This window comes from Lycorma delicatula, chromosome 3 (assembly GCF_047948215.1).
Source record: "Lycorma delicatula isolate Av1 chromosome 3, ASM4794821v1, whole genome shotgun sequence".
Taxonomy (NCBI): Eukaryota; Metazoa; Arthropoda; class Insecta; order Hemiptera; family Fulgoridae; genus Lycorma; species Lycorma delicatula.
The window spans coordinates 167681829-168160727 of record NC_134457.1 but is presented as its reverse complement, the minus strand read 5'-3'; the positions used below and the strand labels follow the sequence as shown (position 1 = coordinate 168160727).

The 478899-nt window shown below is 30.2% G+C and overlaps 1 protein-coding gene across 3 annotated transcripts; it reads right to left on the bottom strand.

Annotated features, from left to right (window-relative positions):
• Positions 1-11436: 11436 nt before the first annotated feature.
• Positions 11437-462248, bottom strand: jvl (javelin-like). 3 transcript variants are annotated; one of them, XM_075360967.1, is made up of 11 exons: positions 374197-374333; positions 337251-337416; positions 235027-235075; positions 165656-165722; positions 111234-111296; positions 63985-64161; positions 60412-61923; positions 35516-35614; positions 31272-31940; positions 19314-19577; positions 11437-17216 (listed from the first exon to the last, which is right to left on the bottom strand). In XM_075360967.1, coding segments are annotated over exons 3-11 (2943 nt in total). In that variant the 5' UTR covers positions 235029-235075; positions 337251-337416; positions 374197-374333; the 3' UTR covers positions 11437-17126. The 3 variants fall into 3 exon arrangements, with proteins under 3 accessions (XP_075217082.1, XP_075217083.1, XP_075217085.1); XM_075360968.1 differs by lacking the exons at positions 111234-111296; positions 165656-165722; positions 235027-235075; positions 337251-337416; positions 374197-374333 and adding an exon at positions 461811-462248 and having other exon boundaries at positions 11437-19577; XM_075360970.1 differs by lacking the exons at positions 111234-111296; positions 165656-165722; positions 235027-235075; positions 337251-337416 and having other exon boundaries at positions 11437-19577; positions 374197-374338.
• Between the last annotated feature and the right edge of the window lie 16651 nt (positions 462249-478899).

The window sequence follows — 478899 nt, the reverse complement described above, 5'->3', positions numbered from 1 at the left end:
CATAATTCTTTGCTGTTAACATATAGACAGTTATAATTCATTTACTGATTTAATTTTAAACAGTCCATTATGGAAAGGTTCATCACTGCAAAAAAAAATAGTATTAGCTGGTTTGGTCATCACAGCAGCTGCATATCTTAAGAGTAACGATTATGACCCAACAGTTTCTTCACCTTAGGCTTATTGTACAGCTATCCCCCATCCCAACCCCATAGGGGGAAGACATCTACCTTGTGATGCTTCCGATCGCCGCCAATCCCCGTTCCTAGCCCTGATTGGCTTTAATGGGAGTCGTCTTTTGCCCTCTAACTTTTTACAGCTCATAGTAATCAAGGCAGGCCTTGTTGGGATGCCACGGTAGACATTTATATCTGTGATTTTAAACTCAGCTTTTCCCTTCACTATAGGCCTTGTCCAGACATCTTGAATGTCCTACATCACTGCCCTCTGAACCAGCTAACCGAGCTCGTGGAAGCACAAACACTGCGCCTAACTTTTATTGAGCCAATTTCTAGTCTCAAAATTCTAGCCAAATTAGCAACATACCTTCAAAAATGTTTGCAACAGCAAAATGTAGTCCTAGTTCCCTTAGTGAACTCTACTTCAGTTTCTGGTCTGGTCTACAAAGGAGAGGCGGACAAACGTCCTACTCCCACTCAGCTCCATAGCAGTCCCTGTGATATTTATTTTCTTCACCCATCATCAAGATGCTACTACACTGCATGGGATCCATGCCCTCAGCAGTGCAGTCACCATCCCGCTGACACCTGTCCTGTGCTCACTCAAACTGCCCTCATCAAAACGGCGCTACACCTCGGTTGCATGGTAACCCATGTCTTCAGCAATGCAGTCGCCATTCCACCAATTGCTAATGTTCAAATAATCACTACAATTTCTATAACTGTGGCTCGAAGCCAATCAACTGCCCAGATGGTCCCTAGCCACCCAAGGTACTACTCTACTATTCCTGCTCTGCTCAGGGCGAGGAATCGAAGGAAGCCAGCCACAATAGTCCATTCTCTGCAAGTCTTCCAGTTGACACACAGATCAAAGAAGGAGTCCACTCTCTTGAGTTCCCTAACAACTCTGGTACGTTCAGCCTTGTACCGGGCACAAACATAAAGGGCATGGTCCACAGCGTCATCTACCCTACAGTGCAGACACAAGCCAAAGTCAACCAAACCAAACTATTCCTAAAGGCAACATTTCTCAAAAGGAATTGAGTTGTATACCGATTGGGGGAAACCCAATTAATTGCTTGCAGTCCCTATTATTTGGAAAGATACCATGCATGTATCGACCAGTAGAAGAATCATTCCACCTAGCTTGTCAAGAGTCAAAACCTTGGTCTTAAATTTCTCGCATATGCCCAGAAGTAAGAAGGGCTTCCTTCTTAGAAATGTACTGCTTCCTATGTTCCGTAGCTAGAATGTCAATGGGTTTAATGCCAGCGATCACAGAGACTGCCTCTCTTGAGACAGTTCTGTAGTCACTGACAACAGCTAACAATAAAAGACACTGGGCTCACAAAAGAATGTTCCTATAACATTGGAATTGCAGTGTTCACCATTATGACCTTACAGACACCTTTGCAAAGAGTATTCTTTACAAATTTGTTTTTTTCATGGTACGATAATTCAACCCCCAATCGGGATGGATGATTCTACAGACACCAAAGAACACATCAATGGCCTTCTTTGCAACAAACTGGAGGTGCTCCTTGAATTGAAGCCTCTCATCAAGGATAACACCCAGATACTTCTGAATAGTAACACGTTCCTAATCGTAAGGCCATCCATCACAACCCACAGGTGACAGGTTGCGGCTAGACTACCTTTAAGAAGCATCATAGTGGTCTTATGTTGAAGACTACAACCTGAGAAACTTACATGCCTGTGTCACTCTGAGCTCTATCTTGGCACACGAGTTGCCCTCAACCAGCCGCAACCCATCGTCAGCATAAGCCACAATGTGACAGCCACTGGGCATCCGCAACCACATGAGAGTCGAACTCAACAATCTAGACGAATAGACCTAAAACACTGTTTTTTTTGACAGAGTCTTTCCTACTTCCGAGCCACTGTCATGAAGGACAATGGTTCTGTCGCTGAAGTAGCTTGAAAGAGTTTTAATCTCATTTTGCATGCACCCACACTGCTGAAGTTGAAACAAGGCAGAGGGCCACCACCACACAGCTATCCCTAAGCCAAATTATATCAAAGATGAGACAGACCTATAGGTCTGCATCCTCATCACACATCCCAACCTTTGAGAATAAAAGGATCTAAAAGGAAGCAACAAAAATTAAAGGCAACATTGAAAATGGAATTCTAGTTTCCTAAAGAAAGCAATCTTGCCCATCTCCAAAACAGAGTAAATATTTATCCAACTAAACTATAAACAGCTCAGCCATGATCCAACAGGAGAATATAGAATATTTTTTTTTTTTTGCTGTGTTAATAGGTTTGGTGAAAATAAAAATCAGTGTCCAACTTGCATAAAATAAAATAATTTCAGGTACGTATAGTTAGTTTGCACATAGAAAATCAATATAAATCTATGAATTCTCTGGAATAATATTTCAGATTCCAGTATATAAGGCATATTAATTTTCAATAATCATCTTATTTTATTGAGAAAATTTACATTCATATGACGCTCCAACACCTGAATATTAACATTTCTCAAGTTAATTTTGGGAAAAAATAAATTAAAGCAGCTAAAAAAAAAACCATTCATTCGTTAAACATAAACTACTGTCAAAATATCCTCTTAATTTTAAAAATGGATCTTGTTAGTTATAGGTTAAAAGGATGAGTATTTTGATAATTTAAAATATTACATGAACATTTGTAAACACTTTATTATCATATCTAAATACGTGCTGAATGTACAAACTCTAAAATTTGTTCTCAAAGTAAATATCAAATAATAGTTAATTAAAATGACAAAAAATTTGAAAATTAATTTCATTCATTAACATGCATACTGTATTAATATAAATACTTTTTACTTTATTTTTGGCAATTAAATTTACAATCTAAAAAAAAAACATTATACATAATAGTACTACAAACATTTTTAATAGTATTTTTATTATTTTGAACAAAAATATTAATCAATTTAATGCTCTCATATCAGCATATATAAAATACTGGGATGCCTAATCCCAGTAAACTGAATTTGGATTGGCCACTTACTCCAAGGTAAGTATTAATTTCAGAAAGTAAATGAATAGTTAATTTTGATGGCATATAAATGTGTGCATTGCAACATAAACTACGCTGGTGGTAAAAACGCAAAATTAATCCCGGAATGATACAAATTACAATTAAAAATAATCAGATTAGCCAGAAACTGCATTCAAGGAGTTACTGTCATAACTTTACCTAAAATGTAAAATGACAATAGATGAAGTGTTTTAAAGAAATCACACATTGTAAAATTTATGTACAATCTTCTGGAAAAATCGACAAAATAAAACTATATTAATGCATATAAAAAATATACCAAAAAGAGACATAATTGTGTTCTAATGTACACTTTAGGTTAACTTTTTTTTGTTTATAATTTTCAATGTTAGCCATAAATTTGCCTAACTTATTTAATATTGACAGATTCTGACAAAAAAAGATTTTTATTTACTGTAATAAAGCCATTAACAGGAAGTGTTATTTGCCCAGAAAGTTAGTAAATTAGCTGGCATACAAAATCGGGGTAACACTATAAAAAGAAGCCTTATAATAAGAATATGTGGTAGGTGACTTAATTCCTTCATCTAGTGAGAAACATACATATAATGCAGAGGCTTCATAAAAGAATACAAGGTCTCAAGTTATTGGTAGATGGAAAAGTTAGAAATGTAGTAAAAAGGTACATGATTTTAACATGCATAATAATTTCCACAATCAAAAAATATTTTTATGCAGAAGCTGTAATAAACCACTAGTATCACAATTTTACATAAAACACTATTCGACCAGCTTTCCGTTAAACTTAGGAAGAAAAAGCATAGCTCAACTACATGACCAAATTAATAAAATTTAACATAACTACTAATTAAAAAGTTTTTTAAATGTTTGTAGTATTCATAATACAACATACTCGTAAATATATGATATTTTGATAATAATATACATTGATAAATGAACTCCAAATGCTTTTTTGTTGAAAATAATTAAGACTAAATACAAAAAACTTATCTATCAGTCGCAAAACGCAATAAAATTTAATAATAAAAATTAATATCTATCAAACTTAAAGACAAAACATGATGATTACATAAATTTTAATGAAGATATAAATAAAACATTTATATTTACTTTATAATTAAAAATTTAAGTAGATATATTTATTTATTCTTTATTTCAATTTTTTCCTAATTACTTATACTTAAATTAAATTAATTAATCAAGGAGCAATACATTATTATATTTTTTATTTATACTTTATCACAATACTTAATTCTTTTGTTCATAATTATTTGATATCTCTATAATAATGTACAAATACATAATATTTTACACAAATACTCTATAACCTAATAATTAATCACATTTCAGTGGCTGCTTTATTAACTTAGTTTCAATAAACAAAAATATACATAAAAATAATTAATAAAGATATAAAAACACAAAAGATAGACATGAAAAAGATGAGCCAAGATACAACAACAATTTATATTTAACTTTAACTTAAGTGATCAAAACAATTTAAAACACATAAGTGGCTATTAATTACACCCCACAGAAATGTAAAAAATAAATTCTAACCATCCAGGAAACTAACGATAGAAGTAACCCATGTAAAACTTGAAATGGTGGGATCAGTTGTATTTCACTCACTTCTTGGAGTCCCCATTTTCCTACTGAGGATGTGACAGTATGATTAATTTTAAAAGCCAAACATTTTGTGGAAATAAATTTTCATCATTTGGTACGTGCACTCCAATATAACAAGCAGCAGCACTACACATACTTGTGCTAGCTGGGTACGAATAACTACTTCAAAAAATTACAGTACTCTTTAAATATAATATAAAATAGACTATAATATAAGCACCATTTAATCTTTGTCTTCAAATACATTTATATAATAAATACAAAAGAGGGGATAAAAGTAGATACAAATTAATTTTATATCAAATTCATTCAGATAATTTAAACTACAGATGAATGATGGCTGCATAACAAGCTGCCACCACACTGTAACAACATTAAAAAAATAATGCAATTCCTAACTAATAATAAAAAGGTTCAATACAAAAACAACAACCAGTAAACGATTGACATTTCTGACAAGAAGCTAAAACAAAACTTTCTTAGTGACCTTGTGATTTCAGAATATCAGAAATGTCTCCAGGAAACCCATCTTAGAAAAAAAAAAAGAAAGTAAAGTAAGAATCTAAGTGAAACTAAATACACCAGTTCATTTAAATTACTAAAATTAAACAATACGTACAGTGTTATCTTGAGAAAGAAAGCATTTGGTTTGAAACAATGGTAAAACAAGCTGTCATACATTTTGCTCTAGCTCAATTGTCTTAGCCAATCAGAACAATGTGAATATTTTAATTACATGCATTCTAGATTACATATCCACTTTTAGAGAATCATAATTTTTTTCTATTGTGTTGTTTTAGACTGCACTTTTTTTGCTTTGACGTTTTTCATGTTTCTAGTTTTAAAAATATCAAATGATAATTATCAAACAATAATATATTTTAAAACGCAATCGCTAATATTTTATAAGTGAATTAATTTTATTAATTTAGCCAACAAAAATATATTATCGTATGAAAGATCCATTAGAAATTACTACGTTGATCATTTTTAAAGCAGCATCCTGATATTTCAAAATACCTGGAATGTTTAAATATCTCTGCCAGTAATTAAAATTTTAACAGTTTAAAAGTAACACTCTATTTTAATACACTGTCTAATGCAGATTTCAAACAAGGTAAGAAAGATCAACATAATATTCATAACTAATGTACAACATATTTACAATAAACAGAGTTAAAGTTCAAATAGCTATTCCACTATTAAAATTTTATCAAAGTTATTCTTTGTATTCATTGTTAGACAAAGTCTAAATTCTGAAAATTAAAGAGAAGGAATTAACTGCAAAGATGTGATAAGATTCCCAAGTCAATATTAAAAGCCACTGATGCATATTATTAGCATTCTTTCTCTTCATATTAACTGGAATAAAATTAAATATATCACTGTACCATTATTTTTTTTTTAAATCGAGAAATTTGTAACTGTTATAAAACTGCTTTATTGTTTCAGCTATCATAAGTAATACAACTGCTGTATCATAGATCTGAAATGCTCATAAATAATAAATATCATACATTTTTACTTGGTTTAAACTAACTCTGAGAATTACTAATTTCAATGGGATAATTTAATGGTTGATGCTTGAAAACAAAATGAAATGAAATGAAATGAATAAAAAGTTGATCTTTCTAAAAGATTTTACGGGTCATTATTTATTAGCCATATTAAAAGCTGAAAGTATATGCATTTTTTCCTTCTTAAAAAAAAAAAATAAAACAAAAACCGGTTTGTAAAAGTAAAAATCTGTTGTTAATTTAATCATACTTATTACTTAATTTAAATTATGATACCTGGTATTCATATTTCATAGATTACAGAGAAAGTACCAAATTATAAGATCCTTTACTTTTGTAACCACATCACTGTAGAGGAAATAACATTTATCAATCTACCTCTTACAACTAGCTACCCTTACACTGTAGGTTTCTCAACTTAAGTTTAAAGCAGAACACTGTTTGGCGTCTGTGTATCAGTTTTAATTAACAAAAAAAAAGCTAAGTTTAATGCTGATATTATTAAAATTACTAATTTATGTGATGTTTTAATAAATAAAAATATGAAATAATCAAAAGAAAACCTAATGTGAAAGTTAAATTCTTCATAATCCTAAACACTCATTTGAAACTTCCCAATGCAACTAATAAGTAATATTAATTAAGCTAGAAATAAGAATCCTCAGTTAATCATTATGAGGAAATAGTCAATTTATTTCCGATCAAAAGCATACAATAGTAATGAATGATCGGTGAATTAATAAGGTAAATAGGACACTGAATAATTAATGTGTCTAATTTCTGCATTATGAGTAACAAACTTTCAGTCAACAAAGTTTTTGGCCAGATGGTTTCTTTAAAATAGATGCAATTTTAAATTGTACCTTGACAACATTTACTTTTTCATGTTTTGTTTCAATCAATAATAAATATAACATATAGTACTTAAATACAAATAACAGAACAAAAAGAACATTTTAGCATCAGTAAATATATAAATGAAAAAATGCAACCACTTAAATAGGACTGTTATAAGGCAAAAAAAATTAACATCATGCACATTCACACACAGCAATTAACTAATTTTTTTAGTAAAAAAGCATATTCATGAAAATCAGTTGGTCAAAATTAAATAATTTATTACCAGACCCAGACAATTAAATATTATTACTAAACAGTACTACAATGTTTTAATCACTTTTAACGTCAGAATTTCAACACTGAAAACTTTTAAAAAGCTCTTAACTAACTTCATACTAGGTTTAAAAATTATATTACTTTTTTTATTATTACAAATATCAGTCTATATTAAGGAATTAATTAAATAAAATTTCACTTATTAAAGGGATATTGAGAAAAAATTATTAATATTTCATTAAATTTATTAATGCTTTAACTTATGTTCTGCAGTTTATTTGTATGGACAGTACATATTATCAATTTTTCAAAACTGTTAAAAAAATTAATTTTAATGCTTCATCTTATTTGACAAAACGCATTTTAACAAGATTACAAATGAATTAAACAAAATCATAATTTCTTTTCTTTTAAACTCCAGGGGAGCTTTATTAAAACTATAAAAATGATAGCCCAAAACAAATTAAGTAATCTTTTTATTGAGGAGGAAGTTAAATTTTTGATGCTACAATATACGCTGTAAAAAACAAAAAAATTAGAATGAATAGCACTTCAAGGAAAAACTGTGCATTATATTAATGTATATTTTTTTACAATTCTTCAGACATTCCCTGCAAAATTTAACCACAGCATAATATTATGGTTGACCAATAATTAAAATAATCTGTGAATGGGTATAAGAATGTGTATAACTGTACTCTATTTCCCCCACTAATAATCAATCGCATAACACTTTGACTCCATCAGTACTACTACATTTATCAAAGACAAGAATTCTTTCCAAATAAGACAAAGAATTCTTTTTCTGTACTAATGAAAACTTCACAAGGGTTGCTTCAGAGAATCTGCTAGAATAAGGGGATATTAAAAATATGCTATTTTGGCCCTTCAGAAACTAAAACTTGGCAATTTTTGTCAGGAATTTGGGAGATTGTAACTAAAAAAATTTATGTCATAATAATAAATTATAATGTCAATAATGAGAATAACCAAGTAGAGGACTTAGGAAATACCATCTTGCCCTTTCTGCATCCACCCTTGTTTGAAAACCTCAGCCAGTATAAATTTGTATTGTTGCGAGTAGAAAGAAAATATTAATATTTCCAATAAAAATACATAGATACATAGAGACAGTATTTATCACAACATGTTACTTTTTATAAAATCGGGCATCAAGAATGTTCAACATTGATAGTACTGCCTACTAATTTCAGCTCTTCACATAAACAGTTTTCTGACACACATCATTTGAAGGAAATTATTTTTACCTGTTGAAAAAATTTAATTAAAAATTGAGCAACCATACTGACTTGAAATTTTAAGTTAAGCTGAATAAGGTGATTGAATCCTTTGGTCATTGACTAAAGATTACACATGATGTAGGTGTTTTGATAGTACAAAACAATTCCAAGAAAGGAAAGAGAATGGTTAATGTCAAAACCATATGAAAATTCTAGAAAAAATTGAAGAACAATTAACTGATTGTAGAGTTGGTATCCAAAGGTAAGAGAAATATTAAATAGTGATAAAGAAACTGTTAGAAAAAGTTTTAATAACGATCTAAAATGATGAATGTTAATTTTAGTTTTATACATTTTATACATATTTTGTATTTAGATACAGAAATGTTAAATGAAAAAAGTACTGTAGTATGACTGTTGCTTTTCCATAATTTATTGGTAAGTTATCAATCAATAAAATGAAACAAGTATTGTTTGTTAATTACGACTAGTACTAAAATTACTAAGAGCAATAAAAACATATATGATCATTGTACATTTTATGTATATATTTATTGTATATATATATATATATACATATATGTACATGTTCTTTTTGTTATTTGAAAACTTTGGCTTCACATCACACTTTCAAATCAATGATCGTACATTTTTTATTATAAAAAAAAATTATAAAATAATATATATGTTATATATAAATGCTAAAGTTAGTTTGCAACAAGATCATGCAATAACCAACTTACTGATCGCTTTCAAAGTTGAGGATACCTTTGTGTTATACCACAGAAAATTTTAAGTCATAGATCAAGACCCTAGGACCCTTGGGGATTAAATATTAATCCGTTTACTTCATTGTATTTGTCACCATATCAATAGAAACATAGTGAAGTAAAATGACTAACTTTTTTTCTTTAATGAATATCTGTAAAATGTTTAATATTCTCACAACCATCAGGCTAACAGTGTGTCAGGGATCCAGCCTAGATGATCTGGCAAGCAAGTGAGCCCTGACTGGCTAGTGTTTATATATATATATATATATATATATATATATATATATATAGTTACAGTCGATAGTAGTAATAAATTATTGAGTAAGGCTAATCTATGAATTAAGTTAACTTTCTTACAGAACAGTAAATATAACCATTATTAGTAAAACAAATGAACATGTTATTACAAATTATACATTTTAATCACATACAGAATATTTTAAGGCAAATTATCAGTTCATTCCTTTCATTCAATATTCTATATTTTTATGTTAACCTTAAATTATTTATGTAACCTCCCCTAGGCAAACATAAAAAAGGAATCATAAAAATGTATTAAATTTTAAAATACGCAGGATTTTATTTTATATTATCTGTACAATATAGAACAGTATTGAATACATATCTTTATCAGAGAAAACATATATATATATGTTTTCTCCAATGTATATAATATATATATATATATATATATTATTATTATTATGCTTTTACGGCCAACATGGGACCACTTAAGTCAATTTTAGTTGGATCTTTTCTGAGAAAAGCGTGTTATTTTACTCTTTCGAGCTGCCCAGTATTTCTTCATCCGTTCAGATCTTGCTTTCATATATATATATATATATATACATTGGTAGAAAATTAACCTCTGCAAGAAATGTAGACAATTTTTGTATACTTGTGAAAAGAGGAGGGCAAAAAAATTAAATGTAAAAAAGTGAAGAAAAAAATGTGAAGTAATGAATGTATGAACTAGAATTGATGAATGTATTCACAATAAAAATACCTCAGGTGCAGTTATGATAGGGAAGTACCACAATACTACCAATTATTTTATATAAATGTATATGATGACATCTACTCTTTGCTGCAATACTCCAATACTTATTCCCATTTACACAGCTACTTTTTATTAGATGCATTTTCTTTAAAAGAGCACCCTTGTTTAACTTCATATTTTATGAAAAAAATAATAAAATAGGTGGTTAGTTTGTATATTATAGCAAAAATAACAGAACAAAAAAGATGACAAAATTTTTTGCTTTACATAAAAAATTACAGGATAGAAAAAAGTTTGGGTTATATTTCTTACATATCTTTTATAAAAAAAAACAGGCTTATAAACTTGAAATCATGATTCATTTTTTTAAAGATTATTTTATTATTTCATGATAAGTTGACAGCCCAATCACAGTTCAGTAATAGGCCTTTACTAATCTAACACAGACTGCCCCAAGATACTGTTACAGATTGAACCCGATGTGCAAAGCACACAAATAAAACATATGTTCAAGTATTAAGACCGAACTGGAAAATACACTTTCTAATCAAAAGGAACTATACCTGTAACTGATTTGAATTTGGGTTCTACAGCATCACTAAACATCATATTGTTACATTATTGTAACAATAATTATGCTAACTATCAACTGACTAACACTATATGTTTTCAGTCTGAAAACTATCTGTTACAATATAAATTAGAAAAATTTTGCGGATAGTCAGAAAAAAACAAACATAAAATGAAATATTGTTAACTAAACAATTACACCACAAAGTTAAATCAAGGTAAAGAGTAAAAACTTTTTTCCCAAATAAAATACTAGTTTTCAATAATTTTAAGATACAACAGCACTTTAAACATAAACATAATTGTTTTGTAACAAATATATTATATTCTGTAACATATTTAGTTATAGTTTTATAAATTATGCTGTAACATATAATTGTATGATAACTGAAAAGTTCTTTTTTTATTTTTTATTCATCTGAATGTAGCATAGTGTTATTATTATTTTCTAAGATTTCAAAACACAATACATACAGTATCGCTATAAAAACTTAAAATAGTTAGCTTTTTTTAAAGAATCACTTGTTTGTTCAATGTGTTATTTAACACCTACCTATTATAGTTTGTTATAGATAAGTATAGAAACGGGTGTATTTTAGACAAGATTTCTTGGCAATGGCATGTAGTTTCATGCTCTATCAATTTTTACTAACAATAATAAATCAGTACACAACTAATTAATAACATTTTTAAACATATTTTTCAAAAGATTTTAAAAACATACTTTGAAAATTTGTTATTTTTTAGGATTAAAAGAAGGGTATAATGTACTATTAAATTAAGGAAGTTAATCTGTGATTCAATAAACTTAAATATGCTAAAAGAAAAATAATCCAAGAACATAACAAAAATACAGGATACTCTAAAGGTTAGAATGAAGTTTGGAAAAAGCTATGTTGTCCTCACACTAGTATCTCTCCTAGAAGCTGCTGTATGTTGCAGCTTACCAAGTTGTAGTAGTATAACAAGAGCTGATATAAAAATACATAGCTATATAATGCAATTATTCATTTTAAGTTTCTTTAATTTTTTAAACTTTTATTCAAGTACAAACTTTTAAAAATAATTATAACAATTATTTTTTTTTATCATATTTTCTTACATTCACGTATATATTTGAAATAGCACTAGTAAAAGTAATAAACAAAAATATAAAATAATATTAACAAAAAAAATATATATATAATCATAAAATCATGCAAAAGTATGCTGTAATCTAATTTTTCATAGTATGCATATATCAACTAATTATGTAAATGAAGTAAATAAATATTCTGTTCCTGAAGCTGTTAATTTTTTTCATAAAACATTGTGACTGGATTATATGTATATAATTTAATATATAACCCTTCTAGATCAGAATTAAGTTTCCAGGCTTGGTATAAACTTACAATCACAATAGTTTATAGTAAGAATTAAAATATAAATAAATATACAGACTAATGTAAACAAAAAAAATCTCTAAAATGTATTTTAAGTAAAATACACAGCAGGTCTAAAAAGTTCTCATATTAAATTTCTGTAGTCTGTATTTCTGTATTAATGTTTTTGGACAACCAAGGAACTATGAAGTACAATGTCTGATGTGTGTGTACAAAAAAATTTCATCATGTTTCGTCACTCCAGTCTTGACTTATATTCGTCCACGTATGTTGTGTTCATGTGACCTCGTGTGAGCTCGCAACATGGAACAGAGAAGCATGATAAAATTTTTTGTTGAACTTCAAAAATGTTTTGTAAAAACTTATTCTATAATACAGCAAGCATTCGGTGATGAAACCATATCTCGTAGTACAACATACAAATGGTAGAAGTGATTTAAAGATGGTAGTCATTGGATGACGATGAATGAAGCGGGGGGCCGTCAACAGCTGTTCACAACAAAAATGTTGCGAAAGTGTGCATGCTCCTGTTCAAACAACCCCATCTTATCCTTCGGGCCATAGTAGAAAAGCTAAACATTGGTAAAGACGTAGTACGTACAATTCTAACAGGAAAAATGAATGGCCGAAAGATGCTCTCATTTTGTTCCACAATTCTTGATCAAAAAAAAAAAAACAGGTGCGTCTTTCTTGAACTCAAGACTTCGTTGAAACTACTGATAGTGACCCGAATATTTTGTAAACAACTGTAATTGGGGATGTTAGCTGGTGCTTCATGTATGTTCTGCAAACAAAGCATCAATGCTTAGTTGAGTCCTGGAGCACAAAGACTGTCAAAAGTCAGACAGCAGAAATCAAGGGTTAAAACAATGCTGATTGGATTCTTTGACTCGAAGGGTCTGATTCATCATGAATATGACCCAACTGGTCAAACCATGAATTCTAATTTCTATTTGGAAGTAATGAAATATCTGCTGCATCGCATTCATCGAATCCGGCCCAAGTACCAGGATCCGGGCAGTTGGACTCTTGCATGACAATGTCCCGGCACACATGGAAACAGTTTTAACATGTTACTACACCACAAATCAATTCACCGTCTTATCTCACCCGCCCTATTCACGAGACTATTTTCTGTTCCCAAAACTCAAGTTGAAGATAAAAGCCCACTTTTTCAACAACATTCCAACCATCCAAAGGGCTTGCTCCAAGCAGCTAAAGACGATCCCACAAAGTGATCTATCCACAGCATTTGACGGGCTCTACCGGTGCTGCAATGAGTGTATAACTAGAGACGGGATCTATGTAGAGGGATGATGTGAGTAAATTCGTTTATCTTTAAATCTGTATTTTTATTTAATTTAGTTCAGAAGGTTTTCAGACATACTGTGTAGTCAAATTATGCATTAAAATATTATATCCATCCTGCAGAATAAAAATGCACAATAGATTGTATACACCAGAATAACAGTATTTTGTTTTATTTTCATCTTACAATGTCATTTTTGAATTACATCCAAACATCCAGACTTCATTCTAGCAATTACTGACCACTCCTTTCTTTACTGTGATGGCAGTGTGATCTTTCTATAGTGTCTTTAACTCCCTCCTTCTACCTTGTTCTGAACATCCTCTGGCTCTTTCCAAATTTAGCTTCTCATTTCCATATCACAAAAATCTCATTTTCAAGATTTTTAGGGACTGAAAGCCCCTATCATTTTTTTTTAGGGACTGAAAGCTTACGTACTAGCATTTTGCATCCATTGGCCTCTATTACAGCAAACTAAAAAACATTGTCATTTTTGTATTTTGTGATATGGTAACATATAAAAAACATAGGTTTCAGAAACTTGCAGTAGTGTATGTAATTGTTGATTTTTATTCTAAATTATATACTGATGTTGTGATCTAGGCTTACTTCCTGTTGTATCGCAACTAATAATAGTAGAATCATTCATGACTAATGTGCTGTTTATGAACTGTTGTAAATATAAAACACAATTCTAAGACTTTCATTTACTTATTTTTAATCTACTCTAATCATTGTGCTGTAGAGAATCATATGTCACACATTGCTTGTAATTATATTCTAGAAGTGGTTATTATAGAAACATATATATTTTACTTAATGAAGTGAATAGTTGTTAGTGATTTATTTTTACTATCTGTTGTATTGTTTTTATTTAAGGCTTTGTCATAAATTCAGTCATTTAAATTTTTAATATTTCAATATAGTTATTTTCTTTTAAAATACCAAAGTTCGGAGGAAAAGGTACAGTAGGTTCATAGTCGGGTTAGGGAAATTGAATTCAGTGCTTACAATTTCTTTTTAAAAAACAATCCCAGAACTGGAATAGAGAGCAAAATGAAGAGCTGAATATGGTTGTTCAAGCAACAAAAGTATCAAAACGAACAATCCAAAGAATTATAGTAGAAGGGAAATCAAATGAACTTGAGAAGCTATACATGTTCTTTTTCTGACAAAATGTGTAAATCGGCCTGGTACTGTATGCAATTTAGACAGATTAATTTGACACATGCTTTGAGGTCTGCAATAAATAAATTTTATGTAACCAAAAAATGTGTTCCTATTGTGAAGAGAATTATGCAAAAAGCCCATGAAAGTGAAATTAATTTTGAATTGAGTGAAAGATCTTTAAGGAGAATATTATGTAAAGTGAGATTAGATGGAAAAAACAAAGATAACCGGAAAATGCTGATAGAACGGCAAATCCAAAGAATGAAATTTTTATGACAAATTTCCCTGTTTCGCGAAGAAGGTAGGACAGATTGTATACACATATAAAACCTACATTCACAATATTCATATGACACCAAAATTGTGGGTAGACACAACAAACCTTCATGAGGGACTGAAAACACCATTATCCAAGGGCTCACTATTAATAATTGTTTATGCCGGCTGCAATAAAGGATTCATTAACAATGCTTTACTTATGTATGAGTCAAATAAGAAAGAAGATTATCACAAATCGATGTTTTACGAAAAGTACATGAAATAGTTATGGCAGAAGTGTATTCCCAACTTGCTACTTTATTGGTTATTGTACTAGATAATGCATCATATAACATTCTGCTACAAAAGTAGACAAATTGTAACTTTTTAAAAAGCGATGTGATAAAATGGTTAGTCAAACAACGAATTAACTTCTCCTGCTATGACAGACTAAATTATATGATGTTATAAAATTACACAAAGAAAATCAAAAGAAATTTCTTAATATATGAAATTTTTGAAAATTATGGTCACAGTTCTACAGTTGTCACCTTATCACTCTTACTTAAATGACATTGAAATAATTTGGAGTCATGTAAAAGGGCAAGTAGCTAAAAGAAATACAACTTTTAACATATCATACACTCTTAAGTTAGCTGAAGAGGAATTTCATAAAGTGTTTGAAACTTAGCGGAGTAATGTCAACTAAATAAATTAAAAAATACAAAATTTAAAAAAGTACATTGAACATTTATATTATGTGCACATCAACAATTTTGTGATAAATGTGAATTCAGAGTTGGACATGAGCTCTTTAAAATCTACTGACAACAGCAACTTCAGAATTTGTGAGCTACAGCAATAAAGTGACTAGAAAAAAAATTATTTAAAGTACTTTAAAATAATAATATTGATTGACATACTAAACTAGTTTTAATTAAATAGCATCATATGTATTTTTGGTTGTAAATATCTATATTAAACTGACAATGTTTTCAGTCAGCCTAGTAATGTGCCAAATGTTTGCTGAAAGCTAATAGTTTTTTGAGCCAACTTATGTGCCCATAGTTCTACCTTCATTTTCTTGAATGTTTCTCAATGTTTCTTTCTGTTTTCCTTTTTATCTGTGTCAAATTTTATTTTTTCTGCTTGAACTCTGCAATAATTCCTTTCTGTAATCTTCTTCAGCTCAGTATGTTACTATTGTCACGTAATAATTTAAATTACAATGTTGATAAATTAATGTTATTAATAATTTCTACATTAAAGTTTATACATTAAAAAAAAAAAAATGCTACCAATCATACAATTTAATTACATCATGTTTTTTTTTTTACATGTACATACTTAAATACTGATGTAGTCATTAAATGTGATTGGAAAAATAATATAAAATAATCTGTTTATTTAATTGCAATTTTACTAATGTATAATTCAGACTTTCTTGTAATAGACTAAACTCCTTAAAATACAAACAATATTGAAATTATATTCAGGTTATGCTGTGACCACTACCTAATAAATATACATAAATAATAATTAATAAAGTGGCTTTGTATTAGACCTACTAGAGATAATACTAGAGATAAAGTCCAAAGCAACTTATATACAACACACATCAGTAAATCAGATGATCTGGCATCAATCAATAAAATGTTCTAGCTGCTTTGTCTCAAGCAGGATAGACACAATTACCACATCATTATAAAGTGTTCAGTTGTAATGAGTTTGGTACAACTGCAATTTTACTATGAAATTCTTTAACAAAAAGACTGAAAGTTTTGTGATCATTCTGTGTGAATTTTGAACATCAAGATTTGAATTTATCAAAACGTTGAAACTATTGGCTTGCAATTAAAAAAAACAAAGAGGCAGCAGAGTAAAAATGGTACATACTTTCAAAAATGTGGTATCAATGAAGTTATTGATGAGTGATGAGCAGCTCATTTTTAGTTGATAGGTGTTGTAATAAAAATAAACCCGCTTCCATTATTGGTCTCCTGTAAAGACCGCAGCACTTCATAGCTCAAAGTTAAATTCTGAAAAATTTTCAACATTTTTTATGCAGAATAGAATTATGAATCACACAAAACACATGAGCTTCAATAGTAATTTTAGATAATTTTCTTCTAACCATGTTAGCTCCAAATGTCAGCCCTTTCAGCAAATCTTTTACTCTAAAGGCATTTGAAAACAAAAGTATTCAGTGTACTAGCAACCTACATAATTCAGAATTTGATACTGCATCCAGATAGAAGTTAATGATTTACTGTGGAGACGCTGTGAAGAGTGATGGGTGAACAATGCAACACACTCAATGAGCGTGTAAAGTGAAATGGATGTGATTAAAAAAAAATTTTTTTAAAGTTAAAGTAGTTAAGTTTTTACTTAACAAAGGTTTTTTATTTATCAGATTTATTCAAATATTTAAAATTTATATAATAAAAGAATTTACTGTTCAATACATTCTTAAAATAGCCTGATCCACTGACATCTGTATAAGTACTCAATAAAAAATTGACAAGTAATTTTTCTTGCACAGCATACTTATGATAAAAATCTAAATTATGAACTACAAATAAGATATATTGACATAAACAAACAAAATAGTAAACCACAACTGATTTCTAATTATTTGTTCATTAACAACACTAATGGCTAAAAATCAAGAATTACCCACAGAGATTTTTGTTTTAAATAATATTAATAAATAATCAAATGTCTTTCCTTCAGTTTCAATAAGTAAAAAAAAACAAACAACCTAATGAAATATAAATAAATAAATTCATGCTAACAAACTTCACAACTGCTTATATTTAAGTGATTTGATTATTATTTAGAAATTAAAACAATAAATTCTCCTTCATACATACAAAAAAACATTTTTCTGTGAAAATTTATTAGTAAAAATTCAATGTAACTTGCAGAAACATAAGAGTGTTTATTATGATGTCGGCCTACCTAGTGTACGATTTGTTAATTTACTTATGTTTTCTGTACGCTTCCAACATCATCAGCAGCAATGGTGATTTTGTAATTTGAAATATATAAATAATTTATTTCTGAGCTGTAGTAAATAACAGGTAACTGAAACTAAGGAAGGATTCTACTACACACACAAATACATACATTTTTTTAAAAATAATATCTATAACTGAACCCCCTTCACTAAATACTAATTTTAGAAATATTATTTAAAACAATACATTTACTTAATACTCTTATAACCTACTTATAAACAGCCTACAAAATTGAAGTGAACAGTACAAAGTTCTTATTAAAAATACCATTACATACATGTATATAATTCTTAACTATATGATAAATTAATCAGTTTTCTTTTATTTATTTTTCTATAAGCATTAAAGATTTTAAAACTTCATCAACAGAGCTGTAATTACATATCTTGATTTTTTATCAAACAAGATACATTCATCCCTAATGACTTGGAAACTGAATATCAATATTACAGATACTATACTGATTGGTGAAACATGTTCTACCTACCAGAAAATGTTTATAAATTTTATTAAAACTAAATGATATTATTTAAACAAAAATAATCTTAACAACTTATTTCTGTTAACTCATCAAAAAGAAATAGCTCAACCCATTAAGATTTGCTGATAAACTAACACTGGTAATATTAAAAAAACTTTTCAGTTATCGCCTAACATCAACAGCATTTTAATAATAGTAATGTATTTTATAGATGTATTTATGTTAAAATGAGAAAATAAATATTAAATAATAAATATTTTCTGCAAAAAACAAAATTAATATGTTATACATAAGTGTTGACATTAATATAATTAATGATGTCCATCAAATCCACTTATGAACTGAGAGCCATTAAAATATTTGCACTAAATACTTAAGGTATTGAAAAATTATTTGTAAACATATTTCATTAAAAGTGATTTTCATACAAATAAATTCATTTGAGTCTATTGCTAAAAGTGAATAACACAATAAAAATAGTTCTTTAGCGCTACTAATATTTAAATGTTAACATTAATAATATTGTAAAAATTTATAACAAAGTTCTACACAAGATCACCACAATCAGAGCATGAAGGTTCCAAAGAATCAAATTCTGCCAGGGCTTCTCTTTCAGAAGCAGAATTTACATTTACCTGGTTGAAACCGGATGCAGAATAATCTATGCTATCATAATATTCAGCAGGTTGATTAGTTACAGATCTCCAAGCTCTGGATGGCACCACCGATGACATGGAACGGTCCAGTTCCTGGTTGTCAAATTTATTTAGGAACCGGTAATTGGAATTTAAGGACTGTTCATGTCTGTAGTTGTAGTTATCTAAAGAGTCCAAAAATTCCTCAGTCTTCTCAGATCTATTTCTTTCAGTGCTCGGTGAACAGATATTTTCTGCATTACTCTGCCAAAATATAATAATATTAAAATAATTGCCACAGCAAATTATATCCAATAATTATAGTAAAAATACTTCAGCTAATAATTATGCAAGTATGAAATATATTGTAGATATTCACTGAAAATGAAGATTATAAATTAAAAAACTGGTAGCTGAAATCTAATTCATTGTGGTATATTTATAATATTAAAAATCTGTGTGTTTCTGTCATATATAATACACTTTAATGTCATACGTATGACCTCATGTGTATTATCTGGTAATGAGCAAACTTTAACAAAAGTGGAACTCAAATGAGATTGCCATGTGGATAGCTATTTAATGCAAATTTTGTTGCAACAGTCATAATAAATTATTCTTTTGGAGACAACAATAATCCATTATCTAGGATGTGGAAAAACAATAGAATATAAAAAATTGCAAAAATGATAATTTCTTCTGCTAATGGCAAGTAATCATATTATAAAACAAATCTAAGGCAGTTTAAAACACATTAAGTAATCCAATTAATACACAAAACAAACTGCAAAAAAATTACAATTTTTATATTATTTTCTTCATATAATTTATTACTTTCAATTTCATAATTCTATGCAACATGGACATGCACATACATTACAAAATGACAATTCACATGAAAAGATAACATATATACGGTTACATTATTCTATAGCACGTCTCCTTACTATAAGATAACAGCAGAGTCCTGATTGTATGATTTGAATGAACAGTAAACACTTCTGAAAATGTAAAAAAAAGAAAAAAGTTGGACAATACTAAAATACATCCGCATGGTTATTAAGTAAGTGGCCAATGTGATAAAATAAACTATTAATCTTTACCAGTGTCACAAAAGAAAGAACTGGTCACCAGTCCACAACTCTTGTTGAAGGTTCTATGCTGACTTGACTTTGTGTAGTAAATGATGCTGTTGCATAGATCATATAGCTGACCATACATATGTACATATAATAAAGTAATTTTAAAAAATTAAGATCTGTTATTGATTTCAACTCATGTAATTTAATCCAGGCCAACTTCTAAATCGAGTCTAGTATGACTTCATGAAAGGGGTTGGCACCAAGGATTGCATCTTAAGTGCTCTTGCCGACTGTAAATATGTTATGGCAATTTTTATTAACATAGAGGCAGCATTTCCTTCCTTGAATTGGATTTTTGTCCTCTATGAGTTGGAACACCGCAATGTTCCCGTAGCCCTGCAGGCCGTAGTACGTGACTATTTGTCTGATCGTACAGCTCTGATTAAGGATGCGCACCTAGTTGTGAAGAAATCTGTCACCAGGGGAAGCCCACAGGGCTCCATTCTCAGTCCCTTGCTATGGAACCTGGTATTCGACGGATTTTTGGGACTGACATTCCATTCCCAGAAGGGGTCACGACCCAAGCTTTCGCCAATGACTGTCTCCTGTTAATTTGTGGTAACTCATGACCGCAGCTAGAAGACCGAGCGCAGGCGGCTTTGTCAACCACAGAGGACTGGATGGACATTCAAAATTTAAAGATTTCTGTGCCAAAGACGAAGTTTATGCTTCTCTAGGGTGCAGACAAATTATCATACATTCGTAACACCTGTATTAAGTATAAAGGCTGTGTAATCAGTCGAGTTTGAGTTCATAAGTACCTAGGTGTTTTGTTTGATGAGAAGTTGCTGTTCAATAACCACATGAGGCAAATAGGGGCAGACACTGTCTCTGTGATGCACAAGCTTAGGAGGCTTGCTCGAAAGGATTACGGGCTGTCGGGCCGTCACTTGTACATGGTATACCGAGGTGTTTTCAAAAATATGACCTCTTACATGGCGTCCGTTTAGGTGCATAGGTTGAAAAGAAATCGAGCACTTATTCAACTAATACCACTGTATTGGGAAAGGCTCTCCCAATTGATTTAGTAGTGAAAGTTTGGGCAGACACGTGGAAATTGCAAAGTGGCAGGGAGGCCGAGGTATTTGGGATGTGGTTTCGAGCCGGGCCTGTACTGAAGCAGAATGGTGATCTCAATGCACTGGTTCTAAATTTCAAACAATTGCCCATCTCCCGCCTTCAGAGGAGGCTTTACAGCCTCGCAATAGAAGCATGGCAGCAAGACTGGCACACCACAATAAGGGAAGGTCTTTGTATACATTTGTACAGGATCTGGTAGGATGGTATGCCTCTCCTTCTTTTTTAAGGGCAACAGAAGCCTGAGTGCTCTCCAACCATGTAAATTTAAACCAATATTTGTTTCAGTTTCACCTGGCAGCTGATGAGCTGTGCATCTGCGGGGAGGTCGAACGAACATATGCTCCCAGTTTTTAGGGGGACCAAAACTCAGGCCACCATGGAACTTAGAGGTCAAGGGGAAAATTGGCCAAGCAGCGAGTCAATGTGGCAAGAATCGCATTGTTGGACTGCATGGGCATTCCTTGATGCAGTTGCTTTGTTCAACCAACATCAGTAGTTTACTTAAGGGAAAAGACTCCTACTGCACTGCTTTAGGAAGCTAACCGAAAGATATGGTTGGCTACCAGCCAGATTAAGGCTCCAAGCACTTTAATGGTGGACAGGTACTTGCTGGCATTCAGCGGCCTAGGCGTGACAGCAAATTGCTGTCTTTGATGAGATAAATTTAATTATTGATAGTCATATATGTTTTAGTAGTTGACGGGGTGCGCCTACCCATTTTAGTGATATATGACAAGTGGGCAGTAGGACACGCAAGTGAGCAATGTATAGTACCATGCTTACTCTGCTCACACTTTTAGGTTAGCTCTAGGAGCTAGTTAGGACACTGGTCACTAAACTGTTTCGAAGCTCAGTAGCCGTTTGTGGCACAGACAATCGGTCATATGCTTTAGAGCAAACAAATGGGGTGGTGGCAGCAAAAATGCCAAGCAACCAATCATGTAATTTAAAACACCTAATAGTACATTACTGAGTAGATGAAATCCACTTTTCCTACTTATCTGTATTTTTCTGTAATTTCATCACACAAATGTAACACACACAGCATGCAACCTCATACTACTGTTCCATGAAAATTAGTGTCATCTAATAAATTTTACTTTATTAATACTTCCGGCAAAACACAAAAAATAACATAAATCTACAAGAACACTATGAAATAGTGAAATTACACTGTGAAACAGGTCACAGTGATCATCACAATATGTCATATGAATGATGGAATAGTGAGTGATTGCATATATAACAATCAGAACTCTACTGCATGCTTTTTGAAAATAAGTTTAAAATGGGTAAAACTTCCTGGGTTTTAACTAGTTATTATCATCACCTTTTTTAAGTCATTTTTCTATGCCTGCTGGGTAGTTTTGTCATACATACATGCAAAATTAAGCAATTAAATATAATTTTTTTTCTTAATATATATTGTATAATTGTAACAAGTATCTACAGTTTTACTATATGAGGATAAAGGCATTTATTTATTCGTTTGAATGTAATAGAGGAAAAAATATAACTGATTATTTTTTATTTATTTATGTAAGGTATTGACTGCTATAGTCATTAGCCAAAACATGACAAGAATATGTTTGCATTTTGTGTACTAAATAGTAACTTTGGTGATCTAAAAAATGACAGCATGGGTTGTTATGTAATCAACAATTCAGCAATATCTACATTAAGTTTATTAAAACCAATTAATTTTCAATCTTTTCACTATGCAATAATCATAGGAACAATCATCTCTATCAATGTACATCATGAAACATATAACTCAAAGTTATAACTGTAACATGTATTTTAGAGTTGTTCATCTCCATAGCGGGTTCAAATTTAAATAACAATAATAGCTAATTTATACAGATTTAAATTTAATACATCAACTTAAAAAAACAAACATGGAACATTTTAAATTGACTAAGACATTACTGATAAAAAAAAGAAAAAATGTAATTATCCAAAATATTCCTAGAAATGACCCAGGTACACAATCAAAGTAAAATAATGAAATACTACATCAAGTTTTCAGGTAACACCTAATAAATTATTAAATACCTGAAGAGAGAATAGATTACTTGTTACCTTACTCCATAAAGAGTATTTAAATAAATATTACAATCAAACCAAATTAAAAAAATCTACAAATGGAATTAAACAGCAAAACTACTTTTTATACATTTAAAATAAATAAGTTATCAGATCCTCAAAAAGAAAAAAAAAATTATTATTATTATTATTATTATAAGTCCAAATCAAATATAGTATAGTTAAAAAAGCAAGCAGTTGGAAGAGAGCTATAATTTAAGAATTAATATGATCATTTAACCTATAAATATAAAAATAATAACTAAATATCTAATAAACTGAATTAATAATATCACTAATTGTTTTTAAGTATAAAAAAACAAACATCCATGTACATAATAAATAATTCAAATGAACTGGTCAGCATAGAAATATTTTTGAGGTAAGACAACAAAAATAACACTGAAACTTACTTTCAAGATCTGCCTAAAAAAATAATAGTATCATCTCTTAATGAATCTCATAAAAAATATAACATCTATTTTTATAATATGAAACTTCTTCTTTCTCTCTCTTTCTATCTATCTATATATACTAGCGGAGGGCATGCCTACAGCATACCTCCTCAGCTAGGCCATCCAAGCGGGTTGCCCTAGTGGGCGGCGTCTCAGAATGGAATTATTAGTGTCGAAAATTGATTACCTCTTGTATAAGAATGTTTTTTCTATGATGAAAATTGATGTAATGAAAGTTAAATTAGATATTTAACTCTAGAAATTGATACTAACAAATCGGGATTTTTCGCTAGTGATCGGTACATTCCGGTGCCTATTTTTTAGTTATAGTTGATTATTTTATGAAGAAAAACAATCACATGAATAAAAAAAATATTATTAATATATATTTTGCATTTATATCAATATATATGTGATATATTGATAAATAATAATATAAAAAGTATACACCTGCCAAGACCACCAGAAGACATGTACTAATGAATCGGGATTTTATATATATACATCTCCCTTGCCCCATACATAATGCTGGAGTATTTATAAAATATAGATTTAGTAAAAAAAAACTTTCATAGTATTTATGTAATAAAAGTATATATATTCAAATGTAATATTGAATTAAACTTCACGTAACTTTAAATTATTGGTTTTGCAAGAAAGACTAAGTTATATGTTTCACGATGCATAACGAAAAAATTCTAACACAAGCATGAATGTACTTACACACCTGCAAGACAGAAATACATAAACATACAAAATTCAAACACAGATGCACAAATATTAACCATTAAGACACATTTTTCAAATTTTATTTCTATAAATAATATTTTTTTAACTGAAAAATCTCAGTAGAAAAATCAGACTGTAAATAAAAATACTTAAGTTAGTATTCTTATCAAATTATACTGGCAAAATTTTAGTAGCAAATTATAAAAAAATGATATTGTTAATTTTACTTTAGGCACACATTTTGGTTAACACAACATGCATAAGATAAATTCATCCTATTCCACATGCTTTCTGTTTATAGAATATTTGAAATTAAATTTTCCTAATAACCCTTTTTTTTTTTTTTTTAACCTCCAGATCCACCTTTAGGCATTCTTCAGAGGATAAAGCTGAATGATTTGTAGCGTGTGTGAAAATGCCATGCCTGACCAGGGTTCAAACCCAGGAGCTCCAGATGAAAGGCCGAGAAGCTACCACTCGCGCCACGGAGGCCGGCACCTAATAAAGTTACATAAAGTAACATATTTACATAAAGTTATTTGACTTTAGTTGAATTGAATGAAATTTCCCTTTGACTTTAGTCCAAAAAATAAGTGCTTAATTACACTTTAGTTTGTGGTAACCAAATTTTTACCTTCGTAACTTTATTTTTCCAGTTAAAAAATAAAATAATGCTAATAAATCTGACATATGCTCCAACCTTGCATCAGCTTATGAATTGACACTGTCCAAATGCTCCACTGTTCATAGTTGCATGGTTTTCTTTTTCTTAACATTCTTACTATGTATAAACTGAAGTTTCTTATTTGTTTTTAGAGAGAAATTGGATTTTCTAGTTTTAAATATGGTTCATAAATATTTTAAATGGCATTAATTTAATTTTTACATCAGAGAAATAGGTATAATTTGCATAGGATTCTGTTTTTATTTGTACGCTAAAAGATTTTTATAACAACTTTTTGTTTCAATTTCAATAATTAAATTATATATACATTTTCTGACAATATATTTCTTAACTTTATCGTAATTTAAAAATTTACATATAAAAAAATTATTTACATTTATGTAAAGATTTTATGCAACCGCACATTTAACAATCAATGAAAGATAATTATGAAATTTATCATTAAAGATATTTAGTTTACAAAAAATATTCAACATTTGGGAAAACTAAATGCAAGGTTTTATAATAATGTTTTATAATTAAGAGAAAAAGGGTTCTAAAATTAGTTTTTTGGCTATACAGGAAACTGTAAGGGAAAGAGACAAAAATTAATTAGCATGAAGAAGTTAAGAAAAGATTCATTTCTTAGAAAAATTGGGTGTTGGCTACTTTTGGATATTTATTAATGTAAAAATAAAGAAAACAGTTAAATGAAATTGATAATAAATTTAGTTCAAACTAATATGAAATTAATGTGTGAAAAAAATTGGGAAAAATAATTGAAGTATAGATTTAATAAATTCTATATTTAATATTAAATAACTATAACAAATTAATTCCAGTCCGCTAAAACATAAGTTTCCATTTTTTTTTTTTTTTTTGGAATTAATTCCTACCTTGTAAAATTACAATTTTCCATAGAAAATCAACAGAACTCTTTTTTAAGAACACTATTTTCCAGGTAACTCAATGGTCTAGCGACTTAATTCTTTAGTTATTTAAATATCACCACTTTAAAAGGAATATATTTTAAAACTTACAGCATAAAAGAGAAACTCAGCAAAAGAAACATCCTAATTCCACTCCTTAGGACATCCCAAGATATAAAGTAAATGCTCTCTTCATATAAGATGTTGGGAGTCATTATGTAAAATAGATGAAGGTGAATATTGAAAAGCAATGTTGTAATAAATATTTTGAGCTTAAAAGACAAGCTCAAACGAAAAGGAATGGAGAAGCATCAGTAAAAAACCAACATGATCTAAACCATTAAGAGAAAAAAATCTCTAACAGATTAATGAAATCAACATATTTTCTACAAATCTTTTTTTTATTTTTCTCCATTTTTTATGTTTTTATAACCTTTTAATACATTTATAAATTGAATACATTAGAGGTGTTAATAACCACAATCAAACCCAGAGAGATAGTTGTTCTGATTTGCATTAAAACTAGTATGGGAACCATCTTCTCAAGATGGCCAACATCCCAACCCCGTCTTGTGACACTTCTGTTCGTCCCCCCCCCCCCCCAATTACTAGCCCTCATGGGCTGTAACGGGAGTTGTCTTTCGCCCTCTAACTTTTTACATCTCACAGTAATAAGCCAGATCTCATTGGGATGTAAATGCCTCGTTAGACATTTACATTTGTGATTTTCAAACTCAGCTTTTGCCTTCGCTGTAGGTCTCATCCAAGATGGCCAACATCCCAACCCCGTAGGGGAAGACACCCACCTTGTGACGTTCCGGTTGCCACCCCCCCTGTTCATTGCCCTGTTGGGCTTTAATGGGAGTCTATCGCCCTCTGACTTTTTACATCTCACAGTAATAAGTCTGGCTTCGTTGGGATGCCACCGATGCAAATGCCTAGGTAGACATTTGCATCAGTGATTTAATAACTCAACTTATTGTCTTGATTGCCTTATTTTACTTTCTTCTTTAATTTATTCTCGATATGTAAATAATTTGCAATTGGGAAGCACAAATACATTCCAAGCTAAAATTTAAATGGTTTGAAATAAAATATAAGTTTAATTTTAAGAAATTTAAGATTTTAGAAAGTTCCCTTTTTGTATTTACTATACAAAAATCCTAGTATTTTTCTCAATGCCCATATTTAAGTCATGTTCTGTTAAAACCTTGAAACAGTGATAAGTATTCTTTTTGTCACCAGAAAAAATAGACATATGACAAATAACACGTATACAAACCTATAAAAAATTATACTCAGAAAAACATATCTTATAATAAATAATCAATATTAATAACAATTAATTAATTAAAAAGTCTCAATTAATTTTTAAAATACTAAATTACAAGGAATAACAGGGTTGGTTCAGTCCTAAAAAAATTAAAAAGCAACAAACAGAATTTAAAAAAAATTATACAAATAGCAACAAAAAATAAAACAAAATGCAAACATAAGATAAAAAATATATACAAATAAACCAACAAACCCATGCAGCGTGCTTAAGAAATGATTGTAAAATGATGTGATATTTAGTCCTGAAAAATGAGCTTTAAAATAATAACAAAAATGCTATTACATAGAATACAGATAAAGACACAAAATGGTTTCAGCAGTCAATGAAATTTTTCACAGTAAAAAAAAGTTTTTCCCTTTAAAAAAAAGGAAATTTGCATTACATTTTAACAAAAACTTGTAAGGGAAGAACTGATGTTTGTCAAAATTATTACACAGGATGGTGGTGTAATTCCAAATCAAGTTTTCCTTTTTTTTAAATAAATATACAAGCCTAATTGTTTATATGTTATGTCACTGAATTATCATTCATTTCATGACCCAAATGGTTTCAATCCCTGCTTTGGCAGATTAATATGATTTTTTATGACTTCTCCACACACACACACACACACACATATATATAAAGAAGTTTTGCGGCCCATATGTAGCTGTGATTCTTGTTCATGTAATGAATGTACCTGTAACTGAATACATACACGAATCACCAGGCAGGATGCAATTAATATAACAAACTAGCTTGCAGCAATAGTAATAAGAAAAAAACACAATTCAAAACTTATATTAATTACCTAATATTATTTTCAGTTGCTGATGGAAAAACATTTCATTTTTTAGTAAAAATAAAGCAATTTAAAACTGTAATAAAATCTGGAGAAGAAATGCTTAATTCACTGATTTTGTCATTCAAAAAAAAATTAAAACTTTGAAGACAGAAATGAAGCTGTTCAGTTATAAAAATGAGTGAAAATAGTTTTCATAAATATATCAAATATGAATCATAATTTCACAACTGATCAATAATTTCAGTTGTATCACCAAATATTTCAGTATAAAGATATAAATAAGATAATTTTAAAAGGGACAGAATGGATAAACTATTACATACGAATGAAATTCAGATTAGCAAAACATAAAAATTACAGCACATTTACAGTCACTAGGATTGTAATGTCTTTCTAGAAGTTTTCTATAAAATTCTAAAAGTCTAAACAAAAATAAACCGAACAGTTCTGAATTTAAATTTTTAACTCCATTTCAATATGCTTGTGAAATCACAACAGTTTGAAATGCTATTTTATTATAAAACGATCAAATATGAAACAGTAGTAAAAAAGAAGCTGATTTTTACACTCTCCAGCAGGAGTCTGACTGAATAGTTTATTGTTCCAATGGCTACATCCACATGCCACAAAAATTCTTAAGATGGATGGAGATATTCTTTTATCCTTGAAGTCTAAGGATCCTTTACTTCTGCTCCAAGAAGCCTGAACTTGTAATAAGGTGGCATATTAATTTCTAGAGGAAAAACAATTTTTGGCATTATTTCAATCAGTCCAAATGTGACTCTATACTCTATGCTCTATTTCCAAATGTGACTGAATAAAAATGTTCAAATCCCTGAGTTTTTGGATAGGATGGGAACCTACTGTCTGAAGGTGCCTAGAAGTTTAACTTTCTGTGGAAAGATGAATGAAACTGCTTGTCTAATGCTGCAGTTCCTACAAAAATAATTTATCATAATTTCTCTCTCTTTATCTTTGTTCTTCCCATCTTCCTGGGTTCAGATTCTGTGAATTTAAATCGGGTCACTTCTAGGTTCATGATGATCTATGAAACACCGACAGAACATGACCCTCATGGAACCTGCACCTCTTTTTTTACATATACACGGTCAATGCAACCGATGCAAAATTAGTAAAGGTATGATGCTTTCTTAAATGATACATAGTAAGGAGCAGGCACGTCTACAGATAATGCCTACAAGATAAAGCTAGGATTTCAAATCCCTTCTACCATAATATTCAAATGTTTTATATCTGTTCTGGTCATTACTCACAAGCATCTAAACTTCTAAGAATTATTATTTCAGATACTGGAAATCTGCAATTGGACTATTAAATAAGGTTTGACCAACATGTTTAAATTTGTAGGCGTAGATGCAGGATATGGTGACCAAGTAACTTTACTGACTTTTCACTCAACTGGCATTTTCACAGTATATTTTTAAGTCAAACAGAAGAATATGCTATCTTCTTCATACAAGTGATTAAGATGATCTAAGCAACACTAACCTGTTCCTGGAGAATAAAATAATTTTGTGATATGTAGAAAAAATATTACTACATCTGTCACACATGATGTTATTAGTAGTCTACAGCAGGAATTAAATATATCATATGTCTGTCAAGCTATTGATTCACTACTTACAGTAAAACTTCAAAAAATATTATTAGACCCACAAAACTACATTTGGATACAAGATTACTACTTTAGGACACAAGACTACTTTATTACAGTAGTTGTTTCATGCTTATATCAGGTTTTAGGCACTAATGTAAGCATCTGAACAACTACCAATAAATTATGAAAGATAATTTACAACTGTGTTTAATTGTTTAAAATTCAATTTTAAAATATATGATCAAAAACTGCTAAATATTACAATGAAAAATATTTCATCAACTTCTATAGCACACATGTATCAGATATGTTTTTAGATAAACAATGAATGAATGAGATGATAAATGGAATAACACAATAGATATTCAAGGATCAAAGAATGGATCTCTAGTATTAATATAAGTAATTGAAAAATAAATGCCTTTAAAAAGAACTAATATCATTTAAAGTGATATTTTTAATTTCTAAATAAAAAAGACAGTACAAAGTTTATTTATTTATTAAAAAAATCAAAATTTAATAAAAATAATGTAAATTCAAACAAAAAAAAATGATTCAGCTGATAAAAATGCTCCTCATGTTTCAGGACATCAAAAATTGTGTGAATAAACTACATAAGAAAATGAGAGCAAATTAAAAGAACTAAAATGCAATTCACTTACAAAATAGAAAACTTGTGAAGTGACGGGTGGGTTGTCTCTTCACTGCAGTTCTTTATGCGATGCTAAGTAGACGACCCTCCATAAAGGACATTTTTAAATTGTTCATGATTGTGATGGTTGAGGCTGGCAGTTTTTTTGGAAATATTTCAGGATTAATAAGACAGGTATGCAAAGATCAAATTATCAGAACAGCGAAATTAAGACATGTCTATTATTAATGTGTCAATACAAAGCAAAAGCACATGAGCGACAAGCAAATAATGTGTGCCTATTATTTTAAAATAATGAAACAAAAATAATAAATGCCGAAGACAAAAACAAAAACATCTGAACTGCAATTCAAAAAAACCAAATCACTCATAATGTTTAACTAAAAGTAAACAACATACTAATTTTCAAAGGTAGATTGGAAAACGGTGGCCACGACTAGCCCCGAAGCCAGTTGCTCCAAAATGATTGCTTCGCAGGCCGTACCTTTTGTTCATTCTGATCCTGAGTTGAAATCCTCTCTCTAGAAGATGAAGATTGGGTCTTCTTGGAAGCTAAGGAAGGAGTCTGATTGTTTCGGACGGAATGTGATGAACCAGTTGAAGAAAAGCTGCCATCTTGGGTAGAATGTTTTCGCATTCTTCGGCCGATCGAAGAAGAGGGTTCTTTTAATGATTCTCTGCTTCCTGTTTTTCCACCTACAGACGATTCTCTACTTCTAGAGTACATTGAAATATCTTTGCTTTTATTCGCATCTCTACTTCTTCCTAACGAAATAGATTCCTTTACTGATTTCTGGGTCAAAGGTTTAGTTCTTCCAGTCGGTGGTTTTGGAGCGGAATATGATTTCAAAGGTATTTTGCTTGGAGGTCGTTTCCTTGGAGATTCACTTCTCTTCTCAATAGTAAGATCTTCATCATGATGAGCAGATTCAGTACTACTCGAATGATGGATAGCTGTGTCATCGAGAGCAATAGGAAGTGCAATATGGGGAAGGATGGGATTTGGTGTTGATTCATGGCTCGGTGGCAGAAGCGTATGACTGTGGTTCACCACCGACTCGCTTAAATCAGATGAATATTTGGCACTCTGAAGACGTTCCAGCAAACGGATACGGGCCCTTGTACCTTCAAGCTCAATACTCTTCTCTTCCAACTGTTAAAATAAACATAAATCAGATTAAAAACAATCCTCATAATATAACTCTACGATCTGCCAAAACTTCTAGATCTAGCAGCAGATAATTTTATATACTTCCTACAATCAAAAACCAACCATGTTTAAAACACACATGGAGTATAATGAATTCAAGATTATTATGATTAAGTAATTAACTTTTTTTTTGCTGTCATTAAACTGATCCCCCACACTCAGTAACAAATGATTGAAGGATGTAATAACTCTACTTTGGGTAAAGTAGAAAAAGTCAAAGTAGAATATATTTGAGTATTGATTGTGTGTACTGCTAACAAGATCAAGAATAATTTATTTACAAGATTACAACTTAATGCGATATGAAAATAGTGAACTTATTATAAATTACCTTACAACACAATTTGTATTGAATTTATAGTAAAATTTTACATCTGGAATTCATTATAATTTCAAAGTTTGTAAAACAAAAAAAAAATTTAATAAAATTAAGACTTTCAGTAACTAAAAATAAATTAATACAGTTACTAAAACAAAAAAAAATTGGTAACAAACTTATAAATCCAGCTCTGAATTAGCAGAATCTGAACACAAATTGAAACCTAAGTGTAACTAAACATGGAATAAATATTTTAACATTAGTTTTTTTTTTTTACTTTAACTTTTTTTAATTAAATTTTTCATTAATTAGCCCTACTTATTCAAAAACAGCACAGTTTCACACTGTTATAGAAACAATGGAAAAATACTCATTTTTAAATATTGCATAATGCATACTTCAATTACTCATATGTTTTAATATGCAAAGTTATACATAATAGTATGAACAAGTATAAAAATTAAAATAATTATTGTAAAAGGATTAAGTTTCATTGAAAAAAAAGTATAATATAAAGAAATACACTATGAATGCACTGCCTTAACCGCAACAAAACCTTAGTACCAGTAACATAATAGTGTTACGTACATATTATATCATAATAAATATTACATGAAATTAATATGTACCAAAAGAAGAAAACTGTACAACCTTCATTTGACATTCACAATGGATACATAAAACAGTAGGAATTCAATAAAAAATAACCCTATATTATGCGTTTTAATTAAGAATAAAATAATAAATTTCATTATATTACCAACACATTTGAAAATTTTAAAAATATATTAAAAATAAATTTAATTACTAACATCTACTGCTGATAAAAATACATTAACAGTAAACAGTAACAGAGTATCATTTTTTATTATTTGTATAATGGAAAATAATTCATATGAAAATTTAAAGTACTCATCTTCTAAGTATTCATAAATAAATTGAACCATACAACCTTACGGTATCTTTATGGTAACTTTCTTACTATACGCACTGCAGTTTCATTTTTTCTAATTATTTCTAGTGTCTTACACTCCTTAAATAAAATGATTTACAAGAAATAATTATATAAAGAAATTTCTTATGAGCTATAAAATCTCTGTATGAAGTTAGAGCACAAACATTTCAATCAACACTTTAAATTAATGACTTTTGGTTAGATTGTAATTTTTTTTTAAATTTTTTTACACAAAAATGAATATTTGAAAAATTATGTTGTTAACAAGATTTTATAATAATTAACCTTGACTTTTTTTAATCAAATGCCAGTAACAATTTGTATTCTTTTTTTAAGAAACAAATAACTTCAATGTTGCTTGACATGATTTATTTTACCTAGGTTATACAATGTTCTCATAAAAATAAAATATTTATTCCTATTTTATTTTCATTTACACAAATCAAGCCTTCCAGTGTTTAAAACATTTAATAAAAATTTGAAATGAAGGTTTCTGTAGTAAACAAATTTCTATAATGAATATCATCTAAAGACAGTATTTAAAAAAAACAACAAACAAACATTAATAGAATGTTTTCACTTAAAATTGATTTTAAAATTAGTAATGTGAAGGCAGTGCATACAATCAGCTATAATGGAAGTATGTTCGTAAAGTGCAGTGAAATATGATGATTTCAGTGTAAAATCATTAGTATTCAAGGTTTTATAAGTGTGGTGAAAATTTAGCTTTATGTACTATTATTGTGTGTTTTATTGTACATTAATATGCTGTCACATAATATTTAAAAAATGTTTTATAATAAAGCAAAATTCTTTAAATGAATGAGTGCTACAGTAAAATCAGCAATTAACAAAAGCTTGATTAAAAATCATTTGAAATGTGATTATTCTTGTCTTCCTTAATTTGAAAGTACAAATAATGTGAAAATGGAAAGGAAATGAAAAATAGATATTTTACTACTCATCAGAAGTTAGCGATGTTGATAACTTTAACATTCAATCTGTAAGATTGCAGCTTAAAAAAGAGCATTTCTTCACCTTTAGAAACTTTTGTTTACAAATAAGTTTATCCATCTGTTTAGCTTGAATCTTCAACAAGTTTTTGTACATAAATCACTTTGGCCTATTGGTAAAACTGGCAGTCCAATAAATCAAAAATCATCTTTTGTACTTCCATCAGACAAACCTTCAGGAATTTTCTACTAGTCGAGCAACAGATAAATAATGCAAATAGTCTGATTCTGAGGTTAGGCATTAGACCTCATGATTAAAAGAACAAAGTAAAAATAGTTATATTCACGCCAATTTAGTTATATATTTTTTTATTTTCTGAATATAATTCAGATTAAAACTAACTTTTTTTTGTATAATGCAATGAATGAATAAGACATTTTTTATAATTATTCGTATAAATTGACTAATTTACAGCACTTGTCACATTTTTTTTGTTTTTGAATATTTCTGTTTCCCTAATGGAAAACAAAATTATTCAAAACTAAATATGAAGTGAAAAAATTGATTAATTACTTTATAAAATACCAAAGAATTTGCTTCAATCATTTCCATCTGTTGAAAAAAAGTATTTAAAACAACTGTATGTTTTAAACTTTATATCGGTAGTATCAAATTAATTATTCTTTCTTTATTGCTGAAATTGTTTTTATATTTTCAGCAGTGGCATTTTTGGCATTCTTGTAGAAGAAATTCTACAAGAATGAACAAAGGCTAAAAACAAGTATGAAAACATAAAACGTTTACACTGTCTCATCCTGGCTGGACAGAATGTATTTTATTTTTTCTGTGATCTTAACTTTGAAAAAAAGCTACAGCTTGAATTTAAGCTGATCCTTAACTCACGTAACTTAAAAACATATATTTATACAATATAATAATTTAAAACCTTAATCTTCATATTAAAATCATAATCATAGAGTGTTAGCAGGTAGTATGACACAATGTGATTATAAAAAATATAATTTAATGAGATCATTTAATAATCAACAGAACACAAAAATGCTAATTCATTTATAAAAGGATTAGATTTTCCTAATTATATGGACTAATTTTAAACAAAACAATGCATTTTCTTAGTGAATAAAATAACTGTATATGATATAATTTATTTACACCAAATTTATTTAAAATATAAAATATTTATGCAGGTACACATTAAACACATACTTGAAAATTAATTAATGATGCTTAAATAATAACAAATAAAAGAAAATATATGAAGAAGCTTACCTGGAACCTGAGGTCATCATTTTCTTCTTTAAATTTGTCTAGCTGATGAGACAGATCAGTTTTTAACCTTGACAATTTCTCTAGTCGACTGGTAGCAACCTAAAACCATACAAAATATTAACATGCAGAACTATTTTTCACATTATTGTAAAAAATAATTATATCGTAGATACCTGATTTTCCATATATTTATGATATACCACTGATTTATAAATTAATTATTATAGGAATTATGTATCAAAAGAAATCTAAAGTTTACATAAAGTATCTAAAGATCAAGTAACAAAATAGAAGAAATACTTTTTTCCTTTTTTTCTATCTAATTATTTATTTTGAACTGACTATGTTTAATTTCACTTTCATCTAATAATAATATAGGTAATAGAAATTTTATTAGGAGGTAAGAACGTAGTTACTATAATTGGCAAAAAACTAAAAATACGTTTCAATTGTACAGTTGTTTTAGCACCTCAGCTGCTTTAATTATTTTATATAGCTAAAACTACTGTGTAGCTGCTCTAGGAGCATACAATATTATCTCAAATACTGGTCATTATTATTACAATTTGTCACAACAAACATTTTATTAATACATTTTATAACCGCTCTACCATGCTATATCTACATAAAGAATATGTAATAGTTGATGTATCACAAAACTCTGGCTGAAATTACATACATTACCGACAAATGATACTATCTTTAACGTAGAAAACCAGGTCAACAACAGTCAACCATACACACCCTAATTCATTAGTACTAATACAAGCTATTTTTTAACATATTATTTACTTGAACAGACAAAAATAGATACATTTAATTAAAAAAAAGTGTTTCATAATGGACACTCAATGAAAAATACAAACTTTACTGCTAAACTGATTCTAACTGTCATTTGTGAATTCAATTAATTTTGTAGCATATGAAAAAAAAGTCAAATACTGACTAGGATTTGAACCCAGAACCTTCAGAATGAAAAGACACAAATGCTTTCACTCTGTAATAAAAGTGAGATCACTATAAAAAACCTTTGTTTTATTAATTCCAGTACAGAATACCATTTATTTATTTCTTTCATAGTTTAAACAATATATCGATGAAAAAAACAAGAAGATTAAAATCGCCTTCAGTAATTCATTGAAAACGTACCGAGATGAATTCTAAAGCTGAACTACCACAAAGATTTTGCTTAAAAAAAATTTAGACTTCAGAATTAATTTTTATGATAAACACAACTATGTAAGTTAGATACCATAATCAAAGATTGTAGATGACCTGACATTGTATGAGATACAGGATATCCCCTGAAAATGCCGTAGTCATTCAATTTTTAAAGTTAAATAGTAATCAAATTTGTGATTTTCTACTGAATTATAATTAAAAATATACAGGACTGCAGTAAGTATTCCGGTTAAAAGATTATAATGCATTAGAAAGGAATGAAGAATACAATCAAACTACTCAAATTGATTGATGATCCATAAAAAAAAAAAAAATAACCAACAAAATTTATTAAAACATGAAATATTGAAGTGTATTTGGGTAAATATAAATTTATAGGAAGTTTTATAACATAATCAAACTGCAGTCAATGTTGAGCTCCCTGTTAAAAAACTGAAATATTTTAGTAAGTTTTATTTACCAAAAATGAAACAAATACTAGACCAACCTTTTACTTTTATCAGAAATCAATTTATATAACAAACAACTAATATGTAGAAGTACATTTGAATTTATTGGTGGTTTAGGGTAAGTTTTCATAATTTCTATAGCTTTGGTCGATTGAGGATTCCCTATCAACAACCTAAATCACTTGTAATTATTTCAAATTTATTCATCAAAACTTACAGTACATCTTTCTTGTTTTTAAGTAAACGTAATAAGCAATTGTCAAATTATATAATATTACATAGCAACTGTTACAAATATGTTATTACAAAAGTCTTATGGCTTTAGTTGACTTTGAGAGATTTTCAATGCCTGTCTTTCATACGTTTAGTTCACAATTTTATAAGGTTTTAAAAATCTTGCTTTCCACATTCAACCAGCGATTCCAATTGCCTATCTAAATATTACACTTTATTTTGTTTGATAGAATTTTATTTTATAATAAATGTGTGAATCTTCACACGAGACAAATCGCTCCTTAAAATGTCACAGCATTACTTATGAATAACAAACATCCAATTTCAGGCATAACTGGTAAGTGTAGCCAAATTTGAGTTTCCCAGTTCTTTCCCCTCCAAGTTCAATATCAGCACCTCAAACTCACCCAAAAATGTAAATGATATTATACACAGTTTCACATGTATCACTTTAATTTTTTTTATTATAAGTACTGGCTGTATAATTTTGAAACCATTATTCTCACAGAAAGCAACGCTTAATGATGTTTGTACCTCAGGTTAAATCATCAAATGACCAGAGCAAAACAACTATTTACTTAAATAAAAAACCAAATAAAAATAATAATGATACTAAAATGTAACTAACAAAATTTCTGTAATAGACAAATATATGGTGAAGGTATGATACATCTGCACATGACACAGAAAGTACTACTTGCCAAATATAATGACTTGATTTTCTACATAATGTAAACGTAAAACACTGAAATATTACTATGTGAGGTTTGTGAATAATACAAACCAACAAAGTTACCAAATCCTATTGTATTTACACACAGCTATTTCCTGTATTTTTCAAACATCTATTAAAAAAAAATTGTTTTTTACTTTTGTAGAAAGAATTTCCAAACAAAAAAGAATGGGCTTTAGAAAATAAATTATTTCAAATATCCTCCTTGCAGGGCATGGTGACAAATTTCAAAACCAATTATTGGTCTACAAACAATTTTAAGTTTAAATTCTTAAAAATCTACATTAAAAATTTTGAAGTACCTCAATGTTACAACAGAAATATCAGTTTCTTTAATGTTAAACATAATTTTACTTTTAAAATAAAAGCTCACACACTGGCAACAAAATCTCTGCTAAGGACATACAGCCGAAACAGTATAACAGCACAATTTTTGATTATTGATTATATTAATTGTTAATTAAAGAAAAAAATATAATAATAATAAGAATAATAAATACAATAATATGTTCTGATAAATCTTTAACAATATAATTCTCAAAAAAGATGTATTTTATTATTTTAAATCAACAACAAATTCAAAGAATTATATTATAAGTCTACATTACTATTATGGGGTAGATCGACAATAAAAGGTCCAAGGTTTTTTGTCAACAACAATAAAAAAAACAGATAACATACAAGTAGAATGTTAAGAAAAATACTTAAAAAACCAAATTTATAAACTGGGTAACATATATATCAGTCTACGACCCTCACTATAGAATAATAGTGATAAATAACAATGTTCAATATAAAAACTATCTTTAGAGCAACAGTTTGGTCATAGGACTTGAAATTTTGAGTGATCCAAGTATGTGGGTTTTAAAATAGTCAGCCCCCCATCTCAAAAATAGTTATGGCTAATTACCCGTCCTTCTTATGACTAAAAAGGAATTTTGTGTGGTTTTTAGCAACCTGACAAACACCACAATGAGGTGACCGTTCATTGTTCCTATTTTTTAATTTGATTTTTTTTATTTTATGTTTTTAACTTTTTTTGTATTTGTTTTTTGTGGAACAATTTGTGAAGAAGATAATCTAAAAAATTAACTTTTGTACGATACAGCATTTACTCTCCATGTGGAGAATAGCCACTTGAAGCATCTGTCCTTTTGACTTATTCACTGTCACTGAGAAAACAACTTTAATGGAAACTGGAGGTGAAGTAAAGGGAAAATCTAAAAGAATGAGCACCATACATTGTCACACCTTTAAAGCTGCTTTTCTTGATAACTGATATACTGAGATATCGAAAAAGAAAGAGATCCTTATGTAGAAAATTTAATTTTAAATACTGCTAGTGGTTTCTAAATTCGATATGACTTATGGTTTGGTCACAGTAAAGTTAAATATGGACAAAACACATAATCTGGTTGATACAGCAAAACAATTTCTAACTGCAGTATTCCTATGTTCTGTCCAGATATAAAATTGATCTTCATGTAAATATCAGCCAATCAGTTGAGTAGTTTTTGCATGAAAAAGTTAAAGATTTACAAGAACCACTAGATTGTTATATTTGTAATGGATACATGTAAGGATGTACACGGGTGCAGAGATTAACTTAACAAAAAAGCAACAATTTCAATTAAACTGCAATAATTATTTCTCTAAAACATTTCCATTGAATCATTTTAAACTAGTTTTAAATTTTTTGATCATATAAATTTTAATATTTGCTTCCTATTCGTGTTAATTTTCAATTAACTGTTACATATCCAACGATCTGAGATCTTTAAATGTAGTAGTTTAATTATTTTTAATATATATATATACTAGATCTACCTGCCATGCTTCACTGTGACACATTGTGGTTGCATGGATGAGAAATGAGAAACAAAACAAAGCATATGTTTCATAGAAGTTTAATTATGCAATACTTGTGGATATACAATATTTTTTTTGTTTTTCCACTGTCTGCGTAGATATAAAGGCTATCTGGTTTGCCGACTCGGGAACACGCAACATACAGTTGCCCATGTGAGAAGCAATCCGCATCTAAATCTAAACCACACAATTATAAAGATTGACCTTGAGCTTTATTGATTGTGATTGCAAATGCCAATCGAATTGGGAATTGCAATCTTTTAAATTAAAATGGTGTATTGGTCGGGATTATGGGTATTCAAGGAATGAGGACATCTTCACCTGCGAAAGGCCCAGTTAAAACCGTTGCTACCACTACATTATTCATCAATTTCTTAACTGCAAGTCGCATGCCGTTGCAGAGTTTTGGCTGATTAATATTCCGCAACAGGATAAGTGTCATTTTTTGATCAACTGATTTTTGATTCCCAGTTCCTCCTGGCGCATCCAAGAAGAAGGTGCCCCCAAACTCCGTCATTTATCATTTGCATTATGCGATCATAAATGCCTTTCTGTTAATTTGGGAATGTTTGATTGGACATATGACTGAAGATCACCAATGTTGTAACTCTGTTCACGGCGTAAGTCCACATCAAATGAAGCAATCGCAGCTCGGGTGGGTGCTGGCATTCCCAATTGACTAAGAACTTTATTTGCAATAGCTAAGCACTTGATAAATATCTTCAATATTTATCAATGCTTCGTTGTAAATGCCTTCTGTAAATTCCATGGTCATATTGGTATTTTCTAGGCGTACTCTATGCAAAATTATCCTCAGCCATATGCGATCGATATCTTTCCCATAACTCTGTGGGAGATGAAGGGAAGCAAGCGGTCAATATAATTGCGAATAATGCGCGAATTTGGTTTGGATGTGCAGTGTTGCACGTGTCATTAATACATATATCTCACTGTTGGTCGTTTTCTAATAAATTCAGAGCTTGGTGAAAGGCGCAGCTCAATCACGACACGATCACACAAAAGTACCTCGATTAAAGTGAATATTTAAATCAGATTGTATAATAATCTGAATCGGATGCAAGTGTATACGTTGTTTTTTTTTTAATAACAATGTAATTGGGAACAGGTATTGTTTCACATGTGACTGCGGTTGTCGTTAGCTAGTATGGCGAGTGTTCCCTTCGCTTCCGGCAGATGGCGCGGTCACTGGTACACAACTGACCGTTAAAAAAACTATTTTCTCGCGGTCGCGGGTATGTGACTGATCCGAAAAATAGATAAAAACAATCTTTGATGCGGGTTATATATCGTGCTAAAATTTGAGCTCAATCGGTGCAGAACATTTTGAGTTTTTGAAGCGTACACAAACGAACTTAACATTTTTATATATATAAAGATTTGTGGGCTGCGAAAAAAGCCCTCAAGTCGTGCGAAAAAACACAATTTTAAATGCTTACAAAATCAGAGTAATGCTTACAAATTACAGAATAATCAAACGGCGTTGATTTCAGATGTTAATAAACTGCTAACGTAAGTAGAAGTTGTGCTGCTTCAGTGTACAACGTGATTCTCGAGTATGATCTACTAATGAATTACGGTCTCCAAAGAAAACAAAACCCCGCAGGTCAATTGAGAAAAAGGTGAGATTTTGATAAAAACGCGATTCGTAAAAAAATTACACGAATTTGAATTATTTAGAAATAGTTTAGCGGTGTATTATGTCCTTTGGAAGAGAATTCGGTTATTGTCTTTGACAACCCTTCTTATCATTAAACGAAAAGAATTTCAGCCGTGTTATAGAAAAACAATGATATCAAAATGTGGCTTAGTTCAAAAGGAATAATTTTTGAAGAGGTTTAAGTTAATGTTCAATCATTGCAAAGGGTTTCGCGTATTAAAAGTAATTATAGTCCGTATAAAATTGGTTTGACACACAACGCCATATTGGTAAGTCGTGTTTTTATTCGGCTCCTAACGAATATGTTTGCCGGCCTCCGTGGCGCGAATGGTAACGTCTCGGACTTAAATCCGGTGGTTTCGAGTTGGAATCCCGGTCAGGCATGGCATTTTCATACGCTATAAATCATTCATATGATGATAAGAATTACTTCAGATGTGATCTGAAGTAATGCATAACGGTGATTTCGGAGGTTAGAAAAAACAAAAAAAAAAACGAATACTTAGTTGTGTGGTTTCAGTGTTACTGTTTGTGAATTTTGTTTTTTGCTTTTACATAGCAAAGAACGCTAAATGATCATAAAACGATTGTTTAATCATATATATGTAAAAGAATAACCTAACAAAGGATTTTTTGGTCATTATGTAGGGATATTTTTTCTGTGTATTTGGTTATTTCGACTTTTTTTGTTTGCATAGTCTTAAGTCAATCTGGGGTATAAGAAAGTTGGGTGTTTTAATTTATTTACTGTAAGTCATCCTTCTTGGTAGCTTATCTTTTTTTTTTTTTTAATAAAATACAGATGTTTTAGCTGTTAAATATAATTCAAAGAAATTTGTTACTTAATCAGTTGTGATTTTGTTTACATTGGCAACGACCATAACGGTTCTTTGTGATTGGTCGTTGTGTTTGACAGCGGCCATCTTCCATTGATCTGATTGGTTTTCCTTTGTTTACATTTCCATCTGATTTATTAGCCTCTTATTTATTAAAAAACTGTACAAATTAAAAATAGCTAGATAGATTTATTAAAAATAGATTAAAACAACCTTTGATGCGGGTTATATATCGTGGTAAAATTTTTTTATCGTGTTTTTTTTTTTTTTAATAAAATACAGATGTTTTAGCTGTAAAATATAATTCAAAGAAATTTGGTCGTTGTGTTTGACAGCGGCCATCTTGCATTGATCTGATTGGTTTTCCTTTGTTTACATTTCCAAATTAAAAATAGATAGATAGATTTATTAAAAATAGATGAAAACAATCTTTGATGCGGGTTATATATCGTGCTAAAATTTGAGCTCAATCGGTGCAGAACATTTTGAGTTTTTGAAGCCGTACACAAACGAACTTAACATTTTTATATATATAGATATACAAAAACTCTATTTTTCATTTATAATATTGTTATACGACCCCTACATTACATTTTTTTCAAATAATTTTGTATTTTCGGACTAGATAAACATCTACAGTCGGTATTTTATTCTATTTAAATCGTCCTATACCCAGTGTCATATGCATTTGTAAGATGAATAGTTTGATTCTCATTTCACCAAAATTGGCACAGCCATTCTGAAATGACAGGAGAATAAATAAAGAATATACAACAGAAACACATTATCTCTTTTTCTAGACATAATTGGGGGGGGGGGGGGGGAAAGAAATTAATGTCCATCTAAACATTTTATAGATTTTATCATAATATATATCATGAAAAAGGCAAATAAAAATTATATTTTTAGTAAGTTATATTATTTTTTATAATAATTAATACATCAATGTACAATTTAGATAATGTATGTGAATGTACTTAAAATTTAATTTCAGAAATAATCAACGAAGTAATAATATTTTGAAAAAAATTTTCTTGAAATACTTATTTTAATATGCTCAACCTAGTTTTAAGCTAATGCAACTGCAAAATCACAAAGTAGTTCGTGATTTAAGCACATCTGCACTGCTCACCATGCAGTTAACAAGATTTCTAATATTTATTGATAAATTGTAAATATACAAATAATACTGATCAACTGTAAAAATCTGATGAATTTACCAAAAATGCAAGCAATAATATATCAAATTATGCTTTAAATTTAACATCAATGTTTAAGGTTAGCATTTTACTTACACCAATTTTTTTTTAACTTTTTGGTAATCTTACAAGAATGATAAATAGTAAATCCGACCTAAAAAATTAACTGGTTGCATGATCTGAGACTGGTATACAAAAATTATTCCCAAACTCCAACTGGAATTTTAACGAACATAATTACATGTAAATATACTACGAATAGGAACAATTCAACTCTAAATACAGAATGAATTAGTTACATTGTTTTATGAGTTCAATTTATAAAAAATGTATTAAACATTGAATATAATTACAACTGACTTAATCGTTCAAGTAAGAGTTTTGAGAAACAGGCTTGTGATCGCAAAAAGGAGCACCCAATCAATGACATGAACGATGAATATCCAGCCTTCATAGTCATAACGGGTTCTCGGCGCAACAGCATTAGTATCTGGCGAACTTAATTTCAATAATATTCAGAAATGTGCGCACACAAAACGTAGATAAGAAAAAAGTCTTCAGTAACAATTCATAAAAGCTTAAAAGCAATATCAAAGGTAAATAAAGCAATGCAATTTTATTAAGAACAAAAAAAAAATAAAACTACGAATCGTAGTACAATTATGCAAGCATCTGCACACACACGCGCGCGCGCGCACACACACACACACACACACACACACACAGAGAGAGAGAGAGAGAGAGAGAGAGAGAGAGAGAGAGAGAGAGAGAGAGAGAGTGAGGGGTATTAAAAAAAGTTCAATGTACGAAATTAAAAGGTTATTCCCGTATGAACCAAGCAAAGTAAGCAATAAGGATGTCCAGAAAGAATTTATAATGAGTTTTTTTGTTTAGTTGCTATATCTTTTACAAGAACAGCTTACTAAAGATTAAGAACTGTAAAAGTAAACTAGCATCTATATGTTCAACAAACCATACACTGTAAAACCCACAAATAGAAAATTTCAATTTTTTTCCAACAATTCAAACATAGATTAATAATTTTACAAGTTAACCCAATAAAACGTGAAATGAAAGATAAGGAAAAAAAACTCTAAAGGTGCGTTATCTGCAATTCTAAGAACAATAAAAAACCACAAAGTTTTCCTTCTCGTTTATCAATAAGAAAATGGAAACAAAAATATTTCTAATTTCAATATTTCATAACATTAATGTACCTCTTTCATCAAACTGAACTTCCATCAGCTTTCAATTTAAAATATTATTTAAACAGCTCAGCTGCAATTAACTGTTTTTATATCAACATTATTTTTAGAAACACAAATAAAGAAAGTCTAAATTAAATTTATACATAATCGTTTCTTAATTTTTAACCAAACACAATAAAGGAGGTTCTATATTCGATTTGTACATTTTTTTAAGGGGGGTTTTCTTTGAGTAAAAAGTAAGTTATATTCCCCCTTTTCAGTTTGTTAAGGCTTTTCACTAGACTCTTTTCTTACTTCTATGATGATGGAAGTTTGTAGCTTTATTTCTTGTGAAATATTTACCTCAGCGAAACTATAGACTAGAAGGGCCATAAAAAAAATAGGTTGAAGAAATCTGGCGAAAATGAAATAGGCCTCTTGTATAACAAAAAACACCTATAACAATAAATTTAATTCTACAAATAAAGGCATTTGAATACGGGGGTTCATTCAGAAGTATTGTCTACTGTGAAATGTTTGACGATGATTGAAACAAGTATTTAAATGAAATCCAAAAGAATGAAAAAATATTTTTAAAGAAAATATTTAGTCCAACAATTCCAATAACAAATTACTCGTTTGATATACATATATATAAATTCCACCCGTAGAAAATACCAAAAATTAAAAAAATAAACATACATAATGCACGATAGGAGATCTGTTTTTAGATTCTTTTTCTAGAAAGAAAAAATAAAAGTATATATTGTTATATAAGGAAGTCTAAACAAACCAGAAACAGAAATTCTGCAGATACAAAGTTGGGAATTTATCTCAAAAAAAGAATCTTCTATGATAAAGATGCTCCAAAACAAAAATAAGTAGCGGCAGAAGAATTCGGGAAAAAGGCTACTGAGAGATTTAAAACGTACTGGTAGGTAAGAAAGGAGAAGTGGGATACTTGAATAAAGTAGTAATGTGGTCCATGAAAAAAAAAAAATTTAAACTGTGTTAAAAATCCAAAAAATTACACACTATTCAATGCTTTGGATTTCAGCTTTTTTTAAATTGGCAACAAATTAAGGGTTAGAAAATTGGTAGTGATTGTTATTTTTATTCTGTTTTAAATAATTTTTTTTCATCTTCAAACTTTATATTTATATTTTTAATGTTTTTTAATTATACTTTTCATATAATCTCTGTAATAATATTTTTTCTCAAAAATAAATCTCATATTATAATTCAACCTATACACTTTTAACAATAAATAACAAACAAGAGAAAATTTTAATAATTTTCATTGTAAATTTATTAAAATACGATAATACTACTTCCAGCTACTATCATCTGAATTTTTAATTATCACCAAACAGTCTGCACTCTTTAAAATAGGCAAGCGTTCAGGATACGAAGTGAAACTCTATGAGGCGTTAAATTCAAAACAGAACGACGAGGTTCATCGAAGGAGTGACCTTGTGACACTTGATGGAACGCAAGGATAGCAGGAGAATTATGTATCTCCTTATTAATCGCATAACTTGGACAAAAGTCTCTTTCTGTTGTATCTTTCTTTTAACGGCAGCAATTTTTACTTAGTGGCGGTTATATTTATTTTGTTTTATTTATGGACGGAATTATTTGCCGCGTTCCGATTCTTTAGACCGGGAAGAAACTGTTTGAAAAGGGCTGATCTAGGGCGAGCTTAGTTCCAGGCATGATTCCCCTTCAGTCCGCTCCTGAAGTCCTTTTGGTAATAGAGCCTTCCGGCCTAACAGGAATGCGTCTTTCCGGGACCCTAGTGTTTGGAAGATGCAATGCGCTCCCCTTTCTGGACGGAGTCGTATGTGACACTTGACAAACACCGGTTTTGAATACTATCGAAAGCGCAATATATCGATATATCACTTAATTTCATTTTTTTTGTTGGGTTTTACGAAAGAGGCGGCCAAAAGATCTGCTCGCAGATACCACAACCCGCCGTATGTGGTTATGTCGGATTCCCGCCAACCAACTACTTCTTCTTGAGGTCGGTTGGTAACACTCATTCTTTGTCGTTTTCTAACATGATTTATTGTAAACGTACATTCACCCTTCTAGAGTAATAAAAAAATAAATCAGAAGAAAACAAATTGTGTTCAACACATCAGATGAAATTGTCAGAACCAATTAATGCTGCCTACAGATATTGACTGTACGATACTGTTATCATATAAAATTGGAACATATAAAGTGGAACTCTAAATAAGTAGAGCATTTAATCGATTAAATCGAAAAAACTAATGAAAAAGATGATGTAATATAAACGTATACACCTCAGACAGATCACTTAAATTAAATGCAAACATCACATTATGTTTTTACATATAAAGATAAATCGCTAAAAAAGTAAATTAAATAGTACACGTCGATCTCTTCATACAAAAAAAAACTAACAATGATTTAATTTCTGACAATTTACTCATTTTCAGCGTCTACGAATACGAGTGAAGCACATATACAAAATAGATCCATTCAATAAACGCAGTTGTTGATCTCCAAGTAACTTTCATAAAATAAACAATACAAAAAGTAGTTTACGCCTATTGTCAGTTAAATTGTGACATTTTGCGGGTAGCTTTCCACTTTCACTGGTTACAATGTTTTACACTAATATACTACTCTATACAGGTTGAAGAAAAGAGCAAACATAAATAACACAAAAAATATTTTAAAAAAATGCATTTACAGAGTTACTGGAAACATATTATATCAAATATGTTTTAACGTTTTAATTACACCAGAATTCTTGACATCAGAATTTTAACATAGCTCAATTCAACAACGCATATAATTTAAATTGCAATTGGAAATGCGAAGATTACGTATTAAAAATGTATTATTTCTTATTAAAAAGAAAACGGTCACATAAATTTTTTTATTCATAATAAATTGTAAACGTTTCTTATGAACCGTTAATAGAGAATACAACAATTCAAATCACAATACAATTGATAATTTATTATAATTCGCTAATAAACGTTAAGTCTAAGCGAGACCAATATAAGTGGGCGTCTTAGAAAGTGAATGTACTTTAATATAACTTCAACATGCACTGAGAATTATACAAACATATGATTTTTTATTTAATTAGATTTATACACCGAAATATGTTTCTTTAATTTAAAAATTTTTCTGTAATACGCATTATTTATTATTATTATTATATTACACATTTTTATTATAATATCCCAGACAGAAAATTCAATATGTTATTTCAAAGTTGTTCTTAACATAAATCCAAGAGATTCAAGAAAACCAATTTTGTTTTACTAGATTTCAATGCGTTTTTAACAATACAACGGCGGTCATACTTTACTATAATCGGCGCTATTTACAGCTAAGACAAAAAATTCTCTATAAATTTTAAATATTTTTCTTAACGTAGTCCCAAAAAAGGGAATCGATCTAAAACAAATTACACGTATTTGAAATGTGTAACTTGTAAATAGGTAGGTTACGTGTTGATGATTTCATAGGTTTTTAGTTTTATTGATTTCTCCTAAGCACTGAACTGACAAGAAGAGATCCGATCATTGCAACAAAAAAATTAAATAATAATTGTAATAAACAAGTAATATGATTCTACCTTCCCGGCAAAGATAAGTTAGAAAATTACATTCGCAACAAGTTCTCTAGTTTTTATAACGTTTAAATAGAAACTTCCCTTTTTTGTATTAATCACAACAACAAATAATAACGTATTATTGCATTATCTAAATGTAAAATTTTGCAATCTATATTTCTTTAATAAAGACCTAAGAGACATCCCATAGTTGTTGCCTTAGCAGAATAAAGTCTTACAAACCATACGAGGTCTGTTCAGAAAATAACTGAACATTTTTAATTACGCGCAAATGGAGATATTTAGAAACGTGCGATTGGCAGCATTGTGTTCCGCATAACCTCCTCTGTAACTACACGTTCTTGGATTGTTGATATCTCGTTTAGTTTCGTGTTATTGTTATTTGAGTGCAACGTGTACTAGTAGCGATTTTTGTAATGTGCGATTTTCGGCAGCAACGATACAACGAAAAATTTTGCGCGAAACCGGAAAAAACTTTCACAGAAAGGTTTCTACTTTTGAAACAAGCTTACTGGTCGTACGCAACGTTAGGGATGGTTTTCAGGATTTAAATGTGGTTTCAGTCAATTGAAAATAACCCTCGACAAGAAAGGCCTTCGACTTCAACTAATGACATCCACGTTCAGGAAAATCAACGATCTGGTGCGTTGATTTCAAGGCACGTTTTTGACTTGCAAGAGACTGTCAGAAAACTTGCAGAACCCGATTGGATAACGCAATGACATTTTGAATGAAAAACTGAACACGCATCGAATGGACATTTATCGGCAAATTTTTGACCAAGCTGATGACTATGAAACATCATACAAAGGACATAACCGGAGACAGAAGGTGGGTTTATGGCTACGACATCGAGACAAAAGTCAATCATCACAATATATCGGCAAAGAATCCCCATCCCCCAACAAAGCACGTCAGTCACGATCCGATCTCTAAGTGATGCTCTCTGTTTTTTTTTTCGATTTTAATAGAATTGTGCATTTTGAATTCTTGTCTCGAGGTGAAACAGCAAACCGTGGGTACTATCAAGGCCTTTTACAACTGTTAAATGAAAATTCGCAAAAAGAGACTCGAGTTGTAGCGAGACAACTCATGGTTCCTTCAGCACGGCGATGCGCCCGCACATTCAGCTGCGTCAATTCTTCAGTTTTGTGACAAAAATTAGATGACCCTTAAGCTCCCTACTCGCCTGACCTGTTTCCTAGCGATTTTTTCTTATTTCCGAAATTAATATCAGCGATGAAAGGACGCCTTTTGAAACTATTGATGTCATTAAAGTAAATCCGTCATGGACCTTAAAGGCAATTTCAAATGAATTTATCCAGGCCTTCTTCGCGAAGTGGAAACACCACTGAGAAAAGCGAGTGAAATACTTTGAAGGAGACAAGGACCAATAATTTATAAAATTAATAACAAAGATTAAAAAAATAAGTTCGCTTATTTTCTGAACAGGCCTCGTGTACAATAAATATAAATGAATAAATTATTATGAAGTTAAGAAGCTATTTGTTGTTTCTGTTATACGACTATGTAACTCGTAAAAAAAGTGTAGTATGTCAGTAATGTAGGTATTACATTTGTGTAAGTTAATGAAAAACAAGCGATTGAGGGACGGTTTAATATGCTTGCGGGGTTTTTAATAGGCGCATGTAACCCATTAATGGGACAGGTTATTGGTGGGCGTAAAACAATGATATTGGAAATAATCCAGTTAAATTTAAATTACCTTCCTACGTCTTCTAAGATACATAATCTACAGGTAACAGTACAGCATAAGTTACAGATAAAACAGACCGTTAACAAATCTATTACAATAGTTACATGAATCGTAAAATATACACTTCGTACATTGTATGTAAATAAAATGACTGTTTACGAGTAAGTAAGTAAATAAAGGTACTGTGTGACATCACGGTGTCCTATATTTTTTATTTTTACTTTGTCCCAATAATTCTTCTTTTTTTTTGGTAAGTACATACGACAGATGTTATTCATTTGACCTACAATGTTTGAGCTGTACAGTTTGTTTTGGTTTTATTTTTCGCTGTTGATCCAGAATTTTTTATCACATTATTTTTCTGCCCCCAGTCCCGTAACCAATACTTTTTCGTCGCGATAACAAATCGTTAGTTTGGGCACATTTTAGCTATTAAACGACGTATTTTACCGAAATAGTAATTATGAGATGTAGCAGTCTCCTGAAGTTTTTACCTGTATGTTGTTCTACATAACCTTCATGTCACACCGCAATTGGTTATCTTTTGTGATGTTGATTAGTAAGAGTGAGGAACTATTCGTTAGACAAAATACATTAAACAAATTCAAATACTAAAAAAAAGTAGAAAACTGCAATATTACATATTCATTAATCCTAAAAAAGACCGTTTCGAACTCGTGCCGCAAGACTTTCAATCAAATTATGATAATTAACAATATTTTTATCCTATTTTTTTATAGAAAAAAAAAGAATTAAAACGAATACAAGCGTATCGTTAGATTCTACAATATACCAACGTGCGCGTTGGTATAGTTCAACCGGTCAAGACTCGTTTACATCTTTTTAAACTGCGTGCACAATTATTAAAGTAAAAATTTCCATTCTGTATGTCAGTAAATTAAAAACTTTTCACTGTTATTATGCTACAATTCAAAATCGTATATAAACGACGGTTAAGAACTATCATCCTAAAAAGTTATTAAATTAAATCCCCCCACCTTTTGAATAAATAAAAGATATTTTATATATAATGTTAACATACTCGTATTTCACAGAATTTGTTTTATCAAGACGAATTTTCTGAGGTAAGGTTGTAAACAATGAAACCTGATCAGCAGAATGGCGGGTGGTCGAGTTCAACAATCAGAATAGCGATGTATTTATAATTTAAATCATTTCATCAGTCATGCGATAGATATAATTACAGCGCTTAATTTAAACATTACGAAAACTATCTTCTTATTATTAACCGAGCGACTTATGAATAAGATGATAATTCTGAAGAAAGATATAACGTAGTATATTAGGGGGAAAAATAAGTTAAAATAACAAAATAACAAGACGCACACATTCTAAATATATATGTAGATGTGTGTTTAATCGCGTAGAATACGATTTCAACAATCTCAATTTTTCAAACGGGACTATTCGGATGCAAATAAGACGTGTTTTTTTTTACTGTAGCTGAATTCAAGTTATTCCGGTACCGTATACATCAGTGACCTCCTCCGCAACAAACCGGTGACGGGTTTTATGGAACAGCTGATCGCCGACTCCCCCCCCCAACCCCCGGGCAACTTATCCGACTAGTACCTCGCCCCGCCGATACCCGGTCGAGAACTACAACAGGAATAAAACGCATCGCGGCCAGCGATTATATTTATCGTCCGCAACGGATACTAGCGCATACACACATACCTACCGGGTCAAGGTGAATTTATTTCCTTGAACCCTGCTCGGTCGGATCTTATTTTTTAATATCTTTACACCGGTACTACGCATAGAAGAATCGTATAGATTAAACGCTAAAACGATCGTAAATTCGTAATTTAATGTAACTGAACACACTAATCTTAAAAACTGATAAACTATAATTTCAAGATGAAGGCGAACTCAGCATAAAAAAGTTTAAGTTGAACGAACAAAATATCCAAGTTCCGTCGACTGACTGAGTTAACAACGTTTAATGACTACACGTTTTTACACGCTTAGCTTCAATTTGACAACGCGCGGATCGTACTTCGCTTCCGGTTTGCATCATATAAAGATAAATAAATTAACATCATTCTAATTATTAACCGTAACGGATAGATAAATCGTTCCGTATTCCGTAATAATAACCGCAGATTTTACAACTTGAAAAAAGTATGAACGGGATTTATGCATAAATCTAGCAGAAGAGATTCTACGTCACGTACCGTCATGATCGCCTAAAACGGGACAAAATTTACCATTACTTACCAACTTCAGCGATTTTATTTCCACACTGTTCCTTGAACGTTTTTAAGAACAAGAATATATATTTAGGAGTTAAAAAAATCTGAGAACTCTTCCTAAAATTCAACTCATATACGCTTAAAAGGACGGGGAAGATAAATCAGGAAATAACTTTGCACATTATACTATTTAGTTTTATGTTTTTTCTAGATGAATAGTTCGAATAGCGATTTTAAAATGAAAAATAACTCGTATTTATTTGGAGAAATACTTCGCCTCGAGTGTTTTAGCCGCTTATAAATGTTAAAATAAATAATGAACCCGCCAGCTTACCGAAAAAATGTATACGGTTATGAAAAAGCGCATGTAAGACACACTCGTACAATAGATGAAAGTTAAAGGGAAGAGTACAGTATGGAGAGCGATCCGTTTCAGTATATGAGCTGGAAACCGCACTAGTTTAATCGTAAAAATGTATTTTCTATTCTATCCCGACTACACAAACATTTATTTATTTTTCAATAACGGTAATCAGTAAAACTTATAAAAAAGAAGGTAATAGCGTGATAATTTTATTTGACCTCTACAGCTATTTTCAACAGACAATTAAACCGAAACGACTTGCGTTCGAAATAATCCCGGAGCGATACTTCCGTAACTGTAGTTCAACTTAAAAACGAAATCTCATCAAAATACACGTTTAATGTAAAACAAGGATAAGACATTACTATCGACAAAAATGTAGTTGAAAAGAAAGACGGATCATCTATAAGAATCTTGGATTAAAATTTGGATTTTCTTTCCTTTAAATGGTATTGAACTGCCACGTTAATATTTAATTTCTATTAAGTCAATAGATCTTATTTGGATTCGACCCGATTATCTGAGAAGTGTTTTTAATTGAAGTCTGATCGTCGAATAATATGAATAATATCGATAATGCAAACATTTAAATCGCAATAAAAGTAAATGATACTTTCATACTTAATGGAAAACAGTTAATCGGACCGAATATGAGTCCACAGCAAAGCAGATTGCATGTAAATGTTGATGCTATCCTATCGCTGGTTAAATTGCATCTCATATTGCCACATATTTTTAAAGATACTTCCTCATACGTAACAGTTAATCAAGATTTTTCACCTTTTATAAGAAAAATGGAGCGGAAATTGTAATGTCAATTCGCTTTGGGTTCGATAATAAAATAGATTACAACTGTAAGTATAAAACCCTAAAATCAGCAATCTTACTTTGTTATCGGATAATTCCGATATTGTAGTTAGATTTAAAATTACATTTCACAATTTTACTTGATGAAATTGATAAACCTAATTTCGCTAAATGAAATAGGAATTATAAACACCGATTATAATTTCCGGTGATTAAGACAAGCCGTTACATAAAATTGATTTGAATAATCCTACACGTGTCGATACTGTCCGATACCTGAAAATAGATATTGTATGCAGTTAGTGTAAATCTACAGAAGCAAAATAAAAGAGTAGCTGATAACGAGTAGTCCCATTTATTAGCCCTTATTTCCAATTTTAGGTGCGCAATTTTCACTTAACAGATTAATACCTTACAAATTTTAAAGTATTTATCCCCTTTGAGGAAATTTAACTTACCATTCCGCAGAATCTAAATACTATGTCTGTAACTAATAATACTATTTTATTTAAAATCATTATTTTTAGAGCTTAATGAATTAACAAAATATATAATAATTTTCACTCCGTTCCGATGAAATCTCATTGTAAATATAAAAAACTATCAACGATCATACAAAAATCGAGGAAAAAGAAAATATCTTTACATTACAAAGGTTATCGGTTACGAATTTCCCGAATCTGTTTCGATTTCTTCGAAGAGTCACAATACTCTCATTTCTATTGGAACATATAAAAAAGAGATATTACATAAATAAAAAAGCAGAGTTAAAATCATACTTTATATAAACTTAAATACAACAGCAAATAAATAATCGATAGAACAATGTAAGCTTGATCAAATTATAATTAGCATTTAAATGAAAATAAAATTTTAAACCCGGTTACAATTTCAGGGTAAGTCCTGCGATATACGTCGGTGCAATGTGATCTACAATATGGTAAATATTAAAAAACGTCGCACATCGGCTTCACTTACGGCGACTGCACGTTTACATGCAGCCCCACAACTGATTTCCACGTGTTTGTCACAGTGTGTATCATTCACACGTTAATTATAGACAACGCTGTAAATAGTATAAAAATAGTTTACGAGATGATATATTTAAATAAACGGCCCGAATAAATAACGAACAATCGATAAGAAAACAAAAAATATGATAATTATTATTTTGAAGTCTGATTAAACGATGAAGCTAAATTAATAGTACGTGAAAACTGTGTGTTTAAAAATAAACAGTTTTGAAAATTCAGCATGTTACAGTCTACCTTTATTAAATTACATAAAAACACCAATCAAGAGTAAATAAGATTATTTCTTATTTAAGTTTAAGTTCTACCTGGCTTTTATAAGTGTTTAGAAAATTTAAAACTTTTACTTTAGTATTTAATGTGCTTTAATGATTTCTCCAATATCGATTTCGAAATTTTTCTAAAAGAATTTCCGGACAACTACTTTAAATTACTTATTCATATTTATTTTCATAAGTATCTTATATTGATTGATTGAACGACAATCAAATTAACTAATTACTTTTAATATTTTCATTACCATTTTTAATCAATATAAATAAAAGCTGTACGGACATCTGATTTAAATTACTTTTTCATATTTATTTTCATAAATATTGATTGATTGAACGACATTCAAATTAACTAATTACTTTTAATATTTTCATCACCGTTTTTAATCAATATAAATAAAAGCTGTACTAAATGTTATAAATAAATTCGTCAAGAGAAAGCATTTAAAAACCATTAAAAAAAAAACTTATATGTGCATCCTGATTACAGTCATCTTTAGTGGAATTATGAAACAAATACATATAAATATAATAAAACTAAAAAAAAATTAAATATATATATAAAATTATAAAAAAAATAAATAAATAATAAAAGATGATACGTTCGTTTTTTAGCCAACATTTTTTTCTTCTTTATAATTATAATCTACATACCGGCTGGTTGAAAAATAACTTACACCCCCTCTAATTTTTTTTGTAACTGAGATAACTGGATGCGGTTTGTGGCGTTCTTCCTTGTACTGAGGGGTTACTTCAATGAAGGTATATTTTACTCTTTTTGATTTTTAGACGGCAGGGAGGGGGATGGGGTCAACTCAAAAATGTCAAATGGTCATTTGATATATCACTTTAAAGAGCTCGATGAGATGAGAAAAATGACATAATTAAAACTAAATTCTGATCGCCCAGTGCAAATGGAAGCCAACAATATGTTTGTGTCAGATAGCTAAAACTACGATCGTATGCTCTTATTAATCTTTTTGTTATTCGAGATATCTTAATACTCTCTTTGGGAATCTTCTCCAATCATAGAGGTTCAATAAGCCCCAATTTCGAGTATTCGGCCTTCACGGTGGGAGGGGGGGTTCCAGGGGTGACAAAAATATTTAAATGGGGCAACACGGTCAGGTGACATCTTGTTTTAAAGGTCTTGCGAGAAAAGCCAAACGGTATCAAAAAAAAATTTTTGACTATTTAATGGCGACCACACATGTCATTACATGTTGAACAAATTAATTATTAAAATCTTTCAAATACTTCTTTTATTTAAACTTACATGCTTGAATTTAAATATAATTAAATAATTATTAATTTACTCATTTTAACATTACAATTTTATTTCGTGAGAAACTTTTAAGAAAGTAATTTTTATTTCATAAGTTGGCAATATTAACAAGCTGATCGACAATCAAACAAAGGTAAGTTACATTTTTCAAAATTTAATTTTTTACGATTAAAATATTTTATCATAATTTAAAACAACCTCAAGTAAATTATTAAATTCTAGTTTTCTCCCCACTGAAATCGTTGAAGAAGCTACTTAAAGATTGTCATTGAGATTTGAGGTAAAATATCTCGAACAGAAAAGCGAATGAAAAAACTGTAAAAGCAGATCCAGCTAATTACAAACCAACAACGTTCCGATGAAGGTAATTAATTAAAGGTAATCGACCGCTACACTTTTGATCGGCTAAGGAACCGTCCATCTATCCTATCGTCGATCATATCACAAATGGTTACTTGTATTGCCAGGAAACGAAGCAGCAAAATCAAGCCAAGAAGTCAAGCGTTATTTGGACTCCACACCTTCTATTTACGGTGGACTCAACACCTCATATATGAACATGTTACTTTTAAGTAAATATCTTTCTTTAAATTTCGAAGTTAAGATGTTAAGATTATAAACACGTCGAATAGCCTTCCTAGCTAAGTACTCATCTATTTACGAGTTTCATTAAAATTAAAAATAAAAATACTGTCATATTAACTTAAATAAAATCATAAAACATATCTTAATAAAGTTTTGATGTAATAATCTAGATTAATTCAAAAGCATAAAAAAAAACACCACGAAAAACAATTTCTTCTATTTACATTGTCAAAAACAAGCTACGAATGAAGAACACTTTTTAAATGAAATACCTATCTCCATGTACTGGTATTTTGGTGTAACTTTCCTCAAAGGTGTAACTTTCCTCATAATTGCATATCCAAACGATTAATTAATCTCCAAACGATTTGCTTAAAGTTAATTTTTAAAGTAGATGATTTCCTACACAATAAAGTTCACGGTCGCTACCGGTCGCACAGAATAAGTATTACAGTTCTACAACAACATTACGAATTACAGTTCTATAATAAATAGTGTAATACTAAAGTGTTGATCCTAAAATTTCAAGTCGTGTAGTTGCATTTTTCTTTACGCATGACAATCTGTTCTACAAATACGACTCATAAATATACGTAAAGAAAAGTTCATATGCTGTTTCCCTGTATCTAGAACACTAATAAAAATACACTTTGATATATGTAACTTTTTAGATTTGTACAAGCGATTGTTTTTCATTGACATTTACTTAAAAGAGACTTTCGAGGTACGCTTATTCTTCATTCAACCGTATAGCTGATAAAATTTAGGTTACTTAAATTTTAACAATACATTTAACGTACAGAATTTTTATTTAACTTCTGAATTCGTTATTTACAATTATAGTATAACGTATTACCTATTTGGGACAATAAACGTTAATTTTTAATTAAATAAAAATGTAAAAGTCAACTTTCTCTAAATTAAAAAAAAAATAATTTGATAAAATAAAAGAAACTCCTATATTTGAATCATAATCTGATTTATTTTTTATAATTTAAAAATCTTAATTTTCTTCTCCCATTCTTTAACTCAGGCTTAAAAATCTGTGAACTTATTACTTAATTCAACTTCCAGAATTATTTTATTCTAATTCTCACTCGGTATTCCATTATATTAGTATTAGAAACAAAAATTATTTTCCTTATAGATTCTACTGTTGAAAATTGGATTATAATATTATACTTCCTAAAAATCACAAATAACAGTTTATAACGAAAACGTTTAACCGACAAAATTTGCAGCATTTTCCTAAAAGTTATTTATACATTGGAAATAGCTAGTTCATCTTTTTCTTTCTCATTATTAAAATTCTCAAACCTGTATGATATTTCTGACTTTTATACAACTCAGGAACTCGTTTTAATACAAAAAACACTGAAGAATTTACTTCAATGTTTTTTCTTTACTTTCTTCGGAACTTGTTCCTCTAAAAAAAAAAAAAAAAAGGCTTTCTGTAGTAAGGACATCCATTCATTTTTTCATACGAATAAATTTCAAGAAAATCTTAAGATTACTCAAAAAGAATAAAGGTTAAACCCGTAAAACTTTTCGCAGCTATCGTAACAACATAAACATAAATAATGCTTGTGTTACTTTAAGTAACAGTTTATTTATATATTTGAAAAAAAGAATCTATTACTGTATATAATAAACATATTTATTTCCACATCGAAAAAAGAACACTGGGGAAAGGAACACTCATTGGTTAGAAGGAAAAACTAATTATAATTAATTTCAGTTTTAATTTTTCTACATATGTAAATTTATACAAACGTAAAATAAGACAGACACACAGAAACGCGGTTAAATAACCGCACTGCGAAAAACAATCTTTCAACACAGTAGTATTATAAGCGAGATGACAGCTAGTTAAAAACTTCAATTACTATACTATTAAATCACGGTTCGGGGGCGAGGAGAAGAAATATAAGCGACGCCTAGTTATTCAGTCAAGAGGTCGGCGGGTCGGCTTTAATAATAAATTTAAAACAACTTTACAACGAAGTCCACTGTTCATACCCCTACAATACATAGTATACATTCATATAAATAAATATAGCTCTTAAGTATTGAAGGATATGCTAAAGCGGGCCTGTACTGTACATACAAAGCCCACATCTTCCATGATTTGTTATTTTCTTATTACTGTTGTTAGTGCAAAGCGTAATTTACGCATCGGTTCATTTTCGTCAAAAATAATTAACAATTAATTCTCTTCCTTAAATAAATTTTAATTGCTGAATATGATTTAAGGAAATTTAATCAGGAAAATCAAATAAATAAAAAACTATATATTTATAACAGATGGATGTCGGGCCCATAAATTTTTTAATAATATTTTTTTCTTTTTATTTATTGATATGTAATCGTAAAACAAGTCTAGCCAAAACATTTTTTTTCTACGGAAGAGAGTGAGAGGTGTTTTTTTTTTTTTTTTACTTTTGTGGTAACTTTAAAGCTAACGTAATTACTAAATCCTAAATATATTTCAATCTTTGTTATCTCTGCAATGATACTCTTTAGTTCTAAATTGAGTAAATCTGTAGTCTTAATACCACCGACCGATCTAATTCGCTAAATTGTTACAAACCTGTTTTTCTTGTATTCGTCTTTGATCATTATCGATCCAAGTAATTTTCAAAATCCTCCTGTAATCGTTTCTAATAGTTCTACTCATTTCTTCTTTCCCGCATTATAAACATATTTTTACGAAAAACTTTGTACATAAAGTACATCCTGATGTTCCGGATATATTTAATCTAGATCCTATTCCTAAAAAATTACATAGAGCAGTGTAAAAAGACTTTAGCAGAATAAAACTTCCAAGGAATAATCACTCGTATATAAATTACTTTCTTTAAAAAAAATATAAATTTATAGATATCAAGCCGGTTTATTTATATGAATGAGTACATTGACGAGTAAGAAAAGTTAACCGTAAATTTCTAATTAGAATATTATTCGTTCGTGATTTTTGTATTCTACAAATATATAAATTTACGCATCCAAATTTTAAAGTATTTCGAAATTAAAATTTTATCTTGCTAACTTTAAAATCTTTATTTCTTTAAATTCTAATTCGTCGAAATAATTAAATGTAATTATTAACTTAATAAGATAGGTCTACTGCAAAATTAATCGGGTGAAAATTTTAGACAAAAACAACAATTTTCTGGCTGTTTATACGTTTTTCAGAATTAAAAATGATTTAATAAACTATCGCGTAAACATTGGATAAATGAACCGACTGACACGAAATTATTTTTAATAATCGTACTGTATTACAGTAAAGGGTTGATTACACTTAAGCTTTATTCAAATCAATTTAATTTAGCTTCTGTTGATTACACTACTAGATATTGCAAACATCAGCGTAAAAAAAACTATAGCAAATTAAAACTTTCAAGGAATAACCAGTCCTATATAAATTAGTTTCTTTAATAAAATAAACAAGAATTACCTTTTTAACAAAAGTCTATTTCTAAATCTAAACAATTAAAGTACGATTCAAAATTACTATTACAATGAATGAAATGAAAAAACTTATAATATTAAAAATATGCTACATAAAATAATTACATTTGTCTATCGTTAAGATTAATAAAAGCATAAGAAAAATCTGTCGCTCACCTGATTCTCGTATGTTGTCATTAACAAATGCCTCTGTAATTCGATAGCATTAAATTGTGTGAGAATAGCTGCAGTCTTTTTCTTGTCAGGTAAAATGTCTTTGGCACCCTTAATTTTGTCGGACGGAGAACTAACGATGCCGTCAAGCACACCGAGTTTTCCGATATTTTTTTTACAAAGCCTCGCTTTCGCGTCGTCCGAGATCGGAGACTGATTCAACCTGTGCACCGTTTCGTTGGCACCACTCGGAGCACTGTCACTCGCAACTTTATTATCACTAAATACATCTTTTTCCGATGCTGTTGCTATCTTTGGTGTATCGGAACAAGCTAGTCTTTGAGATACCGGATCCGAGGGCCTTCTGTCTTCGATTCTATAACCGTCTTCTTCTTTTAAATAATCCACTCCCAGTTCAGATTTCGGTAGACTCGACTCCCCGCTGCAAACATCACTGTTAACCGTTTGACCGAGTTCCTGACAACCGGAAACGTTATCCGATCGTTTAACGGGGGTAAAACACGATCCTCCTCCGACGACTATCTGACTAGAACCTACCGCTTTACTAGGAGATAATTTCAAAATATTATTCGTTTTAACCGCGGGATTAATCGATTTTCCATTTTTCCCCTCCTGACCCGTTCTATTTATAAACTGGAGGTGGAGATCGTGTATTCTACTATTTAGATCGGATTTAGCCGAAATCGCAGCTCTTAGCTGTTCTTCTAAATCCCGTTTTTCAGCGGAAAGCGCTCCCACTTCTGCGAGCAACTGGTTCGTCTGAGCGAGGTTCGCTAAATTTTCGGCTTCCATGTCGGCGACCCTATCTAAAAGTAAATCTCTTTCTTGTTTTAAACCGCGTAATTCTTGTTCTAACATTAAATCGCACTTAGTCCGTGGTGGTTCGTGATTTTTCTTAACGTATTCTAAACTTTTCGATCTACGAATTCCCCCCCTTTTTCTGTCGCACTTTTCAAATTTTTCCTGAAGGTATTCGACTTCTAATCGCAGTTTAGTACCTTTAATGTGGATAAGATCTAAAAGATTCCACAGTTCGTCTTCTACCTCCTGTTCCGTATCGCCTTCGGCTTTCCTAGCCGCCGTAGTAGCGGTAGTCGTGGTAGTGGAAGTGGACGACGAACAGTGTTCTTTACTCTCCGTGCAAAAACCAGAATCTTGAACGGCGCTACTGCCTGTGGAACTCGTGCCGCTGTTGCCCGTTTCACCGCTGGAACTTTTCGGTGCCTTTCCGTGACTGTTACTCCGACTGCGCGGTCCCATAGAAGGTACCGACGTATCCTGTTCTCGGCTGTGTTGATGGAGTTTTCTTCTGACGCGTATGCCGGGCTCCCAATCTCTCGATTTACCCTGCAGTGACGTCGCCACAGGAATGTGAGACATCTGTCGCGGGGTAGAAGGAGCTGTCGAGGACGACATCTTCTGTCGTAGATGAGGGAACGTTTCCATAACGAGGTCCCTGAACTCCAGCAACGCTCCGACCTCATTCTGTAGTTCCTGAAATATTAAAAAGAAATTTTTAAACATCTAAACGGAGAATAACACATAAATATATCGATGTTAAAGTAACTTTCACGGTAAAAAGATAACTTCAAGGAATTAGTTACGTGAGATCAAGGAGTAAATTTGTCCGATTAAAGGAAAAATAAAAAGTTAAGGATATCAGAGATTCGGACGCCAAAATACGAGTAATGTCAATTAAATAAGATAACCAGTAATTACATTCCAAGCCGCACTGCCACCGATTACAAATTACAACCTTTAAAGATGATTTATTCATAGTTTTCCCAAGAAACTATAATATACTCATTTTTGAACCAGAATAAAATCCGATTAAATTTAACAAGAAAAAAAACATATTTTAAATCTGTGAGAATACGCTTTCAGATAAAGACAATATTAAAACACATTTAGTGTTATAGAGTACATCAAAGTTTGTAAAAGATTAACTAACAGCATCAGAAAAAGAGAACACACTCTTATCTGAAAACTTGTAAACGTTTTCTAAAATTGTTAGAAGTTTAACAATTTTACAGCCATTGCGAGTATAAAAGTAATAAGAGATTTTTGTAGAAAAGATTAAAAGATATGATCATTGGATAATTTGATATAGACTGACCACAAGCAAAATCAAAACAGTAAGGATAAAAAAAAATAATTTCTAAAAAACGCTTAAAGTGTTAAGTACAAGTATTCAGAAAACTAAAAGATACGTAGCGATTTTCATAAATATTTAACGATAATTTTTGTAATAGAAGTACATTTTTATACTTATTTATCAGAACGACTTAAAGTCAGAAATAAATTAGGAAAATAACAATAAAAAAAAGATTAACAGTTTTTTAATAAGAAAATTTTAACAGTACGATGCTAAATTTCGATTTCAATAATATGATACCGCCAGCATTTTATACTTTTTCTACATCACTGAAATAGTCTTTCTAGTTTAAACATTTTTTTTATATACCATTAGAATTCTTAAATACTATCGCTAGCATTTTAAATCACACCTCTCTTTCAGAAAGCAATAAAAAATAAAATTATAAATAATTCTATAAAATAAAAGATTTTGTTTATAGTAAAAAATGTTATCTCAGCCGATAATCGATCTACAAAAATTATGGCGAGTGAAAAAAAATCAATAATGAGGCTTATACTTTCTTTAATTTTGAATATTCTCACAACAATCTGTAAACTTAATTACAGTTCAGTGTGAAAGCAGATTAAGATCTTGTCTTGCAACTTTAAAGCGCTCAAATGAAATTATATTAGAGAGGATACGAACACAAACGATGTACGTGACGCGGTAACATAGGTATTAAATTCTATTTGAAATTATAATTTAACGAGGTGGTTAAATATGCTTTCGTGGTATCACGAATAGATGCCATAAAATTTACAAGAGAAACGAACCGATTCGTTTCATTAAAGCAAATAACCCTTTACTTCAACATATACATCTTTTTGTGACATTCGGATACTCTTTGGTTAGAGATATCTTAAATCGGGTTATCAATCAAACAGTTGATTCAAATGTGCTTTTCGGCTAGAATCCGATTTTGCACGCTGGATCAAAAAACAAAATTTCTTTCGATCTAAATAATACTGAAACTTGTATTAGTAGAACTGATTAGTACTAGCCTGTGAGAAACTCATGCATGGTTAAAAGAGTGATAAAAAATTTCTAAACTAATTTACCTCTATACCCATTGCACTCGGATAAACAATTCGAATAAATTGTTTGCCGAATTATCTTAAAAAATTCTAAGTATATTTTTACTTTGTAACTTACTGTATAACATTATAAATATCACGTATTAGGCGATTTTGGATTATCCTGATGCCCTGTTGTGCGAGGATTTGCATGTACGTTTAGCCTTTCTTCGAACTATACAGAGAAATCGAAATTGCGGTCACTGAACAAGCAATTAACAGAATTAATTGGGAAAATATGAATTTTTGTGAAAAAACTTCTTTTTTTCAAATGATCAAAGTTTCGGGTATTCCACCAAAATACGAAGGATAAATATTAGAAAAAAAGAATTTGTTAATTATTACCTGTAAGGCGACAATAGATTTGGCCTGTTCGCTGATAAGATACTGGAAGGGAGCAGCAGCCTGTGTACTAGTCGCCACTATCGTGTCATCCAATGCCCGATCTTCTTCTTCCTCGTCTTCCTCCTCAGAATTGGTTCTGCGTCGCGACACAGTCGAGACACAGTCCATCCCACGGGCCTGAAAATAAAATAATTCATACGTTAACATTTAATCATAGATTAAGAAACATAACCGAACAGATTAAAAAAAATACATTGATCGATCAATAGATTCTATGTCGCGTGTTTCTACATTACATATTTTACCAGAAAAGATGGGATTCTTTTTTAATACATGAAGAAAAGAGATTATTTTTCAACTTTTCTTCTACACATTTTAGGTTCTGTATCCAAACGTATTGTTTTTTCAAGTGAAAAACTAATTTAAAATAAAATTTACGAATCCAGCTTTGTTATACAAAATCTAATTATCAAAAATTATTTATCGATTTATTTTTAAGTTTTTATTTACGAAAGTACACAAATACCAACATTTTTTCGACAGAAAAATATTTTTCAGGTTTATAATTTATCTAAAGTTTACTTGCAATAGAAGTTATAAAAAGGAAGTAAAAAGCGAATGGCATATATAAAAATAAGAAAAACAAGATCCGCAAAGGTGAAAAAACTGCTGAGAATTAGAAATATCGCGAATAAATTGACAAATAGAATCATTATGTATTGCGTGAGGGATGCCGTCTAGATGTGAAACTTGAACTCAGGACTCACGACGAAACGTGAAATTCCGTTTGGATACTACAGGTGACAAGATTTGAAAGCATGAAGAACAGTACTTGGAATGCTTTGAAATGTGTTGTTGACATGTAACAAATGAGAAGAGCGGGCAGTATAGCGACGTAAAGGACAAACGATAACGTCTTTTTTCTCGCCTTGTCATCCTTTTTCATCTGGAATGAAGAAGAAGGGAATCTAGTGAAGAAAAAAGGAAAACAATTACTCGGCAACTCATACATATTATATAATAAAAAGGATCATTAAGTTCGGCTTTAACTGATAACCAGATCAGCTTTACGTTACGCTTTTTACACCACTACCAAGTTACAAAAGAGTTGGCGTATAGGTAAATAATAGGGGCAACTCATACCAAACAAACTAAATAATAAAGGCCTCTAAAGACCCTCATGTCCTCAGCACGAATCTAGAAACGTGCAAACAAAATTCACGCATTTTTTGAAAAGATGAAGTCATGGATAAGGAAGGTGGGTTAATAGTGCAAAATAACGATCTATCTGCAAAACAACCCCGTTCAAATGATTTTCAAGGACCCACCAAGTAACAGCATCGATCTCGATTACAATTCCTAGGGATATCTAGATATCATTATTCAGTACGGTCGAAACAAATTACGAATCAATAGTTTTAACTTAAAGAGCTCAAATATATATAAATATATTTTCTTCTAGATACTAAAGAACAATCTGAGAAGAGGTTCAAAGCTCCGTAAGGAAAATCTTCATCCGTACTCGGAATTACGTGTAAAGGTATTAAGATATAAAATGAATTGTTCAGCTAAAACCAAAATGGAAGAGATTAATTCACTTATTATTCTAGAAACGATCTGCGTAGGAGAATAATGAAGTGAAGATTAGGAAAGAAATATAAGAAACTTCGATAAAGATAAAAAACATTGAGGGAAGATGCTCAGGACCGATAAAATGGGAAAGAACATTAAAAAAATATAATAATTTTCATGCTGCAGTAAATGTAGAAAAGCAGAAATAGTGATGAAATGGCATAAAGTGATGAAAATTATTATTAATATACTATAAAAAAAAAACCAAGAATTATAAGTGAAAAAAATTATAAAATTTTTTTACAATTTTAATTAATCTTAATTAAATTATTTTGCCGGATTTGGCTAGCAAAATATTCCTCCTAATAATTCGTAATAAATCTAAAATAAAACGACCAACTATCAATTTCTTGAAATTTTTTCAAATAAAATATTTTTCTAGATTTATTATTTATTTAATTTGATTTGGAATATTTATTTTAATAAAAAGGACAGTCATCGATAAAAAAACGAGCTTAATAGCTGAATATGAAGAAATTTAAAAGGAATGCGACAAACATTTTAATTTCTGTAAGCTAACATATTCTTCGTCTTTTGTTAACCGTCAAAAACCGTGATTTTCATTAATTACCAGGTAAAAATTGCTTAAAAAATCTAATCAGAACTTGCTTTCTTTTTCTGTTTAGCCTCCAGAACCACCGTAGGGTTCAGAGAAGGAATGAGGATGATATGTATGAATGTAAATGAAGTGTAGTCTTGTACGTCTCAGTTCGACTGTTGCTGAGATGTGTGGTTAATTGAAACCCATCCACCAAAGATGACCGGTATCCACGAATTCCACGATCGACGATCACGGTATCCAAATCAGTATAAAATTAACTGCCTTTACTAGGCACTTAGAACTCTCGACTTCAAAATCAGCAGCTGATTTGAGATGACGAGTTCACTAATAGACCAACCCGGTGGGTTATTATCAGAACTTCCTAGTTAGAAACTATGGTCTACTAAATCATATTTGATGTCCCTTTAATCATTGCAGATATTAATTTAATTTAAATATACAACAACCGAGCACATCATTAAACAGACATTCATGTAAATTTGTTGTAATCAGAGTCGAAAATATTACCCACCGTGTTGGTGTAGTGGTGAACGCATCTTCCCAAATAGGTTGATTTGGAAGTCGAGAGTTCCAGCGATCAAATCCTAGTAAAGTCAGTTATTTTTACACGTATTTGAATACTAGATCGTGGATACCGGTGTTCTTTGGTGGTTGGGTTTCAATTAACCACTCAATCTCAGGAATAGTCGAACTGAGAGTGTACAAGACTACACTTCATTTACACTCATACATATCATCCTTATTCATCCTCCGAAGTATTATGTGAACGGTAATTACCGTAGGCTAAACAAGAAAAAGAAACAGACTCGAAAATATTACAAAAATGTAAGCACTACTGAAGAATTCGATACTGACAAACTTTTCAGTTTTATTTCTTCCTTTACTTTAAAAGAAAGTAAACGTTTGTTTAGATCAATTAAAATTTAAAATACTTAAAGAATTAAATATATGAAATTTTATCTGATAATAAAAAATAAAACAAATATGATTTTGTCAGAAAGATGAAGATATATAATAATCATAACAAACCTTCTAAAACAAAATAATTACGATACTAATTACTTTTATTGTTACAGCATGTAGTTACATCCTGTGAAAGTAGACAAAATAAATCATAATATGTAAATATTTTAATTAAAAGAAAATCATTTAAAAATTCTTAGAGAATTATCAAAATTATGTTAGTAATTAAACGCTAATAAACAACGCGGTAACTACACCTGTGTATTTTTAAAATAATTTATACACGAACAATTAGAAAAAGGATACGTACAAAGTAAAACACGCAACTGTTTTTAATCTTTCACATTTCACACATACCTTCACGGAACTGGAGAAAATATTGTTTACACGTACAGATTCGATAAGAATTATATTTATTCGTGTTGGTATTGTTATCGTATGGAATAAGGTTTTAGGCACCGTAAGCCGTGGAAATGTAGACAAAATTTTGACGGTAAAATACGATTAATAAGACAAATAAAAAAACAAAGGTACATTGTAATCAAGTCATACCGACTTCCCAAAATAAAAGGACACGGTAAAAAAATCAAACAGAACTGTTAAATCAATTTTTTACTGATTTGTTTTAATTTAATTTTTTTAAATTAGTAATCGTTCGTTCCTAGTTGAAATTAAAAGGGTTCATTAAAAAAAATACAAGAAAACAATTCAGAGAAGAAAAACAACTTTCTTTAAAAAAGCTAAATCGAATTACTTGATGTTGCGGTGGTAGCAGACGTTTTATACGTAGATAAAATATTCCAGCAATGATATTCAAATATAGCGGAATATTATTATTTAAAATAAAAACATTATTTATATTTAAATATGTTAGAATATTTCTCGTTAATTTATCGAAAATGTGAAAAAAGTAATATACGTTTTCGTCTTAATTACATTATCAAAGAATAGGCATTCGATAAATTTATTAATTATAAATAAATATAGTTTATAGTTTGACTTAGCCACTTAGCCTTTTTACGTAACGTTTAAAACTCTTATAAAACAAATAATTAGCGGTTACATAACAAAGCAGATCACACAACGTGAAACGTAACCGACGGCCTTTTCATTAATATAAACTCGTACAAATTCACATTCTAAATTACAACAGCCATCCAGATTAATAACTTATAATTATTACTTTATGGTATTACATAATACGATTAGGTTATGTAATAAAAATATTAATTAATAAATTAATTATTAATAATCAAATAATCAAATAATCAAATATTAAAAACGTATTATCTGTTATAAATACGAGCGGATAAAACACCATTAATTAAATTTACATTGATTCGTCGTATGTTACGTGCGACGCTTTCCTACGTAAAATTAAATAAATAAAATAATAATAATAATAATAAAACTTAAAAACCAAATCTCAATCAAAATTAAACGCTCACAAAAATCTAATGTTAACTAAAATTTTCTTACTGTTTTCTGTAATTTTATTCTGAAACTCATTTCATATGCATCTGAATGCGAACAGTTCATCAATTTTTTTAATTGTTTATACACATTTGTTACATATTAGACTGTTAAGTATATTGTACGTAATACTGTGTGAAATTAACGTGTTTATATGTACGATAATATTACGTATGCGCATCAGTATAATATTAATCTGACCTATTACGTGTAAATTGTTATAATGATTAACGGTTAAATCAACACTTTTTTAATCGATTGTTACCGGTGAAAACCCAAAATATCATACAGTTAGTGTCAAATTTAACAGCCAACATAGGTTCAGACTAATTTAAATCCTGCACAAAGTTATCAACTCCCGAACAGAATCGTCCAACATTATCTAACTCTCTGAAAGTTACGTGAGAGATCAACAACTGCTCCATCAGTCTTCTTCTTTACATTTTTACTACATTGTTACCTTGTACGAAGGAAAGGAAGTATTATGATCGCAAAAAATTTCGATTTTCAGACTACAACGAATATAATCATTTTGACCATCCCTGAGGTAGATTTCACCGGTGCTAAGTAGGGGATATAAAAGATTTCCACCTTAAAATTAAGAAAAATTTCAAATTTACTAAATACGATAATGGTTGTATGTGAAAAAAGTTCACATGTTTAGCATACAACAAGCCCAACTACTTACAATTCCAGCAAAAGTTTGATCATCCCTTGCTGAAAGGGTTGGTCATATCAAAAATTGATTCAGAAAAAGATTTTAGGTAATGTTTAGAGGACTGTAAACCGATTCGATACTGTGCCTATTAAGGGACGTATGATGTTTTTTATCTTCAAAACCCCATTTTTCCACCCCCTGGGCCAATCGTTGGTGATATCAAGAAACTTTACTTACATAAGTTTTAGGCCCTTATCCAAAGAATGGCAGGAACTTTAAACAAATTCGATATTTTACTTAATAAGAAAGTTATAACGATATTTTATTTTTTCGAAAATAAAATATCGCTATAAAATATCGTTATTTTATTTTTTCGAAAATAAAATATCGTTTGTTTATATATATATATAAAACTTTTGAACTGAGTGTGGTTTTGTGATCTGGGGTTGCAAAATGCGAAGATATGTCGAAATTTTCCGGAAGTAGAATCATAGAACTCATTACAACAGGTGGCTTTCTTATGAAATCTACCTAAAACATTAGATTGTCCAAAAATATAATGAAATAAATTATTTTGTAATTTGGGGGGAGGTTACCCATTCACAACACCTTAAAATTGGATAATTCGTTCGGTTAGAAAAATAGATAATTTTTACATAAAAATAAAAACAATAATTTATTTTTAATTATTAAAGATTTTTTACTGATTTTGATTAAAATTCTATTTATTTCATGACCTCGTTTATATTAGAATACACATCGGACCTTTCATTATTAAATATTACGTCATTTAAATATAAAGTGATGCGTTGATATTAAAGCATAAGCTGGCCCTATCCTATTCGTATTGTACAATATATTAAATTTCAACTTTTCTTTTGGATTATAATTTAATATAAGCGTGTCATTACACGTGTATTCGTATTTTTTTATAAATTTTATTTTTATAAGATAAACATTTTTAATATTATTACGTTCTATTAAATGATATTTTTATCTCTTTAATTTTTAAATAGCAAATGTAATATTTTTTATTACTTTAGACTGGAATATTAGTTTATAATTCTATTTTGTAATGTGTCGACATTAGAATATAAACAACAAATATATATATATATATATATATATATGTGTGTGTGTGTGTGTGTGTGTGTGTGTGTGTGTGTGTAACTTTATACTTCAGGGTTATTATCTTTTTTCTATTTAGCCTCCGGAACTACCGTAAGGTATTACTTCAGTGAATGAATGAGGATAATATGTATGAATTGAAGTGTAGTCTTGTACAGTCTCAGGTCGAAATTTACTCAATCATGAGATGTGTGGTTAATGGAATCCTACCCATCTGTAGGAATACTGGTATCCAGTATCTAGTATTCAAATCCGTAAAAAAGTTATTCTTCCCTTTGCTAGGATTTGAACCTTAGACCTAACCTAACCTAACCTAACTCTCGACTTCGAAATTAGCTATTTGCGATGACGACGAGTTAACCAATAGACCAACCCGGTGGGTTTACCAAATAAGCCTGCTACTCTTCAAGATCTGAGAAATCGAATTATTACAGCAGTAAATTCAATAACCAAAAACCAGTTAACAATAAAATTAATTTGGGACCTATTAAAATAATTAACTGTTATTTATAATCTCGATTTTTACATGTTCAAGTTTTGGATTTAGGACTCTGTTGTAACATCTAATTGTGCACCTCCCCTGTTGATTGCAATCGACTTGACTAAAAGTGTACAAAAAAGCCCAAAATCCAAAACATTTGGATTTCATTGAGAGCTTTTAAGCGATATATCATAAGTATTACTTATTTTCATTGGTTCCACAGTTACAGCCAAATAAAATTTTAATTAATGAAATATTTGGTTCTTGCAAGGGAAAGGTACATCGGTTTGAATCCGACTTCATTTCCTTTTTTTTAAATGAAGAGTACATAAAATTTTATTTCACTAATAACAAGTGATTTTTTTTTCATTATTATTTTTTTTTTTTTATTGAATTATTATTTATTGTAAAACTTTTCTTAAGGTTAATAATTATTAATAAATCAATATAAATTTTTAAAAAATTGAAAAAAAAATTTCACCGGTGCTAAGGAGGGGATAAAAAAATGTCCACCTTAAAGTTACGAAAAACTTCAACTTTACTCAATACGACAATGGTTGCATGTGAAAAAGTTTCACATGTTTAGCATACGACAAACCCCATCTTACAATTCCTGCAAAATTTTGGTCATCCCTTGCCGTAAGGGTTGGTCATATCAAAAAGTGCTACACACAAAAATTTTAGGTAAAGTTTACAGGACTAACGACCATGTTAAATTGATGCGATACTGTGCCTATTAAGAGAGATATGATTTTTTGTTTTCAAACCCCCATTTTCTCCACCCCCTGAACCAATGGTTGGTGATATAAAAAAACTTTTTCTTACATTCGTTTTAGGCCCTTATCCAAAGAATCGTAGGAACTTTAAACGAATTCGATATTTTACTTAATAAAAAGGTTATAGCATTTTGTTTTATCGAATAAGCCACCCCATTTCCACCCCCATGGTCCGGTTTTGGCCGTTAACGAACTGGATCGAGATTTTTAGGGAACAATTTGAAAATGATTGGAGAAAAATTACGGCAGTTATCGCGTCCACAAGAAAGTGAAGGCATATATATATATATATATATATATATATAAACTTTTGAGCTGACTGTGGTTTTGGGGTCTGGTGGATGTGAAACGCGAAGATATGTCGAAATTTTCTTGAAGTCGAATCATGGTACCCATTACAATCTTATGAAATCTACCTAAAAGTGTGTATACGTAATTTAATAGCCGTACAAGGAAGTCATGTGGTACAAATTTTGGCAGTTTGGCAATTTTTCATGTGGAAGTCAGTTTGGCAAATTTTAAGGAGCTACCTAGTTCAAATCCTGTCTGTAGAAAATATTTAACAGGAGTTACAAATTTCTGTTTATTATTACTTTCCCTACTACATTAGTTTTACTGTATAGCTAGCTACACAGTATGCTTATCGGGTCAAATTTTGAATGTCGGGGTTCTGCAGATCCTGACGTTTCATGATCCCTTCTAAACAAAAAGTCACAATTTTATCATTGAAAAATTCCCGAAAATACATTTACGCACTCACACATTTATGTACGCTGGCCTATTTTCTGCTTGATATTCTCAGGATTGGATGGACCATTTGGGTACGATGATTTCTATATATGGTGTATTGAAATTTAATTTTGGTCACGATTAGTCAAAGAAGATACGGATCCTATGATTCCCGTATATCAAAATTTTTCACATAGTTTAGTGACCTTAGGTACCGAAGATATTTTCTGATGGGACTTAATCAAATCCAGAGGGGGTTTGATTTTAATTAATTTTATTTTGCTTAGGTCAAGAGAGTTGGGGGCTATCTCAAAATTTTAGTTAAGAACAGAATAATGGTTAATTGTAATTTTTCACTTGCGTAATTACATCCCGTACTTTACTGTTTCATTTAAGTTTTGTATTAAGTAGTGGTCTGTCGAGAGTGAAACCGTTGCTAGTCGCGTACTTTCCCGGCTTGGGCGGAAAATCATCTTTATTTAAAACTATATAACTTTCTTTTTCTTTTGCGTAATTAATATTGTTTTATTTACATCTTTATCGCTTTTAACGTCTACCGTTACTGATAATGCAACTTATCCCAGACGATTACTTTATTATTTAACAGTAATCAACGGTAATCAGCTAAATTGATAACAAAAAAAGTCAATAATATATTAAGTTTCTAAAATAGAAAAAAGGTTATGCAATAACTTTTTTTTTTTACTACATATTTCATACAAGTGGGTTAGTAAATTTTTCTCTTTATCGGGTCATTAGAATTACAAAGTATATTTAAAAAAAAAACGTAGAACTAGTTATTTCAAATTAAACGGTAACTGCAGAACTTTTCGATACCAGTTTAATATAAAATTACGTTACTCGATAAATTGTTGCTGTTACTCTCTTCCTACGCTTGTCTTCGTTGTGCTTTATTTTCTGTTTGAGTAAATGCATAGTAATTATTTTAAATAATTTCTCTCAGCCTCACTCAGTTAGAAGAGTATTTTCATAAAATTTGACGGGTTACATTTTTCATTACAACTCATAACATGACAAGTATATTATGAATCGCGTGAAAACGACCTCATATGGACAATTTGGATGCAATCTTTTGTGATTTAATCTCTCGCAACAATGTATAAAAAAAAGTCCTAATAGAAATTAAAAAAATAATAGTACACAGAAAATAAGCGACATAACTTTAAGATTCTTCAAACATTGAAATTTAAAAAAAAAAAAGCTGTAAAATGAATGAATAAAAAGGCCATCGAAACTAAATTTTACATAAAGTATAACAAAAAATTTCATAATACTTCAAAAGAATTTCGAATAAAACATATTATTTCTAAAATAGGGAAAAATATTAGAATTGTTTATAATATACTAAAAGATAATCGACAATTTGTAAGACCGAGATTTAGTAACTGTTGGGTAGAATGTAATTCTAATGCAAATTTTTCCTTATTTATATTCAAACGATTCTTTAAAGGAAAACACACGTGGACTACTATCGTGGAGAAATATGTACCTAAAAAAATGAATCTGGTGGCATCTGGGAAAAAACATACTTTTTTAAGAAAGTGTTTCTTAAACACTTTCAAAAATTGCATATAATATTACGACTTCAAAAAATAAAAGCTTTAAAAATATAAACCTTTAAGAATAAAGGCGATTATTAAACATCATATCAAAAACCGAATCGAACATTAAAAAAATAATTAACTCGCTCGGTTCCAATAAAAAATCCAATATATCTTTATCTAAGAGTCATGTATTAAGTCACGTAAATAAAAATTCATTCCTTTTAATTAAAAAAGAAAGAAACAACATAATTAACAATAAAAAATAATAATAAATAAATTTAAAAAATCAGATGTATAAAAAAAATCACGTTTACAAAAAAAAAAATAAACAATATAAAATATTTTTTATCGTAATAAATTAAATTAAAATTGTTTGCTTCCAAACAACTTATTCGAAGTTTAACAATTAATAACGTTCTGAAAAGCAATTCATGAGATTACAACATAATAAATTTAAAAAAATTTAAGATACATATTAAATGTATTAACACCATTTCCGCGCACAAAATTTGATTACATCTTGAGCCGTGTATATGTATAATAATAGAGACTTGCTGCTGAATAGTTATTTCTTAAAGGTTGGTAAGCGATGAGGCACAACGGCCTAGAGTAAAAGTACACCGTTAGTGAGATAGTTAAATTCTCTAAAATTAATTTGATTAGTTTTTTTTTTTTTTTTTATTGTAATAAAAATAAAATAAATACAATCAGATAAAACGGAAATTAAATTCGCTGACTAATTCAAAAAATTTCTCTTTCTAAAACTTCGGTCGAATATTATACGTTTCTTAGTAAAATACCACTAACCCATTTAAAAAATCCATGCATTAAAGAAATAAAAAGTCCTTTTTTATCACATAAAGTAAAATTGAATGAGTTTTAAGAAGAAAAAAATAAAAAAAAAGATTATACACCCCTTAAAAAGTGCGGTCTACAGCCGCTTAAGAAAACAGAAAAAAATCAACCAAAAAGTTGGAATTTGGTAAAGATTAAAACAAATAATGTAAGTAACAATAAGAAAAAAAACCGATAATTTGTCATGGGAGCACAAAAAAAAAATGATGAAAAAAAGGAAAGAAACTAGCAACGTAGCCTTCCCGAACTGCGTCCGATGCATTTAACAGCTTTTACATTCAGTTTGTTATTACCTTGCTTGCATCTCCTATTCAAAATGTTCAAATCGTTTGTAATTTTACACAGATTAAATTGCATCAACACTCAAATTTGATATTTATAAAAACAATGCGATTTAAGAAATTAAAATTAACTTACTGGAAATATTGATGTTTTATGGTGGTAACACAAAGAAAAACCTTCCAACTGTTTAAGCTCCCCAATGAGATTTAATATCATTTAACATTATTTAATAACATTTTTGTAATTTTCCTGTAATTTAAACTACTCATATTTAATTCATAGCATTTTTATTTCTATGAATTGCAATTTTTTACGGGTTGCGAGTTTTTTATTACTTAATATTTGTTATTGTATTAAAAGGTATAATTCTAAGATTCGTTACACTAAAGCTCATAGCTAAAACAAATATTATTTTACAAACTCTATTATTTTTTAACGTAAATTTTTTTTTTTTTTTTTGTCTTCAGTCATTTGACTGGTTTGATGCAGCTCTCCAAGATTATCTATCTAGTGCTAGTCGTTTCATTTCAGTATACCCTCTACATCCTACATCCCTAACAATTTGTTTTACATATTCCAAACGTGGCCTGCCTACACAATTTTTCCCTTCTACCTGTCCTTCCAAAATTAAAGCGACTATTCCAGGATGCCTTAGTATGTGGCCTATAAGTCTGTCTCTTCTTTTAACTATATTTTTCCAAATGCTTCTTTCTTCATCTATTTGCCGCAATACCTCCTCATTTGTCACTTTATCCACCCATCTGATTTTTAACATTCATCTATAGCACCACATTTCGAAAGCTTCTAACCTTTTCTTCTCAGATACTCCAATTGTCCAAGTTTCACTTCCATATAAAGCGACACTCCAAACATACACTTTCAAAAATCTTTTCCTGACATTTAAATTAATTTTTGATGTAAACAACTTATATTTCTTACTGAAGGCTCGTTTAGCTTGTGCTATTCGGCATTTTATATCGCTCCTGCTTCGTCCATCTTTAGTAATTCTACTTCCCAAATAACAAAATTCTTCTACCTCCATAATCTTTTCTCCTCCTATTTTCACATTCAGTGGTCCATCTTTGTTATTTCTACTACATTTCATTACTTTTGTTTTGTTCTTGTTTATTTTCATGCGATAGTTCTTGCGTAGGACTTCATCTATGCCGTTCATTGTTTCTTCTAAATCCTTTTTATTCTCGGCTAGAATTACTATATCATCAGCAAATCGTAGCATCTTTATCTTTTCACCTTGTACTGTTACACCGAATCTAAATTGTTCTTTAACATCATTAACGTAAAATATAGTGCAATCAAAAAATCCTACTTAATATAAAAAAAATCTATTAACTCCACTATAAAAAAAAAATAACTGCACTGCTTACTCGTATAAAATTACTAGTGGTATTATATATTATGTAAAGAAATTAATCACAGGTTAGGGCTCTTATCATTCCAGAAGAAGATTTAAAGCATCGAGTAATTATTTCGAATGAGTCGATAGGTCACCCTTCCAATTTAATACATCACTGATATAACCTATCAGTTATTTAAACTGTAATAAAATTATAATAAAGAAGAATGGTATTAAACTACAGGATTTTAATTTGTATAACTAATATATTATACAGTTTTAAGTAAGAAGAGATAAATATTAAAAATACGACTGCTAAAAAATCTTGCTCTTTAATATAATAGGATAATTACTAATATAGCATAATTAAAGAGCGTGCGAGTAACAATTTTGTGTGTATATATATATATATATATATATATATATATATATATATAGCCTATGACACTCCCGGTAACGTAAAAATACCATCATACATCTAAATCGGTTCAGCCGTTGAGATGCTACGGTGGAACAAACATACATACATACACCCGAAATATATTACACTAAAATAGAAATAAAATGACACAAAATAGATATAATAACCGTCTTCTAAACACTAATCTTTTAAGTTTAGTTAAATCCCAATAAGTTTAATCATTAAGTTTAATTACTGCATCCCATGCAGTAACGATCTCACGATCATTAAAATTAGGACAATATTTTTCGTTGAAGAGAGACCATTATAATTTATAATGATGGAAATTATAAAAAGAAAATAATAGATCTGAGCGATAATCGTTACAGAAAACAAACGGATCGATGGCAAAGCAGGAGAGTAATCGGTGACATCGCCCGTAAATCATTTAATAGCGGTAAACCCCTCTGGATGTACAGTGAAGTTTACCGCGCATCCTTCCTCCTCCGAAATAATTATCCTATTCTATCCTTATCCGAAAACCTAAATAATTATTACCTATTTTAAAAATAAAAGCTCACTGCAGCGAAGACAACATAGCGAAACTATTTAGCTTATGTAAACGAAACTGGATTTCCCTTACTATCCGTGAAAACAAATACAATAACGAGTAGAAATAGAATAGAAATATTTAGAAAATTATTCCTTATCAGGGAATTTCACCTCGTTTTATTTTAGTTTAAATTATTTCTATTTACTTTTCATTTCCCACGATTCTGTTAATACATAAAAAAGTACCTTAATTTTTATATTTCCGTAGCGACGGCGACTAAGCCGAGCTAGAGTTTCATCGATATTTTCGTTAAATAATCCTAATAAAAAATCTGAATTCAAGCTCCTTTAATGGAAAAAGATTAATCTTAATTAGAAAAAATGTAATTTGCAATTAAAATTTCGCCTTTCATAAAAACCTTTTCTTCACATAATTTAATAGACTTAGATCAGCGGTTTAGAAATACGATGTTTAAATGTTAGACAAGACGGCTGATTATAATTATATAAATGATCATTTAATTCGTCTCGCAATTTTCGTATTTATAACAGAAAAAATAACATTCGCGCTTTGATTACGGAAAAGTATCAAATTTTTAACGTATTCGATAAATTGAACAATTTCTTTAATACTTGACACACAAAAAGGCCAATAATCTTAAAAGCTTAACTTTACCATTTCTTAATTTAACGATATTTTTTATTGAATCTTATTTTATTTTATTTTATATATATATATATATATATACATACACGAGGTCTGTAAATAAAGCAATGAGACTGGTTCAGAAAAACGTTTTATTTACATTTTAATTATACATGGACTCTTTATCACCTTCAAAATAGTTCCCTTGGGAAGCCACGCAACGCTTCAAACGGTTTTCCCACCCTTCATAGCAGTGTTGGAACTGAAAAACCGGATTTTCCTTCAGATGGTCGGTTACATTTCTTTTTTATGTTTTCTACAATTTAAAAATGGTGTCCTTTGAGGTGTTTTTTGAAGTCGGGAACAGGAAAAAGTCGCATGGACTTTGTCAGGTGAATAAGGTGGTCGAAGAACTACAGAATTGTTTTTCTTTGCCAAACATTCATTAATTGAGAGTGCAGTGTGACAAGGTGCATTGTCAAGATGCAGCATCCAGTTGTCTTTGCTGGCTGGTCTCACGCGGGCAACTCTTTTCTGCAGTCTTTCAAGAATTTCTCGGTAAACATATTGATTTACACAGTCTGTCCTGTAGGTAAAACTCCTTATGGACAATACCATTACTATCGAAAAAACAAATTAGCATGGTTTTGATTTCTGATCTCCTCATCTTTGCTTTTTTTGGACGTGGTGAGTTTGAAGTGTGCCACGTCTTGCTCTGCCGTTTTGTTTCTTGGTCGTCACAAATAATCAAGATTCATCCATCACCGGTAATAAAAATTTTTAGAAAATGAGGATCAGTTTCAATTCGTCCTAGAAGATTGCGGCACATTTCCACCCTGTTATTTTTCTGTTAAACACTGAGGTTTTTCTGGGACCAATTTTGCACAAACTTTTTTCATGTCCAATTCGTTTGTCAAAATTTTATGGACTGTGGTACGGTTCAAATTCAATTGTTCTCCCATCATTCTGACAGCTAATCGCCGGTTGTACCGTATCAAGTCTCTGATTCGCTCAACATTATCATCACTTTTTGACGTTAACGGTCTTCCAGAACGTGGATCGTCCGTAACTGATTCCCAGCATCTGAAAATGCTTTATTAAACCACCTAAAAAATTGGGCTCGTGACAGAGCGTCATCTCCGTACGCCCTTTTCAATTTTGAAAAAGTTTCAGTAGCATTCTCACAGAGTTTAACACAAAATTTGATTGGACAACACTGCTCATAATTAGTATGACTCATTTTTGTAACGCACAACAAAATCTCGTTTCACGAAAAGTTTGTTTACGTCTCACGTGACAACAATAGACTAAAACTATTAATACCTAATATAAATCAGCTGTTCATGTAACCATATGTTTAGTAGTAACCCTACAATGTTGCCACTTTGGCTGCCAAAAAAAACCTAGTCTACTTTACTTACAGACCTCGTAAATACATATACGTGCGAGTACATATATGACAGCAAGACTATTGAAATAAAAGTACAAAAGAAATAGAAAGTTTGATTTAAGTAAAAAAAAAGAAGGGAATATACGTATTATAATCAGTATCTATATTTATAAAATAACAAAACATAATACAAAATAAAAAAGATGGGTAACTTAAAATAACAACTTTTTATAAATATGTACTCATCTAGGTGCGCGGTACGCTACACTTTTATGTAAATTAATACGCCTGCATATTAAAATACATTAACAATGATAATACAATAATTTCTTTAGTAGGTGTATATGAAACAATAGTGGATAAAAGCGGAAAACTCCCACGATAATCTAACATTTGCTTATAACTATTTGTCTTATAACTACTTTTGTCTTATGCTGCGTTGTGAGAAGACAGAGGGAGACAGAACGAGAAAGGTCTTGAGGGTGAGCGAAAGGGCAGAAGCGAGTCGTCCTAGAATTACGTAACATAGATGCCCTTGCTTCTAGTTTAAATAAATTAATAATAAAACAAAATCATAATTCATCCGCTTACGTTAAATGCAGTATTCGATTTAGGATGACGACATAACATGCACTCAAAACATTATAACCTTCAAAATAGTAAAACGTACGCCTAAAAACTTCGAGCGGCTACAATCTCCTTCACATAGCTTACTACTATAAATTACGCATCACTTTTTCTTGTTCATTTATTACAAATAATTTCAATATAAATAAGATTTACTACTTCCTTGTTTCAAACTTTGATAAAAATAAGAGGCAGGTTCTCGGAAAAGTAAACTATTTCGATTATCTTTAAGTTTACAACAGTATACGAATCAGAAGTATACGTGATTCATTGCGGGAAGATATGAAGGTAAAGAAAGGTGACAGAGAAGCAAGCGGTCTAATAGAAACGTCTACCGTTCCTATCGAATCTAAAGAAATCCTACTAACTGCGTATGCTCCTCTGAAAAAAAGGATGAATTACGTCATTTAATTATCAAGGCGTCCTAGAACATTAAACAACTTAAATCTATATAAACCTGAACAAATATCAAAGATTCTGGATATTGTAATATTTTAAAAACCATCGATGAATGCAGTCGTTACTGGACGAAAATCCATCATAACAATAGAAAATAAAGAAATATGTTATTGGTTTTTACAAAATTATTTAAAAATCGTAACAGCTGTTTCGGTACACAGTACCTTCCTCAGGTGATACTCAACATACCTTCTTTTATTTTAAAAACATACCGGTTTATATTTTTAACCGGTTAAATAATCCATTAATATATCTCTGACTTAATAAATATCTTCAAACAAATCTACCACGGGAAAGAGCAATGCATTTTTTTCTATTAATATTTTTCGAGAAAAAAAATATAAAAAAGTTGTTTTTTGTAAATATGAATCAAAGAAAAAGATATAAACAATAAAAAATAATAACTAACAAAACGTGAGGGATAAAGACAATATATAATATATATATATAATTATACGGTGAAGGGGATGTTATGCTAGCATCCCCGTCTTCGCTCGCAATATATGGTTACTTGCGTTTTCGTTGCGGTCAGGAGATGTTTAGCCGTCTAGTTCTGGGGGTCTACCCCCTGCGTTCATTATTATTACAGGATCTCACAAGAATAATGATTCTTGTGAGAATAATAATGATAGAAATTAAATACTGTTGTATTTTGAAACCTATCAGTGTATTGTAATTTCTTCGGGACAGTTTGGTAAATACAGGACCCACCCACTAATTGGTTTTAGATTACAAAATTATTTAATACAAAATTATTTAAAAATCGTAACAGCTGTTTCGGTACACAGTACCTTCCTCAGGTGATACTCAACATACCTTCTTTTATTTTAAAAACATACCGGTTTATATTTTTAACCGGTTAAATAATCCATTAATATATCTCTGACTTAATAAATATCTTCAAACAAATCTACCACGGGAAAGAGCAATGCATTTTTTTCTATTAATATTTTTCGAGAAAAAAAATATAAAAAAGTTGTTTTTTGTAAATATGAATCAAAGAAAAAGATATAAACAATAAAAAATAATAACTAACAAAACGTGAGGGATAAAGACAATATATAATATATATATATAATTATACGGTGAAGGGGATGTTATGCTAGCATCCCCGTCTTCGCTCGCAATATATGGTTACTTGCGTTTTCGTTGCGGTCAGGAGATGTTTAGCCGTCTAGCTCTGGGGGTCTACCCCCTGCGTTCATTATTATTACAGGATCTCACAAGAATAATGATTCTTGTGAGAATAATAATGATAGAAATTAAATACTGTTGTATTTTGAAACCTATCAGTGTATTGTAATTTCTTCGGGACAGTTTGGTAAATACAGGACCCACCCACTAATTGGTTTTAGATTTCCCATCGCGGCTTCACCAGCGAAATACATAATCAGAATTACAAACATAAATTACTATCAGAATGTTACCAAATAAAATAAGGATTGATACAGTAGCAGTAACGTAAAACGGCAAAAATTGAAAAATTTGTTTTTTTAACCCCTAAAAATATTAAAATTCAAAAAACCAGAAAATGATTTTTAGATAGTTATCTAAACAGTATTTAGAAGTCCAAAATTGCGTGATTATCACATTTAATAGGGTCGGAAATGCAGAAAATTTTCAATCACTGTTCGGATATTTTTTACTTTTCACCTCTTTTAAGGTCGAATTTAAAAAAAATTAAAATTTGTTTTTAGCCATACACATGAATTACATCGTAAAAAACGTGTATTTTCAAATTATACTCAGTAGTCTTTGCTCGGCGTTAATTACAGACACTCAGGACATGTTCTTACATACATATATATAAAGATAAATATTAATCAATACATTTATGTGATGACATAAAGTTTATCACATAAATTTATTAACTCCATGGTGACATGTAATACGATCACTTTTCCGTAATTGCATAATCACCATGGCAACAGCATATGTTACTACAGGTAATGTTTAAATGTTTACAGATTAAAGGGTACCATTTAGTTTTGATCAAGAAGCTATAATTACACAATTACTTGTCTAACCGTACTATTCTAATGTAATATTACTATAAATAAAGGTTTCTGGACATCCCGGTTATGCAAAAACCGGGATTTTTTTGTCTCAAAAATTAATTCTTTTTAATTTAGGAAACCTGAAAAATTACATAAATAGTTAAAAAAAACCACACGAAGTAACATTATTTTTGGGTAAAAAAAATATCGAAGGTCCAAACGAACAGATCAACGCATATTTTGTAGTAATTTTAGCCATTTAACACTATTTTTTTGAAACGGCGAAAATAAAAGATTTATGAAGAAATATTAGAAAACTAATGCAAACGTAAACCATGTAAACGTTAGATTACGGTTTACCAGTCGCTCATTTTCTACACGAGGGAAAGGAATATGAATACACAGATTAAAAGCTAATCCTGTTTATTAAAGTGGTCATTAAAAATTATTATCATTATTTAAAAAATGTAAAAGTAAAGCATTAATTTTCTTTATTTATCTACGCATTAATTTTCTTTATTTATCTATAATTACTTACCGATTACATTGACCACTTAAAAACTCGTTTCAAAATTACAATAATTCATTCATAATCACTCGTATTTAAAGTAATTAAATATAATTACAACAGGTACATTTAAAATGCAACATTGCAACTGCAATCGAAACAAAAATGGCCACAACTTATCTACTACACTTTATATGGTAATGTAGTAGTACGAACAGGTAGCCGTGGAAGTCCAAGTCGAGCTAATAAAACTTTACCGACAAATCTGAGTGGAAGGGGGTGGTCCAACGGTACAATCAGTGGATCAAGGACTTACTAGCATCCATAGATAGCTTCCATAACCCCAGGGAAGTGTCAGATGAAGGTATTCTTCTTGTCATACTTCCAAATACTGATTACATACACATTAATTTAAAATCAGAAGATACCACGATTAGAAAAAGCGGGTACAACTCTTCAAGCGCCCAAAGAAATGAGAATTTTTAATTCGCTATGTATTAAATGGATTTATTGCATTTTTAAGCGTATTAACACGGGATTGGTAAGTAGTTATTATTTGCACAATTCCCTTTTTTTGTTAAAAATATTAGTAACTACAAAATTACTAATTACGACGTTCCAGGAAATTCCTGTTAAACTTTATAAACCGACTTCTGATTAAACTAATGAAAATGCCCACATAAAAAAGAATCCCTAAACGCTTTGCTTTTGAATAAAAAATGTTCTTCCATTTGTGGACTCAAAAGAATAAATAAAGCCGGTACCGCACTTACACGAACGGAATTTAATAAAATTTATAATTTTACTAAACTGGTCCCTACGGTATTAAATACTTACAAAATATAGAAAAAAATAAACTTCACATTTTTGTATCGTTAAAAAAATACTTTACATAATAAAATTTATTTAAAATCAGAAATTTAGCCTTAAAAATTTCGTTGGCACAACACTGTAACAACTGTAAAAAGAAAAAAAGTTTGAATGGACGTTAACTCATAAAACAGCGTTTTCGGGTCTGTGCGCGTTTGAACTTTTAATCATTATTTTAATCGGAGGAATACGGCTACAATGTTTTTAAGAACCTCCTGGAATTACAAATAATAAAACTGTAAATTCATGAATTATACAAAATGTGAAATAAGGAAACCCATACGCCTTTAGGCTACAAACCCAGGCTCTGTGTCTTCTGATTACGCCAAAAAGAAACGTTGAGATTCAAGAAAACAGAAAATTTAATTTGCATATTTGAAAAAACAGTACTAAAATAACGTTATCGAAACCCTGGTGAACGGGTTCGTAAAAAGAAAAAGATACGGAAATGGGTAGCCAAAATTCAGTTGAAATGTTTTACGGGATAGCTTTATAGGGATTCAATATAAGGATTACATTACTCTAACAAATAACGAAAGGATAAAAAAAAACCAAACTTACGACCGAATTGAGTCTAGGACAAGCACGTAAAAAAAAAATCATCAGTACCGAAAGGATTAATTATAAAGAAATTAAAAAATAATAATAATTTAAAGCCATTAAATGCCACATTAACCTTGCGCAATATCTAACAATTCTTAATTTAAATAGAATTAATAAATAAATAATTTATAAAAAAATGTCATTTTTACAGTTCGCTTATTTCAAAACTGATATTTTTTTCTAAGGTTGTAATAAAAAAGCAATGTTATATCTTTAATTAAATACATTATGACTATACCTTTTGAATAAAATCCAGGACAAGGTTTTTCGATACAATATAATTTATAATAAAGACTTAATTAAGTAACGGATATCATTAGATACTTACTATATGAATAAAAAAAATGATTAAAGATAAGTTTATAACAGATTCATCATATAAATGTATAATTTAAATTTATATCTTAAAAAAAAAATCTTGAAACTTAAGTAATGAATGTTTATGTTTATACTTAATGAAATACACTACTTTTGGGAGATTATCGATTAAAATCTTCTTAAAAAGCGGTTTGTATGTTGTAACATTAAGTTATATTACAGAAAATTGTTTAAAATAACCGACGTAGAATGAAAGTTTTATTTCTTAAGCTTATCAAAGCAGTGATTTATAAAATAGTTGTAACTCGAAAGTCATTCCTCTGAAGATCTTATTTTTATTTTATTCTATGACTTGTAATGTAAAAATAATTATTCTTTTCAGAAAACCCTTATTCAAAATTAGCTTCGATAAGAATGTTAACGTGGCTTACCCAAACACCCCCAGAATAATTGCCGGAATCTTTCAAATAAATAAATAAGGTTGTATAAAAAAACAAAATAATGTGAGTTCTCAGCGTTTCAATTCTTTTAAACGTATATCGCCGACTCGAAAGTGTTTCCACGTTGAAAGCAGGTAAAAGATTTTGAGCGAATTTTCTTAATACATTTTAAATTCTAATCTAAACTTTCAACTTTGAATGCGGTTCCTACATAATTTTAATCGTTGTAAAGAATTAAAGTTATAAAACCTTTATACTGGTCATTTTTATTCTGGTTTTATTAATGTAATATAATTTTTATAAAAGTTATGTAACATTTTCACACACACACACACACACACACACACACATGCGCGCGCGCGGTCTAGAATTTTTTGAAACAACAGAACAATTACAATTTCAAGAGTAGAGCACAAATCGTATAACACGGAGTAGTAGTTTAAGGTAAAGGCAATGTTTAAGATATTACATACGCCGAGGAAAGTGCGTATTGCTCTTAATTCTTCTATAAACAAAAAATATCGTTTGTTATATTATCGCGTAGGGGAAAAATGACAGAAACACACTGACCGCGAAGTTTAAATGAAATAACCATGGAAAAAACCCGAGACTGTCGTCCTTCTTTCCTCATTTTTCTGTGGAGATGAACAAAATGTTTTGGAAAAAGTCTACGGTTTGTTATAAAAATATTATGATAATTTTTAATAATACTGAACGAAACCGATAGGAGGAAAACCTAACTATAACTTCAGACAATTCTAAATTTATCAAGTTTTATTTTTTCTGTAAAATGTAATTAATAAAATATATATAATGGCTAATTATAAAAAAAATTAATTCAAATGAAAGATGGGTTTCCATATTTGTAATGCACGTTCGTGAAAAATCAGCCTGATTTTGACATACTAATATTGACTGTCACCCGCATTATATATAACAATAACGTATGAGATGTTACTGACCTCGTACATTAGATTTAATTGAGTATAAAACAAAAAAGTAATTTTATTACATTAAAAAAAGATAAAACTCGTTAACATTATTCACAAAGCAAATCATTCGTTTGTATATTTATGAAACACAATTAATTGAAATACGAACTGTAACGAAACATATGCTGGCAAATCGATAAAAAATGTCTTAATAATTATTCTTATATTTACAAATCACGTCCACACAAAAGCACAATGTACTGTATTTTATTTCATAACGCCAAATATAATTTCAGTAAATTTTATGTGTAATAGAAGTAGCAACACATTGTAGAAAAATGTTACAAAACAGATATTGCGTGGATTAAAAACAGACCGTAAACTAAAATACAATTACTTTAGTAGAATTATTTAGAACAAAACACGGTTTAGAATAATTTACGCTTTGCCACTAAAAAATAAAAAAATCCTAATATTATTTAAGATAACGTACCTTAATTCAGTAAACTATAATTTACAAAAAATAACACCTTTTTCGAATTAATGTTATTAAACTACGAAAAAATGAAATAACAGATATAAAGATTTCACATATGTAGCAGAAATGCTTTTGTAATAACTGATTATCCGACATTTCACGCAGAAAATTCGATCAAAAACATTACCTAAAAATACAAGTAGACTAATGTATATATTTTAAGAAAAAAATAAATATTACAATACCTTTCACTCTGATATTTTTTTGTTATTAAATAACTTTCACAAAGTTATAATTTTTTTCAGAACTCAAAACAATTTTACAGAAAAATATTTTTTACTATAATTATTTAATAAAAAATTAATCTTTTAATACCTGCACAAACTTAAAAATACATTCGATACACAGAAACACTCGCGCATAAAACGAAAAACTACAGTAATGTCGCACGGACTAACGTAAAAAAAAAACTCCACATACTGTCGGATCGTAAAATGAAATTAATAGTACGTGCATAAACGCATATGTATATTATGTAAATAAATATAGACCGTTATCTTAAGGAATGTTTTAATGATAGTACAAATAAGAATAGAGTCCAAAGAGATTACGCCCGTCCCCACCCACCCGGCTAAACAAAACGATCACTATTACCCGGAATTCTAAGATCAAATAGAATTTATTTCATTAGTCATGCTTCCTTAAGTTAAATTCGGGATACAGTAGATTTATCAGCAGTAATACATATTATTAAACAAACAATTATTTATTAACAAAAGAAAGCTATTATGTTTTATTTTATTCATCTCACGGGATACTTTCTTTCATTCATTCCTTCTTTTCCGGAAATAATTCATCAGCAAGTACAGAATAATCTAAATAATTATTTAAAAATCTTGTAAACATATTAACATATATATATCCCTATTATCAATTTTTTTATTTTTTTATATTAAAAGCACGTTACGTTTTCTATATACATATTACACACGCAGAAAATGTTTCCAAGTCGGAGGTTCTGAGTTTAAAATTGTAATAAAAGTTAGTCGCTTTTATAAGGATCTGAATACTAGACGATGGACACAGGTGTACTTTTGTAGTTAAAGTTCAATTAACCGCACGTCTCAGGAATGGTCGGCCTAAATCTGTACAAGAAATCTCATTTTATGTCACACACATTATCCTCATCTCTTTGGGTCGTTGGGAATTTTTTACTGTTCACTAGTTAAACAAATTCCAATTACACATTAGGCAAATAAATACATTACCACACAGGCCTATCCGACTGTTAAAAGGTAACGTACTTTTTTCCTTGTACTTTGAAATGCTCACAACTAAATATGAGTACGTATCACAATAGTTTTGCAAAAGAAAATTACTTCTACTATTTATTTTCTGAGTCGCCTAGTAAACTCGGCTTACATTTTTTAATAAAAACGAAAAAGTGAAACTACAAAAAATGACACATAAGGATCTTCATTTTTGTGTAATCTTTCAGGTATCAACGATTCGAACAAACGATCGACGATAAAGATAGTTTAAGAGGAGAGAGAAAAGATCGAAAAAATTATTTTTTTTACAAATATTTCAAAAATTTTTTTTTCAACTTTTAAGGAAAAAAAAAATTAAAGCTAACTAACATGCAACCATCGATTTTATTTATAAATAATTTTTATTTACTTTAACGACTGAATCGTTCAATTTCAAAAGCATTTCATTTTCAAAAGGGGATCAAAATCTTTTTTAAGAAAATTCTACTTCAGTCGAGATTTTTTATACAGTGATATAATTATTTTAAAGAAAATGTTATTAGCTTTAAAAAACTTACTTTGACTATATTAATTTATTAAGTGTAACAACCCAAACGGTTGTAAGAGATCTGACACGAAAAACAATAATTTCAAAAACCAACAACAAGCAAGAATAATAAGCATTCCGTGTCAACCATATTAAGTAAGGTAAATCGTGAAGTTGGTGGTTTCCCGATGTCTTCTTCTTCGAAAAACTTCAATGTACTTTTGCATTTCAGCAAGCCAAGTTCATCGAACACAATGCGATATCAGTCGTAAAAATGACATGTTCACTCTGATCCCAACAAAGATTGTATAAAATGAATAGCATTATTCTCCGAGAAAATAATAACTAGCATCTCTTGTAACTCCATCTTAGATGCGTCCATAAGAAACACGGTATAAAGTAACAAATTGATGTACACCTTCCTGATGTGAATGATGCGTTATAAGGAAACATACTAATTCAATTCAACGTGGAATTTTTTTTATAAAACTTTTCTTTTTGTAGATATTAACTAAAAAAAAAGAAATTTTTCCTTTTCCATCTCCCATAAAACTACTGCTGCCATTGAGAATGTGGATTCAATGATTACTGTAAAAAGGTATTTAGACATGAACATCTATGCGCCGGTTTCATAGCCCAATTTTTTATACTTAATGTATTAAAAGTGAATATTTCCTACATAATTTAGAGTCATTCACGGGAACCGGATGTTTTTGAAGTGGGTTGTACTCGGGCGTTCGTGGTGGGAGGGGCATGTGGCTGGTGTCTGACGTTTCCTTTGTTCATAGCATTTGCATTTTAGTCGTTGAGATGGAGCCGTGGACGTTAGACCAACGCCTGTACGCGTATGACAGTTTTGTGCGAAATGACCAATCCGTAACTGCTGTTCAGCGAGATTTCCGCCGTCAGTTTAATATCCATCGTAATGCAAGTGCCCCTTCTCGTAACACAATATTGCGATGGGTAAACAACCTTCGAACAAGCGGTTCAATATTGAAGAAAAAACCACCGGGTCCCCGACGAACTGCTAGCACTCCGGAGAACATCGAACGAGTAAGGGAAGCCATTGTCAGAAGCCCACGCCGCTCTATTCAGAGGCATTCAGCAGCGCTTCAAATGAGCACAAGTACGGTAAGACGAATTCTGCATACAGACCTGCATTTCCATCCTTACAAGATAGCAGTCGTGCAGCAGTTAAACGAGCAAGATTTCACGCAGCGATTACAATTTTGTCGACAAATGCTTACCATTTTTGAAGAAAATGAAAATTTGTTATTGTTAATGAGTGACGAAGCCCATTTTCATCTGAATGGCTTCGTCAACAAACAGAATTGCCGGTATTGGGCAGAAAGAAACCCACATCAGCTTCACGAGAGACCACTTCATAGCCCAAAGGTGACTGTCTGGTGTGCAATAGGAAAGGTCGGTGTTATTGGACCATATTTTTTTGAAGAAAATGACGCTGCCGTAACTGTAACAGCTGATCGTTACATTGCGATGTTGAATACTTTTTCATCCCTGAGTTACGAAACCGGGGAATCGATTTTCAAAATGTGTTATTCCAGCAGGATGGAGCTACAGCGCACACAGCGAGGGCAACGATGGCTGTTCTCCGTAACTTGTTTCCGGGACGGATCGTTTCCAGATCTGGCGATATTCCTTGGCCCCGACTTGAGTAGTTGACACATGTAAGTAGTAGACATGAGTAAGTAACACATGCTTTGATTTAACAAGTGTTTCAGTACCAATAAAACTTTTTTAAAGTAAATATTCAATTTTTTATGATTATTTTAAAAACATCCGGTTCCCGTGAATGACCCTGTATAAGCATTACACAAAAGTAACATTTGAAATATGCTCTTAACATAATGATATAGAAATATACACACGGGTAAAGTGATTTAAAATTATCAAAAGAACAAGACCAAATTATTAACGCTACTAAAATCTACTTAAAATTAAGGGATCTTAGGAAATTATGGAAGCATAGCGAGGAAGAAAAAATAAACTTTTAAAATATCTATTCCGACTGGCTCCGCAGGCAGCTTTCAATAATAGGTTTCACGTACGGAGAGAGGTAAATCCAGTGACGGTCAAGATGACAAACGAAAAGGTAAGCTCCCAGCGGTAGAGAGAGAGCAATAGTTCTAAAGGCATAAACTCACTAAGAAATCCTATACCTCAAGGAAAGTAAAGTAATGCGTTATCATAAAGATTAAAAGGCACAAGGTAACGTAAGGCGATTTTATTAGCTTACTTTTAAGCCTGAAGAGGAAACGTCACACGGAGTAAACAGGAAATCCCATAGCACTATCAATAAATCGAAGATATCTAATGTTCGAAAAATAAATTACTTAAAAGATTATAAATTACCGGTATGGTCCTTCAGTTAATGACCTACATTTTAAAAGGAAAAAGAAAAGGTTTTCATGTATGAAGAATGTGATGAGTGATCTTCCAAGAATAGCCGTAGAGTACCGAAATGTAGGATGAATATTGGGATTAACAAGAACATCATGATTTCTTGAGACCGGAAGAGGATAACTCCTAGCCCTTCTGGGAAAAAGAAAATGAACCTATAAGGGATTCTGAAAATGATGTCCTAGTACATTTTTTACTAAATATGGTTTCTGGATTACAAACGATTACGTCTTGTTGGTTTCAAAACTGGAACAGTTATCCGCCTATCATTAAGTAATATATGAACACTACTCTCAGCTAGGATGTTACCGTTAAAAAATTGTAAGCAAAACAATTACCATGTTTTCTGAAAAGAGTTAGAATGAGCTTTTATTAGTGTGTTCACTAATACAATGAACGCAGAATTTCTTAAGAGAAAATACAGCTCCAAAAATATAGCAACAATTCATCAAACAAGACAAAATATCCAAAAATAAAATTACGCTAATCGAACAGAAATGATATGAATAATGATAATGATCACTAAGATACAACGGATATCTCACTCGAAAGTCGTGTAAAAAGTTAATATCACATGGATATAAAATAGGTACACTTTGTGTGAAAGACACGGGTAAATTCATGAAGTAATAATTTCAATACGTTATGCAATTATATTAAATATTATATTATAATGCAATATAAAACAAATATCATACGCCTTTACGTAACACCTAAAATCTGAATGAAAGAGAGGTTCCCTTTAATAATAGCTTCTGGTCCAATAAAGAAGTAGGGAAGTGGATCAAAATAGTTCCAGAACTCGAAGTTTTGAAAATTCGCTAAAAAAATCAATCTCCATACAGCAAAGAAAGTAATCATAAAATAACTACTCAAATTTTAAATAAATCAAGTAAAAACATTTTTTTAACCACTCCTCCAAGTTAAAAAATTAACATGACCATTAATTTACAAATACATAAATAAACAAAATATAACACTCATATCTCATGGTGCCCCCTCTACCTTAGATCCTAATCATCCGCTTAAGAAAAAAGAAAACCGATTCAATCTCTAAATGAATTTTTCTTAGTGTGTGGTTATTTACACACATAAAACCAACCTAGGCCACAAGAGTTTGTAGGAAACATCTTTCTTTATTCGACTTTTTTTTTAACTAAAAAAAAAAATGCATAGAAAAAGTACGCGCACCAAAAGACAGTTATGAAAATAATAATTATTCGGTCTCAGTAAAAAACAGTAATTATTATAAATTAACTGTAGAAAAATTTTACGTTTATCGATACAAATAGTACTCCGTTTAGCGATTTTAATGATGCCTTAATGAACTCATCATTATTCCATATACGTTGTGGACCACACGTTCTTGTAAAAAAAATTATAACGGTAAACAAAAATAATTCCACCGTTCGTTGAAGAAGTTACTACTTTTAAACCTTCGATCGCAGAAGTTTCAAAACCAGTAGTTAATTCAAGTAAAGCTGTACACCCGGCTGTACATTGATAGGAAAAAGACGAAAGATAATGAGAAGAAGCAATAGCAAGCGCATTTCATACTATTCGTTATAAAAATACTTTATTACAATATTCGTCATCGAATAAATATACAGAAATCTAGTTTTCGTATTTACAAAGACAAATGGATGTTGAAATGATAAATTGTAAATTATATTTACAGAAGTTAAAATCGTAATATATTCAAGTAAAAATGAAACAGAAAATGTAAATTTAGGGTGAATACAAACAATGATTCGTTATAATAAATACTTTAGAAATATAATTAAAAATTCCTTTAACAAAATCAGATTTTAATGCAAATATGTGGGCCTAACACCTGCGTAATTTATGTGCCAGACGACAATTTGTATTAGCGCAATACAAATATATTATTTTTTGTATTGACAGAACATATAGATAACATCTTTTAGTTGTATGTAATTTGTATTTGTAAAATTACAACATTAATTACGAATTAAGAATTTTATTAAAAAAATTAAATTATTACATGCTATTTTTTTAAACGATCTCAAGATGAGTAAAATAAATAAATAACTTTCTCTCAAATTAAAAACAAAATAACAGTATAATCGCAACTAAAAAACCGGTTATACGTTAAGCTACAAAGCCTACGATGATGTGTTCTCGTTCATTAAACCCAAACAGTAATTTTCAACGGATACAAAAGCTCAACATGATTACAAGAGCTTAACTTACTAACAGTGCTAGCCTACTCAGGCTTCGTAAGACTGTAAAACGTAGACCGCTTATTAGTAAGTTATTTTACGTTTACTACGTGTATTCTGCAAATAATTGATCTTAGATGCTTCTAGGAAGTAATACATTACTACCTAGGCAAGCTGCGAACCGTAAAAATATAATTAATATATATCTCGATGCAAACTATACATGCAGCGCGCGCGTGTGCACTGCATTGAAATGAGTCTATCGATTACACATATTTAATTCGTGAAATTAATCAGAATTTATCACAACGACATAAATTTACACAGATCGAAATACGGATGCTCCGTATCGGATACCATTTAATTGAAATTCACAAGAAAAACATTCTGCTTTAAGATCTGCTACAATCAACTGCAATATTAAATTCTTAACCGTACATTACAAACAACCAGTTTTATTTAATAAGACAGAAAATGTTAATATTTAACTATTTCTATTTATGTACTATATAAAATTAATTTGTACTCCAGATCGGTTATTCAGTGAATTCGCTATAGAATTAATATTATTTCAAACAAAACATTCAACGGTAGAAAACGTACATAAACGTACTATAAGTAGATATATTTTCTACCGTTAACTCTAATAATATTTACGCCTCAATAAATACGGATTAAAAATACAGCAGTAATAATTTTATTAGTTTTACCAAAGTAAAATATTAAAATTATTACTTTTATTCATAGAGAAAAACTATTTCACAATTTTTAATTAGATCCATAAATTCAAAGCATTAATGTAAAATTACCTTGATGAATCTTCGAAAAGACGAAATATATATATGACCTAATTAGCTATTTTATATGCTTAAACAAACTCCTTAGAAAATACATAGTATTCATTATTAAGATAAATTTTCATTTAGAATGCAATTTATATATTACATGATGTTAAAATAACACATAATCCATTTCAAAAAAGAGAAAATTTGATCTATTTAACTCCTATCGCAAATTAAAATAAAAATTCCAAGGGTCCTACATAATATACACTATGCAATGTGGACCAGACCCCTAACTGTCATCTAAACATATCTGATGTGGACACCACATGACTTCCTTCTACACCTATTAAATTACATACCCCTGAAGGTTTCCTGATTGCAACTCCAGAATCAGTAGCTTATATTAATTTTTTAGATGTTTGTTAGTAATTTTTGACTGTAATTCGTATTGTGTCTTGGTGTCATATGCTAAATAAATAAATATGCTCTCACATCTTAAGCGATCTCATCATCTTCTAACAGCCATTTCTAATGATAGCAGATTAGAAATTCTGCAAAAACTGGTTCGAACCAGATTTAAAGGTAACAAATGATTTATACTGTCATTACGGTTTGTTATCGGGTACGGTTAATGAAATTATCTTAAAAATTGTAAATTAGGAACTACAAGACCAACAACCAGACAATAATAATCCGCTTGCAGTTTTGTATATGGCAGTATAATTTTGAAGAAAAAAAAACGATATCCTCCAAATTAAATCAGAATGTTTTTGTACTTCGAAAAGAGAACTTGACCATCCGTTTCTTTATTAATCAAAAGATGAATTTACGAATAAATGTTTCATCATCGATTAAAAAATAATAAGGTAGTAGGTATGTGGAAAAAATAAAAAGACCGCCAAAAATAGTTGATCATCAAATTCTGTTTATTCTTTATTCTTTATTAATCAAAAGATGAATTTACGAATAAATGTTTCATCATCGATTAAAAAATAATAAGGTAGTAGGTATGTGGAAAAAATAAAAAGACCGCCAAAAATAGTTGATCATCAAATTCTGTTTATTCTTTATTCTTTATTAATCAAAAGATGAATTTACGAATAAATGTTTCATCATCGATTAAAAAATAATAAGGTAGTAGGTATGTGGAAAAAATAAAAAGACCGCCAAAAATAGTTGATCATCAAATTCTGTTTATTCTTTATTAAGTTGTATACACAGAATTGATCGAATTACTTTTAAGATTTTCGTTTCTCGAAAATATCTTACAAATAACTTTTTAGATACATTAAATTTACACTTAGAATTTATTATCACTTAGCAGTTCACGGGCTTCTCTATCAATAAGTACTTAATAGTATTTCATTATAAATATGAAAATTTTTATTCTATTGGATAAATGTTTGTAAAGAATCCTTCAGAAAATCAGCAAAGTAAAACTGAAATCAAATAAATTCTTATCGAATTCTGGTCGCTTCGGAATCTACAGAAATATTAATAAAACAATGTACAGAAATCGACGTATCCTTTAAAGAATTGCTCTACGGCTTGTCAGTCGAACATTCAGTTCTAGTAACCGATTCTACGGCGGGCAAAATTTCTGAGAACGCACAAAGGCATAACAGGAGAAAGGAGATAGTCCTAAGAATTAAAATACTGTAAACGAAAGTAAGAAGCAAGATATAAGGGAGACTATTACGGAAGAAACAAGAAATTTACATAAACCCTTAAGAATTGGGCCATTTTTATGTAACCTCAAAAATAAAATAAAAAATCAGTAAGATTACAATTACATTATGAAACACTTTAATGTATTTAATCCAGTGGTTTCCAAACTTTTCCGAGTCGCGGCGCCCTTTTTCAATTATAATTTTTCCATGGCGCCCTACCCTACGTAAAAGCATGACTACTCGTAAATTAAGAGATAAAAATAAATGAAACTCGTGTATCTTCATTATTTTTTTCACTTTACATTAAATTATTAATTATAAATGTCACGGTTCAATTAATTATGAAGCTTTTACAACATTTCGCGGCGCACAGTTTGGGAATCACTGATTTAATCAAATATCGTTTAAAGCTCACATAAATGAAATACAGACGCTATCCGGGAAATAAATTTTATAATCGTTCGGTTCCCCGCATTCATCGTAAGGTTAATCTAACAAAATATTTATTTTCTTGCGATAAAACTTCACCATTTTGAGTTATAAATAGAGAATGTGAAAGCGCGGAGAAAGCAATGTTTATGTCATTATCTAATTACCGTTAGAATAATAATGATTATTAGATATGTACATAATATATAAATAATAAAAATATAACGGTAAAATTAACAAAAGTTTGGCGATAAAACCGCTTTAATTAAACGAACAGAAACGATTATTTAAATCGTATATGTACATATTTGTTCTGCGTAGCTGGGTAATAGTGCAACAAAAGGCTAAACACGATGTAAGAGAATAGAAATTTTTACGTAAATAGAAACGTACGATTTGGAATAACAATAAGATGAATAATATTAACGAAGAATACGTAAATACCTTCATTCCGAAAACAGATAGGCCATTAAACAAGCAATAAATATACATCACTTAAATTACAAAAGATCTACATAAAACTTTGACGTTTAAAAGGAAGTGGATTTTTCATAGGACAAAAATCCTATGGCCACACTGGGAACCAGCTTATTACAAATTAATAATTTTATGTTCCCCTGTACAGTCCGTAAAATTATTTTGGAAAAAACGGTGTACAGTATTTTTCTTGACAATTTCTAAACCGATTTTTTTGTTTAATTACGTATAATTTCTAGATTTTTCGATAACAAAATTAAATAGAAAAAAGGTTGTTACCACTATTTACCAATATAATCGTAAAATTCCACTGTAATTTTTTTATCCATCGAACTTTGCAAAGTTCAAAGAGCAATCCTGAAAAGAATTACTGAAACGTATTTTTACTTTTAATATTTAGACATATACTTTTGTCAAGTTGCTAAAAAGTAATTTAATCAGTTAACTACGGTAGTAATTAATAATAGCAAATCCTTATATTAATTACAAAAAATCCCTTTCAACACGCCGGAAGGCGGAGATAGATTTCACCGGAGCTAAGTAGGGGATAAAAAAGATTTCCACCTTAAAGTTAGGAAAAACTTCAAATGGTTGCACGTGAAAAAGTTTCACGTATTTAGCAAACAACATGCCCCATCTTCATACATCTTGTAACATCTTACAATTTCAGCAACATTTTGGTCATCCCTTGCCGTAATTGCCGATTGATCATATCAAAAATTGTGCCAGACAAAAGTTATAGGTAATATTTAGAGGACTAACAACCACTTTAAACCGATTCGATACTGTGCCTATTAAGGGAGGTATGATTTATTTATCTTCGAAACCCCATTTTTTCCCACGGTAAGTTTTATGCCCTTATCCAAAGAATAGCAGGAACTTTAAACGAATTCGATATTTTACTTAAAATGAAACTTATAGCGATATTTTATTTTTTTCGAAAAAGCGCCCCCCCCCCCCATTTCCACCTCCATGATCCGATTTTTCCCATGAAAGATTTCGACCGAGATTTTGGGTCGTTATATTTTATGTATCAATTTGAAAGTGATTGGCGTAAAATTAAGGCAGTTATCGTGGTCACAAGAAAGTGAAATATATCTATAAACTTTGACCTGACGGTAGTTTTCGGATCTGGGGGGATGTGAAACGCGAAGATATGTCGAAATTTTCCGGAAATCAAATCATTGTACCTATTACAATACGTAGCTTAGCTTTCTTATGAAATCTACCTAAAAGAATAAATTACGATAGAAATAAAGTTTCTTCCCAGTGAATTTTGCTTATTCATCCCGGTGGCTTAACCTAACCTTTGTAATAAAATAATCAATAGATAGATAAATAAATATACATATATAAACAAGATATTCATATGAATGAATATTAAATTATTAATTTTCAAGACAAAAAATAAGTTAATCCTGATTGAAATCCAAGTTAAATTTAAAATGAATATTTACGTGGGGCTCATCCCTGTCTTGTAGAATTTTTTTACGATTTACTTACTCAAAACGAGCTCGCAAACAAAGCCTTTCCAGAAAATATTTATCGGAATTTTGACAGAGGTTTCGTCCAGATATATGATGAAAAATGGTATGCAAAGGAACGCCGGGTAAATACAGCCGGTTGTAATATAATGAAACAAGAATTATAAAAATAGGCTATATCGCATTAATTATCCTTCCCATCGGGAATAACATTCTTCTAAACGTACAACAGAATATTTTATACGGCAACAGTATATTTAAATTAGGAACTATTAGAGAGCAGCGGGGAGCCGCAAAATTCAAAATAAATGTCTCCCGACCTTCGCTCGACTTCATACCATTAGATCACAAGCCGTATTATATCAGCAGGGAGGCCCATTTTACACACTAACGGAAAACTATATACGATCACGGTTGAAATAATAACGAATTTATCTCCGTGTGTATATTTCACTGAATATATGTGGTAACGTTGAACACCCGGAGACCATCGACCTCAGAAATGGAATAAACGATGTACGAGGAAGTAAATAACAAAACGGTAAATTACAATTCTGGTAATTTGCATATGACTTGTTTGAAGCTCATACTAATCTGTAGTTTTTACCCTCATAGGAACGAAGCGGTAAATTGTGTTATAATCCGTTATGCCTATGAAATTATGCGTACTAAACGAGAATGAACTGACCGGTTAGTTTTTTTTTTTTTTTTTTTTTTATGAAAATTATTTCGTGTCGGTTCTTAGCTATGTTTTACGGTGAAACTTCATTACAGCTAAGCAGTATCCATTTAAAGTTGTTTTTACTTTTGGAAATTACTATTAAAAGCATATATCTTTCCATTTCTGTTAACCTACATCGGTAATTTTCATTTAGAGAAAGTTTTAAGAAAGATGCTGTAGAATAATTCTCATTAATCTAGACGACCAGATAATATTTTAAAAATGCGTCCAAAATTACGAATATAAGTATTTATTTAGTATAACATACGGTAATTATGAGAAAGACTGTCCATTTCTTTTACTAATTCATATCGGCGGTGCTTTAATGATCGTAGTCAAATTGAAGAAATACTGACAATCTATACTAATAATTTACTTTTATATTGTTAATGAGCGTTGCAAAAAACTGAAGCAAAATCATTTTATTTCTTTTTCAAGAAAACTAAATAGAAAAAAAATAATACAGGGATATTTAAATGTTTATTTTTTTAAACGACTGAAAAAAATTTGTACAAAACATAAAAACAAATTTTACAACAGTAATCACATATACATTGCAATTATGCAATAATATTATATTAAAATCCTGGTTCATGACGAAAATAAGATAACTGCAATGACTAAGATTTTAGATTAAAATTACTTAGGAATCATAAATTCCAGCTTAGAAGAAGGTACACCGGATTAGTTGGTTAAAGTTACCTTACAGTTACCGTACAACCTAAAAAACCCCAGATACTTAATCAAAGGAGTCGGAAACAGCATTAAAATGACTTAACAGAGCTACACCAAATTATCCCTACAATGTTTTCGCAAAAATTCCTTTATAACCGAATTACCACGACAATCTATAGGAATATTGTAAAGCAACAGAAATAAAAATAACGTTACAATAAAAAAAAAATAATTTTCCAAAAATTTACTTTACAGCAAGCTTCCGATGCCAATTTGTGGAAATGATCTAAAATATCTCTGATTTAAGAAAAAAACAATTTCTAAGTAATGCGTTAATACACCAGTCATTATTCTACCGAAGTTATGTAACGTTAAACCTAACAAGACATACACGACCGAACGCTGGTAACTTCAAGGAGCTTCGGCGTTAAGGAGAAGAAGCGGCCGTAAAATTCCTTCCCAGCCTAAACCCAAATAAATATAACGAAATAAACTTAAAATTCTTCTTTTTTTGGAAAAAATAAATCTGGCTAACTTCATTAGAATTTTTGTAAATTTAACTATTCATTTATCATCAATTAATTGTAAAACAATCTGTAAAGGCGAGGGTTAATATTAAGAATGTGTAAAATAAAAATCAAAAACATTTTATCAAATACACTTAACATATATTTAGGTACAATTATACAACATAAACTTAACTAAAACTTTTTCACTTACTATTTTCATCCTTCGTTACATTATTTTTTTTATATTTCTGAATATTATGAAGCTTTTCTGAAGATTAAGTAATATTTATTCACAAAATTATGTAATACAGTATAATGGAAGTAACAAGACACCATCATCACCGATACAAATGCAAAAGGTAATAAAACACGTACGCGTAAACCTTGTTTCTGTCAATGACGATTAACGTCGCTCATTATTAACAATGTATAGTTCAATTTCCTACACTGTGTATAAAAAACAAACAATATTTACTGTTTAATTTTCTTTATTTAACTTTCTGTTCAAAAAATAAATAGAAGGTTTTGATTTTTATAGAAAAAACCCTGGGAATTAAATTATTTCGCTTCAATTTAATTTAATATTTAGAAATATCGACAAATCGAAGAGAAACTTAGGTAAAAATGTGACAAAAATCGAAGAAAATAGCGATATTTCAGTAAAACGTCAAATGATATAATAAATTATAGTTAACGACCGTTTAACAAAGACTTATGACTAAAAAAAGCCAATCAAGAGTTTAAGTCAAAGCGATCTTAACAGGTTACAAAAAAAAAAACGATATATCATAATAAGACTCGTACAAGTGTCTTACTTATGTGTGTATAATAGAATTTATTTAAAAAAGAAGGCTTGTCTCTTCTATCATATTTATAATTACATCATCGATAACAGCCAAAAATAAGGCCACTAATTTCAGTATTACGCAGCAAAATTTTATTATAATAAGAAATTAGGCTAATTTTCTAACGGTCAACTATTTTGTCCCTTTTCATGAAAAATAGAAATTAAATTAATTAGGATTAAAGGAATATAGGTTTTATCCAAATATTAGATAACCTTTACTGCTGCTATACTTGGGATACCTAAAATTAGCACGTTTAGAGTACACTTCTGAAAAAAAAATTTGTAAGATTAAGTAAGAGCGGATACGGCGTAACTATCCCATTTAAAGGAAGATTCAGTAAAAAAAAAGGGAAAGACTGGAACAAAACCACCTTATTCATACTCTTCGTTATATTCGGTGCAGCTAATTATTTGTTTTATAACTTCTTATGCTTAGTTCAAGTATTTATTTTTTTAATTAATAAATTAAATAAAGTAAAATATATTTCATACATCGTTAACATCGATGACATCAATAACTTACCGATCTCCAAGTCATGAGAAAAAAAAAGAATGGAGTTGGAATCTATGATTTTAACTGTAACATCCGTCACATCAGAAATGTACAATATAGCACGTTTGGTATAGCGGGCGGCGTATTGATATGCACATAGGCTGACGACTGGCTTACTGCGCTATTAACTATCCTGAAAAGTCTGACAATATACTGGATACTACATAAGTATACGGAGCTGTACTCGTATACTCTTACGAAACATCTCGATGTTTCGTAAACGAATTGCTATCTAACTGTTCCACCCGTCCTATTGGTCTATTTCTTTCGCACGCAATGTGCACGGCTATACGCCGCCAGCTATACATATTCCTATCAGAGACAAGGAAATCATTATCAACTTTACTGCGGGTCTTACACGGTTTCCTCGTCTTAGCTAGGAAAGTGTATCATCTCTACTAAGCAATAAAAAAAATTATCCATGAAACAAATTTATTTTGCGACAAGATACTTGCCAAGGAAACTGACTACCTATATGGTAGTGTAGACTACTAACTGAATATATATATATATATATATATATATATATAAACACATATACCAATGCATCTATTACTAATTAACAACGAAAGCTTTTGATAAGAAAATAATTGTGCACATTTCGAAACTTTCGACCTCCTTTATCTTAGTTAGGACTGTGCAGGCTTCGTACAGGAGCTGAGATAAGATTTGGAGTAAGTAGAGTAAGGTAAGTCAAATCATTTTTCGAACCGATAATCATACATAAAGCACCATAAAAAAAACAAAAAAAAAAACAAATACAGTAGTTCGACATCACGGCGTGTAATAGGTTTAATGCCGAACAATATTACGGCATAAAGAAAAGTTTTATTAATTGTAAAACGCATTATTTATTTTGACATACATAAATCTCATTCACGGTGCTGTCAGCTGCCAGTCATCGCCGATTACGTCAGCGGAACCTGATAAGCACCGATCAACTGCACACCAAATCGGTTTGTCTATTGCCACCGTCTCATCTAAACGAACGACATTATAATCGATACCGCATCGGCCGCTAACGATGTCCACAGTTGTAGTTAATTGTACTACGGATGTAGGATAACGATTACGAAATACAACAGCATTTCATATAAATATTCCTCCACAAGGAAGAGAGGTATACAGCAATCCCGGACATAATTTCCATAAAAAACTGCTTTATAAAATAAATAAATTTATTTGTAAAAATTGATATGTCAAATCGTAATGGAATACAATTAGAGGAAAAAAGTTCTTTCTTCCATAAGTATGCGAGACAACTTTCACATTAAAAATTATATTAAGAATCAGTCGAAATTATTAACAAAGGAAAAGTTGATCGTAATTGAAATTAAATTAGATTATCAATCGTCTACCGATCTAAACTAATAAATAATTTTTTTAAGAAATAAATAAGGGCACCCGTATAATATTCCTTTTTGTTATACTACAGATATGAAATATCTAGTAAGGGAGGTGTACAATGAATGAAAAGAGATCAATACAAATACAAAAAACCCTAATAAATTCGATCATTCAAACATACCAATCTTTCTTTCATAACTTCAAAGAAATGGAAATATTTTATTTTAATAGTGCAAAGAACACGTGATTTCATTATGACTATAAGTTTGATAAAAATATTAATTCTAGAATAATTTTAATATTCGTTAATCAATTTGCATGCTGGCAGTGGGAACATTGATTTTTATATCGCGGTATCATTTAAGTATAGGAAATATATAAATTTTTGAAATGATTTTGTTATTAAGCAAAATTTAATTTATTTCAGGTTTATTTTACATCTATTTTAGCTTTCGGAAGAAATAAATGAAAAATAAAATGGGAACTCATTCTACGCAAAAATTTTCATTCATTCAAAACTTTACAAAAAATTAAAGCTAACATTTTAAAAATAAAATGAATCAGTAATTTTAACACAGATACGAGTATATACTACATGAGTTAATTTATTTTTTGTGAATAGTTTTTATGTCCTTTTATCTTACGTTAATTTAACTGCTAATCTAATTTCCTATACAAATCAGCAAGGTTCATTTCTATGACTGATACGGGACAAGAAAGCTAAAGTTTAACCGCATCAAAGTTTTTTAAACGAAATAACAGTAATTACACAAATTATCCCGGGAGGTGTAGATCGAACTTAAAGAACTATTTCACGACATAAAAATAACAAAAAAGAAAAAAATCATGTCCTACCTAGCTTCATTTTCCCAGTTCACCACTTTACGTTTTTTCAATAAAAATTTAAAACTTAAGAACGGTTTAAGATGTTTTAATGAATCTTGGTATACGTAACCCATATCTAAAAAAAATTAATAAGTTTGAAAATTCAAAAATGGCGGCCTTGAACTTTTAATCATTAATATCTTCATAAATATGTTTATCGATTAAGTTTTATTAAAATAAGATTTACCTTTTATTGTGAACAAAATAACACATCACATTTGTTCAAATCGGCCGGTAAACAGCTGAGATACGGTTGAAATTGCTGAAGTGTATCGCAAAAATTATGCAACCTGAAAATTTTGTTTGTGCTTTAATTTTCTTCACTAACTGAAGTAATAATAATTGTTTTTATTAATAATAACAGACTAGGACTTAAAACAAATTTTTAAAAAACTAATACGATTCATCGAAAAATGCTGCAGCAATAAAAAAATTATACCTCCCTATGCAACTGAGATAAAGGATTAATTTGAACTCAAAAATAATCAGGAATCAAGTTTTCTTAGACCTGACCGGCCGTGACCTTGAGCCGATGCGCACAACGGCACAACGCCTCTGCGCCACTGTCAGTTAATGTATGGCGACAGTTCAGCAGAAAGCACAGTGCGTTTCGTGGTTAGCGAGAATAAATCACGGATTTTCCGGCGTGTTTATGGCAATGATCCCCTCATGTAAACATCAATAATGAATAAGTCCCCCGGACGGCCCAAAACGAGTAACGAAGCAGTTGAGCGTGTACGCCAAAGTTGTTTTAGAAGCCCTAAAAAATCAATTTCTAGGCGAAGTTTACAGTTAGGAATTCCAAAGACAACTATTCAAAATGTGTTGCACAAGGGTTAATGCCTTCATGCATACAAAATTCAGCATCAAATTAAACCTACGGATCGTCCTAAACCTGTTAAGTCGAGCTAAAATGCTTAATAAGGTTGACGATGACGAAACATCTTTAAAACGGGTTATGTTTACGGATGAAGCGACTTTCCATGTCAGTGGTTGTGTCAACCGGCAAAATTGTAGAATATGGGGATCTCTACAACCCGATGAAATTACAGAGTACATCAGAGATTCTCCAAAAATAAACGTGGTTTGATGTCCGATCGTGTGATCGGTCTATTCTTTTTTCACGAGCCTACTATCACAAGGAATGTTTATTTAGATGTGCTATAACAGCAGGTTTTCCTGTAGGTTGACCAAATCCAACAAGAAAGTAACGTTGCTGTAATGCTTCAAAAAGATGGTGCGCCCCCACAAATTAGCCTAGGCGTTTGACGGTCTCTCAATGAAAGATTCCCTAATCTTTGGATCGGTAGGGCCGGTTCTGCGCTTTGTCCTCCAAGAAGCCCAGATTTGACACACCTATACATTTTTCTACGGGGATACGTTAAAAACATTGTCTACACTGAAAAAAACAAGGATGTAGCAACATTTAAGACAACGGATTACCGCTGATATTGCCACAGTTACGCCTGTGATGATCCATCAGACCTGGGCAGAAGTCGATTATCGGCTGGATGTTTGCAGACCGATCATCGTTGTTCATACGTATTTACAGAGCTTCTAATAATTAAATAATTTTCAAATTATTTACTTTTTAAAAAGTTGAATATCTGAATACAAAATTTCATTAAAAACATCTCAATCCGATTCTTAAGTTACAGATTTTTTATAAAACACATAACGGGGGAACGAGAGAAACGAAGCGAGATAGAGCATTTGTTCCGATGAACGTTTTAATCGGTTCCTTAAGTTTGCCAATTTCTGTACAGCCTACATATAATCTATTTCAAATCCTCTGATAACACAACCGATAAAAGTAATTATTTTAGCGACATTAGTTAGTGGGATAAACAATCGGAAGTGTATAGAAAGGAAGACACTAAAACCAAAGTAGGAAAAATCAACAGTAAGTAGATAACAGTTAATATATGAACGACCAAATTATAAATTTATTGCCTCAACGAAAATTCTTCTTCTCACTAACTTTTCTCTTTTACTTAGTAGGTCTTTTTCAAGAGAGATGTTAGAAAAAATTATAAACAGTATAAATAACAACATAATGAAATGAATGGAACTATTATATTATTTTTTAATGTGTACTTACAGTAAAAATATGTTACCTAAATGAAAAATAATACTCGACACGGAAGAAACCAGTGATTATACAATTAAATGATCATGAAAAAAATTAAAATTACTAAGAAAAAAAAAAACCAATAATTACCTGAGAATAAATGATGAAACCCAAGATAAAGTGGGAGAGTAAGTAGGAATATATCGATAAAAAAAACCTTCAATAATAATCATGATCAATGATCAAGATTCGAACAACTTGAAGGCATCCAACAACAATAAAATTTATCGCTTTTCCTCTCCATGTAAAGTCTGCTTTATAAAGCATATAATATAATATATATATATACAAGTGTATCAGATAAAATTAAAATCATTATCCTACATTTATCTAGTTATGATAAAAATCATCATGCCGCTTATAACAAGTAGCATCCTAAGTAGAAAGACCAGTTTACCGCAGCTAAAATATTTAATAAAATACGGAAAATAATAATAATAATAATGATCATGTTGATAATAACAATGTTAATTCTTGACACGATAGTAATAAAATCGAGTTTATGCGTATCCTAATTCAAAATGTAATATCATGTAGTATGGCAATAATAATACTAATAAAAAATAATCTACATCAACTGTAGAGTAGCATTAAAAATGTAATACGTTAAAACAATGGTACACAAACGAAAACTGTTATCAAGATTAAATACTTTCCTATTATAAACTATATATCGCTTACGCTCGCGCATCTAAAACCGTATCAAAATAAAGCAAAGAAATTGAAATAAATTAAGAAAACTTTAATCTAATTTTGGAAAGGTTAAACTTTTTTATAATTATTAAAATATACTTTTTTCCCTGCTAAGATGGTCATACTGAATACAATTATTTACCTTTCTTAACTTCGTTGTGATTAAGTCATACGTTGACGCGTTCCGGATATACTCCATTTTCAAAACTCGCTGTACTTATGAGTACCGAGTTATGAAAATGAAATTTTCATTTCAATTATTTATAATATTTTACAGAGAGTACAGCGAGTTTTAAAAATGGATCATATCCGTAACGCGTCAATATGTGATTTAGTTGTGACAAAGCTAAGAAAGTAGATAATTTTACTCGATATAAAAAGTTTCTTTATCATTCATTTTTTTAACGATTGAAAAAATTCTTCCTTTTTTACTGTTAAGCAGATTCCTTTTCCTCAAAGTAAACTGCTGAACTCTAAATGTTCATTTACCTACTCTAAATCGTTGCTTTTTTAATAATCTACAATTCTGCATCTAAGTAACAAATTCGGGATGATGTAACAATTTATTCAAACCGATTTTGCTCCAATTAAAACATTTTTATAAACCTCTGTCTATTAAAATTCGTCTTAAAACTTATATTTCATATCTTTTCTTTTACATACCCAATTTTCAATATCTATTTTTACCATACTTCAAAACCTTATATAGATTTTTTAGGTACCTAGTTTTCATATTATAGAAATTTAATTCTCGCCTTAATAGATAACAAAAACGCCTTAAAATAAAAACATAGACGTCTTTATAAATATTTTATTCTATAGATGTCTAAACCTACGCTTGATACTAACAGATTCATTTTTTTCATGACACCTCTCCTGGCTTCTGGAGGTCTGTCTGTCTGAATTTGATATCCTTAATACTCCATCACATCCATCACAACCTTACTATTCGCCATATTTCATACGTAATTAATTCCTTCCACAGTCCACTCCATATATTACATTATTATTTTCACCCACGGTACAATCGTTACAGAAAATGATTCTTTTTAATATTGTTCTTGGAATTATTCTCACATGTTTCTTTTAGTTATTACTTCTATGAAATAGTAAGCAATGATTCTCGTCACGCTATTTTCTGTATGGAAGCTTAACTTACCATACCCGTTCTTCCACTACATTAATAACCACCTGATTTTCGTAAATAACCCTTTTATTTATCCTTTATATTTTTAATTTCAACCCTACTTTTTAGCTTTTGTTGAAAAGTATTCTTTTTTTGTAATTTTTATTATTACATGATCGCATGACAGTGAAAATCATGCTGTGATAGCGTGAATCGAAAAATTTCATAAGACCTTTAAAAAAAACGATTTATTTAAAGGTAAGAGAATTTTACTATTTCTTAAGAGGCAATTTGAGTGGTAAACGTTAATTTACAACAGTGTTTTTAAAAAATTACAGTTTTTCGGAATTAAGCTAAAAATGGATGAAAGGATTAATTTAGAAATCAAAAAAATTGTTGCCGACTGTAAATAAAACAATATTTATCTTGGACCGGAAGACAAATGGATAGAAAATGAATGAAGTACATACTAGTAAAAATATCAGATACATTAAAAAATAATTAACTCTTTTATACTCTTCATACAAATAACAATGAAGATTAGTCTATACAGGGATCAACAAAGTGTTTTACTCATTTTACCTTTGCGTTTCATACGAAAATGTATTAATTTACAAATTACAAAATTAAAAGAACCTTTAAATTATTAAACATTAAAACAATTCGCTTTTAAATTAACGGAATGTTTTCTTTCAAATATCTTTTGGAGCTAGTAATCGGAGCATCATTGCGATATTTTAATCTGAGCCGCTTTAAGAAGGTTAGAAAGCGTCATATTTATATAATTACGAAAATATGTAATTGAATAATCAATCTATATATCTTTGATCAATGTTCTTTGAATTCATCTTTGTATGTATTTATTTATGTTTTATTATATATTTATGTATACTGTATAAGATATGTATACATATGCATACAAATGTACACATATTCCTTCTTTAAGGGATTTCAATGGAAACCCCTCTCTTCGTCATTTTTTTTTGTATTCGATTTACTTATGGTTCTGGTAAATTGGACCCGATTGTAAATTGAATACTGCGGCAAAAAAAAAAATAAATATATAAAACATAAGTATACATATAAGTGTAACATTTTTTAATGTTATGATAAATACGAGGAGCGAAAATAAAGTAATGAGACTGATTTTTCTTTGCAAGATATGGCAACCCTGCAGCTTGCGTAGGCACACCATTTTTGACCTTGGTCTATAAGCTATTTCTAGTCCTAGCGGCACATTGATGCAACTGCTCAGTCGTGAGTTGTGCTGTAATAAGTGAACACGTGTTTGTGTCTCTTGTCACAGAAATGAAACCGCAAAATATTGCGCAGCGGTATGCCATTTCTTTTTGCGTTAAATCGGGTGAAAACTCGACGACAACATATGGTAAGCTTCAGAAGGCTTTTGGAGAGGAGATTATGTCAAGAGCTCAAGTTTTTCGGTGGCATAACATTTTTAGTGAAGGCAGAACGAATGTTGAAGATGAAGACCGCAGTGGACGACCATCAACCTCACGGACAGATGTCAACTTGACCAGGGTGCGTAAAATCGTACGATCTGATCGAAGATTATTCGTGAAAATGATTGCAGAAGAACTCTACATCAATCGAGAAACGGTTCGTCTAATATTAACTGAAGATCTTTGTATGAGAAAGATTTGTGCAAAAATGGTCCCCAAAAATCTCACACAACAGCGAGAAACACGGAAAAATGTGGCAGCCGATCTGTTAGAGCAAACGGAAATCAATCCAGATTTGTTGAGCCGTGTTATCACTGGTGATGAAGGTTGGGTTTTTCAATACGATCCCGAGACAAAACGCCAAAGTTCGCAATGGTGCTCAAAGGGATCACCCAGACCAAAAAAAAAGCTCGCATGTCAAAGTCAAAAGTGAAATGCATGCTTGTGTGCTTCTTCGATTCCAAGGGAATTGTTCATAAAGAGTGGGTGCCTGCTGGACAAACAGTTAGCCAATATTTCTACAAAGAAATTTTAGAAAGACTTCGTAAACGAGTTCTTCGTGTCCGTGCCAACATTGTTGATAATTAGATTCTGCATCACGATAATGCGCCATCCTATACTGCTGTGTCAGTACAGCAATTTTTAACCTCAAAACAAATTTCAGTACTACCACAGCCACCTTATTCACCAGATATCGCTCCGTGCGACTTTTTTCTATTTCCAAGAGTCAAAATGGCGGTCAAGGAACACCATTTTCAAACAACACAAGATGTCCAAAAAGCTGTGACGAGGGTCTTGAAGGATATTACAGAAGATGAGTTCCAGAAATGTTACCATCAATGGCAGAAGCGTTGGAATAAGTGTGTGCAGTCAGAGGGGAACTACTTTGAAGGAGACAACACTAAACATGACTAAAACGGTAAGCAACATTTTTTTTCACATCAGTCTCATTACTTTATTGTCGCACCTCGTATTTGTAAATCTTTCCTGTTTCTATAGGTGATAAGCGAAAACTCATTAATGAGATCCTGGAATCTGTCGGTGAGTGTGTATCAATGCAGCAACTTTTTTATTCAGGGAGCCACCTCCCTTCTTCAATTAAAATAGAATGAATTTTTTTACAAAACTAAAATTCTCCGAAAATACTTTTTGGAGTATTAGAGATTTATGTGATTACTTCCTAAGAAAATATTTTACGAAAGAAACTAAATGGATAAAAAATTTAATAATTTCAAAAAGTGAGCGCGGAACGTTTTTTTTAATTTCGAATGTTATCTCTGCCGGTTGAAATTTCTATTTACTAGAAGTTTTGTTTTGTAAAATTCTCCTTTTAAAAACAGATAAAAACTGGAGGAACGCCCGCTAATCAGCCAGTCAACTATAAGCGTATACTTTTACATAAATTATCTTACACGAATAAAAACCGCAAAACAAAACTGTAAAGGTAAATGCTACGTATCATTCAATGCTTAACCGCATTGCTAATAGTAATCGCTTCTAAATTATAGTTATCAACTACAGTTAAATAACTAACTGGTACCGCATATTTTATACAGTACTGTACGTACTGAAGCAAACCGTCGATTTACTCGGTAAATAATGCTTACACAACAAAAATGCGGAAGAAGTAAAAGTCAACTAATTATTCTAACATATCAATGTTTAGCTATAAATTTAATAAATTATAATTACATGAAATAATAAAATCCGAAATATGTTAAATATCAGCGTTCTACAGACGTACGTACAGTATTGGATTAAATTACTAAACACATTTTAAGAGAAACGTTAAACATTACATGCATATGTATGTGGATAACAAAAACTTTTTCCAGATCAAAGAAACAAAAAATCCATGCAAGAAACAAGTTTCCCAAATCATTAACTGACCTTTTTTCATTGAATAAAATTCATAAAAAAATTATTTAAATACTACCTAACAATTTGTCAATTTTTAACCCCTTAAATTCTTAATATTACGCTTGCATCAAATTAGTAAATAAACTTAAAAAATCATCTTTCCACTTTCTAAAGTTTAGTCTATTGCATAACCGTTTAGTACACAAATATGTCAGTGAGAATGATGTATATCCACGATTCCCAGTACGGTGCGTGAAATGAGATCGTTCTGATATCGGACGTAAGAAATTATCTTTACATGTTTTAATGCGCATAAATAAACCGCTTCATTAAAAATTAATATCATTAATCCTAATTAAAAGTTGTATTCATAAGTAAATGTAAGATTAAAAAAAAAAAAAAAAAAAAAAAAAAAAAAAACGGTGGCAAGTAAGAATCTTCACCTACAGACTATCATATATAGTTTGCAAATGTAGAACTAAAGCTTAAGTGATTACATATATTTTTAATTAACTTACATAAAAATTATAACGCATGTTATGATATATACTTGAAACGTGACTCAGCAGAACATAATTTACCTGAAACAAATAAAACAGAAATTATTAGAAAATATAAAGGTAAAAGAACATTACAAAAAAAATTCTAGTCAGAATTATGAAACTGTAAACTTAATAGTGACTAATAAAAATTTAAAAAAAAAATTAAAAACGGAATTAAAGTGAGCTTTATTTTATATAAACTATCAATTTCATAACTAAACAGCAAGCGTTTTTATTTGTTAAAAATTGCAAGAAAAAATCAAATATTTTTATGATACTTAATTTTAGAACCCAAAATACTTAAAGTACGTAAAAAACTAACATGAGTACTTAAGCCGTGAATAAAAAGAACTACGGGGGAGACTCAAAATTTTCGTACACATAATAATTACTGTACTTCAAACGAATTATTATCAAAACTAAACATCACAGTTGAAAATTTCATCAAATTCATGCACACGCTGTTTCCAAAAGATAAAAATAGAATTTTTGAAATTTTTACATTTTCTCCCGACAGTGTGAAATAAATTTAAACGAATCCATACCCAAATCTCTCCGTACAGAAAAATAAATAGCAATATATTTTAAAACCAACATTTTTGAACTTAAACACTAATTCCAAAAATTAATGGATATTGAAAACAGAAAATGAAATACTTGTATTTTCATATTCCTTCTTTTTTTATTTATTCTTTACGTGAAGAGGAAAAAGTATAAAGGCAATCCCGTTTTGTTACTAAAAATTTAATAAAATAAAAAATGAGTAGAGAAATCCATCAACTTATGGGGCCTTGTACGCGCGAAATCATAAAAAAAAAAACAACTAATGTAAATTCTTGGCAGTAGTACTACCGGAAATTTGTCGTTAATTAAACCACGTGCAATGAAAGGTTACGACAGACTCTTTCAGGACGTCAAAGGAAATTCAACAAGTTTAGGAAACGCAACGCTTTAAGAACTTCGTCAGCAAATGACTGAGAAAATGGTTGACTTGGTCTTAAGATGAAAATTAGTAAATAAATAACTGCGAATGAACAACAGGAAAAATTCCGTTCATATAAATTAACCATAATTAACAGCAATTAAATAATTAATATGAGTTAACAACCGATTAATTCGAGCGAACAATTAAAACACAAGATGTTCTGGATAAAAAAGGATAAAGTTTTGAGAGTTAAAATTAAAAAAAACAACAAATTTGTGAACTAATGTAGAGTTCTTTATTTGAAGACCTGATAGTAATAATGAAGATCATTAAAACAACTATTACAATGCAATGGATAGTAACTGGGGGAATTGCTAGCTGTGCGACAGAAAAGAAAAAGCAAAACAACAACTGGATTCGTTTTTCAAATCTGGTCGTAGACGTAGATCGGGTGTAAAAGATTAATGTTGTTTAAAATAAATACCTTTGAGTTTGAGTTTCCATTGCACTAGGTTTTTTTTTTTTACAATCTGTTCAGAATTAAAATTGAACAATAAGTAAATAAGCTAAATTTGGAATGAAGAAGCAGTTACAAACCACTGGGTACATACCCAGTGGTTTGCGACTTAAAAGTTAACAACGATAAGAAATGAAATTGAACAGGACTTCGTAAAGCTGGTTAATAAAACCACTTAATTGAATTTATACATCAAATCATGAATATTGTTTCTCATTAATCTTCAAAAATCGCTGATAGTGTGATCCAATAAATTAACTGCCAGATAATTTGAATGCCGATCCAAACGATTTTGATATCGTTGACTGATCAGATAGATTTCTTGCACAACGGTTCGTGATTTAAAATCATTATATATGAGGTTATTGCTTATATACAAAGGTATATTTAACATTTTTCGCAGTGTTTTTATCAGATAACAAGTATGTCAATATTGGAAGTTCTTAGTGTACACCACAATTCAAGCCCATAAGTCTAAACTGGTATCAAGATGGATTTATAAATCAATAATTTATTTTCTACTGAGAGTCGATATTTTTGTCCTACTAGGCATTAAATGTTTTTAAACTTTAGGTTTAACTGCATTCACTTAGATTTGATATGTTTTAGCCAAGTAAGATGATAACCTAAATATTTACATTCTTGAGAACTTGGAATTGGAATATTAAAGATAGAAACAGTTGAGCGGTTTTCCTTTCGAAGGGGGAATGTGACGGTGCTTCGACTTTTCATTTATGTTTATTTTCCAACTTGTAAGCCAGGATTCGAGAAGAGTGAGATATTCTTGAATATAATGAGATGCAGCAGCTGGATTTTCACGGACAGCAAAAATTGCAGTATCGTCGCAAACGTTGCAACGGTTGTATCTGCTGCAATTGGCAAGTCGGCAGTAAACAGAACATATAAGATGGGTCCGAGAACGCTTCCTTGAAGTACCCCTGATTTTATTAGGAACAAATCCGTTAAAATTGCTTTATGTTTAACTTGAAAATATCAATATTCTAGGTTAAGATTTTAGCACTACATAGAAAACATGCGGCAACACCTTTTTTTAAATTACAGAGCAACCCTACGTGCCAAAACTTTGTCAAAAGCATGAGTGTGACGTCGAGGAAAACCGCTGAACAGTATTTTTTTTTTGTCTAGAGCAGTGGTTCCCAATCTTTTCCGAGTCGCGACGTCCTTTCTCAATTAAAATTTTTCAATGGCGCCCTACCCTAAGTAAGAGTATGACTACTCGTAAGTAAGAGATAAGTAAATAAAACTCGTGTATCTTCATTATTTTTTACGTTAATAACATTAAATTAATAATTATAAATGTCTTGGTTCAAATAATTATGAAGCTTTTAAAATATTTCGCACACCCTTGTGAAGAGGCCGGGGCGCACAATTTGGGAGACACTGGTCTAGAGCATGATTTATAACGTTAACAATTCTGTTTGCTTGCTCCATAGCAGCATGTTTCTCCCTAAACCCAAATTGGTGATTTGGAATTTGATTTATGAATGCTTCATTCTTTTTAAAAAGAGCTTTTCAAACACTTCAGATAGCACTGGAAACAGGCTGATAGGCCTATAAGATTTAACATCTGTTATTTCTTTACCCGGTTTTGGTATAACAATTATTTAAGAAACTTTCCACGGACCAGGAAAATGACCAATTCTAATAACAGAATTAAAAATTAGAGAGATTAAACTTATCGCTTGTCGAGGTAATGCTTGAAGAACCTGACCGGTGATTAAATCATATCCCGGCGCCTTTGTTGGATGTACTTCGTTGTTAATCACTGAAGAAAACTCGTGGATTGTAAAGCTTTTAGTCGCTAAGGACAACGAAGGGCATATCAAATATTCGGAAATTTTCCTAATTTCATTTGGATCCGTTTCGATATTATTCGGCTGGAACACGTCGGAAAAGTGCTTAGAATATAAGTTCGCCTTTTCTTGAAAACTTCTGGCTCGTGTTCTGTTTTTTCAGAGAGAGGAGGAATAGATTGCTGGGGTCTCTTGAACTACTTTGTAGCTTTTCATAAAGTATATTCAGCAGACTGCCTATCAGAAATATCTTCAATATAAGATTGAAACGAAATGTTCTAAAAAGTTTGAATTAATCGTTTTAATTCCTGAAAAGCCCTGATAAATCTTCCCTTATCAGCAGGGTAACGAGTTTTCTACCACACGCGTCGTAGTCTCCGGCGTTCTTCTATCTTTTCACTGATGAAGACCGGATATGTATTTTGAGCTGGGAGAGCAGAATGCAAATTGGGAGTGGAGGCTCACAACGCTAACTCAATTAATTTGGCCAATTCGTGTACTGCATTATCCACATCGGCCAGTGATTTTAAAGGCACGTCCAACCTAGTATTTTCCTCCAAAAAGTTTTGAAAATGTCGTTTATTGGTCAATTTATTACACAACGGTGGGAGATTGAGCAGTTAGCATAACGTAAAAAGATATTATAAGCACAACAGGTGTATGATCTGAAAAGTCAAAATGTGGTTCAACATAAAAAAACAGTTTTCAGAAATACCTTTAAAAATGAAAAAAATCTAGGAGATCTAGAATTTTATTAAGATCTGTAGGCCAGTAGGTTGGTTTTCCTGAAGACAAACACTCCAAACTATTGTTCGTATTGATCTGAAAAGTTGCCTCCTTTTGATGATGTTAAAGGCGATTTCCAGTGTAGTTGCTTAGAATTCCAATCTCTACCACAGATGAATCTCGGACCCAAGGATCTAAAGAATGGTGTAAACTGATCCGCCTTCACAGCATGCCTTGGTGAGCAATAAACGGAAGAAACGATCACAATTTTCTAATTGTAATCGTTCATCGTGAACAACCACGGTAGTGGCTTGTAAAAAGTCCTTTTTGTATTCAAGCTATATAAAGTGAGAAAAAGTACTTTATTTAATAATAACCGCAGTACCGCCGTGTGCATTCCCTGATGGGTGATTGGTGCAATATAATGTGTAGCAATGAAACTTGAAAAAATGTCTATCAGTAAACCTTGATTCAGATATAAGCCGATATAACGGGATACAACCCGTTACATTCTAGATTGCTAGTCTGAAACAGTTGTTCATTTTTTCTCAAGACGATTCATGAATGGTCCAATCATTCTATCTATCATATTTTCAAGCATTCGCTCAAATCATTAAAACATACGGTCCACGACATTCATAAGCCCATGAAAACTCTGGTTACTGGTTACTCTGGTTATAAATAGTTTGCCGATCATAGGGACTGCTCATTTTAACCTTTTCAGCACAGGTAGGATCAGAAATATTCAGCTTATTATTATATTCATTATTATTGTTATTAATAACATTACTACTATTATAATTATGAAAATCATTATTACTCGATTAAGTTACACGAACATCTCTTCTAGCACTCAGATTTTTATTATTGACATCAGTATAAATACTATTATCAGTAGAATGATTATCAGTTGCTATGATAGATGGTCCATAGCAACGCGATATGGAAGATTATGTCGCTTATTCAAAAACGACGCCGAGTAAAAATATTTCTTCTTGAGACAATACTAAAATAATAATAATACACAATATAGTCTATAGATAATATACTCTACAATATAGTGCTTAGTTATACTAGGTATAAGATAAATTTTCACTAGAACTCACTAGACATGTGTGTCTAACGCAAAAACAGCTGTCGCACTGCACTAGGTATTTTATAATAGTAGATAATTCGACATTAAAAAATCAATTTTTACAACATTTAATCGATTTAACATTTTTTTTATAACTGTAAAAATGAAAATGTAAAATAATATGAATAAATGCTTTCATAAGTGTATACTATATTAATTAAATTAGCAATTAATAATATTAGGAGTACATTACTATATTTTTATTTTTATATCTCATTTTACAGATATTCATTTAAAACAAAATTTGTGGGATCGCATCAGCCGCATAAAATGGTATATTACTATTTACAATACCCATACATAACAAAACTGAATCTATTTACATACAATAAATATATTATTTCATACGAATGTATGAATAATTCAGCGAGGAAAACAGCCTTGTTTAATTTGTCTTATAATACAATCAATTTTTCAAAAAATGAACTAAATAACGATAATTAAACAAATACTGATTATAGAATAGTTCAATTTGAATGAATGATTTACGTATGGATAATTCCAACAAACGATTATCAACTGGTACTAGCGATTAATATGATTTTTTTTCATTTTTAACATTGTTATTTCCGTAAAACTATTTTATCGCAATAAATCTCACACAAGTTATAATTTAAAGCATGCAAGGCAATACAATAAACAAATTTAAAATAAATTTTTTTAAGTAAAAAAACATTTATTTTGAAAAAAAGCTAAAATGTTTACGGATGTTTAGTATAAACGCAAACGTCCTTATAGATAATGGGTGTTTCAAAAAGGACGCAACCATTTTGTTTGACGACGTGAATTTATTACAAAAATATTAATGTTAATAAAACACTTACACCCAACAATATTCGAATTACATTTAATAATTTTACAATATATGTTCAAAATAATTTCCTGTGATCCCGATGCAGGTTCGTACACGTTTCATAACATTTGCAGCCGCTTTTCGTAGTGTTTGAAATATCACTTTCAATGTTAGCCTTCAATTCGTCAAGTGTATGAGGACTGTTTTTAAAAACTACACTTCTTAAATACCCCTAAAGAAAAACGTCTGGTGGTGTAAGATCTGGGGATCTTGGAGGTCACAAACCTTTTGATGTCAAAGATGGGCAAAAAATTCCCTATCATATCCAGCGTTTCATTAGTAGTATGACAGGTTGCGTTATCCCGATGGAACCGACATTCTTATTCGTATAAATCTAGCACGGCAATAAACTGTTGGATTAGGTTGCGATAAACGGTTTTGTCACAAAATAAAGACCCTATTAGACGACGCCGGGAGATCGCACACCAAATACCAATTTTACGTGCGTGTAATGGTCGTTCATGAAACACGTGAGGATTTTCAGCGCTTCATATTCGGCAGTTTTGGCTGTTAATGTAACCATCCGGGTGAAACCGTGCCTTGTTGCTGAAATAAACACAATCCAAAATTTCAATACCGTTGTCATCAACAAGAGAGATCGACAATACTGTAAAAGTTTTCCGCGGTCTACTTCTTTCAGTTCTTGAACAACGATGCGATAAGCACGCACTTATAATTTTTTAGTAGCCCTGAAAGGTGTAGATAGTGAAAGCCGAGCCTGTGAAGATAACTTTCAGAGCTATTTACTGGGTGAGCGAGTTAAACGTTCTTTCACATCCTCTAGAACTTCTACTGTTAACAATGATGGTCGACCTGTGCTTTTCCGGTCGTGTAAACTCCCATTCCACGAAATTTATTAATGAAACGCGATATTGTCGACTTATTAGAAACTGAAGAACTGGGAAATTTTATCCGAAACATCTGGGAAATTTTATTCGCTCGTTCGTAAGATTTATACGCGCAATAAGTCTCAATAATAAACACACGTTTGTCCTTTGCAAAATAACACAGTTATCACAATAGAGACTAGTTTATACTGATATAGCACTAGTGCCTACGAAGGACAAGGAACTATTACAAGCGCTAATCTTCAGTATAGTATTGCCCGCTGACAAGTAGGAAGAAATAAAATTTAGCTGTACGTGACTTCTACCTTCTTAATTTTAGGGTTGCGTCTTTTTTGAAACACCCATTACAATACGAATGGTACATAACACTATTACTCATTACAACATAACGCTCTTATTATGCGGCTAAAGAACGCATATTTCGGTTTGTCAAGGAACCACACAAACACTACCATTTTAAGTTGTGTTTTCTTCTCTTTCCTAAAATATATTTTTATTACGGTGAAACAATTGAAGAATGACGAGCGAGACAAAGAATGTTCTATTGATATCAGTAAAAAGACGGATTCAGTGAAGACCCTAAAATAACAATTTCACTGATACTAGTAATTTATTCGTTTCATCGGGTTTCAATAAAAAAGAATCAAATTTTAATGTATTACAACGCACGCAAAATATTTATTTCAATGATTTAAGATAAATGAAATTTTCTAAGGAAAAGGTTAAAAATCAAGATACGATCCCGATCAACGTTATACCTTTCAACCACTCACGTTAAGGCTAATACATAGTAAACGTACACGGTTACATGTGTATGAATACGATGTACAAGTATAAAATGGGGATAGGATGTAGAATAAAAGGTAAGGGTGTGGTTAGCCTATTTACAAAAGCTATTATTATTAAGGCCTAATACAGACGATCTCTAATCGACACTAATTTAATAACAAAAGCAGAGAGCAAGCAACCCGTACTTCAAAACAACTTCAATTTCTACACCCGTCACATGTAAATTAAATCCAATAATAATTGAGAAAACAATTTTATATATTTCATAACAGTTATTTATAATAAATAATTACTTACAAATAACATGAAAATGAAGAAAACCTCATAAACTTTCTGAAAGATTTAACATAAATATTACATAAAAAATTTACGTTAGTTCAATGATATATATATATAACGGAATCTTTTTTACATCTGCATAATACTTAAAAAAAGAAAAAAGACATTATTTCAATTTGAGTTTACATTCTGCTTCCTAGCAAATGTCACTCTTAAAATTCGTAGCTGACGCGTTTCCGAGTACTTCCATTCTCAACTCTCACTTAAAGAAACATGTTAAAAGTAGTTCAATACTTCATTTCTATGGAATGTTAAAAGTAGTTTTGAAAATGGAAGTACTCTGAAACGGTCAACTACGAATTTTAGAGTGATAATGCTAAGAAGGGCAGAAAATACCACTCAAATCAATTATGATAACCCTGGCGGAAATATTAAATAATGCGAAAAAAACATAATTTCAAAATAACAAGCGACTTAAGAAAGATTCTGGGGGTTTCTTTTGACTTCCCCCTCAGTTTAAACCCTTTTTTCGATTTTGGCCGGCTATAGGACCGCGTGCAAACTTTTCATTTAACTTTATTTTTTCTCTCTGAATGTTTTCTCGCATTTTTTTTATTTATTATTCTTTCTGAGTGTTTTTCTCTCTTTTTTGAGTCCATTTTGCTTCTCCTTTTTTAGAAGGGGATCTATGCCCGTTATTACAACGATAATAAATAATAAAAAAAGTGTTATACAAGTTAACTATTGTACCCTACTTACAAGGACTGAAAACGTGATAAGGTACTTCATCAGTCTTTCATTTTACAAATCAGTTTATATATTTTTTTTTAATAAATATATTTGGATAATTTAATGAAATTATTGTACATACGAAAAAAAATATTTAAAAAAAAATGTATGCAGTACATTAAAATAATTAATAGATATACAACTTATAAAATATTAAAGAAAGAAGAAAAAGGAAAGGGACAACCAATAATGATGTACGACACACTGACCTCGTCAGTAGGAACTGATTTAAAAGATACGCTGCAGCAACATCAGATGCTGATTCCGCTTTCCAGCTGGCTGGAGAAAGCTGAATAAAATCATTAACAATAAAATGCTCAAATTGCAAATAAACGACATATATATATATATATATATATATATATATATAATAAATGGTAATAACGAGTACACAATTACTACAAGATAAGGGAAATCGACCACATTAAGGTAACAGAACTGTGATTATCTTGGTCGAACAAGTTACTTGGCCTACAATGTTAATACTAGTAAAAGATATATTAAATCTATCAGAATTAATTTATTCTTAACCAACTGCAATTATCAGAATACGATAATTTCTTTTAAACAAATTATTCTGATAAAAATTAAAATAACTTATAAGATATTAAGTAAATATATAAGTTATAAAGTATTACCTGTCGTAATATTTAATATTCTTAAAGAAAAAATGCAATGATACTCTTTCACAAACTATATCTAATTTTCAATAATCTACGTCTCATAGATCTGAATTTCCATAAGCCGTAAAAAATCATCCACGACAATTACTATAATACTTAAATTAACTTTTCTAATTTAAAACGACTCTCTTAACAGGATAGCTGTTTAAATTCTATTTTACGTTTGTTCATGACTTTACAATTCATACAAAGTACAGTAATTAAAAAAATAAAAGTAACAAAAAAAACCCATATTTTTGTTGTTTTTTTTATAACAATTTAGATTCTTTTACTGATAAGATATGTTTTTACTTTAACGTATATTTTTAATACAATGACAATCAATTGTTATGGATATAAAATTTTGGTTTATTTTATTCGATTTCATTTGATTTTAAATTAATAATTATTAAAAAATATAAAAAACATCTTTATACTTTATTCTGAGGATGGATGAAGTTCCGAAAGCGCTAAAATAGATTTAAACATTTTATAATTGTTGGTAAACTGAACTTTCATGATCTATATTTTATATATAAAATACCAACGGTGCCATGTTACGAAAATCTAACCACAAAAAACTATTCACGATCTAATCAGAAGTTTCAGGAAATAAAAACACTCTCTAAAGAACGATTTTTGCAAAAAAAAAAATAATGCTAACTACCGAGAAGTTTTTTAAATCCCAAAATTTACAAGAACAGAATATTAAAAGAAACTTCATAAATATACAACTTTGAAAGATTGAATAAAACGGGACACCCATTAACGTACAATACACAATTTATCTACGAGATTCTGCTATTATCCGACATCCGAGATGGAGTGGTAGCGTTTTAGTCCTTTATGCAGAAAGTAAGGATTCGAATTCCTCTCAGGAAAAACAAAATTACTATCCCACATTACCACGTACATGTTTTGATGATTATGAGGTGAATTAATCACCTAAAAAAAAATACGTAATAGGTATTATGATACCGTGTTATAATATCGATTATCGTAAGTCCTTTCGGTACTAATAGCTTTATAAAAATGTACAAGAAAGAATAATGTTATGGTCTTCAACGTATAGAAAATTAAAACTTGTAGGCATTTTGCGGATTAACTGACGAAAATTTACAACCGGTCAAAACAGACTTTAATAAAATAATAAAAGAATATCCTAATAACCTAGAAAAAATATATATATTGTTGAAGAAAAATCAACGAAGTCGATAAAAACCGTAAGTTACGTATTTTAAAATTCAGGGTAATAACGAATCATTCCATTGAAAAAATCACTGCTCGATATACATTAAACATAATTTAAAAAAAAAAAAAACTTTATCGGACTGCAGTATTAAATTTATTCATAAAACTCGGTGAAGAAGTAAACTTTTTAATCACAATTATTTAAAATAATTAAGAGTATGAAGAGGACAAAATGAATGTGTTTTTAAGACGTGCTAAGAACGTAAAATAACCTTTTAGAATTTTACTTAAAACAATTTTTTAAATGCAGCCTTATTATACAGAGTGAGCAACATAAAACCGAACTCATACTGAAACCGCTGTCCGCCACTATTTATGAAAGACTCTCACACAACTAACGCGAGTAATGGATGTATATGTTATTACTACTGATTGTTGCTACCACTTGTCAGGTGATTACGTGTCAGTGCAGTAAACATTTTGTTGCAGTGCAGTAATGCGAGTGCAGCTGTGTTTGTGAAAAATGCCTTATTCAATCCTGAAGAGGATAGCTATAATTGAGGCATATATTCGTTCTGGATAGTTTTAAGAATCACGTCAAATATTCGTAGAAAAATTTTCCAATGCCTGTATCCCAGCGAAGAGTAGCATACAAGATTTAGTTAAAAAATGGCGTACAACAGGTTCGGTTCAAATGCAAAACGAAATAGGCAACCCCGAGATTGAAAGGAGAATTACTGCCGGTTCAGAAGATACCATTTTCGAAAAATTCTATGCGCAAATAACTGATAATGAAAAAGAATACAGCTTCTTCCAACAAAACGGAGCAACGTGTCACACATCAACGTTTCACTGAATCGTGATCATCCGGCTTGCAGAAATGAAAGAGCTGTCAGCAGAAAACGGTGGCCTCCACATTCCCCAAAGTTGTCTACTTCCGATTTTTTCCTTTGGGGATACTTTGGGGAAAGAAGAGAGTTTATGCATCTAATTCCCACAATATGGATGGACAGAAGGCGAACATTCAATGCAATTGACAACAACGTTTTGCATCAGACGACTCTCAATATGATCACTCGAGCATAAAAGTGCATCGATGCCCAGGGTCGTTATTTTGAACATCTTTTGCAATAATAAGATTAAGAAATGCAACATTTAAATTACGTTTTGTTTTTCTTATTTAATTTATCCGTTATCATTCATGAAATTTCATTCCAACATAACCTACCTATTCTGCAGCGGTTACGTTATGGGTTCAGTTTTATGTTACCCTGTAGAAAAGATCTTCGTTCACGAAACTACAAACGGTTATTCGTATTTCTCAAATTCTGATCTGTTTGATAGATACGTGACTCCGTCGTACAACACATAGTAAAGTAATAAACCTGAATCCATTTAATGGATAAAATTAATTACAGTATACATCGGATAAATAACCGAACACGAAACGGATTTATCGCCAGCAAAATAGAACTTCCTATTATAAAAACAAAAAAAATCCCTCCCGTCTGAACATTGATTATTATGTATACACTAAACCAAAGTTAAGTGTACAAAACAATCATAACAGTTAAAGGCAATGAATATCTACTCTTATCGCCGTAAGAAAATTATCAATATCCTATTCACCACTATAGTATATAAAGTTGCACTACGGATAATAATGTTACATCACGCACAACTAATAACACTTAATATAAAAGCTCCTATTACAATAAGATATAAAAGCACTTCTGTTTTCCATTACTTACCAGAAGAGAATTAGATTGTGAATTTTGTAGTGTAATAAATAGTCTACAACATTATTCAATAGAAGAAAAAAAAAATAGTTTTTATAAATTGTGTTACAGCGACAAACAGAATGAAAAAAAAACATTTAAAAATTAAAGAGGAAATTTTTAAAAATGAAAAAGGTTTTAATAATAAAAATAAAAATTAGTAATTTTTACATGTATCTACAATCATTTAATTCGGTCCAATTTTAAAAATTTCTTTTAAAATCAACGTTTTTGAACAACTTTCAACTTGATTAAAAAACATTCGAATTACATATATTTTCTTCAAATAACAACGCATACAGAACATTATTATCAAATTACAAGTATAATAGAATATAATGACAAAACAATGTGAAGTTCACTTACATTCATCTATTAAGTGGCTGTTCTGATACAGTTCCATTACTGTAACTGCCCACTTACATTTTTATATACCTGTAAATACAATTTACAGACCCTCTCCGCCGAGAACAATACCCGATTTTACATTCAGTAGGAAGCAATAAAAAAACTACATTTCATAGATGAAGCGTCTCAAGTGGTGGTATTATCTGTCGGCATACTTTAATAGATGTTCAGATATACGGTGATGTAAAATGTTTTAATCGTAAAGTGAAACGACAGAAGAAATTACAACTATCGGAACGTAGTAGGTTGCGTATTTATTTTTATACTATTGCAGGAATCTTTGGAAAGCCAGTCAGTCAACATCCTTACTGAACCGATTCCTTTTTTTTGTCTTAAGAAAATGAATTTCAGATGTGTATCGGCCAACGGGCCGAGGGGTCTATCTGTAACCGGCCTACGACAATTAACAATGTAAAGAAAAAAGGATGTTCCCAGACTACTATTATGAAGAATAAGCTAATATCGTACGAAAGGTTAAGATACGGCTGGAGTTATCCCCTAAAATGGGCTTCTCCCCTTTCCGATTATAGATAAAGAGGTGACTAGTAGTCTACATTCTCGTTTTCGAATACAAGTTTTAAATCGATAAACAACTTAATAATTTGAGCGCTTAAATTATAAAACATTTTTAAATATCGAAATCAAAACGACACATCCACGGGGAGGGGGTTGAACAAGACTTGCCGTTTAAATTTATAAGGTGAAAAATGACTCTCTTAGGTAGATGTCAACAGGAAAGATATCTGTACAGAAACCATCCCGTACGAACTACTTATCGATGAATACGAGCATAATGAAAGCAGAATCGGCAAAAAAATTTATCCAACATTACAAAATTTTAAAGAATTTATTTTAACGATTCCTAAGTCAAATAAGTAAAAACATTAAGAAATCTCGATATTTTTTTTTACAGAACTATCCTAAAGTAAATAATACAACTGGTTTTTATTAAAGAAGTAAAAAAAATTAAAACAATCATGTATTTTGTTATTAAACATAAAAATGTTTCATACCTACGAGTGTATATGTGCGCACGCACATTTGTATAAAGTGTATCCTTACAGATAAACTGGCATGCGATTCAAAAGAAGATATCTCGAACTGCAACTAATATGTGCTGATAAAAATTCATAATATAAAAGAACATCAGTCAATCGATTAAAAATTTATTTACATAACCATTGACTACCACACTGACAAGACGCATTACGTATGACTTGATTTTAATAATTGACTATAAATTGTTATATTTACACAAACATCTTTTATTTATCTAACTTATTTAATTATGTGAAGATTATTAATATATGTAAAATTAGTTACCATACGTCCCTGAAGATGGAATTAATTTTCCTGAAGCGCTAGGATGAAAATCTTTGCAATACTCGTGTATTTGTTAGTAAGAGGATTTATAATTTATATTTATAATTTTTTATACAAAAATGTATTGTTTCGTAAAAGAATAAATCGCGTGTTAATAGCGCATTATATAATATTAATTAACTAAAACTGTGAGACTTCTTTTTTTTATGCTATTTATAACAATAAAGAGTGTCGTGTATACGTTGTATTAGCGAAAGCTATTAGCACGGTATGATAATGACGACGGTATATCTTAATCGAAATGCCCTTATTACTCCTTGTATTACCTACATAACTATTAGTAATAATAATTGCTAACAGTTACATAGCATTTCTGAGTGTAGAGAGAAAGCCACAATGAACTCTCATTTGAAATAGTCGCGTCACACGTATCAATAATTCATATCCCCTCGTTCTCCCTTCCTTCTATTTGAATATGTATGTGCGCATGCGTATATACAAAAAGAGCAGTCGAGCTAAACGCCTGTCTAGTGTGAATTTATAATGTATAGTAAATAGTCTAAATAAAACGAGTGTATTGTTGATTATGTACAACAGTTAGTTAATGAGCAAGAATTAAGTACAGGCACAACTAGGGCTGTACTATTTAGTGTACAGTCGATCGTATTAATTAAACAGTCACGACGTAACAGCTCAGCAAAAATTAGCACGACTGAACTCTTTATCTAACAATCCAAATAAATTTACCTGTTGCTCGGTAAAAGGAATGTATAACGATTCTTAATTACGTTACCGAACAAAGATTTAATGTAGAAGATAATTTTTAAACCGTGAATGTAAATTGCTGATAGAATTAACTTAAATTTAATACTAAAAAATACACATAAAAGCGCACACGCAATAAAGAATATCTAACCTGATTCAGCGTTATAGCAGTTCATTTGTCATTACCGATACCACTCCTTTTTTTAATTAAAAGAACACAATTTATAATCACTTCGAAATCTACAATTATCTGTATAAAATTAGCGTACAAATATATCTCCTTCTCTCAATGGGAAAAGGTTCCTACAACAACGGGAATCATAATCTCGTATCCTTCTGAAGGAAGTCCGATTATTTAACTCCCTATATACGGATGTTAAATGACATTTTAACTGCACAGGAACTAAAATGAAAGACACGTCGTTTCAACATGAAAGGTAAAATATATTTTAAATAAAAATATCCCGAAATCGATTACACATTGAAATTATAACATTTTTTTGTCTTCAGTCATTTGACTGGTTTGATGCAGCTCTCCAAGATTCCCTATCTAGTGCTAGTCGTTTCATTTCAGTATACCCCCTACATCCTACATCCCTAACAATTTGTTTTACATATTCCAAACGTGGCCTGCCTACACAATTTTTTCCTTCTACCTGTCCTTCCAATATTAAAGCGACTATTCCAGGATGCCTTAGTATGTGGCCTATAAGTCTGTCTCTTCTTATTATTCTAAAATCACCTGACCAAAAGTCGCCTTCCTCTTCCCACCGAACCTCACTAATTCCTACTACATCCACATTTATCCTATCCATTTCTCTTTACAAATTTTCCAGCCTACCAACCTTTTTTAAACTTCTAACATTCCACGCTCCGACTCGTAGAATGTTATTTTTTAATTTTCTGGTGACCCCCTCCTTAGTAGTCCCCACCCGGAGATCCGAACGGGGGACTAGTTTACCTCCGGAATATTTTACCACGGAAGGCGCCTCCATCATTGCTGTATGAAATTGCAGAGAGCCACATTTTCTTGGAAAAAAATCAGCTGTAGTTTTCCATTGCTTTCAGCTGCGCAGTACTCAGAGGACTGAGTGATGTTGATATGGTCGTTTAAGTCGTCTTGACTCACGCCCCCAACAACTACTGAAAGAGCTGCTGCCCTCTTTCAGAAATCATTCCTTAGTCTGGCTCTCAGCAGATACCTCTCCGATATGGTTGCACCTTCGGTCCAGCTACTCTGTATCACTGAGTACTCAAGCCCCCTCCCCAACGGCAAGGTCTCATGATTCATAGAGGAGGATTTATAACATTATATTGGATTTATAACATTAACTCTGAATAAAGGCAATAAATACTGGAATAAAAAAATATTTTTTTTTTATTTCTAAAACATTAAAATGAAATTACTGTTTATCATGAGCCCAAACAATAAAAAATTAATCAAAAAGAAATTCATACAAGTCTAACCAGTAATAAAACATTTAAAAATGTTTTTTCAGTACAACTGGAAGGAAATTTATTGAAATTTCACATTCAATGCCAATTTTACTACACAAACAATCTAATGTGGACACCACATGACTTCCTTGTATGCATACACATTTTTTTTTTTTTTAAATGAAAAGTAAATAAAATTTTATTTCACGAGTAACGTCTGATTTTCCTCATTTTTTTATTGTTGTTGAATTATTATTTATTGTAAAACTTTTTTTTCAATCAAAGGCTCCAATCAAAGGCTAATAGTTATATTAATAAATCAATAAATTTAAATAAAAAAAAAAGAAAGGAAATGAAGTCGGATTCGAACCAATGTGCCTTTCGCTTGTAAGATCCAAATACACGGTGTATTTCACGGTATAAATTTTATTTGGCTATAACTCTGGAAACAATGAAAATCAGTACCATTTATGATATATCGTTAAAAAGTTCTCAATGAGGGTTTATTGCTGCGAAAAAGTCCAAAATCCAAATATTTTTGGAGTTTGGGCTTTTTTGGACACTTTTGATTGCAATCAAAAGAGTACAGAGTACAGAGCACAGCTAAATTTTACAACAGTTCTAAATCAAAAAATTAAACATCCTACCGCTAATAGTTTTTTAGTTATGCGAGATACGTACTTATGTACAGACGTCACGCCGAAACTAGTCAAAATGGATTCAGGGATGGTCAAAATGGATAATTCCGTTGAAATCTAAAACCGACATTTTTCCGCAGTCACAATACTTCCTTTACTTCGTATAAGGAAGTAAAAACGAACAAAAATTTACGTAACGCAATATAACGTAAATTTCCCAAAAACTTCTCGAAAGTATCATTTGAAAATCTTTTAAATACTAAGAGGATCAAAAATTATCATAGCTCTTTTTTTGTAGCGATTATCGGATACTGACGGTTCAGATGATAATTGTAGATTGCATCTCGAAATAACTACATTATTATACCATCGTGATAAGTCCTTAGAGTTTTCAACAAGGAATCTTAAATTACTAAATCCATGACAACTATTTTCATTAGAATATTAAATGACAGAGTTTAAACCTATCAGGAAGCCGTATTTTATTATCCCCAAACGATTTCCGACGTGAGCAAACAAATCCACTGGTACAGCGGGCGGCGCATTGCTGTGCACATAGGCTGACGACTGGCTTACCACGCTATTAACTATCCTGAAAAGTCTGACAATGTACTGCATACTAAGCATACGGAGCTATACGAGATGTTTCCGTAAAGGAATGACTATCTAACTCTTCCACCCGTGTTATTAATCTATCTCTTTCGCACGCAACGTGGACAGCTATACGCCGCCCGCCATATAGCGGGCTAAAGAGATAGACCGATAGGACGCGTGCCACAGTTAAGATAATTAGTCATTCCTTTACGAAAACATCTCGTATAGCTCCGTATACTTACATAGTATGCAGTACATTGTCAGAGTTGGCAGGGTAATAGCGCAGTAAGCCAGCCGTCAGCCATGTGCAGAGCAATACGCAGCGCGATATAAGTAAAATTCTTTACCCAACCGATCTCCTCAACGGTCGAAGATACCCGCTTTTCAACATGATATATTTGATAACAACGATAATATTTGGTCTTCTTCATATTAATAAGTAAATCGTACAGTTCACATTCGACAATACAATTTATTAACCGTTTCTGAATAACTACGTGGTTATTCCTAACAGTATTCTAATCCATTAAAGAAACAAACGGTTAAGAAACGCACATGAACTACAGCCTACTTCAATATTCTACTGCAGAACAATTTGTTACATACTTTGTAAACGCTTTATTAGTAAAATCATCTAAAACATTTTCAAAGAAAAATGTTTGGTAAAACCTAGATATTTAACTTACGTTATAATTACAAAACTAATAAACCGACAAAGATTTATAGATTTTCACCCAAAAAGTTAAACAGAAGTAACGAAATTAATACAGCAATAAATATTTTTCATTACAACAAATATGATGTCTAATTTAAGTTCCTTCGCGTCAAGACATTTTGTTTCTATTATATTTGTTTATTTTTTATATTATTTGTAAACAACACTGACCGTCGGATTCTATCAATAATTTATGAGATAAAAAGATTTCAAGAGTCAAATACATAAATCGTAAAAATAAAAAAAATAAAATAGAATACAATCTTTACAAATAAAAATATATTTTTATACATAACTGTGTATAATGGTAAAAAAAATTGTCAATAATGGTAACAGACACCATTATACACGGGACGCGTTATACGTTAATAGGTTTTTGTGGCGCTTTTAGAATCATACTGATAAAATCAGAACTGTTCAAAATATTTTCTACAAGGAATTTTTTGTAAAATATACAAGTACATAGGTGAAAAAGAATATTTTAAATACACTTTTCATAGCGGCAGTTGTACAGTTATTATAGTTTTTGGCATTCTAATCGTTGTGCACATTACACTCTCGTATCGATAAACAAAACAATAAGACGTATTCCCGATAAACCAAAATATAAAAATCTACTCCGCAATTCTGATTTATTCTTGACCTTCGGATATTTTTTAAAGGCAATAAACTATTACAAATATCTATATACAGCGTGATTCACGTACTGTTAACGGTACTTTCTGTGCTAATTCTAATAGCGAAAATAATGAAAAAAGTTCATATTAAAATGGGTCCGGAAACGGTCCATTAACGAGTTACGGACAGCGAAAGATGCCCTGATTCCTGGGCAGAGTGAAATAAAACCATACTGAAATTCTACATACCCAAATTAAAGTGTAAAAGTGATGGTTTCTAGTAATTTCTGATCTCACAGATTGAATAAAACAAGTTCCAAAACCATATCTTTAGTAGTTTTCATAATATCCGACGCAAAGTACAAACATGTTTGTCTAAAAACACGTTTTTTACGTTTGTAATACAAGAACTTAGTTAAATGATTACAAAATGCGTAAAATTTATTATCAAAACTTGTAGAGGAAATTTAATTTTGAAAAAAATCATGTAAAATAGTCCAATCAAAACAAATACCAATACAAGACATATGATTTTATTACCAACAATAACAGTATGAAAACTTTTAAATGTCATCAACTACAGAAAATGAAGTTAACATACAACTGATACATGTTAAAAAAATTAAAAAAGAGGTACCTATCGAGGTATAGCAATCGAAATTAATTGTTTATAATTTCATCGGCGTGTATTTTAATTTGTGTAGGCATCAATTAGTTTTTTCAAGGGATTCTTCTACATACGCGTGGAAGAATCCGTTCGAGAAAACCCGGTCCACAGTGATCCCACAATTAAACACTATTCAAGCTCGGAATTCTATAAAAGAAATAGAATATTATATGAAATAGTAAACAATTTCGTACGCTGTACCTCGAACACTAGCTCAGTATTCAGTTCGATTAATTTTTTTATAAAAGAACTAAAAAGCTTCTATTTGTAGTGTTGTGCGATTAAAATAATAAAAAATCGTTCAAAGAAGAAATTCATTTAATTCAAAACTTACATGAATCCATTCGCCACTTCTTCCTCAAAAGTTAAGCGCATGTCTATTACAAACTGGAAGATACGTAAGCAACTGAAGAATCAAATCTCACCGATAACTGCACAATTCGGATCGAAGATTTTATAAATAGTTAATAAACATAAAATTTTATCCGATCAAAAAACTTAACGTAACAGAAAGATCCACGTTCACAAAATTCGGATATGAACAAAAGAAATCAAATTAAAAAAAAAAAAAATCATTATATTAAACACCGTTGTTATACGAATCATCAATTTTTTTTCATTTTTGGTGCGTCAGTACTTCCACCACATTACAAAAATTGTAACACGATCCCTATTTATACAAAAGTAAATGTTTGATTGTGTACGAATGTAGAAATCCATGTAGGACAGATATAATAAACAAACAGATAAAAATATAATAGATGCAAAAAAAAAACGTTTTAGTAACTAATCAAAAAAGTATAAAATAGATAACGTATATTAAATTACCATTGAAATCTGTTAATTCAAGTTACGAAATGACATCGTACAGCTTATTAATTTTAAAGTTCAATTATAATTTCCACATTAAGAATATACTGTAGATCAGTGTGTGCGTGCGTTTGTTTCATAAATACTACAACCCAATACAAAAAAAATCAATTATCTCAACAATTACATTATAAGTATATGAAAAAACAATAAAACCAGTCGACTTAAAAACAAGACGTTTTTCCAAAAATACTTTACTTTCACAAGCAAAGTTATAAGAAATGCAATGTTATTAATTATATACATCAACTCTTCCATAAAAATTAGAATAACTAAAACCAGTAAAACACTTGAAAATTATTTTCCTTTTTAATTCAAAATGTAAACAGAAGACCACGTACAAAATAAATCCCGTAAGAAAATGACAATTTCAGCTAAAAAAAACACCCAACTTTTAGGATGAAAACTATATGGTGGTCTCTTACCTCCTCAACGTTGTGTTTTAAATGCATAAAATGATACCGACTTTCGGATTTCTAACGAGTAAAATATTACTTATTTACGACAATTCTGGTCGTAAATGTAATCTACTATGTAATTCGAGTTACACTTGAGTAGCAATTTTTAATAACCAGACATCAACCGCAAATTCCCAACATGGGTTGAAGAGAACAGAATACGAAACCATAAAGGAAATAAAGGCGGGTAGCAAACTGTAATTGCAGAAAAAAGTTACGTTTATGAGCCGTAACAACAGATCTGAGAATTTATAAAACGCTACTAAGTCTTCATTATTACAGCATTACTTGGCGGCTGAATTAGGTGCATTTACAAGTTCTATATCATTAAAAAAAAAAGTAAAATAAGATACGTAATCACTCCGTTAAAGCCATCATTTCTGTTTTTGAATAAAACCTAAAAAAAACCTAATGGTGTATCGGTTGCTTTTTATCAGGTATAAAATCAATTTAACAAGATGGCAAGATGGTAACCGACCTCTACAAAAAATGGGAACGTTTAATGTTCTTTTAGATACATTTTTATGTAACCCTTTTTATTACATTTTTTAAGTTTAATCGATTAAAAATTGTTAAAATAATTTGAATGTGACTATAACTAAAATATGATGTAAAAAAGGTCAGATGGTTGACAGTCATTGGCGAGTATATGAACCATGTCAAATATAACGTTTACACTACAAGGTTTCCCAAAAGTGCCGCACAATAGGGATTTTACTAATTTTCCTCTGTTTTCTAGTTGCAGGACTAAAAGATGCTGGCCACTGAAGAGCGGGTAGAGATTATCCCCTTCTATGTGGAAGAGAACGATTTTCTCATAGACAAGTTGCAGATGAATTTAATGTGAGGCATCCTCAACGAGAGCCAGTGTCGCACACAACGGTTGAAAGACTGCTAGCAAAGTTCAAGGCTGTAGGTAGTGTTGCCGATGCTAAAAGATCTGGACGTCCAAGCACATCAGAACAGGCAGTGAAAGGGATTTTGGTTAAGGTGCCTGCAAATCCGAAAAAAATCAATTCGCCGAACTAGAGTGAAAGTGGGCGTTTGTCGGTCAACAGTATGGAGGATCTTGCAAACAAACAAGTACCATCCGTACAAGTTACAAGTGTTACGCCACATGTTAGAAGACGATCCTGATCGCCGTATGGAAATGTGCAATTGGTTTTTTACCCAGCTGGAGGAGAAACCAGAGTTTTTGTCTAAAGTTATGTTCTCTGACGAAGCCAACTTTTATGTAAATGATGAGGTGAACTGATATAACTTACGGAATTGGTCCGACAGTAATCCTCACTTGTTTATCGACAGTAAGGAGCAAGGAGCTGATCGCGTCATCGTTTGGTGTGGTTTGTGGAAAGACCGTATCATTCGCCTCTACTTCTTTGACAGAACAGTTAACAGCGAAACTCATTTGGCAATGTTAGGAAATGAATACCTATTGCCTGATTTGGATTTTCTGGGTTCTGGAAAACCAGAATGGTTCATGCAGGACGGTGCACCCCCGCACTATGGTACACAAGTTCGTGATCGGCTAGATGAACACTTCCTTCAGTAGATCGGTCGTAGGGGACGAGTGGAATGGGCTCCACGATCCCCGGATTTAAACCCAATGGATAGTGTCGTGTGGGGTTATGTAAAATCCCAAGTTTACATCGTGAAGATCAGGAACAAAAACCATCTGCGAGAGCACATCACAACCGTGTCAAAACCTGTAACGCCTGACTTGGTGATCAACATTCTGCGAAACACGGGAGATCGTTTTCAACTATGTTTCGACTTATACGGAAACCATTTGAACAAATATTGTTCCCTAAGGTGCGGGACTTTTGGGACACTTTGTATAACTGCATGCTACAAGTGTTTAAAATCGAATTTTAATTAAACTTATATAAAACACAAATAAAAAAACTACGTAAAAACTAATATTAAATATAAAATAAAAAAAAGTATTATGGCTGTGATGTATTTTATTAAAACATACACTCGTATATGTAATCTAGCTGCGTACCTTAGTCTGGGTTGTCCCTCATCTCTACTCCGAAACTTCTATGAATTAAACTGGGCTAAAGTTGATGCGTGCTTATCGCAGTAGTAATTTCACGTATAATAAGGGGAATATTTTATTTAAATGTACTTTACGCATAATAGTAAATCAACTATTCCGATGTTTTCGAAGTTTGGATTTCCCTTTATGGAGTCTTTAGGCACATTTTCGTAATTTTGAACGTCTTAAAACTCAATCAAGACAGAACCATTTTGTAAGTTTCATCAAATTCGGTTGGACGGTTAAGGAGTGATACTCATAACAGACAGGCAAATTTTCATTCTTATTATACATTACGCATATATTTTTTCCATTAAAAACACATATATAACTGTTATTGCCGTCATACTAAACATTTGTTATAGAAATATTTTCTCCTACATGTTTCGTGGATCATTTTATCAGTATGATCAGAGAATGAAAATTATCCGCATCACTTTTTTTTAGTCTTACACAAAAAATACTTAACATCACAACAAAAAATTAGATATTAAAGTATATATTTACAAAAAGCACGCAATATCGCCGTATTATGCGGTCCAAGTTTAGGCCTGAACTGATTAAAATTCTACTAATCAATTTTTTATTGCCAATGCAAAAAAAACACGTTATCCGTTTCACAATTGATTTGTTCATTTAAGAGGTTTGAACCGAGCGATTTTTTATTTTTTATATATTTGTAAACTATCCCACGCATTCATATCCTATTTACAAGCTTTTATTATCTTCATTTATTTATCAATTATATTCATACCCCGTGTTCAAAATATGACATGCATAATTTGATTTTTCTGGCTAATTCAATCTTATATCACCATTTACTGTTTGGTCAATGTACATGATATGACACGATTCACAAGTCAATTTGTATACACTAGAACCGTTGTACTTATGTTTTTGATCAATATTTGTGTTAATTTTCATTTCTAAATTATTATTAGTTTTATATATATTTATGTACCAATTATTTTTCTGAATAAATTTGTGATTTTATAAGTTTCAGGACCTATATAATTAAACAGCATATATTTTTTATTCCTTGTGTTATTATTCAACGAACTTAATCTTGCATATTTATTTATACTTTGATTATTCAATTTTATTTTTATTTTTGAGCATAGTTTATCTACCATATCTACAGGATAACCATTAAGCATTGTTACTAGCTTTATATGATACACTGATGCGGTGAAACAGTAGCAAAAATATTCATATGACAAACAAATACATCAACAATCCTCTATCACCAAATTAATTAAATCTGAATGTCTTAGTAATACAAAATCCTAACAACTTAGTTCTCTCTCTTCTCCACTACTATTTGTTTTAAGAACCTTTCATTTCAAATTTTATGAATAAATTAATTAACATCCTACAGTAAGATCGCATTTTAAAGGTTCTCTTCTTTTCCTGCCATTCAAACTTCGCTACCACAAACAACTAAGCTCTTCGCAAATATTTAAAAAAATACTTTCCTTATGTTAAGTCTAAATCTGATGTTAGTAGTCTTTTTTTCTGCAAAAAACCCTTTCCCACTTGCGGCAGCCTGCTTTTGATCTCTATCATTATTTGTTAATTTTACTCCCTCAATAGTAAAATTCAACAACTTCTGGTATATTATGTTCTACTATCTTTCTTATTTTTTTTTTAAGCGGAAGTAAAACGTTTTTGAAATTTTATCTTGATAAACATACACAGAGAAAAATAGGTTTTTTATTTTCAGACTATTGAGAAATAAATTTTGACAAGTTTATACTTCAGCTAAATGCCGAATAAAAAGATTACAATAAAAGAGAAAGGAAATAGTTTCTTATAACGATCATTTAAACAAGGAAATAAATACCGAACGAAAAATCTCTTTACAATATTAAATAAATGTCAATATAATAATTATTCTAAGAATAGCGGAATAAAAGTATTTAAATAAAATCAAATGTAATACAACGTAATAAACTGTATAATAATACCTATGTCGTTTGCGAAATTATAGTATTAAACAGGGGGGGTAATTTAACACGTCACAATAAAATGGAATATATAAATGCATTCAAGTTAATATAAAATAAAATTTAACGGAATAAAATACATTAGAAATACATCATAATACGGTAGAGTAAGTGAGGATAGCATCATCACCTTTCCTGTCATTAGGTACCGCCAGTGAAAGTGTCATTTATGTTACGGGGGCTCATTCATTTTTATTCTTCCAGGTCGTCGAATAACTTCACCTTTTCAAAGACGACGTCGGACATGAATAAACTAATAACGAGATTAGAGAACGACAACGTAACAGAATACTGACGAAAAAAAAGAACCGCGGTTCAGGAAAGCGAGACAAAATTCTTTTGTCGGTCGCGAGAAGCGAAGGTGACATTCTCTTAACACCTCCATAAGAACTTTCATTTTTTCCGTTGTACTTTTTGATTATTATTTTATAAATTTCACTTAAATTACGTGACTATAGTAATCGCGAAACCGTATGAGACAAAGTGTTTAACATGTACCTTTAAATATATTAATAAAGTAGATAAGAAATCGACTATTGTTCTCACAGCACAAACACACCGGTTATGTGGTTACGGAGACTAAATACCACAATAAAAAAATATAATTTGAAAATTCTGACATACAATCATCGACGTCGCTAAAACAAAACTAACGAAACAAATTTTCAAAGGTACGGTAACGAAGGTTCACATTACAATTTACAAAAGTATTTTGCATATTTTTACCTCTTCCATTTTTCGGAAACCAAAGTTTTGGATAATTTTTAATCAGAATATGCGAGGTTAAAAAATAATCGAATTCCTTATTTAAACCGTCTAGATTTTTCCTGATGAATAGCGTTGTAGTAGAAAAGATAAAGAATAAGTCTAATAACATGAGGGAGTTAAAATATAATACTAACAGGTATTATAGAGCAGTAGAATTAAGCGCTCTATACTATATTTTACACAAAAAATCTCAAAAAAAAAAAAAATAATGAAAACATATATTGTGTTTTTGTCAAAGAATTAACATTGCCGAAGTTGTAACATCAAATAAATCGTACGTTATGTCACCAGAAGACTTTGCTAATATTCAAAATAATAAATACTGCGATATTTAAATTTAATAAGTAATAATAACATTTCACATCTATTTCATTAAATATTTGAATTGTTCATTATTTACATTTAATGTAATCCTTCGAAATAAACTGAAAAACAGATGACAAATATAAAAATGTATATTATAAATCAGGCGAATAATACCAATACTGTGGCCAAATCCCTGGATCGTTTTTACCCGTGTATTTTGTAAATGTAAGTATTAATGCGCAAAATTACATTTTACTGTTGTTTTGATAGTTCCTGACAAGCGTATTTTTATTAATTACGCTACCGAAATTAGCGTTATTATGATGAAGGTAACAATTTTATTATCTGTATGCGGTCTGGCGTTATCAGTGTGGAATACGACACCGTTTCTGTTGACCAGTTCTGGCCATAACTTTTGAAACGCTATAATTGTCGGCAGTACAAGTCTAACTCAGATAACAGACTATCGTTCTACATGGTGGCAGCAGCTCGTGATGCACGATACCCTTCCTATCCCACCAAACGCACAGCCTAACCTTCCTGGGCGTCAGTATGGGCTTTGCCACAAAATGTTGAACTTCTCCTCGCTTCGATCGCGATCTTTTTCGCACACTGTTGTCGTAGGTTATCCGCTTTTCATCATTCGCGATCAACCGCTTCAGAAACGGCTCGATTTCGATACGTTTCACTAGAGATTCGCATATAGAAATTCGATGAATTTTATTAAATTTTTTCGGGTCACAAGATCAAGTTCGGAACCCAAACTTCGAGCTTCTCTTTGCAGCTAGTTTTCTTCAAATCGTTTAACACTGGTGACGTATGTTTAGGTGATTGGCGATTTCATGATTGCTTATATGCCGGTCTTCCTCGACTTTTGCCAGAATACACTACGGCTACCTCGCACGCAAAAGGCTCAATACTTTTTAGACTATCTATTATATGTGATAAAGTAGAAATCCCTCTTCATTTATTTCCACCATACCTCCATTTTTATTTATTCGTTATTTTTTTAGTATTTATTCGTTATTTAGTATTTGTACGTATGTACAAATAGTATCGAGCACTCGATGAGTCGATGAGCGAACATTCTTTCCCACAGTTACACTGGCCGCAAATTCTGGAATTTATTTTTTTCTGGAAAAGGAATTTTATGATAAATCGTCATACTAACGTCGTTCCAGATAATAGTAACGTTCTTATTCTATCTAATAGGCATCAATCACTCATTTTTTCCTTTAGGAAAAAACTGCGCCAAAGACACAAACATACGGAATGCCAAAAAATCTAGTCGATACAGAACTAGCTCGTTAGAACGATGATTTTATTAAATTAATTTAATTAAAACATGAAAATGAAAACCATCACAGACAGTATAATAATACCACTGCTCCCTGTCTATTTTAAGCATTAACCCTCCTTCGTGTTTCTGTCTTTTGCGCTAACTACAACAAGAAAGAGATAATGCTTATCGGGCAGTTACAATGGTTTATTCATCCGAAAGGATGAGATGGCCGGTTGTTTTATTGCAGTTCACTTTATATAGACTAAAACCGATTCAAATCGATGAAAGCGAGTAACCAACTCTGTTTTCCCTTTTAGAAACAAGTTAGATGATGCATCAACTCACTGGTTTCTGTATAAGTAAATAGAAATTTAAAATGCAGCATCTACGAAATTAATTATTTAAAAAAATAAATTACCGTACAATAAAATTAATTTTACTATTAAAAAAGAAATGCATATAAATAAAAGGGTTATCAATAAGTTGAGACATTACGGCACACTTTCTAGTAATAGTAAGAACACAAAACAGCGTTAAGGCAAGAAATATTACAACTAATTACAGTTAGCAGCTACTGACATTTAACATTTAATTCATTACAGTGGTTATTAATATAAAAAAATAATGGGATTATATATAAAAGAGAAATAAGCTAGAGATAAATACAGTAATGCAGAGTTAATTTCTACTAATGACCTACTAATTGGAATTACAATATTCCACAACAATTATAAAGAATTAAATTTAGTTGAATGTAAGATAAAGAACCACTAAAGAAATGAAACACTTCCATCGACTCTCATTGAAATAAACTGTAATATCAACAGTAACACCTTAACGACAACAAAAGTAAGAGCTTCCATTTTTATTAAATTTTATCCAGATAACGGTCGTAAATAAAATAAACTTCTGCCATGTTAAAGTTTTAAAAATATTAATACAAAAAAAAAACAGTGAAAACTGAATGAAATGTGTATGAACGAATTTGAAGAATTCATTAAGAAATAAAAAGAGAAAATAATACATAAGTTGTAAACTTATGACAACACTCAATCGTCAAATGAGTGAAATAAAATATAACCCAAAGGAACGAAAGAGTGCCGCAGTTCACGTGGAACCTTACCACCTCACAAAATTAAGTAATATTACTTTTTTTTTTTTTTAATTATCGAGGTCGAAACGAAGCACCGCCTAACATATTTACTCTGGCCCTAATCTGTACGTTAGCTAATACTAATATCCCACACTTAGTAACAACTGATTCCTTCCCCCCTCATGACATCCACCTAATAGTCAGTGATCATTCATCATTCAGTGATGTGGCAAATATTTTATCTAATTTTAGGGTAGTAATCAATCATAAAAAGTTTGTTTTTTATTGTTGTTTTTTTTTTTTTTACTTAATATTTACTGTTTCTAAAATTAAATATATATTTTTTTACTTGGACTTGAGAATAAACATACATAAGCTTGTGGAGGGATATAATACAAAGAAACAAGCTGTAATAATTTTAGATGCAAATATTAAAGCGCATTTTAATATTCAATAAAAAAAAATCGAAATATAATGTACGTAGGTTTACCCTTCATTTACACCGTACAAAAAACTGATACACAGTGAAAATATCAGTTTTTCCAATTATGATAAATTTACGTTTGAATTTCTAAATTATGTGGAATCCGATCTGATTTATAGGATTCAAAATTGAATCTGTATGAAAAATCTTTTATTGCCAAGTCCATTACAGTAAAGATCATACTTAAAAGTACTGAATAATACTTTAATAATTATTAAAAGTATTATTTAAAAGTATTCAATAATTTAATTAAAACTGAAGAACACAAAACCAACTCAGTAGAAGGAATATTTGTAAATCGAAATTCAACTCCCAAACCCGCTGCAGATAAGGAAAATGTATGTAGCCGATTTGGATCGTGGGGATTTGATCGCTGGGTGAATTTTAAGTAGTATGAAGTGAACTTCTTTTTCCTGTTTAGCCTCCGGTAATTACCTTTCAGATAATACTTCAGAGGATGATATGCATGAGTGTAAATGAAATGTAGTCTTGTACAGTCTCACTCAGTTCGACCATTCCTGAGATGTGTGGTTAATTGAAACCCAACCACTAAAGAACTCCGGTATCCACGATCTAGTATTCAAATCCATGTAAAAATAACTGACTTTACTAGGACTTGAACGCTGGAACTCTCGACTTCCAAATCAGCTGATTTGGGAAGACGCGTTCACCACTAGACCAACCCGGTGGGTTAGTATGAATTGAACTGGTCTAATGTAAAGGAGACGAGGTCTAAGGGTCCGGCTGTCCGCAACTTACACAACAGATCTGTTAAGAAATATACTGTTTAGATTAAATTATATATTGTATATATGAGTAAGTAAAACGCTCGGCCAGCATATATTAACCCACTACATCACTATATTAATCACTACATCAACCCGCCGGGTTGGTCTAGTGGTTAAACTCGTGATCGTAAGTCAGCTGATTTCGAAGTCGAAGAGTTCTCAGGTTCGAATAAAGGTGTTGCTTTTATTCGGATTCGAATACTAGATCGTGGATACCAGTGTTCTTTGAGGTTGAGTTTCAATTAACCACACGTCTCGGATATGTACGACCTTAGTCTGTTCAAGACAACAACACCTCACTCACATGTCACGAACAAGGGACGCGGCTGCCTACGTTCCCTGAATCCACAAAACTGCTTGGGATATTTGGAAACTTCCGGAACATTCATAATAAATAAATAAATCCTACATTACAATTAAATTAATCGTAAATGTTGTAAAAAGTCGGTTCCTCATAAATATAAGCCTGTCATGTTTCTTTCTGCGTGAGCGCATATAAACAAATTTTTGCTTTGCAGAGATAAAAACGAAGCATTATCTTACAATTCTATAAATAAAATTAATCTAAATAAAAATTATCACATTAATTTAGAAGAAATTATGCGCTAATTTACAATTTAACTTAATCAAAGTAAGAAAAAACATTGCAAACATCAAATGTTTTACCTAGTGTGGAGAGGGGTTAGTAATACGTTTGCACAAATTTAACCCCGTCCTTAATTACACGAGAATATTTTTAAATATTTTTACAAAATTGATAAAAAATAAATCCCTATCTATTGTAATAAAATTTACCAAGTGCTCCCAGAAAAAAATTTTAAGTAAAATGCCGTAATCTTAAAGGTTATAAGTGACGACACGAGTCATCACGAAGTAACTGCAAAAAACTTACAGCCATTCTCAAAAATAACAAGCCTTCCATACCAGGCTTATTAACAAAAGTAAGAAGTGAATTCTCTATCACTTTTATTAAATATACTGTTGTATATCAAGCTCACTATAACGGATATGACTGTCAGCCCTACAAGTGGGTAACTCTACTCAACACAGGGACCGATGAATAACGAACATCACTACTCTCAGAGAAAGTAGTCCTGGATGACGCCTTTTGTATCTCGGCCATAAGAAAGATCGAGATAAAGAGCATCCAAACAATAAATATAAGTATTCTTTCTGTGGTGAGAGACTATGCCCTGCGTACACTAATTAAACTCGATAAAATAGAAAATTTTTATTTAGAAAAAATAAAGACTCGCATAGATAAGTTGAAAATAAGTAAAACGGTAAAAAACTAAGAGATCTCTAATTGTAATTGATTGAATTATGTCACTCTGCGATGATGTATGAAAACTTCGTTGACAACGGTTCTTCTGGAGAAAATGTTTTTTAAAAACAGTGGACAGTTGAAAAATGCATAAAATTAACATTTTTAGGGGTGGAATGTTTAATCCAAAAATCCTTCAACGATTAATTTATTATCTTTTTTAGTAAGCTAAAAAAATGTAATATTAAACCACTCCCTAAGGGTAAAAAAATTAATTCCCCCTAACATAAAAATCACCGCATCAAATTCGTGAGTATAAGTAAAAATCTTGCACAGTTTTAAACAGAAACTAGCCAACAAATATATATAAAACTTTTGTAACAGATTTTTGGACGCAAGGAGTACAAAAAGGTTGAAATACAAAAAACCTACGGTAAAGATATTAACTTTTCGATCGGTAATAATATGCTATACCAAAACTATAATGCCAGAAAAGTGAAATTAGAATAAATAAACGGGAGTTAAACGCCTGACAGTAAATAAATAGGATTAAATTAGTAAACAATTTTGTTAAAAATATTAAAACGAGTTACATAATCCATACGTTTACTTAACAGCAATTTCGTTTTACAGAGGGTGGAACTAATTCAAAATGAAATTTGAGATCAGCAACCTTATAAGTCGTAGTATATCATAAAATATCAAGAGTTTTAAAGCCATTCAGCGTTTCTTGTGTTAGGTCGAACCGAGATCGCTGAAGAACAATGATAATTTTAGATTATCATTACAAGCAAATCAGTATCATTACAAGTAAATTTCAATACATTACAAATCAGTATCAAGTATCATTACAAGCAAATGACGACTGTCTAGGATAAAAAAAAAAGACGGCTTTAATTTTTTTGTATTTAAATATCAAAGAGATATAGAGAAATTTCTACTATTAACTACTTAACATTTCTATTCACTTGTATTCTACATATTTTTGTAATTCCAGTCTTTACGTAGCAACTTGAATAAAGATAAACCTTACTTCTTCTTTCCCGTCATTTTTCCGTTCTCTACTTCATTACCTTAGATAACTACTAGTCTCATTCTCTTCTCAAGTCCATAGTATTTTTAAACTTCTTTAAACCGCCAAGTATACTACACTTCCTGAATTCATTTAACTTCTGAAAACGTTTAAATCTACTATTTATTCTGTTTTACGTAACTAATAGCTCGAAATGTTCTTATAAATCTTTATAACAAGCGAAACGAATGATTTAGAACACACCGCCATAATCACAAACAGTTGTTTGTGATTATTAACTAGTTAGTAAATCGACCGATTCCGTATTAGTAAACTTTGATTAGCAGAAATCATATGAATCGAGCCAGACAGCCATTGAACACTATTGTTTCACATTACCGTTGTAGTTTCATTTAGATTATATAAAATACTGATTCGTGGCGGTGCTGAAAATACAGCGTGAAAATCCTCTGTATTTTTTCAGTTAGTCGTTCTTCCTTTATAAAGTGGATCGATCTGCACACAACAATAAATAAAAACGAAATAGTTTTTACGGTGAGAAAAATATATGAATACGAGTGTAACAAAGCGGATAGAATTACGAAAAAAAAAACATTTTACAATTAATAAACTAATGATGATCACTAACAGTGATTATGTAGGAAGTAGGAGGTTATAAATTGCAAATATCAGTGCTTCCTGAAGAATCCGATTTATGCAGCATTTAAATCAAACAACAGACATTAACAAATAGTTAACTTGTATACGACAGGGACAATCAGGACGACAAAGAATAATAGTAGTAATAATAATACGAAGACAAGAAAATATAGGAATATAACAGGGTCACCGATAAATGACTCATTTCCTCCTACAATCAACAGTTACATGGAAAACATTTTTTGTTAATTTAAAATAAAACCACCACGCGTAGTTCTTTTGTATTCGATATATAATTAAATATACTGAATACGTTGATTCTAGATTCATAATTATAATTACACCAACAAAGTATTTTTAATAATAATAAAAAAAATAATAGTGATTATTTAAAAGTAAATTTTAAATAAAAGAGTTATTTCAAGGAATAGTGTAACCTAAATAAATGCACAAATTTAATGCAAATATTTACTAAACTACTGTATTTAAAAGGAGAATTCACATCCGCAATCAACGGATAATAATACTCAAGTAGTAAAAAAAAAAGATTAAACGAGCATAATCATCATCATTTAATGAGGTTCTCAATTAATTTTATTATACTTCGTACAAAGTTGAATACGTAAAAATTAAAATCTAAAAATATAATAACTTAAATTAAAACAATTTAACAAAAAAAAAAAAAAAAAAAAAAAAAACATTATATTTCAATTTTACAACTAATACGAAGTTTTTGATAGAATTCCACAACAAAGAATCAATTTTTACTTTACAAATAATAATTACTGTATGTAATTCACTAGGGAAAAATTAGATGACGATAATAGTAATAATAAACAGAAAAATAAAGGACCAAACGGTAAAAATAATGGTTGACAGTCCTAACATTTCATAAGAAAACTTTCACAGTACACAAGAAAAATTAAGTCAACTTAATTTCGATAGGATCGAAAATACACACGTCTACTGAACCATCGCAACACTTTCATGCTAGTTTTTTCGCAATCAAAATTGATACGGCCAGCAAATAACGTTACCCGAACAAACATATAATAAATATAATTAAATTTAATTTTGATTATTAAAGCTAATTTTGTCATTCAAAGTAAAAAGTCTGACATAAGAAATGCAAATAAAAAAATATTTTTTAACAGGAAACATTTCTCAGATTACATACTTTAATAATTATTGATCGGTACGGGATGGTGTTAAATTATTTATTTTTAATAGGGTTTTGTCCGTGTATTGAATCAATTATTATCCAACAAAATACATCTATGAAAGTAAAAGGAAATTCTAGATATAGATACTATTTCAGTACTGTTTAGACTTTTTTTTATTTTTATGGGAACAATGATAAGAGAAAACCAGGTTTTGAGTAATTCATACGTAAATAAGAAATCGTTTTATTTTCAAAACAAATTTCTGTTTGAGTTTTGATATATGTAAAAATTATCGTTAACTACTACAATTTTAGTTTTTATAATAATATTTACATCATTTTTTTTCAATAATACGTAGATAATAATACAGTTGAAGAAATTGACTACACTTTATTTTACAGAGATAGTTACTTACAGCAGATAAAAAACTACTTTAATATTCAGAATTCTTCTTTTATTTTTAAGTCATTAAACATCGAAACCAGTGCGAATAACCAGATTATCTTCTCAGATTCACGATGAATGAATTCTTCTCAGATTTATTTTTGAACTTTTCAGATTATATTCTCAAAACGTAAAAAATAATTATATATTTTTAAATAATAATGGAAATAAAACGTAAAAAAATTCGTTTTGTTAATATTATAGAAAATGTTCGTAGAGATATGAATATAATTGAATCTCCAAAATCTTAATGTACAAAAACGCATTATATGCTTCCTTTTACGGAGAAAGTTAAAATATATATATATTATTTATTAAATAAACCAAAGTGAAAACTTTGCCGATATGAATAAAAATAATGAAATTAATATGAACATTTGTTAAAGAAATTTACAAAATTGATGCAGCTATTCAGATCAGAACATTTTTTTTCAACATAGATTACAAAAAAAAATTATAAAGACATAAATAAATTAAAGTTATAAACAATATTTTCATTATGCAATAAAATTCAACGTAAAAAAATTACTTTAATTTATCGTGCGATTGTTACAAAATCATAATAATTCTACCTTATAACTACTAAACAGATTTAAATCTGAATTATTTAATTTACTTAACACGAAGAATTCGTTACGAACCGAGTCACGAAACTGAAAAATTTAACAAATTACAATAATTTATTAAAGGAAGTATTTTATTTTAATTTATATTAACATGGTTTATTTAACTAGAACTAATAAATGTAATAAGAAAGTTATGAAACGAACCAGGCCTAGGACATCTACTGTGAGACTAGAATATAAATAAATAACGATATTACAAATCATAACAATATCTAGTAATCAATCAGATTATACAAATATAAAATACAGGTTTTTATGTTAGCAATAGTTACGCGAATAATTTATACTGCTAAAATGTTTTGTAGAAATTGATTTTCAGTTTACGATTTCATTGACTTCACGAAGCAAAAGAAACAAGTTCCTTTTGTAGGATAAGTTTAAAATGCCTGTAACAATTTAAAAAGCCCGAATTTTCATTGAAAAAAAAACTTTCACACATCATCGTCAAATTAATAAGAAATATTACCTTATAGAATACTGTTTCGTACAATAGTAAGATTATTAAAGTTAATAAAAACATAAAAAATCTGATATGGACACCGCATGTATTCCTTGTACGACTATTAAATTACATATACACACTTTTTAAAAATGAAAAGTAAATAAAATTTTATTTCATTAATAACTTATTGAATTCTAATTTACCGTAAATTTTTGTTTTTTTTTTAAATCGGAGGTTAATAATTATACCATTAACATTATTACAATTGGTACATATTAACTGTAAGTAATTAAGTTCCAACAGTATAATAGGACGATGAAGTGCACCGAACGAGTTCTGCAACAGAATTTTACTCGTAAGAGAAGATCCTTTATATTCATCATTCTCTTACGAGAAAATTTGAAAACTAGAGAACGTGTACACAAGTTAAGATCAGAAGAATTATATCAAATTAAAGCGATTAAATTATTGGCAACAAAAATCAAACGAAATTACGATCAACTCCGACTTAGGGAGAATATTCTCCGACAATATCAGAGGAATAATGAACTAAAAGATACATTTTTTGCAATTTATTAAAGATCGGGCATGTAAGCCTCAGTGTAAATGTTGTTCTTGTGAGGGTCTATTTTTCAGTCACTCTGTAGTTTAATGTAGATAAAATTAAAGAGAAATTAAACTAGGAAATCCAAAAATAATACGATTCTAAATGACAATTTTCAATTAATATTAAATAATCAGATGTATCACCAACTCTATTACATGTACACATATGAAATAATGCCTATTAAATTACACACACACATTTTTTAAAAGTACATATTTTTTATTGTTGTTATTGAATAATAATTATTTATTGTAAGTTTTTTTTTACAATCACGGGTTAAAATTCTTAATAAATCAATATATTTCATTTCAAAAAAAATTTAAAAAAAGAAAAAAGAAGATGAAGTCTGATTTGGAACCGATGTGCCTTCCCGTTACAGATCCGAATATTTGATTAATTAAAATATAATTTGGCTGTAACTCTGGAACCAATGAAAATAAGTACCACTTATGACATATAACATATCGTTGAAAAGCTCTCGATGAGGGCTTATTACTGCAGCTAAGAAAAAGTACAAAATCCATTTTCTTTTGGGATTTTGGGCTTTATTGGACACTTTGGTTCAGTTGATTGCAATCAAAAGGGAAGGTGCACAACTAGATGTCACAACAGTTCTAATTCCAAAAATTCAACATACTACGGCTGATCGTTTGAGTTTTGCGAGATACATACATTTATACAAACGTACATACAGACGTCACGCCCAAAAGTAGTAAAAATGGATTCAGGGATGGTCAACATGGATATATTTCCGTTGAAATCTGAAATTTTTCGCGATCACAATACTTTCTTTACTTCGTACAAGGAACTAAAAACCTTTCAATTTCAACTTTTCGAAATAGGTGGCAGGTTAAAAACAAATAACAATTTACTACTGCTTTTATTTTGACGCCTACTTCTAAAAAGCTGAATATTTGAAAAAAAATTTAATTTTTTTATTTATTTTAAATTCATTTTTCAAGTCGAATTTTATCTTTATAGGTATTTAATTTTTATCTTTCATTTCATTAAAAAGACACGTAAGCAAACACTAAAACTCATGATGCATGAGAAAAATATGAAATGCAGAGGTTTAAAACCAGCATATTAATAACAATAAATACAGACGTCTACAGAAACGACATCAACAGACTATTAGGAACTTGACTAAGGCTCTAAGGTAATAAAATTATTTTTTTCTTTTAATGAAGTTTTCCAAAAAAATTTCTTGAATGTTTTCGCTAAATATTCTGAATATCACAATGTAACAGGTTCTACTACGTATTTGGATTATTAAAATTATATTCACAGCGTTAATTCTTGTAATTATTCATTTAAGAGTGACCGTTTCAGTTTTCAGTTATAACCAAAACGGCAATTTCAAAAGTACGTTCTATGTAAATTAAACATAATTATCGAAACCGGTTTTTCAGTTTTAGAGATAAAAAAAAAACACTGATTCTGTTTAGTTTTGCTCGTTATAACGATAATACATGTAGGACAGAATTTATCCGAAAAAACATGAAAATAATTTAAAAATAGCTATATTAAAATTACACCATTACTTTTCGAGGTATTGAAAACAGGTATTGAAAAGTTGAATTACAAATTCTACTGTAATTTGTTTATTATATACAGCAGTTTTAATTTCATAAGTTTGGTATACACAGACAATGAAATCTGATATTAAGCCAGCAAGTATGAGATTTCTAAAAAGTAAATTTTACAATACGTTTAAAAATATTCTAGTCGGGAAAATTAAAAATCTTTTCATAATTATTTATTTAAAATTACAATGTATGATGGACATAAACTGCTGTATGGCATAAGCAAACGGAGCTTACGTAAAATATAAATCTAAGAATCAGAAATAAATTCCTGAAATGTTTGTGTGGATTGCAGCATCTTATGGTAGTGAAACATAGACAAAAAGAAAAACAATAAATTCTTTTGAAAAATGGTATTGAAGAGGATGTTGAAAATTGAGTGAGTCGATAAAATTCGAAATAAAAATAATAAATAAAGATGAATTAGATAGAAAAAACTCTTGTCACCGAAACGACATAGGTAGCTAATTCGATAATAAAGGGAAGGTAAAAACTGGAGAGGAAGAGAAAGACTGAAACAAAAAAAAGTTTAATCGAGGATAAATTATGTAGTATGTTACGTTAAAATATGTTAGAACACGTAACAAAAAGGAATGGAGAATACCATCAAACCCAAAACTGATCGATGGCAAACAAAATGTATTATTAAAAAACAGATATATAAAAGCATTCTACTATAACGTATGTAATAGTAGATTTTAAAATGGCTATTAATTGTCAATTACGAAATCTTACTGTCATATTATGAAATATTTAACATTCCTGAATAATGGTAATTCAGTCGTAACGATAATTATGTGTGACCGATTAGAACATACAAAACATAAGTAACGAATAATAAATCACAAACAATGAAATGTAAAGTAATGTAAATAATTAAAGAGGAAATACTGTACTAAAATCTTAAATCTATTAAATTGACATTTGCATTAGGTTATAGAAGTTACTTATTTCTAACATAAAAAAGGACCTAATTGAAAAAGCTCATCAAAACCACTGAAAAAAAAAAAACATACGTTCGTAAATACATTGTGTGTAAATTAATTAAATTAGCCTATCAAATAGAAAAATAAATCAAAATAAATCACACCTTTGGCAGATAATTATAATTCAATAGGAAGCACACCGGGCTGGTCTAGTGATTAACTCTTCGTCGCAAATTAGTTGTTTAACAGCTGATTTTCTAAATCGAAGGTTCTGAGGTTCAAATCCTAGTATAGGTTAGTTACTTTTATACGGATTTGAATACTAAACAGTGGATACCGGTGTACCGGTAATTAGAGTTCAATTAACCACGTCTCTGGAATGGTCGGCCTGAGTCTGCACAAGACCTCATTTACATATCGTACTCATCATCCTTATCTCAGTAGGCCGTGGGGAATTTCTTATATTGTTCACTATTTGAACAGATTACAAACTTACACGTAACGAAATAAATAAAAAAATAATTTAACAGAAAAACACAACTTATTAACTATAAAAACAAATTCTTTTAAAATCATCATCCTAATTTTTACAAGATTTAAAGAAAAACTGTGCAATATCTTTACTAATTATTTCCTGACATTTGTAGAAATAAATAAAACATTTGTGAAAGAAAAGGAGAAAGGAAATCATACATAATTTCGGATAGCGGGATTCTCTGAACCGGATCTACAGGGACTTCACGAATTTTAAATAATATTTTTAGTTTTACAAATATTTTTTTTTCCAAATTGCCAAGTACAAATTGTCATTTGCAAGACTGCGACACGAACAAGAGTGACGCCAGATTACCCTACTTTCACAGTCGGTCAAAATTGGCATTTATCTATTTATACATACTTGAAAATTTCTACACGACATAATGTTATGGAAAAAATCAAAATTGCCAAGATATATTTGCATCTCACCGCATGACAAACAATTATAACTAAATATCGAACGTCGTTTTTACTTATGAAAAAATACGTATTGAAATTTATAGGAAATATCCATCAACGTATTAAATATAAATTATTATTCGAACAAGACGGATATATTTTACTTACATTAATTTGCTTTCACGTATATAAAAATAAAGCAAGTAATCGTAAATTACTGCACACGAACGAATAAAAAGAGAATTAACGATTTGTCCGCTATCCAAGAGTAAAGAGCGACCGGTAATTGACAACAGCACTAGTCAGTGAGACAAGTAAACTGTCTGAAAACCACGATCCTGTGCCACTACCTAAGAAACATCTATACGATAAAAGGAAGGTAAATTGTAAGCAATTTACATAACAAGACATAAACGTCGTCGAGACAATTGTCGGAATAATATATGATTTTAATATTTTTATTTTCACAATTTCCGAAGTTAAGTAACTAATCTAGTTTAACTATAAAACGATAAATTATAACATCAAAACCACTTTTATGGAAATTATTTTAACGGTCGTATTTAGCACGTTACATGTTAAAATAACAGCTTAAATAAAAAGAAGAAAAGCAGAAATTTCACAGCAGGTCCTTCTTAAATGTCTATTTTTTAATCATTACATTAGATTTTGAAAGAATACATAATGGTTATAAATAATATCTGATGGTTATATTAATTTTATTCTTAAAATATCTTCTAAAATAAGAAATATGGGTGAAGTGAAATACATATCGAAGATACATACATATAGCAGATTTGTATAAACCAAGAGAGTAATCAAGCAGACCAGAAATCTGCTAGTACTAAACATAGATTTAAGTATCGGAAAGAAATATTTTTAAAAATATGTCTGCAGAATTCTGTGAGCAGCGAAGATGGACAGAAAAAACAAAATATATAGTCTATAGATAGGATTACAAGAGATTGTTGAAAATAAGACGTGATGATAGAATTCTAAACGAAGAGCTTTTACGCTGAATTGAAGAAGAAAGCTTCAGCGAAATTTTTTAAAAGGAACTAAAAAGAATGGTACACCATAACGTAAGGAATGCAGGATTAGTGAATCCGGTTAAAAAAAGTAAGGAAAGATAAACATTATATACAGAAAACAAATAGTTTGAAGAAGCAGGTCGCAAGAGATACTGTTCATTGAGGTTGAGATTGAATGGAATGCAGATTCCGTTCGACCGTTCAAACAGCTGAAGAAAAAATATCCTGACGGATGGCAAGCGAAATTTTAGTTACTAGAATCTAAAAATGTTATCCATTTACATCAACCATTTTCACCCAAAGTAAATGAATCGAAGAATTTACAAGAAATACGTAATTTACTTCAGTATAAAATTCAATCAATTCTACAAAAACTGCACAAATAACGCCCCCCCCCCCCAATACCGCCACCACAACGGAAAAATGAATACTACAGTAGTACAACTATATCAATCTTAGATAAGAGAAACTAAGACAATAATTCTGACAGATTAAAAATAGTTGAAACTAGAGGCAAAAGTCTTATAAACGGATGGAAAAGAATAATAACAATTGTAAAAAAGAAATCAAGACTGATCGGTTCGGATTAAAGAGTTCAAGGATTAAATAATTTGACTGTAGATATAAACTGCTAGCTAAGGCAAAACGTTTAATAAAATCATTTAATTAAGGATGAACTGTAATAGCACAAGTTAAATTACAAGTGAATAACAACAGAGTTATAAAGTAGTACGTATTGCCGAGTCACGACTTCTTGGTAAATCGACTCCGATGATTTCAGTAAGCTTAAACAGATAAATTAACAGGTAATAACAATTTATATAATGTATATAACAAATAAATAATTTCGATTTAAGAAACACGTTACTAGACAATTCAATTGAGTCGCTCTGTATGTTTGCAGATAAATTAAAAATTAACTTGTTTCATTCATAATAACGCATTACAAATCGACAGAGATCTTGTTTTACTCCTTTATTTAAAAAATAACTGAATGAAGTGACATTTATAAAAATAAATTAAATATTTCGCACCAGAATAGGCGATGTACTTTTGTATACTGCCTCGTGAGTTTATTTATACTTTCGCAGGAAAATGACAGCCAGCACGTTTACTAGCAGCAGCGCAAAATGACAAAGACAGTTTAACAAACGCAGTTGTTACAGTACTTCCCACACAACAATGGTTGATATAGCAGTAATTTTAAATGATTTTTGTTTTAAAAACCATTTCCTGTCTGTCCCGTTATTAAATATTTGTATTACTCCGCACTTTTTTTATTCAGCTTTTCTAAACGAATACACCAGAGTAAAGACCAAAATAGTGATTTTTTGTAAAATGACCGTTAACCGGAAAACCGATGGTCGAAGAACACCTAAATCGAATGAAAAAAGATCAGTAATTATCCAGTTAAGTTAGATTAAAAAAGCAATCAAAGTAAGGAACGTTATTTTAATTTCTCTTTAGTTTTTGGAACAAAGATTTCATTAAAGAAATGAAATGCCATTCTTCTCGATTTTTTTAAGGTAATTATGAGAATTTATTCAGCCTCAAACTCATGTATAACGATACAACGCAAAAAGTATTGAATCATTTAAATTTATCACTAGTTTCTTCGTTAATGTTTCTTATCAGTTTAAATAAGCTCTTAATTTAAAAAAAATATATATAACTTAGCAGTTCTAAACCGCCCATTAACGGAAGGTAAAAAAAAGTTAAATTTTTGATAATTATTGAGGATGAAGAAATTAGAGCGCGTAAGGTACATTAATAATTAATTATTTTTGAGTGTATTATTTGTAATTAAAATTTTTTTTATCCGAATCAGGTTAGGATCATAAATAATAAATACCTGAAAAATTAAATAGTATTCTGGTTAATCAATTTTTAATAATCTGGATCCAGGTTTCGAACAGGAAATTTCGAGTTGAACAAGTATCAGTATACAGATTTATAAACATCTTTTCCAGACCTAATATAATGTTGAAAAATAAAAAAAAATTATAATCGAACTGAAACAGTATTACAGCGATCGATTTACTTAAGGAAAATATGACAGAACTTTACGAAATATAACAAATCATAACTCTTTTGAAGTCTTAGTATTTGACGTTAATCATTAATTTACGTAGTTATTTTCATCAATAACCTAACTAATATTTCAGTCGGGAAATTTTAAATAATTTTCTTTTTTTTAAAAATCGACCAGTGAATCATCTGAATATTTACCACATCGCAATCCAATATTACCACATCGCACCATTTTTTGCAATATAAATAAATAAATAAGATTAAATTTTACAGAAATTCCCACAAATAAATGATAATTTCCTAGAAGGATGCAATGATGAAAAAAAAACAGCAATCAATCCTTCCGTTATTACACCTAACGTTAGCAAATGGATATACTACTGTAATGGGAAGTAAAGAAAAGAAAAGAAAAGGTACAGTAACGTCGAGCTTCCTAACGTTAGTTTGTACCTGTCAGTGACAGAGCCGTGATAGTTATAATATCGACTACATAGATGGACTAGGTTAGGAAAACCCCGATCCATCCACTCGGTATTTCTCATACTACGAGCTAATACGCCGAACAAATAAACTTTCAATATACTATAACACACACACACACAAGCGCGCGCGCGAAAGGTAACTCATGCTGTCATTTCAAATCGGGTCAGAACACACACACACGAACAACAAAGCACGAATTTAGTCAACTTAAAGAATACTATCGACATGTCAAGCACGACAAGTTATACGATCTCTCTCCTGAATCATAGGTACGAGTCGATATCTGACATTCAACAAGCAGATTCAATCGTTCAGTTTTACATAAATATATTCGTACAATGTACGTTAAAGGAGTACCATACGATACTCTTCTCGGCAATAAAGCACGAAAACGACAGCACATTACAATACAAAGAAAAAACTATTACCCGACTTACGGTTTTTATATACTGGTTATTTTCCACTGGATAATATAAAACCAACGAAAAAAAAGGATAAAAACGCAACTATATTGCAAATGTAGTTTACGTCTGCAGAGAAACGAAAAAAATAAGATTTTAACACAGGACAGACAGCTGTATACATTATGCAAAGCGCTAACTTTCAAATGATTAATATTATTATATCGATTTCGACTGACATCAAAGATAAAATAAGCAAACAATAAACAGATTACATATTTTTTTCTCTTCCCAATTAATTTCTGAAGCAGATATTTCCGTAAGTACATACAGGAAAAAGAACGACTGTAACCCACACTACTCGCATCACCAACTAAGTACTTACTAATGTGAAAAATAGTGAAGTTTTACAAATAATTCTCTAAAAGGTAAAAGGTTAAATTTAGAGAATAATGTCACCAACCGAAAAAAGTATGAAAATTGGTGATTAATTTAAAGCTTAAAACATGGTAATCTTAACTTTATGGTACTATAATGATTGAAGAATGACAATTGTAAACTACAGTGACAGACAAATCTATAGGTAGATCTTTATTCAGTGAAATAAAAAAAGAACAGAACATTTCGTAGATAATATTAACAAAAGTTCAACTACGTTTAATAAGAATAATATTAGGACAATGTTTATTAAAAATCTTAACGAGGCACGCACAAATCGGGTTTTAAATGAAAAATTTATGCCAAAAAAAAAACAGTCAAATTATTGAATGTCCATAACTTATAAACGGAGAAATGAACCTGAAACGAACTCATCCTTAAAATAACTTACTACAAATAAGACACAGTTCGAAATCCTAAGGCTAGCAGATTCAATGTAATATTCTTGTATACATAAAATCCCTTACACCACTAGCAAAACGGTTAAGTATTAAATAAACTACTGACATTTTCAAACCATATTTGAGATGCTACCTCATACTACAGCAATTAACAAAATAAACCTCCAACAAATCAGAAAATTGTCTATTATTAACAATTATTAGAAAACCTACAAATATTTAATGATAATTCAAGTTTCGAAATTTTTATAATCCGTAATTAGAAAAACTGAACAATTTTTATTAATCCAATCGTATTGAATAAGTTATGATATTCCAAGATAACGTGTTTCAAACTGCTCCTAGAAAGAACCTTGATACGCGCGCGCGTGTGTGTGTGTGTGTGTGGAGACAAGAGAAATAATTTGGGTACTGATTCTAGAGCTTGAAATTAGGGAAAACGTTCATACAAACACGTGTCCGTAAATGTCTTTTTTCGAATTACGGCTAGCAAATTATTTCCCCCAAACTTCAGTTCCCCAGTGAAGTGAGATCATATTAAAAATTAAAAAATTTAAATTTTACCAATTCATAACATTTTCCTGTTAAGTTTTGTTTTAAATAAAGCAGTTTCGTTTCGTTTTTCATAGGCTTCATTTACATCTAATATTAATCACGTAAATTATATACACCAATTTTCTCAGAATTAAATTTAAGTTTTGTTAATAGAATTTACGCATTTATTAGTCATTTAACGAAATTATTGCAGTTCAAATCTAAAAAACGTTTATCGTCACCGATTTTCTGTTTTCCGGAGGACAACATGAAAATTACGGGAGATATAGTTCTGGGACCTGTTGTATTCGATTTTTCCGGTCAAAAACATAAGAAACAATCAGATTTATCTCTTAAATAACGCATTAAAATTTCAGTATCATAAAACTAAAAGTAGTTTTGAGAATAGTGGTACTCCAAATCGCGTGAACTACAGTTACAGTGACAATGCTTGGAAGGGAAAAAAATAATACTCTTATCAATTACGATAATATTAGCGAAAATAAAAAAAAAATATTGTGAAAAAAATTCCAAATAATTTCACTTTCTTCCTGAATCATTCTGTGTGTATATATATATATATATATTTTTTTTTTATTGATTAGAAAATTTCTAGGCAACCTTTGCGTATGTTTGTCATTTACTTTCCGATGAGGGACAGATAACTGATCAATATAACATACGACCATTATCCGTGAACCTGATAAAAATTTGTACACAGCCGCTGTAGTTTTACTCTACTGTCTAGCACTAAACATAGATTATTACATCTAATTATGTCTTTAAAAAATTAATTAAAAAAACGATATATTAAATGATTAACTGTTACGAAATAAGTAACAAAATATTAACGAACAAAACGCAAAAATTTAAGTTATAATAATTATATATATTATACTCGTATGCGTTACAACACCTAACACTAACACGTCTTAATTTATTATCACGGAAGAAAATAATCCAGAGTATACAGAAATCATGAGAGAATGGAGATTGATCAATTAGCCTAAACATTTATGAAACGGTGAGAACAGTCAGAAACACATGCAATAATTAAATACAATAAACACATGCAATAATTAAATACTATAACAGCAATAATAATACGATTATTTTCAGAACATTTACAATGTTAAGCGTAAGTCAAATTTAATGCTTCTGAGGTGACGTCGTAGTTGCATGACGTAACCTACCTGAACGAATAGTTTACTTATCTCTAATCGATATAAATAAGAAAGAGATGGCGAATTAATACTAAAAGAAGACGGTAAGAAGATAAAGAGAGTCGGTTAATGTGGGGTAACGTACCCTGCTCGGACGAGTACAGAGGTCGCCGTGTTCTCCGGTAACTGGTACTCGTACTAAACGTTGAAAGAATAAGACCGGGGAGGACGTAAAGTATCAACCTGTTGAACACTCTGCATTGCTGTTGTATATCTGATCAGAGGGCAGAAATAATTTTCCTAAGGTAAAATTTATTATAAATGTATATTCTAATTAAATAACATATCTAAATAATCGGAATAGTTAACGGGGAAAAAACGAATTGTGAATACATTAAAAGTTTATTAGTCGTTTGAAGAAAAGCGTTCCTTACAATTTTCAGAATTCTTCAATAAGAGAAAAGAGATTTTTTTCTGTCTTGAGAGAAGATTAAAGTACAAAAATATAGAAATTATTAAGCTGTCTTTCATTGTTATTAACTTTACACTTTAATAATTTAAAATTATTAATAAAGGGAAAAAACCATGCATAAAATTATCCTATTGCAAAGAATGTTGGCAAAAGTTAAGTAGTGGCAACCATGTACAGTTGGCAGCACTGCTTTATGCAGAAAAACCTTACCACTCGGTTTTCATGGAGCAGTGGAACGGTCAGCAGCGTGCATTCGCCGTTTTTTAATATATATATATATATATTACATTTTTTTACAAAATCAAAAATAGTTTGGAAGGTGCACAGAGGAAGTTCCGACGGCACTAAAATTGGGCGTATGCATCAAAACGCGCGATAAAAACGTGGATTAAAAACTTTGAAGAGACTTGATCGACTATGATAAAGAAACCGATGGGACGACAAAGAAATGCTCGTACTCCACAGAATATTTGGGCTGTACGTGTTTCAGTCGTACAGAGCCCAAGGCGTTCAATTCGTAAACAAGTAGATGTGGTCGGGATGTCCTGAGTGCTCGGCGAAAAATTCTCCATTTCGACTTAAAATTGCATCGTTACAAGTTAAAGATCGTACAAGAACTGAAGGAGAACGATCACTAGTTGCGCTTTGATTTTTATCAAAAAATTATGGCAAACATTAACGAAGACGACGAATTTGTGGACAAGCAGTGGATATCAGGTGAGACACATTTCTATCTCACAGGTTAGGTGAACAAGCAGAACTATCGTTTGCGGGCAGAAACAACCCGGATGAAGTCCACCAACCCTCTTTACACAGCAGCAAGGTAACGGTATGATGTGCAGTTTCGTCACAAGGAGTCATCGGACCAGATGAGATGAGATGAGGAGCGGATCACAATGACTGTCACTTCGGATCGGTATGTTCACATGGCGCAATCTTTTGTTACACCTGCACTGAACAATTTCCCACACCAGCACGAAGCCTAGTTTTAACAGGATGGTGCGACGTCGCACAATGCAAGCGAATCATTCGAAGTGCCTATTATTCGATACTGTGCATATTATGAGGTTTTTTCTTCGAAGCCCCATTTTTTCCATCCCCCTGAGCGAATGGTTGGTGATACCAAAAAACTTTGCGTATATAAGTTTTAGGCCCTTATCCAAAGAATAGTAGGAACTTTAACGAACCCGACCGAGATTTTGTGGCGTTATATTTTATGTATCAATTTGAAAGTGATTGGCGCAAAATGAAGGCAGTTATCGTATCCACAAGAAAGTAAAATACATATATAAACTTTTAAACTGACGGTGGTTTTGGGGTCTGGGGGATGTGAAACGCGAAGATATGTCAAAATTTTGCTGAAGTCGAATCATGGTACCCATTACAACAGGTAGCTTTCTTATGAAATCTACCTAAAAGAGAGAGAGAGAGATCAAAGTTAAAAAATTATCTTTACCCCAGTATATGTAGAACCAAGTCTTAAAGCCTGGTTATTATCTCCTAAAATGGAGGAAGAGTATAAGAGGAATAGATGAATTGAAGAGAAATTCTAGCAATTAAGAAAATTAAAACTTAAAAGAATACCAAAAATCCGTTTAGCAATGAACTACTGTTAAGTGTCAAATTACACAAATTACTTCTGACCAAGGTCGTAACAATTTCAGATCAACTTACATATCGTTGTTAATTGGTAAAGATGATCAATCAGACATAAAATTTTAATTTATTGTTAAAAATATATAAATTACAAACCTTTTTTTAAATTCTATAACAAAATGGATACCATTTACTTCTATTTTTTAAAAATTAATAAAAGTAGAACAATGATATTAACCCAGACACGCAACAAGGTAGAACAATTATAGGAAAGGTACCGCTAATTGTTACGCTCGAATGATAATCAATAAGATAAAATTAATTTTTAGAAAAACAAATCTAATTCAGGTGTATCAGTCAATTTTTCTTTTTGTATAGTAAATTGGACCTATACATTCTTCTTCATATATATTGCAAGCTACATGAGAAACGACCTAGAAGTTTATAAGAAAAGATACAACCTGTATTATGAAATTTTACAATGCAATATTAAATTAACAAAGTGCTCACAGTAAATACCGTAATACTCTACTGGAACATATAACATTTTCTTTTGTCAAGATACATTTCTTACGATGTAGTTAATACTGTAAACAGACTATTCCGACTTACGAAATAAAATCGTATAGTAAATACAGCAGATACTACAGTCGGTGAATAAACACCAAACAACATTGACCATTACTGCGACGCCATCGTAAAAGCATACAAACCCGCAGCTGTTGTAGACCCTGCTAAAACAAATATTTAAACTAGTTCAAACAAAACTAAGTTAATACATTACCAAATCTGTAAAACTATTCGGCCGATCCGAACGGTTAAGTGCATGGGATAAGTGAACGGGTTTGTACTGGTATTTTCTAAAAATGTAACACGTTAGAATATTTTTAATTCGATTCTAATGCCTACGTAAGCGATGTACTTTGATTGTTAGGAATTCTGTAGATAAGACCAACTGCTGAATCATAATTCGACTTTCAATCCTGTTGATGACTAAGAAATCTGTATCATCTTGAGGAGTACCAACGGAATTTGTCAATACAAGCTTAAAATACAAAAATGTAATATATATTGCAGTCAACTCGTACACACATTATATATATTTATATACACAATATATATAATATGAAACGGATGGATTAACTATTCTTTTTATAGTCAATGAAAAATGGGAGAGCTTCAGGAACAGATAATACTGCCGAGATCCTGAAAGTTGGTGGCAAAACGTTACACTCAGCACACTTGCAAAACTATATTCTCTCTCACTCTCTCTCTCTCTCTCTCTCCCTCTTTTTATGTTTAGCCTCCGGAACCACCACAAGGTATTACTTCAGAGGATGATATGTAAGAATGTAAATGAAGTGTAGTATAGTACAGAATCATCAGGTCGACCATTTCAGAACTATACTCAAGGTGCCAAAACCATACTTCGGTCCAATAAATTAAATAGTTGTTGGCCGTCTGAAAAAACAACTTATATTTATGCTGAGAATAAGGCATACAATGAAAACGTTTTAAATCCTAAACAAAGATGATTATTTCAAGGAACTATTAAATAACCTTTTATTTACCCGTCTCTTATGCTTCAAGAAAATATAACAGCAATCCTTACTTTAAAAGAAATAAGCAAGACAAGACACGAACTGTAATTAAATTTAAGATATCATCTACCTAACGTACGATGTTTATATACTGTTGTGAATTAAATTATCAAAGTATTAACGGTAGAAATTAACAATAAAAACAATCCTCACTGACAAAAAAAGGCTTTCACTTTTGTTAAACAAGTCAAAGCTTTCCAACAACAAAAAAAAATTCTTTACAAAAAAGAAAAAAGTAGGACAACATTATAAAATTTAAGACGGACAAATAAAATAAAACTTTATGATGGTAATTAAAGGGAAGAAGAAGAAAAAGAGAGAATTGAATTAGCAGTCGAAAACGTATATTACTTGTAATGTAATGTCTGTATAAGATTACTATTACTATAAGGTAATAAGCATTTCCGTCATTGTAAAAAAAAAATGAGATGCAACATAAACAAATAAGATGAAAATAAACAAAACTACTTTTTCCGTAAGAATACAGATGTAATAACTTAAAAAAATAATAATAATTAAGAGTAAATTTTGTAAGTTATAAAAAACAGAAACGTAAAAAACTTATCAACAAGCAATATTACTGTAAACAGAAAATTTCATGATTCATATGTATTTTTTTTAGGTAGATTTCATAAGGCGCTACCTATTATAATAGGTACCATGATTCGACTTCCGGAAAATTTCGATATATCTTCGCGTTTCACATCCCTCACACCCCAAAACCACCGTCAGTTCATATATATATATATTTCACTTTCTTGTGGACACGATAACTCCTGTAATTTTGCTCCTATCATTTTCAAATTAATAATAACATATAACGACCCAAAATCTCAGTAGAGTTCGTTAATGGGCAAAATGGGACTACGGAGGTGGAAATGGAAGGCTTTTTCGAAAAAACAAAATATCGCGATAACTTTCTTATTAAGTAAAATACCGAATTCATTTAAAGTTCCTATTATTTTTTGAATAAGGGCCTAAAACTTATACAAGTAAATTTTTTTGATATCACCAACCATTGACCCAGAGGGTTGAAAAAATGGGGTTTCAGAGACAAAGAAGAATCATACCTCCCTAATAGGCACGGTATCAAATCGGTTTAAAGTGGTCGTTAGTCCTCTACACATTACCTAAAACTTTTCTCTGAAACAATTTTTGATATGACCAACCCTTACGGCAAGGGATGACCAAAATGTTGATGGAATTGTAAGAAGATGGGGCTTGTCATATAGAGTAAATTTGAAATTTTTCTCAACTTTAAGGGCAAAATGGTACTTTTAGGTAACTTTATGGGCGTAACTTTAATGGTAACATTAAGGGCGGGGGTAGATTTCACCGGTGAAATGTAACTCCGCCTTCCGGCGTGCCGAAAGGGATTTTTTTTTTTATTGGAATAAATAACGTGATAATACTACAAAAATTACTTTATATCGGCGATTAAACAGCGTGAAACAACAATTGCTGGAATAAATGACAATATTCTAAATAACCCGTTTCGTTTATGGTTACATAGTCGTCAACCATCAGTCAATAACGGAAACAACGTGGAATCAACATCATTTGCGCTGATGTCATCACGACTAGTTTTTTCGATAGAAAAAAATGTTGACGAATTATTTTGTACAATATAAACGATTACCTTCGCATATTTTATCTTAAACAACCTGTAACTATACGATAGGTATATAATCGGTTGTATCTTTCGACAAAAATAGTCGATAAAATACGTATCTTCGACATTTTTTTCTTTTTAAAGGAAAATATACTGCCGCAATTTTATAGGAATTTTGTTGTAATAGGTTAACAACCGGAAGGGTTATCACCTGAGAAACAAGGAATAGCGTATACCGTATTGGTTTAAACTAGGAAAACCGTAATATAATTTGAGAAAGATCTGTTAAGGATATAAATCACAAAACAAATTTTCAAAAAATTGTCACAAAAATAACTATTTTTGAACATGTAAGCTGAAATGTAGTAAATATATTCAAGTTCCTTCGTACAGTTAATCGATACACTGCACTGCAATGGTAAACAAGTCAGAGACGTTCATAGAAAAGAAAATTTTTAAAGCTAAAAATTAATATATATTTGGAAATAGCGAGCAAGGTTATCAGCACATTATTCTTTTAACACTATTGTAAACAAACAGCATAACTTCAATCATTATTAACGCAAAAATTATATTCTTTCTCTTATTTTTTTTTTGTTTTTCTAGTAAAAGAGAATTTCATAATCTTACATCCCCAGTACACTTTATAGACGGGCAATAGTTTTTGATAAACCCTGAGCTGTTCTCGTGTGACTCTTCAATATATAGAGAAAAAGCACATTTGTTACAATATATATTTAAATTGGTCAACAGAAAATTTTTCATCACTTACTTTCTGATCCAATCCTGGATAAAATCATTTTCATCTTCTGAGGGATTACGGGTTGGACGGATGACCACTTCTTGTACGGTACCCTTGAGCTTTTTCTCCGGTTTAAGCTGTCCGTACTTCACAACCTTTCTGGTACCATTTTACCTTTTTCAGCCCACATCATCTACCCTTACTCTAAAGCCCTTTTTCCTGTTATCGTTTACCTAAACGGTCACTGGCTGTTTGCTCTAAAACGTAATACGTTCCTTATATTCGTTTCTTCTGGAAAGAACGACTCTGGCTATGGACCTAACCAAACATACTGTTTCCTTTCCACGGACTGTAAAAAAAAAGATCGACCTGAGGCTAAGATTAGGCTTTTTATCGGCCACTTTTTTAACTTGCCTTTTTACTTAACGGGCAAACGTTTCTAATACATCGATAACGAACAAAAAACCGTGTAATCTAATTTAGAACATTTATTTTTCGGAAATAAATTTTTAGAGAAGAATATCTTATCTGGAGAGAAATAGAAAATTAAGGCATAAAGTACAATTCGAAGGAAAAAATTAAATCTACAAGGCTGACTTTTGACTGTACAAAAACCAGAATAATAACAGTAATATGGTATGAGATGATTTCATAGCAGGAGTGTAAGAGGAAATACATAAATGTGAAAGGACATTTAATAATATTTATAAAGTTCAAAATAATATTTATCAGGATTCATACAACAAATTAGGATTGATTATATTCACCGTTTGATTTATGTCAAAGATCAAGTGAGCTTTAATAAACGGATGAAACATATCCTAACCTGGACTGAAATTTAGCCTGATCAAGAGACTGATCGAAGGAAAATAAATTTTCAATTTTTTTTTTTGAAAATGAAACATTTCACCAAAGATTTTTTTAAAAGTATAAAAAATATATATAAAATAAATCATCAAAACAATAGTTTTGACCATAGGAACCACTTTCGAAACCCGAACCGGTTCTCAACAATTTTGGGATTTTTTCAAGGAGGAAAAAGTTTTTCAAGAGATACGAATTCCAGAAAATAAAAAGTTGAAAAATTTTGAGGAAAATATTTAAAATCTTTATTAGGGATCGCATTCCGAAATTTAAAAAAATACACATTTACATATATACGACAACTTTTATGTACGACAAATATGAAATCAAAATTGCAAAAAAATATCCATTAAGTAAATACGCAAAAAAAATCTCGTATAGTCAATTCTAATGAGAAAATTCATGAAATTTTATCGTTAAAGGAAGATATTGCGGGGTAATTGGATTTGACGATAATGAAAGGGGAACTAAACAAAAGGATTAACAACATCGTAATCTTCCTTACACTATGAACAGCTACGATAAAGTTATTATAATAGACCGTATTAAACGTTCCAGTTAAGCGGGTTTCCATATTTTACAAATAACTACACGCTAAATCCTCTTTAAGATTCTTAACGGCTTTAAAATACCATAATTTTACAAACAAATAAGAAACATATTACAACAATAATTAAGACCATTTAATTTTGAAAAACAAATAAAGAAAAAAAATACTCAAGTATATTATAATCCTTGTAATTTAAGTTCTTCCGCAAAATACTCTCTATGCTCCAAAAATGGGTTATACTGCAAAAAAATTAAAAAGACGTAAATAGTTTTGTCGGTAGCCATACACCTAGCACGAATAAACCCGTCGTAGAAGTGTTTTCGATCTATAAAATTTACGGGAGGCACCCAGTTTTTATCAGTGTACAGAACAGAATCAAATAATAGAGATAACACGGAAAAATTTGTAACATAAAAGAAGCTGGCGGCGAAAAGGTTCTCGTCTATTGAACCGTATTTAAAAAAGATAGGTCGCGAAAAGTAACCTTTCAATACTTTCATCAGCTCAGAGCTGTGCAGTGACATAAGTAGCCATCATAACGTTGTTTGACTGTCGAGTACACGATTCATTCTACGTAAAGCGACTACGTAGAGAAAGTCAAACCCGAAGTTTGTAGATAACGCAGGCGAAACATTTTGGTACTCCCAATCACCGTCCACTGATGAGGGCGAGAAAGGCTATGGGAACGACAGAGTCTCATTGATATTCGATCACAAGCAATGGCTTTTCTTGTCGTTCTCGTTAACGTCATCCCAGTCAGCGGGCTTCAATTGAGATACACATAAGTTTCCTTAGTAGAAGAAATAGTTAGTTTTTCGCTTCCAACTATGCAAGCGGGTACCTTTACCTCCATATTTTTTGTCTAATAGAGTTAATCTCCCCTATTTTGCGAGGATTATGTTACAATACTTTTTTTATCAGAGAAATTTCCCTTGAACACTATACGACTATACTTAATAGTTTATAATACGGTAGAACTCTGCTTATTTACATAATAATTATAATTTGCATAAATATATAATGAATAACAGTTAAAAATAAGTAAATAAAAAAAAAATACAGAAGTTTCGTAACAGTTTCTAATGTAATTTTTTACAAGGTGCACTGTTTCATTTTGGTATCAATTTATTCAGTAACATCTACATTTTGCCAAATACCTTACAACTAATTTACAATTACTCAACCAAAACTTATTAATAAATAGTATTATTCATATAACAGGGTAAATTAAAAAAAAAGACACTTACAAGTACGTGGGGTAGAATAAAAATCACGTCAGCAGTTTGCAGATATATATAATACAGATTTACGTACCTGTAACAATCAATATTATATTTATTTTATTATTTTTATTTGTTTTCAAACAAACAATAAAAGTAATCATAAAACAATATAAACTGGAAGAAATAAACCTGACACAATATAAGAACAAGTTTCGCAAAAGTACACTAATAATAATTTAAGATATTATGTAATACAACATAAATTACCTAAAAAAGTATACAATATTATATTCTAAAACAAAAACAAGAAGCCATTTTCCTTGAATTTACACAAAACAATAATAATTTCACACGAATCTACTGACGTAAATAAACAGCTTTTGTATATTACCACTTTTTAAAATGCACCGAGTACAATTGCAACCTTATACAAAAAAAAACAATGTAACATAAAACCTGAAATTAAAATATAGTAAAACTTTATCTACAATATATTAAATATTAGTTAAAGAAAATAAGATATTATGAAAATAAAAAAATACTTTGTGTTTATAATACTGCAGAACAAATTTTTGAAGTATATGTTTGGAGCGTCGCTTTATATGGAAGTGAAGCTTGGACAATCGGAGTATCTGAGAAGAAAAGATTAGAAGCTTTTGAAATGTGGTGCTATAGGAGAATGTTAAAAATCAGATGGGTGGATAAAGTGACAAATGAAGAGGTGTTGCGGCAAATAGATGAAGAAAGAAGCATTTGGAAAAATATAGTTAAAAGAAGAGACAGACTTATAGGCCACATACTAAGGCATCCTGGAATAGTCACTTTAATATTGGAAGGACAGGTAGAAGGAAAAAATTGTGTAGGCAGGCCACGTTTAGAATATGTAAAACAAATTGTTAGGGATGGAGGATGTAGGGGGTATACCGAAATGAAACGACTAGCACTAGATAGGGAATCTTGGAGAGCTGCATCAAACCAGTCAAATGACTGAAGACAAAAAAAAAATATCACTGCAAGTATACGACATCTCATCACTGAATAGATATTCCCTAAACAAAAATTAAAAAAAAAATTGACTTATGGTATTAGATTTGCCTCCCAGCAATGGTTTGGATAATTTTCCGGCGAAAAGAATAACGTTTAAGTATTACCGAACATTGCAGAAGTTACATGATTTTTATCAAACGTACATATACATACAATTTAATTTCGAACAAATTTAAATAAAGGCCGTCTACAATTATTAGCATGAAAGTAGAAGATTATTAGAAACAAAATCTCCAAGAAACATATAAGTCTAGTCTATGAAAAGATAAATGACAAAGTATGAAACTGTTCGGTTCAAAAATATACTGAAATTCACCTAAACGTATTAAAAATGAAATTAATAAGAGGAGGCTTCGTTATGTCATATTGGGGAAATATAGAAAAATTCTTAAAATGGGACAGGTTTAATAAAACTTTTATCAATCTATAAACATTTCTACAAAATTGTATCACATACAGGAGATAAACCATTAAAAAGAACATAAAAGGTACTGATCAACTGCCACTCAACCTATTAATAACATAAATAATTTATAATACTTCAAAATGGAAAAAGGTTACATAAAAGATGTCAACTGTTACGAATTTATAACGTTCCATAGTTTCTATTCAATATAATAATTTAATTTTCACTTTATTTTAAACAACGGTATGGAATACGCAAACCAGTCGGTATAGATTGTTTTCTTATATATACTACAAAAAAGATCAATAAAATAGAATTAACAGATAAAATGTAATGTAATGTAAATGTAATGTTAATCAGATTTTATCCTATAAAAATGGTAATTATGATTTGAATAAGAAGTGTCGGTTGCCTCAACTCCTTATTACATGTAATTCCCCACTTTCAATTTCAGACTGATTTCAATGATAAAATAAATCTACGAAACATTTTATTTTTTAATCGGATTCCAGCAACAGTTTCTACATTAGAACCTTTTACTAATTTATGTAACTTAGCGTTTACGGAAATATCGGACCTGTGGGACATCTCTTCGATTGTCGAGTGGATCACAATCGACCATTTTATACCACAGTAAAAAGACCAATAAAATTTCTTTTAAAACCCTACTGACTGAATGCTTTTTATGAATTCAAATTTTTCTAGAAATTATTAGTACCTATAACGCTTATACATATATATATTTTTTTTATTGCATTTTATCAGATTCAATATACTACTAAATTTACGATAATTAAAATTCATTTTTTGCAAATTTTTTTAAGAAGGCAGGGGAATTCATAACTGAAGATAGCACATTGATCTCGGACGCGATTAGTTTATATCGATACCGTTTATAGTAGAATCTATGGATTATCTCCATAAAAGTAAGGAAGTAAACATAATGTAAACAGACAACATTGGTTACATAATAAATTATAACACAAAATACAAAGTTTTAAATCGAACAAAAACCATAGATCACTACCTTGAATATCCGTAATATTATTTAAATATCAGAAAGGAAAGGAAAACTAACAATAAATTAAACTAGGCCTAAATGATTTCAATGACGTTTATGAAATTAGTTAAAACTGTAAATATATAATAAAAATAACGTGACCGACAAATAAGGGGAAAAACAGCTGGTTAATGATAACAATGTAAATGAACGACTGTAAATACGCGTAACAAAAAGTTTAACACGCATATAGACATCTAAAATACAATAGTACGAGTAACGTTTTTATCAAATAATCTAATGAATAAAATACTACGAAAGGGAATGAAAAAACTTCGGTATATTTTTAGAAAAACGTATTTATAAATGGACTACAACGAAATAAGTACTTGTAAATTTTTTAAAAAGCCATCGAGATATTTCTCAACAGTAAACGTCCCGCCTATCTATTCCTCTAAAGCAAGAACTCCTAAATTCTTTAACTGGATTGGCCACTACGGTCTAGTTTAAGAGATGTAAACAGTTCAAAGCTAAAACCAATTAGGAATCTTTTTTTCTACAGCTTTGTAAATGCTTGTATTCTGTTAATTCAATATTTTTATAACACGTTTTTATTTTTAACTAATTTTTGTTAGTTTCTAATATTTAACTAATTGTAGTTATTTGTGCAAATTTGCGAATTATAACGGAAGTATTTTCAACGTTTTTCTTTTCAGTAATTATTTAGCATAGTTCATCACTTTGAATAATCTATTATAAACAATCTGATGTGGACAACACATGACTTTCTTTTACGCCTATTAAATTACTAATTACCCATATATTTAAAATAAAAAGTACGTAAAAATTTTTTTTCATTAAAAACTTTTTTTTTGTTATTGAATTATTATTCATCGTAATTTACAATGACAAGTTAATAATTATTAATAAATCGATATATTTAAACTAAAAAAGCTAAAAAAAAAGAAAAGATGAAGTCTGATTCGAACCGATGTGCTTTCCCCTAATATCCAAATATTTCATTAATTAAAGTTTTATTTGGTTATAACTCTGAAACCAATGAAAATAAGTACCACTTATGATATAGCGTTGAACAAAACTCAATGAGGGCATATTACTGAACTTAAGAAAAAGTTCAAAATCCCATTTTTTTGGATTCTGGGCTTTTTTGGACACTTTTGGTCCAGTCGAGTGCAATCAAAAGGGGAGACTAGATGCACAACTAAATTACAACAGTCCTAAATCCAAAATCTCAACATCCTACGGCTAATCGTTTTTAAGTTATGCGAGACACATACGTACGTACGTACAGACTCACACCGAAACTAGTCAAAATGGATTCAGGGATGGTCAAAATGGATGTTTCCGTTGAAATCTGGAAACCGACATTTTTGGAGATCACAATACTTCCTTTACTTCGTACGAGGAAGTAAAAAAATAAACTCATAAAGGTAATAATAAATCTCACACGAAGAATTTTTCTGGCAAATAAAAAAAAAATCGATTATTTATTTTTCATGAATTATAAAAGAAATGTAAGAAACCGCAAGAAAAGACTACATAAATAAGAGAACACATCAGCTCACGGGCCCCGTTCAACCAAACTGCACAATATAACTGGAAATATATAATGTTTTCAAAATTAGTATGACTATAATAACTTAAAAAAAGCGATTTATAGATATAATAATTACAAAAAAAATCATTTTAATTTTAAATATACAAAAACATAAGTTTACAAATTTAAATTTTCAAGCATATAAAAAAACTATTGTGTAACTTTTATAATGAAAGTTTACATAAAGACAATTAAATGATTTTTTTTTCTTTATTTCATAGGGTTTATTTTACTTATTAAAACTGCAAATAAATAAATATGTAGACATAAGTAAACAATTTATTGTAATTTCCAGAATATCATAAGAATCAATCAGATAAATCTCTGTAATATTATTTCTATTGATAAAATAGATAACATAACGTTTTACCACAAGTAATCCATCGTAAAACAATCTTTTTACGATTACGATTACGTAATCGTTTATCCGATTAGTTAGCGTACTTTTTGCTTCGGCAGGCCGGGAATTCTATCGGTATATATTAAGTCGTATTTATAATTAGCAGATGTAATTTCAAAAAACCATTCTAAACTTACAATCAACAATTTTCGGAAACTTAATTTTTAAAGTTTAAAAAATCGCACTAATTATTTTAAAGCAAAACGTAACTATATTTGCGTGCTAAAATTTAAATTTTCAGATTGAAATATAACTTTCGTGGACAGATAGCCAGATGCAATATTATCACCGTAAAAATTTCACATTACTCTAAAAAAAATAATGAATAAAATAACAAAATTAAATAATTATTCGATTTACTTTAAATCAAAATAATTTTAGAAATGATTAATAATTAAATTATTTTAAGCGAATCAAACAAAATAATACTGCTGATTCTACACATAAATGTCGAAATACTGTCTTAGTTACTGACTTCTTGGAATTTCAACATATTACGAAATTCGTCGGTGTATTCTAAAGAAAAAAAATTCACAGTAATTAACAATGGTGTTTTGAACAAAATATTTTCTATTATTGTTCGGACTTAGGTTTCTTTAATTTTTAAATACTTTTTACATATTTATATTTTGTTATTATCGTTTAAAGTTGGAGCTTTAATGTATTTAATAGGATTTTAAAATTTAAATATCTTCGGCTTCGGTCGGATTCATTAGGATATTTAAGAGTACACTCGGCTCCTTTCGTATGCAATCGGCTGCTGACGATTCAGTGGCTCCTTTCGGATGCACTCGACTCCAGTTCACACGACAGTTCACACGGCTCCTAACGAAGAAGTGGCTCCAGCAACATTATTTAAGCAAGTCCATCGTCATTCTTGTCATTCATTATTCAGTCGTCACTCTTGTTCAGTTAAAGCCAGTCGTCTATAAATGGCAATCGCATTATTCTTGTATAATCGCATTCAATAACAGTTCCAGTTCATAATTCAATTCTAATAAACATTTAATAATATATAAATAGTTCATTTAATATTTCAAGTATAAACGTTCAATTTATACACACAAAAGTATTTTCATATATAATAAAGAATTTATAATAACATCAACTTATGACTTTAATTATTTAAGAATCAGCGCCGGTCTTCATCTGTTCGAACAATTATACATTTTTTTTATTCATCGTTTAGAAAAATTTGAATATTTTCTAAACGTCTCATTTATTAAAAATTATCTCATCCGTTACAATTCTTATTTTATACGTATAAAACCATAGTACACGGATTAAAAATCCATTAAATTATAGTTTACAAAATAACTTTAACAGTAATTACGGAATTATAACATTTGTAATATAATTTATTGTATAACTTATAATATTAATTTTTGTTATTACTAGTATTACTAAAATTATAATTTTAAATCATTAAATTCTAACTCCCCCGTCCTTACATACGAGCAATAAAATTGCTCGATTATATTCAGGAAGTGATACATCATTTGATATATGAAGTTCAAATATTCACGCGATTGATGCATTGATTAATGCAGAAACAATATAAGCTTAACCCCTTACACAATATTAAATTTTGCTCACTCTTTACTGCTTCTTCTCAAATATAAAATAAAAGTAGGTAGTAAATAATAAATACACTCTTGATCTCTTTTCCCTAGATGGCAAAAACCTGCTAATATAAATATTTTAAAAACAATAAACAGATTCTTGTAGGAAAATATGAAGCGCTTATAAAAGTTATAACTATTAGGGATTCATCGCTACCTCGAACAGCAGACACGTTCTTGATTTTCACACCTAAATTTGAAATCAGGTGTAAAAGGTTAGAGATCTATTGGTTTGTAAAGGTTACAATAAGGGGACTCGAAATATTATAATGGCCACTCTGAAGGGCACGTTGTGTTTTCTTTTTTAAAACAAACAAAATAATTTTGAATTTAAAAATAAAAAATATCGTCGGAATATCTTAAAGCACTATCAGAGAACTGAAATAAATACAAAACCTTTTATTTGTGACTTATTTCTAAACTTAACTGAAAAAAAAAGTTTAAAAATCATTAAATAACAAACACGTAAATAAATTAATTTCCGGAAATATAAATTTCTTTTCTTAACCTTTTCAAGTAATTTTTAATGAAAATTTATTCGACTTTATCAATAATCTTACTTCAAAAGTTTAATATCCACAATAAACGTTTTTTTTTTTAATAAATAAATGTTTTATAAAAAAACATTACTCTCACTTTAAGAGTTTAGAAATATTTATTGTGCAGATTATACTAGAAACATTTAACGCCCTACGACCTTTCTATAATAATAATATATTATATATACAATGACTTCAAGTTTTTGACCGGTCTAAATTTAAAAAATTAAAATTTTAATATTTAAAGGGAAAGTTAATAAAAACCAGTGTCAACAATATTTCACAAATACAATGTCAAGGTAATAAAATATTATTTTAATGACGACCGAGCATAAACATAAGAAACGAGGAAAAAATTATGAATATTTAACAAATAACAAGATTTTATCAATCGTTTAACATTTACTACGTATAATAAATCTTGTAAAAATAATTGTATAGCAAATGGCTATATAATAATATTTATTACTTAAACGGAATTAAAGCACTTTCTACTATAAGTACAATAATAATTACCTCTATAGTAAATATTTTTACCCGAAAAATATTTCAAGAAAAACGTCAAAACAAATTTTGTACGTGAAATATGTACAAACAAATAACTCTATCTTAAAGCTTAATAAAAAAATAACTAATGAAAATAAAAATGGCAGAATCAGTACCACTACAACCGATGAAACCTCGACTTCAAGATGTAGAAATGAAAATCAAATAGATACAAAAAAAACCTTCATCTGCTTAAGGATACATCCGACACAACACAGAAACCTACTCTGTAAGCAGTAATACAAATGCAAACGGTTCAATATTTACATTGAAATCTTTTAATACCATAAAAGTAAACGAAGTTACCAAACCCAATTCGAAAGAAATAAATGACATGAATTTTTTGTTTTGTTTATTTTAAAAAACAGTCATTGTATTACGGCTTAATGACCAACTATCGTTTTTTTATAATTTAGCCAAATATAGAGATATCGCACATAAAATAAACAGAGATGTCCCGCTTATCGAAAGAGTTCCATTGACTCAATTATAGATTTTATAAAATGAATAATTAAAAACAAAAAAATAATAATAACTTTATTAGTATTATGATTTGTTTTTTTAATATTAAAATCCGAAAGAAATATAAATAGGGAAACATGATTTACGATCACTGGATCTATCTCTATAACTATCCCTTGATTATTTAAATAAATATTGGCTAGTGACTGCGCACGAAATGGGTTACTTACTATTTACTAATCTTTTCAATAATATTACAATACTTTTTTTAATTACTTCCGAACAGCCAAAACTTGTCCTTTTCTTCCAACATAATTAACCATTCACGGTGCTTTACTTATTTATTTTCACTGAATTTTGCAGTTCAGTGCAATATTTTTATTATGAATATAATTTTATAGTGGTGGCAAAGATTACTGAAATATTGAGCTTTTTTTAATACTGCCTGACTTGCCTAATGAACACTTTTATCACATTAATATAGCAAAAACTTATTATCGTACTTCTGTTTCTTTTTTTTATATATATATATATATATATATATATATATATATATATATATATATATGAGAGAGGGGGGAGAAAGAGAGGGAGAGAGAGTGAGTGAAGGAATAATAAATACATAAATAAATATATTATGTTGAAAAAATAAATATATACATAAATTTGTAAAGATTTTTTTCGTTACTTAATAAAATTCGATACATTAATAAAACTTCGTTGACATAATTACTGGCATAATTAAGATAATGAATATACATATATTCAAAGGCATAAACGTTTGACACAAAGGCGTACAAAAAGTAAATAAAAATATATTTTACTAACTATATCTATTTTATGAAAAGTGATTTTCCTTCAAGAAAAAACTCTTGCGTAGAACTGCGCAAGACCAACTTTTCGTTTCCGACGTCCTTGTCTGTCGTCTGTTGCTTTAAATTTACAACTGAAGAACGATTCAAATTTCACATGCGCAACTTAAGATAGAATATTACAATATATCTAAATTTAAATGAAATTTATTTAGTAGTTTTGGTCATTTTCGAGCCCCAAATTTTATACATAGGCTCTCTCTCTCTCTCTCTCTCTCTCTCTCTCTCTCTATATATATATATATATATATATATATATATATATATATATTTATATATATTTATTTATTAAGGAAATTACCGTTTAAGTGAATGGAATTTTCGTACTCCTTATACCTCAAAGCGTAATAAAAATTCAATTTCACCCCCAAACCCACCAGTGACCAAATATAATACCGTACCTTTCTTTGAAAAGTCGTTAAAAAGGTACAAAAATAAATTTAATAATAAACATATTTCTTTTAACTGTAAACAATATAATCGAAATTTATTGTTTTAAATGTTTAAAAGAAGTAAAAAGGCATTACTTATGTATCCGAGAAAATAAGCACTACTGAAATTCTCATATCGCAAATAAAGGCAAATTTTAAGAGATGGATTAATTTCTTCCTTACACATAAAAGTGGTACTCATAATACCGAGTAATGTTACATTACCCTTTTAGAACAAACGTTTCAAAATAATTATTATATTACCTTATCTCTATGTCCTTCAAGCCGTAAGATTTAACATTAATTTCTACTGTAATCATTTAAGGAATAAATTCGACTAAATTAAAAGTTTTCATAATTGCGTTTCAGGCGAAACGAGCCCTCAGTCAGAAATATAATTTGTTTACATAAAAAATTAATTTAAACGTCAGGAAAACATTTTTGAAAGTATATATTTGGGGCGTAGCTTTATATGGAGGTCAAACTTGGACGATCGGCGTACCTGAGAAGAAAAAATTAGAAGCTTTAGAATGTGGTGCTGTAGGAGAATGTTAAAAATCAGATGGTGGAAAAATTGACAAATTAAGAGGTATTGCGGCAAATAGATGAAGAAAGAAGCATTTGGAAAAATATAGTTAAAAGAAGAGATAGATTTACAGGCCACATACTATCCTGGAATAGTCGCTTTAATATTGGAGGGGTAGGTAGAACGGAAAAATTGTGCAGACAGGCAACTTTTGGAATATGTAAAACAAATTGTTAGCGAAGTAGGATGATGGGGGAATACCGAAATGAAACGACTGGCACTAGATAAGGAATCTTGGAGAACTGCATCAAACAAGTCAAATGACTGAAGAGAAAAAAAAAATGCAATTAACTAACAAAAATTTGTTAATTTCATGCAAGAACTATCGCATGAAAATAAACAAGAACAAAACAAAAGTAATGAAATGTAGTAGAAATAACAAAGATGGACCACTGAATGTGAAAATAGGAGGAGAAAAGATTATGGAGCAGGAAGCGATATAAAATGCCGAATAGCACAAGCGAAACGAGCTTTCAGTAAGAAATATAATTTGTTTACATCAAAAATTAATTTAAATGTCAGGAAAAGATTATTGAAAGTATATGTTTGGAGTGTCGCTTTATATGGAAGTGAAACTTGGACAATCGGAGTATCTGAGAAGAAAAGATTAGAAGCTTTTGAAATGTGGTGCTATAGGAGAATGTTAAAAATCTGATGGGTGGATAAAGTGACAAATGAAGAGGTGTTGCGGCAAATAGATGAAGAAAGAAGCATTTGGAAAAATATAGTTAAAAGAAGAGACAGACTTATAGGCCACATACTAAGGCATCCTGGAATAGTCGCTTTAATATTGGAAGGACAGGTAGAAGGAAAAAATTGTGTAGGCAGGCCACGTTTGGAACATGTAAAACAAATTGTTAGGGATGTAGGATGTAGAGGGTATACTGAAATGAAACGACTAGCACTAGATAGGGAATCTTGGAGAGCTGCATCAAACCAGTCAAATGACTGAAGACAAAATAAAAAATTGTTTAGTGTAACTAATTGCTTTGCTAACAGTTTCTCAAAAAAAAAAAGGAAGAATAATCATGACAAATTTAATTTATTACTATTACTATTATTAACGTTATCAATATAATTATTATTAGCAGTTTAAATTTAAGCTAAAGTAAAACAATTCTCGGCAAGTGAATGCTAAAATGAGTATAAAGAACAAGATGACGACTACTTTTTTCAAACTGAAAGAAGTGATTAACCTTTTTTTAAGATATTATGCAGTGTATTATAACTTCAAACATTGATAAATCATGCAAAAACCACTGAGAATAGCAGAACTGATCATAATCAGTTTACAGAAGAACAAGCAAGCAATCACAGTAAAAAAAAACATGTTAATTAACTCGCACAATAAAAGCTATCCTCTTGAAGACGATCGAAAATAATAATAATAATAATAATAATAATTAAAATAATAAATAAGCACGTTATACAGGTTTTGTTTTTAAACAAAAATTACGAATAAATTAGAAATTGTTTAAATATTTAAATCGTCAACTGGAATAACAGTATTTAATATAGAAGATAAATAATATATAAAAAAGGTTCGATTTCTGGTCCTACTTTTTACATCTACTTCATTACATTTTTCCAAGAATATTTCCCTTTTTATGCGATCGATTATCAACGTTAATATAAAAACTTGGTTGTTCTATTCTTCACTTACAGAATATCTTAAAACAGTTATACGAACTGGAAAAAACTAAATCCAGAAGTTATTACCAAAAAAAGGAAAGTTACTTCCGAATTATCTTTGTAGTCTTTAATACGATTTATTTTTGAATTTAAACAAAATGCAATCGCTTCTACGATTATAAACAACCTTACTGATCGGTTCGATCAGATCGATTAACTGGATTAATAGAGATGAATTATTATAGGTAACTGAAATTATAATACTAATATATTATAATTGACTATATGATCTAGAAATACTGATTTGAATTTTAATCGGTTCGGTTTAACGGAAATGAAGGATTAAAGAGAAATTTGTAGTAAACAGTTAATTTCGTTACGGTTTTTTTAAATTTTTTATTCATTTTTAACTGGATAGTATAGTTAAATGAATAAACACATTTTTTTAAAAATAAAGATTAATAAATAATTTCAAAAGGAAAGTTTCCATAAAAAATTCTGACGATTGGTTAAAGATGTAAGTTATTTTGTAATACGGGTTTTTATTTAAAGAGTTATTGTTTGTTCTTTATGCAGTATTTTAATTAACAAATTTTATGCCGATTTTATATACGTTCATTTGCAAAGGTGATCTAAGTACCTAATCTCTCCACCTAAAGAGATTTAATTAATTATTTTTGATAAGTTCCGTTTATAAATTAATTAGTCAAAAAAAAAAACGAAATATACACGTTATTTATTAACAAAAAATCATATCGGATGATTTAATGTACTCTATATTATAAATATATAATAAGCTATATTATAAATTACAACTGGTCAGTAATAAAAAAATATATTAGATAAAAGTTTTTCACAATGTTTAAATTTGTCTATACTGTAGCCTAATATAAAATGTTTTTTGCGCTTGCAACATTAAAAAAATTAACATGAAAAAACAACTTTTTTTTTTTGCATAAATTATACATTTTTCTCCGTATTTGAAGTCGAAGTATGAAGCATACTAAAATCGGAAATTTTTAAAAACATTTCTTGTAGTGCAGGTAAAATTTGATAAAAATCATTTAGCGATTCAACAATTACCAAGCTTACAAAGTATATTTATAAAACGATATAAAATATAAAACAAAATTCTACGTTTTCGCCATCTTTAAAAGTGCAGACCCGCATGTTAAAAAGAGTGAATAAACCGAATTACAGGATGAACAGAAAACATATTCTTAAATCTTATTGTTAATTAATAAATAAATGATCTGAAAAGTCGTAGGGAATTCGATCTCTTGAACATCATTTTCAGTCGCTAGATTCAGTCACTGGAATAAAAAATCTGATGTGGACAGCACATGACTTCCTTGTACGCCTAGTAAATTACATATACACATTTTTTTTTTAAATTAAAAATATATAAAATTTTATTTCATTAATAACTTCTGATATTTTTTCAATTTTTTTTTGTATTATTGAATTATTCATCGTAATTTTTTTTTACAATAAGAGGTTAACAATTATTAATAAATCAATATATTTCAAATAAAAAAAAAGTTAAAACCAAAAGGAAATGAAGTCGGTGCCTTCCCCTTGTAAGATCCAAAATGTTCATTAATTAAAATTTTAATTTGGTTATAACTCTGAAACCAATGAAAATAAGTACCACTCGATATATCGTTGAGAAGCTCTCAATGAGGGCTTATTATTGCAGTTAAGTAAAAAGGTCCAAAATCAATTTTTTTTTAATTTTGGGCTTTTTGGACACTCTCGGTTCAGTCGACTGCAATCAAAACGGGAGATGCACAACTTACATGTTACAACAGTCCAAAATCCAAAATTTCAACATTCTACGGCTTATCGTTTTTTGAGTTACGCGAAATACGTACTTACAGATTCATTTCCGTTGAAATCTGGAAACCGAAATTTTTCGCTATCACAATACTTACCTGTACGAGAAGTAAAAAGCATCCTGATTAAGCTTCCTAGGGAAAGCGGTGAGTGAAACAGTTTGCCGCGCTTTAGTCATTAAACGAATATATTCTGGTACATCAGCACTCCAAAACCCGATTTAGACGCGGACGATATCAAGACGTGAACATGACTTTCCGACCGTTTTCTGCAAAGATTGCCTATAACATGAAAATACTTTCAAGACGTAATTCTGACATCGTCTCCTATACCTACGGAACTTTATGCATAGCCATGATTAGGACAACGTAAATTAAATTAACGTATCCCTTTTTAGTGTATATACACTTGAAGTATTCACTACGAAATATTATATTTAACGCACCACTAAGGCGATTAAGACTTCAGTAATTTATCGTTCACGATAACTGTATTCAAATAAATTCGGGAAATAATTTCAAATTAGGAGTAAATAACTTTTAAATAAATTATTAGTTACATATGGATATAACGCAACGAGAAAGTTACCGATAAGAAGACGGAAAATCATACCCACGACTGCATAAAAAGAGTTGACCTGAGTTATTTGGTAGAAATTAAAAAATACAAGTAACATACATGCGATGCAAGCCTAATAAGAATTGAAACATTGAGACTGTTAAGTGGGCAATACTAGTTTAACATTAAGATATCCATTAATTAAAAAAATAGCAATAAGTTAAGCGGGTAAATGACTATTAATTTACGTAACAGTTAAGCATTGCAGCATAAAGGGTAACTAACGTAATACGGTAATCTTAAACGTAGGTGCAAAACAACGCAGCGTAGGTTTTCATTTTTAAGCCAAGTTAATAAACTTTCGAGTATATAAAAAATAATTTAAATAAATAGATCCAAACTAATAAACTATTACTTGAATGCCGTAACAAAATTATAAAACGCTACTTTAAATTGAATCAAATTAAAATAAAGCACAAGATATATTTAAATGTATAATAAATTACGTAATAACATACAAATAATTCGATTAAAACAAACTACTCGTGCGCGAACAATACTGAAAAGAGCAACCGATCTACCCACTTAATAATAAATAAATTCATAGACCAAAGAACCGAATGACAACATTTTTTTTAAAAACACAGGTAATATAACCGGTAAATAAGATTATCTGCTAAATATACCTTTAAATGTAGATGTAAAACCGATAAATAAGATAAATTATCATTTAATCAAATTTGGTCTAATAATAAGAAAAAATCGTTTTTTCTTTTTTATTACGCACGTAAAATTACTAAAAAAATATATATAAAACGTTTTGGCTGAAGGACACTACTGTAATTTGGAGACAGTCTTTACTGTAAAGGGCAATATGATCCATACGTCACAAAAATGTCAAGAGATTTAATTAATCCTTTACATCTCCTAAATACTTCTGAAAATTATGATTAACAAATGTTTTAAAATCTAATAACTTTATTTCTAAATGTTTCAACTAAAAAAAAGTGTTTTTTATAAATAATATCACCAAATAAATGAAATTTCCAAACTTGTTAAAACTGTATTCAAATCATTAACATGCAATATACACAGTCAGTCCCACAGGAATAGTGACATGTGAAATAAAATAAAAGTATGTTTAGTTTTTATTCAAAATAAGCTCCTTGTGAGTCAATACTTATGTAAGAGCAGCAGAGTGAGAGCAATACCGTTTTCAGACGGGTTCCGGCAATTTTATAATTTTCGGATATTCTGTCCAGCAGATTCTTTCTGGCAGTCAGATCTGTTGAATCTCCTCTCTTTAGAATTCCTCTTATTTTTTGTATTTATTTACAATTATTAATAATTATTTATTAATTCTTCAAAATAAAAAATTTCATTATTACTACAATAAATACTTGTTCTAAATAAAACAAAATTATACGGCTGTAAATTCGTTTTCAAAAATTACAATCCTCTAAAATCGTAGCACTTGTAATTCATAAATTTCGAACTTTAAAAAATCTGTTTCTTTTCTTTCTCCCTCGTACCTTAATGTACTTCATTCTGTAGTCTTTATATATGTATATATATATTTCTTTTGAATATTCGGGAAATCTCCAGAAATCTCGCGCAGCCTTCTTGATTCGGGGCCCGAAGGCAGCCGCGTTCCTTGTTCGTGACGTATGAGTGAGGTGTAGTCTTGTACAGACTCTGGCCGAACGTATCTGATACGTGCGGTTAACTGATACCCCACCATCAAAGCACACCGGTTACCCACAATCTAGCATTCACATCCGAATAAAACAACTATCTTTTTTAGGATTGGAACCTGAGAATTTTCCACTTTGAAATTAGCTGATTTATGATGAGTTTAACCACTAGACCAACTCTCGGATTGTAATACTTTTTCTACATACAGTGAAAAGGTTTGGATGAGCTGCATCCCATTAAGTTTAAACTGTTGGTAAGAATCTTAGTTTTGAATATATTTTCAAGATTGATTGCTGCTAAACCACCGGGTTGGTGTAGAGGTGAACGCATCTTCCCAAATCAGCAGATTTGGAAGTCAAGACTTCCAGCGTTCAAGTCCTAGTAAAGCCAGTTATTTTTACACGGATTTGAATACTAGATCGTGAATACCGGTTCTTTGGTGGTTGGGTTTCAATTAACCACAGATATCAGGAATGGTCGAACTGAGAATGTACAAGACTACACTTCATTTAAACTCATACATATCATCCTTATTCATCCTGGGTATTATCTGAGCGGTAGTTTCCAAAGACTAAACAGGAAAAAGAAAGAGATTTATTGCTGCTAAAAAATTCCAGTAGTCAATTTTTCTTACCATCAATAAATAAAAAATCGACTATTGTTTTTTATCTTTTCTTCTTTAATCAATCTTACAAAAAGGAGATTTATATCTGTCAATTAGAAACGAACCTCTTATTTTTTTCGTTTAATAACAATTCAACAGGAAATAATAATTAAACCGGATGTTTTCTGGGTGGTCTATCAATAAAGTAAATAAAATAAAACATAAAAAACGAAAAAAGTTTGAAAATTTACGAACAGAATTTTTGTGACTACAAAATAATGCACTTTAGATTTGAACACCAAAATACCAGAGGAACTGACTTCATTCTTCAAAATCAATTAATTTATTATTACTTCATCTTTCCTAATGCAATATATATATATATATATATATATATATATATATATATATATATATTATCAAAGCTTTTTACGATAACATATTTAATAAGAACAGTTTTTAAAAAAAATCATCTAGACTGAACGGCACGATCGCAGTAAGTGTGAAACCAACATAAATAATAATTTCGCTACTATTTCTTACATTGGAATAAAAATTCCGTAATTTGATAAATTGAATAAAAAAATAACAAAACTCTAAATAATTAGTTAAGAGAATACGTACAAGATATATTCAAGATATATTTATGCATATGCAGTACTGAAACAGAGAGGTAAATTTTAATATACGTAGTCAAAAATAATTTAAATTTGAATATCTAAAATGATAGAATATCTAAAATATCTAGAATGAACCGAGTTCGGATTGCTGGTGCTTATAGATAAGACTTCGTACAGTAACCATATATGGCGGTTTGCTTAGCAATTTATACGACAAAGAGTGCAAATCCGTATAGTAAATAATCGATCGTTAGTAATTTGTCTAACACCTATCAGAATTAGTTGAATTAGTTCAAATCTCCAGTCGGAATAAGCTAAGTAGCATCTATTAATGCGTAAATCTAATTATAAATTCCATTTCGTCAATACTTCATTTTGTAACAAGTACTCTTAACAGATCAGTTATCTATTCTACAGAAATTTTTAACATATTTATAAAAACTCAATGACAATTTTCAAATTATCATTCGAATACTAGTTTATAAAAATATATTTGTCCAAAACGACAAAATATTGTTCGACACACAATTATCACCTGTGTCGCCCGCGCTATATGGTTATATAGGGCGGGCGAAGCCGCGACCGGGATGCTAGTTTTACATAAAATGTAAAAAATAAATAAATAAAAATTCAAATAATCATGAAGAAAGAACTTTAAAACATAACTGAGGTTAAAACATTCTAATTTTTCATAAAGAGCAAAGAAAGAGTTTATAAATAAAACATTAACGTAAAGTGACACCAACCAATCATCAAAAACAAGAAAATTAATAGAAAAAAGAATGAAAAGCATGAAATTACAGCAAGTAATAGTTCCAACGCTAGATTTAAGGAAAGTTCGAGATAGTACTCGTAATTGAACTTAGTACAAATTTTTAGAGAATATGAAAAAAAATAATTTTAGAAATCAAATAAATTAAACCAGATTAAAAAAATAGATAAAAAAAGAAACATTATGCAAACCATTAGTCTTACTGATAAAAGCCCTTAGGATAAATTGTTTACTTAAAAATAACATGTAAAATCTAGCACGACGTCTAAAATTACGTGTTACTACTGAATCATCTTTCATCAGTTCACTTCATTTAAGGAAGAACTTTATTTAGTGTATGTAAGCAAACTGCATACTGCACATTATTTTAATAATAATTATTATAAGAAATATTTGTACATCAGTTCCGGGATATTACTAGGCATAATTTTAAATATGTGTATATATATATATATAACATAAGAAAAATAAATAAACAAACAACTAACTCGGTATAATTTAGGATTTATGACCACAAAAAAAAATCAAGTAATCAAATATAAGAACTTACATTCCTATTTTTCGACCATATATATATATATATATATATATATATATAGAGAGAGAGAGAGAGAGAGAGAGAGAGACGTAAAATTTAATTAATACATAAAATGAAAGTTATTAATATTAATGAACATGAACGTTTGTAGTTAGAAATGCTTTGAGATTTTCCTAAACTGCATACAATCACTGAAATACACACGCGATACTAGACGTGTTCCATTGCAATAAAAACCTTAGAACAAGTTCTATTAATAAAGTGTGAATATTTAGAATTACACAGTTATGAACAAAAATAGCATGAACAATAACTGAAAAAAAAAAAACGAGTGTGTATGCGCGCACAATTATTAATTTAACCTAGTTATAAAAATAATAATACCGAATTTTTTTTTTGATTCGATATGTCGTAATTAATTATACAAGATCTACATTCTACAATAAATAAAGGATCAATCTGGTTATATCAACTTGGTTGGCTCGTTAATGAGACCAAATCTTTCATTACTTAACACATTCCATAAGTTAATCAAAAATAATAAAACGGGGGAAAAATCCGAAAAGTTACTAATAAATTAACTATTTTTTTATTTTCATGAAGATTAAATAAAGGGTAAAGTATGTATTTTATTCTTGTTTCAGAAAAAAAAAGAAGAAAATAATAAACGGCTGGGCGTGTCTTGTTCACTAACCACGCCATAATGTAATATTTCAAGAAAACAGTGAACTAACGATTTTATGTGATTCCTCGCTAACTTAAATTCCTTGGGAAAATTTATTCGCTTAACATAACAGCCAACAAAATTAATGACAGTATGGTTAGCCTATAGTGAACGGTATGAGATACGAGGATAAAAGGAAAACAGAGGTAAAGGACACGAAGAAAGGGAAAAAAGATAAAATATATGTACACGATCGCTTTACATAAAGTAGAATGCTAGTAATACATAGACGTGTACAAATGATGACGTTTTACCAAGGTATACAGATAGATATATGAAACATTAGAATAAATGCCACCTTTCCTTTTCAAATATTTTACACACTTAAAAGTCTAACGACTTTATCACTTAGCGCTCTATCTTTCCGACATAATTTTTCTTTCTTCTAGGGATGGACTGAACTTAAATTAAGTCCTTTCACCGCTTAAACGTTAGTTTAAGTGCATAGGATAAACTCACTGAGAGTCTATTCCAATTTTTTTTTCAAACCACTTTTAATTCATCAGTTATGCCCAATAGCACAGAAAATATTTTACAGAATAATTTACTGTAATAATTTGTAATTCTAGAATCGTTGGAAAAAATAATAGACTACAAAACAACACTATAAGGGATTTAAGCAAATGAAAATGTTACTAATTTGCTGAGATGTATATTATTCAGGTGTGAATAATATAAGAGCAAAACATACTAATTTACGATAATACACCAGTGAGCTGATTAAAAATAAATGATAAATAAACATTACTACAAGATAAATTATTTATCTACCACCGTGTCCGCATTCCCAACGGTTAGCAATTACTGTATCGAAATCAGTTTATTTTTCATGTAAAACCGCTGTACAATTCTTATAAATTTTTATCTAGACTATAATTAAATTACGAAAATTGTCCTTTCTTCCAATAAAATATTCAAAATATTTTTCTTCTATTTTTTTTTTTTGGTTAATTTTTATTATAAATACATCATAAAAAAGCTTAAATATAAAAACCTCAGACTTACAAGTTATAATATGAATACAATAAAAGCAAAAAAGTAAACATGTAGTCGTATTTTCTAATGAGCCAAATATGAAAATTCAAATAAAAGATATAACGATTGATTGTTACAAACCATTTTATAGAAATCGAAATATAATTAAATATGATAAGAATATTCTAAGCTGACCATGGGGCTTAACGCCAGAAATGATACAAAATCGCCAAGGGTAACGGAAAAGCATCAGGAGGGCTGACCCCAAACAGGGAACAAGCCAGGGAGATAAGAATATTCTAATCAATTTATTAATATTTCACCTAAAAATATTATTAAACGATATATTAAAAGTATTCTATTACTCCGATACGCATAGAATTAACTGAATTTTTCAGTCATACAAAAATATAACACAAAAGATCTTTTATAAACGCATAAAGATACCCCTGGACCGTTTGCATCCCATGACCGTTATCATACGAAACAGCATACAATACTTGAGATTGCACTGAAACTACGTTAAACTTTTAGTTAGTAAAAAATCCTCAAGATTTGTTTTCTTGTATAAAAAAAGAGAAGAATATTGCTCGGTAGTAAATTCTTGATAAATTCAATTTATCTTGAAAGCGTTATCATGAGATGATGCTACATAGAAACTTTACGACGATCGGATGGACCTTTCAGAACTTGCCTTGTAAAAGATTTATCGACCGGATACGTTTATCTATTCATAAGTAGTAATTGAGTAAACAAATAAAGCTTCTTTCACAATTCTTAGTATTTATATTTATAAAAGTAATCGAAAAGAATCGATGATACTAATCCAAAAAATAAGAAACCGAACCTTAAATTGAAAATTTGCTCTTTTTTTATTCGCGACGTGAATGAGTTTACTCAAACTTTAAGGATAAAAATATAATAAATGAAAGTATAGAAAAAAAGTAGATCGAGACTTGTAGGTAATTAAATAGAAGACCAGTTACTGAGAAGGCAGCACAATCTAAACCGCTACAGTTGGCCGTCCAACTAAATGAACCGTTTAATAAACGTTACAGAAAAAAAATGATTATAAGTTTTCATAAAAAGGGGACAACTTAACTTTTAATAAGAGCTCATTCGTTTAATATATTTATTATCTTATCTAAGTTTGATGTGTAACAAAGCTTTCAAAAGTTTAATAATAATACTACTTAAAGGGGTAATAAAAAAATAAAAGTTGAACTCGAAAAAAAAATCACAACTTTATAACGTATATTCGAAGATAAAACTAATGAAATATCCCAAATCAAAATCGTTTTTTTGAATGTTGATAGTTTTAACCTTAAAAAAATGTTCAACCGTTAATAATGTTATAAAAAGTACGAACTACAATATTATTATTTTTTTTAAAATTAATATTCTTACAAAAAAAAACAGGTTTATTAAAGTATTTGTGACATGATACCTAAGAAATCAGTTAATTTTATGTTTTAACGTTTATTAAGTTAAAACATAAAATGAAATTATATTTCAGGACTGAACAAGTGAATTTTACGTTTCAATATAATTTCATAAAAAAAAAAAAAGTAACCTAGAATAATAATAATTTTAAGACTTACAAAATATGTTCTCAAGTATATAATACAATTATTCTGTAGGTATTTGGACGAACCTCAAATCCAATATTAAAAGAAACCATATTAAATTCAATGGCATCCTTCATAAATTCAATAGCTGTTTAAAATTTAAAGAAAATAAAAAACTTTAAATGTTTATAATCTAAACACGGGCCTGCAAATATACACAGAGAAAATAAAATTTGGAATTTGATTTTTGCCTTGCTATGATTCAGATTTATATATTTTATACTCCGATAAAAAATGTACTGGGAGGATCGCCCAATCTTAATAACATTTTTCTGCCTTTCTTATTTGAGTGTAATCTTAATTTTAAAAAATTTTACAAATCGTAAAATGTTGAATAATATTTATCTAAAATAAAACTGTTAAAATTTTAGATTTAGGACTGTTATAACGTCTAGTTGTGCACATTCCCTTTTTATTGCAATCGACTGGACCAAAAATGTCCAAAAAAGCCCAAAATCCAAAAAATTTGGATTTTGGAATAAGCCCTCACTGAGAGTTTTTCAACGATACTCATAAGTGATACTTATTTTCATCGGTTATAGCCAAATAAAATTTTAATTAATGAAACATTTGGATCATACTTACAAGGGGAAGAGGCACATCGGTTCGAATCCGACTTCATCTCCTTTTTTTCTTTTAACTTTGTTTTTTAATTTATAAATATTGATTTATTAATTCTTATTAACCTCAGATTGTAAAAAAAGTTTTCCATAAATAATAATTCAATACCAAAAAAAAGAAGAAAAATATCAGAAGTTATTAATGGAATAAAATGTTATGTACTTTTAATTTTCATGTAATTTAATAGGCGTACAAGGAAGTCATATGTTGTCCACATCAGATTTTTTGGAATTGTGCTTTACGACAGAGGTTACGTATAGTCCTATAATAATCAATAGAGATCGTAGTAATATTACGAAATATATTTATGAGACGAATAAAGAAAAAATTCACGGAAAAAAAAATATATGCACACACACACACACACACACCACACATCATTTCTGATGGCTCAATCTTGTAAGATAAGACTTCACAAAGTGTACTTAACTTATTTCAAATACTTGTTTAAATATTATTTAAATTCTGATGAGCCTAGCTTTACTGACAGTATTGATAAACATTTGATTCTTTACTAATAAAAATTCAAAATTTTAATTAAACCATTATTTTTTCAAACCCTAATTACGTATTTCATATTTTTCTTATTTTATAAATGACAATTTATTTCAATTTTTCAGTAAAATTTTATATTTTTTAAAACTTTTTCCCGTAATTAAATTTAAATAATAAATAATCTTAATATGGTTGAGTGGTAGGATCTGGTGCCTTTCATCCGGAAATATCTGGAATCGATTTCCAGTAAGGCTTGGCATTTTTCATACGGTACAAAATATATCATTATGAAAAAGTTTTAAAATAGAATAATAATAATTGGATATTAAAACTCCGATACGAATAAATAAACAAAATTTTTAATTTAACAACTAATCAGATTGCATAAAAGTGTTATGGAACTGTACACTACCAAAAATAATATATCTTTAATATATCAATCAAAATATATCTTTTAGTAAATTCCTAAAAAAATATTTATTTACTAAAAGATATATTTTGATTGCTACTTAAAAACAAACAAAATTGACCTTGAAAAATTTAACAATCAAATATTTATTTTCTTTATTTTGTTTTACTTTTTCTCCTCAAAACAACTTAAATCAGCATATAATCATTATAAAGTCCATAAAGTAATATTTAACTATTTATTTAAGCAATAAAGCGAATTCTTAGTTATAGAATTTAAAAACTATAAAAAGAATGTCAGATTTTATTGAGGGAAAACATTAAAAATTAGTATAAAATTAAATTTTAAAAATCTTTTTAATTATGATGGAATGGCGTTTTTCAACAGTTATTTATAGATAAGGCATATTAGATCTGGATGGTCGAAATAGGAGAAAACTTTTCCCACGCATGAGACCATGTGGAAAAGGCTCGTAAAAGTAAGTATTTGGATTAACGTATGAAACTTTATAAAAATAACTTGGTGCTAATTTTTTTTTATTAACAAATTTTAAAAAAATTATTTTTTTCATTTTTCTTTTGTTTTTTTTAATATGTAAATTATTTATTAGAACAACAAAATGCCACTAACACCATAAAAAAGCTGAGAAAATTCTACACAGTTTTAATAGTGAGCACTTTTTTCTATGATCACTAGATTTGGCAGTATTTAATAAACAGATGGCCACTCACTAAGTAGGTGCACGACTGCTGCAGCAGTATATACTTACGAGTTGCATGTGCCATAAACAGATGCCCATAACTTGTGATTTATTAAAGATATTTGAGAAATTTAAAATGGTATATAAGTACCAAGACAATTTGGTATACAAGTACTGAAGACGTTAATCATATTGAATGTTTGAATTCTCGGTTTTATTGTTTAAGTGTTAAATTTTGCAATTTGTTAATATTAATATAAGCCGTGTAATCATAAACAGATTTCAAAAACTAAGAATTCATGTTTGTAATGTCTTTTCAAGGCCATTATCTATGAATTCTGTAAGGAATATATCTAAAGGTTATTTATTATTTTTTTCAAATTATTTTAGTTGTATCTTATACAAAAAATGCTTTTTCGCATCCTCTCCAATTAGAAAAAGCAATCCCTATTTATTGTAATCTTTTAGATTTAAAATTGATTTAGGAGTTATGAGTTAGGTAAAACACATACTTTCAGATGGTGGAATCGGTTTTAATAAAACTTTAATTTTTCTGTGAGTTTTATTAGCAAAAAGTTAAAATAATCTCCAAAAAGATGAAAATATTGCTGTAAAGAAATTGTAAAAGATAATGAAAATAGATTTTTATTTTAATCTTTGTAAAGTTGTAGATAAACATATGTTCTATTAATGTGTAACTTACAATAGTGACTTATTAGTTTTTTAAAATTTGTTTTGAAGTACAGGGCTTTAATCAATAAATTGAAAAATTTAACTCTTAAAGAAGAAAATCAGGAATTCAAATGTTTTAAATACTTTCAAAATATGATTAATTAATTTTGTTTAGTCTTAGAGAGTTATACATGCCATTTTGAATTTCTCAAATAAATCACAAGTTACAGGCACTTGTTTATAGCATGTGCGACTTATGGCATGTATACTGCTGCAGCAGTTGCACCTACTTAGTAAGCGGCTTTTTGAGTAATAAATACTGCTTAAAAAAGGGCTCACTAGTAATATTGTGTAGAAATTTCTCAGCTTTCCAATGGTGCCAGCGGCGTTTCGCTATTTTAATAAATAACATATATTAAAGAAAAACTGAAAAACACTATTTTTTTACAATAATTTGTTAATAAAAAAAAAATAGCAACAAGATATTTTTATAAAAGACGCTCATGTATCCACACATGAGACCCTTTAGGGACTCTTTCCACTTGGTCTAATACATGGGAAAATATTTTCTCTAATTTTGTCCCTCCAGATCTAATGTGCCTCACCTTGTCTATTAGTAAAATTAATTTTAAAATTATTTTTTTTTGTTAATGTTTAATTAATATAATATATATTGCTGAAATTTATTGGTTTATATTTAATATTGATTTATTTATAAAGTCATAATTTTTTTTTTCTGTATAGATTATTGATATAGTATTATTCTTAAAAATAATATTGTACAATTAAAGTTTATTTGTTTTCTTAATATTTGGAGCACAACCACATTACTATACAAAATTAGATTGTATATATATATTAATTTTTTAAAACTACTGCTTGTTAACTTAATTTGTTAATTAAATATGTTAATACTCTCTTTAGCATAACGGGAAGAACATGTTTTCAGAGTATTAATCCAGCTTTGTCCCCTTTATCCAGTTTTTTTTTTTAATAATAGAACCATCAAATAATTAAAAGTCTTTATCAATGTACATTTTGTATTATTAATCGACAAGATATAATACTACTAAACAGAGTTTTTAAAATCTGGATGCAGGAAAAGTTATCGAAGATGGAGTACTTATGCAAAACACACTTTTTTTCCTGGAAAAAAAAAAGGTAAAACTACATTTACTGTTTCCTACTTTAGGTGACATTCATTATATATTAACAAATAAAATAAATATTTGTATATCAAAAAAATATAATAATTACTTGATAAAACGTCAAAATCTTGTAGAAGTTTTTTTAATAATGAGATAATGAGAATTGTTAAGACTATGTAGATCCTTACTTTCTAAAATATTATTAGAAAAGCTTCAGTTCAAGTTAATTGGGATTGTGCTGTACAATTTTCGTGCAAGTTTTATTTCTTTTTTTTATAGTTTAGTTATCTATATTTTTTAATCTGTTACATTATCACTCTAAAAAGGTTTTTGTAAATACATTTTATTTTGTTATGGTGAAAATTTAATATATTTTAGATTTATCATTCTATAGAAAGGATTTTTGTGTTTAAATATAGTCTCATTAGATATTTGTTAATTTTCCAAATGCATTCATTAACTTTATCATCTAAATGTGTTATTATTGTATTTAAAAATAAAAAAAAAGATTTATTGTTATAACTGCTTATTTCTTTTTAAAAAAATATATATATTTATATATGCATGAATATATTTATAACTTGAAAATGATGCTGGCTTTGAAACTATAAGGTTAATTTTTATTTCATGTGAACTTAATATAAATAATTTATTAATTAGCTTCTAATATAAACTGTGAGTAGATTAGAAATGAATAAAATAAAAATATTCGGTTGTGTAGATAGAAAACCAGTATTTTGTTAAAAAAGTATTCCTGAATTGTAAAATGGTAGTATATGAAAATAAACAACTTTTTTTGTTTTGAATTCCTAAAATTCCAGATCATCCTGAATCATTTTTGTTCTTATTAGAGTAAAAAAAAATTAATAATCAATTTTTTGGTGACAGATGGAAGGTCTCAGATATTTAGAACATTCATTCACTTAAAAATATCCATTATTTAAATTTTATTTTATTATTTAAACTTTATTTTATAATTAATTGTATTTCAGTTAAAAATGATAAGTAATTTATAAACATTTATACTTAATTTGGTTGCTTTTTAGGTTAGATTTAATTGTTTATGTAGCAATTACTTACTGCATAACATAACTTTAAAATTTTTACATGGACATGACACTTGTACAACATTGCTTATTCTGCTATTAAACTCATCCCTCCCCCCTCCCAGCCCGTGTAATCTGCATTGTGACAAATATAAGCTTGTCACAATGTAGATTATTTTTAGTATTAAAAATAGAGGTAGACCAAAAATTGCATCCCAGTATTACAACTTACAACCCTTTGAAAAATATAGACCCATAATTTCTTACTAAATCTTTGGTATTGCGTTATGCATTGTTTTTGAGTTACAAGATGATATGATGTTTATAGTATATGCATTTTCTTACTCATCCGCAGCTGGTAATATATGAATTTATTTTTTTAATAGAAGTTGTAAAGATTATTTTTGTTTTTTCTTCAAATTTTTTTGATAATTATTAAAATTTATTCATATTTCATTACAATAATAGTAATATCAGTAATGTTTAATTACTATTAATAAATTATGTATAAAAATCTTTATTCTTAGGTTTAATACCTTTTTCCCCAAATTCCTAAACTTTTTTCATAATTATTTATATAATTAAATAATCATTTAATCTAATATTATTTTGCTAGCACAAACATTTCAAAGAAATTAGTTTCACTCAAGTTACATCATTAAATTAAAATAATAATGAAGTGATTAAAATATATATATACATATATTTAATTAATTATTGTTCACTAGCTTAACAGATTTCAACATACACATTAGGAAAATAAGTAATTAATTAAATATATGTATATATATATTTTAATCAATTACTTTTACTTATTACAAGATTTGATGAGTTGCAAATAATATTTTTTTTATTAAAAAAAATGTCCTCTATCATATAATTTTTGTATTTTATGCTCTCAATATTTCATTCCCAAAATTGATTCCATCTTCACGAAACAAATACTTTTTGGTTCTACTTCAGGAAAATTGTATACTAACGTAAAAAGTATAACAAACATCTTCATATGAACTTATGACTGAATTTTTTTGTCTTTCGGCACGATGATCTTCAGTCTTTCTATCCCTCTTTGCATGCATGGTTTATAACTACTATTAATTTGCTAAAAGAATTAACATAATTCACTTAGCTTAAATTCATCAGAAAAATTTGACGTTATCTATTCTGCAAAACCTGGAAGAAGAGGTGAAAAGAGTAAATAAATTCTTGCGCAGTTCTGCACAAAAAGACCGTTATTTTATTTTAATATTTTTTGTATAATTATTTTGTGTATTTTTTTTTGTGCAAGAAATATACAAACCAAAAAGTAAATGAGAAGCTAAAAGTATAATTTTTTTAAATTTAATATTAAAATATATTTTTAGTTTACAGATAATTAAATTGTTATAACCGTAATTTGATGAAACAATTAAAAATATAGAGTAGCCCCTACATGTAAGCATAAAGTTAACTCGCTCACCACTATGATCCACAGCATAAGTGCATATGAAAAATATACCAATACAAAGTCAACATAACCAAATTAAAGTTATTTCGTCTGTTGTCGACCTTAAATTGATTGTAACTGAAGAACGACTCGACCAATTTTCATCAAATTTTTACAAGCACACTATCAGATTATTACATCATATCTAAATTTCAATTAAACCGATCAACTAGTTTTGGAGATCTTCTAGCCACAAAATTTGATGCATGAATAGTATTTTTGTAATCCTCATACTTCAAACCTACAGAAAATTCATTTTCACCTCCCAATCCCATCGTGCAACCGAAATTAATACCGTACTTTTCTTTGAAAAGTCGGTAAAAAGCGTACTTTTTTAATAGCGGCACATAAGAATTGATGTTGTGGTCAATACTACCGCAATAACAACAATAATTTGTTAATTTTATTACGTTAATTTATTTGTCTTCATCAATAACAGATAATAAATTGACCACAAAGAAAAATTAATCACGTTCACATCGATTCAATTAATATGTACAAGGTAAAAAAATATAGACTGTAAGAGTAATGAAGTATATTATTAGCAATAATTTACTTAAGCATAAATTTGGTATAACGGACCGCTTTTTTAAAAACAGCCTTTGTGAAATTGCACTTCTACACAGAATATCATGAATGATAAGCTAGACTAACTGATTAATATTCATTTGCGTTGACTGACATACCTAATCACACCAAAATTAATTACGACCGAGTGACGTTATGCATATTAATAGTATATTAATATAAGTGGGGAAAAGCCCTTTTAATGTGTCAATATTACTCAGAGGTTCTCTGACATGCGTTAACTTACTGCGTTATAAACAATTTTCAACGGTGGTAATTACAGATTCACCAATCCTTTTATTATTATTTAGAAAAAAAAAAGAAAACAGTAATAGCAATAATAAAAGTCAATCGTTTTAAAAATACTGTACTGCTCTTCATCAATATTTGATAAATATAAACGTTATTTTATTATGATTTATTTTTACTAAAAAACATGAAATTTAAAAAAAAAATTGGAAAACACAAAGGATAAACCCTGAGCAAAGTAAAACGGAGTATCAGATTGACACGAAGACAAACTAAAAGTGGTTAAATGCAACATAAATTGTATGTAGTTCAAAACCTTTCTGCTAGAGTTAATTTTGAAAGTATATATGCTTATCAAAATGACAGTCAACAATTAATAATGAAACAAAAGATAAACATCTTAAATTAAAATAACAATACAATATAATACACATTCCATTTGAAATTAAAACTGAACACGTCTAATTGTTATGCGACAATAGTACTATCTATTGTATTAAAAAAAATAATAATAATAATTCATTTAAAAGATAACCGATCAATTATATACCAAATTACCTAATAATTAACCATACAAAGAAAGCTATACACACATTCTTCGTTTAAAGTTATAACCGACATTTATTTCTCAAGTAATTCACACTAAATATAAATATATATATATATACACACACACACACACACACATACAGAGAGAGAGAGAGAGAGAGAGGGAGAGAGCGAGTGATTCAGTAGGAAATAGAATTAATGTAGTTACCTATTCCATACCAAGAAATGAGGAAAAAAGTAAATATAAACATAATCCGCTTTGTTATAGAGTTACAGCTAACGAAAAATTTCGCCCGGATTTCAGTTTCACCAGTAAAATGAGGTCATACTGACATTTTTATGGGTTTATGTAATTGGTAAATTGTTGGTTTCTTATCTTTTTTGTTCTGAAAATTCCAGAACTGTCTCCCGCAGTTTTCATGACATTCAGCGTAAATCAAAAAAATTCGGTGATTTTTCTGAATCAGAAAAATTCATGTTAATGGTACTGTAACTCTGAAAATACTTCGAAGTTACAAGATCATTAACATATTTTGCATATTAAAAACGTACGCATTATTGTATATAATTATAGATATAAATTAACCAAAATTAACCTACGCTCGCCAACCGGACTAATTAACAGTAATGTTTCTATTATTTAAATAATAAACAATTCCTATAATTAAGATTAATTTGATTTAACATGACCCTTACAATTTTATTAATATCTTTGATTACTCTAATAAGATATACAAAACAAATATTTCAGAAAAATTTCACATACATTTAAATAAAGGCAATCTGATAAACGAGCTAACTAAGTTTGAAAATGATATTTTATTCAGGCAAGTTTTAAACGATAATTATTAATTCTTATGTTGGCCATACTGATTTCCTTATAATAAACATAACAATTGAGACTATCACACTGGCAAGACGCATTACGTATGACATGATTTTAATAATAATAATTGACAATCAATTGTTGTATTTATAAAAATATTTTTTTTATTTATCTAACTCATTTAATACGAAGTATTATTATATGGATAATTAGTTACGATACGTCCTTGAAGATGGAAATAATTTTTCGAAAGAGCTATGATGTAAATTTATACAAATATTTGTTGGTAAACGGATTTATAATTTTTTATATAATTGCTATAATTACTGAATTTATTATTTAAATACTCAAAACATTACTGTGTTAATTAGTCAAGGTTAGCGAGCGTAGGTTAAATTGTATTTATAAAATAAATAGATATAAATGGTAATATAATGGTTATATCGGGTGATACGAACAATAACCCAGAAGTTTGCAATTTACTGGTCGACGGGCCAATACGTAAATACCAAAAACACGTTTATTTAGGTTTTAAGTACGTTGTTAAATTACTAATAGATGCGTAGATTCTATTATCAGAAATTACAAGTTTAATTTTGAGAAAATTGTCGTAATAAAGTCAATGGAAAACAAAAAAAAGTAAACTTTTATTATCAAAAACAAAACTTAAATGTTACGGATTTGTAAAACTTAAATGCAGCTGTTTTTTTAGTACAATAGACTATTGAGAGATTAGATTGGCAACACTAACTGTAGGCGTCGAAATTAATTTGAATACTACTCATTGCTGTCATAAAATTATATTGCTTGTTAATAATACACGTTAGGGGGTTTAGTTTTTCACATAATTTTGATTCTATTTAATTATTTTTGAGAATCAAGCTATAGTGTTGTGTTGGTACTCTAAACTGTACCTACATTTTTCTAATTGAATCTTAATTTAAAAAAGTAAAATTCCGTTTTGAATTGTTTATTTTGAAAAGCCTGGTCTCTGCACTCATGCAAAATATGGTGGTGTGATCAGCGTGAACGGCTTTTGCACATGGAAGCTGCAGCGGAAGAATACTGACGTAAATATCCTGGACGAGTTGTATTCTGAATCGTAAAGTATTTTGTAGAATTTTTAATAATCTTCGTGCGAACGGTACATTTTCCAGCGTTCATTTTTCATCTGAACGTCATTCGGTACATGATGATGAAAAGAAAATCATTCTTCTTCAGAATTTTATGTACCACTTCTTCGGGTGGTACAGCTTGTCTTACAACATGTGCGCAAAGAATTTCTACAAGACTCAACATTCCACAAAGTACAGTATGGAGAACATTATATGCTCAGACTGCATCTTTACCAAGTTCAAAAAGTTCAACACCTCTAGCTTGGTTACCAATGTCAGATGACTGCAATTTTTGTTAATGAGTTAACAATGTTGATTTCATAATTCCGTTCATACTATTTTTGGACGAAGCTACTTTTGTCCGTAATGCCATAAACAACATACAGAATTCACGTCGGTCTGAAGAAAATACACATGCTGTAGTCGAATCAAATTTCCAGCAACGCTTTTCGGTTAACGTTTGGTGTGATACGAGCGACAAGTTAATAGACCCTTTCATAAAATAACACCAGGTCACGGAGAAAAATTATCTGGATGCAATTCTTACAGTGCTTTAGAATTTCTCATTGATGAAAAGTATCGAAATGTACTATCAACTTGTTAGAGCCCCGAACACATTTCACGAATGGAGTAAGACAATTCTTAGATGAAAAATTTACTGGTAAATGGATTGGACGTAGAGTTTTCGAAAATTGGTCACCTAGACTAGGTGACCAATTGACTAGGTGACTAGGTAGTGGTCACTTCATATTACTATTTATGGAGATGGTTGAAAAGCGAGGCATACCACCAAAAAGTAGACACACGTGGTGAACTGATCGCTTGCACTCTCGATGCTGCTGCCCTCATCAAGGAACGCGAAGATATCATTGGCTTCGGGACAAAAAATGTAAGGAAACAAGTTGGCTTATAGTTAGTAATTTATAATAAATGTATTGACATCAATGCCACTTTTCAACTTTTTTTAAAGGAAATTAAAAGTATTTCATTTTTTCAAGGTCTAAATTTATTGTACTAAAGTCTGCTGCTTTTAATTTTTATAAATTCATAACATTTTTCTCTTAATTTCTTTCTTTAATAATAAAAGTTGTCTTTCATAGACTTTATTACATAAATTTTCTCAAAATTAAATTCTCTAGAAGTTTTGATAATAATATTTCCACTTTTATTATTAATTTCATAGTTATTATATTTCAAACCTAAATAAACGTGTTTTCCGACACCAAATTTTTCTGTTTTACGTTGGATATCAAGAAAAATACGGGAGAGACAGTTCTGGGACCTGTTTTATTAGATTTTCCAGGTAAACAAATATAAGAAACTATCAAGTTTACTCCTTATATAGCTCTTAAAAAATTTCAGTATGATCTCACTTCACAGGGGAACTGAAATCCGGGCGAAATATTTCGCTAGACGTAACTCTACAACAAAGCGTTTACGGACATACGTTTCTATTTACCTTTTCCTTATTTGAAGCTCTAGAATTAGTTCCCAAATTGTTTCCCTTTCTTCTTGAATCATCATCGTGTATAACACCAGAACAAAAAAGCGTTACTGTAAATAAAAAATGTCGCCGGTATGATCAACTTACAAAAAAAACTACAAGAGGAAATTTATAATGCAAATTTTAACTGCATCAGATAAAAAAAAAAAGATTACGGTCCAAACATGAAACTTGCTTTCGAATCTAATAATAAAAAAATATAAAATTTTAGACGATTTTAATTTTTTGTATCAAAACATTGCTAACATAGAACTTGACAAAAGATTTACAGTTTCAAAAAACCGATTGAAAAAACTGGAAAAAAGAATTTATTTTTAACTGAATTTTGTCAAGAAAATAAATCGATACACAGAACACATTTAATCTGAATAAATGAGAAGAAATATCTGAGCTGAAAATAAATGCGGACTACCCTCCGGATCAGCCTCGTAGGCACGATTCTTTTATAACCAAGATAACTCGTTTCGATATGAATAAACTGCCATTTCAGCAGTTACCAACACAAAAACACTTTTTTCCAAAAATAAGTGAAATTTTCAGAGAATTAAGCGACTTAAAAAAAAATAAAATTAATGTTAAAAAAATAAATAAACGATAAAAATCCTAAATATTTCCTAATCTATATCTAACCGGGAATCAAATTTTAATGTCTTTGTCTATACAAAAGATATATTTTTTGGTAAAAAATAATAAAATATCCACTGCCATAATATCACATACAGACAATGACAATGAAAATCGACCAAAATTATGCAATTTCGCTACGTTAATTTATCTTATAAAAATACAATGTATAGTCCATAAAAGGACACGTTTTTACATTAAGCTACCGATAACACATAATAGACAATAAAAGCATCACTGAGAAAACAATACACAAAAGGCAACAACGATGATAACAACAAAGAGAAACAAGTAAGCGAGCGAATGAATGTTGTAAAAGAAAGCCTCTGCGTAGGGTGCAATGACATTATCAGATAAATATGTTATATAAAGAATATTGCAAACTGAACTACGATGAAGGCAAGCAACAATGATGGTGTGAGCGTGCTCGTGTTTAGATGTCAACAACATGAAACCGTCACGTTCTGCCTGCTTATATCATCAAAACCACTATTTAAACATCACTTTAGAAAATCATAATTTTTACCATAAAAAAAGAAGAAAAAGTTAAAATCGAAAGAAGATGAATGTTGATTATCCAGATGAGGTGAGTGTTATACACAGATGATGATTTTACATACAGAAGAGATGATTAAAAGAGATGGAAACGAAAAGAAAGAAACACGGGGAGGTCGTACTACTAGTAATAGTAGGAGAGGAAGATTTGACCCAACTGTCCTAAAAAACAACTCGTCTCGTGGCTATAATACTACTTCAGACTTCCTTCCTATAGCATACTTTATTTTGGATCTCTTAATTTTAGCGCAGCGTCTTCCTTCGAGGAAATCATTTTATTAATTGATTTCGGACGCAGACATAAAGTAACCGAATAAATACACACACAAACGAGATAGGTAATCGAGAATAAAAGAAAATAGTTCTATTAAAAAGAAATAGTTTAATCGTACTTTAATCAGAGATCAGAAAAAATAAATAAATAAAAAATAATCCTATTCGATTCTTTTTAACACTTCTTGAACTCGATGCTAGTTAATAAGTTTGCTTTTTAAATTACCGCTGACTCTAAAAAGAGGAATTTTTTATTTTATAATTTTTAGTTTGCTTTAATAAAAAACCGGTTTTATTATTTTTTAAACTTCACTTTATTTATTCGAACGTCTATCGTAATTATAACTAAATATTTAGTAACTAGGACTAAATTTCGTTGTTGCGAGTAACATTTTTGGTGGTATGTTGTGTTTTTCAATTTGCCTCGAAATCTATGAGACATTTACATGAAAGTGGCTCACTAAAAGTAGAACTGGGCGCGGGTATCGCGCTTCCGCGAACTCGGTTAGCTAGTTCAGAGGACAATGATGTAGGACATTCAAAATGAACGGACGAGGCCTACGGCGAAGGCACTAGCTGAGTTTAAGTATCACCGATGTAAATGTCAACCGAGGCATTTTACATCGGTGGCATACCAACGAGGCCTGGCTTATTACTGTGAGATATAAAAAGTTAGAGGGCGAAAGACGACTGCCGTTAAAGCCCATCAGGGCTAGGAACTGGGGGGGGGGGCGACTGGAAGCGTCACAAGGAAGCGTAGGGGAAGCGTCTTCCCCTACGGGGTTGGATGTTCGAAAGGATGAGTTAGCTTAATAAGTTAGGTTATCTTTGTAGAAAAATGTTACTATGTAACAAAGCTTATAGTTTTAGCAATCCCGTGATGCCTGCCTGATTTTTATTTCTACCCCATCTCAAAATATTACACAATTACTTTTTTCTTGTTATAAATTAAAATATATATATATATATATATATATATATATATACATCCCTGGAAAAATATTTCTGATTATTTTAAATAGGAAGGGGGTTAATCAAATAATTTCATGACGCCCCAATTCATCATTAAATCTTTACAATTTTCTCAAATATGCAAAAATTAAAGAACTGGTGAAAAAAAATTCTTCATTCTGATAATACATTGTTATTATGTATTTAAAACTATTACTATTAACAAGGAAAATACATCGAATAACAGTACAATGTACGGAAACTACATTTGGACCAATAACATTAGGTAGTTTTAACTAAATAAGTTCGAATTTTATAAAAAAAAAAAAAAAAAAAAACATTATATAATTCACACGAATAACGTTACACAGTAGTAACTACTCGATCTACGATACTCATTATGAACAGGAACTGTAATAGTAGTAGGAGTAATAGAATAACAATAATATACCGGCAACTACTAATAATAACAGCTAAAACAGGAAGCGGACGCGATTTTTACTTGATACGGAAATGATTTCCGTTGACATTACTGTGACAATACATAAAACATACACGAAACAGGTAGGCTAAGCTACGCAAATAACAACTAAACTACTATTTGCAATAATAGAATTATACAAATTTCTGAATAGAGGACATTAGATGCACCAACTGTTAGTAAAAAGAAATAAAATCTCATATACTGATAACGAGTACACATGTTCATCGCGATAATAATGAAATCAACGTTAGCAGCAGTAGTAAAAGAAAAGTGGTAGAAATTAAATGTGTTCTGAAAACATTGAGTTTTATAAAATTTTGGAATTTTCAGTATTTTATAATTTATTTACTAAGTAATTACGTATAAAAAACACATTTGACACAAGAGATTATGCGGAACATAACTGCTGCCAATCGCACGTCACTAAATACCTATGTAGGGGCGTAATTAAAAACGTTCGGTTATTTTCTGAATACTATCGTTTTGAGTACTATTGCTTTAATACTACATATGACACCTTGCACGTCTTCACGAGTAAACTGGCCCGATCTTCTAAAAAGAAAAAAGGGATGAAAGCTTCGTTAACTTCCACGAATTGCAAGTTTTACGAATGTGAATGAAATATTGGTGTACACTGCGCAAAGTTTTATAGGATTTCTACAAATATAGAATTTAAAAAAATTAATGGTATTACTTAAAAAAATTTGTTTGTAGTGAATACATTAAAGTAATTAAAAAAAAGCTATCATAATATGACTTGCCCTATATAACAACCAATTTTACTTCTTTTATCACTAATAAACTTTACTTTTTGTTATATTTTGGATAAACATGTAAAAACGTTTGTTTACTTATGGTATTTTTTTTTCTAAACACAGTTAATAAATAAAAATTTGTTATTAGTTGTAAATTGCTTAAAATCAGGATGAAATTCCAATCTAAATCATACACCATAAGCTAAAAAAACTCATAAAAAATATTTTATTTTTAAATTTATAGCAAATTTTTATCATAGAGAAGTAAATAATTCAATAATTTAGCCGGCCGGTACAATATAAGAAATTGAGAAAGATGTCTAAAGAAAAAGATTGAATATCAGATAATTAACCGCTCACCACATTAGATAATAAATAACTCAAATATTACCACGATGTTACTACGGTGAGAATAGTTTATTGCAATAACACAAAATATATGAATAACAGTTCAGTGAATTAATATTATCTTCTATTGTAAAATAGCCTACTTCACAGGTATTACTGTTCGTTCAGTTAGTTATTTCAATGTCCATATTTTCACAGTTTAAGTATCATATCTCATTTTTAAGAACGGTGAGTAAAATATTAAAACGTCATGTTTTCATAAATACGTTTAATTAATTGTTAAAATCGTAAATTATCCTTTTAATACAGTCAACTCACGAATATAAAATTATTTATAACATACAAGGCTCTCCTAATTTACGCAGGCCAAAATAATAATTGAACATTAATTCACAACTTAAATAAATTCTCTCATAATATTTTATTACAAAACAAAAAAAAGATCATATATATATATATATATATTTATATACACGAGTACATATATTTATTAATTTACAACTCAAAAATTAAAACAACTACATATAATGCACAGTGTTCCTCTAGTACAAGTATATTAATGCGTCTCTTTCCAATGAATGCTCCAGTTCTTATCATTAGTACGGCGCAGTAATGCATTTGAAGATAGGAAGATAAAGTGATACCAGTCGGATTCGCTTTCTCTGCGAGTAATGATGTTCACTGTACAGTCAGTCCATACATACGATAAACGTAATAGATTGCAAGATCGAATATTGCCAGTACGAGGTCCATTTAGAAAATAACTGAACATTTCTAATTACGCACCAACGAAGATATTTAGTGACGTGCGATTAGCAGCAGTTCCGTATAATATCCTCTGTAACCACATGTTCTTGGATTGTTGATATATCGTTTAGTTTTCCTATTATTGTTATTTGACTGCAGCGTGTTAGTAGCGATTTTTTTAATGTGCGATTTTCGGGAGCAACCATACAACGTAAAATTTGCGTGAAAAAAAAGAATAGTTCTGCGAACAGTTTTCCAGAAATGTCTCAACTTTAGAAACAAGCTTCCGCAGATGATACTCTGGGTCGTACGCAATGTTACGAATGGTTTTCACGACTTAAAATTGGTCGTCAGTCAACTGAAGATGACCCTCGACCAGGAAGGTCTTCGACTTCAACTGACGAGACCCACGTTCAGAAAATCAACGATCTGGTGAGAGCAAATCCCCGACTGACGGTCGGAGAATCGATTGGATCAAGCCATGACATTTTGACTGAAAAATTGAACATGCATCGAATTGCAGCAAATTTTGCTCCTCGTTTGATGATCGAACAGCGGAAAAAACATCGAGTGGACGTTTGTCGGCAACTTCTTGAACAAGCCGATGACTATAAAACATTCAAGCAAAGGATCATAACGGAAGACGAAAATCGGGTTTACGGCTACAACATCGAGAAAAAAGTTCCCTCATCATAATAGATCGGCAAAGGATCTCAATAAAGAACGTCGGCTTTGATCCAATGTCAAGCAACTATCAAAACGATTTACAACGGTTACATGAAAAAATCCGCAAAAAGAGACCCCAGAGTTTTGACGAGACAATTCATGTTTCCTTCACCACGACAATGCGCCCGCACACTCAGCTTTGTCAATTCGTCAGTTTTATGCCAAAAATCAAATGACTATCCTCCCTTAACCTCCCTAAGCGCCAGATCTGGCTTCTCGCGATTTTTTCTTATTTCCGAAATTAAAATCGGTGATGAAAGAACGCCATTTTGAGAGTACTGATGGCATTAAAACAAATTCGTCACGGACCTTAAAGACCATTTCAAATGAAGCTATCCCAGGACTACTTCGCGAAGTGGAAACATTACTGAGAACACTGTGTGAATAAAGGAGTACTTTGAAGGACGCGAATCAATAATCAACAAAAATTAAAAAAATAAAGTTCGGTTATTTCTGAATAAATCTCGTATTTTGGTGGGCTTGGAATTTCGATAAAAAAACTATTTTTGGCTCGGAGGACAAAATGAGAAATCACTTCAGTTTTTACATTTCGAAGGAAAACCCTTTACAAATTTTTTTTAGAGAAATTTACAAATTTCTCTCTGACGAGAGAAATCATTTTCTAGAACAGGGCGTAAGCATGTCACATGTACGAAGAAGCAATGATGTTTCGCCAAAACATATCAAACAAGTTGTAAAGCATCCTTTAAAGAAGATGTTTTCAGGGTGCTTCAGCTACTTTGAACCTAAATCTTTAGTACCCATCTCTGAGATGATGAAGAGTGAAAAATACATCCCATTATTGGAAAATAGGGCTCTACCAGCACTTCAAAAACTTCCAAATATACTTGCAGTCGAAAACGCTGTCTTTAAACAAGAAATTTACGTTTTTCATGTTTCAGAAAGGATTCAGGGTTTGGACTGGCCTGGAAATTCACCAGACCTCAACCCAATTGAAAATTTGCGGGCAACTGTGAAGAAAATGACTACACTACCAAAGAAAAAATGATTTGTGCTGCGATAAAGGTGTAAGAAATTAAAGAAATATGTAATAAAACTTATAGATTCAATGTCTAAAAGAATTAAAATGGTTGTTAAAGAGCGAGGAGGGCATATTATATACAAAAAATACTGTAATAAACATTCTACATTCTTTATATGTAATAAATTTGATTATTTTTGAAAATATATACTTTGTTCACATTAATTTCCACAAGACTGCATCTACTAAAATATAACTGTTCAATTAAATGACGGAAAGTCATAGCTTCAAAATGCATTTTAGCAATCAGCTCTATTCGGAACGTGGCTTCACCTGAAAGCAAAAATGATGTAACTATAAAAAAAAACGAACAAATTTTAAACATAATTCTACTTGACCGTCTACTGCATACAGATTACTTATAAATCATATCATCGTTCTTTGCATCTATTTTTACGTAGCATAGGCAATGCCATTAATAGTATGATGTTCTTCACAGAATTCAATATTTTAAGTAGTAGCTTACTGCAGCTAGTTAAAATGTTGAAAATAATCAATACACAGCTACACACAAAAAATTGTAAAGTAAAACACAATAACAACAAATTGTTACAACGTTTTTCCGTTTTTCATATTTTTTAACACGATTTGCATTAGAGTAATTACAATCTGAATTCTTTAAATATGAGGGTGTAATTAAAAACTTTTAAGATGAAAACTTTGCAAGGAATGAAATCGAAGATTTTCAGCTACCAAATTCAGTCGTTTTTTTAAATTTTTGTTTACCAATTCTATGAAAACTAATAAATGTACAGCAATATCATGTAGAAAATGGTTAATCATTTTAATCCAATTAAGTTGAATTAGAATAGAATAAATAAACACTCAAAGTACAAAAATAGCCAGAATAAATAATATTATCCACTAACTACACCTGTCAGGAATCGCAAATGCGCAGCCTAGTCTACAATAAACATTACTGAGTGAGAAACGGGTGTGAGAGCTTCCTGGACCGAAGCCAAAATCAACCGGTCCGTAAACCAGAGATCAATGGGAGAAATAACAAATCGAGGCGGAAATGGAACAGAATACAATTGATGTGCCGGTGTGTGGAGGAGGGGAAGTCGGTCATGCGAACAGCCGTCTGCTTGTCTGTACGTCATCGTCGTGCCTTCGTATTGCCGCGACAATCACTGGCCGTAGTTATTAACTTTTAGACTCAAAACTCCGACCCGTAAACACTTCATAATAATGAAAGACGGAGTTAGGACTTTAGGGCGAGGCCTTCCAGTCTGTATGACTGACAGAAAGAAAACGTTTGCTTGTTCTTTTACCGGTCACGCGAGACAAAATAACAAACAAACGGATAGCGATTATGATTAAAAAAAAATTTATATCCACTCCTACATCAGCTGAAGGTCAAAAAGGTTAAATATATTTTCAAATATCATTAGTAAAAAACATTAATCGATAAAAATATAAATACGTTTTAAAAGATATATATAAGGATCATACAACTAAATGTTCAATCGCTTATGTCAGTCATAGATACAATTACTCACGTACGTTAGATTAAACATTTTTATACCTAAGTACGTGCATGACGTTTCAACAAAACAATACAGAGCAAATATTTTTTTTTTAATATCCACTATCCATTTTTAGTCCAACTTTAATAGGTAATAAAGCAAAGGATTGAAAAAATAAAGTTTATAGTGTGCTTTTACAATTTCCTATAAGATCGGGTTTGAAGCGCATCGTGGCTGTCTAGTACAGCCAATCCTGCCATACTCCATTAGACGTTGAGCTCACCCTGAGCTTAAAACTACGATTAATTTGTCTGGCCTTAAGAGAAAAATATTGACAATTCCCACGAATCCAAACCTCATCTTTCGACACAATGACTACTTTGACGTCCTCTCTGCGGTACAAAGAATTAAAAGATAATTTAGATTCTGAAATGCAGTGGTCCCTAAATCCTGTGGTCAGATCTCGCACAAGAACCGGTCTTACAAATTAGACCAAAAGAAGCTAGAATCTAGATCTATATTCTAGAACGCAAGGTGGGAGGGATTAAGAAACAATATTTACATTACTAGGTTGTCCTACAAATCTGGAATAACATGTTTGATTAACTCTGTAGATATTTATAATATATTTTTTCTGATTACCAATCTCTCCACTGCCTTTCATCTGTGACAATAATAATAATAATATTTTTTTTTATCATTACTACTACTTAAATTAAATAAATCATTTTTGCATTTATAGCTATTTACCATTCAATACAAAAAGTAATACTTTTGACACGTGCTGGATAAATGCATCACAGGATTTTTTTTTATTTTTAGAACGTAGAACGTCACGGCACAAACAATTCGTGCCGAGATCAATTAAAAAACAAATAAATAAAAACAAAAACCGACCACCATTGTGCAGAAAAGTGAAAACCCAGTAGTAAAAAACTATTCTTCACTTATTCCTTCACCGTGCAGTGCTTTCCATTACAAAACAAACTAACACACGATTAATTCATTAGAGGCATGAATCGGGCCCCGTTCGATCGTGTTCATGTTACCAGGGCAGAAAGCACTAGCTAGACGAGAAGGAACTATGCATGAAGTCTTTTACTACAGTACGGTCTGTTATTTTGATCTTATCGCGCTGTTGTGTGTACAATAAAGCAACAGGTTTTGCCTAAGAATAAATAAATAAATTACTTTGAAATTATGAATATTAACCCCATCTATGCTAATTAAACACTGTATAAGTTTACATAAAATTTTTTACTAGAACTTAACACTGCAAATATTGTTACGTAAATGAAGTTAATCTGAATAAAACTTTGCAGAGATTTCAGAACGTCATAGTATATGAAAAATGTATATAGTTCTCTTACAAGCAGCCAAGAGTACACAGGAGGATAATACAGCTAGCAAAACTCCTGATCATCTTAAATTTCCCTCATCAACGAAGACATGGCCCCAATTTCACTCGTGTGTAACAGATATTCATTCATTTGAATATAAATTTTATCCGGTACCACCCGAATTCGAAACAACAAAAATCGAAATATAGGTAAGTGGTACGACGACTAAGGTGCCTTGTGCACTCTTATCTTACTGACTAATTTATCAAAATTCATAAGATATAATCTCCACGATTTTAACTTTATTTTTTTAAACGGGGCTGCAAAACCAAATAATTTACGAATATCGATACTAATTAACAGTATTGTGTTAATATTACGTTAATTCAACAGAATTTATCAACGATAAATTATTATCACTATTAAATGCGGCAATAACTAGGATCTGACTAAATAAAAACAGAAAAAAAAAATTGTTTCCAAATACTAAACAAGCTTTTCTCAACTATTGAAGATTAGTTTGTTTTTTTAAGTTATATATAAATATATATTACAATTATTGTGTACGTTGCAATCCGATGAACTAGTGAACAATAAACAGTTCTCCCTGCTACAATGAGATGAGGATGATATGTATGACATATCATCCTCATAATTAATGAGGTGTAGTCTTGTACAGAATCAGGCCGACCATTCCTGAGACGTGTAGTTAATTGAACCCCAACCACTAAAGTAGACCGGTATCGACTGTCTACTATTCAAATCCGTATAAAATGAACTAACTTTTACAAGGATTAGTCTCAGGACTTCGAAAATCAGCGGTTAACAAGTGATTTGCGACGAGTTTACCACTAGAATATAATAATATATATAACTGAATAAATAAATTGAATATAGAAGGAAAATCAAATTTATAAAATAACACTTCATTCATTCATCTTTATAATTTCTTCTTTAAATTTAATATGTTTTTGCAACAGAAAAAATAATTCATTATTCGCATTCTCTGTATTTTTTCCTATATTTCCGATGAACAGAGCTACAGTTTGGTTTAGATTAAAGAAAGACAGAAGATTAGGTCTTTGAAACATCATAAGAAGTCTACTGTTCACTGGGTACACTGTTAAGAGAAAATTAACTGCTAGTGTTATTGTACTATCTGTACAATGACTAGCAGGAGCAGTTAAAACGCTATATACTATAAACTATTATTAGGGTAGTAGTAGGGGACAATAATGTGTCAAGTGGGTCCGAACTACAATTAAAATTACCCTCGACCATCGATTTACATCTACAGTACTTCAAACCGTAATTCGTTATAGCTGTAATTGACGTTATTTTGGAAATTTTTTCATCTGTCAACCATAAATAAATTAAAAACATATCAGAAATGTAAAATAGACAATTCTAGCCCAAAAAACTTCAGTCAAGAATCTTCACGTTGTTAACGTACATTAACGTATACAACCGGAAATGCGATGTATACGAATGTGCGAGCAAGCGCGTGTGCATTCTAAAAAAAAAAAGTATTAAAAAGATACAAAACGCTTTTAAAACAATAAATACAAAACAGATGTGGCGCATCAATACAAACCATCGTGCAGCGCGGGGTGTTTAAGGCGTGAGACGGAATCGAATGGGATATGAATGGATTCCAAACAACAGTAGCAAAAGATATATCACGCGCAGTCCGGTCTTCGTTTACTGTTCACAGCCTCGCTTCACAATAAAAACAAATAAATGGGCTATATATTAAAACAGGGAGAGCTTACCAAAGCACGACCGGATCAGAGGTCACTTTATCGATTATCATTAATCGTACGTTCCGTCAATTAAACATGTTAATAATATGATCATGATTACATAGTTTTTTTATGAGCATAATATCATACTGTATGCTAGAAACGAAAAAACTTTCATTAAAATATATATACAACGCAAATAAATTGATATATAATTAAAAAGCTTTTTGGTTTTTTAAATCGATGTTATTGTAAGCAGTAAATAAATGTAATTGAACAAGAGAACAAAAAAAACCGAAGGAAATAAATAGAAATATACTATGATAACCTAACATTATATAAACAATATCTCAAGATTTAAATTTTAGATAAGAAAAGATTACTACACAAACGGAAGAATAAAATAATGTTACTCATAGTTCAGCAATGAATAGAACTATAAACAGAGGATCCATAAATATCATAACATGACGGGTAGGTAATCCATTTATTACAGTAATGATAGCCGATGGCAGAAATGCGCAAGATTAGAGCGGTCATAAAACGAACATTGTGACAAATTTAAAAAAAAAAAAAAATTAAATTTAAGCGTGCAATATTATTAGTTCTTTAAATTGATCTTAACAAAAACACTTTTGTATTCCATAAATTTCCTTTTGTTTATTCACCGTAATTTTTATTTTTATTTCGCTAAATTTAAGAGAAGGATTAGTGAAAAGGAAGCATATAATAATTCTGAACCAAATTTTAAAATCCAAACCTCACCCGTCGATAAGAACTGTACTAAATGTAGTTTAGCTTTTGAGAAACAGAATGAATCAGAACTGTAACCTTACATAAAAAATAAACCGTAGCAAGCACTAAACAACGTAGCACGATGTTAAGATTGATTGAGAGTTTCATTAAACTATTTCGGTTATTTTAGATAATATGATATAACTTAGAAGTAAAAGGAATGCATATGTCCCCAGAGCAAATAAAACGAGTTATATGAAGTTCTTTTCAAGTACTGCTCCTAGATTGTATAACATACTTCCTAATCATATAAAGACCAGTACGAACCTAAACACTTTCTTAAATCTACTAAGACGATGGCTAATTAATATTGATGACGCTGAAAGTACGTTCCATGTAATTACATGATTTATGATTACATATATAATTAATTATAATGCTTTACGCTATTGGTCTTAACATAGTAATAGATTTTTTGCATATATAACTTAACGAGTAGCACTGGATGAAAGGTTTATTAGTAAACATAAATATTTGACGACGATTGATCTTCTCTATACTTAAATGCAGAAAAGATGAGTTTCCACCAGAATAAATCATGAATTGAACCAAAACTAATCCTCCTATATCAGAAAAAACTGTTTACTTTTCCCCTTACTCTAACTAAAAAGATTAACAGAAAAGGTATGGTGCCACAAAACGGGCAAGACCCTTGTAGACACCTAATCTTTCATATTTTACAAATAATATAAATTAAGTATAATTTAGTTAAGTAACAAATATTAAATTGCATTATAAAACTATGTTAAATTAAGTATGATTAAGTTAAGTAATATTATAATTAGTATTAGGATTACTCCATTAATTATTAATTCTGTAAATGTGAAAGAAATAAAAAATGTTAATACAGTGTCACATACAAACTTTAAACGCTAAATTTTTCTTCACAATAATCCATCACTACCTGATGTACATCAATACATCACTACATCACTACCAATAAACTCTAACACTAATAATAATTTAACAAATTAATTCAATTCCCAGTTTGCATATTACATGATTATTTAATGTTTATTCTGACGTAAGTACTACATGGTCTTCTAAATTTTACTATACTAACTTCACATTTACTTCTCTTCGCGTAGCATTAAATAATTTAAGTCCATTGTAACATAATGATTTTTGTGTTGCTACTTTTTTCGTTCTTTCAATTCTCAAATCTGTTTTATTCTTTAAAGAATAACTCTTAACATTTTCAAAAAATGTCATATCTTTCAAGAAGTGCACACAGGAACCTCCTCCTCTATTTGTTACTCTATAAACTAACATTAAAATGAACAACGATATCATTTACTTAATATTCATCCAATATAATGTCCTAAACATTGAATTAACACTTTTAAACGGATTAAGATTCAAAATTACTCGCATATATACTCTGTAAATTTTGCCCTCATTACATCCTAGCAATATTGAGGCACAAAAATCTACATAAGGTGGCACTATACTTGTAAATAAATTAACAGCTTGAACATAATCTAATATATTTATAATTCTACCTAATAGTAAATAACCCAGATGATGGGATATTTATAGCTCAAAAACTATAGTCTTATTAAATGAAACACGCCTTACAACTGTGGTACTTTATTAAATTTGGTCGCAGACTATATCATCCAATCGTTATTCATATCCTTATTATTTTCCGAAAATGCTATTTATGAAAAGTTCCATATATTACGGAACAATCCCTTTTTCACAGTATTACTAGAACAATCTCAGGTTTAACATCACTCCAGACTCATTTACTTTTTTGTATAATCGACTAAACGATAATTTCTAACATTCAAGCGTAGAATTTATGATCGTAAACTTATTTTCAATGCTACTGAATATGCATTCTCCAGGTTAAATGCAATAATATGAACTGATTTTAGAATTGCATCGTATCAATTAGGGGTATACTGTGACTTTTTTAACACACTAACAATACAAGGTGTTACGAAAAACATTAATGATTTCATTGTACGTGACGTATGTTACGATGTAGCTTTGTTAATAAATCAATTATACGGGCACGTAAATATCATTTTAACGAAATAAATATTGTAAATAATAATAATTACAAAACTTATGTTTACATTATAATAATAGAAAAAAGAAAAAAAAGAATGAATTAATAAACGTCACGAATTTAATTTAAATTAAAATAATTGTATAAGAAATATTTATTAATTTCAACGCGGGTTTTCTTCGAGGTGTAATAAATAATAGGCCTAAAAATAAACTACTTAAAAATTAATTTATTTTCCTAATTTCAAAATGCATTTATTATTATTACTTCCAGGTATTTTTTATGTTTTATTTTTATGTACGTAACGCACACAATACGTAACGTGAATTATATATATATATATATATATATATATATATATATATATATCACACTAAACATTGCTCATTGTAACTCACACTGCTTTATAATACATTAAAAACCAAACATAGTTACATAATCTGGTCTAGAAAGAGGTTTCGCTTCAGTTTAAATGTTTTGACAATGGCCGAGCAAATACTGGAAGGTGTCCGATTAGTTTTCCATCTGGCAAAAATGTAGTATAGTAAACGAGAAACAAACTATTGTATAAATAGTTCAACAGAAGTACGAGTACAATAAAATTATACATGATTATAACACTGCCTATTACAAAAACTACATCGAAAAAAATAAAAATGGCATAAAACGTAAAAATGACCGTATCCATCGTGATTTTATGATTTTTTTTATATGTTTGTGGATATAACAAAATCATCAAATTTCATATCTAACCGTCATCCCGATCGATGAAAAGTATTTCATTTGCTTCAATCATTCTTTAAGCACACTTGACTATTCCTTTCTATTCTGCCTTAATATCTCAATATTAAATTATTTACTAACATAGTCCACAGACCTAGTTTCTTTAAAGAAAAAAGATTTTCCTCTCTATTCAGCGTAAAACGACTCTGAAAGTCGATTTAGTTTCCACAGTTTTCTGTAACATATAACAAAAACCTATATTCTTTACCTTTCTGGTTTTTCTAATATCAGGGGCTTTTTAACTATAAAACGCAACACACCATACAAAATTTAATAAGCAAGTAAATAAAAAAGTAAAATAATTTTTAAAAAGTGATACTCAACGATAAAAAAAGTGATTTAGAATTAATTTTATAACAGAAAAACAAACTGAATTAAAGCAAAAATAGCTTAATTGTTCACTCTCCCTTTACACCATTCGGTAGGTAACTACGTAAAAAAAAAAACACATTTACACCGGGTATATAATACTGAAGTTGAAAATATTAACAATTTTTGTAAGCGCAGGAAAGAAAAAACCTGTAATTTGATAAGGTGAGATCTTGAGTTCGTTAATAAAGAGGTTATTAAGGTTACAACTATACTATAAATAAATTAAGATAACTTTTGTTATGTCTTATTAAAATCCTTATTTATGTACTTAAGTCTAAAGCATAATAGACAAAGAATAAAAAATCTATATAAATTACAGAAACACACTGATACACGTGTACACACGATACATACTTTAAGATTTTAAACTTAAATTTTCAACTTCGAAACTGAACTGTCATCGATATAGCAATATTGGGTGCGTATTAATTAAGCTAAGAAGAACGAAAGAAAAACGTCGAAAAGATGTAACAAATTGTTAAAATTCCTACACTTTTTGTAGACGTCGACGACAGCGACCTATTTGAATAGTCCTTTTCTAAAATCCTAAAATGTATTAGTATCATTATATTTCACGACTTAATTCGATAATAAAATATAATTTTCTATCTGTATGTAATATAATAAATAAAAAGAATGTCTTAATAAAAATAAACTAACAATAGACGAGGAGAGTAGGTGGAAAAAATCGATTCGTTCCGCAAAAGAATCAAAGTGTGCATCGCTTTGAAGAGAGCAGCGATTCCCACAGTAGCTGCTGATCATCGAATAGGATAAGAGTTAAATTGTACTGGTATTATATATAGTAGTATATAACAATACCTAGAGGTCATTTACTGAAAGCACGTGGCTTTGTTCAAAAGATAGGTATAGGTATAGGCATAGATAAGGCGTATATATAACCGCCATAAGAGACCGGACGAGATGTATTTATAATTGGAAACTTTCGTTTCGTTCGAAGATAGGCTATCATCTCTTACTTCTATTCCTCCGACCTCTTTATTTCCAGTCATCCACCCACTAAATTATTATCTATTATGTTCAATTACAATTATACGGTAGATCCGTAAATTAGCGCAATATTTAATATAAAAATGTCTCAAAGCAGTCTGGGTCGTAATAACGGTAAATTCGCGTTCATCTATTTTTTCTATTTCTTTACTAACGTTTAGAATATTAAAAAAAACTTAAAATTTATTTTTAAAAGTAGGACAAAAAGATAATCCGTACAATATAATACAATAGAATTGAAAAAAAAGAAAAAAATTTAAAACAACGACCACTGAACAGGTTGCTTTTGTGGTTTCAAGAAGTTTATTCGTGATTCTAAATACTTTTAACCTGATCAGGCTACCAAGAAATTAAATTTTATTCTTGTATTTCATAAAAAATCAAACACGAGTAATAAACTGTAAGGTAAATAATAACTAATTAAGCTAATCTTATATCCTTATCTTATTTTCATCGAAAACGCACGTGCGTTATGAACAAAGATTGTAAAATAAAAGTTCTATTATAATCTACTACGACAGATTACCACAATTTATTTATGAAACGAACAGACACTTGAAAGACTGATTTCGACTTCCGTGACGCAATATCGTCTACGCACTCTATATAGTTCCAGGGTAACGATACGGGTGATACTTTCATAAATTTTGAGTAAGATATCTTGAATGGTCACCGCATAAAAATTGTTTTTTGTGCAAGGAATCTTACCCTTAATATACATCCACATTATTAAAAGTTAAACGGGAAGAGAATGTCGGTTAAACCGTAGTTGTTTAACTGCTAAGTGGCAACCTAATGTTGTACAAAACCTAATGAAGTACAGAACTGTAGATGACAGTTTTGTAAATTATATTGGAATTTTTTTTACCCAATAATTTTAATTTTATTTAGTAAAGGGCTAAAAATAATTTTACTGTTTCAGCTGTATCGTGAATGTTATTTACAAGAACCCCGGGCGTAACTAAATGATAACTTTCTAGGGGATAACTTCCACTAACATCACCTTATTTATTATCCTCTATCCGGTAACAAAAGCCTTACGCCGGGTACAGTTAGTTGTTTTTGTTTTTTTTTTGTCTTCAGTCATTTGACTGGTTTGATGCAGCTCTCAAAGATTCCCTATCTAGTGCTAGTCGTTTCATTTCAGTATACCCTCTACATCCTACATCCCTAACAATTTGTTTTACATATCCCAAACGTGGCCTGCCTACACAATTTTTTCCTTCTACCTGTCCTTCCAATATTAAAGCGACTATTCCAGAATGTTTTTGGATAAGAAACGAATATTTTAGCATGTGAAAAAAATATTAAACCGACCGACCGGGATTCGAATTCAAGACCTTTCGGATGAATCACCGAGACGCTATCACTAGCCACGGAAGTCAGTATTTTTATTTTTAATAAATGTTTGTATTTTCAATTTTTAACAGCAGAATATGTAATAAATAAACAACAGATTTAATAAAATTTACAAAATACTTTGTACAAACAGCATCCACTTAACCGGTAACAGTGGTGGATCTTCCCAAAGCTGTGCTGAATGCTATTTACTGGCTGCAATTTTAAAAACGGAAAATTTGATGAAAAATCTTTACACAAAAATGTGTTTTTCCATCTAGCTCCACTCGGTCAATTATTTACTGAATTTTTGAAAAAAATAAATTATAACATTAACATGCTGCATCATAAATGATTATAATAATTACGATCATAAATTATTATTTATGAAACCATCTGTGTTTTTATAACCTGATTAAAAGTGTCACAATTTATAAAAATTTGCTCCGTTATCATTCAACAAATCATACAAGAATTTGTACGGGCTAGATAAGAAAAGAAACATTAATTTTTCTACAATTTCTGTTTTTTTTACGAGTGTTCTGTTCCTTTTAAGTATTAACACATGCGAAGATATCTGTTTTTGTTAGACCGTCGTTCACTTCTGCCAATAAAGCTTGTCTTTCATCAAACTATATTTTACCAATAGGTATCTGTTCGAATATATAATTTACCTGGGTTATAGACCGAAAAGCAACTTTCGGTTTTTATTCTTTTTCTAAACGGACATGTGAAAGATCAACATAGAATCTATTCATCAACAGTTACCAGATTGTGGCAACAGTACATCACTACTTCCATTGACGAAATCCTAGCTTCCGTTAGTAAATATCGATCAAATGCATAAACTACACATCCTCCCTCAAATCCAAATAGTGATTTATCTAGCAACCGGCAAGGGACTTGAAAATCAGTAACCATTGTATAACAATTGGACTTAGAACAAACAGCGCTTGGAATGTAATTGGGGATGATAGCTATTTGCTAAAACGCCGTAAAACGCCAATAAAGCAGCTGACGCAGGCGAGTCTATTCTAAATAAATAACAAACTTTTAACTCCCAGTCATTTACGTGTAGATTGATTATAATATTTACATTGTACATAAGTACATGAGTTTATATACATAAGTACATAAAAGTAATTGAAATTAATTACTAAACGTTTAGCTCCAACAAATGCACGTGACTACACATTAGTTATTACATGAAAATTAGCTCTTCTGCTACGTTATTATCGAAGGCTACCGGCGACGATATTAATTTTTAAATATAAATATTTGTAACGAAAACTAAACCGAATTTCATAGAAAACTTTTTTTAAATCTTACTTCAAAATGTTTCAATCGTCTTTAGTACTATCTTCGGTGAATGAGGATTCCAAAGACCATACTGAGAATCTCTTTGAAAAAAATTTTTTTTAATTAATTAAAATTTCCGGATGCAGCAGTCGATCCGTTTTCTATTAACAAATCGAGTCAAGTTTATCTTTTGAAGCTGCTTCTTACATGGAACGGATGATAATTTTAAAAGAAATTATAATTTATAATTTAACAGCTTTAGGCTAACTTAATAAATTAAACGCATTATTAAATCAACAATGATATAAAACGAGTGATAAAATCGGTAAACGGGAATGTTAACTGTACTATGTCCAAAATATAATTTGAATAATACCGACTGCATATTTCCAGATGTAACTGATAAACGTCAGTCGTATTAATTTTATTCAAGTAATCGATCTACCATTATACATCAAATACAAATCAACGGTTAACATTCGTAACGTGTGTTATCAAGACGTTAAGAAGATTTATTTAAATATTATACGAGAAATTATTTTTACTTATCCTCGTATTTATGTGAGCGATTCATTAAAACGATTGCATTATGTAAAGTTGTTACTTTACATAATGCAATCGTCATAATCTAAAAATCAAAATAGAAAGCAATAAGTGTAATACTATTAATAAATTATAGAACATCTTTTAACGACATATGGTCAGTATTATAATGTAGGAGTTAAAAGGTTTATACCTACATGGATTTTAAATTTTAAATTATATACGTAGGCGATGAGTCAGAAATAGCTGTAGACTGTCTAAGATGTAAATATTACGAGTAGTAGATGGACCCGATGTTAAATATTTTAACAACCGAAATACTGTACAATACAGTATACACCTACATAGATCAGACATATGACTAACATTATGTATTAATATGTATATATAAATTTTCACAAAACTTCATTAGTAACAGTGACATTTACAAGTGGGAAAACCAGGCTGTGTAACAGACCACAATATCATACGCCAGTGTACAATACTTTATCATCGCTTAAATATTCGAATGTCTTCATATAAAAGTGAATAATACTTCCGAATAAAACGCAGACATATTTCAACTTTTTTTTTCAAATCACCCATTATAAGGTTAAAACCAATTACTTCTTATGCGTTCTGGCTTCTTTTCTTTTTTGTCGGTAAGCTTTCAATATTTCGGATACGGCTTTCTTTTGTTTCAGTGTTTTCTCCAAGTTTTGATTTAGATTTCAGCTGGAATCTTTGGTTTTAATTTTTTAAATATTTTCCTTGATTTGTTTCTGACTTTAATGGCTGTTTTTATTATGCTTAGTTCTGAAAGATCTTTTTGAACCGGTTTGCTTCGCTGCTTACAAGACTTCTGGTTTTATTACTGTGTTATGATGTTTAATTTTAGCGTTCCACGTAGGACTTTTTAGCGTATGTATCTTAAGTCAATTGTAATGCGATTCGATTACACGCTTTTCTAAACGATCCATTCTTACAGATACTTAAAATGTTCTTTTTTCTACATTTTAGGTTCGTCATATGTTTGTCATGATTCTAGTTTTTTCGAAGAAGATTTTAAATTTCATTTAACTTCTGTTCCTGTAGTTCTCTGATTTGCGTCTCAGCCTTCCACCTTTCTTTAGCTAAAATATTCATGTCATCTGCAAACGCGAGATACTAAACCTCAATCTTAATTCGGGAATTTTTGAATAAGTTCTCGCTCCGTTCCCTGATAACCTTCTCAAGCGCACCATTCAACAATGAAGGTGAAAAACCAATATTATTAATAAAACAACAAAGAAAAATACATACACACATATTAACACCGCGCTTTAAAGCTAAATAAGTGAAAAAAATAGGCTTAAAGTTTGACGGAAATAATTTTATTTTAGTAATACATTTCCGTGAAACTTTAAGCAGATTTTATTTTAGTAACAATGGGTACCGAGCAGAGGTAATATACAAAAACAAAACCTTTAAAAATAAAACGCCAGTTTTCACCTAAACTGATCTATTAATATTGGATGCGATAGTAAACTTTTGAATTGACCTCAAGGATCGGCAGATTCATAACGTGAGCGGCCATTTTTATGCGACCTTAAGGAATAAGTGTCATCCCGTAATTAAAACTGTCGACGATTTAAACAGGATCGTCAAAACTAATTTTTTAAATGGTTTTATTCAGGGAGATAGTTTTTTGAACCGCTGCTGTCAGTATTCAAGGAAATATTTTGTGGATAGTTAGACAACATATCCAGATAACATATTTGTGTTATCTTATTTCTTGACTCTACAATTAGGGATATTTTTAGCTTATAAATACCAGAAATAAAGTAGTAACCTAGTAATATCGGCATACTGTGACAAAAATGATAACTACCCTTTATTTTGCTGTGAAAAAAATTCAACTATTAGAAACTTGAATTTTAATGTTAAAGATGGCCACTCAGTTAACATTGCAATAAAACAAGGGTAAGATTTTTGGGTTTAGTTTAAGTAGCTTGCTTAGTTTTCCAAGTAGAATTTCAACCAAATCGGTCGGTAATTAAAAGTCCTAAAAAAATCAAGTCGTAAGCCTTTTCTTGTGACACTATAATACAATACGTAGTATATTTTTATACATATAATATGTATTTTTATATACTGCAAAATATACTTGTAGATATTGCGTATTATAAATTTATAATATTATTATAAAGATTGCATCATTCAATTTTTTTTTTTACATTTCATATTTTTGAAAATTTATTCTATTATGACTTTATTATTGTTCCTTTCTTTTTCTGTTTGACCTCCGGAACCACCGTAAGGTATTACTTCAGAGGATGAATGAAGATGATTGTATGAATACAAATTAACAGACTCAGGTGAGATGTGTGGTCAACTGAAACCCAAAAAATTTAATACATAAGAAAGATGAATTACAACACTTTCAGAAATATTTATAATAATACACAGCGTTCGGCAAGTCGTTGTGCAGTATGCTTTAGAATTATGTGGTGCCATTCCGTTCTTTTGGCGTTAGGTTGGTTGCCCTGTGGGTTCGTTGAGCCTTGCTCAGTAATAAACAAAGACGTCAGTCGTTGAGTTTTGATTCAACGTGCTTTGTTTAGTTTCGCGTTGTTTCGTTTATCGAAATCAATAGTTACGAGAAACGTAATGGTCGTTTCGGTAGAGGAACGCATTTTACTCGCTGAACACGTCTTTCATGAAGGTGTGAGTATACTGATTTAGTAAAGGACAAATTTTCTGAAAAGTTTCCAAATACTCCTCACCGCAATACAATTCGAATTCTTATCGAAATTTCGGGTAACAGGTTCGGTTGAAGACGCTGATCCAAGTGGAAGACCACCTTTCTTTTTCCTGTTTAGCCTCCGGTAACTACCGTTTAGATAATACTTCAGAGGATGAATGAGGATGATATGTATGAGTGTGAATGAAGTGTAGTCTTGTACATTCTCAGTTCGACCATACCTGAGATGTGTGGTTAATTGAAACCCAACCACCAAAGAACACCGGTATCCACGATCTAGTATTCAAGTCCGTGTAAAAATAGCTGACTTTACTAGGACTTGAACGCTGGAACTCTCGACTTCCAAATCAGCTGATTTGGAAAGACGCGTTCACCACTAGAGCAACCCGTTGGGTTAAGTGGAAGACCACCTAAACTAAACGAACAGAAGCTGCTTGATATTTCGCGCGTTATGGCCGAAAGTCCAACAAAATCAATGCGCAAGTTAACACAGCAGTAAGATATCGGACTTGCTACCGTAAATAAAGCCGTACGAAACGAACTGAAACCTACAGATTATACCAAAAGATTAAATTATTGTCAATGGTATTATTATTGTTAATGGTAAATTATTGTCAATTCCGTAGGAATACTCGACGTTACGTTATTTTTAGAGATGAAGCGTGGTTTCATCTGGGAGGATAATTAAATCACAAAATGCACGACTGTGATCGATAAGTAACCTCCGCGAATTACACGAACAATCTTTACACGAAGCGAAAATTGGAGACTGGGTCGCTGTGAGCAGAACGCGCATTGTGAGTTCAATATTTTTTGAACAATGTTTATTGCCACAGCGCGTACAGGTAACAGATCAGTGACTTTTTTACAAAATGTTTTTGGAACGAATCATTTCGAGGGGTTTGTGGCCTGCACGATCGCCTGATCTGACTCTCCCAGATTACTTTCTATGAATGGTAGCGAAACAAGTGGTGTACCGCAACAGACCACGCACGAGGCATCCCAGTATATCAGCTGGTTAAAGCATTTGAAAACAAACTGAAATCTGTGCAATGTGTATTGATGTTTGAGAAGGTCATTTTCAACACTTTTTATGAACTACTCCAGTTATTGTAATATCAGTTTCTACAAAATAATGAAATAAAAATATAAAATAGTAATTAAGAAAATTTCGTCATTATAGTTCCATAATTCCAGTGCACAGCAACTTTCCGAACGCATTGTACATTACGACCTACTTTAGATATGCATGATAAAAAAACAAAATAACTTATATTTAAATAACCTTCATCAATGTTACATTTTTATTTAAATATAATCATTTTCCCATGCTTCAGCGTGAAAATCTGCACAAATAATGCAAAGTTTTTGATGATGATTATAATTACAGTATACTGTGAAGGTTACAGAAAGAATGCCCATTCTTAAAAGGTCAACGCTAATAACTTATCATTGGTCATTAACTAATACATAATGATCAACTATTAATTGTACAGACATAAGTTGTACAAAATAATTGTAGTAGATAACAACAACAATAATAATAATAATAATAATAATAATAATTATTATTATTATAATTGAAAGCGGTCGATTGCGATAATTATTCATCAATAAAGTTTATTAACCATTTATAAATAAACTAATAGCTAATTATTATATTAAAACTATAATTAAATAAATTAAACGTTATGGCATAACTGGAGCCATTGAATATTCTATAATTTTTTTTTTTTAATTCTGGAGATATTAATGGTTAATTAAACAGGCCAATCAGAATACAATATGACCAGTATAAGCAGGGACATAGATCATAAGGAAGGTAAAGAAAGGTAAGAAATAATGCTTTTATACACAATTCTCAACAAGACTGCCGTTTATTACAGATGACTAATCGAAACCGAAAAGAGAAACTGATCGTCAAAAAATGACTTCTCGCAGTTGACCGCCCTCCCGCCGTACACGTTCAGTAAGTCTCCTCTTAAATCACCTATTACTCTTTGCTGCATCGAGGGGAATTCTAGGGTTTTGGAAACCCAGTATCGAAAATTTTGCTTAACAAAATTCTTACCTTTCATTAAATAATTGCAGTAAAGTTTGAAAAAATTAGTCTGTTTTCGTAGTCATGTTAGTGTACGAGTTATTTAAATTTTATACGGGTAAAGTTTGAGTTCGTTGTGTAAAATCTGCCGTATACTGCGGTCAGACAGTCCGAATGACACAGAATTGCAACGCGATGACCAGCGTGGACTTCGCACAAATGCGTCTCTCAGAGTCACGACACTCTCGGAAGTACTATTTTTTTTCCTGTTTAGCCTCCGGGAATCACCGTCAGGTATTACTTCAGAGGATGATATGTATGAGTATAACTGAAGTGTACGGTCTCAGGTCGACCATTTTTGAGATGTTTGGTTATTTAAAACTCAACCGCCAAAGAACACCGGTATCCACGATCTAGTATCCAAATCCGTATAACTGCCTTTACAAGGATTTGAACGTTGGAACTCTCGACTTCGAAATCAGCTAATTTGCGAAGACGCGTTCACCACTAGACCAAACCAGTGAATCGGAAGTAGGTACTGTTTTTAGACTACCATCTGTCTTCTTTAAAGTTTCAAACCCAAGTATTAGCGACATAAGCTAAGAACAGAAAGACTGCGTAATGTTTTCGAAATTCACGCTGAGAAATTACGTAACTGTCACCGTTTTTTAAAACACTCTCTCAGCAAAGGCACGTGGTTTTCCACACCAGTACTCCACTGCAACCAAAAACGTTTCAGTAAGCTCCAAAATTGCAGTAGCCATTTTCTCCCCATTCAACTCTTATCTCTGTGAAAAAATCACTGATGCAAAATCACCCGATTCACTGCCACGTCTGTATTAGGAATGAATAAGAAGGCCAGGCTTACCCCCAAAGCGGATGAAACATTTTCACAGCAACCGAATGGGTAACCCTGTACAGGTCTTCTGACAGAGCCCCTCTAATCAAATTATACAAATAGTAAGAATGCAGCAGTAACACAAAGATATATATTCATTTTTTACTTTTAAAAAAATCCAATTTTTCTAGAAGTAGACTAGTTGAAAAACAACTAATTGACAATCATTAAAAAAAAATTATAATCAAGGTAATAGTAAAAGGTTACCAAATACAATGTTATTTCTGGAGAACTCTTAAGACTGTTAATTCCATGCATAACTGTAAGAAATGTCTATTACTATCTGTAACTACAATATTGCAACATTGTAACTGATATTATTATGCAATAATATCTGTAACTGCAAATTGCACTCACAATTTGTAACTTTTTTATAATGACAAGTGAAAAAAAATAAAATAAAAAGTGTTATAATCAACTATTCTGGAGGCAAAATTATTGGGGAAAAACTCTTTTATGTGCTTTATAGCTAGTAATACAGGATTAAAAAAGTACATAAAATTGTACGGATAAAGGCAAACAACATCGCTCCGGAAAATAAACATATCGCTAATCACTTCCTAATAAAATAAAAAATTTTACTTGATAAATGAAACGAAAAATTTTAATAAGTACGGTAATTAAAAAATTAACCGTTACTAATAAATTAATTGGCATAAAAAAAAATTGTAGAAAGTGGAAATGAACTTCATTTTAGAAACAGGAAGATAAAATAATATTAATTCATCTGAATGCAAGAACAAACTGCACGCAAATAAATTCATTAAATACAACAGACCTAAGCGCTGAATTGAACCGTACTGCATGGACTATACGATACGATAAAAATATACACGAAAACATTACAATTCCTTAGACCATCGCCAACATTTACATAATAGCGTCGGTAGAAAAATGTTTGCACTAATGAACGAAATAGGCCGCATACAGATACGCCTAATAGATACCCTAGGAATTTTATAATAATTATAATTATTAATATTTATGTATTACCGTTGAATCTAATAAAACTAAATCGCTGTTTTATTGTACACAGCATGAAGCCTAATGAATAATGCAGTTACAAGCCATTTTCCTTGACTTATTTAAAAAGTGCACCACAGTTCAACCTCACAATAATAACAATAACAATAATCATAAAAAAAACTATAAATGTCATAACTAATCTATAATAAAATATTTTACAATGGATTAAGCCAAATACAAATATAATCAAAGTAATACATTCTTACTGTAGATGATTTTACAAAAAGACGAAAAAAATCACAATTATAATTTTTTTAAATTCCTAATAAAATAAAAACAAAACACTACGTTGAAAAATCTATACGAAAATAATAAATTGTATTATTTGTTGTGTAACTAATTTCCAAAATAAAAATATGCGATGTAAATACAATAAGTAAACTTAAAAAAAGATTAATAATAAAAAACGAAAACAAAAACGAAAACATAAAACCTAACCGCACTGTAAACCCTCAAGTTCTAGAAAAATTCCAACTAACCCGCCTGTTCAGTCGGATGCTACACACGTTACACAATTCTTGTAAAAAAGCGAGGAGCTATATAAAGAGTATATTCTCGGGGGGGGGGGGGATTTTTAGTATCTGAAGGAAACGCAATTTTTTACAACATGTAGTTTACAGGTTTTAAAAAATGATCGGTTAAAATCGTTAATTGTATATGTTGCTTCTATTTTGGATAGAGACATATATAATATAAAAATCTGATGTGGACAACACATGACTTCCTTGTACGTCTATCAAATTACATTTAAAAAAAATGAAAAGTACATAAAATTTTATTTCATTAAAAACTTCGGATATGTTTTCTTTTTTTTTGTTATTATTGAATTATTACTCATCCTAATTTTTTTTTTTGCAATGAGAAGTTAATAATTATTAATAAATCAATATATTTAAATTTAAAAAAAGGAGATGAAGTCTGATTCGAACCGATGTGCCTTCCCGTAAGATCCAAATATTTCATTATTAAAATTTTATTTGGCTACAATTGTGGAACCAATGAAAATAAGTACCACTTATGATATATAGTTGAAAAGCTCTCAATGAGGGCTTATTACTGCAGTTTTTTTGGACACATTTGGTTAAGTCGATTGCAGTGAAAAGGGGAGACTAGATGGACAACTAGATGTTACAACAGTCTTAAATCCAAAATTTCAACATCCTACCGCTAATCGTTTTTGAATTATGCGAGATACACACGTACATACACACATACATACGTACCGTACTGACGTCACGCCGAAACTATTCAAAATGGATTTAGGTCAAAACGGATATATCTGTTGAAATATGAAAACCGAAATTTTTTGCGATCACAATACTTGCTTTACTTCGAACAAAGAAGTAAAAAAGAATTACATATGGAAATGAAAATCTTCAATACTCCTACTTAATTACGTTCATATACATTTAATTAAATAAAAATATTGAAATGGAGCGTATATAAGTGTTTAATAAAATTCAAAGACCAAACGATTTTCAAATATTTAAAAAACTTTTTTTTTACAAATTTTGGTCGCATCATCGACTAAAATACAGCTAATATTGTTCATCGGCTGCAATTTTCTTTACATTGCATAATGCGCATATAAAAGAGAATACGACGATCTGTTATGCGGTAGTAGTAGAAAAAACTCCAGCACTACCAGATGATATGAGAAATCCATGCGTTACACAGGCATCTAGTGTGCCCCGAGCGGAAACGACGTATTCTAAGACTATGTTGAATTCCAAAACTAAATTCTATCAAGTCTACTGTATGTATTTCCTTATATATATATATAAAATAAATAATACAACTTCATGACAATAAACATTGAGTTACTTTAATGTAATTAGATCTGCAGGATTATCGTCAAACTAATAAAACAAGTAGAAAATAAGAAAACAGAAATATTCATATATACAAAAAAATTGACAAACCAAATAATGAAAAAAAAAAATTGAACAATAGCTACATAACAGAAGTAAAGATAGTAAATTTAGAATGTGATCGAAGAAGTAGTTTTCAACCTCTTTTACAGAAGGTAATGAACCAGGAAGGAGACCGAACCCGACGACTAAATGTAATGAGTCTGCAATATAGAGTAAAACGGTTTACGTAACACCCTATAATAAAACAAAGTAACATTAGTTATTTTTTTAACGTAAATTATCTAAGAGACAAATACGAACAGGAGAGTGTAAAAAAATTAACGAACCTATTTAAAAGTCTATTTTTATTACATATTACTTTTTTATCAAGGTTTCATGATCGACCAATAAAAAAATTTAATTAAATTATTTCCCTTAAGGTGTTTTTACTTTTAGTATTTAAACGGACCTTGAATTATTTATAGTAGGAAAATTAATTAAGCAATAACAATGAAAGTAGTTACGGTATGCTACTTTATACATAATTGTAACAAACTTGAAGTTTAAATAAAACAAAAAATACCATTATATTTGGTACTTCATATAAAGTAAAGAAAATGATTCTATAAGTGCCATTTTTATTTGCCTTGTTCGTTAGTTAGAGTATTACAAACTGCTAAACCCTACCTCAATAAAACTTTCAGGATGAATTTATTTTCACCGGGATTGAAACCTATACGTTATATTTTTTTGTAATAAACCTTTCTTGCCTTTTTATGGGAAATTTCCGTACCACAACAAAAAATTATTTTTAAATAAAAACTTATTGGAATCATTTCTTATATACAAAAGTCACTTTACCAAACTTCAAACTTTTATGTTATCAAAGTTAGGATGTAAGCAACGATTCAAATTCGTAATCCTCTCTATTTTTTTAAAAGAAATACTCAAATTTAGATTTTACCATTCATAAAATCACCAGTAATATTATTTTACATCAATAAATATTCAACTACAACAGAATTACTAAGAGGAAAAAAATTAATAGTTGGGAAAGCGTGGATTTTTTAATCTTAATTTTTGGCAAATATCACTATATCAAAAGTAAAAAAATGTTAGGAAAAATGTACCCTACCTCATCAATGGATTTAAAAAAAATTCCTTCACACACACACACACACACACACACACACACACACACACACACACACTATATATATATTGTATGTTAATACTGTTAGATATGTATAAATAACATATACTGTTATAAATGTTTTATATATATATATATATTTTATTTTTCCGACTGTTCTTTCACATATATATATATATATATATATATATATATATATATATATATGTGTGAAAGAAGTCGGAAAAATAAAACCCTTATATAGGGTCGAATTGCCGATCCAATGAAGAGATGGTTTTTAGTTGTCTCAATTTTATTAAAAAATTAGCTTCATAAAACACTTTTTTAGCAATCGTTTTTTGTAAATTCTGTATAGACGGGTTGCCCCAATGAAATACTTGCAATTTTTTTGCAAATTAGGATGTTAAAAAAGGTACGTTGGCAACTAGTCAACAAATTTAATAATTACTAGCTGAATTATGGATTTTTTCTTTTTTTTCTTTAGCTTAACAATCAAAATATTAGAGAAAAAAGATTAGGTGAAGAAACAGAAGTTATATAAAAGACAATTTAGCAATCCGTAACAGTTTTGACCGAATCATTACACCAGCATTAACTACATTTTATCAATTAAGTGTTTTTCATATAGAACTCTACAGTACATTTTTTAAACTATTATCTAACGTTACGTTCAAAAAAATAAAGTAACGTAACATCACATTTCACTTTCCTATCTATCGAGGATAATTTAAAGAGCAATGTTTATCTACAAGTACTGAACATCGGATTCACAACAGTTTATTTTTATTATTATTATGATATTTTTTTCTCTACTGAATATGCACAGTTCCGGCGGAAATGACGTAAAAATTTCCATCCTAACCGTACCGTTTCGGTGAATGCAGATGATATATTTTTATATCGAGTAACAATCGGTTAAAGTATGCAGAGATTCCTAATTTAATACGGCCAACGTATAGGCATTTCTGCAGTATAATTCAATGAATATATATATCTTCCTAACAAAGCTGAAAGCATGACGATATGCTAAAAATATAAAGGTATAGGTATTCACCGATTATATAATAATCTACACGTATGCGTCGAATTATAACTAGTAAATGAAATTGTGCTAAGATTAAAGTAATTGTCACTTACTTAGATATTGTATGGGTCTCAAATAGTTAAAGGAAAGTATAGAACGACACAGAAAAATCAAAACTGAAAAATAATTTTCCTTTAAGATGCCATTACATATGCGAACCGGTACGACTATAAACAACGTTAGAAAGCCATCCACCTGACCGGCTTAAACTTTTCTCAACTACGAGATTTGAAGCAATGAAGCTTAGTCTTGCACAGTCTCAGGTCGACCGTTCCTGATATGTGTGGTTAATTGAAACCCAACCACCAAAGAACACCGGTATCCACGATCTGGTATTCAAGCCCGTGCAAAAGTAACTTCCTTTACTAGGATTTGAACCTTAGAATTCTCTACTTCGAAATCAGCTGATTTGCGAAGACGAGTTAACCACTAGACCAGCCCGGTGGACTATATATAACAGTCTATAGAAATGAAACGGCAAGGCTTTTCACCACCGCTGTACAATTCAATTACAGGAGATTTAAACTTTAGTTTATTAGAAACTTTCAGTCAATACTACCGTTACTGATAAGAGCTTAGTCGTTATTACTGAAACATATTTTAATTATACAAGATGATTCAGAAGGAAAGGAAAATAATTTGTGAACTGATTGCCCGGATTTCAGTTCCCCCATTAAAATAAAGCAATACTAAAATTTTTAAGGCATTATATAAGGAGGTAAAATTGATGGTTTCTTATATCTTTTGACCTGAAAATTTAATTTAATAAAACTGTTTAGCTCGTAATTTTCATGATATCCAACTAAAACAGAAAAATTCGGCGACTGAAAACACGTTTATATAGATTCGAAGTACATTACTAACTGTTAAATAGCTAATAAATGGGTAAATTTTATTACCAAAACTTCTAGAGAATTCAATTCTGAGAAAATTCAAACAATAAAGTTTATGAAATACAAAAAAACAACTTTTATTATATAAAAAAAAAAAAACAAAATACAACATAACAGAAAAATGGTATGACTTCATCAAAATTAAAAAAAACATCTGTTTTTAGTATAATAAATATGCAAAATACTACCTTTGCAAAATTAAAATAGTTTTAATTTACTTTTAAAAAACGCTCACTGTAGATTTATACTGTATTAATTTGCAACAAATGTTCAAAAATTGCACCACTGACATCGATGCACTTTTCAATTCGTTACCTTACATTCTCTATCGTCAACCTAATGATATCTTCGCGTTGCTTGATGAGGGCAGCAATATTGAGAAAGCGAGCGATCAGTTCATCACGTGTGTCCACTTTTTACTTGTATATCTCGCATTTCATTCCTCCCCATAAACAGTAATCTAAGGGAGTTAAGTCCAGTGATCTGGCTGGCCAATTTACCGACCCTCTACGTCCAATCCATTTATCAGTAAATCTTTCATCTAAGAATTGTCTGACTTGCTTAGTGAAATGTGCTGGTTCTCCGTCAATTTGATATTACATTTCAATTCGTTTCGCCGATGAGAAATTTTCAAACGCTGCAAGAAATTCATTGTTAAAAGATTCCAGATAATTTCTCCTCGTGACACGATGTTCTAAAACGAAAAGCCTATCAATAGGTTGTCGATCGTGATACACCAAACTTTCACCAAAAATTTGAATTCGACTACAGCGTGTGGGTTTTTCCAGACCACCGATATGAATTCCATGTCTTGTTTAAGCCATTACGAGTAACAGAATTAAGTGGAAATTATTGTTAACCCAATGACAAAACTGTAGTCTTCCGGCACGTGCGGTTTTGAAATTGGAGGTGTAGAACTTTTTGAACATGATAAAGACACATTCAGTGAGCATGCAATGTCCTCCACATAGGAATGTTGAGTCGTGTAGAAATTGTTCGAGTGTTTGTTGTAGGACTAATCTGTGCCAGCTGAAGAATGTTTTCCTTTTCATGACCATGTACTGGTTGACATTCAGATAAAACATGAGGGCTGGGAAGTGTACAATTTTCACGAAAACTATTAAAAATTCTAAAAAATATTTTACGGTTTGAAATTAGTCGTCCAGGATATCTACTTCGATATCCCTTCCCCGCAACTGGAGCATTCCAAAGTTGTACACAAAAAACATAGCATATTCTTCGGCACGAGTGAAAAAACGTGGCATTTTTCAAAACAAAGAATACAAAATGGAATTTCACTTTTTTTAATTCAGATTCAACCGGAAAAAAGTATATTTTTCTTTTTTCAAAAATAACAATAAAAACGCGCATTTTTTAATTATCAAATAATATTTTTACCGACAAAGTACCAATTTTCCATATTAACAATCAATCTTGGATTAATCTTCTATATTTTTTTTATTTCTACTCGTCGATTTTATTCAAACATGGATCTTCAAAATGTACCTGAGACAGAAACAATATAAGCAATATTTCTTGTAATTATAAATATAATCTAACCAAACTTAATCTTTTTTTTAACCTCCGGGACCACCGTTACCTATTGCTTCAGAGGATGAGATGAATGATTTGTAGCGTAGTGTGAAAAATGGTTCCCGCTTACAAAAAACGATTTAAAAAATACATCATTTTTTGAACAAGATTTTTTTTTACATAAAATTATGTCAAAACCAACTAAACGTAAATGTTTATTATGAAAATACAAACGATTTTATGGCAAAAACGAGAAGTATTCAAATTAATTTCGAAGCATACAGTTAATTTTTCAAAGGTCTAAAGTTACTGTACTAAAAACAGCCGTTTTTAATTTTTACAAATTCATAAAATATTTGTGGCAAGTTTTATTCTGTTTTATTTTTAATAATAAAAGTTGTCTTTTATTGTTTTTAATATATTTTTTGCGTTGTTTCTCAAAATTAAATTCTGTGCGAGTTTTGATAACAAAATTTACCAATTTATTTTTCATTTAACAGTTATTGTACTTCAAACCTAAACAAACGTGTTTTTCGTCACCGAATTTTTCAGTTTTTACGTTGGATATCATGAAAACTACGGCAGATACTGTTCTGGGACATGTTTTATTCGAATTTTCAGGTTAAACAACATAAGATTCCATCAATTTTACACCTTATATAACGCATTTCAGTATTACCTCATTTCACAGAGGGAACTGAAATCCGGGTAAAATATTTCGTTAGTCATAACTCGATAACAAAGCATTCTCGGACACACGTTTGAATGAACCGTTTTCCTTATTTCAAGCTCTAGTCAGTTCCCAAATTATTTTCCCTTCCTCCTGAATCACTCTGTATTAATAATTGTTTCCCCATATTTTTGGGTTATAAAATAACACCATACTTTTATAAAGGAAAGGTTTATAATACTTTTATATACCATCGTTTTTTCAAAAACAATTGTTGGGATGCCGCAAATGTAAATAAATACCAGAATCTTTCAAGCGAAAGGTCGACAAACCTAGACGGAGTCGTATCAATTTAATTTAAACGCTATAAATTCCTTGGTTCTGTCACTACCATTTGTTGTTAGATTCTAATTAACAATACGTCCTGGTCTAGAATGTGGCAAACCTTCATTGAAACTCAACGAACAAGTGATATAATCAGCAACAGGTTCCAACCAAATAATAACTACCCCACGTATCTCAAAGACTGCTAAGAACGGATTAACTAATAATAATTCAAACTGGATGATGAAAGCACTAAACGGTAAGATCTTATTTTACCGAATGTTCGATACAAAAAAGGGATAACCTTATGTCTACTGATTCAATAATCTAACTGAACACATATTATCAATCATGCCATTGCCAATTTAATAATATTTATTGTAAATTTTAATGAGAAAAATTAGACATTTTTACAAATATTTATTAAAAATTAAGAAACACTCCGCAAGATTGTGTCAGACAAAAACCTTCTTAACCTACTTTTTTTGATGTTAAGAAAGATCATAGGTCACAGAACGTTAATATGTAATTTGTACACGTAAAAAAAAAAATACGAGAACAGGCAACGTCTCATTTTCAACAATTTAAGTGTGGTATAGGTAAATACACTTTTTTATTGTTTTAATAACGTTACACAAAACTTATGGTAGTTACAAATGTGTGCAAAAAGTAAGAATAAGATTACCCTAGTAATTATAAGAATAAGATTAACCCTCAGTACAACGTACTGAGGGTTAAAAAGAGTTAACTGTATTAAATGTTACAAAAATACAGCGTAGTTATATGAAGAGGAGAGATGGAAGCAATTTCCATCAATAATTACTACTTAAAAGTCACATTTTTCATCTCACAGTATGTTTCAAAAATATAGTGCATCGTTTAAACCAAAGCAAGTAAGGATACAGATTTAAAAAAACGTGAAATAAGCAAAGGTATTAAAAATGGCCGACACGTAAAAATATAATCGATATTTGAAACATGTTTCTTCGCTTAAAACACATCAACATTTAAAGTTTGATCATCTAAAATCCTTATAAGGAAAAATTAGGTTACGTCGGTTACTTAAAACCAAGAGTGATATCGGCAGATAAATAATAACAGGCCATGTTATCGGGGTAGAATACACTTAACTTCACCACACATACATTGCGGTCATCGTTCATTCTCGTATCCGAAACTAGGGCACTACATTAGCAAAACGAAGAGAAATTTTATTCGCCCACTTTTATCGTTAAATTATTATTCTAGCAAAAGCGATAGTATCACCGTCAGCTATCAAATATCGCATATAAATATAACTCGTACATTAAAAACACACGTATGTGAATAAATGTGTCTCGATAATTAATAACTGTTTCGCCTTACTTTTTATAATTTACGAGACCGGACGTAATATTCTAATCCGACGGCGCCATCAAATTTATGTGAATACGGGCAGGAACCTAATGACAAGTCTTATATGAAAAATAACCACCGCTTTTACGAGTCCAAAAAGCCTCGGGCTTACATGTTGCAAATATGAAAACATATAAACAAACCTTCATAAAATAAAAATATGTTTAATCATAACGTTTAATGTACAAAAGATTCGATTCATTAAAAAGAGAAACGCCAAATTTATATCCATTATTACTTACCATTGCCATTAATTTATAGGCAACTGATCGCCAATTTTAAATACGTATAAAAGTGTAACATCACAATATCTTAGAAAAAGCACTTTAACTGATGAAATATCTTAATATTTATTTTTTTTACAATAAAATTATATATATATTATTAAAATACTAATTTTATATATGACTGCATGAAACCGTTATTTTTGAGACTGTTTCTTATACACTGAACTTCAAGCGAAAAATAAGTAGTAGCTTTCAAAAATATTTCTCAGTTAAAGAAAATTGATAAATATTCCCCCAAAAATAAATATACCGGTAAAATTTTCAGAATATTTTTACAAAAATTATTTTTTAAATACATTGATGTATCTACTCGTAATCTTAAAATATAGTTAATTATTCTACTCTTTTAATCTTTAATAATGTATTTTACGAGGTAAAAAATTATTTATGAGCAAGAATGCATTTTCAACAACAAAAAACTCAACAAAAAATTCAAACAATTTTAATTCTATGTATTACAGAAATACTAATCCTATAATAAAAATTATATGTACCTTTTACACTTACTGAAGATATCTATAAAAATCCTTTTGATTATATAAATTACATTGCATTATACATTATAATTAATGATTTCTGATTATTATTATTATTATTAGCTTACACCGCTTTCTTTTCAATTTACACTATTGCATACAGCATTGGTAGCGAGTTATCTTGATTGTGTAACCTGTTATAATAAACTATGGACTTAATACAATTAATTATTGTTTAATGATTTTATATTACCAATAATATATAATCGTTGTTCAAATATTGGGCTTGAAACAAGGCTTCATTTTTTTAAGATTTGTTAGGTCGGTTAGAATGAAGGTATAACGAACATACCCCGAAATTCTATTACGAATAATGACCAGCTACTTTTATGTTAAGGTTTGAATACAATTTATTTCTTAGTGGTTGAATAAAATGTTCCCTTAAAGGAAAACTTTTTGGCAATTAAAGGCCTTTAATATCAAAAATCTTATGTTCAACTAACAACATCTTTTTTTAAATTTTAATCTAATAATCATCGTGAAAAAAAGTTTTTTCATAGCATTTATAACTTACGTACACGAACATGTAAGAAATCCTAATTCAGAGTTTGAACGATATCTTTTTTATTTTATTAACTCCCCTGATCTTACGTAATTTTAAAAGCATGGAATGTAAAACAAATAAATGTTGAAAATTAGATTTAGTTTCGATCCGGTATCGCATGGATTATCTATTTACTTCGCTACTTTCAAAACATAAAAAAAATTCAATTAATTTTAAGAAAAATAATATTAAAATGGAACTGTAAAATGTTAATTAAATTAAACTAAAATAAAAAAGAATGACTGATTGTTATAGGTAGGTTAAGCGATAAGCTTCTGAAAACTATAAATAATCTGGTTTGTTAGGAATGTACTAAAAGTATATAGAAATACACTATGTATTAGTTTCCAAGCGAGTGAACGCAATAACAAATAAAAGGAGCCATAAAATTCCAAAATGTTGAATTATAGATAACCTAAAAAGCATTCTTAATAAATAAAAATATCATGAACATATTTTATGTCGAAATCAACTAAAACCATAAATTTTAATGCAGAAAGAGAAAACCCAACAGTGATGTCAGTGAACAGATAACTGTCACTTTATTCCCAAAACATTTTTTTCTAAAAATAAATTTTGGGAAACAGGCCCGCAGAATAATTCACGTATATCAACACAAATAAATTAACAGATGTACATTTAAAAGGATCTAAGTATTACTATTAGAATAATTCTCTTAAATACATATTTTTTTAAGTTAAAAAAAAAGTAGAATTTAACTTACATAAGCAGGTAACATTATTAATGGTCTCAGTGAATCAAATTAGACGTACCTGTAACAAAAATAAATCGATAAAATATTATATATATATTTTTTTTAAATCAATAGATTCAGAAGTGAAAGTTTATCTTAAATAAAATTTAAGTAAATGATGAATCACGTTCAATACATATACGAAAAAAGGTGTAAGGAACTTAAAGGAGGAAGAAGCAGTTAAAATTTTTAGAATATTTTTTATTTTAAATTATATAAAATGTTGTCTCACCGTTAATTTTTGCAAGATCAAATAACTAATCGTATATAAAAATTTGAAGAAAACAATTCTATATTTAAAATAAAAGTCTGAAAAAACTTGCGCTGTCATGTTGAATAGGTAACTGAATAACTTCTTTTTTTTAAATACCGAGTAAATGTTTTTTCTGAAACGTAGCTCTGGACGCTAAAAGTCACAGGAACAAAATATTGTTGATTCAATGTTGCGACGTTTTTTCAGCAGAAATACTATTTCAACAAATTAGAAGATAAAAATAATTAAACAAGTAGTTGCTTTATTTCTTAATAAACTTATAGCAATAAGTTACATACATGACTTTTAACAATATTTAATTTTTTTATAATGTTTTTAATATAACATAAAAAATGAGACATTTACATTAGTAAAAAACATGTGTTTCTTGCAAGAAATTTGCAAAAAAGAGAAAAACTTTTCTAAATCTTAAAGCGTATTTCTTTACTAATCATAATAGCTATTACAAATAACTTAGAATTATATACATAAAAATATTAAAAATAAACAGTTTTATAAGCTTATGTGTTCAGCGCGACGCCCGAAAGTCTTTCTATTAAAAAAGAGTAAACTATACTAATTGATACTAAGCGAACATTAAAGTAGTTTACTTTGTAAGACCAAAGGGCTGGTTTAACTGTTGTATGAAATGATGCCAACACGATCGTTTTCAGAGTACTGGACCGCACGTTGTTCTGCAAATATTTACATTCCAATACATGAATATTTTTTTTCATTAATGAAAGCTACCGTCTGCGATTAGGTTTTAAATAGGTCTAGATGAAAACAATTCTAATTTCTTATAAAAAAAATTAATCTCTTGGAGCGATATAAACAAGCACGATTTAAACTGTCACACTCTGGTTCCACCGATAGCGAGATCTAACAAAAAAAAAAAGAAATAAGATAACTCTTATATCATCTGAAATCAAAATAAACCAAAGTACTTACGTAAATACTTTAAACAACATAAAGTTTAAGAACGCGTATTAAATAATAATTACATAATAAGTAATGCAATAGTTTCATCTTAAAAAAATAACAACAAAAAAAGATGGGAGAAAATCTTATTACATCTACAATTAATTAGCTACCATGATTCGAAGCTTTATTAATAATAGCTCACTAACTGCTATTCGAAACAAGAACATTAAGGATGTCCTTATCGCAAATATCCTGTCCATTCTACATCTATTAAACCGAACGAGACAGCGATGCGTATTTGTAGGAACTCCACGACATGTTGGTATTTCAGGAGATGAAAGCGCAGACGAAGCTGCCAGAATGGCAACAATTTGTCAGAATACGGACATGATTCCTATTCGAGTGGCAGACGTTAAAAACCGTCTAACAAAGATTAGGATCATCCCAACCCCTTAGGGGAAGACACCCGCATAGTGACGTTCCGGTCGCCACACCACCCTCCCACGTTCCTAGCCCTGTTGGGCTTTAACGGGAGTCGTCTATCGCCCTCTGACTTTTTACATCTCATAATAATAAGCCTGGCCAAGTTGAAATGCCACCGACGTAAATGCCTCGGTAGACATTTGCATCGGTGACAACTCAGCTTTTGCCTTCGCTGTAGACCTCGTCCGGACATCTTGAATGTCCTACATCGTATCCCTCTGAACTAGCAAACCGAGGTCGCGGAAGCGCGAACCCCGCGCCTAGTTTTTCTTATTATGAGTCAATTTCGTGAATGTCTCATACTTCGAGGCAATTAACACAACATACCACCATAATGTTGATCGCAATAACGGAATTTATCCCTAGTTCAGATTATTAGGATCAGGTGGAATAATGAATGGAGAAGGTTCAACAATAAATGCAATTCCCAATGAAATGGATGAACGACGCGAAACTGACTCGCGAGTCTCGCGGTGACCAGACTCAGAATCGGTCACACGCGAATAACAAATTCATATTTGTTAAACGGAGAAAAAATACCAATGTGTAGGGTATGGAACAAAATACTAACTGTTAAGCATCTACTGGTAGAATGTAGACTATATGAAAACCTCACAAAAAGGTACGGATTAAATAATACCGCTGTTGATTTAGAAAACGGCAAAGAAAAAATAATAGTTGCTTATCTATATGACAGCAATTACTAATCCGTTTGTAGTAAGCCTTCGACGAAAGTCAGTGTGTTATGTTGACTGAGAATCCCTTAGGTGACAGCCTTTGGCACCTGAATGTAGGGTTCTCACAATCTGCTTGATACTGCCCAAACTTTTTATGTATTTTATTTAAAAGAGGAAAATTTAATGTTTCGTTTTAATCTTTAAGTTTTATGTAAATTTCAGGGCCCTTTACAACCTGTATATGTTATGTGGTTGTTTTATTTAAATAAATATCTCAGTGGTAAGTATATTTTGTGTTTTTATTTAAAATACAAGGTTTTTAAATTTTAACATTCATTTTTGTTTTTTATATAAACACAAGTCGATAAGCATAAAACTCAAATGTGTAAAATAATCTAAACTCGTATTGGGCTATATCGAAATTTATATTCTACTTGAGACAATACTAATAAAACTATTTACTACACACGATTACAATTAACACAGATGCGGATATGTCTGCAAACGATCCAAAAGTCTATAATATAGAATATCATTTGTTAAGCTCACACAAATATTACAGAGATATGGTGGTAAAATAAATAAAAAATTATCTTACTGGGTAAATATTAAAATAACAACCAATGTGAAAATCTAATTTCCAAATATCGACAAATATCACTTTTTAACAAATTGGAAACAGCTCTTTTTCAAGAAAACATTCAATATTAATAATACAAGTTATGTGTGATTAAATATCTGTTCATACAACTTTGTATGAACAAAATTCTGCCATCTCGTGGCGGAGTGGTAGCGTCTCGGCCTTTCATCCGCAGGTCCCCGGTTCGAATCCTGGTCAGACATGGTACTTCTCATACGCTACAAATTTCCATTTTCACATTCCCACGAATAAGCTTTTGTGGTGAATTCATCACTTCAAAAAAAATTGCATTTTTTAGTTTATTTTTCATATCAATACAATTTTTGTTTTAAAACCACACAAATATTATGATCTTAGAGTTTAAAAATAGTTAAAAGTAAACGTTATCTACACATTTTTAATATACATATTTATTTTAGTAAAAATATTACAAAAATTATAATAAAAAAGAACTGACAAAAATTGTAGCAAAAAACCCAATCCTATGTTTAGTGTTTCCCGAAAATCGGTAAGGTATTGTTTGATAAACTGTTACAGTCAGTATAATTCCGGTACAATTTAAAAACATCGAAATAAATACATTTAAAATATTTGAAATTGCATATATAATTACTAAAAGCTAGTATAAATGAGCTCATAAGTCGAGGTATATAATTATACAATTGAACGTAACTATAACGAAGTATTTCATAACAAAGCAGTTATCATTACTAATAAGGTCAAAATGAACAGTAATATTACAAAAAAAATTGATGAATATCCTGTACTGGTTAATGCCCACAGCTGGCGAAACCGGATAAAAAAAAAAATATAGTATATCGCATATTTCTTGAAAATTTCTCTTCAAACACGTGTTTGATAATCGATTTGTTAATCACAAAAAATCTTACGCCATAACGATTATTTTTTTCTGTCCTCCATTCATGCAACAAAGTACCAAAAAGTTGAAATAAAGTCTCAAAAGACTGCCCACATTGATATTTCTATACAAACGAAGAAAAATGCTGCGGTATACTTCTATACCCTAAAATCAAATAGTAAACGCTGTTAAATATACATAAGAAGTACAGAAAATACCCGTCATTGCAGAAAATGCATAATGAAATTAATTATTATATCAATGTAGTGATCGTGTAACTTATTTTGTCGACTTACTTTTAAAAATTACGTGATTTTTTTTAATTTCTCAAGGATCTCTTGGATTCGACGATTTTATGAATTTTTAACGTGAAGACAGGAGCGTATTAAATATTAAAACAGAAAGAAAGACTGGATAAGAATGCATTCTGGTAGAAATGAACACAGGTAGAACAAAGAGAGAGCGTAGATGTTAATCATTTGATAACAAAAACATTAAGAGAAATATTAACGAACGAAAAGGGTAGTTACAGACAGGGAAGAGGAAGGGAAATGTTTCGAATGAATTCCTTAAAAAAATAGCATAACATGATTTAGAATAAGGAATGCCTTCTTATCGATTACGTTACCGACTTCAATTTAAGTATTGATTTTACCCGCTGAAAAATTAACGGTAAAAGTAATGGTACCAGCAAAACAGCTTAAAAACTTCAGAACAAATTTACAATCACAATGAAAGGATGTTATAATTATGAAAAAATAATAACATACATATTTCATACGTATTAAAAACACGATTAAATATAACACAATAAGTACAGTATAATGTGCGTATGTAATAAATACACGTCTTGATACATCGTGAAAGAAAAATAAAGTATACAACAAGAGAGGAAAGAAAGATTTGATCCTTGGTATGTCCTTCATGGTCCACGGATATCATGATTAACTAACTAATGTTCATGATACTTCACACGGTTTTTTTTTTAAGTAGAAGAGGGGAATCGAGAACAACGGACATCCTTTCATGTACCCATACGACTAAACTTGCGCAACATGTGGTGAAAATTGACTTCAACTATTACTATATTATTTCTATTACAAACTAAAAATTCTTAACATCATAACTACAAGTACGCACTACGAGGACTAAAGAAGAGGTTAATAACCCGCTAACTAAATCCACGAATTAGTTCGCAAGCTTTTTAAAATCCTGGAAGAAAAATTTTAATGAAGGATATCCTCAAAGTTCGTAAGAACTACGAACCGTGACGATCTAGCAACTTCCTTAAGTAAAAGTTATCTTCGTAATCGTCAACCGTATATAATATATATATATATATATATATATATATATATATATCAATAATGGCGGTAATTTATCCTTATATACGCTTTTATATAAGAAAAGGTAACCTTTATTAATCACTTAACAGATGTTAACCGTAAAATAAAGCGTCAAGTAGACAACGTTTAAAGGAATTCTGACATATAACGGTCAATAAAAAAACTATAATACCTGTTATAAAATAAAATTGCAAATGAAATAGCCCGCAACAAAACATATCATTTCGGCGTAACCGTATCTTTCTGAAGGCAACAAACTGTAAACTAGATAACTTTTAGTTCCATCCATAAAAACCATTTTTTGATCGATACATTCATATAATACTATGAAAATCTCAGGATAATAAGGGTAGTTTTAGTGAATTCGTAGACGCAGCTACATCTGGGGGTTCATATAATAACACACAGGTTTTAGTGTAAAAACCTGTGTGAGTAGAACAGTAGATCGCTTTAGACACCAGTAAAAGAACGGTGTACATAAACTAGTATAATTTACTACGTTTGTACATATAAATGTACGAGTATAGTAAGCCAGTAATTTGGTAAATAATATTTCTCGTGAGAAAAATCGTGATTTTATAACGTTCGTGATTTTATAACGATTTTATAACGTGATTTTATAACATGAAAGTGTAAAATTAGGATAAAACCCTTACGCCTAGAGTCTTATTTTAAAGAAGACGTCCTTAAAAATCATCCTGACCATAAATTCCCTGGCAAAAATTTCTAAAGGATAGATAACATTACATTTTTTCTTAGTATTTTGATAATGTCGAACTATCAGACGAACGCTATATTTGATCCCAACAAAATGACAATAGAAGTTAGAGAGTATTTAGCAGTTAAAAATGATTTAAAAACAAAAATTATTTAAAAATTAAACTATAAGTGGCACATCGAATTGTGAATATAATAAAAATAAACAAAACCTACAAAACTCTACTTCAAATTGCATTCTCTGACAATGCAATTTATTGGAAATAAAAAAATTTAATTTCCAAGCAATATATATACAAATTTTTGGCTTCAATTCTATAAAACAAAAAATATACTTAGAGAATTAAACAAATTGATAATTTATTATTTTTTATGTAAGGAAATTGTAGTACTTTACGCTATTAATATTATTTTAAGAGAAAAATTATCTAAGGAATATTTAAATAAATATCAAAACGTGGTGGAATATAGCGACTATACACAGCAAACAAAAAAAACCTCAATAGAAAAAAAGGATACTGTACGTACACAAAGAAATAAAAATTCTGAATGCATACCAGTTTAATGTACGGTAAAAAGAATATGCTGAGATTAAAAGTAGATAAGGGTGTACAAGAATATTACAGTATTTTCTTGTAGACTAAGTGGTAATTAAATAAATACAATGGCAATGCACTTGACTCCGCTTCATAAGTACTCGGGAGTAAGTACAGCATGTACTGTTTTTTTTTTATAGAAACGCACAAAACACAAGCAATTAAATCGAGTAAAAGATACAATAAATACAAACACAATAACGGGAATTTAACGATAATTTTACAATTACTTATTAAGAAATTCTTCATTTAATTACATTTTAATACTTAGAAAAATTAAATAGATATGCATAACATAGATTTTTTTTAAATGCGAGAGTAAATAGTTCGACACAGAAAGAAGCTTGTGAATTAAACATACACTGTCAAATGGAAAGCAAGAAAGTGAATCGAGCACTATTCGGAACACCCTCTTAATACAAGTACGATCTTAAGCACCGAACGTAATTTATAGATTGCAGTGCGAATTCGTTTGTATAAATCAACGAATTCACACTAGAACTTACAGTGCTATAAAAAGAATAAACATGAAATTTTACCATCATGGTAAAGCTTCTTAAAGGAGCAGACAACTAGTAGTAACACCGGCAAATTACACACGCTTCCTGTACAGCTCTGTGCCCGAAGAAGTAGAGGAACGATTAAAAGAAGAAAGCAATTAATACATAATATAAATGCATGTATATTCAATCACAAAAATCCTGCATTATTAAGTGTCAGAGATGATGGATAAAATTATATCTGCCAATATTAAGAAAATTCATTAAAAAATATAAATAAATAAATATTTATATAATAGGTAGAGTAAAAAGTAATGAACATTTTGCGCACGAGACAGTATTAGCTTCCCAAATCTCAGGATATATGAAACAGTGGATCAAGCCAAATATCATTTGACAGCTAATCACTGAAACTAATAGATGTGCAAAAAATGTGTTGGAATTCTTATACTTAGACGTAAGATTTGCGCCATGAACATGCGTGAACTTAGCGCAAAACTGCACTACATTTTACAATCTTATTTCGATAAAAGCGCAAATGTTGTGCAAGTTCGTGAAGAAATTTATGCTGTTTATGAGCAAGACACGTTATCAAAAGCAACAGCCTAAAGATGGTTCAGTCGCTTTCGTTCTGGAAATTTTGATGTCCAAGATGCTCCTCGCAGTGGGCGAACAGAAAAAGTGAATGATATTCTGGCAAAAGTCAAGGAATACCGGCATATAAGCAGTCATGACATCGCCGATGACCTAAACATCCATCACTAAACAGTGTTAAACCATTTGGAGAAAGCTGGCTGAAAAAATAAGCTCATCGTTTGGGTGTCACATGACCTGACTCGGAGAAATTTACTCGATCAAATTTCTATCTGGAATCTCTATTAAAACATAACGAAATCGAGCCACTTCTGAAGCGATTAATCACGAGTGTTGAAAAATGGAAAAGATCGAGATCGAAGCGAGGAGACGCTCCAAAGTCTATTGCAAAGCCAAAGCCAGACTCAGATCTGCACTGTTAACAATTAGCGCGATTGCACCAAGCGATTCAAAAGAAATGGCCTGAACTGGTTAACAGAAAGGTGTCGTATACCAAGCTGACAACGCCAGACCGCATACTAAATAGGGGTACGGCGTCAGTTTTGCCCTCCGCTTCCGCGGGGAGCGCTAGTGTCGCGCCCGCCATGTTGGTTTCTCTTTTTTTCCCTGTGGGCATTTCCCTTTTCCCTGAGCGGGATGTTTGAAATTCTGCAGGGTTGCCAACTTTGGTAATATGTGTTCGCTTTGAATATTATTTATAATTAATTCAAAGGTTAGTACCGCTGTTGTGTACCGGTCGGTTTAAATTAAATGAATAAATAATTTATGAAATTAAAATGAAAAAAAAACCAGGTCGGCTAGGGATCGAACGGAGTCACGGCGGGACGCGACTGACTGACGCCTTAAACCAATCGGCTGCAGTGGCTCCCCTACGTCTTCCTCTACGATCAGTACCATCCAAACGCCCCTGTATATCTAAAGCTAAATGTCTTAAAATATGACCAACGTAATTTTAGTAGCAAATTAACAAAACTCTCTCGTTTCTGGTACACTGTATTTACCTAGTTTATAACTTACATTATCCTTTTTTCTGTTACATTTAATTAACTTTGGTTTACCTTCAACTAAATAATATTTTACGATGTTATCACTTCTAGAAATTTAACTCCTTTACAACCCATTAAAGGCTTATGCAAACGAGGAAAACCTAACTAACGAAAGAAAATTAACGCATCTATAATACATATTACAGAAGGGTCAATGCATTTTAAGTGACCCAAGGGTGGTTGCTTGACCAATTCAATAAAAATTGAAACTTACCTACTTGTTTCCTACATGTCTCAGAACCTTAATACTATTTTTTTTTTTTTTATTTAAACAGTTTACCTGTGGTGGCCATTTTTGCTACGTTGCGCACACCTATTTTTGTGATTGTAAGGGTTTACGGAAAAAATCGTAACTAAAAAAAAAATTTAATTTTTTTTATTTCTTCCAGGAAGAAATAAAAAGCAATTTATTCATATTTTCTCAAGGTAAAAGATTGGTTTATTTACTTATCTCTCTTCTTTCTATGAGAAAGTTAAATAAATTTGAACATGAAAAGCGGTGAAATTTCACTTTTGGTAATTTTTTTTCAAGAGGCAGGGATGGTATACAGTTTGAATTATTTTTTTATATGTAGGTATATATTATTAGCTTTACCTAAAATAATATTAATGGTGATATACTTAACCTTGAACTTTAAACAATTTTTGAAATCTAATTTTTTTTTTAAATTCAAATTTTGGCTTCAAATAACTCTGATGGGGCTGGAGATATAAATCTCCAATTTTCACAAATTACAGTGCTTTTGTAGATGTTTATGGCAAATAAAAAGTTTCTTGTGTATTGTACTAACAAAAAAGTTATAACCTCTCAAAATTCATGAAAAACCATTTTGACTCGCTTATATAACCATAAAACAGTACATGCCAAGGAAAACATAAGACATAACATAAAAGTTAAGTACTAAAACACTTTACGTGAAATAACTTTATTTCATTGATTCCCCAAAACACTAATAAAATTTATTACTCTTTATCATCCATCAATAAAATTGTTAAAAATCCAACGAAGCGAGTTGTAAATGTAGGAAAAAGGTCACCAATAGAACGAATAAATAACACAAAAAACAAACGTAATAAATAAAAAAGCACTTTAAGCATTGGCTTCATAAAAAATGAAGCGATAAACTCTTCTTTGATTACAGAAAGGATCTTAACGGATGCATAAAAGTATTTAGGATTATAAGAGTCGAAGAATACTACAAAATCTTTTATTTAACGTAGGTTAAACAATAAATATATTGATAAAGGAAATACTACAATAAAAAGAAGGCAAATTTCATTAATAATCAGTCATAAAGATATGCACAACAGTAATAATGTGTAGCTTAGGTACAGAATATTCAGAGTTATAAAAAATTGACGTGTTATGTTTACCGGTGAAAAAAATAATAAATATTTTATATGAGAACGGTAAATTTTTTAACGATCGTTTAGCCATAAATAACAGCTGGTAAAAAAGCAAACTATTCTTAAAACAGTTAAACCAGAGAAAAGCAAATATAAAAAGAGCTGGCATCGATGTTCTGTATTTTCCTGCCATTTAGAGCTTGAAAATTAAACCTTTATTCCAATAACACAGTAAAAAGTTAGTATTTTTTTTACATATTTATTAATATATTTCCTCAAATATGTAGATAAAAAATAAACGTCTCAAAATAATTTATTACATTAGTAAATTTTTAATATTTTGAAGATGTTTAAGTTTATGTTACGAAACTATTTTAAAGTAACAGCAAACAGTAAAAACCACTCAAAATGAAAATATTTTGAGTCGCTTGAAAATAATTTTTTTTATATCATTAAAAATTAATTTTTATGAAAAAAGGGTTCAAAACTATTTCAACAAATTTTCTAACTGATCGGTAAGAACAATAAAAAATTAGAAAAAAATACAATTGTTACAGGAATGAGTTTTTATAAAATTTCTTTTAATAAAAAGTTCAATGATAACTATATTTTTTTTGATAAGCAAAAAAATGTGCATGACTAAAACATTCATAAAACCTCATTTCTTTCAGATAGTAATCCCTCATTATTTCCCCATCCTTCATTCGATATATTTTTCAAAATCTTCAAACTCAATCGATTTACCTAATCAAAAGCCACTCCACCAAAATCTAAACGATTTGCACGTGGCGCATGCATTTCTAAAAAAAAAATTGCGATTCATATTTTTGGACGGACTCAGAAAACCTCAAATACTGAGAAATAAAAAATCTCCAGATGCAGAAGTGTTATTTTTTTGATAATACCAGTACTTCTCTGCAAGAAAAAATTCGAAAGGGATAGAATTACAATCTAAAAATTGTGAAGAAAGTATAAATAAACGAATATCACAGCGGTCAAAAGAATTAAAATTAAGTTTTAGAAGAACTAAAAATAACCTGTTGTAAATAGCCGGCGATCAAAACAAGTGAATAAAAATAGGGGAAAATAAAACCTAAGTAAAACAAGAAAAAATATGATTGCGAAGAAAGGCTGAAATTAAGTTTATTCTTTTAAAAGATAAAACACTCTTTTCAGTAGTAGACTGTAGTAAACGCTGAATCATAATAACGTACTTCCGCAAAGCAGATTATTTTTATGAATAAGTAAAAAAAAAATGAATGACTCATCTAAATAATCTTTAAGATTACATTCTCTTCGTCTATTAGCAACGCGCATTACGACCTTGATAAACACAAATACTGTGTATCCGAAAGAGTTCTTAAAAATAAAATATGATTAAAAAAAAAATTAAATTTAGGAATCCGGGTGATTAGTGATCGTTTTCACATCTGTTTTTCTAACAAACCATCGGCAATTTCTTCTCTAAACAGCATAATTCACGACAAATTACGCAGAAAAAAGAAAATTAAATAACATCTATTTATTAAATAAAATAAAAGAAACAACTTTCACTCGATAAAACTAAAAAAGTACCGAAGAAATGTCATACAAAAAAAAAATTTGACATTTAAAAAAATAAATTTATATCATAATGTTAATTAAAAAGAAATATTTTTATAAGTCATATGCATCAGGCCTGTTAACATAGAAATACAAATAATTTTTTCACTTAAAAATATACCTAACATCAATTAAAGTTTAGTAGATCACAAATCTTAATGAAATAATATCCTTATAATATCACTTAAAAAAAAAAATAATAATCCTCCAACAACGAACAAATCACCATAACAAAATTAACCTAATCAATAAATAGTACGTGGATGATAATAATAAAGATTATAAATTAATCCTCAGATAAGAAGCTTTCTAAAAAAGAGGACAAATGAATGTAAGCACCGAGGCCTAAGTGTGATTAAAGCAGTCTGTACCGCACGGCGGCGGTTTCTCTTTAATTGCAACGGTGCAGCGTGTAAGCGAGTAAGCTGCATCGTTGTGCTTACAATCAGACTCTGATGAAGTCGAATGATGGTACACCGTGAACAACCGATGATTACAGTACAGTACGGTAAAGAGAATACAGCAATAACAGGTGTCTGTATGGGTCAGGAGGCCACAATTACACTACATCTCTCGTCTCAGCCGAGTGTATCGTTTCCCCCGTACAATTAACCTTTTCCTGTGTTATATCTTCGCTATAATAAATGTATTAACCTATTATGATAACCTTTATAGCCTAAATGACATTAAAAAAAATACTAGATCAAGAAAACTGTTTCTAACAACAACAAAAAATCCGGTTGTAGAAGATTAACGAAACACGGTTTTGATTGTTTGGTTTCATGCCTTGGTTATTACAAACAATCAAAATATGAAAGGAAGAAAAAAATTTATTACATTTCCATTAAAAATAGTTACAAAAGGGATAAAAAAAATTTTTAAATATAACAATTTTTTTATAAAAAAAAAAAATCCAGACGATATGGTAAAACTTTCTTCATTATTTAATTTAACAAACAACACAAAATAAGAACGTACACAGTGCGATCTGTATAACGTTTTTAAATGTACATTAAAAAAGCTTTACATCTTTTACTGATTTAAGTGTTCGTTTTTTTTTTTTTTAAAGAGGAAATTCCTATGGTAGAGCTGTAGTAAGTTTTTTCAAAGTAGATTAAGTGGAGGATCTTTTTTAATTAACCTACTCTAACATGAGATCGTTCAAAAGTTATATCGTGAGCTTATGCGAAGGGGACGAAGAATATAAGATACGGGTGTCGACTTGTGAGTCGACACCCGTATCACATAAAGATCATATACGTTTTACGGAACCAAAACTCTGAAAATAATATTTTTCGAGTATATTAATCGTAAGAATATGCAGTAATTAAATAACTTAGTTATCGATACATTAAGATACAAATGACAAAAATTCAGATTTTCCTAATAACTAAGAAGATTGTATTGTATAACTTATAGTATCTCACAGAACCATTAAAACTATGATCTACTTTTACATTGTTTTTAATAGAGTAGATTCCATTAGTGTACTACGCGAATGATGAATGTGCAATTAATAAACGAGTAGTTCGGTAAAAATATAAATTTTCGTTTGTAAATTTGCTTAATTAATGTTGTAAATCTTCTTCTTCTTCTTTCCTAGACCTAGGATTGGTGGTTATCACGATTATTTTCCAAGGATTTCTCCCAAGCCTGTTTTATTAGATAAAATGGTTGTCATCCTTTGATATCGTTCAAGAACGTTGTTCTTGGCCTTTTCCTATCATCCTCTCTATCCTGCGAGCAATTAAGGATTGAGACCTCATTGCTCGCGCAATTGTTACGCCTCAAAATCGCTTAAGGCAATGAAACATTGCTTGCCCTTCATCGTCGATTACCGATTCATATCATAATTTGACGCTTTGAAATATTTAACAATTAAGATATAAAAAAATAAATATATTCTGCTATTTAGAATAAGTTGATTTTAATACATTTTGTTAAGTATTAAAGTAATTTGATATCGCATTTAAAAAGGTATTTATATTTGATACAGATTACAGATACATTTCTCTATGATCAGCGCGTTAATCACATAAATACACGCACCATCATCACAGGAGGGTGGGAGTTAAAATATCATTAAGTAATTTTAAACGGCTCCATAAAGGATTTGAAGTTGTTTCTAGACTGTCATCAACATTGCTTAATATTAAGGTTTATAGCTTAAAGATATTTAACCGATGTCATTCTGATTTTCAAAGTTTCTTCAAGTAACATTTCAAGAAAATTTGTTGAAAACTTATGGTATTAGAATAATACATTTTCTCAGCATTTCAGAGACGTAACAAATACAGTACCAGTCTAAGAATTTTTTCAAGTTTCTTTTAATTTTTTTTTTACTTCCTGTAAATAATTTTTGTTATTCTTCTTTTAATGTCTACTTTTCAATGTCAAATTCAGAGTTAATAAATTTTTTATATTTGTTTGATTCAATCTGACGCCGACGACTTCAAAAACTGAAAATAGATTTAGAAAAATATATATATTTTTTTTACTTTAATAATTTTTTAAAGTTATTTTTTTATTTAGCTAAATATCAGTTTAAAAACTACTTAATTTTATTGTGATCAAGTACAAACACAAATATTACAATACAAGTAAAAAACAAAATAAGGTAATATATTAAAACACATGGCGTGGTCAGCACACAGCTTTCACCTTAAAAATAATAAATAAGAATTATTAAATTAAAATAACATTTTCTCCTTATTATCAGAATGTTGTACGCAGAGCGTGGTTGTGTTCCATGTTTTCTTTACATTGTAATTTACGCAGTTCATCACTGAAAAATTTCCATAATGCCAAAATGCTCTTTAAAAAAAAGTCAAGAGCTACAAAGGCTCAGGAACAATTATCAACTGCGCGCTTGAAGCTGACGCTGAAATCCGTTAATAAAAAGCATGTATTTTTCTTTAATAGTACCAACTACGAAATTTTTTTTTATGGTGAATATCCTCTCTGTTTTTATTCATATGCTTATCGAATTTCACACTACATTTAACATAATATAGAAAGAAAATTTAGTTTCAGACGCTTATTTTATCTTTCCTACCCTGAAATAAAACATGGATTTTAAATTATTAAATTCTCTCAACAAGATGTGTAGCGTTTTTATTTGTTCTCTATCTCCAAACAGGCGGGTTAAGTACGTATATATTTAATTCAATACACAAGAAGACGGTGAAATATATATACAACTTTGAACACCTCAGCAATACAGACGTGACTACTATCTTGGATAAGACTGTTCAATTCATACATACACAAATCAACAGATCGGACATAAAAACAGTTCTAAAAACAATTTAATTACGACCATAAAATATGATAATTCACATAAATTCAAACTTAGGTAGGAGGTGATACTTTGTCCGAAGCTTTAAAATACACAGTAATTAAAAAAAATTATACGAGCAAAAAATTACTTTTAGTAAAGGTTTAATTTTTTGCCTCCTCCGGTAAAATTACTTAGAAATATTACCCTAATAACTTTTTATTTAAAGAAAATTAATTAAAAATGTAATTAAATATTACTGGAAACAATATAGTTTACTTAAATTGATAAGACAATAGCTCTTACCATAACAACGACCCACCAACGAGTAAAGGTGTAATAAATCCAGCCTCCTTCCAGATGCAGCACATCACACAACCATCAATAGTTCTCCACTCGCACGTAAAAAAGAAGTTAAATTATGACTGCATTGTAAGAGTAAATAACATGTACTAATGGTGTGAGATCATTTTCTCATCGCCAAATAGAGTCAAAACGAAAAAATTTATACCGCTGTGGTCAATTCAAATACTACGAAACCGATCATTTTATTTTTTTTTGTTTAAAGGTTCCCAGCAATTAGGAGCTTAAATCTGAAGTGAGCTTAGACAAAAAAAATCCCCATTTTAAAGGTTCTTCAATTTTCTGTCTGCGTCAGCTAGGCGTCTGGTCGGTAACTAATGCTATTCAAACTGTAACTACACAGCAGGAGGAGAACTGAGGCAATAAAAAGAAAGGGATGGAGTGGAGAGGAAAAATACATGGGAGGACGGAGAAGACGACTTCATTAAGCATCAATTTAATATCATAATGGTCCAAATTTATTCATATCAACATGGCAATCATTTTATTAACTGAATAAAATTTCATCCGTCGTCAGTAAAATTATTGTTATTTTTTACAAGTTTAATAATTGTATAATATAAATTAATTACACATTTTTTAAATCGTTTAATAATACGTTTACAACAGTTTCAATATTTTTCAAAGTTAATTCCCTACAAAATTAGGCTGCAATGAGTTTGACGATCGACATTAATGATACGTAATTAGAAATTACTAGATGGCTGTGTAAGAATCCGCTATCAGAAATATTGTCAGAAGATTTCTTTTTAAATAAAAACTTTTCAAATTTAATTATTAACGGACTCCTTTTATAACAATAAAAATACAAATTGAGTAAGGAAATAAAATTTATTGGAGTCTATAAATGGCTCATATGTAACTTTTTTTATATAAAACCACATTGGAGTTATTCCCGAAAAAAAAGAAGAAACTATTGAATCAATTAGTTACAAAGAAAACAAAGAAAGAGAAAAATAATTTCTTTAAAAATTTTGCTTAAATTATTTTTTTCGTACTCCTTATACTATTTACAATAAAAAACTAGCATAAAACACACACTTTCATAGGGGAGGGGAGAGTAAAAATGGTTATTTTTAATCGAACGAAGTAAAAAAAATCAAACTACAAGGAACTTTGTAAGCTTTAAAGAAAGTCCGATTACTTTTTAGCAGAATCAGTTATTTCAGTTGGCAACAACACAATTTTAGAAAAAATTATTTATTTATTTTTTGAAACAATCAGAAACTTGTAAACATTAAAATTTTAGTTCACAATAAAAAAAACAGTATATAATATTCACAAACAAAATTAAACAATATTTTTACTGAGAAAAATAATAAATCATTGTAATAAAAAAAAAATTAGCAATTGCGTAACTATATAAATTACTTTATACATTTTTTTGAAAAAAAAAAACTAACAATATAATAATAAAGGTGTAATATACAACAGGAAACAAAGTTAATTTATAATAAGGTTATATCGTTACAATAATCAGACATCGAAAAAACAAAAGCACTATAGACAGACAGGAATACATAAAAACAAGGTCATGTCAAGTTTTTATTGTGCATATTTTAATAGTTATTCAGGATTAATTTTATTTATGGAATCAAATTCTACCTTTTCATCATAGAAATAATAAAACTACAACTGTACCGAATGTAGCACATTAATAATTACCAAATATTATGCATCAGTCATGAGTATGAATTACGCAACTTATTATTTACCGGATACTGTTTTTTAATCATAAAATTAATATGATAAATATCATCTTAACAGAAATAAGGACCCAATTGTACGATGTGATAAATTCTAAAGAATTCCGGCACGGATCGGAAATTAAATTATTACTGTTAATAATAATGAATTACAAAATCTGAAAAATCTTTTACAATTTCCATCCACAATTACTAAAATTTAATTATTTATCGGACCGTACAACAAAAGAATACTATCGTGAATTATTTTTTCCAAAACAAAATAAAATTTACCTTTCGCAAAATTCCATTCTGTTGTATTTTGACAAAACGAAAACGCTCTTTTGTATTTTCTTCTAAGAGCAACATTTATAGGAGAAAAAGAAAAAAGAAAAGACATCATTTAGCTAACGTTCAGGAGAAATACGGTACTGAATGATTAAGGCATTATTCAGAGCTGCATACAAAAGTGAACCGTCTTGTTTCAAGAAAATTCATGACAACTTCCAACATACAGAGGTGTCGGGATCATAATGACCTGTTAAACTCATTAAACAATTACTTCCAATAAATAAAACCACCACCGTATCAATCCTGATTTCTCCTGATAGGAGACGTTATAACGCGCTCTTCATTACAGAAAGCGATATACGAAATTAGACAGCTTTAAGCTGTCTAATCGTGTTTCTTATGCTAATGATGCATCGTATTAAATACTCGAAGCGTAAATACACTAGAGAAGTTGTTTTCTTTGAAAGTAATATTACATATGGTGAATATAGTGAAAAATTTACTTTACGGCTGAGTATCATCAATTTTGCAAACAGCTCGTTAAAGAAGGCTGGAAACTGGTAGTCACCTCATTCCTCAATTTGTTTAATGCACCTAGCATGCATATTGAATTAGGTCAGGTCATTCGCAACTATTAAGTTAAGCATAAACAAATGAAAATAATTATGATGTGGACACTACATGACTTCCTTATACACCTATTAAATTACATATACACATTTTTAAAAGTACATAAAATTTTTTTATAACTTCTGATATTTTTTCACACTTTATTTTTTTACTGCTATTATTGAATAATTATTTATTGTAAATTTTTTTTTCGATCAGACATTAACAATTATTAATAAATTTAAATTAGAAAAAGGTAAAAAAAAAAAAAAAAAAACAGGAGATGAAGTCTGATTCGAACCGATGTGCTTCTCCCTTGTAAGAACCAAATATTTCATTAATTAAAATGCTATTTGTCTATAACTGGAACCAATGAAAATAAGCACCACTTATGATATATCGTTCAAAAGTTCTCAATGAGAGCTTATTATTAAAGTTAAGAAAAAGTTGGGGATTTTAGACTTTTTTGGACACTTTTGGTTCAGTCAATTGCAATCAGAAAGGGATGTGCACAACTAGATGTTACAACAGTCCTAAATCCAAAATTTCAACATGCTGCGGCTAATCATTTTTGAGTTATGCGAGATACGTACGTACGCACAGACGTCACGCCGAAACTAGTCAAAATACTTCCGCTGAAATCTTAAAACCGAAATTTATTGCAATCACAATACTTCCTTTACTTCGTACAAAGAAGTAAAAATGAAACATTTTCAAAACGAAGCCTACGTATGTATAAAACCTACGTATAATATACATATATATATATATATATATATATATATATATATATATATATATACATATTATACAAAGGTATTTTTTATAAAAACAGGTATATATCTAGAATTCTACCAGATTGATTACAACAGTTTTTATGTAGTTCGAAATCATTTTTTCGAATTTATTCTTCATAAATTCTTTAACTCCCGTTTTTCTAGGTAAACCGGAAAAAAGTTAAAATGAATAATAATGCAACAATTACGCTAGACACGTCCGAGTGCGGCTTACATGCATCTGTTCTGTGCAACAAGAAGTTTTTGTAAAGAAAGGCTAACAACTTATTAAAAGAATGCAATTAGTAAAATAAACCAAGGACACGGAAACCTAGGTTTCCTGACCGGCAAAAACTGGAATTTCCTTACTACCATAGGTAATAAATACTTCTTACCTAGTTGAAGATATCGAATTACAACCCTTTTTAATCAATTCAACTCAAAAAATCAGCAAAGTTTTGTTTCAAAATGGCAATTCAGACACTTTTTTGCAGACTTTTTTAAAAAGTGTCTGAATTGCTAACATCCGAACGCTTTCTTCCATTTCCTACATATATAATTAAATGTTCATCGTAAACTTTGCAGATCATATTATGAGTTACTATTCACTTCAATCAATCCCAAAATTTCCTCCAAGTCGACGACTAGTTGAGCAGTATAGTTGTACAGTTGTTGATTGATTTGCATCCGCTAAAGAAATCTTGCAACTTTACGACCGATTTATAGACAACTGTATAATATTAAACGATATTTGCTAAAGAATAATAAAAACAAAAATTATACATTAAAACCCGTAACGGAAAAAATAGAATCATGTGAAAGGTAAACCTACCCCTTTCCCCGAGTGGTTTATCATCTTACAAACCCTTCCGTTATTGCACTTCAATGAAATAAATTTTCTCAGTCACATTTTTTACAGCAACATTACTTTATTGCTTTTTAATATATATATATATATATATATATATATAAATAAACATATTAATATTATAAAAATTATTGAAGTATTTTTTGCATTTCATCTGGAAATTGTAATTATTTGTAAATGCAAAGAATAATTAAATAATTTTTTTTTTTAGTTCTTAAGATCGAATTAATTTTTTATTAACCACAGTTATCTTTCTGGGAGAATTTACACACCGTTCACTATTCATTACCCGATACGGTTTTATTACAGACATAATAAACAATACAAAACAAAACTAACAAGATGTTATCCGATATAACATCTTGTTCGAAAACGTTCGTTTAAAACCAAATATTTAGAAATTATTTAAGAATGAAATGTTCCTACAGTAAAAGGTATTGAAATGTTGATAAAAAATCATCTACAAACAAAACTACACTTAATATAACAAATTTATTCTTAGTAATAGCATAAATTATTAAATAATGATCAAACAAAAATCAATTACAACAATTTTCTATTTTTTAGGTTAATTTCCTTTATAATTTCTTTATTGTTACATCATTCTTGTTTCGGAATATTGGCACGAAAAAACTTTCCTAATTATATTCGGAATCTTTTCTTTTCATTTTGAATACAGTTTTTTACGGCTTAACTTGGTTACATTGCAACATACAAATATGGAGGATCCAAAACAACCCTCATCTGTAAGTCGACAAAACAACACTCACCGAGATGACATTGGCACACATACAACTTATGAATAATAAAGCGATTACGCTAGACATGTCCGAGTCCGGCAGAGATGCACCGGTTCTGTGCAACGAGAAGTTTTTGAAAAGAAAGGCTAACAACTCATTAAAAGAATGCAACTATTAAAGGAAACCAAGGCCACGGAAGACAGGACAGAATATGTAGTAGACGCGGTGGTTACGTTTATGTAGGTCGACCGATTAATTAATTACCCGCGTGTAATATTCAGCTCCATATAGGTAAAAGTCTGTTAGCGCATTAATATAGTCGAATAACTAGAATTACGCGCGTGCGCCGGTTATATATGTCACCTAAATTTATACTGAAACGAAGTGTTACAACATAACTTCTTTACACATCATTAAAATGAAACTGCAAAGATTGAAATGATTCAGAAAAAAATGTTTATCTTCTGTTAACTTCTCGTAAAACACCCGACTTTAATAATTAAACTATAAAAAAATTTTAAAAAGCCGGTAAAATTAATTTCGCCAAAATAGGATACGATGCCATAATTTTTTCACTCTCAAAAATAAATCTTCCCTAATTTTTCCCTGAACCTCGATTACTCCAAGATAAAAACTAATTTTCATATTCTAAAACTAAGAAAATCAATTTATGATAATTTAGAGACTTGTAGAATATTGAACCAACTGCACTCGGCAACAAACCGTAGCCTAGAACAGCAATATAGTTACAATTCTCTTATATTCGAAATCAGAATAAATGTCATTTAAATATATATATGTTTTATACCTTAAGTAACCCGGTTCAAAATTAGTAAACGAATAGAAATTGATAAAAGTGCTAACCGGAAAACAGAATCAACAACAGCAATAAAACTGAACTAGGTACTTAAGTTAGGATTCAACATGGAAAAGCAACTGCTTAACCGACGGTATTAATTCGATAACATCTGGAATGGAACCGTACATATAAGATTAAATCGCTGTAACAATTTCAGTTACAAACTTTTCGTAAATACTTAAATAGAGTTTTCCGTCAGCCTTAGTAGATTCATGATTTCAACACAACTTCTACGAAAAATTATTAATTTAACAGGTAAAATACGCAGCTGTTTCTAATTTGAAATAACTGCTTTCCCTAACGATAACAATTTTTAAATAAATTATTTCTTATGTACTTCAATAAGAATTACGTAAGAAAAAACTGAACCCCATAAGATTAAAAAAGCTTTTACTTAGAACATTATTTGAAACAACCAGTGGAGAACTACTTTTCAATCTTATCGGTAAAAAAATTATTATTTTTTACTTTTGTTTAGCATTTATTTTTAATTTTCGTAATTAATAGCGCGGTAAAATCATTAATGAAAATTATAATCCTAGAAAAACAATTTATCTAGCATTTTAATAGACTAGTTTATATAATTTCATTTTTAATATAACAATTTTAACAAAATAAAAAGTGAACAATATAACAAGGCCCGTATAGGTATATATAAAATAAAAAATCTCTCACCAGAATATGATATAGTTACGTTTAATAAAGCTTGCATAAGCTATTGTGGGTAGATATTTTTACATTCGCTTTTTATACAGTATCTCTAACAAAATAATACTAATAATAAAATACATAAAACATAATGGTAACGAAATGCAATGAACAATTGTAATCTAGATTCAGCGAGAGATAAAATTCCTGTGAATTTACCTTTTACTTAATATGTTTCGCATTACTGAACAATATGAAACATTATTTTGACATAAATAGCTTCACGATATAGAGTTTCATACGAATAGAATGCAATACATGTATATTATTAAGCTGTACAATAAAAGGTAATATATTTAAAGTACAAAGATATAAATAGGGAAATAACAATACTTTCTGTCTTCCCATCAATTAAAATAAAGGTGAACGCAAATCTTTCATTACCTTACAATTTTAACATTTACTTGAAATTACATAACTGTTCGTTGGAAAATTGTTACACTTGATTTATCTAATATGTGATGTGTAGCTAATCAAAGAATTATTTTTTTACATAATTTCATATCGACTAGAGAAATGTTAAACCGATTAAAATTGCACTTGAAGACGTAACACTACACTTGACATCTCAAACTGTCATCCTTAACAATAATCAGACACAATCTAGGGAAAATAATCAACAACGTGAAGCAATTATTCGTAAAAATCTGAATAGAAATAAGTCCAATGATTAACTGAAAGCCATTCGCTGAGAAGAGCGGGAGTTCCTCTTACTAATATAAATAGTTATTTCTACAATAAAAAAGCACGGGCCATTGGTTTGTTGTATGAGCTCACACTTTATTTTGAATGAAGCGGTAGCAGAAAAAATTGAACTGTATAACAAATAGTATTGTGTATAATATAAACAGTACGTTGTTTACATTAACATTTATTATACTTATTATTTTTTTTAAATTTTGTTAAAACTATTTTAGACAAAGTTTTTGAAATTTTATAAAAATAAATAAGTATAGAAGCACCTTGCTTCTTGATACGATGTAATTAATCCTTTTACTTTATTATATTTCTGTCACCGTGGCAACAGATATAATGACGTCAAATTACTAATATTTTTTTTCTTTAATGAATATATGTAAAATATTCAATATTCTCACAAACATGAGGATACCAACGCGTCCGTCGAGTTCTCTGACCGTCTAGTACACTACTAATAGAAATTATATAGATTTGGAGATTCACCTAAATGACATTGTTTTAACAGATTTAGTCTCAATGATTTGTTAAGTATAACCGATTATAAGATTTATTATCTATTCAAAAAAAAGTATTATAGATATCTTATGATTTGTCAAATATACTTTCGTCCAGCTCTTAGTAGCTGAATTCCATCACTTCAAAACAGAAAGAGATTTTTTTTTATTGTACGCATTGAAAATAAATATTATTCCTAACTGCATAATCAAGTCAAATGTATCGATACGGAGAGCGCAGGTTTTGAGACGATCCTTATCTTTTAGAATTTCGAACTGCATTACAGCATAGAATATATTAGCTAAGAGATATAAGGCAGACTCAAATGTAGGGGTTAAATAAATTAGCGTAGGCCACAAAATACTAAGACCAAATCGAGTAAAACCCATGTTTTGAATTCAAATTATTCAAAACATGTGGAAATAAACAAGCAGAGATCGGAAGGCTAGAGAAAATTGTTTAAATTTTACATAATAATAACAAAGGAAGAAATTACACAGAGCAGCGGTCGAAGATTATATTTATATAAATAGAATAAACAGGAATTTTAAATGATCTAATTGAATTCTTAGAAAATTTTATGTATGCTGCAGCTGTTATCTGTACTGAACTAAAGAATTTAATTAAAAGACTAAGTGCAGCTGTAATTATAATATCAAGTACTGTAGTTATATGTTGTGACGTATAATGTTCTTTTTAAAGTTAAATAACACACTCCGACCAAGAATATTATGGTTCAAAAAGGCCTATATATTTAAATAAAAACTTATACAACATTCTTAATACAGGCACCGACATAAAATCTAGTTTTTATTATACTTTAACACACAAATTAAATAAATTTAAATCATTTTTCTGGTTTGTAAAATAGAACATACACATATAAAAATGTTAAAAAATTCCCCGATCCGGAAACCCAATTAGTCTATACGGATTGCCATTTACGGGCATTTTCCATTAAAATTATTAATTCAGTTTTGGTAAATAAAATAAAAATGTTTGTATCTGACAAGCTACATATTAAAATACAGGACATATACGTAACAGTCAATCAGGAAAAAAATAATCCACTTATACGCATATTCTGGTTACACGGATTTCTTTTTATTTTTGGAATATTATAAGGTGAACAAATAAATTTATCGATTTGATCACCCCTAAAAAATTTTACAAAAAAAGACAATTTTGAACGTAAGTAAATTAATAACGATTGTCAAAATCCAAAAAGAAACAGTAAAACATTACACAGAACATTATACGATCCAGGTAATAATGTTGACATGCTGGAGAAAAAATAAAAATTACGGTCAGCAAGAAAATCAGAAAGAATATGGAAGAAGAAAACGTGAGAGTATTGCACGTGGATTTGGGCGGCGATCTAAGGATGGGTGGACAGCCTGCAAGATGCAAGACTAGTCCGCAAACGCCCAAGAGCTTAAGTTTGGGGATGATGTATGGATGATCCCACGGATCTTGAAATATAAATAACGCAATTTTTTTAGATATACGTTTTTTATGATCCACTGGTGTCGAAAGACAACTTTGAAGACTATGTAATACATTTAAGGTAGGTCCGGTCCACAAGTGTTATTAAAGAGAGGGGAGGGGTTTTACTCAGTGCAAACCTATCACTACCACTCTACGGGTTAGTTGTCTTTTACAGATTTCTCTTTCGAAGGGATACTAAGGGGTTTATAAAGAACCTATTCATACGTAAATAAACAGAAAAATACAAACAATATTAAAATGTATAATAGAAAATATTGACAACAGATATATGTAAAACGAATGAAATCCGTTCAGGGGTATTAAGAACTCCTAGGTGATTTGGGTCTGTGGTATACGGATGGATTACTTTGATTTTAGTTAATAGCAACATGTATAAATAAATGTAATTTTAGACTTAAATTGGAAATATTTGAATTAATTGATTTATTAAGTAAAATTTATAAATTACGTAATTTAAGTATTAAGTTCGAGTAGATCTTTTAATATCCAATTGATTGCGAATGAATTTTGAGAAAGAATTTGCCTTTTTAAAAATAAATCCGTGACTCATGATAGAAATTATCTCTCCACCACAAAAAGTAAACACAAGCTACAAGTTTATCTAAACTGTCGACAAGACTACTCGATAATAATAATAATAACAATAAAATAAAAAAACAGAAATTTTTAAAACAACTTCATAGCAAATACATTCTTCTCACCTCAGACTTGCTTACTATTATTTCATTTTTCATTTTACTATAAAAATGTAGCGTGAAATTATTCAGAACCGAAACGTTATATAATATACATATTTCATATACATCTAATGATTAATTATGACTTTTAACATTAAATGAGATAATACGTACTTGTTTCATTAACATAAGAATTCATATCCTAATCTTAATAAAATGGAATATATAACAGATAATTACCAGAAAAAAATACAAATATTAAAAGCTGAACGATAAGTATGTCAAATATGAAATGTTACACGTCATTTCCTACTGATCTGAAACTTCTTGCGGCATTAATTATTTACAACTAATGGACATTAAAAATAAATTCCAAAAGTCGTTAAAAAAACAAACGAATTAAAAAAAAATTATAAAAATTAATACCTCATAAAATTAAACAAGAATATAATCACAAAAATACATCAAAAATTTGTATAAGAAGATATGGAGTTAAAAAATCAAACCTAGAATATATAATTTTAAAAAACAGCACCTTAAAGGAGGAAAACGCAAATGTTTGTATTATACGTAGATGATGAACCATTTTTATTTTTTTTAAATACAGTAAAAGCACAAGAACTAGTAAGGTTTTATAAATTTCACTGTTTGTTCAATAACAACATTATTATAATAACACTTTATTTAAAAGTTGTAAGGTTATCAAAATCTTTAGTTCATGTTATCTACTTTGATATTGATAAAAGGGTTAGGATAATAAAGTGAATAATTTTTTAGCAGCTTTTTTTATTCTATGTCTAATTGTATTTTTTAGCTTCCTTTTTATTTCCTTGTACGAAATAAGGGAAGTATTGAGATCGCGAAAAATTTCGGTTTTCAGATTGGTAATATCCATTTTGACCATCCCTGAATCCATTTTGACTAGGTTCGGCCTGACATCTGTACCTACGTATGTATCTAGCATAAATCAAAAACTATTAGCCGTAGGATATTGAAATTTTGGATTTAGGACTGTTGTAACATCTACTTGTGTACCTCCCCTTTTCATTGCAATCGACTGGACCAAAAGTGTCCAAAAAAGCCCAAAATTAAAAAAATTTGGACTTTTTCTTAAACGCAGTAATAAGCCCTCATTGAGAGCTTTTTAACGATATGTCATAAGTAATACTTATTTTCATTGGTTCCAGAGTTACAGCCAAATAAAATTTTAATTAATGAAATAGTTGGATCTTACAGGGGGAAGGCACGTCGGTTCGAATCAGACTTCACTCCTTTTTTTAACTTTTTTTTTTTTAAATTTAAATATATTAATTTAATGATAATCATTAACCTCTGACTATAAAAAAAAATTTATGTCATTTAATAGGCGTACAATGAAGTCATTTAGTGACCATATCAGATTTTTTAATTTAATTTGGTTGCATTTGTATTTGACTACAATACGATAAATTTTATCGTGATAATCGTTTCGAAAGGTTCCTAGGATTCAGTGAACTTACTGAAGGTCCCGTTTAGTTTTAACCTATCGAGAGCCACATATAAATATGACCTTTTATCAATATGGAATCTATCATATCCGCGTATAGTCTATGAAATCTAATAATTTGACAATCCAAAAAATAATCTAAGGTATTAATTTTATCCGCTCTCATCATATTGTGGAATTCTATTGAAGAAGTCAATTATTAATGGACTATTTAATGAATCACTAAAGCATCCGACCGGTATAATAATTTGCTCATCAAATTTTATAAAACAGCAGAGAATGTTTTTAAGGTGTATTCTGCCCTCAACTATTCGAGCCTCCTCTCTTTTACGGCTCCATAGACAAATCCTCTGTTAAATTTAAATGTTTACATGACATTACTCTTGAACCGGCCCCAATTTCTTACGAATCTGTCGGTATAATTTAGCTAGAAGTAAATTATTTTCAGACGTTGTTTTTGGATTTTTAGCTGTAACCTGAGTATAATTTAGAAGTAGAATGACACTTCAAGCTGTGTACCAAGTACAAGCCGTGAAGCTTTACCTGGAAATAGAATTTTTGTAGCGTATGAAAAATGCCACGCTTGACCAGGATTTGAACCCGGGACCACCCTCCCAGGATGAAAGGCCGAGACGCAACCGTTCCGCCAGGTAGATCCGACATTTAATTTAATTCGATCGCGTGTTTTCGATTTTTGAAGGTAACGTATAAACAAAATAAAACCAAAATTGTAACCTTTCCTTTTTTGGCTTCACCCTTTTGAACAAAAAAATACAAACAAAAGGGTTAGATGGCATTACTGATTACTATTTTTTTTTTAAATACAAAGCACGATAAAAATAATCATTAAAGTGTTACATTTTATAAAGGTTATAAAAAAGATTTAAAATTAAGAAGAGAATCAAGGTATATCTATAGTACTACAAAACAAAACTGCTGTAGAATATAATTTGTAGTACACAACAAATAATCTTTATGGCTACACAATAGAATCAAGACTTTGTAACAACATAAGTCCTTTATCGGTTTAATACGGGTAATAACATTCAGTGCTATACAAGTAGGCCGTACCAGTGATAACCTTCAATTTGTTAAAGAAACGGTGGATTCTGGGCCGAACATGACCGGTGGCCGGCCGAGCGGTCGTCAGACTGGCTAGCTAGAAGGCGAGTACAACAACATTACAGCCTACCCGAGAACCGGCATTACAACCGCCGCTTTCTCTTCCTTTATAAATAAAAAATAATAATTATTGTCCGATGCCGTAACAACAAAAAGTGCAAGCAAGAGACAAAGCGGGTGGACCGATTCGACGGTCCAAGGTGATATAAAACCGAAGCTTTATAACAGTAACGGGTTCATGAGGTGAACATAACGTTCAAAACTTAACGTTTTCCTATAGCTATAAAGATATAAACGTAAAAAACTGGTTTCAAAGGAAAAAAATTAATTCTTTATATGAAAACCATTACAATTGTTTTATACGTTTTAAACTTTTTCACTGAGTAATAACGACTATTTTTAATGAACCATTGAATTCCAAATTGAAATGAACTAAACAGAATTTTTTAAATAATAAAACGATTACAATTTTTCATGCAAAAAAGAAACAGAAGAAAGAGTCTATCTTTTACACTACAAGAAACCTACTTTCCTCGTCACTATTATATAGGTCTAATCGACTAAATCGTGTATATATAATGCAACGAACTCGTGCATTAAATAACGAAATGCAGATGCATATACAGTATTTCGCGCGATCATTACACTAATAAAATTAATTTAAACAACAATTTCTATAATATTTATAATAAAAAATGTTGTACGTTCACTCACGAAAATAATAAAATGAAAGAATAAAAAAACTTTCGTTCATTAAAAACGAACAAAAAAAGAAATTTAATTAAAATAAAACAGATTGAATTTTTTATTCTGCAGGATAAAATTTTATTATTAAAAATACTTAAAAAGAGATATAACATAAAATATACTAAAACATAAAAAAGAAACCCCATAAGAATCGTTATCCTACAATAAATGTTTAAATAGTACGGCAGTATGACATAACACGACCGACGAAAATAGGAAACTAATTTGTAATATAAAGAACGGCCCGTAGCAAAACTGAATATTATATTTAGTCGACCGTTAGGTGCTATTGTCTCCTTACGCTGTCATTATACAGTAACGATCTTAGAAGCATATAAGATTCAGTATGTTCAGGTAGAGTGAAGTCATCAGATTACAAATTAATCGGTATACGCAGTTCAAGAAAAGGACATAAAATCAAAATGGGAACGTATTCCTAACCCGGCTTTGCGACTGTTGTAATGAGAAGACGATGAAATATATAGTACAATAAAAAGTTCTAACAAATTTTTATTTTATTATTTATGATAAACTGATTATACTTTTGTATATTAGTACAACAATGTTCTTGCCGTAATATTTATGGATGCGGTAAACACATGTCTTCTATTATCAAGTTATCGTTTGTTTATATAGTTATGTATTTTCTAAAATTAAAATTGATGATCCTATTTTTAAATCTCCATCGGCTTGATAGAAAATGTAATAAATGAGATCATACAGCTACCACCGTCCGAGCATTGAAATATTATTAGGTAGTCTACTAAAACCCACCGGGTTGGTCTAATGGTGAACGCGTCTTCCCAAACCAGCTGATTTAGAAGTCGAGAGTTCCAGCGTTCAAGTCCTAGTAAAGTCAGTTATTATTACACAGATTTGAATACTAGATTGTGGATACCGGTGTTCTTTGGTGGTTGGGTTTCAATTAACCACACATATAAGGAATGGTCGAACTGAGACTGTACAAGACTACACTCATACATATCATCCTCTGCAGTATTATCTGATAGGTAATTACCGGAGGCTAAACAGGAAAAAGAAAGAAAGGTAGTCTACCAAAAAATTATTGTTTTATGTACGCTGGTAAATTTTTAATACACAAATAATGAGAAAAGTATACGCAGAGTTTTTATTTTTATTTCAACACGACTCTTTTATAATCAATCGTTTTTTCTTCATTAATATTCGTTCTATTTTATTGACTTTGAACTTAAAATGTATAAATATACTCCAAATGTAACGCATCTTCAGTAAATCATTTTTTTTATCTACTTTAATTATTATTAAATTAGATATTTTACAATTTTTCTTAACATTTTTGGATAATACAGTTTATCAGATGACTGAATTCTGGAAATTTTTAAAACTTTATATAATTTGTTTACATAACCAAATAAATTAAAAAATAATAAAACAAATGATTGTTATTAGACCTTTATCGTGTTCGTGTATTTAAACGCGATTATTATGGCAGTCTAATATCATTTAGTCGATCGTCAAAGATGTCAAGAATTACGAGAATTTAATCTGACTGTAAAATGTTTTCGTTTAAGTAATATTTCTTGCTACTACATTTTTTTTTTTAATCGCTATCTTTCTTACAAGTAAAACACTAAACATTAATAATACCTAACAAAAAAAAACCTGACCGGAGCGGTACGAAATCATTCTTGACAGAAAAAAGTGACATTTTAATCGGGCCTTTTTAACAACATAACTAACTTTAAAAAAGAATTATTGTGCACGAGCCGTTACATTAATGTTTCATATAAAGAGCTGATTTCAAGTAACCGGTAAATCTTAACAAACGGCTGTCTTATTATTAGATAAAAGATTCTTTAAAAAGTAATGGAATCTTGTGTCGCCTCGTTTTTTATACGTTTCGTAACAAACAAAAAAACAAACGTGTGACAGCAACCGTGACTAGAGTAAGTTTTTTACGTGTTTACATATATTTTAAGTAAATCTTTTATTATATTATAGATTAAAGTTATTCCGCCAGATGCTATTAAAATTAAAACAACGGAAACGTTTAAAATATGTGGAATAAAACAAAATTATACAAGATTTCTATCTAAACAAAAGCAAAAATACACTTTTATGCTATTTTAAAGTGAACTGGAAGTACAATTAAAATAAATTAGACAACGGAAAACAAACGAATATAAGGAATATTCAAGCTACTAAAATATTTAAGGCAAAAATTGTATAAATTAAATTTCCACTTACCAACAATTTAAAAAATGTAAATCCTAGTACTTTCGAAGCTGTTACTCCATCTTCAGGGATTTTCTAAAAAATGTTAATTTAAATTCAAATCAATAATCGTTTTTAAATTAAATTGTTACGTTCATAATAGTCTGTGGTTAAGAATAAAATTAATTTTTACGTCAATAAGACAGTAACGTCATGTTTGTAAGCTGTTTGCGACTAAAAAAGAAACGTTAATTCCTAATAATCACAACACTTTTCATAACATTTTCAATATAATATAAGAAATAAATTAACATCACAGTAAGAAACAGCTTAAAAAAGAAAAGAAAAAAGATAAGAAAACTTCTAATGTTACCGAAGGAAGATCTATTATATCTAATTTTTATAACATAGAATTGCTAATATTGAGAAGAAAGAAAAATTTATATACATTGAAATAATTCTGAACTATGCAACCACTAAAACAGACTACAAGGCAATTTTTTTCAAATACATTCGACATCAAATATTAATGTACTGATTTGAAATGTACAACTGCATCCGTATTACTATAATATAGAGTAGTTAAATACAACGACAAAGTGTTTAAAAAGATGAAGGAATTCTATTTGCTTTTTAAAATGTTTTCCATATTTATTAGCAAGAGATAAACAACTTACATACAATTAATGCATTTTCAGGATGGGCATCATATAATTATAGATTAAATTATTTAATTAAATTGTGTACTTGATAATCGATAATTTACAACCCGATACTATTTTCTCAGACAATGAAAGATAGTTCTCACGCGATACTACTATGATATTCATTTGATAATTTGCATAAATCATCGTTATCATCGACAAATACAATACAGAATCTCTGATATTGTATACGATTTGAACGTATCAATTCTGATTCGATGTCCGTAATTTCGATTTGGATACTACACAAATAAATCTTTACACTAATTAGCATAACATGTGTTCTACAAATTAAGATGTAGTTAGTTTCTTAACGATATATACAGTACGATAATACTACATCGATAAAATAGTTTAGAAAAATAATGCGGTAGTTTTACAAAAGAGCATGAAATTTTTAAAAATTAAATAAATAATAAAGATAAAAATCAACTGCCTGCAAAGTATAATAAAATTCTTAGGAAGTGATTGGAAAATAGGTTACAACATTTTGCTAACAAACTCAAAAGCTTTTGTCGATCGATCTGAACTTCACAGCGGGCAACTCTAACGCTACCAATAACATTTTTGATATTACTGTTCGTAGATATTAATAATAATTGAAAGAATCATATTTTACGCGTAATTTTTGAGTCGTCCGATTAAACGTATCAATTGTTATGCATAATTGTAGCTGCCGTTTCGTTTTTTTGATTTTTTTATCGTTTTAGATCAGCTTTTGCACATATATTTTGAAGAGCTAAGATGAGAATTAAATGACAGGAAAAACTACGTATTTTTGCTAGGAATTGTGTTTGAGAATGATTAATTCGATAGAAATCACGATGACCACTACTAAGATCTTCTAACTGTAGATTACTATAAAGTTATATTTTAAAACTATAAATATAAATTCAAGATTTACTAGATATTTCACGCGAAAAGAATAGATATTTTCAATATAATAAGTTAATATAATAATTATAACATATTTAACACATTAAATCATTAACAGATTAGTTTTGTTTAGATCTCAAATAGGACATGAATAAAGTGATATTTTAAAAGAATGTCCCATTAAAATAAGAAAATAGTAAACGTTGACGTAAAATATATATAGTAAAACTGTAGACGACAATTCATAAATGATGATAAAAACAATCTGTAACTTACAAATCACATAAGAATTCTTAAGACTCTACATTGCACTGCATTAAATCTTTCCACTATTATTCCAAACAACTGAATGTAACCTTTTGTAACAAAATAAACAAAAAACACAAAAAAAATCACATCACTTTATAACTGATCAAATTAAAACAAGAACAAATGCTTCTTCTCATCGTAACAAACAAATACAAACTGAATTTAAAAGACTATAAAAATTCATTCACGCAGGAGTTGTTTAAAGAGAGATATTTTTAAAAGTCTCCCACAATCATACAAATTTAAATGAACAGCGAGAAAATGAATTACGTAAGCAATTGAACAAGGAACAGACAGACAGCTGCAGTAGAGTCGACGAGTTCAAATAAAGAAGGATGTTTCATTCTCCCTATTATACTAACAATCATGTGAATAAAAAAGTACAGTCTGGTCATAAACAAATTAGAGCTCTAAAATGAGTATCTTTGATCGCATTCGCAAAGAAAACTAAAACAACGTTAAACCTAAAATGTTTATCGCATTTTAATTAAAAAATAATAATAAAGTTATAATGTACAGTAAAGGGGAAAAAAGGAAAACTAATAAATAAATACAACATACACGCCGTTTTTCCAACCTATTTTCATTTCACAAATTTCCATGAATTGCACCTTCTTCAGTAGCAATATGTTTACGATAATTACAACCGATTTTATTTCTAATTTATCAAACTTGGATATAAATAAACCAACGAAAACAAACCGGCCAATTACTGTTTAACGAGGGTTGGAAAAAACAATAAGCGAAAAAATATTCCCCATGTTCTTACTCAAAACCTACAACAGAAATTAATACATTTATTGTAAAAATAATTATTAAAAAAAAAAATATTCGCATATACTGACATTTTTTTTATTTTTTTATGAAAAAAAAACAAATGTTTAATAAAATTCTTGGAGTTGAAAAGTTACAGTTTGAAAAATCAAACTATATTAAACTTATTTTTAATTTCAAAATGTAATATGAGGAGAAATCTCAGTTAATCGATAACATATTTTGAGGGGCAAGAGAGATAGAGGTCTTTGATTATTTCAATGTAATTAATTGAACTAATTAAATCAGATAGGAATACTCGAGTAAATTGTTAACAGTTGTTACGTGACATCACCACTGAGACCCATAGAATACACCATGACAATTCATTAAGACAGATAGAATTTTTTTGATGTGTTTTCGATGATGCTGCTAACCTTGCTGTAAAGTATATTCATTGATTGCTAGGTCGTTTCTATTATATTAACCGTAATTTTTTATCGCACGAACTGATGAATATTCTTTGAAAGAATAAAATAAATAATTAATATTACACTAAAAGAACGAAACAACTTTCCTCGTCGACTTTACTTTAAAACTTTTGATTTGCCTTTTTGTGATGTACTTAAAATCTCTTTCCCGCAATTAATAATTCGATTTATTTTTCGCATTCCAAAAAGAATCTACTTTTTCACATATCTAAAACCTTCTAGATGTACGGGTGATACATTCTGCTATGGAATGTGATGGCTAAAATGTTAATTTTAAACTAGTATTACTATACCTAGATTTGTGTTATCTGTATGAGTTTTTTTTTAATTTAATTTAAAAAAATGTGTTATGTAAATTCCTGTACAATTAACGCCACATTTTTAAAATACACGTTTGGTTTTTTTTAAATAAAAAAAAGACACTTTCATTAGTTAATAATACTATTACAAAATATAAAATTTAGCATATTTTCAACTAAGTTACACAACAATAAGACATATAACTCATTTATTTTATTCAATTGCCTAACGAAATTAATTATAAATACGCCTCTCAAATAAATAATAAGCAAAAACTGAAAAGCACAACTTTCTTTTGTACAAAATTACACGTTCATACGCAACACAAACATTACGCGAGTGTTCGCAAATAAAATACATAAATCAAAAGAATCAGATAGAAAATTAAGTAATCATTTGACCTAACAGTTGACATGTATTACTGATAAAAAAATGAGGTCAATTTCTAATCATTATATTAAACAGATAATAATTTAAGAAGAAAAAGTTATCGCAGTAAATCAAAAAATTAATTACAATTTACACGTTTATTTTCAACTATGAACACAAATGACAAAAATAAAGAAAAATAAACCACTATTAGGTGAATACGCGTAGTACGTGCTTATCAACTAATATTTTTAAAAAAAGAAGAAATTAGTAAACATTAATAATTTATTAACAATAAATAAGTTTCTCCTTAATTATATGTTTCAGATTTATTATAATATAATTAACAGATTTTGTTATTATCGAATAGTTCAAAACTATATTGATTAAATAAGTTTATAAAACCCAAGATTAGATTAACAGTAAAGAGAAACTGCGAGGTCAATGACTTTAGTTCATTAATTTAGCAACTTACTAATAAGTTATAAACATGCTTAAAAATTCGAAGTACACTAAAAATTCAATTATAATTATACAATAAATAAATTTGAAAAAATAAATAAATTAAAAACCAAATCGTACAAGAAAACATATAACATAAACGTATAACTTGAGCAAAATATGGCAACATTGCTTTACTTAGAACGTCTCATAATTTTTAACAACTTATTTAAGTTAATGATTTATTATGTAAACTACAAAGTACGTGTTGCCAAATTACAATTTATACCATCCGGACGCGTCTTTTAATGGCCAGTTTTCTTTCATAACAAAATACGTAGGAGAGATAAAAGTTAACTAACATAAAATAAACAAAAGAAAAGAATAATAAACAGATGCATATGAAGGTAGGCGAATGAATAATCATTACGACAAAAAAAAGACCTGCATGTTGAATTTATGGGGATTTTTTTTTTTTAAATATGAATCTATTTTTTATATCCGACGAAACATCTTTATAACATACTATAACTCGTTCTAAAAACAAAAGCGCATCGAAATCATTTTGAGGTTATGAGACAAAATCTTATATATACAGTATAAAAAATGAATGTTTATTTGTCTCGTATGCGTTCCAACATCATTCATCCGATTGCGATGAATCTTTGGTGAGTTGTGCGCGCGCCCGCGAAGTTTCTGAATTAGTTTGGACCCGCTAGGTGGCGCTGGGGTCGACATAATTAGAAAAATTGCATTTATGGTCCGATTTGGCTCATATTTAAATTATATATTAATTACGTATATAATAACGTAATATATAAAAAACTACTCCTCGATGTAAATAATATTTGGACTTACAATAACAAAATATATATCGAAAAGCCAATACAAAGACTCTCATGATTGACTCAGCTCACCTGAAAAAAATAATTTGCATTAATTGCATCAAACTGTATACTATATAAAAAATTATTTATTCTATGGTACCATCATGGATTATTCGTAAAGAATACACTATCATAAATAAAATACACATTGATTTGGAATAAAAAAAACTAATAAAGTCGTTTATTAAGACTTCAGTTGAATATCTGGTAGTTATGTAATATCATTTTTTTTTAATAGTTCTTATATTATAGTAATATAAACGTAAAATACGTAAGAAACACAATATCTGGAATACAAATTTTAACAACAATAATAATAATAATAATAATGTTAAAATAAAAAAGGAATAAGTTCAAGAAGAAATGAAAATTAGTGGTAATGCGGTAATGGAATGGAAATTACAGACTTTTCATATCACAAAAATGTGACAGCGTACGCTACTGTAAATGTGAAAATAATTATTTTTACTATTACACGAATAAAACGTGAAATAGAAATCCAGCAACGCACATTTACGCGTGAAATTCTTATTCTTGTAAGAATACGTAGCTTGCAATTACCTTATTAAATTATTATCACCCGATTTCTGTTTTTTGTGGAACAACCAACACAGAAATTTAACTTCAAAAAAACATATGAACATTTAAACTGAATAAAATATAAAATTACGAGCAGAGTTCATAACTCTTATTAGACGAATGATTTATCGGTTGATTCCTTCGATAAAGACTATACAGAGCGTTTTGATGGGTTTACTATTAAGTTCTGTAACAAAAATAACCATCAATGATCGACTTATTTCAATCATAATTTTTTTTCTTTTTTTTGCGAAAACACTTTCGCGTTATCATTGCCCAGGTGAAAATAATAATAAGAGGTTTCTTCTCGGATAATAAAATATTAGTAAAACAGGGTTAAAACTATGATGAAAACTAAGATAACAATAGGAACAAAATTGAAATAGTAAGAGAAATGCAACAATCAGGATAATACATGAAACGTGAATAATAAAATAATATAAAATTTGTTAGGTCTTATTAAGTATATTAATTCTTTTTAGAAGTAGCAATACCCGGTCTAGTACATCTTGTTATTTCTTAGGACGCGTTGTTTGTCCCTCGGCAATTTAAATTTGAGACGTAAGGCCGCATAGCATATACAGTCCACAAGAATGTAGTGCACAGTCAAGCGGCAATAGCATCGGACGCACAGTGGCGCGCTCTCCCCAGACGTCGGTGTCCGTGAGTAGCTCTGGTATATCCAAATCGCAATCGACACAGGGCCAATACCTCTCGGCAAATTTTCCTGCATGAAGAGTCCAATGGTAACACCGTGTCTTTTATGTGTCGGAGTTTCTTATCCGCTGTAGCAGTCCAGTTATCTTGCCACCTTCTTCGAGGTATGTGTTGAATGGAATTAATAAAATAGGTAGTTGCAACTCGAGTGGAGAATGACGATTGACTAAGTGCATCTTCAGCAGCGGAATCCGCAAGTTCGTTACCCAGGATTTCCACACGGCTAGGGATCCATTTCACCTGTGTATTGACGATTTACCTCAGCGATTGTATTATGTATTTCGGTGACAATAGGATGTCCGAAGCTTGGAGGGCACTATATGAATCGCTATAGATAAGGATGTGACGACATTCTGGTTTAATGATATTTAAGGAATTTGATGTCGTACAATGCAGCATTGTAGACATTTGTAATATCAGGTACAGAAAACACATAAGTTCTGTCATTTACAGCAAAAGCGCATCCAACAGTATCATCCACGCTACAGATAACGTCGTGAGGACATTCTGATTTAATGATATTCAAGGCAATTTTGATGGCGTACAATGCAGCATTGTAGACATTTATAATATCAAGTAGGCCAAACCCATAAGTTCTGTCATTTACAGCAAAAGAGCATCCAACAGTATCATCCAATTTCGACCCATCTGTGTTTAATACTGCGTTTGGGTTTGTTTATGATAGAAATTGGTTAAAATGTTGAAGACAAGAGGAGTTGATCTCAATCATAATGAGATCTATTTACTAATCGGTATTCACTGATAATAATACAACCGGCCGGAACAGAAAAGGCAGTCGTATCCAATCCGATATTATCTAAAAAATAATCATGAAAACTTTCAGGATCGGTATAAATCTGTTGAGCGAGTGACAAACACTCGGTCGCCTTTCTACTCTTAAACCAATTCTTCAAAAAAACTTGGATGTACACAAAATCGTAGCGTGCAATTATTCTTTCTTCAGAAACAAAGATAAATGTCGGGTTATTACTTCGTGTCTTCAGAGAAAGATTCAAAGTGTAATCATCCTAAAAAGTTTAATGAACTACATTTAACCGTTCGAAAGTTATCCGGCTACGTTCGAAGGAAAAATAATACAAGGCAAAAAAAATTACTAGGAATAATTAATTACCGATTTTAAAAGCAAAATGAAATTAAAAGAAGAAAAAAGAGAAAAGAAATTAAACCGAATCGCATCATTTTAAATTATCACAGTTAATGATCAAACAACACGAAACTATACAAATCTTAGCAAGAACTGAACTACACCTTTTAATATTAAAATAGTAATAACAATAAGTAAAACAGCTCCCGATATAAAAAGATCGACTTTAAATACAATTTAAGGGCTAGGGTTAAGGTCAGGGTGGATCCAACGATGAATTTACAATTAGATCGATTACCTAATAAAATAGTGAAAGAGAATTTTTAACAAATTACTTTCTCCGATGTTATTAAACCACAATATGCAATTAAAAGCAAAAGAAATTCTTTTCAGAAATTAATGTCGAACAGATTACGTTTTGAAATAATAAATAACAAAACGCCATAAAGGAATTTACTTTTACTTAATTTAGTTTGCTAAAACCAAACGTGATTATTTTTTAATTTCGAATCGTATTTTAAGGAATTTTCCATTAATCTTAAATTATTACTGCTACAACAATAAATATCATACTTAAATATTATTTATACATTTTTTATTACTTCACCCAGATATAATTAAATTAGCTACTTAAGAATAATCAACGATACAAACAGCAAAACAAATACTGCTTCTTAATACTAATTTAAACATTAGATACTAAAATATTTTTAAGTAACGTGAACCAAATAGCATTTTAATAAACGTTCAATGTTATCTTATCAATAGCAATATAAAACACATAATTATACGATGATAAAGATTAATGATAACATCGTACCCGCAGCCAATTATATCTTTGAATACTACTTGAATATTAAAATGAATTAACAAAAGATCTATGAATCAACATTCAATAACATACTGTCCACTATATAGGTACGGTGACCATCTCTCTTAACAGTAAAAATCGGGACACTCCTACTTTTAAACACCATATCCTGCCGTAACCACTAAATCTTAATCTAATTAAGGAAAATTTGCCCAAATATTATCGAAAAGTATCACTAACAGCACGCACTTGTCAGTACACAAGTTTAATTATCTTAAAGAAGTTTCAAAAGATATGCGATTGAAATGAAGTTATAAAATAATAGTACCAGATAAAAATAACTGACCATAACTTACGCACAGTGCCCATGTTTGTACTTATTAAAAAAAACTCAAACTGTCAATTAAATAGAGTTAATAAAACTCATTTTAGTTAAAGGTTTTGAGTAGGCCTAACACAAGATAAATTTATTGTAAAATAAATAAATAAATAAAAATATCTAAACATTTGATGAAGCTCTAATTTTCAGATGACAGCTTTGTTTTGGTTCCGATCATATTTTTTTCATGAGGACATAAATCTCAAAGTTCCTTGTTCTTGATCTTCTCGTACATTTCTATACAGCTTTTTGAAGAGTTCAAAATTATATCAAAAGAGATTTTAAGTAGTCAATTATCAATGAAAACTTTTCGCACCCCAAAATTATTTATTAATGAAAATGCCCGCTCGACTGATACCGTTAGCACCCGGAGGGCAAAGAACAAATTTAAGCGGCGAACATTTAAGACCCATTAACTGCCTGGTTTTTTTAAGATAATAATATCATCAATGTGCAGGTTTTTTTTGAAGAATTTTTTCAAATATTTTTTACAGTATATTTATTAAAATTAATTTTTAAAAAATTAAAAACTCAACCGGGTACATAAGTAATAAAAATAATATATAAAAAATTTCATACCCTTCGTAAAAATTCTTTTACTGTAATAAATGCCAAAACAAGGACCACATTACATTCGTTGCACATTTATCTAGATTCTTTATGCCTTTTGTCATTGTTTTTTGTATTAGAACATACAAAACACACTTTAGAGGCATTTTTTGGCGTGAAAAATCCATAGCGAAAAAATTAAGACAAAGATACACGAGTAACCTCAATACTGAACAATGGCGTTCGTCAAAACGAAGGTTTGACATGTGTCCACAATTTACTTGATTTCGTTACTTTGTGAGATATTTCCAGCGACATACCTGCAGAAATACGTAGGCATCACTACAAGGCGCCAGTTCAGTACGAAACAAAGCAAGAAATCGTATATACGAAATCGGCACAGCGCGATCAAATATCAGTCCGTCCATATACGGGTTTGACCTCTCACGGACGTAACGCTTATAAATAATGTTACGGGATTGGCAGTCGATGGGTTAAAGATAGTTAACTTACCGTTCTTTAAGTCCTGCAACACAATTATCCGCTTTTGTTCTGTTAAAATTTTCTGTTTTATCCATTCTTAATATTCCAAATGTTTATTTTTATTCATAAATCGCTAGATTCGCAACATTCTGATCGTTTTTCGGGCCGCAAACTTAAAAATCGGGACGGTTGGTCACCATATACATCGGTGTCCAAAGGATTCGGTTCATCTAGAACCGAAAAAAATTAACTGCACTGATCTACCGTACCGAACAACACAGTACTCAAGAAGCAGGGTTAAAAATAAACAAACTATACCACGCGTGGCAAACGCATTTTTTGACGTAGCTCAAACACACGATCACAGGATAGATATTAAAGCATTAAACTACGAGTGTTTTATAAATACTCGTGTTTTATTTGCATGTTCTATTTATAATTATTGTTAGGACGGGTATAGAACTTCCTACTCAGTCGCAGGCTGTATTAGCCAACTGCATACAATAACAGCGGGTTAAAAACATTCAATTTTTTGTAATAGTCTCCGGCTAGTCAAATCTTTCAAGATCTACACAAAGATTTCAAGTAAACGTAAACTTAGCCACAACATTTTACTTAATAGTTCCCCTAAGTCTATTAACATAATAATGGAGTGAATTCCGGTTAACAGGACCACCGGTTATTCGGGGCAGCAGTTTAATTAGGACAGTTTTGTAAAAGCAGAAACATATTTGTATAATTCATGTAAAATTACGCCGGTTTAACGGGCCAAAATAAGGCTCACTAATTCGTATGTATTTTTTATTTGGCTCGTAAAATAAAACGGCTTTATTAGTGATGTAAATCGTTTAAACGCTATAAGGAAGGATAAAACTTCTCCTTAACGGTTTTTTTTCACCCTACTCCCGGGCCAGATCCACAACAAAGCAAAGAACAGCCCAGTGGGTTGTCTACTCAAACGGGCCTTCCCATCCTCCGGCCGTAAGTCTAGTCCGACAGGTCAGCCCGCCGGTTACATCATTTCAGTGCCTGCCTCTAATCCCTAGCGCGGGGTATCGAAGCCCGACTATGTCGTTCCTGGACCCCACTCCAGAAACCGGGACTCGGTCTTGACGCCAATGCCTCTAGTGAGATATATCCTTAACGATGCTTTAATGCGGTGGACAGGTACTTGCTGGCATTCAGCTACCTAGGCGTGGCAGCGAATTGCTGTCTACACGAAGTAAATATTAATTTACGGATGCCACATATATTTTTAGTAGTTGACGGGGTGCGCTTACCCATTTTAGTAAATATATGACAAGTGAGCGGTTGGGACATGTAAGCCGGTGGTGTATGGCACCGCGCTTAGTTCGCTCTCGCTGTTAGGTAAGCTCTAGAAGCTACTTAGGACACTGGTCGCTAAACTGTTTCGAGCCTCAGTAGCCGTTACTAGCACAGACATTCGGTCTTATGCTTTAGGGCGACCGAATGGAATGCTGGCGAGAGAAATGCCAAGCAAACCAATCTCCTTAACGGTTAGGTGAAAACTTTTGTACGTACTGGTCTGCACAGTGCAATTTTCTTTCAAATTGTGTAGAAATGATGGCGAAATAATTTAAAAAAAGAATTACTCAAAAACTGGACGATGTTGAAAGTGATGAACATAAACGCAAAGTGAAATGCGTACCTTCACAAGATGCAAAAAATTTCGTTGACGGATTTCAACAGTATTTTATGCAAGAAGATAGTGAAATTTGGCAGAATAGACGCAAACTTATAGAACTCCAGGTTAAAAAAGGGACACGACAGGCCAAAATATAAGAATTATTTCAAGAAGTGTAACCAATTAAGAGACGTTGAAGTACATATTTCTGTACTTTATTGGCCATAAAAGGCAGTCATTATTTTGACGTGTACCTCTAGTTTGTTTTTTATTAATGATGTTAGACTACAAAAACAGTTTAATAATTTTGCAATTTAATAATGTTGTAAACGTAACTTTAACACTGTATTATAAATAAAATTTCGAATAATTTTGTTTAATAATTATTAGGTACTGTCCTGTGTTTGTCTATCGCTCCTCATTTTTTGTTAATATCGATTAATAGAGCCAGCCGTTTAATAGGACCGTCTGGTCATAAAATGCTCCCAAAGTGGTTCGATTATCCGCTGTCTTTCGCTGTATTTTATTTTAATTCTGAGATTATTCCTAAAAACTAATCGGTCAAAAATATCGCGCACTGTGTGTGATAAAATAAATATACCTCACACTGCCACAGTATAACGAATATAACAAAACAAAATGCGAATAAAGAAATTGCATATTCCACGTAATGGAACACAAAAGAGGAGGCGCGAGAAATCCACGTTAAGTTGATAACCTTCAATTACTAACTAATAAATCCACCGGGTTGGTCTAGTGGTGAACGCGTCTTCGCAAATCAGCTGATTTCGAAGCCGAGAGTTCTAAGGTTCAAATCCTAATAAAGGCAGTTGCTTTTATACGGATTTGAATACTAGATCGCGGATACCGGTGTTCTTTGGCGGTTGAATTTCAATTAACCAAACATCTCAGAAACGGTCGACCCTCATACATATCATCCTCTGAAGTAATACTGACGGTGGTTCAGGAGGCTAAACAGAAAAAACACTACTAATAACGTTTCCACGACCATCTTGCTCTTTCGTATAGCCTTCTATAGCAAAAAGTGTGTCTTTAATGTATCATTGACTTATCGAAAATTAGATAAATTTCCGTAATTTACACAATTATATTTTTATTCGTACGTTATTTATATACGATAAAGCACGGATCGAATAAAAACTATACTTTTCTGTACCAAAAAATAGATCTAATTTCAAACCTAATATCAAGCGACTCGGATTCACATAACCTTCCTCAGAAAAGGTTACTTATGAAGACGGAAATTATAAATATATACGGAATCAAAATTTCAACAATTTAGAATAATTTACTTTTTTTTTTTGGAAAAATCTTTGGATTCTTCTCATGTCTACAACGATTAGTATAAAAGATTGGCTAGATCAATTTATATTAACAGCGGTGTAGTATTCCACTTTTTTTTTCTTTCTAGGGCGCAAACCGTCATCGGAGAGGAAAGAGAACACAGAATAAGAGACTTCACACAAAACGATACAATAAAAATATACATAAAATAATAAAAAGTAAATTCAGGAAAATGAAGCGAACATGCTTAAATCTGTGTATTAAAAAACTAGAAATCGGATCCACTGATTCCATTACAGGATAAAATACGTACGGCACGTGACATATGAATAAATAAGTTAATCTATTTAGGAGATTATTTTAATGTAAATTTAAAACAATAGACGATATATCATTAAATATAGCCTGTTCATAATGAAGAAGGCTACTCGCATACTACACGTATGATTTTATACAATTACTGTCACGGACGACAGATAACTACGTCTACTTTTACTTTTCTGGTAAAAAATAATAAAATCCTGTACGGTGTGTAAATGGTATAAATAAATTTTCACTTAACAATGTAGCTGATACAATATTTCAAGAATAAACCAAAAATTTATCCGATGAATAGAAAGGACATCGACAACAAATAACATAGTTATGCTATTCACACTATGCTTTCACTACAACGTTAGCCTTACTGGATGGACACGCCGACAACATTCATTTTCATAATTATTAAACACATATACCGAATACTGAATGTAAAAATACATACACGACGGACGCACACGCACGTAGAAGATAAAACTTATATAATGAAGCAGTTGAGTAACATATTTTGAATAGCTTACAACAAAAATCATTATTAATAAATGTTGTTCTTTGTAGGAATTATAACACAGTACATTACAATTGTTATTTATTTTTAATTCAAATTAATTATCAGACCGTGAATAAAATAATAATAAATAAAAAAGTAAAATTAAAAAAAAAGAAATAGAAATTTCTTTCACACGAAAAACTATAAAATTACTTTCTTTTATTTAGAATAGTTTGTTTAATTCAGACGAAAATAATAATAATAACGAATAAAATTTCTAAATATCTTTTGACACTAGTCTATTTCTCGGACTTAATACTGCGACCGAACTTATGAAATAAATAAGCTCTTCTATTAATAGAACAGAATTCTTATGGCTGATTGAGATCTTCTACTATCGTAAACGAACTATCTGTGTAAACTAATTTCTAGAACAGCCATTCAAAATTATTGAATAGACAGGACCGAGTTAAACTATCTACGCGTAAGTAAGAATCAGTTTTGCCAAGAATTAGGGTGTAAATAAATCTTTGACATATTACAACTATGTAATAATATTTTAATATGTAATTAAGTGTATGTTTTTACTCGTACCATGATTTCAGTTTCATCAACCTGTTTATTATGGTTATTTAATAGCAAACTGAAGAAATTTTAATATATTTAAATTAAATTTTGCAGAACATACCGAATTCTAAATTAAAAAAAAATCGTAATAAAAATCTCAAGCTCAAAAAACTTTACGGTTATGTCCATAATCGCGCGCACGCGCACACACGCACAATTAATGAATTTATTAACATGAATACACCAATTAATGAATTCATTAAAGCAGTAAAAAGTTACGGAAGATGTTCTTGCTTGAATGATACATTCTTATATTTTATTAAAAAACGCGTTTTCTTAGGAAGATAACTTCATTACCTTAATTCATATGAAAATAATAAAAAACGGAAATACCTATAAAAAAAAAAAAAAAAAAAAAAAAAAAAAATGGTAACTTATCCCACTTTATGTACATACTTTAGGTATTTATGTACATACATTATTGTTACTTTTGACAAAGAAATACTTTAAATTTAAAAACTATTATTTTATTATATTGAAAAATGCAATTTTTTTTTAATAAAAAACTAATGAAGGAAGCAGTATCAAAAATACCTTTACCAACGTAATATAAATATGTATCAAGACAAAAATATATTCCTTTACCGCTTAAATGAAATTATTAATTAGTAAAATATTAAACAAAAAGGAATTGAATTTCTAATAAAATTTTAAATATATATAATAAAAAAACTATTAAGTAAAACAAATATCCATCTTCAATACGTTTCTATTTCATTTCCACGGTTTGTGGAGACATATACACGTATTACGTATTCTAAAAGCTATGGGAAAGTAAGAGAACTTGGATAGATACTACAAAATGTGGAGGAATGTTCAAGAAAATATTTCAACGTCATACATTACATTTTAAAACGCACAGGTTTTTTTTACAATGTGTGAATATAATACAAGCAAACACGCGCGCGCACACACAGACAGACCGAGTTAATTCTTCAAAACTCTTATTGCAACATAATAATTCTAATATAAAAATTTATTTTGCAGGATAATTAATATTACAGAAAGTTTAGTTGGATATCATAAGTTCATGTATATATGCATAAAAAAAAAGAATTAATAAATAAAACAATATTTGTATCGTTATTCATTTCCATCAGCAATAATTAATTACATTTCGCTGAATTAAACAATCTTCAAATTACAAATCGAATTTAAATTAACTTACATTAAAAGTTCAATTTACATTAAACGTGTAAAATTCTGCCGAAACTAAATATTGTAAAAAAAATTATGGATGAAGTTAAAATTTTTTTAACTTTTTTTTTTTTTTTAAGTTAAAAAGGGATAAATCAACTTTCAACTCGCTCAAGTAAAAAAATACATTGTACGTACAATGATAAAGGAACCGATCAAAGGTCGGTTTTTATCTTTCTTCTGTACACCATAATTACAAAAAAGTACAAGATAAGTAATGTAATTGTAACTACATAATTGTAGGTGTTTTCCCGTCGATTTATCTGACCATCAAACTGGCAAGGTCAGCGCGATTTCAATTGTTTAGTTCAGAGTAAAGGATGCTTGTTAAATTTCAATGCTACAATAAATCGGGACTTTCCATTTAACAAAGTTTTAAATAATCTGTGCACCTAAAAAATATTTATAAAATATATATATATAAAACCAAGTGAAAACAATAAAAAAATAATAATCGAAGAATTTGATACTTAATTATTATTAATAATTTCAAAAACTTGACCAACAAACACGTTTCAGTACAAAAGAAATTTCAAAAAAATAACGCTGAAAAACTTCAGGCTAATTACATCATCATATTGTATTATATTTCCAATGCATTAATTAAAAAAAAAAAATCTGATGTGGATACCACATGAGTTCCTTGAACGCCTATTAAATTACATGTATAGTTATTGTAAATTAAAAGTACAAAAAAGTTTTATTTCACTAATAACTTCTGATTTTTTTCTTCTTTTTTTTATTGTTATTATTGAATTATTATTTATTGTAATTTCTTTTTACAATCACAGGTTAATAATATTAACAAATCAAATATTTAAATTAAAAAAAAACAAATGAAGTCGAATTCGAACCGGTGTGCCCTCCCCGTAAGGTAAGATAAAAATATTTCATTAATTAAAATTTTATTGGCTATAACTCTGAAACCGAAGAAAATAAGTACCACTTATGATATATCGTTGAAAGGCTCTCCAAATGTTTCGAATTTTGGGCTTTTTTGGACATTTTTGGTTCAGTCGATTGCAATCATAAGGAAAGGTGTACTAGATGTTATAGCAGTCCTAAATCAAAAAATTTCAACATCCTACGGCTAATCGTTTTTGAGTTATGCGAGATACATACGTACGTACAGAGATCACGCCGAAACTAGTCAAAATGGATTCAGGGAAGGTCAAAGTATATATTTCCGTTGAAATCTCAAATTTTTCGAGATTACAATACTTCTTTTACTGTGTACAAGGAAGCAAAAATAAAATAATAATTGAAAGTAAAGAAACAATATTTTATTTGAAACAGATAAACTAATCAGCTCATTTAAACAGTAATTTAAGTCCAAAAGTTCGATATGTAATTTGAAAAGTTCAACAAAGCAAGACAGGGTTAAAAAAAAGTAAAAGTTACTAATTTCAGAAGTAAAATAACAGTATAATATGAGCGTATTGCGTTGAAAAACGTAAACGACCTATTTTAAAAAACAACAAATTTTTAATGATTACACAAAATGAAAACCATTAAATAATGAAAGCCAAGAAATAAGTCATAACCAAATCAAGTGGAACGAAACGTAAAATAATGTAGAAAACGTAAGATGAGTCGCAGAAAGCCTACTGTGTAAGCCAATAACAACATTAATTTGATGAAGACCCATGCTTTACATATGCTTTAAATATCTGTTAATTCTCACAGTACCAGTTTGAACAGTTGACTTCGTTGCAATTCTATAATTATGATTAACTTCTTTCTTTTTTTTTAATAACGATATTTTATAAATTTTGAACTTAACACTAGTTCATTTTACCTTTGTAAAAGGGTAAAATTGGTACACAAAAATAATATTATCAATATTTATCATGCCAAAATCTCTTTACTAGTTCCAGCACTGAAAGAATCCAACATAACGTCATATAAAATGTTTTAATAACTTAAATTTTCAACAAAATTTAAAAATTTATGAATGATGCAGAAATTGTATTTATAAATTGTAAAATTGCACGGGCGCAGATATAAAAGCACAAAACAAGGTTTCAAATTAAAATATAATAAAGATTAAAAAAAAACAAAGTCACCAAATACGTTTTTTGGAACAAAGAACCAGAATTTTAATCATTTAAGAAAATACAAGAAGCAAAAAATCTAATAGTTTAAAAAAATCATTCTTATATGCTACTTTACAAAAAGCGTTTTTTTCAATAAGAGAAAATTTATTATTACGAACATCAATTCATTTACAATATAGTCTTTAGTTCTTCGATGGTACTTTTCCCTAAATCGTAGCACCGAGAATCAAACAGCACCACATAATCGAAAACAGAAAAAAGGGCGGGAAATGAAAAAAGACAATTTGTATTCGGAAAAACCGCAACCAGGTAATCTCAACAACAATTCCAGGCAACATACACGGGGCGTCCACACTTACCCCAAATAATCGGACATTTATAACCAAACGGCTGTACCACATTATTAACCAACAGTTTTGGACGGGCCGGCTTCAATATATGCTGCAAAAAGTGATTTTCAGGCAGGAATTTAAGAGCTATTTCAGAACAAGCACAATATCCATTCTATTAACATCCTGCCACTTCTTGAGCACAATGATTGCGAAAGGCACGTTTCAAACTTGTTTTATTTAATGGTGTGTCGCGTAAACATATATAATATTTACTCGGTGTAAAGAAATAGCATTAGGCCGGGAACAATTTATTCGGCATGCAGTACTAACACAACATTTTGAACCACTCCGTTAATTTCTTCTCTGTTTTTCCGCAAACAGGTGCCCGTATACAGGACGGAAGTCTTTATGGGCGTCACCCGAGCGTAGGAACAAAGAGTGCGATATCGGAACTCGTTCCTGCGAGTTTGAGTAGCACCGATGAAACTCACAACGGCTGACTTGTTTGGTAAACGTTTGCACTATGCGGTGGCATTTTGACCGCGTGAATAAAATCAAAACTGTATTGTGGTTTCATCAACGGTTGATAATTAATTGCAAGTGTAACAATTAATATTATAAATTAACGTAAACGTAGTATTATAAACTAAATGTAAATTATTTTAAAGTTCAAACTAATGAATGAATAAAATTTTATGTTTTAAATGTAATTAATAAACGAAAAAATACAAATCTTGAGAAATTAATTGCAAATATTTCTCAATCTTCAGTACATTAAACTGCGGTGGGGTTAAAGTATAAGAGGTCAATAGTGCACGATTCCTAAAATACGTTTCCCGTCTTCGGAATCAATTAGCTTGATGAAGTAACCGACTGCATTATAAAATACATGTGGTCGATCTAATAGGTATAGATATAAACTATACATTACATCGCACTCTAATAATTAGCACTTGTTTGTAACTAAACATAGCGGGCCAGTAATACTGTTACCCCCTACAAATTAAGAAAGTTAAATAATTACAAGCATTGTTTTTTTTAAAAGACAAAACAGAGAAGGAATCACTGTAATCGATAATAAAACAAGAGGTAGCAGCTAATAAAAAGTGACCGTATAAAATTTATTACAATACATTAAACATATCGTACAACTGTGTACCGTGTGTATCGAATGAAACGTGACTGCAGAAACTGAATTACAATTACGTGTCTATGATTATCAGTAGGCTACATCCGAACAGTACACCTAGCAGAACAAAATATAAAACAACACAATCTTACTACAGGATGTATTAACAATAATACAAAAAATAACATAAGTAAAATTTATATTACATTTCAATACATCGAGCAGTCGTGCATTTCAAACAATGCTAATCAATTCCCTACTACCTTTAACACTAATAACCCATGACTTATAAATTCTCAAATACGTATTCAAGTAACACAAAATATCAATAACAGGGAGGAGTTTTTTCTATAGTAATCCGATGAAATAACAAACATTTTTAGAAGACTTGCGAATTAAATTTAAAAAATACTGCATACATAAATAAAAGAATCAAGGACGACGACAGGAAGTAAATATAATCTCTTTGAAATAACCTTGAAAATGAATTTATTGTTTTCGTGCCTAATTGCTTACGATTTATCTTAAGAAAAAGAGACGAGTCTATAAGTTTCTGAATAAGTCTAAACACGCGTGCGAGTTAAAGATAGAGATAGTGAGTTGGTGCAAGTAAGGTAGAAATTCTAGTCTCCTATTTACAAAGTTACAATAAGAAAATAAATACGGCACACACTATTTTTATATACCCATCACAAACGTATTAATCTAATCAAACGTGACAATAAATAAATAAGTCGTTAACAAAACCGTATACCTGTCACTTCCTATAAAATTTACGGTAAAGAAGCATAACGATCTATTTAATACGATTATCTAATACAAATATTTATTTAACAGAATTATTTCCAGATTGCAGTCAATATTATTCAATAAAATACTTAAAAAGTAAAAGACTAAACTATTATAAGTAATCGATATACAGATATCAGAAATAATAGCGATATAAATTAAATATTTTTCATACCTCAAAATATATATTAAATAAATGAACATTCCGGAAACTGAAACTAAAAAATTTAATTTTTCTAATAATTATTAGACTTATCAATGTTTAATTATTAAACATTAATCTTCAAAATATTTTCTAACCAAAGAAATTGACGACAAAAAATTCTTTATATAATCGCAAAATTGAGGCATTGTAGTACTGTATTGAGACCAGTGACCTTAAAAGGAATTGAAATAGCAAATTTGATTTGCCAGAAAAATTTCATCAAAATCGTTTGAAAAATCCTAAGAAAAATCAACGATCCCACAAAAAAACAAAAGAAGAGTACACTAAAATGAAATAAAGAAATTTATAAAACCCAACAAAATTTAGAAAATTCTATTAAAAATAATATATCAAAATTCCTCAGGCTTATGATTAAAATGAATCCAGAGTAAGTAAACAAATTTTCGAAAAAAATTGGAAACTAAAAAGCCAAACAGGATACATAAAACCCAAAACCTAAGTATAAAAAGGGAGGATGGATTATTTGGGTAGAATAAAGTTTACAGGAGTAAAATTTATAATGCAACGGTTCTTGTACATGAAGGAAGAAAAACCACCAAGAGAAAATTGACAAAAGAAGAAAAACGAATGCACTAATGAAGAAAATATGGAAAAGCAAAAAATATGAGCATAATGTCGTTTTAAAAAACGTCGATGAATGTTTAATACTTAATCCTTTTTTTCATGTTCACTCATTTTGTAGTGAATTTAATAAAATAGCCTTTATAATGAAACAATTAAAATAGTAAAAATAAAATAAAGAAACAAATTACAAAACTGAACTGTCGATCGATCGAGGAAGTTTAGCCAATACCAAAATACAATCTTATTGTATTAAAAAAATACTATTATCTTAATATCTTATTGTATTAAGCACTTTTCTGGGGGCAACCAACACTTTTTTCGAATCGAAAACATTTGTGGTAAATAAGAAATCCGAAGATATACGATAAAGAAATAAGTATATCAAAAACCTAATTAAGATTAATTATTTAATAATGCAATCAGAAGGTACGATCTGTGTAATAATAGAACTGACTCAGAGACCAAAAGCTAAACTCTAAGGTGGAGTAAAATGTGGAAAAGTGAAATGTGTAACGTGTAGCCGTTATGACGATGTAAATATCAGTTTCCGTATCTCTCATACTATAGTTTATGAAGGATAGCAGCCGCCATTTTGAAATTAAAAATTGTTGTTACACATAGGTAGTTTTGCCTAATAGGAAGGGAACTTACTGCAAAATTTCATGAAAATCGGAAGATGCATTTGCCAGTAACTATGTCACCAACCCACAAACAGAAGAAGTGACCAAAAGCTCCCGTTAAAACTTACTTCGCTCACCAAGAAAATAAAACGTGACGTAAGTGCGAAAAAAGGAGTCAAATAAAAGCTTCATTAACTTCCTAATTTTTTATTTTTTTTTTAAACGCTCTGCCCATTTCAAAAACTCTTTAGTTCATCGACCATTTTCAGAGTAATATCATACTTCATATGCTCAGAGTGAAGCTTTTTATCATCTATATTTTCAAAATAATTACTCCATATTTCAGTTATTTTACTAAGAGAAGATTTTCCACAACATAAACTGTCCGGGGAGAAAACCTTCGCGTAAGCGTTAATTTACATATTTTTCATCAAACTGAATATTTAAAAGTGCTAACAAAATTGAATTTGGTTAATTACCCTCTTTGGTCTTCCTGAACATTTCCAGGTGCATAGGTGAAATTAATGTACTATATATTATAAAATAACTAGTATGTTTGACAGGGTATGAATGCGGATGTGCTTTTTAATTAAGTATAATAACACTTTTAATAAAACTATACGATTAGAAATCCAACACGAAGTAAAAAACCATAATAAATAAAAACAGTCGAGAGAGAGAATCGTATTTATTGAATAATTTGTTAAACGTAAACAAACAATAACGAATGTTTATTTAACTATAAAAAAAGTATAGTTTCAAAGTAATACTGCCTACAAAATGGGAGCGTGAGAACAAAGATAGATGTGGAGAAGAAATATACAAACTAAAATGCTGAGGGGGAGGAAAGAAAAAAAACATGGTATAAGTTGGTAGATGATGCGACAAGTAGGAATGTAATGTGTTCTTATAAAATTTTTTGTCATAAAAACCCAATAAAAAGTTGAGGATTTACCAGTCAAAACTGGAACCCGATGCGTTTTAACAAGACAAATACAAAATAACATGCGTTATTTTTTGGTTTTATAAACCAATAATTTATAAAAGGAAGAAGAAAATCTATAAAAGGGATTTATAAAGAGAAAAAAAATTGTTCGTATTGAAACAAGTAGAACTTAACCAAAAAATTTTATTTTTAGATAAAAATCCAATAGAGTTGCATCTGATACAAATTTAATTTTAATCACCTCATTATACATAAGCTAGTATAACAAACACATGTTTTCTCATTAAACACTATCTGAAATATAAATCCAAATTAGAAGCCAATAAAATTTTATACAGCATTTTTTAATCGAGAATTTACTAATAAGATTATCTCGCAACTTAGAAAAAATATAAATATTTCCATAATTCTTTGTGATTGAACAACCGCAATACTTTACCTAAATCTTATACAGAATCTACCACGAAGTTCTGCCGGAACTTTCACAATATATTCTACGCTTCAAAATAATGGAAAAAGTCCGTATAAGCATATGCCATAAAATGCTTCGTTTGCGAGTTACGGCGGCTAATGGAAGATTTCGCTCGAACTTCAGCTAACCCGGTGAAATGAGGTCGTACTGAAATTTTTACGACGTTAATTAAAGGACAGAATTATTGATTTCGTACGGTTTTTGACCAGAAAAATCGAATAAAATACGTTCCACATCCGTGTTTGAAGAAGTTTTTGGATAACCTAGGGTGAAAACCAATAAATTAGAGTAAAAAAACCCTGCTGTTTATTGTCAACTTTGAAATAATAATTTTTGAAATTATTTATTGTATTTTTGTCATTAATAAAAAAAGTTATTATCTAAGTAATTTTTATTTTACAATTGTGTTATTTCAGTTTTTTCTAAATTTTTTAACAGTAAATTTTGTTTTTAAAAATTTTTCACTTCAAAAAAAAAAAAAAAAATGGTTTTCGTTTACATTAAATAAGTACTTTTCTGACAAATGTAGTAATGTACTGTTTCTAAATAAAATTCGAATTTTTTTAACTTTTCTTACTTATATTACACCAATTTGTTCAGAATTAAATTCTCTACTAGTTTTGTCGTTTTATGTGTTTATTACCCATTTAACAAAGTTATTGTACGTCAAACATTAAAAAAGGGGTTTTACCCAAATTTGTTTGTTTTCACCCCAGATTTCTCAAAATCTACCGCGGTTACGATTCTGTAACATATTTTATTCGATTTTTCAGGTCAAAAACCACGAGTAATCGCTAATTTTGCCCCTAAATTAACGTCGTAAAAATTTCAATACGACCTCATTTCACCCGAGGTAACTGAAATCCGAGCGAATTCTTTCACTAGCCGTAACTCGCAAACGAAGCATTTTACGACATAAATTTATATGAGGCAGAAAGAGTAAAAAGAGTGAACAAAGCTGTAAAATTATAATAATTACTTCATTAGAAAGTCATATAAAGAAACATCATTTTCTGATTAATTTCATTTCTAATACTAACAAGAAAAGCAAACATTAATCCTAAGAAGAAAAAAAACAAACGGTTATAGTAGTTTAATCCTTCAAATAGATTCTTTTAATGCTATAATATAGTAAATAAATAAAAATCTTTTGTTAAACTAATAATATTACAATTTTTTGAAGGTAAATGTTTTGTTAGAGACCACAATAAAACTAAGGAAAAAATCGTTCGTTATTCGATAGTTACATTCAATAATTTTTTAATTCCAACTAAACATAGAAAAGTACAAAGATGAAGGATTATAAGAAAGGTATATAAGGAGGCTATTCGAATGAGAAAATTAGTCGACTTTTACTATACTTAAAAAAAAGGAGAAAGTTTAAGGACGTAAGACAGAAATTGGAAATAACTACAACGGAAAAAAGTACATTAACGAAAGTAATTGTAAATGCAATGCAACGACAAAAATATACCGGGAGAAACGGTTTAAGAATAGATTGATAGATAGTGAACGACTGATATAACGCGGTCTATAATTTATATTAAGTGAAATGAGGGCAAGAAAGGGACAATAACAACAGTAAAAAGTAAAAATAAAATAATCAGATTTCTAATAATAAAAACTAAACGATTCCAACAATAAGAATCGAGTGACCTTTATTGAATAAATTTAAAAAAATCTAGCAGAACTAAACAGACCAATAAAAAGATTTAACTGAGTAAGCTAAGTTATTACAAAAATGAATTCGAGAGTAAAAAAAAAACACATCATTACCGTTAGCTATTACTTTATTATAAAAAAAAAGAATAATTTAAGTTTTCAGTAATAAAAATAACATTAGAACCACTATAAGAAGGGATGTACATAATTAAAGTGCTAAAAACAGCGCTAAGGAAAATGCGTGGAAATCGTTGTATTTTTATTGGAATATAAATTTTAATACATCAAAATAAAGCAACGATAAACTATAACGAAATATAAAATCTAAATATCACAGATATTTCTTGAATATACAAAACAAACAAGCGCACGAGTAAGCATAACACATTAACTTCATTAAGGTACATTTAAACCTCTTCTTTTCTTAACTTAACAAACATTAAATTTAGCACCGCTATTTAAACTGAAATTAATGAAAACGTATTTAAAGTGAAAAGAAAATTGAAAGTGACAAATCTACTGTTCCGTCTACAAACTATAACGATATCAGAAAGTTGTACGATTGTTTCAATTAATGCAGAGACTTTATTTAATGCTTTAAAAAGGTAAAGCGAACGGTCACTACCTGTAACATTCGGCCGAGAAAATCGATTACCTAAATAACAATTGACACTACTAATCCAACGACGATGATCAAATAAACCTTCGAGAAGATAATTATAATTACACATATTTAACGTAACATGATCCATGAACACAGATTAAATTCACTCTTGTAATACGATCTATCATTCTACAACTTGTAATAGGCCTTATGTCACGGAAATACGAATTTTTAAATCGTTTGATCTGGAACAAAAAAAAAACTACAAAATAGTTTGACGTGATGCGATAACTTAATGATCGCGTTATTTTAGTGATGTAACGGCTGGCCGAGCACGAGAAAAATCGACGGCACAACACGAGCAAGAACAGTCAGAAATATTAGTACGCCATCCATCTATAAGAGATCTAAGCAATGTAATAATGTAAGTAAATAGAAAATGTAAAAATACGTAAACAACTTCCATCAAAGTATCTGCGACCTCCTGATCTATTATAGAAAAAGAATGGAATTACAATAACAGGATATTACTTGCACATCCGACACTGCTGCAATGCAGCATTTTGACGGAATATTGGTTAACAGTTCAATATAAAAAAAAAAACTAATCAGACTAAAACCGAAGATATTTAATTATCAAACGAATCCGGGGAAATCTTTTAAAATTTATTTTAATAAAATTTCTATTTATAGCGCAAAGTAGTAATACTTTATAAACGTAGAAAGAAATCTTGGCAAAAACAGAATATTTAAGCTACTCTTTATAACCATATAAAGATACTTGCTACTGTCAGGTGAAAACAGCAATTGGCATTGATCTAGAAGAAAGTGGAATAAATCTGTCACATTTTTCCAATGCCACCGTACCATGTATGCCATTGGATAAAGACTGGGTCATTTTATACATAAACAGGTGCATTTGCATACCACGTCCGATATTAATTTTCAAAATAGCTACACAAAGAAAGTAAACCTACATTCACATAGTCTAAAGGTTTATTCCCAGGATTAGAAAAAAACGATCTTATAAAGGCTATTAGCCTTAAATACACTGTCTTCACTTGATATTAAAAGCAACAAAAAACAGGCTTTTATTACGATAATTCTCCAATGTAATTAATTAAAATTAGTCAATGGACTAATTAATTCTTGTATAACATAATAAACATTGTTGATTTTAATATTAACCTTTTATAATTATTAATTTTTTTTTACAAAATTATGTACAATTTTATTTTACATGTTCGAAAACTGAAAAGGAATCGCTTAACACTGATTAACTACCTACTTTTCATAGTTGTGATTTTTATCGGATATATATCTACTAAATTTGTTATTTAAATATTAAAAAATAAAGAAACGGTCACGCAAATGTTGAACCGTTTGAAATACAGAATAAGCTTATTTTCTACATCAGGAAATAACCTAAGGTACAATAAAGAGCTTGATGAACAGGATGAGACAAATAATTAAAATCGTAATAAAACTAAGCACAACAACCAATCGTTTTAATTTCGTTGAAAAGTAAAATTTTATTAAATGGTCTATTAAGAAAAAAAGGTTATATATTAATGAAATTTTGAAAAACCCAAAAAAAGAAAAAATAATTATTGCAGTAAAAAAAAAAAATGTTAAAAATAGTTCATCAGAACTTCCACTCTCCGGACATAACTCTTTTAAAAAGGTAACAGTTCTAAATCGTATTTTGAAATTTTTTCCTTTAAATATATACAGAATACAATGCTATGCACTATCTTTTGACTTCTAATACAAACATAAATTCCGAAGCAAACCCCAAATGTGAGACGATTCCATTATTATTTAAGTAACTAATAAATAGGACCGGACTGGGTTTTAAGTAAGTATTATGATAATAGTAAAAAGTAATTATAAATAAATATGAGTTGTATGTATTTGTACAATACGATTTATTGTCAGTACAGTCTACACAAAATTTTGTTAAAAAATTAAATTCAAACATACATAGTATTTAACATCAATGCAAGGAAAAACAGCAAAATAAATAATATGAAATGATATAAATTATTCATTTTATTTATTTCAATCGATCGTAAAAAGATTACATTTATTATAAATAGCCCCCCACCGGGGTGATTTAGAGGTTAACTCACTCGTCCTCGCAATTCGGTAGCGTTAATAGCTGATCTTCAAAGTCGAAGGTTCTGAGATTCAAATACTCGTACTATTATAGATTAGTTACTTTTATACGTATTAAATACTAGACAGTGGATACCGGTGTACTTTGGTGGTTGGGGTTAAATTAATCACATGTCTCAAGAACGGTCGGAATGAGTTTGTGCCAAGACCACACCTCACTTACATGTGATGCATACCATTCTCATCTCATTGGGCCAAGGGGGAGGGGCTGTTTATTGTTCACTAGTTGAACAGCTGGCAACATACACATTAGGAAAATAAAAATAAAAAAGATTATTAAAAACCATAAAATAGAAAATAATTTTTACTAAAAAGACCTTTTTAAATTTGATGAAGTATCAGACATGAAAATAAGTCATTAAAAATAAAGATTATACTACAACGAAAATTCGTAAGTTCACGGGTTACACTGAAAATTATAATTTCTGTTTAAATACACAAAGAAGGTGTAAATTAAAGAAACAAGTTAATTACGTTTTAATTTATCATTCCGATGCAAATGAAGGTAACATTTACAAAAATGCATTAGGCTTAATCATTATTTATAAGAATAAACATTAAAAAAAAAAAAAAATACATAAAGAACGAGGATATTCCCAGTCATTAAATTCTCTGTATTACGAAGTAGAAATGTTAATTTAATTAGTAGACTAGTAATACAAAGAAAAAAATTACATATTAAATGTGAATAAGAGTTTTGAAAAGAACAAGTTGAAAATTTAACAAATTGAATTTTAAAAGACTTGTAACCTTGGAATAACAAACGTACGACAAATTTCTTAAGTTAAAAAAATTGTTTTTAACAATAAACAAGTCATTCAACTTAAAACTTCAATAAATAAATGTGTATTCTGTATTTACATACGTTATATACATGTGACTCAAGTATCGGTTAATATTAGAAACACGCAACTATGTAAAACTATCTATTGACTAATGTTACTAATACATCTGCATCACTTTAAGCCGTTTAAAAAAAAATCAGTGACCCATTTAAAACAAAAATGCTGAAATATATTTTCCATTACTTCAAGTAAATTATCAATTTACTTTATCAAATATTATCAACGCACAGGTACCATGGTAAAAATTCCACTAAGTGTTTCCCATAAAACATTTTCCCCCTAAAATGCTTTCTGACTGAATACATTACGAAAGGTATCGCCGAAAGAAATTCGTACGTGAATATTTTTCAAGTATTTGCTTTTTGTTTCCTCTTACGTACAAGTAACAACAAAATAAAATTTTTAATTTATTTATTTTTATATAACTACTCTGAAATTATAAATAACAAAACATTATTTCTCATCAAAAATGGAGTAAAGTTTTATGTAAATATTTCATGCCGAGTGTAAATGTTAACTGCAGTTAAGGATTTCGGTTTAATTTCGGAAGGTCGGGTGAATAAAAGACTATTGTGAACCCTTTTTGGTACTTTTCACTAAAACTACGGAATGTTCAAAAAGTGACACAACCTTATTCTACCTTAATAAAATATATAACCTTATATATAACCTTATTCTAAAATCATATTTCAATTCACTTTAAACGCGCACGTCTTCGTAAAAGAACCGTACACAGTAAATACATGAAATATTATGTCACAGAATGATTTATTCACCGTTATACTTTTGTGAAATGAATTACAAACAGTTACAATAAATTAAATTTGAATTATATTCTGGGGAAAAAACAGTTCTTAATATAAACTGCTGATCAATATGAACAAGACAAACAGCCAACCTTAGTCGCTTTTATAGATTACATTAAGGGGCGGCAGAATGTAAACAATATAATAAAAGATGCAAGAACATAATTTTAAAACGATTAGTATTAATTCAAAATAACTACTAATAACTACTTGAATGTTTCTCTAGTTATGCTAAACATAAAAGTTACACGAAAAAAACTTAAAAGAGAGAGAGAAAAACTGAATAGTACTCTAGTGTAGTCTCTGTAAAAATTGAATCACAGACTATAAAAGGAAAAGAAAATTAATATGTATGTAATCCACTGATGTTATTCTTATATGAAATGAATTTTATTAAACAATATCGTCCCGGACAAATATCGTTATAAAAATATTAAAAGTTTCCTTTCATATTAAAATATGCATTTTCGAAGAAAAAACAATCAAACCCATTATTTAATTTTTTCTTGTTTAAAACGTACATCATATAATTCTAGGGAATTATATAATGTATAATACAACAATAAAAACATGATTCGATTTCTGGGTATTTTAAAGTTTAAATTAAATCGTTTGACAGATAATATAAACGTAGATAATTCTAAGTTAATTAACAAACACTTCAATCAACAGAAAAACAGATCATAAATGAAATAAAGATAAGTTTAATTCATTACAACGAGGTTATCAACTCTATGTTAAAACCGGAAATTCTAGAAAACAGTAACAAAATTAAATAAAGAGTAATAAAACTAAAGATGTACCGACAGTATAACAATATAAAATCAATTCATAATGACTAATTAAATATCATTTCAATGCACTAAGATAAATTATGTTAATTCCAGTATAAGGGCGATACGTTTTTCTAAATGTATCGTTCTCTACAATGAACTACACCCTAGTATTTTATTTTTTTAAATTCTCTCTCATTAATTAAAATTAAAAGTACCTAACGTTAAACAATTTATAGTTAACCAATTTTATAATATATTAATGGTTCGATTCACGAAGAATAATATCGTTTTGTGATGTAATCGACGAATTAAACTAGTAAAATGGTCCACGATGAATAAAAAACTGTTAAAATTAAATAATCATTAGAACTGAAATAGTAGTGATTATAATAGGTGGAAGGTTATATGACATAAAAAAGATAAACGGTGAAACAGTGAAACAGTGAAAAAAGACATAAATGATTTTCATAGAACAAACATATTTAAAATTATATTGTCGGAAAACAAAACCAGATCACTTTTCTAACTTATTTTACATATATATATAAAAAACAAGTGAATAATAATATGAATTTATTAACTATCTAAAGATTTTAATCATTTATTTCCTACAGTAGTTAACATGTACATTCTAAACCGTCCTCTAATGCAGAAATGAATAAACCGGGGATAATGATTAACTAAGAGGTCAACAAATTTACTAATAAGTAAATTATCAAGAACCCTGGTAGTTCAGAGATGATGACGAATACTAAAGAGTAGTTATTTATTCTAATAAATAAGAAATGGTAGTCAAGCCATTCCAAGAATCATACATAAAAAATAATTACAAGGTAATAATTTTTAATTAATAAATAAAAGTAAAAAAAAAAATTCCTTTCGGTAAGGCGTAGGTAGATTTCACCAGGGAAAAACAGGGGTAGGCGAACTCGGATTTTACGAGCTGGCATCAAACATTACTTTCTATTTTTTTACAACACTACGTTTTCTCATTAGACTACAAGGTATTGCTAAATTTATAAAGACTTCCTTTTGATTTTTCTTGAACTGCTTGACAGCACACCTGTTTGAGGATTAGTGGGAGATTTTGAGTTTGTCTCTTTGTATTGATAAAAAAACACAATGTTTTCAAAAAGTTTAATGTAAAAATATAAAGTTAAATATAAGTTTTATTATAGAAAAAGAAAAACTATAGCAATAGAAAACATAGATTACTATTATTACACATTATATAATAGTTACATGAATACATACATCACATGAACAAAAAGAAAACGAGCAGTACGAATCACAACAAATAAAAGATTAACTGATACTGCATTCACCTACATGTCCTTGGATGATGACAATAACAAAAAGAACAGAAAAGCATAATAAAAACTTCGAGTAAAAAATGTATTTATTATGCGTTATGCACACCAAAAGATTAAATTTTATTTTTAAAAAATATAATAAAAAAAATCTATATTGTAGAGATGTCTTTGCCTACTTCCTACAGTTTTACAATAACAAAATATATTACGTCGCATTGCAATATGCAAATAATAGATATATATAAAGAAATACAACTAAGCTCTTTATTTCAAAGAATCTATTAGAGATTTTTACATAATGGACACAGGTATGACAACAAATGCATTGTACGATATAAAGAATGGGATTAATGTAATAATAACATTTTAATGAGTCTAAATTACTTATCCATAAGATGATAGTTGAAGTTTTCTTCCAAAGTCGATATAACAATGTTATAAAAAATCTGTTTGGCTCTTTGCCTAATCACCGGTTTTATCTTTTTATTTAACTAAACAAATAATATTGTTGACTTTTAATTCAAATTATAAGTTGTAAATTAGAAGCGAAAAGATATGGAAATTTAGTTTATCTTTATGAATTTAATATTAAACAAAGAATGTTTAAATAATGCATAAATCGTCCATATTCTAGACCGTAAATTAAACTTTAAGTGCCAAAGGTCAATAAACTAGTAAACCCATTCTATTACAGAAGCAATAAAACATTTTCACAGGATTTTCTTCTGCGTTCGCCGTCGGCCCCTTGCAACTTCTTATCCTCTTCGCCCTAATCTTTTAATTTGTTTATAAGTAAAGGGCTTAAATCAACAAATTGGAAAATTTCACAAGAAAACCGGGAATTCAATATACGATTGATTAATTGTCTTGACTATTAGTTATACGTACCATTTCGAATTTCTCAAATATCTTTAATGAATCAAACGTTATGGGCATTTGTTTATGGCGCGTGCGACTCGTAAGTATATACTGCTGCAGCGGTCGCGCAGCAACTTAGGAACGGATTTTTTGTTTATTAAATGCTGCCGAATCTACTGGTCGTAGAAAAAAAATGCTCACTAGAAAAATTGTGTTGATTTTTCAGCTTTGCAGCATTTTGCATTTATTTGTAGCTTTGCAGCATATATTTCGCTATTTTAATATAAAACTGATCTATTAACAGAAAAGCAAAATAAAACTGAAAAATCAGTTTTATTTTGAGATATTTTTTTTACAATAATTTTTTAATAAAAAAAAATTAGCAATAACGCATTTTATAAAGAGTTCTACACGTTAATTCAAACATCTTGGGACCCTTTCAAATTGATTTCATGCTTGGGAAATTTTTTTCTCCTGTTTCGACCCGCCAGATGTAAAACGCCTAGTCTAATTTCTGGATAAAAACTGAACTCTTCATAATTCCACTTCAAAAAAAGTTAAAAGAGTAGTAATGATAAAACAATATAAATGTATGTCAATTTGTGTTGTACAACTGAAAGTGTAAGATTAATTAAAGGAAATTTTTATAAGCATTACAAATCTTTTTTGCATTTTTCGATAAAAAGCCTATATTCTAAAATATATAAAAAGTAAGAGCCATCTTCCTTCATTCTCCTTACCTTCCCTAAAACTATTCACACCCTCAATCGGGCTGCGACTCATTGATTATTAAAAGAGTAAGAAAAAATAACCAAATTTTATCACTTCATTATTTTTTTCCTTACTATTAAAAAAATATTGTTATATTTACAGGGTTTATTCCGTTAAACACAATTTTGCCTGTAAAGTATAAAACTTCACAAATTAACTGATATATATAAAACTTAAATATAATCGGGTAAATATTACAATGATTAAAAAAAATTAGGATAAATATATTGCAATCACGAAAAGAAATGCGGTAAACTGAAATAAACAAAATAAGTGAAATCTCAAACCCAAGTGATCTACTAAAAGAAAAAGCAAAACAGAAGTTAATAACTAAAGAATAACAATACAATTCGTGATGTGATTATATTATAGAATGAATACGTTCATTTCACAGTTAACTGAATACATATGTACACAAGACGACTTTAAAATAGAGCGAGAGGAAGAATGAAGAGAAGTTTTGTCCGACTAGAACAGCCAACTACAAACTACCTACGTCGCAAACAACACAGAAGCAAATAAAACAACATCTCTTTAAACAAATTAAACAATAACAAAAAAAAGAATAACGAAAGCATTCAGGTCAAAGTCTATAACCTTTATAGGTGGCCGTATTTCAACAGTTACAGAACAAAATAACTAAAATGACAGCAGATCATTTTACTCTTTTATAAAATAATATATTTTATCCAATTAATTGTACTTTTTAACTTGAAGTATGCAACTATTACTATTATATGATAAAAAGTAATCTTATATTAAAATAATAAATCGTTCCGGCTACAAGAGCAGAAATATCACTGATTAACTTGTCAATCAAAATCATTAATTAAAAAAAAAAATAAATATCTCCATACAATTAAAAATGTACTGTATAAATACTAGGCCGAGGCATTTGCATCAGTGGCATCCTGATAGAGGCCAAACAAATGACCGTGATGTGTTTTATCAGTTTTAGACGGTCTAAAAGACGACCTCCGGTAAAGCCCATTTAGACTAGGGTAGTGTGGCGACCGGGTTCGTCACAAGGCGGGTGTATTCCCCTACGGGGTCAGGATGTGATACGGTTTTATAACTGCTAATTCATGCAGACAGTTTATTATATTTTTTTATTATACGATAAGTATCAACTGTTGTGGTCATTTAGCCCGACGGAAATTTGTAGCGTACGAAAAATATCATGCCTGATCGGCAACCGAACCCGGGAACTCCGGATGAAACAGCAAGACACTAAAGCTCTGCCACGGAGATCGGCATATAACTATTATTATAAAGACAACAATGGGCGTAAAAATACTTTCGAATTAACACCGTACAAATAAAAAAAACCTCGCCTTTTTGTGAATTAAAATAGCTGTAAATGTAAACGGTATTAAACTATGGTTTACGTATACATAAATATACTTAACGACTTTACAACTCGTAAACTGTGTTTTCATTCTCACTCGTCTGTTTAGTATAAGTAAATCCTTCACTGGGTACTAACCGACTGCTTTACAGACCACATTCATCTCTGAACGTACCAAACAAACAGGGGGTTGGAGAATCAATTTTCCCTAACAAAGCACGAGCTATTAACGAATAACTCTTTATCTGAAGCAAACAAATTATTTTGAAACACTTTTGACCGGTGCTCCTATCACTAAAGTTACAGACATGCCGACCTAGTGAAGTACTGTAGACTGATAGAAATCCATTTCCTGGACGATTAGATGATCACTCGATCGAATCGGGCTTTTCGTTTCGTTTCGTGGTTCCTGCGCGGATAAGTAATTTCTACAAAACTACAAATATCTATCTTTTGACCTTAAAACTTACTACATAGCATGTTTTGAGAGCTTTGGCAAGACGCTCGAAGGGTCTGTACTGCCTACGGTTGTAAGGGATCAATACAAATACTATACGCTTATAATAAGTCGGTTAGAAAAGGCGACTCCACCTATGTGCTACCCGGTCGCAATATAAGAAGTTCGATCTTAGGATTTCTTCGGTTAAGCTGGTTTTTCACTTTTAATACTCACATAATACACACGTTTCCTTTTTTAAAAGGAAACATTTTCATAAGTTTAACATATCTTTACTTCAATGAAGTACTTAAATAAATCGATCAAGATTTTGCAGATAACTCAAAAACAGTGCGAGTATTTTTAATATATTAATGGAATGTTTTAGTTCTTAACGAAATTATTAACGTGCAAAAGGATAATTTATAAAATACTGTTTAATTAACCCATCACATATTGATACAAAGTGAAAGTGTCATTTGTGCCATTTTGTTGAGCTTACAATTTTTAATTGGGCAATATATTCGGCTCGCAGAAAAGTAGTACGGTGAAAATTCACCAATTTTTTTCACAATCGCCTCGTTGTCAGATGATTTTATATTTCTGAGAATATTACGCTATTATGGGTTGCGTCTAGTCTTAGGGCGTACTCACAGCATCTTGACATACAGATGTAATGAGAAACAGACAGAACGCAGTATCTGCGATTTATGATAGTATAGCTTTTCATATTACTTTTCAAAACACCTCAACTAAAACAAAACTTTACTCTTAAATAAAATTTAAAAAAAAATATAGCAGAAATAAGAGCGATTTCAAAAGATATTTTTTAAACTTTTATTTCAACTGTTCTTAAAACGTGTAAGAAATAAGGATGAACCGATTGCTACTGACTCTTAATGAATATATAATCTAATTTGTATTTTAAAGAAAAGAAAATTGCTGTATAATTAACTTAAAAGTATAATAAAATTAACATAAAATAAATAAAGGAACTTTTTTTATCAAAGATTTAAAATTTTGAAACTATTTTCTAAACTTCTAGAAAAATGAAAAAGCTATTTTACAATTTAGCATTTATCATTTGCAGCAAATTAATTTTAAATTTTAATTACCATAAATAGCCACAAACTTATTAGAAAAAAATCCTGTGAAAAAATGGATAATTAAAAAGATATCCTGATATAATAACCGACTGTTTACAGTAAAACAACTTAAGATGACATAAAATCGCATATTTATAAGAAAGTATTATATTTAATTAAGATATCTATTTACAACCGCAACCGAACAAAATAAATAAAAATTTCAAGATACAAACCAATGAAGGACAACAGCTGCTTTCCACACTTCAAACATAGTATCAGATTACAGTCTATTCAAAACCAACTGATCTTAAATGAACTTCACTGAATTAACCACTTGCCTAGATCGATCGGTGTAAGTTTTTCAATTACACTAAAATTCCATACTTATTATTATATATATATATATATATTAAAAATAGATTTAAAAAAAATTGACTTACTAAAAATATGATTTGATGAACAACAAAAGGACTTACCTGAAACAAATAAAAAGACCGATTAGTTATTTTACAAACTGAAAAAGTGGATTGAATTGAATTTGTTTTTAGTATATAATATTAAAAACAAAAATTTCACAATACTGAATCAACTGTGGACTATTTACAGATTCTGTAACACATGTATAGACTACTACTTACCCGCATATTATTATACCGCAGCATTGTAATAATAATAATAATAATAATAATAATCATTCCATAACCGTAATTAAACACTTTTTGTTAGAAATTTACCGACCGTCAAATCAACATTAACTGATTTTCTTTGCAATCAAGACCTCGTTACGAATATCTGACCTGAAATAAAATAAATGTGGTTTACCAGAAAAATAAACCACACATTAAAACTAATGTGGGTAGGTATCAAGGTAAATTACATTTAAAAAAATAATCGTAAAATTAACGTTGTAATGATTGTTAGCATCAAATTCTGTTCTACAAATTAAAGAAGATTTCACTAATTTTGCAATTTCATATTTGTACTCCATAATCCTAAAAAAAATATCTTTTTTTTTTTTTAACTTCTTTACAAGACATAAACGTACTCGACATTTTAAAACTAACCGTACTATATGTAAAATAAATACTAATGAAAAAAAAATCTGATCTGGAAACCACACGACTTCCTTGTACGACTATTACATTACATATACAGATTTTTTAGAGGATAATGAATACAATGAATATAAAGAGAAAGGAAATTTGAAGACGAGAGAACGTGTACACAAATTAAGATCAGATGAATTACATCAAACCAAAGAGCGATTAAATGATTGGTAACAAAAAACAAACAAACGAAATGATGATCAACTCCGAATTAGGGAAAATACTGTCAGACAATACCACAGGAATAATGAACCAAAAAAAAGAATTTTTTGCATTTTATTAAAGATCGGGTATGTATGCCTAAGTATATATGTTTTTCTTGTGAAGATCTATTTTTTAGTCACTCTGTAGTTAACGTTAATGTAGATAATATTGAACAGAAATTCTAGAATAATTAAATAAAATTAAGCAGAAATTAAACCAGAAAATCCAAAAATAATACGATTCTAAATTATACGAGGGTCACTTTATTATTTGGTGGTACACTTTGCACACTAGCGTACTACACGGAGATAAAAGGTACTATCAAGTTGGGCGTGGCAGCACATAATAGGTAAATTCTTCCTCAACAAACCTATGATAATGCGTCAAAATCCGTTTACCGGTTTGTTTTCACTAGCCGTTAAAATGGAGTCGAGTACGGCTAGTATATCAACACGGTTAAAACAGCGCGCAAAGATCGAATTTTTATCAGCAGAAAATGTGAATCCTATGAATATTTTTCATCGTTTCAAAGCGGTTTACGATAGTGAAACTGTTGACAGAAGTACTGTGAATAGGTGGGCGTTGAAATTTCGCGAATATGAAGCTGGTAAAGCGACAATTGAGAACGCACCTCGCAGCGGACGACCAGTTTCTGTGACTGACGAGAAACATCGAAAGGAGGTGAACGATTTGTTTCAAAGTGACCGGCAAATCACCTAGCAACGCATCGCTATTCAGTTAAGCATATCTAAAGAACGAGTAGGCCATATTATCGAACAATTGGGTTACCGGAAAATCTGTGCACGATGGGTACCGCACAAACTCTTTGATGGCTCTCCGCACGCTGAAGTTTGAGCCTATTCTGCATCCGCCATAATCGCCGGATTTGGCTCCGTGCGACTTTCCACTTCTTCCCTCATCCAACAGGGATCTCAAAGGTGGTCATTAAACCACCGACGATGGGATGAAGGAAGCTGTGGCCACTTGGATCCGAGCCGCCAGAATTTTTCAGTGACGGAATGTAAAAACTTGTCACACGTTGGGAAAAATGTATTTGTTTAAACGGAAATTATACCGAAAAATAAATACTGCAATTTGTAGCTAGGTTATTGTACTTTTATTCATTTTTTATTTCATTCCAATATCTCTTTTCATTTCCGTGGTACGCAAACATGTGCAAATTTATCACCCGAACTCCATAATTTTCAATTAATATTAAATAAACAGATGTTTCACCAACTCTATTACATATACACAATAACGCCTATTAAATTACATATACTCGTACAAATTTTTAAAAGTACATAAAATTTTATTTCACTAATAACTTCTGATTTTTTTTATTGATATTATTGAATAATTATTTATTGTAAAGATATTTTTACAATCATGGGTTAATAAATATTAATACATCAATATATTTTATTTTAAAAAAAATAAAAAATAAAAAAAAGAGATGAAGTCTGATTCGAACCGATGTGCCTTTCCCTACAGATCCAAATATTTCATTAATTAAAGGTTTATTTGGCTATAACTCTGGAACTAATCAAAATAAGTACCACCTAGGATATATCATTGAAAAGCTCTCAATGAGCGCTCATTACTGCAGTTAAGAAAAAATTCAAAATTCAATTTTTTTAGACTTTTTTGGACTCTTTTGGTTCAGTCGATTGCAATCAAAAGGGAAGATGCACAACTAGATGTTACAGCAGTCCTACATCCAAAATTTCAACATACTACGGCTAATCGTTTTTGAGTTATGCGAGATACATACGTACGTACGTACAGATGTCACGCCGAAACTAGTCAAAATGGATTCTAGTGATGGTAAAAATGGATATTTCCGTTGAAATATGAAAACCGTAATTTTTCGGGATCACAATAGTTCTTTTTACTTCGTACAAGTAAGTAATAATATTAACTATCGATAAACAGTTGACCTTTTTTATTTTTCGTCGTAAAACTTCCTATACATACTGTTTAAACCCTCTAAAAAGAATTAGATTTTACACTGCGTTTGTTTCAGAGTTTGTTTTCCCGTTTGAAAAAACTTTTTTATCTACCGCATTAATTTATCCAACTCATTACTAGGTTACCCATTTCATGTCGTCGATCATATTTAAATCACTCGTTCAATGATACTAGTATAATAAAAAATCATTATTACCTTTTAACTGTTATTTCAGGGTAAAATAAAAATTTCAAAAACAATACTAAATTACTATAATTTCGCTCACGCACAATTCCAGGAACAGAAACATGCAAGAGGTCTATGTAAATATAATAAACAGTACATACACATGATAATCCGAAACGTCTAAGATATATCTAATGCAAGTTTATTTAGCCGGGATTCTAGTTAATCATTCTTCCGTTCGTGAAGGACAGTATATTTGAACTATCCATATCGACCAACTGCGTTCCTTCGTCTATGAACCATGGGAATTATAGGATCTCATTACTATCCGTAATAATGAATCAGTAACTTGGATTAGCTGGTTTATTTATACGATTTATCACAAATTAAAATACGCTGAACGGTTATAGATAATAACAAAATGGCTAGAAAAACAGTATATATACAAAAAAATAAAAAGGTAAAAATACAGAATAACATATCACAACAAATACTTTTAAATTAGTGATCCCAAAATATCAATTACGTTATATCAACAAGCAATACGTATGGAAAAATACAGTTACAATAAAATTACCGTTTAGCAACCTTCAATGTAGTAGAATCATTAATTACACGGATGAATAATGAAGGATAATAAGTAAAGAAATATTCTAAAATAATTAGTTTACCTCAGGGCTGATTGATCAATTATTCATCGGTAATGAGGTAGCGGTAAAATATACGATGGTATAGGTATTACCACTAGCTGTAACTTACACTTATCAATCGGTGGTAAAAATGAACTGTAATGCAGCTAAAAAAATTAGCCATTAATCCAATTTTACCTTTAAAAATAAGTTTATATCATTTTCTAACATTTTCTCTCTGGGAGCTTTTACCCTTCGAAAATTTTTTTCTAAAATTCAAGTAAAATATATTAGCTTTTACGCATTTTCTTATCAGAATGCATTACAAATAAAAATTTGAACGAAAACAAAACGTAAAAATAATAAAATTGCTATCACGCATTATTTAAATAACACAGATTCTCTAAATAATATATACATACATTACATACATATATAATTATAAATCGAAGACGAAGATGTATTTTTTAATTTAAATCTTTATTACACTATAAAGAATTATAAATATTTTCATGTACATGAATTTTTCCACACGTATGTCAAAGTATTTCTATATAATATTATCAAGAATATACAAGCAAGTTGAAAAAAAATTATCAAGTACTGAACACATTATATTATTAAAACAAGACAACTTCATGTAATATTTTTCTAATAAAGACTAGCTGCGGAAGGCGTGCCTACAGCACGCCTCTGCAGCTAAGCTCTCCGGGAAGGTTGGCTTCGGGGGTGGGGGGGGACATCACGGAATGGGATTATTAGGTGTCCAAAATTGATTACCTCCAGTGTAACAATATTTTTTTTTGAATGATTAATATTGATATATCGAAAGTAAAATTAGAAATTTAACTCTAAAAAATAATACTAACGAATCGGGATTTTCCTGTAGTGATCGGTACATTCCGGTGTCTATTTTTTTGTTTTAGTTCATAATTTTATGAAGAAAAACAATCACATAAATAAAAAAAATTAACGTGGACACCACGTGACTTCCTTTTACGCCTATTAAATATACACGTTTTTTTTAAAAAAAAAAAGAAAAGTATATATATAAAATTTGATTTCATTAATAACTCGATTTTTTGATTTTTTATTATTATTTAACGTAATTTTTTTACAATCAGAGGTTAATAATTAATTATTAATAAATCAATATATTTAAATATTTAAAAAAATGTTAAAAAAAGGAGATGAAGTTTATTCGAACCGATGTGCCTTCCTATTGTAAGATCCAAATATTTCATTAGTTAAAATTGTATTTGGCTTTAACTCTGAAACCGATGAAAATAAGTACCACTTATTATATGTCGTTGAAAAGCTCTCAATGGGATTATTACTGCAGTTAAAAAAAGTCTAAAATCCAGATTTTTTTTGGATTTTGGGCTTTTTAGGATACTTTTTGTCCAGTCGATTGCAATCAAAAGGGAAGATGCATAACTAGATGTTACAACAGCAATATATGTTAATATATTATTAATATATATTTCGCACATATATCGATATATCAATATATAATAATATAACAAGTATACACTTGACCATGTCAAAGTATAAAACAAGCGTGTGTAATTAATTAAAAATAATTAACCCATACACATATCGATTAAACTTTTATTCTGGGAATTCACCAAACTTATATAAGTACTAACGAATCTGTATTTTCCGCTAGTGATCGGTACATTCCGGTGCTATGCTAAGGAGGACGGCACACACACAGACAAATGCCCTTTAACAGAGTAGGATAAGTAAACCCCCATCTTTTCAGATAGTACGGTATTATCAAAACTAATAATCAACCGTTTATCATTTCAATCATCCAATTATTATAAATATAAAAAAAAATTCTCGTTTAAAAACATCAAATTATTATGGTGAGTGTGTGTCCGCGCGCGCGTAAGAGAGAAGGGAGAAGAACATGAGAAGGAATGCTAACGGAAGTAAGAAACTAAATATAATATTTAAGTACAAACACACCTTAAAGAAACCTATACATATATTTTTAAATAGTTTATTTTGAAAGTTTTAATCAAAATGCCAATTTTAATCAAGATTTTTCTTCAACAGATTTAAGGTTTTTACGTAAAATAGAAAAATTAAGTAAAAAAAAAAAAATGTTGCCGGCCTCGTGACGCGAATGGTAGCGTCAAAAAAGTCATAATCTCAAAAAATCAATAAATAAGACATCTTTTACAGGAAGATTCTATTCATTATTTTTACCAGAAGCGGCTGAATGAACGTTTGATGAAGTTTGAAACAGTTAAGTATGTAAATCAGGAATAGTGTAATTTGGAATATCGCAATAAAAATATTACTTATGAAGTCGCTGGGATTACAAAAATGTGTAAGGGGTTGCGAGCCTGCGCAAGTGGAATGAAAATTTAGATGGAATCAAGGGAAAAAGGGAAGCGTAACTGTTGATGATACGAAATAAAACAGAAGAAAATGAGGAAATTTACAAGAAAAAAAGAGATTGTTATAAGGCAGTTGTTCGTAAACCTAACTAGGAGTCATGGGATACATTTGTAAGCGCGGTGGAGAGAGATCTTCATGGAAGACAAATCTTTGGGTATAAGATTATGAAACATCTCAATAAATCTGAGAAAGAGGTTACCCAGATACATAAAATACGATTGAACCATGGATCGCCCATTTCGTGATTTGTTTTATAATGATGAAGTAGAGGAAATCGATGAGTTGGATTATGCTTACAATGGAAATGATGTAACTTAGGGAGAACTTCGCACGGCGTTGAAACAAACCCGAAATAGAAACGCAGTGGTATAGACAGTATAAATGTTGAGTTGTTAAAGTACGGTGTAGTGATACTTTATTTTAGATTTTGCATATTTACCATATGCGTGTGTTCCAGCACATATTGTTAATATACCTGTATACCACCATATATCTGTATATCTGATACAGCTGTATATTATATCACCTAGAATCTGTATAATACCAGATTCTAGGAAAGTTGCACATGTTATAAATATTTTGAAAAAGGCGATAGAACAAAATGCGAAAATTACAGAGGAATAAGCCTATTAAACTCTGTTTATAAAGAATACGCTAAGATCTTAAATGTGCGTCAACAGATTTCAAACGCTTTGATGGGAGAAGAACAAAACGGTTTTCGTACAGGTAGATCTTGCATCGATACTGCAATCGAACATAATCAAGTAATTGAAAAGAGGAGGGAGTTAGGTTTTGAACTGCATTTGTTGACTACGAAAAAGCTTTTGATCATGTTTTAACGCAAAAGCTCAGTGAAATTATGATAAAAAGAGGTTCCGCTGTTAAATGTTTATATATTAAAACAAAGATTGTAATAAATGACAGCTTTAACAGTAGCGGACTGGTAGATTCTAACATAGGTACAGACAAGAATGTAGTTTATCGTCTACACATTTTAATATTTGCATTTACAACGATGATATAAAAAGACAATTAGATATATTCTCTCTTAATGAACAAATTGCACATTACAAGGCGAATTAGCTTCAGCGTACATCTATACTGGATAATGACAGATGGGTTAAACAAGTGATTAATTATACACGAAGAGGAAAGAGAAGTGTGGGGAGACCGCTGTACAGGTGGTTATGATTTCTGCATGAAGTTGATAAAGGTTCAATGCATATTCCAGATAGCAAGAAGAAGAAAGACGGAAGTTATTCCAAGAGGTCCGTAATCAAGAACATATTTTTATCTATAACAGTTAGGAAATAGCACTGGAATTTTCATAAAAACCAAAAATTTATTTTGAAAGATTTCGTCCAAATATAGTTGATTTCTCAGTTTACCTTAACGTACATAAATATAATTATAAAGAAAAAATAAAATGCTCTTGATAAACTGAAATATTTGCTAAATAGTAACTTTACATATATATCTTGAAATATTTCTGGATAAAAGAGAATTAACGAGTAAGCACGATCAACATCAGCAATATATGTTCATTATGTCACGTAGATTAATAACTGTACCGATTTAGGTTAAAAATTCTCTTTATATATATATATATATATATATATATAATACATGAATATGAACTACAGTGGAAGGGGTGGTAACAGACAGTGCATGAAATTTAACGGCCACATGACAGTGCATGTCATGTCGTCATAGATACACGAACAGCTCAGTATAATTTCGCAACATCATTCTTAGCAACTCATCGTTTATAACTTATTTTACCACTAAAAAAAGCATGATAGTAAAATATAAAATTATGAAAACTGCAAGGGAAAGTTACTATAAAAAAAGTAGAAATTCTGTACACATAGACGACTTAATTAAAACTAAAACTAAAAAAAAAAACAAAACTTAAAAAACTTTTTAGACTAAACAATTTATAATATTTTAAAAAAACACCTTGTCAAAGTATAAATCAGGCGTTGTAATTAATAAAAAAATATTATTAAACCTTACACATATCGATTAAACATTTATGATTTTTATTCAGGAGATCCACCAAATTTATATAAGTTTAGTGGATAATAAACCCAATAATTATAATAATAATAATATCTCCCAATAATTATATAATTATTGGGAGATCAAATTAATAACAGAAAACGAAAATAAAAATGAACGATTGACAATAATAAAAATCTATTGTTTCGTTGTACGTTACAACAAAACGATAAATTTAAATTTAAAAAAATGTTTTAAACAAATTAAACAAGTTATACCCAAAACAAATAAAATGCAACAATATAAAATACAAAAATCCTTTCAGTTCTGGAGGAATAACAATTTTCGTAAGGTAAATGCAATAAGTGCAATGAAAGATACCTTTTTACATAATAGTTATAAAGACAGACGTAATATTTAAATTTGAATTATCTCGGCCATTTGTCAGGAAAAAATGGATATAAACAAGTATATAAATACTAATCCGGTTTAAAAGAGCACATAATATACAGGAAAAGAAGAATTAGAGTAAAATAGATGACGTTGTATTATAGTTTGCATAAATTAAAAACCTAAAGTTATTACTTCAAATCTCTTTTTGATGCATACGTTTGGAAAAAAAAGTACAATCCTATGTTAAAAAAATCTGGTGTGGAACCACATGACTTCCCTGTACGCCTATTAAATTACATGTATTTTTTACATATTTAAATTTTTTATTACATTTTTTTTTCAGTTTTTATTTTTTTGTTATTACTGAATTATTATTTACTGTAAGATAAAAAAATAATTCAGTAATTAGTCTAATTAGATAATAATAATTTGTTTAGTCTAAAAAGTTTTTTTAAGTTTTTTTTAAGTGTTAGTTTTAATTAAGTCGTCTATGTGTACAGAATTTCTACTTTTTTTGTAGTAACTTTCCCTTGCAGTTTTCATAATTTTATATTTTACTATCATGTTTTTTTAGTTATAAAATATCTTCCCCTTGTAAAATCCAAATATTTCATTAATGAAAATTTTATTGGGCTATAACACTGAAACCAATGAAAATAAGTACCACTTATGATAAATCACTGAAAAGCTCTCAATGATGGCTGTATGATGGCATCTAAGAAAAAGTCAGAAATTCATTTTTTTTGGATTTTGGGCTTTTTTGGCCACTCTTGGTCCAATCAATTGCAATCAAAAGGGAGGTGCACAACTAATGTTACAAGTCCTAAATCAAAAATTTCAACATTCTGCAGTTAATAGTTTTTGAGTTATGCGAGATACATATGTACAGACGTCACGCCGAAACTAGTCAAAATGGATTCAGGATGGTAAAAATTGCTATTTCCGTTGAAATCTGAAAACCGAAATCCTCTGCGATTACAATACTACCTTGTACTTCTTACAAGACAGAAAAAATACTTACGGAAAACCATAATTTATGATGTATTCACATTTTTTTAAAGTAACTATATGATATTTTCCAATTATATTTTTCTACTTGTAATATAAATTAATGGAAACTAGCAAAAAGGCAATTTTTTCTTGTGAGATATATTAGCATCGACTGCTGGTTTAAAAAAAATTAGTCAATGTTCGAACATTTTGTTTCTTTTTCTCTTAGTAAATTTATTTTTAAAGATATTGACTTTCGTTTTCAACAGTTTCACTTAAAATAAAATTTATCGTATATCCAGAGTACACAGTTAAAACAGTTTATTTAAACCAAATAAAGAACGTTTAATCAACATTAAGAAGTTAGAAGTTTATACTCATATCTTTCTTTTGCCGTTCTGAATAAAGATAGCTGTACTGCACAGTAACTTTTTGATTCCAAGAATAAAAAAAAAGTGATGTCATCTTCTTTGTTCTATGTAAAACTGCACAGCCACCGCAATCTTGCTTACTAAACTTTTACGTAGTCGGGAACCGACTGTAGTCAAACCATATAAAATCAATTTGTTGTATCCGTGATGTAAACGAATTCGATACGGCATCGTTTTCATTTACTCTGTTTAATACCACGGTTTGGTTCTGTTGCAATACATAATAAAAATGTCTGATTTTGATTATAAGGTGCAACGCAATTTTTAAAACGGATAATGTCGAAAAAATGCGTTTTTTCGCACCGGTCACTGTAGGACCACATAGTTCACTTTTGACTAGTTTTTTAGCGCTGCAATACTTCTTCAATCTTTGACTGCGCCGCCTCCAACTTTCTTCCGACCACTTTAGGTTAGCGCATTCTTTCTTATCCTTCTGAATCCCTTTGTTCTCTCCATTACAGTTGATACTAAATCCTGTTTGAATCTATTCTTGTCAGATGTCCATAGAATGCCAATCTCCGCTTACGTATTGCTTCCGTGATTCTACCGATAAAGTTCCTCATTCTTCCTTATTTTCAACTGTCGTTGGTTTTTCTGGGCTCTAGGATTTTCCTTAGTGTCCGTCGTTAAGCTAGTTCCATTTTATCTAATCCTCCTTTGATCAGAGCTGCGCTTTCTGCCGCGTATAAAATTCCTAACATAAATAAATGCTCTTTATTTACGGTATAAAAAAGAAATAAAAATATGATCCTAATTACAATATTAAAAATCGAATAATATACTAGATAAAACAAGCTACTAAATTAGGAGCTGTATCGCTTCAAATACACGTTATATATTACTTTATTTCAATTTCCTAAAATCCTTTACAAAAAATTAAAACTGGATTTGTCATAGAAGAGGCGAAAAAATAATGAACTATAATTTTCACCACCAAATACGATTGATTTATTTTCAAAAAAAAAAATCCTTTCATTCCTTGAAAAAGATGCAAACTACAACTCTATCAATGATTTAACAGCAGCACAATTTCCAATCACAAAATATTTTAAGAGAAAACCGTTACGTAAAATACATAAACAATAGTAGTGGTAAGTCTTTTGTTAATGATGAAAGTAGTTAATAATTTTAACATAATAGTAGAGAAGTAGATGCTTGAAGAAGAAATTAACTATATTTTTCAAGGGAAAAACACCAAAGAATAATTTACTACGTCAATTACATTTAGCCTACTACCTGTAAAATGTCACGGTATGACAAATACCAATCTGATAGAGAAGAAGAAATCGGCAGGCGAACGAGTAGATAGACAAAACGTTACATTCTATTTTATTGTATCGGTCACAACGGATAATAATGTATAGCTATAACTAAATAACTACTACGCATTTATGAGGTGGTTTTAGTTTCAGTTTTGTATAGTACTTTCAACTTTCCTTTATAATTCTCAACAGATTTCCCGTTTTGCGTGAAATTAAAAGAAAAGAAAAGAAAAAGACAACTGAAAGAATTCATTCGCTGCTAACGTATAGTATAGTTTTACATTATCAATCTTATAAAAGTAGCAAATACGTTCATTTAAAAAAAAATTTAATTATTTACTATAACATAAATAAATCCAAAAAAATAAAATGTCTCTTTTTCGGTTATAAACGCTAACAGTGGTGTTAAAACTATATTTTTATAATTAAATTGAGGACAAAAATATGAATTTTATTTAAAACATCACCATCGTCGAAATATGATATAAACGACCAAACATTTGACGAGCTAATGATAAAAATCGCAAATTTTAAGAAGCTAAATCGATATTTTATACATTATGTTTTGACAATGTCCTTAAAAAACTTTTTTCCTAATTTTTTTATTGTGAAAAATGAATGTAAAATGTTTTAATTAAATTATCTAGGAATGAAGGTTATTTTTTTAACACGGTAGAACATTATGTTAAACCACGCTAAAAAATAATTAATAACAATGCTACTAGTTTGTCGATAACATATGACAGACTGTTATTTTTAAATAAGAGTTTGTCATAAAATTAGAATACATGGATGACGGAGTTCCCCTTATTCCGCGTTATTCCACATTATAATATTTTTCGCTTATTCCAGATTACCTGTTTGGATTAAAGAAATGACGTATTAAACAAACCCAACCTCAAAGTTATCATCCATAAATGTTACGCTAAACATAACTTACAATAAAACCAAAGAATTACTGACCAGTTACTAATTAAATTTTGACTATTTATTTCGTATTGAATTTATTCGAGTGAATGATCCCTAAAATTCTTGTTAATAATTTATTTTATTCTAATGGTAAACAAAAAATAAATAACAAGGCAACGTTTATCGTCTGAAAAAACAGAGATGTTTGAATAACTTTTTATACTGTCACTTTCTAAAAGTATTTAATCTCGGTTTTTTATGTTCTTTAAATATCGGATACGGTTTCTTGTATGAAAATTAAAAATAAATATACAAAGCCATTCTAAATAATGGACTCAATTTATAATAATAATAAAATTATTATATTTCCTGAACTATACATTGTATCTGACTGATCTAAGTAAAAGTTTAGATAATAGTTCCGAAAGTTTCGAATAACATGTACAGAGTGGCCGGGAAGTCACCGTAACTCTAAAGTTGACGAAAAATATGAGTTAGGATATGTGTTTAGAACATACGGTATTTTCGTTGGGGTCAGTTGGCAACGGTTTTTTTACAACTTCACACACACTGATTAAGAAACACTTGTTTTAAAATGGCTGACACGAGTAGTTGCAGCGTCGAGGAGCGGTTAGTAATAAGTTTACGGGTTCTTGAACGACAGCATACGAATCAATGAAACTAATTATTGATATGTTTCGGCCACGCTTTAATAAGCCGCCACCACGAAAAGCAACAATGTTGGCTCGGGAAAATTGTGAGTTTGAATTAGGCAGTATTAAAGATAGGCCGCGGAGTGGACGAAAGTTAACGCGGTTAAAAACACGTGCTGCTGTTGCAATTTCGTTGAACAATCCCCAATGAAATCAACTCGTAAACGGTCAGCTGAACTTCTATACCGCGGACGACAATGCAAGACTATATGAAAAAGGACTTGAAAGTTAGTCTAGTTTCTCTGATGGTCATCCAATGAATTGCAGACATGGAACGTCGCGCTGCATCCTGCCGGGTTTTATTAAAAAAATTCCCCATTGCAGTGCACCGAGGAAAGGTGCTTTTTACTGACAAATGTGCATTCTATCTAAGTTTGCGCGCAAGAAATGTGTTATTTTGGGCGAAAGAAAATCCTTATTACGCGATAGAGTTGGAAAGAAATCCACCGCACGTAATGATATGGGTTGGAATGACAGCTCCTCAATTGTTTGGTCCTTAAATTTTTGACAAGCCAATGAGTGCACAAACTTATTTAGAGATGTTGGAGGTACGGTTAATATCAAGAGAAGGAACGAGTACGGTTGCAACAAGATGGAGCACCTACACATTTTGCTCTATTAGTCCGCGCGCATTTGTGAATCAAAAATTTCCATGACGTTGGATTAGCTGCGGTACTTCAGCGTCACCAGTTGTACGTTATCATGCTCACCACGAAGTTCTGACCTCACCACACCAGACAATTCATTATGGGGAGTTATCAAGGCACACGTATCTGCACGTCGCTACACCACAAATGAACAATTGCGTGACGCTGTGAGGGGCGCCTTCCGTAACGTAACACCAGCAATTCTTCGTCGCATGTCACGGTGGACGTGGCGACGTACAGAATTGTGCGTGCAACATGAGGACGAATACATAGACCCACCGGACCGTTAAAATTAATACTATTGTATCGTAAGTAAATAAAATAATTCGTTATTGTATCGTATTTTTCATTTATAATTCATTACACATTTTTAGTTCTAACTTTAGGGGGTACGGTGACTTTTCAGCCACCCTGGAGTTGCGTACACGACCGCTAAAATGCTTACACCGCCATTACATATCAGTTGAGAGTAAGATGGCTTCAGTGCGACATAAGGCTGTCTGTGTTTTTGAGTACGGCAAATCTCAGTACGGCAACTGCAGTGCAGCGAGCGTTTCGTCTCCGACATTCACCCTCCGATAAGGAAAAGCATATGTCGATGGTTTCACCAGTTTGAACAAACAGGTGTCTGTATAGGCAAGAGCACGGGCGATCGGTGTGGCAAAGAAGAAGGTGAGACAAATTGAAGAAAGTTTTGTACGAAACTTTCTGTTATAATCAAATGCTTGAAAACATGGAAAATGTTTGTACTTTTTTCCGCGTTTAATTTTCAACGATGAAGCGACGTTGAGGTTTATGGGCCATTTTTTTTTGGCGGAACACACGGGTACTGGAATAACATACCAGGACATGCTGGAAAACTGGCTTTTCCCTCAACTAAATGAAGATTAACAATACTACATTTTTCAACAGGACGGATCTCCGCCCCATTGGGACCTATATGTTCGACGCTATCTGAATGAATCTCCACATCAACGATGGATAGGACATATCGGAAATGAAGACCTCTTCAGTTCTGGCTCCTCACGCCATGTGACCTTTTCTTGTGAGGGTTTGAGAAAGATGCAGTTTACGTACCATCTCTACCGACAATCTAGCCGACCTGCAGAACCGTATCACAGTTGCGGTGAACTCGGTTACAGAAGATATATGCTTCCTCGCGTGTGGGACAAGATCAGCTACCGCTTAGAGTGTGCCTTGCAGCCGGAGGGGGCCACATTGAACATTAATAAATGTTATCTGTAAACATTATTGTGAATATTATCAGACGTAATTAACTTAACATTTTTCATTAGTTCTTAATTTGGGTACAGTTATTAAACTGCACCCGAATTTATTAGTTCTTAAACTTAACATACAGTTACGAAATTGAGTCTCAATTTGAATTACCCGGTATATCCCATAATTCACAACAAGAACTATTAAAAAAAAATATATATATTTTTTTTTTGGGCGATAATACCATTACAGCTCAGTTTATAAAAAAAAAAACCATAAAATTCAGCAACTTTTACTACATGCAAGGAACATCAACGTACCGGGTTATATCCAAAGCTAAACTAAAACTAAACTTTATATTTTTATTAAAAAAAAATTGTGGAATAAATGATAAAGAAAAATGATATAGTTTCCTAAAAAATAAAAGTTATGAAAACGTTTTTATAGCTTAAGAATAGTTGAAATTAGAACACAACAAATAAGAATGCAAACCATTTAAACATTTTAATATTTTTGAATGATTAAATTATGATTATTGATAAATGAAATAGACAAGTAGACCAAACATTGTCTATATCACCAGATGTTTCCCAACCTTCCTTTCTTTTCGTTAAGAGAAATAAATTATTAAAAAAAACGCTGATAAAAAATAATATTTTTTAAATAAATTATTTACATACAGTAATTCACAAGAAACATTTTACAATGATATGATGGCAAATGATTATTTGTTCTATACAATTATTATTTTTTTTAATTATATAACTACGAGTATATCAGACTTAATTATATTCATTTACAATTTTTCGTTTTGTAATATTTTAAAAAGGAAACCCAGAGTTTTTTTAATGTTTCTTGAACTCCTATTTGATCATAACACTAAAAATACTACTCACGGTTCAATTTCTGCAGGATAAATATCTAAGTTACAGATAAAATTTTTATCTAGTTTGTTAAAACAGATTTATTGTATTTCTTCAATAAGTATAAACAAAAGAAAATAAATATAAATATTATTCAATACTGAATGTATAAAAATAAATTACAAGTGTAAATTTGTCATAATGGACACCTGCATTAAGGTATAACCTGTTTCTAGTTTTGCTGTACATCACGGTCGTATGTAAAACCAGTAATAAGATTGTTAATAAAATTTATAATTTCATAGAAAAGTTGTCACTGACAAAAAAAAAAAAACATAAAGAAACGCACATTATTCACGATTATTCTATCCGTACTATCACTCTTTTGACATTTCCCCTTCCTAAATTATCGAGATCTGATCTCCGATGACCTGCCATTCGAAAAGTCAAAAGTTTAAAAGTCTTTAGGTCAAACAACTACTTTCCATAAATTTACAATTCATAAGTATACAAAACAACCACTACATTACTTCTACATGCATTTTGACATTCAATAGCATCATAGAGCGAACGTAAAGATAACAATGAACACTATTTTATATTACTGGGTACAAAGAAGTTTTTTATTTTATCCTTTTTTTTAGTAAAAAGCATCACGTGATCGATTCGCAATCGATTGTAACATGTATCGAACAATGAATCGTATTGTTATGTATTAATTGGATTCACTTCCTGTCAATTGTTATCAGGCCGAATATTTTTCAAAATACAGTACACTACACACAAAGATTCGCGACATTCCGTTTACATTGTTGTCAGTGCTACGTTACAAGGCGGGAGAAGCGATGACATGAATACCGTGTTAAATTGGATCCTCTATTTAAAGTGTAAAATCATTTTTTGAACAAAATAAAATAACCATACGCTCTACACGACATGTATTTTATAATATATATATATATATATATAACCATATAATAAAGAAGAAAATCAATAGTCTACGGTGTTAGATACACGTGTCTATCGACAAATTAATAACCGGCCATCACCGAAAAAAGTGAAAAATAAAAATCTTAACATCACCCAGCAATTTATAAGTAAATAACAAGAAATAAATCTCTTACAAACGTTCGACAGGGAAATTACCTTTATACTTGAACATTATTACCCGTGATTCAATGTTGCAGAAGGTTTGGCGGTCGCATGCCGTGCGGCATCAGTTAAATTTTAATACTCTTTGCCTTGTGCCCACCGATTTGTTCAATTAAGAGTACTAATTAATAAAAAATCCTGGCCCGGCGATCGAGGTATATAAAAAGTTACATGTGCATTCATTACACAAATAAAGAACGCGCAGCTTTCTATTTGTTATGATTCAAGAAAGCTGAGCTATGTACACTTCCGGAATATCAAATTTAATAAAAATACCGATTATTATAAAGTTGTTTTATCGTAATTTATAAATTTTTAATGTACCGTTCAACAACTGTGTTAACCCAATTATACAAAAAAAATCACAAATTACGCAATTCTCAAAAGGATAAATTACGAAATAATTTGCATTTTTTTTATATACTTTTGCAACGATAATCCGAAAGGTTTCTGCGACTATCTTCAGCCATTATTTTGTTCTCAAACTGGCATCGGCTGAAGGCTTTTTTTTTTTGTTATAATGGTTTCAAGGTACGGTTGAAATGCGGGTTGGATTTTAAATTACTTTTGTTAATTTAGTATAACGTTACGCGATTTTATATTTTTAATAACTTATAACGTTCAAGAGGATACTTTATCACAATGAAATGTATAAATAATGATATTCTGCGATTCAAACCCAAAACAGGTTTCGACCACAATTGTGAATAAATGTTCAGCTAACTTAATATAAATCGCCGGCCTCCGTGGCGCGATTGGTAGCGTCTCGGTCTTTCATCCGGAGGTCCCGGGTTCGAATCCCGGTCAGGCACGGCATTTTCACACGCTACAAAAATTGTCATTCATCTCATTCTCTGAAGCAATACATAACGGTGGTCCCGGATCAGCATCGCCAGCTGACTTCAGAGTGAAAAATTAAATCAGTGAAAAATTGCCGGAAAGACGATTGAAAACGTTTTATTATTAAGTTTCTTTGGTTAGTCGTTACTAAAGTTTATGTACTTAATACAACCGCTGACTATATAATTCAATAACATTACATATGGCAATAACATAACATATACTTCATGATACTACTAACTACAGTCGTGCATATAATTATTATGTAAATGATTAACGAGTTGAAGGAACAAATGTACGCTATTAACTATTAGTGGCTGCGAATGGAAACAATAGCTTTGTAAAGAACAATTCTCACCACACAGTTTACGTGTTTCAGTTACAACCGTTTTGATAAATTCCTGCTTTTGTAAATACATTAGTAAATCGAAGTCCACATGTTTATTAATGAACAAAATAAAAATTAAAGGCTAAGACAACGAACAACAACACGTGTGTTTTTAAGGAAACAACGTTAAATGTTAAACGACTATTTTTTCATATACCATCTAAGGTTATCAATATACATATGATAATATCTTCATCGAATCATATGCTCATTCTCACCTGTTTACAGCTAAAATATAAGGAAGAATAAATTATTTACTAAATTCAAAATTAGAATTAGCGTTTTAAAACTCTATTCTTTTAATTTTTTTATCACGATTATATTCCTTTACAGTAGGATTTAACCACTATTCAATCGGAACTTTTTTTGACCAGCGAGCGATTTTTTTTTTTGCGTTATCATCGCCCGGGTCAAAGCTATAAAAAAAATGCCCACTTCTCGTATATAAAAAATATTAATAAAGACTAAAACTACGATGATAACAAGGTTAAAGCTAAAATAATAAAAGAAACGTAACCATAAGGATAAAATATAAAACACGAATAACAAAATAAAATAAAATTTTACGGTTAGTCAACATTAACTTTATAAAGTATATTGATAGTTCTTAGACGTAACAATCCCGGTCTAGTACATTTTTATTATTACCTAGGATGCGGCGAATATCCCTCAGCAATTTAAATTTACGACGTAAGGCCGCATAACATATATGCAGTCTACAAGGATGTAGCGCAAAATCAAGCGGCAATCGCATCATACGAATAGTAGTGCGTTTTCTGCTGACACCAGGTACCCGCAAGGAGCTCTGGTATGTCCTAATCGTAAACGGCAGGGGCCACTTCCTATCGGCGAATTTTTCAGCATGATGAGTCCCACGGCAACATCGTATCTTTGATGTGTCTGAGTTTATTACCCGGTAGCAGTCTATTCATCTTGTCACCTTCTTCGACGAGTATATTTAATAGAAATAATAAAATGGGTAGTTGTAACTCGAGTAGGGAAAGACGGTTGGCTACATGCATCTTTAGCAGCGGAATCCGCACGTTCGTTACTCAGCGTGAGATAGACCGTTTCTAAGACCGTGATGTTACAACGTAATTGAAATTCTGAGTAAATCGTTATCGGATAACTAAACATATCTATGCAAGAAATGTTACAATTAACTAATACAAAATAAAGGTTAAAACGAGCTACTAATAGAAACAAAATGTCACATTTTAAGAGTTGTTACGCTTACGCTATCAACCTGACACTTTTTTCCTGTTTAACTACCACAGTCGTATATTAACTAATAAGAAAATGAAAAATAAATCTCTTAACAATCAATGGGCCACCGATTCGGTAATAAATCTGATTCATATCCAACAGTGTCCATTAACAAGTTCTAAAAATAAAATAATGAACCAATAAGCGATAATTAGAAACCTTTAACTAACATTACGGTATATCCTGATCGACTTGAAAACCGAGATGTAATACAGCTTATTCATTCATGACGTTATATATAATGATGACGACACTGTTAACTGCAGCAGCTGGTCTAATAATACTTTCCTATATCCTTCACCTTATAATCGTACGCTTGAACGCTACCTTCATAGAAACTTAAGCATTTTACCCCTAAAGATATCGCATTGCATCATTGTATTTCCTATTTCTTAAAATAATATAAATAGTAATATTTTTGTTTACAAAGAAAAAAACAATTTATTTTTTGTTACAATTCAGTTAATTCGTCGTACCTTTCTAAAATATTTTGCCCCAAGAAATAAAGGCTAACGCAATAAATCCTTAAACAAAATAAAATGTAACAGAGCTTAATTTTACCACCGCTGATATATTCTCACTAAATGTTCTATTTATTTATTTTGATAGTGCCACTAACGCAGACATTCTCGTATCAAATTTTATGATTGTACGTTACGCAACTGTTGAGAGATAAATATTAATCGTAGCTAACACAGGTACGTAAACCATATAAAGAATTCGCCATAAAGATTTTATATTTTTGAATTCTCGAAACACCGAAACGTCAAAAAAAATATGCTGAAGGATTATTTGTTGATAAATAACTTTCCCCTCTGTTTATACATATATATAATATAAAACAGTCGAGAAAGTAAAAATTGTTGAATGTACAACATCTTAAATTACTTTCATTTCTAACTGTAAGTTAAGCTGCAATAAACGAATAAAATTGAAACAGGAAAACTGTATAATTTCCATGAAAAAAAATAAAAATAAAAGATTGAATAAATTACCTTCTCAGTGAAAGACTAGTTATACTTAAGACATGTATTAAATGAACAAAAGATGTTAGAGAATTCGTCCAGGACAGGATAAAACTTCTATAAAAACATCAATTGATACGTTATTATTTATTTATTTACATATATAGATGATATAGAATAAAACCGCAATCGGAAAATAAAAATAAAATAATAACAGTAAAAGAAATATACTTGATTTCACTTAACCACACGATGTGAAATCGATTGATGGACGCTGACCGGCTGAGCACATCTGCACTAAAACTACTTTTATTTTCAAAATAAAAAAAGATTGTAATATAACTGAAAATAAAAATGTAAATAGAAGAAATAATAACAGAAAAAGGCTTGAAGTCATTAGGAACAATAACGGTGAAATGGAAAGGAAAATTCTAATCTTTTTTCTTTGTCAACGGAGAATACCGTAAAGACTTACGCTACTTTTTAATTTAAAAAAAAAAAAATTGGCGCAACATAATTCTTCTTTATCGTCGAACCGTTACACACACGTGCGCACACAAAAACTCCAAATAATTTTCTAGAAACCTCAGTATGTACGAAAGCGCATTAGATTACCGTGAGTGTAGAGTAAAGGAGGATTTAAGTACACATTAAACTGTTTGTACACAATATATCTTAAAATTACTATTAAAACAAAATAAACTTAAAACCCTAGTATCCGGTATAATATTACACTGTTTTTTTCAACGAAGAATAAATTAAAACAGATTAATCAAAAATGTATTAATTTGGCGGAAACTTAAAAATGGAGTATACACATAAAGAAAAAACTTAACAACAAAGATGTAATACTTCCCTGGCATTGGTTTATTAATTCATTCTTATATAGTGGAAAAATAATGATACAAGAAAAAAGTTTAAAAAATTTCAAAAATCGTTATTTTTTACTTTTTTGTTCCCCACAATCAAAATCACCTCCCAAGAAAATTTTTTGACTTGCCTACCTTTACTATATTAAATCGAAAAAACTAAAAAAACTTTCACTGAGAGATGTACAACCAATATATAGTTACCTAAAATATCTTTTTTGGGAGTGGGAGTAAAATATGATGACAATTTGTTGTAATATTATAATTAAAAGTTTCAATAAACTAAAAAAACTTTAAAAGTTTAAAAAAAAGGATACTTTTAATCTTTGATCGGCTCCCCCACCCACAATATTGTCCCCATAGTATTTTTTTGTTTTTGGTCGTCTGCAGTTTTACTACGCATAGGAAGTCACAAAAAAATTTGTTAAAAGATACGCGATAAGTAAAAATATAGCAATTACACAACCTTGTTCAAAAGTCAATGCTCGACACAGAGCCGGGCAATACACAAAAGATCAGGCAATAAACAGTCCTCCCCACTCCAACTCCAGTGGAGTATTATTTTACCTACCTCAGTCCAATATATGCACTTTAATAAAAATATGATAATATAATTAGTTCAATAAATTCAATATCATCTTTATTGCATATTAAGCCTTAAGGGATTATTTTTTTAAGTTCTCTTAGATCCCGTGACCATTATTTGATGGCCGAACAAATCAGAACTCGCATATTATATTAATCATAATTTATAATCTTATATGACGTTAGTTCATATTCAGTATCTGTTAAAAAAGGTTCAACATTTTTCTAACTTTAAATTAATTTTTTTTTAAATCTACACGTGGTGTAAATGAGTTTATGGTTTTAATAAACTCTAATGGGATCCTGCGTATGCCAAGATAAAATAATTTATCTATCAGTGTTTTGACGGTTTTACGGCATATTGTTTCAATTTTTACAAAGTTAGCTTTTCCGCCAGTTTGGGATCTTACATTCAATTTACAAAACTGAAATTTATATACTGTACGCATTTTAGTAAACGTCACATTAGTGCTTTAAATGAATCTAACAACTTACAATTTATTTCGTAGTGATTTTAAAATTTTAATTTTGGCGGCCATTTTGAGGTGAACCTGGCGGCCGATCGAGGCCATTTGTGTATTTTTGTAATCCTCCAACAAAGCTTAATCCGAATCCAGAATCAAAATCAGAGACAAAAAGTGTTCCCACATAATATTGATTTCAATAACGAACTGTTAGTTCGTTGAAAAGTAATTAACTCTGAGCACTGTGTATAAAGCTAATTGGTGTACGCCTTAGTTATAGGTATTTTCATACCAAATTTGCCTCAGCCGGATTTTTGATAATTTAGTGTATAAATCCAAGAGTTGATAAATTGTTATACTTTTAACATATTAAACAATTATCTAGGTCTAAGGTCCTAATCGCACATATTCAAGTAAAACCAGATCGAGTCAGAAATAAATACAAAAAAACAACGGTTTACCCTTTTTAAAAATTCAGTAAAGAAAAATCGGGGAACTGTTTATAAAATTTAGCGAAATAAAAATTCTCGAGTTAAAAACTGACTTATTAAACAAAAAAATTAAAATAAAAAAGTAATAAAACTCATTCCTAAACTATAGCAATCTGTTCCCGACTATCTGTAAAAATATACAACCTTAAGTGTCATTGTATTGGCCTCTTGAACATAAAATAATTAATTATACCAAGAAAGAAGTTAACTTTTAAAATTTACCTCGCGTACAAAAATGCTCTGTTATTCATAATATATTCGTACATTGCCTTTATTCAATAGGAGAGTTTAATCGCATAATATATATGAACTCTAATTTGTTTTAAAATAAAAAGTAATCTTTTTATTTTAAATAATAATAATAATTTTAATATAATAATAATTATTTTATAATAAATAATAATTTATTTATCATCGAGTAACAGAGATTAAAATGAAATTATGTTTTTAACTTTGAATAGTCAAGGTAATTGATCTTGCGTAAATTACAGCCAAATATGATATTATTTTAATTCTAAAAAGAAATAACTTCAGAACAGCAGCACTTTCGTCTAATAAGAAATTGATTTTCATATGACAATACAGCGTAAAGAATACACTTAAAAAACAAAATCAACTTCAACAAAGGGACAAAAAATAAAATCTTTCCAATATTTCGTGTAATTTCGTCTATTTAAAGATGGCGCCAAAATCGAAATTTAATGTAAAAATGGAACTTTTTAAAAGTCGGTTTTATTATTATTATTGTATTTCATATTGCCGTTTTAAATTTAAATTAATGTATTAGGGCTTTCAATTAAATATTTCTCGTATTCCTTAAATTTTTTTGGCGTTCGCACGAACGCAAAAATATATATTATTTTTTTACTGTACGTTTTTCAAAACGAATTTTTGGGTGAAAATACCTTGAATAAAAGAATGACATCAAGTTACGTAACAATCAAAACTATATAATTATGATGATAAAAAAATGAAAAATATAAGTCATCAATAAAGTCGATAAATTTTTTATTAAAAATTTCCTCTATTATATTATGAGTAAAACTTAACACATGGGACCACCGAAAGAAATTCTACAAAACAAAAAAAAATCTATATACATTTTGAAGAAAAAATTAATTCGTGTATAATAAATCTAATTTTATAAAATAAAACACCACATATTGCAATACGCTAATGAAATATATTCGGCATATACAATTGTATCGATATGAATTTAACATTAAAAAGTGCAACTGAATTTATTTTAAAATCATGTAAATTCCAATACGAGACTGAACTGCAATTTTTACAACTTCATGTTCCACGAGATCTTAGCGATTCAAAAAGGGAAGATAAAAATACCTAAGCGAAATACGAATACAATACAAACAGCCTAAATGATAAAATCGGTTTCCATAGATAACCGAAGATCAATAACGGTGGTTACAGTTTCCATCAGACGAGCTGTTAGAAATTTTAGAAAATATTTAAATACTGTAGATATTATGACTATATAGATTCATAATGAAAATAAATACAGCAGAGTACAATAAGATCGGTGTTCTATCAGCGTTATGCTAATCGGTGCCGCTGAAACACCAAAATTTAACAACGTTAACACCAATACTGTTTAAGGCGGATCGAATCACCAACTGCATCTCGATGCAGATCATTTACGTACATAGTTGCTAATTTTTTCATCGGTTAATATGAGATAGAACACAGCATAAAAATCATCACTTACGGGAAAAACAATCACAACAACGAAAGTAATAATTTCAATGAACAGAATACATATAAACGTCGTCAAAACATCAATCACGAGTAATATTCAATAATAACTCCTTTCATTTTTAATTTATTACCAATTTAGCAAAATAGTATTAATTATGTATTTAATAATAATAATAGATAAAAGACGGGGAAAAATGAAATTGACATCCGGCACCCAGTAAACTGTCATAAATTAATTTATAGGCCAGTTTTAAATTGATTGATAAGTAATAATTGTAACTGTAAAATCGTAATTAATTGTTATTTTAATGGGTAATTGATATAATTTTAGATATTAACTCCGTTATTCAAAATTGTTAATAGACCATAATAGTCATTTAATGATTAAAATAATTAATTGACTTTATTATTATTATTTTAAATATTTGAAACATAAAAAAAAAAGTTAGATCAGTTTATTGAATAATTTTTCTGAAGAAAACCAAAGCAGTTACAATATTAAAGTTTAAAAAAACAACTAGCAAGTTACTTTCAAAGAATAGATTTACAGCAATAATTAACAAAGCGATTTAAAAAAAATTAAATTTCAATAATGCCCTTTCGTCGTAAATCAATGTATATAAAATTAATATTATAGGCAAACCGCTGCATTCATAAATCTAGTAGAATGACCAATTTCTAGAAAAACTATTATTTTTCTGCATTCACTATCTGGAATGCAGAAATGTTTAAGTCAAGGAGTCATTTGGTAGCTGGTTAACTGGCATGTCTCCTGACCTAACTACAGTTAGACGATGAATCTGTTTCTAGAAACTAGCTATGAAAATTAAGTAGGGATCATTTAATTAATGACTGCCTCCAATCATATTTATATACATATATTTATGTATAAGATTTTTTCGTCCACTCTGCCGGATGAAAATCGTTTTCTACCTTAAATTGAGCGTAACTCAAGAACGATATAACCCAAAATGTGATTTGGTATGAAGGAAAGGTGTTGGGCCCAAAAAATCAATTTTAAAGTTTTAATCGTTTTGAGCATATGATACATAACATAAAATTACAAAATCAGCAACGAAACTTAGCTAAAACACCAAAATTAATATTATTTTCAAAAATCATTACAGCAACATCCTTTCTTAACTAAAACCGGAAATCTGCCCTTCGGACGCACTTACTGCGACAGAGTTTTCACAACTCAACTTACATACGCTACGATTCAGAAAAAAAGGTTAGAGGTTTTGTCACGATTAGGCAAAACCTTAATAAGATTTCAGATATACCATCCCTTCAAGTCTGTATGAATTTATAAACAGTCTTTCCCTTAAATGCAGTTTTCCATTGTTTCCAAAGCGAGACCAGTTCACAGTATTTTTCAGTAATACAGTACAATGCAAAAAAAATTCAAAACTGCAATGATATCAGCTACTCCGATCCGGAGTCGCTCCCTTCCAAATTTCCATAAAATAGAGACGTATTTAGAAACAAATACGCTGGAAAGCTTCCAAAAATCGGTGGAAATCTCAAAGAAGCATAACTTCTAACACAACATTAAACGTAGAGGCTCAGCGCTGGGCGATTTGCCAATTAAGATTAATAGTTCTCTTTTGATTCGAATTATAAGCCGAGCTCGCAGAACATGCTTTTGAAAACTTCCTTTTACATCACTTCCAAGCTAACCAAAAGTTATGTTCATTTACTTGTGCACGAACGCGTTCGATGACCTGGGTGATGTGATAAGTAAACATCAATTATCGCCGAGGAGTACGCCCAAGTACTATGGAATTTGATTTACTAGGACCCCCCTTCTATTTAATGTAGGAGTTTCGACAAAATCTCTTATTATTTTCCCCGTACATTTCAGAAACAGACAGTCGTCTTCGGCAACGATATGTTTAAACTCTGCTGGTCTTCTAGCTCTCCGTAACAGCCAACACAATCTGCCGTCAGTTCTCTAATTGTGGTCTTGAGTACCACGCATTAAAAGTAGGTCGTTATCTGGCAAACGGGCGAGAGCTCCATAAAAATCACCTAACACCAAGAACTAGAATGAAGAGCAAATACGGAATCCTATGGGCTTTTAATGATTTACTTAGTTACGTGTAGTTTTAAATAATGTTATATTAATAATACCGGACAACGGCTTCCAGAATCACACGGATAAAAAGAACAGAGACCGTATACAAACATGAAGGCAAATGTGTCACACTAACAATAATAACCGCCAAAACACACGAGTCAATACTTTTCACTTCAAACAGAACCGCGCTATGATACAGTTCTCGACGTCAATCTTCTTTATAAAACCGTATCTCTCTCGACTTTGAATTTCTTTCCTAAATCAGTAGTAACTTGATGATGATCAGTAAATGGCTTTTCGGTTGATACCTGTTAACCACAACCGGATCCCTTTCCCCCCCACAAAAAAAAACCTTACATTTGTATATCATTTCGAAAACAGAAATAGTGAACACGATACTTGTTCATTAATAACTCAAGATCTACGATAATAAATCAATCGATAAAAACGAATACAAATTTATGTTTAACTCATCGGTTTCATTTGTGCCAATCAATTAATTGAACAAAAGTAAGATAATGGACAAGCAAATTAATTTAACAAGCTATTAGTACTGTAGCTTTTTTACGCCCAAATAGGCCGAACTATAATATATTTTATTGGTTAAACAATAAACTACTTATCAAATATACGTCGTCTAACTTACACCAGTGGACGTCCTCGTTTGTGTTCCGATTAACTCAACACAATAAAAAATGAATAAAATCCAAATATGGTAAAATATGAATGTAAGTATACCTAATTATTGACTTAAAAAGATAATATTAATAATAGTTGCTACTGTAAAAAAAAGTTTTATTTTAAACGACTGCGGAAGGAGAGTATGTGTTTGACCATCTTATTTCCATCTATACATATACATATATATATATATATATATATATATATATATATATATATATATATATATATATATAAATGTGCAACATCATAACACCTACAGTTCATTCTGTAAATGCTAAACTGTTAGTGATTTTCATCATGTAATACGTATCGAAAATTTATCTTACAAGCGAGTCAAAAGAAAGAAACTGTAACAAAAGTAGAAATTAAAATTTGAATAGAGATAATGAAAACTAATTACAATTAAAATAAAAAGAACTACGAAAAACCCCCACGTTTAATTGATATTTACAAAACTGTATTAACATATCCTTGAAAAGAGTAGAGTAATTAAATATGTATTATGAAAGAAAAACAGTATAATTCTAACGACTGAGAATTCTCTAACTCTAAATAGGAATTGGAATTATAGAAATTTTTGACGGTAATTTTATTTTTAATTGAAATATACTTAGGATATTATTCATATAACAGCGTTTGCTAACTATCGGTGAAAACTCAATATTTTTTTAAATGATAAACTCAAATCATATTTAAAAACTAGTTCATACAAATTTGTGGATGATCTTTTTTTGTTACTTAATAATTACGTTATCGTTAAATGTATTTTATTAATAGTTTTCTGATTATTTAAACAATATAATGATTATTTCTGAACGATATAACAGTTTTATTTTCATTCAGTTTTATTTGACAACTCAACAGTCGATTAGTTAATATTTTTAGTATCAAATTTATACAATTGACAACCAATAATTGATACTGAATCCTTAGTCAATATCAGTAACGTATTGATTTTTGAAAATAAATTGCTTTTAACAATTTTTTTAAAATATCTAATAGTCAGCCTAAAGGCCGTTTTATAACATGACAAAGATGGAATATTAGATTATGATAACAGAGACAATTATAGCTCTTATGACGTTTAATTTTTAACTACGATCTATAATGATTGTAGTGGAAAGATTTTAACAAGAGAATTTCACGTAAATCATTTTCTACGTCGTCAAATGAAAATATATTTATCCTTTAAATAGTAATTTTATGGCGTCGTAATTATATGCATCATGATGTGAGAAATAATACCTAATAAAACTTATAGAACATAATTAAATTTTACTTTTAAAATAGAAAAATATTAACGCTTTTCATAAACAGATAATTTAATGTTAATTTTTAAAGTGTTAAAATTTTAATTTACTAATGAATTTGTGAAATGTAAAATTCAGTGAATAACATTTTATATACATTTTACATTAACTGCAAAGTAATATTAATTAGTATTATGCCAGTAATTAAATAGTGACAACTTCTTATCAAGCCATCTTCTTATTTTATGTGAAATCTGATTAACGAATTGTATTTGTAGCAGCAGATTTATCTTTTTTTATGTTTACCGTAAAGAAAAACTATTAATTCACACTTGCTGTAGAATTATTCCAATTCCTGCACCAATCCTCAGATTTCGTAAAAATAAATTTTGTAATCGCATATAGAAAATAATGATAAAATAAATAAATATTGTTAATTTAAGGCGGTGAGAAGACTTATTTTCTTATTTATTTATTATTCAACTTACTTACAACACAATTATGAAATCATTATTGTTATTATAATTTAAAACCGCAAATAATATAACTTTATGTAACTTATATTAATCATGTAATTTAATTTACTTGATGGCAAGTCTTCTATTAAACCATCGTTTATTATTTTTTCCTTATACAACTTGATCGCAACATTTAGTTTGAGTAGATCATGACTAAATCACTAAAAAAAATCTATTGATACACAGGCATAATTCAGCGATACTACAAAGGTTCCGTGAAGCCTGAGAAACAGATACAATTCTACGATAACGTAATGTAATACTAGGATATGAATACCTATCTTACCGGAGTAATTAAAATTTAGGATTAATTAATGGCAACTATCATGGCACAAATAAAATATTTATATTTCAAAATACAAAAAAAAAATTTCAAGAAAGTACATTAAAATAAAATTAGTTCTTATCTAATCTGATGTTAATTATTTAACGACAGTATAAATTACCATGGTTTATCTAAGATCATTAAATGTTATTATTTGTTAAATAGTAAGACTCAAACAGAAATTAGAAAAAAAATATTTTAAAGTAAAACACCTTAATTAAATGTAGATAATATAAAAGACAAACAAAATGGATACATAAACATATATGCGAACGACCTAACAATGTTATAAAGCACACAAAATTGTCATTTTCAAAATCGACAACCGAATAACATTATCACTTACAGAGCAACAGACAAGCTATTAAATTACTAAGAATAGTAAATCTAAAACTTATTAAACCTTCTTTCGTTTTGTAATATCTAATGATGTCTTTATTTTCTCCACAATTAGGATAAATCTAATTAACATAAAATTAAATTATACAATATCATATTTTTAATCTGTATAACTAATAAAATTTTGCTTAGACATAGTATAAAAAATCTGATGTGTACAACACATTCCTTGTACGCTTATTAAATTACATACACACATTTCTTTAAAACGAAAAGTACATAAAATTGTAATACGATTCTAAATTATAATTATCAATTAATATTAAGTAATCAGATGTTTCCCCAAATCTTATGTGGACATCATATGACTTCCTTGTACGCCTATTAAATTACATATACACATTTTTAAAACTACATAAAATTTTATTTCACTAGTAACGTCTGATTAGTTAATTTTGTTGTTATTACTGAATTATTATTTATTGTAAATTTTTTTAAAAATCACAGGTTAATAATTATTAATAAATCAATATATTTAAATAAAAAAATAAAAAGGAAATGAAGTCGCATTCGAACTTATGTGCCTTCCTCTTGTAAAATAAAAATATTTCATTAATTAAAATTTTATTTGCCTATAACTCTGTAACCAATGAAAATAAGTACCACTTATGATATCGTTGTAAAGCTCTCAATGAGGGCTGATTACTGCAGTTAAGAAAAAGTCCAAAATCCAAATCTGTTTGAATTTTGGGCTTTTTTGGACACCTTTGGTCCAGTCGATTGCAATCAAAAGGGGAGGTGCACAATTAGATGTTGTTACAACAGTCCTAAATCCAAAATTTCAACATTCTACGGCTAATCGTTTTTGAGTTATGCGAGATACATACGTAGGTACGTACAGACGTCACGTCGAAACTAGTCAAAATGGATTCAGGAATGATTAAACTGTATATTTCCATTGAAACCTGAAAACCGAAATTTTTCGCAATCACAATACTTCCGTTACTTCGTACAAGGAAGTAATAAAGTAATATTATATATATATATATATATATATATATATATATATATATATATACATCCATTAAATAAATATAATACAGATGTTTAAAAGAACTAATACTTAAACCAACATACATAATGCATGCCGCGATAGAAGCCTTTAAAGAACAGCCACACACGTTTCTTATAACATGATGCGGTTAAAAAGAAGAAACCTTGTCGAATAATAATCCGTGCAAAGTGTGAAAAAGTATACACAGATTATAAATGAAGCGGAAACGATGTATAGGTGCTCGTATTCGAGTGTAAATTTACACAATCAAGTTCATAATAATCATTTCTGTTCAAGTGAATCTAAAACGTAACCGGCATCTGTTTACAACTCAAAAAGTCAGAAAAACAGATATACTGTTTAATTTAACTAATTGTATGGGTTTATAGTTTTCACGGATCGGTATATTATAAATCGATAGGTTTGGTGCATTATTCGATCCTATGGTACTACAAACTGTACTCGAATTAATGAATTATCTTCGGTTCCTATTACCCGTATGACTTCTCCCTTTAATTTTCCACGAATATATTAATTTATTTATAATATTTCATTCGAAACAAAAAAAGTGTTTCATTTCAATTCCAGTAAATCTGGAAAATTCCGTTATCGATTTAAAAATACATTTTTTTTAAATACCATCCATTACCGAAAATCACGTGATCGTATCGTAATAAGAGAATAATGCAGAACGGCAAAGTTTAATTTCATCATCTCGTAGCTCACGTTTTGTATAGTTCCCCCCTCCCCAAATACTTGTATAATCTTGACCTTCGCTGAATGACAGAAATATATCAATATGTTGACAAATTACAACCGTAACAACGAGGTACCTTTTTTTTATATGGTATATTTTTTTACCTAGTTTGGTATGAACAACAACGAATCTGTAGCACCTTAACCGACAGGAAGTTCGGATTCCAATACGTAGGAATAGTTCATGTTATTTATTCAAACAAATTATATGAACAATAAAAGTTAGAATGAAATGCGATAAAGTAAAATTTAAAATAGCTAGACATAGACGTGCAAATTGGACTACAGGAATTATGTATTGGAGTCGCCCAATTAAATTTCCATTAAATTTTCCGTTCTATCATACAGGCTGTTAATTCCACTGTTCTTACTACTTATGACTACAAAAGGCATGTTCTTATAATTTAAATATTCTTTTTCATGCATCCGGATGAGTTTGTACGGTTCAAGCGACTAAGTAGACGAAGATCTCGATGCATAATAATCATAAAAAAAGCATGAAATATGCGATGTAATAATTGCGACATCAAAGCTGAAAGATGATTGCAGCAAAAAATCATTCCTAGCAGAGCCAATAATAACGTCATCTTATTTCACCGATTAGTCGCGGTATACCGGACGAATCTCCAACTGAGAAAAGGTAATGTATATAATGTGTTGCTCCTCGACAGAAAGGGTAATGCACAGTCTATCTCGGGCTTTCTCACGGCTGTGAAACACATAGAGCACCGGAGGAGGAACAAGAGACACCAAAACACAGCTGTCTTCAGTGAAGTTAATGTTCATTCTAGATCGATCAACAATATGTTGAACAAAGTAAAAATTTCGATTGTATCACTTGCATTTCGGTGGGTTTGACATGCTGATGTGTAGATAATACATATTATGGGTGTATTCGCTACTAGCATAGGAAGGTTTTTATACGTAGGAAGCTATCATCAGCTTTCGTGATAAAACGTTTTTCATTTTTTTTAGTACAAAATTGTTGTCTTTTCCTTGGTTTTTTCCAGAGATGCTAATTTCTGTTTTACATATATCACTGAATTGGTAAATAATTATACCTAGAATAAAACAGATATACCAGTATTTAGGCCGTCGGTTAATAATATAATCTTTAACAAATGTTATCTTTATATAACTGAATACATATTTTACAATTTTTTAATACATATTTATAATAAATAAGTAAATAAAAACCACCGAAGTACATCATTGAGTTTTGATTAAGTAAATGCAATGTAAAACTTTACGATGAGAAAGTTGGTGTTTGGTGTGCCGTTTCCGGTAATCGTATAGTGGGTCCAATATTTTTTAACCGGACTGTCAATACACAAGTTTACCTCACAATTTTCGAAGAATTCTATGGGCAATTAACTGATAATGAAAAAAATACAGCTTCTTCCAACAAGACAGAGCAACGTGTCACACATCAAAAGTTTTATTGAATCGCGTTCAGGCAGCTTTCACAAATGAACGAGCTGTCAGCAGAGGACGGTGGCCTCCACCTTCCCCAGAGTTGTCTACTTGGGATTTTTTCCTTTGGGGTTCCTTAAAGGAGTGAGTTTATGCATCTAATCTCTACAATATTGATGGACTGAAAGTGAACATTCAACGCAATTGACAACAACGTTTTGCGTCAGATGACTCTTAATATGATCAGTCGAGCATAAAAGAGCATCGATGCCCAGAGTGGTCATTTTGAACATCTTTGGTAACAATAAGGTAAATAAATGTAACATGTTTCTTTTAATTCATCCGTATCATTCATAAAATTTCATTCCAACATAACCTACCGATTCTGCAGCGGTTACGTTATGAGTTTGGTTTTATGTTGCTCACCCTTTGTTACGGAGTTTCTTTTCCTCCCGCACGCTTGCAGTAGCTATAAAAGTAATATAATATTAGAAATTGCATCGCATATTTTATATATTGTATTAACGAGAATAATTACAAAAATTAGGACTCACTTCCCTTAACGATACAAATCCATTCCGCCGTCTCGCATAGTAAACACCAGACACGCGTAACGAACGACAGCATAAACGTTAGCGTTATGAAATATTAAAACGTAAAAGGTAAAAATAAAAGGTAAAGGTAAAAATATCAATAACTTCTTGAAGAATTTTCCAGTAATAATAAGAATGTACTTCGATGAGAACAAATCACATCGGCGCATTTCGGTGATAAAGCGTCAATTAATACGACAGGACCTCATTTTAGCGGGATATTTTATATTAAAAAGAGAAAATCGGTTAAAAAATCTAAGCTTTCTTCTACAGAAGAAAGAATACACATATTTATGTCAAAAATAAACAAACACACCTACACAGAATACAGTTATACGAATGTTTTCGTATAACTGCCACAATTTGTAATGAATAATCTTTATTTATTTTAATTTTATGTCGTAAAAAAATTATTTCTTTCTTGACCTACTAATAGTATATAAAATGAATCTGGCCACCTGTTTTAAAATGGGAAAAAACAACCAGTCAACATCACACAAGCTTAAAAAGGATGAAAAGTAGCTAGTTAGTCACAAATGTTCAATTTGTTAGTAGCTGCTTTTAAAACTTATTATTATAGGACCGGTCAATCTAGTTTATATATATATATATATTCCTATTTATTACAATTTTTATATATACAAACACAGTTAAGAAAGCAGAAGATGAAAGAAGTCGAGAGGACAAGTAAAGAGGAAAAGAGAAAAAAGAAACGAGATGATCGAGGTATTATAACAACTAGATCTTGGAATATTATAAAAAAAGTACTTCAAATATAACTGTGTACCCACCATGCCGTTGGCTTTTAACAAGAAAATTGGTCGCGGCCACGGGTTTTAAACCTTTTTGTTAAAACATCGCTTAACAAAAAAAAACAAAAAAATCACCATTATTGAAAAAAAAAAGTATATATATATATATATATTGCAAACTAAGTAACAATAGTAAAAAGAGTAAAGAGAAAAGATTAAGTAAAAGAAATAAACAAATGAGTAAACGGCTGCAAAGGGAACGTTTTGTCGGTTCAGAAAATATACAAAAGAAAAAGAAATACTTAAAACTGTGGGAGAAAGATAAGTAATATGCCCTGATGCAGTAGCAGCAACGGCAAGAAGTTGTAACTCAGTCGTTATAGTCCTGTGAACAGTTAGATGTATTAGGTATAGTTTTATACTATAATGGTTTGCTTGCTATACATAGTAAAAAAAAAAAGAATAAGAAATACACGTATCTCTTCGTCTGGTCAACCGTTACACTGTACCTACGTACCAACGTTTGTTCGAGTTACCTTCAATAACTTTGTGTTATTTATGTGATTTTTTTTATTTAATGGTTGTTTATATAAAATATGATATAATTTTCTATAATCTATAACAACGTCTACACTCATCCGTAAATAGATAAATAAAAAACTACGCATCCTTATTCTATTATCAAAGAAAAAAATATATAGCTTAGTTGAAGTAGAAACAAATTTTAGTCTGACAAAAAATGTATATATATTTTTTTTATTTAAAAAAAAATCATAAAACCGTTACAATGATACCAAAATACACTCAACCAAATCACCATCACGTTATTATTATTATTACTACTACTATTCTTTTTCTTCTTGTTATTTTTTTTTAATATTATTTTTATTATTATTTACCAGTTGAATGAATAAAATAGATAAATACATTTTTTTAAATAATCTTTAGATAAGTGACAAAAGCAACGATAAAAAAAGGCAAAATCTGAGGAAAATTAACAGAAAAATTATGTTGGCTATCACATGAAATTATGTTGAGTAGGTGGTTGCAAGCTACATCATATCGGGTATTATTACTTTAAAGACTTCAAGAAAGAAATAAGATCTTAAATGGACAGCTTCGTTTCACACCAGCTGTTTTTTGGAGACCGATCCTAAATATAAAATAAAGTAAATGCTCAAAAAAATAAAAAACATCTTCAAATTAACGCCCGCCGGGCTGGTCTTGTGATCAAACTCGTCGCAAATCAGTTGTTTAACAGCTGATTTTCGAATTCGAAGGTTCTGAGGTTCAAATTCTAGTAAACGTTAGTTGTTATACGGATCTGAATATTAGACAGTGTATACCGGTTACTTTGATGGTTGCAGTTCAATTAACCATTTCCGGAATGGTCGGCCTGAGTCTGTACAAGACTACACTTGATTTACAAGTCATATATATCATCCTAATCTCGTTGGGCCCTGTGGGGTGGGAGAGTGGGGTTGCTCATCGTTCACTAGTTGAACAGATTGCAACGTACACATTAGGAAAAAATTAATTAATTAACGCTCCAAACTGTACAGGAATAATATTCTTTTGTAGGTATATTCAAATTTTATTTTTCGTCAAACGGACACATTTTCATTTTTTTTAAAGGAAGTTCTTCTAAACTAAATTTTGTTCAACTTATTTATGTGGAAGATGTAAAAAGAAAAATGCCAGTCGTTTTGATTTATCATTCGACTCATCAAAAGTATAATGGATTTTACAGCTTAATACGACGCAGGCTGATATCATTCAGAAATTAACTGAATTTCTGAACGGAAATTAGAGGAAAACTAAGTTAACGACCTCTAAAAAAAAAAGAAAAAGAATTATATTTACAAGCGATTTTGAACACTCTTTTGACTAGTATAGTTTATATGTATGCACGTATTGTATATAATAAACTTACAGTAAAATAATGTTTATTCCGTCATTCCAGACATCTTTACTTCAATCAGTAGCGCTCTGTTTACTTCATTCCTCAACAATACTTTGCGTATTTTTTCTAATCCAAGGTTTTTCACCTGTTTCTTGTGGACGGCTTCGTTTCACACGTTGTTTTTTTGAAGGGCTACCTAAATATACAATAAATAATTAGAAAAAAAATAACTTCAGATTAACGCCCCAAAAATTTAATATTATTTTTTTAATTATTCATTAAATTTCGACGTCGACGGTAAATTACATATAAGTAAATTGTAGAATGGTATCTATTTTATGGTTTTGACTTCAAAACTCAAAAATTATTTTTTAGCGAGCTTTTTAAATCTGATCTTATTTTGTACAACATTTATTTTATTTGAAAGATAGAATGTACACGTTTATTTGGTTGCGAACAATGCTGTTATTGTAGGTAGTAAAAATCTTTAATCCCTTACCTTTTTTTAACGTCTTAGTTTTTTCGACTTACTATTTGACTAAGGAAAGTATAACAATTTTAAAAAAACCTAATTTTTTGGTAAAAAACTGAATTTAATGGATTTTGTGGTAAAAAAAAACCTACAGTTTTGAATTTACACAGAATCTGTAATTCTTTTACGTTTTTGCAGCTATTTACACAAAGAGAAATCTTCGTCAAATTTTAATTTTCAACGAAATCGGATAGTCCATTTTAATAAGGCTTCAAGAATAGAACTCCAGGTTATATCACTCGTCTAATAGCGTAATATTATTACTGTAATAAGCACACACTGATGGTTAATTGATCATCTGGATCGATATCGATCTCAGTAGCGAAGTGGTAACGTTTCGGCTTTTCATTCGGAGATCCTGATTCGAATCCAGGATAGGTAAGGATGGCATTTTTCATAGGCTAAAAAATTTTTATTTCACATTGCAATAGGTAAAGAATTTTTAGAATTTTACGGGTTCGAATTGCATGCAATAATTCGAATTACCTAATTATATTTGAAACAATTATTACTATTATTAAAAACAAAACAAAAAATTCAAAGATTCAGATATCTTGTCAGAATTACTTTGCTTACTCAAAAATTAATCCAAGTAGTACTGAAATATTACGATGAAAGTTCAATGCGGGCTAAAAGCCTATAAAATTTGTTATAAGCTCGTAGTTTTCTGTTGAGAAAAAAACGAAAAAAAATCTCGGTAAATAACCATCAATGTTTTTAGTTTTACTCAATTAGTGACACTGTTCTTAATGGACCTGAATCTGTAGAAGACCGAATCTTGACTAGAAACTGACATAATAGATGTTATGAAGCAGTATCGTAAAATTGAATAGACTCAACATATCTTCTATTATATATTGACAAGAAATTATTAGTTATTTTATACGAGAAAGAAGTTTCTTAAAAGAACGATAAGCAAATCAAAGAATTATCATGCGAGAAGTAGGGAGAAATGCTCTCACATACAGAAAATACGCTTTATGTTTTATACAGACGGATTTGAATACTAGATCGTGGATACCGGTGTTCTTTGGTGGGTAAGTTTCAATTAACCACACATTTCAGGAACGGTCGACTTGTGACTGTACAAGACTAACCTTCATTTACATTCATACAAATCATCCTCACTCATCCTCTGAAGTAATACCTTACGGTGGTTTCGGAGACTAAACAGAAAAAAGAGAGGTTTCATAGAGAACAAAAACTGTCAAACAGAACAACATGAATTCAAAAAATAATTATTATTTTAGATTCCGAAAGGTTTGAAGAAACTGTCTTATTCATAAAGCTACAATCCCAATTTTTTAAAACTTCAAATAAAACAAATTGTTTCTGATCTTTCATACCTTAAAAACATAACATTTGTCAAAATGTCCCTTTGCTGTTTCGTTATAATTAAAATCCTATTGGTATCCCAATTTTAAAATTAGAAATAAAGTACTCGTGCACCCCTAAAAATTTATGAAATAAATAGAGTGATATTCCTCCCAAATACCTGAAGCATTTAAATATAAATCACTTTCAAATAACAAACATTTCTTAAAGATTTCTTTTTTATTTATGTACGCTTTTTCCAAATATTTCTTGAATTAGGTTTGAGGGCTACATTTTGTTTTTTTTCTTTAATAACCGGAAGTCGATCGACTTTAATATGTTATCAAAACTTGCTTTAAATTACTCAATTTTTAATAAAACCGATTTCTGGTTCTTTCAGTTGTACAATTAACAATAAAATACAGGAAGGCCAATATATATATATATATTTTTTTTTTTGTAATTACTTTATAATTATAATATTAAATTACAAAGTTTAAAGCGTAAAACGAGGCTATAATAATAATAATATTCATTATTTTAAGGATTACGTTACGTTTTGTGGAATAATTTTATTCTGTAAGTCGTGACCATAAGTTAACGGATCTTTAATCATTTCAATTACAAATGAAATTAATTTGTATTACTAGTTTTTATTTTAATAATAAATTTATTCTAATAGCTTTAATAACGATATTAAAAATATACTTTTTATAAGAAAAAATATACTTTTTATAAGAATACACTGTAATACTAAGTAGTCAGTCAGCCCGTTATAATGAATTTTAGAATAACTGGGGCGTAATACGTACAAAAAGTAAAAAAGCATCACAGCATATTCCACTACGGCTAATAAATAATATTGTAATTATTTTAACGCTTCATGTACCTATTATTCATCAAGTTTGCAATATTTTAACCTAGATTCAGTAAGTAATAGGTTTTTTTTTTATATACAACTTCGTACTAAAATACGTAGTACAAAATACATACAACTTAATTCGAATATTTTAATTAAGTCTGAAATTATTATATATGTAAATGTTAAAACCCGTTAATAATAATAATAATAATCATGACTATTTAAATAACAAATCTTTTCCAACACTTGAAAAACGCTGACCTGAAAATAAGACTTTTTATTGAACAACTTACAACAAAACAAAATTCAGATTTTAAGTTGAATAAATAGGTCACGAAACAACCAACACAATTTATATTGGATCTTACAAGAAAGCAATATGATATTTTAAATTCCGAAAATGTAACTGTATTAAGATTTTTCCATAGGTGACAATCATAAATAAAAAAATAAAAAAGTAAATCACAGAAAAATTGACACAATCATACCGTCTGAAGAAAAACATCATCTTCTGGATCTTTTACTCGGTATGATAAAACAGCGTAGTACAAAAATAACGAAACTCACAGTTATAAAACTTCGGCAATCTTTCGCACATTAAAATGTTTTATTTTGTAACGACGAGAAAAATGGGTACAAAGTGCAACGATCCAAGAGAAACGGGTGAAAAAGTGCAAAAACACTCGCCAGATAAATTTAATCGATCAAGAATTTTGATTATCAGCATGAAAACTCAATTCAACCTCAATAATATCAGTTTTATAAAAAAAAATCTACCCCGGTGCAGGAGAAAGTAATAAACAAAATTAATGTCTTGTTTGATAACCGGATAATTTTTTCTTTATTTTACAAAAAAAGGAGTTTTTTGGATTTTTTTTCAGATCATCTCGAACTACGTGGTTTAAGAACAAGATATATTCCATTTATAATTCAGACCGAAACGATTTTTTTAAATGAAATGATTTAAGTTTCGGTTGATGATGAGTTTAATAAAAAATTATTTCCATCGAATTAAAAGAGCTTTGTGAAATTAAACTTTAATCAAAAACGTTGGTAAACATGTAACAATATTAAACATCAAGTAGAATGAAAAATTGCAATTCCTATGTGTTTCCAATAGCGGTTTTTATTTTTTTTTATTTCTCAAAAACTGTGATCGTAATAAAAGTCTACAGTAACTAACTTAGGCCTTCGAATGTTAAGGGTACGTGACCGGTTCATTTCCAACCGGAAGCACAAGTTATTAGATTGTAATTAACTGAATTAAACAGGCTTTCACTATTAACTATTAACTAAAGATCGAGTTAATTATGAATAATGTAGTATATGCTAAAAATTAATTACACTACGACGGCTAAACAAAAAACGCACGTACATCCTCAGAAGCGTAGAAATAATCGCGCGTAAATAGAAAATAACAATCGTGCGTCAGTAAGGGCAGAGAGAAGAGGACGGCGCGAGTAGATGAACCGCATCATACAAAATTGTCAGTCCACGGTAACATCCAAATGAAATAAACCGAAAGCTACAAAAATCAGCACAACACGTACACTTCCTATTTTAATACAAATCTTAATTTTGTAGGTACAGTTGGTAAAGCGTCTAAGATTAAATCGGTATGATTAGTTTTCAAACGCTTCAACAAATCTGTCGGTAATTCATACATTCCAAAACATCAATAACAAAATTAATTTTACAAACAGATATTAAAAAAATAACTAAAATTATTAATTTTATAATGAATTTTTTTATACGATTAAATTTCACATAGACATAATAATGTAACAAAAAAGTAATCATTGAAGATACAACGTCCGACATCACGTAAGTGTGTACATGATACGTACAAGCTATATTCATATATTACAGTAAGGAATTGCATAATCAAAAAACCACCGATAGCAATAACTGTATATTGCGAAAGAAGATATCAAAATTCAATTATCAGTCCAATATGATACTGCGTTTAAAAACCGAATGAAAAAAATTATACATGATTACCGTGCTATTAGCGTTTCGGGTCTGTTATTAATCTAAATAGTGTTTTAATAATTTTCTTTCCTTTCACAAAAAAAAACGCGTATACAAACACAAACAAGTTTGCATATAAAAAAACTAATGTTGAAGAAACTAGTAAATAAAATTAAAGGAAGAGGGAGGAGATGACGTCAATAAAAAAGGGTTTAAGTGAATACAAGCGGGAGAGGGAGTGTAAATGAGAGTGAAAGGGCGAGAAAGAGAAAATATATTACATTTTAACATATCCTAACTACCTTCTTTGACAATGAGAGTAATACTGTAATATAATAATATAATTGAAATTATTGCAACAGAAACGCGTGAACTAATATTTCATCAATTTTATGAACACAACACACTTGGAAGTACAAGTAACTCCTGCACGCACGCGCACGGATATTACACATTAATTCTATGAAACGAGTAACTCAATTCACATCTTAGCCAACGTTTTTAAAATTGTATGCATTAAACACATATACGTACGCGATGTACCGATGTAGGCTAAATACCGTAATGAAATCTGGTGGTGTTCAGACACGCGTAGTTCCATCTGGTACTAATTATTATGAAATAAAGGTATAAAAACATCATATTCCGCATAAAAAGGAATTATTATTTTATAATTTAAAGGATATTATATTATTTTATTGAATAAAAACTGCTTTTTGCAAAGCCGAACGTAGACAGGATAAAATAACATTAAAGAAAATATAAATGCATACGGAATAACAATCTCCCTGATGAATAGAGGAGATGTATACAATACAATATTTCTCGGTAGAAATAGTGCATTAATTAATCGCTTTAATCTTTCTTATGACTATTATTAGTGTAAATCATCTTAGGTACAAGAAACACCGATCGCAGTTTATTTCTCTGAAAATAATGATGTTCACTATATAATTAGTCCTTGAAGTGAATAGAGTGAAGCGATCACTAGTATGGCTGAATATACTTGCATTTCAGCGGTATTAGCATATCGATGTGCGACCGCATTATTTAGCTCGGTGAAGAAGGCGACGGGAAACCACTTTAATCATTTTCCCTTAATATGCCTGACTTACAATCCTTATTAATCATGAAGTTGGCGATGTAATTTTCGGGAATGATTTGTAACGCTTACCAGATCACCTACAACCATTACAGTTATAGCGCAACGTACATGTACGATACAGTTTATTCGAGTAAAATGTTATGGAAAACTAAATTCTTTATTGGCAAAAATTTAATCAACTGTAAGGGGTAAAAAGATAATCGGTAAACGACATTCAGGCAGGTTGAAAAAACAAACAGGCAGGTAGAGGATCCGTGCATCATTTTAGTACGACAATAAGAATTGCAACAATTTTTTTTTTTTAAGGAAAATAGAGATAAAATTAAATGTACTCAAATTCAGATAAAATTATATGGATAGATTATTTATTATAATTCATCGAGAAGGAAAATTTATGGAAGGAAGGTCTTATAGGGAGGCTCCAGCCGCATGCCTACTATATGTAGGCTACGCCGATCTTTGTCTTCCTTTAAACGCCTTTTTTCTCCGTTATGTTAAGACCGCATACGCCGATTATACATAGACCCTTCGGTCAATATCTGAAATTCATGCCCTTAAGGGAAGAAAAAAGAAAAAGATACGTAGGGGAGATAATTATTATCTCACCTAATAATAAGTATTGCATATAATATAAGTATTACATATGATTCAACGCCTATGTTGAAACGCCAGAGGGTGTTAAAGTAAGGTGAATATGAGAGTATAATACTATCGATCAGTGGTAAAGATGCTGTGAAAATCTTCTTATTCTTCGCGATCCAGTAACGATAACAGAAGCGAGATCGATTATTTCTGGGGAAATCTACTAAGTAAAAACGATTTCAGTTTCTTTGTTATTTTCTTTTATTTTTAACATAGTTTTGTAATTATCAAACTGTACCGCATTAAATTTCTGATCAACATAACAATAAAATAGCCGACGCGATAATATTAGATAAAAATAACACGAAACGTTTGTTTTTTTTGGTTACGTAATCATAAAGTCTGAAGTAATAATAGACAATAGGAATTAGTTTTAATAAAACTAATCCTTGGTAACCTATATAACTTTTGTATCATATATATATATCGATAACTACATATGACATAACTAGTATTGATTATCAAATTTAACTGTAATATAAAAATTATATAACGAAGAAACAATATATATTTTTATACTCTAATCGATGACTTACCAATGCAATGCTACGAAGGACAAATGTATACCGACCACATTTAATATGTTATTAATAACCAACCAAAGCTTGTTGCTTACCTGTAACAAAAGAAAAAAAACAATAAGAAACTGAACTCATAAAATAATAATTTTTTTTTCTACGGCTGTATTATAACGTTTGAATTACGCGGCTGGAACCTGTATGATAAAGAGGGTCATTATGAAAAAGATTTTCATTATGATACAAGCGTTCAACCGATCACAAGCCTATTCTTTTCAACCACTGACCGATTAGAAGCGGGTATTGTTATCAGCTGTTTTTTACTATGATTTTAATCCGATTTAGTAGACCGCAAGCGGTGGTTATTTTGAAGTACACCAGAAGATAACTAAGTTGCTATACTACACTGTTTATCCTTTTGTTAATTACGTCGGATAATCTGAGAAAGAAATGTTTTTAACACCGATCGATATTAAAGAAAAGGCATAGCTTACGACTAATAACCTATTGCCACAGAAATTTAATGTTTAATGTATCCTCTGAAAATTAAAATAAAACTTTTCCGTAAACAATGTATTCTATTACTGATTTAAATCAATAACCCCAACATTTTCTCAGCCGTAGAGAAAAAAAAATACAGTATGCAACTAGTGCATTAATGCACACTTTTTCTTTGCATTCGTGCATTAATGGCTATCATTACAGAATAGACATTGACCTACATTTATAATGAATTTTTAACATCTTTTTTACTTTTCAGAAGTCGCAATTTGATTTTTTGAAAGTTTTTCTTTTTGAATTTTATTTAAATGGTTCACTTAAAATAGAATATTTACTGAACTGTAAATATTATTTAATATTACTGCTCCGAATCATATCAAAATGATACTTCCTTTAGCAAATATTTTTACATTATTAGCCGGTAAACCGTTGATTAAATGATGTAATTCCATCGAGTAGGCTTAGAGGCAATTGATGCATCTATTATTACAGAGATTTATCCCATAAAGTATAATTTCAGGTAACTAGATATTCCGATTAAAGCAGTTATGAAGAGTTAAAGTAGCATCGTCGCGATAATGTTTTAACAGCAACTGTGTAAAGAACAAGTAGGCTTTGTTTAACGTAACCAATTTGCCATGCAAGAAATACATTTTAATGTCTTAAAAACAGACACATATGAACGACGATGATAGGTTATGGGAAATTCAATTATTGGTTAGGAAAGATCGAGAACTGTTGATGAGAATGTCATCGTTCGATCGATAAAACGGAGAACATAAGTTTAGCTGATACTTATTCTACAACTTTTAGGATCTATGCCGAGCGTGGCGTCTAATTAGAAAACGACGGAAAACTTAATATAATGTTTACTAATTCATAGATGATTTCTGATCAACATAACAATAAAATAGCCGACGCGATAATATTAGATAAAAATAACAAAGAAACGTTTGTTTATTGTTTTTTTTTACGTAATCATAGTTTTGTTTCTGCTGTTGCAGGTACTGATCGAAAATCCGTTGAATATTATTAACGGATCCATTCCTAAATTTCTTACCATGTGAGAAAGAATTTCACGTGTTTCTGATTACAGTCAGAGAAAGTCTATCTATAACCAGCCTAAACGGCTTAACTTAAAAGGAAAAATGTTGGACTTTTTCTTAACTGCAGTAATAAGACCTCACTGAGAGCTTTTCAACGATATCATAAGCGGTACTTATTTTCATTGGTTCCAGAGTTATAGCCAAATATAATCTTAATTAATTAAATATTTCGATTTTATAAGGGGAACGCACATTGGTTTAAATCAGACTTCATCTCCTTTTTTTAACCTTTTTTTTAATGTAAATATTTTAGTTTATTAATTATTATTAACCTCCGCTTGTAAACAAGTTAGAATAAATAATAATTCAATAATAAGAATAAAAAAAAGTTATGAAAAAATATCAGAAGTTATTAATAAAATAAAATTTTATATACTTTTCATTTTAAAAAAATGTGTATATATAATTTAATAGGCGTACAAGGAAATCATGTGGTGTCCACATCAGATATTTTACATTCATACTGTTAAATGAGTAGTGATCAGTCGGTTTCATCTGATTCCCTTTTTCAAACCGGTCTAATGCGACCACGTTACTGCTATCGTTAGAACGTCTCAACACTCCCATCCCACCTGCTTCTTGTTGCACTTATACCTTTTTCGGGATTTATTCCTTATTTAGTTATCAAATTGGGTCGATGTTTTAAAAAATTTCCCCAGGCTGATACATACATCCTTTAAGAAGCAAAGAAAATGTAAGGAAATATAGACGGATAAAAGAAAAAGAAATATATCTTCGAGAACAATAATAAATTCACCACAAAAACCTGTTCTCGAATATAACATGTAGTCTGTCTATATGAAACTTTTACCAATAAAATAAATTATTATTACGATTATTATCTATATATATATAAATGTTAAGTTCGTTTGTGTACGGCTTCAAAAACTCAAAATGTTCTGCACCAATTGAGCTCAAATTTTAGCACGATATATAACCCGCATCAAAGATTGTTTTCATCTATTTTTAATAAATCTATCTATCTATTTTTAATTTGGAAATGTAAACAAAGGAAAGCCAATCAGATCAATGCAAGATGGCCGCTGTCAAACACAACGACCAAATTTCTTTGAATTATATTTAACAGCTAAAACATCTGTATTTTATTAAAAAAAAAGAAAACACGATAAAAAAATTTAACATGATATATAACCCGCATCAAAGATTGTTTTCATCTATTTTTAATAAATCTATCTATCTATTCTTAATTTGTACAGTTTTTTTAAAAAATAAGAGGCTAATAAATCAGATGGAAATGTAAACAAAGGAAAACCAATCAGATCAATGGAAGATGGCCGCTGTCAAACACAACGACCAATCACAAAGAGCCCGTATGGCCGTTGCCAATGTAAACAAAATCACAACTGATTATGTAACAAATTCTTTGAATTATATTTAACAGCTAAAACATCTGTATTTTATTGAAAAAAAAACACCAAAACAAAAAGAAAATCCACCAAGAAGGTCAACCGCAGTTGGTGATGATATGAATGATTTATAGCGTATGAAAATGCCATGCCTGACCGGGATTCCAACTCGGAACCACCGGATTAAAGTCCGAGACGTTACCACTCGCGCCACGGAGGCCGGCAAACATATTCGTTAGGAGCCGAATAAAAACACGACTTACCAATATGACGTTGTGTGTCAAACCAATTTTATACGGACTATAATTAGTTTTAATACGCGAACCCCTTTGCAATGATTGAACATTAACATAAACCTCTTCAAAAACTATTCCTTTTGAACTAAGCCGCATTTTGATATCATTGTTTTTCTATAACACGGCTGGAATTCTTTTCGTTTAATTATAACAAGCGTTGTCGCAGACAATAACCGAATTCTCTTCCAAAGGACATAATACACCGCTAAACTATTTCTAAATAATTCAAATTCGTGTAATTTTTTTACGAATCGCGTTTTATCAAAATCTCACCTTTTTCTCAATTGACCTGCGGGGTTTTGTTTTCTTTGGAGACCGTAATTCATTAGTAAATTCATACTCGAGAATCACGTTGTACACTGAAGCAGCACAACTTCTACTTACGTTAGCAGTGTATTAACATCTGAAAATCAACGCCGTTTGATTATTCTGTAATTTGTAAGCATTACTCTGCTTTTGTAAGCATTTAAAATGATGTGTTTTTTCGCACGACTTGAGGGCTTTTTTCGCAGCCCACAAATCTTTATATATAAAAATGTTAAGTTCGTTTGTGTACACTTCAAAAACTCAAAATGTTCTGCACCGATTGTGCTCAAATTTTAGCACGATATATAACCCGCATCAAAGATTGTTTTTATCTATTTTTCGAATCAAGTCACATACCCGCGACCCCGAGAAAACAGTTTTTTTAACGGTCAGCTGTGTACCAGTGATCGCGCCATCTGCCGGAAGCGAGGGGAACACTCGCCATACTAGCTAACGACAACCGCAGTCACATGTGAAACAATACCTGTTCCCAATTACATTTTTTATTAACAAAAAAAAAAAACAAAAAACGTATCCACTTGCATCTGATTCAGATTATATACTATCTGAATTAAATATTCACGTTAATGGAGGTACTTTTGTGTGATCGTGTCGTGATTGAGCTGCGCCTTTCACCAAGCTCTGAATTTATTAGAAATCGACCAACAGTGGGATATATGTATTAATGACGCGTGCAACACTGCACATCCAAACCAAATTCGCGCATTATTCGCAATTATATTGACCGCTTGCTTCCCTTCATCTCCCACAGAGTTATGGGAAAGATATCGATCGCATATGGCTGAGGATATTTTGCATAGAGTACGCCTAGAAAATACCAATATAACCATGGAATTTACAACGAAGCATTGATAAATATTGAAGAAAGGCGCTTAGCTATTGCAAATAAAGTTCTTAGTCAATTGGGAATGCCAGCACCCACCCGAGCTGCGATTGCTTCATTTGATGTGGATTTACGCCGTGAACAGAGTTACAACATTGGTGATCTTTAGTCATATGTCCAATCAAACATTCCCAAATTAACGCGTGAACAGAAAGGCATTTATGATCGCATAATGCAAATGATAAATGACGGAGTTGAGGGGATCTTCTTCTTGGATGCGCCAGGAGGAACTGGGAAAGCATTCCTCATTAGATTGATTCTAGCAACGGTTCGATCAAAAAATGACAATTATCCTGTTGCGGAATATTAATCAGCCAAAACTCTGCAACAGCACGCGACTTGCAGTTAAGAAATTGATGAATAACGTAGTGGAAGCAACGATTTTAACGGGGCCTTTCAAAGGTGAAGATGTCCTCATTCCTCGAATACCCATAATCCCGACCGATACACCATTTTAATTTAAAAGATTGCAATTCCCAATCAATCATTGCAATTCCCAAGGTCAAGCTCAATCTTTAGAATTGTGTGGTTTAGATTTAGATGTGGATTGCTTCTCACATAGGCAACTGTATGTTGCGTGTTCCCGAGTCGGCAAACCAGATAGCCTTTATATCTACGCAGACAGTGGAAAAACAAAAAAATATTGTATATCCACAAGTATTGCAAAATTAAACTTCTATGAAACGTATGCTTTGTTTTGTTTCTCATTTCTCATCCATGCAACCACAATGTGCCACAGCGAAGCGTCGCCGGTAGAGCTAGTTATTATTATAAGTAGCTAGACAAATAGCAGCAAAAAATCATAAAATAAAAAGTTTAACGTAGAGAATCGACAAAATCATTATAACTGAATAGACAAAACATATACTGTAGATTCTTTCAGTGTGAAATACGTTTTTGCTTTTCACTGGGATATTAAAACCACAAATGATTAGAGGAAGACACAATTTCCTACAAGGAACGGAGTTGACCGAATAAAATTAATAACTATGAGGGACGCAACTGACCAGATTCTTTTTCAGGCAGACGCAAATGACCGACGTCAAAATGAATAAATTAGCACATAATTTTTTCAGATTAGTCAATGATATTTTCTTATAAATATTTAAATATTTTTTCATTATTTAAATTCACATTAGATTGTGAATTTAAATAATGTTTATTTTTAAATACAAATCCACGTATAATAAAATGACTGCAATAAAAAATCAAACGGTACGTTTAGCTTGTTACGCAATGCAACCGTATTATTTAAAACATTTCTACTAAAAACCACTACTCATTCATAGAAACAATTAATTTCATTTAATAAAGTATTTAGGCATCCCAAAATACTATTTAATTCATCTATGTTCTGACTGGAATTTAATTTTTTAATCAATCTTAACTTAAATTAAACTAAACATATTTTTAAAGGAATCCACGCAATTCGATTCGGCTAAATTTACCACTACACTCTAATGGCATATAAAATACATTTAAACAAAAGTACTGGAAGATAATCATCACTGAAATGCTCCACAAATGACGATGAAATTATTTAAATAAGATGTAATTTTTACTATGTAAATGTTATCAATTTCAACGACAATAATAAAGTTTAAATAGAATAAAATTATAATAATGTTATTGTTCTTATGGTAATTCGGATTAGGGAACAAAATAAGATCATGAATAAATTATAAACTGGTACAGAATAGGTTGAAATTATTATTTAAAAATTGATTTTCCTTTAAATATGTCAGTACAATTAGATACTAATCTTTTAACGATATATATAATAAAGTTATAAACAAATAAAAAAGAAGAATCGAAATTTAATTTGTTTTTACCTACATTGACGTTAATGTTTAAAAATAACAACACAATAATTTAACATTACTGCTATTACTTTAATTAATTCAACAAAATGTATTCAATCCTTTATATACCTGTTGGGTCTACACAAAAAAGGAAAAACTGCTTTTATAAAAGAATATGTATTTTTTATATTTAATTAACGAATATATAAAATATTATAATATACTTGTAACATCTTTTTAACCTATCTAAACTTTATCAATTAAATGCACCATTTCAAAGAACATAACACAGAAAGGTTTTATCATGAAAAGGCGGCGCAAAATCTCCGTGACGGGTTAGTCATTATCGTATTTTCATACGGTTCTTTATTCTAGCTGTAATTTTTCAATTTTGAACAAAATTCAATGAAACTTTACAATGGCCTATGAATATTAGAAGGAAGTAATTTAATTACGGAAGAAATTTCACTTACATATTCGACAATCCAACGTGCAAACGTTGTAAATCCTTAATTCAACTCGTGCAAACGACCACTTTTGAAAAGTTAGATTCAGTTTTATCAATTTTTTTTCACGTTGATTCTATAACAAAAAATATACAGTGTACTTAACACCAGATTGCTGGGATAACTTGTGTAGTGATTTTTTTGGACTGGCAGTAATTCTCCTTTCAATATCGACACTGACCTGTGGAGTCCTAATGGAAGGTCGCTTATTTCGTTTTGTATTTGAAGCAGTACCTCTTGTACGTCATTTTTTAACTAAATCGTGTATGCTAATCTTCGCTGGGATAGAGGCATTAGGAAATTTTTCTAAGAATACTTGGCGTGATTCTTCAAACGATCAAGAACCAATATAGGCCTCAACTGTAACCTCTATCCTATTCGTGTTTCCTACTCGCTATACACTTTACACAAATATTTTCAAGAATTTATTTCTAATTCTTAGAGTTATATCTGATATTAACAGATTCTTTTCTGCAGAGAACCTCTCTTTGCATGTTCCACTACTATACATATATATGAATTACTTCGTTCATCATCTAGAGAAACTTTTTACTACCTAGATAACAAAATTTCCTACCTCTGATATAATGTGTTCCCCTAACTTAATATTAAACTTCTTATTATCCTTCTTTCTATTACACTGTATCACTTTTGTTTTACTCGCATTTATTTTACAACTGAAGATAAATCATTCGATCTAACTCACTTTTGAGTTTTGCTAAAGTAATTTTTTCCTTGGATAGTTACTCTATACTCAAATTTGTTTTCTTAAATTCATACACTGCTTCTTATACATACAATTTAAAAAGAAGAGTCAGGCTTCATCCTTGTTTCTTGAATCAAAGCTTGCCTATCTTCATCCTGTACTCATAAGTACTCCTCGATTCTTTTAAAAATTTAAGTAAATTTTCTCTCTCTCTCTCTCTCTCTCTCTATATATATATATATATATGTATATATATATAATATCCGAATTTTCTTAATATTTTAAACACTTTATTCTATTCTACCTCATCAAATACTTTCTTCAGATCTAAAACTGCCAATTAGGTAGTGCTTTATTTTATCTATTTAATGCATTATACTTTTAAGTTATGCTTTCAGTAAGAAAATATATAACGCCAAGTATTACAATGACCAAAGCTTTATTATAAGATGAAAAATATAAGTACTTTTCCAACTTTTACGGTATTTTTTTTTTAATACTGCAAAACCTAGGTTTTAGTCTCGATGATTTAAATCCATAAAACTGCAGAGTGACTTTTTTGGATTTATATGCTTATGTTGTGTAATTCCAATATTAGGCGTTAAGTAATGCAAATATCTGGAAACCCATAGCTTCCATTATAATAATACGAATAGAAATAAATCCACCCCTTGCAATATCCTAATCTTAACTGATCTCAAAGAAAATATAAATAAATAAAAGTAAACGAAAAAAATAATGCTTCGATTATAGTAACTTTTTTTTAAATGGTGAATCAAAAAAGCCATAAATTTTCTTGAAATTAAAACGAAAGTTACAAGAATGCTGATTACTGTATACGATCTACAAACCTGGTGGTGAAATCTAATTTTGTTCTTGGAGATTAGCCTTAAGATCCATACTCGATACTCGATCCATTAGCCCACACTCGTACACGATTATGGCCTTATACCAGAACACAATAATTCCATTTCCGTCGGTGTATATTTGTTAATATCGAAGGCGGTAAAATGAATCGCATGAATTTATGATTCTGAGATCAATTAATATAATAATATACTAACGTCGATAATATGAAAAATTAGAAAGAACGATAGCATATAATCAATTAGCGTTTAGGAGCTGTGTTTATCAGGAAAACAGTACAGCTAACACGAAAGATAAAGCTTTGATTATCGGTGAAGGCGATAATCACTTACTCAATTTACACGTTATTTTATGTTACTAAAACATAAGTAAAACCTTACATATTATTTTTCTGGTATACTATTACTATTTTAAAAAATATCCTCTTTGTCCTGTAATTACATAGATTCATTTTATAAATCTAATTTTAATTTATTTGATAGCCATCTTAAGCTATAACAATGATATTAAAACAAACACCGTAAAAAAATTAAACTTTAATTATTATTATTATTATTATTACTTAAGAAACAAACATATTTCTTTTTACGTAAGAATAACACGATCCAAACAAAATATTATTATTTCGATTACATTTCCTTCTATTTTTTTTTTAATTTATCAACTAAAATAATCGAATAATGAGCCGCTTACTTTCTAATAATAATTATCTATAAGAATAACAATAATAATTTACTAACGATAATCAGGAAACTAATTATAATAAAGGAAGTAGAATGGAGCTCTATACGGAATAACTAACTGCAGTAGGACACGGAAATTATATTGAGATTATTGTAGTGAACGGTAAAACAACAGATTTAAGGTACGGATCTTACAACTTTAAACTGTTTTCTATTATTTACAATCTAATAAAATACAAAAATTAAATTAAAAATAAACATTATAAGAAAATAACAGTAAATTTATTTTAATAATTACAAAATCTAACAAAAAACCTAGATTTATAGACTTTTTGATAGTGCGTGACAGAAAACATGTGAGATTTTTTACTTTTTTACATTAGTTTACATCTAATCAATCCGAAGTTAAATCCGATCATGTGTTCTAATTTTTAGATTTAATATACGCGACCTTACAATCCACTTCAGATAATTTCACATCAGCACTAAACACAAAATCGTTTCTTTTTTTCTCCCGATTAGCATATTTATCTCAACTAATATCGGCCATGAATATTAAACAATACGTAACACTTTTTACCGTTATAAAACATAATACTTGGAGCGATCTTCCAAAAATCGTAATAGTAATACCTAAAAGAAATCTTAATTCGTAATCGTAAAATTTGTAAATCGTAATTCCTAAAAGAAGGAATAGTGCTTTTCATTATTTAATGTCGTTCGGTCGTTCGCTCCAGACATTTTGAGGGGGATATACTCTCTCGATTCAAATTGTTTGAGAAGTCTCCAAACGAATAACGGATTGAATCGGAATAGAAAGAGATGGCTAAACATTTATCTAAAATTTAAATAATTGAAAGGTGTCCGTATCCTCATATATAAGTTTTTCCTTTAACAAAAGTTTCAAACTTTCAAAAGCCCAACCTTTCAAATAACCGATATTATACATCAAGGTTAAACGATATTATACATTATACCGCTATCGCGCTTTAATATTTATCGTAACGAATAGATTATGTAAAGGGTATTTTGGAAGCTTACACTATATTTCTACAAATATAAATATATTAAAAAATATTAATATTTTTATTGAAGGTTTAATACTGGAGCTTCCTCCATGTTTTGTTCCGTAAAAGGTACCCTGCTTAATACTCGAATATCCCATGACGTTAAATAGTTTGGTTAGGATTTGATGTTCTAATGGCTCTAATCGGTAACAGAAGGGCTAATTTATAAATAAATGAAAAACAAATTATTTTTTTTTTAAAAATGATACATTCTTAAAAATATCGGCTAGATATTTGGCTCTTTATTTAATCAAGACCAATTTAATAAACACAGTCTGCCGCGCACAATCCGCCTTTTGAGGAATTTTTTGGCTTCTTCGCACTTTTCAAATCCATGGCTACAAAAGTAGATACTGTATAATGTTATTCATACTTACATATACTTCTGAGTTTATAATCAATGTTAGAAATACCAACGGGTTATACGTGTTTGACAGAACTATATAAAATACATTTCCTTTCGTCCTTTTAAGAGTGGTTAAAAGAAAAATCCTACATTTTGTTTTCAGATATTTTTTGAGTTATAAGAGAACCACATTATAACTTTTACCGCAACTGAATAGCATAATATACTTCAAACGTAAATTCATTAAATGAAGAAATCTGCCGTTCTGAATTTTTCGGGTTCAGAATTATCGAGTTTTTCACTTCTTAAACGGGTGGTTTTATGGAAAATTTGATCCTAAAATTGGAATAACGTAGCTGAAAAATTTCAATGTAACTATTAAAAACATTTTTACGGTTATATAAGAAAAGAAACCGTTCGTACAATTTACCAGCCCACCGGGCTGGTCTAGTGGTTAGGTCATCGCAAATGAATTTAACAGCTGATTTTCTCAAGTCAAAGGTACAGAGATTCAAATCCTCGTAAAAATTAGTTGTTTTCTTCGGATTTGAATGCTAGACAATGGATAACGTGTATTTTAGCGGTTGAGGTTCAATTAACTTGAAGTCTAAGGGATAGTCAGCGCGAGCTTGCACAAGGCGACACCTCATTTACATATCGTACATATCATCCTAATCTCATTGGTTCTTTGGAAAGGTTGTTTACTGTTCACTACTTCAACAGTTTGTAACGTACAAATTAGGAAGAAAAACTTATTACCTAAGATTTTCAATGACCGGTTGCCGATAGGAAATGATTTCGGCTGCTAAATAATTAAGGGTATTTGCAGCCAAATTTGGAAAACCTCTACTCTTAAACACTTATTTTGAACCTTTTGTTAATTTAACCCGTTAAAGATTGTTAATTAAAATACTTTTTGTTTAATCTTTCCTAAATATCTTTATTGAAATGGTTGTGCCAAATTTCAGCTTTCTAATTATTCGACGAATTGACAGAATTACTTGTTGATAATATATCTATTTTAACTTTTATTTAATAAGACAATCTATCTTTACAGATCTTAAATGGAATAATCTTGTCGTCTATCAACTCATACGCTTTAACGTCTACTCTTGGTCCACTTCAAAAAGTATACACGTTACTTATGCACTTAATTACGACTAAGAAAATTAATTATTAGAAATGAACACTATGTTAAAAATGTTAGCAAAAATAAGTACGTCATATATTTTTCTATAAATAGGTAGAAGTAATTAAATTAAACCACTGTTCAAAATAAGTTAAAATTATAACATTACTAAATAACTACTCACTCATAATCATAAGGCGCAGAATTATTATTCATTTCTGGAATAAATAATAATTTTTTGTATAGTAAGTTATTTAAAGATTTCATCGTGACCATCGGAACAAAATACTATTAAAAAAATTAGCAAAAAAAATAATAAACCTACTTTTAAGTACTATTGATATTTTATTTAGTTGTATTTATTAAAACAATTAGGAAACCATAATTTTTATACATTGCAAATAAAAAGGGCAGACCATAAATAGATAGAGAGGGAAAAGACAAACACTCGCTCGGAAAAATTACTTGGAGAAACTTATTTCATTTGAATTTTTATATATTTGTTTAAGAATTTACTAGGAAATGTAAACTTTTCTGTATTTTTTTAACTTTATAGATAAAATACAATCATTCGTCTCGGTCTTCCTTCCTGTACCGTGTGTGTACAAACATTGTTAAGGCATGAACCCAAAGTACTTAAAATAATAAATAAATCTGTTATTTTTTATTTTCATAATCATCGCAACTTCGCCTTAATCCATTTTTTTGAGTGCAGTTAATAAATTGATGTATTACAAATTTATTGAATGAATAATCTTAGACCTAAGTTTTCTTTAAAGAAACTTTAAACTGTAAACAACGTAAAAACCAAACAAATATTATTATAACTGAAAAGATAAATCAAAAATATCGAACAAATATAATCTAGACACCGATATCGTATCCTAAATTTATGAGAAATAAGGTAATGAAATTTATCTTAATAATTTTGCGAAAGAGCTTATTGAACATCTATACACACCCGAAAAAAGATTAATACTAAACGATTAAATCAAAAGTTGTTTAAATATAAACTATTTTCAATGGTAGATTTTTTATAGAAAGTGAATTCGGTTACTAAATAAGTGTTACATGAAGCCAAATTTTGAAAAAAATTAACTCAAAAATCAAATTGTTTGTACGTTGTATGACATACCAGTTGTAATTGAAACATAACGTGAATCGAAGAGATCTGAAACAAAAAAGGCAGTAATTTCCCATGAACAAACTACCCATGCTTGGCTTACTAGGGAAATCAAGAGTGAAGTAGTTTCTCGTCGCCTTCCACACACATCCAAATATACAATTTATCAGCAATGTATGATTCGGCTCTAAAATTGATATCTATTTACAATAGGAACTGGATAATATAAATCATTATAATTAAAATACGCGCTGTTATAAAAAATTCCATTTGTATCTCAAAATTCTTCACTTGCGTATAATCACAAAAACAAAAATTGTGGCTACCGTGAAATAATAACGTATGAAACTTTTTCTCCAGTAAACCCGCATTACATACTGTTCAAATGAGCATGGAAAAAATTAATAATTAAAACTAAAACTGCTCAAAAAAAAGAAAATTTACAAAACAGCTTCATTTTTTAAATAAAGATGTATAAATATTTTTTTAATCGTATTACCAGCCAATACAATATCCATGTTTTACATGATTGTAAAAAAAAACCGCGCCTGTGTATCCCGCGAACCTTCCTTAATAGATTTTCAATTTTTTAAAAGAAAAATATTCCCTTATTTCGATCCGGAACAGAAATAAAATTATCAATTTTGATTACCTAAATTTTAGACAATCAATCCATTTATTACAGACGAACGTTTCAACAGAAAATCCAAAAATTAAAAAAAAAAACTGATCTGTTTTTAGGTTTTACTTACGGCAGAAATATCCTCGTATTTATAACACACAATATTACGAACTCTTTTAAAAACAATTTTCTACGATTCAGGGACATAAAACCTGTAAAATCTGTTAAAAAAAGGAATGAAATTTTTATATAATCATAATAATTCTATATTTAAATATTATTTATATGGTAAAAATAAAATAAAATAGTTGAAGTCAAATAAATACTTCAAATTATAGACACAAAAGAAAAAATCAATAAAAAATAATTCTAGAACGCAGATACGTTTATTTCATTGCTCAGTTAAAATAAAACCTGCTTCAAGTTAATTACGAGAAAATATATTTTGCAAAAAATTATTTGCGTTGAAAGATATCAGATCGAAATGATATCCACGTAATTTTTAAATATAAAAATAATAAAATAAATTAAAAAAAGAATCGGTTGTAAATTATACAGAACAAGTACTGAGACAAGTTATATTATATAGCGATGTTGTTATTATAAATATAATTATTAAGAAGGACATCATCAAGGATTTTAAGTATCTAATTTTAGTATGAGTCACCATTAATTTATTTATAACTTTTTTCTCCATGTTTTACAAACATACAATTTTCTAACAAAATTATTTTCAACCGATATATTTGTTTTTAATACCTACATGATTTTTTTGTCAATTAAAATACTCTTCTGAAGTTACCATTATTATTAATTTAATGTTAACTAATAATGTGTAGCAATATTTTTTTAAGGAACAAATCAATAAATTAAGTATTATTCAAAAAATAAATAATGGAATAATTTTTAAATTTGAAATATACAATTATTTTATAGTTAAAAAACATACGAATAAAACAAATAAAATAAAATAAGCAGATCGTTAAACAAAGACAGTAAAAATTATCTAAGTATTTAAAAAAATCATAGAAGTCCGATTACTTATAGAATTTTATGAATGATATTATCAAATAACTTCATAATTTACAACAATGACAATTTTTTAAAGTTAAATTACGCTATTTATAACTAATGAATACGTTTTAAAAAAAGAAGTAAATAACACTATTAAGAAAACAGAAATAATTAACAAAAATACTGACACGGTTTGAATCCAGTTCATACCGGTTAATACTCGTAACAAGATGACTGACTTTCCAGACACCCGACATTTTAGGGACCACCTTATATTTACTGGTAAGGGATATTAAAGGCAGTGTGATGTGATACTAGACTCATGAACACCTAATGTACCTTCGCTGTTAAATTAGGACAGTTACAGCTGGAAAAATAAAGGTTACAACTTCTACGCCTACCTATTCCTGGCTTAGAAGAACCTTTTGTTCAACAGACGGACTATTAACAATAAATATTAATTTTTTAAACTGATTATTCAGTTATGATCAATAAAATTTTATTTCCACAACTATTTACTGAAAACAGAATTCGGATATATTGCTAATATGATTCATTACAGAACATTAAAGAAAAATCAATCAAGGATTTTAAATCGTTATTTCTATCAAACGTAAATTTAAAAAGTAAGTAGTACAGTTCAAACCTGAATCGGATATATAATTTACGAAAAAGGTTTCTACGAAATTATAATTAAAATACGCGCTGTTACAAAAAATTCCATTTGTATCTCAAAATTCTTCACTTGCGTATAATCACAAAAAAAAAATTGTGGCAGTCACCGTGAAATAATAACGTATGAAACTTTTTCTCCAGTAAACCCGCATTGCATACTGTTCAAATGAGCATGGGAAAAATTAACAATTAAAACTACAGTTTTGTTTATTTTTCCGATGACTGAAGCCTCTCAGTGAGGAAAATACGTAAGTAATCGTTATCTTTTTAAATATTTTCTGCTCAATAAAATTTTTCAAGCTTTCCCAGACAAATTACAAATTTCAATAGATTTCCTTTACTTATGGTGATTTTCCAAAACTTTCCCTGACTTACCATGACTAAATCGAAATTCACAGATTTTCAAGGACTGGGGAACCCTGAATTTGTTATTATTAAGACGATAAAAATATTCCAAAGTATACTAAAATCACGACTAACCTGTAATACACATAACTGTACATAAGATTTATATTTATAAAATTATAAGAAAATGAGAGCGAGAAATATTTAGAGAACTGGAAACGACAGAAGTTTAGCAATAAAAAGAGTAAAGTTATGATAAATATTCTTCTTGGATGCTTCGATGAAGGTGAAAAACCGGAAACTCTCTTTATTGTGCCGTGAAGCCGGGAAATACAGATAAATCACGAAATCTTTGCTACATCAAACAAATTACGTGAAGTATGCTAAACACGCGGTTTTGTAATCTCATATAAAATAATCTAGCACAAAATAAGGAACACACATAAGTTTATTTTAAAAAAAAGTTTTATTTTGCATTATATCAATTCATTTTGCATAAAATCGTTATATATTATTACTTACACAAATTAAACATTTTGTATTGTACACTAAATACCTAAAAAAATTTCGGTCGGCCAAACTAATACCTTTTAAAATTTTAATTAGTTTTTTTGATATCTGAAACTGAAACATCATTTTTAATAATGTTTCTATACCAACGAAAATGCTAGGTAGAAAGGATATAAAATACTAACCTGTGTAATTAATAAGCGCGCGCGCGCACACACAGACACACATCAAACTAGAATATCTTAATAATAAAAAAAGTAATTATCTTAATTTTTTCACACCGAAGGTTTCTTCTAAAAACGAGCTAAGGTAAGAACAGAATGAAATGGTATTTAAACAACTATTAAAGGAAATCTTATTGTAATTTAGTAATGAAGACAGCTATTTATTAGTACATAATCGGAATTAAGAAAAAATTGTAACATGGGTTTTATTGATTAAAAAAAATTAAATCCATAATCTTTACTTGCGTTAATTTTAAACAGCATCAATTAAATTAATTATGACTAAAATGCCAGCATATCTTAATGATAAAATTAACGTTATTACTTAGAAATGGTTAAAAATTTGCCTTGATTATATTTCTCATGTAAAAGAATCATATTCGAAAATCATATTACAAATCCGGGGGAAAAATGAAGTTCGACAAATCGTTAACACACTGTTAAAAATTAACGTAATTTCGCGATACAAATAGCGAAATTTGTAATTGTAATCTCTCTAAATATAATACGCTAAGAAAATACCATGGTTATATAAATACCAATTGTAATACGCACCAACAAAAACCTCCACAAATGTCAGATTACGGGATAGAGAATTACCCACTCGGTGTGCATCAAACAGATTTAAGACAAAAATGAAAATGTGCTGAAAGTGCAGAAAAGGTAATTAAAATAAAAATTTGTTTGACTGGTCCGTTGATGCGTCCAATCGCCACCGAATATATATAAGTATATATCTCAATCACTGTACACACAAAATGTATGTTTCAATCATTGTATATCAGTGATTTTTTTGTTGTGAAATTTTCCCAAGGGTTCGCTTGTCAATTAAAAACCTACATTACTGAACAGAAAAAAATTAATCTAATTATTCCATTTATCTACATTTCAAACGTGAATGAAGTTAAACAAAAATGAAGAAATAAAAATAAAATGCAGTTGAGAATTATGATTGCGGTTTAAAGTTTTTATTTAGATAATTTGTAATAAAGGTTAAAAACTATTTCTATTCTGTTAATTCTTAATAAAAATAAATAAATAAAACAACCTACACAATAAAAAATTGAGATATTAAATTAGTCAATATTTATAGCAGGGGGTGCTTTTTTAAAATAATCTTCGGTAGGAATATTGTTTTAAACACAGCACAACCTATTATATAACATTTTTATGATTAATAAATCAATATATATACTAGCCGCAGGGCGTGTCTACGGTACGTCTCCACAGCTAGGTCCTCCAGGGGGGTGGCGTCTCGGAATGGGATTATTAGGTATCCAAAACTGATTACCACTTGTGTAAAACCATTTTTTTTTTAATGATGAAAATTGATATAACGAAAGTTAAATTAGAACTTTAGCTTTAGAAACTGATACTAACGAATCGGGATTTACGCTAATGATCGGTACATTCTGGTGCCTACTTTCTGATTACAGTTCAATATTTTATGAAGAAAAACAATCACGTAAATAAAAAATACGCAAAAAACGTTTTTAAAACACCATTCAAATTAAACGCACTAAAAGATAAAAAGTAATTTTAGGACGGTATCTAAGAATGGACTTGACAACAAGCTTTTGTTGATATGTAAGATTATGTGAAAGTCATAGCTTCAAATTAAAGATTTGATTTTTTTATCAATTTTTTCTTATGCGTGTTTACACCCTACTCTTTAGGCCATTCATCACGTATAAGAAAAAATTGGCAAAAACATCAAATTTTTAATTTGAAGCTGTAACTTTCACCATCAAAGCTTTTTGTCAAATCCGTTCTAGATACCGTCCTAAAATTATTTTTTACATTTTAGTGCGTTTTATTTAACAGTGGTTTTAAAAAGTTTTTTATACATTTTTTATTTTATTTTTTGTCGTCATAAGTTTATGCTTTACAGCTGCGCTAGCGCAGAGGTTTGAGCGTATTTAGCAAAAGATCAGATCGGAACGTTTTAAAGTGGGTGAGTGCAATCAAAGCATAGGGCTAAACGATTTAAATTCCGGTAAACTAAAATCCGGTCGACCAAGAATGTACACGATGCGTTAAACAGTTAGCACTCAACCCGCTGATACATACGTTTGAGTGAAAATCGGAGGACCGGTTGCAGAGATATTACGGTGGCACCCTATGAACCCCCTCCTTAATTTCCGAACAGCGCCCCGGGGACTTGAAAATATTATCACCCGACGGACACCACTGCAAGCGAATAATTTATTTCACCATGAGACATGTACTAACGAAACGGGATTTTCCGCTAGTGATCGGTAAATTCCGGTGCTATACGCACACACAGACACACATTCAAATGCCGTTTAGTAGGGTAGGATATATATACACCTACCTTATATCTAGAATTATTTACGCAAAAATCTGATAATTTTGGTCATAGGACGCTTCAAAACATGAAAAATTCAAAAAATTGAGAGGGGTTTATTTTTTTAAAAACAACAAAAAAATATATGTATAAGATTAGTTTAGGGGTAAATAAATCAAGTTCTTTAGTAAATTCTAAACAACTTGCGATTACCAGCATTGTCACAGTGGATCCATTTAATTAATGTTTTATCATTAATACTAACTAAAGATATTGTATTAAATCCCAAGTGGTTTTGGTGATATATTAACCGCATCTAGTAGATTGTATTAGTATCTGCCAGTAAACGTCAAGTGAATTTATGAGTGAAAAAAATCCAGCGAAGGGTTTGCGCTAAAACTTCAGAAAGTAGAACGTGAGAATATTATACTCATTATTCATTATATTCCTCGACAGACTACATAATACAATACGTATATAATACAAAAATCAATAACTTAATACGTCTAAATGAAGTAAACGTTTAATCAAATAATTATTTTGTGAACAAACAAAAGTTAAGAATTAATCATACGTTCGTGGAAGATAACACGGTACGGTATCGTATAGTATTCAGATAATAATACAAAAGGTCATGTACTCTTGCGTACTATATGAACTAGTATTTATCTATAGTCACAGAATCATGTTCTTCTTCATAATTGTTACCGTAAACAAATTAAAAATATAATATAAATTTTGTAAATATAATTTTTTGCTAACAATTGAAAATGGACGTATAAAAAAATGACCGGTAATATTTTAAACGATTTTCAACCGATCATTATTGACAATATTAACCGCAATATTTTCGAAAGAAAAAATATTTCTATGAAAATTTCCTCTAATAACCTTCGCGGTGTTACAGATTTACACGGGTGTTTATTAGAGGTTCATAGTTACCAAATCTTTTTATAAAGCTAAAGAAAAAATACAACTTCTAAATCAGAACATATCCAAACAATTTGGAGGTCACAATCGTTATCTAATTTGTACACTTTTTTTTATTTATTATTTTTTTTAATACATTATAATAAAAAAGATAACGATTTAATACGCAAAAGATTTTTAAAAAAAATTATTTATAATAAATTAATTAATTTGTTTTAATAAAATATAAAAATCAAGCTGAATTTTTATAGAAAGAATTTTTAAACCATCTGCAGTAAATAAAATTTTAACGATTAGCAACACACAACTTTTATACGAATATGTACATTGTTTTTTTGTAATATTTTTATATATTTTTTAAGTTTTAAATAATCCTAAAGCTCAAAAATATTCCGTTTAAATAAATGATAAACCTTATTAAAGAGAAAACATCAGACAAGATAGAGACAAAAATTAGAAATACTAATAACATGCAGAAAATATTAAACGATCCCAAGCCTAAACACAATATCCAGCAAAAGCACATTGTAAAACACGTGTTATACAATGAGACAATCAAATAATTTATTGCAGTCTACTACTTTTACTGTACCACGATATACCAAGCCGTCAACTCTTATAGCAATTTAAAGATTAAAGACTTCATCGGCGTCTTAAATAGTAATATTCTAATGCTGCACGTCGGCCGACTAGTTGTGATACACTACACATCAATAACTTATTTACTTTTGTGTACATATATATATACATATTTTATATAAGTACTTCTTCCACTTATTATATATATAATATCATTAAAATTATATGTTTTTTCTCATAAAATATTTATAATTACTGGCTGTGAAGAAGCTACTTCGTACAAATTTACAATGTATGAATTTAGATTCTAATAAAATATGCGTAACGATCCGATTTTAATCCAAATTTAATAAAATAGATCATAAAATATCTTAGAAATTCTCTCATCCTTTTTAGAGACATTTTAAACCATAAACACACACTCTCAACATAATATATTTTGTCTCTCTTCATAATTTTTCTTTCATTTCATACCTAATCCACTACGTCTTAAAATATTTATAGAAAACTATCGGCCTGACTTAGATTTGAAAAAAATGCATACATTTTGGTCGAGAAGCTGTTTAATTCAGATCTTTTAACAGTTTCAGTACTATTTTTTTATCATTTTAGATTGTAAGGATGAAATTCACTTAATTACATATAAATTTACTTTAACAAATAGAGTAAACTAAAAATTCAAAATTTTTATCAAATCATGAAGTTTTGGCCGGAGTCTGCAGAATTCATTAAGGAAGATAATCATATGTTTTTTTTTTTTTTATTTTTATTCAGTGTACATGTAAACACATACTGTCTAATAACGAAAATCTATAAAATAACTACATTTTTTATTTAAAATACATGTTGACGCCTTAATTAGACGCTCCATCAATCTTTCAGATAAATTTATTAACTCTTTAATAAGATTATTATTTCAGAATACTGGTTTATTAAACAAATTTTATTAAATAAAAATTTACATCATCTATATCTGTCGACTGTAAACAAATGTGCGATAGTGTATTAATCAATTTCAAGCGTATTCCGGATGCATTTTGATCGTAGGGATTTAGTTAAGGATTACTTAAAAAAAAAGTCAATAAAATAATAAACAAGAGTTAGGCTTAAAGCCTAAAAAATATAGTAAAATTATTAACTTAACGCTAGTTAAAAATCGCTCAATAAATCAAAAAGAGGTTAACGGTAGGAACACATAAATATGTATATCCAACATATCGACCAAATAAATAATTTTGTCTTACTGTAGTAAGTTAAATATTTAAGGCTAAACGTAAATAAGTAAACCGACTGTTCACTTATAGGACAGTAATTGAAAACAACGTGCGCCAAAGTACCGTGAAACGTACACGAACAAAAATTATAATTACTCATAGAAAAAAACTAACGGAAAATTTGTTATACAAAAACAAGTCACGTCGCTTGTGTGAAATATAAACCAAAATATATCCAATTAATTTAGATAATAATAAATTACCAAAATGAATCAGGCAAGAATTATGATCATTATATCGCAAAAAGTTACAAAAAAAATTTCAAAATTATTTCAAGTAGGTTAATATAAAAACAGAAAGTACATTTTTGAAAAAAACTTTTAATATAACTCTGACAAAAACGTAATAAATTTTTTTTTACATCAAAGTATCTAAAAAACAAAATTATTACTTTTATTAAAAACGAATATGCAATTTAAAAAAGTTATATTACTGGTGTAATGTTTTTCTAACGTTTACACTTTAATTAAACGATACTTTCACTTAAAAATTATATATCCTGAATATAAAAAAAAAAACACCAGAAAAAAATTAACAAGTTACTTCCTACCATTAAAACGAAACTATTTATTCTACGTAAAAAAAATAATAAATAAATAAAATAAATCGATATATGAATAAATAAAAATAATTTTATATTGTAATTTCTAATTGTTTAAAACTTAAAAAGTACCTAAAATTCTACGGTTTGAAAAACAATAGATTATACATCACCACGCGTTAATTTAAATAAATTGGGAAAAATTACATTTATTCGGCTTAAGATATGAAATTCAGTTACGTATTTTTTTGTATATAAAATAAAAAAATCAATTAATTAAATTCTATTATTTAACAAAAATATTTTTCTTAATTTAACATCAAAATTACAGTGCACTATTACCACGATTCTTTCAGCTATTAGAAAAGGTAACAACGACTGATGCAGTTTCCGTCAGCAGCACATCACTTTCTCACCCGAATCGATAAACTGTCGGTTAAGCGTAAACAGAGCTGCCGAGAACTTAAAACAACAGACCAGAACTGATTTTTTTTATGTACAAGATTCAATATTATAGTGGAGGCTCTCTCAGATTTAATAGTACAATATTGGCCGTAAAAGCCCCCTTCAAACAGTTAACGACCATTAAAAAGGCAACTATTGAAATCATTACTCATAACTGTACTAAAAAAACTTTTATAGAAAAAAAAATTCAATTCCATAAGTTTTATTCAAGCATACTTCGGATTCATTGGAAAGAATTTGATCTGCAGAACGACGTTACAGTAAAAAAAAAAAAAAAAATACTAAAACAAAATGAAAATGGTAAACAATGTATCTGGCCACTGTAATTTAAAAGAAAGTTTTGAAATATCACATTAAGCTTTTTATTTAATACTGGGTGCAGAAGAAACGCGACAATATTAATTACCACCCATAAAACAATTAACATAATTATCCGGAAATTTGGATAGTTATTGCCGGATAACTAGATTACGGCTTGAAAAATACATTAGTTATTTTATATTCAAGTTAAATATTAACGAGAAAGAAAAAAATAACAGCTTAAATACATAGTAACTATAATCTTAACCAACGGCCCACGCAAAATATTGGAAACGGGTTTGTTGAAAATAAATATTTAAATCAATTTTACACATTCCTAACTAACGACGATATTAATCGACCATAATCGATTAATAAATTTCAATTTGCATAATTAAATTAATCCTTTTATCTCAAATTACTTATAGACAAATAATTAAATATTCACCTCGTACGTATGAAAAAGATTAATTCAAGTAAAAGGGTTTATATCGGTATTAAAATTCTTTTAATTAGCATACTGGTCTTTTCCCTCTTTAAAAAAAAATCTGATGTGGACACCACATAACTTCCTTGTACGCCTATTAAATTGCATATAAACATTTATCGTACAACTTTTTACAATCAGAGGTTAATAATTATTAATATCAGTATATTTAAATTAAAAAAAAAAGTTAAGAAAAAAGATGAAATCTAATTGGAACCGATGTAAAACCTTTTGGAACCGATTGGAACCTTGATCCAAGTATTTCATAAATTAAAATTTAATTTGGCTTTAACTCTGGAACCGATGAAATTAAGTAACACTTATGACATGTCGTTGAAAAGCTCTCAATGAGGGTTTATTACTGCAGTTAAGAAAAAGTCCAAAATCCAAATTGTTTTTGATTTTTGGCGTTTTTGGGACACTTTTGGTTCAGTCGATTGCAATCAAAATGGGAGGTGCACAACTAGATGTTACAACAGTTCTAAATCCAAAATTTCAACATCCTACGGCTGATCGTTTTTGAGTTATGTGAGATACATACGTACGTACAGATGTCACGCCGAAACTAGTCAAAATCGATTCATGGAAGGTCAAAATGAATATTTTCGTTGAAATTTGAAAACCGAGATTTTTGCGATCACAATAATTCCTTTACTTCGGACAGGGAAGTAAAAAATATCAACGGCAGAGATAAGTATAAATTAATTAACACAATCGATAATGAAATAAATGAGCCGATGAAAGAAAACCTGCACAAAAACCACAACTAATTTCATTCACAGGCGGGTGGTATAATAATGTACATATACCTGTAAAGTTAAATATCTAATACTGCCGTTAGTAAAAAATAAATAAGATTAATAAGTTAAAAAATTTGATCTGTAATAATATAAAAATAAAATAGTAAAGTCAGTCGATATAACTTATCCATGTTCTTTTCGGGTATATAATCATATCAAAGGACAAACGTAATACATCAATATTAACTAGCCTGCCCAATTTCACCCTCATCAAATGTTTCAACTAATTTTGAAATTTAAAATATTTAAAAATATTAGGTTGTAGTTAATTTTTTAACTTAAAATCATTCTTATGTTTAATTTGAGACCACTTCGACGATAAATGGATAAAAAGTGTTGAATGAACCATGTTCGTTATTATTTAAAAAAAGGAAATAATTTTAAGGAATCGAATATCTTTTCCAGTTATAAAAATGATTTTATTAATTTTTCGAGGATGCTATTTAAGGGTAGGGATTTTATTTTTAAGTATTTTCAACTTATACTTTCCCGGCGAATATAACTAAAGCAGGAAAGGCTATACTAAAGAGCAATCATGTCAAAAATGGGTTATCGGGTTTTTTCTTCAAATCTTTACGTTCTAGGGTCCAATTATAGTTCATCTAGACCGAAAAAATTTATGTATGAATGCGCGTAAGCATGTGAGTCGCAATGCTTTTGGATTTATATCTCAGGAATGACCAAATCGAATTTCTTCAAATTTAGGTAAAATATTTCGATAAATTGGGGGGGGGGGGAATTGAGAAAATTAACTTTTTTTTAAAAAAAATACTTTAATGTATGGAGGGATATCGCGAAAAAACAATTTCGAATTTCTTCACACATTTTAGAGAAAATTTTATTATTAAAGCAAATCTGTTACCTAGAAACGATATATATTCGTATAAATAATCAATTTTTTTTTTTAAATACCTTTCACCTCTTTAAATTGAAATACATGTTTTCTGTTCTTTTGCTCTGTATCCCTTCAGTTGAAATTATATCTATTAGTTCGAGTAATTTTTTGTTACTAAAAATTAATTCTGATAGGATATTTAAAATTCTGTAAATTTCACAAATATTATTAAAGAAATCTTTTGTTTCCATTAACCATCGTTATTAATTCAGAAGAAACAATCCTGTAAAATGGATTTCCAAATAACATTTGTTAATGTTAAATTGAAGTGTAAAAAGTTGTTTAATCTATTATTTTTTATGATTTCGTTTCTCGAGGTGCCGTAAAAACAAAAACCATACAGCAGACGTTAATCGATGAATAACTTGGTCACTGTATAAACTTTAACATCTTTAAATTTTGACATTCGTGGTCCGACAATTATTTAAGTAACTTAGAAATGTTGCATGTAAGAAAGAGAAACTTGAATCACTGCGTTATTAAACAAGATGACAAATATTAATAAATATAAAAATAACAAATTAACATGACCGGCTTAAATAAACAGAATATGATACGATATACGTACATTTAAGCAATAAACGATCTAGAAGGGCATTTCAATATTGTTTTATATAAATAACAAATTAAATATGATATCAAGCGATGTTGCCAAACAGTTGTGACAGAGTTTGTTGAAGGGGGAAGGATTTACTCAGGAGAAAAAGAGTGGAGAGAACGGATTAAACGAAAGAGAACGAACGTTTGTCGGAGAGGGGAGGAACAGGGAGCGTGAGGGACGTGTAGAATAGCACATACCCGAGATATACATGTGTAGTAGTTAGATAAATCTAATCATCTTCCATTAACCTTTACCCTTTTATAAAATCAATCTAAAATTAAAAAACGCCTAAACCTAATAAAAACATTGCGTTTACAAATACCGTGTAAAAATATTTATTCGCCGACCGGGTATCATACGAAATCCTACTGTACTGAAGTTTTTAATTAAATATACTATTAGCTTCATTATGCAGTAAAGCTAAGTAAAGAAAACAGTACTCAACATAGAAATAATAGTGTTCTTAGCAGAAAATATAATAATTATTATCTTAACAACAATTTTAAATAAACTATGTTTACCATAAGTTAACTTGGCAAACAAATACCAAGATTAAAACTATTTACAAAACAAACACCTAAATTAAAATGAAAAACTTGATTACCACGAAATTTAATAATTATCACTGGTAATTACCGAAGATATAATATATAAAACATCGTTGACACACACACATACAAAATATATTACATTTAATTTCCTCAATATCTACTGATGATGAGTGTTTAACCATCAAACTAACCCTGTAGTTTTAGATTTTATAATTTTTTGACGTGAAACGTCTTTAAAATCACACCGAAATATAGGAGGACCAGAGCAGAAACGTAACGAAAACGTCTATATAGTCCTGCCTTAATAACTCTCTATTAGTCTCAAAGACGTATATGCGGTATCATTTTATAACTTACAAGGCCAGCTCGCCGATAAGACTTTGAGTTTGCGTCACCGGCGAGCGGGTTGGCGGGGAGAGAGCACAGCGCAGATAAGCCAAAACTGCCGCTCTCGCTCATTTCCATTCAGTGTAGCTCACTACTTAGGCGTTATAGCGCAGTGATTCATGTGCAAGTGTTTAGATTTTTAAGTAATAATAAGTGTATTTTGGACAATACTTATGTGTAAAAAATTAAAGTAAACGTGTGTAAAAATTCAATATGTCAGCCTCAGCCGCCCAAAAGCCAGCCGGAAATATAAATCACGCATATCGTTGGAAAGGGAAGGTTATGGGCCACATAATGGTATTCAATGTCCGGTGCCAAGCGAGCGAGACTGTTTCGGGAGCGTCGCAACGCCGGCGGCGCGAGGACCTCTACCGCTGCTTATTCATGCCTTATGTCTCTTACTTCTCATATCACGGACAAATGCTGAACAAAATTATCGAATATTAGTCGGAATAAATATCATGTACCGCTTAGCGTCTGTTTTATGTTAAATTTAGTACGCAGTGAATGTTTCGTTTTTATTTCAATTCAATACACTAAAAGTGACTCGCTGACATACAGAACGATCAATTTTTTTGTATAGTTGGCCAAATGAAGGAACTAAAATTTTCCATTAGAGACTTTCAGTTTTGTTCGAAAGAAATACGACGGTGGCTCTCCCATTTAACTCTACAGATTAGTTGATCGGTCTGAAGCTCGGAGAAACTTCATCCAAGGACTGTAACGTTTCCCGTTAAACAAACGGCCGTGCGCCCCAACCGATTTTTTTTAGCGTCTTATGTTTCCAATTTATTTCAATAACCGATTAGTATAGCTCTTTCTTTATAAAAATTACTAATAAAAAGTTTGACATAACTTGCAGATTCGGTTGAGGTCTCATTTCACAGAAAACCACATCAAGTTTGTCACCCAACATTCACTTTGGTTCGATATGGCTTCCATCTTTAATGAGACATAATCCCACCTCAAGTCTACTTCATTCCAGACTGTAGTAGCCAGTAAGACGGGCGTTACCTCTGCGGCTGCAATGTTAATTCGAAGTCTTAGCTCAACAAGATCAGCAGACATGGGGGTTCACATAAACCAGATCATCAATGAAATCCCACGGGGTCAAATTTGGAAAACGAGGTTGCCATGCAAACCTTAACGACCGATCAACCGACCATAGAATCACCACACCACGGAGTATCAAGAAAATCTCGGGCTTCTAGGACGTAATAAGATGGTGTCCTATTTTGCTGAGCGTAATGGCATCCATTACGGTCATCATCGTCTAACTGAGGAATTAGAAAATCTCAATAAATTTTTATACGCATTTAAAGTTGTGAAGTCCTTTGTGAATCACCTGGTATAGTAGGAAAAAAAATAAAATAAATTTTGGATTGAAAATTCACTTACAAATAGAATACGGGTTTATAAATAAACAAAATTTTATTTTATTTAATTACTGAACTAATATATATATTTTATTTATATAAAATTTAATTTTTAACACTACAAATTAAATTAAAAATTAAATTTTATACACAATTTAAAAAAGAAATATATTTAAAATTGGCGACTGAAACTTGTCAATGACAAAAATAATAATACTTCAATAAAAAACTTAAGTGAAAGTTGAAAATTATATTCAAACATTCCGACATATTTATTTAAAAATAAGCAAATATCATATTATATAAAATAAAATAGCTGTATGGAAATACATAATATTCCATGGGCAAAATATGTATTTATTCAATACGTAAAAATAAATTATATTTGTTAAAAGATAATCTAGTAGGCCGTGTACACTACATCAGATATATATTTAGAATGCAATCTTATTAAGTAGGTCTACAACCTAGCAACCAGTTTTAATTTTTTTTAAATACAGAAGGGAATATTTCATATTGTTATTACAGTAACCTAAACCCTTTTAATAACCTTGAAATTCTTTAGTAGTAATTACTATATCTAATAATCACAGCTTATTACTTTTTAATATTACACAAGAAAAGAAAATATAACGTAACGTGTAATGAATATCGACTGTAAAAGTATAAAAAAAATAATCGAATTCAAAATTACCGGGTGATAAAATAAGACGATTTTTGTTAGCTTGGTGGTGCTATAAATTTACTGAATAATTCTTTAAAATAGCATTTAATAGCAGAGATGTAACAAAGCGAGAGTGCTGTTCCAAGACAGTTTTCGGCCATAGCATGTTTTTACCATTTCCTAGTCAAAGGTTTTTAAAGTAAAGAAGGTGATCTTAATCTGAAAGGCTATATCAGTTTGAAAAACAAGTAATATTTATATTCAATTATATTACTTCGCTATTTTCTTAATGAAATTGATAACAGACCGAACATAAATTTAAAATAGATGACCTTAATAATTTATAACGCATATTGTAATTCAGAGTTGATAATATTGTTATAAACTACAAAACTATTACCAGTTTACCAATTACCATTTCATGCAATATCCAAACAAAGTGCTCCATAACTCTAATTTTGCCTCAACAGTTTACAAGTAATGTTCATCTCCGTAATTCAATAAATTATGAATTGATCAACAAAAATATTGTTTCAGAAGATCCTACATAGTTAATTTGTGAAAATTTCCACATTTTTTATAAAACATGTTTTGGGTCATGTAAAAATGATGCGCTCTTTAAGTTTTTCTTTTTGGTTGACTACTGTTACGTATTAAATCATTAATCTTTTTTTAATCTAAACAACAAAAAATCCTTCACATAATATCAAATTTCAAAATATAATAAAATTGCGAACATATGTATCAAGAAAAATACTAAAACTTCTTTATACTACAGCACAATAAATCTGTTCTTTACAATTATGTTGCAGCAGCGGTTTCATTTCTAAACCGTTTAAATAGAAAATTAACATGATGTGAACACTACTTAATTAAACAATAACAAAAATAATGAGATAAAAACCTTACTTATAGATTATAAAACTTATTTTGAAAAATTACCTAAGATAGAAATGTTTATAATTTAAACTGAACCTAATGTAATAATCGATAACATTACAATATAGTAGCAAACCATCAATTTAGTATAGCTGAACCATATTTCCTGTCAATTAACAAACAAACTAAATATACAAATCACTACAGGAAACAAAGATAGACATCTCTTAGAAAGTTCTGCAAGATATCATCGTGTATGGGCTCTCCAAAATAGTAAAAAAAGTTAACGATTTGTCACTTTCGGGTAGATAAAAAGGTAGCGAAATCTCTAAAAAAGTTTCTTAGGAACATGTAAAAACGTTCTTAGAAACGTGCCCGTTTCCTCTTCTTACAGAAATTATTTTATGTAACTATGCTAGCCTAAACTTTTAAATTGTTTTTCAAGATCATTAAATATTTCATAAAATAAACCGTATAATATTCATGAAAGTAAACAAAAATTTTAAAAACGAACGGCAAGAAAATTAATACTTAACGCTAGATATCGGATTCAAATGGACAAACAAAATAATTGGTTATATTTACATTATTTATAAAGAAATAATATTGAAATACCATTATAATGATTTCGAAGAGTTAATTCACTCCTCACAAAAAATATAACAGCATCCAATTAAAGGAGATTATAAGCCATTTTAGTACCAAAGTAGAATTAATTATACATGAAGTTAAAAAAAAAAAAAATTATATACAAAAAATACTTTTAAAAACTGTTGTATCCGTTTTCCTGTTATGCAATAAATCAATTTCTTCCCAAGAGATTTTAAAAAAAAAACCAAGGCTGAAAAGGCGGATAATTAAAATAAATAAAGAAAAAAATTGTTCAAAATTTTTACCTTAATAAATTGCATTCCCTTCGGAAGAGGGCATGATTTTATTGACACAAACACAGCACAATAAAAAAAAAACTAAACACAAGAAATAAAGAATATTATACACATAGCAACACAGTCAACAACTCCGGAGAACTGAGACACCAGTGAGAGATACCAAGCAACGATCGAGTCGGTAGGCACTAGGCCGTGACAGTCAGCAGGCGGTTATGAAGTGGGAGGGGAACGCGTGATGCATCGACAGTGTGTGGAGGGGAATACACGTCATTAAATCTGACGTGACGTCATCAACAATGACGCAACGAGTTAATTCCTTCACAAAATTTATTATTCCTCAAAATTTGATAAAAATTGTTACAAATTAGAGTTCAGCGCTGTAGAAGTTTCAAATTCCATACTTCATTATTCAACACAAGGGAGTAGATACCGAAGCAAAACAAAATAATAATCTTCTTTTTTTAAAATCACTAACTTCATAGTTTTACAGTTTACTTTCGTTTTATATTTCGCCAACATTATCAAACTATTTGACGTTTTAGTAAGAATAGGTGTAATTCTTAATAACATCTAATATACATATAAATAAATATATATATATAAACATTTAATTCGGTAGTAGTTTCTTTTATTTCATTCAATAAAATTTCCCTGTTGATTAAAGTTAAAATGGTTAAATTCATATTGGAAAGACAGAAAAAATATGCTTTTATGGTTTATCTAAGGATTATATGTATTTTAAAAAGCGATTAAAAAGTCGTATCTACCTGATACGCACTTCGGCCGATTGAATTATTATGCAAGCACCACACAAAAAAGAGCGCCTTCGAGTAGAAGTATCAAGCATCTCCTATCCGAATTACACAAGAACTCTGTAGATCTGAACAATGGACTTAATTAGAAGCAAATTACACCAAGAAAAATCAAAGTACAAGAAGAAATCAAGGCAAAGGAAAGCAGGTGAACGGTTAATGAAAAAGAAAGACTTATCCTCGGAGGAACTGTAGCGCAACCTCATCCAGAAGAAAACCCCAAAGTTTTCTGCAAGTACAAGCCATCTGACCCGCCTGTAAACCGCTCGAGATGAGATATCAAAGCATTTTATGGATATATGAACATCACATGACTGATCGAACATGGGTTTTGCCTAGCTTAAATATACGGTAGGAAACAAAAATGTTTAACCACAACAGCCGTTCACCCAGACCCCCTACTGTAGTTGGGCAGTACTGATGTCTGAACGGTCGCAATACTGTGGTTATTCAAACACATCCAGTGCTATTTATAACCAGTATAAACATTGAAAAATCTACCAGTATAAACATTGAAAAGAAGCGCTGGACGTAATGTAATTGTCGGGAAGTAACGATTTGCTACTTTTTACTACTGTTGCAAGTACCGATTTTAGTAAATGCATCCATTTTTATTCCATCTGCCACATGGCAAACAATTTATATATATATATATATATATATATTTGGTTGTGAGCTGAAAGGGTGTATCTGAAACAGTCAACATGGACTAACATTTTAAGGAAAATATACTCAAGAAGAATAACCGATAGGGTAGATACGATTAGGGTACGGCTGGAGTTGGGAATTTCTCTCTTGGGAGATATGTGTACTCGTATGTATACATAGATATAAATGTAAATACAAAACAAAAATAAATATATAAATAAAAAATCCATCAACAATAAATAAATGAATTTATTCTTTTAAATTAAACATGTTTGTTGATTCTATATATACAGTAATTTTTCAGATCCCATAACAGTTTCTAAGAGCCCGTTTTCTAATGGGTTTCAGATTTAAATATAAATTTTTAGGCAAAAATCTTTTGGAAAAAAGTTTATGATCTATTTATTAGTATATAATTTCATTAGACACATTTTCCTTCTGATTCACTCATCTTCGCATCACTATCTTATAACGTTATAGGGATTTTTTTGCAATACCGATTAAGTTAAAAGGAATGCATTCATAAAGTTTCTACGGTTTTGAAGAGTAAGATTTTCCGAATTCGCAATTATATATATGATAAAACGCAAACAGTAAGAAAATTGAAGAGGCTTCATAAAATTAACGTCCATTAAAAACAAATAAACACAAACAAATCCCGAGAAATAAAATCATGCATAAAAATTGATTGAAGTACGCAATTACACGCAAACGAAAAGATATTTAAAATATCTTGAAAAAATGATATATTTTTATAAGTAAATTAAATGTAGTTATCTTTCAAGTACAAGTACTACACAATATAATTATTAACAAATTACACGAGATATACAATACAATAATGAGTCATAGTTCCTATAACAACTAATGTACAAATGCACTTCAACAATATACAATTCAACCGACGTTAGAAATGGAACGGCTCTGTTTCAGTGTTACCTTTAGCTAGCGCAGACAATATCATATCGTGACTTTTAGTAACAGTAAACTAGGACGTTTCGTCATTTCTTTAAACGGTTTATTTCAATAGAATGAAAACGAGTTAGGAAGTGAAGTGAATTTATTTTCTCGCAATATACAGTACGAGGGTGTGGTTAGATCGTTTTCACATTTATAAAGTAAACATAATTTAATGTCGGTCCTATAACAGAATAATACACTACCATATACAGCGGTAGCATTTTCTTTTAATTAAAATATGGAATATTTATATTTGCTGCACGTTTTTTTTTTTTAAGTTAGTAAATTTTAGTAATACAGTATTAAATACTAGGTAAAGTTATAAAACACGCGCGTACGTGCATAGTAACACACACAAGCGAGCGTGTAAAAAACACGACCAAGAATAAGACTAAATCTAGAAGCAAAATTAAAATAATTTGAAATCTTTAATTTACGTAGTCTAAACCCTTCGATTACTACAGTGGAGTAAGCAGTAATCTATAAAAGCATAAAACTACACTAGGTGAATGAGGCTTTCGATTCTCTAACAAAAAAATGGTAGAGGTTTGAAAAATAATACCAAATGTAATACAACTAAAACGTCTGACTCTGACTTGTATAAACTCAAACTTCCAAGATGTATTAATTTGGGAGCCTGTTCGAAAAACTGTCAATAACAGATATGTAACTCAAACAATTGAAAGACACCCTCCGAAAGATACCCTCAGAAAGATTCTCACGACTGTGAGTAAATAGGGATAAATTTAAAATCTATTGTAATCACATTACAGTATTTCATAACCGTTATATGATTGAGAGCTAAATTATTTCATAAGTGATCCTTCTCTTAAAAATTAAAAAAAAAAACTCATTCCAGAAAATGATCAAGTAAAATGTGCGGGTACAAAGAACCAAAGTTGAAAAGCCCGCATAAAATTTCAAACCGAAGAACTCTCCAGTGCAGTGTCACACTGGAAAGTTCGATTACATACATTAGATCTGAAACCAACGAATGTATGGTAAGAACAGTTTCTATCTTGCGGTCGTACAAGAAAACCAACATACTTACCTACCGAATAAAGCCATCCTTCCTAACATATATATATATATATATATATATGGAGAGAACATATATACATATGTTATCTCAAAATAAAATGTTGGAATATGGAATTGTAAATATTATCTTACAATAAACCTTAAAAACATTCAGGGAATATAAAACATAGCAACAATCATTTAATTCAAAAAACATTACTGTTAAACGAAGCAAAACAATTAAAATTATTTAATAATTTTAATCATATTTAACAAAGAAGATTTTGATCATTAGGATGAGCTAAAAAGTAGAGGGAAAATAAGTTAGAACAAAAAAAAGACTGAAAACAAAAAATTATCTTTCTGGCCCTAATGTTAAAAGAAAAAAACTTCTATTTTTTAAATATGACTGACAATAATTAGTTTCTCGTTTTTTCGCTTAAAAATTAAAACCATAAAACAATCTTATATTTTTGGTAAATTTTTGTTTGGGTCATCGTTTTAAGAGAATCCTAAAAACTGGAAATACCTTGGCAGTATTTCATGAGTTATAATTTTTTTATAGGGAAAAACTAAGTTGTTAATTTTATAATCCAGGAAAATTTATTATAGATAATTAATATATCATTATCAGAAAAAAAGATTTAATCAAAATTTTCGATGAATTTTTAAAATCTTTCCAGAAAAATTCGCGAATAGTTCATTAAAAACATGAATTTTTTAAAAGTAAAATTTAGCTTTAATTTTAGGTACTTGACACATTATTTCATAACATCAATTTAATTTAAAAATTTTTCCTTACAATAATCTCTTAATCAAAATAAACTTTTCCATCAAGAGATAAGCGGCGCTCCGTCTTAAAACAAAATTATCTTACAAAGCTAATATTAGCATTTAAAAAGCTCATCATCTTTTCTTGCATTATTATATTTTACGAAACATGGTAGAAAAAAATCTTGTGTGGGCACCACGTGACATCCTTGTACGCCTATTAAATTACTCGTACATACACTGATTTTTTGCTGTACTTCATTTAAACTTATTTCATTTGAAAGTGAGATACGATCCTCCAATTTTTAATAAAGTGGACAGTTACACAATCGCTAAAATATTAGTTTATATTAACATCAGATATTTATACAATTATTAATTCAACAACCTTACCTGAAATATTAAAATAGAGTCACGTCCCTTTCATTTCACTATAATTCTGGAACCAATGAAAATAAATACCACTTATGATACATTGTTGAAAAGCTCTCAACGAGAGTTTATTACTGCAGTAAGAAAAAATTCAAAATCCGAATTTTTTGGATTTTGAACTTTTTTGAACACTTTTGGTTCAGTCAATTGCAATCTAAAGGGGAGGTGCACAACTAGATCTTACAACAGTCCTAAATCCAAAATTTCAGCATCCTACTGCTAATCGTTTTTGATTTTGAGTTACGCGAGATACATACGTACGTACAGACGTCATGTCGAAACTAGTCAAAATGTATTCAGGGACAGACAAAATAGATATTTCCGTTGAAATCTGAAAACGAAGTTTTTCGCGATCACAATACTTCCTTTACTTCGTAAAAGGAAGTAAAAAAAAATTTTACTAGAAACAGGATAACTCTAAAACCGTAACATAAGGCCTGCTGTTAACTCTACCTCAGATAAGATCAGCGTTTAAACTTACTTAATGTAGATTCCGCCAATCACTGTACACTAATTTATTATAAAACAATAAAATAAAGTACTTTCTAACGCTGAAACCCTTAATTAAAGGGGATACGTGCAGCCTACATTAAACACAGAAGGGGCAAACGGTTACAAACAGGATAATGCTTATTTACTTAAGAGATTAATTTAACAAAAATCATGCAGACGTTCAGTAACATTCAGTTCAAAATTTGTTTTCATTAAAATACAGGTATAACAAACCCTAATAAGTTTTAGTTTTTATTACCAAAATAACTATTAAATTTCTTATCTGTGGAATGTGGTTAGGTTTTTCTGCAGAATGCAACTGATGCATAGGCAGTTCTAAAGTTTAAAACTATTATTTGAATGTTCAGTTATGAATGCTTATAGTTTGCATATTATTAACTATGATATATTAAAAGTAGTTTTTTATTTTTCCTGATTATTTAGAGAAATGGATGTGCTTTATTACTAAAGCAATTAATTTAATTTTAAATAGTGTACATAAATTTAAAAAAAAAAACTTATTAATTACATAACATTTATTAATAATAAAGGATCGTAATAGTTTTTAAAATATTAAAACAAAATTTGATTTTTAATCTGAACAAGTTTTATTCAAATTCACTCTTTAATCGAAGTCATAAAATTAAATAAATCCATTAAAATTTGATGTAAAATAAATGCGAAGTTTTTATGACATATGACACACACACACACACATATATATATATATAGATTTGACCTTGCTATATCATTCAAATACATAGATTTATCTCTTATCTTAAAATTACAACATCATACGTAAATGTAAATTATTTAAAAATAATATAAATAAAAAATTCTATAAAAGAGAAACTAAAAAATAAATTCTATCAATATTCGGAAAGTTTATGCTAATATTTCGCAAAAATCAAATCACAACATACACAGATATGAGTGAAGTTTGATTTGATTCTTCATCAAATACGAAGATCGGATCTTAAAAATACATTATGTATACACATAATATATATACAGAGTGATTGAAAGAAACGGGAAATTCGAAAAATTAAATAACGTTAATGAAAAGTTTTTTTTAGAAAATGAATTTTATTTCATGTAATTGTACAAATGTTGCCATTTTAGGATACATACATTTTAGTTTATTTTTTAAAGATGACATCTTCCAGGTGACCTCCTCTTCTACGTAAACACTCACGGAGTCTCTTCGTTAAATTGTTCATGGTGTGACGTAACATCTCAACTGGAATTTCCGCAATTGCTTCTCGGATCTTTGCCTTCAGTTCTTCCGTTGTAGCAGGTCTACTGTGGAAAACTTTACTTTTAAGGTGATCCCAAAAAAAGTAGTCGCAAGCTGAGAGATCAGGCAATCTGGGAGGCCATCTAATGTCACCATTTCGTGAAATGACACGTTGTCCAAACAATCGGCGTACAGCTGCCATCCATATTCGTGCAGTATGTGACGTTGCTCCGTCTTGTTGAAACCAGAATGGTGTTGTTGATGTTAAGAATCGGTGGAAATCCCTTTTGTTGTTCCACAACAAAGGTTTCAAGCATGGCTACGTAACGAGCCGACGTCACTGTAATCGCAAGACCGTTGTCATCCTCAAAAAAATAAGGGCCTATAACACCGTAAGATGACATAGCACACTACACGGTCACTTTCTGGCTGTGCAACGGACGCTGGTGTAGCTGCGTAGGATTTTCTTATGCCCAGTATCTGAAATTTTGCTTTTTAACAAATCCACTGAGGTAGAAATGCGCTTCGTCTGACATCCACAGTTCGTGAACAAACTCTTCGTTATCATTTATCTTCTGAAGCATTACATTACAGAATTGTGCTCGCACAACTGCATTCGTTCGGTTTCAGTTCCTGGACGATCTGCAACTTGTATGGATCGAATTGCAAGTCCTTCACTAACATTCTTCGAACACTTGAACTATGCAATTGTAAAGCTTGAACATTCTGTGGTGTACGGACGGTTCGCTCACGGCCTGGAGGTTTCTTTTTCATTGCCGAACCAGTTTCCTCAAAATTAGATATCCATGTTTAATTGCATGTGTTGATGAAACACGGTCGTGCCGTCCCAGATTAAAATGACGGCGAAATTCTCTACGCACTCCCTCCACACTGTCATTGTTTTTGTAAAACGCTTTGGTAGCAAATGCACGTTGCGCACCACTCCAAGGATCCATGACAACTAAATGGCAGGTTAGGTTAGAGAGACTGGCGCCACTTATCAAGTGGTACCAATCGCCCACGGCTACCAACACAACTTTCAAAATTTCCCGTTTCTCTGAATCACCTGTATATAAACAACACTGCAAATAAAAGCTAAAACATAAACTCCTGCCTTGTGAGCCTACTACAGAACGCTGCCCTAGCCTACTTGCCATTTATATTATACACAATTGCGATACATCTGAAAATCTGCTAAGTAATACTGACCAGGCTCATTAAAAAAATACGGTGCAACAGTCTATAAGAAATTGCCAAGATATGGGTTCCATGTAAATGAGAACAAACATGTTCAAAAAAGTTTAAAATAGTAAGCTCTACCGACACAAGTCTTCTCCCACTTAATCAATAGAGCCACACTGTTATGATGCCTGAGGAAGTATCAAACACCCGTTACAAAACGAATCCTTATGAAATTTTTCCCCCGAAGGAGTAAAGCGTTCTTTAATATTTGCGACGTTTTAGGCACCACTAGAAACAAATTTTTATCATTAGGCAAGAGCAAAAGATTGGGTAAAATCGTTTATGAAGGAATAAAGTGTAGGGAAAAGAAATATATGTTCGTCAGACAGAAAATTAAAAAAAAAATTAAGAGATTGTTTCCAGTATTGAAAAACAAACAATCTATTGATATTGAGAAAGTTTAATAAATGCTACAAATTAAAATAAAATACAAGAAGTACTTTCAAGATGGGGTTCTCGTCTTCTTACACGGACGCAGATGAAAAATGTTTAACGACTGTGACTTATTTTCTACAAATCTTCAAAGAGAACGAAAAACATTTCCAAACAGAAAAAATTCCAATACAACCTGTGATTAGACTTGGGTCCACCATTTCATTTGTAAATTGTAAATAAGAATAGATTGAAACATAGAGATTCTCCTCCAACAGAAAACCAACACCAACTTTTTCGTAGCAAGATCACGACTAACGTGTTTTGGAAATCAAAGGCATCATTTACCTGGACTTCCTAACCCCCCCCCCCCCAAAAAAAAAAAAAATAAAAATATTCATTTTGAACAAAAAAGATATGATTCACTTCAAGAAAATTTTCATCATATAAATGCTTTAATAAATAAGATATCTTCGCTCAAAAGGGATGTTTTGTGTCTTCAATTATAATATACAGAACAAAAATTCAAAATTCATGATGACTTATCTTAACTGCAAGAAGAGGTATGAAACGATTTAAACAGTACTTGGATTTATAGGATGGAATAAAGAAAATTTCTACGACGATGGTACAAATGCATTACTGTCAAAGAGGATTAAATTGAAAAATAATATATAGTAGGTACATTGAGAATAAACTTTATGAAAATAAATTTATATTTATATTTGAACAGTCTCGTTGCTGATTCACACGCATTTATTTTAATTCGTAAACTGGTAATTTTTGGTTTTAATATTTTAGACAAATATATATCAAATATATATTTCGCTTGTATTTAAGCGAAAGGTAGATAAATTTCTGAAAATCTGATGTTAATAAATTTGTATTTGAATTGGTAATTCTTAGTATTCAAAATACGGTAAATTAAAAAGTTATAGCCTTAAAAGTGTGTTAGGCTGTACTTTCAATTCTAATTTTTAATTTTTAAATCAGAGATTTTATATTGCATTTTTAAATTACAATTATCTAAACTTATGCAAACGTCACGTAATAATCGGTCCTATAATGAAGAAATCCCTTTTCACAGGTACCAGTTTAGTTAAAGCAGATCCAATCTTGGATGACAGGATTTACTGATATTCATCGGCAGAATAAATCGGTTACATATTACGTGCATGTGTACTTAAAAAGTAAAACAAGAAAGAAAAAATAAGTAACGTAGAGACGAGAGGTAACGTTAGACTCATTATCCAGTGCGCGCACGCATAGAAACAACCGCAGCCCGTAAATGTTGAAGACATCTGTAACTCATATAAAGGTTTACATAAGAACAACAGATGAGCATTGAGAGAGTTAAATCTTTATAAAACCCTACGTTCGGTAAAAAAGATTGTACGATTTATTAAAACTAACAACCAATGACGAAACCAAGAACCAATGACGTTAAATTTGAGTAAACTTCGACCTTCCGACCGGAAATGCAAGAACGTAATCTCTGTACGGAAACCCTATACATCGCGTAAATATTGATCATTGAATCCTGATGAAACGTGAAGTTAAATCTCAAAGTTTCGAAAACATTTTCATTTAGCGTTATATGTAACAGAAAAAAATAACAGTTACAATTCTGAAATATTTTTCAAACCATATAAGTATTCTAGTACTTTACAATAATCTCTCCTGTTTCAAAATAGGTACTAATAAAAGAGGAGGAGAAATTTACACGATTAGCTTCTGTATTCTAATGCAATTTCTTATAAAAAAAATAAATATACATTTAAACCCTTACATTAAAGAAAAAATTAAGATGGTCAAGCAGAGGGCGAGCACGATGACCTTGACGTTTCCGTTATCGCATCGGACACGGGCGCGTCCAGTTCCCATGGCAGGCCAGACTTAACGTGGCGTGACGTCGAGTTGAACGATCCTATTGCTACTACTCATAGCGCGGGCGCGCGCGCACACACACACACACACACACACACACACACTAACTGCGTTGGAGGAAAAGTTTAATATTATTCATAAGTGCACAAAAACTTTCTTTACAAAAAACGAATGCAAGTTTTTTGAAAATACAGAAACAATTCCTTTTTTCAATTACAAAAAACAAAACTTACTGTAAGTTAGGTGCTAAAACTACACAAATCGATTGGTCTGGGGCTCTTATACTCTATTATTTCCTAGATTGAAAATAAGTGCGTAAACAGAGATCAAAGTTTTTCAGTCGCTTCATCTATACCGATGACATGAATTTTGGTGACGGACTTCTGCATGAAAAATGATTTAAGTAATTATTAAACAAAATATTAATCAAACATATGTGTTTATACGCAATAACCTTGTAATTGTGGCCGACCTACGATGAAACACAAGTTACTCATGGAAATAGTACAACCAAATCCTATGAGTATTCTGATCCGAACTTAATAAACAAAGTTAGTAATAAAAGTTAATAAAAGAGTAATAATAACGAGTTAATGACAGAAAAATAATAAAGAATTAAATAGGTTTCCGATTCTGCACTGAACCGAATCTATTTCACATCCGTATTCCAATTCCAGTCTTGTTTAGGTATTAATCAGCCCTGGAAGGTATACCTTCACTCTGACTGTTGGGTTTGCCGTATCACACTGAACATCGATGCTCTCACAGAAAGAAACTCTGACAGGGTGTCCCTATCATTTCACGTTTTTTACATGCTTGCACGAGAAAGCCCATATTTTCTAAACTAATTGTTCCAGACCAATAAGTGTAAAGTGCGAACGTGAAAGAGAATAACCTATTGATATTAACTATAACATCCTGACATGATATATTACAAGCATTTCATTGAATGACGTGGTCATGAAATTGAAACTACGATGTGTAAAAAGCTAAAATCTTGTATTACCTCGAGTACACTATTTATCGTTTTCCTTTCAAACTACTAAAAATACAGTTCAAAACGAATTTATTTGACAGTTGTACAAATTAACTGAATCGCTAATTAATTTTATTTTCCTTCACAAAAATTAACGTCAAATATAATACAGAAAACAAAAACCCATTTAAAAATTAAAGTGTGGGTCTGTGTGTGATTGTAAGATACATTCATATTTGGTTATCTTTCTTCGGAGTCGGGATCGAAGGGAGGCATGACCACGTTCCCGAGAACGGACCGGATTGTTTAGTAAACTGTGCAGAACCCTGTGATGAAGCTGTGAATCGGGAAGGTGATGGCTCTGATTTTGATTCCGTCAGCAGATCAGACCAGAAGTCCAGATTAAAAGTAGATTTAATTTTATTTTCATTGTAGTAGTTTATTTAAATTAACGGCAGAATTAGGTCAACTGCCGTTGTTGCGAATCAACATCTTTGTACGGTATGAGATTTGGATCGATTTAAACTCGTTTCATAAAAGTTATGATATTTACAGTCATTAGATCGACTTAAGTTTCTCGGATTAACTAAAGTGTTTGGAGTAGGCGCGAGGTTCGCACTTCCGCGAGCTCGGATAGTTACTTATGAGGGTAACGAAGTAGGACAGAAGCGAGATGATGTTCGAAAGAAGCCTAGAGCGAAGGTTAAGGCTGAGAGACAAATCACCGATGTAAATGTCTACCGAGGCGTTTACATCGGTGGCATTCCGACCGAGTCCTAGCTAATGACTGTAATATGTAATCAGTGAAGATGGTCGATAAGACGACCTCCGGTAAAGCCCATCAGTACTAGGAACGGAGGGGTGGTATGGCTACCGGAATCGGCACGAGTTGGAGTGTCTTTCCCTGCGGGGATTGGGATGTCTGTATTTCTTTTAAAAAATTATTAAATAGATAAGGATGAATAAATTAATCTAGATTTTATAAAATAGTTTAATTTATATTCTATTCTTAATATATACTGTATATAACGTATTAATATGTATAACTTATTTATTAAAAACGATTAAAAAATGAAAATCCACCTTACCAGCAAATTAAGTTCGACTTGAGAGCTTTTAGTGTATTTCAAAACCATTATCAGGAGTTAATTATATATAATTAAGTTAAAAAATTAAAATAATGTCTAAGGTTAAAATACTTATAGTCATGACTGTTTGCATTCTAACAGTATACTGAAAGAATATAAAGATACTCTGGCGGACTGAAATGCAATTAAAAGGAAAATCGTGTTATCAGAAATTATATTTTATTTTATTAAATTATTATCTCTTTATATCAATATTTAGGTCGTGTTTAAATAATTTATCACCTTTAAAAAAGTTTTGCTCATTAATTCAATTTTTATGATTACTATAAATGTGATATTTTTCTAAATTAGATGTATCAGAATAATTGATAGAAATGTCTTAAGATAGAAATGTCATAAAATTAGGATTTATGTAACACCATTATATAATACATGTTTAAAAAAGTTGGAATTTTCTGTTTTATTGTTTCCAATACTGTCCATATATTCTTTCTTTGCACGTATAGAGAATTTACGATTGGTCATACCGACATACGTCATATCGCAATTCTCGCAAACCAGAATATATAAGCCCTTGTTTATAAAAATTAGCATCATTATTAAATGATATTTTATTATAATTATTATTAATAAATTTAATTAAAATATTATTTATAGTATATGCAGGTGTTATGTTAATTTTTTTACACATTTTTCAATTTTTTGATTGAGTGAATTAATTTTTTTTGTACATTTTTTCCTTTTTATCTGGTAATAATTTTATATTGTTAGTCGTATTAATTTTTATTATATATTTATTTATAGTATTAATTTTTAACAATTAGTAATAGCAATGTTTTTAACTTTGCTTATTTCTATAATCGTAACTTATAGAAATATAAGTTATGCTATTATATAACTTACGTTATATAAGTTATATGACATTTATTGCGTATAAGTTTTGTCAAATAAATGAATTTCTGACGAAGGGGTTGTACTATTTATATCTAATTAACCCGCTCGATTCTGTACAATAATAAATAATAATACAAAGATTATCTAATTAAAACGATGATCAAGAAAATGAGTCAGGAAAACCACTGGTTTTTATAAACTCTGATCAGTTGAATAAATTAAAATATACATATCTCTCTGCGTAAGGTATACTTAGAGGACGATAAAAGAAAAGAGTAAATAAAAATTTACGGAGCCTCCTGGACTACAGCGCAGCGTTTATTTATATTTTTATTTTCTAACGTATGTTTGTTTATAATAACAGAGTAGGAACACATGTTTTACAGTACAGTACGGTTTACAGCTACTGGAGTCTGGTGTACTGTACTCGTATGCATAACAACACTGTCAAGTTTATGCTTTGCTCTTCGTTTACCGTATAATACGACCTTCTATTAACCATTAACCGTAGCCATTACTGAATACAAAAAAGTCAATAAAAAAATTTCTACAGTACTTAACTGTAATCCGGATGAAAAACAGTCATCTCTCTTTTTTATTTCTATTATTTTGTAACGTTAATACCAAAATCTGTTCGGTCTCTTTCTTTCCCTCTTCCTTTGTTATTATTAACCCGTTTAAGTTGAGAAGGGAGAACTTAAGTGTATTACGATCATTTATTCCACGCCTTCCTTGTTTATTACAATAGGTCTGACACGAGAGAAATAAACATCGACAGCTTTACAAAGATGTACGAATGAACCGAAGTTTTGCTCTACGACGTTGTTGTTTTATTTAAATAGTTTGAACAAATCAAGAATACGTTAAACCAACCGTTACGTCAATCTAATCCATTAATTTCTTTACAAACTGTCACAATTTAATACATAAAAGACTTATGTAATGTATTACTTTAGTCTTGAAGGGAAAGAATAGGTATTATGTAGTGAGAGTACGTTCGTAGGCAAGCTCATATAAGATGTTGAAATGTTCTTGTAGTTAGTACTTGTCAATGTACCAGATTATTACTTTTAAAACTTGCATTGATATTTTTGAAAGACTGATTTTTAAATAAAACGTATATCTATAACCACTCGATCTAATTGTACGATTTGTTTTGGTTTTTGTAAGAAACATTATCCGTCTACGTTTATATAATCAAATTGCAAGTATTTATTAATTTTTAATTTAAATAAATTTGTAAAACTGAAATATTTAGTTTTATTGACACATACTATCATTACAAAAATTATTATTGTAATATAATCTGTTTTTACTGAAAAAAGCAATCAATTTTACATATGGCAAAAAAAATCCAACATATCGAATATTAGGATTAAAAGAGTTAAAACATTACATAAAATAAAGGCTTTGGGAAGTAATAAATGTCTGTCATAGAAATTACAAACTTTTGGAAAATCAATTTTTTATTTCCGATTCTGTTATCTCATACACGTGTCTAATATCATATAATATGAACTTTCCTTTATCCAATTGCTATATTAAATGAAGAATAAAAAAAGTAAAAGATACAAAACACAACTAAAAACTAAACTGAATTAACTTAAGATCAAGAAAATAAATTATATAGAAATTTTCACCACAAACAAATAATCTCGTCGTACTGGACAAGCTACAATAAACCAGCAATTGCGACTCCGGAGTAGGGGTCGCACTGCTCCCTCCTGATAGTCAGTGCCCCGTTGTGGCGTATTCCTGCTAGCCTATTAAGCGTTAGCACCGAAAGGACTTCAGTGGACGGTCTGAAGGGGAATTACGTCGGAAGGACAGGCTTTATAAGCCTAGCCTTCCGCGGTCGGCCCATAAAATGGGTTCGATAACGCTGGTTCAACAACGGATTTTATTTCCGATTCTGTTATCTCATACACGTGTCTAATATCATATAATATGAACTTTCCTTTATCCAATTGCTATATTAAATGAAGAATAAAAAAAGTAAAAGATACAAAACACAACTAAAAACTAAACTGAATTAACTTAAGATCAAGAAAATAAAATATTATATAGAAATTTTCACCACAAACAAATAATCTCGTCGTACTGGACAAGCTACAATAAACCAGCAATTGCGACTCCGGAGTAGGGGTCGCACTGCTCCCTCCTGATAGTCAGTGCCCCGTTGTGGCGTATTCCTGCTAGCCTATTAAGCGTTAGCACCGAAAGGACTTCAGTGGACGGTCTGAAGGGGAATTACGTCGGAAGGACAGGCTTTATAAGCCTAGCCTTCCGCGGTCGGCCCATAAAATGGGTTCGATAACGCTGGTTCAACAACGGATTGGAATGCAACTAAATCCGTCTTAAAATCACTAAATAATAAACAAAACTTGAAAAATTAGACCCGCCATTTAAAATAACCCTTTTAAAAAAACACGCCCGATTAGAATCATCCAGCAGCAAGGGACTCTGTCCAGGTTCTGCGATAAGAAGGGAGAAATAAACTCCCGCCAACTTTGCATTCCATTCCATTCCGACAAGCTACAAATATAAATAATATGAAAGATTAAATAAAATCACAATTAAAATCGATAAATAAAGATCATGTAAGATAGTATGAAAAATAGTATATACCACAGTTTAAAATTATAATATATTTACAATGATTAACATGTAAGCAAAGATAAAAAAAAACCTAAAACCACTCGACACGTAGTGGTGGAAACTACAAGAAATCATTAACTGTGCTTTCTACTTTGAAACACAACACAGCTCCGTTAAGAATATTTTAAGAAAAAAATTTAAAAAGTTAAAATTAATAACGGTCATATTTTCTTTGACGTATTGATATTAAAAAGGAAAATAATCTAATGAATCGGATCGACCTCATTAAGGGCAAAAAAATAATTCAATACGTCCATCATAGCGTTAGGATTAAAACATTACATAAAATAACAGCTTCGGGAAATAACAAATGTTTGTTATATAGGATATTAAAAGTTGAGAAAATTTTTACGTTAAATAATTGTTAGCACGTCTAACATTAATTACTTCTGAAAAAAGGAACCTATACTAATCAACCAGATCAGTGCTAAGCGGGTGCATAGAACTAGAACATAACTATCACATCAAAAGATATAATTAGACGTTAATTCTCTATTTTCTAATACCATCTACCAAAGCTTGTATTCCAATTGATGACCAGCAGGAAATGTACACTGAGATCAAACTAATAACCAGATACACATGTATTAAAAAATCTTGAAACAGCACACACATACACACACACACACACACACACACACACACACACACACAAAAGATATAAAAGGGATATAATTTTATCATGAATAAAACCTACATTTAACATTTATCAGTCAACGGTCAGTTAAAAACGTATAAAAATCCACTCAGATGAAAAAGATAGACACCCAACAGTTGAACCAGAAACAGTAATATAATTATTGCAGTTTATTCCAAGTACAAACCAGTTAATTCCAACTATAACACTGAACAGTATTAACCAGTGCATAGTAATATTAAACCGTAACGAGAATAACTAAGAACAGTAATCATAATAATAACGCAACTTACCAATAATTAATTTAATTCTATTAAAAAAATCTACGAAAAAATTACTAAATAACAAAGCCGTAAATAGTTTTAGATTTTATTAGACCAGGAAACAAAGTAACTATTACCGTTTGAAAAATGTAAAATAGCAAATGATGAGACAAAACGCAATATAATTAAAAAATACAATAAATCTAAAAAGGTCACACTAAACAGAGAAGGGCTGAAAAAAGAAATACTATAAGTTTATAATGTAATCTAATACACTCGTTGACTTTTTTCCACGTTGTATTTATAATTTGCAACGGCCGATTCAATAAAATATATTCATTGTAAAATATACAGTTTTAATTATTGGATTATTTGGTGAATAATCAAAAATGAAAAAGAAGCAATCATATAAGAAAAATAAAGATAGCATGAAGAAGTATATCTCAAAAAAAAGAGGATACAAATATGAAGAGGAAAAGATACTAACAACAAGGGAAGAATAAAAAAATTAAGAGTAGATGATAAATATAAAGAGGAAGAAAATGTTAAAACCAAAGAAAGAATAAAAAGATTAAGAGAAGATGATAAATATAAAGACGAAAAAATGTTAAAACCAAAGAAAGAATAAAAAAATTAAGAGAAGATAAATATAAAGAGAATACGTTAATAGAAACGTTAAGACTAAGGAAAGAACAAAAAATTATGAGAGGATGATGAATATAAACAGAGAAAATTTGAAAACTATAGAACGTGTACACAAATTAAGATCAGAAGAATTATATCAAACCAAAAAGGAATTAAATGACAGGCAACAAAAAACCAATAAACGAAATGATGATCAACTCCTACTTAAGGAAAATATTGTCTGACAATATCGGAGAAATAATAAACTAAAAGATAAGAATTTTTTGCAATTTATTAAAGATCGGGAATATATGCCTCAGTGTATATGTTGTCGTTGTGACGGTCTATTTTCTAGTTACTCTGTAGGTAAATTTAATGTAAATAAAATTAAACAGAAATTCCAGAATAATTAAACAAAATTAAACAGAAATTAAACTTATTAATAAATCAATATATATATAAATTAAAAAAGTCTGATTCGAATTATTTACTACTGGCATTATAAAAATAACAAAAAGCATTCACTAAATACACAGAAAACTAGACTTTCATTTGATAGCTCAAACGATGACAACTTATATATTACCGAAATATAAACTGAAAAACAATAAACCTCCAAATCGGATAATTATTTGATAAATATGCCAAATCGGTTATAAGAACAATTAATACATTAATAACAGCGCTAATCTGTCCGGTCAATTCATCAGTCATTATCCAGTTAGGTATGTTATTGAGAAGTAAGTTATTCTACCTTACTATTACTGTATATTCAGTACGCCTCAGGGCGATACGTACGGCTTAAGTATATAACCACTGATGCCGTAACATGACTGAAACCGGCATTCGGTCTAATAACTTACAAGCATCCGTACAATCAACAGTGAAAGCGCAGTTTTACCCTCTCGTTCCAACCTGCCCTCTACACTTCCAGTAAAAGTATTGGAGATTCTTTCATGTACTTGGAAAAAAACAGTGAAAAAAGTATACGCAGATTACCGAAAGATTAAATAATCAATTACCGTACACGTTTTTCAGTATTATGCATTCAGGAAAAAAAACAAGAATAAGGGATGTTACAAAGGATGATGTGTAGAGATAGTAGGTCATCGGTGAACCATGTCGAGAGAAACAATAAATCATGACTCTGAAAGGAAGTAATTTGTTAAACATGTACACACGTACACGTGCGCGCGTGTATCATTAACTAATTACAGACAATAATGAACGACCTGAAAAAACTAGCACAACATAAAACGTGAACAACGAAGTAGATGCACAACGTAAGCTACAAGCTGTATATAATCTCAAAAATGCTATCTTGAATATCGATAAGTAAGAAATAAATTAAAAATTAGCTTATAATCGCAATTTTTTTAATTGGATTTGTAAAAAAAAGGTACTAACGATTAAGACTGAGACCAAAATACCTTAACAAAATACGATTCTGTGACATACTTATTTCAATCAATTAACAGATAATAATTCTGCAAAAACAAAATAAATTGTCAACCATTCATAAATGTATATTTATCATGATTGTACCAATCCAATGCTAGATGAGCTGTATAAAATTTCATACAGCATTACAGGTCCTTGTCAATGATTTTTGGAATAGCGAGCCAATTCCTATCCTATTTATAACAGAGTTCGGATTATACACATATAAATGTACAATACTGAATTAATATATCTTCAATATGTTCCGATAAATAAGTTTTAACCGAACCAACTTTACTGCCGCTAAATAAGGGTCAAAAAACTTACAACAAATAATACCGCGTAAAATTATTTATGAAATAGATAACTGTTTTATCTATAATTGTTTTAAGAAGAAAAACCTGTGATTAAAGTACAAACGAATTTAAAGGCTAGAAAAGAGGAATAAACAATAAAAGTATAATACAACTTTTTAGTGCATTTAAAATTCCTCCTACAAAATGAAAATAGTTGAAAGTTTGATATAAATCACAACGAAATCGGAACGTTTTACTTCCTTGTACTAAGTAAAGGAAGTATGTGATTGCGAAAAATTTCGGTTTTCAGTTTTCAACGGAAATATCTATTTTGACCATCCCTGAATCAATTTTGACTAATTTCGATGTGACGTCTGTACGTACGTATGTACCTCGCGTAACTCAAAAACGATTAGCAGTAGGATGTTGAAATTTTGGATTTAGGACTGCTGTAACATCAAGTTGTGTACCTCCTCTTTTGACTGCAATCGAATGGACCAAAAGTGTCCAAAAAAGCCCAAAATCCAAAACAATTTGAATTTTGGACTTTTTCTTAACTGCAGTAATAAGTCCTCATTGAGAGCTTTTCAACTACATCATAAGTGGTACTTATTTTCATTGGTTCCAGAGTTATAGCCAAAAAAAATGTAATTAATGAAATTCTTGTATCTTACAAGGGGACGGCACATCGGTTCGAATCCGACTTCATCTCGTTTTTTTATTTTATTTTTTTTTAATTTAAATATATTTATTTATTAATAATTATTAACGTGATTGTAAAAAAATGTTTACGATAAATAATAATTCAATAATATAAAAAAAAATGAAACAATATCAGTAGTTATAAATGAAATAAGATTTTACGTACTTTTAAAAATGTGTATATGAAATTTAATAGATTCCACATCAGATTTTTTTGGTAACGTTAATAATAAAACTTACTTCAGTACAATAAAATTATTTTACCGGTAAAATCTTTAAAAAGAAAATGTTTAAATATTTAATTAACAAATAAGAAAATACAAAACAAAGAGATGAGTGTAGATCACATATTTACAAAATACCTTTTTTATATTATATGGAAAAAAATTTATACAAGTAAAAAGGAAAACTAAACATAAAATCAAAAAACTAAATAAAAAAAGAAAGGAAAGTTTCACCAGAAAAAGATTAGTCTTCACAGAACATTAGTTATATGGAATTTTGTACATTAATAAACAAAAACTTAAGAGAAAATAAATGAATCACAACAATCAACAATAAAAAAAAATCACTCTCTAATCACTTATACCAGTGTACTTCTTATCTTTAGCACGTAAAATACACATCTTTACAGAATAAAATCAATGCAGATCTACCTTAGTGCCTATTATTTAGCGACACAGATTAGGCACAAAAATGTGAAATTTTAAATAAACGAGCTCATAAACCGTCAAAAAACGTAATATCAGTTTCAAATTAATGAAAATAAATAAAACGATTTGTAAATCTTAAGAGCTTAAATATTGTGATAATTACAGAAAAATTCTTAAGAATAGATAAGATTCGAAAATTAATTAACAATTTGATATATAAATTATTATATTATATAATATTACATAATTTCTTTTTATATATTTATATATAAAAACTGTACCTGCTAGGTGGCGCCGGTATCGAGATATTTACGAAACAAACAAAGCAATGTTTGTTTATGTATATAAAAAGCAATGTTTGTGTCAGCTACAGAATAAAAAACTACTGGACCGATTTATGCGCGGGAAAATGGGAACGGTTAAATTTTGTGAAGTTCCGTTATGTTCTGGTTTTAATGTTTTATCAAACTTTCAATTGTGTTTATTTAATCTATACGTATGTATATATATATATACACACACATATACACTGAAATCTAGCAATTGGCGAAACATTTCCGGGTCTTAGGGTGTAATATATATATATATATATATAAAAGAAACAAAGAATTGCATAACTTTTCCGGCCCTTGACAGAATCTTATTTCAAATAGGCCAAAAGGTTTTTAAATATTAATGGCTTAGTTATGAAATATTTTGAACACAACTGTGAAAAAGATTCATCAAAATGTTCAGTAAAAACTTTTGGATCCGAGTTGACCTCCTCGATCAAATGACGTTTACCTTAACAATGGGCAATATTAAAAGTGGTAATTGAGAAAAAAATAAAGATTCTTAGTAAAATATTTTCGGTTCAGTTGAATCCCTTCAACAAAAAATGTTTTTTAAACAAAGTATACTGTTTTTAGAGTATAAATTCTAAAAATAAATCAAAATTTGCAGTAAAAGAGATTTGGATCTCATTTGACTGCCTGCTCGAGAGTTACCTCATGTAAAATTTTTAATAATAACAGATTTAAATAACAGAAATTATAAAAAATTAAAATTCTAGCCCCTTTTTTTAATAAGCTCTCATGACGTCTACGTTAATCCAAGATATAGCTGAAATTATATATTTTTTTTTTAAATTGAAAATTAAAAATCTAGTATTTTAAGCACAGGTTCCAATTTGCTAGTTTTTTTAGTCTTAAAAGTTTTCTTACTAGAATAATTATTTACAACAATAAATTGGCCAAATTTCATGTTATTCAACAAGGCTAAAAAAATTATGAGTAGGGTGTTTCCCTCTCGTCTAACAGGGTTGAAAATTAGGACAAATAAATATATATAATACATATCCCTCCCTTCTTTGTAACATTATAAACAAAGATAGTTCCACTTTTTTATTACATTTTCGATCACATAACTTGTATATAGTACTGTTGTCTTATCAAAAGGTACACAAACTGTACATAACCGCGACAAATACAACGAATCGATTAGTTTGAAACAAGGCACACGGAGATATTTTCTGGAAAATCACTTGCTTAGAGGCACCGAATACTTGTAAATTACTAAAAGACTACATAAATCTTCCATCTTTCTCAGAAACTGAGTACTTGTACGATCAAAAACTACGTAACTTGTACAAGAGAAAGAAAACATTGATATGTATCAAAAAACAATTTCCCCTAAAAAAAAGTCTATAATCTTACAGAACGTATAATAAATGTTTTTTTTTTTTTTTTTAATGCAGTAATATTTACCCGGTTATTTACATCCTATAAACAACTAAAAAAGTTCGCTTTCTAAAGCTAGAAATTAAACGACTACACAACTGGATATCCACAGTTATACAACTAAACAGCAACTTGGTTAACTAAAACATAAAAAAAAGATCACCTCTAGTCTTTTAATTCTCATAATTTTATCAATAAAAAAACAAACAAAAAAAAACGTGAAATCTTAAAATGTAGAACATTTCGCAATATGAATAAAATTTTTTAAATAAAAAACAAATCATTAGCATAAAAGTAGCAGTAAAACTGTAAATTAATTAAAACTTTTTAATTAAAATTATGAAAGGAAGACCTTCATCTTGCTGACTAACTCGATAAAAATTATAAACTATTTCGAAAAAAAAAGTAAATTTCATTGAAAATAATATCTAAGCTAATATTAATGAAAACACTCGCATTACATTTAGGTATGGTTTCTAATTCCGAACAATGTAATATGGAATTTTTATTTGACAGTTAACTCACTCGCACAATACAAACGGAGTACACACATAGAATTCAAAATTTGTTAAAAAAATTTAGTTAAATAATAAGCCAAAACGATCAAATTTACCGGTTTATAAGACACCACAATTTCATTCAGGGAATTTAAATTTAGTTCTTAAAGATATTTCAGATAATTTGTAAAAAAGATAATTTAAATATAGTATAAACCATTTTTTAGACCGTTCCTTATCGTAGAAATACCAAGTACGAGTACGTTGTATATACACTTTGTTAACTTTATTAAATAAATGTTAATGGCGAAATTAAGAAATATAAAAAAATGTATAAACGTGAAATTCTTAGTAAAAGCAATACGAATAAATCTACTCGCATTAGGATGTTGTAACTTTTACGGCTATGCAAATTGAATTAAACATCTGTTTATAAAATAAACTCTCTTGAAGCCTCATCTGAATGGAACGCCATATTATTTCACAAAATTTTCCCGATTATCAGCAACACATCAACAGCAAATACAATTATAATCTGAGGGGAGGCACAAAAGAGTATAGAAAAATCCATAATAAACGACTAAGACTGCTTCCTTGTGATCATCAAAGTGAGGAACTTTCGTCACGAAAGGATTCTACCGCAAATTTATAGCCATTATTAAGAAAAGCAAATTGATGTAATAATAGGAGCATCTGTTACCAAAATAAGTTTTAAGAAAAGAATAGCAAAAACGAATGCAAACTTTACAAAATAATATCGCCGTCGACACCACAATAAATATAGTTTAAAAAATCCATCCCTATTTCAGCAATCCAACTGAACAATGGTACTCCCAATTAAACAACCGAACAAAAATTCTAATTCATTAATTAAACGGTACAGACGTTATCTCTTTTATAAGTAGGACAGATCATAAAACAAAAGAAAAGAATTTGTGGAAACTGTAAACTATCTGTAACAAAACGCATTACACGGTACGGGAAAATGGCATAAATAAACACGAAGATGGAAACCCAACGGTGCATTGTACATCAGACAGCTTACTAGGCGTCCAAGGGGTTTCCTACATAAGCATTTACTTTAATAAAAAGTAGGTAAATTGAAAAACACCTATTTCTGAACATCCGGCCCAGAAATTGAATTTACCATCCATCAATTTCAACTAAGAAACAACTGACAAAATTATATTCGGTTTAAAGTAATCATTATAGTTATACAATAATAAAAACTATATATTAAGGCAAATATATATGTATATATTAAGGCAACTGCATATTAAGGTGTGTATATTAAGGCAGCCTTAGTAACCTACTAGATATCTATCATGTAAACACTCCAACGAGCCGATCAGAAATAAATAAATGTTCATTTTAAAACAAAATATAAAAAAGTAAAATGAAAAACTAACGTTTTGCACTTCCCCTAACAAGTAGGTGGACTACAAATACAGTCTTTCTTATGTTGTAATGCTTATAAAGCAACTGAAATACGAATTAAAGCGTCACGTTCTTTTACAGTAGTGGCATTACTGATCACATGTTCAGTACCTGTGATGTAGAATAAAAGTGTCATTTATAAAGAAAAATAATAACTTCAATTTGGTGTATTGCCATACCGATTAACAACATATATCTGAGTGGATGGAAAAATCACATTATTCTTGTGAATGGTTATGCCATTTTTAGGAGCGAATCGCTCATGTCAGGTCGCCTAAGATGATGATGGCGTCTGATTTAGTTAGAATTTTCTAAGAAAATATAACAAAATTGTAGACTTAAAAGTTTCTGAAGAGGTTAAAATGCTATTTATTGAGTGTTTTGTTATACGGGAATCAAGCATAAGGAAGAGGGATCAGATGTGGACATGGAAAAAGATGAAGAAAGTAAAATGGACGGATAACGTAAGAAATGAGGAAGTAATGAATAGGATTAAAGAAGATAGAGTACTTATGCGGAAGCTATACAAAAGAAAAGGAAATTCGTTAGCACATGTAGTTAGAGGAAGTGAGATCTTGAAAACTGCATGGGAAGAGCTCAATAGAAGGAGAAAAGAAGCGAGGAAGAAGAAGGATGAAGTTAATAAATGAGATGAAGATTGGAAACTGTAAAGGGACGAAGGAGAAGATTTGGAATAGAAATGCATGGAGACAACGATGACGTAATCATTATAGTTATACAACAATAAAAACTATATATTAAGGCAAATATATATGTATATATTAAGGCAACTGCATATTAAGATTTGTATATTAAGGCAGCCTTAGTAACCTACCTAGATATCTATCATGTAAACACTCCAACGAGCCGATCAGAAATAAATAAATGTTCATTTTAAAACAAAATATAAAAAAGTAAAATGAAAAACTAACGTTTTGCACTTCCCCTAACAAGTAGGTGGACTACAAGATTATAAAAAAAGAGTATAAAGACCAGATTATAAAAGACATATTAATTCGGTTGCTATTACGATAAAAAAAAAGCTGACAAAACAGTTGTAGGACTTTCCCGTCACGCGGCTACAACTGTGAATCGTTTTTTATGCACGGTTTACACATACATACACACACAACTTAATATAAAATATTTATAATTTTAATTAAATATAATATTTTTTCGTTTATTTAATTTAATGATTTTAAATAAAGCTCGCACGCATACCGTATTCAATTCGCGCGGGTGTGGCGGTACTAGCGGCGACGGTCGGCACTAACTAAACTAATGTAATTTCACCACTTACATAGAACACATTTCGCTTATACGATCGACAGACTGGTATAGCCGCGAAGCTTAACGCACCAGGTACCGAATCAACCGGGAGATGGGAGTTCGAGAACCGGCCTGACCGAGTTACCTTTTTACACTTTAAATATTATTCCTTTATTTAATTCTGCCGCTCACCTGTGACGTCACAACATAGAAGTAGAACATTTTTTGGGTGCGGTTTTGCAAAAACTGTTTTACAAGTATTGTAAAACAATTTTTTTTTAAACTATTTTTTAAAAACAGGAAACATTTCGTTATGTTTATTAACATCAGGAAAACAATTTTTCATTGTTAACAAATGCGCCTAAGGAAAATATGACCTTAACTTGGCGAAATCTGAGGGTGACCTTGATCTACAGCATTGTTTCTAAAACGTTTTTGCCCACATTGGGAATCAAATATTTTCTAGCATCCCAAAAAATGTTAAACTTACCATCTGTTAAAAATAATAACTCCCAATGAGGGCTGTCTTTAAGATGCGCTTATAAAAACAGCAATTGCAATTATTGTTTATAAACGTAGCATATGCTATTTCTGAGTTTAAACTTACATTTTAAATGAGAGTAATTAAAACGCATATTTAATCATATTTGAAAGTATTTTTATTAAAATTGCTTTCAAAAAAATTAAAAGCTTTCAATTAAAAATTACAGTTACATTAATGTGAAGGATGAATCTGATGCGCTTTAACGAGTTTATTAATTTAAGGCTCGAATTTACTTAAAAATAGCCGTTAAGTCGCCGCGTTCGGTAAACATGCAGCCTATTTCTCTTTTTAGTTAGCAACGTTGCTGCAGCACTAAATCCACGTTCAAACAAATACGACGACGGGAATGCTATCAGAAATCGTTGAACAATCGACCATAATCCAGTGTAATCATTTTTATCATAAAATATACGTGTCCCTTTAATTTTTTTGCACTAGTGTAGTAGGTATTAAATCTTAGTTTGAAATATCAGGAAAACATAATTTTTGCCTTTTTTTAATCAGCCCATCGCCTTACTAAGCCGCCTGAACGCCCCCAATTTTCTGTGGGCCTTTTACCACGCCCCCAGAAATCCTCCAGCGCCCACACGGGGGCCTTATCGCCCACTTTGAGAACGAATGCTCTAAAAGCCTCAACCCCTTTGACCTTTTAAGATGAAATTTTAATGGCATCAATAGCCCATACGTAATCTGATCCAGATTGGTCAAAACGATCTAGTAGTTCTGGAGATATAAAGTAATTTAGATGCCAACACCGAACACACGTACATACGAACAATAACATCCGGAAAATTTCCAGCCGATTTTTTCGGATATTTAGGTTCCTTAGGCGTCAAGATGTCAAGATCCGATGAAAACCACAAATGCCTAAATTGTACCGATTGTAATACCTTTCCTTCTAGAGCCATAACGCTATCTAGACGGGAAAGTAATAGAATTTATCATCAGATATTTACTAAATCTGTTAGATATATATTATCTTACCTGATAGATATATTCACTAATTTATCATAGATACTCACTCTATCAATTTGTAGAGGAAAAAAACAGAAGAGTGTATGAGTGTTCAAATTAAAATTGTTCTTATAAAAAATATTGCCACAATTTATCTTATTGTAAATATATTCAAAATTCGAAGAGGAAAAAAATATACGAACAAAGGACGAGATAATTCAGTTAGTTTTCAATCCGTTAAACATTTCAATTAATTGTCTTCTGATATTGTAATTTTTTGGTAAAAAGAAACAAAACATAACATCCTGAACATTGCCAATGCTTCTACAAAAGTTTTAAAATAAATTAAGAAAATATGTGAACTTTTCTGCAACAAGTAAACTTTGTTAAACAATTTTATCGTTTTTGAACTACTATGTACAAATAAACAGACAGAAGAAAGAAAACTAAAGATAATGCAACATATATAAAAATTTTGAAATTGCGCATAATATTTATGGAACATTAAATTCATAACTAAAAAATGTTGAATGTACTATATTTCATTAGCATAACTAAGCTATAAACATAAAATATATAACAACTACTAATTAGCCATAAATAAGCAAATTTATAAAACGTTAATAAAATGTTAAAAATTAAGTTAAAATAATTTAAAGCTTCAAGATTAAATTTTATTAAAATAATCACGTGTTTTTTGCAATATTAATAATAATGATTACTATTATAATAAAATTGTGTTATGCTATTTTATTACGACGGTAAGTATACAATACACTTTTTATAAACAGCAATCTATAACAATAACCACTGATTTACAAATAGGAATTTGTTACGGTGTATTCTGATCAGCTCATATTATGCCGATTATATCAGCGATATCATTAATTTTATTCAGCGAGTACATTACGGGTAGATAGACAGATAGATACAAAGTTATATCCAACTAGCGCCGTATTTTGCATGTGGGATTACACAACGTATAATTTATACACATGCGAGTATAAATATACACTTCATAGGTACATAATTCACCACCTACTAAATATATCCTTAACCTTAAAATCACCGCTTATATTAAAAAAAAAGTTAAAGATAAAGCCATTTCATTATTATCACTCCTTTATATTAGTTGTTACATACCTTTTACTTACGAATAAAGATAAAATTGGAAAATAACCGAGCATATATTAAACATAAATACTAGATACACATACAAACTGACAAACACTCAGTGGGAGCATCAGAAACTATGAATAATTAACATTAAAGGAAGTCGTTGGGAATATACTCTATTATGAATCATACAGCAACAAATATTCGATTATAGTCTAGCTAACGAAAGAAAACACTTAAGAAGGAGCACTTGTAATTCTGTAACGAACATAAAAAAAAAAATTAATACCGAAAAAACTCTGTTCTGTTTTTTTATAAGTTTATCAAAAACTCTACTAAACAATTTTTTAGAACACAGAATTCCGGAACAACTTTTACAAAATTACCTCAAATTTTGGTCGATTCTGTATACGAAAAAGGTGAAAATACTTTACAAAAGCGATACTGAAATAAAGAATTAATACAGATATATTATCTTATCTGATAGATATATTCAATAATTTATCTGAGTGTCTTCAAATTAAAATTGTCGTTCTCATAAAAAATATTGCTACAATTTATCTTATTAGAAATATATTCAAAATTTACAGAGGAAAAAAATATACGAACAAAGGATGAGATAATTCAGTTAAAGTTTTCAATCCGTTAAAAATTTCAATTCATTTCTTTCTGATATTGTAATTTTTTAAGAATTATGTGAACTATATTTTTATGATGCTTGTATATTTAAATTTTCATTGATTTTTCTAGTCTTTTACTCTTTAATTAATTTTTAATAAATTAACGTAAAAATAAAATGACTTAAATATAGTAATAAAATTCTGTTAACTATATATTATTTAGTAATTATAACCGGTCTGAAAAGAAGAGCTAGACAAAAGTGAGATCAAAATAAGCCTAAACAAGATTAAGTTAATGCATGTCTCAGCAGAGTCCAAATAATATGAGAATATCCGTTGAATATTCTGTTGGTGTCAGGCTCTATTACTTGTTATCCAGAGAATTCTTGAATAAGAGGGTTGATGAGGGTGACGACTGAAACAGCGTCTTTAATGCCACATACGTGTTTCTATTGTACTGTATTCCAGTGAGACTTGGGCCGTGTCAGAGAGGAGCAGAATTAAAGTGCAGCCTCAGAAATGAGATCTCAAAAGAGTGCTCGGTAAAACTAGAAGAGATCGCATTAGAAACAGTAAGGAAGAACGACCCTGAATACAAAGCCACGGAGCAGAAGGAGGTAAATGAAGATGGATGGGTCTTGAGAATCAGCGAAGATAAACTGCCCAGAAGAATGCGGGAGTACCCTGAACTCTTCTTCCGTCTGACGGAAGAAGAGGTCGGGATAGGCCCAGGAAACTGTGGGAGGATGAGGTTAGGAACGGTTTTGTGAAACGGGGAGGAGACTGGTCGAGCGAGGCAGACGGCTGGATACCGGAAGGCACTGAGATCTCTCGTAACCTAGACACCTGGGAAGTAGAAGACGAATAAAAAAGAATAAGAAGAATTGTAACTGGTATATTTAATCCGTTCATTACGACCGGCTCAAACTCGGATGTCTTCTTTTATTAACCAGACTGTTATATGCATATTAAGTGACTCACAGACACAACAAAAATTTAGCAAGAAACTAATAAAACGAGCAAAAAACGAATTCATGAAACATCAAAAAATCTTTTCGAAGTTAATATTTCTCCAGTTCTGCAAATTAAAATAACTTTCGAAGCCGGCCTCCGTGGCGCGACTGGTAGCGTCACGGCCTTTCATCCGGAGGTCGCGGGTTCGAATCCCGGTCAGGCATGGCATTTTCACAAACGCTACGAATCATTTATCTCATCCTTTGAAGCAATACCGAACGGTGGTCCCGGAGGTTAAAAATAAAAGGAAATTTTCGAACTAAATAAAACACAGGATAGTTTTTCGAAGGATAATACGTAACTAAAGATGTAAATGGAAATTAAGAAGATACAGCTGATCGCTTAACCCATTTCTAGTAGTTTGCACACCTTTCTTGTATTATTTCCCTTTACACGACAGCCGGATTAGATTAGGAAGATGATTTAAACCTATATACTCCGAAAATTATACATAATAGTTAACTTGTTAATAAAAGTTTAATAAACGTATTAATAAACAACTGCGAACAAATAAAAAATAGCGTTACAATAATCATACTTCTAATCAAAGTAAAAAAAGTAATGGAAGTTTGAAATGATCACTGCATAATTAAGTAAAACGAGTAAAATACCTGGTGATTCAAATAGAACTTCACAGCTTTAAAAGCATATAAAAATTTATTGAGATAACTTACCAGATTCGGTTAAGGTCTAATTTCACAGAAAAACACACCAAGTTTGTCACCAACATTCACTTTGGTTCGATGACTTCGATTCGAAGCCTTAGCTCAAAGAGATCAACAGACAAAGATGATACATAAAACGGATCTTTAATGAAACGCCTCAAGAAAACATTTATTGAGGTCAAATCTGGGAAGGGAGGTGGTGACCATGCGATTGGACCTTCACGACCGAGCCACTGTCCTGAATCGAGTATCGAGAAAATCTCGGACTTCTAGGCGGTAGTGCTCCATCTTGCCGATTAGTAATGGCGTCCACCTTGGTCATCATCGTATGAGGAATTATAAAATTTTAAAGCTCTCCAGATAAACGATACCAATTACGGTTGCCTCCTGGAAGAAGAACGGGCCGTACAGTCTTTGCTTGCTTAGGGCACAAAAAAAACAGTGACCTTAGGGCTATCACGAATATGCTATAAAGTTTCACGAGAGTTTTCGCTATTCCTCGGCGACCCGCCGAGCAGTCGTTTGTGGAATGCCAGTCTCACGTGACGCACGTCGAGTTGATTTTTCGGACTATGTGCAAAGCTTTCTCTGAGTTGTTCCACAGCAGCTTCGAGGACGCGTGCGCGTGCTGGTGATTTTGCATGTTTAACAGAACAACTAGTCTCAACGAAGGTTTAGTTCCAAGAGTAAACTGTATGCCTACTAGGAGACTCCCTACCGTACTTTCTACAAAAATGACGTTGAACTGCAGTCGTTGACTGCAAATCGTGAAACTAAAACACACACAACGAGCACGTACCGCGCCAGTAAATGTATTCAATTTTAACAGCGTCGTGGTGACAGCGCTGGAGGCCGAATTCGGTACTAATGAACACGCGAGTAAAAGTTTAATGCCATTTCATAGCTTTTGCTATGAAATTAGACTTCAACCGAATATGTAAGTTATCTCAATAAATTTTTATATGGTTTTAAATTTGTGAAGTCCTTTTTAAATCACCAGATATATGACAACTCAGAAGTATTTGACACGGCTTTTCTTATGCAGTAGAGATCATACATCTGCACCCAAAATGTATTAATTGAACTGTATACTTAGTTTTGTTACAACTTGTATGCTTCCTCTGAAAAAACCCAGAAAACTGCAGTCCAGAGGCAGAAACGATAATGTTTAAATTTAACTGACACGAATAAGACTCGAACTACTAGCCTTACGAATGAAAAACCAAGCCCTTAACCACTGCACTAATCCAAGGTAATTGACAAAATAATCAAGAAGCTCTGATTTTTCTATATCCAATTATTTTGTATAAGTCCAAATTATAGTTATTCTGTAGAAGGTTCAAGATACCACCATATAATTTCGATAATAAAGCGTAAAATTATTAAAAACTTAAAAAAACAAAAAAATATTTAAATTATCAATTTCATTAGGACCGTTATCTTAAGAATTAAGAGACCCACGAAAGGAAGTGGTAAAAAAACGACAAAAATTTCCGAATATAGCATCCGATAACCACTGAAATTAACATTACAAAAAAGGTGGCTTCTGAATAATTATCCTACTGATGACATGGAGAAAATCCACATTCCACAATATCCAATTATTTAACTAAATAATATTTGTGAAGAAAAAATAGATACAAGAGTATATATACACACATATGGCATTAGACTCGGTTATCTATCCAACGATCGACACCGATTAAACTTTTTAATGTAGTCTCACGTCTGATTAAATTCACATATTTTATATAACGGGATATTCGTTATGTATACTTCAACAAAATATCTCTTCCATCATGAAAAAACATATTTTGTTTAATTTTTTTTCATATCACAAATAATTAAAACATCTATTTCTTTATATTTAAAATTTCTGCCTTAAAAAAATCTACACTACCAAAAAAATTGATAAAACGAATTAAGATTAATTAATTGAAAAAAATATTTATATAAATTAGTTACTTATAAGTATTAGGGTAATACAAATATATTTAATTTTTTTTTAAATAAAAGGAAGAAAATCTTTCTTTAATTTTTTTAAAAATAAAAGGAAGAAAATCAGTTTGTTGCAACTTTACTCATTAATAGAAGTGTCACGACTGCTCTTCATGGCAGTACACCCGGACAGAGAAATGTTGCTTGCACGCTAACCATTTAAACAAACGAGTCATATCGCTCGCTATCTTTAGCATTATAACACGCTATTTTATTTATTATTATTTTACAAAACTCAATTTAATCGTAGTTCAATTTTGAAGGTAAACAAAATAAAATTAAAATATACATTATGTGTATTGGATTATGTTCTGGGGAAGATTAGATTTTTTTCCGGTAAGCGCTTCAGCCGCAGGCTAACTGTGAATCACGGGACGAGAAAGGTAATCCTTCAACCCCCACCCCCAAACCACATCGATGTTCTATACGTCGGGATAGCCTAAGAATCGATTTAGCAAGGTTCAATCTCACACTCACAGAATTCGAAACAGAAATCAAAGATAACGAAGAAGGGTTAATGAGAAGGACGACCTATACACGCAGTACCACTCGAAGGAAAGCTCATATCCCTTTTGAACAAAGGGTATCCAACCTGTAAACAATTCTTAGGAAATCAGGCCATTTTTACTCAGGATGAGATCGTACATTATAGTGATCAAACAAATTTATATTTATAACAATTTAATTATATAACAACAAATTTTTCTTTTTTACGAAATTTTTTCTACCCAAGAGTTCCGTGTAAAACTACCTGAATATAAAGATAAATTACGGCATGTTACTGGTAGAAATGTATATCAAATTACTTTTAAGGAAACGCTTTATTACATTTTAATTTTAAAAGTAGCTCATAAACAATCAAACGAATCCTTTATTTTTCTATAAACAGATGACAAATTACCGACAATAAGCTAGCATAAAAAAGAAAAAAATAATATAATAGTTAACCGAAATATTTAGACTTTGCAAATGAATTTATGCACATTTTCCACAATTTATAGTACAGGTGTCACATTTAAAACGCAACCCACCAATCAGCTTTCTGTAATATTTGAACTGACTGCCTTTCTTTTCTTTCTCCTGTTTTGCCTCCGGTAACTACCGTTTAGATAATTCTTCAGAGGATGAATGAGGATGATATGTATGAGTGTAAATGAAGTGTAGTCTTGTACATTCTCAGTTCGACCATTCCAGAGATGTGTGGTTAATTGAAACCCAACCACCAAAGAACACCGGTATCCACGATCTAGTATTCAAATCCGTGTAAAAATATCTGGCTTTACCAGGACTTGAACGCTGTAACTCTCGACTTCCAAATCAGCTGATTTGGGAAGACGCGTTAGCCACTAGACCAACCCGGTGGGTTGAAATGACTGCCTAACTTCCCTACGTTTTGCTCGAATGGAATCGTCCAACAAGTGAACATTGCGCCGACGCAGTAGACTACTGATAGCCATAACAAAGCGATCGTAACGCTTAGTGAATTAAAAGAGAAGATGGTGTTTTCACAAGACGAACGTGTTTTTATTCTTGAGTTGTACTTTAGCACGCCATCAGTGTCGTGATAGTACAATGATAAACCAGCACCTATCGACATCAGTTTTGAGGATAGTGGCTGACAGGTTATAGAGAGACAAGTTCTGTTAATAACAACGAACATAAAAGATCGTTGACAGTGTTGAATGCAGACACAGTCGCTGAAATCAAAGACCGATTAACTGCCTCGCAAAAAAATCAATTAGACGCTTGTCAGCTGAAATTAATTTACCAAAATCAACCGTCGATCGGGCGAAAAAAAATTAAACTTACGACCATATCGAATTCAAACAGTTCATTAACTTCTAGATTCAGACAAAGAAAAACGGTAGAATATTGTCATCGGTGTTGTCGATCCGTGTGTGAGGTTATTCATGTTATGGACTAAATTTTTTCAGACGAGGCGTGGTTTCATCTGGACGGCTACGTAAACTGCCATAACAGTAGGATCTGGTGTGCTGAAAATACCCAAGCGTATCATGAAAAACAATTGCACCAGCAGAAGATGGACTTATTGTGTGCGATATAACGAAAAAAAATTATTGGTCCTCTTTTCTTCGAGTACGCCATTACTGCAGAACAACAGAATATTTTATTGCAATTCATTGCACACTTGGAAGAAGATCGATACGGCTGGTTCCAACATGACGTTGCATCATCATAATACGCAAATTCAACTTTTGATTTCGTTAACGAATTCTTTGGTGATCGCGTTATTGGTCGTGGCTTATGGCCAGTAAGATCTCCAGATTTGACTGAGCCAAATTTTTTCTTTGAGATTACTTCAAAAAAAAATCCTACAGCAACAAACCACGAACATTTGAAAACTGAAGGTCAGTCAATATTGAAAAAGCTGTTTTAGTTATCAATAAAAAAAACTCTGAAAACAGTTGCAAGAAACAGAGTGAAAAGGGTGGAAGCGTGTATTCATGATGGTGGCAGCCGCTTGCAGCATTTAGTCTGGAATTTAAGGTATTGGAGAGTTTTCAAATAGAATATTTAATTTAATAACTTACAAATGCCTTTTTTATTTAAATATATCTACTAACATAGATGGGTTGCGTTTTATGTGGCACACTCTCTATTAAAGACCACGGTTTATATTATCGACAATCAGATACGTTAAAGGAAGACACAGTACAGGCTAAGCAGTAGTACAATAAATAGATTACAGATTGTATAGCTAGAAGTCGGGTAGAAATTGAAACGGTTTGAGAGGGAAAACCTAATAACATATAGTTTATTGGCTGAGTTTAAGAGGATATCTTGTAAAATAACTCTACACAGATTGCATATGAATAAGAAATCTATAATCTATATAAATTTGCGCAGAATACTTGTTTATTAAATTTTCTAAATAAAATAAACTATATCAAAGAAATAAAAGGAAAGATCTGATAAAAAAAACCAATCCGATTGTCATTTATTATTCCCTACAATTTTATAATATATATATATATATATATATATATATATATATATATATATTTTAGTTTTCGGTTTTCAACAATCAAGGAAGCCTTGAAAAGTAAATTAGTTGAACATGAAAATTAACAAATTTAATTGTGAAAATTGCATTAAAAGCTACAATTTAGCATTCGATGACAATGTATAAGTCAGTCAACTCGCAAGCGATTGAAAATAATAATTAATAACGAACAATTATGAACGTACAGTTAACAAGAACACTTTTAATAAAAATACACAAAAAAATCGAAATAAATAAGGTGTTAATTAATTTTTAGCTAAGTTGCACATACTTTAACGCTGTTAGTTTAATTGAAGTATAAGTCTAATTAAAGAATAATCATATTAAAAGAACGCAACAAAAATCATTTTACTGCTGAGGGGAACTAATTAAAATACTCAATCACGTGGCTATAGAAAAAAAATCCATCAAAGTAAGACGCTTTTTACAAGTGACTCATCAATTAAATTTCATTAATTTTTAACCTGCCGATAAAAGAAAAAACTGACGTAAACAGTAAAATCGATAATAAGCAATAATTTCTATTACAAAAAAAACCTGTAAGAAAACAAACACATTCGCACGGTAAATTTCTGATCAACATAATAAAACAGGCACAGGAAATTAAGAGTTCGATGCAAATAATTAATATATAAATAACTTCAGAAATTAATTTATTAAATCCAATGATTTTATAATAAAATAATTAGCAAGAGAAAATTGAAAAGAAATTATAATTAGCATACCAAGGTAAAAATAAAAGGAATAAAAACTACAAATGCAGATCAATAATCAAACGTTAAAAAGAAAAACAAACAATCTATTAAAACAAATAGAATTACAAATCATTTTCTATTAATTAAAAGTTGATTTTAAAACAGATAAAACGATGATAAAAAACCCCTTTATCATAACATAAAATATAATTACAAAATAATAAAACAAGATAAATTAATACACACCTTACATCCGTATAAACTCGTTAATAACAAAAATAGAGTAGGCTGAATAAAAATTAGAAAAATAATTATAAACGGAAAAATAATAAAATAGTCGTCAACAGCAACGGAGATTAATAAGTAAATCGACTAAACTATCCAAAGTTTCGTTAAAAAATCTGATGTAGACACTACGTGACTTCCATGTAGACCTATTAAATTACATATACACATTTTTTTTAAATGTACATAAAATTTTATTTCACTAATAACTTCTGATATTTTTTCACATATTTTTTTTTATTGTTGTTATTATAGAATTATTATTTATTGTCAATTTTTTTTTTTACAATTAGAGGTTAATAATAATTAATAAATCAATATATTTAATGAAAAACAAAAGTTAAAAAAAAGGAGATGAAGTCGGATTCGAACCGATGTGCCTTCTCCATTTAAGATCCAAATATTTCATTAATTAAAATCATATTTGGCTATAACTCTGGAACCAATGAAAATAACTACCACTTATGCTATATCGTTGAAACGCTCTCAATGAGGGCTTTTACTGCGGTTAAGAAAAAGTCCAAAATTCCATTTTTTTGGATTTTGGGTTTTTTTGGACACTTTTGGTTCAGTCGATTGCAATCAAAAGGGGAGGTCCATAACTAGATGTAACAACAGTCTTAAATCCATAATTTCAACATCCTACGACTAATCGTTTTTGAGTTATGCGAGATAAACACGTACGTACATATGTCACGCCGAAACTAGCCAAAATGAATTCAGGGATTCTCAAAATGGATATTTCCGATGAAATCTGAAAACCGAAATTTTTCGTGATCAAAATACTTCCTTTACTTCGTACAAGGAAGTAATAATAATAAAAATTATTTATTCGTATAACATACGGTGAAAACGGCCTGTGATATCCCCAACATCGAATTATAATACTTCAAAAAGTACTTTTAGGAAATGTTATCTGTAAAAATTAATTTAAACAATGATACTTGAAATAAAATTTAATAATTAAATTATAGTTTAGATTTTATTTAAACTCTTTCTTCAGTTCCGATATGTTACCTTATGAATAAAACTGTATTTATTTATAGGCTAAAAAAATTTAAAAAAAAAATTTTTAAACTGAATAATCTTTTGTAGTACTACTACTGTGTAAGTATAATGTTACATATACTACTACCATTTTACATAATAAAATAATATTTATTACTATTACCGGGTCTGCCCTATGTAAAATCATCGATGGGTGAAGTTACGATCTATCACAATCAACAGCACAACGGTTGAATAAATGTTGGCCGGATTCCTATACACAACTATATACATTTGTTAATCGAAAAAGTACGCTTAATTTTATTTACAAACAAGTAAATTATATTATTAAATACAACGATTGTTTTCTACAACCGAAACTATACATCTGCACACGCACTATCTGTCACTGGAAATACAGTTTACGTTGAATAAAATGGTTACACGTCAAAAGTAGTACAACTTTTTTAACGCTATTAATTTAGTTAAACTAACAAATCCACTGATTTATTTATTCATTATTTCGCTAATATCGTTTGATCATATAACAGTTATTAATATTAAATAAAGCAAATACATTTTTCAGACAAGTACAGGATTTTTTTAACATAAACAGGAAATAACGCACTTTTTTTAAATCAATAGATTTTTTAACAATAAGTTAACCTAAGATAGCATCTTATAAAAAAAAAATTATTCGCTATGTTTTTTGTAGTGTTCATAATTTTACAACGCATTTAATCTTGTGTAAGAACGACAACGAAAACAAAATTTAATAAACCGATAAACAAAACTCTTAAAGCTAATACTTACATTATCAGATAATTTAATCTTCTGGAAGACGATAAACGTTCGTTTAAATCACGATGCAAAACAGCTTACCTGAAAAAAAATTAAAATTACTAAAAAATTATAAACGATATAATTTTATTAAAAACTATTTTAAAATTAATGATTCAAGCTTCAAGTTGAGGAAGTATTTCCCGAACGGAAGTAATTTAGACAATAACCATTACATTTCTAATTAATTTAAAAAAAGATAGACAGATGAATCGTATTCGATTCATTATCAACTCTGAACCTGACTTAAATTTGATTAATTATATATTAGCACACACCGTAGGAATTTTCCACGCAAAAAAAACCTAATCCAGTGAAACTTAAAAGACCCAATGTAGATACAATGTAAACAGAATTTTAAAAAAATATCGAAATATGACATTTTACTAACTCTTAGCGTAAATAATTATCTTTTGAAAATATAATAATTCCAATCTTTCAATTATTTGGAAAAAAGTTTTCATTTAAATAAATAATAAAAATTATTACTCAATAATTTTATAAATTACGAGATTCAAACAAAGATAAAATAGTTACGTGAAACAACGAAAATTACATCAGCAGGCAAACTTTGATAAGTATAATATATATATATATATATATATATATATATAAAACGCTAAAATTCTAACAGAAATCGAATCTGAGATCACTTAATCAGGAATACAAAAACCAATAAATAAGAACCAAGAAATCTAATTACTGCATTAATTGGCGGCCGAGCTTTTTAACTTTCGCGGAGACCTTTCACACAATTTTTAATTTAAAAATCTCTAAAAATGATTTTTACCTAAAAAAAAATAGTATGAGATAACCGAAAAATTCTTTCAGTGCAAGTATCCAGTTCAGCTGATGTAACGCGTTATAAATTTATACCACGCTAGGCATTGCATATCTGATCGGGATTCGAACCCGGGACCTCCGGATGAAAGGCTGAGACGCTATAATTCAGGTCACGGAGGCCGGCAATGCGTTATAAATTAAAACAATATACATCAAGTAAACGTATTCGGTTTATTAATTCTGTCATAAATCTGACATGTATTTTACGTAAGACATGATTTCTCCAAAACGGAACTAAGTACTGCTTATATGTAATCACGTAAAATTCAAGTGTAATCAAACCCGATATTATTTCTGTCATTCGTACTTCCTGCAATGCGTCGAACGAAGTATAAGAGTATCGGTCAACACATTCCGCCATTTTGAAAATAAAATGTACACCAACCATAATGCATTGAGAAAAAATCTGAAGTGGACACCACATTATTCCTTGTTTAAATTACATATACACATTTTTTTTAAATGAAAAGTACATAAAATTTTATTTCACTAATAACTTCTGCTATGCTTTGATAATTTTTTGTTGTTGTTATTATTGAATTATTATTTATCGTAAAAGTTTTTTTACAATCAAGAGGTTAATAATTATTAATAAATCAATATATTTAAATTAAAAAAAAAAGAAGTAAATGAAGTCTGATTCGAAACGATGTTCCATCCCCTTATAAGATGAAAATATTTCATTAATTAAAATTTATTTGGATATAACTCCGGAACCAATGAAATTAAGTACTGCTTACGATATATCGTTGAAAAGCTCTCAATGAGTCAAGAAAACGTCTAAAATACAAATTTATTTTGGGTCTTTTTGGACACTTTTGGTCCAGTCGATTGAAGTCAAAAGGGAAGGTCTACAACTAGATGTTATGGCAGTCCTAAATCCAAATTTTAAACATCCTACGGCTAATCGTTTTTGAGTTATACGAGATACATACGTACGTACAGACGTCACACCGGAACTAGTTAAATCGATTCGAGGATAGTCCACATGATATTTCTGTTGAAATCTGAAAACCGAAATTTTTCGTAATCACAATACTTCCTTTACTTCGTACAAGGAAGTAAAAACAATACTACATAGCCTTGATTACAGATAGATTTTTCCTTTTTCCACAAATACAAGGGGTTTGGTGTTACAAACAGCGCAACAAAACCCGAGAATGAATTTTATTAAGCATGGCCCGTTGGTATTAATATATAAATTATTTATATAATAGTTTCCACTTACCAACAATAACAGTAATCCGAGCGTTTTCGGATTATTAATCCACTTCAGGAACAATGATGTGTTATACATTATAATTATTTACTTCACATATCATTAATTATACTAAATTGAATTTTATAAAACTAACACCTTAAAAACAAATATTAAAATTGACAGTAAATATAATTTAAAAAATGGATACGAATTGTTAGACATAATTAATAATATAAATATAAATAACACAACCAAACTAATAACATTAGACATAAAAGACATGTATACTGATATTAGTACTATCGAAACAATTAATATATTTTATAATACTATAATTAAACTAAAAAAAGACAATAACATTATACAGGAAATAATAAATCTATTAAAATTATGTACTAAATACAATTATTTTGAATTTAATAAGTATTATCAGCAAAAGAAAGGTCTCATTATGGGATAGCCACTTTCAGCTATTTTAATTAACTTTTTTATGAATGAATTACAGAACAACAATCTACATCATAAATATTAAATAAACATAAAATTTTAATATATAAAAGATATGTGAATGATATATTGATCATATATGATCAACAATTTAAAAATAAAGAAGACAGTAAGTATATATATATATATATATACTCCTTAAATAATGACATTAAATTCACCTTAGATCGAGAAAATAATAATGGTATAATTTTTTTGGATATAAAAATTATAATAATAAATTGACATCGACATATAGAGGAAACAGGACACCATAATCCATTATAATTCGTTCATCTTTGGAATCAAAAAAATGTCGACGTTTAATTAGTTAATATAAAGGGCTATAAAATATTTAAAAAATAACAATATAAAACTAAACATTGAATTAAACAATATCAAATACAGAGCTGTAACTAATGGATACAATGAAAACCTAATTTATGTTATATACTAAAATAAAAAATAAAATTTATAAAAAAAAACAAATAATAATAACGGAAACAAATAACCTAAAACTGAATACAATTACAAAAAATTCAATAAGATATTTAAATCTTTTGAACCAAAAACTGCATATACAATGAATAACAAAATAATTAGCTATATAAGTAAAGGAGATCCTACTAGAATAATAAAACATAATATATTTAATTTAGATAAACAGGGAGTATATAGTTTAAAATGCGCAAATTGCGATCTAGAATAAATCGGGATGATTAACCTATCTTTTTCGATTAGATTTAATGAAGACATTAATTGTATAAATAAAGGAAATAAAGAACGATCCAATTTTGCTAGACATATCTTAGAAAATAATCATAATTACAACCCAGATAATTTTATTAATATTCTTCTACATTCCAATAACTTTTATAAAACAAATATTATAGAAATAATTATATATACTTAAATAATAAAAGCTTGATAAATGAACAAACAAAATTTGAAAATTATGTAATATTCAAACAAATATTAAACAATAATTTTAATTCTTAAGTTGGTAATATTGATTCACGCTAACAAACATAACTGAGACCTTCATACTGACATGACGGATAATATTAACTTTATTTTACCTTTTGACGATCAACTGTTATATTTTTATAAAATTCAATTTAGTATAATGAATATGTGAAGTAAATAATTACAACACATCATTGTTCCTGAGGATAGATTAATAATCCGAAAGCGCTCGAAAATTACTAATAAAGATTGTTGGTAAATGTAAACTATTATATAAATAATTTTAAACCCGAGAAGATTCTCTATCCTAAATTCAATGATTTTTGTGTTTATGGATGACCGGGTTTAGCAGAGAACACTTCTTCAGCCGTTACTGTGCAACTATTCAACAGAACATCGAGGTCCCCGAGTAAATAGCGCTGCGTACTAGGTGTACACCCAGGAAGTATAGGCAATATTCTACACAGATTAATTCCCACTTTTCGATTGAAATACACACATACCGCTGTGAAATATAAAAGATCGTTACAATATTTAAAGTAACAGAATGACTGGTACAAAAACTGTAGTTATTAACGTGCAAATATAAATAAAAAATTGTAATTAGATGTTTAAGAAATACGAAAAAATATAAAAGATCTGAGATAAAAAAGGGATTACAGCCATTAAAAATCTTGTTAGCCTCGATAATAAAAGATTCAGATTTTTACTAACTATATAATATGACAATAATCAAAATCAAAAGTAATAAATTAAAATAAGAACAATAACAACGAGGAAAGATTAAAAAAAATTATAAATACAACAATGAACAATAGACGTCTTCCATCAGAAACAAATAATATATATATATATATATATATATATATATATATATATAAAATCGATCATGAAGTTATGTTAATATAAAAATAATTAATTAAAATAAAATAAACGCATGTTAAAGAGATCCTTCAAAAACTACCTACTTTTTTAAATTAAACAACAGGGCTTATAGAATTGACCGGATCGGAGGTGGCGAATAAAAAAGGAAGGAAGACAGATCGGCGATAGTGAGGTTACAGCCTATTATGAAACAAAACGACAGATGGACTAACCCATCAAATAGGCTAACACGATGATAAAATGTGGGAAGGTATTATTTGCATTTTGTATAATATTTTTGATAAACAATAGATTGACACCTACCCTATATTATTTTTAGGCGTAACACACGACAATTCTGTTTTTTTTACGACGTAGGATTAAGGTAAAATAATATAATAGCTTCAAAATTTAGTTATAGAAATTCAATAATCGCGTTAAATATTATATTTCCTAGAATTTTTATATGTACGTCTGCACGCACGAGCTATCAAAAATAAAATCCTGATCGACCGATTTCATCTTAAATATTTCCGTAACATCAACTAATATACTGCAACACTAACAGAATAAGACAAGAGAATATAAGGTACCAGCAAGAAAATGCATAACTATAAGAAAATAAGAAATCAGGAAGCGAGCTACCATTTCATATGACAATAAATATCGAATGCGAATCGAACAGATATTAACAAAATAAAAGAACATTTCAACTTAATTCAATTTTTTACTTCCTTGTACGAAGTAAAGGAAATATTGTGATCACAAAAAATTTCGATTTTCAGATTTCAACGAAAATATCCAGTCTGAACATCCCTGAATCCATTTTGACTAGTTTCGGCGTGACGTCTGTACGTACGTACGTATTCCGCATTTCCTTATCAAGCAGGCTAAACAAGATAAATGGAGGGATTTGTGCGGTGAGTTGGATGCGGACCCTTGGGGGCGCGCCTTCCAGATTATTACAAAACGCTTTGGAAGGAGTCTGCCAGCTCTAAATAAGGATAAAGTGACACAACAAATGACTATACTTTTCCTGCGGGGGGAAACTGAGAGACAAGGTACAGTCCTGTGTGAACGTGGAAGGTTCACACAGGACGAGGTGACTGCTGCAGTCATTAAAGGTGCAGTCATTAATTAGGATCGTCCCGTGGGAGATGACGGACGTCGCCAGTTATAGTTTACAAAACCGCACATTCCCAGACTGTTGGAAGGCAGCGAGAACGGTCTTCCTACCTAAATCAGCCGCTAGTCTTGGCACCAACGACTACCGTCCAATAAGCTTAATAAACAACATGGGCAAAGTCGTGGAAAGGCTTGTAGCAATTAGGCTACAAGAAGAATTAGAAAGAAACAACAGCCTGCACGGTGAGCAATACCGTTTCCGTAAGGGTCGCTCGACGGTAGACGCAATAAATAGGGTGGTGCGATGGGCAATGGAGGTCCGACAGGGCACTTGGCGGACGAGAAGGATACCGCTAATGATACAGCTTGATATAAAGAACGCATTTGGGTCCGTTCCGTGGTCGGCTATAGTGGCAGCGTTGAGAGGAATGAATATAAGTGACTATTTGATTAATCAAATAAATTGTTATCTCAGTGACAGATGGACAGAGGTCAACATGGTTGAGGGGACGGAGAGGTACCAGATTTTTGGTGGTGTCCCGCAGGATCCGTATTAGGACCCCTGCTTTGGAACGTCTTTTATGATTTCGTGTCTCGGCTTAATTACCCAGACGGCGTTACAATCGTAGCATATGCCGACGACGTTGCTGTACTGGTTGAAGATCGGGAGCTAGACGCTGTGGAGGCAAAGGCTAACCTCTCACTTAGATTGATAAACGAGTGGCTAGCGAGAAATAGTATGAAGGTGTCTCCTACCAAAAGTAGGTGTATCCTCTTCACGGGTAGACTTCGCGGTGTGAATATTGCGACCCATGAAGAGGAAATTACTGAAGTTACTAGCACAAAATATCTGGGGATTGTGCTAGATAAGAATCTAAAGTTTGGCAGGCATATAGAAATGGTATGCAAGAAGGCTTCGTCGACAGTAAAAGCGATCAGGGGGCTGTTTGCTGGACACACAGTACCTAGAACGTCAAGAAGGAGGCTCATCACGTCTGCGATGGGGTCGTCTGTACTATACGCGGCATCAATATGGGTTGATGCTGTAAATATACAAAGAAACAGACAAAAACTGACAAGTATGCATCGGACGGCGCTATTAGGTGTAGTGGCAGGTTACCGTACAATGTCGTACAACGCGTTATGTGTTTTGGCATAAGTCCCCTGTGAGGGGACGGGGACTCCATGGGAAAGCCTTCGCGAGGGGTTAAGTTAAGACCGAGACCCGGCCGAGAGTGTTGGTTTTCTGGGGGTGATTGCGCCCTTGGTGCTAGCAAGGCATACCTTTGGTTTGAGGCAAGGCATAATGACCGAGACCCGGTTACTGGTGAGGGGGGTAACGGCATAGCCGGGCCCTGTTTCCCCCGCCGGGGATTAGAGGCAGGCACAAAAGATCCAGAACCGGGGGGGGGGGGGGGGGTTGACCTGTCGTGCCCGATGTTAAGCCGGTAGATGAGGAGACCTCCTTAGAGTCGGAAGGACACGTCCCTGGGCCGAGTATACTTAATTGGATGTCCGGCCCAGGGATGTAGGGATAAGAAAAAACAAAAAAAAAAACGTATCCCGCATAACTCAAAAACTATTAGCCGTATGATGTTGAAATTTTGGATTTAGGACTGTTAACATCTAGTAGTGTACCACTCCTTTTGATTGTAATCGACTAAACCAAAAGTGTCCAAAAAATCCAAAAACATTTGGACTTTTTCTTAATTGAAGTAAAAAGTCTTCATTAAGAGAACTTCAACGACATATCAAACAGTGGTACTAATTTTCATTGGTTCCAGAGTTATAGCCAAATAATATTTGGATCTTACAAGGCACATCGGTTCGAATTAGACTTCATCTCTGTTTTTTAATTTGAATATTTTGATTTATTAATAATTATTAGCCTCTAATAGTCAAAAAAATTACAATAAATAATAACTCAACAATAACAATAAAAATAAATAATATCAGAAGTTATTAATGAAATAAAATTTTATGTACTTTTCATTTAAAAAAAATATGTATATGTAATTTAATAGTCGTACAAGGAAGCAATGTGGTGTCCACATCAGCTCTTTTATTTCTAGTTTAATAAAAGAAAATATTGGTTTTCAAATTTCTTTTGAAAAGACTAACTGGTTTTCGTTTTCCAGTGACAAAGCAGAACTCAAACCTTAAAATTTCCGACAATAAAGAAATACGTGGAATTCAAACATTTAAATATTTGGGAGAAAAATAAAAAGAAAGTTTATAACATTTAAATATACAGAAAAAATAGAGTACTAATCCGGAAAAAAGGATACATTTACGGAAATTTTTTGCGGAATGAACGACCAAAGATTGACAAAACAAATATTTAATTTCTACTTAAAACAGAGCCACAAAGACCTATTGGGTTAAAAAAATAGAGACAGATCTAAAAACATTAAGCATTTCTAATAATCTTCGTAAAATCAGAGATGCATTTAGAAAAGTAATTCTAGAATATAAGTTTCTAGAGAGAAAGAAAAATAAGGGTATAAAACTGAATAGATAGACCGAAAAAGGCGACAACAACAGAGGAAAAGAATGAAACCCTTTTGGGAAAAGAAAAAGAAGCCAAAACTATGCAAACGTGATCCTTAGTGGTCGAATCGAAAAGAAAAAAATTATTCAGAAATATCAAATCTCTATAGAAAAATCATACGTGTAAGTGTAGCGCCACAGGAAAAAAAAATTAATTGATTCTGATCTTTTTTTCTGTTGATTTTATTGCTAAAAAAATAAACACGTATTCCATGAAAATTAAATATTCTTTTCTCTTAAGCGTTATACATATAAGATTAATTTTTTTAAATACGGATGATATTCATCCTTCATTATAGTGCGTTCGCTCGTTTTATCATTTCACCAAATTCCAAAATTACTTCTTTTATTTTCGAGTAATCCGTTTTTTCTAGAAAAACCATTCAACTTATTTAACACTGATTAAAAAGAAAAATACGTTTTTTAACAGATTCTTTCTTAAAATTATTTCAATTATTAGTATTTTTTTAAGAAATTACCCCTTTCAGAACCAAAGGAATTACACGAAAATCGCTAACCATATAGATTGACTATTACAGTAAATTATTATATTAAAACAAAACAAAAATAAACTATGTAAGTTTCGTACTGAAGTGATTTTGTTTTTATCGTTTTGTATTTATAATACAAATTTTCATCGGTCGGTAAGAAAGACACTTTAATCGTTTCATGAAATATCTGTCTGTATACTGCGAGTGATCCACACTTAAAAATATAATACCATAAACGGTAAATATGATGAACGTTAATTTTAATTGATAGGAAGTAAACACGATATCGAAAGTATACTTGAACGAACGAGGAAAATAATTACGTAGATTAATGTTTTGTCGTTGTCAAACATCAATTTAGAAACTAAAAATAAACAAAATATGTCTTTATAGAGACTAGCGCACTTTTTGACATCGAAACACAGATTAACAGGGAAGCCAGAAAAAGAAAGAATTGAATCCTTTTATATTTAGTGATGTAAATTAGAATGTACGAAAGAAAGAAGAGATATAAAAAATGTATCGGAGAAGCGAAAAGTTTGTGATAAAATTTTATATAAAAAAAGCCAAAACCGAGGCCCTATAATAGGGCATTAAAAAAATAAATGAGTTCAATTCTAGAAGAGAATATAGAAGATAAAAACAACAGCAAAGGAAGATAAAGATTCAAAATATGAAACACGTAACCGAGGATGTAGGCTGTAAAAGGAAGGTTAAGGCTAAAAATCTGAAATTGAATAAAAAGGAATGGAGAACACTATCAAACGACTTCTCCCAAAAATTAACTTTTAGGAAAAAATAATGTATTCCAATTAATCTAAATTCACTAATTACAAAAAGCGTCTTCATATGCAAATTCAAAAATCTTAACGTTTTCCTCATCTACAAAGTCTAATCTACGCGAATGGGATTCTCTGAAAAATAATTTGTTTTAAATATTTTTCTTTTCTAGACTAACGGTACATTTTTATGTTCAAATACTATACATCACAACTTTTTATAAATACAATAAATCAATTTTTTTTTAATTTATAGCGATATACAACAATTTTGTACAGTTACGGAAACAGAATATATCTTAAGGCACGCGCCCGCCCACAGACACACATTCAGATATAATTATTAACGGTAATTAATAAATAAAATATACAGGAAATATAATTAATTAATAATAATTTCCTGTTAGTACATTCCTCATTTACAATAGAATCCAAACTGCATAACCGTTTTCACTGTTATTAGTGATTATACAGTACAAAGTAAATTCCAGCTTAAAATTTCCGGAATAACTTCTAAACTGCAACGTAAGTAAAAGAACTAAAACGTGAAAAACAATTATTTGCACTGATAAATATAAATGTTTGAACAATTTTTTATGAGGAAAAAGAAGCTTACCAATACGCAATTTGATTATTTTTTTGTTTCTATTAGAACAAACTAACGACCCCTTTGACAGTACAATTCAGACTCTTTTTTGCTTAATCTCAACCAATAACAAACAAAATACATTAAATTTGATATTGTTAAAAAAACAAGCATTGATTACTTAAAATACTTTGATAAAATGTTTGTTTTTAATAAATGTAAAAATTCTTATGTTTGCATTTAGTTTCTGTGGACTTTATTCATACAGTATTATTCAGAATCAAATTCTCTAAAAGTTTTGTCTAAAACTTTTCTTGTGTTTATTATTTAAAAAAGTTATTTTACGTCTAACATAAAATAGTGTGCTGTTCGACCGCCTAACCTTTGTCTTTACCATGGATTTCTTGAAAACTACAAAAATTCAGTTCTGGGTTCTATTTTTTCCCAGTCTTTTAGGTCAGATTTCATATAAAACCACTAAATTTACCCTTAAATTTGGATCACAAGAAATACAGTTTGGCTTAATTATACCAAAGACGAAGAAATCAGGACAAAATCTTTCGCCAGCCAGCGATGCTCACAAAGCGTTTCCGAACCTACGTTTATATGAATTTTCTTATTTATTTTCACCAGTAGAACATATCTTGAAAGTTTGTTACATTCTTTGGAATCATTCTGTATATAAATTAGTTGTGAAAAAGGTTTCAATTTTTAATTTATTACATAGAGGAGAATAAGCGAAGAAGCTCAACGGTAAATCAATTGTTTTCTGCTCCATTAGTCGTATCTGACTACAGTAAATCGAAATTTTTAATGTAACTAAATAAACTATCCAACTCGACTCGCAGCAATCAGCTTGACTCAAATATAGAATTTATTGTTTAGCTTAGTCAACACAGATTTTAACCTAGAAAAACTCACTACAGAAAATAAATTACTGGAATGTGTTCGGAAAAATTGTAGAATTAAATTATGCCCAACTAGACATGAGCGATTAACTATTTATTTTGTTAATTAACAAATATAGGAAAAGTATTTAGTTTTTCGCCAATAACGGCTTATTTTTAATCTAATATAAAAATAAAAAGCACTAATAGATATCTGAAGAAATTTTGTATAAAAAACCTCACACGAGTACTTTTTCTACGAGCAAAACTTAGGGCGCTAGCGAATTTTACAATAAGTACCAAAATCGCGCTATAGCCGTCATAAATAGGTAGCACGTAACTCGAGGGGGCGCGGTAAATAAACTTCCGTAATTCTGTTCCTATTAGAGATAATTAAAAAATTCAAAAGGCTATAAATCAGTCAAATTTTCGAAGTATTTTTAATTTCTGATTGCCCGTTAATCCAGATCTAGTGAGAAAATTTGCAAGTTATTGATAAAACGCCTATAACAATAAAAAGATTCCAGAATAGGGAAAGGTTAACACAGCACTCTGTTCTTGACCTTACTATATTACTGTATAAAAAGAATAATAATATAACTTTAAAAACGCATTCATCGATCTCAAAAAATATCAGATTTGATTTAATTCAGTATTGTTCTAGATAATTAAATAACGCAATAACTCTTTTTACGGTAGTCAAAGTAATACAGAATAGAGTGAATTCATGAAATGTGAAGTCGAGGAAACTTTTGTGATGTAGAACCAGATTACCAGTATAAGTAAAATGCATTGTTCTTTGAATGTATAAAGTCTATTACTGGAATGAATATTATGTAGAATCGAATTTGAAACGGGCTTTCAGATTTTCATTATGTTAATGATTCCAGCGATCTAACAAGTCACTCCAGAAAATTACCGTATCCATCCCAAGCAAAATTTTACTTTCATGTAGTTCATTATAAAAAAAAATTAGCCTTAAAGTCTGAAGTCTACCGAGAGCCTTTACCATTTATTCACAGGTAAGAATCCGAAGGCCTTCTTTGGACGATAATAACTTGCGGAACTCGTTATCAGATTATTTCAAATTTTAAAGTAATATTCTCACGGTATTATAAATATATTTTATAATTTGCAATCGCTAAATTGTATACTTTCCTATACTTCATCACAAAAAAGAATTCGCAGGCGACCTGGCGTCTCTTGGCACCGGTTGGTGAGCGGCATGTTAGATCTGCCTCACTAAACCAGCTTCTTCCTTTAAATCACGTTAAAGAAGGACGCTGCCTCTACATTCTTACGTGGTATAAAAATATGGCGTAGTATTCATGTAAGTGCATTTCAAGCAAATACATATTACGCTCCCAATAATCTCGAACATACACAGTTTCTTTCCCAATTCTCAGCTACTATAACGATCGTGCCAATTTCTTATGGATTCTTAGCCGCTTAAGATCCCAAACAATAAACGAATATCTACGCGGCGAAGCTTGGATTCAACCAAAATTCGTGTGACCTATTGTCATCAGTTCAAGGAAAGTGCGCGTGGTTTTGTGAAATTCCGGTTAAAAGAGGTGTCACTAACTAAATGAAAAGTTATTTACAATAAGTAATCCCCGATAAAAAAACTAGCAGTGCGAGATGATCCCCGTAAAGAAAACGTTTGCGCTCGAGTCACATTGTCCAGTGACGCTCCGATACCCTCTAATACGTGTATAAGTAGCCCGATTTGAGGCGGGTAGTTAAATAAGCGTAAAATTTAATCAGAATAAAGCCAGTTCAATTTTAATTTTTTTTTGAATGCCTTTAAAAAACCTTCTGGAAGAGAAAATTATCAGATACATCCGAAAAATAGCTCATCTAAGGAATTGAATCGGAAGACCCTACTTTGGGTGGCAATAACTCGTGAATTCTTAATTCGGTTCAAATAGTTTAAGCCTGCCGACTGAATTCAATGGCCTGCCAAATCTTAAATTCCTAACTTTCATATCTTTCCATTTTTTATGTTTTTTTTTACAGTATGGTCCCTTGAAATATGCAACATACTGTAATATTTTCGTTCATAAACGAAATGTTATTTTATTTTAATAAAATAATTAAGTACCGTTGGAACGAATAATGGTTTTATTAATATAATCATTTATTTTTATTATTAAAGGGCAACGAAAACAGATTTCTTTCGAACAACTTATATTTGTGTGCGTGCAGCGCTGTAGAAAAATCATTTAATCTTGACCTTTGGTATTCTTTTTGTTATAGAATAATCTTTTTACAAAATATAAAAAGTTTAAAAATAATTTAATGATTATATTTTATCTAATAGCTCTAAGAAAAAATAATTTTAAACTATCATTATCTTAATGCTACGTATAATATTTCCTAATAAAAAGAGAAAAACAATCCATTCTATATAAATCCATTTAAGTTATATCTAATGTATTTTATTTCAGCATTATAAAACAACAAAAAAGCAAACAAGGTTATAAAAACAAGAGAAAATCAATGAAACCTGAAAAATAAAATCTTTAACGCCATATTTATATATTCCTTACTGTACAATAACTATCTTGTAATTTTATTTTACTTTTGCAGTTTTTAATTTATTTATATATAATAAAATTTCTCTTTTGATTTAAAAAAAAATATAAAATATCTTTCACAAATATAGACCAACTTCGCATCCGGTCCCAGTATATCTTCTAAAAAATTAGATCTTCATTTTTAATTCAATTTTTGTAAAGGAACTATTGTGATCACGAAAAATTTTCAGATTTCAACGGAAATATCCATTTTGACTAATTTTGGCGGGACTTCTGTACGTACGTATATATCTCGTATAACTCAAAAACAATTAGCCGTAGGATATTGAAAGTTTGCATTTAGGACTGTTGTAGCATCTAGTTGCGCACATCCCTTTTTGATTGTAATCGAGTGGACTAAAAGTGTCCAAAATGTGAAGTCCAAAAAATTTGGACATCTGACTTTTTCTTAACTGCACTAACAAGTCCTCGTTACTATCAAAAGCGGTACTTATTTTCATTGGTTCCAGAGTTATAGCCAAATAAAAATGTAATTAATGAAATTTTTGGATCTTACAAAGAGAAGGCACATCGGTTCGAATCCGACTTCATTTCCATTTTTTATTTAAATATATTGATTTATTAATAATTACTAACCTCTGATTGTAAAAAAAAAGTTTACAATAAATAATTCAATAATAACAATATATATATATATATATATATATATATATATATATATATATGAAAAAATATCAAAAGTTATTAATGAAATAAAATTTTATGCACCTTTCATTTAAAAAAAAAAAGTGTATATGTAATTTAATAGACGTACAAAGTCAGTCACAAGGTGTCTACATAAGAGTTTTTCTATTTATTTATTTAAAAAACCAATCGTTTAATCATCCGTTAATAATATATTATTCACAACTCATTATGTACATTCTTAATGAGTTACTTCCTGTATGCTTAAAAAAAAATTATTTTATATTTTTGGAAATTTTACGGTTATATTTAAGCGATACAAATATAATATATTATACTACGCATGAAATGTATTTCCAACTGTTCGATTTTGTTATGGTGATAAAAATACAAATATAATTTAATCTGAATTTTCAGAAAAATAATTCGAATACTATGATCATTTTTGCGACGTTTAGAGAAAAACGGCAGATGTAAATGTTATACCCGGTTTACAAATACACTTCGCTTTGTTAATGTTCACAATCAATCCAAAAATTATATAAGATAAACCAAGAACTATGGTACTTGGTAAGGCCAGCTCATTCTATTCGGTAACCTCATAGCTATGATATCACAAATAAAATACGCATTCATTCATTCAAGAGAAAAAGTGTATTAACTACCACAGACTATGAAATCGTTTCAAAAACTAAACATATTCTAAGGATTTTCAAACGCCTAACATTTAAATATATGAAAACAAAAAGTGAAGGATTGTAAATAAATGTAATGAAAATATGTAAAAATTCCCAACAATCATGGAATCGATCAGTTTTTTATTACAAACCATCGGAGATTCAGAATATTCGTGAGCAAAACTGTTATTAAAGATAAAACATCTAACAGATAAAATTGCATTAAATCGTACATGTGCGCTATCACGCCGAACATACTACAACAGTAATAAAAATGTTTATTATAATACAGTGAATGGGTAGATAAACAAACTGTTTGATTTAAAATAACATCTGGAACCGGATAGTACAATAATCCCACTGGGATTGAAAATTAAATTTTTAGAATAAATAGAATTGAACTTTCTTGATCAAAATAAAAATTCCAACAACCACAAAGAACTTTCTTTATTCCCCCCCCCCCTCAAATTCAATCTATATTGTATTGATTCTTTGAGGTAAGACTCTATATTATTAAATCTTAAGAAAATGGTGTCAAAAAACTGAAACTGAATTGCTTTATTGGTAAGAGGGGGGGGGGGGGTGATTAATAAAAAATAAGAAGGTAAAAGAAGCTAAAATTTTTAATCCTTTTTTTAAATGAACATTATTTAGGCGTAATAAAACAATGCAAATCGGTAAGTCTTCAAACCGTAGTTTATTATTATCTTTTTGTTTTTAATATACCGCAATAAGTTACAGAACTCCCACACATATGCAAATAGTATGGGAGGACGCAAGTGAACAAGGCCAAGCTGATGATATTGCACATACAAAAAAAAACATCGAATACGAAGAAAGTTTATTATATGAGTATTAGATATCCTTTTTTTTATTCGCCACCATTGGGGCTACAATATATAAATAATACAGAAAATTATAAACATTTTTGGTTTTCGGTATCCAAGTCACGATTGGGAATAAAAAATGTTTACATGCCTTTTGATATAACTTTATTAAAGGAGTATGATATCCTTGTTCCTTGTTTTTTCTTAAGGCGATGCGTCCGTTAAACGTTTTGTTGAGTTCTGATAACCGATGATCAAAAAAGGATAAAAGGTATGAAAAAAACTATTTCTAAATATATTTTGTTTCCGGGCAATTCTTTCTTATATTGGGACTTCAGTATTTACCAAATAATTCAATGGAAGTTCGCTAAGGTAAAATAAAATACTAACCCGTTATGTATCGACATCTCCTGTAAATTAAACACTGTATTTAACTTGTGCAAGATCAAATTTTTGGATGTAACCGTAAAATGAATTTAATGTAAAATCAGTAAAAACGTTAATGCGTTTGAGCGGTACGAAATAAATTAAAAATTCAAATAATAAGAATAAACAAAATGTAAGAGAAAGAACAAATAAAAACCGCAAAAATGAAATACAGGAAAGATTAGTAGGTCTACTGAGAATAATTACAATGACACATAAAAATTCTACGCTCATGAAGCACGTGCGTACGGTAGAGGGCAAAGTTCATCTCTTATGATATCGACAAAAAAACATAAGAAACTCTCTCTGTAAAACAACAATCATAAAAAGAAGGGCAAAAATGTAAAAAATATGCCCTACAAACATTTCCTGCATAGACGTTATTATAGCTAATAACATTACATATTATTTTTTTTCCAAATTCTTTTAATTTTTCTTATTTTAATTATTATTATATGGTAAATAATATAATGTAACATTTACATTCATTTTTTTTACAAGAAATTGTTTCTAATCTCAGTTGTCGAGTTATCTCAAGTCATTTTTATACCTATTTAAAAAGTAACCTTTTACTTATTTTTAAGGTAACCCATTTCAAGAAGTAATCTGAAAGATAAAACGTTCAGGATGAAAATGCGATTAATCTTAAAAAAATCTTTTTACTTAATTCATTCATTTCTAAATGAAAACTGATTATTTTTTACAATTTTTTTTTTTTTAATAATAGTCATATTATGAAAATAAAAAACACAAACCAAACTTTATGGGCAAAACATTAAATAACATAAAATTTATATGAAAATATTTTTTTAAATCAAGATTAAATATTTTGGATTTTCCTTCGCTCAGGCAATTATATAAAAATGTTTAAAAGGCAAAAATAAAAACTCAATTTACTTTCAATAAATTGTGTAAATTATATTACGGTGGAGCCTTCCTTAACGCCTTTTTAATGAAGGTGGAACACCTTCATTAAAAAAAAAGAAAAAATAATTTTCATTCAGACTTTACCATTATTAGCACAACCATTTTTATTCCATTCCCTTATTTTTAAGTTCTGAATTTTAATGCAAATAAGTAAAATAATTTAGAATCTTTTTTTTATATTCCTATTTTTTTTAACTAACCTGCTCACATAGTATAAGAATCCTTCCGTACAATAATATTAATATAAATATCACGTCACCTTGACTAGTTTTAATCTTTCATGCACAATTTTTAAAGCTAAAAATAACATATAAACCGTAAATAAGGACATATAAAATAAAAACAAGTCTTCTGTATAACCTGTAATATAGAAATAACCGTGAAATTTGAAAAAAGCGAACATATCGAGATTCGTTTTGACAGGTTATGGAAAAATAAAACAAAAAATATTTATTGCTACAGAATAATGTACATATGGAAAGGAAATGAGTATAAATAAATAACACTGCTGCCTAGTATCTTAATCAATTATCTGACACTATTTATTTTATTTTTTTTATGGACGTTACAAATAAAATATTAAAAATATTATGAAACGTTACAGTTTATTATATATATATCCCACACTAAAATAAAAAAGCTGACTGCAATATGGTAGTACTTTCTTTGCATTGTTTATTTATATAGTGGAGAAATAATGATACATGAAAAAACCAAAAGGATTTTTAAAAATTCAAAAAATAAACTTTTTAAACTTTGATTAAAAAGTGGGTGGTGATTCCCACCACCCATAGTGTTGCCCCAGAAATATTTACCAAAGAACTACTACCAAAGAAGACAAAAAAAATCGGTTAAAAATATGCAATAAATAAAAGATAAAATTTTTCAATTTTTGGGGAAGGGGGAATTTTGGAGCAAAATATTTTAATATAAGCAGCACGCTTGTAACTTAATATAACGTGGGGTTATATTTGCAAAAGTGTGAGAAAATTGGGGTGCCAATTTAACGAAGTTATTGTACGTAAAACCTAAAAATTTGCGGTACCAACCTTTTAAGGTTTTTACAATAATTTCTTTAGAGATTTACTGTCTGTACATATAATTCTGTGACTTCTTTTGTACAATTTTCAGTTTAAAAACCAATAAATTTACCGCTTAATTTAAGTTCCATGTACTTCAGCATGGCATCATCTTATTGTTACAGCAGAAACCAGAGCGAAATTTTTCGAAACTATATTTTATAAAACGACGCTATTTTTTTTCCAAACATGTTTATGAACAAGCACTTGTGAATAGCACTTGAAGAACAAGTCCTATGATTTTTCCGTTTCTTCATGAGACATCCTATGAAAGAGCAATCTCTTTTTGTTGTTTAGAAAGAGAATAGAGACCTTACAAAAAAAAACCGTTTTCAATTGTTTCAAAATTTATTTTACAGTACAACTGAGTTTTTGAAAATTGTGGTAATATCTTTATTTTACAAAAAAAAAGCGGTGGCGGCTTGCTTATAGGCACTGCCGAAGAACTGCAGCACCTCTTTTTTCCATTTGATATTATCGATAACATTTAATATAATGAGTTATTTTTTCTTTATACTTGCGAAATATATAATCCTTAAGCTTAATGTCAGTAGCTAACCCCCAGTTTATGAAAAAGATACAAAAATCTTTGTATTGAACTGTGTGCATCACAGTTCCAGCGGTGTGGTATTTGGCTGTTGTGCGCATGCCCATATAGGAAGCTGCACACGAGTCTGCGAGGGAGAGATAGCACTGTCGCTCCCGCAGTGCCGACCCTGGCGTGAAGGTAGTTTTTTTTTAATCCACGTGTGTTGTGCTTAAAAATCATGTACCGTATTCTTGAATGTAAAAAGTGTAAAATTAAATTATTATCCTACTTCCAGCTATTCTATTTGATCAATTTTTTTTCGGTTGTTTTATTTTACAGAAAACACTGCAAAATAAGCTAATATTTTACGGTATTATCTTTTATTTCTAAAGTATAAACATTTCAGACAAATCGATAGATAAATAAAATATTTACAACCGATCAAAAATTTAAAACACTTCGTGGGAAACTATATATATACATACACATTGTGTTCATACATAATCCACTAGAGATGGCTGGCTAGTTACTAAAGACGACGGAAGAAATAACTGTTAAACACATGATCATTATTTATCATGAGTAATTAAATCAATTATATCAAACCAAATTCAAAATAAAAATTATATACCCACTAATTATATTATACTTATCATGAGTAAGTAAATCAATTATATCAAACCAAATTCAAAATAAAAATTATATACCCACTAATTATATTATACTTATCATGAGTAAGTAAATCAATTATATCAAACCAAATTCAAAATAAAAATTATATACCCACTAATTATATTATACTTATCATGAGTAAGTAAATCAATTATATCAAACCAAATTCAAAATAAAAATTATATACCCACTAATTATATTATACGTTGCTATACTTACCGACTAAGCTCTGAATTAGAAAGGAATAAAATCAGGACGTATCCTGTTCCTATTAATTTTCAATTAAACATAGAAGAGCAATACATGAGTTAATAAAAACATTAGAGGGTAGAGTATTTTATCTAATAATATATTTAAGATTTGTCGATAGTAGTATTTATTATTTTTTTTTTTTTTGCAGAAACCAAATATGAGTTAGAAGAGAAACTGAATAATAATTATTGTTTTAATAATTTTTTTTTTTTTGTTTTTAATAGAATATATTATATTTTCTACAAGTTTAATAAATCTACGTATTTATTACTCATTTAACAAAGTTACTGTACTTAAAATCTAAAAAAAAACCTGTTTTTCGTAACCGAAGTTTTCTTTTTTACGTTGGATATCATGAAAACTACGGGAGAAACAGTTCTGGGACGTCGTTTTATTCGATTTTTTAGGTCAAAAAACAGAATATAACCATCAAGTTAACCCCTTATATAACGCCTTATAATTACATTATGAACTCATTTCACCGGGAGAACTTAAATCCGGGAGAAATGCTTCACTAGCCGTTACTCGATAAAAAAACGTTTTCGGACATACGTTTGTGAGAACATTTTTCCTTATTTCAAGCTCTAAGATCAGTTTCCAAATTATTTCCCTTTCCTTCTGAATCGCTTTATATAAGAAACAGATAATTGAGGAAGTAAAATTTAGTAAATATATGTTGTGGTTAAAAGCCCAGCATATAAAACTACGGGATAACGAATGTAAAAAAGGATTAAACAAGTTAAATAAATGACTAATGATTAAAAGATATATATTTTTATATTAATTTAAAATTTAAAAAATCTCGCATAAAATTAAGGATAATTTAGTCGTCTTTATAATACTGCAAATAACACAATTGTTATTTTTATTACGATTATTATTATGACCTACTAAAAAAGTAAAAGCAAACGAACATTTATTCTATTTAATTCCTTTAATGTTTACATTATGATGCAACATAATTTAAACTCTTATAAAATAAATTCAACTATTAGACTGTTGTACAATATAATATAATTTCTCAACACAGCAAAAAGAGCATTTCTTCATTTCTTCAAATAAAAAGGAATTATAAACTATATATATCATTAGCAAGAAAAAAACTTAAAACCTCCAAGGTTAATTTGATATTGATAAAGTACACAAAAAACTAAATGCATCATAAAAACATAATACAAAACAATTATTGTTAGTATACATACTTAAAAAAAAATACATAAAATACATTTAATTGAAATAAAAGAAGCACTAGAATTATACCATCTTTTCATTTTCTTATTTACTATTCTGAGATTTCATTGTTAACTTTCTTCAGTGGGCGAAACGGACATTTTTATAAGACAATAATAATAGGACAATTAGGTTGATGTGAGCACGTAAGATATGAACTAAAAAATATTTTATCATAATTTGTAGTACTTAAAAAAAGATGATAACAGAAAAGTGATGTATGAGAATTAAACAGTAGTCGACCCACATTTATTTTATCAGTTGTATTATTGAAATGTAGTCATAAAACAACGCTTTTCCCAGGTTTACAATTCACATTCAACTATACTAGAAACAATAAAATAAAAAAAAGATAAAGATGAGAAAAAAAGCAGCTGCTAAGTGAATTTGTTCAACAACTTGTATTTAACAATAAACAGTAGTAGTTTTTTAGACGTTTAAAAGTCGTTGATATCTAAATAAAAACAGGTTAACAATGACAACACCTACTTTATCAGTAGATATACGTCTCTTTTAACACACACACATACGCATAAAACATACAATTTGATTTATTTGATATGCTGTAATTATCACGTTTAGATAATGAGGGTGGTACTAAAAAGACGGTAATAAACTATCTCTTCAATAACATTATTTCATGCAACCGCCGAAACCTTTCCACCTACGCGAGTAAACATCTTTTTGCATTGTACTTATTTCTGCCTGTGAAGAAATAAAAAACATGTCGGCATTTTCGTCGTGCGTGTTCAAGATTAAAATAATTTTTTTTATTTTTTATCACAGTTAAATAAAATTACATTTTAATTACAAATACAGGGAATTTTATTACTTCGATTCACTTTCAACTACTTTCGGTGGTTGTCATCATCAGGAACTATTTTATTTATTATTTTCACATATTTTACGTACAAAATATATAAACATTTCAGCCTATATACTTTTTAAATACTATTTAAATACAAGTTGAAAATATGAAGTTAGTTTGATGCTGTCGCCGATTCTTACGAGTGCCGATCCCGCAGCGTTGAACGACACCCACAATATGTCAAGACTAGATATACCAAACCTCATAACAGATAGCAACACCGCCGATTTCGGCCTCCCTTTCGATCGGCACCTGGAACATAAGCCGTTAATGCAGTACGCTTAGACACAAAGTACTAAGTACAATACAGTGCGATAATGGTTAAACGTTTCAACAATACAAAGTAATCAATCTGGAACCCTTACGCACCACCTTGGGCGTCCACCCGTCAATCACAAAGGAAAAATACGAAATTTCTAAATATAATTTAATTCTAAATGTAATTTATTTTTCAATAAAATTAAAAATATTAGAAAACAAAAATAATTCTCAAAACTATTCTTATTTATTCCCCGGTGTTATACGGAAATTATCTGAAGACTTGTTCGATTTTTTCAATACTACTTTTACTACTGTACCAAGCCTAGGCTGTATTTCAGAGTACACAGGCCAAGATGTACAGAACTGTAGCCGACAATAGATAATTAATTACTTATTATCCAGATAAAAATGTATACAACAGGATTAATTCCCCTATTTTCCATTCTCCTTAACAGTATTCAGATTATCAATGGAGCTTCATAGCCAGAGGTACAACCACATGAGTTGAGCTATTGACGTGAAAATACGTATAACGTATTACAGAATTTAGGGATAAACTGTTTTCAATTTAACGGTTTAATATTTAACAACATAATTTTTTGATTTATCATAACTAAATACTGAAAATATTTATTTATAAATATACGGATAAACAGAAATAGGGTTTTGTGTTCTGTATTATATTCCTTGATCCCTCCCTCACTATTATGTAACATAGGACATCAGACCGATTGTACTGTTCATTATTATTAATGAAAAAAGAAATAATTTTTTCTTTTTTTTTTATTACAATTAATTTTCTAGGGAGTTATCAATCACAAAGTGGAAATAAAATTACGGAATACAAATTAAAATGCAATATAAGCATTGAAAGTTTTATTCCCTACCGACTTACTGTACATTAATAAACGCTATGTAATGAAGGCTAATGCTAATGAGATATGAATGTGATTCATAAAAACGATAACTGCTAGTGAAATAGAAAATTTCCCATATTTGTGTGTGTGTGTAAATAAATAACCTGTATAGTTATTTATGAATCACTGATTTTAACTGCTTAACAATTTTCTCGGTTTTTCATAACTTAATTTGTCTTTTAAAAATAATTTTTAAGAAAAAACAAGAACTGAAACATAACAGAAGGCAAGAAACATCCCATAATTTGTTTCATACATTACACCCAACATCAATCAGCTCAATGCAATTAAACAACCATTGTTAAAACGTTTAAGACACAACTCCTAAACATAGCTATGAACCGACTCCAATCAAAGTACACGATAACACAAGCAACCGCAGTTTACATTTGGCATTTTTTATCCCTCATAATAATTTATTATTCCTGCTGAAGAATTTAGTGAAAAAAATTCTTGCTTGGATTTTAATTTATATCCGATTAAATATGTATAGTAGAATTTAAAAAAATATATATATGTAACGGGCAGTAAAGTCCATTTCAAGCCCACAAGATGAACCTGAAAAGTTTAACGTTTATCAGATATAAAAATAAAAAATAAAAAAATAAAAACAGTTTTTAAAGCTCTGATCTTGATGACTTTAATTTGGCAAAATCAGTAACTAAAGAGACAAATTTTACTCTGCTCTTGAAAATCGCGAATTTATAACCACGTTGCTTTAAATTTTGAAGTACTGTTTGCGTCAATGTTTTAAAAGAATATGCCGAATCTCATATAACTAACTAGCTGCTACAGTTTTTGTTTCTTTTTTTTAAAGCTTTTTGAAGAGTTGTAATTCTGCAAATACAACACTTCAAAATACTGAACGCAATGTACAAGATCTGTTACCACTTCAATATAATAAATTAGAAATATACGTGAAGTTATTACCACATATTTTATTAAAATTCTTCTTTTTATCTACTTTTATTATTTAGTATATCGCGGGGAAGGAACACAACGTCGTCAGATTTCAATCGGATATAAAATACTTACGATTCTCGCAGGTATAATCGTTCGTTGTTTTAGTACATATAAATATTTATATATATACATAAATACTTGGAAAATATTACATCTGAACAAGATGATTAACAGGCTATTCATGAAAAAAATAGACAATCAAGGTGGTAGAAATAAAAATATAATTAATCGTATGCCTTTCAAAATATTAAAATAGTTAAAAAGGTGAAATTATAACCGCACGCAACGATATCGATTCGATCCGTCATGCTGCCATACGAAGCATTACGCTATCGTTAAAAACTCTAAGAAGTTTTACGTAATTAATTATGTGAAATACATAAACCAATAACTAAAATTTATATTAACGTGTGAACTGCATTATGTAATAAGTATGCCACACCGTACTAATTAAAAAAAATTATAAAGTAGCCGAGCAAACCAACTTTCTCCCTAAATTTAGCTTCTAAAAAAATATTTAATGTAAAAACTATGCAGGCAACATTTCTTCTTCATCTTTCAGCCTGTAAGTAAGATAGATACGTATGAAACTTCCTTACAACTTTTCACAGAAAACACGATATTCCGATTCAGCCTCTAATTATGTGAAATACACACAGTATACAAAGTTTATAGTTATGGTCAAAATCTAATCGCATTTTCATTTTAAAATATATATTTTCAAACTGAAATATAAAATTTCACCAGCTCACAAGCTAACATCGACAAAACTGTAGATAAATATGGCATTTTAATACCCGTTGTATTTTTGTACAAAAGTGATAAATTATTTGCGATGAATCCAAATTTATAACCGCTTGGAATACGAGGTCTGTTCAAAAAATAACCGAAATTTTTAATTACGCGCCAACCGAGATATTTATTGACGTGTGGTTTGCAGCACTGTTCTTCATAACCTCTTCTGTAACGACATGTCCTTAGATTTTTGATATCTCGTTTTTTTATTTTACGTATTATTGTTATTTGAGTGCAACGTGTTTAAGTGTTACCAGCGATTTTTGTAATGCGGGTTTTCCACGAGTACAACGTAAAATTTTGCGTGAAACTGACGAAAACTTTTACAGAAACTTTTCAAGTTTTGAAACAAGCTTACGGTGGTGATGTTCTGGGTCGTTCGCAATGCTGCGATCGGTTTTCACGATTTAAAAGCGGTCGTCAGACAATTGAAGATGACCTTCGACCAAGGCCTTCGACTTCAACTGATGAAACACACGTTCAACGATTTGGTGCATGAAAATCGCCGAGTGACTGTCAGAGAACTTGCAGAAAGGGTTAGCATCTCGATTGCATCTGCCATGACATTTGACTGAAAGACTAAACATACATCGAGTTGCGGCAAAGTTTGTTCCTCGTTTGATGACTGAACAGCAGAAAGAATATAGAGTGGACAATTGTCGGAACTTCTTAAACAAGCCGTTGACGATGAAACATTAATGCCAAGGATCATAACGGGAGACGAATGCTGGATTTACGGCTACGATTTTGAGACAAAAGTTCAATCGTCAAAAAATCTCAATTACAAAAATCGCTACTAAACTTACACATGTTGTACTCGCACAACGATAACAAAAAACTAAACGAGATGTCAACAATCCAAGAAAATGTGGTTACAGAGAAGGTTATGCGGAACACAATGCTACCAACCGCACGTCACTAAATATCTCCGCTGGCACGTAATTAAAAACGTTTGGTTATTTTTTAAACAGACCTCGTATTGTAAAAAAATTCTAAAAATTTAACCTTTAAATAAATACATTTTTCTTATAAACAGGTAAAAAAAGCCTGACAATTTGATTTTCCTGAATGATTAGGTTTCCTTAGAGCACGAGCAATCGTTTCCTATTAACAGAGAGAAAAAAACTTGTAATGTTATGCAAACCACCATAACCTTAACGACTGTACGCGATCTAACTTAAGATAAAGTTAAAGTATAAATAGTATTTCTCAGAGGGTTTCTAGAATAAGACTAAAAAATATAAACAGCTGTTGTTGGTTTCAGTAAACCTGATGGAGAGTGTAAATTTACTTTAAAATGCGCCAACTCAGACTGCTCATCACAATTTAATTTTAAATGGTTACTGAGCTCTTTCTTGTTTCCCAATTTATTTCATAACCATTTAGCACAACGGTTAACTCAGAATAATGAATAAATTTACAATCAGACGTCAGGGGGGGATTTCATTTTGAGCTTACAGAACCTAGATTCCTTGTCACAATCTTATTACAATACGAGTACATCTACAAAATATTACTAAACAACAAACAAACGACTTGAAATCCCATAAAAGTGAATATTATAGAATTTAGAAATCGACTATTAGTAGTTTTATGGTTAAGTATTTATCCCTAAATAACACAGAATTCTTGGCTTCAAATACATTTGTATAAAAGCACTTTATATAAACATAAAGGGTGTGCGAAAAAGATCCGGGGTTTCAAGAGCGAATACAATTTTTATTTTGCAGCATTCAATACTGGTTATGCGTAATCTTGAAGCGACAAAAATTAAGTTTTAATTTTCAAATTCTCCGTCAGCTGCGTCAGACTAGCACATACCAAACTGTTATGAGACCGGGGATCAGTGCCACGGCGTCACCACAGAGGAAGCACAGTGCGCGAACCGGTTCGAAGAAAAAAAGTCAGTGAATATCGACAAAGAAATTATTCGCGAGTCTATAGTAGAAATTCTCCAAATGAAAAAGTGATGCGAACAGTTCTTGGAAACCGGAAGGGTTTTGAAAGGAGACTCACAATGTAGGCATATAAAACACAAAAATAATTCCACTATTTTACCAACAAATACCAAAACGATCGGTTCGTAGAGTTAATTGTTGACCAAACATTCTTAAAAACATTGTCCATGATGTTCGCAAGCGTTTGAAATTTTTTTTCTCTTCTCGCGGGATAAACTCCATCTACTCCGTGAAATTAAACCTAACGATAAACCGCAAAGCGTTCAATTCGTAAGGATCGTGTTAGATTTCATTTCTGCTGATGAAAACTACCTGTAGCCGATTTTATTTTCTGATGAAGCAACATCACGTTCAAGGAGTCGTGAATCGCCGTAATTGTCGAGGATGGGGCTCAGAAAATTCACACGAATCGGTGAATTTATGCGCAACTGTCCGGACGTGAACGTCTAGTGTGGTATTATGCATAATCGAATTTTTATGCTGTTTTTTTTTCCACAAGCAGTCTATTAAACCAGTTAGAAAAGTAAATCGTAGACATACAAAAATAAAAAGAAATTAACGCTAACTCTTAAGCTTTTAAACCATTTTAATGGAGTTTACTGAACAAATTTCGTTTCCCCCATGCGCTCGATCAAACACAAAGAAAAACTTTCAAATTTTTAAAACATTCCTCTCACAGTTTTTTTTTTTTTTAAATTTGATAATGTTGGAAATCTGAAGAATACGTCAAAAAGTAGAATATTCAAGCTTACTTTTTTATTCGTCGCTCTAAGCCTCTTGCTTGCAAAGTTGAAGTACTTTGAATGCAAGCATTTTTTATGATAAGATATAGATGTCCCTTCAATTTTTTGTACTAGTGTAGTAGGTAATTAATTTTAGTTTAAAATATCAGGAAAACATACATTTGCCTTCGCCTTCGTATCAGCCATCGCCTTCCTAAACCGCCTGAACGTCAATTTTCTGTGGACCTTCTAGCGCCCCCTGAAGACCTTCAGTACCCACAAGGGGGTGTTTATCGCCCACTTTAAGAACGAATGGTTTACATACACTCTCTTCTCTTGATAAATATAGCAGCCTACATTATACAGGAGTATTCAAAAAGAATGAGCAGATTTTAATATTTATTTCTAATGAACGACAATAGATAGAGCCACATATGATACATCATTGAATAGATGTAGTTCAAAGTTTTATTGCATGCATTCAACATCATGATCCCCATTTGTTATGCGAAAAACGTCGATCGACGTCATACTGGATTTTTAAGCACACGCCATACCGTTGGAATTCCAGGTTCTCTGCTTCCTCTGCTTAAGGATTTCCTGAAGCTACGTTCGAAAGCAGTTCGGATACGCTCAACATTTTCACCTGACGTAAAAATGTTGGTTGATATGCATACGGACTTTACCCTTGCATATCAACCATCTTCTACGAATGCTTTGTACCAATAGTAAATTTGTTTATGACGAGGCGGCTATTATTGAACTTACAATGAATTACATGCTATACTGAAACAATGGATTCACTCTTTGCATACTGCAACACACAAAACTACTTTTCCTGTGGTGTTGCCATTTTCTCGTAAACAAACCACAGCGCTGCTGTAGGTATTGAATGGAACTAATACTTGAAACTTTGAACTTTCCTCTATTCAGCGATTATCATGTGTCTCTACCTAATGTTATTCATTAGAAATAAATATTTAAAATCTGCTCCTTCTTTTTGAATAACTCTGTAGATTAAAATATGGTTGACAGAAAAGATCTCTCTCATGAGCAACTCTTCCACAGCCTTTCGGCTACCCGTCGCCTTTCATTTAGAGTGATCGTTGAAATGGTTGGCCTAACATTCGTACTTTTTAATGTATACTTACTACATACATATGGGTGAGCGATCACGAAGGGATGAAAACACAATTCAATTACGTTCAAATAACTTTTAAAAAACCTACATCTAACTTTAAATATTAGTTAAAGAATATTCTCAAATAACAACGAAACGAAACATCTAGCAATATTTTGAATAAAAAAAAAACGAATAAATTTTTTTTTAAATGCTTTAGACAGCAGAACGTTAATGATATACTTATTGGTAAAAACTAAATTCGAATCGGTAATCGAGGGATATTAATAAAATTATACGATATAGGATGTCTAATCATGAACACATAACAATACACGTTAATGTTTTGCGTGACGATATACGGTCTCTCATTATTTAATCACCTCTTCATCAACTTCTAAGGTACATCGTAGTCACGCAGAAGTGCTACCAAACAATTTTATACAGGCTGTACAGTTTAAAGAGAAGAGGAAGGTAGAGAGAATTTTAATAAATAGTCACGCTCTCAACAGGTTTTTATTGAAATCTTTACACGTAAAACATTTTATAATATATTAAAAAGAAAATGTCTTCGATGAATAGGATATTTAAAATAGTCATGCGAGCTACGTATGCGGGTAGCTATAATAACCAAAACACGAAAAAATCTAAACGGTTCTTTATTATTTCTTATTAATTCGACCCAAATGATTTATCAGATATCGAAACAGATATTAAATTTCATTACATTTCGAATAAGTTTCATAAAATCAGACAATATAGAATAAAATATGTTGAAACATAAACACACTGATAAAAGTAACTAATTCAACTATTAACTTAACATTAATGCCAGTTACTTAAAATATTACTCAAAATTAATCAGAAATATCAAACGCAAGAACAACTAGATTACAAGCCTAAATACTCGAGGGTGTTAATAAACTTTTGAAAACAGCCAAAACAATCGAAAACTGCAAGCGCCGATCAGCGATTTAATATATTTCCTTCAAAAATAATTCGGGGAAAAAAATGTTTGCCGTTAAGTCGATTACATTAGGTGATAAAAGCCCTTCACGCTCTACAGTCAAGAACTGGGTTCAGATTTAGAACAGGAAATCTAAGCACTGAAGAAAAAGAACGTTCTGGGAAACCGAGCCAACTGACAATCCCGGAAATTCTAGAAGCCATTCATTTTACGATCTGGATGATCATCGAATATTTCCTAAGAAGATATCAGACTTTAGTAATATCTCGAGATATACTATGCTACACTATTAATGCGTTTCCAGACACAGCAGAACTTTCAACCAAATAATTCCTAAGAGCCTCAATACTGAACAGAAACGTGATGTTGCTTTACAAGCAGTTTTGGATCAATTTCTGCAAGATTACGCGTGATTTTTTAATAATGTTATTAAAGATGAAACTTGGAACTATAATTATGATATGAGATTAAAGAACACATCTAAATAATGGACACACAGTAGTTCCCCACCTCCAAAATACTTAGGACAAAGAAATCATTGCGTGAAATTCACTGTCGGCTCTAGAACAAGATGAAAATTTGCAAGAAGACCTGAAAAGGGCCACAACAACCAGGCCAAAATAACACGTTTCAATTCCTGAAAACTGAAGAAGCAACCTACTTTTTTCCTGTTTAACCTCCGGGAATTACCGTTCAGGTATTACTTCAGAGGATGAATGAGGATGATATGTATGAGTGTAAGTGAAGTGTACTCTTGTACGGTCTCAGGTCGAACATTTCTGAGATGTTTGGTTAATTGAAACCCAACCACCAAGGACACCAGTATCCACGATCTAGTATTAGAGTCAAAATAAAAGTGACTGCATTTACTATGATTTGAACTTGGAACTCTCGATTTCGAAATCAGTTGATTTGCGTTCACCATGAAGACACGACCTGACTTCAAACTTCGAAACAAGCTTTTGACAGGGACTCTTGTCTCTTTGAAAACAATGTCTCTCTTACAAAAAACCATTACGTAGCAGAAACTGGCAGAACTTAACTTTGAAGTTTCGAAACACCCGGTCTATTCTTTAAAAAAAACTATTACGTATTAGAAACTCTCAGGACTTAACTTCAAAGTCCCAAAACACCCGGCCTATTCACTTCATTTGACACCGGACTACTATCTGTTCGCTAATTTCAAACGTCACATCGAAAGAAGACATTTTTCAAGCGTTGAGACCACACTAACCTATGGTTTGCTCAAATATCAAACGAATTTGTCTAAGATGGATTAAAAGAGTTAGAACAATGAAGTCATAAATAGGTGTGTAGAGTTCAGGAGAATTGTCTAGCATAAATCAAATTCTTATATATTGTAGGATTACTTACTTAAGGGTTTATTAACCTTTTTATGATTAACAGGATCTCCACTGAAAAAGGAGCCGACAATTACTCTGAAAGGCCTTTGGAAGAATTTTAAAGAGATTCGATCAAAATTTATCGATTTTTTCGCGATAAATGTGTGTTCACACACACACACAGACACGCAAATTAAGTGTTTTCATTAAATAAAGTTCACTTTAATGTTTTGTTCATTCAAAAAATGTTAAAAGCAATGGAATAATTGTTATGGCAAAAAAAGAAGAAAACTACGCCAACTATTCAGAAACTAGTAAGTAAACAAGCAAATAGGTTACGGTTACTAATGAGTGAGAAAGGTGATCCTATTTCTATTCACTAGCAGACCGAATGTAAAAGCGTCAGGTTAGAAATAATTCGATTCCTTCAATGGACTTGTAATTCTTTTACAAAATAAATTACCTAAATGTAATTCTCACGATAATTTTGTATTTGAATAAAATCAAACAAATAAAATTAGAATTAATTATCGAACTGAAAAATATAACTTGGGTACTGATTTAAACTAATATTTTTTCATAAAAAATTGTATAAATAATCGGGCTTATATAACTGTATTACATATATTATCGGGCTTAAAGGCAGGATTAACTAAAACCACATTTGAAAATACGTACATTTTGGATATGGCAAGTATTTTTCATATTCAAACCGTATAATTCAAACCGGTTCACGAGCACGTTCGTAAAAAGTTTTCTATTTAAATGAATCTTCGACAAAATTAATTAGATAGATTATTAAAAAAAAGTAAATAAAATATATTTTGCTTAAAAATTATTCGACACTCATACAAAATAACTTTAAAAAAATTTACACAAAATCTAAGTAATTAAATTGAAACACAAAACATAAGGTTATTTGATAACTTCGCTTTTGGTCTTAAAATTAAAAATCTCAAAATAATAGTTTTAATTCGCTGCACTTAAGTAAAATATAAAAAAACTATAATTTTTATCTGGAGCCGAGATAAAAAAAAAAGATAATTACTGTGATAAGAAAACTATAAAAATGAAAATTTCATAGACTGCGGCCGTTTTAACAAATATAAAATGTCACCGAAATGTCACCGGATTGTAGAATTAATGAATCACTTTTTGGTAACCGAAGTCTTACGAACCATTTTCTGTTCAACAAATCAATTAATTCTAAATAAAGACGTTTATAAACCAAGATGTTAAATTAAAAAAATGCTAAAAATTTATATAAAATTTAGAATAGAAAAAAACGAACAAGGATATTAGATGTTTGATTTACATATTTTTCTTTCCCTAATTTTTTTCTGTAAATTATTTTCCGGTCAGATGATATGTTTAAGTTGTAATTAAAATGTTACTGGGTCAACTCGGCTACGATCTGTCACCGTTCCGCAAGGAAAGACAACGAAAACATCTACTGGGCCACCTCAATATAGGACTAACACTAATAAAAATAAATAATTTTAATCGGAAGAGCAGTTTGAAAATAACAGGTTGCTTACTAATATTTTTTAACGAAATATTTAATAAAAATATGAAAAGAAATAAAGGAACTCGTAATTTTATAATCGATAGCTGAAGCCTGTACTAGATGAAAATCCTTCATAAAAAATTTAAACAAAAGAAAATGACAGCTGTCATTTTTTAAATTAATTTTGTGAAAATCAGGACATATCTTGTTTTAATTTTCTTTTCGTCTTAATTTTATATACAACTATTCTATTACTCTCCTTCACAAGAATTATTTAACGAATAATTAAAGAAATACACAGTATGTTTGAAAATTTTCCGAACTAAATTAAATAAAAATATAAATTTAAAGATAAACGAATATAATCATATCAGCCCTCTACATAGAATCCTTCTTTAATTATACACTCGTTGCAACGCCGTCAAACGCTTTGAAGAAATAATTTTGTGGGATCGCCTTCAACTGCTCGATGAAAGCCCTTTGGATGGCCGGAATGTCGAAAAGGCGGCCTTTCATCTTCAACTTGAATTTCGGAAACAGAAAATGGCCTTCTGGAGCCAAGTCGGGTGAATAGGGCGGGTGGAATAAGAGAGTGATTTGATTTGCGGCGTAATAACGTGTTAAAACTGTTGCCATGTGTGCCGGGAAATTGTCGTGTAAGACAGTCTAACTGCCCGGATCTTGGTACTCTGGCCGGATTCGACGAATCAGGATTTCATTATTTCCAAATAGAATTTAGAACTCACGGTTTGACCGGTTGGACAAATTGATGATGAATCAGGCCTTTGAGTCGAAGAATGCAATCAACATCGTTTTCACTCTTGGTTTTTGCTGCCTGACTTTCGCCGGTCTTTATGCTACAGAATTCAACCAAGCAGCGGACTGACGCTTCATTTGCGGATCATACATGAAGCACCAGCTTTCAACACCGGTTACAATTGTTGGAAAAAAATTCGGGTCGCTATCGGGAGTTTTAACGAAGTCTTGAGCGCAAGAAAGATGCACTGTTTTTTTTCTTCGGTCAAGAAGTGTGGAACGAAACGAGAGCACACTTTTCAGCGGTTAATTTTTTCTGTTAGAATTGTACATTCCGCGTTTTTACCGATGTTTAGCTCTTCTGCTACAGCCCGAAGGGTAAGATGAGGTTGTTCGAGCAGGAGCGCGCGCACTTTCGCAACGTTTCCGTCGTGAATAACTGTTGACGGCCTCCCGCTTCGTTCGTCGTCATCCAACGACTCTCTACCGTCTTTAAACCGCTTCCACCACGTGTATGTTGTAGTACGAGGCTTCATCATCGAATGCCTGCTGTATCACAGAGTAAGTTTCAACTAAAGAGTTTTGAAGTCGACCACAAAATTTGATCGCGCTTCTCTGTTCCATGTCGCGAGCTCGCACAAAATCACATGAATACAATGTACGCGGCCGAATATAATTCGAGACTGGAGAGACGAAATGTGATGAAATTTTTTACACACACTCGTCAGACATCGTACTACGTAGATCCTTGGTTGTCCGAGAGACGACGCTAATTGTATCGACTACAGAAATTTAGTTTGGATACTTTTCAGACCTACTGAGTAACAATACCATCGAGTGAATTCTAACTTTCCAAAATTTATATGTAAAATATGGTGGCCTTTTAACTTTTACGGTTACAAAAGAAAGGATTACAAGTTTTTAAATAGTTTTTTATCACATCGGAGTTAACATCTTGTAAAATTCCATTTCCAAAAAGGAAGAAGAGGATTTTAATTTGTATATAGAAGAAACAATAAAAAATAGTAAAAGAAGATTTTGAAAAAAGGGAAGCAGTTTATGAAGAGAAATAAAAATGTAAGATTCAATGGTTACGTTGCTAGCTAGGTTGAAACTAGGAATGAATCGGAATTAATAAATAAATTATTTTATTGTTGGTGGTAGGGGGAGACAGAATGAAATTTAAAAAGAAAAGTAATGAAATGTAACAGAAAGTAAGACAGTGAGGAGTGAAATAGATGTCACAGAATTTTGTTATTTAAGCAGTAAAATTTTATAAGGATGAATAATATAAATTAAAAAAGAAGATATTAGAGCAGACTTGCACACTGCACGGGTCGAGAGATCTTTTAAGCAGATAGGTTTCTCTTAATATTCATAGATGAAGGAATTAGAAAGAAATTCAAATATATATATATATATATATATATATATAGAGAGAGAGAGAGAGAGAGAGAGAGTGTGTGTGTGTGTGTAGCCTTTATGAAATAGGTAGAGCGAAAAATAGTAAAATCAGAAAAACTTGGAATTGAAACATTCGGGATGTAACGTTACAGGAAAGTGTTTAAAATTAAACGGGCTAATAAGGTTTGATTATGGAAGGTATTTGTGTAGGGAAGTACTTCAAACATTTACGTGATCTACAAATTTAGGCTGTGTTCTTCTACTAATTTCTCTTTCGGTCTAGCATTAATATTAACAATTATTTTAAAATTCAATCGGCCTACAAACTTAAAAGCAAGCACATTTTATTTTGTAATCTACGGTTTATTTTTAAAAAATTATTTTTAATAAATTCATAAAAATTAGAACATTATGATGGTCAGAAATGGTAGAATTGCTAAAATATAACAACAAAAGGTACATTTTATGGTTTTTCTAGTCGTTTAGAAAATAATTCGATGTCAGTCCAACTTATATTTTTATCATAATTTTATCAAACATGGCCCGTTTGCATGATTATACAATATGTAATTAAAATATAAAACCCGCTTATCAGAAAATCTTTTTATGGGTTCAAGCGCTTTCGGAAACGAATTCCATCTTCAGGAACTTAAAGTTTTATATTATTCTTAAAAAACTAAAACTTCGTTATCATGACGACCACTGTTATATGTTTTATACATTTTATATAACAATTTCCCTTATGACGACGAAGTTTTTGTTTTTTAAGAATAATATAAAACTTTTATGTTCCTGAAGATCAAATTCGTTTCCGAAAACGCTTGAATACATAAGATTTGTTGGTAGACGGGTTTTATATTTTAATAATTATTTATAGTATATTTTTTATCATTTGGAGTTAATTTTTTTTTTATTCACGTGTCTAAAACCTAAATGGAGCGCCCACAAGATCTAGGTCGAAAACATTGTAGGATGATTCGGTAAATTTTGCATTTATGTACCGTATAAAGAAATAGATTATACAACATATCCGACGTAAACATAAAAATTGGAATGAAGAAGTTTGTAGGAAACAAATAACGTGGAATTAGATTTAGAACTACAACAAATATATTTGTAGGCTTTGGCGCGGGGAGATGACGTCAATAACCGGTTCTATAAAAATAGTTTATTATGTATATATTTTTTTTCAGCTAGTAGGTTAAACTAATTACACCTCTTTATTAAATTAATTAACTGCATAATAAATAAAATCAGGAATATAGGACGATTACGCTCATGTTAATTTATACGACCTACCTCCCCATCAGTCTGTAACGAATGACCGCTGTTAACGATTCCATTCGGCCTATAAAAATACAGTCTAAATAAAAACATAATCTGTGTTAAAGAAAAAAAAAAATTCAATGTGACCGGTTAACAAAAGAGCTCGTGCGTGATCTTGCAAGTTAATACTATTTGCAAACAAAAATTTAGATTAAGTAACTTTTAAAATTCTATTTCCAAATAATGACGAGCGAATTTATTATTATCGCTCATATTCACCTATTTATTGTATTTTTTTTACAATCACAGGTTAATAATTAAAATTAAAAACAAGTAAGGAAATGAAGTCGAATTCGAACCGATGTGCCTTCATTCCCCTTGTAAGATCAAAATATTTCATTAATTAAAATTTTATTTTATTTTAAATTTGTTTATATGATATATCGTAGAAAACCTCTCAATGAGGGTTTATTAGTGCAGTTAAGAAGTCCAAACTCCAATTTTTTTTTAATTTTGGGCTTTTTTGGTCAAGTCGATAGTAATAAAAAGGGGAGATGCTCAACTAAGATGTTACAACAGTCTCAAATCCAAAATTTCAACATCTTACGGCAAATCGTTTATGCGAAATACATACGTACATACGTCAGGCCGAAATTAGTCAAAATGGATTCAGGGAAAAAATGGATATTTCCGTTGAAATCTAAAAACCGAAATTTTACGCGATCACAATACTTCTACTTCGTACAAGGAAGTAAAAAGTATAAGTACAAAACATAACGGAGTGAAAAATATTATCACTGGCAATTAATCCATAACATATTTAAAAAAAGAACTATATACTCGTACATGACATATCCGAAATTGGAAAATTTTTATACATATATATATACAGGTAAAGATATGAATTTCTCGTTTCACCATTCATAGGCAGAAAAAACTTAGTACTACACTTTAACAAGGAAATATTTTTAAACAAATTTCATTCCTACAAAAGTCGTTTTAATTCCTATTCGTTGTTATTATTGTAACCTCAAAAAGTCTGTTAATACATTCCATTACTTAATAACCTTGATTGTTTCAATTTGATTTGTTTAAAAAAAATAATGAACCCTGAAGATGCTCCAGACCTAGAAAGGGACACAAGAGCTCCAATCTGTATGAAATGTAGAAATGTTCTAACCCACGTGAAACCTATTTGAAAATACTTCTGATGAATACTGAAAAATTCTATTTTTTCAATTTTTATCCCTAAATTATTTTTTAGATATTCTACAAAATAAAATTATAAAAAATAAATTTATTTTCTTTTTTCTTTTAAAATTAAAGAGATCAGAACACATTCGAATCTATAAAAATATTTCTTACAAAAGTTGTTACAAATTATATTGCGATAACTTTTCTCTCAGAATTTTTAAGTAATAAAAAATATCACCAATATGTTATTATTTACTTAAATGAGATAAAGTTAAGAAACAGCTAAAATTTCAATCAGGAAATAAAAGTTCATCCATGTAGTATTATCTTAATGATTGAGCCCTGGAGAAAAGGCTTAAAGCTAACAGCGCAAATTTCTAAAAAGTTTCGGATCAAAATATCATAAATGATGTATTATAGCAAGTATAGTGGGAACATTTTATAAAATGTATGAATACTATATATATATATATATATATATATATATATATATATATACTGGCATACCCCGTCGCGACTTCGCCCACAATATAGATGTTTAATAGGCAATGCTTTTTTAATACTAAACTAATTTTTTTATGAATAAAAATTTAATCAACAATATTATATTCAGATTTTCATTAAATCCTGATAAAACGATAAATAAAAATTTTTATGAAAAATACAGAAGAAATATACGATAAATAATGAATTGTTGCCCAAAACTTAAATAAAGGAAAACAAAAAAAGGAAGATAAGAAAACTTAACAATATTTGTTAGACCGATCCATTTTATGAATGAATTAAAATAGTTCAATCTAATAAAGATAAAGAAAAAATTCCATATCTAGCATCCCCATCCTAGCTTCGCCCGTGCTCCATGGTTACTTGCGCTTCCCGTCACGTTCAGAGGGTCATGGCTCGCTTCGCTCTCCCTTCCCGTTTTCTCCATTTTTCTCTTTTCCTTACTCCCCTTTCCCTTTCATCTTCCCAATTTCCCTTTCCACCTTCTTCTTTTTTTCTCTTTTCCCTTTCCATTTCCTATTCCCAGTTTTCCCCTTCCTCCCTTTTTACCCTCTTCCCTTTTTAATTTTTCCATTTCTCCCTTCTTCCCCGCGCGTAAATTGATCCAGTAGTTTTTTAGTCTATAGCGGACACACACATGGGAAACACTGCAATGGAATCGTAAAATATTTAGTATAGCGTATTTTGCTTTTACGTCCAACAGATAGCGCTGTTATTAAAAAAAAAACACGAAATTTAGTTTTTTATCGATTTGAACCCCTTAAAATCAAAATGTCGCAAAATCCTTTCTTAGTGCACGCCTACTTAAAGATACGAAGGTACTCTGAATATTTCAAGACTCTACCTATAATAGTTTTGGTTGTACGTTGATTTTGAGTCAGTGAATCAGTCAGGACATTCTCTTTTATATAAGATATATAAATATATTATATCAAAGTGCCTCAATGAGTATAAAATAAACTACGTATTAGTCACAGACTAAATTTTATCAAGATGCATGTCCTATTACTACAGTCTCATTAATTTGTTTTAAATAATTTTATATATGAAGAAAAGTAATACTTAAAATAATAAATTTAACTTTATTACAGGGTTTTGCTTATCAAAGTAATTAAAATAACTCCTACTATTTTAACAATCTATACATAAAGTTAGTTTATTAAAGTTAGTTAGGTCATTAGTTTTATTAAAACAAATGACCTAATGTTAAAAAAACATTATCAATTATCTATAAAGCAGATCTATAATGTTTACTTAACAATGATGGTAATTAGGATTAAAAAAAAATATTATAATTATGAATAGAAGTTACGAGGTGATAAAGAAGCCGCCAACTAGTACTACAAGTGAGACCCACCGAGTTGGTCTAGTGGTGAACGCGTCTTCCCAAATCAGCTGATTTGGAAGTCGAGAGTTCCAGCGTTCAAATACTAGTTAAAGCCAGCTATTTTTACACGGATTTGAATACTTGATCGTGGATACCAGTGTTCTTTGGTGGTTGGGTTTCAATTAACCACACATCTCAAGAATGGTCGAACTGTGAATGTACAAGATTACACTTCATTTATATACATATCATCCTCATTCATCCTCTGAAGTATTATCTGAACGGTAGTTACCGGAGGCTAAACAGGAAAGAAAGAAGTACTACAAGTGAAGACATAAAAAATGACAGAAAAAAATAAAAGCAAAAAATATAAAACAGACAAAAAATCAGAATAATAATAAAAAATAAACAGAAATAAAAACAATACAAACTGAAACATTATCACTGGATAAAATTCATTATAAGGAAAATAGTACAGGCAATTTGTCATCAAAATAGGCTGTATTTGAAAATCCTTACCTACCGATTGATCTTTTGTCCATGCGTTAGGGGTGATGAGGGAAGCTTAACTCCAGATTTTCAACATCCCCTCCCATAGATTTTTGAAAAACTCGAAAAATTCAAAAAGTTTTTGAAATGCGTTTTTCTCTAAATCTATGCATTTTAGAGAAAAGTTTTTCAAACAAAAAATGTAGAGGACATTCTCCTCTACAATTAATGTCTTTGAAGTTATGCCGTATAATTTGAAATTGAAATACTAGGTGGCGCTGAAATTGTAAAAAACGTTGTAAACGAGTAGACCGGTTTCGAACACGTGCCCAATTCACAACATTTTCACACACACTTTCACAAGCTACAGCTCCAAAACGGTAAATCGTACAAGAAAATTGTTTAAATAAAAGTTGTCTGTTCTTTTTAAAATTAACAACTTTTCCAAATGCAATACAGACGAAAAACAATTTTTCCGGTGAAAAAACCGAAAAAAACATTTTTTCCAACTTCAGCGCCACCTAGTATTCCAATTTCAAATTATACGGCATAACTTCAAAGACATTAATTGTAGAGGAGAATGTCCTCTACATTTTTTGTTTGGAAAACTTTTCTCTAAAATGCATAGATTCAGAGAAAAACACATTTCAAAAACTTTTTGAGTTTTTCAAAAATCTATGGGAGGGGGATGTTAAAAATCTGGAGTTAAGCTTCCCTCATCACCCCTAACATATGGAAAAAACGTCAATCGGTAGGTTAGGATTTTCAAATAAAAATACAAATTGACTGTACTAAAAAGAAAAACCGTTACACTGCTAATAACAAGCAGCATAATCAATATTAATTTATACACAATCTACGCTAATAAATTATTTAGAATAGTAAACGAAAAAGTTTTTCAAAAATTAGTAAATTAATTTAAAGAAAAAAAAGTTATTCTTTCTCCTATTGAATAACGGCAATAATAATAATAAATATCTTCATGACAGAGAAAAGCTACGTAGCTGATGGGCTACATTCATTACTCAATGGGAAAATATAAACTTTGAATATCGCACCATATATACAAGGCTGCCATCAGTACAGAGAAGTGGAGGCCATACTTCTCAATATTTTTAAATACAATACAACATTGCATCCGCCATTAAGTGAATTGTCTTAAGATATTTAAATATACTACATTAACAATTTATCCAAAAAACTCTTCAGCACCTCTAGTTTAATTTACAAAAGAAATAGATTTGATCTATTTTAAAATAAATATTTAAATACTTTAAAGTACTAAATATTTTTAAATACTTATCTTCTTAAATAAAAACCCAGCCTTCTTTTAATTTCATTAGTAATTTCAAGAATCTATATAAGAAATGATAACAAAGAAGTTAAATATGTTATTAATTACATAAAAATTACAATAATTTTTCAACAAGAAGTAATACCTTGTAGAAGTAAATTAAAATGTCACTAAAATAATCTCATAGGAGGGCATAGTGTGAGTATATAAAGGGATTACAAAAGTTAATCAAAACTTATAAAATCAGATTTTCAAAAGCAGTCATTACTCTCACTAAGATTCTATTTGACCCAACTGAAATCATACTTCTTACCTTTAAAAAAAAAAACATTATAAAAACAAAGTCTCAGGAAAGATGGTAAACAATACTTAAACTTCCTATCAGTCTCACTAAGCATAAGAAAAAGATGTAAAATTATCAAAAGATTTTAGTAAATGTGAGATTTAATAAACCAGTTTCCACAGTCTGCTGAAGTTAAAATTAAAGAAAAGTTCTAAGGAGCTTCCTTTGTGATTAGGTAAGAACTTGTATAACCAGCTAGCATTTAATCAGAGGTTTGTTGATAAACAGCCAATTTCCATGACAGAGTGGTAGCAACTTGGCCTTTATTCCGAAGGTCCTAGATTTGAATTTTGGTCAGGAATGGCATTTTTCGTACATTACAAAATTTCCAATCCAGTATTCCTAAGTACAAGCTTCAGTGGTATTCATCAAAAACAAAAAAAAATTATCTGTTTTTTTTCTTTTTTTAACATTAAATGACTTTTATTAATATATTTGTTTGAACACTCATAAAGCAGTAGTGTACAGATGGCTAGCTCTTGTGTGGTAAGACAGAGCTTAAAATGAATCCAAGTCTGAGAGATAGTCATTTTTCCCAAAACATCCAATTTCTGGAAAAAAAATTATTTCTGTGACCCTAGATCACTTTAAGCAACTTATGAAAACTCCTGATACACAAACCACTAGCTGACTATTACAACCTCTTTCCTTTTATAATGAGGATGCTTCATTTGTTTTAATTTCACTTTTAATTTCCTTAATACCGAATAATACTACACTTATAATTACCAAAATGTTTTTGTTTTTCCTGGGAAAAGATAAATTGATTGATGCATACGTTCAATTCCAGCGGTCTAGCAAGCTTTGGTTCATTAACACCCCTTCACTTTATGGTAACAACCATTATCAGTTGATACAAAAAAATCATACACACAGTATGGCAACAAAAGATTAGTTACAGGGTCAAATTTCTCAACATTTCAATAATTTTATCGGCCACTTATCGTTTATATTTTCAATGTTCTTGTCAATAATTTTGATTCCTTTCACCCAAAAACTAACACAACTAAACTATGTTCCACACAAAAACTATATCATCTAAAATAAAATTCTTAATTTTTTTAAACAGGCAAAAATATCCTGTAAAATAACTTAATTAAAACTAAATTTAAAAAAGTAATTTAACAATTCTAATACTACTCAACTGTTAAACAACAATCACTTTGCAGTTAAAATAAATTGTTGAATGCTCATTACTATTTATTATTTGAATCCATATTCAAATTATAAGCGTGTAAAACATGAGCTATGAACTTTGTATACATTAACAATGTTTTTATTTTGATATACAATAAACTATGCAAATGAAAGATAAAAAATACTCAGACAAGAATTATATTTGTGTTTCTTAAACGTACATTACCAGAGGTTTCACTATAAAATAATTTGCTTATACTATTAGTTCTCTTTGAACAACGTAGAAAACGTTAGAACAAAATATGTTAACAGGAAATATGATTAATAAATAACATGTGACATTTATTCCATTTGCTTTTTAAATTACAGAATTTGTTATTTAGGTTACAGAGTACCTGGACAGGAGAATCAAGAATAAAATGAGAAAATTTCATTGCTAGTACAACAAGCATAAACAAAGAATTTGAGTGAATGTAGATGAATAATATACTGACAGATGCAAAAAAAAAATCATCAAAATCAGTAAGATTAGAGTCAGGGAAATGTATATATACTACTTACACAACTGTAATGGATTAAAAGGTAAATTCTGTTTTAGCAAGGGTTTTTACATAAAAAGTAAAACTGTGAAGTTAACTTGATATCTGCAATAATCTTATGGCACTAGACTGTACCTACGATTACTTTTTCATCAACTTATACGATCATTACCACCAAGTGAAGGAGTGTTAAGGAACCAAAGCTTACTGGAACTTACTTCAATTCTAATGAATATGCACTGATAATTTCACATATGCATTGAGTAATTTATTTTTTCTCAGTCAATAAAGAGACTTTTTGGTAATTTTATTAAGCATAATCTGTTATTCGATAATAAGAAAATTAGAAATAAAATACGCTTTTCATGATAAAACAAAGAAAAGTTATAGTATTCAGTCAGTTATTTGTGTCTGGATTTTTCATCATACTGATTAAGAAGTAACCCAAGGTTATAGAAATGATTTTCTTTTTTTAAGTCCAAAAAAAATGTAAATGTTTGAAAAAATGACCACCCATGAAAAGACTAAGTTATATGTTGCTTAGCATGATGGAAAGATATAACAGACTAGAAATAAGCTGTACACAATAAAACAGAATACTCTTAAATTTATCAATAAACCTCTAATTAAATGTAAGCAGTATTTCTGGCAGACAATGTTAAACCAAAAAAAAACTTCTCACATAACTGCTGAATGCTTTGCATGTAGTTTTAATAGAATGGGAAGCATCTAGTTTAATTTTTTCTTCCATTTTTTTTTTTCAGAAACAAATTTAAGATATTTGTTCTGTTAAGACAGATATTTCTGCTGTTCATGTTCAAAATTTGATTTCTCCTATAATAGGTATCTTATATATATATGTTAAGAACCATAATTATAATAGCGGCATGTGAACTATCATCAGTCAGCACAAGTACTTCTGAAATCAAGTCAGGCTGAACTAAATGAGTGAAACGGTTTCCTATTTACTTTATCAGGGCTGTATATAATGTAGCATAGCAGCAGTACCAAGGCCACCAGTAAATGCATTTCTGTGCTAAGCCCACTGAAATGCAAATAATAAACTAGACAAAAATAATCTTTACTTTGTTCTGAATTTGCTAGTTAGTGTACATTGTTATTTTCTGACTTTTGTCTATTAGATTCTAAACATTTTACAAGTTTTACAATCACAAAATAACTCATAAAGCAACAAATTAATGTACTCCTTTCTATTGAAAAATAATATATTTCTAATGTTCAAGTTAAAAATTAGATTTATTTTATTTCAATGAAATAGTTTAGAAGCCATATTTTTACAAAATTAATGTATTACAAGTTTGTTTTAATTTATATTAAAAATAAACAATTGGTCTAATTAAAAACAAGTTTTGTTTATCATTCTTCATACAGAGGCCATGAAAAGTTGACAACAAAATTATATTTATGAGTGAATTTAGAATAGAATGGTCTACCAGTTTATCATCAAAAATTAATTAGTATTAACTACAAAATTCCTTGTAGAATAAGTTTGACCTAATATAAGGGCTGTTGATAAGCCTTCTATACAGGTGATCAACTCAAGGTAGTCGGTAGTCACCACTGTGTCATTTATAACAGATTTTCAAAATTGATATGCTACCATTAGTAAAAATGCAGACAGTCATTCTCCTGAAAACTTCATTAACAGCATTTACCATGTTGTGATGGATATTGTACAAAACTGTTCAACAATGCAAAAAGCAACTGATAAACATTTAGAATTAAAATTATATGTAGTTTTTTTTTTTAAGTTACAAATTAACCCAAAGCTCCATAATGGCTTGGTTTATTGAAAAAATCCTAAAAATTACTTATATTCTATTTTCTACCCAAAAATTAAATAAACACATGAGGTTCTGTTTAAAATAATGAAGTTGGCCACCACACTGAAAAAAGGGCGAAGATTTCAAAAATGGTAATACTGTAATTTTTAATGTAGGGAAAAATCTAGGAAAGGTTCCCCAATTAAAGTTTCTCATAAAACTTATAATCTCCGGCACACCATTGGTGGCCGGCTATCTTCAGTTGATCCCCTGTATATGTACCATACACATACATACAAGACACCCGGAAAATCTTATATACCGGCTTAATTATAGAAAACTGGGTGTGACTATGTTACCAAAATAAATGTAATTGATTACTGTATCAAAGAAACTACTCTGAGTTCTGTTTGAAATTATTGTCGGCCATCTTGGATCTGCCACTGCATGTGCATTTTTTTAAATCATGATGGTTATACACATGATTTCAATGTAGATTTGAATGGAAAAAACTTAAGTGAAAACTGCACATCCATAGTTTCATCTGTATTTTAGATATTGACCATTAAAGTGTCAATATTGGGGTAAAACAGCCATCTCCAACCTTGATTCAAGATAAATATTTTTGTAGAAAAGGAGATAATTACAGAACAAGTATCATTACAATTTCATGCTGGAAACAATTCTGCAAACCATTTTCCAAAATCTCTTCTCTTAACTTAATTATTATAAATTTATCATTACATTATTTAATAACAAAATTAGAAACAGCTGATTCATTGCATTTATTTATTATTTAATTAAGAAATTATTAAAAAACCTATTTCTAATTATTTAAAAAAGTATTTTTTCAAGAAAATGAGTAATGTAATAAAAACATACCCAATGTATACTAAAATCATAACAAATGTCAAAGTGGCCTGCTCCTACTTGCTGACAAAATCCTGTGTGCACAGCATTCTGGATTGATTCACTTGAGATTTCAGCAGCTTCAATTAGAATTCTTCATCTTAGCTCTTCCATATTCTCCAGATTAGTTTTATAAACTTTGTCTTTTAAGCATGCCCAGTAGCAAGATGGACTTAAATCTGGTGACTATGTAGGTCAATTAATTTGTCCTCTCCTACCAATCCATCTTACTCGGAAATATCATTCAAGAAAGTGCAAACGTGAAGAGAATAGTTAGCAGGAACTCCATCTTGCTGAAACCATGAATTGTTAAAATTTTGTCCAAATTAATTTTCAATAGCTGGAATAATTTGATTTCAAAGCATATCTTCATACAACTCACCAATCACATTTCTTCCAATTATAAGTGGCCCAATTAATGTATCCAATGCAATGACAGCCCAAACATTAATCTTTTCTGGATGCTGGATGTGTGCTTCTTATAACAGTACGGATTCTCATCACTCCAATAACGGCAATTATGTCTATTGACATTTCCATTCAGCATAAAAGTAACCTCATCAGAAAAGACAACATTTGTTACGAAGTTTGGGTTCTCGATAATCCTGTTCATCATAATTTCACAAAATTCAACATGCCAGTCAAAATCATCCTCCAATAATTCTTCATGCAGCTGAATTTTGTACGGCTTTAAATGGTTTTCAATCAAGACTTCATGGATAAAAGATTTGTTTATATCAAGGTGCTTACTAATAACTTGAATTGAAATGTGAGGATTCTCTGTTATCTTTAATATGAAATCTGGTTTTACATCTTCACTTCAAATAAATTTAGGTCAACCAGATTTGCAATGATTTTTTAAAATTCCACATTACTCAAATCTTTATACACTGTTGATTTTGTAATCAGAACACAATCTGGATGCTTACTTAGTCATACGATCTTACTCGATCACCATATGTACACATCATTATAAGGGTTATGCTGCTTTCATATACATAGAGTTCCATTACCTTAATGAAAATTTTAAAAAATGCAAAGAAACATGAATTAGAAAACCAAATAAATTAATTATTTGATTAATGAAACAATAATTAAACACCAGAAATATTAATTAGAAAACCAGATAAACTAATTAATAAATTCGAGGACTGAGACTTCACAGAAATTACATTTGTTCCTTACCCATTTAAAATGAGAGAAAATGATGAAATTAATTTACACAATAATGAAGCTGTTGCCAACCACATAAAGTAAAATTTTTGTGATTAATTTTAGAAAAAAATATTTAATAAAACTACTTCAATTTATATTTCTGAAATAAATATTGTTTAATTAAAATTATGAAGCATTCTTTCATTAATTTTAAATAAATCACCTATCTTCTCTAATTTCAAATAAATAAATGCTGTTTCTAATTTTGTTATCGAATAACGAAATGATACATTTTGAATAATTAAGTAATGAGAAAAAATGAAGTGGAGAGGGAAGGAATATAATGTAGGTAAAATGTGGTATATATAATGAAAAATGCAGGAATGGCTAAGAAAACAGTTGGAGAGAAGAGAACTGAAATAAATATGCAGTCATTAGATGTGAAATGTAAAGAGTTGATTGTGCAAAAGTATTTTGCATCACTGATTGGGCAGTGATGCTACAAAGAGAAATATAAGAAAGGTGAACAAATTAATAAGGAAAAGAGGGAATATATGAAAAGGAAACTGGAGGGCACTGGAGAGCTTAAGAGGGCAGATGAGCTCAAAAAGTTCTATCGAACTGACGAATACAGATTTTCAAGCTAAAAGTACAGTGTGTAAAGATAAAGAGGGAAACACAGTATATGAGGAAGGAAAGATACTTTCCAGTATCTTTAAGTTGAGGATTTATACACTAATGGAGTCTCACAGTGGATGAAAGAGTGGAAATCAACATACCATACCGCAGCGGTGAAAATTGAAAGACCTTCTTTTGCTGAGGTTAAGAATGTAGTCAGAAGATAGAGAAATGACAGGACGTCAGGAGAGAAACTCATAACAGGAGATGTGGAAGTGTAAAGATGGAAACCTGGAGTTGGTTATATTAATTAATTTGTTTAATCTGGAAAAAAGAAGTAATACTAAGGGATTGGAGGAAAGGGCTCATATATCCAATTTACAAAAAATAAAAGTGATAAGAAAGACTGTAACAATTACAGGAGAATTAATCTTCTTCATATCACTTATAAAATATTCTCTAGCATCCTGATGAACAGAATAAATTCATATGCAGAAGAAATTATTGGAGATTATCAATGCGGTTTTAGAACAGGTATAGACACTAATACTGATCAGATCTTTGCTCTGAGACAGGAAAAGTGTTATAAGTATGGTATTGATTTGCATATGCTGTTTACTGACTTTCAGCAGGTCTTTGATAAAGTAAAGAGGATAAAAGTCCTGAATGCTTTAGCCTAGGTAAGTCTGACCTGAAAACTCATCAGACTTACAAAACCGACACTCTCAAGCAATCTTGAAATCGTATTAATCAGAGGTAAGATGAATATGAAGTATAATGTGTTGCAGGGTTAGGTAAGGTTCTGCTTTTTAACTTGGTTCTATATAAGGTAATGGAGAACCTTGACACCAGAGAAAATATTACCTATAGAATGGTACAGGCGAATGCATATACAGATGACAGCTTTGGTAACCAGGAATATGAAAGAATTGCAAGAAACTTTCCAGTTATTGGAGGATGAGGAAGAGACATGGATCTGGAGGTGAATGAGGGGAAGACCAAGTATATAAGGATGACACAAACAGGTATGGATTGATGGAATGGTGAAGTATGGATCAATGGTCATACATTTGAGTGGGTAGATTATTCTACATATTTGGTACAGAGCTCACCCAGGACAATAGTGTCCCCCCAAAAAATTAAAAAAAACAAATAATGCTGGGTAACAATGAATAATTTGCAAATATTAAGAGTTTAAAATCTAAAACAGTTTCCTGTAATATTACTGTGAAGCTGTACAAAACATTAATAAAATCGTAACTTATGGTAACAAGACATTTGCCCTGAATACAGTAGACATAAAATCACTCCTAGTCTTTGAAAAGAAAGTAATAAGGGATGTGATCCTATCAATGAGGATGGAACTCGAGGTTAATATAAAATGAAGAAATAGAAACTATACTGCAAAAAAAGAAATACTGTAAGATTCATGAAATCCAGGAAATTGGCTAGCTGGGCCATTTACAAAGAATTCCAGCATATCAACAAAAGGAAAAAATCTTGGATACAGAAATGAAGGTATCAAGAAAAAGAGGTATATGCAAAACTTGATTGCTGGAAGATGTGACGAGAGATTAAAAAATAAAGAGAAGTTGTTATAATCCATAAAAATAATATATAGAATAACGCAGTTATGTGAAGACAATAAACACTAAGAGGACTCTAGTAGACATATTAACCTCCACAAAATGACAGAGGTCTGTTGTTTGGTTTTAGTACAAGTAGGATATTATCATTTAGTAATTCTGAGCAATTACTTGATCAACTTCAATTTTATTTATATTTTAATGTACCATGGTACATTATATATACTTAGGATCAGGAAAACACATGATCTAAATGTCAGAAAGCAAGTTTTACAGCAGGAAATTTGTGCAAGGTCAAATTCCATGCCATGAAGAGAGGTTAAGGTTAAGGCTAGACTTTTGTGTGGTGAGGCAGACATAAATTAACAAGGTATGGCAATACTTTAACACCATCTCATACGACACTTGGCTGAATTTATGTTTAAGCAAAAATGTAAATGTCTCTCTCACTTAAGACAAACTACACCACATGTTTCATGCTATTAGTCACAACAGATAACCACCTTATGAAGAGTACAATCAGTCTTCCAATACTGACAACTATTAAGGTTAGTTTATAGTTTATTTGTCTCTCACAAAACTCTTAACTTTTCTCCAGACGATGGATTAGCATCTGAACAGGTCACCAAAACCTTCAAAACTGATTACCAATTGGGCAACTGATTAATAATATGGACAATTAAAATCCGGTTCATACTATATTTTAATTAGATTAAAATTTAACTGTGTTAATGAGAAGATAGTATGGAACTAAGTTACACTAAAAATATGTACTGCATATGCTAATTTATTCAGAAAGTAGGCACATACTAAAATTAGAAGGCCAGGCAACATGCCACATTCTTAAGGAATGTTTATAAAATAATAAAGCCTAATTAGTTAGCAGTAAAAATCCTAATTACTAGCCCCCTATCAGTGAGAAGAGTCATTATAAGATATTCTAAAGAAAGAGCTTTATAATCACTTTATAATCTTGTAATGGTTTTAAACAATCCCAATAGGCCTAAAACCAAGCAAATCACCTGAAGATTTAAATAGAATATGGCTTTTAAACAATAGCTACATGGTTTACTGTTTGTAAATAAATAATAACCTCTAAAGTATGGGTTTTGTAAAGAACTTCGTTTTATTTCATTTCTATATTACAGCCCTTAATATACATTCAATAACTGCAATATCAACCTGAATTAAATTTTAGAGGCGGAAGGATTTACTTTAATAAGTTAATCTGACACTTAACAAATTGTTTAATATAGATTTATAATTAAATAACTTTGAAAGGCAAATTAATTTAAAATTCAAATAACATACAAATACTATAAAACTGGTACAAATGTGTATACTCTTCTTACATATGGAAAATATTTCAAGAATGGCTACGTCCTTAATCACAGGACAAGTCAGGTTATGTTTTCGTCAAAACTAACAAGCAGATATGCTACGAAATAACTCATAAATACTACGTATTTTAAGTTAATGAAAACATAATAAAACGTATTTCTCACCGTATAATTGACTGATGAACACCTGGGGAAAAATTCTCGATTCATTTTGAAAAACAGAAGAACTTAAACTTTGTACTCCATTATCACAAATTAGGTTATTGAGCAAATATAAGCCAGAATGCCATATAACTGCACTTCACAGGCTATTTAAGTTTTATATGGCTAGTAAGATTTTAAATTCAAGTCATAGTGGAAAATTTAATAAATATTTTTCACAAACACTATTTACATAAACATACACATTATTCAAGTAGTTGACAAACTAAAATGAAAAGCACAGCTACGTAATTGTTTGTAAAAAATCATGATGAAATTACTTTTACATATTTAAAGAAAAACACAATACGCACAATTCATCATATAAAAAAAAAAACACGCGAATGAATGAATCATATATCTTGACTCTAATTTAATCATTCATTCATTTGTCAACCTACGATTTTACGTAACAACCACACTCCGTACTACCAACTGTCTGGTTTGCATTACGCATACGCCTATAAAACAACTTCATGATTTAAAATATATTTCTTTTTGGATATCTTAGTAACTTAGTAGTTAAATCATGTATCATTTTTTTTTTTTGTTATAAAAATATAACTCCAAAAAATTACTCAAAAACAAGTAATTTCCTCAAATTTGAATGTTACCGACTGTTGTTCAGATTCCATCATTTTATTTGGAAAATTATATTACTTTCTTTTGCTCCATTCATAATCTGTTATTAGATTATTAAATATAATCTTTGAGTTTTCGTTTCCTTTTAGAAAGACTTCTCTCGTTTAAAGGTTTGAATGGTGTCCAATTTAACAGGTATCTGTCGATATTTAAAAAAATAATCAGGATAATCAATTATATCACCCATTAATCAATTTATTAAGAAACAGTCAGCACCAAGGTAACGTACTAGGAAACAAAACTGTGTTACACCACCACCTTTCAGTGGGGATCTGGCTGATCGGTTGTACAGAGTGACTCAAAGAAACGGGAAATTTAAAAAATTAAATAACAATGAAAATTTTTTTTTGAAAATGAATTTTATTTCATGTAATTGTACAAATGTTGCCATTTTAGGATACATACATTTTAGTTTATTTTTTAAAGATGACATCTTCCAGGTGACCTCCTCTTCTACGTAAACACTCACGAAGTCTCTTCGTTAAATTGTTCATGGTTTGACGTAACATCTCAACTGGAATTTCCGCAATTGCTCTCGGATCTTTGCCTTCAGTTCTTACGTTGTAGCAGGTCTACTGTGGAACACTTTGCTTTTAAGGTGTCCCCACAAAAAGTAATCGCAAGCTGAGAGATCAGGCGATCTGGGAGGCCATCTAATGTCACCATTTTGTGAAATGACACGTTGTCCAAACAATCGGCATACAGCTGCCATCGATATTCGTGCAGTATGTGACGTTGCTCCGTCTTGTTGAAACCAGGCTGTATTAAGAATTGGTGGAAATCTCTTTTGTTGTTCCACAACAAAGGTTTCAAGCACGGTTATGTAACGAGCCGACGTCAATGTAATCGCAAGACCGTTGCCATCCTCAAAAAAATAAGGGCCTATAACTATAAATAAATAAGGGTGACACAGGACACCACACGGTCACTTTCTGGTTGTGCAACGGACGCTGGTGTAGCTGCGTAGGATTTTCTTGTGCCCAGTATCTGAAATTTTGCTTGTTAACAAATCCACTGAGGTGGAAATACGCTTCGTCTGACATCCACAGTTCGTGAACAAACTCTTCGTTATCATTTATCTTCTGAAGTATTACATTACAGAATTGTGCTCGCACAACTGCATCGTTCGGTTTCAGTTCCTGGACGATCGGCAACTTGTATGGATGGTATTGCAAGTCCTTCACTAACATTCTTCGAACACTTGAACTATGCAATTGTAAAGATGCTGAGAGACGACGGATTGATCGATGTGGACTTCGTGTGACAGCATCTTGTAAAGCTTGAACATTCTGTGGTGTACGGACGGTTCGCTCACAACCTGGAGGTTTCTTTTTCATTGCCGAACCAGTTTCCTCAAAATTAGATATCCATGTTTTAATTGCATGTGCTGATGGAACACGGTCGTGCCGTCCCAGATTAAAATGACGGCGAAGTTCTCTACGCGCTCCCTCCACACTGTCATTGTTTTTGTAAAACGCGTTGATAGCAAATGCACGTTGCGCACCACTCCAAGGATTCATGACAACTAAATGGCAGGTTAGGTTAGAGAGGCTGGCCCCACTTATCAAGTGGTACCAATCGCCCACGGCTACCAACACAACTTTCAAAATTTCCCGTTTCTTTAAATCACACCCTATAATTCAGTTGGTTACAGCCGCACTCCTCACAGTTTTACGATAAGTCAAGTTTTAGTGAATGAAACCTGGGCCTGGTCTCTGGTAGTTTCCTAGTATCTGGAGGAAAAAAAAACAAAACCTGTTTACCGCAGTATATTTAAATACTTAAAGGCGAAATCGTTTTGCTTTGACATACTGCTTACATTCTGGTTCTGGATAAGGATACCCCAATCAAATAAATTACCATGGACGGGTTAGGCATCCGTCTATGGCCACAAGAGAGTGGAAACCTTAAAGGCTTGAGTTGTTTTTATTTTTTCGGTACATCAGTGGAAAATTGTCATTTTCTCATTGTCTATCCCACTCTTTCCATAAACCTTCTTCCTCAGGGTGTACTGTGGTTAGGTTAGACTGGAACCTCACCTAGTGTGGTTGTAGAGTTACCGTTATTTTCTGTTTGTGTAGATTGAAAGGGACAACTCTGGGATCTTCTCTGTTATGTGTCACCATTTTGTTGAGGGACTGATTACAAGGTGCAATTAATTAAACCCTAATGTCATTTGTAGTAATTGTAATTATTTTATTATTCATTGATATAGTAAATAATGAAGATTACCTTTACAATGGAGGCCAATAGGCTGCTATATCTAAAAGTATTTGATTGAAAAGATCACAATAGCAGTTGTTGCTACATAAACTTTGCTATATACCTCTGTTTGACCCATATTCTACCTTATTTCTGTGCTTTACAAGTCTTCATGCACTTTCAATCATCTGGGCATGTGCCCCTATTTGTGGGTCTATGAAATTATAAATGTGATTTACAGATTTATGATTAAAATTTTCTGGTCAATTTTGAATGCTCCTGTAAACACGCCATTCATCTGAACTTGGTTGTACCTAGTCGTATTCTTTACCTTATTACTGGAATTAAACTTTTGGCACTCCTGTTTTCTACTGCAACCATAAAACAACCTCTAGTCTCTCTGCAACACCGATTGTTATGGAAGAACATGCCCAACTTGGTATTTCCTGTGAGAGAATAAACTTTTGTCTATTTCGGCTGTTAACCCTTGATATCCAATTAAATTTTGATTGTTTGCAACACTATAGGCACAAATTTTACATAAGTAATTCACCCAATCAACTCTAGTGTGTGATTTATTCTAACTCCATGCAAAATTTTTCAGCTGACAATCCCTCAGCCCAGCAATAAATAAATAAAACAACTTTACAGAAAGGGAGTTTAGAACCTGTTAAAACATATCACTTCTTGTTTATATTGTTTACAGTCTTTTTTTGAAAAAGTCCACTGATGTCATATCCCTGTCCTTAAAATCATACCGTGATCATGATCACTCCTTCTCAGATTATGTAAAATACCATCTTCCTGAAGAAAATGTATCACGGCATCTTTGTCTTGAAAATGTTAGATTAAAGAAATGAAATTCATCAGTATACAGTAAAAATCACAAAACACTAAAAATGAGAAATAGGCCTGCAATATGCACACTCTGGAAGCAAAACACAACTGCAGTTTTATTATTACATGAAATACTCTGCCTATTTGGCATAATAATAATTACTGCCTATTTGGTAGATGTACAGAAAGGCAAAAAAGGAATTGTTAAGATGCTTAGACAGAGCCTTCAAATTTACATGTATTACCTGCTGTAATTAATTTATGTAATAAAATATGTTTCAAATAACAGGCTTATTCAGTAAAGACTATTTATGATACACTACACTTCCAGCTGTAGAATCATTTACAAGTGCTTCACCTATGGAGATATTATTTTAAATAATGCTACGATGTAAAACAATTTCATATTGCTGTTTTTTTATCTCAAAATCTTTTTTCATTACTTTTATGTAAACAAAGTTATCTTTTATTTTTAGGATTTTACTTTTTTCCTTTGATTTAAAATTAAAATGAAAACAATATAATAAATATTAATTTACACCAAAAGAAGGTTTGATAAATTTCATTTTTGGCTTCATAAAGTTATTCTAAAATCATTTATATGTAACAAAATGTAATATCAAAGCATGACAAACAGTTGTAAAAACTGTTAAAGAAGTAAGTTCATAAAGTTTCAAGGTCCCATATGCATGGGTCCCTAGCATAGAAATTAAAAAATGAAATTAAGATACTGAAGATTGAAAAAAATTCATTGACTGTAAAGATACATCTTTTACTATTATTAATTAGGTTCCACACTGTATTAATGGTAATTTTAATAACCCTCTGTTAAAATGGTGATTTTTGTATGAACACAACCGCAGAGCTTTCTTAGAATTAAATAATGTGTTGGACATAATTATTTATAATTATAATAGTAGCTTAATAACAATTTTATTCTAGAAAGATTTTTCTCTAAAATACATCCTGAGTGAGAGAATAAATGATTTTTCAATGATGATGTATTCTTTAGTTAGGTTAAAATGAATTTTTTGCCAGTGTTATTAAAATTAGTTCTGTTACTTTTAGGCCAATTGTAATATTTAAGATTTTTATTATTATGATTTTGGACATGCCGTACATATATTTTAATGATTATGATAAAATGATTAAGATAAAACCAAAATGAGTTAGAAAGATGTTTTTGAATTTTGGGTTCAAAGTTAATAAGAGTCTCTTTCCCAGTACAGGTTATTTGTTTGTTATAAAAAATGTTGAAAGTTGATTAATTTCTGTTATAGTTTATTTCTTAAAATAAAAATCATTATCGCGTTAAATGCTACCCCTTTATTTCTGCCTTGATTTTTCTTCATTAATAATAATAATAAGTAAATATTAATTTAGTTTGTTATGTTTTATAAAGAAGTGTCATTATGTGTGCACGAGAGAGCTAAACTATTATATGTCACTGTATATAATTGTGCGCAGAGTCATAGTAAGATTCAGAATTGTTTGTTTTTTTAACCACATAGCAAACTTCCCAAATATATGCATGCTAAATGAAAGAGCAACTCGCTAAATTTTTGTGACATGTTGCGTTCAATTTAGCTTCTATTTTTTATCTGCATTTTATCTAAACAGCTCTCCAATTCTTGGTACACATGTTGAAGCGCACTTGGTATTACCTATAAAACAGCCTTACTTCTTACTTCAGTTTATTTATACAAATATTGCAATGGTCATATCATGTAATTAAAGAGGTAAAAGGCAATCATGGTGGGTTGTGCCTTCCTCCTAACCAGTGCTATGGAATTGTTAATTACAGAAATTTGCAAATAATGCTGTAATATTGCAGAGAAACACCATTTTGTTTAAATATGATGTCATGTTTTGCAAAGCACACCAATTCCAAAGATGCAGCACAACTCTGCATCCTTAGTCTAGGTCCAGCCTACTTGTATTCAAACCTACAGAATACTCTAGATATAGAAAAGGATGAAATTATCCAGAGAGGGAGCATAAAATTAGAAAAACTCCTATCCAAACAAGGGCTTCAGTGAGAATCTTCTACCCAAAATTCTTCAGAGGTATCTTTATACAAGATGGGAGAAGCACATTATAGATTAATGATTTTGCATTGTCTAACTCAGTTATATCATGCAAAAAAATTAGTTTTCCTCTATTTATTTAAAACCCACCTGAGAATATCTAGAATATCTCAGGTTTTCCTAAAGAGAAGCCATTCTTCAAATTGTGTTGTTTTTGAAAATATTTAACAATTCTATCATTCAATATTTAACACAATTTTTGGGGTTGTTTTGTTGAACTACACTTATCTAGAGAGTTTGGACAAACCAAACTAGAAAAATCACCTGTTTTGAATTTCTTCAAAATTTTGCAGAAAAGAAATCTTTAATATAAAGGGTAATATGATATTTTTTTGAGAACTCCTAAATGTAAATTCCAGTAAATTATCTTTACTTATAATATACATAATAACAGAATATTGTAATAACTGCTTGATCTTCAAACGGCTATTTTTTTTAATTATACAATCTTTTATAGTAACTGTACTGTGCGTCATCAGTCTTGTTTCTGTTTGGATGCCACCAATGCAAATGCCTTCTTCCAACATATTTTTGCTTGTCTACTCTAATTTCTAGCCCCTTCAACTATTTAACTGTTTCACAGAAGCATGATTCCCACTCCTTGCTCTAACACCAAAGGCCACAGACTAATCATTTATCAAATAAATTTCAAAACTAGACTGCATTAACAAATATATAAATTAATTTGAGTCTATAAACATCTAAGAATTGAAGATATTCAATTCTTAGATTCTTCAGCACAAATTTAGGCCAGTCTGCTCTCCTGTGCAGCAAATGTCTCTGTTGAAAAGGAACATTACACCTATAGATATCATACAACCCACTTCTTAGTTCAAAAACAATTAATCAATGATTGCTAGGACAATCATCAACTGCAGACCAAGCATGAATCCTACCAGGAATATTCCTTCCAATAATAATGTCTATATTTATTCCATGAAACAACCTTCTTCCGTAGCATACCAGCAAACATAGCCAATTCATCAGGAACCTGGACCATTTTTCATAATGAAACCTTCCATTACCATCCTCATCTCTGAACTTACAGTATCAAAGAAGCGATTTGGCATTCACATCAGCACCTAATACAACTAGACAATTATCAACATCAAAAATTTTATCCCATCTTTCCAAATGTTCCTTAGCAGGGTCTCTGTACTGAAAGAATGAAGTAATAACAAAAAGGTTAAGACCATTAACAACAAACTTGACAACAATTTGATGTGTATCAGAATCCTGCCGTAAGAAGACAGAATCTAATAACTTCTTACTCATAATTGAGGACATGCTGTTAGATCCAGTATAAAACTTTTTCCAGTGATTAAAACCTGGAAGATCATCCATCCTTAACCATATACGAGTGCTGTAGAAGAACAACTAAGAGGCTCCTGTCACTTAATTTAACTTGGGCAACATAGACACCAGGCTTTTAATGTTAATCATCTAGCAAGTTAAAATACATCTCAACAGTGCATAGGTAATAACCACAGTCCTGGCTATCTACAGAGTGCCAACAGTGCTTGCGCAATCTTTTACAGTTGACACAAGTAGGAACCTAAGCCTTTTGGGGCACTCCTCATGCTTGTAACCTTCTCTACCATCATGAAACTTGCTGGCAGAGTTTTTCTCTGTGACCAAACCAGCATTTAAAACATCTCTAAATATTAATGTACTGCTTGACTTGACAAGATGGGAAATCTATAAAAAATCTATTCTCAGAGGAAAGCTTATTGAAATGACCAGGTTCTAGCTTGAAAACTCTGTGATACTGCTGGGCATCATATCTACACGTTTTGAATAGGAATCTGCACTCAGCCTTGAATGTCATCTCATCCAGATCTATATTCTGTTCTGTTCTCTAATCAGAGAGAGTACTTCTTTTGAGTGGGGACAATCTACATCATAAATAATAACATGGGGCTTTTGTTTTCTTTTTGAGTTAACTTTGATATCTATCTTTTAGATGGATAAAGTTTCTGAAATAACATTCACTGTCTATTATCTGCAACAACTGTCAAACCTTTGCCAGTTTTTTTAATATTACAGATCCTCTGGTTACAACTATTGCCACAAAGGACAACGTGAAAATCCTCTCTTCTTAATCAACTTTATGAAGCCCTTTTCCTGTTAACAAATACGACCTCAGGCCTCTTTCTGGACAAACTGGCCCTGGATGTTTTTTAACACAGCAAAGCATTTCCCCTCTGTCCTAACATACTTCCTTTACTTCTTTTAATTTAGGGGTTAACACCTTAAACCCTTTGGCTAAAACTGAAAACACTGCCTTAAACTCTACTTGTTTAGCCACTACTACTTTACGTACTCCAGCAGAAGTACATCGGCAGTTTTCAAGAAATCCTAATAACTGTCTAATTTTTCTTTGACTGATTTCATCACCAAAAAACCACCATCAGAAACTATCAAAACCATCATCAAAAACCACCAAAAGAGGTTTCCAAAGACCTATAAATACTCAGTGGCCAGCTATCCATAATTGCTCAAGAAATGGAGGCATTATTACCCAGAAAGGAAGCATTATCTTAATAATGAATGATTTTTAGTTGGCAACAAATGCTTATATTTCAAATAATACAGAACCATCAAGACAGGATTAAATCTTTCTTAAGACAACTCTACCCAATTCCCAGATTTGTGTAACGTATGGAAATATAATTTTTATTATGTTGTCAGATATGGTAATTTGTGTAAATGAGTGGACCGGGTGTACAATTATTATAAATTTATATATATTTTACAAAATATATATATATATTGTACAATTATTATAGGTGAGTGCTGTATATTACTTGCATATTTCTAAATGATCTTGTATTTTATTTATGTCTTACATTTTAAATGTATAAAAAGGGTTCAAAACTGTAATTGTTACCATGGATTCATAAAATAACTAATTCTTACTATATATCAAATAATTTGTACAATTTGGCTTATACTACATAGTTTTAACCTCTACTGCATGAGCGATCAAGGTTTGCTGTTGCTGCCCATTAATATTCATTAATTATGTTGTTTTTGTTTAAATCTTTGATATAAATGTACTAAATTTGGCTAATAAATATATTTCAGTTTCAATTGAATTGGTATATTCATTAGAAATATTTATAAACTGATTAGCAAAATCCCAGATGGAGAATATATCACAGATATTAATGTTGTAAATTTCTACTTATTTTAGCCCACACAAGATATTTCATATCCCAATAGTCATGTTCCATGGACTTTCAAAAAACTACCCATTCCCTTTATTGTGATATAAGTAGCCAAATTTCTTTTAAAAATATGTTGGATTGTAATTAATTTCAATTTCATATGTTAATAATGAAGTTTAGTTTTGAATGCAAAGCGTATGTCTGGTGCTGTTAAGTTTTTAAAAGTGTTGTTTCACTGAAAATAATAATTTAGGTTTTGGTTTTTTAATGTGCAGTCAAACGGTGCAACTTTTTTCCAATTAGATTATGCAAAATGGATATATTTGTGAAAAAAATAAGTGAGCTACCTACATCCAGAGAATCAATTAGTAAAAAGACAAGATTGTACAATGACAGTTATTTAAATTATGGTTTTACCTCACTGGATATAAACCCTCAGTGTGATGTATGTTTTCATGTCTGCTCCAATGAAAGCATGAAGCTATCAAAATTAATTTGACACTTTGAAACTAAACATCCAAATCACAAAAGTAAACCCTTGTAATCTTTTAAAAGAAAATTACTTACTTTGAGAGATCAACAAGCTTCTATTTGCAAATCAAGCTTTACTGGTAAAAGTCCACTTGAAGCATCTTATCTCAAAGCATTAAGAGACGCTAAAGATGTGTAAACCTCACACAATTGCAGAAAAATTCATACTGCCTGCTGCAATTGATATGGTCAGTGTTTTAATAGGTATGGAAGAACAAAAAATTGAAAAGAATTCTGTTTTCTAATGACAGTATCAAGGCAAATTGATGACATGGCTGCCAATGTTCGCAAATAGATAAGTCAGCAAATGAGTTCAAGTGAATTTTTTTGTATTCAATCTGATGAATCAACAGATGTAACCAACATTTCTCAGTTCTTATATTTTGTGATATGAATGCGATAGGAACCAATCATTCATAGAAAATATCTTAATTTAGCAAATCAATACCTGGTCATGCATACATAAGACTGGACAAAATATACTGTAGTATGCAGTGATGATGCAAAGGTAACTACAGAAAAGTGTAGTGGATTTCTGAAAAAATTAAAATAGTCATATACCGAGGGGGGAATGGACACACTGCTTCCTTCACAGACATGCTCTTACCACAAACAATATGCCGAGAAATCTCAAACAATTTTTTATAAAACTGTAAAAATGGTTACTTTTATTAAAAGTTGATCATTATGGATTAGGCTGTTTGTTAAACTGTGTGATGAAATGGGTGAAAGAAATCTCTTCTTTTCTATACAGAAGTCAGTTATCGCAAGGGAAAGTGTTAACCTGGTTATTAGAATTACCAGATGAATTAATAATATTTTTCCAGGATAACAGATGTCATTCTCAATGTGTTAACAGAATAATGGGTATATGTTACTGTTGGCTTACTTAGCTGATGTCTTTTCGCATTTAAATGATTTGAATATGAATTTACAAGGACATGATAAAGCCATTTTATCAATGACAAAGTTCATGCTTTCATTAAGAAGCTTAATATTTGAGTTATTTGTCTTCAAAGCAAAAATTTTGATATATTTCCACTCACTTCAGATTATATAGAGAAAAAAAATTTGGATGAAGACTCTATTATTCACTACAGTTTGGATAGCATTTAGATGCACTTGTGTGAGCTAAAAATTCAGTTGGTGTAGTATTTCCTTCTGTCTATAAATCATGAGACCTTGCTGTTGGTGAGAGGGCTTGAGTGCTCAGTGATAGAGAGTAGCTGGACCACACGTGCAACCATATTGGAGAGGTATCTGTTGAGAGCCAGCCTAAGGAATGATTCCTGAAAGAGGGCAGCAGCTCTTTCAGTAGTTGTTAAGGGCATAGGTCAGGACGACTTAAACGGCCATATCAACATCACTCAGTCCTCTGAGTACTGCACAGCTGAAAGCAATGGAAAACTACAGCTGCTTTTTTTTTTAGAAAATGTAGCTCTCTCGATTTCATATAGCAATGACGTAGACGCCTTCCTTGGTAAAATATTCCGGAGGTAAACTAGTCCCCCATTCGTATCTTTGGGTGGGGACTACTAAGGAAGGGGTCACCAGAAAATTAAAAAATAACATTCTACGAGTCGGAGCGTGGAATATTAGAAGTCTAAAAAAGGTTGGTAGGTTAGAAAATTTAAAGAGGGAAATGAATAGGATAAATGTAGATGTAGCAGGAATTAGCAAGGTTCGGTGGGAAGAGTTTCCTCTTCCCACCGAACCTCTTTCCAACTTTTGGTCAAGTGATTTTAGAATAATTAACTCAGCTTCAAATAATGGGAAAGCAGGAGTAAGTTTTGTAATGAAAAAGAATCACTGTAATAAGGATAAAATCAAAATCTAAATCGACAACAATTGTTAACGTCTATATGCCTACAAGCACCCATGCTGATGAAGATGATAATGAGGTAGAGTGTGTATACGAAGAAACTGACAAAGCAATTAAACACATAAAAAGAGATGAAAATTTAATATCAGTTGGAGATTGGAATGCAAGCAATGGAAAGGGCAAGGAAGGAAATACAGTGGGCTGGGCAAAAGGAATGAAATAGGGGACCAACTTATAGACTTTTGCACGAAGTATAATCTAGTAATTGCCGACACCCAGTTTAAAAATCATAATAAAATAATATACACATGGAAAAAGCCAGGTGATACTGCAAGGTATCAGATAGATTATATCATGGTTAAGCAAAGATTTAAAAATCAACTCGTCAACTGTAAAACTTACCCTGGAGCAGACATTGATAGCGACCAGCGATAATGAAATGTAAATTCGAGTTTAAAAACCTGAAGAAAAGGTGTCAGATGAGTCAGTGGAATTTAGAGAAGCTTGAGGGAGAGGAGGTAAAGATTTTTGAGGAGGACATCGTAAGAGGTCTGAGTTAAATAGATAAGATACAAAATGAAGAAAAATGGGAGAATGTTAAAAAGGAAATTCTTAAATCAGCAGAAGCGAACTTAGGCAGAACAAAGAGAACTGTTAGAAAACCTTGGATTTCAGACGATATATTGCAGCTGATGGATGAACGTAGAAAATATAAGAATGCTAGTAGCAAAGAAAGTAAAAGGAACAATAGACAATTAAGAAATACTATAAACAGGAATTGCAAACCAGCCAAAGAAGAGTGTTCAGAAGTGGAAAGAAAAATGAATATTAGTACAAATCGATGGAGCATACAGAAAAGTTAAAGAAAATTTTGGGGTACATAAATTAAAATCTAATAATGTGTTAAACAAAGATGGTACACCGTTTTATAATAGGCAAAGTCGATAGGTGGGTGGAATATGTTGAAGAGTTATACGGAGGAAATGAATTAGAAAATTGAGTTGTAGAGGAAGAAGAAGAAGAGGATGAAAGGGGAGAAACAATACCGAGATCGGAATTTAAGAGAGCATTAAAAGATTTGAATGGCAGAAAGGCTCCAGGAATAGATGGAATACCTGTAGAATTACTGCGCAGTGCAGGTGAGGAAGCGATTGACAGATTATACAAACTGGTGTGTAATATTTATGAAAAAGGGGAAGTTCCATCAGACTTCAAAAAGAGTGTATAGTCATGATACCAAAGAAAGCAGGAGCAGATAAATGTGAAGAATACAAAAGCTTAACTAGCTTAACTAGTCATGCATCAAAAATCTTAACTAGAATTCTGTACAGAAGAATGGAGAGGAGAGTGGAAGAAGTGTTAGGAGAATTTGGTTTCAGAAAAAGTATAGGAATAAGGAAAGCAATTTTAGGCCTCAGATTAATAGTAGAAGGAAAATTAAAGAAAAACAAACCAACATACTTGGCATTTATAAACCTAGAAAAGGCATTCGATAACATAAACTGTAATAAAATGTTCAGCATTTTAAAAAAATTAGGTTCAAATACAGAGATAGAAGAACAATTGCTAACATTTGCAGGAATCAAACAGCAACAGTAATAATTGAAGAACATAAGAAAGAAGCCGTAATAAGAAGGGAGTCTGACAAGGATGTTCCCTATCCCTGTTATTTTTTAATCTTTACATAGAACTAGCGGTTAATGATGTTAAAGAACAATTTTGATCCGGAGTAACAGTACAAGGTGAAAAGATAAGATGATATGATTTGCTGATGATATAGTAATTCTAGCTGAGAGTAAAAAATATTTAAAAGAAACAATGAACCATGGATGAAGTCCTAAGCAAGAACTACCACATGAAAGTAAACAAGAATATAATGAAATGTAGTAGAAATAATGTAGATAGACCACTACATATAAAAATAGGAAGAGAAAAGATTATGGAGGTAGAAGAATTTTGTTATTTGGGAAGTAGAATTACTAAAGATGGATGAAGCAGGAGCGATATAAAATACCGAATAGCACAGATGAAATGAGCCTCCAGTCAGAAATATAATTTGTTTTCATCAAAAATTAATTTAAATGTCAGGAAAAGATTTTTGAAAGTATATGTTTGGAGTGTTCCTTTATATGGAAGTGAAACTTGGACGATTGGAGTACCTGAGAAGAAAAGATTAGAAGCTTTTGAAATGTGGTGCTATAGGAGAATGTTAAAAATCAGATGGGTGGATAAAGTGACAAATGAAGAGGTGTTGCTGTGGCAAATCGATGAAGAAGAAGCATTTGGAAAAATATAGTTAAAAGAATAGACAGACTTATAGGCCACATATTAAGGCATCCTGGAATAGTTGCTTTAATACTGGAGGGACAGGTAGAAGGAAAAAATTGTGCAGGCAGCCACGTTTGGAATATGTAAAACAAATTGTTAGGGATGTAGGATGTAGGGGTATACCAAAATGAAACGACTAGCACTAGATAGGGAATCGTGGAGAGCTGCATCAAATAAGTCAAATGACTGAAGACAAAAAAAAATAATATATTTCCTGGAAGATAAGGTTGATTTCTCGAAGAGATGGGTACTGAATCTATTTTCTGAAAATGTTGTTGCAGCTGCTCTGATTGAGATTCACGACCAGCTCAACGAAATGTCTGCTGATAAAACATAAACTACAATTCACGTCTGAAGATATAGATATGTTTTGGCTTGCTCGTTGAAGTGAATATATGGAAGTTGTCACAGAAGCATTGAAAATATTAATCCTTTTTGCCCCATCTTATCTCTTTGAAAAGGGTTTTTGTCTAGGTTGCGCTAAAAATTAAATGTAGCAATCGTCTTTTATCTCTTGAAAATAAATTCGCTTTTGTGTATTTCTAACATAGATCCACATTTGGAGAAACTTTTAAATGAAAAACAAACACAACCATCTCATTAATTTTTTTTCTTTACATGTGTAATTATAAATGTTAGTAAAATGTTTATAGTAAATGATTTTTTTTTCACAAAATGATTTCATTACTGTTTAGTGTAAAGTTGTAGGATAATTTTGTGACACTCCTTTCACACGCACTCTTTCAAACACACGCTACTCCCAGATTGAGAAATTTTCCCTAAATTTGTCAAACTTTTTTTTTAATTTAAAAATTGTTTAAATTTTTTCTAAAATTTATTGTGTTATTAATTTAGGAGTGAATTTTAAAATTAAATATTGAGATAATTAATGTTATAACAATCCTAGTCATTTGTATTACTGTTGCAAATTAGTTATTTTTTATTGTGAAGGTTGTTCTTAGTTTTTGGGCTATTAATTTCTACTTGCACAATTTCCGTTTTTGCAACTCGAAATTAAAAGCATTTATCAAGAAAGGCTTTTTTTCTTTAAGTGTTACATTAAAATTATTTATCATATTGTCCACCTTTCTATTTAAAAAAAAGTTTGATCCAATATAGCATACAAAAACTTCAAAGATACCATTTATTAACACTTTTGTAAATATGTATATTTGTACTTATTTCTACCTCCTACTATTCCCGAGTTTTGAAATATGAAGTCTGTAACCACCCTGTTTAACATCTCTGTGTAATTTTGGATTAATATAATTATACACAAAGCTAATGGTCTTAACGGTTGCTGAAGTATAAAAAGGAAAACATTTAAAACCGTTTTATAATAAAATTAACTCTATATTTTGATTAGCAAATTGACTGACTATTAAACTACTATGGTTAACACATGTAGAAAAAAAAGCAAAACAAAAAAAAAATAGAAAAAAATGTAAAATGCCATCCACACCCAAAAATAAGTATAATCTACTTATGATACACTTGTTTAAGACATACGTTTTTATAAAATAAAACAAAAAGTTACATTGCTTTTTAATTTTATTTCATAAAGAAAGCAATTTCTTATAAAGCTTTGCAAGTGTTGGGTTTATGTCATATTTTATTTTATTCAAGTTTAAATTTAATTCATGTATACCTAAAGGAGATTGACAACCAAAATGTGTATTTCATAAATTTTAATTTTTCTAAAAGGCTTTTGTTAGTAGGATTAAATTTAAATAAACATATAAGCTTAGAGCCAATTCCTCTGTGTTCTTTTGTGAGGCCTACGCAATTTACTCTGCCTTGAGAGTTATTGAGATCTGTAGTGACAACAGCTTCCTAATAGTAACTGACTCTAGGAGTGTAATTGAGAACTTGAGCTGCAGATGATCTGAACCCATCATTGAAATAATCTATGATACCCACTCAAGAGTAAACAATACAATGGTATTCTTATGGGTCCCGGGCCATTGTGGCATCATCAGGAACGAATGGGCTGATGAGGCTGCCAAGAGTGGCAATAAATGGCCTCTGATTAGAATTAACATGTGAAAGCGGCTAAGACAGCTGGATCAAACTATGTACTCAGTGGAATAAGTTCTGGCTGGTAAGTCCTCCCACGGCCTTACAAGGGATCCAGGAAAATGTCTTCGAGAAACCTTTTATACCAAACACCACAAGAGACCAAATCATCCTAACTTGGCTGAGGATTGGACACACAAAGCTAACCCATGCCCATCAATTTGGCTCTCCTCAGCAAAACTTTGAGGCATACAATGTAAAATAAACTGTTAACCACTTACTCATAGACTGCCCAATGTTCGGATCTATTCAACAACAATTAAACCTGGGTTCAGATGTGAAGACTTTACTCAACTGAAAGAAATACATCAAAAGACTGACTGTTGCAGTTTCTCTATTATAGGCCTTTGACAAAGTTTGGCATAGCGGGCTGCTTTATAAGCTAGCGCGATCGGCGATCCCGTACCGCTATGTCAGACTGATGCGGTCATATCTGCTAGACCGACATTTTGTCGTGCGCGTAGGGGAAACGATTTCCTCTACCAGAGAAATAGCCGCTGGGGTTCCCCAAGGAGCAGTACTTTCCCCGTTCTTGTACACTTTGTACGTGAACGATATGCCGCTGTCGGAAGGGGTCAAAACGGCCCTTTACGCAGACGACACGGCATATTTCTACGAATCCGCAAATGTGGATTACGCGGTCCGGAGGCTCCAAAGGCAGCTGGACTTAGTGGAACCGTGGCTCGACATGTGGAGAATCAGGGTCAACGGTGAAAAATCGATGGCCGTGATGTTCACATGCAAGACACGAAAACCGACCAGAGAGCTGGAAATCTCAGGGGAGAAAATCCCTTTTGAGAAAACAGTTAAGTACCTAGGGGTGGTGTTGGACAGGCGGCTTACCTTCGGCGAACATGTAAATTATGCGACCCGGAGGGCTAAGGCCGCCAGAGCCTCGCTATACCCAGTGCTGAACAGTGCCAGCCCGTACCCACTGACAACTAAGCTCCTCATTTTTCGGCTGTACGTACTGCCGATTCTAACATATGCTTACCCGGCATGGGGGGTAGTGTTGAGCTCCTCACTTCAAAAGAAGATCGAGGCCGTCCAAAACATAGCGTTGCGGACGATCTTTGGAGCTCCGTGGTTCGTCAGGAACGCCACTCTCCGATCTGATGCGAGATTTCAATCCGTGTCCGAGGTGGGGGTGGCGCAGGCGCGCAGACTGTTCGGGAGAGCGGCTGTGTCCGAACACAGTCATCTTCGGGACATCTGCCGAGAGGACCCAACTCCGACAGTTGTAAGGAAGCGGCCTCACGCCGTACTGGACGAACCACCGTGATGGTGCGGTGCGGTAGCCGAAAATCGACAAACCAGGCTTAGGGGCCTCCATATCGCATGAGCCATAAACGGAATAG

Coding starts and splice junctions, on each gene's coding strand:
- jvl (XM_075360967.1), bottom strand. Junction 61,924..63,984: donor AATCTATTGTCGCCTTACAG/GTAATAATTAAC, acceptor TTAATATTTCAG/GAACTACAGAATGAGGTCGG. Junction 17,217..19,313: donor CTGCATCCGGTTTCAACCAG/GTAAATGTAAAT, acceptor AAAATTTTTCAG/AATTTAACTTTGAGCTATGA.